Here is a 576,716-nt window from a genome sequence, read left to right as displayed (position 1 = left end):
CTTATCTATGAAACAGAAATGGGCTCATAGACATACAGAACAGACCTGTGGTTGCCAGCAGGGAGAAGAGATGGAGGAAGGATGAAGTAGGAGTTTGGAGTTGATAGATGCAAACTATTATATATAGAATGGATAAACAACAAGGTCCTACTGTATAGCACAGGGAACTATATTCAATATCCTATGATAAACCATAATGGAAAAGAATATAAAAATAATTTATAAATGTGTATAACTGAATCACTTTGCTGTACAGCAAAAATTAACATAACAATGCAAATCAACTATACTTCAATAAAAAATAAATTTAAAAAGTTAACATAACCACTAATGGCACTGTTCAACATCATGTGTCCCCTGATAAGATGCATGAAGAACCCAAACTCGCTTCAGAGTTTTCCTGCCCAAAATGCATAATCTGAATATAAGTAGGAGTCAGCTGGTAAAGAATTTGCCTGCAATGCAAGAGACCCTGGTTTGATTCCTGAGTTGGGAAGATCCCCTGGAGAAGGGAAAGACTACCCACTCCAATATTCTAGCCTGGAGAATTCCATGGACTGTAAAGTCCATGGGGTCCCAAAAAGTCGGATACAACTGAGCAATTTTCACTTCACTTTCAAACCTCAGACAAACACAAACTGAGGGATATTCTATCTAGTCAGTGCTGTCAAAAAGTCTTAAAACATAAAATACTGTGTTTCAGGTTAAAGGAGGTTGAATAGACGTGACAGCTGAATGAATGCACCATGTGTTTCTGAATTTTGTTTCTAAAAAGAACATTATTGAGACAAGTAGCAAAATCTGAACTTGCTCTGTAGTTGTTCAGTCACCCAGTCCTGTCCAACTCTTTGCTACCCCATGGACTGCAGCATGCCAGGCCTCCCTGTCCCTCACCATCTCCCAAAGTTTGCCCAAGTTCATGTCCATTGCATTGGTGATGCCATCCAGCCATCTCATCTTCTGCCACCCTCTTTTCCTTCCGCCCTCAAACTTTCCCAGCATCAGGGACTTTTCAAATGAGGTCTGTAGACAGGTAAAAAATATTGTGTCAATGTTAATTTTCTGATTTTGATCAGAGTGCTGTTGTTATGTCAGATACTGTCTTTGCTTTTAGGAAATTATGTGGTGGTTTAGTCTCTAAGTCGTGTCCAATTCTTGTGACCCCATGGACTGTAGCCCATCAGGCTCTTCTGTCTGTGGGGTTTCCCAGGCAAGAATATTGAATGGTTTGCCTTGGAAATGAACAGAGATCATTCTGTCGTTTTTGAGATTGCATCCAAGTACTGCACCTGACGGGCCTCCTGAGAAATCTGTATGCAGGTCAAGAAGCAACAGTTAGAACCAGGCATCGAACAACAGACTGGTTCTAAATCGGGAAAGGAGTACGTCAAGGCTGTATTGTCACCCAGCTTATTTAACTTATATGCAGAATACATCATGTGAAATACTGGGCTGGATGAAGCACAAGCTGGAATCAAGATTGCCAGGAGAAATATCAATAACCTCAGATATGCAGATGATACCACCCTTATGGCAGAAAGCGAATAAGAACTAAAGAGCTCCTTGATGAAAGTGAAAGAGGAGAGTGAAAAAGTTGGCTTAAAGCTCAACATTCAGAAAACTAAGATCATGGCATCTGGTCCCATCACTTCATGGCAAATAGATGGAGAAACAGTGGAAACAGTGGCTGACTTTATTTCTTTGGGCTCCAAAATCACTGCGAATGGTGACTGCAGCCATGAAATTAAAAGACACTTGCTCCTTGAAAGGAAAGTTATGACCAACCTAAACAGCATATTAAAAAACAGAGACATTACTTTGCCAGCAAAGGTCTGTCTAGTCAAGGCTATGGTTTTTCCAGTGGTCATGTATGGATGTGAGAGTTGGACTATAAAGAAAGCTGAGCACCAAAGAATTGATGCTTTTGAACTGTGGTGTTGGAGAAGACTCTTGAGAGTCCCCTGGACAGCAAGGAGTTCCAACCAGTCCATCCGAAAGGAGATCAATCCTGATTATTCATTGGAAGGACTGATGTTGAAGCGGAAACTCCAATATTTGGCCACCTGATGTGAAGAACTGACTCATTTGAAAAGACCTTGATGCTGGGAAAGATTGAAGGCTGGAGGAAGAGGGGACAACAGAGTATGAAATGGTGGATGGCATCACCAACTCAACGGACATGAGTTTGAGCAGGCTCCCAGAGCCGGTAATGGACAGGGATACCTGGCATGCTGCAGTCTATGGGGTCGCAAAGAGTTGGACACGACTGAGTGGCTGAACTGAACTGATGGGGTATCTGCCCAATGCTATAAAGGAACAAAAAGAAAAAAATGTCTTGATTGGAGGGAAAGAGAGAGAGAAAAAACAGCATTATTTGCAAATAATATAATCCTCTAGCTAGTAAAAAGACACAGTCAGAAAATAATTATAATAAGTAAGCTGATGCAAGGGCTTCCTTGTGGCTCAGCAGTAACAAATCTGCCTGCCAATGCCTGCCAGTGCAGGAGAGGTAAGAGATGCAGATTCAATCCCTGGTTCGGGAAAATTCCCTGGAGAAGGAAATGGCAACCCACTCCAGTATTTTTGCCTGGAAAATCCCATGAACAGAGGAGCCAGGAGGGCTACTGTCCATGGGGTTGCAAAGAGTCGGACACAACTTAAAGACTAAACAACAACAATGAAAACAAGATAAGTTTGTTTTTGCAAGTTTGTCAGTAAGGTCAACTTACAAAAAATGAGAGCATTTTTTTTCTCACCAACAGTAACAAATCGTAAAGTGTTTTTAGAAAACCAAGATATCTTTTGGATTACAAGCTTACTTTTAGACCACAGTTCACCCACTTTCTGGCTGGGGGTTCTCAGGCATGTTGGGCAATCTTTCACAAGCTCAATTTCCTGCATCTGAAAAATGGGAATAATAATACCTTATAGAATGCTGTGAGGAAATGGTGTGGTCAGGTGTGTATAGAATTTAGCCTGGACTAGATATTCCATCTGTGGCAGCTCCTTTTTTTTCTCAGTGTCTTTGCTGAAAAGAGAAGTTGGTTGTCAGGGTTTCACTCACTGCTCCTTTTTTGCAGATTGTTGCTCAGTTTTCTGTTCCTGATGATATATCTTTTGGATATTGTGCTGTTCAGTTGATGCACGTCCTTAGTGCTTTACATAATATTGTGCTTTACCTCATATTAAATTCAGTACTTTACATAATATAAAAAAGGACAGAACTACCTTGGAGATAATCTGAATTTCTGGTCATTTTGTCCTAGATTGTGAATTTGCCTTTCCTACTTCCATCCAGCCTCTTGTCTGTTTGTGTGGCTGTCTCATTAACCTCAGTTATCAGAGCATCTAGAAAGAGTGAAGTAACTCACTAAATTAGTAGTCTGTAGTTCAAAGGGCAATTGTTTTATGTAAGTGTTTTAAAAGATTCATATCCTCCCAAACATAAGCAAATCAGTAAATCTGTCCAGTCTAAGTGTGTTATGATTAGGCTGGATTAACCTCCTTCCATTAAAAGAAAAATGCAGAACTTTGTCCTGCAGCCAAAGGGAACTGGTTAATGTCCATCAGGGATTGACAAAGTAGTTGTTTGGTCCTAGGCTGACATTTCATTTTCCAGCCTTGGGGTTTGTTCATGAAATTGGTGTGAGCCTTAGAGTCTGCTGAGAGCACACAAAGGATGTGTGTGTGTGTGTGTGTGTGTGTGTGTGTGTGTGTGTGTGTGTTTGCTTCAGTAGGAGGGGTCTGTCTGTGACCTTGAAGGTTCATAGAGAGGTCATGACAAGTAACCAAGGATCATAATAATAATTAAGAATTACAATGTGTTTATAATGCTGAGGCCCTATTTTAAGTGCTTCCTAAGTCTTCATTCATTTAATGCTCACAACAATCCTGTCAGGTAGTTATGATTATTATTCCTATTTTATTTATTTTTTAACTTATTTTATATTGGTGGATAGTTGATTAACAATGTTGTGTTAGCTCCAGGTGTACAGCAAAGTGATTCATTTACTGACATCCATACCTACTCTTTTTCAATATTCCCATTTTATAGATGAGGATCCTGAGGCCCAGAGAAGTGACTTGCCCATGGTCAGAGTCGGCATAGAAACTAAGATGGCCAGCTTCAAAACTGATACCATTAACTATTATGCTGCCTCTTGCATAATGATGTGGGCTATGAAGCATTCAAATGGCTTTTCATTAACACTAAAGCTGAATTCTTGCATTTTTTTTCGAATTTTTTTATGGTAAAACACATATACTATAAAATTTACCATCTTAACATTTTAAGTGTATAGTTCAGTGGTATAAAATACTGCTTTTCTTTTTAAATTTATTTTTTCTCCCCCCGAGCTTTACTGAGGTCTGACTGACAAACAAAAATAGAATATACTTATTTAGAGTGTACATTCTTCATCCAAGTAGCCCAGGTAAAGGTTGCCCAGCAAGGAGACAGCAAGGTATATTCCTCCACAGACTTGCCACTGACAGAGGCAACCTGGCTCAACAGGGATGTCTCCTAGTCAAGCCTGGGGGGGTTCTGCTTTCAATCCCAGCAGAACACGTGTCTGACCCCAGGACCTCACACCATCAGCCCCAGAGGTTGGAGTAGAGGCCACTGTGATTGAGGCTAGCAGTGGCAGTTGCAGCAGACAGAGGCTGGCTCTTGAAAACTGCCTGGGGAGCTTCTGCGTGAGTTTTTTAGGGTGAGCAGAGTTCAAGCTGATAATTCAGAAGTGTCCCAGAACAACGCTGAAGTGACATCCATGCAGAGGGGAACAGGAGAAAGAGAGAAAGCAGAGAAGTCCGGGGCCCAACCCCCAGGATGGCTCTGCTGCAGGTCAGTGTGAAAGCAGTTATCTCTCTGAAGAGAAACTGAGATGGTATTACAGTGAAAGCAGCCACTTTGAGAGCAGCCTACTGACAAGGAGCTCAGCTGGGAAGGTAGGGCAGTGCTCCTGAGCACCTGAGATGCTGGGGCACCACTTCCATCTAAACTGGACCTTAGGGAGGAGCCACATGCCAAGAGCTATCCCGACTCTGAATCTTCTATTGGACTGGTCCCTGTGTCTTCCAACACACAAGATATGGCTGCTGACATCATTAGCTGCTGTTTGCTGATTTAAATGGTGTCGGTAAGCGTAGTATGCATTCTATTTGTGTTGAATCTTTTATTCCTGAAGCTAGTTGCTTGCTTCTCACTTTACAAAGTATTTCTTTGATGTGATGCAGGCCCCTAAAGAAAGTAGCTAAATAAACCATTGACTACAAAACTCAGACTCCACACAAGTACGTTGTGATAACTTGCTGACCATTAGTAAAAGATTTTTATCTGCCATTTTCCCTATTGGGGGAGGGCTGGAGAGGAAAATACCTCTGAAAATCCATCCTAAATTTAGCAATCAGTAATTGTACCAAAGCAAATGCAGGAGGAGTACTTTTTGCCCTGATCTTCAATTGCACGAAAGACCTTTGCTTTTGTGCCTCCTCATTAGAAAGTGTCTTTACTGACAGGACATTGTATCTTATGCCTTGAAGAGGGAAGGAGAAAAAGTATGTCATAAATTAGAGTTACACTTGTCTGGGATGTCATTCTCAATTGTTAATTCAAGCAAGGGGCTTATCTATTAATAGCTTTTTGTCTAATGGAATAAAGGCATCTTATAGCTTGTCTATATTCAAATTGATTTCCTCTTACCAAATAACAAGTGCAAATGACTGCTCAACATGGGTTGATTGATACCATACCCAAAGGCCACTGACTCTGAAGATCCCAGCTGTTGAAAATCTCAAAAATATTTTGGCCCATTGGCCCACAGTGGAATCCCAGTGGGAAGATGGGGGAGCAACTCCCACCCTACAGAAAAGAGATAGACTCCATTAGTGCTCTGATAGCTGTTGCTGTTTAGTTGCTAAGTCATGTCCATCTCTTTTGCGACCCCATGGACTGTAGCCTGCCAAGCTCCTCTGTCCATGGGATTTCCCAGGCAAGAATACCAGAGTGGGTTGCCATTTCATTCTCCAGGGGATTTTCCTGAGCCAGGGATCCAACCTGAGTCTCCTCTTGGCAGGAAGATTCTTTACTGCTGAGCCACCTGGGAAACCCCCTGAAAGGTGTTCCTGGGATCCAAATGGACCCTGTGGTGATGGGGCTTTCTGTTCTCTCCCTTCCTTTGCTGACATCCTCTCCTCTTAAGCCATCCACCTCCTTCTCCTCTTCTCTCTCCTATCTTTACCTTTCCTCCACTGGCCACTTTGCTCTTCTCAATTTCTTCTTTTCCCTCGCCTTTTCGTTTTGAGTTTTCCCTATTGTCATGACAGAGTTTAATTTGCTTTTACCTAATGAATAACCTTGTTGAACATATTTGCATGGTTTATTTGCCATCCTTATATCTTCTTTGCCATCTTTTCAAATTAGGTTGTTTGCTTTCTTATGCTGGAGTTTCTCTTTCTGTCTCTGTCTCTTTCTCTCTATAGATACATCTATAGATAGACATATGTATATATAGATATATACAGATATATCTATAAATAGATAGATATAGACACACACTGGATCAAGTTCCTCGGCAGATTTTTTATTACAATTATTTTCTCCCATTCTGTGCTTCATATTTTCATTTTTTTTAGCATTTACTTTTGAAGAATAGAAGTTTTAAATTTTGATGAAACCAGATTTAACATAAAAGCATGAACCATAAAAGGATATAAATAGATAAACTGGACTTCATAAAAGTTAAAAATTGCTGGTCTCTGAAAAAAAAGAAAACAAAACAAAAAAAATTGCTGGTCTTTGAAAGTATTTATTTAAAGAGGAAGAAATTAAAAATTTTCTTTTTTAATAAAGAAAGGAAGGGGCTAACCACATATTTGGAGGAAATATTTGCAAAACATATATGATAAAGGATTTGTATTCAGGAAACATATGACACTCTTGCTATCAATAGTTGGAAGATAAACAATTAAATTTTTAAAAGAAAGAATATTTGAATAGACATTAACCAAAGAAGAATACATGGATGATCAATAAGTACATGAAAAGATGCTCAATGTCTTTAGTTATTAAGGAGATACAAATTAAACTACCATGAGATACCACTACACACCTACTGCAATGACTTAATATCTAAAACAAGACAAAAACTTACCTGTGGTAGTAAGCAGGGAACTCTTCTATATTTTTGGTAGCAATGCAAAGTAATAAGCCATTAAAAAAACAATTTGACAATTTCTTATTAAGCATACACTTATGATACACACATACATACATATATATGCATGTTTCCTATTAATCCAATTCTTAGTTAGTCACCCAAGAGAAATTCAGAACAGAGATCTGTATGCAAATGTTCACAAAAGCTTTATTCATAAAAGCCAAAAATTTAGAACAAATCAAATGTCTGTCATTTGGGAACTGATAAACAAATTGTGGTACAGTTGTACAATGGACTACTACTCAGCAATAAAAAAGAGAATGAACAACTAATACAACATTGGAGGGTATCAAAAGTCTGATGACTAAAAGAACTCATACAAAAGACTACATATTATATGTTTCCATTTATATGGCACTCTAGAAAAGGCAAAGCCACAGAGACAGAAAACAGATCAGGGTTTGAGAGGGGACTGACTTTAATAGGGGCACAAATGAACTCTTTGATGTGGTGAAAATAGTTTGGATCTTGACTAGGATTGTAGTTACGTGACTGTTTATGTTTCTCAAAACTCACTAACATGTGTACTTTGAAAGAGTAAATTTTACCTTATGCAAATTATTTCTCAAAAATCTAATTGAAAAAATTATAAAGCACACAGATGTGGTTTGGGATCCTTCTGTCCATTTGGGGCCTCTGCACCCCCGTTGTTCCTGACTGTCCAAGGCTTACTCTGTGCACCTCCCAGCACCATGGTTCCCAGACCTGTCCTACTGAAGTTCTCTGACCTTCCCTCTACCAACCTCAATCAAATTTACTTCTCCATCTCACCTTCCCATAACCTGCAGTTTTCAGCTAGCTTACCAAGGTGAAAATTTTCAGCCCTATCATTTTCCAAAAAAAAAAAAAAAAATCCTCTTTTTAGCCCTTGTTGGTGGCCATTTCCTACAGTTGCTTCTTCCACATTAAGGGAACTCAGTGGGCCCTTCTGAAGAATACATGTTGAGAGCAGATATCAGCTCCGATATTGGCCAAAAAGTTAGTTGTGGGGTGGTTTCAGGACTCCTTTAACTATATCATGCCCAAGACAAAACTCTAGGTATAAAATGGTCTCTGACTACAGATACGGAAAGTACCATAATACGTTAGGAACACCTGAGAATGGGCTACAGGTGGAATTTAGTTTTCAACTTTAAATATAAATAAGCTCTTAGTTTTAATACTTTTCACCTAATGATAACTGTACCTTTATCTTTGTAAACTCCTGCAACCTGTATGTCTCTCTTAAATTCTCAACTAAAACCCTGCTACTTCCACACTTTTCTTTGTCCATGTTCCAAGGTCCTCTCATTCTGGGGGAGAAAACGCTAACCATTATGCTAAAAGTAAAAGTGAATCTCTAGCAAATTGCCACCTCTGTAACAAAACCTCTATAACAAAAAATTTCAAAGCTCCAGTTTTTATATGCTGCAATTAGATTTCTAGGACTTACCCATCTTGCATAACTGAAACTTGTACACTTTGACTAATAGCTCTCCATCTCTTCTTTCCAGACCCTCTGGTAACCAATATTTTAATTTCTGTTTCTATAAATTTGATTGTTTTAGATAGCTAATAGTACTTAAAAATTGCCAAAAGGGTGAACTTTATGTTAGGTGTCCTTATCATATTAAACAAACAAATAAGGTGGGAGAGAACTTTTGGAAATAATGAGTAGGTTTGAGGTGTTGATTGTGGTGATGGTTTCAATGAATGTATACTTACCTCCAAACTCATCAAGTTATTTACATTATATATTCAAGCTTTTTATTTGTTAATCATATCTCAACAAAGTGATTTTTAAAGAAAAAATGCACAGTTTATAGCTTACTTATTCCAAGCAACAGTGGACAATAAAAGGACTAGACCCCTGATTTCATTATTACTGAATTTGACCTATGTGTTTTCAGGATTGCTCTGAGAGAAAAGAGAGTGTTCCTGAATAGATTATTATATTTCTCTATGATTAAAAGAAAAATCTTAAAGGAGATATATCTATTTTATCTCACAAATTTAGATTTTCAATGAGTAATTTAATGCTGAAAATATCAAGGAATGTTATTTTAGGTTAAAAATATGTACATATACCACTTTAAAATATGTGCATATATAACGTATATACTGTATATAATGTGTGTGTGCTAGTAGCTCAGTCGTGTCTGACTCTTTGCAACCCCATGGACTGTAGCTCACCAGGCTCTTCTGTCCATGGAATTCTCCAGGCAGGAATACTGGAGTGGGTTGCTATTTTCTTCTCCAGGGGATCTTTCCAAATCAGGGATTGTACCTGGGTCTCCCACATTGCAGGCAGACTCTTTGCCGCCTGAGCCACCTATATCTATAGTCTATGTAACAACTATGTATATAGATATTAGATTAATATTAACTTATTAGAAAGTGAAACATAACATCAGGTTGCATAACATACCTTAATATTAGGCATTAGGCACATAATGTGCAGTGAACATAATAAAGAGGATATTTATGTCTTATTTTATTTTATGTCATCTCATCCTATTTACATTATTCTTTGATGTGTTCATAGGCTATAGATTACTTTCAAACCTTCTTGTCAATGACATTTTCTAAAGAGACACCAACATCCTAGGAAATCAATATTGTGCTTGGAGTTACAAGAATGTTTTAATCTGTTATGACTGTTCACCTCTTATCAAAAACTCTATATCTTATTGAGCCAGACTCTGTGCAGATTCTTCTTCTGCCAATGTTTAGTATGCAGAACTTTCCAGCCATAAAAAGTGAATTACTTCTTTAATGAGAATGAATAAACATGTATCTTTGCTTAACTAAGTTAGCAGTTCTGTAATTAGCTGAGACATATTCCATTCATAATTTTACAACCTTATCAATATTCAACAAATATGTGAATGTTTGTCGACTACTTACTGTGTGAAAAGCCCTGTACTAGGTGCTAAAATGGTGCTACAATGGTGCATATGACATCATCCCTGGAGTCAAAGATACTAGTACCATTAGAAAGCATGTATGCAAATAACTGTAATAAAAGCACTTAATTGTAGGCGTGGCTCCAGTCAAGTACTGCTGAAGTTCAGAGAAGGAATAAAGAAATGCATAATGCACCATATGTCACTGGTTCATGGAATGGCAATAGCCATTGAGGCTGAAACGAAGGTTGTGTGAAGATGAATACATTGTCACCAAGCTAGAAATTTAGGTTGGTATCGACTATGAAAAGTCTTGGATATTGCAATAGAAAATCTGACAAATAAATTAAATGTTTTTTAGTACACAAGATACTCAGTCCCTTCTGCTGCCATTGACCACGTTCCCTCATTCACTAGGGACTTTGACTCACAGCCTTCTCCATTTCAGATCCGCCACCTTCATCCTTGGTTACATCAATGTCCAAAATGGACAACCTTTCTAATACACTGGCCTCTATTCCTTTCAGTTTCAGTTCAGTCACTCAGTCGTGTCCGACTCTTTGGGACCCTATGGACTGCAGCATGCCAGACCTCCCTGTCCATCACCAACTCCCGGAGTTTACCCAAACTCATGTCCATTGAGTCAGTGATGCCATACAGCCATCTCATCCTCTGTCGTCCCCCACTTCCCCTGCCTTCAATCTTTCCCAGCATCAGGGTCTTGTCAAATGAGTCAGCTCTTTGCATCAGGTGGCCAAAGTGTTGGAGTTTCAGCTTCAGCATCAGTCCTTCCAATGAATATTCAGGACTGATTTCCTTTAGGATGGACTGGTTGGATCTCCTTGCAGTCCAAGGGACTCTCAAGAGTCTTCTCCAACATCACTATTAGTTAATCTTTGTTAACTCCCCACTTCAACTCCCCACTTAGATGGAAGCATTTTGGACTTTGTCATTACCAAAAATTGCTTCATATTTGATATCTTAAATTACTATTTCCCACTCTATCAATAGACACTCATTTTTCCAGTTCTTTCATTCTGTTACTCTTATTACACCTGTACTTTGATGGTACCAAGACCTCTATTGGTCCCCTCTCATTACTCCCTTTTCTATGTAGCCTGGATCCTATGGTCTATAACATCCATATTCTTATTAGTATCTTCCCTTACTTGAAACATAATTTTGTATTCATACCTCCTGGAAAAAATTCAACTTCTGTATCAATCAGTTGATTTGCTTTCTCTACATCAATACCAACGTTGCTGGGGAAACAAATTCTGCAATATACAGAGAATTTCATGATACCTTCCTAATTTGCTTGCTGTCTCAACTGGGTCTTCCACATTACTTGCCAAACTTCTGTATTTCCCTGGTCTGCTGCTTTTTTCCATTCCCAACCTATGCTCTCATTTTCAGAATATAATTTCAACTCCTGCTTCACAGAGATACCAGAAGCCATCTCAAGGAAAATTTCTCATTTCTTTGTCTTCCAGCTACTAACTTACCATTCTCCATATCCAGTATATAGCTGGTAACTGAAGCCATAAGAAAGATTTACATTGTCTAGGAGATAGTGTGTACATAGCACGTTGATTTTCAGTATTTAAGGTATAATCTAGATCACCTAAGATGCTGAATTAAAATGCAGATGCTGGGATGTTGTGAGATTCTGAAATGATAAGTGTTAGTCTCTCAGTCATGTTCAACTCGTTGCAGCACCATGGACTGTATGGACTGTATCCTGCCAGGCCCCTCTGTCCATGGGACTCTCCAGGCAAGAATACTGGAGTGGGTTGCCATTTCCTTCTCCAGGGGATCTTCCCAACCCAGGGATCGAACCCGAGTGTCCTGCATTACAGGTAGATTCTTTACCATCTGACCCACCAGGGAAGTCATAAGGGGTGATTAATTAAATTTACATTTTTACTGAGCACCTTAGGGCATGATGACCCAAGTGATCTCAGAATCACACTTAAAAAATAATGATGTAGAGTGAGCATAGAAGGGAGATAAGAGCAGAACCTTGAGGCATACCACCATTTAAGAGGAACCCGTATGAGTGATCCAGTAGGGAAAGATAGAGGAAAACCAGAAGAGCATTATGCCATAAAAAGGGGGGTGAGAAAGGGAATTTCTAGGAGACAGATGAGGTCAATAATGCCAAATACTACTCCAGAGATGTTAAGAAATAAGACTAACCAGTTCTGTTTAGTTTATACTAAAAAGATGGGAGAAGTAGTTAATGGTTTGCCAAAAAGGATTTCACTATGAGGAGAAAGGTATACTGCAGTGGTTTATGGAGAGAATTGGAGATAAGGCAGTGTGTGCAATGAATACAGACTTTTCAAGAAGTGTAACTACAAAGGTGAAAAGATTAGGGCAGCAGTTGGAAAAGATCATGAGATTCTAGACTGAAGACTCCTGGAAGGCAGGGACTGTGTTTGCTTTGGCCCCTAGGACCCAGTCCAGTCCCACTACATGTTTACTAAATGAAATAATTCCTTCAGCTGTATGTACTTACATGTTTCTCTCTGTAATACCAGTTTGATTGCAATAGTCCTCAAAGACTCTTAGTGGCAAAGTCTGAGGAGGCAAATAGTTGATGACCCCCAAAACGCTTAAAGTCACTTGTGATTGAGAAAGGAGGAAGGGGAGTATTTCATTTACAACAGTTTAGGAACTAGCTCAGGGGCCCCTACTGCCTTTTTTCCCCTTTTTTTGGTTCAATTAATGATTGAGTCAAAAAATATGTGAAAAAAAGTAGGAAGAAATAAGTGTAGAAATGTGGGTGGGGCCAGATCACAGAGAACTTGGAATTCCAGGTAAGAAATCTGTTATGCCAGACAAAGGTTTTTGAGCAGAGAAGAGACAAAATCCATAGATTAAGTGGATGTTTCAAACTTACATGTCTTAGACCCTACCTGCTTCATGGGAACTATACCTCTTTCTGCTCATAGCATCTCTAGCCATGTGCTGAGAGCCAGTGGAATGGACTGGTCAAAAACAGGGGCTTGAGAGTCAGATAGACTTGCTTTCTTCCATATCTGGCTCTGCCTTTTACTCATCGGGTGTCTTAGTGAGTCTTCATTTCTTCATCTTTAAAGTCAGGTTGGGATTCAGGAGATAACGTGTACAAAGTATTTGACATAGATTAAGCACAAAATACAAGTTGGCCACCATTAGTGTTATTATGGAGAATTATGGGGAAGTCCTCCTGGTGTGCCCTCTCTCCAGAGAGCACCTACTTCTCAGCCAGAAGCAACAATTTTCTTTTCTCAGAGCTTCACACTTATCAAGATGGCAACAGCACAGATCCTTTTAACCATTAGACTAAATGCATCTTAAGCATATCACATGATACCTTACATGTATAATTAGGGTGAAGATAAAAAGCAACTGTTGCTAAAGCTTGACTACTACTTTGTCAGTTTACAAAATGGAGTTGCAGTGCTTGCATTATAAACCCTTTTTTAATGTTTCTATTTCCAGAAAGCTTATAAGAGATTCAGGTAATGTTGGCCAATGTTATTTTATTTTTCCTATCTCAGCTGACACAGACATGCTCAAATTGAGAAAGTTAGAATATAATCCAATATGGAGTAATTTTTTGATGGTTGAATAAAAAAATATTCTCCTATAGATGGTCTGTCCACTGGACAGCTGAGATTGCGATGTGAGACTCCCCAGTGCCTTGCTTCCAAATTAGCGACAGGAAAAGAGGATGGATCTATCTTTGCATTTAGTAGGGCATTAAAGAGTCTGCTAGTTATCTATCGCCTATCACCAAATTTTATGTATTTTTCAAAGGATTGAGCTATAAAATGCCTTTTGTGAGCACATGGCGCTTAAAGTGAGCATGTTGTTAATGATTTGTTTAGCTGATTGCCTTTAGCTAAGATACAATTACCCATCAGGCTCTGCTTCAAGCCCTTGGACATCAAATGGGGATTTTTAAAGCAATTAGAAGGCAGCACCTCTTGCTTTTGAGATCCCTGAAGCAATAAGCTGATGTTTAAAGTATTTACAATTCAGTAGTGACTGAGAAGACAATTTGTCGTGCATTTCTTGTAATACAACCACATCAGGTTGTTTTTCTTTAGAAACTTTTTAATTGTGCTAGGAAGACTTCAACAGTTTCCACCTCGGGTATGGATTCTAAATCCTCAATATTACTTCATGAAAGGATTGATAACATCTTTGGTTAAAAATCCATTTTGAGTACCAAAAATATTAGAAACTGAATTTAGTGGTAGGAACCATAAATATACAGCATATTCATCTTTTTAAAAAATTAACAGTGAGGGAATGGGGAGATCTCAGAATAAGATCTTTAATATGGGGTAATGTTCCTAATAGATGAACCAGTAGCTTCAAGAAATGTTACAGAAACTAGAACATAAAAATAGTGACCACTTTCTAATACTTTTGTCTTGAGCAGGCCATGTTTTTCCCCTTTGAGTTTTTTCCCATCTTCAAAAATTCCTCGATTATGAGCTTGTCAGCTACATAAATTGTGGGCCTGGGTGCAAATTGAAGATGTGAGGTCCCTCGTTCAAAAACTATTAAGAGTTTCAAGATGGCAACAGGAGAGCATTAAACCAAGTGCAGGGCCTTTCTAAGTGTGAAACCCTGTGTGACTGCACAAGTCACACACTCATAAAGCCAGCTCTGTTCCTAACTTTTTAGAATCCCAGTCCAGGAATCTTTGCAGAAAAATGTCACGTTTTAAGTGAGTTAACAGTCCAATGAGCTTCAACATTCTGCAATGACTAAGACTTCTATTATCACTTTCATCTCCTGGCCTTTTCTTAATGTTTCTTATGCTATATCTTGAAATAGAGCAATGTGTTTATTTTGGTATTGTAAGAATTTTCTATGTTTTGCTTCCTTTCAGATTTTTGTCTTTGATCCTTGTGTTTAAAAATCTTGCAAAATCCTTGGGTGTGCACTGAACTTTGATGATAAAGTCCCCACTCAGTAAGTGTTTACTGTCACTGGGACTTCTCTTCCCTCTAGCTGGAAGGTTTGTGCTAACCAATTTGATGTTGGAGAGTGCATGCATGCTTTTTGTTTCTGTTTGCTTTTCTAATCAAGAAACATACACAGCTCTTCCTTCGTTCGTGATTATGAGTTTTTAAGCTTGAATTTAGAGCTACTTCTCTCACTTTTAATCTAGGGGCTTCCTTTTTGATGCTAATCCTGTGTCTACACATAGCTTTATTTGCTTGAGTTCTTACAGCTCAAAGCTCTGATTTTCATCAATATTCATTAATTTGATTAATTTTCATATAATTAATGCTAAATTTTTCATATAACAGATTGGCTTAGTTAAATGTCTTTTCCAGGTTGTGTTAATGCTGTCATTAGGAGCTCTTAATGCAGGTTTGTCAACATTGATGTACACATTTGGAGACTGACTGAATTGTTCAAAGAGAAAATAGGAGAATTTTTGATATCCCTGGTAATGTGTTTTCTTCATTGGCTTTTTCTTTTATAGAATTGTTTGTTTAGAACTTCATTTTATTTATTATTTTTATGTACTTCCACTATCTCCACAAACCCTGCCCTACCATGTATCTCAATATCCCTGAAGCTTTTTTAAAAAAGTAAGTCTTGTTTTGCCTAGTACAAAATGACACCTGTAGAGAGTTATCTGGGAAGAGTTCTTTTAAGGTGCATTAAATGCAGTGATGCTGTCAAGAAAGACCTTCCATGGGGACACTACTGATGAGAAAAAACGTCTTTTATTGTCCTTCTTTACCTTCATGTCAAAGAACCCAGATTCCACCTTTGCTGCAAGTCTGAGACCAGACTTTGTAGGTAGTGAAGAGTTAATCATTACTTTGAAGTAGAATCTAACTAACTCATCATCAGTATTTTTGACATGAACTCCATCACTTTCACTTCCCCAGCACCACTTTCCTCCTTACCAACAGGAGAAACTCACTTGTGGTAGAGCGCAGGTTGCTGGTCACAAGTGTGGAATATGAAGCACAGTAGAAGTGGTGAGGTTCACAAGTAAATTAACCTGGGGTTTGGGCTCCCTGTGAATGTTATGTAGCCATATTATTTGCTTATCATACTCTTACAGGACACTCAAGGTCTTTTACTTCTTTGCTGGCTGTCAATTCAGCTCAGATTCTCCCAGGTTTGCCATACTCTTATAAAGCAAGTTGATCATGACATATTGTAGTTGCAAGTCTGACACTCTTACAAGGCTCAATGTATATTTGCTGCTGCTGCTAAGTCACTTCAGTCATGTCTGACTCTGTGCGACCCCATAGACAGCAGCCCACCAGGCTCCTCCATCCCTGGGATTCTCCAGGCAAGAACACTGGAGTGGGTTGCCATTTCCTTCTCCAATGTATATTTGGCAGAAGCCCCATATTTGTGTTATATAATATAAAAAAAACCAAGGACTCTAAGCTGCCCTCTGAAGGTGGTTCCCCCCCTACCTCCACTATTTTGCTCTCCCCCACCTGCTAACCTCATGGCTTGGGGTGGACTTTGGGTGGAGATCAATTACAGAGGAATTCCACCCATCTCATTGGATAGCAAGGACAGTCACTGAAGGTCAGGGAATTGCAAATAGGTTTGGGAAATTCTGGGAACTGTTGACTACTCTGCTTTCAGGCAAAACTACTGTAAGATGTCTAATTCCTCTGACACTAAGCGAGATGTGGCACTTATGGTTTTACCTAATGCAATTTGTGTGATAAACAGTCTGAGAGGGCTCCCAAGCTTGGCTCAACAGCTGTTGCTGATCATCCAGTGGAGCAGAGATGTATCCATGGTGATCTCGTTTCAGCCAGAATAGGGATTCCCATAGGGCTTAATGGCCTGACATATTTCTAGCATCCTTAGTAAATAAAATACTGCATCACACAGGGGGAAATCTGAACCATCCTTTCAGAGAGAGAGTGAAGGTAGTGATATTTGTTATATTATGTCAGCAGGGGGTAGATAGTAAGAAGAGATTCAAATTGGAAGTTATTAAAACACCTCTATTCTTTGAAGTGTCTCATTTTCTCCATTCTTTAATCATGTAAATGACCAATGAACAACCTTCCCAGGGGTATGCGATTGATTGCACATTACAAATGATGAGAAGGATGCTATGTTGAGGGAGACAAATAGTAAAATAAGCAAATTTTATGGAGAGGCATTTTCTCATTTAATGTCCTGTTAGTTTGGGAACATTTAAGGGAGGGGGGGAAAAATGACAAATGTGTGACAATTTGGAAAACATCTGTAGCTGGGTATGGGTGAGCGTAGGCCAGGGATTTGATTATTTCAAGCATAATGAGAAAGATATTAAATCTTTCTTTCTCTCCCTTTCTCATCTCTTCTAAAATAAATATTTCCCAGATGAGGCAACAAAAATGGTACTGGCTTTGAGAGAAGAGAGAGAGAGAGAGAGATAACCTGTAAAGTAAAAGGCATGGTCATTGGTAGCCTCTACAAAAGGAACATGTCACTTGGAAACAGTGGAGCAACCTATTGGTACCTTTCAATAAATAATTTAACAGTTTGACTAAATGCCACTTTGGAAATCACAGAGGTTCTGATCCAGAGATGGGAACAGAGGACATTGTATTGGGGGTAGTAACATGACAAATCAAGGGTGGTTGTGTAGAGGAATGGGCATTGGGCATGGCAGTGGATGCCCATAATGATAGAGCTGACAGGGTAGACACCGCTGAAATCATTTAGAGCTGCAGAGAAATAAAATGGCTATATCCATTTCTGATGAAAAAGATGCCTCTGATAAAGAAGAAGCCAGAGGCTTCTTCTTCTTCTCCTTTTCTTTTTTTTTTGTTGTCGTTGTGTTAGTTTCAAATGTACAGCAAAGTGATTCAGGTATACATACACATGTATCTATTCTTTTTCAAATTCTTTTCCTATTTAGGTTACTGCAGAGTATTGAGCAGAGTTCTCTGTGAAACTAGAGGCTTCTTGAAAGGGCTTTAGATTCCATGATAACAAAGGAGGATGACTTGGTGACCACATGATCCATTCTAGTCAGAGTCTGTGGATCAAACTGAAGCATCGGCTCTCAACCTGAGTCTTTTATTTAGTAACTATGAATGGAAATCAAGAAAACAGATTTTTAAGGTCTTCAGGAGATTCTGATACAGGGCCAGGCTTGACAACCACTGTTTTAGAAAGAAGTAAATGCAAAAACGACCTGAATTCTATCTAGGCTATATTATCCAACTATTTTTTTCTAAAAAGTTATACAATAAACAAAGAATTTGCAAATAATTTCTATTTTTAAATCTGTGATATTTGAGCATAAAATTCCCTTCTATTTTCAAGACATAGTGTAACTTTAAGACGGTATAGTTTAATAGGCACCTAGTGGATCTATTGCTGTTTGTTTGGTGACAGACTACTCAGATATTCAGCATTTTTATTTGTTTGTTTGTTGCTTGTTTGCTTCTTTTAGCTATTGGTGGTAGGATGTTTTAAAATTTTTGGCTTGTTTGCTAAAGAGGGGAAAAGACCAGTTTTGAACAGTTAATCCTCTATCCCCTGTGTTGGAGGGAATAGCAAACATTATAGGCGTTCATCCCTTGGTCGGGAAGATCCCCTGAAGGAGGAAATGGCAACGCACTCCAGTATTCTTGCCTGGAAAATTCCATGGACAGTGGAGCCTGATTGGCTACAGTCCATGGGGTTGCAAAGAGTCAGACATGACTGAGGAACAAAACACAAACATGCACATGTGTTCATATAAATGGATTAAATCTCAGATGACAAATACAAGTAAAAAATATTGGCAGGCTCTATTCACAGTAGCTAAGAGGTGGAAGCAGTCCACCTTAGATGAAGCAGTGTTCATCTATGGATAAACTGATAAACAAAGCATGGTATGTACATACAGTGGAACAGAGCATGCATGTGTGTGCGCTCAGTTGTGTCCATCATGCTCCTCTGTCCATGGGATTCTCCAGGCAAGAATACTGGAGTGGGTTGCCATTTCCTCCTCCAGGGGATCTTCTCGGCCCAGAGATCGAACCCACATCTCCTGCATTAGCAGGCAGATTCTTTACCACTAAGCCACCTGAGAAGCCCCCACAATGAAACAGTATGTGGCCTCAAAGTGAAAGGAGATCCTGACACATGCTACAACATGGGTAAAGCTTGAGGGCATCATCCTAACCGAAATAAAGCAGTTCAGTTCAGTTCAGTCACTCAGTCGTGTCTGACTCTTTGCGACCCCATGAATTGCAGCACGCCAGGCCTCCCTGTCCATCATCAACTCCCGGAGTTTACCCAAACCCATGTCCATCGAGTCAGTGATGTCATCCAACCATCTCATCCTCTGTCATCCCTATCTCCTCCTGCCCCCAATCCTACCCAGCATTAGAGTCTTTTCCAATGAGTCAACTCTTCGCATGAGGTGGCCAAAGTATTGGAGTTTCAGCTTCAACATCAGTCCTTCCAATGAACATCCAGGACTGATCTCCTTTAGGATGGATTGATTGGATATCCTTGCAGTCCAAGGGATTCTCAAGAGTCTTCTCCAACACCACAGTTCAAAAGCATCAATTCTGCGGCACTCAGCTTTCTTCACCGTCCAAATCTCACATCCATACATGACCACTGGAAAAACCATAGCCTTGACTAGATGGACCTTTGTTGACAAAGTAATGTCTGTGCTTTTCAATATGCTATCTAGGTTGGCCATAACCTTCCTTCCAAGGAGTAAGCGTCTTTTAATTTCATGGCTGCAATCACCATCAGCAGTGATTTTGGAGCCCTCAAAAATAAAGTCTGACACTGTTTCCACTGTTTCCCCATCTATTTCCCATGAAGTGATGGGACCAGATGCCATGATCTTAGTTTTCTGAACTTTGAACTTTAAGCCAACTTTTTCACTCTCCTCTCTCACTTTCATCAAGAGGCTCTTTAGTTCTTCTTCACTTTCTGCCATAAGGGTGGTGTCATCTGCATATCTGAGGTTATTGATATTTCTCCCGGCAATCTTGATTCCAGCTTGCGTTTCTTCCAGCCCAGCGTTTCTCATGATGTACTCTGCATATAAGTTAAATAAGCAGGGTGACAATATACAGCCTTGACGTCCTCCTTTTCCTATTTGGAACCAGTCTGTTGTTCCATGTCCAGTTCTAACTGTTGCTTCCTGATCTGCATACAGGTTTCTCAAGAGACAGGTCAGATGGTCTGGTATGGAGGAAGGTGCCCCAGTGGGACGGCTGGAGCTGCTGTGCAGTGATGCTCTTGAATGAAGCACTCTGAGAATTAGGACTTGTCTATAGAGGAGCTAGGCCGGGCTGGGGGCCGGGGGTGGCGGCCGAGGGGAGCTAGGCCAGGCCCAAGGAGCAGCGGCTGTGTGGGCACAGGAGGGCCAAGAGGAGTTACTCCACATTCAAGGTCAGGAGGGGCCGTCGTGAGCAGATAAAGCAGTTACAGAAAGACAATTACGGTATGACTCCACTTATATGAAGTATCTAAAAGTAGTCAAATTAATAGAAACAGAAAGTGTAATGGTGGTTGCCAGGAGCTGGGGGGAGAGGAAATGGGGAGTTATTGTTTAATAGGTATAGAGTTTCAGGTTTGCAAGATGAAAAAGTTTTGGGAGATCTGTTTTGCAACTATGTGAATATACTTAACGGTAGGGAACTGTACACTTAAAACTGGTTAAGTTGGTAAATATTATGTTATGTGGTTAAAACACAATTAAAAATAACATTGGCAGTTTCTCACAGCCCAGCAAGCCGTACAGGACTTTGTTTTCCAAGCATGTGATAATTTTTGAACCCTGGCATACGTTTGTCTTCCAACAAGTTGTTTTAAAATAGTCTTGACATCTTGTAAGTTATTGAATGTATAAACTCTTTGGTTTTCTCCTTGAAATCCACAGCTTTTCTATGGTTCCCCTTTCAAAATATTGAATGCACAATGGATTTATTTCTTTCCTTTCCTATTCTGAATTTCACTGTGTCATGATCACTATGAAACAGGAAGTACCAGTGGGAAATGCAAACTTCCTGTTCTTCCTTACTTTAATCCCAGATAGCCTACTTTAGCTCCTATGCAGCAAAATAACACTTCTATATTCTTGGCACTTACATCTCCCAGGTAATCATGATGCTCTCACCCCCTCACTGTTTATCTCCCGGCTGGTGCTTATTCAAACTCATGTCCACTTCAATTATTTTTTATAAGAAGTCTCTGTAATCGATCTTTTATTTAATCATGGCACTGCAATTTTCAGAACTCTTTCCAATTTGTTCTGCCTTTTTTGGACCTGAAGATCCCTGAACAATGTCTTTGCTATTTCACGGATGAAAGTGGGTTATGTAAAAGTATACAGAAATTCATTTCTGAGTGAGAAAATTTTCTTTTGCACAAGGAAATTTTGATAATTGTAATACTTTGGCCACCTGATGCGAAGAGCTGATTCATTGGAAAAGACCCTGATGCTGGGAAAGATTGAGGGCATGAGAAGAAGGGGACGACAGAGGATGCGATGGTTGGATGGCATCACCGACTCGATGGACATGGGTTTGGGTGGACTCCGGGAGTTGGTGATGGACAGGGAGTCCTGGTGTGCTGTGGTTCATGGGGTCGCCGAGTCGGATATGACTGAGCGACTGAACTGAACTGAAAGGCTTTGTCTTTTAGAATATGAGCATAAGAAAAGTTGTGGACTTTTGCTATCTGTTGAATGAGAAAATGCATAGTGGCCAAAAAAATCCCCTATGAATTCAGTACAATTGTCTTATCTTATAATAGTATCTAGATACATTTGAAGAATAAGAAGATATGTATGTAAAAGTTTTATCATTTATTCAATCTCTCTATAACATTTACTGGGCATATAACTCTAGTCAACTTCTCCAGCACCATCCCACTCACTACCCTCTAAGTGCTCTGTGATCCAAAGTCTAGGATAACCATAGTATAAACCAATCTATATAGGTACATATCACTTAAGTAACTCCAGACAGAAGGTTATATATTCTATCCTAGAACACCTCCAGCAAAGGGGATTCCACTGGCTTGCACTTCTCATTCCACAAGCTAATGTAGCAGCACTTAATAACTCCTCTGTTTTGGCTCTCTGCCAGCCTCAGACATCTGTGTCAGTGAAACTCAGGGCAGTTTTTCATTTCTCCAAGCTTCTGTTTCTCCCCGAGGTGATATATTCAGTCATTTCTGGGGATGGCCTATATGCCCTACCCTCATGTTGCAGAGGTGAACAACAGGGCGCCAGTTATAGGGATAAGGATTTACAGACACCAGGTGTCACGTCAAATGCATCAAATGCTATATCTGCAGAAGATGAAAACTCTAATTCAAAAAGATACATGCACCCTAATTGTTCATTGCAGCACTATTTACCATAACCAAGACATGGAAGCAACCTAAATGTCCATCAGCAGATGAAGGAATAAAGATGTGGTACTTATATACAGTGGAATACTACTCGGCCATAGAAGAGAATGAAATAATGCCATTTGAAGCAACATGGGTGGACCTAGAGATTATCACACTAAATGAAGTAAGTGAGGCAGAGAAAGACAAATATTATACAATATTACTTATATGTGGAATCTAAAAAATAGTTGACTGTGTGGATCACAATAAACTGTGGAAAATTCTGAAAGAGATGGGAATACCAGACCATCTGACCTGTCTCTTGAGAAACCTGCATGCAGGTCAGGAAGCAACAGTTAGAACTGGACATGGAACAACAGACTGGTTCCAAATAGGAAAAGGAGGACGTCAAGGCTGTATATTGTCACCCTGCTTATTTAACTTATATGCAGAGTACATCATGAGAAACGCTGGGCTGGAAGAAGCACAAGCTGGAATCAAGATTGCCGGGAGAAATATCAATAACCTCAGATATGCAGATGACACCACCCTTATGGCAGAAAGTGAAGAACTAAAGAGCCTCTTGATGAAAGTGAAAGAGGAGAGTGAAAAACTTGGCTTAAAGCTCAACGTTCAGAAAACTAAGATCACGGCATCTGGTCCCATCATTGCATGGGAAGTAGATGGGGAAACAGTGGAAACAGTGGCTGACTTTATTTTTGAGGGCTCCAAAATCACTGCTGATGATGATTGCAGCCATGAAATTAAAAGACGCTTACTCCTTGGAAGGAAGGTTATGGCCAACCTAGATAGCATATTGAAAAGCAGAGACATTACTTTGCCAACAAAGGTCCATCTAGTCAAGGCTATGGTTTTTCCAGTGGTCATGTATGGATGTGAGATTTGGACGGTGAAGAAAGCTGAGCGCCGCAGAATTGATGCTTTTGAACTGTGGTGTTGGAGAAGACTCTTGAGAATCCCTTGGACTGCAAGGATATCCAATCAATCCATCCTAAAGGAAATCAGTCCTGGGTATTCATTGGAAGGACTGATGTTGAAGCTGAAACTCCAATACTTTGGCCACCCTCATGCAAAGAATTGACTCATTGGAAAAGACCCTAATGCTGGGAAGGATTGGGGGCAGGAGGAGAAGGGGACGACAGAGGATGAGATGGTTGGATGGCATCACTGACTCGATGGACATGGGTTTGGGTAAACTCCGGGAGTTGGTGATGGACAGAGAGGCCTGGCGTGCTGCAATTCATGGGGTCGCAAAGAGTCGGACAGAACTGAGCGACTGAACTGAACTGAACTGAAAAAATAGTACAAATGAATTTGTTATGTACAAAACAGAAACACAGACATAGAAAACAAACTTATGGTTACCAAGGGGGAAGGAGGGAGGAATAAACTTGGAGTATGGGATTAAAAGATACGCACCACTGTATGAAAATGAACAAGAATTTACTATATAGCACAGGGGACTATATTCAATATCTTGTAATAAAGTATAATGGAGAAGAATCAAAAAAGAATATACATATATATCTGTATGTATAACTGAATCACTTTGTTGTACACCTGAAACTAATACAATATTGTAGATCAACTCTACTTTGATTTTTTAAAAAAACCCAATGTTGTTTATTGTCATTACATGCATTGATCTTAGACAAGTTACTTAAGCTCCCTGAGTTTCAAAAACTTTGTCTGGTAAATGGAGGCAACATCAGTGGACAGGCCAGTATGGGGCTTAGATAATTAAGATTCTAGTTCTGGGGTTATGTTTTCTAAAAGCTGCAAAGCTGATGAATAGCTGCCCTCCTCTTTGAAATCATTAATAAAGTTGTTAAAGAAATTGTGCTTAATGCTGACCCCTGGGTGGAGAGTTTCACCCAGACTAGAACCAAAGTATTAACTTTGAGTCCTCTAATTCTTAGAGTCCTTGTAGAATTCACAGGAATTTTCTTTATTCAAGTATTTTTGTTTAAAAATGTTGTATGATTACCATTTCTTAACTTTTTGGTGAAAGAATACATAGCTGTAAATGTAGTGCCATGAACATAGCACTCGATAAAAATCAGATGATAGCTTCTATTGGCTGATTTTATGGACCTAGATAACACGCTTATCTTGTCTGAGCCTCAGTTTCTTCATTTTTAAAATGAGATGATGGAATAGCCGATCACCAAGGGCTCTTGCAGCTCTGCTTTCTCAAATTCTGTGCTCAGTTTCACATTGCAGTCAACAGACTAATGGCATTACCTTAGAAAACAAATGTTTAAGATATAATTTGAAGTAAAAGCCATACAATCATATTAGGCCAGTAATTCTCCAAACAGCTGTTTAGCACTATTTCACTATGTAGACTTACACTTATAAACTAATGATTTGCAAGGTAATAAATACTGGAAATCTGAGCCAAGACCTTGGTCTCTAACATCAATCTCCACCTACAGGAATTAAGACAACAGAGAGAAATGACTGATTTGGGGGTGAGGACAGAGAAGGTACAAGATGAGCCTGGGACATTTTGTCGTAACAGAAAGCAATGAAGTGCTCAAAAAATAAAGGGAACGTGTCACAAGGACACAGAAGCTGACTTGGATAAGCTCCCACTGGCCAAATCTGGGACAATCTGAGCATGATGATAATTAAGTAATAATTATAAACCATTGTGGAAAAAGTAGGAAATGATGAGGTCCTATCAATAATAAGTAACCAGGGAAAAGGGATAGCTGTTGCCAAGAGTCAAATACTAAATACTATCTGGTAAATGTAGACAAGGTGCCGGAGTTGAAAAGTTAGTATTTTGTCAGCATCATAATGAATATTGGATAAAATGAAAATCAATGGATGGTAACTAAATGGAAATTTTGGTGAGGAGCAGGATATTTGCATGGAAGTGGAGTGTCTTCGTACAGACTGCTTACTAGTTGCAAAGGGAAAAGTAGTAATTACATAGTGAGGAAACTGGACAACTATTTGGTCAGGTGATGAACCTTAACTTCACTATTGATGAACAGATGAACATTGTGTGCCTTCATTGTGATGCCCTGAGAAGATTACAACACTGATGTAGTATTCAAGCCTAGAATGCACAGCGTGAATCTAATTATGAATCAGACAAAATCTCCCCCAGAAAGAAATGCTGAAAATGTCAATGTCATATAAAATCAAGACAGCTTGTGGAATGTTCCAAATAAAAAGAGGCTAAAAATCATGACAACCATATACAATACCTGATCCTAGACTAAATTCTGCCCTGGAGGAAGGGAAATACTATAAAGTATGTTATGAGGTAAGCCAAAAATAGTGCAAAATGGATACATGGATGTTAGATTAGATAAAAGTAGCATATCAACGGAAATTTATGAAGTTGGTGACTTCCCTATAGAGTCATACACTGAAGTATTTAGTGGTAAAGAGACATGATGTATGTAAGTTACCTTCAAGGGATTTAGGAAAAGAGTGGATAGGAGGAGAAAGACAGACAAAGACAGAAATAGAGAGAGGAGGGAGGGAAGGAGCAGGAGAGAGAGAAGGAGGGACAAGTAGATGATAAAGCAAATGAGATAAAATGTTAACAAGAGGTGAAGCTAGACAAAGATTATACATGTATACTCTATGCTATCTGACTTTTGCAACATTTTTGTATGTTTGAACTTTTTTCTAAGTGAAAAGAGAAAAAAAACTTTTAGTAGTAAAACTTTTCTTAGATACAATCCCCAAAACACATCTATAAAATATTGGTAAATTGGACTTCATCAAACATAAAAACTTCTGCTTTTGAAAGACACTGTGAAGAGAGTGAAAAGACAAGCCATATATTAGGAGAAAAGAGTTGTAAAACATATCCAAATAAAAGACTTGGATCCAAAATCCGTAATAATTTGCAAGATGGTAAGCACTGGAAATTTTTAAAAAGCCGAGCCTGGACCTTGGTCTCTAACACCATTCTCTACATAAAGGAACTAGGGCAATGCAGAGAATGGCAGAAAACACAGAATCTTAGAAGTACAGAAAAGAACTCTCAGCACAAAATAATAAAACAAAACAAAAAAACTAATGAAAATAGTAAAAGTATTTGAACAGACACATCATCAGAGAAGATATACCCACAGCAAACAAGCACATGGAAAGGTGACAAATCTCATTGGTCATTAGAGAAAGGTAAATTAAAACTACCATTTACCTCTTCACACTCACTAAAATTGCAATTTTATTTTACAGTTTTAGTGGGAATTTAAAAAACAACGCAACCACTTTGGGAAACATTTTGAGATTTGTTTGAAAAATCAAACTCAAACTTACGATCTAGCCACTCCGCTGCTTTAACCCAAGAGAAGTTAAAGCCTATTTCCACACAAAGGCCTGTATAAAAATGTTCATAGCAGCTTTATCTGTATAGCCAATACTTGGAAACTGTTCAAATCACCAGGTGAATGGGTAAACAAAATGTGATGGGAAACTACTTAGCACTAAAAAGGAATTAACTATTGATACATACAACAAGTTAGATAATCTCAAAATATTTATACTGAGTGAAAGAAACCAGACAAATGAAAGCACATACCACATGATTCCATTTATAGAAAATTCTGGAAAACAGAAACTAATCAGTAGTGACAGAAAGCAGAAGAATGATTGCCTGGAGCAGGAGAAGAAGAGGGGAGGGAGGAGGGGGACAGAGTCAAAGGTTCATGAAGAAACTTTGGGGAGTGAATGGTAATGAATATTATCTTGATTGTGGTGATGGTTTCATGAGTGTGTAAAGATGCCAAATTTTATCAAAATGGACACTTTAATTATGACCTGTTTATTGTGTGTCAATTATATCTCTATAATTTTTTTTAAAGTGGCTAAGGACTTCCTCGGTGTCCAGTGGTTTAGACTCTGCACTTATAACGCAGGGGGCAAGGGTTCAATCCCTAGTCAGGGAAATAAGATCCCACATGCTGCGTAGTGCAGCCAAAAAATAAAATAAAATAAAAAGCCACACAGCTATAAAATATTTTTTAAAAAGTGGCTTGCAGAGTGACTGGTACATGACTGGCATTTACTACGTTTAAGTTCTCATCTATTTCCTCTAGTAACTACTACTCCCTATTCTTTACTATCTATTTAGTAGTGGCAAAAATACTAATATTTGTTACACTGTTTTTTTTCAGAAATTTAAAGACAAAAACAAAAACATATACACAAAAGCTGAGGATTAATTAATTGTGTTCACAAAAAGACGGATGTCAATTGTTTATCTTCCTAGATTCTAAGGTAGATAAATGATAGATTCCCTCTCCTGCTCCATCTCCCTCCTCCTCCTCTTCGTCCTTCTTCTCCTTCTCCTTCTTTTGACAACTAGATTTTGCAAAGATTTAATATAAACAACAGCCACTACCTTGGGATAGAACTTTCCAGGTTAATTTACGGGCAAAAAAAAAAAAATTCAGATTTCATCTCAGAGCACCCGCAGCTCAAAAATTTATGGGAATATAGGCAGCTCCATGCCCACTAACAACAACAATAAGTTGAAAAGGGCTAATTGTTTCCTGTTCTTCACAAAGATGGAGATTCAGGGCAGCAGAAAATTATTTTATCCTTCCTCGGGGGATATACTCTTACTTGAAGAATGAAGTGGTGTTGGGTAGCAGGGGTTTGAGGTAGAGATCAGAAAAGGATTTCTCCTCTAGTGGAAGAGAATATTAAAAAAATACATATATAGCTGAATCACTTTGTTGTGCACCTGAAACTAACCCAACATTGTAAATCAACTATATTTCAATAAAGATTTTTAAAAAGAAAGGGGTTCCTCTTCGTGTTTTGATTTGAAATGAAAATAATGCCCTTTCTCTAAGACATAGAAATTATCATTAAGGCAAAGTCTTTACGATGCTCACATTAGGTTTTAGGCTAAGTAAAATATATGTTGTTTAGTCGCTCAGTCATGTCCAACTCTTTTGCAATCCCATGGACTGGAGCCTAAGAAGCTCCTCCGTCCTTGGGATTTTCCAAGCAAGAATACTGGAGTGGGTGGCCATTTCCTTCTCCAGGGGATCTTCTCAACACAGGGATCTAAACTGGGTCTCCTGCATTGACAGGTGGATTCTTTACCACTGAGCCACCTGGGAAGCCCCAAAGAAAATATTTATTCTCTGCAAATGTAGGCTCTCTTCTGAGTAGAAACTGACATTAGTACTGAGGAACAGTTCCTCTCTGCACAGGTTCATGAGGTACCCCTGAGAGGATCCAAAGATAGATTACTGTCAATATTTATTGTAACCCCTCAGATGAGTCGCCGAAGTTGTCCTAGAAGTGTATATTAATGAGCAGCAGAATAAAGGTTAAGGATTGAAAACCAAATGGGCAAAAACTTGCAAGAGAAACATTAAATCCAAGTTTTAACTTAGTACCATCCAACTACTGGGGCAAGTACCAATAGGCAGAATGATATATGTTCATTGTGAAGATATTAACTAGAAACTATGGTTTGAGTATTTTAGTGTATTCCAATAATTTAAAGGTTTTGAAAATAAAATTAAAAGAATAAGCTCTTTTATGACTTAGATGCTTTCTGGTAAAAGTGATAAGCTTAAAATTTTTCATGTAGTGCAGCCCAGTAAACCAAACCTTTCTCTAAAACTCCCTGTAATTCTTTGGATATTGAAAGGAGTTAAGAGGGAACATTATGGCAGCCTAAAATCATATAATCACAATGGTGTGATCATTCACCTAGAGCCGGACATCCTGGAATGTGAAGTCAAGTGGGCCTTAGGAAGCATCACTACGAACAAAGCTAATGGAGGTGATGGAATTCCAGTCGAGCTATTTCAAAACCTAAAAGATGATGCTGTGAAAGTGCTGCACTCAATATGCCAGCAAATCTGGAAAACTCAGCAGTGGCCACAGGACTGGAAAAGGTCAGTTTTCATTCCAGTCCCAAAGAAAGGCAATGCCAAAGAATGCTCAAACTACCGCACAATTGCACTCATCTCACACGCTAGTAAAGTAATGCTCAAAATTCTCCAAGTCAGGCTTCAGCAATACGTGAACCGTGAACTTCCAAATGTTCAAGCTGGTTTTAGAAAAGACAGAGGAACTAGAGATCAAATTGCCAACATCCATTGGATCATCGAAAAAGCAAGAGAGTTCCAGAAAAACATCTATTTCTGCTTTACTGTCTATGCCAAAGCCTTTGACTGTGTGGGTCACAATAAACTGTGGAAAATTCTAAAAGAGATGGGAATACAAGACCATCTGACCTGTCTCTTGAGAAACCTGTATGCAGGTCAGGAAGCAACAGTTAGAACTGGACATGGAACAACAGACTGGTTCCAAATAGGAAAAGGAGCACGTCAAGGCTGTATATTGTCACCCTGCTTATTTAACTTATATGCAAAGTACATCATGAGAAATGCTGGGCTGGAGGAAGCACAAGCTGGAATCAAGATTGCCGGGAGAAATATCAATAACCTCAGATATGCAGATGACACCACCCTTAGGGCAGAAAGTGAAGAAGAACTAAAGGGCCTCTTGATGAAAGTGAAAGAGGAGAGTGAAAAAGTTGGCTTAAAGCTCAACATTTAGAAAACAAAGATCATGGCATCCGGTCCCATCACTTCATGGGAAATAGATGGGGAAACAGTGGCTGACTTTATTTTTTGGGCTCCAAAATCACTGCAGATGGTGATTGCAGCCATGAAATTAAAAGACGCTTATTCCTTGGAAGGAAAGTTATGACCAACCTAGAGAGCATATTGAAAAGCAGAGACATTACTTTGCCAACAAAGGTCCATCTAGTCAAGGTTATGGTTTTTCCAGTGGTCATGTATGGATGTGAGAGTTGGTCTATAAAGAAAGCTGGGTGAAGAGAATTGATGCTTTTGAACTGTGGTGATGGAGAAGACTCTTGAGAGTCCCTTGGACTGCAAGGAGATCCAAGCAGTCCATCCTAAAGGAGATCAGTCCTGGGTGTTCATTGGAAGGACTGATGTTGAAGCTGAAACTCCAATACTTTGGCCACCTGATGCGAAGAGCTGACTCATTTGAAAAGACCCTGATGCTGGGAAAGATTGAGGGCAGGAGAAGAAGGGGACGACAGAGGATGATATGGTTGGATGGCATCACCGACTCAGTGGACATGAGTTTGGGTAAACTCCGGGAGTTGGTGATGGACAGGGAGGCCTGGTGTGCTGCGGTTCATGGGGTTGCAAAGAGTCGGACACGACTGAGCGACTGAAATGAACTGAACTGAACTGAAAATCAGAGGGTCCTAAATAAGTCCACAGTAGACACATAGAAGGAATAGAATAAGCTGACAATTTAAGACATGATATTGTAAATGAGAAGAAGTAGGCATTTAAAAGGTTTTGATGCTCTACAAGCAGACAAGTTTGTTTCTCTGTGTAAATAGCAACACAAGAGTTTGGATAAACACCAGCAGGATTATGAGACTATATTGAGTTTAAGAACCAGGTGAATATAAGGGGGCTGTAGCTCAGCCAGGGAAGGGAAACCCATGTAGAATTAGTTCAATATTTGAGACAAAAAAGAAAACAACAAAAACAATTTGAGACTGAATAAAAGGTACCCATTTTACCTGCTTATTTCATATTTTAAAATTTATTTTTATATTTATTCATCTCCTAAAGGAAAAGAAAGGAGCAACATTTGATTGTATTGCATCTTCTGAAATTTGCTTCTCAATGATGTAACCCTGGAGAAAGCTGAACTACAGAGACCTATACTACACTGCCAAGTGCCACTAACAAGGCAGTAACCTAAATAACGGATTTGATACCAAGGAAACGCTAAGCCATCTCTAGATAATTGAGTGTTTCATAAATGTCACCTGATCCAGTAAAGCCTTATCAGAAAGAAGATTTTTAATTTATGAAATCCAGTTATGAAAAATGCCTACTTGATCCTAAATGTAATTACATTGACTTTTAGTTCAGCTTGGGTCACACTGTTTCTCCATGACCGTCAACTAGAAAGAAAACAAAACAAGCAAATTAAAGAAATGAAAAAAGAAAAGGGGGGCTAATAAGATAACCAGGCAATTTATTTTCCTTATACCAAGACTTTGGAGGTCTAGCTAGTAAATTTAAAACACCTCCAGGATTCCAAAAGAACACCTTCTTTTTCAAACATGCAAAACCTTTCAGATTCTATGAGAAAATAAAGGTTTCTTCGAAAAATCAATTTTGAAATTTGACAATAAAGGCAGAAATGTGATCTTTTTTTTTTAATAAATTTATTTATTTTAGTTGGGGGCTAATTACTTTACAATATTGTAGTAGTTTTTGCCATACATTGACATGAATCAGCCATGGGTTTACATGTGTTCCCCTTCCTGAACCCCTCTCCCACCTCCCTCCCCATCCCATCCCTCTGGGTCATCACATTGCCCCAGCCCTGAGCATTTGTCTCATGGATCGAACCCGGAATGGTGTTCTGTTTCACATATGATAATATACATGTTTCAATGCTATTGTGATCTTATAATGCAGAAAATAAGGCTGAAATTTGCTAAATGCTTTTAAACTGCTAAAACGTTCACCAACTTTTCAAAGGCCAGTGTCCACACAAGGCCCTCTGGGGGTCTGGCCGCCATCTTCCCCAGGAGTCTCCATCTGTATCTTTTCACCTCCTGCCTCTGTCACTAGGCGAATATCCATTTTTTCTTCCTCATCCAATCCTTGTTCTGGTATCATCTTCCCTGTTCCCTCCATCCATCTTTGCCCACCCTCCATTAATTGGCTATAACATAGAACAAGGGTTAAAAAAAAAAAGATAATTTGCCAGTGTAATGTAACTTTTAATTTTAAAAACCAGATGAAGAGAAAACCCTGTATTTGTTCCTCTTGGGGGGAGAACAAGGTTACTTTTTTACTTATATGACCTTGACTTTTTTTCCCCTGAGGGCCAAGGGTCAGAAGAAAAAGTTTCCACACCCTTGATTTATGTAGCCAGCACTGGGCAGTGACAAGCAGGAGTCCAGGAAAACTGTTGTGAAAGTTGTTTCATTATTAAACTCTTGCTTTCAACATGCTTCCTGAGCAATGGAAGAAAAATGTCCTTGCAATTGCTCTGCTGCCCCAGCCATGGAATTTGGTCCCTGCTTCTCTGGGTGGAGAGATTTGGCCTCTCCTGACTATTAATATATAATGCTTTGGAGATATAGGAAGACGGAGCCTTTACTTGTCAAAAAAAAAAAAAAAAAAAAAGCTTGATGGGACTGCCTGTGGAATTTCCTATCCGGCAACTCTTGCTACCCCTGCCGTTGTTTTCCTGGTCTCCCACCCACCTAATCCTCTGGCTCCCCCACATCCTGTTGCTCTGTTGCCAACAATTCCACAGGCCCTGGGACACTAACATTGACTGAAATATGTGCTTGTCCTCCATGTGCTTGTTTAGGCTTTGAAGGAAGTGTCGCACAGGGCTTTGTAATCAGGAGTCGCCCGGTTGAAACTGAACTTGACAAACAACATTCTATATTTACTGTGTTTCTTTCTTTCTATAGATGCCTGGCCTCACACTCCCCTTGCACCCCAGCTTCCTTTCTCTCATAAGATGTTATCCTGGAGGCTGACTCACTACTTTGATGTGAATGTTCTTAGAATTATCTTTTTTTAAAAAAAATAAATTTATTTATTTTAGTTGGGGGCTAATTACTTTACAATATTGTAGTGGTTTCTGCCTTCCATTGACATCAATCAGCCATGGGTTTACATGTGTTCCCCATCCTGAACCCTCCTCCCACCTCCCTCCTCATATACTTTCTAAACTTAGAACATAACCAGCACCCCCATACTACTCTTTTAACACTTTCAGTGCTCATCAGATGATGTGTGGAGAAGGCAACGGCACCCCACTCCAGTACTCTTGCCTGGAAAATCCCATGGATGGAGGAGCCTGGCGGGCTGCAGTCCATGGGGTCACTGAGTCGGACACGACTGAGCGACTCCACTTTCACTTTTCACTTTCATGCCCTGGTGAAGGAAATGGCAACCCTCTCCAGTACTCTTGCCTGGAGAATCCCAGGGACGGGGAGCCTGGTGGGCTGCCGTCTATGGGGTCGCACAGAGTCGGACACGACTGACGCGACTTAGCAGCAGCAGCAGATGATGTGACCACAATAAGAAAGCATTATTCTCAGTGGAAACCTGGGCTTCCCAGGTGGCACTCGTGGTAAAGAACCCACCTGCCAATGCAGGAGACATAAGAGATACAGGTTCAATCCCTGAGTCTGGAAGATCCCCTGGAGGAGGGCATGGCAACCCACACCAGTATTCTTGCCTGGAGAATCCCATGGACAGAGGAGCCTGGTGGGCTACATTCCACATAGTTGCAAAGAGTCAGATATGACTGAAGTGACTTACCATGCATACATACAATGAAAACCTGGCGGTTCAATCATCAGAGAATCTTGAGGTTACAGGAAACCTTATTTTGGCTGCTGGGCAATGTTTTTAAGAGGCCTCACAGTAACAACCATACAGCAGCCAATGGCCTATTGAAGATGGCTACGGACTGAAAGATGCCTCTGCTCTTTCTCCTAGTTTCTGATCCTCAGCTATGATTTTTTTGTTGTTGTGGGGGGAGGACGGTAATCTCCTCATTTTGTATCTTAGCTTCTCCTAGTCACCTCTGAATAAGGACCCTTTCCAATCTGCCATCTTAGACCACGGACCATATGTACAACCCATTTACTGCTGTGTGGTACAGACCCTCCTGCTCCTGAGGCTGCCTGAGGTGCCAAGACCAGTGGCTCTCAAAGGAAATCACCATTTAAAATCCATGTTTCCTAGACCCCACCGCACTGTGAGTTGGTAGGTTCAAAGCTCAGAAATCTGCATTTTAACTCATCCTTCAGGTGGTCCTGATAAAGTCAGCCCAATCTTTGAGAAACAGCTATCCCTTGACACCGCGCTCCTAGTTCTCCTCTCTTCCTCCTCTTCCTCAGTCTTCTTTATAAAACTTCTTCATACACTCTCCGAAAAATAAGGTTTCCTCAAGAATATAATTCACAACCTGTAGGACAGGCCTGGAAATCTGCCTATTTAAACAACACCCGATGCTTTGTGTAACACTGTTTCTCCATGACTGTCAACTAGGGGAAAAAAAAAAAAAAACAGCAAATAAAGAAAAGAAAAAAGGGGGGGCTGATAAGGTAACCAGGCAAAGTTCTCTATAGATGACATCTTTACAGAGAGTGCAGTAAAATATTTTAAGTAGGGCAATGGGCATGATTATATTTGTACCTTGGGAAAAACGGCTCTGGCAGCTGTGTGGAGAGAACAACACAAAACCAAAGTCTGCGCTTTGTCACTCCTGGCTGTGTCCCCCTCTGTTTCTCTTCCCTTCCCTCCCCTTACAGGCAAATGGACTCTGAGAGTCTCTGCTTGCAGCCTTTCTTTCGTCTGTGGATGAGCTACCCAAGCTTAGGCCTTCATATATTATTTGCCTAGGGATGGTTCCCAAATCTCTACTGCTATCCTTTCCGCATGGTCTACCCGTCATTTCTGGATGCCTCAACAGTACCCTACATGTAGAACATCACCAAATTCATTAAACATCTTCTCCCTAGAAAGTATTCAGTCCTCCATCTGCCTTGACTTTCATATAGGAGGTTTTTCTCAATTCTACCTTCTCAGATCTCTGCTATTGATTCCTTTCTATTTGCAGTTTCACTGTGCTAGTTCATTCCTGTGTTTCCAAACCTTTCATGACAACTGATTTTCTTCATTCATCATACTAGTTAGGCTGGCTTTTAACACCTTCTATTATTTGACATAAATCTAGTTTTCCAACTACATGTCTTATTACTCTGCTTTATGGGCCTTTGATGACAACCTAATGGGATTACTCTTCCTTCTCCCCCACGAACCTTGCCCTATCTGTATGTAGGACATGCTTTTCTTATACTTTTTGCCTGGATTATTCTTCCCTCCATTAGCAACTCATCCTTCCACAACTCGCTCAACTGACACATACAACTAGAATTTTCCCATCCCAGAGCACTGTATCAATGCCTCCGCACTGGTACTTAACACTTTCCATCGTGAGTTTTCATTTATTTACAAACATGACTTATATGCCATGGAAGACTTTGAACTCTCTAAGGACTATATTTGTGTCTGATTTTGCTTTTCTTTCTTTCTTTCTTTTTTTTTTTTTTACTGTAGTACCATTTTAAACATTGAAGTGTAGAGTTCAGTGGGATTCAGTATATTTGCACTGTTACGCAACCATCACCTCTCTTTATCTCCAGAAATTTGTCATCGTCCCAAACTGAAACTCTGTACTCATTAAACAGTAATTGCTGATTTCTCCCTTCTCAGCCCCTAGAAACCACCATTCTCCTCTCAATCTGTGAATTTGATGATTCTAAGGACTCGTATAAGTGAAATCATACAGTAATTGTGTTTTTGTATCTGGCTTATTTCATTTAATATAACATCTACAAGGTTCATCCATGTTATAGCATGTGCCACAATTTCATTCCTTTTTAACACTGAATAATATTTCAGTGTGTATGTGTATCACATTTTGTTTATCTATTTATCTGTCCATGGGCTATGTCTGAAGTTTCAACTTTCATGCCCTCAGTACTTAAAGGAAAGCCTGTGCTCAACAGACACTTCATGCTTGTAGTTTGCATGGCCACCCTTTGGTAAGCCTCTTCCTTTCTCTAGGCTTTAGCTTACCTATGAGATGTGAGATGTGGATTATAATGCCTTTAAGGGATGTGCAGTCTGATTTTTAGTAATAAGGTGTTTAGACGGGGAAGGCATTGGGGTTCAAATGCTTCTGGTGAGTGGAATTAGGAGATAACCGTTCTGCCTCATATTTGCTTACATTAGCTATGTTATATTCAGACTCTATTTTAAATTTTGGCTGGAAGCAACAGAAACCAATTCTGGGTAATTTAAGTAGAAAATGAAGTAATATAAAATGACTCATAATAAAATAAATAAAATAGCTTATAGTAAAATGGGGAACCAATTTGTTGTTTTTTTTTTAAGAACAAATAAGCAGCTCCAGGGGTAGGAATCAGGAACTACTCACTAGCCTTGCTAGGGAGAGCACACTGAGATAACCAAATTTCAGCCATTTTTCTACCCTTAGGTATTTCTTCTCAAGATTAATGTTTTGGGAGAGTCCAGTGGCTTAGCTTGGGTTATGTGCCTACCCAATGGGCAAAGGTACATCAGGACAGCATATCATAAGAGTTCATTCTCTGTGAGTAAATCAAGATACTAGGTAGCCAAAATCCAACATTGTACTTTTCATTATAGACATTGAAGAACCTACTGGAGGAAAAGAATTTAACTTGTGTCTACCTTCTGGGTCTCATGGACTACAATGACCATAACTGAACTCATATTGCACAGAGAAACAAAACAGATTTCAAGAGAGATTTTAAAATGAAAGAATAAGGAATCTATAATGACAAGCAGATCTCCCCAAGAGCTTGCCTTTAGAGAAGAGGGGTGATTCAGTATACCACCCCAACAGAATATGTGTGCCCCAGGGGACTATAACTTTGCTGTGGGCAGCCTCTCTAACAATTAATAATGGAGAAAGGAGGCCTTCCCTGGTGGCTCAGTGGTAAAGAATCTGCCTGCCAATGCAAGAGACAGGAGGAGTTCGATCCCTGATCCGGGAAACTCCCACTTGCCGTGGAGCAACTAAGCCCATATGCCACAACTACTGAGCCCACGTGCTGCAACTACTGAAATCCATGCACCCTAGAGCCCGTGCTCTGCAACAAGAGAAGCCACTGCAATGAGAAGCCTGCACACCGCAACTAGAGAATAGCCCTCCACTAGCCACAACTACAGAAAAGCCTGTGCAGCAACGAGGACCCAGCACAGCCAATAAATTTAAAAAAAAATTTTAATTTAAAAAATAATGGAGAAAGGAGAGTGTTTTAACTTTGTAAGAACTGTGAGATGGATCTTCAGCAACAGGGTGCCACATCACCAACATCAAGCATAGTATTAATAGATTTCCAGTCTCACCAATGTCTAAGGGGAGGGTAGTGATCATGGTGATTAAAACAGAGTTCCAGTCTCAGAGAAGACTGTGGTAGACATTATTTAGGGTCTGCATCTGTGGATTCTAAGCTCTTTATGATGTGGTAAGTGCTAACCAGGACTAATTTGTTATCAACTGACAGCACTCATGGGAATTCTCAGAAAAATTTGGGGTATCTGTCGAAGGTGATATTGGTCAAATAAGTGGGAGCTGAAGAGTGGGCAAGATTTTGATACTTTTGCACAACCTTAGTACAGTCTGATCAGTGGAATCTGGGGAAAATAGACTCTATTTCAATGAATCTATAAAGTATCCCTCAAACAAGATGGTCAGATATTGCAGATACCAGTAAAAATGAAGAGCAAAGTGAGAAACAGGAAACCACTGCTAGTTCCATTTGCTATGGGACCAGAAATAGCTAATAACTGCATGTCACATCCCTATATGAGATTTTCCTGTTTCGTATCTCTATTTGATTTCTTATTTATCTCCCTCTGCTGCAAGGTAAGCTCCAGAAGAACAGGAATTTTTGTCAATTTTGTTCTCTGCTGTATCCTCAAGACCAGGGCAGTGTGAGGCACATGGTAGCACTCAATAAACATTTGTTTAATGGAAGAATAAGTAACATAGTGTGTTCTTTAAAAATTTAAGTGACATAAAAATAATTCAAACATTTGATAGGTTGCCAGAGTATGTCCTTCACATTCAAAGTGATGAGTTTTGAGGGGTAGGGATACAGTGAATTCTGCAAGTATCATTTTGTATTCATCTGACATTCGCATAGGCTTTTTTTTTTTTTTTGGTATCTCAGCAACTGATGCTTCATAAAAGTATCACACATAATCTGGACTTCAGAGAACTAGGTCTTCTGAAGCATGAATCACCCTAAGCCTGACAAACTTTAAATTTGTGTGTCTCTTGTTTTCACAAGGGCATTTAATGTTTTTTAGAACATTGATAAGAATTAGCCTTGCATTAAATTTCCTTGTATCTTACACAGCATCTTGCTTAGTGTTATGCATAAAGAAATCAACAGTAAGTAGTTATAGAATAAATGAAAGAAGGAATGAAGGAAGGAAAGAATTGAACATACCCTAGCACCAGGTGAATTTCTAGTATCTTCCCCAGGTAACTGAAATAAATAGATAACCATGAATCAGATCTAACAGTAACTCCCATTTTCTCTGGTAACTGAAGTAGAAGATATTGAGGTTTGGGGAAATATGAGTTATGTGTTCTTTAAGTTTTGTTTCTTTCCTTCCTTCCACCTTCCTTCCTTCCCTCCCTCCCCCTTCCTCTCTCCTCCCTCTCTCCCTTCTCTTTCTTTCTTTCTTTGTTTTTATTCGCCTCTAAACTGAACAGATGTTCCAGGACTTTGTGAAGGCTGTGCTAGTTTCATGGTGTTGTGTTGAGGGAAATAGTTTGTAAACATTCTTGAATGGTATTCCTTTTAGAATTAAAAATGACAGCAATTATCTTGGAACACTTAATTATTCCATTAAATCATTGGACCGGTTACCTTAAGGGAGAACAGACAAGATCACGACTGTGACTAATAGCATCAAAATTCTTTACATCAAGAAGAGTATCTGCTACAGATAAAGAGGAGGAGGATTCCAATAGGAAAATATTCAATATTTGAAGTACACATTGGCATTCTTGTTTTTAGAAGAGAGAAAAATAAGAAATATTTCATTTGGGGGCTAATTACTTTACAATATTGTAATAGTTTTTGCCATACATTGACATGAATCAGCCCTGGGTTTACATGCTTACAGTGGGAACCACAGTCACTGAATTGAGAAATCTAAATGCAGTTGGAGCACTTGGATCCCAGGATGCCAGGCAGAGTTTGGAGGCAACATATTCTTTATTTGGATGTATTACTCCAGCTTGTTTACCAAATAACTCAAAAAGTTTTGAATGGAGCTTATAACCAAAGGCTCTGCACCAGGTCCAGGCTACAGTGCAGGTTGCTCTGGGCTAGAAGATCCAGCAGATGCAAAGGTGCTTGAAGCATTAGTGCAGACAAGGGATGATGTTTGGAGCCTTTGGTAGAGCACCATAGGTGAATTGCCATGCAAGCTTTAGGATTTGGAAGCAAGGATCTATCATTGTCCACACATAATTACTCTCCTTTTGAAAAACATACATGTGTGCTTAGTCACTCAGTCGTGTCCGACTCCTTGCGACCCCGTGGACTATACGGTCCATGGAATTGTCCAGGCCAGAATACTGGAGTGGGTAGCCTTTCCCTTCCCCAGGGGATCTTCCCAACCCAGGGATTGAACCCAGGTCCCCTGCATTGCGTGTGGATTCTTTACCAGCTGAGCCACCAGGGAATCCCTTTGCATATCAGCAGGGACTGAATGCTTACCTGTAAGCCACCAAGTTACCATATGGCCTGAGCTGCCCATCATGAACTGGGTGTGATCTGACCCACCAAGCCATAAAGCTGGGCATGCACAGCAGCATCTGGCATCAAATGGAAGTGGTATAAATGCGATCAGACAGGAGCAGGCCCTGAAGGCAAAAGTGAGTTACTTGAAAAAGTGGCTCAAATGCTCTTTGTCCTTACTCCTGCTACACGGCCTTCTCTTTCTCAGCCACACCTATGGCACAACATAGGGTTACCTATGGCACAATCAGTTGACAGAGAAAGAGAAGATTCGGACCTGGTTTAGGGATAGTTCTGCACGATAAGCAGGCACTATCCCAAATGAACAGCTGTAGCATTGCAACCTCTTTCTAGGACGTCTCTGAAGGACAGTGGTAGAAAAACATTCTTCCAGGGGGCAGAACTCCAAAAGGTGTACCAGTGTTTTCACTTTGCTTGGAAGGAAAAATAGCCAGATGTGCAACTATGTATCTATTCATGGGCCGAGTCCAGTGGTTTGACTGGTTATTCAAAGACTTGGAAGGGTCACAGTTGGGAAATTGGTGAGAAAGAAATTTTGGGGAAAAGTATGTGGATAGACCTCTCTGAAAGGTCAAAACACTTGTAGAAAAAGAAAAAAAAAACACTTGTAGATACTTTGTGTCCCATGTGAATGCTCACCAAAGGGTTACTTCAGGAGAGGAGGATTTTAATTACCAAGTAAACACCAATTAGCTTCTTTCCACAGCCATCTCCATCATTGCCACTACGCTCATGATCAAATTGGCCATGGCTGCAGAGATAGATGTTATGCATAGGCTCAGCTGGTGTAAAGATGGAGGGGACCACAAGGCAAGAAATGTGGGTGGCTTCTGGAAACTGAGAATTACTTCTGGCCAGTAACCAGCAAGGAAATAGAGATGTGACTTCTATGACCACTTGGAAATGAATTCTGCCAGCAATCTGAATGAGCCTGGAAATGGATTCTCCCCAGAACCTCCAGAAAAAAAAGCACAGCTCTGCTGACACCTTGATTTAGGTTTTGTAAAACCTGGAGCAGAAAATTGTAAGCCCATCTGGATTTCTGACTTCATAAGCGTGAGATAATAGATTGCTTTCAACTACTATGTGTTGGGAATTTGTTACACAGCAGTAGAAAACTAGCTGCAGATTTGAAATCTTAGGACTGACTAGGCTTCAGTTGGGTGAAGGGTAGAGGGGTGGAGGAGACAGACTTGTTAAAAGCAGGGTAATGTGCATGATCCTGAGCAGGAGGAAGGATGGAAGGCTGAGCCAGTGTGACTGGCTCTTAGAGAGAGACACCAGCTCAACTCGAGTTTGGAGAGAGAAGCAGGAGCCAGGTCATGAGGAGACCAACGTACCTTTGTGGGCCAAGGTAAAAAGTTTGTTCTTCCTTCTTAAACAGTGGTCATTCTCAAAATTTTGGCCTCAGAACCCCTTTATGCTCTTAAAAATTATGGAGAACCCTCACCAACTACCACCAAAGGTTTTTGTTATTATGAGTTACATTTTCAGATAGTTACTCCATTAGAATTGAAAGCAGGGAAATGTTTAAAAATATTTATTCATTTTAAGACAAATAAACCCATTAACATTTTAAAATGAAAATTAGCTGTATTTTCTAAAACAAACCAGAAAGAAGAGTGGCATTGTTTAACATTTTTGCACATATTTAATTCTAGTTAAACAAAAAAAGGACTGATGTTCAAGCTGAAACTCCAATACTTCGGCCACCTGATTAGAAGAACTGACTCATTTGAAAAGACCCTCATGCTGGGAAAGATTGAAGGTGAGAGGAGAAGGGGATGACAGAGGATGAGATGGTTCGATGGCATCACTGACTCAATGGGCATGAGTTTGAGTAAACTCCGGGAGTTGGTGATGGACAGGGAGGCCTGGCGTGCTGCAGTCCACGGGGTCGCAAAGAGTCTGACACGACTGAGCGACTGAACTGAACTGAACTGAAATAAAAAAAAAGCTTGGTTCTCATCTCTTTTCCTGCATTCAGTGTGTTGTGCTATGTTGTTTTGGTTGAATTATTTTAAGAAAATTTGGCTTCACCAAGATATATAGTTGGAAAAGGGAGAGATATTTAAATAGCCATCTCAGATAACTGTGGATATTAGTTTCTTTCTCTTTTTTTTCTTCATTTGATTTATTTTTTAATTGGCGGGAAACTGCTTTACAGTTTTCTGTTGGTTTCTGCTTACAGCAACATGAATCAGTAATAACTGTATGTATATATACGCGTGCATGGTTAAGTCGCTTCAGTCGTGTTCGACTCTTTGTGACCCTATGGACTGTAGCCCGCCAGGCTCCTCTGTCCATGGGATTCTCCAGGCAAGATTACTGGAGTGGGTTGCCATGCCCTCCTCCAGGGGATCTTCCCAACCCAGGGATCAAATCTGCATCTCTTTTGTCCCCTGTATTGGCAGACAGGTTCTTTACCACTAGCACCACCTAGGAAGCCTACATATATATATATGTATGTATGTGTGTATATGTGTATACTCCTTCCTGAGTCTCCTTCCCCTCCCCCAGCCCACCCCTCTAGGTCAAAACAGAGTGCCAGACTGGGCTCCTTGTGTTATTTAGCAACTTCCCAGTAACTATCTGTTTTACATATGATAGTGTATATATGTCAATGCTACTCTCTCAGTTCATCCCACCCTCCCCCTCCCCCACTGCATCCACAAGTCTGTTCTCTACCAGGTTCATCTGGATATTCATTTTTGATACTAGACCAAAACTCAGTGAATAGCAGCTTCTAAAATGTAACTTCAATGTGAAATTTGAAACCATATCAATAAAATTCGTGTATTCATTTTTAAAAGTATGTATTGGTATACCCTTTGAATGAGTCTTATACCAACTCATAATTTTATAGCACATTGCTTTGGTAGTTTCAATAATATTGGCTGAGTGATTTATGCAGAACTTCCAAATGTTGACATCCAATATAACAAATCACATTCATTCATTTCACTACTAGTCTCATCAGAAAAGTCTTATATATTGGGAATCTTCCATGTTCACAGTTGCAGATGTCAGTCTTCCAAAACTCTAATTTTCACTTGAAAGTGGGAGTTTCATCATGGCCAAAAAATACTGGCTTTTCCTTGAAGAGACAGGCTCATTTGTTTCATTTTTAAGAAAACATCTGCAAAATACCCAAGCCTGATTAACCATAGTTTGTTTGTTTGTTTGCCAATAGTTCTTTCATGTCAAAGTGATGCTCCATGGGGGAAAGTGGCTAGTTCAGCTCACCATTCAAACAATTACACAGGTGCTTTTCCTCAAGGCAACCATCATACTTCAATCTACAACAGAAATGCACTATGTGCTATTTTAATTTTATAACACTGAACATTAAAAAATATATACTCAAGAAAGAAAGACAGTGAAGTCATTCAGTCTTCTTCAACTCTTTGCGACTCCATGGACTGTAGCCTACCAGGTTCCTCCGTCTATGGAATTTTCCAGGCAAGAGTACTGGAGTGGGTTGCCATTTCCTTCTCCAATATACTCAAGGGTCAATACTTAATAAAAAGTAAAAATATTTACTCATTTATGAAGGACACTATTATATGAAATTGGTTTTGTTTTTTTTAACAGTAAGTGTGTGGTGGTAAAGAATACAATTCCTAACAAGTACATTTTGGTGTCAGTACCTTGATTTACACCAAGGCACCAGCAGTTATAATGTCTGTTGCTTTGCCCCATCTGTGAAATTGTCAACAAGTGAAAAAGGCAAGTCATCTCTTAGTATTACTATGAATATAGATTTGACCTTGTCAATCCATGAAAGGGGCTTAGGGATGCCCAGGGGTCCACCAACAATCCTTTGAAAGCTGCTGTTCACAAAAAAGAACATTGTTTGTGATGGATTTTAAGCCAGGCAGAAACACGATCAGAATTGATTATAGTAGGAAGTCTTAGTTGCCTCATCTGTGAAATGAGTGCAATAATAGTACTGACTGTCCATGGTGATTATGAAAATTAAATGAAATAATGCAGGAATATATGCTCAAAACAGTGCCTGGCACAGAGCAAGTACTCAATAAATCTCAGTCATTATTATCATCTGTGGCTGAATGTTCTAGGTCTTATAAGACTGAAAAAGACTTTTGAAGTAAGTGCATTTTATTCACTGGTGAAATATTAACAGTGCACTTAGTATGTGAAAAATCATGGGCAGATGATTAAATCAAAGTGATAAGGTAGGGACTTCCCTGGTGGTCCAGTGGCTAAAACTCTGTGTTCCCAATGCAAGGGGCCCAAGTTCAATTCCTGGTCAGAGAACTAGATCCCACATGCTACAACAAAAGACCCAGTGCAGCCAAATAAAATTTTTTTAATGGCAAGATTCCTGCTTAAAAGGGATTTCCTGGTGGCTCAGAGGGTAAAGAGTCTGCCTGGAATGCGGGAGACCTGAGTTCACTCCCTGGGTTGGGAAGATCCCCTGGAGAAGAAAATGGGAACCCACTTCAGTATTCTTTTTTTTTTTTTAAGGTTATTACTACAAATCAGTACTTTTATTAATTTATCATATCAACAAAAATGTAAAATTCTTATCATAACAAGTATGGCAAAGGTTTGAAGCTATAAAAGCTTGTTAAAATATGTGTAGAATATGTTCGATTTACTTGGAGAACTATTGACCTTATGCAGTCAAATGACTATGTTTCTAGCACTAGACCCAGTGATTTTATTTCTAGGAGTATATTCTAGAGAAACTTTCTTCTATATATACAAGGAGACATGTATAATAACATTTAATGCATCATTGTTTATAATAACAAGACTTTATTAATAATTAAAATGTTTATCTATTGGAAAATAAGTAAGTGTAGGGTTACATGATTAGATATCACATAGCAATATAATCGACAAACTATAATTTTAAAAAGCAAATGAATATTATAAAATCTTAATTTTTTGCAAAAATAAAAAGTGCCACTCCAGTATTCTCGACTGGAAAATCCCCAGGACAGAGAAGCCTGGCGGGCTACAGTTCATGGGGTTGCAAAGAGTAGGACACGACTGAGCGACTTCACTTTCTTTCTTTCCTTTTTAAAAAAGTGATAAGGTATTGTTGTTTCATAGAACTTTGTTTAAGATGATGAATGTTCCCATGTGTTTGAGCTACCTCTTGCCCTTCTCAGCCCATACTATTGAGTATTGTAACATGATTGCATTGATACATCAGTTTTCTTCCCATCAGAGAACAGACTCTGCAAATCTCTATAAAAAGCATATTTTAAAAGTTTCTATCATAGCTGAGTATCAAATCCTGCAACAGAGGTCAGGAGTTCAACACACCTGGGTTACAAATTCTGTCTTACTTCCTAGTTGATTAATTCTACGCAAGCTATCCAATGGGCTGAACCTCAGTTGTTGTTTTTTTAATCTGTAAAATTAGAATACTAATACATACTTAGTAGAGCTGCTGTGAAGACTAAATAGAATAAACCTGATCGAAGCTCTAAATATCACAGAGAAAATGGTGAAATGTGCAGGCCTAACTTGTCACCAACTGTATTAATGAGTATTAAGGAATCAAGAAGCATGGAGGTTTGCTGAGCTTTGTGAAATATCCAGATCAACTCCATTTTACTTTCCATTTCTGCATAGTTAGGGATGGGTTCATTTTGGCTTGATGTAGCTGACAAATGTTTATAGTTCTCTCTTTCTCCTCTGCAGATTCAGCGACACCCAGACTTGGCTAGAAACAACGTCATTGCTCTGTGTTTGGCCTCAGAAAAAAGACAATGTTCTCAATGTACCGGATAGGAGGAGACGTGAAAATAACATCTGACTCAAGTTCTATAGCCCAGAGTTATTTTAGAGGAATTCTTTTGTTGAAGGACACATACTCTGGAGTCACAAAGCAGTTACTTTTTTTTTATAAAGAAGGATCTAATTAGAGCTTAATATGTAAGACCTCAACATTATAAAGACAGTGACTGAATACTATTTGTATTGGATTGGCAAAAAAATTCATTTGGGTTTTTTCATACAATGTTTTCATACAGAAAAACCCAAACGAACTTTTGGACTAACCCAATAATATCCTAGAATTGCCCTTTGCTTTGTAACTTCATTATGGACATCTCATCTTGGGATACTGTGCAAAGCAGGAAGAACAATATGGAAAAACTGGAAAAGTAATAGAGACGAAGATATGCAATTTCACTTTTGTAGCTCTGTTTGGTCCCCAGTCATTCCTCAAATCTATCATCACACATTCTTTTCCACATGAAGCAAATAAGCAGGTGAGTCAATCTCCTTATCCTATTTTTGGTAATTTTCATAGAAACCATAGATTCCCAGACATATACTAAGCATAATTCTTCATCTGTTAAAAAAATTTCAATATCTTGAAATTAAGTATGAAAAAAATTAAGGATTTTTGTAAGTTTTGGTTTTGTCTGATCCGATGTTTCATATGCCCAGTGGCATAGGGTGCAGCCTGTACTTCATGCACTTTTAAAGCAAAAGGAGAGCCAAGCCTTTGTGGATTTCTTTGGCTTGCTTTCCCTGGGGCTGTCAAACTCTAACGATCAATCAATCATTCTTTCATTGATAGGGAACATTGTGTACCACCCATAAGGTCACATTAGGGCACGATAGTACATAATCTGTATCTGGGTGTACTTGCTCCATTTAACATGCCTGGCAAAACCTGCTACATTCTACCCACAGGCAGTTTCTGCAAAGAAATAAACATTTGCATCTGTGTCAGTGAACTTAGGATATGGACTTTTGGAACTGAAAGAAATCTTCAGTTCATGTAAGCAAGCGCTTCATTTTGCAGATGGAAAAAAAATTGAGACCTAAAGATGGGGCTGACTTGCCTGAGGATACAGAACAAGCTAGAGAGAAGTAGAGCCAAGACTAGTCAGGTGTTCTCCCAGCTTAGTGCTCATTCTTGCTTTAGGCTTCAAGAATAGAGGTCATGACACAATTTGAAAAGTCAAAAAAAGGCAACAAAGTTTTATATTTAGTAACATACACAGAAATCTTATTATTCCATAGAAATAAAAAGTATTAGCATTGTGATGGCATATATGCCAAAAAAGAAAGCCTCAAAAGTGTCAATAAGGAACTAAAGGATGGAGGGAAAATGTCTCTGATAGATTTTTTTTTTACCTTGCCATTCAGTATGTGGGCTCTTGGTTCCCCTACCAGGGATTGAACCTGGGTCCCCAGAAGCGGAAGCACAGAGTCCATACCACTGGACCAATTCCCTCTGATAGCCAGGACATGGAAGCAGCCTAGATGCCCATCAGCAGATGAATGGATAAGGAAGCTGGTACATATACACAATGGAATATTACTCAGCCATTAAAAAGAATGCATTTGAATCAGTTCTAATGAGGTGGATGAAACTGGAGCCTATTATACAGAGGGAAGTAAGCCAGAAAGAAAAACACCAATAACAGTATACTAACACATATATATGGTATTTAGTCAATCGGTAAAGATAATCCTGTATGCGAGACATCAAAAGAGACACAGATAAATAGAACAGTATTATGGACTCTATGGGAGAGGGTGAGGGTGGGATGATATGGGAGAATAGCATTGAAGCATGTAAATTATCATATGTGAAACGAATCGCCAGTCCAGGGTCAATGCATGATACAGGGTGCTCGGGGCTGGTGCACCAGGATGACCCGGAGGGATGGGATGGGGAGGGAGGTGGAAGGGGGGTTCTGGAAGGGGAAAACATGTACACCCATGGTGGATTCATGTCAGTGTATGGCAAAACAAATACAATATTGTAAAGTTAAAAAATAGAAAATAAACTAATTTAAAAAAAAGAAGAAATGATAGTTTTCTTATAAGGGTTAACTGGTTTGGTTTTTACTCTCAGGTTTAGGTGAGTTTTCTGAATCAAATAATATGCTAGACTACATTTTTCTAATCTGTCACTGAGTTTTTAGTCTTATTTTCTTGATTACTAGGTAAAGAAAAAAATAAACCTTGAAAAATAATAAAAATTACCTGGCCAAATGATCTGCAATTTGCTGAACTATATTGCTACTGAGAAATATGATAAAGCCACATTGCTGGCTATTTTCCCAGAATAAGGTTTCATGGAGTTTGGGCACATCAAAAATTATACATTGATTTATATATTGTCAGGTTAATTATATGTCACATTCTACACCTGATGATATGGTAGCCTATGAAAAAATCCTGAAGTAGTATGAAAAATCATTGCACACAGAATCTGAGTTGCTATAATATTCACATGTCTGTCTGCAAATAGAATTTTCCATAACATTGAAGTGACTTTTGAAAAACAATTTTAATATGGGTATGATCTAATCTGAACCTGAACTTCTACACAAAAGGTTAGATTTCCATTTGTATGTATAGCAATGTTAGAACCGGAACCAAATGTTGCACGTAAATTACAAAGCTTATTTTTATTTGGGACAGAAATTACCATTGGACTTATACATAAGGGCCGAGTTATAGTCCATGCACATCAGAATGCTGGTATCCTTTTCTTTTTAAGTAATCTAATCCTTTCCTTTTGATCAGCATACAGAGAAAGTAAGATGAAGGTAGAGGAAAAGGAGAATTTTTTAATAAATGATACTGAAACAATGGCTAGTCATTTGGGGAGAGGAATCAAATCCTATCTGATGCCTTAAATCAAAATGATTTCCACATAACTTAAAGATTTAAATGTAAAAATAATACTAAAGTAAAAGAAATACGTAAGTATTTAAGGACCTATGCCATGCTATGTTTAGCCTCTCAGTCGAGTTCGACTCTTTGCATCCCCATGGACTGTAGCCTGCCAGGCTCCTCTGTCCATGGTGATTCTCCAGGCAAGAATACTGGAGTAGGTTACCATGCCCTTCTCCAGGATTTCTTCCTGACCCAGGGATCGTATCCAGGTCTCCAGCATTGCAGGCGGATTCTTTACCAACTGAGCCACCAGGGAAGCCCTCAAGGACCTATAGATGAATATTTTTATAATTTTGTAGTGGAGAATGCTTTTCCAAAGATGACATAAAAGGCAAAAGCCATTAAAGATGAATAGACATGAATATATATGATTGAAAAACATTTATATATAGTAAGAACAGCATAAAGTGAAGTGACATCACAGAGTCCTGTTCGACTCTTTGTGACTCATGCACTGTAGAGGGCCAGGTTCCTCTGTCCATGGGATTTTCCAGGCAAGAACAGCATAGTCAAGGTAAATAACAAGCTGGGGGGGGGGGAATAACTGTCCCATATAACAAAGGATTATTAGATCTAATAAACAAAGAGCTCTAACAAATAAATGACAAATGAATATCCCAAGAGAAAATAGGGCAACAATGTAAATAGCAGTTCAGAAAAGAAGATATGTAAATGTCCATCTCATACAATGAAAAGAAAATCAGCCTCACTAGTAATGATGGACTTGGAAAAAATATCACATAGCAATTTTAGTTTGTTTTGATTTGAAACACTTGTGTTTGAAAAAAAAAGAGTATAATATATGGATTCTTTTTGCATAGATGTCATCATTGTCATTTTATTTCCCATATTATTACCAGATTCACTGAAGCCCATTGTTGGGTGTTTCACAAATTAAAGGCTATGATTATTTGACCAGGCAATTTCTCCATTTCCTCTGAATACTGTAATATCATTTAGAGCTGAGTAGGAGATGTCTTCTGTCTGGACCTTCAGTTGGCATAAGCTCTTGCATGCCCATGGAGTGATATGCTTTTGGGGGAATGGAGATCAGGTATGGAACTGTGAAATTTCTTCCAATAGTATTTGAACAGACTGATGTTAATGGTTCTACAATTAACACTTGATACTTAAATACAGTTGGAATGTGATCAATCTCCTCATAAATCAGAAAACCCTGTGATATGACACATAGCCCAGGCCAAATCCTAATGGTCTTTTTTCTTTCAATTTTTTATTGTTAGATTTTCTTCAAACATACAAAAAGTTTGAAAAAAAATAGTGCCATGAACTGTCAAATAGCTACTACTTTGATTGGGAACATTTGAAACCACCATATTTTAAACACATTGGAGGCCTGTTTCTATTCATCTTTCTAGATGTACACACATACAAATAGGCATTTACAAGAATGAGGTCATATTTTACATGTTATTTCACAGTAATTTTTGAATTTTTTACTTTAAAAATATAACTATCTTTTCAAATTTCACTAAACATTCTTCTATAACATCTTGTTTAATGGCCCCTTAGCATCTGCTGTATGGATCAACTATAATTTTCATAACCAATTACCTACGGTTGTACACTGGTGGTGTTTCAGATTTTTCATTATAAGGAAAAAAGAGATCAATAAAATTTATGTGCCTTTTGCTTTTGAGTTAAAATCTCCTGGGGTAAATTCCTAGACTGAGGATTGAGGAGTCAAAGGACATGTGCATTTTGCATTTTGCTTAGCCTACTTTTGAGGCAAGATTAGTGGCAGACAGCTCTAAAAGTCTACTTTAGAGATCTGATGACATCATTTAAATGCTACCATCAAGGAATTCATAGTTCCTTGGAAATACCTGGAGCATACCTGTTTTGATACCCAAGAATTTTTGGCTACTTGGGCTAAAGTATGTCCTTAAAATGTACCATATAGCCTCCTGGTTTCTTAAAAAGACTATGCTCAATACAGTTTAATCAGTATTACTTTTAAAATGAAGATTCAAGTCACGGTGAGTTTTTCTGGGCTCTTCGCTCCCACACTAAAAAGGCCCCAAATTCTCCTATCTTCTTTACACTATCATATCCTAGTGTGTGGGATATAACATCCCTCTCTTCCTCCCTCTGCTCCTCTTCCCACATCAATAATCTAATAAGAACTGAGGGAAAAAAAACAATAATTAAGCTTATTAAGTCACAATTTGTATCCAATTCTAAGTCAATAGACTCTGACCTGAAGCCACTTTCACTTCAGTGTCGCACATTGCTTCTCAGAATCCTTTGACACTGACTTCCCAGTTGACATCTTTGTATAGTTGTTGAGATTGGAAAGAACTGATTTGAAGATAATCAAGGTGTTTCCATCAAGGCAGTAAGTTCTTATCATTGTAAAATATTTTCAGTTAGGGCCAAGACTACGTAAGTTAATATTATTTGTCCTGATTCAACTTTGTCCCCCAGTCTAGCCTCTCCAACAAAAGGAATAAAATATTAGAGGCAGAAATGTCCACTCTTAACCAGGTTTCATTAAACTTTTTATCCCCAGTAATTGTTTTTCATTATGCATTAACCAGAAAGTCCTACACTTTTATTCTATGAAGTGATGATTTTGTCACTAAAATTAGCTTGTAAACATACTATGCCATGCACATTTTATGGGAGAAAAAAATCGATGCTCATATAGCAAGAAATTATCTGCTAAATTCACTCACACTCAAGCATGAGCTGGGTCTACATAATCAAAGTGAAGTGGAGAAATTAAAGTAATTTGAGATAATTCAGACCAGAAAAATCCACCCCAAAACCTTTCACCTAATTGCATCAATTATCTAATTGAAGCAAACCTTGGGGAATTGGGGCTTGAATTATTCTGATAATTGATTTAATTTTCACTTGGTTGTGTGTGTGAAAATACACCCACATACACTCTACCTTGTAGCTTTCTATTTAGTGACAAGCTAATGCAGCCTTCATCGCTGGAACTGACACAATTTGGCACCTGTCATTTCCTGAAATTGGCATATCTTGACCAAGATCCCATTGGCATGATTGTAATACAGCTCTAGTTTCAATTTTCAACAACTTGAATTGGGTAACTGGATATTGGTTTAGGAGGTAAGGTATGGAGAATTCCTACACTTCTGATACAGACTCAGATCTTTCTGAATTTTCCTATTTTTGTTTTTTGAAAAATGATTTCTTACTTTTCTTTTTTTCTATATCTGACATTTTTCTGGAGAAAGTAGAAAACTTCTGTTAGAAAGAAGAGGTCCAGGGGAGATTTTCACTGCTCATTTCTGCTACTTCAATAAGAAAGTATTGATATATGGATTGATGTACTGTGTTCATACTGAGCTCAAAAGATTCCACACAGTACCAAATATTCAGCTCCTCACATTAACTAAATCCACTGAACTAGCAGTAGGGGCCCACTAGTTAGTCCCTCTGCTCTTGAAAGCAAAGCATCCTTTTTCTGCTTCCCTGCCCAATCACTACTAACTTTAAGTAGCTCAAAAGCATCAACTATTTGCCCCCTCAGACTTTGCAACTAGTGGATACCTAAAGACTATTGAGACCAAGCCAGTATCACAAACAGAAACATAGAAGTACAGATTACCTTAGGAATTATTTTAGTCAACAAACATTTTGTGGGACAGCATGGGCCCTGGAGGGGGCTTCCCAGGTGGCTCAGTGGTAAAGAATCCACCTGCCAATGCAGGAGATGCGAGTTCAATCCCTGGGTCAGGAAGATCCCCTGGAGATGGAAATGGCAACCCACTCTAGTATTCTTGCCTGGAAAATCCCATGAACAGAGGAACCTGGTGGGCTACAGTCCATGGGTCTCAAAGAGTCAGTCAGGAGTGAGCATGGACTGAGCACACTTGATGGGCCCTGGAGATACAAGATAAACAGTCCTCACCCTCCAAAAGTCTTCAGCATAGTCACAGAGAGACAAAAACTGGCAAGTTTCAATCTAAAGTGAGAACGTTCCAAGAACGTAACTGCTCATAGGGTACTGGGGAAGCAGCCAGAGGGGGCCCCAACCAAGGCTTGCCCTGAGGGTCCCGGAAAGCCTTCCAGACCATAGAGTCGAGCCTCAGTTTTAGGGTGACAGGACACTATTCAAGAGTTTAGGATGGGAAATGAAATAATGAGATCACTCTGGCTGTGTGCCAAAGACATTGGTGGGGAATAGGAAGGATGGCAAGAGGAAATGCATGAGAACCAATTACAGGGTGGTACAATGGTTTGGGTAAGAAAAGATGGAGTGAAAGATGGAGGTTAAGTGAAGAGTTGAACAAGATATTAGGAGAGAAGCCCAAAAGGATTTGGTGATTAACTAGATATGGGAGGCGTAAAGGAGGAGAAGAAGAGACGTTCAGTAAGACTCCTTGATTTCTGGCTGGGGCAACTGGGTGGATGGTGACACTGTTCATGGAGCCAGGAAATATAGATAGGAAGAGGAGCAGGTTTTCTTTAAGGGAAAGATGATAAAGTCACTTTTAAAAAAAACTCTATTATTTATTGGGCTGTGCCCGGACTTAGTTGTGGCACTTGGGACCTTGAATCTTTGTTGTTGCATGCAGGATCTTTAGTGGTGGCATGCAAACTCTTAGTTGCAGCTTATGGGATCTAGTTCCCTGACCAGGGGTTGAACCTGAGCCCTGGAGTGCAGACTCTTAGCCACTGGACCACGAGGGAAGTTCCAATGAGATCAATTTTGAAACTGTAGTTTGTGGTGAGTTGTCAACAGAACTTTCAAGGGAAGATCCAATAGGTTGTAAGCAGTTGGCAACATGGGTTTAGATTCAAGTAGGAGCTCTGAGCTGGAGCCATTGAGATTGGGGTTCTCAGTATACAGCCAGTGACAGGAGCCATGAGATGTATTAACATGTCCTAGGGGGAGTATACAGAGAGCAAAGAGACAAGAACGCAGGATAAAAACAGCAAGAATGCTATTACATAAGGGGTAGGTAGAGGAAAAGGGGTTGCCATTGTACAGGACTATCCAGGGAAGTAGGAGGAAAAACTGGATAATTAGAGTCAGATAGACCAAAGATGGAGAAGCTCTACACAAACAGCAAAAATAAGACCGGGAGCTGACTGTGGCTCAGATCATGAACTCCTTATTGCCAAATTCAGGCTGAAATTGAAGAAAGTAGGGAAAACCACTAGACCATTCAGTTATGACCTAAGTCAAATCCCTTATGACTATATAGTGGAAGTGAGAAATAGATTTAAGGGTCTAGATCTGATAGACAGAGTGCCGGATTAACTATGGACGGAGGTTCGTGACATTGTACAGGAGACAAGAATCAAGACCATCCCCAAGAAAAAGAAATGCAAAAAAGCAAAATGGCTGTCTGAGGAGGCCTTACAAATAGCTGGGAAAAGAAGAGAAGTGAAAAGCAAAGGAGAAAAGGAAAGATATTCCCATCTGAATGCAGAGTTCCAAAGAATAGCAAGGAGAGATACAAAACCCTTCCTCAGCAATCAATGCAAAGAAATAGAGGAAAACAATAGAATGAGAAAGACTAGAGATCTCTTCAAGAAAATTAGAGATACCAAGGGAACATTTCATGCAAAGATGGGCTCAATAAAGGACAGAAATGGTAGGGACCTGACAGAAGCAGAAGATATTAAGAAGAGGTGGCAAGAATACACTGAACAACCTATACAAAAAAGATCTTCACGACCCAGATAATCATGATGGAGTGATCACTCACCTAGAGCCAGACATCTTGGAATGTGAAGTCAAGTGGGCCTTAGAAAGCATCATACTACGAACAAAGCGAGTGGAGGTGATGGAATTCCAGTTGAGCTATTTCAAATCCTGAAAGATGATGCTGTGAAAGGGCTGCACTCAATATGGCAGCAAATTTGGAAAACTCAGCAGTGGCCACAGGACTGGAAAAGGTCAGTTTTCATTCCAGTCCCAAAGAAAGGCAATGCCAAAGAATGCTCGAACTACTGCACAATTGCACTCATCTCACACGCTAGTAAAGTAATGCTCAAAATTCTCCAAGCCAGGCTTCAGCAATATGTGAACTGTGAACTTCCGGATATTCAAGCTGGATTTAGAAAAGGCAGAGGAACCAGAGATCAAATTGCCGATATCCGCTGGATCATTGAAAAAGCAAGAGAGTTCCAGACAAACATCTATTTCTGCTTTATTGACTATGCCAAAGCCTTTGACTGTGTGGATCACAATAAACTGTGGAAAATTCTGAAAGAGATAGGCATACCAGACCACCTGACCTGCCTCTTGAGAAACCTGTATGCAGGTCAGGAAGCAACAGTTAGAACTGGACATGGAACAACAGACTGGTTCCAAATAGGAAAAGGAGTACGTGAAGGCTGTATATTGTCACCCTGCTTATTTAACTTATATGCAGAGTACATCATGAGAAACGCTGAGCTGGAGGAAGAACAAGCTGGAACAAGATTGCCGGGAGAAATATCAATAATCTCAGATATGCAGATGACACCACCCTTTTGGCAGAAAGTGAAAAAGAACTAAAGAACCTCTTGATGAAAGTGAAAGAGGAGAGTGAAAAAGTTGACTTAAAGCTCAACATTCAGAAAACTAAGATCATGGCATCTGGTCCCATCACTTCATGGCAAATAGATGGGGAAACAGTGGAAACAGTGGCTGACTTTATTTTTCTGGGCTCCAAAATCACTGCAGATGATGATTGCAGCCATGAAATTAAAAGACGCTTTCTCCTTGGAAGGAAAGTTATGACCAACCTAGAGAGCATATTGAAAAGCAGAAACATTACTTTGTCAACAAAGGTCCATCTAGTCAAGGCTATGGTTTTTCCAGTGGTCATGTATGGATGTGAGAGTTGGACTATAAAGAAAGCTGAGAACCGAAGAATTGATGTTTTTGAACTGTGGTGTTGGAGAAGACTCTTTAGAGTCCCTTGGACGGCAAGGAAATCCAACCAGTCCATCCTAAAGGCAATCAGTCCTGGGTGTTCATTGGGAGGACTGATGTTGAAGCTGAAACTCCAATACTTTGGCCACCTGATGTGAAGAACTGACTCATTTGAAAAAACCCTGATGCTGGGAAAGATTGAAGGCAAGAGCAGAAGGGAACGACAGATGATGAGATGGTTGGATGGCATCACTGGCTCAATGTTCAGGGGTTTGGGTGGACTCCTTGAGTTGGTGATGGACAGGGAGGCCTGGTGTGCCGCGGTTCATGGGGTCGCAAAGAGTCGGACACGACTGAGCGACTGAACTGAACTAAAGACCTGAATTTGTTCCCCTGCTGTACTAGTAATCCATTTGTGTACTTATGTAAATTACATTGCTTACCTTTTCTGGCCTCATTTTCTTAATCTCTATTGAAATAAAAACAGTGACATCCATTTTCATGTTGTTGTTAGAACTAAAGAAATAAACATAAGCAAAAAGAAAGCTCATGACATAACAAATCACAGTCAAACAAAAAGGACAGAATCATTTTACCTATAGATTTATTCTGGGAATGAAGAAAGCAAATGCAGATTTCTGTTTATTTTTTGAGATTATTCAGTGAAACATTACATATTAATAGCAAAACCTTTCATATAACCTTGAGCTAACATAAAGTGTTAGATATTGACTAAGACACACAAGAATAATAGCTTTTATCCTGTATCAAACCTAACTAATATTTTGGAGGATTAGTTCAGTTCAGTTCAGTCTCTCAGTTGTGTCCGACTCTTTGCGACCCCACAGACTGCAGCATGTCAGGCTTCCCTGTCCATCACCAACTCTGGGAGCTTGCTAAAACTCATGTCCATTGAGTCGGTGATGCCATCCAACCATCTCATCCTCTGTCGTCCCCTTCTCCTCCTGCCCTCAGTCTTTCCCAGCATCAGGGTCTTTTCCAATGAGTCAGTTCTTCTCATCAGGTGGCCTAAGTATTGAAGCTTCAGCTTCAGCATCAGTCCTTTCAATGAATATTCAGGACTGATTTCCTTTGCAATGGACTGGTTTGATATCCTTGCAGTCCAAGGGACTCTCAAGAGTCTCCTCCAACACCACAGTTCAAAAGCATCAATTCTTTGGTTCTCAGCTTTCTTTATGGTCCAACTCTCACATGCATCCATGACTACAGGAGAAACCATAGCTTTGACTAGACAGACTTTTGTTGGCAAAGTAATGTCTCTGCTTTTTAATACACTATCTAGGTTGGTCATAGCTTTTCTTCCAAGGAGCAAGCATCTTTTAATTTCATGTCTTCATTCACTATCTGCAATGATTTTGGAACCCAAGAAAATAAAGTCTGTCCCTATTTCCATTGTTTCCCCATCTATTTGCCATGAAGTGATGGGACCGGGTAGATTTTGGAGGATACAGGTTATTTAAAAAATAGAGCTAAATAAACTAGCAAAGCTAGAGAAGCATGAGTTCAGCAACCCTTTGGTATAAATGAAGAATCTTTCTTTAGTATAAATAATGGCCTGTTCTGATTTATCAATTCCATAAGTTCAAATTTTATTACAACAGATTTTCTTAAGTCAGGGCCCACATCTAATAATGGTTACATTTACAGCCATTGTTAAAGTACATGAGCAAGAGTATTATTGTTGCCACATTTTTATTATAACTTTTAGATGGCTTTGTGGTAAAACAGATGTTTAAACTAATTACTATAAATACATTTCTCAGATGGTAATGCAATGTGGGAGACCTGTGTTCGATCCCTGGGTTGGGAAGATCCCCTGGAGGTGGGTATGGCAACCCACTCCTGTGTTCTTGCCTGGAGAATCCCCATGGACAGAGGAGCCTGGAGGGTATAGTCCATGGCTGAGTGGCTAAGCACAGCAGCACAGCACACAGTTGTAAAGTTATTGAATATTCTCAATCCTTAATTTTTTCGTAGAAACTTTCTCTTTCACTTTGCTAATAGAATTTACAAATTTAGCTCATTATGATTGAACTCTTAAAAATTAGCTAGAATTCTCAACATCTATAATAACATCCAGGCTGTGGTGTCATTAGTATTCTAAGAGTTGCAGATGGTCACATTGGCTAATGTTTGATGAAAGGCAGAACATGAATGTGATTGGCTTCCTGGGAGCCATTCATGGATGTGGGCAATCAGAGTGGACCTGCAGGCCTTTGGTCAGGAAACACTGACTACTCTTTCACAGTCTTGTGCGGTGAGAGAACATTTACGGTGTCAAAGGGGAGCAATTGGATGTGTATGTGCCAGAGCAAACAGGGTAATAAAATCTATAGCCACCAACTACAGTCCTGAAATCTGAAGGGCAGTTTTCTATTTGAGAAAGCAGAGGAGGAGGGAAAGTGAGAAAAAAGAGTTCCTTCATGCAAAGGACAAGTAACATACTGGACCACCCACCCATCTACTTCACTCTCAGGTGATTTCTGAGATCTAAAATTACAAGGGTGTTATTCAGGTTAACTTATGGATATTGAACATGTAATATGAGCCAGGCCTAGAGCTACAAGATTGAATACAGCAGTTCCCGGCCTCTAGGAACTCATAGTTTGGTGACGGTGATGAGCATATTGAGTAATTACCCAAGAATGGAATTAGAATTTTAATAGACATGAACAAAATGTTGTCTTGGAGCCAGAAAATACAGAGACTTAACTATATCACAAAGAGTTTGTACGTTGTCCAGTAGAGAGTCCTTGATGCTTTGTGAGCAGGGAAGTGACATGGACAAATAAATGTTTGATATAAAAAGTCTGGTGGCTTTGTGTAGTAAGGACAAGGATATGGGAGAAGTTACAGGAAAGAAAATAGGAGACTATCTAATTAATTCTGACATATAACAAGAAGAATTTGAATTAAAATAATCAGTTCAGTCGCTCAGTCATATCTGACTTGGCAAAACTCTTTTAGCCTTTGACCTGCTTTGTTTTGTACTCCAAGGCCAACTTTGCATGTTACTCCAGGTATTTCTTGACTTCCTACTTTTGCAGTCCAGTCCCCTATAATGAAAAGGGCATCTTTTTTGGGTGTTAGTTCTAGAAGGTCTTGTAGGTTTTTATAGAACCATTCAACTTCGGCTTTTTCAGCATTACTGGTTGGAGCATAGACTTGGATTCCTGTGATATTGAATGGTTTGCTTTGGAAACGAACAGAGATCATTCTGTCATTTTTAAGATTGCATCCAAGTATTGCATTTCAGACTCTTTTGTTGAGTATGATGGCTACTGCATTTCTTCTAAGGGATTCTTTCCCACAGTAGTAGATATAATGGTCATCTGAGTTAAATTCACCCATTCCAGTCCATTTTAGTTCGCTGATTCCTAAAATGTCCATGTTCACTCTTGTCATCTCCTGTTTTACCACTTCCAATTTGCCTTGATACATGGACTGACATTCCAGATTTCTATGCAATATTGCTCGTACAGCATCGGACTTTACTTTCATCAGCAGTCACATCCACAACTGGGTGTTGTTTTTGCTTTGGCTCCATCTCTTCATTTTTTCTTGAGTTATTTCTCCACTGATCTCCAGTAGCATATTGGGCATCTACCAACCTGGGATATTCATCTTTCAGTGTCTTATCTTTTTGCCTTTTCATACTGGTTCATGGGGTTCTCAAGGCAAGAATACTGAAGTGGTTTCCCATTTCCTTCTCCAGTGGACTACGTTTTGTCAGAACTCTCCACCATGACCCGTCCATCTTGGGTGGCCCTACAAGGCATGGCTCATAGTTTCATTGAGTTAGACAAGGCTGTGGTCCCTGTGATCAGATTGTTTGGTTTTCTGTGATTGTGGTTTTCATTCTGTCTGCCCTCTGATGGAAAAGGATAAGAGGCTTATGGAAGCTTCCTGGTGGGAGAGACTGACTGAGGGGGAAATTGAGTCTTGTTCTGATGGGCAGGGCCATGCTCAGTAAATCTTTAATCCAATTTTCTATTGATGGGCAGGGCTATGTTCCCTCCCTGTTATTTGACCTGAGGCCAAACTATGATGGAGGTAATGAAAATGGTGTCCTCCTTCAAAAGGTCCCATGCAGGCACTGCTGCACTCAGTGACCCCAATCCTGCAGAAGGCCATTGCTGGCCCATGCCTCTGCCAGAGACTCCTGGACACTCAAAGGCAAGTCTGGGTAAGTCTCTTGTGGGGTCATTGCTCCTTTCTCCTGGGTCCTGGTGTGCACAGGGTTTGTTTGAGCCCTTCGAGAGTCTCTGGCAGGTTTGGGGTTTGATTCTAAATGCGATTTTGCCCCTCCTACCATCTTACCGGGGCTTCTCCATTGCCCTTGGACGTGGGGTATCTTTTTTTGGTTGGATCCAACATTCTCCTGTCGATGGTTGTTCAGCATTACATAGTAATGGTAGTGGTAAATACCACAGTAATGGTATTTTAATACCATTAAAATAGTAATGGTAGTTGTATGACCCAGCAGTCCCACCACTGGGCATATACCCTGAGAAAGCCATAATTCAAAAAGCCACATGTACCCCAATACTCATTGCAGCACTATTTATGATAGCCAAGACATGGAAACAACCTAGATGTCCACCAACAGATAAGTGGATAAAGAAGATGTTGTACACACACACACTGGAATATTACTCACCCATAAAAAAGAACAAACTTGAGTCAGTTCTAGTGAGGTGGATGGACCCAGAACCTATTATACAGAGTGAAGTATAAAGTCATAAAGAGGAAAACAAATATCATATATTAACACATATTTATGAAATCTGAAAATGGTACTGATGAACCTATTTGCAGGGCGGGGATAGAGATACAGACATAGAGAACAGACATGCATACAGCAGGGTAAGGAGAGGATGGGACGAATTGAGAGAATAGCACTGAAACATACACTCCCACATATAAAATAACTAGCTAGCAGGAAGTTGTATAACACAGGGAGTTCAACCTTGTGCTCTGTGACAACCTAGAATGGGGGGATGAGGTAGGGGAGGGGAGGGAGCTTCAAGATGGAGAGGACATATGTACACTTAAGGCTGATTCACGTTGTTGTATGGCAGAAATCAACACAACATGGTAAAGCAATATCTTCCAATTAAAAATAAATGTAAAAAATAAAATAGAGATGGTAGTAACTGAAATAAAAGAACATATAGAGGTATCTGTTATTTCAATGGAAGAATTGGAATCAACAGGGCTTGGTGGCCAACCGGTTGGGAAGCACAAGGTAAGAATGGTTTTGTGTCTATGTAACTGACAGTGTGGTGGTGCCATTAATAGGAATGGAAACTTTATGACAGGAGAATATTTTGAAGGAAAGAGGCTGTGGTGTGTTTTCAACATGTGTGTTTGGGGCAGCAATTGAGCATCTCAGTGGAAATCTTCAGAACAAAGATGGGCATAGGCTTGAGCACAGAAAGGAGGTGTGAGGAGGAAGAGTTAAAAGTGTTCCACAACTAGAAGACAGTTGTGGTAGGAATATGTACTTTGACAAAGTGAGAGGAACAAGAAAAAAATGAAGAGACTTTAGGACAGAAATTTGAGAAATGCTGATGTTTCTGGGGTAAGAGTAATAAAAGATAGGGAAGAGTAGAGGAAAATTCCACATATATTTTCCCACAAAGCACAAAGGAAAGACTTTTCCGTGTTAATCCCATAGTGAAGTCACAGTGCTTGTGCTTAGTTGCTCAGTCATATCAGACTCTTTGCGACCCCTAGGACGCCAGGCTCCTCTGTCCATGGAATTCTCCAGGCAAGATTACTAGAGTGGGTTGTCATGCCCTCCTCCAGGGGATCTTCCCAATGCAGGAACTGAACCCAGGTCTCCTGCATTGCAGGTGGATTCTTTACCATCTGACCCATCAGGGAAGTCACAGAGAAGGATGGAATTAGAAGAAAAGGCTATGGTTCACAATTTTAGATATCACTGGATATCTTTGAAAAAAAAATGTTTATTGCAGGAGGAAGCTAAGGTGCATGGATTCAAGAGAGACTAGTTCTATTTCCAGCTTTTTAAGGAATCTCCACACTGCTCTCCATAGTGGCTGTACTAGTTTGCATTCCCACTAACAGTCTAAGAGGGTTCCCTTTTCTCTGCACCCTCTCCAGCAGAATGTGGAGGGAGGAGGGAGGGGGGTTCAGGATGGGGTACACATGTACACCCATGGCTGATTCATGTCAATGTATGGCAAAAACCACTATAATATTGTAAAGTAATTAGCCTCCAATTAAAATTAATTAATTTTTTAAAAGAGAGAGAATAGATGGTGACAAATAAAGGCAGCAGAGATAGAGACCTTTTGTCAAATGAACCTTTTCACCAACCTTCAGTCAGTCTGGTAGAAGTATCATTCTACAGTGGAGCATTTGCCAATCACTCAATCTAGGGTTTTGACCATGAGCTGAAGACAATGTAATACTCTATTGGGGGAGCAGCATCAATATCCCTGAGATTTAAGGGAAGGCCTCGGAGGATGGACAGAGAGAGATGATATTTTGAAAACTCATACTATATTACTTCATCTTCTTCAGAACACAGGTGGACAAGTGAAGCAGAGAGCTGGGTGGGCAGGAGAACATATGAGGCATGAGTTGCATGCAGATTAAAAATAGCCATTGAAAAAAACACATGAAAATATGCTCGGGTTTTCCTGGTGGCTTACTGGTAAAGAATCCACCTGCCTATGCAGGAGACATGGGTTCAATCTCTGATATGGGAAGATACCACATGCCATGGAGCAACTAAGCCCATGCACCACAACTATTGAGCTTGTTCTCTAGAGGCCAGGAACCACAATTACTGAGCTCATGTGCCACAACTACTGAAGTCTGCGTGCCCTAGAGCCTGTGCTCTGCAACAAAAAAGCCACTGCAATGAGAAGCAAGTGCACCACCACTAGAGTGTAGTACCCCACTCACACACACACATATAAAATAGATAACTAATAGAAACCTACTTTAATCACACAGAACTCTACTCAGTTCTCTGTAATGGCTATATGGGAAAAGAATCTAAAGAAGAGTGAATATATGTATGTGTATAACTAATTCACTTTGTTATATGCCTGAAACTAGCACAACATTGTAAATCAACTACACTCCAATAAAAATTGAGAGAAAAGCTTGCACAGCAATGAAGATCCAGCACAGCCAGAAATATATATAAAAAATATAATTATTAAATAAATAAGTTCTCTTTTAAAAAATGCTCAACATCACTAATTATTAAAGAAATGCAGATCAAAACTACAATGAGGTACCACCTCACATCAGTTAGAAAGGCCATCATCAAACAATCCATCATCAAACAATCTACAAATAATAAATGCTACTGAAGAGTGTGGTGGAGAAGGACAAGGCAACCCACTCCAGTATTCTCGCCTAGAGAATCCCGTGGACTGAGGAGCCTGGTGGGCTGCTGTCCATCAGGTCACACAGAGTCGGACACGACTGAAGCGACTTAGCATGCATGCATGCATTGGAGAAGGAAATGGCAACCCCCTCCAGTGCTCTTGCCTGGAGAATCCCAGGGACGGGGGAGCCTGGTGGGCTGCCGTCTATGGGGTCGCACTGAGTCGGACACGACTGAAGTGACTTAGCAGCATGCATGCTGTTTATTGTCTCTCCTTCCCTGCTGGAATACAAGCTCCATGGGAGCAGAAATCTCTTGTCATTTTTTTCAGTGATGTATTTCTAGCATCTAAAGTAGGGCTTGACACACAACAGGCACTCAATAAATATTTGTTGAAAAAATTAATGTAGCACACATTACATAGCTGGTTTCATGTACTTTTGACAGTTTCCTGATGCTTACATGCATCAGATCATTTTCCCCATCACTTGGGAGATCAAAATGTTGAAATTCCACTTCTCTTGTCCTCAACAATCGTCTCCAATCTACATCTGTAACTCCAAGCTCTTTGTTTGCAAACAGACATATCTGATTCTAGATAGTGTGTTGAGGAACACATACAGATTAAATATCAAAGAAATCAAACTCTTTGTTCCAGTTTGGGAAAATACAGCCAAAGAAAGCTGAATAAGACCAGAGGATAAGGAATGATAGCACAGTCACAGATGTTTGAAGAAGGTAATATGGAGTTTTTGTTCCCATCTTTGACCAAAGGTACATTGACCGTTGGGCTGGAAGGCTTCTACATAACGAGTGACAAGTTAGACGAAGTATCCCATGCAATTCTCCTAGAAGTGTCCTCAAGGAAATTGATTCCTATAAAATCTCTTATTGCTGTGGTTAGCAGAATGAACCTTATTCTGAATAACATAAAATCTTCCTGTTAAAGAAAGTATAGAGGATATTTTCTGTTGTTTCTTGGAATGAAAGAGCCACAAGGAAGAGGTGATTTGGACACTGAAATGTTAGAATTTGGGGAACGAATGGTTCCACTGACTTGGAAGAAAACAAAAGATTTTAACGTGGGAGGCAACTTAATGTAGCAGGAAAGACATGGGCCTTGGGGTCCGATGAGGCATTAAATTCTGGCTCTGCCACTTATGTTTTTACCTTGAACACAGTTTGAGGAGGAAAAAGGAAGTGCATGCTCAGGTGCTCAGTCGTGCCCGACTCTGCAACTCCATGGACTCCAGCCCTCCAGGCTCCTCTGTCCACGGAATTTTCCAGTCAAGAATACTGGAATGGGTTGCCATTTCCTACTCCAGGGGATCTTCTTGATCCAGGGATTGAACTGTTGTCTCTTTCATCTCCTGCATTGACAGGTGATTTTTTTACCACTGCGCCAGCTGTGAAAAGGAAGAGTGCCTCTTAATAACTTAGAACACAGTTTCACAGCCTATAACAATGGAGGTGGCCTGAGATGATTTCTTGTTTATGATAGAAAAAGAAAGAGACCTGTGCTAAGTGAGGGCAATGATCTATATCAAAGCAAGATATTTATAACAAATCTGGTGGTTCTAGCAATGCTTCAGAGATCATAAACCAGTTCCATTACTGCCTGATAAAATCAGGCAATGATGTCAGTGGGAAGGTGTAAAAGATCTTATATCTAAGTGTAAACAAAGGCTTCTAAAAGCCTCTGAGCCTTTCCAGGAGCCCTTGCTCACCATCTGGATGAATCGATTAGATGCTGTGTGAATTATAAAATATTAAATTCTTTAACCAAAACTAATCTTACACACGTGTTGGCAGTAAATGGTGTATATCACTCTTGAATTTCTATTGCTTGCTTTTTATTTTCCATGCTTATAAGTAGCAGAAAATCATCTCTGCTTGCCTTTGACAAACACAGTGGGGTGATCACTCTTGATTGAAAATACTCAATGATAGAGCTTCATGAAGAAGCTGGTATTGAATTCCAGCCAAACTTCTATGACTCTATTCACAAAACTGTCAAATAAAAATAAAGGTATACTTCAAATAAAAATAAAGGTATACTGTTCTTGCCTGGAGAATCCCAGGGACGGTGGAGGCTGGTGGGCTGCCGTCTATGGGGTCGCACAGAGTCGGACATGACTGAAGCGACTCAGCAGCAGCAGCATACTATATGATAGAGGATTTGTGAGTTGCTTCTAAGTGAGAGAACATTTGAGAGACTAACTTGTATGTGGAAATGTTTGAACTCCGGAGTTGGTGATGGACAGGGAGACCTGGCGTGCTGCAATCCGTGGAGTCACAAAGAGTCGGACATGACTGAGTGACTGAATTAAACTTGTACATGGAAATGTTTGAACTTAGGGACCATTTCCATGGTATGTGGCCACACAGAACAGATATTTTAAATCCAAAGTCAGTTTTCTATAGTAGGAGACAGTGAGGGTACACGGACAGAGCCAAGCTTTCGAGTCATTGAGGCCTGGGTCTAAATCGCAGCACCACCGCTTAATAACTGAGTAAATCTGTACTTTAATTCCTTCACCTTTCAACACTGACATATTGGTATGTTCTTTCCAGGTTTATTTTGGGGATTCAATGACTTGGTATTTTTAAAAGACCTGGCCTATATAATAGGTGCTCCACAAATAATAGTTCATTTATTCATTCAACAAACATTTATATAACACTTTCTCTGTATAGCAGTCATTGTGCTAGGTGCTGGGACTACCAAGAGAAATGGAATAGAGCATTCATTCTTAGAAGGTGAATGTGTTAGTCACTCAATCATGTCCGACTCTTTGCGACCCCATGAACTATAGCCCACTAGGCTCCTCTGCCCATGGAACTCCAGGCAAGAATACTGGAGTGTGCAGCTATTCTTTTCTCCAAGAGATCTTCCCAACCCAGGGATTGAACCCAGGTCTCCTGCATTGCAGGCAGATTCTTTACCATCTGAGCCATCAAGGAAGCCCAAAGGAGGTCACAATTAAGACCTAAAGACCCAGAAACCTACAAGATACTGTATAGAAAATCCGACACTATAAAGCTATGCATAGGCTATCATGAAGAAACAGAAGGAGGGGTTAAGGAAGGCTTTCTGAAGTAGGTGATGAACCTTAATCATTAATTGGGAACTTTTTCAGGTGGAAGGGAGTAGAGGGGCATTCCACACAATAGAAGCAATCTGAGCAAAGGCCAGAGGTGAGAAAGGTGAGAAACATCATGTGTGCAAGACACTATGACCATTTGGGTCTTGAGTATGAGAGAAGCATACTATATGAGGGCAAGTTGCTGGAGGTGAGAATGGAGATGTGAGCAGGAAAAGTATTGCAAGTCCCTCCTCTTTTCCTCTTCCCCTCCTTTCCTTCTTGGAAAATCCAGAACATGTAGTTACTGTAGTTAGAGGCAGAGGAACAGGTTCCTATTCCTTTCTAGGCTATTTGTATGGTATATCTGGAAACAAAAGGGCCATTTTGAAACCATGTACCTTCACTGCCACTTGGCAACCAGAATGTATGGAAGAGAAAACAATTCTCTAAAGCTCTTGGGTAGGGCAAGAAGACTTAGTACATAGTTGTGAGGTTAGACTCTCCTTGCAGTAGAGTTTAGGTAGTTAAGAGGGTGGGCTCTAAATAAAACAGAATGAAATAATGCCATTTGCAGCAACATGGATGGATACTTAAAGAGTATCATACTGAGTGAAGTAAGTCAGACAGAGAAAGACAAATACCATGTAAGATCACTTATATGTGAAAATTAAAATATGCCGCAAATGAACTTATCTAAGAAATAGAAAGACTCAAGAAAACATATTTATGGTTACCAAAGAAGAAAGGAGGTGAGGGAGGGATAAATTAGGAGTTTGGGATTAGTGGATACAAACTACTATCTACAAAGTAGATAAACAAGGTCCTACTGTATAGCACAGGGAACAGTATTCAATATCCTGTAATAAGCCATAATGGAAAAGAATATGAAAAAGAATATAAATATATATAGGCTTCCCTGGTGGCTCAGATGGTAAAGAACCTGCCTGCAATACAGGAGACCTGGGTTCGATGCCTGGGTTGGGAAGATCCCTTGGGGAGGGCATGGCAACCCACTTCAGTATTCTTGCCTGGAGAATCCCCACGGACAGAGGAGCCTGGAGGGCTACAGTCCATGGGGTCACAAGGACACTATGCTTAGTCACTCAGTCGTGTCGTCTCTCCATATATATATGGAGAGAGAGAGAGACTGAATCACTTTGCTGTACACAAGAAACCGGCACAATGTTTAAAACCAACTCTACTTCAATTTTTATTTTATATATTTATTTTTTGGGTCTCATGGTGCGGCATGCAGGATCTCAGTTCCCTGACCAGGGATAGAACCCGCACCCCCTGCAGTGGAAGCCCAGATTCTTAATAACTGGACTGCCAGGAAAGTCCCTATAGTTATACAAAGGCACTACAAAATGTGATATTGCTATTGTCTGAGTACCGTCCACCAAAGGGATTCATTTACAATCCCTTTAAATTCGATTAAACTTAGAAAAGCATGTTGAAATTAACGAGCTGCAAAGTTGGCCCCATTTTCCCAAACTCTCCTTACCACTATTGCTTGGACTTCATTCCATTTGAGCCTGTCTTGACCACAACTTAGGAGGACCCCCCCAGCTCTGATATTGTCACATCTGTGGTCATAACAACTAGGAACATAGCAGACCACTTACCTGTCAAATTGGAAAAGCTATTTTTCTTCCTTCTTCTCTAGGCAAATTCATTTTAAGGAAGGAACATCCAGGGAACTGTCAAAATTAGTTCGTGCATTATCACTCTATAATTGTCTTCTTTCATAAATGTAGTATCTGCATAAGATATTAAAATGTACAGATGTGACTAATCATCTAATTAGGAAGCAAATTGAAGGATTCATGTTTTTTCGTGAGCTTATTTTGAGTTTTAAATACAACTTCACATATGGTAACAAGAAAAAAATTAGGCTCAAACCTATGCATCGTATTCATTTACAATCCCTTTAAATTCAATTAAACTTATAAAAGCATGTTAAAATTAAACATTTAGTTATGAACTTTAAAAAAAAGAAAGAAAAGCATGTCAAAAATCTGTGGCTGATACAACATGGATGAACCTTGAAGATATTATGCCAGGTGTAAGAGGTCACATAGTGTATGATTCCTTTTATCTGAAATATTCACAATAGGTAAATCTACAGGAACAGGAAGTAAATTAATGGTTGCCAGGGGCTGAGGAGAGAGAAGACAGGGAAGATACTGCTTAATAGATGTGGGGTTTCTTTTTGGAGTGATAAAAATGTTCTAGCGTTAGGTAGTGGTGATGATTACAACAAGAACGACTGAACTGTACACTTTCAGTGGGTGAACTGTATTCTATGTACATAGAATTAACCATATTTCATACAGCTGTTAAAACATCCCACTGCTACATCCCATGTTCATAATTGACTCTCTTGGGATTCAGAATGTTTATTTTGCTCCTGAACAACTCCCTTCTCTAACACTGCTGCTTATCATGTATGGTAATAGAACTAATCAAGTCAATGGAAGCAGAAAGGCTAATTGTTATTAAATAACATATTTGTAGGTGATAAAAGTAATCCCTTTGCCTGATGTCTAAAGGACTCTAAGTTCCTTACTATTGATCCTTAGCTAGTTTAGTTAATTTCCTACATATTCCTGAGTGCTCGCTCACTCCATGTGCCCTTCTGCTCAGTTGATAATTATGCTTAGGTCTGTTGCCACAGCCTCCCACTACTCTGCAATTGACCATTAATGTCACTTTTCCTCCATTGAGCAGCTGAGGTATTTCAAATGGCTGCTAATCAAAACTCTAGCCATTCCCTGCTGCTAAGTCGCGTCAGTCGTGTCCGACTCTGTGCGACCCCGTAGACGGCAGCCCACCAGGCTCCACCGTCCCTGGGATTCTCCAGGCAAGAACACTGGAGTGGGTTGCCATTTCCTTCTCCAATGCATGAAAGTGAAAAGTGAAAGTGAAGTCGCTCGGTCGTGTACGACTCTTCTCGACCCCATGGACTGCAGCCTACCAGGCTCTTCCGTCCATGGGATTTTCCAGGCAAGAGTACTGGAGTGGGGTGCCATTGCCTTCTCCCAGCCATTCCCTAAATGGGTATAAATAAAAGAGACAAACTTTAACGTTAAATGAGAAGTTAGGAGCCTAAATTATCTGTTCCAGGCAAGCACTCATCATTTCCAAGTTGGGGTTAAAAAATAAGCAGAATTTTTCTCACAAAGCTAGAGTTCTGAAAGGTATACCAGATCAGAGTAGGAGTGAGAACATATGAATTCCATAAAGTGAAATGAGAAAGGTTCCTTTGTGGCTCCTTCAAATGTCGAAGTAAACAAGGTCATGATCACCGAAAACTTTCTTCTCCCTTTTTTTTGAAAAGAATATATTTTGGTGTTAGGTAGGAGATGACTTAACAGTGCCTAAATAATTTCTTAGCTGATAGATTATAAAAAGTAACTTCTTACAGGAAGGGGAAGAAGCAAAAGCTAACATCGGAAAAACCAGGCAGCCAGCCTAAAGATGACCTGTGGGACTTCCCTGGTGGCCTAATGGGTTAAGCTTTCGCCTTCCAATGCAGGGGATGCAGGTTCGCTTCCTGGTCAGGGAGCTAAGATCCCACATGCCTCACGGCCAGAAAACCAAAACAGAAAATAGAAGCAATAGTGTAACAAATTCAATACAGACTTTAAAAAAATAATAAAATTTTAAAAAAATAAAGATGACTCATTTTGACTCTTGGAGCTAATGTCCGTGCCTTGTGTTCTGCATTAGATGATTAAAGAGTAAAATTCTGACCTTAATTAAGTCCTTTTATAGGAGGGGAAGTAGATCATAAACTACTCCATACATTAGCCTGAATGGAATTGCTGCCTAAAACCTCGTCATCTCCAGGGAGAATCCAATGAGAGGAGTTTAAGAAAGGGTGTTTCACAGACACTGAATTCGAACATAAAGATCTGTATTTTGGCAGAGGAAAGAGCAGCCCCTTCTCGTACCCTGCCCTGTGAGTCAGGACTTGTCACCCTACCTCTGCTCTGCCACATTCGTGTGCTAACCCGGGCCAGCGTCCCAGGGCTGAGACCAAACAATTTGTAACTCATACCTGACAGAATCGTCAGGATCTAGGTAGAAAGTCACATAGGCCCAAACAATTTGAGGACTACAATGCCTTCCAGGTACTTTCAAAATCAAATCTTTTAAAAGATGCTTTGAACAAGGAGATAAGAGAAGGGTAAAGCAAGGGATCTTCGTAAGCAAGTAATTCTCTGGTGGGTTCCCGGGAAATCAAGGGCCTTATTTCAAGAATCCAGAGGATCAACAGGGGTCAACTAGAGAGATGGCTTCTATCTGCCTTTTGTGATTGGGACTGTCTCTCCTGCTGGACTGGGCTCCTTAACAAAATCTATTCCTCTTTGGTTGACCATTGACTTCCTCAGTATGAAGCACATGGTATGTGCTCTTGGGGGTCTTCTGATCCTTAACAAGTATGCAGAAAAGAAGCTTGAGAAGGGCTGGGAGGCAGTGTACCTGAGCTGGGAGCGCCTTTGAGTAGGGGGAGTCAGGGAGGGATTTCAACAATGAATGGTACTAACGGTTGTCCCCAGCCCTGATTGCACACCTAAAATCACCAGAGGAGCTTTTAAAAATGCAGATACTAGGGCCTCAGCCCTAGAAAATCTCATTTAATCAGTCCAGGATGGGCGGGCCATGGGTGTTTTATCTACTAGTCCTCCAGGTGATTCTTGTGCATGGCCAGGGTGGAGAACCATTTCCTGACAGCACTATTTGAAGAATTCAATCCACTGATGATTGTGGGTCACATAATTAGTCTGTCAGAGAATCATCTTTTTGTTTACTGTATGGCATTCCTGGTCCCACCCCAAGAGATCTTGAATCCGTGGGTTTGGCAAGATGCTTGGGCCAAGAATCTTTATTTGTAGCAAGCACAGAATTCTGATGCAGTGGGTCCAAAGAACACACCTTCAGAAACCAGTACCCTTTGTCCTCTGAAGGCATCTGTGTTAACTTCGAGAGAAAACAACAAGTAAATGGCAGGGGTTAGTTCTTAAAATGAAGCGGAACTATTCACTCCTCTGGTGTGTGGTTCCAAGGTGCCAAATTTTCACCTGCCTGAGCCTTGCTTAACTCCAGACCAATTTGAAATGCAGGCTGAAAACAACCACTGTTCTTCTGTGATGCCATTGGTCCAGTTAAGACAATCGTCTCACACATTTTTGATCCAATGGGCATTGCAATCAACACAATTGTTTCCTCTTAACCCAGCAGCTTTGCAAAGAAATGCAAGAGTATAGTATTCTCATTTTGAAAGATGGAGAGATTGGGGCAGAAACTGACCCTAAGGCAGGGAGATATTAGATTGGGAAAAATCAAAACCCTGATTTGATTTGTGTCAAAAGCACTTTCACATCTCTGACCTAGTTTTTTCTTACTAATCCCCTTATGAAGCCAGGCAGGGGCAGGTGTCATTCTCAGATCTGACCTTTTCTATGGGAAAAGCAAACAAACAGCAATGGATGGGATCTGAAGGCCCCACTGCATTAGACCCTCATCCACATTCATAGCTTGAGTTCCAGCTTGAGCAACCATTCTTTTGGGCTAAGTTTTCTCCTCTCCATGGCTTTCTTTCTTTTTTTTTTTTTCATGTTCAGACACTCTAGTAACGTGTTACATGACTTTGGACATTTTTAGAAGGTGGCCTCTTCTTTGCTAGGGGAGAGAACAGGCAGGGAGAGAGCATTAGGGACCAAACAAAAAGGGAGCATTACCTAAAGGGGCAAGAGCCACCCCCCAAAGAAGTGACAATGGAAGAAAAATGTTCTAGATCAGCTTTGCTCTTTTCCCATGGTACCTGGAGCAAGCCTTGGTCCCCAAGTGCAGGTGAGATGGTTCAGGGACTTCATCATATTTCTTAGGACTGTATTCAGGAACATATTCCTTATAATAGCAAAGATATCAAAATTTGAGGCAATAAATTGCATTAGAAGTAAGATACTATCGACCTACCATCTGCCCTTTTTAAAATGTTGACCTTTGGGGAATCTAAATCAGCCTGAGTTGTCCTGAATTATACTCTAAACACAGAAAAGAGGTGCTCTTATTTTCATCTTTGGAAAATGAAAGCTATTCTTTTTAACTTCCCCCAAACCTTTGTTAATTTGAAGATTCATTTTTGCTTTCTAGACTTCCTTCTTCTTATCACTGAGGCTTGCATATCCTTTAAGAGACAGAGAGAGAGGATGGTCAGGGTCTGATCTTAGTTCCCTGACCAGGGATTGAACCCATGCCCCCTGCAACTTAAGCAGTCCACACTTCCATTGCACTAAGATCCCACATGCTGAGTGGCATGGCCAAAATATAAATAAATAAAAACAAATTTATTTAAGTATCTTTATAAAAATTTAATATGCTTACAAATCACCTGGGGATATCGTACAAAGGCAGATCAGATTCGGTAGGTCTGGGATGGAGCCTGATGTTCTGCGTTTCCAACAAGCTCCCAGGTGATATTTATGCTGCTGGTCTGTGGGCTATACTATGGGTATCAAGTGTACAGAGGACCACACCAACTCTGAAATTCTATGATCCTTATGTGCAATTACCACTGTCTTCTCACCCCTGTCTCTCCCCACTGTGGGTCAGGATTGGCTGCAGATATCAGCCTTCAGTGACTCTGCTGGTTTGGGCAGGTGGGTAAAATGGGGAACTAGGAAAACCACTGGGCTTCCCTGGTGTCTCAGCAGTAAAGAATCTCCCTGCAATGCAGGAGCCGAAGGAGATGCAGGTTCAACCTCTAGGTAGGGAAGATCTCCTGGAGAAGGACATGGCAACCCACTCCAGTATTCTTGCCTGGAGAATCCCATGGACAGAGGAGCATGGTGGGCCGTAGTCCATGGGGTCACAAAGAGTCAGATACGACTGAAGCAACTTAGTACGCATGCACTCAGGAAGACCACTGCCACATCTGGCCCCATATGCCAAGTCCAGTCGCTTGTGTGCTGTATATAAAATGTATGTTAGTAGTCCTGACTCTCGGTTCTATGATCCTACCAGCTCTTGGCTTTGGAAGCACTCCTTGCCACCTCAAATTACTGGGCAGTGGGGGCAGTGACATCTTTCCTAGGATTCCATGGAATCATTGAGTGGGGTATTCCATTTTCATCAGAAAGATAGGCCTTTAAAGGCAGAAAAAGAAACACTATTGGGAGGAAAGGGTATAAATCCATGTGGGAAATTTTCCCAAGAATTCTGGCACTAAAGTATCGATCTTTATGATTTCATGAATAACTGTCTTCAGTCTTAGACAGTAAGCTGTCCTTGTTCACCACTATATGCCCAGGGCCTACCCCAGCCCATAACACAGAGAAGGTTTTCAGTAGATAATTTGTTGGATGTATGTTTAAATGAATGAGTGAATGAATGAAGCAACCAGAGCCACAGTTTGCTTAAAGAAAACTTTGGGGAATTTGGCAGAAGGAGCAACAGAATCACCTGGAGACAGAGAGCAAGGAAGCAAGTACGCATTGGATCATGATTGTCTGAAGTGTCCCTGCCCTTGTACTCCCCTTTGTTGTTCTGTAATATACAACAGGATGCACCTGCCCAGACTTGGGAACTCTAGCTGGGTAGATCAGAAAGCTGATGCAAAGCCCCTGTTAATTAAAAAGCATTTTTAACTGGAATGGTCTTCTGGCAAACACAAAGTACCCTACCCCCTGATGGGTTTAATGCCTACATGTGTTGAGAATACACAATGAACAGTCTCAGGATTATCTCCTAATCCTGAACCCAGCAAAGGAAACAAGATATCCAAAGTCACCCATGGGTCTGTTATTTATTATGTAAAAATAAAAAATTAAATTCACGAGCCACCAGATGGCCAAGGAAATCAAGTCTCGCTTATCTATGAGTTTATTCATGAATATAACGTTTAAGCATTTCTGCCCCTAATTTTCTCTGGTTTGCTTACTCCTTGTTCTGACTCATCTCTGAATATCTAGTCAAGAAATAGTACCAATGCCTATGCTAGAACTTTCAGAATGATGACTCAAGCAATGCACACCATGTTTTCAAAAATCTAGGGAAATTTTCATTTGGAAGAGGACACTAATGAAACCAATGGGGTAGATCAAAGATAAGATGAGTGAGAACAAAGTGGAGATGGGGAGGGGACTCTTTCAGATCTTAAATGACATCATGTAGGTAGGCCACCTTTCCTGTCCTGTCTGTTAATTAAGACTCCTCTTGCCCCACTAAGCAGATTTGCCACAAGGAAATAAAAACAACTTGTTGTCATGGCCAACCCAAATCCATTCATTCTACTGTTGCATTTTCAAATTAGCCTAGGTAGAGATCTCCTATTGAACTATTGGGACAGACAAGAGTTGGCGTCCACTCAAAAGAGAATTCTTTTGCGGCCTGCTGGCTGCACCAAATGACCTGGACAGACTGAGGTCCAGAATGACCAGAGAAGTAGGCAAGTGTTCTGTGAGCTTTCAGTGGAGACATCAGAGTGCTCCCCTGTGACCAAAGCCTGAAGTGCTGCCCCCAAGGGGGAGACTCAGCACAGAGGTTCTTCCTGCTGGAGCTTCACCATAATGATAGTGGAGTGGCTTTGTTTCTCTAGGGTAGAGGGGAAAGTGGAGGATATGTAAAAGAGATTTAGAGGTAAACTGTGATTCTGCTTCCAGCATGACTAATTGTCACTTTGAAAATTAGCAACTCTTTAGTAAAACTCTTGATAGAGCTCCATTAGGATTTATGTGTGACAAAGAGTAGCTACTAATGGCCCTTAATTATGAGTAAGTGGTTTGCTCCGAATGTGACCTATTTAATGAAAAGTGATGGCTGTCTCACTGCAGCAAGAAGAGTGATGCTAAGTGGCCTCTTCACATGCGTGTTCCTTTTAGTGCTGGCCTTTGGCAGACCACACATACTTGAGAGACACTAAACAAAAAGGACTCAGGCCCACCTGGTAACAACCACTATACAATGCACCCAGAAATTGCTTTCAGTCCATTTCCCTCATGCTCCATGGTGCTTCCAATCCATTCTCAACCTCTTTGTGGTTCTAAAGGTGGAGACTATTGATCTAATAGAAACGAACCAGAAAGTAAGGAAATCTAATTTTTCTCCCCTCTCTGAATGAGATCTCCACTAAGTAGCACATGAGAACATCTGTATCTTCATCTAGAAAATGAGGCTTGGGCTCAAGGGCCTTAAAGGCCTGTCCTTGTGAATCTGGTTTTCAGTGTTCCCCAGCTTCTGTTCCATTTGTAAATGGAAAGATGGGATTACTGAAGCACACACTTGAAACATGAAACTGATTGGTTGATTGAAAGCAAAAAACAAAAAAATGCTTTGCAGGCTGGCTGACTTCTGCATGTATTCGGTCTGCCAGAGGGTAGCACCCTAGCCCACTTTCTGCACCCAAAGTATTTGAGAGCTGCTACCTCTCTATTGTCTTATCAGATTGTTTATGTCTTCATAACATGACTTTCCCCATCTTGATGGTATGGGGAGTCTCCTTGTTAGGATTCTTCAGTTAATTTGTGCTGTCAACAAGATGGAAGAGAATTAGCCCTTCCTAGAATTGCGTCTGATCTTCCCAACCCAGTGACAATGAACAAGACTAGGATTTACTGAATGGATACTATGTATCATGTGCTGTACTAACTACTTTATGGTGGTGGTAGTTTAGTGGCTAAGTCATGTCGGACTCTTGTGACCCCATGGACTGTAGCCTGCCAGGCTCCTCTGTCCATGGGATTCTCCAGGCAAGAATGTTGGAGTGGATTGCCATTTCCTTCTTCAACTACTTTATACCTATTACCTAATTTAACACTAATACTTGAAGATGGCGGAGGAATAGGACGGGGAGACCACTCTCTCCTCCACAAATTTATCGAAAGAACATCTGAACGCTGACCAAACTTCACAAAACTACTTCTGAAGGCTGGCTGAGGACGTCAGGCTTCCACAAAAACTGCGCATTATCTTCAAAAGAGGTAGGAGAAATTATAAAAGATAAAAAGAGAGACAAAAGAGTTAGGGACGGAGACCCGTCCCGGGGAGGGAGTCGTAAAAGAGGAGGAATTTCCAAGCACCAGGAAACCCTCTCACCAGCGGGTGTGGGGGAGGATTTTTTATCTCGGAGGGCAACCTAACTGGGAGGAAAAAATAAATAAAATCCACAGATTACGTGCCTAAAGCAACTCCCAGCAAAGAACCCCAGACGCTCGCATCATCCGCCACCAGCAAGTGGGGGCTGAACGGAGAGGAGCGGGCGGCATTGCCTAGGGTAAGGACCGGGCCCGAGTGCCCCGAGGGCAATCTGAGGGAGCTAACGTGAAATAGTAACCTAAACTGTGGGACAGCGAGAGAGAGAGAACTATCCCGCGAAAAGCCCAACTCTAAGGCACTGCCGGCCGGCTCACAGAACGAAGGACTGAGCGATACCAGAGGAGAGCTAGCCGGCTGCGGACCGCCCCATCCCCCGCCGGACACAGCGGGCAGGCGGGGCCCGCCAGAGCCGGAAAGGGGCAAACTCGGCTCCAGAGAGGGCACCCCCTACCAAACTGCAAACAGGCTCCCAGTTTCTAAGCAAAGACTGCCTGAGATCCCGGAGGGTCGACAGCCGCCGGGAGGGTCGCAGCCAGAGACCAGCTCCCCAGAACCGACACAAAGCACACCGGAGCCGGGCGCGCCCGTAAACCGAGGCGGGGACCAGGGAGGTGATAAGCCGCACCGCCCCAACAGGGGAGAGGGCCCTCGCCAAACTCCTGGCCGCCTGGGCAGCTCCGACCGGGAACGGCACAAGCCGCGGGCGAAACCGAGTCTGCGCCTTTGTGGAGTAACCGGGAGCCTGAACCTGAGCGGCTTAGACCTGGGAAGTGCACGCAGCTCAGGGCCCGCTCCCCGGCCGAGTAACCTGAAGCCTGAGCAGGGTAGACGGGGAAAGCACACACGCCGTGAGCGGGGACGAACCCAGTGCGGCCGAGACACTGCGAGCTTACCACACACACGCCAGAATTGCAGTGTTCCTTCCTCCCCACAGCACGATTGAACAAGCGAACCTAAAGAGATCACCTCCACCGCTTTGTTGCAGGGCGGAAATTAGATACTGAAGAGATCTCCAAACAGAAGCCAAATAAACAGAGGGAAGCACTTTGGAAGGGACAGGCCAACAGATTAAGATCCCTGTAGTTAATACCGACTGCATTGAAAAGGACCTATAGATCTTGAAAAGTATAAGCAGGAATAAGGATCTATCTAAAACTGAGCAGATCCCACACTGCTCACAACAGCTCCAGAGAAAGTCCGGGATATATATATTTTTTACTATTATTATTTTTTTTTAATTTTTTTTTTAATTAAAAAAAAATTTTTTTTTCTCTTCTTTCCTTTTTCTTCAAGTCCTCTATTACACCTTTGACTTTCATTTTCATAACCCACTATTAACTTGCAAAAAAAAAAACCCCTATTTTTGAAGCAAACTACATACATATATCTTATACCTTTTGTGTTATCTTTTTTTTAATGTTTTTTTCCTGTTCTACATTTTTTTACTGTTTCTTTTTTTTACTGTTTTACTGTTTTTTTTCTTTTTACACTGTTTCCTTTTTTTCTTTTTTTTTTTTTTAGATTGTAAGTTTTATAAGAGTCTAACCTCTACTCTAGATTTTTAATCTTTGTTTTACATATTTGATATCAACTTTGTACATTTAAGAACCCAATCTTTAGGACCCATTTTTACTCAGGAGTGTGATCACTGGCCTGATCACTCTCTCCCCCTATTGATGCTCTTTCTTCTCCCTCAGGGAACCTCTATCTCCTACCCTCCTCCTTCTCTTCTCAACCCAATTCTGTGAATCTCTGAGGGTGTTCTGGGTACCAGAGAACACTTCAGGAACAGGATACTGCCCAGATCTCTCTCTCCCCTCTTAATTCCTCCCTTTCTACTCATGCTCACCTCTGTTACCTTCCTCCCCCCACTCTATGTATCTCTGTGAATCACTCTGAGGGTTCCAAACTGTGGAAAGCACAGAGGGAAGTGCTTACTGGCTAGATTGCTCTCTCCACATTTGAATTCCCCTCTTCCCCTCCTGGTCACCTCAACCCACCCCCCCCACCTCATCTCTCCATGTAACTCAGTGAACCTTTCTGGGTATCCCTCACTGTGGAGAATCTTTTCAGCATTAACCTAAAAGTTTTATTATTGAGGCTGTATGGAAGGAGAAGTCTTCAGGCTACTGCAAGAATAAGACTGAAAGCCAGGGGAAACATTAATTAATAAGAGACCATCCAATAGCCTCCATAAATTCACTGAAACCAAGCTCCACCCAAGAGACAATAAGTTCCAGAGCAAGACATACCATGCAAATTCTCCAGCAACGCAGGAACATAGACCCGAGCATCAATATACAGGCTGCCCAGAGGCACACCAAATCCATAGACATCTCAAAAATTAATACTGGTCACTCCATTGCACTCTAGAGAGCAGAAATCCAGCTCCACCCACCAGAACACCGACACAAGCTCCCCCAACCAGGAAGCCTTGACAAGCCAACTGTTCAACCCCAACCGCAGTGAGGAACCTCCACAACAAAGAGGAACTTCATACTACCAGAATACAGAAGGGCCACGCCTAACACAGCAATCTAAACAAGATGAAAAGGCAGAGAAATACTCAGCAAGTAAAGGAAAATGAGAAATGCCCACAAAGCCAAACAAAAGAGGAGGAGATAGGGAATCTATCTGAAAAAGAATTTAGAATAAGGATAATAAAAATGATCCAAAATCTTGAAAGCAAAATGGAGTTACAGATAAATAGCCTGGAGACAAAGATTGAGAAGATGCAAGAAATGTTTATCAAGGACTTAGAAGAAATAAAAAGGAATCAATATAGAATGAATAATGAAATAAAGGAGATAAAAGACACTCTGGAGGGAACCAACAGTAGAATAATGGAGGCAGAAGATAGGATAAGTGAGGTAGAAGATAGAATGATGGAAATAAACGAAGCAGAGAGGAAAAAAGAAAAAAGAATCAAAAGAAATGAGGAAAACCTCCGGGACCTCTGGGACAATATGAAACGCCCCAACATTCGAATCACAGGAGTCCCAGAAGAAGAAGATAAAAGGAAAGGCCATGAAAAAATACTCGAGGAGATAATAGTTGAGAATTTCCCTAAATTGAGGAAAGAAATAGTCACAGAAGTCCAAGAAACCCAGAGAGTTCCAAACAGGATAAACCCAAGGCGAAACACCCCAAGACACATATTAATCAAATTAACACAGATCAAACACAAAGAACAAATATTAAAAGCAGCAAGGGAAAAACAACAAATAACACACAAGGGGATCCCCATAAGGATAACAGCTGATCTTTCAATAGAAACCCTTCAGGCTAGAAGGGAATGGCAGGACATACTTAAAGTAATGAAAGAGAATAATCTACAACCCAGATTACTGTACCCAGCAAGGATCTCATTCAGATATGAAGGAGAATTCAAAAGCTTTACAGACAAGCAAGAGCTGAGGGAATTCAGCACCACCAAACCAGCTCTCCAGCAAATGCTAAAGGATCTTCTCTAAACAGGAAACACAGAAAGGATGTTTCAACACGAACTCAAAACAACAAAGTAAATGGCAACGGGATCATACTTATCAATAATTACCTTAAATGTAAATGGGTTGAATGCCCCAACCAAAAGACAAAGGGTTGCTGAATGGATACAAAAACAAGACCCCTATATATGCTGTCTACAAGAGACCCACCTCAAAACTAGAGACACACACAGGCTGAAAGTGAAAGGATGGAAAAACATATTCCATGCAAACGGAGACCAAAAGAAAGCAGGAGTCGCAATACTCATTTCAGATAAAATAGACTTTAAAATAAAGGATGTGAAAAGGGACAAAGAAGGACACTACATAAAGATCAAAGGATCAATTCAAGAAGAAGACGTAACAATCATAAATATATATGCACCCAACATAGGAGCACCACAATATATAAGGCAAATACTAACAAGTATGAAAGGGGAAATTAACAATAACACAATAATAGTGGGAGACTTTAATACTCCACTCACGCATATGGATAGATCAACTAAACAGAAAATTAACAAGGAAACACAAACTTTAAATGATACAATAGACAAATTAGATTTAATTGATATTTACAGGAGTTTCCACCCCAAAACAATCAATTTTACCTTTTTCTCAAGTGCACATGGAACTTTCTCCAGGATAGATCACATCCTGGGCCATAAATCTAGCCTTGGTAAATTCAAAAAAATTGAAATCATCCCAGCCATCTTCTCTGACCACAATGCAGTAAGATTAGACCTCAATTACAGGAAAAAAACTATTAAAAGTTCCAACATATGGAGGCTAAACAACACGCTTCTGAATAACCAACAAATCACAGAAGAAATCAAAAAAGAAATAAAATTATGCATAGAAACGAATGAAAATGAAAACACAACAACCCAAAACCTATGGGACACTGTAAAAGCAATACTAAGGGGAAGGTTCATAGCAATACAGGCGTACCTCAAGAAACAAGAAAAAAATCAAATAAATCAACTAACTCTACACCTAAAGCAACTAGAGAAGGAAGAAATGAAAAACCCCAGGGTCAGTAGAAGGAAAGAAATCTTAAAAATTAGGGCAGAAATAAATGCAAAAGAAACAAAAGAGACCATAGCAAAAATCAACAAAACTAAAAGCTGGTTTTTCGAGAAGATAAACAAAATTGACAAGCCATTAGCCAGACTCATCAAGAAACAAAGGGAGAAGAATCAGATCAACAAAATTAGAAATGAAAATGGAGAGATCACAACAGACTCCACAGAAATACAAAGGATCATAAGAGACTACTACCAACAGCTATATGCCAATAAAATGGACAACTTGGAAGAAATGGACAAATTCTTAGAAAAGTATAACTTTCCAAAACTGAACCAGGAAGAAATAGAAGATCTTAACAGACCCATCACAAGCACGGAAATCGAAACTGTAATCAGAAATCTTCCAGCAAACAAAAGCCCAGGACCAGACGGCTTCACAGCGGAATTCTACCAAAAATTTAGAGAAGAGCTAACACCTATCCTACTCAAACTCTTCCAGAAAATTGCAGAAGATGGTAAACTTCCAAACTCATTCTATGAGGCCACCGTCACCCTAATTCCAAAACCAGACAAAGATGTCACAAAAAAGGAAAACTACAGGCCAATATCACTGATGAACATGGATGCAAAAATCCTTAATAAAATTCTAGCAAACAGAATCCAACATCATATTAAAAAGATCATACATCATGACCAAGTGGGCTTTATCCCAGGAATGCAAGGTTTTCTTAACATCCGCAAATCAATCAATGTAATACACCACATTAACAAATTGAAAGAAAAAAACCATATGGTTATCTCAATAGATGCAGAAAAAGCCTTTGACAAAATTCAGCATCCATTTATGATTAAAACCTTCCAGAAAGCAGGAATAGAAGGAACATATCTCAACATAATAAAAGCTATATATGACAAACCCACAGCAAACATTATCCTCAATGGTGAAAAATTGAAAGCATTTCCCCTAAAGTCAGGAACAAGGCAAGGATGCCCACTTTCACCACTACTATTCAACATAGTTTTGGAAGTTTTGGCCACAGCAATCAGAGCTGAAAAAGAAATAAAAGGAATACAGATAGGAAAAGAAGAAGTAAAACTCTCACTGTTTGCAGATGACATGATCCTCTACATAGAAAACCCTAAAGACTCTACTAGAAAATTACTAGAGTTGATCAATGAATATAGTAAAGTTGCAGGATATAAAATTAACACACAGAAATCCCTTGCATTCCTATACTCCAAGAATGAGAAAACAGAAAGAGAAATTAAGGAAACAATACCATTCACCATTGCAACAAAAAGAATAAAATATTTAGGAATATATCTACCTAAAGAAACAAAAGACTTATATATAGAAAACTATAAAACACTGATGAAAGAAATCAAAGAGGACACAAACAGATGGAGAAATAGACCGTGTTCATGGATTGGAAGAATTAATATAGTGAAAATGAGTATACTACCCAAAGCAATCTATAGATTCAATGCAATCCCTATCAAGCTACCAATGGTATTTTTCACAGAACTGGAACAAATCATCTCACAATTTGTATGGAAATATAAGAAACCTCGAATAGCCAAAGCAATCTTGAGGAAGAAGAATGGAACTGGAGGAATCAACCTGCCTGACTTCAGGCTCTACTACAAAGCCACAGTCATCAAGACAGTATGGTACTGGCACAAAGACAGAAATATAGATCAATGGAACAAAATAGAAAGCCCAGAGATAAACCCACGCACATATGGACACCTTATCTTCGACAAAGGAGGCAAGAATATACAATGGAGAAAAGACAATCTCTTTAACAAGTGGTGCTGGGAAAACTGGTCAACCACTTGTAAAAGAATGAAACTAGAACACTTCCTAACACCGTACACAAAAATAAACTCAAAATGGATTAAAGATCTAAACGTAAGACCAGAAACAATAAAACTCCTAGAGGAAAACATAGGCAAAACACTCTCCGACATAAATCACAGCAGGATCCTCCATGACCCACCTCCCAGAATATTGGAAATAAAAGCAAAAATAAACAAATGGGACCTAATTAAAATTAAAAGCTTTTGCACAACAAAGGAAACTATAAACAAGGTGAAAAGACAGCCTTCAGAATGGGAGAAAATAATAGCAAATGAAGCAACAGACAAACAATTAATCTCAAAAATATACAAGCAACTTCTGCAGCTGAATTCCCGAAAAATAAACGACCCAATCAAAAAATGGGCCAAAGAACTAAACAGACATTTCTCCAAAGAAGACATACAGATGGCTAACAAACACATGAAAAGATGCTCAACATCACTCATTATTAGAGAAATGCAAATCAAAACCACAATGAGGTATCATTTCACACCAGTCAGAATGGCTGCTATCCAAAAGTCTACAAGCAATAAATGCTGGAGAGGGTGTGGAGAAAAGGGAACCCTCTTACACTGTTGGTGAGAATGCAAACTAGTACAGCCACTATGGAGAACAGTGTGGAGATTCCTTAAAAAACTGGGAATAGAACTGCCATATGACCCAGCAATCCCACTGCTGGGCATATACACCGAGGAAACCAGAATTGAAAGAGACGCGTGTACCCCAATGTTCATCGCAGCACTGTTTACAATAGCCAGGACATGGAAGCAACCTAGATGTCCATCAGCAGACGAATGGATAAGGAAGCTGTGGTACATATACACGATGGAATATTACTCAGCCATTAAAAAAAATACATTTGAATCGGTTCTACTGAGATGGATGAAACTGGAGCCCATTATACAGAGTGAAGTAAGCCAGAAAGAAAAACAACAATACAGTATACTAATGCATATATATGGAATTTGAAAGATGGTAACGATAACCCTATATGCGAGACAGAATAAGAGACACAGATGCATGGAACAATTTTATGGACTCTGAGAGAGAAGGTGAGGGTGGGACGTTCTGGGAGAATAGCATTGAAACATGTATATTATCATATGTGAAACAGAACACCATTCCATGTTCGATGCATGTGACAAGGGCTCAGGGCCGGGGCAATGGGATGATCCAGAAGGATGGGATGGGGAGGGAGGTGGGTGGGGGGTCCAGGAAGGGGAACACATGTAAACCCATGGCTGATTCATGTCAATGTATGGCAAAAACTATTACAATATTGTAAGTAATTAGCCCCCAACTAAAATAAATAAATTTATATAAAAAAAAAAACAAAACAAAAAACACTAATACTTTCATTAGAGGGTAGGTATGATTGACACCCCCCCCAACTTAAGAGATGCGAAAATAGGCTTAGAAGGTAGAAACAGGAGAAAACCAATACAGCTTGTACGTGGTCAAACCAGGACTTAAACCCAGGTTGCCTCACTCCAAAATCCATGCTCTTTGTATGACTTTCTATTGCTTATCATATGATGAACCAGCTCATAAGCCTGGCCCAGTACTTGGGAACTACTCTGCCATGATTCAAGGATAAATAAAGTTTAAAATGATTTCTAAAATGAAGTACTAGGTCTAAACTGAATATGGGTTCATAAAGATAATAGACACGTTTTTTTTTGAAAGTCATTATCTGGTCTTGGGAGTGAACTTAGGCACATCGTTTTTCTTTCTGAGGTAGGTATTCATGCTCTCCTACATCTCAGCTCAACATTATGACCTTTTCTCTTTTCCTTCCAGCAAATGATTGTTGTGACATTATTATCCTTGTTAGCTTTGCTTTGTTATGATACTAAGTTCCAACAAATATTACTATTAATGCAATTGAAAAATGCAATAAATAAATAAATAAACAGGTAATCCATGCAAGAGAAACTATAGAGAGCAAACACATTGAGAATGAATGTAATAAATAAGGGAATACAGATGAAAACAAAAATCAAAATGAGGTATACCTTGTCCATTTGGAAAACTCCAACACATTCTGTAGGAGTCTACTTTCAGGATAAGTCTGCCTATGTTCCAGAAAAACAGAGGCAAACATTAATCTACCCCCTCATTTGCATTCCTGTGGAAATACAGACAGACCTCTGTTATACCACACTCTTTTCTTATCTGTCTCACTAGATTGTGAATTCCTTCTAGGTGGTACCCAAACTTTATTCATCTCAGTGTCCCTCAGTTCAGTTCAGTTCACTCGCTCAGTCATATCTGACTCTTTGTAACCCCATGGGCTGCAGCACGCCAGGCTTCCCTGTCCATCACCAACTCCCAGAGCTTACGCAAGCTCATGTCCATAGAGTCGATGATGCCATCCAACCATCTCATCCTCTGTCATCCCCTTCTCCTCCTGCCTTCAATCTTTCCCAGCATCAGGGTCTTTTCCAATGAGTCAGTTCTTCACATCAAGTGGCCAAAGTATTGGCATTTCAGCTTCAACATCAGTCCTTCCAATGAATATTCAGGACTGATTTCCCTTAGGATGGACTGCTTGGATCTCCTTGCAGTCCAAGGGACTCTCAAGAGTCTTCTCCAACACCTCAGTTCAAAAGCATCAATTCTTTGGCGCTCAGCTTTCTTTGTGGTCTAACTCTCACATCCATCCATGACTACTGGAAAAACCATAGCTTTGACTAGACGGACCTTTGTCCGCAAAATAATGTCTCTGCTTTTTAATATGCTGTCTAGGTTGGCCATATTTTTTCTTCCAAGGAGCAAGCGTCTTTTAATTTCATGGCTGCAGTCACCATCTGCAGTGATTTTGGAGCCCCCCAAAATAAAGTCTGTCTATGTTTCCATTGTTTCTCCACCTATTTGCCACAAAGTGATGGGACCAGATGCCATGATCTTAGTTTTCTGAATGTTGAGCTTTAAGCCAACTTTTTCACTCTCCTCTTTCAATGTCATCAAGAGGTTCTTTAGTTCCTCTTCACTTTCTGCCGTATGGGTGGTATCATCTGCATACCTGAGGTTATTGATATTTCTCCTGGCAATCTTGATTCCAGCTCGTGCTTCATCCAGCCCAGCGTTTCTCATGATGTACTCTGCATATAAGTTAAATAAGCAGGGTGACAATATACAGCCTTGACGTCCTCCTTTCCCGATTTGGAACCAGTGTATTGTTCCATGTCCGGTTCTAACTGTTGCTTCTTGACCTGCATACAGATTCCCTAGTACCTGGCACAATGCCCACCTCAGTATGAGTTCAGCAAACATGCTGAATGCATGCACTACTTATACACATTATTTGACTAACAAAAAAAAAAAGAAAAATAATTTTTAGATTTCTCATTTCTGTCATTTCTGCCAGCATACCATACATCACCTTGTGGTGCCAGGATACACTGGTACAATATTTTTAGGGCCCAATCTCTATCAAAGGCCATAAATGTTACCAGTCTCAAACTCAGTAAATTCAATTCTGGAAACTTTTAAACAACAAGTCAAAAGAAGAAAATGAATACATGCACAAACACATTTACAAAAATATAATGGGAAGAATGCTGAAATATGTTAAAAGTTCAACAGTAGGAAAACTATTCAGCAAATTTATCAGCTTGGTGGAATAGTAGGCTGCCATTGAAAATGATGGACAAGAAATTATGTAGCAACAGAAAGGAGTATTTATGAAACATTAAAAGGTTTCAAAAGGAGAATGCAGCATTGTATATTCAGGGCTTCCCAGGTGGTGCTAGTGGTAAAGAATTTGCCTGCTAATGCAGGAGGTGCAAAAAGCCATGGGTTCGATTCTTGGGTCAAGAAGATCACCTGGAGTAGGAAATGGCAACCCACTACATTATTCTTGTCTGGAGAATCCCATGATCAGAGGAGCCTGGCAGGCTACAGTCCATGGAGTTGCAAAGAGTCGGACATGACTGAGCGCGCGCGCGCACACACACACACACACACACACACACACACACACACACACGCACACAAATTTTGGAAGGGAAAGAGGGGAGATGAAAGTAGTTAAATTTAGTTTGTAGAGGTTGAAAACATTTTCTTTTAAATGCCCTTTAATATGACTATAGCATTATTTTAGCAATTTTTTTAAAAAAAATACTAAGTTATAAGTGGACCTTATAAAGGTCTTAAAAATTGGTGGCTCAGATGGTAAAGAATCTGCCTGCAATGCAGGAGACCTGGATTCAATCCCTGGGTGGGGAAGATCCCCTGGAGGAGGGCATGGCAACCCATTCCAGTGTTCTTGGCTGGAGAATTCCCATGGACAGAGAGCCTGGCAGGCTACAGTCCATGGGGTCACAAAGAGTCAGACACGACTGAACGACTAAGCACACACAGCACATCTTAAAAACAGATTATGATCCTGAGATTCATTTGTAAGTTGTATGTTTGGTACATCAAAATATTATACATGGTGGTGGTGGGAAGGCTCAAATATTTTCAAAACATTCTCCGGAAGATAACCAAAATATAACTCAAACACTCTGAGGTTTCTACTTAAAAGCAGTATAAAACTACATTGTTGCAATAAAACAGAAAAAATAGATTTTTTTTAACTTCTCTTGAATGGTGGTGGTAATTAAGGAAAAGCAGGTTTAATTAGAGGAAGATGAGAAAGGTAGGCAGGTACTTTTGTTGACATTTTGAAGGGGTCTTTGACAATTTCAAGGACTTTAGCAGTGTAGGGCACTGGTTCTTTGTATAATTTCATATCATAATTTATGAATTTCTCCTTGATTCAAGTACATCACTATCATTACTCTTATGCATTTTAGACCTGATTAGAGTCATTATTTATTTTCCTTTTGACACTCGAGTGAGATGAGTATAGAAAGAGACAAGGATAAAAAAAAAAAAGAAACTTTCCTGAGGTAAACTCTGAGTTGAGAAAGAAAGAAATGACTAAAAGGTGTTTAAAGCCCAAAATTTACAAAAGAGACTGAAATGAAATTGTGTAGAAAGAGGCAAGACCAAGCTTATTTCCCATGCTCTCACAGAATAAGTGTCTTGACTGATGCTCCTGCCTTAAACAAACAGACAAGCACACAAACACACACTAAACTAAAAATGTTGAATGAAGTATCCCAAACATCTTGAAAGCATCGAGGAGCTGGAACAAAGGTTAGTAGTTACTGAGCCAAAGTGTAAGTGAAGGCTGGTAGCTGAGCATAAATAGTACTTCTGAACTAAAGGCGTTTACTAAACCTGGAGCATCTCAATTTAAATTGTCACAGCCTCCTGAGGTGTGGGTGACAAAAGATTAAGTCCAGAGCCACCCAGTATTATATCTGATACTGATATAAAATAGACCAGGAACACAGATCTACTGTATAGCAAGAGAATTATATTCATTATCTTGTAATAACCTATAATTGAGTATAATCTACAAAAACACTGAATCACTATGCTGTACACCTGAAAATAACACAACGTTGTAAATCAACTACACTTCGATTTAAAAAAATACTGATTATATAATTATCATGCCTTGTGGGGTCAAAACAACCAAACTAAAATATATACAGCAAATATCTTTCTATCAGGAGAAGGATAAATGTAGGTAGTGTTATGAGGTCTAATAATTGTCCAGGAGAGTATGGATATGAGCAAAATATTTTTGGTAAGTTAAGTATGCACTTTGCCATTGCAAACACAACCATTAAAAGCATAAAGCAGAGTCTATAATGTCCAAATTAGTAGAAGAGAAAGTGGAATGACAAAATATACTAAATCCACCTAAAATAATGGAGAAAGAAATAGATAACAAGCATACAAAAGAAATGGAAGAGCCGAGGCAATTAGAAAGCACAAAAATAATATAAACCCAAAGACATAATTAATTAAATCAAATGTAAGTGGACTAAAAGCTCTAGGTAATAAGAAAGACGTTCAGGCTGAATTAGTAAAAAGATCGACTAAATGTTGTTTACAAGAGACCCAGTGGAACGCTAGAGATATAGAAAGGTTGGAAGCAAAACAGGGAACAAAGGTAGGCCATGAACATGCTAAAAAAAGGAATATAGTGTAGCAAGGCATATCTGTTTAAAATAGACTTTGAGGCACAAAGCATGATTATTTCTAAAGATGAAGAAGATCTCTTTGTAATGGCAATAAACTTAATTCATAAGAATACAACAATTTTAAATTTGTATCTCCTAATACCATAGCCTCAAAAATATAAGAGGCCTATAAAAAAAAAGTAATGGGAGATTTCAACCACGCCTTTTTCAGTCATCCATAGAACAAGCAGGGGAAAAAAGAGGGGAAAGATCTAAATAATACACATAATACACAAGGGACAAATAGAGAACTTAACACGACAAAACTGCTAAATATGCGCTTTCCCCTAGCATTCGTAGAACATTTTTATAAAATTAGAGCTTCAACAAATTTTCAGTCTTCAAAACCACACAATTCACTTTAGCTTACAACAATGCAATAAAGCTAGAAATCGATAACCATAAAGATAGCTAGAAAATCATTTGTAAATTAAGAAACATTTTAAATGGGTAAAATAAATTATACTGAAAGTCAGAAATTAATTTGAACTGAAGGATAATGAAAATCTCAAGGAGAGACCCAAGAGATTGTTAAGAAAGAAATAATCTAAAAATACAAACTGTTGATGAGCCTATGGAGCAATGGGAACTCTCCCACATTGTTGGTTAGATTGCAAATTGGCACAGAGTTAGAGAACAAATGTATGGACACCAAGGGGGGTTTGGGAGGGATGGGGTGAACTGGGAGATTGGCACTGAAATATGTACACTACTATGTATAAAATGGGCTTCCCCATTGGCTCAGCTGGTAAAGATCCTTCCTGACAATGCAGGAGACGTAAGAGACGTGGGTTCAATCCCTGGGTTGGAAAGAAGAACGTTTGGAGAAGGAAATAGCAACCCACTCCAGTATGCTTGTCTGGAAAATTCCACGGACAGAGGAGCCTGGTGGGCTACAGTCCATGGGGTGGCAAAGAGTCAGACATGACTGAGTTCACGCACACACACGCAAGCATGTATAAAATAGAAGAGTAATGAGAACCTACTCTGGAAACTCACTGCTCCGTGGTGACCTAAATGGAAAGGAAATTTAAAAAAGAGGGGATGTATGTATACATTTGGCTGATTCATTTTTCTGTACAGCAGAAACTAACACAAGACTGCAAAGCAACTATACTCCATTAAAAATTTTAAAATAAAAAAAAATAAACTTCAAACTGGTATAACAGTCTAAAAACAGTTACCTTCATGAACATGTGCATACTTTTTGACTCGGTGATGCCATTCCTAGGTGTATACCCTAGAGACTTGGGCACCTGTGTCCCAGGAGATGTGCACAGGAATGTCCACAGTATTGTTGTTTGTAATAGGTTCAAACTGGAAGCAGCCCAAATGTTAGTAATAACAACACTGATAATAACGTAGATGATAATAATAATGTGGATGAATACATGGTGAAATGTTTCTTTTTTCTTTTTTAAGACTAGAAGATTTTTATTCAATGTAATGCTGCACAGCAATTAAAGTGAATGAATTACCAGTTCATGCAACAACAAGGATCAATTTCACAAATACAAAGAGTGAACCATGCCATTCGTAACAGCCTACTGTATAATTCCACAATTTACATAAAGTTTTTTTTTAAGCAGGTAAACTATAGAGATGCATGCTCAGGGAGTACTACAGGGTATAGTAGGTAATGGAAAGATAAGCAATGGAATGATTAATACAAAGTCAGCACTGTGATTTGCTCTGTGAGGAAGAGGAAGAAAGTGAGGAAGAAGCAAAGGGACCTTCCAAGATGCTGGCACTGTTCTTTTTTTTTTTTTTTTTTCAATTTACAACAAGTTTTATTAGGAAGAAATTCATCTAAAACCTGCAATGCATATGCCAAGTTCTGCTATAATGTGTTAGAATTGCTTCAGTATGTTTGCGGTTCATCCATTATCTAAATCTCTCCATATGAAATGTGTGCTGTGTGCTTAGTTGCTCAGTCATGGACTGCAGCCGGCCAGGCTTCTAGGTCCATGGCGTTTTTTAGGTAAGAATACTGGTGGGAGGGGGGTCCAGGATGAGGGGACATATGTACACCCATGGCTGATTCATGTCGATGTATGGCAAAACCCACCACAACATTGTAAAGTAGTTAGCCTCCAATTAAAATAAATTAATTAATTAATTTTAAAAAAAAGAATATTTGAGTGAGTTGTCATTCCCTCCTCCAGGGGGTCTTCCCAACCCAGGGATCGAACCCTAGTCTCCTGCATCTCCTGCACTGCAGGTAGATTTTTTATTGCTGAGCCACCAGAGAAGACCCTGCCGGCCTCCCTCCCCACCATGAAATGGCACTGTTCTATTTTTAACTGAGGTGAAAGTTACACAGATATTCTCTTTAATATTAGTCTTTAAAATATACCTATGTTGGACATGTACTTCTGTATGTGGGATGTGCTTCACAAAAATTAAACCTAAAGCAATATATTAATTTTTAAATACATCAAAAAAGATGGGGTCACTTCCCCATTAACCCCCTTTTTCACTCACTAAAATATTGAGTTCCTGCTAGGTGGCAGCTACTGTTCTAGAGAAGACACAGCAACAAGGAGAATAAAGTCCCTTTCTCAAACCTTTTTGTATCAAATGACAGAAAATGTAACTCAAACTGGCTCATCTAACTGAAATGTCTAGAGGCAGATTTAGATTTCAATGAAGCTTGACCTAGCAACTCAATAATGTCACCAAGGTTCTTTGTGTTCCTCTCTGCTCTCCTCTGAAGTGTCAGCTTTACCCTCAAGTTTGACATAGTGATCCTCAGCAGCACTGACTGTTCCCCTCCTGGCCATCAGTGGTGGGAGCCCCACATTTTTACACCCATGGAGGAGCAAACGTCCTGAGGTTTACCTTAATTGGACCAGCTTAAGCCTGGGCTATACATTCCCATCTTGACACAATCAACAGAATTTCAGGAGGGGGCGTAAATCATGCCACTGGGTTTGGAGTAGATAATAGGGCCAACAGATGAACTCTAAGCACATGGCTGAAAAACATATTTGGGACACTTCCCAAATTGTCAGGGGCTGTTGTCTGGAGAAAGGAGAATGAAAGTTAGAAAGGCAACTAGAATCATTGTCTGCTGCCATGAAGCTTACATTCTTGGGAGGGGTAGGGTATAAGTAAACAAATAAACCAGTTAGTTAGAAATGTCATCTCCAAGAAAACAAGGATTTTTAACATCTTTTAATTGAAGTATACTTAATTTGCAATGATGTGTTAATTTCTGCTGTACAGCAAAGTGATTCATATATATATATATATATATATATATATATATATATATATATATATATATATATATATATTCTTTTCCATTATGGTTTATCACAGGGTATTGAATATAGTTCTCTGTGTTATACAGTAGGATCTTGTTGCTTATGCATTCAATATATAATAGTTTGCATATACTAAACCAAGACTCCTACTCTATCTTTCCTCCACTCTCATCCTCCTTGGCAACCACAGGTCTCGAGAAAACAGAGAGTTTGTTTATCTGTTTTGCTCACTACAGTATCCCACACACCTACTCCAGTGCCTAGCACTGCCTTCCTTGGGTTCTTTGTCAGCCATACGCCTTTGACTATGTGATTTTTTCTACCTGGAACCTTCTCCATTTTCCCCTCTCTCATCCAGGTCCTACATCCATTGGATCATAGAAAAAGCAAGAGAGTTCCTCAAAAACACCTATTTCTGCTTTATCGACTACACCAAAGCTTTGACTGTGTGGATCACAACAAACTGTGGAAAATTCTTCAAGAGATGGGAATACCAGACCACCTGACCTGCCTCCTGAGAAATCTGTATGCAGGTCAAGAAGCAACAGTTAGAACTAGACATGGAACAACAGACTGGTACCAAATAGGAAAAGGAGTAGATCAAGGCTGTATATTGTCACCCTGCTTATTTAACTTCTATGCAGAATACATCATGCAAAATGAAGGGCTAGATGAAGCACAAGCTGGAATCAAGATTTTTGGGAGAAATATCAATAACCTCAGATATGTAGATGACACCACCCTTATGACAGAAAGCAAGAAGAACTGAAGAGTCTCTTGATGAAAGTGCAAGAGGAGAGTGAAAAAGCTGGGTGAAAACTCAACATTCAAAAAACTAAGATCACGGCATCTGGTCCCATCACTTCATGGCAAATAAATGGGGAAACAATGAAAACAGTGACAGACTTTACTTTCCTGGGCTCCAAATCACTGCAGATGGTGACTACAGCCATGAAATTAAAAGACACTTGCTCCTTGGAAGAAAAGATATGACCAACCTAGACAGCATATTAAAAGAGACATTACTTTGTGGACAAAGATCCATCTAGTCAAAGCTATGGTTTTTCCAGTAGTCATGGATGGATGTGAGAGTTGGACCATAAAGAAAGCTGAGCGCCAAAGAATTGATGCTTTTGAACTGTGGTGTTGGAGAAGACTCTTGAGAGTCCCTTGGAGTGCAAGGAGATCCAACCAGTCAATCCTAAGGGAAATCAGTCCTGAATATTCATTGGAAGGACTGATGCTGAAGCTGAAACTCCAATACTTCGGTCAGTGAAGAACTGACTCACTGGAAAAGACCCTGATGCTGGGAAAGATTGAAGGCAGGAGGAGAAGGGGATGACAGAGAATGAGATGGTTGGATGGCATCACCAACTCTATGGACATGAGCTTGAGTAAGCTCTGGGAGTTGGTGATGGACAGGGAAGCCTGGCATGCTGCAGTCTGTGGGGTCGCAAAGAGTCGGACACGACTGAGCGACTGAACTGAACTGATCCAGGTCCTATACATCTTCCCAAGAGCTGTTGAAACTCCATGCTGTTTGTTGTTGTTTTTGGCCCTGCCGTACAATTTTTGGGATCTTACTTCCCCGACCAGGGACTGAATCTGGGCTTATGGCAGCAAAAAGACAGTGTCCTAACCCCTGGAACACCAGGGAGGTCCCTGAAACTCAGTGCTCTTAAGGAGTCTTCCATGACATAGTTGCTGCTCCTTAATTTTTTCTTTCCCATCCCCTACCCCCGCCATGACATTTATCAACAATATGTCTTGTAGCTCTGGATTTTATTTATTTATTTATTTATTTTGTTTGTTTGTTTAGTGGCTGTGGCTTTATTTTTTTATTTTTTTAAATTTATTTATTTTAGTTGGGTGCTAATTATTACATTTGTTAGTTTGCCATATACTCTTTCATAATGTTAACTAAAACTATTAGAACATGATTAACCTGTGGGTAGGCATTGGTTCGTGTCCTATACTAGTTATATATGAACTTGGAGAAATGATTCAGCTGACTCCTCTGTGAGTCAGTTTCTTGATCTGTAATATGGGTGCAGTGCTTCTCATAAGGCGTCTCGGAATGCTGAGATAATGTATGCCAGTACCATGTGGTAGGTGCTTGATAAACTGTAGTGATAAGGAGGAGGAGGAAGGGGATCATGGAGGAGATTTTCTCTGTCTTTCTCCACCCCCTCCCTCCAGCACCTAACCCAGTTAGAGGTACATAATAAGGGCCTGATAAAGACTTACTGAACTGCCCAAATATTCCCACATCCTAGACAGCCACAGTCTTAACTCCTCTTGCTTATTTGCCAGGGGCGTGGAGACACAGCTGCCTAGCCCACCTTGACTTCAGTGTCAACAAGAGGGACCTCAATGAAGCACAACCAGCTATGTCATCACACTGCTGAAATGGAGAAGCCAGGAGGGAAGAAAGCAGTAAGAATGGGAGCAGCCAGTGGCCTGACGCTGCCAGTGATCGCAGCCAAGGTGCTGATATTCAACTATCACGTGCCCAGCATCAGCGTGGGCCGAGTGGCTGAAGAGATACTCAGTAGTTTCCTGATGGACTCAAATGATGGTCAGCATGTGCCTGGGTGCTGGTTGAGCCGTCACGGGGGTGGAGGCAGTGCTACTGCATCACAACCATCTGATGAGGGAGGAATGTCAGCAACTGAGGCAGTCACGATGCCCTGAAGTGGTATTAATGCAACAAATGAGGACTCTGGGTAAAATCACTCTGGACTCTGGGGAGAAAAGCCCTGCCTAAATAATTTCTGTTTACTTTTGATGCTTGCAGCCTCTGATTGCTCGATTAGATCATTCCTGAGCATCGTGTCCCTAAATGTGAAGTGTGAAGTGGAGAGTCTGTTCTCTAATCCTAGCCCCTCTGATAGCTGGCTTGTTGAGATTAGAATCCACCTGCTGTCTCCTCACCTGCATACTTCCCTGCATGACAAACTAGACCCAACTTCTTATCCAAGCCCACCCCATCCAGGACCTCTCCCCATCTCAGAGCAGAATTTGGGCCTGGGAAAGGTTGCTATCAAGCAATGACGTTGAGTGAGTGAAGCCTGAGTCCTGACCTGGACTTATCACTGGCAAGAAAAGCTTTCATAATGTGTTCCAGGTGTGCTCATTCTAGTAGTTAAGAGCATGGGCTGTGAAATGAGATCGACCTGACTTTAACTGTTCCCATTTATTAGTTATGTGACAACCCATTCCAGTATTCTTGCCTGAGAAATCCCGTGGACAGAGAAGCCTGGCAGGCTATAGTCCATGGGGTCCCAAGAGTTGAACACGATTTAGCAACTGAACCACACCACCACCCCTCACCACCTTTCCCCTTTGGTAACCATAAGTTTGTTTTCAAAATCTGTGAGTCAGTTTCTGTTTTATAACTATGTTTTGTATCATCTTAACATCTCTGGGGGAAAAACAGGACCTACCTGACAGAGTAGTTATGAGAATCAAGTAAGATATTGCATGCATGATGTTTGGCATGATGCCTGACACAAATTAAGTGTTCAATAAATGTAAGCTCTTATAATTATTGGCAAGTGCAGTGGTGATACTGAGAGCAATGGCTTTAACCAAAGAGCTGGATGCCACATCATCTGGGTCAAGTTGTAGCTGCTTAATCAGGCTGGCCTTCGAGGAGAATTGGCTAGTTTCATAGACTGTAAGTGAGCTAGGACACCTGCAATTTTTCATAAATTTGATTATTTTTATTTTAGATTATAGTTGATTAATAATGTTTGCATTAGTTTCAGGTGTATAGTAAAGTGGTACACTTATATACATGTACATATACCCATTCTTTTTCAGATTCTTCTCCATATGTTATACAGAATATTGAGTAGAATATACCTGTGCTATACAGTAGGTCATTGTTAATTATCTATTTTATTTATAGTAGTGTGTACATGTTAATTCCAACCTCCTAATTTATCCCTCTCTCCCCTACTTTTGGGGCTTCTATGGTGACTCAGTCGGTAAAGAATCCGCCTGCAATGCAGGAGACCCTGGTTCGATCCCTGGGTCAGGATGATCCACTGGAGAAGGAAATGACAACCCATTCCAGTATTCTTGCCTGAGAAATCCCATGGACAGAGAAGCCTGGCAGGCTGTAGTCCATGGGGTCCCAAGAGTTGAACACGATTTAGCAACTAAACCACACCACCACCCCTCACCACCTTTCCCTTTTGGTAACTATAAGTTTGTTTTCGAAATCTGTGAGTCTGTTTCTGTTTTGTAACTGTTTTTTGTATCATCTTTTTAGATTCCACAAATAAGTGATATCATAGGAAATGGCAACCCACTCCAGTGTTCTTGCCTGGAGAACCCCATGGACAGAGGAGCCTGGTGGGCTACAGTCCAAGGGATCAAAAGGAGTCGGACACAACTGTCTCCCAATCAACAATATGATATTTGTCTTTCTCTGGCTGATTTACTCCACTCAGTATAACAACCTCTAGTCCATCCATGTTGCTACAAATGGCATTATTTCATTCTTTTTATGGCTGAGTAACATTCCATTGTATATCCACACTCCATCTCCTTTATCCATTGCTCTGTCAGTGGACATTTAGGTTGCTTCCATGTCTTGGCCATTATGAATAGTGCTGCAATGGACACTGAAGACAGCTGCAATTTTTAAAAAGAGAAATATTTTCCACAAAGCTTTAGTTGTCAGTCAGTATCCAAGAAGTAGATTTGGCTGCTGGCAGCCCCAGGAACGGAGAAGGCAATGGCACCCCACTCCAGTACTCTTGCCTGGAAAATCCCATGGACGGAGGAGCCTGGTAGGCTGCAGTCCATGGGGTCGCTAAGAGTTGGACACGGCTGAGCGACTTCACTTTCACTTTTCCCTTTCATGCACTGGAGAATGAAATGGCAACCCACTCCAGTATTCTTGCCTGGAGAATCCCAGGGACGGCGGAGCCTGGTGGGCTGCTGTCTATGGGGTCGCACAGAGTTGGACACGACTGGAGCGACTTAGCAGCAGCAGCAGCCCCAGGAATTTAGCTGAGCCAAATAGCACTGACCAGGTGTAGGTGGATTAGCACCCAGTGTTTCAGGATCATCGCAGGTCCACAGCAGTTTCTGCGGGCTCAGTGGTAACCGCAGTGAGACACTCACATGTACAGTGAGCGCTGATGCCAGCTCTCATCTGTTCCCGTTAATCAACTTGCTAGATCAGGTCCTGCAAGAAGCCGAGATCAAGACAGGATTCAGTGTGCAAAAATTTCATCTGAGGAAACACCCGTTTGAGAAAATGGGGGCAGGACAAGAGCTGGAGTGGCTGCGAATGGCCTCACACTGCAATGTCAGTCTGACCCCGTGGAGCAAAGGAGAGAAGTCAGATTCGGCAGAGGCTCCCAGAGCACAGCAGCTCTGGGGTCCTTGGTCAAGCACGTTCTCTAGAGCTGAAGTCGGCAATGCACATTATCGTGTCTGCCACAATCAGTGAGTGAGCAAATATCGAAGAGACGCCATGATCATATTTGCAGATGCCACCGAGATGCAGTGCTCGGAATCCTGTCTTGCCAGGTATTGAACTCATCCTTTTACAAAGCTGAGCATATCCACGAGCGTCTCACAAGGGTGCACCAGTCTCTTGGATTCTCGGTCTGTTCTTTCCCATTTTGATCATTTGTGGTGTATGATCAGAATGACATTTTGACAGATTTAAGAAATTATCTTGTGGAGGAGTACTTGATGACATGAAAAGATATTCAAGATGTACTTTTAATTTAAGAAAAATTTGTATCCACAGGATGATTTCCATATTGTTAAAAATTACATCTGCAGAGGAAAACTATAGAAAGAGCTAAACATAGACATATTAATAGTGGCTATATTTATTTTTTGAACTTTTTGTGTCTCCGTGGTTTCTGTTTTTCCACAGTAAACGTGTATTACATCTGAGACATTCCCAACGCTTTGGAGCTATCATCTCTTTCAAAATCCCCAGCACTTATTCCAGTGTACCTTGCAAAGGTAGGGGCGTGCCCCTGACTGGCTTGGCCTCTCTGTGAAAGGATGAAATGACAGAGTGGTTTATTTCAAGACTTGTCACCATTTCGACTAACTTCTTGTCTTTTTGACTCTTTACTTGCTTCTGACCATTGCGAGCTACTGACTCCCTGTCTAGGTCAGGATGCCCTCCTGGTGTCCAAACCCCTTACCTGACTTAGCTTGAAATTACTACAGATTTATGCCCTATTGGCTTTATTAGCAGTAGTAATATTATTGGGCTTCCCTAGTGGCTCAGCTGGTAAAGAATCCGCCTGCAATGCGGGAGACCTGGGTTTCATCCCTGGGTTGGGAAGATCCCCTGGAGAAGAGAATGGCAACCCACTCCAGTATTCTTGCATTGGAGAATCCCCATGGACAGATGAGCCTGGTGGGCTATAGTCCATATGTCGCAAACAGTCAGACATGACTGAAGCAGCTAAGAACAGCACAGCACTGGTGGCTCAGCCAAAAAGAATCCGCCTGCAATGCAGGAGCTGCAGGAGACACAGGTTCAATCCCTGGGTTGGGAAGATCCTTTGGAGGAGGACATGGCAATCCACTCCAGTATTCTTGCCTGGAAAATCCCATGGACAGAGGTACCCAGTAGGCTACAGTCCATAGGGTCACAAAGAGTCAGACACGATTGAAGCGACTGAGCACGCACGCACCCCAGTAATATTATTAATAATTTGGCCTCACCTCTGTTTCTTAAAAACAATGGGCAACATTTATTGAGTGCTTACCATGTGCCAGGTACTGTGCTAAATATTTTAAATGTATTGACTGATTTCATTCTCTATGTAACTATATGAGATTGAAACTATTATTACCCATAATTTATAGATGAGGAAATGAGAAAACAGAGGTGTGTTAAATGGGCTAAGCTTACAGTCAGTGAGTGGCAAGACCATGATATTTTCCTACCTTTGCCTGGCAGATTGATTGCCTGATGCTTCTTGATCCTGCCTCCAAATGGATACCCTTGTCATCTGCCACTGGCCTAGCCAGCAGTGGGAAAGATCCATATGCAACGGGACATCTCATGAAGCATCCAGCTGTGACTTTGGACAAATTTCTTTTTTTTTTTTTTTTTTTTGGACAAATTTCTTTAAATCCTCGGAGCCTTGCTTTCCCCATCTATAAAGAGAACTAATGTACCTTGGCAGAGTTCTTAAGAAGACTGCACAGAATGACAAATGGATGACATCTAATGCTAATTCCCAATACATGGATGGCACTCATTGAAGGGGAAAGTAAAGAAGAAATGGAAATAGTCAACTTCAGTTGTTGGAAAAGAAGGGACCCAAATAGGAGCGCTATTAAATGTTCATTTTTGGGAAATGAAAAAAGAGAAAGATTGTGTTCAGAGTGAATTTTCTGAGAGCAGTGGCCTCCAGAGTTTGGGCACTGAAAATGCAGACAGTGAAGAAACTACATGACTAACACCTTGGTAGGAAATGTACCATCCCTCAGGTCCACACAGGGTGCTATGGAAGCACAAAGGAACTCCCACAGAGAAAGAGACTAAGAAAACTCCCTGGAAGAGGTGATGATTATGTTGAATTGTGAAGGGTGGATAGAATTGACTGAGATGGGAGTTAGAGCCGGCCGCATAGAGGGAACAGCATGCACAAAGCCTCCAGAGTCAAAAATGATGTCAAAAATAACATCAACACCATCTTTGTCATCGTACCTATCTTTGCTATGTTGTAGGTACCATACCACGTACTTTTTATGTGTTATTTCAAATCTCCACACCAGTCTGTAAAGTAGACATCATTATGCACATTTTACAGATGAGCAGACTGAGACGTCATAGGTTCCGTAGAGTCGTGTACATGGTAAAGTTGGAACTGAAGAGCCCGGGCACGCTGACTCCAAAGCCCAGACTCCTTCTGCTCTGTTGAGCCCCTCCTTTGAGACATGAAAAGCCACAGTGAGTTTGGGGACTATTCACTGTGGTGGAGGTATGGCTGAGGAGGGAGAGAAACTAGGCTCCAGGAAGAAGCAGGGCGCAAGTCTCACACAGCTTTACAGGCTGTTCTCAGGAAGGTGGACCATTTTCCTTCTCTGAGCCTCAGTTTTCTTTCCTGCATGTAAGGCAGCACAATGTTGGCATTAAGAACATAGACTCGGTTGCCAAACTGCTTGGGTTCAAATACTGCAACAGCACTTATTAGCTCTGTGACCCTGTGCTAGTTAATGAATCTCTCCATGTCTGAGTTTTCCCATCTGTAGAAAGGGATAATGATTTTAAGCTGTAATAAAGATTAAATGATTCAGTATCTGTAAAGGACTTAGGACAGTACTTGGTAAGAGTGATAGAAAGGTTTTCTGTGGTTATTTTCTAGCCAGTGAGGTAGATAGACCAGATGTTCTCAAGTATTCTCGAATCCTCTTTCCCTCTAACCTAAGCCTCCTCCTGACCACGACTAGATCCTCACTGCAGGCCACCCATACCTTCTTAGCTAATTAAAGGAAGAACGCTTTCTCCCTGAGATCTCATCCACATTGCCTGTATGTTAAAGACTTGCTCTCCTCGACTCCTATGCATAACCTTCTCCACATACCCCCATCCTAAAATTTCCTTGAAGCCTGAGTTATACATGCCACAGAATCTAACATCTCTTTCATTTTCTGATGAACACAATTCTTGCCTTCTCCATTCCACTGTTAGATCTCTGAGGGCAGAACCTGTGTTTTCTATTTCTGAGATGCCCCAGAGCAAGCCCAGGAAAACGACTGAAGGACTACCTGATGTTGGAAGGTCAGGGTGGAGCTTCTCTCTGAACCATTTCTGAATACAGTTGGTCTTGTGTGTCAACAGAGGTGGTGGCACTCGACAGGGTGCAACTGGACATGACCAAGAAAACCTCCTTGTCCAAAATATTTCCTTCACCGGGGGCCAGGTGCTCCACCATCACTTATCCATGTCTGTGATTTAGGCTCCTTACTCTTTCTATAGGGCTTCCCAGGTGGCGCTAGGGGTAAAGAACCCATCTACCAATGCAGAAGATGTGGAAGACACAGGTTCGATTCCTGGGTCAGGAAGATCCCCTGGAGGAGGGCATGGCAACCCACTCTAGTATTCTTGCCCGGGAAATCCCATGGACAGAGGAGCCTGGTGGGCTACAACCACATGGGGTCACAAAGAGTCAGACATGAATGAAATGACTGAACACGCAGGCACGCTGCTTCTATAACCCTTTCTAAAAGTGTAAATACTCATGGGATCTTTATAAGATGGAAAATGCAACAAGACTCAAAATGGGAATAGGTGAACAGTAGTGGGGAAAAAAATGTAACTGAAGTCAAATGTCCTTATTCCAATCCCTGGCTCTTCTTCTAACTCCACATAGAATTTTCATGAATCACAATCTCTGTGTTTCTGTCTGTATAAATAAATATTACTATATATAATTCCCAGCATCCCAGGTTCATGACTTGAACCTGCTATGATTCTACAGATGAATCAAATAGTGAAAATTCAGGCCTACCTTCAGGAAATATTTCAGGCACAATATCTGTCTCTAAAGCTCTGAGATTGTTGATTGATACAACCAGCTCAGAAATCAGTTTGGACATTCATCCAAAACTGTAAAAAGGTTCACATTCTTTGATCCAGTAATTTCATTTCTGTGAAATCATTCCAAATACACACCAGAGCTTTATCAACGAAGACCTTAATTACAGCAATATTTATAATAATGAAAAAAGAAACAGCCTACATGCTAAATTATATGGAAAAGGCTAAGTAAATTATAGATTGAAGTCATTCAATTGCTAAATAGCCTTTAAAAAAGAACACAATGGGGAAAATGTTTATGCTCTAAAGATAATTTTTTTAAACTATGCAAAATTACATGTACAGTATTTTCACAATCATGTAAAACAAACATGTTGATATATGGCAGAAAGTAACACAATATTGGAAAGCATTTATCCTCCAATTAAAAATAAAAACCAAAAACTAAAAACAAAAATAAAATGGCAAAATAACTCACAAACAAATCATAAGAAAAAGTCTGCATAAAAGAAAGATTGAAAAGTAATATAGTAAAATGGTGGGATTCAGGTATGAATTTTTTCCTGAATGTTCTAATATGAACATATAATTTTTTATAATAAAACAATACTCTTTATTTAAAATATTCTATTTGGCAGAATTTAATATGGCACAAATTGTAATACGGATGCTAATTTATTGGACAGTAAAATGTCAAAAATCTTATCTCAGACCTTCAGACTACCCAACTCCAGTCTAGTAAACAGTGGCCTACCTCACAGACACAGAAAACAAATTTATGGTTACCAAAGGGGTTAACAGGGGTGGGGTGGAAGAGATATATTATGAGTTTGGGATTAACAGATACACACTACTATATATATATAAAATAGATAAAAAAAAAAAAAAACAACAAGGTCCTACTGTATAGCACAGGGAACTACTAATACCCTAAAATGGAAAAGAATCTGACAAAGAATACTATATACACGTGTAGTGTGTGTGTGTGTGTATAACTGAATCACTTTGCTGTATACCTGAATCTTCTTAAATCAAGTATACTTCAATATAGAAGAAAAAGGTGACCTAGAGAGTGACCAACCATGTCGCTCTTTACCTGTATGACTTTGGGCCAATCACTTAACTTCTCTGAACTTCCATTTACTCCAGGTATAACATAGGGGTTAACTGGTTAAAACAACTCAAAGGCATGCTCATAGTACACACTTAATAAAAGTTAGCTAATATTGACTGTAATAGTATTGCTGTACTTTTCCCACCAAAGCTGATAGGAAGCCAAAATGAGAAGAGAAAATTTCCAGTAAGAGGTTTTGCTTTTTTTTTTTTTTGTCCAGCATAACATGAAGATGGATTTGATGGTCTGCCTGCATGCACAAAGTTACTTTTCTAATTTGTACACTTATGTTAATGAAAAAAGAATTATGATACAAAGTTGGGGAGGGGAATCTAAACAGCAGAGAACAGGTTCCTATTATATATTTATTTTAAAAAGATAAATAAAAGACATTGTACTATATAGAGAGAAGGCGTGGGGTTTACATAACTAGAGATTACTCATTTAAAGTCTGGATGCAAAAACCCACTAAAGGATCAGAAGAGGCTTTCTCAAACATTAGCCCCATCCCCGGTGCTATTTCCAGGAGATAACAATTGCAGTCCTTGACATAATCAGATTTGAACAAAACTACCTGTGAGGACATTGAGGAAGTAGATTTATTTAATACCTTTCTGCAGTCCATAAAAGACTTGAAACAGCTACATGTGAAGATAAAATGGGGAGAGTGAAAGCAAGGAATAAGATCCTGCTAGCAACTGATGCACGGGAAAATATTGCATATTGTACAAAACGAAAAGGAAGTAGCATGGTTCTTTGAGTGTGTGGGGAGGTAATTGAAAACATGACAGTAAAGTCAAAGGAAACTTCAGTGTACACACACAAACACACACACACACAAAGTCACAGCAGGCAACATGGGCTGCTTAAATCTCTATGATTTGATACTGAACAATCAGAGTTAAGATTGAGAATTCAAAACAGTATCTTAGGACTTTCATCCTAAAATGTTTAAAGAATCATCTAGATTCTTTGATGAACTACTGTACCATGTTTGGAAATTCTTGGAAGTTCCTGGAGATCATAACAAAGACAAAGACACCACCTACCTTCCAAGAAAGGGTAGAGTCAACGTAGACATGAAAGATAAACCTAATCTTACTCACAGGACAACATTTAAAAAATAATTTCACAATAAAAGTTAAAAGAAAGGTAGGAAGAGCACAGGGAGCTGAATAACTATTGATACTACATTATGAAAGGAAAAAAACCCTGCTGAACAGGAAGCAACATTTAGAACTGGACATGGAACAACAGACTGGTTCCAAATAGGAAAAGGAGCACGTCAAGGCTGTATATTGTCACCCGGCTTATTTAACTTATATGCAGAGTACATCATGCGAAATGCTGGGCTGGAGGAAGCACAAGCTGGAATGAAGATTGCCGGGAGAAATATCAATAACTAACCTCAGATATGCAGATGACATCACCCTTTTGGCAGAAAGTGAAGAAGAACTAAAGAGCCTCTTGATGAAAGTGAAAGAGGAGAGTGAAAAAGTTAGCTTAAAGCTCAACATTCAGAAAACTAAGATCATGGCATCCGGTCCCATCACTTCATGGCATATACATGGGGAAAGAGTGGCTGACTTTATTTTTCTGGGCTCCAAAATCACTGCAGATGGTGATTGCAGCCATGAAATTAAAAGACGCTTACTCCTTGGAAGGAAAGTTATGGCCAACCCAGACAGCATATTAAAAAGCAGAGACATTACTTTGTCAACAAAGGTCCATCTAGTCAAGGCTATGGTTTTTCCAGTAGTCATGTATGGATGTGGAGAAGGCAATGGCAACCCACTCCAGTACTCTTGCCTGGAAAATCCCATGGATGGAGGAGCCTGGTAGGCTGCAGTCCATGGGGTCGCTAGGAGTCGGACATGACTGAGTGACTTCACTTTCACTTTTCACTTTCATGCATTGGAGAAGGAAATGGCAACCCACTTCAGTATTCTTGCCTGGAGAATCCCAGGGACGGGGGAGCCTGGTGGGCTGCCGTCTATGGGGTTGCACAGAGTCGGACACGACTGAAGCGACTTAGCAGCAGCAGCAGCATGTATGGATGTGAGAGTTGGACTGTAAAGAAAGCTGAGAGCAGAAGAATTAATGCTTTTGAACTGTGGTGTCAGAGAAGACTCTTGAGAGTCCCTTGGACTGCAAGGAGATCCAACCAGTCCATCCTAAAGATCAGTCCTGGGTGTTCATTGGCAGGACGGATGTTGAAGCTGAAACTCCAACACTTTGGCCACCTCATGTGAAGAGTTGACTCATTGGAAAAGACCCTAATGCTGGGAAGGATTGGGGGCAGGAGGAGAAGGGGACGACAGAGGATGAGATGGTTGGAAGGCATCACTGACTCGATGGACATGGGTTTGGGTAGACTCCGGAGTTGGTGATGGACAGGGAGCCTGGTGTGCTGCAGTTCATGGGGTCACAGGGAGTCAGACATGACTGAGCGACTGAACTGAACAACATAATTTTTGTTGGTAACGGATGACAAGCCTAATGGATTTTGGGTAGCAAACAACATTATATGTATTGACCTTAGAAAGGCTTTTGTTTCTGCTCCTGGCCATGACCTACTTATTAACTAGCTTGAAAAATATGGTTCAGACCATATACAATTGGCACTAGAGGATGATATTGACAAACTACTTTTTGGTAGTTCAAAAAGAACCAGAGGCAAGGAAGCACACTGTATTGTGTTTCTCAAGGAACTGACCTAATGCTGATGGTATTTAATATTTTCATCAATACTTACTGGGTAGGAGACAAATATGCCTGCTCATTACAGAAAAATTCAGTAATGAAGATTTTCATCCCAGAGATTATATAATAAATGGTAGCTATTTTTAACCTCCTCCAGAAAAAGAAAATAGATCTAGAAGAGTATATGAAAAATGGACAGAGGAGGATACTACTCTTTGACACGTATTATTTTCTAGAATAAAGTGAAGAGGAGGTCATAGAGAGTCAAAGTGTAACATACATAAATGATACCGATCTCAGAAAAGGAGCTCTTTATAGATACACAGATGAAGGGAAGTACTGGAAAATTATCTTCTAGAATAAAGTGAAGAGGAGGTCATAGAGAGTTAAAGTGTAACATACATAAATGATACCGATCTCAGAAAAGGAGCTCTTTATAGATACACAGATCAAGGGAAGTAGTGGAAAAGGCTGAAAAGTCATTTACACATATAACTGCAGGTCAAAATCTGATGGTGATGTGTGACCAGCAATCTATATACCTGTTGGAAAAAACTGCACCAGGGCACAAATTGCAAAATATGCCTCAGGAGTGTATTTAACGCAACCACTCAGCAAAGAAGGTGAACTAATCAGCTAAAATGGACAGCATTCATCATAGCAAATTTTCCTCTGAGGGTAAATAGTTAAGGAGCTGATTGCAGATGGAGCCTTGATGGATGCTACCTGGTGCAAAAGCGTATACTCAGAAATCAAGAACACTCAACAAAATGCAGTTGAAGAAGGCCAAAAACAAATTTTTTTAACAAATCAAAAACCATGATAGAAGGCCCCAGGTGATCACGAGGAAAGTATGGAGCAATTCCATGGATCCCAGAATGGATTATGTCATTTTTTTTTTAGTCCCTGGGAAGAAAGAAGAGGTGGGAGAGCAAGAAATAGAGTTGGCTAAAGTGACAATTCCCCAGAATACTGGAAGGCACATTGGATTACTTTTACAAAAGTCCAAATCTAGCCAGATCACGGAATTCTAACGACGAGTACTAAAAACTGCATGATTGTGTAGAAGCACGATTTGGAAAGCCCTAAAATAAGAAAAGACAAAAAAAAGTAAGGAGGAAAACATTCTTCAATGAGTTAAGGCAACATAGGAGGTCGAAGGAGAGAAAAACATGCTTTTCTAACCAATCCTCTTGGTCCTCATCTCAGTCCCTCCTATTGTCCCTTGGAGGGTCATTGCCAGATGACATCCAGGAAGAACTTGTAATAAAAGCAAATTCTGTGGACCCGAAAGGAACAAATTTAAGAGGGATTAGGAGCACACAGTTGTTACTCTCTGTCTTGTGTAAGTCTTCACTTTTTCATTTGGTATTGAGGATTATTTGGGCACCTGTGAAACTTTGAGGCAAGAGGTTGTAACTTTTCTAATTCTCGTAATATCTTTTAAAATAAATGTGTTTTTAAATTTCATAATTCATTGATTGGGAAAGGAAATGGCAACCTACTCCAGTATTCTTGTCTGGGAAATACTGTGGACAGAGGAGTCTGGCAGGCTACAATCCATGGGGTCGCAAATTATTGGCCACAGTTTAGCAACTAAACAATATGTTAATACCTGCTTATTAAACATATAGAAAGAAGTATATAAAGCAAAATGTGAGGGTATTCCTTCACATTCCCAATCCAAATCCCCTCCACAAAGCTAGAGCTCATCAGCATTATCAGGTCTGTTTCTGTATGTTTACACACACACACACACACACACACGCGCGCGCGCGCACATTTTGTGACTATATAGACTGGGATTGGCTCATGTCAGTACATACAGTTCTGTCTTAATCCTTTTAACAACTGCATATCTCATAGTATTGACATGCCAGTTTCTTTAGCCACTGGCCTAATTGACAATTAGATTGTTTTCTATCTTTTCTAGCATAAACAATGCCATGATGACCATCTTTATATGCACAAATGTGGGCACATATTGAATATTTCTATAGGATAGGAGACATTCCTAAGAGTGGAATTTCTTAGTATATTTGTAGATGCCAGGGAGCAAGGGAGGGGGAATGGGCAGTTAGTGTTTAATGGAGACAGAGATTCTGTTTAGGAAGGTGAAAACTTCAGGAGATGGATGATGGTGAGGGTTGCAGAATAATATGAATGTACTTAGTGTCACTGAAATGTACAGTTAAATATGGTTAAAATAGTATGTTTAATATTATGTAACTTTTACCACAATAAAAAATTTTTTAAAGTGGAATTTCTTGGCGTACACATTAGAAGTTTTGATAGAAGCTGTTAAATTGTCATCCAGAAATTCCTGTTACAATTTACTCTCAAGAGTATGTGAGAGTATCTCTTCCGATATACCCTTAACAACCCTGGATATTATCTTTTTTTCCCCATATCTGAGAGGCCAAAAAAAAAATGCTATGTTTTTTGTTTGGATTTGCATTTCCCCATTACCTGTACTTAAGGACTCTTCTGCATTAGGCAGTGAGATTGAGCACTTGTTCATATGTTATTAGGCATTTGTATTTCTTCTGTGAATTTCTTGTTCAAAGACCTTTATTCATTTGGCTATTGGCTTGTTTATCTTTTCCTTATTGGTTTTATACTAGTTCTTTGTAATTATGAATATTAACCCTTTGTTACATATGATATAGTTATTTTCTTCCAAACTGTCACGTGTCTTTATCTTTTGTAACATCTTAAAATTATCTTCCTATAGGATTTTCTGTGTAGAAACCCAACAATTTTTTAAATTCCAGTTTTAAATTGTTTTATTTTTGAATAGAATAAAGTTAATTTTAATTGCATTCTCTGTTATATACATAAAGCTAATGTCTCTGAACGGGCTTCCCTGGTGGCTCAGATGTCAGTAAAGAATCTGCAGCAGGATCCTCCATGACCCACCTCCCAGAATATTGGAAATAAAAGCAAAAATAAACAAATGGGACCTAATTAAAATTAAAAGCTTTTGCACAACAAAGGAAACTATAAACAAGGTGAAAAGACAGCCTTCAGAATGGGAGAAAATAATAGCAAATGAAGCAACAGACAAACAATTAATCTCAAAAATATACAAGCAACTTCTGCAGCTGAATTCCCGAAAAATAAACGACCCAATCAAAAAATGGGCCAAAGAACTAAACAGACATTTCTCCAAAGAAGACATACAGATGGCTAACAAACACATGAAAAGATGCTCAACATCACTCATTATTAGAGAAATGCAAATCAAAACCACAATGAGGTATCATTTCACACCAGTCAGAATGGCTGCTATCCAAAAGTCTACAAGCAATAAATGCTGGAGAGGGTGTGGAGAAAAGGGAACCCTCTTACACTGTTGGTGGGAATGCAAACTAGTACAGCCACTATGGAGAACAGTGTGGAGATTCCTTAAAAAACTGGGAATAGAACTGCCATATGACCCAGCAATCCCACTGCTGGGCATATACACCGAGGAAACCAGAATTGAAAGAGACGCGTGTACCCCAATGTTCATCGCAGCACTGTTTACAATAGCCAGGACATGGAAGCAACCTAGATGTCCATCAGCAGACGAATGGATAAGGAAGCTGTGGTACATATACACAATGGAATATTACTCAGCCATTAAAAAAAATACATTTGAATCGGTTCTACTGAGATGGATGAAGCTGGAGCCCATTATACAGAGTGAAGTAAGCCAGAAAGAAAACAACAATACAGTATACTAATGCATATATATGGAATTTGAAAGATGGTAACGATAACCCTATATGCGAGACAGAATAAGAGACACAGATGCATGGAACAATTTTATGGACTCTGAGGGAGAAGGTGAGGGTGGGATGTTCTGGGAGAATAGCATTGAAACATGTATATTATCATATGTGAAACAGAACACCATTCCATGTTCGATGCATGTGACAAGGGCTCAGGGCCGGGGCAATGGGATGATCCAGAAGAATGGGATGGGGAGGGAGGTGGGTGGGGGGTCCAGGAAGGGGAACACATGTAAACCCATGGCTGATTCATGTCAATGTATGGCAAAAACTATTACAATATTGTAAAGTAATTAGCCCCCAACTAAAATAAATAAATTTATAAAAAAAAAAAAAAAGTATCTGCCTGCAATGCAGGAGACCCGAGTTGGATCCCTGGGTTGGGAAGATGCCCTGGAGAAGGGAATGGCAACCCACTCCAGTATTCTTGCCTGGAAACTTCCGTGGACATAGGAGCCTGGAGGGCTATAGTCCATGGGATTGCAAAGAGTCAAACACGACTGAGACTGAGCAACTAACGCACATACACACACAGTCTCTCTGACCAGTGTATAAATTAAAGCTGAGCCAGGTTTTACCTGTTGAGTTATGCATTCTTTTCTAAAGCACTTAAAGATAGTTTACACTCACTTCAAAATCCTATATTTCGTGACATTTTAGCCAGGCCTTCCACGTCATACGCCTAACGTTTAGGAATTATGCTGCTAATGGGTTCTGTGAACCAATCTACCTTCGTTGAGCCCCAAGCAGAGGAGACGGCAACACATACTTGCATTGAGACTCTTAAGTCATCCTAAACCACTGTTATTTCAATGTCCTGCACAGGATTTAAGGAGGACACAAGATTTAAGGAGGATACAATGAAACTCATCATCCAGGCCTCAAGAGAAAAGTCCATGTTTAGAGGGACAAAAATTCTGTGTCCCATTCCGCCCCAAAGCACATCAAACACGCCCAGTGGCAACAGAATCTGTTGTATAAAACGTGCCAGTATATGTCACAGTTTATTAGCTTGCCGTTTAACTGACAAAAATGAAGCACTCATAATTAGCTGACAGATTTACAGACTGCATACCCACTACTCGTCACTACGATTTCAGAGCTAAGCATGGCTGTAAATAGGTTTTCTTCATTTTCAAACACGGAAGATAATATTTGGTAAAACACTCAAATTTCCTGGCTGCCTTCCACATTTGCTATCTTCCCAATGCTTAGGCCCCATATGGACAAACAACAAAGCTGAATATTGAGAGAGCCTTGATCCCCTCCCTCCAGGGTACACAATGTACATGGTTACTGCACCATCTTGTGGCCATATCTATGAACTGCACATTCTCTGCTAGTAGGCAACCTGCCAAGATCCTCTCTGCTAAAACTTTGCAAAGCATCCATCACCAAAGGGAAAGGCTATGCTAGCAAGGCTTACCCACTATGTTTCCTTCCTTCTGTCTTTCTCGCTCTTTTTTTTTCTCTCTCCTGTCTGGACTGCCTCAATGCCTCAGCTCAGTTCAGTTCAGTGGCTCAGTCGTGTCCGACTCTTTGCGACCCCATGAATCGCAGCATGCCAGGCCTCCCTGTCCATCACCAACTCCCGGAGTCTACCCAAACCCACGTCCATCGAGTCGGTGACGCCATCCAACCATCTCATCCTCTGTCGTCCCCTTGTCCTCCTGCCCGCAATCCTTCCCAGCATAGGGTCTTTTCCAATGAGTCAACTCTTCGCATGAGGTGGCCAAAGTATTGGAGTTTCAGCTTCAATATCAGTCCTTCCAATGAACACCCAGGACTGATCTCCTTTAGGATGAACTGGTTGGATCTCGTTGCAGTCCAAGGGACTCTCAAGAGTCTTCTCCAACACCACAGTTCAAAAGCATCAATTCTTCTGCACTCAGCTTTCTTCACCGTCCAACTCTCACATCCATACATGACCACTGGAAAAACCATAGCCTTGACTAGACGGAACTTTGTTGGCAAAGTAATGTCTCTGCTTTTCAATATGCTATCTAGGTTGGTCATAACCTTCCTTCCAAGGAGTAAGCATCTTTTAATTTCATGGCTGCAATAAAGTCTGACACTGTTTGCACTGTTTCCCCACTTATTTCCCATGAGGTGATGGGACCAGATGTCCCTAAAGAGTCAATCAAAAATCCTGAAAGTCAGGAAAGTGACTTCCAGAATAAATTCTTTACAAAAGTATTATTTCTTTCACAATATCATCTACCCATAGACATAGCAGGTCTATGTTTGATTTTTGAACAACTCCCTTATAATACTATCTAGCCCTTGAAGAACTACTAAGAGGCAGAAGAATCCAAGGAAGGGCCCTTATTAAAAAAAAAAAAACAGCAACAAATTTAAAAAATCAGTTTAAACACTGCAGAAGAAAATCACCTTATCAGATCCATAAGGGCATCTCTCTGAGGGCTGTGACAATATGACATATTTAAGGGAGTAACAATGTTTGGAGGCTGAGTACAATGAGGCGGAGTCAATCAACCAGGGAAGTCAGACCCACTCAAGCAGGGTTGAAGGAAACAGGTTAGATTTTTCTACTGTGAGCGAGTAAGGAGCATTTGATAGCTTACAGGTCCCAAGGAGTGAGCGTTGAGTCAAAGCCACTGGGTTAGCTTTGTAATCAACCCACTTGCCTAGATCAAACTACATTTCCCAGTATTCCCTTTCCTGGATGTTTCAGTTAGAGTGCTCCACAAGCGAGATTCCTGTGGGAGATGTGGAGGGAAGAAAGGAAGCAGCAACCATGTGGCACACCTTGTAGGTGTGAGGATGTGACTGAACCTATGACTGTTCCATCTTTCCCTATATCCTCCTTCAGCTTCTCCAACTTCTGGACCAGGTGCACATGTGTTTAGCTTTGTGACAAAGTGTCCTGGCCTCTGCGGGACTGCCATGACATCAAGGTCAAGGCGACAAGTACTGCCGTGGATTTCAATCAATCCTCGTGGGTTCCACCACGTTCTTGCTTTCCTCCACTTTATATCTATCTTTCCTTCCCAGCTGCCTGCCCTGTGGACTTCAAACCCCAGCATCAGACAAAGATAATCACCTCACAGAGGTGGCTTAATCAGCTCCCATGGTTGTGTGATGTCAAATTCCTAAAACAAATCTCTTCATAGATAGATATACACCCGTGGTTCTATTCTCTGATTTAACTTCTGACTAATACAGCCACATTATGGATGGACCACACACACACAAAAACCACTACACCATGAACTGCCCTTGAACTTAAGTGAAGCTTTTCCAAGAATATAATTCAATGAAGAAAGCCCCAAAACATATTGTCACAGGAAAAATTTAATCCAAACACACAATGAGCAAGTCAATAAAGGGAGACAGAAGATGTCCAAAAAGCACACTTTTACCCTAAAACATGTATTTATAGCTCAGTAAGGGAGATAAGAAAGGCACACACACACAAAATAAAATGCAAGGCAATATGTGATAAGCTTTGGAAGAGAGGTTCAAAGAATTGTCAGATTATCTTCCTGACCAAGGATCCACTATCAAACTCTATATAGAAATGACCACAAACATTCTAGTTCATCACATCTAAGGATATGCCTACAGCTCTCAAGTTTTTCAAAGGGTATATAAATCAAAGAGTACAACATCCTAACAAGTTACATAAAGGCTTATTTATCACTGGAAAAGAGCTCGTAGAGAGGAGTTGCCAGGTTGGGAGGCTGCCCAAGGCCAACGAGCAGGATGCTGGGTCATATGCATTGGGGTCTGTTAAGAACTGAGTGAATGGCTGAGTTGGGGCACCCCTTGCTATAAGCAGCTGCTGTAATCTAAAGGACTAGCAGCTCAAGGACTGGTGTCAGACTGCTGATGGTCCAAGGCTGTCCAGAGAGGAAAATCCAAGATAGTGAACATAGAGATCAGAGTGATTCTTTCCATTACAAGTGACTGTACGTGATAAAAGCCTTTACAGAGGAATTCATTTCAATATCCCTCAGTCATTAACTAATTCATCAGCAAATATGTATTGAGTACTTGAAATGTGCTTCTTCTCTCCTCTGATGTACTGCCTCTTTGCACGACTTGCTCCTTCTCATCCTTCATGTTGCAGTTTAAATGTCACCTGCCAAAGTAATCTTCCTTGTTCACTCTAAATATTTCTTCTTTGTTACCCTTTATCACTTTCATCTATACATTTCCTTCATGGCATTTAGCATGGTCTGGCATAATAATTGACTTGTAATCTGTTTTGACTAACAGTCTTGAATGCTAAACTGTAAGCTCCGCAAGAGGGGGTATCATATCTCTTCTATTTATATCTGAATATCCAAGATGAGCACACACTCAGTCACACAGTAGGTTAAGTATTTGTTGAGTGAACGACTAGCAGGACTACGTGAACTGAGAACTTACAGATGTTCAAGCTGGATTTAGAAAAAGCAGAGGAATCAGAGATCAAATTGCCAACATTGCTTGGACCGTAGAAAAAGCAGGAGGATTCCAGAAAAATATTAACTTTTGCTTCATTGATTACACTAAAGCCTTTGACTGTGTGGATCACAACAAACTGTGGAAAATTCTTCAAGAGATGGGAATACCAGACCACCTTACCTGCCTCCTGAGAAATCTGTATGCAGGTTAAGAAGCAACAGTTAGAACCGGACATGGAACAACGGACTGGTTCCAAATCGGGAAAGGAGTACAACAAGGCTGTATATTGTCACCCTGCTTATTTAACTTATATGCAGAGTACATCTTGCAGAATGCCAGGCTGGATGAATTACAAGCTGGAATCAAGATTGCCAGGAGAAATATCAATAACCTCAGATATGCAGATGACACCATCCTTATGGCAGAAAGTGAAGAGGAACTAAAAGAGCCTCTTGATGAAAATGAAAGAGGAGAGTGAAAAAGCTGGCTTAAAACTCAACATTCAAAATCTAAGATCCCGGTATCCAGTCCCATCACTTCATGGCAAATAAATGGGGAAACAATGGAAACAGTGACAGACTTTATTTTCTTGGGCTCCAAAACCACTGCAGATGGTGACTGCAACCATGAAATTAAAAGACACTTGCTCCTTGGAAGAAAAGCTATGACCAACCTAGACAGCATATTAAAAAGCAGAGACATTACTTTGCGGACAAAGATCAGTCTAGTCAAAGCTAAGGTTTTTCCAGTAGTCATGGATGGATGTGAGAGTTGGACCACAAAGGAAGCTGAGCGCCGAAGAACTGATGCTTTTGAACTGTGGTGTTGGAGAAGACTCTTGAGAGTCCCTTGGACTGCAAGGCGATCCAACCAGTCCATTCTGAAAGAAATCAGTCCTGAATACTCATTGGAAGGAAGATGTTGAAGCTGAAGCTTCAATACTTTGGCCACCTGATGCGAAGAACTGACTCATTGGAAAAGACCCTGATGCTGGGAAAGACTGAAGGCAGGAGGAGAAGGGGGCAACAGAGAATTGAGATGGTTGGATGGCATCAGCAACTTGATGGACATGAGTATGAGCAAGCTCTGGGAGTTGGTGATGGACAGGGAAGCCTGGAGTGTTTCAGTCCATAGGGTTGCAAAGAGTCGGACATGACTGAGTGACTGAACTGAACTACCAGGACACTGGAACTATAAAGATGACTGAGACAGGCCAAATCCATGCTTTCCTGGGGCTCATAGTCCATCAGAGGAGGAAAATGGGCAAGCAGAAGAATGACTGGTAGAAATGGCCTCAAAGAGCTTAATTCATCACCTCTTAAAGATACTCCTACCCCATCAAGTTTTTTAAAGTTAACCTTTATTGGAGTATATTTGCTTTACAATGTTGTGTTAATTTCTACTGTACAGCAAAGTGAATCAGCTATAAGTATACATATATATCCTCTCTTTTGGATTTCTTTCTCATTTAGGTCACCACAGAGCACTGAGTATACAATAGGTTCTCATTAGTTACCTATCATATATATAGTATCAATAGTGTATATACGTCAATCCCAATCTCCCAATTCATCCCACCCCCCGTTTTCCCCTTGCTATTCACATAGTTGTTCTCTATGTCTATGTCCATCAATAGGTGAATGGATAAAGAATATGTGGCGCATATATACAATGGGGTATTACTCAGCCATTAAAAAGGATAAAATCAGTTCATTTATAGAGACGTAGATGGACCTAGACACTGTCATACAGAGTGAAATAAGTCAGAAAGAGAAAAACAAATATCATATACTAATGCATATATGTAGAATCTAGAAAAAATGGCATAGATGATCTTATTTGCAAAGCAGAACTAGAGACACAGACCTATCAAGTTTTTGAAGTGTATCTAAATCAAAGAAGACAAGGTCATGCAAAAGACTATTTGCTATGCTAGGATGAGTGCTGGGATGGGGGTTGACACGGAGGTTGAGGGGAGCGCAGGGAAGAAAGGACTAAATCAGGGAAGACTTGCCAGAAGCGGTGATGTCAAAGCAGACTCTGAAAGGAGAGCAGGGATTACTTATGCGAAGAGAGTGCCTTTATGTGTGTGGTTTTTAGGTGGAGGAACAGGCAATGCTGATATGGAAGACAAGAGAGAGGCGGATATGGACTAGCATTGAAGGTGGAGAGAACAGAAGATATAAAATGCCTCGAGGTGGAATAAGAGACCATGGGAAACCTCTAATAGCTCCTCTCAGCTGGTGCCTGGGGTGTGAGGCACAAGTGTTGAGAGATAACACAAACAAGTGACACATTTTGAGAGGTCTTGAATGCCAGACTTTAGAATGACACTTCAAGATAGCAGTTGAGTGTGCTTTATTTACAAGCATATCATTTTGTTGGTTATATGCCACCATTAAAATTAAAATTAAATGCATGAAATGATGCTAAAATTTAGTGCTGATACTAAAGATAACCATAGTTTTCAGAACAAAAACTGAAACTTCTGGACTGATCTTGGATTAGAATAATAGAAACCATGATCATCATGGAAAATGCAGAGTCCATGGCTGATGTACTGGAATCAACACACAGGAAATTCTGAGTACAGAGCCGAGTATACTTTGTGCATCTGCTAAATATAATAGTAACTGCCAGTAACTGAGATGGATGAAACTGGAGCCCATTATACAGAGTGAAGTAAGCCAGAAAGAAAAACAACAATACAGTATACTAATGCATATATATGGAATTTGAAAGATGGTAACGATAACCCTATATGCGAGACAGAATAAGAGACACAGATGCATAGAACAATTTTATGGACTCTGAGGGAGAAGGTGAGGGTGGGACGTTCTGGGAGAGTAACATTGAAACATGTATATTATCATATGTGAAACAGAACACCATTCCATGTTCGATGCATGAGACAAGGGCTCAGGGCCGGGGCAATGGGATGACCCAGAGGGATGGGATGGGGAGGGAGGTGGGTGGGGGGTCCAGGAAGGGGAACACACGTAAACCCATGGCTGATTCATGTCAATGTATGGCAAAAACTATTACAATATTGTAAAGTAATTAGCCCCCAACTAAAATAAATACATTTATTAAAAAAAAAAAACAAAAACAAAAAAAACAATAAAGGCAGGAGACACTTGGAAACACCGAGACTCACTGTGCCTTCTCATTCACATCGCCGACGCCGTCCGTCCTGAGGGAACCCCTGGACCAGCTGGAGCAGGACTCCGGCACTTTTAGCTGATGAGTGTGGACTTCCATCTGTAGACGGTGCAGAGCTCCCAGCACTTTCTGAGAAGGGCAGTGCAGGATCAGACCTATGATTTAGGACAATAGCTCTCCACTGTACCTGAGCATCTTGGAATCTCCTTAGAAACTCACCCAAAAAGGCAGGATCTCTCACTTTGTACCTGAAGTTTTGATTGAGAACCTCTGCAGTGGGGCCCAGGGTATTTGCGTCTTTAAACAAACACGTCAGCGAGGCTTCTGAGGCCTCAGGTCCATGGTTTAGGTTTTGAGATGCAGTTTGAGGAAGATGAGTATGGTGGTCAAGAAAGAGGCTGAGAACAGGAGAATAATTAAGGAGTTACTTTGACCATTCAGGTGGGCTACATAGAAACCTGGCCCTGCATGGGAGTGCTGGACAATCAAAGCAATGACCTCCCTGTCAAGTTCCCTGGAGTCTGAGTAAAGCATGCTTCCAATGACAATGGACAATGGGGAGCCCTGAGAAACTACTGATGGCTGTTAGGTCAAGTTCATTCTTGATAAATCCTATTCATCTTGGCTAGACAATGTTGAGGCTCCTTACTTAACCTTGCTTCCTAGTCATTTACCTTTGCAAAGCCTAAATCTGCCTCTTGGGTCAAATTCACAAAGTCTTTACAAGGGAATCCCAAGGACCTTGATGGGTACATGGTCCTGCTCTAGCTAGTTTCAGGGACAGAAGACCTTGTTTCGACCTGACAGGAAAAAAAAACACTCATGTGTTTGAATTAATCCTTGAGAAAGCTGGTAAGGTTGGGTTCCAGCTGGCCTATTAGGGCCCATCGAACTATGGTAAAGCCCTCTCTTCTAAGACTTGACAATTCCTTTCAGGTCCTCTGAAGTCACATGAAATCCAATGGAGCATTTTAAAGTCACAAAAACTGTTAAACTTTTCTTAGGCCCAGTTAGGCATCAGTAAATCTTAGTGAGTGTCATGAAGTCACAAGATTTAAGCCAAGCACAATGAGAGTAGAATGTATACAATTTACTGAGACTTCATGAGGATTATTGAACCTTATCCTGCCCTTCAGGCAAACAAGGTCAAAAATTTAAAAGTCAAATGACAGGGAGGCAAACTATTCTATTTCTTTTTTTTTAAAGTGAAGTGAGCTATACCTCAATTTACCTGACTTGAGTGTCGCCTTCCCTGAGGGCCCTTCGTGACTGCTAATATGGTAAACTAGGAGGTGCTTTTAATGGGTTACTGGCCCTCCTCCCTCCTAGGGGGCATAGATGCATTTTAATAGGGTATCCTGCACAGAATAGAGACTTGGAGTGTGGGAATTCCAAGCACCCACGTGGGTTGGCATGGGAGGTAGCTGGATCTCTGGAACCCTCTGGGATCTCAGGGTGCGGACAGGCCTATACTCTGACAATATAGGGTGGGGAGGTGGCTGGGAACGGAAGGGGCCTGGTGGTGAGTCATCCTTGGCTAAGTGCACTAAAGTAGGTCCCTAGTCAGCAGGGGACATCAAATAATGCATTTTCACTGCTGGAGAGAGTATTGGTGACTCAGTTGGCATTTTGTTGATTAGATCTTTCAGGAGATCTGCCACTGGCTACATTCAAAACTCAGAAGTAAGCCTTAGGGTAGGTCTTTATACATTTAATTATGTAAAAAATCTGTTGTATATTTATTTTTTTCAATTCTTCATCTCAGAGCCAGCCTTTAGCTATTAAAGAGATAGGCATTCACCAGACAGCTAGTTTTCATATGAGGAACAATAATAATGATAATACTATCAAACACATGTTAAGTTTATTTTGTATCAGACTCTGTTCTGAGTCCTTTACAAATATGAACTCTTTTATTTCTCACAATAACCATTTGAAGTTGGAGCTGTAATTTTCTCCACTTATAGGGGAGGAAACTGGGGCATGGAGAGGCTAGTGACTTCTCCAAGGTCACAGACTTGGTAAATGGTGGGACTGAGATTCAAACCCAGGCAGTATGGATCCAGAGCCTACATTCTCAATCTACAATGTCAGCAGTAATCCATTTGGGGGCTTAGGGGTTTAGGGTCAACTACTCACCATATTCTCGTTTGGGAAGGAAAACCAGGATACACTGCTGAGCTTTAAAAAAGGAAATTGAGGAACATTGAGAACTATATGGTATGGTTTCATTTTTGTGTTGTGTGTTGGGGGAGAGAGAAAAAGAGTGAGGGAAGAGAGAAAGAAAGATGTTAGATTTGAATGTGAAAAGGACAAGGCGGTCGGGAAGAAATCATATAATTCCACTAGTTATTTTGGAAGAGTGAGAATTGTGTAGGTAATTGTTCATTTCATTTTTTACTTACATGTTTCCATATCGTTTGCAGCTTTTACAAACATGTAATAAAACACACAAACACATTGAAGAACTAATTAAGCTTTTAACTATACTCTCTGACACAGCATTTGGTTTAGATTTCCATAATTCTTTGGGGAAAGATCAGATTCTTCCCTGTTCTCAGGCCTCATGAAGTGATTTGCATATAATAGTAGGCATCCCATAAATGTGGGCTTTCCTGGTGGCTCAGACAGTAAAGAATCAGCCTGCAACTCAGGAGACCTGGGTTCCATCCCTGGGTTGGGAAGATGCCTTGGAGGAGGACATGGCAACCCACTCCATTATTCTTGCCTGGAGAATCCCCATGGTAAGAGGCGCCTGGCGGGCTACAGTCCATGGGGTTGCAGAGTTGGACACGACTGAGTGGCTAAGCACACATCCCATAAATATTAGTATGGTGTTGTTGATTGGAAAGTGTGTTGTTTGAATCACATTCTTCTATCCTCTCTGACCCTGGAACCATTACAGACTCTGCTGAGATTTTACTATTTGGGAAATATGGATTGGCTTTCTAGCTCAGAGGTTGACCAATTTTTCTCTCTCAAGAAAATAAATATTTTAGCTTTTCCGACCATCATTGTTTCAACTGTTCCTGCCTCTGGGGCTGTGAGAGTAGCCAGAGGAAATATGCAAAAATAGGGGTGTGACCATGTTCCAATACACTGTTATTTACAAAAGCAGGTGGAGAGACTTGGCCCCAGGTCTGTCATTTTTTGGACCTCTGGTCTAGCTGCTCAGAACAGTGTTATTTACACTGAGAAATAGCTGATTCACTTTTCTCAAGATAGGTTTCTCCTGCAGTTCTAAGTGTTAGTCACTCAGTTGGGTCCAACTCTGCGACTCCATGGACTGTAGCCCACCAGGCTCCTCTGTCCATGGAATTCTCCAGACGAAAATACTGGAGTGAGTTGCCATTCCCTTCTCTAGGGGATCTTCCCGACCCAGGAATTGAACCCAGGTCTCCTGCATTGCAGGCAGATTCTTTTACCATCTGAGCCACCAGGGAAGCCTCATTCTGAAGGTCTGATTGATGTGTTATAAATTTACTTTAGGATTTTTGAGGTCTTGATCAAGTTCCTCCTATGTTTAAGACCATCAGCTCATCTCACTCTGGCTATTCGAGAGATTAAGATTGCCCTATTCCACAATCCCATGGGATTATATTTGGAGTCAGCACACACTGTATCTTGTTAGACTCTTTACAACCCGCTCCCTGCACCCCGCCCCCCTCCCCCCGGTCCGAGCTTTGTCCGTTTGCTTGTTTTGATTCCTAGTAAGGACAAGAGAGAAGCAGTCCTCAGAGCAGGACGATAAAGCTTGGAGTTGCAGATCACCAGCCTAGCCGAGTCTGTTGGTCTCTTCCATGTCTCAGGCATGGGGAGAGTGCGGTTGTCTAAAGCCTGGCCTGTGAGTCTTTCATAGTTCTTTTCACTTCTAATTCCCCACCCCATGAAACAGAATCATCCGTGCCAGTGTAACAGTTCTTTAGATCTCCCACCTCTCAAAGACAGCCTTGCTTTTACTTTGCTATAACTCCTATTGAGAACCCTATGTCCTTAGAAACTGGGCCAGTTAGTTATTTCTTCATTAGAGCTCCTCTCTGGGCTGCCTCAGTAGCCCCTTTCCTCAGTCTGCCCAGCAGCAGAGTGCAGGTTTTCAATATTTTCCCCATTTCAGTAAGTACTCTCCAAGAATATCCTCCTGGAGGGTAAAGAGAAATAATATTTATTTCCTAAACATTTCAAGTTCTTGAGTCTGGAGGGCTACAGTCCATGGGGTTGAAGAGTCAGACACGACTGAGCAACTAATACTTGAGCTCTATATTCCTGTTCACAGTTCCTCCCAAGAGGAGACAATGGGGCCCTCTTACAATCAGGGACTTGGACCACCCAATTATTGCTCAGTGAACACTTGATGGGCAGAATTTTGTAAGTATGAATAGTTGGTAGGCTGAGTATAGTTAAACTCCTCAAATTCTGTAGCTTTCTTCCCTCTAATCCCATGATCCGGCATCCAAATTCTCTTTTGAAAAAGACAAGAACAAATCATCCCCACTCATAGTCATAACCATAATTTTGTTTGGAAAAATATGTACATTGAATATAATTAGAAGACATTATCTTCATAACTTTCAAAGCCAATACTTTAATGCTCACCTTTAACCTATATTCCAGACAGAGGGGACAGATAAAAAATAAAAAAGTATTATTTTTCCTTCCCACATGCTCTTAAATGTGCAAGTATTTCATTGAATAATTTTTAAATTAAAACACTCACGTATTTCATTTGCATAGCATAAGGGACGGAATGTCCCCACCAAATTCATGTGTTGAAACTAATCCCACTGTGATGGTATTAGGAGGCGTGGCCTTTGGGAGGTGATCCATGGGAGCCCTCATGAATGGGATCAGTGCTTTTATAAGAAAAACCCAGAGAATTAGCTGGCTACTTCCTGTGATACAAGGACACAGCAAGAAGACAGATTTCTGAAACTGGGAAGAGAGGCTTCATCAGAACCCAACCATACTGGCCACCTGATCTCAGACTTTTGGCTTCCAGAACTGTAGGAAATAAGTTTCTGTTGTTGATAAGCCACCCAGTTTACGGTATTTTGGTATAGCAACCAGAGCTGAGTAAAACACATAGCCAACTTTGTCTTTTGTGGATAACTTTGTTTTATTCAAAAGAGAACACACTCTGGACCCTCAGAGGGAAGCACCCAAGGTTAAGGTCATTGGCACATGCTGCATTAGAGTGGCTCATCTCATCTCCAGATCTGGTGGCCAAGAGGAAAATAAGAAGCTCCTTGGGAAAAGAGAATTCTCTCTGTGATGTCGTGATGTCTAGTGGCTGCAAACTTTGAAATCATGAAATGACTCAGCATCTGTAATTTAAACTTTATTTCATATCTATTGTTAAATTACACAAAATCAGTGAATGGTTTGTAAAGCTACATCATTGGACAGATGTTTACAGTTGAAGTCATGGGATTTACATGATGATGACCAAAATGTGTATTTATAACATCCCTTATATACAATAAATCAGTATAGACAGAGAAAATGCACTTAATCTCTGCAAACCATGCACATCACAGCAATAACACAAAATATTTTTTTCTGTAACAAGCTTTTCCACTGGCTCGGGCTTCATCCTGCTTTCCAACATTACCTATCATCTTTAAGAGCAAACATCAGCCATTAAAACAAAACGAACTTGAAATACCACAGTGATCTACAGAATCATTAGTTTAAAAACACAAAGTACACAAAAGAGTTTCACTCTAAAACAATTTGACTTTAAGGTATTTTGGGTTTTGAACATTTTTTTCCTTTCAGTTTTCCAGTTCTCAGATTCCCAGGACTGCGATATTGGCAGGCAAAACAAAATTTAGATCTACTGATACAAGTGCAGAGTCAAAAACATTTTTTAACCCAAGTACTCAGCTTCTTGTCCAGTTTGTGGCCTTATTATTACAGATGAAACTAAATCATGCAAATGAGCAGATTGTACAAGATGTGATTTTATGGTCACATTTCTAAGCATGTCCCTCATGAAAACATAAATGCCACTTCCAGTTGCCTTTCTGATTTACAGTCAGAGGCTTAGTGTAAGTCCTTACGAAAGGATAGCAAAACCCGTAATATGGAAGCTGCCCAGAATCAGGATGCTTGCTAGCACAATGGGTTATATACTTCTTTTGGCCCCGTGCAATTCAAACTTGATACCCTGAAAGTATTTTTGCACAGACTTCCAATACCAAATCAATTTCTTCCACCCAAATGCTTCTGATGTTTAACCTCACTGCAGAATACTTTTGCCTTTTGTTTTCTCAAAACTAAACCTGGTACATGGCTCACCCAAAGTATCGAGGTAAAGCTTTTGGTGTTACTGAATAACGTTGGCTATCCCAGTGCTTATTCCAACCTTGTTTTTCTCTTGTAATTGTCTACACTCTGTCAACATGAAAAAGAACTAATGGGCTAGAAAGAGCCAGCCCAACTGGAAACATTACAATAAAAATGTACAAAAAGTAAATAACGATTCATTCACATTCAGGTTCAATTCTATCTGATCAAGAATAGAATACTAATTTCAGCAATATTTTAAGACACGCTATCCTGTTCAAGAGTTTCTTGATAAGGATCTCACTACACAAACGTTGATAAGACAATTCTATAGAAAGAAAGTCCTGACTTTAATCCAGGATTATATATCACAATAAATTCAGCAACACACCATTTAGATGATGAAGAAAGACTCTAAAATGGGTTAGTTTGGAATGAGCACAACTCGGAGAAGCTTTAACATGAATGAGAAGCAGCGCCAAAAAGATTCCAGAATTGTTGAAATTACAGTGCCCAGAAATCGTCTGGAAACTAAATCTTTACGTTGGTACTCCATTTGGAAAGTGTTTGGTTTAATATGAGATACACCCTGTTTAAAACCTTTAAATAGCAGAAGGTAGAAAAAGTTTAAAATTTTAAACATCTCAAATAACAAGATGAGTCCCTTTCTACTCAAAAGCCAATATTTTTACATAAAACTACCCATGTTTGGGAGAGAAGTTTTCCATTTTCTACAGTTTGGTAAACTCTACCATCAGGTCTTATTTTATTTAAATAGATTCTTGGTTAAAATCAGAAGAAAATGAAGTTTCGTGTTTAGTTTGTTTTATGTTATATTCATGCTTACCCCTGGAAAAAATGTTTGCTTCCAAGATTGGGTTTCGACAGTGTATCATGAATAATGTAAAGTCCATTTCTTAGGCATAAGTTAAATGGCCACATTTTATGTTTCCATTTTGTCCCTATGACTAATTTAAGAACTTCTTAAAATATCTGAACAGCAATTTCTGGTGAGTCTGGTTTGGCTTTTGGATTTTATAAATACTCCAACAAACCAAAAAAAGAAACAAGGCAATTTGATTACATATTGAAATTGGTTTTACCCACGCACAGTAGAACACTGAATTGAAAGGCAACTGTAAAGGCGACATCTTAACTTTTTTGAACTTCCAAACTTTAGGAAGCAGGATGTGTTTGGACGCTCTCATGTTTGAGGATTTGCCCTATTTTGACTGGCGCTTTGGGAGAAGTGTGTGAAAGCCTTTGGGAGCCACTTAGCGCCATTTCTCTACACTGCCTATATAGTCATGGGTGCCATTGCTGATGTTGGCATCGCTCTGCTCTTGGCCTGGATTCTGCTTCTGGCTTTCCTGGTTCTCCTTTGGACTTGGATTCTGACCCGAGCTCTGAGTCAGATTCTGAATCAGATTCTGAAACAGATTCTGAGTCCCACTCTGACTAGCATTCAGGTTTGGGTTCTGACTCGGATTCTGACTCGGATTTGGGTTCTGGCCCTGACTCTGCGTCTGGTGATGGGTCTGAAGGAACCTTCCCTTCAGAAATTTGCGTTGTTCCTGACGCTTCCGTCTAGCTTCCTGATGCTCCTTCTGCCTCATAAACTGATACCTTTGCAAAAAGAGATCTTTTGCATAGCTGTACAATTCCATATCCAGAAAATTCAGTCCCTCAATACGTTTTTGGAGTTCCTCATTGATTTCTACGCTAGAGGCCCTAGTGGTGTTATACTGGGTAAAGGGAGAAATAAAGTTCATGTTGAAGGTTTTCTCAAACAGATACTGGGTTTTCCGCTGAAACTCAGTGAGGCCGAAGAATGCCATGTGCTTCAGATTTGATTTGGCACTTTCCAGGAGGACCTTGTTTCTCTGCTTTTCGGGCATGACCGACAGGTTGTAGCAGCCAACGAGTGTGAGGTCAGAGAGCATGCGCACCTGGCGGTTGTTGGCTAGGTTATAGGGACAGTCCATGAACTCTTTCAGGGGGCAGCCAGACCAGTCGTCTCCAGTGTAGCAGCTGGGCAGCTCTTCAGAAGTTGGGGGCCTGCCGTCGCAGACGTGGAGGGACGCTTTCCATGTTGCCCCTCTCTGGACATGCCTCCACTCACTCAGGTACCGGGACACTGGGTCACGGAGGATGGTGATGTAGTGGAAGTTCCTATGGACAAAGCACAAAGGCCAGTGGTCAGGGCTGTGGCTGACATAGGTGGAGTCAGGGAGGGGCATGGCATATGTGATGTTCACTGGTCAGGAAGGGAGGCCAAAGTAAAATGATGGCGATCTGGTGGCAGCTGTCCTGTGGACTGTGCTATTGTCCCCTCTCTGAGTCCCACTAGCCTGTGGAGAGAGCTCCTTTTTAAAGCATATACATCGGGTGGAAAGGCCGCTCCCCCTTCCTCCTTCCCCCTCTGTTTCTCTCTCTCCAACTAGTGAGAAAGTCCTCCCAATGACCTCATTTATTTCTTACTCCCCACTCCCAAACTCTCATTAACTGATCATGAAATGGACACTCAATGGAAACGGATGATTTTACTGAAGTGATATGAGGTTGACAAGTACTCAAGTTCTAATCTTTCTCACTAAATACACAAAAGCATTCTTCTAATATCTAGTCTAATCAGGATATCTTATTAACAAAACCTTGTTGAAAGAGTGTCTGATATGATGCTTTTGATTCTGGCTGCTGTCATAACATCATGGCTCCTACGTGATGGCAGTGGAATGTGAAGATACGCGGGGCAGCCTGGAGTCTCCAGAAATAAACACTGTGGTTAGTCACTGACTGAAATAGACATGGTAGCTGCCAATGGCATATATATATAAGTTACTACCTCAGTTTTAGCCTTCACTCAAGTGCAGCAGAGGCAAGTTAACTCTATCAGTTCCAAAATGCCCTTTTTCTTGACCCACTGAAAGGACACCCGGATGTCAGCATGTACGGAGGCTTTGCTGTGTTACTGTCTTCACTTTAAAGCTGCAAACTGATAAGAGTACTTTGCTCACATAGCAGACTAGTAAACATTTAAACCGCACACCCACACACACCCATACAGAGCAGGTGCACTCACAGTCACTCACACACACACACACAGCAGAAGCATCCTGGCTTATGATGTGATCAAGGGAAAAACAACTTTGCAGCTGTACTTTAATTAAGAAATGAGCTTCTACTCAGGTTCAGTGGATGAAGGATGAGGTCATGGATGGGCCTATTGTGGAAGGAAGATGACAATAAACACTGAATATTAACATTAATTTCTTAAAGGAAACCTGGGGAATGGCTTGTAGCTTTTCAGAAGTTTATTCATTCCCACCTGAGGGATGTTGCTTCTGCACCCAGGAGTGAGGAGCCAGATAGAACCAAGTCAAGCACCCGACTGGCTAGGTCTGCTGGCTGATGTCCTCTGAACAAACATTCCTCTCAATTCTGGGGCTCTGAGCAATGCAGGCACCCTGGGATCTATCCTGCGTGCGTCTCTTCTATTTATGGTGCTCCTTCTGCCTGGCGTAACCTTCCTTCTTTAACTAGAAAATTCTAGGCATCCTGCAATTTCCAGTCCTAGTGTGATCTCTCCTCCGAGAAAATTTATCCCACTCCTGCTGCCAATCATCATCTCTTCTTCAGTGACACTTCCACAGTTAACCTTTGCTAAAATATTTTTGATACTGAATCACAATTTTTTTGTTTGTATTTCTGTTGAAAGTAGATTTTCTGCGACAAGAACTCTACATATTTTTCTTTAACTCTCATCTCATCCTTTTCAGTGTTGTACCAGACACAAAGCAGAATCCCAGTAACTCCTTTAATTACTTCTTTAATGAACTATCCCGGGGAAGAAGAAGGAGAGAGTTGGGAACTGGGTAGGTCATGCCTCATCATATTAAAAACTCGGGAGAATCTAAGTGACTGGCAAAAACCAGAAAAAATTAAAAAGATCACCTCCTATGATCTTGTGGAGTAAACAAGCATGGGACACAAGAGAAGCATCCTGGAGTGAGGCTGGAGGGGTGGCAAACCCACGTTCACTGGCCTCACTCTTTTGCCTGGGACCTAACTTGGCTGCGGCCACTCAAATTCATTTCTGTCAAGACCCACTGCTCCCCAACTAAAATAAATAAATTTATTAAAAAAAAAGACTAGAAGGAAAAAAAAAAAAGACCCACTGCTAACAACCAGCAGCTTTTCTCCCCCAGTAACTTTGACCAACAAAGGTGACTGCTGTTCCCATGGGCTCCGAACTTCCATTCCTTGCTTTGGTATTCATTCATTCACTCCTTTGGTACAGATTTATTAAGCCTTCATGCTAGGCCTGAGGCCACAGCTTCATGGCAATTAGTCTGATTATTTGGGAAAAAAAAGAAATTTATGAAGACCAGTGACACACTTGGATTAGTCTTTCAACCAGCTTTTCCAGGCATGCATTATAAATGGGTGTTTAAAAGCCCCATGATGGAGTCACCTTCATGCTCAGCTGACAGTCCTCGGGCCTACATTTGTTTTACTAATTTAAGCCAACAGCGACATCTTCTGGTAAATTCTAGAGCGCGCCCCTTGTGCGTGCCTGTGGCTCTGCTCCCAAAAAACTCTCCCTTGTCCTTCAGAGCAGATAGACCATAACCACCAAGGTTAGTGTCTGAACCAGTGTTTTGTAAGCACCATCCCCACAGGAATGCAAAGGCGGATATTGACAGAGCCTCTCATGTTACGGGTATGTCCCTCCTCCAAGTTGAAGGTCTCTCCTAGTGCCTGTATGAAAGGAGGGCCGTCCAAGGTGGGCAGCCTCGGGGTCTCTGCACTGTGTGATTATCACAACAGCAGAGAAATTAGAAGCGTCTACACGTGTGCACATCCATATGCTGGTAATGCCAGCTACCATTCACTCAGATGCCAATAGCTCCGGAGAGTCAGAGATTGCCAGCAGCCCTCTTCTTCCAGGGAAAATAGGTCCAGGGTGCCAGAATGCCTCAACTAGAAACACTTGATGCTGCTCGGAAAATGATCCTTGGGTGAAAAGGAAGATCAGCTAAAGGTGGGTCTCCAGGAATGTCCAGTGGCCTCCCAAATGGCATAGTGTGTTGGAGGTGGAAAGGCAGGTGCAGATAACACCTGGAAGGTTTCACTGGGCTAAGGATTGCGGATGCTCATTATTCTAAGTGAGGGGTTGTCAGGGAAATGTCAGAGAAGACCCTGCCACACCCAGAGCAACTGAGGACGTGAAAGCTCAAGCCAATGGCACAGTGAGTGGAGAGGCAAAGGAGCACTGAAACATAGGTGGCACTCTTCCTGTGCTCGGGTCTGCTCAAGCACCTGGGTGACTGGCACTGGAAAAGGGCCAAGTCGCTAAGTCGTGTCCGACTCTTTGCGACCCCATGGACTGTGGCCCGCTAGGCTTCCCCGTCCCTCACCATCTCCCGGAGCTTGCTCAAACTCATGTGCATTGAGTTGGTGATGCCATCCAACCATCTCGTCCTCTGTCTTCCCCTTCTGCTCCTGCCTTCACTCTTTCCCAGTATCAGGGTCTTGCTCTTCGCATCAGGTGGCCAAAGTATGGAGCTTCACCTTCAGCATCAGTCCTTCCAGTGAATATTCAGGGTTGATTCAGGAAGAGGCCCTGGAGATGCCCACAGATAAGTCACAGGGCCCAGAGGGGAGCATCCCTATCTCATGTGCTATTAATGACTGGAGCAGGCACACGGCACCATGAAAGCACCTTGCAGTGATTCTCAGCCACGCCTAACAATAGAAGGGTTTCTGTAGCTTTATTTTGAAAAACAAGGAAGAATTAGATGAGGCAAGAAGAGTGGAATGGAGTATGACACAGAAAGGTCAGAATGAGCAAAGGCACAGAGGCATAAACTAGTCTGCTGTGTACAGAGGAAGAGCACAGGAAACCTCTTACTGGGAGTTACTGGGAGTTACTGGCCAGTGGCAGGAATAGAGGATGGAGAGGTAGCCATGGACAGGGTGGGGGAAGGCCTCAGATGCCACATGAAAGAATTGACTTGGGATCAATTGGGATCTCCTGGCAGTCCAGTGGTTAGGACTCAGCACTTTCACTGCCTAGGGCCCGGGTTCAATCCCCGGTCAGGGAACTAAGATCCCTCAGGTTGTTAGGTACAACCAGAAAAAAGAAAAAAAGAATTCAGATTTATGAAGGCAACAGAGAGGCCTTTAGATTTAGAGGGTTTTAGGCAGGGGAGGGACACGATGGAGTCTGTGTTTTAGAAAGATCACTGTGTATGGTGTGTGGTGGAACTGGGGAAATGAGTCGATGTTACTGTAGAAAACAAGACAGAAGAGAGGGCAGACTAGGGAGGCATGGGGACGGGGGGTGAAGTAACAAGACTTAGGGACAAAATGAATGTAGGGGAGAGGGAGGAGGAGGGGTAAGGAGGCCTCCCAGGTCTCTGACTGAATGGACAGACAGAGCCTCAAAGAGTGATCTGGGCTTAAGATGTGGAGTTGTCAGCAAAACATGATAGCTGCAGACCTTGAGGACTTAGTTAGGGAGCATTGTTAATTCCACATGTGTGGCTTCAGGTATTGGAAGACAGCATTTAGAAACCCCGTGGCTTCTCTTCTTTATGTTAAATATAGTTTTCAACTATTCCCTCCACTGCTTCAGGTCCCCTCACTATGCTTTTGTTTGCCTCTGAACATATTCCAGTTGATTGGAATGTGCCCTCTAGGCACAGTCTGACAAGGAACAAGTAGGGGAGTCTATCACCACCCTCATTCTCGACACCGTTTCTCTTAACGTGGCCTCATATCACATCAGCCCTTTTGGCAGATGCGCCACACCGGTGACACACCATCAACTACCTTCTTTCATGGTTTCACACGCAGATCATTTGAAAACCCAATCGACTTTGCCCTGAACAGATGCAGTTTGTCTGGCCCTGTTACACTCCCATATGACACACATCTGACCTACCACTCCCTAGTTAAGACCTCTTAATGGCTCCCTATCAATTGTGACATGAAGTGCAAGCTCTCCCCATGTGACCCACAGCCTTGTGGCTGGCACCTGACAACCACCTTTCTTTCTCTTCAGTCTGATCTCTGTTAAGCTCCCTCGACACGAGTCTCTCAACCATGAGTAATTCGAACCCTCCCCACTTCCATTCCCTGACCCTAGGACATTTGGAAATACCTGGAGACATTTCGGTTGCCACAACTGGGGAGCAGGTGCTACCGACATCTAGTGAGTTGAGTCTAGGGACGCTTCTAAACATCCTACAGTGCAGGCTAGTGACTAATTATCAGCAGTGCCAAGGCTGACAAACCCTGCTCTATTCTCTATGTTCCAAGTATGCAAAAGTAATTTTAAGGTTCTAAACTGGGTTCCAGGCAAAGATCCTACAGGTCCTTTCCTTTGTATATGGAGTGCCTATTCTTTGGAATGGCTCCAACCTGTCTTTTGTAGATCACCTGGAAACCTCCAAGACTCAACTCAAAGACTGCCTTCTTCATAAACCTTTCCTTGACCTTCCGGGGCAGAGTTACCTACCCTGGTATTCCTCTGTTTCAACTGTGCTGGGATTCTCCCATTGTAACATTCAGCACAATGGGCTGTGATTGTCTAGTGATTTGTCTGCTCCCCCCATTGGACTATGAGCTCTGAAAGAGTAAGGACCATGTAGCATTTATAAACATAAGCCCCCCCCCCCGGGCCTGGAACAATGTTTGACATAAAATAAGTGATTAGTAAAAGATTGTTAATTGGATGTCTGTAGCAGAAACAGCAGAGCTTATAGTGAGCTCACAGGAAATGCCTATCATCTTTGATAAAGAAAAGCCACTAGATGTCAGTATTAAATAACAGAACTACCATTTTACACCTGTGCAGGAACATTTTAAGGGGCTCTAGCTATGCAGGGTATCTAGTTACATTTAGCACTTGTCCCTGACTTTCTGTGTGGTAGTCCAATTTTAAAGAAGGGTGGGAAGTTAAAGGATATTAAGAGTATGTAAATGGATACAGTGACAGACTATTTTCTGGGGCTCCCAAATCACTGTAGATGGTGACTGCAGCCATGAAATTAAAAGATGCTTACTCCTTGGAAGGAAAGTTATGACCAACCTAGACAGCATATTAAAAAGCAGAGACATTACTTTGCCAACAAAGGTCCATCTAGTCAAGGCTATGGTTTTTTCAGTGGTCATGTATGGATGGGAGAGTTGGACTATAAAAAAGCTGAGAACTGAAGAACTGATGCTTTTGAACCGTGGTGTTGGAGAAGACTCTTGAGAGTCCCTTGGACTGCAAGAAGATCCAACCAGTCCATCCTAAAGGAAATCAGTCCTGGGTGTTCATTGGAAGGACTGATGCTGAAGCTGAAACTCCAACACTTTGGCCACCTTATGCAAAGAGCTGACTCATTGGAAAAGACCCTGATGCTAGGAAAGATTGAAGGCAGGAGGAGAAGGGGACGACAGAGGATGAGATGGTTGGATGGCATCACCGACTCAATGGACATGAGTTTGAGTAGACTCTGAGAGCTGGTGATGGACAGGGAGGCCTGGCATGCTGCAGTCCATGGGGTCCCAAAGAGTCGGGCATGACTAAGTGACTGAACTGAACTGAACTGAAATGGGTAAAATGAGAACCGTACAGTTTTCATGCTCATTGAAACGGACTATCCTGAAATAAGTACCCGAGTTCTAAGTCACAGATTTTGAGACTTGGCAGAGCAAGAAGAAACTTTTGAGATGGCAAATCATCTAAATCAGTGTCTTCACTTTAGAGGTAAAGAAATCAAGGCCTCAGCAGCAAAGATTTACCCACAGGTCACAAATGGCCAGTAGTTCTTGGGAATCAATCTAACTGCAAGGAATATTTCTGGGCTGAAGGCATATATTTTTAGTAGTTCCTGTCTTTGTGTCTGTTGATGACCTAAGATGGTATAATAAACCATGCCCAGGAGAGACCAGTAACCCTTAAAAAGGGGAGGCTTTTGGCTGCAGAGAGAGGGCATTTCCTTACTCCAACTAGTTGCCCAGCGAGAAGCTGGGGGCATTGGTGTCTGGCACTTAAACCTGTGGTTCAGATGGTAAAGAATCTACCTGCAATGCAGAAGGCCCAAGTTTGATCCCTGGGTGAGGAAGAGCCCCTGGAGGAGGGCATGGCAACCCACTCTGGTATTCTTGCTTGGACAATCCCATGGGCAGAGGAGCCTGGTGGGGTACAGTCCAGGGGTTGCAAAAAGTTGAACACGACTGAGGACTAACACTTTCACTTTCACACTTACACATTAACTTACTTACACATCAACTCCCAACAATACTTTGAGTCAGATATTGTTATTCCCATTCTGATGATGAACAAGCTGAGACTAACAGAAAATGTGATTTGACCCAGTCCCTTGCCACAAGTTAAGTTGCTGTTCTTGTTCAGCCGCTGAGTCATGTCCGACTCTTTGTGACCCCATGAATGGCAACACACCAGGCTTCCCTGTCCTTCACTATCTCCTAGAGTTTGCTCAAACTCATGTTCATTGAGTAAGTGATGACATCCAACCATCTCCTCCTCTGTCGTCCCCTTCTCCTCCCGCCTTCAATCTTTCCTAGCATCAGGGTCTTTTCCAATGAGTCAGCTCTTTGCATCAAGTGGCCAAAGTATTGAAGCTTCAACTTCAGCATCAATTAAATAGGATTGCTCAGATATGAACCAGTTTCTCTTTGACTGTAGAACATGTATTCTCCCCATTCTACTGCTGGGACACAAACCCAGGACTTCTATGAACAAGCTAAGGATGTGGTTCTCACATCATGGCCCGGAATCAGCAGCATCAGCATCACTTCATAAATTATTAAAAATGCACATTCTTGGGTCAACCCACTGAAGCAGAAATGCAGGGGCTGGAGCCCAGCAATCTGTTTTAACAAGCCCTCTGGGAAATTCCCTGATAGCTTCCTGGGCTCCCCCGATAGCTCAGTTGGTAAAGAATCCACCTGCAACACAGGAGAACCCAGTTCAATTCCGTGGGTTGGGAAGATCCGTTGGAAAAGTGATAGTCTACCCACTCCAGTATTCTTGGGCTTCCCTTGTGGCTCAGCTGGTAAAGAATCCGCCTGCAATGCAGGTAGACCTGGGTTCGATCCCAGGGTCAGGAAGATCCCAGGAGGAGGGAAAGGCTACCCACTCCAGTATTTTGTCCTGGAGAATTCCACGGACTGTATAGTCCATGGGGTCTCAAAGAGTCAGACACTGTGTGGGAAATTCTGATGCATGTGTGTGCTTGAGAACCACTGTCCTAGGCATGTGGCTTCAGACATCAAAAGTCCCTCAGAGATTCCAGGGGTCCCCAGAGTGTGGACAAGTGACCCCAAGAGACAAAAGCATGACAAAACAAGCCTAAGGAAGCCCACTGCTGTCCAGGGAAGGCCCAGAGAACTTGGCCTGAGCAAAGTTATGAAGATTATGCTGTAAATGTTTAACTTTCCTTTAAAGCCACTGGTTCACGAAAGGCCACAATAAGTTTCTTCTTGCATCACTCAAAGGGGAAATAAATATAAAAGCCATTTTTTATGGAAGAGGACCACTAAAACTGTACAAGTTAAGGTCATAGGAGCGATCAATAAAAAGTCAATTTAAGAAAGGAAACAAATTCTTAGCCCAAATCAATAGGACTGAACATTTTGTTATACCTGTAGCTTAGTTCTGTATTTTAAAATTCAGCTTTTGCACATCTTGTTCATGGAGTAATGATTAGTGGTACAGAAATAAGAACTGTGGCTGGTGGTCCTAAGTAGACTTCGGAGTGGGGCTCTACATGACATTGAGTTATTAATGCTGAAGGTCTGGTCTCCTTCCTTGGTTGATGATGTTGAAACCAACTGTCACGGAACCTCCCATTGCATGTAAATGACTAGGTCAAGGCAAGGAGGATGGCTTACAGATCAAACAACATTAATATGTGAGCGTAGATGAAACACAAGTATAGTTAATTGACTCAAAGGCAATCCCCTCCGATGGGATTGGATCCCCCAAGCCCTAGGATTGCCATTTTAACTGCTTTTCTTGAGTGACTCATATACCAGCAGTCCCCAAAGAGGAGTTCCTTAAACGCTATGAGCAGCTGTGGCAGCAGACTCATGTAAGAAGTGTGGGACTTTAAGAGGGGACAACTTTGAAGTGGGTGGATGCTCATTTAGATGTGTTGTCTTTAGTGTATTTATCAAACCATTCTTGTGGCTTAGCAGTCATGTTTGGTCTAGTGAGAAATGTGAGCCTTTATAGTCACATAAAGTGGATTACTTCCAATCATTTGATTGTCTTCACCACACTGGATGCTGAACGTCTCTCCTTTTTCCCCTTTAAGCTGATGCTGTGACCAATTGATGCTGGGCAATGCAAGAGAGGTGGAAAACAGGATCCATCCTTGGGAGCCCACTGATCTATAAGACAGCCAAGACTTTCACTGGCTCCTTGAATGGCTTGACTTAAGAGTACTTAGCAGTACACAAGCATTCCAGGAAAAGCATCTCCTGGACACAAAGCTAATTCAGAAAAGGCTGAAGGTCTTGCACCCCTCCAAATAAGCCATCCAGTTCTCCTGGCAAGGGGTTTTCTGCTATTCTTCACACCTCACCCGAGGGAAGGAGCAGTTCTGCTATTCTTCACACCTCACCCGAGGGAAGGAGCAGTTCTGTGTGTGTAAAGTAATACCTTAATCAATGCCTTAATTAATTGATGTCCCCCCACCCCTGGTTAACCAAAAGTTAGCCTGTGTGTACTGTGGGGAAACATTCAACAAAGCACAAATAGATTTTCCTTCAAAAGAAAGATGTTTTTCAATGCCATTCTTCTTTCCTGTCTTTACAAGGCAGGAAAATGATGGTTTCTTATTGGGTGAAAGGGTGAAAAGAAGATTTCTAATGTCTGTAAATTCGAACCCATTGTGGAACTCTTCACAGTGCTTCACACAGAACTCACCACCACAGTCCTGGTGATGTTTACTTCTTTTTAAAGGAAATCTAGTTCCTCTCCTTCCCAAAGCCCAGTAGGCTCCAAAGTACATAAATCTAAGGGCTTTTGCAAACAGTGAGAAAGCTGAGATTTTTAACAAGATGTGAAATTCCAAGCTTTATGACCCGTAGTTACCAGCCTTCACCCAGAGTCCACTCAACTGCTTGGCAGCGTGAAAAGTTTTGCTGCTTACCCTGCCCCCTGAATTTTTTTTTTCCATTCTAAAATTACTCTGTGAGTCTCGGATCATCAATACTCAGTGTGGTTCTGAGGTGGAAAGAACTTTTAGAGAAAACCCCTTCCAGTGTGGAGATGAGGTAGCAGGGGCCTCTTGAAGGGTATGATCCATTCATGTCCCATAGAGACTAGTTCTGCCACTGATTAATCAACTCCTGCTTCCTGCCTTCCCTTCCAGGGACTCCTCCCTCTCCACATGGTCCTTCTCAGCTTCCGGAGTATTTTCATGTGGCATCTTCTGGCAAATTGTCATCCCCCAAGGGGTGGCATCTGGGGCAGCCAGAGAGAGGAGTTGGTTTTCTTCCTTTCTCCAAAGAGAGCGGGCAGAGGTGAAAAGGGGTAAACTTCACCCTCCAAGGGACAGACAGAAAGAAGCTGGAGGAAATGTCTAACTGCTGCCACTGGGACCACCACGGTTAAGTCTTGCTCTCTAGATAAGCATCCTTGGTATCTCTTGTCGTGGGTATCAATGAAGATAACATGACTGTTATATATAAAGTTCTTGGAACTGACCTTGGAACCCAGCAGGTAACAAATGTTAGTTCCTATTATTGTTACTGTTGTTGCTCTACAGACATGGGTATTCAGCTAAAAGATGTTATTCAACCTTCCTAAAAATCACAAAGCTAGCTAATGACTGTCTGTCGGGTCTGTGTGATTCCTAAGCCCAAATGCTTGCCCACTGCCCTGGCTGATGGTGCCCTATTTGGTCTTTGGCCAAGCATGTCTGAGCCTGCAGCTGTGTGTTCCCACTGAGTCATACACTGCTACTTGGACCTGGGCACTGAGCACAGCCTGAGGAGCTACAGGCCAAGGGCACAAGCGGCCTGGCCAGACTAGGAAGTCTCAGGAGGAGGGAGCTGGATATACCAGGATGTGAAAGGAAGGACTGCTTCTGAGGTTTTTGCGGGTCCCCGATAGAGCCTTAGGGAGGGGATCTGAGCATGGCAGAGGTGGGGGCCAAGGGTGGGGTGTAGTGGGCCACCATTCTCGCCCCCACCTCCCGTTACACAGATGAGGAAACCAGAGAGCTGGCTCCCCTGCCGTCTCCAGATTGTGGGAAATCTGGAGGCCCACGGGATCCTTTCTTCAGGGACTCCCCCAAAGACAGGGAACCAAGCAATAGGCCTTCTGAGGATGGTGGGCAGTCAATAAATAGCATTTAAGGTTCTTCTGAGCACGCTGCAGGCAGCTGCACTGGTGCACCCCGGCCTCTGGCCATGTGCTGTCTAGGAGGCAGGCATCCCGGGTGCACGTGGGGGAAATAGTCAGAGGAAAACTAGTTGAGATAAATGTCTGCTCTTAGCATTGTGGTATTTTCCAGAACAGCACAAGGGAAAAGATTTACCCTCCATGAAGGCTGCCCCTACTCGAGTCCTGGGTTGATTCTAATGAGCTCTAATATTGTTGTAAGGTGCTGAGAGAGACGAAGTGCAAACCCTGGCTTTTGTGGGGGAAACAGACCTCATTTACCATTTAAACTGTGAAGAATGGGAGCCATTCAGAATTTCCAGGGCTCGCTGAGTTGTGCCTCCATTCCCATGGGAGCAGTTTTTTTTTCCTTCTGCAGGTATTCAGGCTGCAAAAGTCACAATTACTGGATAACATGCCTGGGCTGTGTGTGTGTGGAAATGAGCATCGTATATAGCACCGGGCACAGCCTGGTTTCCCCACAATGATAACACGGAAAATGGAAAAAGAACTCGCTAATCCCCCACTCTGTTCATTTCCAAGGCAAGCCATTCAATATCACGGTAATCCAAGTCTATGCCCTGACCAGTAAAGCTGAAGAAGCTGAAGTTGAACAGTTCTATGTAGATCTTCATAGAGGTTTAGAACTAACACCCAAAAAAGATGTCCTTTTCATTATAGGGGACTAGAATGAAAAAGTAGGAAGTCAAGAAACACCTGGAGTAACAGGCAAATTTGGCCTCAGAGTACAGAATGAAGCAGGGCAAAGGCTAATAGAGTTTTGCCAAGAGAACGCACTGGTCATAGCAAACACCCTCTTCCAACAACACAAGAGAAGACTCTACACATGGACCTCACCAGATGGTCAACACTGAAATCAGATTGATTATATTCTTTGCAGCCAAAGATGGAGAAGCTCTATACAGTCAGCAAAAACAAGACCGGGAGCAGACTGTGGCTCAGATCATGAACTCTTTATTGCCAAATTCAGACTTAAATTGAAGAAAGTGGGGAAAACCACGAGACCATTCAGGTATGACCTAAATCAAATCCCTTATGATTATATAGTGGAAGTGAGAAATAGATTCAAAGGATTAGATCTGATAGACAGGAGTGCCTGATGAACTATGGACGGAGGTTCGTGACATTGTACAGGAGACAGGAATCAAGACCATCCCCAAGAAAAAGAAATGCAAAAAGGCAAAATGGCTGTCTGAGGAGGCTTTACAAATAGCTATGAAAAGAAGAGAAGTGAAAAGCAAAGGAGAAAATGAAAGATATAAGCATCGGAATGCAGAGTTCCAAAGAATAGCAAGGAGAGATAAGAAAGCCTTCCTCAGTGATCGATGCAAAGAAATAGAGGAAAATAATAGAATGGGAAAGACTAGAGATCTCTTCAAGAAAATTAGAGATACCAAGGGAACATTTCATGCAAAGATGGGCTCGATAAAGGACAGAAATGGTATGGACCTAACAGAAGCAGAAGATATTAAGAAGAGGTGGCAAGAATACACAGAAGAACTGTACAAAAAAGATCTTCACGACCCAGATAATCACGATGGTGTGATCACTCACCTAGAGCCAGACGTCCTGGAATGTGAAGTCAAGTGGGCCTTAGAAAGCATCACACGAACAGAGCTGGTGGAGGTGATGGAATTCCAGTTGAGCGATTTCAAATCCTAAAAGATGGTGCTGTGAAAGTTTTGCACTCAGTATGTCAGCAAATCTGGAAAACTCAGCAGTGGCCACAGGACTGGAAAAGGTCAGTTTTCATCCCAATCCCAAAGAAAGGCAATGCCAAAGAATGTTCAAACTATCACACAGTTGCACTCATCTCACACGCTAGTAAAGTAATGCTCAAACTTCTCCAAGCCAGGCTTCAGCAATACGTGAACCGTGAACTTCCAGATGTTCAAGCTGGTTTTAGAAAAGGCAGGGAACCACAGATCAAATTGCCGACATTCACTGGATCATCGAAAAAGCAAGAGAGTTCCAGAAAAACATCTATTTTGACTGTGTTAACTTTATTGACTGTGCCAAAGCCTTTGACTGTGTGGATCACCACAAACTGTGGAAAATTCTTCAAGAGATGGGAATACCAGACCACCTGGCCTGCCTCTTGAGAAACCTGTATGCAGGTCAAGAAGCAACAGTTAAAACTGGACATGGAACAACAGACTGATTCCAAACTGGGAAAGGAGTATGTCAAGGCTGTATATTGTCACCCTGCTTATTCAACTTATATGCAGAGTACATCATGAGAAATGCTGGGCTGGAAGAAGCACAAGCTGGAATCAAGATCGCCTGGAGAAATATCAATAACCTCAGATATGCACATGACACCACCCTTTTGGCAGAAAGTGAAGAAGAACTAAAGAGCCTCTTGATGAAAGTGAAAGAGGAGAGTGAAAAAGTTGTCTTAAAGCTCAACATTCAGGAAACTAAGATCATGGCATCCGGTCCCATCACTTCATGGCAAATAGATGGGGAAAGAGTGGAAACAGTGGCTGACTTTATTTTTCTGGGCTCCAAAATCACTGCAGATGGTGACTGCATCCATGAAATTAAAAGACGCTTTCTGCTTGGAAGGTAAGTTATGACCAACCTAGACAGCATATTAAAAAGCACAGACATTACTTTGTCAACAAAGGTCCATCTAGTCAAGGCTATGGTTTTTCCAGTGGTCATGTATGGATGTGAGAGTTGAACTATAAAGCAAGCTGAGCACCGAAGAACTGATGCTTTTGAACTGTGGTGTTGGAGAAGACTCTTGAGAGTCCCTTGGACTGCAAGAAGATCCAACCAGTCCATCCTAAAGATCAGTCCTGGGTGTTCATTGGAAGGACGGATGTTGAAGCTGAAACTCCAGTACTTTGGCCACCTCATGTGAAGAGTTGACTCATTGGAAAAGACCCTAATGCTGGGAAGGATTGGGGGCAGGAGGAGAAGGGGACAACAGAGGATGAGATGGTTGGATGGCATCATTGACTCGATGGACAGGGGTTTGGGTGGACTCCGGGACTTGGTCATGGACAGGGAGGCCCAGCGTGCTGCGGTTCATGGGGTTGCAAAGAGTCAGACATGACTGAGCGACTGAACTGAACTGAACTGAATCCCCACCAACCTCTCTAACTCAAGAAAGAATCCCATGGCATGCTGGAGTGAGTACAAGAAGGGGTGCTAGAGACACAAAGATCGTGCTGGAACAGAAGGACTGATTTTGAAGGTTCTGGAGTGTTAAAAGCTCACAAGAGCTCTAGAGGTATTATGCATCAAAGGGTCATTTTTCATGGTATAGATAAGAGACTCTGGACCACTGCATTTCCCCTCTAAGGCAAAAAGGGAGTGGTGTAGTCCTGGGGAGCCAGGGGCCAAGCCCTCCTCCAAGTTACAACTGAGTATCACACTGGGATGAGCTGAGTCCTGGAGAAAAGAGATTTTTGTACCTATCCAACATGTGCCTGTGTGGGAAAACTTACAGTGTGTGAAATCAGACAATGATAATGTTGTGAAATAGAATTCCTGGTTCCGTTTTGGTTGATGAAAGGGCAAATATCCTACAATCTTTGACAATGTAGAAGCTCTCATTATTTATTTATTTATTTTTGGCCTCACAAGGCAGCTTGCAGGATCTTATTTCTCTGACCAGGGATTGAACCCTGGCCATGGCAGTGAAAGTACAGAGTCCTAACTCCTGGACTGCCACGGAATTTCCTAGAAACTCTTTAAAACGGCACTTTCCAAGCACCATCCTGGGCCAGTTGGGGCCTTAGTTTTTTGAGAAGAGATAGGGCTATCTTCTCACAGAGCAGGGAGCCTGGGTAGTGCTCTGTAGCCCCCTCAACACACAGTCTCCAAATGGCTGAAAACCACATTCCATATGTATAAAACCACCTGCCTGCTGAAAGCAAAGCCCTTGTGACAGGGACTGATGGGAGTACCCACAGATGAAGGTAACAGATCCATATTTTGCACAGAGTAGCAGGGTAGGCCGGCCCCTCAGAGGTCATCTGGTCCAATCACTTTACCAACAAGAACACCAAAGACCAGAGATGAATGATAGGGGCTTACCCCAGGTCACATAAGTCATCTATGGCAGAGCTCTGACCCGAAACCAAGTCTCTGACTCCTTCATCAAGTTTCAGAATATGATGCTCAAGGTGACTGACAAACAGGAACCAGCTTCAGGAAAAGGCTGCCCCTCTGTTTGGTAGAAGCTCATTTATCTTCCACCACAAGATATGAAAGACATAAAGAGGGACTAAGAGTCAATGGTCAGACTAAGAAAGATATCTGACTCTGATTTTCCAACTGAAGGCAAATGCTTGAGGGAGCAACACCCTCAGAATCTATCTTCCATTAATCACACGCTAGAAAGACATGTCAGTGGGGAGTCAGATTCATTTACATGCTGCAGGAGCCGCTGACAGAGCCTCCCCCTTCCCACCCCCTGGGCTTGGCTTTTCTCCCTGGAACTGAGGTTAATTCTCAGAGGTAGTGACCCACAGTAAGTTGGACTGAAGACCCCAGATGGTTACTGTAAATGACATCCCCCTTCCCACAATGGTTTTTCAGAAAGGTCATCTGAAAAATGTCCATTGATACCCTGGGAGAAGGAAGGGTAAAAGGAAAGAGGGAGGAGAAGAAGGAGGGAGGGAAGAAGGGAAGGCTGGTCAATAACAGTCAGAAGTTTCATATGAAATGATGGATGACTCACTGCTCTTATATCATTCATTCCTCACACAGGACAAAGTATAGAACTACCATTTTACAGATGAAGTTTGAAATTCAAACAAAAGAAGTGACTTACCCAAGGATACACAACCCATCAGCAGTGGGTGTAGAACCCAAGTCCCCTAACTCCCAATTCTTTGTTTTCCCCACCATTCTCTATTGCATAATAAGCCCCTATGGATGTCTGGACAGTCTGTTTCTCTTGTTTCCTGTTTCCAACCAGGCTACACATTCCTTAAAGGTTAAGACCACTTGGGGGAATTCCCTGGTGGTCCAGTGGTTAGGACTTGGTGCTTTCACTGCTGTGGCTGGGGAATTAAGATCCTGCAAGCTAAGCAGTGTGGCAAAAACAACAAAAACCTGGTAATAAAATAGTACGTGCAGTATTATTCAAGATTAAAAAAAAAAAAAAGACTATGTGGCATTTCTGTTGTCTGTCAGCACTGGGCCCAGCATCTTATGGGATGCAGATTGGTGGATCACTTGATGGAACATCTCCCAACAAGCCTTAGAATTGGCCTCGATATTCCTTTTTGCCTTCTTCCACCTCTGTGTGAATCAGCTCCTTCTCTCAGATCATTCACCACTAAACAAAGTCCAAGTGCATTATTCCTCAAGCCACATAGGCCTCTTATTCCAAACACTAACCTGCCTCTGGCTTGCTACCTCTCCTCAGGCCCCAGTGTTGGCATTCCCTAGCCAGGAGAGACTGTTGCACATGAAATACCAGCTGAAAGAATGAAGAAGGCCCCTTCCTCTCAAACATTACTGCACTGAGGTCTGAAACCCACCCTTAGCTAGAATTTACTTTGTTCTTCATGGTGGCTAAAAGCTGCCGCCCTCCAGTCTTCATCATCCCCATCCCTCTTCCTCTCGCCTTTTCCTGCTGGACTCTCCTGGCTTAGGCTGCTGGAAACCTTAGCTCTGGAAAGAAAGTGCTAAGAGAAATTCCATTCGTCAAGGTGTCATGTACTTGGCACCACCAGAAGGATTTCCATTCTGGAGGGGTCATTCCCTGAGTGGTCATGCTGTACCCTCTTCACTTCCAGCAGCAGCAGCTAGTAGAGTATGGAAATTACATCCGGTAGGTAACTGGCTACTACACGCCAGTGAAAGGCTGCTGCAATAGTCCCAATCAGGATGCCTGATCTCTTCTGCTCAAAGAAAGCACAGGAATTTAACATGAGGCTATTTGGTGATGGTTTTGATCAGATATCTTTTCCTTTCCAGAATCATGAATCAGTCATGAACACACTAAGTGAAAACAAGATTTGATTTCCCTGGGGCTATTTTTGAAGTCCTCTTGTTTCCCTGCTCTACCTCCTTCCCATTGAACACTCAGGAGTCAAGGTGTTACTAGATAGAAATTCACAGCAACCTTCACCTTCTATTTCTCAGGTCATTTTCAAGGATTAAAGAGCTATTATTTCAAACATTTTTGAAGGCGTAACACTCTTTGTCCTTTTCTTCTGAAAAGTTCTCTATGGCAAAAAAAACATTTTTAGCAAAGCACATTTTCTTTCTTTCTCATTAGATCCTTACAATACACCTGTGAAATAGATAAGGCCAGTCCGTTTCACAGAGGCAGGTATTAGTGCACAGAGGTGAAAGGTCACATAGCTAGTAAGGGGTCAAGTTACCTATGTCTGAAACCCACGTCTAGACATCCAGACTCATGTTGCTACCCCATGCCACTGTGCTCATTTATTTGAGAATGAAAGGAATTTTCCATGAAGTAGTACAGACCTTTTTGCAACACCCTAATAGGATGTGCAACCAGGGCCAGCCTCATGGGGTGGCAGAATTTTCAGGGCTGCCGGAAAGCAGAGCTCCCTCTCCTACAGTTGGGCAGGAAGCCACAATGTTAGGTTTATTCCTTTCATTTAAGGATCTGCCTTCTGTGTGTGTGTATGGTGGGAGGAGGGGTGAAGAGCAGGCAATATAGGGTAGATGGTCATGAAGTCAATAAGACTTATCAGTCATTTAGATGGCATAGGGTCTCCAGGACTTCTAAGCTATCCTTCCTGTAAGTTTAATAATCAGCTAATGTTGGGGATGGGGAAAAGGGGTGTTCAGGGCATAGAAAGAAACGGGCATCAAGTTTTAAGGAAGGAACAGGAAACTAAGAAGGAAAACTGAGGACTCCAAAGGCAAACATGGCTGTCTTAGACTTTTTCTAGGACTAAGCACCCACTAAGAATGTCTGGTTTAAAAGTAAGTGTGAAGGCAAAGATATAAAGGTAAAGCACAAGGCTTCACGAGGGAAATGAGCAGACTGATTTTTCATTGAGTAATGCCCACGACTTATCACTAAGTTACTGGTCCAGATGTATCTTCCATCCTATGCCTGCACACAGGGATATCTCAGCACACAGACTCCTACGAGGGAAGCCAACCAAACTCTTCCCCCCTATGCCTCACACCTCTGCTTCTGCCAGTCTCCCAGGCACAACACCGCCTGCTTCTCTCTACTTGTCTCTTCAAACAGGACTGTCTTCTCAGGGCTTCCTTCCTCCTGATATCCATAGCTGAAGCAGCCATGCCTTCCTTGGGTGCCTCTAGAAAGGGTTATCTTGACTTCTCTCCAGGAACTCTGTTCATCTGACTTTCTGATGTTGGTGTTCATGCCCAAGTCCCTTTTTCCTTCCAAGGCTGTGGGCACTGTGGAAAGAGGTCAGGACTGGGTCCTTTTTATGTCTCTTTCCCTCTCTTCTTATGGAGGTAGCTGACCCCGAGTCTAGAGAAGCACTCATTGATAAAAGCTTTGTACTTAAGAGCTCCGTCTCTGGGGTCAGAAAGTTCTGGAAGCAAGCTCCAGCTATGCAGCCATGTGCAAATTACTTAACCTGTTGGTCTTGGTTTCCTCATCTCTAGGCACCCATTTCACGGTGTTGTGATTCTTCAATGAGATAGCCCATGTTAAATGCTTAGCACGATGCAGGTCACCTAGTACGTGTTCCACAACGCTTGCTATTCATATTGTTTTTCTCACAATGAAACGTACAGTCCTCTCAGGCTCCCTTTATCAATCACCCAACAGAGACATCATCCCAAAACAAAGGGAATCGTGTTAGGAGGGTTTGTTCAATGCCCTGATTCACACTCTAATTACAGCGACATTTACCCCCATCAAAATGCAGGGGAAGACAGGAACTGGTTTCAACCTGAATCCACTATTTCTGGAGCCCACACGCTGAATGCCGCCGAAGCCTCCACTCCCTGAGCAGCGGTTTGTAGAGATGGAATAGCGGCAGTTTTTCATTTTCCAGAGTCCACTCACCCTTCCAAGAATCTCAATGCCTCATTGATTCATAATACAATGCATAAAGATTTCATTTTTCCTGCCCACAGTGATACATTATGGAAGCAATCTGTTTTGCCACTGAAAAGTTTGCTTAGTAGAAAAATTTGGAGTTTTGACATTCAGGAAATTACAGTCATCTGTAAAACACGATTGATATGCCAAGGCTAACATTTTCATTGCACTTGCAGAGCCAGAATAACTATGATAAAATATGTGTTACCCCACACACGTTTCAGGATCTTTTAAGGAAACATTTGTTAGCTCTGAGAACCCCTCCCAAGGCTCTGAGACTGTAATGGCTGTGCCAGTTAGCTGTTCACCATTCAAAAGGGGTATCTCCATTGACCAAACTGAAACCCGGGTCCTCAGAGAAAGCAACGGCCTAATATGGCTTCTGACTTGGCCTTGGCTGGAGGCTGGAGGCACATTTTCTCATGCTACCACGTTAAAGACATGAAAGAAAACCAAGGCAAATGAGTTTAAAATATTCCACCCCCATTGAAGAATTGTTAGTCAGCCACAAAAGGCCCAGGTATATATTAGGTAGAACTAGAAGTTGAAGGCTTACAAAAGAGAATTCAGACTGTTCTACATCTGCTTACATTTTAAATTTGCTCTCTATATTTTTATACCCAAGCATTTCTTTGTCTCTTTCTGGGTGTAATTTTCAGTGTTAAATGGCATCAGAAACCCAAGGCTCTGGAGTTATCCACCTGTTCAACTTTTGATTTTGGAATGATGAATACAATTTAGCTGAGGAATGTGCATGATCTTTATGGCCCTATTGATGGAGCTGTCCATTCACATTTGGCTAGGTTACGGGCAGCTTTTACCTGGTCCTCATCCGCTGAGACCTGTGGGAAGTACACATGCAAATGGTGTGGTTCTGGGAAAGGGCTTTGAGTGATTCCCTGTCTATCCCAAGGTCGACTTCTTTAGGCACTGAGAAAAGCCTTCTGCACAAAACATACAAGTCTGCGTGGTAGACCAAGCAGTCTTTAAAGACCTCAGAGAAGTCCTGCACACACTCATACTCAGTAACAGCAAGTGTTCGTGGATCCGTTACTAGGCACAAGTCTGAGTGATTAACATAATCCATTTAATTATTCTCAGTATCTCTGAGGCAGGTGAGAGTACTCTCATCCTCTTTATGGATGAAGACACTGACGCACAGAAACGTTGAGCAACTCCTTCAAAGTCACACAGTTTTAAGAGGAAGAGCTGGCCTTCAAGCCTCCAACAGGGGGACTGTAGAGCTCATGCTTTTGGCCTCTGTGCTGTATTGCCTTGCTAAATGTTTTTGGGGAAAAGCCTTCTCTTGTCCTCCTGAAGCTCTTGGTTACTCCCCCTCCACACACACTTTTTTTACACTGACAAAGCATTCTCCTCCTGCTCCATATTAAGCTTCTTGCAGCTAACAACTTACCTTCATTCCTTTCCCAAGAGTGGTTGCACAGATGTTAGATGGGCCAAAGGGGATGAGAGGAGGAGAGACACAGTCAAGCAAAGAACATAACTACCTAGGAGCATTTGGACCCTCCAGTGGGGAAATCTGAGGAAAAATGATTTGGCCACCTGATGCGAAGAGCTGACTCATTGAAAAAGACCCCGATGCTGGGAAAGATTGAAGGCGGGAGGAGAAGGGAACGACAGAGGATGAGATGGGTGGGTGACAACACTGATGCAGTGGACGTGAGTTTGAGCAAGCTCCAGGAGATGGTGAAGGACAGGGAAGCCTGGCATGCTGCAGTCCATGGGGTGGCAAAGAGTCAGACATGACTGAGTGACTGAACAACAGCAAAAGGGTGTGGAGGGTCCATTTGCCCCCACCGGGCTTAAGCTTTGGAGGAGTACCCGTGTTCAGCGCTCCTGGATCCCACTGTTCCCCTCTGGGCCTTATTTAAACTGATTTGGCAGCTAACTGAGGGAGGCTGAGAGAGAGAGGAACAAAAAGGACTCATCAGAAGTCTAGAATGAGGGGCGGTAGGGCTTCCCTGGTGGCTCAGCTGGTAAAGAATCCTCCTGCAATGTGGGAGACCTGGGTTTGATCCCTGGGTTGGGAAGATCCCCTGGAGAAGGGAAAGGCTGCCCACTCCAGTATTCTGGCCTGGAGAATTCCATGGACTGTATAGGCCATGGGGTCACAAAGAGTCAGACACGACTGAGTGACTTTCAATCTCAGAGGTTAGAGGAGAGGAGAAGAGGGAGAAGAAGAAAGCACCATCAAGGGGTTGGTATGGAAAGGAAAGGATGGAGCGAGAACAGAGAAAAGAGCAGAGAGGGAGGCAAAAGTAGGATACAAAGGAAGTGACACGAGGTGGGGTGTGCAGGCGGCTAAGAGGGGAGGAGACTGAGGGGAAAGGCAGGTGGAGGTGTTCTTCCTCCTGCTTCCTGTGACCCAAAGCCAGTCCACACCAGCGCTCGTCTTCTTCACTAGCCATCCTTGGGTGCAAGGCTCTTCCCTTCCTCCGGGATCCATCCGTATGACCTTGCTCTTTCCCTTCTCTGAGCAACAAGTGCACTTAAGAGTCTGTACTTGACTCTTTTCCTTGAATTTTTACACATGCTGTTTTGTAAAATTTATTTTATCCAAGTCTATTTGATTTACAACGTTGTAATAATTTCTGCTGCACAGCAAAGTGACTCAGTTATACACATATATGTATTTCTTCACATTCTTTTCCATTGTGGTTTATCACAGGATATGGAATATAGTCCCCTGTGCTATACAGTAGGACCTTGCTGTTTATCCATTCTATATATACTAGTTTGCACCTGCTAATCCCAAACTCGCAGTTCACATGCTAGCTTCTTTTTAGGATATATACTCTTCAGGGTTTGGGATCAACCCTTACAGCATTAATTCCACCCCTAATTCTCTCTGTAACCATTATAAGAAATTCTTTGAGCATCAGGGTGACTGACATATTAATTCTCTTATAATCATTAGCTCATATTTATTAGCATGTACTTTATTAGAAAGGAAATATCCTTGTAGATATGGGACGCGAGACAGAGAGTTTTTCTTGGGAGGGAAGACACTGTTTGGAGATGGCAGATGCTGGGGGAAGGGACCAAAAGGACACCCAAGGGAAGAATGGTTACAAGTGCCCCACATAACTCATTCACTTAACAATTCCCCAAGAGTTTATCTGCTATATAAACCCAGAGATCCCTGATACATTCGAGTCTTTATATAATCATTCTTCTCTATTTATATGATACACACGACTTTAAGAAATAGTTCTTAAATACTCCTGGGCATGAGTAAGAAAGCTTTTTGGAAGTCACTTCAAATCCTTCTTAGAAGTAGGCGGGATATTAAAAAAAAATGGGGCAAAAATAGAAAGACTTCCTCCTTGTTTATCTCCAAGATGCCTTACGAATTGATTTAGAGGGCTGTATTACGCTGTGAGTCACACATTTGGCTAATAGCAGGTATTGAAAGCCAGAATCCAGGAAAAGGAACTAACACATTCTGAGAAAATTCCAGGGCCACCTCACCCAGACAGTTCCTGTGTTCGCTGCATTAGCAGGTGGGTTCTTTACCACTAGTGCCACCTGGAAAACCTACATATATGTGCCAACTGCAGCAGACATAAAAGACATGGGTTTCATCTCTGGGTCTGAAAGAGCCCCTGGAGGAGGGCATGGAGACCCACTCCAGTATTCTTGCCTGGAGAATCCCATGGGCAGAGGAGCTTGGCGGGCTACAGTCCATAGGGTCACAAAGAATCAGACATGACTGAAGTGACTCAGCACGGACACGCGCGCGCGCGCACACACACACACACACACACACACACATATATACATATTCATTCTTTTTTAGATTCTTTTCCATTATATGTCAAGATATGGTCAAGTTTTCTGTGTTATACAGTAGGACTTTGTGGTTTATCTATTTTATAATATATGTAGTGGTGTGTATCTTGTAATCCCAAACTCCTGTTATCCTCCTCCCCTTCTCCCTTGGTAACCAAAGATTTGTCCTAGCCCCTTTCACCAAGTTCTCTAGCTTCAGAAATTCAATCCCTTACTCACTTAGCAATTTTCTTCATTTCTGTCCTTAGACAATTTCTCTTACACCTCCCCCTACTGTTCTGTTTCCTCCAACTGGATCGATGACCCACTTGGCAGTTACATTTACAAAGCAATTGCATTTACATAAGATAGCTCTTATCAAGAGCCCAAAGAGGCACAAGTATAATACATATATAATAAGAAGAGTGCCTATTCATCACCCACATTTACTGCGCCTTCCTACAGGATAGACTGTTCTAGGAACTGGTATATGAAGGGAGAGAGCCCTGTAAAATTTATCACTAAAGGTAATCAATGAGTTTTCAACTAATGTTCTCTGCCTGGAGGGTGAATATAACAAAAGTATGGGGAAAACATATTTACTCTGTAAAGTTTGCTGAATTTAATTTGCACTTTCATTGATTTCATTTAATACAAAGATTATATAATCAGGAAGTCAGTAGCAATTGAGGATACCAAGCCTTTTCTGCGCCCATCAGGGCATTTTGGTAATATCTAGTAATGGCAGGAGATTCTCATTTAATTGAATTGGAAATGCAACATATATTAGCTTACAGAAACTTAATCAGTGTGATCAAATTAAAACAGGCCACTCAGACGTACCATCCTGATTAAGGCACTTGCAAACACTCCACAATTATCAGAGATTTGTGGTGTTAATGATTTAAACTGAGGTTTTTTCTCTGGGGATTCAGCCCTGGACCTTTTTTTTAAACTGACAATTAGAAAACTCCATTCTTTATTTTTAAAAAATGCTGCAACAGTATTATTGACATTAATTCTCAAATAATGCAGGATAGGAAAGAGCATGTGTTGCTGATTTTTTTTTTTTCTTTTAACAGTCACTGCCTTCTCTTTGGGATGAGGAACATTAATCTCAAAGCTTTAGCTCTTGGGAGTGGTAATGAAGTTTGGCAATGGTGAAGTGACCATTTTTAAATGTATTAGGGGAAGACTCCACTTTTCTGCTTTCTGCAAAGCAGCTCCACATTCCATGGAAAGAGGTTTGCTTATAGCCCTATTCAAAAACCACTTTGAGTGAACCAGCCTGTTGTCCTGGGTAGGAGACTACAGAAGTAGGCCATTTCTTTTAAATGTGTTCTTGATAGACCATTATGAACACTAGCTTGGGAGACGTGAATTCCTCCTCCCTACCCCCCACCCCGCTTTAAAACCCATCTTCCCAGCCCACCACCCTTAAAATGCAGCAGTAGTAAATTACCTGGAAAGGATCTCGGGTTTCTAGTTCCATTACTTGTGTGAACAGTGGTGATGAGGGCTTGTCTAGCTATTTGTTTCTACTTTAGTCAGCAAAGCCAGTCCCTACATTTAATCACAGAGAAAATGGAGATTCAGAGAGGCTAGGTGACTTTTTTAAGGTGGCAGACTGAATATGAATAAGGTCCAGGGCTAGAGCCCTGATCTTTTAACTTTCAGGGTTTTCTGTGTTTCACCCATTGATGCTTGGGCCCAGCCCAGTCTCAATTAGGACAAGTTTCAAGTCATTGGAATCTGCCTTCAAAGGATGATGTACTATAGAATAAGCGAGTCAGTTAATGGAAATAAGGACTACAGTGGGGACAAAGCAGAGGATGAAGAGGAGAGGGGGATACTGTGCTGAGATGGGGTGGGAGATCTGACTTCCAACAGGCCTGGCAGCAGCCTGCCATGGTAAGATGGTTAAAACCAACATCCACCAAAAGCACAATCAGGCACTATTTCCCAGCTGCTAGTTCAGAAAGGCGGGGACAAGTGATGGGTTAAAGTGAAGGGGCCTGTGGGGTAAAAGCATCCTAGCATGGTTCCCTGCACTTGTTTGTAATCTCAGGGGAAAGCCATGAGTCCTACACTTGGTTCCATATCCAACTCCTCAACATAACTCTCTTTGTTTAAAATAATCTCAAGGACCCAGGAGAAGGAGTCATTTATTTATTCATTTGTTCATTGAAAACATAGTGCTAAGTCATTTAACTGTTTTCACATACTGAGTTACAAGGCATTCACTTTATACTCTTGCAATAAAATGAAACAAGAGAATAAGTAGTCTTTCCCAGAGTGTGTTGAAGACACTTTATTCTGTTTCCTACAGACAATTTACGGAAGTGTCTCATATCAGTGCATATACTAAGAGCATGATGTGCCCTGGTATACTGTGGAAGAAAAAAAATTTCCACCTATTCTTCCTTAAGGATTCATAGCCCTGCATTATCTGGATAGAGCAGCAAAGAGGTGGAAAGTTAACAATAAGAATGAGAGCTGTTACTTCCACAGCTTTGTCTTTTATTACCCAGCATCCACATTCCTCTAGTTGCATCTCTGGTTGCACCTTCTTTACAGAGCATACCTAGGATCTATGTCTATGATCTATGAGCATCTTCTCTACTTGAAAATAAGATGCTCAGGACCTTCCTGGTTGTCCAGTGGTTAAGACTGTGCTTCCAGTGTAAGGGGCATGGGTTCTATCCCTGGTTGGGGAACTAAGGTCCCACATGCCTCGTGGTACAGCCAAAAAAAAGGAAAAAGAAAAAAAAGATGCTTAAGAACAGAGACTGAATCTCTTTCTGTTTCAGCCCTGTTTTCTACACCTCCTCCCCTCCTTCTCTTACGTCCACCTTTCTACTCCCACCTACCCCTGCATCTGGTATTGTGCCCGTCACATACCAGATGTACAATATTTACTGATTGACTTAATGAAGACACTAGTTCCTGGTTAAATGCTAAACGGATATTGTTCAAGGGGATGAAGGGATGCTCTCAGGCTGCATCAGGAGAGACATGAAGGACAAAGTGGCATATTAACTGCGTTCTGCAATGTAAGTAGTAACACTAACTCCATTTAGTGAGCACTCATGTGGACCAGGGGCTTTTCAGGTGACGCTAGTGGTAAAGAACCTGCCTGCCAATGCAGGAGACACAAGAGATGTGGGTTCGATCCCTGGGTCAGGAAGATTCCCTGGAGGAGGGAATGGCAAACTACTCCAGTATTCTTGCCTAGAGAATCCCATGGACAGAAGAGACGGTGGGCTACAGTCTATAGGGTCACAAAGAGTCAGACATGACTGAAGTGACTTAGCACACACACACGCATGTGGACCAGAATATGTGCATAAGTTATCTCACTGAATCCTCAAAGGAATTCTAGTAGAGATAGCTCCAATTATTACTTCCTTTTTATGGATGAGGAAACTGAGGCCCAAAGATGTTAAGTAACTTGTCCAAGATGCAGATCTGGGAATGAACCTATTCCTATCTAATTGAAAGAGTGGGCTCTTTCCAACAAACTTACCCTGTTCGTCAGCGCCGCCATCTTGGCGCCGGCTCAGCAGGGCGCGCAGCTACGGGGCGCCGCGAGGGCCACGCAACAGGAAGCAGGGACGGCCCGCATGCAGCAGGCCAGGTGAGCGCGTGCGGCGAGCCGGGGGCGAGCAGGGGACGGCACCACCCCCACCCCGTAAACAGCCTCACGGGCCTCCTCGGCCTGTCCCATCCCTGAGAAGCGCTGGGGGCCGGCTGCCCGTCGCCCCTCCCTGCAGGCAGGCCTAGACCCCAGCGCACGCGGAGCGCCCAAGGTCCGCGGGCCGGGGCCTAGAGCGCCTCGTAGTCGCCGCCGCCGCGGAGGGGGCCGCTGGGCGCTCCGCCGCCCAGGAAGGCCTCCAGCTCATCCAGGGCCGTCCTGCAGCGCCTGGTTCATGGACTGCAGCCCGGCCGGGATGTTCCTGTCGCGGCCCGGCGCCTGCTCCGACCCCACCAGCTTCTTGAGCGCGGAGAACATCTTCCCGCTCCCACGTCCGAGCCCGGTACGGCCCGCGAGCTCAGCGGCGGCGGCGGCGCGGCGCTAGTCGCACCATGTCCCGGGCTTCGGCGGGCGGACGCCGGCCTAGGACCGCCCGGGGACTCAGCCGCGGAGGCTCCGCTCCGGCCCCCACGGCCCCCGGCGCGGCCGCTCAGTGTTTGTTTGGAAAAAACAAACAGGTGTAGCTGAAGGATGGAGGCCACTCAGGATAGGTGCAATGGTGTGAAAAAAAAATCGGAATGTGGCAGACAAGGAGACCCGTATAACCAAGGGGTGGGCTGAGGTAATGATGACACTAGATACTTGTGAGAAAGCTGAATTAGTCAGTGAACATAAAACACTGGAGAGAGAGAGTTTAAAAATTATAATAAAATTGTGTATGGGATTACATAGAATACCTACAATGAAGAAATATATTAGAAAAGCTCATGGGCCTTCTAATGGTATTCAAAATAACAATACAGGGCACTTCCCTGGTGGTCGAATGGTTAAGACTCAGTACTTCCAATGCAGGGGTTCAGGTTTGATCCCTGGTCAGGAAACTAAGATCCCACATGATGCAAGGTATGGAAAAAAATTAACAAAAAGTTGAAAAAAATAATAACAATACAGACTGTGGCTTAAACATCCACCTGACTATTTTCAGGGAGAGGATGGCTTAAGCAACTAAAATAATCCTCTCTGCAAGCTAATGGTCTTTTCCTCCCCTCCAGGTTTCATTACAGCCTAGCACAGACGCCAGTTTAAGGAAATGGAGTGGAAATTGTGTGTGTTCATCTAGTCTTCAGAGCAGAAGCCAATTGAGGAGCATTACTCAAAATCTGTGGCGTTTTTTTTCTCCTCCAAGTATTTCAGGTTCAGCCTGGGTTTAGGGATGAGATCTCAGGGAACAATCACCGGTCAGTCAGCTTCCTTTCATCTCTTCAGAGCAATCTGGCCATAAGAAGGGAGGCATCTCTTTTATTTACTTCTTCCTCTTCTTTTTTTTTTTTTAACTGTTTTTGCTTTTAAAAATATTTATTTATTTCTTTGGCTGCACCAGGTCTTAGCTGCAGCATGTGGGATATTCGATCTTATTGAGGCATGTGGGATCCACTTCCCTGACCAGGGGTTGAACCCAGGGCTCTGCATTGGGAGAGTGCAGTCTTACCCACTGGACCACCAGGGAACTCCCTGGTTTTAAGAGCTTGCGGAAGCGGCACGGCGGAGAAAGGCTGGAATCCCATACTGTGCTCCCCCTATATCCTCAGGCTGGGGCTGTACCAAGGGTTATCGAACTCATTCTAAGCATTCTTTAAAAAAATGAAATGTAGTCAGACCTCAGGATAGATAACAGATTAAAATGGAGTCACCCTCATTCTCACTGGAACAGACCCTAATGCTGGGGAGGATTGGGGACAGGAGGAGAAGGGGACGACAGAAGAGGAGATGGTTGGATGGCATCACCGACTTGATGGACAGGGGTTTGAGTAAACTCCGGGAGCTGGTGATGGACAGGGAGGCCTGGCGTGCTGCGATTCATGGGGTCGCAGAGAGTCAGACACGACTGAGCGACTGAACTGAACTGAGCTGAACTGACCCTCATTCTCACCAGTCTCTGAGGTGCTGCTTCTGCACCCAAGAGTTATTCAGAACATAGATTGAAAACCAGTGATCTAGAAAAAGGAAGGATGCAGTAAGTGCACCGTGATGGCTCCCTGAGCCCAGATAGCTTCTTTAGTCTTCTTTTTAGCCCTTTTTCCATCTGTTAGAAGCCAAACTAGGAATGGAGAATGGTGACCGAATGGACAGGCATATTCCTCACCAGGAGACAGACATTTGCAGAGCAGGGAGTATGTGGGAGGGAGAATAAATCTTTTTCTTGGCCCTCATATAGCTTAGCACAAAATGCCTTGTCCATTGTAAGCATTAGGTAATGAATGGGAACCATGACTCCCACTTTAAAAGAAATTAAAAATACCTAGCAGCCATCCACAATATCATGCCTTTGTTTCCTCCTTGCCACCAAGTGGGTGACAGAGACCCAGATTGAATTCAGGTAAAAAAAAAAACCCACGGCCTCCAAAATGAATGTGTTTATAAGGACAAAGCCGGCTTAATTGCATTTCATAGAAGGAGGAGCAGTCCTGGGAAATAGATGTGGGTGGGTAGAAGCAGCAAACTATTTTCTGATCAAGATCACAATGGAAGCAGGTGTCCTTGTGACTACTGTGAAGGCATAGAACAGCCTGATCTCCCTTCAAGGTTCCATAGGCATGAATGGGAGAAGTGAAGGTAAACAGGCAGAGGCTGAGTATAGAGCATCTCATGAAAGCCCATGGAGAGCACATCTCCTCCTCAACCATGAGAAAGTAAGACACTGTTGAGGACCCCTTGGAAGCAACCCCAGCACTCTTCTGTCATTATGCTCTGTGACTTCAAAAAAGGAGAATCGGTGCTCCTGGCTCAGGTCCATAGCCAGCCATACTCAGAGCTTGTCTCTGCTGAGGTGCCTGGACAGCCACCCTGAAGGGGACCCTCCGGATTGGGTATGATCCATGCCACCAAAGCAAGCGATGAGCTCTCCTTGAACCAATGTCAGGGGTAGTTTTCAGATTAAATGAGAAAATGTATGCATTTAAAGCACTTAGAATAGGGCCTGGTGCTTCTCTGATGAGATTACTCAGTTCTTACTCTTGCTGACTACTTACCAGCCCATTGATGATGACCACCCCAATGAATTTACAGAGCATTTATCATTATTTACAATCATGATAAATGTAGTCATTTTTTTTCTCTCTAAGGGCAACCCTCTCCAGTATTTGCCTGGAAAATTCCATGGACCGAGGAGCCTGGTAGGCTACAGTCCATGGGGTCGCAAAGAGTCGGACACGACTGAGCCACTTCACTTCACTTCACTTCAAACTTCAAAACCATGTTCAGAATTTTGTAAAAGTTTCTTGAATTTTCTTATAAAAACTTTAAGCTGGTGTTAGGGTACAAAATTGTTTTCCTTAAAATAAAATTATTTGACTATAAAAAAAAGAATAGGGCTTGGTAGGGAGCACTTAATAAATGTTACTGCCTATTTAAAAATTCCTGGTCCTTGGGACTTCTCTGGTGGTCCAGTGGTTAAGAATCTGCCTTCCAATGCAGCGCACATAGGTTCGATCTCTGGTTGGGGAACTAAGATCCCACATGCCGTGAGGCAACTAAACCCTGATGCTGCAACTAAGACCTGACACAGCCCAGACATGGTTGGAGTCTTGGCGCCATCATCTGTTACCTACATGACCTGGAACAGGTCAATATCATCTCAGATTTCTTGTCAGTAAAAAGAGCTAATAATAACCTTTTCTTTATAGACCTGTTGTAATGCCTAGACAAGATAACATTATGTAAAGCACTTTCCACAATACCGACATACAGAAAGCACTCAATAAATTGTAGTTAATAAAAGCATCATTATAGTAGTAGTGGTTTAGTCATTCAGTCATGCCCGACTCTTTGAGGCCCCATGGACTGTAGCCCACCAGGCTCCTCTGTCCATGGGATTCTCCTGGCAAGAATACTGGAGTGGATTGCCGTTTCTTTCTCCAGGGGATCTTCCCAACCCCGAGACTGAACCTGGGTCTCTTGCGCCTTCTGCAGTGGAAGGCAGATTCTTTACCACTGAGCCACCTGGGAAGCCCCCAAAGCATCATTATATATTTGCTATATGTGAGGAATGGTTCTAATTGTTTCAATGTATTACTCTATTTAAATAAATTTTTTCTCAAATGTCACCTTTCACTGAGGTCTTCTCCAACCACCTTATTTAAATTGACAAATTTTCTGTCTGTATCACTCCTTATCCCTCTGCCCTGCCCTTTCTCAACCCCCTCCTTAAAACTAATTTCTAAAACACTTACTTAATAAATAGTTTTCTTGTTTAATGACAGTATCCCTCCACTAGAATGGGTATGAGGGTAGGGAATTTGGTTTGTTTCCTTCTTTGTTCAGAGCCTACAATAGTACCTGATATCTCACAAGCAATCAATAAAAGTTTTGAATGAATGAAGAATTTAATCCTCAAGAAAATCCATGAAGCAGACACTGTTAGTATGTCCCTTTCACAAGTGAAGAAACTGATGCACAGAGAGATTTAGAAACTTACCAAGGAAGTGCTGGGATTTTAAAGCAGTGACTGGGCTCCAAGGTTTGTCATCTTAACCACAACACTATACTGTTTCTTTTAAAGAGCTCATGGAGGGGTAGAATAAGGAGTGGGGTGAGGGGAAAAAGGAGAGAAAAAGAGGGAGAAAACATGAATGAGAGAATGAGAATAATGGAACAGTGTATGCGAGCCTATGAAATTTAGAGTTTATTTTGCTTTTCGCTTTTTGTTATCTTCCTCCTCTGCAGGAAAGTATCTACTTTTATTTGCTGATGAAATTTCTGTGCAAGACTTTGGGAATCTAGCTTTGACCTTTTGATAAAAGCAGTGATCATTCATTTGTCCCCAGAATATCATCTTTAGAGGACACTTCCATTGTCCAACTATCGCTCCATTGCTTTTATGTGTCTTTTGAACGAAGCTAAATGGGTAGGAATTATTTACACATTAGATAACTCACAGCTATTCAACACTGTACTAGAGGTTCAAACCTGTTCAATAAGGCAAGGAAAAAAACGCATCCATATTGGAAAAGAAGAATAAAACTATCTTTATTCACAGATGACATTTGTCTGTGTAGAAAATCTAATGGAATCTTCAAAAAAGCTCCTGGAATTAATATGTGAGCTTAGCAAGTTAGTAAAATATAAGATTGGTATACAAATACCAACTGTACTTCTATATCCTAGCTATCATACCAAGTGAAGTAAGTCAGACAAAGAAGGGCAAATATCGTATCATTCCGCTTATATGTGGAATGTAAAAAAAGGATACAAATGAACTTATTTTTAAAACAGAAACAGATTCACAGACTTAGAAAATAAACATGGTTATCAAAGGGGAAAGATGGGGAGGAAGGATAAATTGGAAGTGTGGGATTGACAAATACATACTACTATATATAAAATAGATAATCAACAAGGACCTACTGTATAGCACAGGAAATTCTGCTCAATATTCTGTGATGACCTATATGGGAAGACTCTGAAAAAGAATAGACACATGTACAGGTACAACTGAATCACTTTGCTGTACCCCTGAAACCAACACAACATTGTAAATCAACTATAGTTCAATATAAAAATTTTTTTTTAAAAAAAGGAAACTTGGGGAAAAACAATTGGAAGTTAAAATCATAGAATACTATTTGCCATGCCATCCAAAGTATGAAAAACTTAGGGCTACATCTGACAAAAGACAGGAAAAATGTGTACACTGAAAACTACAAAACATTGCTGAATGAAATTAAAGACAATTTCAATAAATGGAGAGATATGCTGTGTTCATAGCTTTTAAGACTCAACATCATTAAGATTTCAGTTTTTCCCATATTTGATACATAGATTGAACACAATCCCTGCCAAAATCTCAGCAGGTCTTTTTTCTTTTTCTGGAAATTTACAGGCTGATTCTAAAATGCATATGGAAATGCACAGGACCTAGAATATCCAAAACAACTTCAAAAAGGAAGAATAAACACTCACACCATCTGATTTCAAAACTTATAAAGCTAGGGTAATCAAGACTGTGGAGCTGACATAGAGATCAAATCTTGATCAATTAAGAATCTGGAAAAAATAAATATATATTATATATAATTGAGTTTTTATTTCAACAAAAGTGCCAATGGAGAAAGGATATTCTTCTTCAGTGATGGCACCAGAACAACTAGATATCCATATGTAAAAACAAAACTTTGATCTTTACCCTGCACCATATCCGAAAGTTAAATTACATAATTGCCCTACATGTAAAATCAAAATCATAAAACATCTAGAAGCAAACATAGATGAAAACTTCTGTGGGACTTCTCTGGTGGTCCAGTGGCTAAGACTTCATGCTCCCAGTGCAGGGGGCCCAGGTTCGAACCTTGGTCAGGGAACTAGATCCCATGTGCCACAACTAATAGTTCGCAAGCAGCAACTAAAGATCCCATAATGTCTCAAGGAAGATCAAAGATCCCACATGCTGCACCCAAGACCCAGTGTGGCCAAATAAATAAATACAAATAGATATTAAAATAATAATAAATAAATACACTTGCTTTCTCCCAGAAGGCAGGTCATAGTTTCAAAAAAAGAAAAAACAACTTTGCATTTTTGGTTCTGGCAAATATTTCTTAAATACGCTACCAAAATCACAATTCAGAAAAGAAAAAAAAAATGAAAATTGGATTTCAACAAATTAAAAATTTCTTCTCTACCTTTAAATGCTTCTACACTCTAGATTTTTAGTCAGTGTTGGATTCACAGTAATTATTTGGCTAGCGTTGTGTTTCCATACTCTCATAGTAGAGTTTGCAGCTCTTCTACTGCAAATCATAGTGGGCCATGCTTGATTGGTTATTTGTGTGAAAAACAACAGATTTGGCCTAGAGGCATTAGAAGATGCCATTGATTTAGGCTCTGTAATTCCTTGATGTCAGAAAAAACTGGGCCGAAAGTAAAAAATATTGAGATATAAGGGCAAGATGGAGTACTGATAGATAGATGGGTGGGGGCAGAGGGAGGAAGGGATGGAGGGATGGAAAAAGAGTTCAGAGAGAGAGAGAGACAGGGACTGTGATGGAGAGACAAAAATATTGAGATATAAGGGTAAGATGGAGTACTGATAGATAGATGGGTGGGGGCAGAGGGAGGAAGGGATGGAGGGATGGAAAAAGAGTTCAGAGAGAGAGAGAGACAGGGACTGTGATGGAGAGACAGAGATTTGTTATTTGGAGGAAAATGGAGGAGTCCTATTGAACATCACCCTTCCTTGCATTTCTAGGCCTTCTCAAGTGAGAGAGAGGAACGGAATTCCAGCCAACACCTGGAAAGTGGACGTAACCTGAGCTCCGCCAGAGTAGTGCCAATGAGAGTTCTCAACCATGTATGCCACAGAGGAAAAAGAAGAGTTATTGAGGACCCCTGTTCTAGAGAGCAGCATGCGGAGTCCATGACTTTGTGTGGCAGGTGAGAAGGGAGAAAAATGACTCCTCCCTTCCAAGGCTCATGAGCAGAACACTCTTCTTGACTAAGCTGGAGAACCAGGAGCAGCATGGGCAGTCAGATCCTTAGGGGGGTTTTATTAACATGATGGTAGTTAGTATACTCTACACCCTAACCATCACAGAGATGCGGTGGTGTACCTACTAGGAACTATGTCCATGACTGGACTGTTTCTTCCTGGATGGTCCAGGAATTTCTTGTCTCAATCTATGGGCAAGATGTATGTATTGCCAGTGGTGCTGAGGCTTCTGCTTCCCCATTCCTGGAGCTGGCAAAGCAGATAACCAAGCTCTGATTTGGTCAGGATTATACTGGCCAGGTCACATTGTCCCTAGCTGCGTACTTTGGCAGCTGAAGCAAGCATAATCACTAGTTGACATTTATTAAGCAGTTGCCATGTGCCAGGCACTAGAAGAGCCTTACTTAGATTATGATAATTTTATCCTCACAATAGCCCAATGAGGTAGGTACGAAGTTAATCAGTGATAGAGCCAGGATTCACATCCAGGTGCATCTGACTCCATAGTTGATGTCCTTTCAAATACACACAAGGCCACATGATTGTTTTATTTAAGGAGTTCTTTGAACAGCCTCATCTGCAGTTGGTTGGCACTAGGTGAAAGCTCAAAGTATGCCAAACCTATGTGCTATTGACCCCTTGTTATTAAAAGTCCTTTTCAAATGTTTTATATTAGCTTCCTGCCCTATTAATAAGTGTACCTTCTTGGATAGATTTGACCTTTTTGTTGTGACCAAAGGTCTTGCACTATCCTGGATGTGAAATATTAGAGGAAAAAGACAATTAGGCTACAAATGTTCTGATTCTCGGGCACACCTCACTCCATGTTGTTCTTAGAAATACATTCTGACATCAGCTTATGTTTCTGTCATTTGTCTTTTACTACAAAGGAGCAACAGCAGAGAGGGAGGGGGAGGCAGGGTAGGTAGAGAGAAAAAGAGAAAGTGAGTGAGTTTGGGGCTTTGGTTTTTTACAAACCTTTGTAATATTAGACTTAGCCTAATAGCTAAACTAAGGCATTACTGACATCATCATCGCATTGAACTACAGCGATGATTTGAAAAGTTGAATACTTGGCCATTTGATTGCTGTACTCATACAGCATACCACAATTTTGAAGTGAAACTACACACACACACACACACACACACACTTTCATACAGAGAGGCAAAACTAGGGGTTTTGGTGGTAGTCACAGCCTACTGTTTTAGAAGAAATACATGGCTCTCAATGAGAGGAAATGACATAATCATGAGATCATAGTACACAGGACTCGGACGCTAGTAATCCACCTGTAAACAACTCAATCTGAACATAAAACTGCACCACACTGAATCCACACAGAACAACCAAGACTTTGCCTCTTCATTCTAAAGCAGGAAAGTTTTCCATTTGGGTCCTGCCAACTAAAACCAAAGGACTGGTGTGTTTATTTATGAAGCTATGTGCTCCTGACTGTGCTCATCTAGAGACTGCTGAATAGATAAAGAGGCCTGTTCATTATGAGACAGTTTTGGAAAAAACAGGTTGGAGTCACTCTTCCTGTGGTATCTGCTACCAGGATTGGCTCTGGATAGATGTGTCAAGTGAGCAAGGTTTGACTTAACTATCTCCGATTCCCCTTCTGTCCTCCCTTTCCTCCATTTCAGCATCCTTCCTTCCCTCTCCAGTTTAATTCATTTAAGCTGACATTTATGGAACTGAATTCAACATTTATGGCATCTTTTACCAGGCACCGTGCTTGGGTGCTCTGCCCTGGTCCTGTAATATTCATGTCCTCCACTAGTATTTGGAAATTGAACTTGGTCCTTGTCTTTCCATACTTTGAGTCTATGTGAAAAACATCTCAGGCTGAGAGGACTGGTTGATTTTCAGCATCATCTGCAACTGCCTACAATCTAATTTTTAAATTGATGCCTCTGAATATTACACACACACACACACACACACACACACACACACACACACACACACAACCTCATCCTTGGTTGACTGACTTGAGGAAAAACAGCTATAGTAATCTATAAGTTCTCTTTATTGCTTTCTTGATGAAGGAGTGTGTTAAAGGCTCAAGATAGCTCAACAGTAATATTGAGAAAGGGTAACTGTCCAAACACAACTAGAATATGGTACTTTGGAGAAATAGTGAAGTATTTGAAAAGTGCACGCTATTTCCTTTCGTCATCACTACTGCTACATTTTTTTAAATGGAATGATTTCAATTTCTCCCCAAGGTCTCCATTTTCATGGAGGCTGACAGAACCCACAAACATGGGTATGGTGGTGTATGAAGGGCATAGCACTCAGCTGGACATCCTGAGACCAGGCTCCAAGCCTTGTGTGGTGTGATTAACCAAAGTGTCTTGCTATCTGGGAGAACTGCAGCATACGCTGAAGTAGAAAGAGCATAGGACAAGTATTAGAATACCAGGATTCTAGGCTGACATTTGTGACTAATTAGCTGCGTGACTCTGGGAAAGTGACTGACCCTTCTTGAGTCCTTAGCTGGTCAACAAAAGAGTTGGTTTCATGTGACTTGTGAACATGTTCTGATACAAACAGGAAATCTGTAACAGCTCCTGTGGTTGGCATGCATGCTCAGCCTTGATGGTTAAAGCGCTTGTTGGGAATAACCCAATGGATCAGCAAAGGGATTGTCCGTGGCCTGATGCATCGGACAGAATAACAGACTCACATTAGCAGAGGGAACTAAATTAAATATGGCAGCCTGGTCTGTTTGGTCTCTGATCAACCTCTGCCAAACCTATGCTTCCTGATCTCTGTGGTATGGCTCTGCACTGCTTTTTATTTTCCTGTTCTGTCATTTTGGCTCACTGCTGGCATAGAATAAACTGCATATACCTCCCTGAAAGTCATTGCCAGGGTAGTCTGGCTCTGCTGCTCAGACATATCCCATTCCATCTGTTCCTCCCTGAAACAGAGGGTTGGCTACCCAGCTTCAGATGCAGGCAATAAAATGGAGCAAGCAGAATGACACAACTTTTAAGCTGTAGGCTTCTTAACCTACTAAGCCTGCTATACTGCATGTCGGTCGGCCCCAGATGAATTGAGGTTGAGAAAAAAGGCAGAATTGGTCGTTCAGTTTTAGCTTTGACCTCATCTACAACTCTCACTGGTTTTCATCAACATGAGAGGATTCTGTCCATCTTAGTGATTAGTTTGCATTTTCCTCTTCTGACCTTGCCTTGCCACCTGGGAGATAAATGGAAACAGTTAAAGTATTCAAGGGTCACTTCTCAGAAGCCTTCATTGATATGCCCACATGATGTCTTCTCCACCTGGACCTCAGCACTGGTTGGGGTGACTGTTGGGTCCACCAATGGAGACTCTGTGACTGCCTCTCTATGAAGACTACGTTGCCATCCTCTGTCCTCTATGAAGATTGTGAGTTCTTTGAGGGCACCTATTGTATCTTATATTTGTCTCTGTGGCCCAGGGTCTAGCACAAGGGCACAATGTCAAAGTTTGATAGATTTTAGTGATGATTATTACTATTATTGCTGCTAAGGAAGGGTTATGCCAAGATTGTTCATTGGAAGACACCATATAAGCACACAATATCCTCTCCAAGCCTCCATTTCCTCATATATCAAATGGAAATAATAATAGTGCCTACTTCATGAGCTTTTGGTAGGTGAGAATTAATGAGACAAAATGTATCAAGTGCTGGGGGACAGAGGTTGGCCCATATCACTCACTCAACACATACTAGTTGTTATTATTTGGGGTTGTGAGGTGTATTTGAGGCAGCTTGACTTGTCTTCAAAAGAGAGGAGGCCAATTACTTTTCAGAGAAGGACACACCTTCTATCTCCCAGCCTGTATCTGGCCTCAAAATAACACAGAGGAACTCTTAAAAACCGCTCCATGTCTCCCTGTCATTACAGGGACATTACAAATAACATGAGAAAAGCCAGCAGAACAACACCCACCCCAGATGCTGACTGTTGTGAAAAGGTACCATGGGGAAAACCCCGGGGGGTGGGGCAGAAACCCACCTAGCTCCCTCCTTCCTCACCACACTCCCCCAAATCCAGGAAATAACCGCTCTCTCTGACCAATAATAACATGTGTTCCTAAACATTGATAGACATTGTTCTGTTCTAGAAAGTGTGGGAAAATGACCACCCCCCACCCAGATAGCCTCACCATATTCATGGAAGGTCAGTACTGCTGCTGTTGACAAAAATTTTCTGAGAAGGAGAAAATGTACAGAGAAAGAGTTAAAAAAAAACAAACTTCCTGCCAACTGATGGGAGATAAGAGAAAGGGAACCTGAAACATATCCTTGAAGAGAATACCGTCTATTGGAGAACTTTTTATTCTTCATTAATAACCACCCCCCAAAGAATGAGGAATTGAAAAGAACAAGCACAATCTGTGGGTCACATACACAAGAGACAAAAGACACCTAGCTCAGAATGTGCAGGAAGGGAGGCCCTCACCATGGCAGAAGCTTGGGAACTGTCCAGATCCAGCAAGTGGGCTATAAGATCGTGTTTATCTACTTAAGAATGTATTTCTGCTGGCCTCCTAGGTCAGCAGCTCAGGAATGGTATTAGGTATGCGCTCCTTATGTCATCTGAACTCCAATTCTACCAACTGCTCTCTTGCGGCTCACTGAGACTCTTCACTCACAAGGTAAGAGTCTGGGTTCCCACAAAGCCAAAACACACAAAACAAGGCTCCTTTCAAAGCACAACAGCAATCACAAGTATCCCTAATTATACATCAGGGTCTAATAAATGGAGACCATGCCCTGCAGTTGTCAGCAGGACAGGTGTGTACAAGATACCCAGACAGGGGCTGCCGTTTCTGCAAGCGTGGAGTTCAAGTGATTCTCCAGTGCTATCTCTGTTAACCGCGGGCGCATGTTGACGATGAATTGGGACTAATTTGGAAACAGTCAGCTGCTGGAGAGTGTGTGCATCAAATCCCTTCCTTCATAATTTATACAGTATTTTGATTGTGGTGTTCGGCAATAAATAACTGAAACAAGTTCTAACTGCTCTGAGAGGCCTTCTTATGTCTTCACCACTGCTTTTGATATTCTCCAGGATAGCGCACATTCAACTTTATATGCAAACCTGAAATGGTATTCAGGAGAAGAGGGAGAAAAAGGCAGCCAATAGATCTTTCACTTTGGGATTGAAAATAAGATCATATTCAAACTGCAGCATTTATGGCCCAACGCTTAATACATAAGATATGTGACCATTACAAATTCACCTTTCGTAGCAAAGCTGTGCTCTTGTAGTGACATAGCTTATTGCTAGATTAGAGCTTTTAGCATGATGAAGGCATCTTTCATCTTCTCCTGGATGTGGGCTGGGTGCTCCTTCGGGGCTGTATTTCTGCCTGTCACAATGCCCGACAGCGCTGAGACATAGGGCTTACAAGAATAGGACCTGAGTCATTCACCAAAGGGCTGCAGCCACTTTGAAAAGGGAGCACCTACTTGGAGATATCTTATCTGCAAGGGATCACACTCTCTCCGATTGCCATGCTCTGCTAAAGCCAAAGAGAGAGGTCAGCCAACACTGTTTCATGGAATCAACCCAAAGAGCAAATCTAACATTCCAAATATTCAGCCAATCCAAGTTTTTGGCAATATCAAAAAGACAGTTTCAGGTAGGTCACAGTACAGGTTAGTCCCCAGGAAAAGAATACACATATCATGTATATCACTGATATGGTTACAATGTACACACGCTTAAAACCAGGCCAGTTGTGGAATGGCTTTCCAGATTCTTCTAAATCCACCCCAAATCTTAGTGTATGGATCAGACAGATTTTCATGGATTTTACAAATCATAAAATGATTGATCAGTGCCGCTGCTTCTCCTTTCTTCTTGCCTTGCTATAAGTCCTTGGCCGTCGTCACAATCAGCCCTAAAAGCTCTTTCCAAACTCATCTCCTAACGCTCCCCTCTCTCTCCTCTCCCTTCTTTAGTCCTTCGTGCATCCAATATTCCTGACACCTGCCTCACTCATTTAAATTCCCCAGTGACTAACCCAAAGCGAAGCCCACAGAAGGCATTCCGCAAATCTCTGAATGAATATGAATGAATGACAAAATAAGAAGAGCACATGGCTTTGTGACAGCTATGTCAGAGGCATGGGGGCACTTTCCACTTACTTCCCATTCTTAGATGTGTTCCGGGCCTTTGCGGATGATGGAGAGTTGGCGCCTGGAGTAGTGTTTGGAGAACCCCGTTTATCCTTACTATACCCACAGAAAGAATAGAAAAAGATATACAACCATGACCACAGAGATGAAAATAAATTAATCATTTCATTTCACTCATTTCATTTAAAGACTTTCAAGGTGCCTCTCTTGATCTCTCAATCTGTGTGTGTGTGTGTGTCTCTCTGTCTCTCTCGTCTGTCAAAATAAAGCATGATCTTATCCAGAGCTGCCCTTCAAAGGTAAAGAGAGTGGGGACTACTGGTCAAATTCAAAGAACGCTATTCTTCTGACATGCAAAGCTTCAGCTGGTGGATGCCATTCATGATAGCACCACAGCCCAGGGCCCCAGGGAGGCTCTGGCCAAAAAAAAAAATTGTCTTTAACATAAAATCTTTTATTTGTCTCTGGGTTCCCTGTACTTCGAGTTCAGTTCTGAAGCTGCTGACTTGCTGTGAAGTATGTGGATGCCAAATGACTTCTAAAAGTCTTTGGGAGATACTATCAGATGAATTAATAATTCTCACTCATAATGTTAGCATAGGAAGGCCGTGAATCCAGATATTCTTTCAGGAGAGGCACCACCTGCTTCATGAGTAATTGAATTTAAATCTCCACCTTCAATAACTCCATAGCTTATGTCAAAACTTGGAAACAATTACGAAATAAATCACTAGGAAGGTCTGCTTAATCTCATCGGGTTAATAAACGCAGACAAATTAATCACTGGAAGGTAAACAAAGAGGATAATTGATTGGAGGCTTCTTGATTACTTTATTCTATTTTCTTTATCAAACTATTTTTACCATTATCTTCAATTCAGCTGCTCTGCCTTGAAATTATTACTTTACTTCATCTTCAGATTTCCATGGAAACCAATTCAAAGCCCTTTTCCCCACTTGATGATGTGTGGAATTATTTATCCTGATTTCATCAGAAAGATTTTTTTGTTGTTGTTAGTAACATCTACGTCAGCATAACCTTTTATGAAAAGTGAAGGTAAAAAAGAAAAATGCATACCTTGGCTTTCAGTGAGTATAATAGAGCCTTCCAAAGGCACAGAATATTGTCTGAGAGAATGTCAAAGAGCTTTCCAGATATTTATGAATCTTTTAACTACATCAGAAATAGGTCTCTACAAAGAGCTGTATTTAAATGTGGGGTGAGGTGGGGTTGGGGGGTCACAAAAGATATTCTGCCTCGCATCCCTCAGCTTTAAGTGACTCCATGGATGTGACTGGAACAAGAGATAACCATGGGTTCCCGGTGATAGAAACTGCCTGTCGTGCAGGAGACCTGGGTTCAATCCCTGGATCCGGAAGATCTGTTGGAGGAGGGCATGGCTACCACTCCAATATTCTTGCCTAGAGAATCCCGTACACAGAGGAGCCTGGTGCGCTACAGTCCATAGGATCACAACGAGTCAGACACGACTTAGCAACTAATACTCCCAGTAACTGCCAAGGTGATCCAGATGTGTGTGGGCACAGGGCTAATCCACACAGATAGCAAAAGTTCCAGCAGGTAGGATTGTGTCCAGGAGGGCCTCAAAACAGTTCTTTGAAGTGGGAGTCACCGAGGTGAGCTCCGATCCTTCTGCTGGAGTGAGCGGCTCTGGACAGTGGCCACATAGTCTGTCTCAGAGGAGGTGTCAGAAGTCCACTGAGACAGTGCTGAAGAACTCATGCAGCGCTGCTCCTGCCTATCCATGCTGACCTCCTGGCAAAGAACTTCTTAACCATCCCTGGACCATACCAGCTACCACTGGCATTCAGAACCTCGCTCAGAAATGAAGTGATAACACCAAACAACTGGACAAAAGATTGGAACTCAGAAGAATTCTAAAGTGTCTCTTCCAGAAGGCTGCTGCTGTGTCATGTGAGGGATGAAATATGCTGTGTGTTGCAAAATTCAAGCAGGTCTCAATTCCACACTCTGCTCATTGACCACTGAGTCTTCCTCCTCCCAGCCTCTCACTCAAACAGAAGGCAGTGGGAAACTTTGCTAAAAACCTTTGGAAACAAAGACCCTTTTGATCTTGCAGACTGCTAGGCTCAGAGAAAGTGGTCATTTAACACTCTGTTCCCCCAAGTCACTAAGTTCATGCATTCTTGTTCTTTTGAATAAAAGACACCCCTCCCCACTGCTGTAGTCCCAAATCTTTTTGCCTTTTTATACTGTTCATGGGGTTCTCACGGCAAGAATACTAGAATGCTGGTAAAGATTGAAGGCAAAAGAAGGCAGCAGAGGATGAGATGGTTGGATATCATCACTGATTCAATGGACATGAACTTGAGCAAACTTCAGGAGATAGTGAGGGACATGGAGGCCTGGCATGCTGCAGTCCAAGGGGTCGCAAAGAGTCGGACAGGACTTAGCCACTAAAAAACAACAACAAATTCCCATACCTGTGTGTTGGGAGCCAAGGATCCTTTAAAATCATGACAAGTGACCATGTTTAAGATCAATGCAGGGCACCACAGGACATCAGGAAAAGCTGTCAGCTGCCTTATTATTGTTAACTGCTGCTTTGGAGGTGGGGGTGGTGGTCTTGGAACGGTCGTCCTTTAAGTGATAGAAATAAGGACTCCTCTGACCTACTGCCAAATCCTGCAAGTGTAGATTTGAGGGGGAATAAACACAAATACTTTCTCAGAAAAATTGCAGATGTAAGGCAAGGCACCAAGACTAGGGGTGAACAAGTAATAAAAACTTCAAAATGTTTGTTTCATGCCAGCAGCAGAGATCCACTGACAGGGGCAAAAGTGAAAGGAAAAGGGAAAGTCACTCAGTGGTGTGTGACTGTGACCCCATGCACTGCCGCCCACCAGGTTTCTCTGTCCATGGGGTTCTCCAGGCAAGAATACTGGAATGGGTAGCCATTCTCTTCTTTAGGGGACCTTTCTGACCCAGGGATCGAACCCAGGTCTTCTGCATTGCAGGAGGATTCTTTACCAGCTGAGCCACCAGGGAAGCCCAACAGTGGCAAAATGAACCTGAAAGTGGGGGAAGGACGAGCAGAACAGTGGCAGGCTTGGATCCTTGGAGTTTAATTTTGTAGATGTATCAATACTAAGGACTGTTGTATAGAAAGGCTGGCCGAACATTGAGGGGAAAGAGCCATCGTTCTTCCTCAAAGTTCCAAGCTAGGTAGGTAAGTCTGGACAAGATGCTATGAGTTTGAAACTTTGAGATAGAAAGACCCTGAGTTTTCCAGAAGTGATCCAAGAAAGAGAAAGAGAAAATCCTGCAACTGCAAACTGAGAGCCTCAGAGATCTGGAAAAACATGGGTGGACAACCCAAAGATGAAGATGCTGCCAAGGATACTGACCATGGAAGGAAACATCTGGTAACCCCAAGGGCTACAGGAATAAGTCCTGCCTGCTTTTAGGTTATATGGGTGATAATTTGGGCTATATGAGGTTCTAGACGACTGCCTGAGATTACAGCCAGTTTCTAATTTACACTTCTGGAACAAGAGCACCCCAGCCATCATTATTTTGTCTGTCTCTAGACCACTTGTCAGCCCTTTTGACTTTCATTTCCTCTTTGGATCTTAAAAGCTATGGCCCGAAATCCCAGAGGGCATGGATCCAGGCTTCTCCCACTCCTCAGGAATAAGCTATCTTCTTCAGAGGGTAAGATTCTTTCCTCTCTCCCTCCCAATCCAGCCTCTTCAAAGACGTAGGAACACAATTCCAGGTGAGCTCCTGATAGAAAATGTAATGAATGCCAGCACTCTCTCTGTCTGTTTGGTTGGCTGTCCATCAAGTATCAAGTAAATCATTTCCCACAGGCTCCACAAATGTCTCCACCACCACAAAAGTGGGGAAAAAATCCTGCAATATTATGCACATTGTATTCAGGTGGGAAAACTATGACTAACCCAACTCTTCAGCATTTTCAAAGTGTTTCTGATTGAATAATTTGATGCTGAAATGGCATCCAGTGTACTTCACCCAAAATGGTAATCAGATCCACTCCAGTCTGGATTTTTCATAGGTCAGAGAGGTATTTGAGGGAGAAGAACCCAAACATCCTTGACTCACTTTCTTGGTGGGTGGCATACAGCAACTTCTGCATTTCTCGTAGTACTTTGTAAGCTCTTTCTGGAATTAATTCATCTCAGATCCATGAGAAATAGTTGTGTTGCTCTAAGTACAACAACATTGAAATTTTAAGAATAAAATTTCAGGGACCTAGGAAATTGAAATACTCTTTCAGAAGGGGAGTTGGGCTATAATACTCATTGTCTATTATCTTTTATGTGGCACTTAGCATGTGGTACCTGCAGACCTACAGTGTTGTTTATATTTTACTGTTTTTCTGTCTCTCCAACTAGCTCTTAAGAGGACGCTTCAAAAACATTTGTTAAACAAATAAATGAAAAGGCTGCATTTTGGCTCAGTGGAAGAGGAGTTCTGTGGTTGATTATTGATGTCTGGCACCAGTGTGAGAGCAGGAAGTGGTGACATACCAGTCCTATATGTTCCATCCCTAAAGAAGAATGGTCTGGGAAAACTGGATTCCAGTTACTGATGGTTGATCATCACGCGAATCACAAAGACAGGTAGGCTTAGAAAGGATGCTCAAGCAAAAAATCTGTTGCATTTGTGTGGCTTTCAGTGTTTTTCCAGTGTGTGTTCTTATAAGTGGTAACAGAGATGAAACCCAAGCTGTTCTTTAGGGGTTACTTCAGGTCTCTCTTGGGAAATGGTAGCTACTCTATGCTCCCTAGAAATGACCCTCAGCCCCTTAGAACTCCCAGGAAAAGGAGATGTGCTTAAAAAATACAGACTCTACCAAGGATAGAAGCTCTCATCTAGTATTCTTTCCAAAAGGTGCTTGAGTCCCCTCTACAACCTATCACCCCACCACGTGGTTGTCATTTGCAGCCCTTTAAATCATGATTGCTTCCCCATGAAAGCCTGCTTTTCTATTTTCTAAGAGGCTCACGTTGCTGAAGTATTTTTGCCCGTGTCCTGTTACTGAGCAAGACGGCTCTTCAAATATTGATTTCCTTTAATTAGAGCTGATGAGGCTTCTTCATTTCATTTTTTTGTCTTTCTAGGTTATGTCCTGAGTGCTTTGCTTTCTTGGCTCTGAACTTTTTCATTTTCTTCTACCTGAAGTGTCTAAAGGAGAGTCCAAACCTCTTTAAAGCATCCTCTCCTCATGATCTATGGTTTCTGTTAATCAGCAAGCAAAGAAAGTTCAGTTTTCTAAGCTGTGCTTTCCCTTAGCTTCCTGCCCTAAGTTCCCTTTGTTTAACTGTGGGCAATGACTGAGGGTCTTGAGACAAGAGAAAACCTCATCTTTATTGCTGTGAAGCCCAGTGTGGGTGTGATCTCTCAGAAGCAACCTCAGGCGTTCAAAGCATTTATTCAAAAATCTTGCATTCTAATCCTGGCTGCCAGGGAGGCATATGACTTCCTTATGTCTTAGGATCGTCACCTCTAAAGCGGAGGGCATTCAGCTGACTAGGTAAACCATTCACACAGAAGTTCAGAATTACTTTACTTTGCAATTGCAGAGCTCTTGGCAAAGGCACCTGGGACACTTGCATTATCTTGCCCTCTCCCCCTCCATGAACTTCTCACTCTCACAACTCACCACAGGGGCATTGGGGACAGGAGCAAGAAGCTTATAGATTATTGTTGCTGTTTTGCTCTCTTCACCTCTTGGCACCTGCTGTTTCTGCCCAGGGAAAGCGGTTGCATTCCTGAATGCCTCACTAGGATCAAGAAAGAACATTAGTCACTTCCTAAATTATACTGTCTCTTCATCTTGGCTGGCTATTCACCTAAGTCTTTACCAAGGGCTTGGACATCGGATACAGACTGTCAGAGAGGCCACTGGAACTGTGTCCTACCACTACTGAATTCACATCTAGTCCTGGGCTACTCCATCAGATAGGGGATTGAGAAGCAAAAAAAAAAAAAAAAAAAAAAAATCATAGTTCTGGTATTGGATGGTTTAGGGTGATTGAGACCTGAAATATGACGGGAGCTTGGACCAGAATGATCATTATAGGGATGGAAAGAAGGAAACCCTGCACAGCATAGCAAAAGGAAATGACTGAACTTGAGAAGTGACTCCATCTGGAGAATGAGAATAAAGTCTTCAAGAAAACTGATGAGAAGTTTGGAAGCTGAATGCCTGGAAAGATGGAGGTGCCAGTGAAAGAGACAGATTAGTTGGGAGGGGCATCTGGGCCAGAGAGGAAGATGATGGATTTGGTCGGGAGCCTATCAAGTTGGGGTGTTGATGGACAGTGTCTAGCAGGCAATTAGAGAGATGGCACTGCAGCTCAAGAATAAACACAGGGTCAAATGTGCAGTCATGTCTCCAACATGAGAGTCAAGGTGGTGATGGGACAGCGATACACTGTGATTAATGAGTGGATGTTTGGGATGAGGGACAGCCTGGACCACAATCTGCTTTCTTCTACCCCATTTTTTTTTTAAATAAATTTATTTATTTTAGTTGGGGGCTAATTACAATATTGTAGTGGTTTTTGCCATACACTGACATGAATCAGCCATGGGTTTACATGTGTTCCCCATCCTGAACCCACCTCCCACCTCCCTCCCCATCCCATCCCTCTGGGTCATCCCATTGCCCCAGCCCTGAGCATTTGTCTCATGCATCGAACCTGGAATGGTGTTCTGTTTCACATATGATAATATACATGTTTCAACGCTATTCTCCCAGAACGTCCCACCCTCACCTTCTCCCTCAGAGTGCATAAGACTATTCTATGCATCTGTGTCTCTTATTCTGTCTCGCATATAGGGTTATCGTTACCATCTTTCAAATTCCATATATATGCATTAGTATACTGTATTGGTGTTTTCCTTTCTGGCTTACTTCACTCTGTATAATGGGCTCCAGTTTCATCCATCTCAATAGAACCGATTCAAATGTATTCTTTTTAATGGCTGAGTAATATTCCATCGTGTATATGTACCACAGCTTCCTTATCCATTCGTCTGCTGATGGACATCTAGGTTGCTTCCGTGTCCTGGCTATTGTAAACAGTGCTGTGATGAACATTGGGGTACACAGGTCTCTTTCAATTCTGGTTTCCTTGGTGTGTATGCCCAGCAGTGGGATTGCTGGGTCATATGGCAGTTCTATTCCCAGTTTTTTGAGGAATCTCCACACTGTTCTCCATAGTGGCTGTACTAGTTTGCATTCCCACCAACAGTGTAAGAGGGTTCCCTTTTCTCCACACTCTCTCCAGCATTTATTGCTTGTAGACTTTTGGATAGCAGCCATTCTGACTGGTGTGAAATGGTACCTCATTGTGGTTTTGATTTGAATTGCTCTAATAATGAATGATGTTGAGCATCTTTTCATGTGTTTGTTAGCCATCTGTATGTCTTCTTTGGAGAAATGTCTGTTTAGTTCTTTGGCCCATTTTTTGATTGGGTCGTTTATTTTTCTGGAATTCAGCTGCAGGGGTTGCTTGTATATTTTTGAGATTAATTGTTTGTCTGTTGCTTCGTTTGCTATTATTTTCTCCCATTCTGAAGGCTGTCTTTTCACCTTGCTTATGGCAAGGATGCCCACTTTCACCACTACCCCAGTTTGTGATGATTTACAAGTGGGTTACAAAGTCCTATATCCCAGGAGCTATAAGTGAACTGTGCCAGTTCACTTAGTTGTATCGAGTTCAATGCTAAAGTTAATGAGAAACTGCAGCCCTTCTGCAGGCCACTGATTTTCTTCATCCTGCACCCATAGGCTGCTTGTCCCAATCCTCTTAGCCCAGCCAGACTGCTTACAGGTCACAAGGGGACAGGTGGGTGGCATCACTGTCAATCCATTCCCATAACAACAACACCTGACAAAGTACCTCCCAGGCTACCTTGGTATAAGGAGGGCAGTCTGGCAGAGAAGCAAAACACAGCTTTAAACTTTGGCTTCACTTGCAGCTCACATCTCTTCCTCTTTGCTCCCCTCTTCCAAGGCCTAACCACGTGGCAGGGACTATACCTCCCATCAATCGTGCTGAAATCCTCTCCTATTTTTCACTATCCCTTCCCTTTTCCTGTTTTCAGCCTTTGCACTGTGCCCCACTAACTGGCACCCTTAGTCACCCTTTCTGAGCATCCTTAATGGTACAAAGATGACATAACTAGTAACATCACCCCAGTTGGGGGTGGGGGCAGCCTGCCTGGGAGCAAGTCAAGAGCTTTGCCCTTGCAGAGCTAAAGTACAACAGACCTCCTGAGTTGAGCTGAGTTCTGGAGGGCAATCTTTAAGGAACTGTGGCCATGAGCTTTCCCACATCGAGGCAAGCCTTGGCCTGGAGCTCTTGGTCTGCAACCTACCCACTGAACTTCTCTGAATCTCAGTCTCCTCATCTGCAAGTCCTACTTCTTAAAGCCACAGCATAGTTTTGCAAACTATAAAACCTTAAATAATGTATTTGCTCAAAAACATTTACTGTGTGTTTTCTGTGTGCCCTTCATCGTGCTGGGCCTTGGGGATATATTGATGAGTGGGATAAGTTCCTGCCCTCAGGCAACCCAGAGGCCAGTGCAGGAGATTAGTGTGTTAATTGTTACAAAACAACACCACATACCAGATGGGACAAAGCAAGTGTGAAAAAAATATTGAGTTGGCCAAAAAGTTTGTTCGGGATTTTCTGTACCATCTTATGGAAAAACCCAAACGAAATTTTTGGCCAACCCAATACTAGGGAAATAAACCAGACAGTAGCCACCTATGCTTAGGAGAACCAGGGAAGGCAAAAGTAAAGCTGAATTACTAAGACAAAAATGACGATTTTTGATTTGCATTAAAAATCAGAAAATAAAACCTGGGTTATAAGATTTTCACAAGATAGAACACATTGTGCTGACCTTTAGTTTGAAACCCTACCTTCCAACAGTGGCTCTGAGACTTAGATGTCAGCATTACCTGGAGAACTTGTAAAACCCAGATGGCTGAGTCGGACCCCCAGTCTCTGATTCAGCAGGTCGAGGAAGTTCCCAGGTGATGCTGACATAACCAGCCTATGGAGCACATTTTGAGAACCAGTGCCTCACAGCTTCTTGGCCTTTTGGCTAAGATCAGGCGGGCAGAACCACTGCCTCACAAGACACATGAGAAAAGCCACACTCAGGAGCCACCGAGGGGTTACATCCGCCATATGCATTGGCCCTGTTTTCCAGGCAACGCGATTAGACTCTTCTGGATGAAACATCTCCGACAGCCTGCTGTGCTGCTCCTGAGTCAGGAAAGAGGTAGACACAAAGGGCTGCCGACATCCAGCCCTGGAGAAGCTCGTCTTTCCTGAGGAAGTGGCAATTACTGCAAACACCACAGAGTGGGGCTCAGAGCAGGTGAGAGAAAAATTGGATCTGACAGCATTAATTGCGCTTGAAGTTTTATTTACTGAAAATGATCTAGCATAATTAAAAATTCACAACTGGAGTCTAGCTGGTGAGTATTATACATTAGGGAGTCCCTAAGAGGAGGCCAGAAAAGTCTCAGTGAACTTTTAGGAAAAGCCAAAGAGGCCAATTACTGTGGCAGGAATTAGCACACAGAGGAAAAAAAGAGAAGTCCATTCATTTCCTTGGAAGTGTGATTCTGGCTTTATACTTCAGAATGACATGAACCAAGGCTGTTGCCAGTGGGGCAAGCAGGAACTGATCATTTATTCATTTCCTTTTCCTTGGTGAACAATTACTTTGTTTTTACTTTCTGCTAACTCTATTCTTACGGTATTTTCAAGAATGCCCACTCTGCCTATATGTTATATATTCAATTGTTTGAGGACAATGGAGGTAAATTGTGTTCCTATCTGTTCATAAAGTTAACTTCTCGAGACATCTGTCATACAGAAGGTTTTCAATACCTGCTGACTGCTAAGCATCCTGATAAACGTGGCTTCTGGCATATGTTTGTTGAATAGAACAGACTAACCTATACGAAGTTAGAGGTTTGGTAACAGACTCATGTGCCCTTTCATTTTTTGTTCAAATGACTACATCAGACCGCACTGTAGGCTTACAAACATGATAAGACTATTGCAGTGCCATTTCTTGGCTCTAGTGCCCACAGCAGATTAAAACCAGCAGGAATCAGCACTTTGGAGAATGGCATTGCCAAATGAACTGAAGGAAACTCTGAAGTTTTGGGAAGAGCATGGGTGCTGGATCAGGCAGATGTGGGGTTGCCGTCTGTCTCTGTAATAGCTGGAGGATCTTGGATAGGTTGGGTGACGGAGGCAGGGTTGCTCCTGCCAAACCAAGGCCTCTGATCTTAACACTGGGGATTCAGGGTACCAATTCTCTAGCTATGTGTTGGAATTCAAAGCCAAGAGCATTCAAATGTACTTTTGTGGCTGAACTCCACATCTTAAGAGCTTTCTAAAGGGGTGCTTGTATTCAAGATTTAAAAGTGCAGCTGGCTTCCCAGGTGGTGCTAGTGGTAAAGCACCCACCTGCCAATGCAGAAGATTTAAGAGACACAGGTTCAATGCCTGGGTTGAGAAGATCCCCTGGAGGAGGGCATGGCAACCCACTCCAGTATTCTTGCCTGGAGAATCCCATGGACAGAGGAACAAAGAGTTGGACGTGACTGAAGCAACTTGGCACACTGCACACACAAGTTGCTGATTGTATTCAACATGTAAAATTGCAGCTGGCTCCTTAGAAATAAAGTGGAAGGGCCATATCCACAAGGTGTTGAAAGTGTTTTCTGGGGTAGTTAGGAAAGAAAAGTTCTCTCAACTCTGCTCTAGTATGTCTCTTTATAGCACTGTATCTGTAAACCAAAGGTTTTCACACATTTCTCTTCATTTATATTGAGAAGGACAGTTTAAGACTCAAAAATATTTCCATTTTCAAACTGCTCAAGCATCACCATTCAGGGATCACATATCTGTGTGAACACATGCTGTTTCTAAGTAGGGGCTCTTTTACCAATATCATCTGTTCTATGATGCGTATAGGCAACTTCTAACTTGCTTTTCTGAGTGAAATCCAATAATCAGCTTCTTTCTGTTGTGTTCCAATTTGGAAATCTGAGCATTATTCTACTGTGTATGTTCATGGAAGATTAAAACCCTAAAAATTCATGGAAACAAATCTTGTTCTCCATCACTCATTAATCACTGTTAAATGCTAGGTCTTGCATAATTTATAATAATATACTTCTTTCCACAAATACGAGTGTTTAATAACAGTCTAGTCTGACACAGAACACTTAGCTAAGCCAAAGTTTAAGATGAAGGCTCTTTATTGAATATACCCCACTCCAGGCAAGGGAAAGACTCAGAAATATGGAGCTAGAAGGGTCCTCAGAGAGAAGAAAGTAAGGTTCAGAGAGGAGAATGGATGGATGCAAGGGAGATATCCAAGGATGGACATTGAGTTAATGATAGAATTTGGCTGGCACCTGGCAAACTGGGCCAGTACCCCTACAGAATACAGAACAAGGCAGGAAGGCTTGGGACCAAAGAAGAGGTAAACATGAATGAACTGTGGCTCTATTTGCCAAAATAAGTAGTACAAGAAGCAGGGTGGGGAGGAAATCTTTGAGAGTGGGAGAGTATGTGGAAGGAGGTGAGAGGTTCAATTTTGGGTTATGTTGAGATTTATGTGCCTGTGCGACACAAACTGACAACTGGATCTATGGTTGCAAAGCTTAGTTACATATACCTCAGCTGAAGAATGGTCTCCAGAGATTTTAGAGTCTTCAGCATACTGGTGGTATTTGAAAATCTTCAAGTAGAAGAGGTTATACAGGGAGAGTATGTAGAATGAGAAAAGAAGAGCCTGGGAAGAAGATGAAGAAGAGCAAGCTAGAATGGAGAAAGCGAGCTCTTGCAAACCAAAGCAGAAACTGGATCTGGAAGCATGGATGTTGCAATCATAAGACATGCATTTGCTGATTGTAAGATAGTCTTGTGTTTTGGGTTTCCAACTGCTCTATGCTGCTTTCTCCTAGCGCACTTTTCTCATTAGTTGTGGTATTGCGTCGGTTATGCTGTCCTTTATAATGTCAAGAGTATTTGATAGAGGAGAAGCCTTCTTGATCACATGCAAACTGTTCTCATCAATTCCTGGAAAAGATGATCCTAAGTATGCTGAAGGAAGCATCTTGTGCCAAACAAATCTGTAATTTTCAGCTTTAGACATATTTTTTCAGTCTGTCCTCGCTTATCGAAACAAAAGTCAATAAAAACAGAAACTGTTTTAGTGCCTAACCTAGATGAAGTAACCGTACTAAAGTTTATGCAAATATAGTTATAATCTCCCAAAGAGCACTAGTCTGTTTTTCATTATTGTTCCTGTTGTTTGCTTCCTCTATTATGTACAAAATCAGAAATGGGCCTTAGTGCTCCCCCCTTGGCTTTAAAAGGAAATCTTGGCTCTGGAATAATCAGAATTCAAGTCAACCATATGGCAAGACCCACATGTTTTACACTTGGGAAGGCCTGGGCTTCCTGGGAGTTCTGATAGTATCTCTGTCACCTCTTTGTAACATAGGTTCTGTGCTTTGAAATAATGGCCCTCTAGTTCAAGACAGCAACTAAACAGTCAATTTACTATTAACAAATTCTTTAAACCTATACAAACTGGGTGTCCGTATATTTCTCCACAGCAAACGCTGAAATCACAATGGAAGATCTCACTGTCTGGGAGCACTTCTTGGCTTAGGGAAAATGGAGACATGGAGAGGTAGAAAACGACAGTGATAAAAACATGAAAGGCAAAAATGAAGCTTATTACTGTAAAAGTCTAACCCACTGTTCGTAACAGCAATATTTATAGTAGCCTGGACATGGAAGCAACCTAAATGTCCATCAGTGGAGGAATGGATACAATGGAATATTACTCAGTCATCAAAGAGAATGAAATTGGGTCATTTGTATTGATATGGATGGACCTAAAGTCTGTCATACGGAGTGAAGTAAGTCAGAAAGAGAACAATATCACATATTAATGCATATATGTGGAATCTAGAAAACTGATACAGATGAACTTATCTGCAAAGCAGAAATAGAGACACAGATGTATAGACAAATGTAAGGATTCCAAGGGGGGGAAGGTGGGGTGGGATGAACTGGGAGGTTGGGATTGATATACATACAGTACTATGTATAAAATGGATAACCAATGAGAACCTATTGTACACCACATGAAACTCTACTCAGTGTTCTGTGGTGACCTACTGCGCTGTGCTTTGTTGCTCAGTCGTGTCTGACTCTTTTCAACCCCATGGACTGTAGCCCACCAGGCTCCTCTGTCCATGGGATTCTCCAGGCAAGAATACTGGAGTGGGTTGCCATGCCCTCCTTGAGGGGATCTTCCTAACCCAGGGACTGAACCCAGGTCTCCCATATTGCAGGCGGATGCTTTACCGTGTGAGCCACCAGGAAAGCCCGGTGGTGACCTAAACGCAAAGGAAATCCAAAAAAGAGGGGATAAATGGTATACGTATAGCTGATTTACTTTGCTGCACAGCAGAAAGTAACAACACTGTAAAGCAAGTATATGCAATAAGAAATAAAGAAATAAATGAAGCAAAGAACAAAGTCCTTGTGAAAAATGTCCTCCGTACTTGCCAGGAACAAATCCTACTATGGGAAGATCCTGCCCTCTTCCTTACCTCCCTCAACCTTGTGAGAAAATGACTGCCTTCACTCTGTTATTGATGCTGTCTATGAAGGGATGCCAAGAATGTTAAACCATATTAAGCCACTTCCAGGTCCCTCAATGGGGAATAGATGAGTCAGAACACCCCAGCAATGGGTTGTAAAGAATGACTCCAGATATGCTCAGAAGGGCCAGAAACTTCCTTGGGGTTCAAGAATGTCAGTTAATCACCATGCTCTTGGGAAATAGAACAGTTCTTCAGACTGCATCTGGAAGGGGTAGGGGGTCCCTGAAAGAAGCACAGTAGATTCCAAAAAGGGAAAACAGAGTTGACACTTAAAGGGAAACAAGATGGTATTTCTCTCAGGGAAACCCACAATGGGGAGGAAAGGCACCCACATAGATGCATAGAAGGGATACGAACGATCCTTTGTGGTTTAAGGGCAAAAGAAGTGTGCTTTCTAAAGCCGGTCCATGCTTCTCCTGGGACTCTTAGTATTATGGATTTTGTGACCTTGTCTGCTCTATGCTAATTGTGTTTTCCTTTTATTTTTCTCAGTGTGATTTATTAACGTTACCTTTGATATTCTCAGCTTGTCTGAGGCTTACGGGAGGGTCGTTCAGCATGAAAGTGATAGAAACTCAAGAGGGAGCTGAAACCCCAGAAGCCAAGTGTGACCCTCTTACTTTCAAAAAGCTTTGCTGTTCTTCCTTTCTTTGAAATCTCCCTCAGGAGCTCTTGTTCTACTCATTTCTTATAGGCCTGGCTAGGACTGCTGTTTAAGGGGACATAGCCCTTACCGCTGGCTTGCCAGGATGTCAAAACTGAGCCAGACCTTGTCAACCCACATTGTCCAACTGCCTATGGTTCCAGAGAAAGGTTATCCATGGCCCATGTGAGACCATGAACTCCAGGGACACAATAGCTTGCAGGCCTGGGCCCTGACCCATCCAATTTTGGTTTCTGGGCATGGTACAGAGTCTGTTTTCCTGGACAATATCTTTTCTGGAACAGACTGTCCCTTTCAATAAATGAGCAGATAGACCAGAGTCAATTTTTAATTCTGTCAAGTGATGGCCACAAACTGAAAGTTAAGGAGAGCACCACCAACAGCAATCCTAGGATCAGTAACTGCCACAGGGCAGCGATGCCCATGCTGAAAGGTTCTGGTTTAAGTGGAAATTTCCTTCTTGGCAGTTTTATACAACTGGCTCCAGAGATAAGAAAAAAAACAGAGGTGAACACTGCTCTATGTACCCTTGCCACTTTTCTGATATTTGCAGGCATCCAGAATTACGATGAAAGATTTATATAGGGGAAAAGCATCGAAGCTAGGGTGGAAATAAGGGCTGTGACTAACAGAAACACAGTTTATTCCAAGAAGCCCAAGGTCAGAGTTAGCAGCATGGGCCAGGGAGAATGTGGGTTGGTGTGAGACCATCGCAGGTTAGGCCACAACCAAAATTTTTTGTCGTTTATAACCAACCACTATCCTAAATTAAAACTAGCTTCTCCTAAGGTACACCTATAATGTGACCCTGGGAAAAAAACAAGATTTATATAAATATTTTAAAAAGGGAGAAAGACTCATTCTCAAACTCTTTGACAGGATGATTTTTGAAATTGAGTTTCAGGAGGAAACTCAGAGGATTAGCTCTGAGTTTCCTAGCAACCAAGGTCATAAGGGAAACAAGTTGGATAACAGCGTTCTCAACTTGTGATACAAAGGAAGGGCAACATTTTGTCACGAGAGTCAAACTTATTCCTGGTGTTGAGTCTAAGAAGCACAGATTTCTTTGGAAATACAGAAGTGTTTCTAGAGGACAGCGTCTTATATAGACCTTTTTAAAAGTCAAGTTGAGAGGAATATAATTTCCAGACTGTAAAATTCACCCATGTTTAGCAGCTGAGGATATAATGTTAGAAGGTAAGCCAGTGGCAGTCACACCACATTAGCTTAGCTGCCCGTGGGTGGCTGCCACCGGCTTATCTTCCTGTTGACCTAACCAGATACTGGGGGAGAGGGAGGAAAACGGAGAGGCAAGTATTTGAACATGGACCCTAGACCAGTGGTTACCCAAACCACCTGCTTACTGGACTGCAGAAAAGATAGATCCCATTGAGTCATCTGTGTCATCATGGCTATGCTTCCCTAATACAGCTCAACTGCCTGGATCCTGCCCCCACCTCAGCAGTTGTACCTGCTGTCGACATCCTTTTGGGAGCCAAGGAGATGGCCAAAATCTGCAGAGAAGCCCTTCTTCCAATTTCCCTTGGGCTTCTTTCTTTGTTCAAGACACCTAAGGCATTGCTCTCCTGTCAAACTCTATCGCCCATTCTCTTTCATCCTTACCTCCTCCTTCTACTGGCAATTCTCATCCCATGCCTCCTATCAATTCCTCAGGGCAGGGCACTGGCTCATCACCTGAACTCCAAATCTAATGATCTGATGCACTTTGCAGGTTCAGAGACCACTTTTTTCTTTCTTGCTCATAGCTTACCAAGGAACAGAGTAAGGAAACAGATATCCTTCCCCAAAGGCATACTCCCATTTAATCAAAGAAGACACAAAAGGCACCAGGGCAAACATAAAGGCTCCCTCTTTCCAGACCTTAACAAATTAAAACCCACATTAATTAATTCTCTGGCCTTTTAATTGTTCCTGGATTAAATATACTGAGGTGATTTTTCATTCCGGCCCAGGTTTTCACAAGCTCAATAATTCACTTAGGGAATTCTGACATCACATATTTGGCCCTGCTTGTCTACAAAGTCAAAAGAAGTAACTCATTAGCAAGTAAGAGGTATTAATTAGATTTTGGTAAATTTACACTCATGAAAGATGCTAGTTCCATCTAGATTGTTGGAAAGAGAACCAGGCTCAGAGTTACTTGGCAAATTAAGAGTCAGTGTAGGCAGTGTGACAAAGTCTTGAAACTGATTTTTAGCAGGACCACCGGGGCCTATATTATATCCATTCCAACGCATGCTGGTCCTCTTAAAGGTGTCACCTGGAGAGGCTGTATACAAATTCCAAGGATACTGCCAGCATTTACAATGTTTCTAGAGCTCTTCTCTGGAACTATCTTCGCAGACAATTATGAAATATGTGAGAAACACCATTCATGATTGTGAAGCCACACCTCACTTTGTGCCCCAACCATACAACCAAGTTTGATCATCCAATTAATACATCATAATTACCTTCTAATGACATTTTACTGATCCATCTAGTCAAAGCTATGCTTTTTCCAGTAGTTACATATGGATGTGAGAGTTGGATCATAAAGAAGGCTGAGTGCCGAAAAATTGATATGTTCAAACTGTGGTGCTGGAGAAGACTCTTGAGAGTCCCTTGGAGTGCAAGGAGATCAGACCAGTCAGTCCTAAAGGAAACCAATCCTGAATATTCATTGGAAGGACTGATGCTGAAGCTGAAGCTCCAATACTTTGGCCACCTGATGCAAAGAGCCGACTCACTGGGAAAGACCCTGATGCTGGGAAAGATCGAAGGCAGGAGAAGGGGACAACAGAGGGGACGGGGACAAAAGATAACTATTTCCTTACCTTGTCCATCTATCCAACCAATAGATGGTTGGATGGCATCACTGACTCAATGGATATGAGTTTGAGTAAACTCCAGGAAATAGCAAAGGACTGGGAAGCCTGGCAGTCCATGGGGTCACAAAGAGTCAGACAAGACTTAGCGACTGAACATAATATAACCTAATGCACACTAAAATGACAAAGATGTCTCCTTCAGAAAGCAGTACCAAGCTGAAATTCGCCCCCCACCTTTTAGCTCCTCCCAACATGTGATGTTTCACTGACTTCTCTAATGGAAATAGTTCTGCTGATGCATAAGGAAATAGATTCATACGTTAGTGCCTTCAAAGGTTCATTAAACATAACATTCTTTAAAAGCACATTAACTATCCTAACCGGTGTCAAACAACACCAGGCAAGCACAAGAGTTTGAAGACTAATACAGAGTTTCAGGATACCGAATGAGAATGTAAATCACAACTCTAATTAAAACTTTGGCCCTTTGATTGCTCCTGGATTAAGTTCACTGGGGTGATTTTTCATCCTTGCCTGGGTTGACACAAGCCCAATAATTCACTCTGGCATTCTGACATCACTTGCTTGGCTCTACTTCTCTCTGGAGTCAAGAGAGGTATCTATCTCATTAGGGAGGGAGAGGTATTAATTAGACTTTTGTAAATAGCGACCGTGAAGGATGCTAGCTCCTGATTTCACCCAGACTGTTGAGAAGAGCACTATGTGGACAGTTGCAGAATCCGCGTCCTTGTTCTAAGCCATAACACCAGCCCCTCAATTGATTGGTACACCTCGGTTCACACAAATGAAAAATGGGGTAAAACAAGGCAGTCTCACTACCTGACTTCACAGAATAATGATGGTGATAAATAGGACATGTCAGGTGATAAAAATTATTTTATAATTAATACATGGGTGATGATTCTGTTTTTTTGTTTGTTTGTTTGTTTTTTTTGTTTGTTTGTTTTTTTTTATTTTTATTATTATTTTTTTTTATAAATTTATTTATTTTAGTTGGGGGCTAATTACTTTACAATATTGTAATAGTTTTTGCCATACATTGACAAGAATCAGCCATGGGTTTACATGTGTTCCCCTTCCCGGACCCCCCACCCACCTTGATTCTGTTTTTATACTTGGTATAGCAGTCAAGGCCTTACTGCACAAGTTCACAGCTCTCATCTACCTTATTTCAACAACAATCCACTTACCACCTGCTACAGGCAAAGCTTGACTGTTACAAAAATATTATGTGCTCTTGACTCTCAAAGAGATTACTGAGTTGTAATGTTAAATTCTAGGACACTCAAATGAGCCCTCTTCCTTGTGCCTTGCAGCTCGGTCATGGTACATTTAGGAGCAGAAAAGGAATAATAGAAAGGCAATGCCAAAGAATGCTCAAACTACCACACAATGCAAGCATCTCACACACTAGTAAAGTAATGCTCAAGATTCTACAAGCCAGGCTTCAGCAATAAGTGAACCGTGAACTTCCAGATGTTCAACCTGGTTTTAGAAAAGGCAGAGGAACCAGAGATCAAATTGCCAACATCTGCTGGATCATCGAAAAAGCAAGAGAGTTCCAGAAAAACATCTATTTTTGCTTTATTGACTATGCCAAAGCCTTTGACTGTGTGGATCACAATAAACTGTGGAAAATTCTGAAAGAGATGGGAATACCAGACCACCTGGCCTGCCTCTTGAGAAACCTGTATGCAGGTCAGGAAGCAACAGTTAGAACTGGACATGGAACAACAGACTGGTTCCAAACCGGGAAAGGAGGACATCAAGGCTGTATATTGTCACCCTGCTTAATTAACTTATATGCAGAGTACATCATGAGAAACGCTGGGCTGGATGAAGCACAAGCTGGAATCAAGATTGCCGGGAGAAATATCAATAACCTCAGATATGCAGATGACACCACCCTTATGGCAGAAAGTGAAGAAGAACTAAAGAGCCTCTTGATGAAAGTGAAAGAGGAGAGTGAAAAAGTTGGCTTAAAGCTCAACATTCAGAAAACAAAGATCATGGCATCCGGTCCCATCACTTCATGGCAAATAGATGGGGAAACAGTGGAAACAGTGGCAAACTTTATTTTTCTGGGCTCCAAAATCACTGCAGATGGTGATTGCAGCCATGAAATTAAAAGATGCTTACTCCTTGGAAGGAAAGTTATGACCAACCTAGACAGCATATTAAAAGCAGAGACATTACTTTATCAACAAAGGTCCGTCTAGTCAAGGCTATGGTTTTTCCAGTAGTCATGTATGGATGTGAGAGTTGACTATAATGAAAGCTGAGCACCGAAGAATTGATGCTTTTGAACTGTGGTGTTGGAGAAGACTCTTGAGAGTCCCTTGGACTGCAAGGAGATCCAACCAGTCCATCCTAAAGGAGATCAGTCCCGAATATTCATTGGAAGGACTGATGTTGAAGCTGAAACTCCAATACTTTGGCCACCTCATGCGAAGAGCTGACTCATTTGAAAAGACCCTGATGCTGGGGAAGATTGAGGGCAGGAGGAGAAGGGTACAACAGAGGATGAGATGGTTGGATGGCATCACCGACTCGATGGACATGGGTTTGGGTAAACTCCGGGAGTTGGTGATGGACAGGGAGGCCTGGCGTGCTGCGGTTCATGGGATCGAAAAGAGTCGGACACGACTGAGTGACTGAACTGAACTGAAAGGAATAATTAGTTCACAGTAGTCTGGCTTTGTGATCCTTTATACACCAATAGAAGTCCTCTACTGCGCCCACTGTATTCACGCTTTTCCCTTCTCTACCAGTCTTGGGTTTCTTTGCCTTGCTGCCTAGATGCCCTCCATCCACGTGTCAGCTCTCCTTGTGGGTCTTCTGAAATAGAAGTCAAGGACAGGTCCCTCGGGGATCTCAGCAGTAGGGGAGGGGAGGAGGGGTTTGGATGAACACTCCAAGGTACTACTTTCTCCTGGGAGAAGCAGGATGATGAAAAGGAGAGCCAGGGAGCAGGGCTCATTTGGATGGCTAATTCTCCTATGTTTGTTAAAGCAAGCCTCATTACCTCATAGTGTTGCTTGGCTTAATGAAGGCCCTTGCTGAATAAAGAATCGTACCTAGAGGCAATATGAGCATTCTGAGCCCGTGAAGGGCACTCTTCTGTTGGGGGAGGGGGAGAATTAATGGTGAGTGATGGCTGAGTGATCAATACTTCTCTGAATGAATTTCATCGTAAGTGACACACCTTTGGGATAAGGAAGGGCCGACTGGAAATCGATCAAGGTTATCAACTAAACAACAGTATTGAGAGTATTCAGGTGCAACATTTAGAATGTAAACTGGTGATCATACAAGAAACCACAACGAAATTGCTTGTAACCTGGCCAGACAGAAGACACTGATAAGTCGACATTTCCGAGAATCTTCATACAAATCTTCAGTTGAGTAACTAGACCCATCAGTGGAAAGCTTTGTTTCGATTTCAGAGAAGCCTTCTGAAATACAAATTTCAGTTGCTTTGGATGACTTTAGCAGAGTATAAAAGCCAGGATAGAGCAGAGTTGGGGGCGGGGACCCCTTCTCTTAGACTTCACAAGAGCCAAAAGCAAGAGAGTTATAGAAACCCATGAAAATGGCAAGATCTCCAAAACAAAATGTAATTGGAAACGTAAGATCACAATTATATGAAACTATTGATTAGAAACATAACAAACTAATGGGAAAATTACAAAGTACAGTACTCAAAATAATGTGGGTCAAAGAGGCAGTGATGGAAATGTGAAGCTGAAAGGCCATTGACCCTCTTAGCTAGAAGAATAAATCTCAACTAGGCAAAGAATCCATCCTTTTCTTAGATTTAAGCTGCACTAATACAGGTGCTTGGGAAAGAGGGAGAAAGCAGAAAAATGCCTTAACAGTGTGGGGTTAAAGAACAGTTCAGTTCAGTCACTCAGTTGTGTCCCACTCTTTGCGACCCCATGGACTGCAGCATGCCAGGCCTCCCTGTCCATCACCAATACCCAGAGCTTACTGAAACTCATGTCCATCGAGTCAGTGATGCCATCCAACCATCTCATCCTCTGTTTTCCCCTTCTCCTCCCACCTTCAATCTTTCCCATCATCAGGGTCTTTTCCAATGAGTCAGTTCTTGGCATCAGGTGGCCAAAGTATTGGAGTTTCAGCTTCAACATCAGTCCTTCCAATGAGTATTCGGGACTGATTTCCTTCAGGATGGACTAGTTGGACCTCCTTGCAGTCCAAGGGACTCTCAAGAGTCTTCTCCAACACCACAGTTCAAAAGCATCAATTCTTCAGTGCTCAGCTTTCTTTATACTCCAACTCTCACATCCATACATGACTACTGGAAAAACCATAGCTTTGACTAGATGGATCTTTGTTGACAAAGTAATGTCTCTGATTTTTAATATGCTTTCTAGGTTGATCATAGCTTTCCTTCCAAGGAGCAAGCGTCTTTTTATTTCATGGCTGCAGTCACCATCTGCAGTGATTTTGGAGCCCAAGAAAATAAAGTCTGTCACTGTTTCCATTGTTTCCTCATTTATTCGCCATGAAGTGATGGGACCAGATGCCATGATCTTTGTTTTTTGAATGTTGAGTTTTAAGCCGGCTTTTTCATTCTCCTCTTTCACTTTCATCAAGAGGCTCTTTAGTTCTTGTTTGCTTTCTGCTTCATTGACTACACCAAAGCCTTTGACTGTGTGGATCACAACAATCTGGAAAATTCTTAAAGAGATGGGAATACTAGACCACCTGACCTGTCTCCTGAGAAATCTGTATGCAGGTCAAAAAGCAATAGTTAGAACTGGACATGGAACAACAGACTGGTTCCCAATCAGGAATAGAGTAAAGAACAGTTAATCAGTGCAAAATATGTCTTTAAACTGCATGAGAAATGATTCATGGGTTGAATGCCCCAATGTGTAAAATGTGCCTTCCTAACCTTCCAGGGCTGATCCTCAGCCGCTTCATTTATCTCCTGAGCCTCTGTCCTAAGCCAGTATCAATCTTCTCTCATCCTTAGTGATGAGATCTACCAAGAAGCTGTAGGTGAGTATTTAAATTCCTGCTGGAATTCCATTATTCAAAAATCCCCTTGGAAAGCCCAGCTTTGTATGGCATTTTGGTGGGAGATACCACAGTGAGGAGATGGGTAATTAGCCAGAAATCGGTACAAATAACTGCCTGTCCCCACAGTATACCCAACAGAAAAGCCGGTGCTATTAGAGGTATCAGAATCTACACCTTTTTTTAAAGTCAAATTGCTGACTTTAACCATTCAGGGCTAAGCTACAGCTAATCAATACAAAATGTGGCCTTAAATGGCCTGTAGACACCAAATTGCTTGCTGCTGGTTATATGAAACAGGTCATTACAAAGGACAAATGCTAAATTTTCCTCTTAATGTCATTTGGGATTATTAGGAAACTTAATATTATATTTTAGAAAGTATAAACACCTCATGTACCTCTATAGAAAAGAATTGATAGACTGTCAAAAGATTCCAGTTTTTGAACTTGATTCTAAAAGTATGGTGGTTACTAGTGTAAGTTATTGAATTCAGTCATATTGAACAGAGTGTTCCAGTGTCTAAACTCCCCTCTGGTTAAGAGCTGGGGCCCAGAGAAACTTATTTAACTTTTTCAGATCAGGAAGCTACTTTTATTTAAAGCAGCAGTTGACAAAATGTTTTCCATAAATATTTTTGGATTTGCAGACTTTGGTGCTGCAACAAAAAAGTAGACACAGGCAACTCATAAACAAATGTGTGAATTTCATGTCATTGTGAGGTGTCAAAAAATAGTTTTCCTAATTATGAAAAAGCCATTTGAAATAAAAACCAAACTAAGCTCACAGGCCATACAAAACAACAACGGACTCGACTGGCTCGGAGGCTGACCTCTGATGTAAACCCACATCAGCGACTTCCCTAAGACATGGAAAGTCTTCCGTTTCCAAAGGTTTTAACTTTTAAGTAGAAACCTCTGAGAGATGCAGGTACTTTATGTTCAAATAGCAGAAGTTTACCCCAGTGAATATATGAGTTTGGGAAAAAGAGACATAATTTTTGTAAGTTCTAATCCCTCACTTCTTGCCTTCTCCCATTCTCAGCCTCTTCACCTTCTTTCTTTTCTCCACTTTTTCCAGTAGTCACAGTTCCTTTTCAGTGTGCTCTTAGAATCCAAGAGAGGTATTTATAAATCCATTATCAGTATTTGTTCCTAACCTAGAATCTTCCACTCACGTGTCTCCCAGAATTGCCCACCTGTATCTTAAGCCCGTTCCAATTCTGTGGCACTTTTATACACAGAACATTTTGATGTTTTTATTCACAAATCTTTTTAGAAATGACAAGAACATAAAGTAAAACATTTCTCAGTCCTCCGTATTCCCCCCCCAAAAAAATCATTCAAACTCCTATTCAGAAAAGAGATGTCGTTTGCAACACACTATCATTTAAAACACCACCGGTAAAGCCATTGACCAAACTGGCAGTTACAGTCAAATGCTATGGTGAAAAGCACTTTGCACATTGTAAAGTGATATTAATCCATGGAAGTGTTAGAGATAGCTGGTGGTATTACTATCCCAAGTGTCAAGGATGCAAACTTGTCGACATGAATTTTTGTGAAAGAGCCAGCATTATTACTGGGTTACTGGAATTGTTCCCAAGGGACAGATGAAAGCCTGCACTCATCTAATAAAGTGAAACACCTGAGTTATAGACCCAATTCTAGCTGTTTCTGCTGAATACTGACAAAGGTTCACTAACTTCTGTGAGCTTTCCTCCTCATTCTGTAAAATGGAAGGGTTTGGAAAGATCCTGAAATACTCTTCCTGGTTATGATTTATAACCATTTGAGCGGAAATGTTGATAAAGGACAAAAGTGAAGCTTGCTACCTCTTAATGTCAGAAAAATGATCAAACCAATGAATACCCCCGGCTGCTCCTGTCTGGCTGTCACTGGGCATAATGGGAACAGAGGCAGCACTTTTCTTACAGTCAGTTGCCATGATTGTCTGGTTGCTGCCACTCTTTACGAAACAAAATTGAGATCTGACTTATAATTTATGACTATTCATTACATGTCTGGAAGGTTAAGTGCAGTGCAGTCCCAGACAAGAAAAAGTCAATAAGCCCTCAGGTTGTTTTATGGAAATACATATCTCAATGGGCTGTAGTACTGGAATGCCTTTGGCCTAGAATAAAACCCTTCAGGATAAAAACCACTTCCAACAAACCACTCAAACAGCAACAGTCTCTGAAGGTTTTTCTCTTTAACTTTTCTTCATCTTGAACTCTAGGCAGTGGCTCCTCAGTTATGTTAAAAGTAAACCTCTTTCCCTTCACAAGGCAAATCTTATGAAGTTATGTATTTTGAACGGTCCCACACTCCCTGGGCTCTTAGTCTGACAAGGTACAGCAGGAGCGTTCGGCGTGTGGGGGGTAAGGGCCACTGTGGCTGACAGGCATCAGTTGCTGATTTGTGTGTGGCTCAAAAGCACTGGCTCAAACCGATGGCAGGAAAAACACTAGAAGCATCTGTTTCCAGGTTTGTTCCTTGGGCTGGAGGGAGCAGGGGAAGCTGGCTGTTTATAGAACAATTTATGGTTACAATTTCAATGGTTGATTACTTGATTTCTTAATCCATCTCCTAATCACAGATCAAACACGGGTTTCAATAATGAAGTCATTTTAGGCATGATTACAAACAGTCTCCTACTGAGGGCTTTTGCCTTGGAACAAGGAACTCTCTCATCCCACGCTCAGGGTAACACAGATCAGAACAGCACCGCAGCTCTTCTGCCCAGGCAGGACAGGCCTTTGGACTAGAACTGTATCTTCTTTCCACGAACATTTGTCTCAGTGTGGTCACGCAGTAACAGTGGGAGTACCGGGGTAACTATCACAGCATGGACCTACCTCCTCCGACTCTTGAGCTATTACTATCTTTGGACAAAACAGCTATTTCACCAACTCCCTTGCTAGATTGCCTCAGATGGCTCCTTATTGTCTACCAATCCAGGTGTGCATCACAGCCTGGCTTCCAAGACCCTCCCCGAAGAAACCCAGCCTCACACATCTAAATGCCACACCACTGCTCTCCCCAGGTCCTCCAGGCTTGTCTTTGCTTCTGGGCCTTCCCAAGGCTGCTTCCTCTGCCTGGACTGCCCTTCTCCATTTCTTCCTCCTGGCAAACTCCTGCTTCTCTTTGAAAACCTACAGTGGGTGCCTTTTCCTTGGTGTATTCTCCTCCACAACCCTGGGCAACATCCATGCCTTCCTCTTGGCTCCATTTTGTTCAGATCTGATTATATCACATTGAATCATATGACTTCTCTACACTTAATGTCCATCTTTTGTGGATTTCGAACTTTTTTGAGGGTAAGTTCAGTTCAGTTCAGTCGCTCAGTCATGTCCGACTCTTTGCAACCCCATGAGGGTAAGTAGACTGTGTTTAATCTCAGCATATTTCCCCCACCTCCTTTACATACAGGCTGATTGGTCCTCAGCATACTCGGGACACTGTCTTTCTTCCCATACAGGTGAATGTCTTACATGACAAACATGGCAGAAACCATGGTACCCCCTACGGACTGACCCCAGGAATAGGTTAGAAGTCACAGTCACTTGCAGGAACTCAGACATTTGCAGGCCGACCTGGCTTCAGGGCAATGGTAGAAATGGGAGCCGTTCCCTGCCAAGACTTCCCAGCCCTCGGCTTAGAGGTTCCTGCAAGCCCATGCCGCAGAAGTGACCTTCACACAGTCCTGACAGCAAAAGAGGATGGCATTCACCGCTGGTGTCAACAGGCTCTAGGAGTAAAGGGTTTCAGGAAAGACCAAGGTTCTCTAACTGGCATTCAGGGAAGGATCTTGGAGGACAGAGCTTGAAAAGAGCAGCAGTGTGTAAGCAGGAAGTCCATGCTTAAATAAAGGAGGGGAGATAAAGGAGGCGAAGGCTGAACCCAATTAAAATTGTTGGGGGGAATCTACATTACATGTATTTTTTTTAACCACCAGCTGATTGTAAACTATATGACCACTCTTAAAATCAGTAAGATTTTGCTTAACTCCAACGATAGCTTTTGAGTTTAAACAACACTTCCAGTCTCTCTAAAAAAGCAATTTTAAAAGCAAACGAGGGGCTGCCCTGGTGGTCCAGTGGTTAAGACTCCGCCTTTCAATGTAGCAGGCACGGGGTTCAATTCTTGGTGAAGGAACTAAGGTCCCAGATGCTGCAAAGTGTGGCCAAAAAGAACTGCCATATGACCCAGCAATCCCACTGCTGGGCGTACACACTGAGGAAACCAGAATTGAAAGAGACCCATGTACCCCAATGTTCATCACAGCACTGTTTATAATAGCCAGGACATGGAAGCAGCCTAGATGCCCATCAGCAGACAAATGGATAAGGAAGCTGTGGTACATATACACAACGGAATATTACTCAGCCATTAAGAAGAATACATTCGAATCAGTTCTAATGAGGTGGATGAAACTGGAGCCTATTATACAGAGGGAAGTAAGCCAGAAAGAAAAACACCAATACAGTATACTGACACATATATATGGTATTTAGTCAATCGGTAAAGATAATCCTGTATGCGAGACATCAAAAGAGACACAGATAAATAGAACAGTATTATGGACTCTATGGGAGAGGGCGAGGGCGGGATGATATGGGAGAATGGCACTGAAGCATGTAAATTATCATATGTGAAACGAATTGCCAGTTCAGGTTCAACACATGATACAGGGTGCTCGGGGCTGGTGCACCGGGATGACCCAGAGGGATGGGATGGGGAGGGAGGTGGGAGGGGGGTTCTGGAAGGGGAAAACATGTACAGCCATGGTGGATTCATGTCAATGTATGGCAAAACAAATACAATATTGTAAAGTTAAAAAATAGATAAATAAACTAATATAAATAAAAAAATAAAAGATATTTTTTAAAAAGGGAAGTGAGCTACTTAATACACAAGCAGACTATCTCACCTCCCTAAGAGACCTAAGATGGTCTCAGCCTCCAGTACTGAACTCTGTGTGCACTGAAAACCTCTAAGTCATGTGTCTAACACCATGTCACATGTAGGTACTCAGGGACTGGGTCTGCAATGAATGTACAGGTCTTATTTTACAACCATGCTCCCTGAAGAAAACTGAGGCAGCCATCACAACAATCAGTAATTTAATGTATTTTAATGTGATTGATTGTTTAAAAACGAAACTCCTGCCTTCATTCCACAAACACTGACTGAGAACCTACTGGGTTTCAGGCACTAGGCCGGACACTGGAGACACAAGGATCAATGAGACAACAGCGCTGAACTCCACAGTACACAATCTAGGTAGGGATGCAGATGGTTAGAAAATAACCCATCTCTTCTTCCACCATCTGACTGCAGTTGCTCTCTTAAAAGATCATCAGTGATGGCCTGCCAACCAAGTCTAGTGACCTCTTTTTAAGAATCAGACTTCTTGGCAATCTCACTCCTGTGACATCTGAGGAGAGACATGATTGAGTTTAATCACCAAGCCCTGCAAATATCTAGAAGAAGAGCTTTCCAGGCCAAGGCAGGAGCAAGTGCAAAGGCCCTGAGGTAGCAGCAGACCTGGTATAGAGCGAAGCAAGGAGAAAGGTGTGATTAGAGAAGAAAGGCCACAGGCTAGAGCAATAAAATATGAAGTCAGAGAGAAAACAAGAACCAGGCGATGCAAGCTCTTTCAGGCCACGGAAAGGCTTCATTCTTGTATAATTTTTGAGATGGAGTGCCACTATCAGATTTTGAACAAAGGAGTGACAAAATGTTAATTAACATTTTAAAAGGATCATCAGGTTGGTTGCTGCATGGAAAACAGGCTGTAGGGGACCATGGTGGAAGCAAGGGAACCAGCTTTTTACAGTGGCCCATGGAAGAAATGATGGTGGCTTGTTATGGAAAACAGTCTGGAAGGTCCTTTAAAAACTAAAAATAGAACTACCAGGTGATCCACTGATCCTACTCCTGGGCATATACCTGGAAAAGACAAAAACTAATTTGAAAAGTTACATGCACCCCAAAGTTCGCAGCAGCACTATTTACAATAGCCAAGAAATGTAAGCAACCTAAATGTCCATCAACAGAGAAATGGATAAAGAAGATGTGGTACTTATATACACTGGAATATTACTCAGCAATAAAAAAGAACAAAATAATGCAGCAACATGGATGGACCTAGAGATTGTCATACTGTGTGAAGTAGGTCAGACACAGAAAGACAAATGTCACATGATATCACTCATATGTGGAATCTAAAAAACTTATACAAATGAACTTATTTATAAAGTAGAAATAGATTCACAGACACAGAAAACAAACTTGTGGTTACCAAAAAGGAAAGGGAGTTGGGGAGGGATAAATTAGGAGTTTGGGATTGATAGATACACACTCAGTCAGTTCAGCCGCTCAGTCGTGTCTGACTCTTTTCGACCCCATGGACTGCAGCACGCCAGGCCTCCTTGTCCATCACCAAATCCTGGAGTTTACTCAAATTCATGTCCACTGAGTCGGTGATGCCATCCAACCACCTCATCCTCTGTCGTTCCCTTCTCCTCCTGCTTTCAATCTTTCCCAGCATCAGAGTTTTTTCAAATGAGCCAGCTCTTCGCATCAGATGGCCAAAGTATTGGAGTTTCAGCTTCAACATCAATCCTTCCAATGAACATTCAGGACGGATTTCCCTTAGGATGGACTGCTTGGATCTCCTTGCAGTCCAGGGGACTCTCAAGAGTCTTCTCCAACACTACAGTTCAAAAGCATCAATTCTTCAGCGCTCAGCTTTCTTTATACTCCAACTCTCACATCCATACTTGACTACTGGAAAACCATAGCCTTGACTAGATGGAACCCTGTGGACAAAGTAATGTCTCTGCTTTCTAATATGCTGCCTAGGTTGGTCATAACTTTTCTTCCAAGGAGTAAGTATCTTTTTATTTCATGGCTGCAGTCACCATCTGCAGTGATTTTGGAGCCCCCCAAAACAAAGTCTGCCACTGTTTCCGCTGTTTCCCCATCAAACTGCCATGAAGTGATGGGACCGGATGCCATGATCTTAGTTTTCTGAATGTTGAGCTTTAAGCCAACTTTTTCACTCTCCTCTTTCACTTTCATCAAGAGGCCCTTTAGTTCTTCTTCACTTTCTGCCAAAAGGGTGGTGTCATCTGCATATCTGAGGTTATTGATATTTCTCCCGGCAATCTTGATTCCAGCCCAACATTTCTCGTGATGTACTCTGCATATGAGGTAAATAAGCACGGTGACAATATACAGCCTTGACATAATCCTTTTCCTATTTGGAACCAGTCTGTTGTTCCATGTCCAGTTCTATGTGTTGTTTCCTGACCTACATTCAAGTTTCTCAAGAGGCAGGTCAGGTGGTCTGGTATTCCCATCTCTTTCAGAATTTTCCACAGTTTATTGTGATCCACACACTCAAAGGCTTTGGCATAGTCAATAAAGCAGAAATAGATGTTTTTCTGGAACTCTCTTGCTTTTTCGATGATCCAGCAGATGTTAGCAATTTGATCTCTGGTTCCTCTGCCTTTTCTAAAACCAGCTTGAACATCTGGAAGTTCATGGTTCATGTATTGCTGAAGCCTGGCTTGGAGAAGTTTGAGCATTACTTTACTAGTGTGTGAGATGAGTGCAATTGTGTGGTAGTTCGAGCATTCTTTGGCATTGCCTTTCTTTGGGATTGGAATGAAAACTGACCTTTTCCAGTCCTGTGGCCACTGCTGAGTTTTCCAGATTTGCTGGCATATTGAGTGCAGCATTTTCACAGCATCATCTTTCAGGATTTGAAATAGCTCAACTGGAATTCCATCACCTCCACTAGCTTTGTTCATAGTGATGCTTTCTAAGGCCCACTTGACTTCATATTCCAGGATGTCTGGCTCTAGGTGAGTGATCACACCATCGTTATTATCTGGGTAGTGAAGATCTTTTTTGTACAGTTCTTCTGTGTATTCTTGCCACCTCTTCTTAATATCTTCTGCTTCTGTTAGGTCCCTACCATTTGTGTCCTTTATTGAGCCCATCTTTGCATGAAACGTTCCCTTGGTATCTCTAATTTTCTTGAAGAGATCTCTAGTCTTTCCCATTCTATTGCTTTCCTCTATTTCTTTGCACTGATCACTGAGGAAGGCTTCTATATAAAATAAATAAACAACAAGGTCCTACTGTATAGCACAGGGAACAACATCCAATATCTTGCAATAATTTCGGACAAAGAATAGATATATATGTATGTATATATAACTAAGGGCTTCCCTGGTGGCTCAGACAGTAAAGAATCTGCCTGCAATACGGGAGACCTGGGTTCTATCCCTGGGTTGTAAAGATCCCCTGGAGGATGGCATGTTAACCCACTCCATTATTCTTGCCTGGAGAATCCCCATGGACAGAGGAGACTGGCGGGCTACAATCGATGGGGTCGCACAGAGTTGGACAAGACTGAGCGACTAAGCCCAGCACAGCGTATATAACTAAATCACTTTGCTGTACACCTGAAACTAATACAACATTGTAAATCAATTATACTTCAGTATAAATACATAAAGAGAAATGATGGTAGTTTAGAGGGGGGTGGCAGAGGAGATGGTGATGAGGGTGGTCAGATTACCAGTATATTATGAAGGCTAATGGACTAGACGTATACTGGGAGAGAAAAAGACACATGAAAGATATGCTGAGGCTATGGGGGAGCAGAATTGCCATTTACTGAGGTGGAAAAGATTCTGAGAGGAACAAGTTTTGGGGGAAAAGTCAGGAGTTTGTTTTGGGGCAGGTCAAGTTTGAGATACCATTAAGCTTCAGAGGAAATCTGGGCTGAGAAGTTGGTTATATGAGTCTGGAGATCAGGGGAGAGTTCAGACCGGTGATGCACATGGAAGCCAAGCCTGCCCCCAGCCTTTCAGCATCCTCTCCAAGCAGGGTCCATGTGATTCAACTGACATCATCAGCCACTTAGTGTAAGAATAATCCTTGCCTGAAGCCAGTTTGGCCTCCTCACCTTCTTTCTCACATGGTGCTCATCCTGGCCTTCATTCTCAAAACTTGTTGGGCCTGATAAAGTGGAAGTTCTAGTGACGATAAAAGCTGCCTAAGAAAGTACAATATTGGGACTTTCATTGTGGTCCATTGATGAAGACTCCATGTGCAGGTTCCATCCCTGGTTTGGGAACTAAGATCCCATAAGCCATGTGGCATGGCCAATATACACACACACACACACATATATATATATATATATATATAGATAGATAGATAGATAGATATAATATTGATGAGTGCAGCATAGACTCTGTTTTCCTGATGAGCTATCTTTCACTGAAGAAACACATTTTTGATTAAGTTTCTTTTCTTCTAACATGTACAAGCATCAGAACATGAAGATCTGGATAAACTCAAAATGGAATCTTAGATGCCACAGAGAGACCAGCATTCAATCAAATTCATTTGGAGGGGGACCTACCATCACGCCACGCACCCTCAAGCTAAGCTTTTGGGGTATTATTTTAGGGAGAGTTGGTAAACTGTAAGCCCAAGAAAATCACAGTATTTTGTTTCTTGCAAAAACCAAGAAAAGGGAAATCAACCACATACTACAACCTGTCTGGAGCATCATTTTTGGCTGCACTCACTTTGTCTTCCAGGTACCTGGTTCTCTCCTTACTAAAGTCATTTGCTAGCTGCTGGTAGCTTGACAAGTACTAATTATCTTCATCAGTTCCCCAACCCTGCAAACTAGATGCACAAAAGTTTAAAAGTGGTAAAATTTGAAAGCCTGGAGAACACAGTGTGTTCTAAACTATCCACTGAGCTTTAGAAAGAGACAGGTACGCAGAAAGAGTTGGGCAAGAAGATCCTTGGTAGGTTCTTTGAGTTTCCTCATCCACAAGTGGTACTAGCCATTCCCTACATGCCCTACCCACACAAAAGGTTCTGCTGGCGGAGCTGAAGTAATGGTGAGATATACAAAGCCTGACATCTGCGTTCTCCTTCCATTTGCATATGAGAGGTCATTTACAGATCTTCACACAGCTAGCTACTCTTCTGAGCCTGTAGAGGAAAGAAAGACAGCCATTTTGAGTCAGAAAATGACTCAACCTGACCAGCAGAAAGCTTGCTCAGGGCCAGGCAAAGGAAATCTGCCAATTCCTCAGATCCTCATGGCAGTATCAAAAGTAAGGACACATGTCTGTGGATCTGGCTGGTACGCTTGGTGATTCAATGTCCATTGGCCCAGTAGAATACTGTCCTATTTTTGTGAAGCTAGCAGAGGTGTGTTTGCCATCAGTCTGTCTGTCTGTTTGCAGGCCTGCCTGGGTGTATTTTCTACCCACCCACCTGCCTGGCCTGTTCATTTCCTTAGACCCCAAAAGCAGAATTAAAGAGCTAGTAAGTTCTACAGTCACCTTCTAACACACTCCTTCATCTTATAATGGAGAAACCGAGGCCCAAGGAGAAGTGACTTAACCAAAGTCACAGAGTGAATTTAACAGCAGAATTGGAATTTTAATTCTAAGTTGGCTGATTTTCAATTCTTGGTCTTTGTCCGTCTATGACTCAGCTTCTTTTTTAAAAAGTACTTATTCATTTATTTGACTATGTCAGGTCTTAATTACATCTTGTATGATCTTTCATTGAGGAGCACGGGCTTAGCTGTCCTGCAGTATGTGGACGGACCACAGATCGAACCTGCGACCCCTGCATTGCAGGGCAGATCCTTAACCACTGGACCACCAGGGACATACCTTCACTCAGAATCTTGCTACTTTGTTTGTCTTCCTTTGTTTTTATTTTTAAAAACTGAAGTATGGTTGATTTACAATGCTGTATTAATCACGACAAAGTGATTCAGTTAAACATATATATATATATTTTATATATCCTATGATAAACCATAATAGAAAAAAATATAAAATATAAAAATATAATTAAAAATGTGCTTTATCTCTGCATTTCTTTTTTAATGAGTTTTTATTTGAGTACAGTTAATTTACAATGTTAAATTAGTTTCTATGGTATAACAAAGTGAATCAGTTATATATATACATATATCCCCTCTTTTCTGGATTTCCTTCCCATTTAGGTTACCACAGAGAACTGAGTAGAGTTCCCTGGGAACTCTACAGGGAAGTAGGTTCTCATTAGTATCCATTTTATATACAGTAGCATAGCTCTACATTTCTGCTTCTCTCTTTGTCGTTGTCTCCTACACATAATCCTTGGGAAACTGCTGTTGGCTTGGCACATGCCTTACTTTTACAACATGTTCTCACAAAGGCTCACATCCCTATAACATGATAACTCGTCAACCCCCGTTAATTACCTGCATTGCCTCAGCTCCAAGCTTTGGTCATGTCTTGGTATACCTCCTTTTGCTAAAAAGGTCAAACCAAGCACCTTAATTATTCCATAGATTTGCTTTCACCCGTGGGATTATTATTACTCAGAAATATCTCAAGGCAAGTATCCTAAATTAATTTTTTATGATACCTCTTCTATCCCAAGTTGACCCTGACCTTACATATTTCCCCATGGCAAATCAAGAATCCACTTTTAATTTGATCCCTACTTTTGCAATGCAACTTGTTGACAGTAAAAAAACAAAAAGAAAGAATATTGCTGGCTTTCTCATCCCCAGTTTTAAAAATAATACTACAATCTATACCATTCTACATACAAAATAGCTTTCAACTTGAAAAGTCACAAAAACAGAGAAAGAATACTCTCCAGAGGTTTCACAAACCCTGGAGAATGTGACTTGCCACTTTCTGTTTTCTTTGAATTAATATGAGAGAGGAAATGAGCATATAAGGTGTGATGGATATGGTTTTCAGTTTGTTGTCTGGTTTAGATTATAAGCTCCCAGAAGACAGGGCTAGCTTAATCCTCTGCTCAGTGGCTATTTAGTGTCTGATATAAACAGGCAATGAACCTGCTTTTGGCTCAGTTGCAGCTGCTGCTAGAAATGGAGCTGGTGTTGCAAAAAGGAAAAAAAAAAGAAAATCAAGGCTAGCTTCCTACAACAGGTCAGCCGATGACTACTCTGACTTAGACTGGTCTTGCATTTAAGGAGAAACTCTAGAATATTCTTTATAAACTCCACTTAATTTGAAGCTAGATTTCACCATTCTGAAAGTGAAAGTCTGAATTTGGCAATAAAGAGTTCATGATCTGAGCCACAGTCCGCTCCTGGTCTTGTTTTTGCTGACTGTATAGAGCTTCTCCATATTTGGCTGTAAAGAATATAATCAATCTGATATCAGTGTTGACCATCTGGTGATGTCCATGTGTAGTGTCTTCTCTTGTGTTGTTGGAAGAGGGTGTTTGCTATGACCAGTGCATTCTCTTGGCAAAACTCTATTAGCCTTTGCCCTGCTTTATTCTGTACTCCAAGGCCAAATTTGCCTGTTACGCCAGGTGTTTCCTGATTTCCTACTTTCGCATTCCAGTCCCATATAATGAAAAGGACATCTTTTTGGGGTGTTAGTTCTAAAAGGTCTTGTAGGTCTTCATAGAACCGTTCAACTTCAGCTCCTTCAGCGTTACTGGTCAGGGCATAGACTTGGATTACTGTGATATTGAATGGTTTGCCTTGGAAACGAACAGAGATCATTCTGTCGTTTTTGAGACTTCATCCAAGTACCGCATTTCAGACTCTTTTGCTGACCATGATGGTTACTTCATTTCTTCTAAGGGATTCCTGTCCACAGGAGTAGATATAATGGTCATCTGAGTTAAATTCACCCATTCCAGTCCATCTTAGTTCGCTGATTCCTAGAATGTCAACGTTCACTCTTGCCATCTCCTGTTTGACCACTTCCAATTTGCCTTGATTCATGGACCTAACATTCCAGGTTCCTATGCAATATTCAGGTATGACCATTAGACCACTAGACCATTCAGGTATGACCTAAATCAAATCCCTTATGATTATACAGTGGAAGTGACAAATAGATTTAAGGGACTATATCTGATAGACAGAGTGCCTGATGAACTATGGACAGAGGTTCGTGACACTGTACAGGAGACAGGGATCAAGACCATCCCCATGGAAAAGAAATGCAAAAAAGCAAAATGGCTGTCTCAGGAGGCCTTACAAATAGCTGGGAAAAGAAGAGACGCGAAAAGCAAAGGTGAAAAGGAAAGATATTCCCATCTGAATGCAGAGTTCCAAAGAATAGCAAGGAGAGATAAGAAAGCCTTTCTCAGCAATCAATGCAAAGAAATAGAGGAAAACAACAGAATGGGAAAGACTAGAGATCTCTTCAAGAAAATTAGAGATACCAAGAGAACAAATGCAATGCAAAAATGGGCTCGATAAAGGACAGAAATGGTATGGACCTAAGAGAAGCAGAAGATGTTAAGAAGAGGTGGCAAGAATACACAGAGGAACTGTACAAAAAAGATCTTCATGACCCAGATAATCACAATGGTGTGATCACTCACCTAGAGCCAGACATCCTGGAATGTGAAGTCAAGTGGACCTTAGGAAGCATCTCTATGAACAAAGCTAGTGGAGGTGATGGAATTCCAGTTAAGCTATTTCAAATCCTGAAAGATGATGCTGTAAAAGTGCTGCACTCGATATGCCAGCAAATCTGGAAAACTCAGCAGTGGCCACAGGACTGGAAAAGGTCAGTTTTCATTCCAATCCCAAAGAAAGGCAATCCCAAAGAATGCTCAAACTACCATACAATTGCACTCATCTCACAAGCTAGCAAAGTAATGCTCAAAATTCTCCAAGCCAGGCTTCAGCAATACATGAACCGTGAACTTCCAGATGTTCAAGCTGGTTTTAGAAAAGGCAGAAGAACCAGAGATCAAATTGCTAACATCTGCTGGATCATCGAAAAAGCAAGAGAGTTCCAGAAAAACATCTATTTCTGCTTTATTGACTGTGCCAAAGCCTTTGACTGTGTGGATCACAATAAACTGTGGAAAATTGTGAAAGAGATGGGAACACCAGACCATCTGACCTGTCTCTTGAGAAACCTGTATGCAGGTCAGGAAGCAACAGTTAGAACTGGACAAGGAACAACAGACTGGTTCCAAATAGGAAAAGGAGTACGTCAAGGCTGTATATTGTCATCCTGCTTATTTAACTTATATGCAGAGTACATCATAAGAAACGCTGGGCTGGATGAAGCACAAGCTGGAATCAAGATTGCCGGGAGAAATATCAACCTCAGATATGCAGATGACACCACCCTTATGGCAGAAAGTGAAGAACTAAAGAGCCTCTTGATGAAAGTGAAAGAGGAGAGTGAAAAAGTTGGCTTAAAGCTCAACATTCAGAAAACTAAGATCATGGCATCCTGTCCCATCACTTCATGGGAAATAGATGGGGAAACAGTGGAAACAGTGTCAGACTTTATTTTTTTGGGCTCCAAAAATCACTGCAGATGGTGATTGTAGCCATGAAATTAAAAGACGCTTACTCCTTGGAAGGAAGGTTATGACCAACATAGATAGCATATTTAAAAGCAGAGACATTACTTTGCCAACAAAGGTCTGTCTGTCAAGGCTATGGTTTTTCCAGGAGTCATGTATGGATGTCAGAGTTGGATGGTGAAGAAAGCTGAGTGCTGAAGAATTGATGCTTTTGAACTGTGGTGTTGGAGAAGACTCTTGAGAGTCCCTTGGACTGCAAGGAGATCCAACCAGTCCATCCTAAAGGAGGTCAGTCCTGGGTGTTCATTGGAAGGACTGATGTTGAAGCTAAAACTCCAATACTTTGGCCACCTCATGCGAAGAGTTGACTCATTGGAAAAGACTCTAATGCTGGGAAGGATTGGAGGCATGAGGAGAAGGGGACGACAGAGGATGAGATGGCTGAATGGCATCACTGACTCAATGGACATGGGTTTGGGTAGACTCTGGGAGTTGGTGATGGACAGGGAGGCCTGGCGTGCTGCGATTCATGGGGTCACAAAGAGTCGGACACGACTGAGCGACTTTCACTTTCACTTATACATATATTTCAGTAGCATTGTAAAGTTGACACTGAAGGTGTCATACAGAAAGGAATAGATGAGGCTTATGGAGCTTTCCTTGTGAAGGGCTTAACATGAGGTTTTATGATCACCAAGTATTGAACCACGTGGTTCTTCAATGATATAACATTGTGTGGTTTTCAGGGAATCTTCATTCAAGGCTCCTATCCTCCCATTTTATTTCATTTCTCATAAAACATACCAGCACTTATAACTAATTAATTTTTAGGTCTTCTTAGTTAATTTCACTCTTATGAATTTCAGAAATTCCTCAGTGTTTCCTGCATAACCAGAAATTAATTCCCTTTAATTAGTCAAGAAAGGTTATTTGAGCAGAAGAACATCCCAGTGATCACTTTCCCCTACATAGGTTCAGAAGGTAGGTTATGGTCTAAAAGGCGTTTGGGAGTCAGAAAATGACTCCAGCCAAAGCGTCACTTAATGTTCCTTTCTTCCCTGTAGCCTTTACTCCTTTTTTCATGCAAACAAGCTGTAATGGGCTTAAGAAACTCTTTATTTTGCCTCATGCATCATCTCTGACATTGTCAAATCAATTCATATGAAAAAATAGGAGAAAGAGTATGCACAGGCTCCTCATAAAGTCTTATGTGCATTTACATTTTAATATAGGAACAATAAGTAAAGGCCATTTAAAGGTTCATTTATGCCCGTTTAGGATGACTCTGACATTCCACAGCTTTACATGAGCAGCCTTCTCTTAGGGCTCCTGACAAATGAACAAGAGCTCCCAGAGAAGAGAAGGTAAACAGTGCCCCATGGTGAGCAAAAATCCAGTTGGAAATTGTAAAAGCCATGAGAAAAAGACCAATGTGCTACCAAATGCCATTCACACATGCTGTCTGGCATACCCGCGGCCAAAATTCTGAAAGTTGAAAAGTTTACAAACTGCATCAGGCCTTGATGAAGCCGCTTTATAATTCCAGTGTGTGCCTGACGAGGTGATGCTGAGCTGTCCAGAAAAATCAGTGCAGTAAATTGGATGCTGAGCCAATGAAAGTGAAGGGACAGGAGGAAGCCCCATGGTGCCACAGTGACAGTCATTTTTTTCCTAGGTGCAATTTTAGGATTTCGAAGAAAGGCTATTTGCCAAATAGGAAATATTTCAACTCTGGAAGGGGAACAGAAATAATCTAGTAATCCCTACCTTGTGAAATAGTGTTCTCCATTTTATGTGCTTATAAGATCTCCTATGATATATAGTTTTACTACAAATGCTCTGGTCAAGGCAGTGAGACCAAACTAATGGAAAATATTGCACACAAAAAAGAAGCCCACCTAGAAGAGTGAAATAGAAAGATAAGGCGGGGGCAACAAACACATCTGGAAAAAAACACACTTTGAAAAGTACTGAGAACCTAAATTAAAAGACATTTAACTTTTTTGATGGAGAAAGGGCTAGAGCTATAATTAAGAATGAGCATTAAAGAAATAATATATATAAAAAAAGAAATGATGTATACATTTAACTGTGGAGCCCCAGTCTATAGCCCTGTCTTCATTTATTTCAATTGAATCTTCCATTGCAGGCTCTATTTCCAATCCAGCTACTCTCTCCTCTTGGTGACCTTGGACTATCAGCTGCCCCAAAGCCTCCAAAATACACGCACTTTACCTACTGCTAAGGGATTTTGCCTACTTTCATTGATAAAATTCTTTGAGAATAATGAATTACAAATGCTGTGAACAAAAGTAGCACCAAGAATTACACAGCAAAACCAAGCAGACAAGCAAGCATAATTCCCAGGTAGCATAGGTAATTCCAAATCAAGGCACCAGATGGGATGCAGTTGACCTGGATTGTAGTCTCGAGTCTGACACAAACTAGCTGGGTGTGCTTAGATAGGTCATTGTCTTGGTGGGGATCTATTTCCTCATTGGCACAACCTCACAGGCTTTTAAATGAGAGCCGTACAGGAGCTCCCTGTACTGTCTCCCTCATCTCTTTCCTTAAGCACAATTCTTCTTCAACGTCAATATCCTTTGAGAGGAGATCAGAGATGCACTTCTTTGGAGTTTCTAAACCCCCTTGGATCTTCTTCTTCAGACTCTCTGACCACAAAATCATGCCCAGCTTTTCTCTGGAAAAGAGTGAATTCCTAAAATCTAGTCATGGAGCTGATTCTTATATTTATTTTACTTTCTAAAAGATGGTTTTGATGTGGACCATTTCTAAAGTCTTTATTGAATTTGTGATAACATTGCTTTTGTTTTATGTTTTGGTTTCTTCACAGAGAGAGGCATGTGGGATGTTAGCTCCCTGACCAGGGGTCGAACCCACATCCCTGACACTGGAAGCCTTAACCACTACACCACCAGGGAAGTCCCTGATTCTTGTGTTCAGAATATGGCAGGTATCTGAAATTATGGAACAGCGGTAACACAGAAGGGCACAGCAAAGGTACTTCAGATGTTGGTGACTTTCTAGCTCTTCCTCTTCTAGTTGTCCAAGCCCACCTTTCCTGCTTCCGCATCTTCTCCCACAAAGCCCAGTGCAGCAAATGTAGGGAAGGTGTGAGGAGGTCAGGAAAGGCTAACTTTCCAACTTCAACTTTGGTTCCTAACTGGGCTTTGGCGAGGTGCTGAGGCAGACAGTACCACCATGGCTGCAAGAATCCTGAGTGGCCCTCTAAGAGTTAAGACGCTTTTCTTGGCACCTGACACACTAGAGGGCAACACCTACGCCATGTCATTGTGAAGCCAACTTAGAATGCCTTCCTTCATTTTTGTAGTATTTGGTTCTTCTTGAAGATTTCCTATGGGCAATCTGAAAAGACAGTGAATTTTCAGATATTCTCATAAGAAGCTGACAGTTGCATCTGTGGTGTTGAATTGTTGCCCTGGCTGGTGGAAGTTAAAACAAGAAGCAACGTTTTAACTTCTTGTGGCATTTACAAGAATTGTAAAGCTGGCTTTTGCTGGAAAACTTATGCTTAGTCTAAGCAGTTCTGATACACTGGAAATGTTCCTACACATCCACTTTACAAAATTAAACAGAATGTTGGAAAGAGATCTTGTTGTCTCTGAAAACAACTAATTGTACCACTTTAGGGCTAAAACCCAGGGATCATCTACTTTGAACACTGCTTTTATACATGAAGATACAGGCTCAGAGAAAGAAAGGGCCATGGCTAAGGTCCTATAGCAGTGAGACACTGGTCTTCCAATTCTCAATCCAGGGCTCTTGCCACTACAGAAATGGGCAAAACCAAATGCCGCCACAATTACTAACCTTTCACGCCTGTGTTTTTCTTTCAACAGTTGGTTTGTCTTGAGTAACAAAAATGCTGTGAGTAATCAGGAGAAATATCCCTAAGGGTTAGTAGACCTATTCACATTCTATGACAGGAAGTAGGTGAATCTGCCAAATTCTAATGCTGAAGAAGATGAGAAAAGTACGGAACAGAAGTTTAATAAGGAGCACACTCTGGGTTATACTTCAGGACGAGCTAAGGGGAGGCGGTCCTAACAATAGAGTGGCCAGAACAGAAAAATGAGAATTGGTACTGAAACCAGGGAAGTATGAAATAGAGGAAACCAAAGGGCCCGTGCAAAGTGTTAGCGAAATCTGTATGAAACCTATAAAAGCAAAGAGCAAAATCACTTTGATCACTCTCCATCCATCCAATCATTCTCTGTCCACTTTTATTTTTTTCATGACATCACTCTCTGAGATTAGTTTGTTCACTTACTTGTATATTGTTTATTTTCTATTTCCCTCTAATATGTGTGCACACACCCATTCATGTACACTCACATCCCTTAAGAAACGCAACAGGAGCAACCTTGCATGTTTTATTGTCCCCAGTGCCTAGAACAGTGCATGGAACATAGTAAGTGCTCAGTAGATACATTTTGAATGAATAAATAGAAGTTAGACTACAACTGATGAAAGCTGTGAGAATACAGACATCCAAGATTATAAATTCAAGGATGTTTTGATTATTCTTACTTTCAGTCAGAATAAGAGAAGTACATCAACATCTCTAGCTCATTTAGGGCAAGAGAAATAGGAATTTTGATCAATACATGCACCATTATTACGAGAGCTTTTGTGCCATGGAGGTCATAAAGGGGGTGCTGGCACAATAAAAGGGGAAAGTGCCATCTGCATATCCATAGGAGGACTTTTGGGGCCTCAAGTTTGGTTTTCGAGATTACAAATGCAATGAGGGATCTTTGGGACCTGAGAGTAACCTTGACGTGGACTTTGAAATTAACAGCTGGGACTGACAATACTTGATATAAGACTTGCAAACAAAGGGCCATGCCAAATTTCTAAAGAAGAAGCTGGTGTGCACCCAGGAAGGCAAGGAACTCACCCAGTTTTCTAGACCATTATAATTTGGAGGGTCTGGTGACCTCTGCATATTCCATAGGTAGTAATTCAACTGGGGGGACTGTACTTAATTTGGGGAATGGGAGAATGAGGTCACCTTCCTTCACAAGGAATATTGTTCCCAGTGCTAAAGTTATAAGCTAGGTCTGGAGTTTCTGTAAGAATAGCTCATTTACAAAGAACTATTCTAACAATACTATGCACATTAACCAAGATTTGTTTATCTCTTTGCTCTAATTAAGTTTTAGGTCAGACATAATTATTCTTACCGTGGCCTAAAACACTGAGAGCCGACTTGAAATGTAAAAAGCCAAAGTAATTCAATATTTACTAAATTTAAAGGAAGTAGTCAATTTCTAATTTGAATTTGTGCACATTCTTTTCCCACTTTAGCAATGGCTTTATTTCCCTTAAGTTCCTCTTTTGTCATTATGATTTTCAGCAAGGTTATAGTCTTTTAATAACTTGTCATATGCTACAGATATTTCAAGACCAAATTAAACTCTCAATGCTCTTGCATATAACTAAAGAAAACTGTATTAGACACTTAAGGACAAAGACACTATTCTGTATTGACAGCCCATTGTTCCACGGACAGCATGGCATCTGGAAGGTGTCCAGTAAATATTTGCAGAATGAATAAAAGAAAAAAATCGATCTACCATATGATAGAATTATTTTCACACATTCAAAATGTCAGGCATGTCTGACCCAGCCTGTGTGTATGTGTCTATACACGCAGTGCTCTCAAAATTCCCACATGTTCATCCTTCAGGGTGAAGGCACTATCCTTCCTCTGGGCATGTATGTTTGTATAACAAAAACTGCCGCAAGATTCACCACACAGACTGTGCCAAGAAAGATCATTTTAATTAACCTTTCCTCAAACATACCAAACTACCAACACTTAAAAATTGATCTCAATTTTCACTTAGGAGAACCGTTTCTTCTCCCTGCAAAATACATACCTTTGAAAGTTTCAATTGCCAATTTATATCTCCAGTTCATAATCATAGAAATTCACAACTGACTTGTCATGCTTTCCCTGGAAACTCAGTGTGAACCACTTTCCTAACTTAGACTACTTTTACTTCTGCTCAGATGAATGCTCAGCACGTCTTCCTTGTTTTCGACCCTTAATACTTCTCGAAGCTAGATTCCCCCAACTGCATTCCTGAGGCAGGATGACAAAAGCCAGACTACACTTCAGCCTCCTAGGATATCCTGCCCTGGAGATGCTCAGCAAGCAACTGGAAATTGGAGCTAGCCTGGAGCTCTGGAATAAGTTAAGGAGAGGTCAATTTGGGAATCATTAGTGTAGAGGTGAAAGGTGAAGCTATGTCAGGAGATGAAATTACCCAGAATGAGCACACAGCAAGAGAAGAGAAGCAGATCAATGACAGGACCTTGGGAATTGCTCCATTGAAAGGAGCGGGGTGGGAGCAGGGAGAGGCTGTGTGTGTGTGTGTGTGCGTGTGCACACAGGTGTGTGCACACGCTCATGTGTGTAAAAGAGATCCAACAAAGGAAACTTAAAAAGTGTTGAGAAGAAGACAGGAGGTGAACCAAGATAAATTAGGAATGGTTTCAAACAAGAGAAGATGTGTAAAAGTTCCAAAATCGCCAAAGAGTTCAAGAACACTAAAGCTGGAGGAGCCACTGGATTTTTAAACATGTCACAGATAATCCTGGAAAGCAGTCTTCTGGGTGCCATCCTTGTGAACTCTGCATGACCATATGCTGATGTGTATAGGTGTATATGCGTGTGCTCCCAACCATCATAAGATGAAATATAAGTGTTGCATGAGACTGGTACTAGGTGTGCGAGACAATTGTGGTAATAACCATTACCACTTACTGACTGTTGACTATATGCCGGGAACAGTGCTAAGCACTTGATGTGCATGATTTCAATTTAATCCTCACAACAACCCTGTAAGGTGTTTACATGTGAAGATACAAAGTCCGCAGAAGCTAAAAAAAATGACTCAAGGTCACAGTGCTAGAAAGTGACAGGCAGCACCAGGACTGGACCCAAGGACAGTTTGACTCTAAAAGCCCATACTCCCAGTCACTGAAGAAACACTTCCATATGATGACATTAGCGACATCATCCGTGTATGAGGGGAAGAGAGCTGGTACATCAATTGAGCGTCTCCTATTGACAAAAGTACTTTGACAAACATCTCCTTTCACCCATATACCATCAACATCATGGCTATGTTTAGGTTAACTTTATGAAGGAACATTTAAAGAAATCGGATTCACTTTTTGGAAAAGAAGCCCAAGTTGTAGAATTTCAAAACAACCAGTTATCATTCAAATGTATTTACTACAGTAGCTCCCAAGGGTTTGAAAGCTGTTTTTAAAAAGTGTGGCATCATTAATTTGGTGGTTGTTATTGATATTCAAATCACTGTCTATCAAACTCATCTGAAAAGTGGAGGAATTTGATAGGGTAATCTTAAAGCCTCCTCCAGTCTTGACTTTTTATGATTCTCATATGCAGGTCTAATGCCAGTCATTTTAAAGGTACAAAATATGAAGCAGAATGGAAAAGCAGCTGCAGAACTGGTTTGTGTGTCAGCATCCTTTTATTCCTTAAATTTATAGAGGCATACTGTTAAAATATTATTAAAAAAATCAGTCTTTGGTTGTTCAAGGCATTGATTGTGAACTTAAGTAGAAGCTTGGAAACTCCATCACAAAATGATACCCTGAAAATCCAGGCAAATAATTTGCTTGCAGCCAACTGCAGACCTTATAATACAGCTGGCTATAGGAAAAAGAGAGAGAGAGAGACAGAGAGAGAGTTGCAAACACTCTGGCAGTTAATGTTTTTGCTGTCTATAGAAAAACAAATGAGGTTCTGGTCTGAAACAATTAGCCTCACTGTTAATCGTGCATGTGTGTGGCAATAATGCAAGGCATTTGGGATGGCTGCCACTGATTGTTCCCTTCTTTCTCTGGATTAGAAAATCCATTCAGACAACTAAATAATAGCAAGCATTTATGCAAATTGTTAATTATGAGGCAGAGATAATCATAATCTTGTATATTTATAAAACTGAATGTACAATGGGGATTACCAAATGAATTGTTGTTTTATATTACTAGGGGTCGAAAAACATGCTAGCTTTGCAAATAGTTTTCATACATCATTCAGTCCACCAGAATTAAAAATGGCTCCCATGGACGTTTACCAAAGCTGATTCTTTTCCATATCACCATCTGTGTTCTTCTCTTCCTTTCTCACAAACTAAAAGCAGGTAAATTATTCTGACAATAGTTTCTGGTCAAACTACTCAGCCCCATAATAAAAATAAAGAATAAGTCATGATTTGTTTTGTTATATAGCAAGCCTATTAAGACAGAGATGATTCTATCATGGAGCAAAATTTAAAACAAAAATAAAACAAAATTTGCAACATTTTCCCTGTGAAAGCAATTATAGGGATAATAGTCTTTAAGTTAATTGGCTATTATCTTAATGGTCACCCACTATGTTTTATTTGACAGATAAGGAAGTCAAGGCTCACAGCAGACATAGGAATTGAGCAAAGTCACTCCACTAGTTAGTAGCAAAACGTAGTACTCTTGCCACCATGATACACCCAATCCATGATGCTCAAATGCCCTCCTGTACTAATATTGTGTGAATAGGTGTCTATACCATTTATCTCAATGAATTATAACCTGACTATGGAATTAAACCCTGAATTTACGCTTCTCAGATGTCAAATATATCCATTGAGACCCTAATGGGAATATGGAAACCCAGCTACTGAAAGCCAAACTGGGTATCTAAGACATGGTCAATCTACTCTTTCAGTGAGAGTCTTCTCTAGTAGAGGAATCCAAAGGCTATAACCTTTGCTCTTCCTAACTTATCTGGCTAGGGAACAAATAATATAGGTGGGTAGGAAGAGAAAGTAGGGACACCGGTAAACCTTTCTGGAGCCAAAAAGCCTAGAATAGGCCAAATACAGTACTGGTGAGCAGTATGATCTTAGAAAACCATGTGCCAAGCAAGGAGAGCCATATTTACAAAATGGCTGACAATTCCCCCAGCCTCCTCAGCACTGATGGCATTATGACGGCACAGCTCGCGGGAACAGTCATTGCCTGGAAAGACACTATTCTGTCGCATTCTCAACAGCCCCACCCCAGCCCCACACCCTGGAGTTAGAAACGTTCCTGTGTTTGGTTAGACTTGCAGAGTTCTTGTCACAAAGGTCCCTAGCCTATGGGGTTACACTACCTTGCAAGTCTACATACTTTACAAGCCCTGATACTTTCAAATAATTCATCTCCCTTCAATAAAATGCTGACCTAGTTGTTTCCTAAACCACCATCCAACCGAGTGACGGGCAGGTGCACCTGAAGCACTGTGGAGAACGCTTTGTTGACAGTGGGATGGGGTCTTCATAACAGAACACTCCACAGTGTCTTCCGATTTCAGCAAAAAGGAAAAGAAGCTAGTGACCTACTGCCCGACTGGGATGCTGGCCCTGAACTTTCACACCACTTCTGAACTAGGTCAGCTTTCAGACCTGAGACTACATGCCTGGGTCATTTCAGCTGTTATAAACTAAAAAAGAAACCTGGAAAGAATCTATCCAAGTGGAAACCTAACTATTTATTGTATGGAAATTAAACTGATGGGCAATGGCAGAGTCTATGTATTCTAGCTCACTTGGGTTCAGTTAAACTCAAAATCCATTGTCACTTACCTTGCTGCATCTAGAATCTGAAAAATCCTCCACCTGTTAAAGGAACAGTAAAACCAGGTGCTAGCAAGAGCTTGGTAAGAGAGGAATTAAAATAATAAAAGTTTTCCATTTTGCTTTGATCACATTTTTTTCAGCTTTCCAAACCTCAAGGCAACAGCTCATGGATGGTTCCCTAATTCTTTCCCCACTAGCTACTCTCATGTAGTGGGGAGATTATGAATCAGAGGTCTAAAAGGGACAGGGCAGTGCTGAAAGTCAAACCTCTGAAGGGCTATGGGCTGAGAATGAAAGATCCTCCATTCAGTCATAACTAATTCCACTCCCCATCACACAGGCAATGGCAATCTAAGTAAAAAACCAAAGTCAATAAACCAAAACCAAGACCATACCAAACCAAGCACTGTGGCATCACTAAAACAGAAATGCCTAATTGAAAGGACCTAGGAGGAATTTACAGGGATTTTTCATATTATCAAGGATATATGAAACATAAATAACAAAAAGAAAAGAAAGAATGATTAGATTTTGTGGATGTTCTTTCAACCGATGAAAATTCAAAGCACACAGAAAATGATACATAAATCATCACTAGTTCCTTCCACCCAAATGCAAGACATCCATCAATGTAAGCAATGTCTCTCCATTTAAAAAAATACTCGGTTGCTTTCATATTATATCTTGAGTCACAAAATACTAATTCTACTATGTGGATTTCTGATATTGGCAGGACTGGGAAGTTGTGCATGGGACAATTGCTAACTTAAGAGTTCAAATGGGCTCAGATAGCTTTTTGTTTTATATTAAGCAAAGGATATTATAATATGCTAATACTTTTGTGCCCATAGTGAGTTATATAGCCTGGACATTTTCTTTGGAGGAGTATTTCTTTATATCAAATATGTCTTGAGGTTTTAGAGGTGAGTTAGGACAGATTTTCATAGCATGGCTAGCAGACATAGCAATAGACCTTGCATCATTGTTTGAGGAGCAACATATGGCTCTTTTATCATCAGCTCTTGGCATGGCTAAGGCTCCCTTCCCTGGTTCTGTGAGTTGTGAAGCCTCGTGGAGAAGCAAATGTGATGAAAACCAAAGTAATGTAGTTAGTGACATCAGATCTGTTAGACAAGATACCTACATTAGCTGACTTACCATCCAGGGCCCAATGTGATCCTCTTCCATTCCAGCCACAAGAAAGAAGTAATCTAGAATGTTCTGGCCTACCACAAGACTTAATTTCCCTACACAGTGAAGAAAGGCTAGTATCTCTTCCACTGCACTCAGCCTCAGGAACAAAAAATAATACAACTTTGGGTGAAAAATAGAAATAATAATAACAACATGAAAACATAAAGTTATATGTTGAATCTTCATGCTAGAAAGTTCTGAAGTCAAATATGTAGAACTTTCCAAAACTTTAATTTTATTTTTGCAGCATTAATAGAAATCCTCAAATAATATAAGTATGTACATAATTAATGTTACGGGGACCAGATCAAATTTAACTTTAACCAGGGGAACTACTGCCTCTTGAGATTTTTTAAAATGTCTTTGTAAGCTTCTCAACTGTATATTAAAATTTGCCCAGGGATTACACCGAGAAGACTTTTGGAAGTGCATTGTCTTACCTGGGAGTCCAGGTTGCCAGAGGTAGATTATTCAGTGGTGATCCAGGAAGATGTTATAGGTGTACCAATCAAAAGGGTGGACAGTCAACAGAAGTGAATCAAAAGCCAGGGGGAGAAAGATAAAAAGGAGAGGCATACTGATTAGAAAAAATGAATTAACATGAGGAATCCATTTTACACACATACACACACACACACACACACACTCTTTGGGAAGGTTCTTACATGGAATCTTTTTTAAAAGGTCTTTTAATAAAGTGAAAGGATAATTATGTAATATGACGTTGTTATTGCTGTTGTGTAGTCACTCGGTCATAACCGACTCTTTGTGACCCTATGGACTATAGCTCGCCAGGCTCCTCTGTCCATGGAATTCTCCAGGCAAGAATACTAGAGTGGGTTGCTATTTCCTTCTCCAGGGGATCTTCCCATTCGAGGGATCAAACTTGCATTTCTTGCATTGGCAGGTAAATTCTTTATCACTGAGCCACCAGGGAAGCCCCATGTAATGTGATAGCGGCACTAATTATCATTACAACAGCATTCCTATTACAATATACAAGTGTATCAAATTAACACATTGTACACCGTAAATTTACACAGTGTTATATGTCAAATATACTCAGTTAAAAAAGCACCCCCACAAATATCTATCATTTATTATGTAACAGGCATCGTTAGAGGCACTTAAGGATGCAACAGTGAGTGAAACAGACACAAATCTCTGCCTTCACAGAGTTTACAGTCTTGTGAAGGATTTTTCCTTACACCATCTGTTTGGAGAAGAGTTCCCACAGAAATATACTATCTGTTACTAGCTCTAAGAAAACATCTCTTCTCATTTTTATATATGTCTTTATGTATGAAGAACACAACCACTGGCATCTGATTGCACATCTGGATTGGAAAGGCTTCTCTTTCTGATTGGAAGAGACGTGATTGCTTTTCACGAGTTCTCCACGTGGAAAGTCCCTCCCCACGGCTGTTAAGTCAAGTTTCTTTTCAATGAGGGCATTTGCTTTTCACAGAACTCCAAGTGCGTGTACCTTGAAATACTATGAAAACAGGAAGTCTCTAGAGGGCAGCTTTGTAATACTGTGGTACCACATCCTGGCGAAGTTTTTTCTCATTGGATGCTGTAGTGTTCTGTAACACTCTGAGACTGGACTCAGCACCCTTCAGCAAGCCACCTGCTGGGAAAGCAACAGCAAGTGGTGACAAAAGGGCCTGTGGGGCTCATGCCCATGACCCAGACACTGGCTGGAAAAGAAGCAGTAAGAGTAACCCTCCTCTGGGCCAAGGTTTAAGATGGGAGTAAACATCTCTCAGCGACAGCTACTACCTAAAAGTCAAATTAGCAGGGAAAGGAAAAGACGAAAATGAAGGGAACACATATTGATATATATCAACGGAAAATGGGAATTGAAGGGTTGACACAGGAGCCCCAAACTCTAGATGGGGATTTTTGCTAACAAGAAACCTCAGATGATGACACCTACCCCCTGGCATTTACATTCACAATGAAAAGTGAAGCTATCTAAGCACAGGGAACTATATCCAATATCCTGGGATAAACCATAATAGAAAAGAATATTTAAAAGAATGCATATACATGTATAACTGAATCACTTTGCTATACACCAGAAATTAACACAACATTGTAAACCAACTATAGTTCAATTTTAAAAAGTGAAACTATCTATTCACTTTGGTATTAAGGATCCAAATTAAGACGGAGAAACAGGATGATGTAAAAATCCAAGACCCTTTGCCTAAAATTCAGGATTCCTGGTTTCTAATCCAGTTTTACCAATGACTCATTTGATCTTGGGCAAATTCTCTTCTCCAGTCTCTCAGGGAGTCATACGAAAGAAGGATTTTCACAAGGTGGTTTCTGAAAATCCTCCAGTTCCAGTATTTTCGTAATTCTCTAATAGGTTTGCCTTTCATTTTGGTGCCAAGTTAGTTAGAAGAACAGCAATCTCTAGTCATTTTCTCTGTACAACATGCCATTAGCAGTTCAGAGAGCCCAGAGCCCCACAGCCTGAGCTTATGAGTAGAGGAAAACATGGCCAAAACAATAACAGCCAAGTTGAAATGCAGCCGATCATCCTTCTGTCCAGGAAAACAGCTTTGTTTATTTGAAACAGAGAATGGCTGGTTCTCTAGGATGGAAAAGTTACACAAGTAAACTTAATTTAGAATAACAGGGAAAATCTAATTGATAAACAACTGATTCCCCCTCCCCTTTTCTCTTTCTGCTCATGCAGCTGCTCCATCTGCCAGGAGCCTAGGATGTTGCTGATTGATGTCAATCAACAGGGACTGCCACAGCCACACACTCCCAGATAAAGGCCTCCATGAATGCTCAGATTTGCAAAGGGTGGTTAAAACCAAACAAAAAAACCTACCAACACTGTCTTGGTCTGATTGCTAATCTGTGGCAGACAATACCCCATGGGAACCAATTACTGACCACTGTTTGTTCCAGAGCCGCCAAGCCAACAGCATATTCAAGCTCTCTGATTTGTGACGTTGGATTGCTTTGCTCCCACACCCGGAGCTGCTGTGCCCCTGATACCCCCAACTTTTCGCCATGTAGGATGCCCTTCCACTCTTGTCCTGGTCTGACTTAATACACTGCTCCCAACTCGTTAGTGTATGTCCGGCCACATCCTCATTTGATCTCTGAAGGCCAAATACAGTACATCCTAGTGAAAAAGTTTTCTGCATGTTGAACCTGGTCCCCTAAATGAGAAGGTGTCCCATGCACAGAAAGTCCCAGGTGAATGACTCATTTTTTGTTTTCAAATTTTATATTTTATTGCTAATTATCATTAGGTATTTTAAAATTTTATTGAAATATAGATTTACAATATTGTGTTACTTTCAGGTATATTGCAAAGTGATTTAGTTATACATATACATATGTGTGTATAAATGGCAGCTCTGCTCTATGACCCCTTTAAGCCCACTCTCCAGAGGGGAAGATGGTTCTTGGGTTCCCTATCTGCAGTGAGGATGCTGGATTAGGTGCTTTCCCAAAGGCCGTTGTTCATTAGAACATTTTAAGACTTTATAATGAAACTGACTCAGTCCGGACCCTATGACTAGAGCCTGGGTTCTGAACCAACTGAGGCTGAAAGAAACACTCCTGCATTGCTCTAAGAGACTCTGGGGGCCAAAGGCTGAGTGGACAAGTTTGTCTTCAGTGGCCCAATCTTTCCATTATGTCTCCAGACCTCCCTTGGGTCCTCAGGGAACTGCATTTGCACATGATTGTGACCTTCTGGCCAGTGCCCAGCATGTAAATTAGGTATGACCGGGCTTCCCTTGTGGCTCAGATGATAAAGAATTCCCCTGCAACGCAGGAGACCTGGGTTTGATCCCTGGGTTGAGAAGATCCCCTGGAGAAGGGAAAGGCTACCCACTCCAGTACTCTGGCCTGGAAAATTCCATGGACTGTATAGTCCAGGGGGTCGCAAAGAGTTGGACACGACTGAGTGACTTTATTTTTAAATTGAATGTAATAAGCCAGTTTGGGGAGAACTACTGATGGCTAAATTGCGGTCACTCTCTGACGTTGTATTTGGACTGGGTGGTCACACCTCAAGGAGTGACCAATAAGGGCAGATCAGCTGTCCTGGGCTGTTATATCCTTCTAGCACCATCTCTATCAATAGCATGGAGTCATTCTCTAACCCAAGGTGGGATTCAGAACTCATGTGGCTGCTATAAACAAGTGGTTTCAAAGGTCTTTCTACCACCATCGATCACAGTCTCTGAGGGGTGATCTTTTATTTAGTTAGTCTTTGGATGATCTTTTATTTAGTTAGTTTTTTGGATGATCTTTTAGAGATCATTAGTGTTGCAGTTAATGCTGCCGCACAACCTTCTTGACCCCCAAGTCTCTGCAGACTTGCTGAAGATCACAGAACACCTTAGTGGCAGGGCTAAGACCAGGACCCAGATCTATAGGTCCCCTTCTCTGCTGGTGTACTACCCACCTCGCATCCACCATCAGGCAAGCCAGCGTCTGTGCCTCCACATACAGCCACATAGCCCTTCAGAGCAAGTCAAAGAGCAAGGGCTGCAAAAGACTGGGAAAATAGCCCTAACAGACCCCCAAGAGTTTCAATTCTTCCTTTCTAGTAGCTATGAAATTGCAAACGCATTTTCCTAAGCTGCTCTCTCAGGCTGTGTTTTCTGTCTACACGCACGTTGACTACATCATGTGGTAACAATCGGCGATTCTTCTGTCCTTTCCCTTGAGAGAAATAATGCCTAATACCTGGGCTCCGTATTGCCAAAACACCAAGCACAAAGTGGATCTGATGAGGAAGATGACTACAGTCTTTTCCAGAGTGTTTTCTTATCTGGTGGCGAGTCAGACAATTCTCAGTCGCAGAGGTCTTCCCTAAGCTGTTTGTTGTCAGCTGTCCCTACAGCAATGGCTCTGTCAGCTCACCCCGACCCCTGTCCATCAGTTTTTAGTAAAATCCTCCCATTTTGGCATCATAAGAGTGCCCTCTAGCGCTGATCTAATTAAGAAGCTGGAGGCCGAGGATTCTTATTTTCACGGGAAATGGGTCTGGGGGTACCTTGTCCTTGGCTATGCCAAGATAACATTCTTTCTGAAGCATCTCTGAAGCACCTACTTGACAATGCAGTCATTCACAAAGGAGTGAAAGGAACAGTTTGCTATTGAAACAAACAAAGCAAACCAAAAACCAAAAAAAAAAAAGAGAGAGAGAGGTCATTAAAGAAAACCTGGCTTGTCTTTCCTCCTGAGATGCATTCTGACTCATGATGTGGGGGCACTGTTTGAATTATAAAAGGGGGTGCACAGACGCAGGCTGACTCCATCAACTGAAAGTTGACAGTATTTCTTAAAAGTTTTTTTTTAAATGTATATAATTTTAAAGCTTACTTTCCATTTACAGTTATTACAAAATGTTGGCTATATTCCCCCATGTTGTACAATAAATTGCTCAGCCTATCTTACACCCAATAGTTGGTACCTCCCACTCCCCCTCCCCCATCCTGCCCCTCCCTCCATTCCCCACTGGTAACCACTAGTTTGTTCTCTCAATCTGTGAGTCTGCTTCTTTTAAAAAGCTGACAGTGATTTTTGAATGTGTTTTTGAGCTCCCCAGATGCAAACATCTGTATTTGTATGTTAGGTTTCAGTAATGTGTTTCTTCAATTTGATTATACATATACTTTTGCTTCCGAGGAAGCATAGATCATTAAGAATCCCTTAGAAACGTTCTGGGTATAACAGGGCTTGCTTTCTGATAATAAGAGCCTGCAAAAGTTTCACTTAGAACATAAACATAAATCTGCATGCATGTGTGTATTTCTATGGTTTATTTTATCTTATTTTGTCTCTGTATTTCAGATTTGGGGATCTGGAAGATCCACAACGAATGCTATCTCAGACTAGTTCAAATCCTCAGGGAAGATTTCCACTGTGCCCTTTACATTCTGCTTCACAAGAGACTGCTACTCTACTGAATCTCAAATACTGGATGCTGACACAGACAAAGAATGGCAAGCTGCCAAGGTGACACAGAACTGCTTCATTCACATTTTCACATGTTTAAAATACAGAGCATGATGACAAAGTCCCTAAAGAACAAGGGTTTGGCAAGTGCTAAACTAAGAATCGAGATCATTCTCAGGAAATATTCAGCCAAGTCATTAAGAGGATCAGACAGTAGTGACACGTGGAATGTTCCATCCTGGACGTACGTCACTTGCTTTCGTCAAGTAGCTTCCAGCTCTGCCGACATCTAAGTGTGGTAGGAGCCACTGGCTTGGGTCTGAAACTGTCCTCAAGCCAGCCCCGAACAAAGAGGGAACCGGAGCCAGCACAGGCTTCGGAGCTGACAGAACTGTGTTTGAATCTCAGCCCTTCAAACGTCTTTGGTTGCTTCAAACCCGACAGTCTCACTTTTCCCAAAATTGTGACCTCCTTGGGATCTCCAATAATATCTGACAGATGGCACAAACCAGGTGCTCAATAAAACCTGCTGAATTTACTAAAACCAACCATTTTGATTTTAAAATAAATGAAAAGTACCCCTCACTGTCCAGATGTTTGGGACTAAGTAAAAGAAACATCAGACTAATGGACTCCATTGTTATACATCTGTGTTGACTGACTGAATCTGTCCACGACATGGAAAGTAAACTGGATTCTCAAGGAAAAAGACCTCTGTTGAAGACTTTAAGCCACTGCTGTTCTTGCCCACATAGACCTTGCTAGTCTCTATCAATGTGACAAATCAAAAGCTCCAGGGCTATCCTAGGGACTCCCCATTTATGAATGCATTTGGCTTGGTGCTATTGATGTATGCACCACTTTTTGAAAATTCATGATTAGTTTGACATTTTTGTGGACTTTGGACACCTTTCCAAATGTGAAGATGTAGCACCATTGTTAGGACAAAGCCTCTGTTTTCATGAGGAAGCTGATTTCCTTTTATAGCAGGATTCTCAGTTTCATGTCTTACCTGAAGTTTCAAAACCAGGTACCAAAAACAACAGGAGTGTTTCTGCCCCCACAAATCCAAAATATGGGACAAGTGTGCAAGAACATCTGGGAGAGTACACAGAGTTATCTTTTCTAGAAATCTTGGAAATCATACCTAAATGACAAACAATAACAATCATACTATTAGCTATTAAATAGTGAGTACATCCTACATGCCAGGTACCATGCACTTTACAGGAATTGTCTCTTTCATCCCAAGCAGAAGTCTATACTCATTGTACAGATGATAAAACTGAGCCCCAGAGGGACTTGCACAACTAATCACTCAAATCCAGAGTTGTAGGATGCCAGCATCCAAGCTCATTGGCCACTAAGCTGTACCGTACCCATGAGGCAGGCATCATTTTCTTTTTATAGGTAAATTAGGTGAAGCTCAAACAATTACTTGCTCAAAGTCACATATCTATTAGAAGTGAAGGCGCTGAAATGAGAATATTCAATATGCCCTGACTCCTAATCTTTTTTTGAAGTATAATTGATTTATAATATATTTCAGATTATATTCCATTATAGTTTATTACAAGATGCTGAATATAGTTTGCTGTGTTATATAGTAAATCCCTATGGTTTATCTATTTTATATATAGCAGTTTGTATCTCTTAATCCCATACTCCTAGTTTCCCCTTCCCCTTTGGTAACCATAAGTTTGTTTTTTATGTCTGTGAGTATGTTTCTGTTTTGTATATAGATTCATTCGTGTTATTTTCTAAATTTCACATATAAGTGATGGCATATAATATTTGTCTTTGTCTAACTTCACTTTAGAATGATAATCTCTAGGTCCATTCATGTTGCTGCAAATAGCAATATTTCATTTTTTTGTGGCAGAGTAATATTCCTATATGTATCTATACCACATCTTCTCTATCCATTCCTCTGCTGATGGATATTTAGGTTACTTCCGTGTCTTGGCTGCTATAAATAGTGCTGCTATGAATACTGGCGTGCATGTATCTTTCAAATTAGAGGTTTTGTGTTTTCTGGATATATGCCTAAGAGTGGGACTGCTGGATCACATGGAAACTGTATTTTTATTTAAGAAGCCTCCATACTGTTCTCCATAGTGGCTGTACCAATTTACATTTCCACGAACAGGATAGTAAGGTTCCCTTTTCTTCACACCCTCTCCAGCATTTGTTATCTGTAGACTGATGATGGCCATTGTGATCAGGGTGAGGTGATAGCTCATTGTAGTTTTGATTTGCAATTCTCTAATGATTAGTGATGTGGAGCATCTTTTCCCCTGCCTGTTGACCATCTGTGTGTTCTTTGAAGAAATGTCTGTTGAGGTCTTCTGCCCATTTTTTGATCAGATTTTTTTTTATATTGAGTTACGTGTGCTGTTTGTACAATTTGCAAATTAACCCCTTGTCCTAACTCCAAATCCTATGCCTTCCCTACTGCACTGTGCCCCACACCTCCACAAGGTGCAAACATGGAAAAAGTCAATGTGTATAATCTCTCTGGGCACACCAGACCAGCACTGGGAGTGGAGGTTGCCCTCTAGTTTCTATACAAACTGGCACCATGCTTGGAAGTGATGTGTCGTGTGTTGCTCTTCAAGCTTCTCAAGGGATCATTTTTCATTCTGAATTTCAGAATAAACTTGTAGGCTATGAGTGCCAAGCACTTGAATACACAAGGAAGAGCCGTTGTCACTCATTTGAAGATGAAAACCTAGTGTAAATCTTTACCACAGCTATGCTGTTCCCCTAGGGCATAAATCAGGTGGCAGTGGGAGGGCCAGTAGCCTGTGAGGAAAAGAGGTTGGCAGGCAGATCGGTGCTCTCTGGATCTCTCTCTCCTCCCTCACAGCAGAGTGGAGGTGAGGGGGTTCTTCCCGCTATTATACCTGTATTTCCTTATCTTTAGCAAAATTCATTTAAATAGTGTATATCAAAATGCTAAATTATATATATATACACCTATCTGGGAACTAAGGGCATATGAGCTGTCAGCTAAGGGGGATGATGCTCTGGGTGCTGTGATTTCTTGGTGTCTGAATACAAAGGATCCAGCTGAAGTCTGCAGACAGCCCCAGGCAGTGCTCATCTCCATATGCGCAGCTACCCTCTAGGAGTCCCACCTCAGCCTCACAATGGTAGCTCCAGGGCAGCAGATCAGTATCTCTTCCTGAAGTGGGCAGTCCCCAAGAGTCAGAGGAAGAATTTGGAACTGCTCATTTGAAGCTAGACTTGCTGAATCGCTAATTGCCCAACTGGCACAACATCGGGCTACTTGCTCATTCGTCCTGATCGATGTGGGTTAGGGAGGTGGGCAGTGGGTATCCTGCAGGCAGGGGAAAAACCACCAGGCAGCTGGGTTGGTGGAAACCGAATCGTGGTTTCCCAGTGCACACATTCTGACCAATCTCCAACTGTTCAGCCGTTGGCAGTTGCCTTTCACATTCCGGCTTTCAGTTACTCTGCGCTCAGCCCCTCATCAGGTGGGTAAAGATCTGGAAACCCACATGAGCTGCTGCTGGGTGGGAAGCCCAGTGTAAAGAAATCTTTGTCTAGAGAAACCCTTTGAATACATATCAGGGTAGTTATTTTAGGTTTGGGAAGGAGATCTTTCCCAAAACAAGAGAACATTTGCCTTTGATTCAAATGTTGTTCTTTACTCTTCTGACCTGTATTTAGATTTTAACAGATTTATTGAGATATAACTCACATACCATATAATTCACCTATTTTAAAGGGTACAAATCAGTGGTTCTTAGTATAGTCACGGATATGTGGAGTCATCACTACACTCAGTTTTAAAACTTTTCCACTACCTCAAAAATGGTAGCTGTCACCGCATGTCCCCCTACCCTTACCATGCTCTAACCACCACTGATCTACTTTCTGTCTCTATGGTGGTTGGTGGTTTAGTTGCTAAGTCATGTCCGACTCTTGCAACCTCATGGACTGTATGTAGCCTGCCAGGCTCCTCTGACCATGGGATTTCCCAGGCAAGAATACTGGAGTAGGTTGCCATTTCCTTCTCCAGGGGATCTCTCTGACCCAGGGATCGAACCCAGGTCTCCGGCATCGCAGGCAGGCTATTGCATTGCAGGCAGATTCTTTACTGACTGAGCCACCAGGGAAGCCCCCTCTGTCTCTATGGATTTTCTTATTTTGGACATTTCAAGTAAATGGAATCATCCAATGCATTGCCTTTTGTCACTGGCTTCTTTGACTTAGCATAATGTTTTCAAGGTTCATCCATGTTATAACATGTAACAGTACTGTGTTCCTTTTCATGGCCAAATAATATTCCACTGTATGGCCATCCAAAGTAAATAAATAAATTAAGTGTATCTAAACAATGCCATCCCTACCCACTAGACAAACCCACAGTCTGTCCTGAGCACCTGCCACCTGCTATGGTACATCTATGTCTAGCACCATGAGGGCACATTGTGGAGATGAATACGAAGATACAATAAAAACAACCAATTATTCACCCAACAAACATCTGTTGAGTGTCTGCTACATGCCAGCAATGTGCTGAGACACTGGAAATGCAAGGATGAGCAAGACACTGTCTATGACTTCCATGAGCAAATGGTGAGGACAGTAGTGGGGAAAACCATGCCTCATAAATAGCAGCTGTAGTAGCTGAACGGACACAAATACTAAAAGCACCAACAGGCTATGGTAAGCTTATTTTCCACTGGGGAGGAATCCTGGTGGAGGATGAGGCTCTTGAGTCCACAAATATTCAAACTAGCCCAAGAGAGGACAGCAGCCAGGGATTCAGGTGTTTTGTTTGTTTGGCATATTTTTAAGTTGAGATGAAATTCACAAAACATGAAATTAACCATTTTGAAGTATACAATTCAGGAGAATTTAGTACATTCATTTGTGCAACCACCACCTGTCTCTAGTTCCTGTCTCTAGTTCTCTCTGTACCCATTCAGTAGTCATTCTTTCTTCCCCCTGCTCCCCTCAGCTCCTAGCAATCACCAATGTGCTTTTTGTCCTTAGGGAACTGCCTATTCTGGAGAATTCATGTGAGTGGAATCATACAATACATGGCCTTTTGAGTCTGGTTTCTTTTACTTAGCATAATGTTCTGGAGGTTCACTCATGGTACAGCGTGCATCAGCACTTCATTCCTTTTTACAGCTGAACAGTATTCCATTGTATAGACGCATCACATTTTGTTTATTCATTCATCCTTTGATGAGTATTTGGGTTGCCTTAACTTTTTAATTGTTTTTTGAAAATTGAGAGACCACAACCTGAATCTTTTTTTAACACCAAAAACATTTTGTGTTGGGGTTTAGCTGATTAACAATGTTATGATAGTTTCAGGTGAACAGTGAAGGGATTCAGCCACACATATACACGTATTCATTCTCCCCCAACCTTTTCTACTATGATGATGAATGCTGCCATCAACATTCATGTACAAGTTCTTCAATGTGCTGATGTATGTTTTCATTTCTCTTGTGTATATACCTGGTAGTGGAATTGCTGGGTCATATGGTAATTCTATGTTTAACTTTTCGAGGAACTGCCAAACCATTTTTCCACAGCAGCTGCACCATTTTACATTCCCACCAGCAAATTACAAGGGTTCCAATTTCTCCCAGAGATTCAATTTTATTTCTTACTCCAAGAGAAGAGTTCCATTAAATTGGAGACACCCAATTAGCCCAAATGATTGACCCTATTGCTGGGCATTAGGCTCTGGGCCCCTTAATTAATGCTTAGGCTGGTGGCAGAAACAAAGTAAATGAGGACAAAGAGGAGAGTCCTGCCACAGCTCTGGGAGTGCCTCTGCATATGCTCACAACCTAAAGGGGAAAGCATGCAGGTAGGCTGTGAAACCATTCACCTGACCCACATCAATAGAATTCACAGCATCTTGCCCACCAGAGAAGTGGGAGGAGTGCATTCTCAGCTATAAGAGCCAAACCCTGCAAAACCCAGGAGGTGATTTAATCAAAGAAATGACATGAAATCACTAATGACTCTGACAGTCATGGAAAGAACAGCACAGCCTTCTCTATTAGATAAGAAATTGGAAGAAGCGTCAATGGGTTGTGAGGGCACATAGATCCCATGATATCTGGCACCAGCTTCTGTCCCTTGGAATAAAGATCTGACAGATACCTAGGACATAAATAATAATGATGAATGTTGAGCTCTAAAGATGATGGCATATAAGTATATCACGCAAACCTGCCCTTATGGCTTGTCTCTCCCCTGTAGTAATGAGACAGTTCAACCAACGTTGAATCCCCTCCTCCTCCAGCCTATATCACTCCCTGGGCAGGTGAGCTCCACTGTGAAGCAACCTTAAATCTTTCAAGCTACACAATGCCATTTTCCTGAGCTGAGACTGTCACTTGCCAAGATGACATGCCACCATCCCGAAAGAGCCGAGACACGATCCCAAACACCCCTCTTCAAAGCCCAAGAGGCTCTCTTGGGGGAGGGGAAGCCTGGGGAAAGCATCTCAATGATCCCCGTCACCTATCAGATCCTTGGATCTTCAATAACCTAAGATTTTACATGGGTGGATTTGAAATACTTTTAGAAGCACAGCCCTCTTTTCAAACAAAAATCTCCCAGTGACTCCAGTATATAAAACACACAAAAACCAAGCTGCTTTGATTTGAAGAGGGGGTGGGGTGAAGGGAAAGGGGATGAGAGCAGAGCTGCCATTTCCTGGCCCCAGGATGGGCAGCGTACACCTCCACAGAACACGATTCATGTAAAGCAGCAGTTCTCCGTGTGGCAGGATGACACTGGTAGTCCTCAAGACCCATTCCAGGGTCCCTGAGGTCCCCCTTTAACAAATATATGGCTGTATGAGGCTAGATTTTCTTCACATCCTTTGACCAAAGTAACATATTATGAGAAATGGAATGCAGAAGCTGATATGAGGTTCTATCTGTCTTCTATAAAGCCAGATATTAAAGAGATTTACAAAATATAAAACATTGTCATTATTTTTTTTGCTTTGGAAGTCAGTTTATTTTCATAAAATTTTTATGTTAATATATAATAGATGTATTCTTAGAAATAATACTAAAATCATTGCAGATGGTGACTGAAGCCATGAAATTAAAAGACGTTTATTCCTTGGAAGAAAAGGTATGACCAACCTAGACAGCATTTAAAAAGCAGAGACATTACTTTAACAACAAAGGTCCGACTAGTCAAGGCTATGGATTTGCCAGTAGTCAGGTATGGATGTGAGAGTTGGGCTACAAAGAAAGCTGAGTGCCGAAGAATTGATGCTTTTGAACTGTGGTGTTGGAGAAGATTCTTGAGAGTACCTTGGACTGCAAGGAGATCTAACCAGTCCATCCTAAAGGAAATCAGTCCTTAATATTCATTGGAAGGACTGATACTGAAGCTGAAACTCCAATACTTTGGCCATCTTATGCGAAGAACTGACTCATTTGAAAAGACCCTGATGCTGGGAAAGATTGAAGGTGGGAGAAGGGGACGACAGAGGATGAGATGGTTGGATGGCATCACCGACTCAATGGACATGAGTTTGAGTAAACTCTGGGAGTTGGTGATGGACAGGGAGGCCTGGCATGCTGCAGTCCACGGGGTCACAAATAGTCAGACACGACTGAGTGACTGAACTGAACTGAACTAGAGTTAATACATGTTTTTGAAAATTGCTCAGTTTTAAATTCAAATACAGTCAATACCAATAGATATATGCCATATAAATAAAACCTTTGAGCCTCAGTAACTGAGTGTAAAAAAAGTCCTGATACGGAAAGTCTGAGAACTGTTGACACGCACTATGCTGTGAATGAGAGTTGTGCAAAGCCTGGGGGCTCTAGGGTGTGGGCTGGAGGGTCTGAGTTCTGCATACTCAGCCTCCTCGCCACCTTCCATGCCCCTTGAGGAAGCCCTCTGGATACGTCTTCAGAACCCCAAGGGTCCAAGTTTGAAAATAATTGATTAGTCCAGCCCTCTTACTTCAAAAACCAGGAAATGAGGGAAGGTAAGGATTATGGATTTGTAAGGCAAGAACAGCTGGGGTTACATCCTGGTCTTCTGCCCTTGGTTCTGGATTCAGGTTCTCTCCCCTGCCTGAGCTGCTACGAAAATAACCACAGCAGCGCTAACCGGTTGAACTTTCCGTGTCGGGACTATGCTAGGCAGTCTGTAATATCCAGCTTGAGCCACCCCCCAGCGCCTTCTTGTTCCCACTGGGCAAGCACGTTTGGCCCAGAATGCTCCATGTTTGCTAAATCCACACAGAGAGCAAAGCGGGCAATGGGCTGCCCACCGCACCCCACCCCCTCTGCAACCATATTCACCTCTGAATCGAGCCAGCCCCGGCCTTCTCAATACAAAGAATTCAAGCTGGCACCGGCTTCCTGAGCACATCTTGATAAGCAGCATGCATCCCACCAGAGAAGGGATTTTTTTTAAAGCCGGGAATCAATTAATTTAATCTGGTTCCTGTGTGGTTTAAGAAAGCCCCACACGGGCAACAACTGGGGACTTAAGAGCGGGGTCTTGGCAGTTGGCCATGCGGTGACTCCACAGAGGGTGGCTTTGTGCCTCCTGCCCTTCTGCCCAAGGCACACCTCCATTCCTTTGGAAAGACTGCTGGGAAGGAGTGAACTGGATATAGCATTAAGCTAATCCTTGTACTACAAGAGTGGCAGCCACGGGGCACACAGTGCCTGAAAAGGATCCAGGTAAAATTCTCACTCATCTCCCAAAGTGACAAGAGAGGGCCTACAGGGACTGGCTAGGCAGGACGCCACGGTAGAAGTCCATCTCAGAATCACCTGGGAAGCCATTTAAAACACCCAGGACTGCAGGGCCCTGCGGCAGGGGAAATTCTGCTTTCATCAGTCAGGGATGGATGGCCAATGTGCACTCCAGATGAGAAGCCAATGAGAAGCCAACTCCCTCACTTACAGATGGGGAAACTGAAGGTTAGAGAGGGAAAGGGTTACAGCTGGGATGAGACTCTGGATTCTGAACCCTCTGTGCTATTCACAATTCCAGGCTCTGCTCAACTGAGGGGAAAACTAGTGTGGGCACACTAGTATGTGTGTGGTGGGGGGGCGGTCAGGGGCATTTAGAGATAATCAAGCCATTTATATTTGATTCATGCTTTTCATTTCACATTCTCCCCCTTTTCTTCCAACTTCATCGTTGGATCCAAGTCTTTCACTTTTAGATAAGGAAGCTGGGGGCAAGAGTGGAGAAGGGTCAGATTCTGCCCTACGAGAGATTTAGGATCCAAATCTCTCTGCTTTCTTGCCTGTGTTCCTTCCACTACATTTTGACCCGAAGTCCCATCCCGAGAGAAATATATTATTACAGATTGTATCGGGTTGGTCAAAAAGTTCGTCTGCATTTTTCCATAACATCTTACAAAAACTTGAACGAACATTTTGGCCAACACAATATTTCATTAGTATTCTTCCCACCAAGGGGAAACTTTGTTAGAAGCCAACACACTCCCTGGCTCTGTGGCATCAGCCTGTCCTCAGAGCTGCTCTAACTGCTAGTTTCCAATCTAAGCTCATATTCCAGGGCTGCCCTGGAAATATCAGTAAAGCCAGCATAGCTAATATAGACAAATGATGGCAAAACTAAAGGGTAGCGTTGCAATCAAATAAATTATTTGCAGAGGTGGGACTTCTCTTTTAATTTTACTATTTTAAGGTTATAAATTCTTTTCTAGCCTTTATGTATAATTAAATACAGATGTTCTCAGAGCTTAATGTCAGTTTAAATTTCAGCCCTTGGAAAGTAATTTGTTTGCATGTTCAATGAACAAACCATTTCTTAACGGTTTCAAAGACACAGGCTCATGCACCATGAACCAAGGTTGCCTTTATCAAAGCTAAAAAGGTCAAGCAAAGTAGGCCTGCAACTCCCACCCTTCAAAGAAGAAAAAAATCAAGCTTTTGGTTCTTTGTCTTAATGCACACATGTCTTAATTTCTTTAGGTATGTGTATGATAATATGAATGATTCATCTGTGCCCTCTCCAAACAAAAGCCAGGTAAATCATGCTCACTGTCCCATGATGATGATAAGGGCTTCCCAGGTAGCTCGAGTGGTAAAGAACCTGCCTGCAATGCAGGAGACATAAGAGACCTGGGTTTGATCCCTGGGTTGGGAAGATCCCCTGGGGGAGGGAACGGCTACCCACTCCAGTAGTCTTGCCTGGAGAATCCCCATGAACAGAGGAGCCTGGTGGGCTACAATCCATGGGGTTGCAAAGAGTCAGACACGACTAAATCTACTTGGCACGCACATTAGCATGTTCCATGACAGACTGAACAATTGGAGGGACACTGAGTAACTCCTTCTGTGCTGTGGGCCTCAGTTTCATCTGTATACAGATATCTCTGAAGTTCTTTGGTCTCTAACAATAGAAGGTAACTAGACATAGAAGTTGGAGAAGGCAATGGCAGCCCACTCCAGTCCTCTTGCCTGGAAAATCCCATGGACAGAGGAGTCTGGTAGGCTGAAGTCCAAGGGGTCGCTAAGAGTCGGACACGACTGAGCGACTTCACTTTCACTTTCATGCATTGGAGAAGGAAATGGCAACCCACTCCAGTGTTCTTGTCTGGAGAATCCCAGGGAGCCTGGTGGGCTGCCGTCTATGGGGTCACACAGCGTTGGACACGACTGACGCGACTTAGCAGCAGCAGCAGCAGCAGACATAGAAGGGCTGTTCCTGGAGGTGATTTTAAAAGATACTGTCTTAGAAAGTAGTTTCTGAGGTTTGAAGTTTTTCATATTAGGCAATCAGCAGGGAAATTAGACCCATGGGTTCTTAGCCAAGTTTCTGCCTCTGGCTTTCCTCCCTCTGTCCTCTCCACATGCAGAAAGATGTCAGCTGTTCTAGCCCTTTCTCAGTGGCTCCAAGACTATTTCCACTCCTTTAGACATTCCACTAGTTCCTGAATTCTATTCTCACCCTGCATTCTCCAGTCTCTTATGGTTTCTCTAGTAAATCTACACATATGTGCTCAGTTGCTCAGTTGTGTCCGACTCTTTGGTGTAGCCCACCAGGCTCCTCTGTCCATGGAATTTTCCAGGCAAGAATACTGAAGTGGGTTACCATTTCCTCCTCCATGGGATCTTCCTGACCCAGGGAGGGAACCCACATCTCCTGTGTCTCCTGCTTTGGCAGGTGGATTCTTTGCCACTGAGCCACCTGGGAAGCCAAAAAAGATCTCCTGGAAAAGGAAATGTCAACCCACTCCAGTTTACTTGCCTGGGAAATCCCATGGACAGGAGTCTGGTGGGCTACCGTTCACGGGGTCACAAAAAAGTTGGACACAGTTTAGTGACTAAACAACAAATCTACACATATACCAGAGTCAAAAGGGATATTTCTAACTGGCAATATATGACCAAGGTATTTTATTAAGTAAAAATATAAACACGTTGTTAGCTAGGATATATAGTATGATCCTATGGCCCCCATCCCCACAAGTAAACCAATCAGCCAACTCTTTCCGATATGACCTAAGTCTAGACTATGGTGGTTTTCACTTCTCTCTCAAACTTAATAAAGGATCATTTTGAAAGTTACCCTATAAGTACTTACTAATGGGTTCTGTTTTACCTTTCTTTGTTCTAATCCGAGGTATTAACATTTACAGAAACTCTCTTTTTCAAAATGTGTTGAAATTATGGTTTGATTTGAATTCCTTAAAAGGTTAGGGTAATAGACTTCAGAGCAGGGAAAGACTTTTGAGTCTACAGTTTCCATATTAGGAAGACTAGGTAAGAGTAACCGAGTATGGAAACTTTGAGAAGAGTACTGGAAGCAATATGACACACTCAAGCCAATGTTAAACAGTGCTCTGTGATTTTTTTTCACTTAATTCTAACAACAATACTTTAAGATAAGGTAAAATTATTTCCATTTTACAAATGAGATAGAGAGATTAAGCTGCTCCCAAGGTCAAAGCTAGAAAATGAAATAACTAGGTGGGGATTGAACCCAGTCCCTTGTTTGTGGAGCCTATGAACTTCATCGGTGCTTTAGGGCAGTATGATGTTTAAAAAGTGAAAGCTTAGGGATCTTTGAATCTGGGTGCTAGTTTCAACCTTATTTCTGACCCTCCAACTCTCTGAGAAAATGTACACTCCATACTAGATAACGTCTAAGGTTGCTGCCAACTCTGTATTTTTTAGATCTTCAGCTGAATCAAGAAAAGTTTCCAACTTATTTGATATACAGATGACTGAGAGATGATGGTGATGGAATTGCCTGAGGTCAGAAGGTTGGCAACACACACCTACAGAAATGTCCACAAGACCTTTGAACTAGAACTCAGGAGACAGGTCTGGGCTGGAGACACTGAAGCTTTCCTCATGGCAGTGATAGTCTGTGAGATCTCGACATGAATGTAGGGAGAAAGAAAGGCAAAGACAGAGGACTGAGACTCTGAAAAAACCGTAGGTAAAGGTATGGAGTGTGTTTCCCTGGTGGTTCAGACGGTAAAGCATCTGTGTGCAATGCGGGAGACCTGGGTTTGATCTCTGGGTAGGATGTTCCCCTGGAGAAGGAAATGGCAACCCACTCCAATATTCTTGCCTGGAGAATTCCATGGACAGAGGAGCCTGGTACTGGCAACAAAGAAATAAAAACAGAGAAAATAGCACAATGTCAGCTTCCCCAGTAGCTCAGCTGGTAAAAAAATCCACCTGCAATGCAGGAGACACCTGAGTTTGATCCCTGGGTTGGGAAGATACCCTGGAGAAGGCAACAGCTACCTACTCCAGTATTCTGGCCGAAAGAATTCCATGGACTGTATAGTCCATGGGGTCGCAAAGAGTCGGACACGACTGAGCGACTTTCACAATCAAGCCTAAGGAGTCAGGACTTTAAGATGGGGGCCGAAGTGAGATGGTCACAGGTAGGGAAAACAAGTGACAAGACTGTGAACTTTCACAGCCCTTTCCCCTCTCTTAGGACATGTCTTTCCCCACATGGGCTCCTGGGGTAAGAGTGAAACTCCACTCTTCCCAGGATGCCCCAGATGTAGTAGGCACTCAGTGTTCTTCTACTGGACTAAATCACACTGCACAGACTCATGCTGTTTCTTCACAACCAAAGGCAACAGGATGCCTAAAAAGCATAGGAATGGGGCAAAAGTAACTGCAAACCAAAGCTCAATATTTATGAAAACAATAAGCCACGTTGCCCCTTTCAACCAAACCTCCGTAGGCCTGGATACCATCATTAGCTGTGTCATCTATGAATAAAAACAAACAGGATAGTGAGAGAAAGCCCTGGAAAGATACAGCATGTGAGCAGTGATCGGCACAGCTCTCATGGAGTAGAGCTCTTCCGGAGAGAAAGCTGGTGGGGAGACGGGGTGGGAAAGTAGTGGGGTGTGTGCGAAGAGGCCTGAGAAAAGATGAGAATGACAAAAACTAAATAAATAAAAAGGCAATTTCATTATCATTTCAATTTGGGAAACTAAATTGTATTGTTTCCTTGATTTTTCAAACACACTTGAAAGATGTAAACACAAGAGCAAAAAATAATGAGATCTTGTCAATGTCTGGAATCAGCTGTCAACTGAGCCATTCCTCATACACAGCTGTCATTTGGTGCTCCGGCTTCCCAGGAGGGAGGCTTGTACGTGCCCAGAATGGTCATAGTCTCACCGAAGGGGGATGATAGCAGGGCAGCAGAAGTAAAGCAGGGTAGGAGGTGGGCTCCATAAGCAAGACACAGACCAGGCAGCCTCTTGGGCAACAGGTCAAGGACCTAGAAGGTCAAAGCCGGTGTTAAAAACATGTAAAGAATTCAGAAAGTTCCAAAGGAAAAGGTGTGTAAGATACCAACGAAGTGGCAGAATCCAGTCTGCCACAAGGAATTCAGGCAATTAATCATGCCTTCAGGGGCAGACGAGTTGCAACAGTCTCAGCACACAAGCAATCTGGAACAAAAGTGTGTGAGGGGAGTTCTTGGCACCAGTCATCAGAGTTGAGATAGGAAGCTTATTCCCAAGGCTGCCTTTGTTTACGATTGCTCTAGAGCTCCAAGTGGAGGCGGAGTACGGCTGGCCTTTGCCTGAGGACACACAGAGACAGAACAGTTGGAGCTGCAGAATAAGGGCGCCACAGTTTTTCCTGATAGTTCAGGATTGAGCACTATTCACTTAAAAGGAGGGTTCTGCAGCACTTCCGCTCTGTTCTGAACAACCAGAGATCATAGTAAAGGTCATATATGGTGTCAATCTGCCTTTCTGTAAAGTGGGTAAAGGGATGGGAATTCGATGGGCATATCATTGACAAGAGTCTGACTCCAAGTTTGCCCTATTTAATCCAAAGACCTAAGAATAACCCTGTTAATATTAGTCCTGAAATTCCAAGTCTCCTAAGTGAGATCCACTGTAGAATATTTCATCATGGGAATGAAAATACATGCACAGAGCTTCTATTAGCTTATTTGAAGCAGTAGTTAGAACTGGACACGGAACAACAGACTGGTTCCACATTGGGAAAGGAGTACGTCAAGGCTGTATATTTCACCCTGCTTACTTAACTTATATGGAGAGGATATCATGAGAAATGCTGGGCTGAATGAACCACAAGCTGGAATCAAGATTGCTGGGAGAAATATCAATAACCTCATATATGCAGATGCAAAGATATGGTAGATATGGTAGATGCTTTCTACCACCCTATGGCAGAAAGCAAAGAGGAACTAAAGAGCCTCTTGATAAAAGTGAAAGAGGAGAGTGAAAAAGACTGAACTTCTATTTTTTAGGTTGAACATCCTTGGAGTCATCTCCGTTCTTCTTTGCTTAGTCTATAATCAAGTCCTCTGCAATAGTGTTGAATACAGGTAGCTTATTGTAGTCCTAATGATATCCTGTAAGTTGCCCAGTTTCTCAACAGGGGTGGTGATGCAGTAGCACTGACTCCAGCAGGGTTCATCACAAACCAACTCCCATCTTACCAAACTGGTGGTGTTACGTGTTCTTACACATCCACACTGCCCAGTCCAGCCTAACTCTAGGCACAAAGTAAGCACACCATTCAGTGAGAGAATGAATTCTTGAGTATATAAATGAAAATGATCACCCTTAAGATGGAAGAGTGAGATCAGGTAATGGGTCAAAGTATCTTAGATAAACACAGAGACCTCCTTGCCCTTCTTCTTAAAAAATTCTTTTTTATTTTTAGGCTGCATTGAGCAGCATGTGGGATTTTACTTCCCTGAATAGGGATTGAACCTGCGCCCCCTGAAGTGGAAGCACAGTCTTAACCACTGGACCACCAAGGATGTCTCTGCCCTTCTTTAAAGTGTTGCTCAGTCGTGTCTGACTCTTTGCAACCCCATTGACTCTAGCCCGCCAGGCTCCTCTGTCCATGGGATTTTCCAGGCAAGAATACTGGAGTGGGTTGCCAGTTCCTTCTCCAGGGGATCTTCCAAACCCAGGGATCGAACCCGGGTCTCCTGCATTGCAGGCAGACAGTTTACCATCTGAGCTACCAGGGAAGCCCAAGAAAGGCTTCCCTCAAAGAGGAAGACTCCCTCTTTGTGAAAGGAACAAAGAGAACCCAGATTGGTAGAGGATAAAGAAGATGGAAAGAGTTGAGTTTTTAAGAATGTGAGTAGGAGACAAGACTCTTGGGGGCATCACAGTAAAGCAAATGCCAACTGACGAATGCTGGAGAGGGTGCAGAGAAAAGGGAACCCTTGTACACTGTGGGTGGGAATGCCAACTGGTGCAGCCACTGTGGAAAACAGTATGGAAGTTCATCAAAAAAATAAAAACAGAACTACCATATGACCCAGGAATTCCACTCCTGGGTATATATCCAAAAAAACCCAAAACACTAACTTGAAACGATATATGCACCCCAGTGCTCAGAGCAGCATTATTTGCAATTGCCAAGGTATGGAAGCAACCCAAGTGTCCATCAGCAGATGAATGAATAAGAAGATGCAATGGAGTATTAGTCATAAAAATAGAATGAAATACTACTCAGCCATTAAACAGAATGAAATTTTGCCATGTGAAGCAACATAGACTTGGAGGGCGTGTTAAGTGAAATAAGTCAAACAGAGAAAGACAAATACTGTATGATCTCACTTATACATGGAATCTGACAAATAGAATAAACTAGTTAATATAACAACAACAAAAAAGCAGACTCACAGATACAAAGAAGAAACTAGTGGTTACCAGTGGGGAGAGGGAAGCGGGGAGGGACAAGATAGGGGACTAAGAGGTCCAACTACGTATAAAATAAATAAGCTACAAGGAGATATTGTACAGCACAGGGAATACAGTCAGTATTTTGGAGTATAATCCTTAAAAATTGTGAATTACTATATTGTACACCTGTAACTTATTTAATATTATACAGTAACTCAGCTAGGGCTTTCCAGGTGGCACTAGTGGTAGAGAACCTGTCTGCCAATGCAGGAAACACAGGTTCCATTCCTGGGTCGGGAAGATCCCCCAGAGGAGGGTATGGCAACCCACTCCAGTATTCTTGCCTGGAGAATCCCATGGACAGAGGAGCCTGGTGGGCTATGGTCCTCAGGGTAGCAAAGAGTCAGACACGATTGACGCAACTTGGCTTGCATGCATGCATAATTCAGTTTTTTTTTTTTTAAGACTCTTCAGACTGAAGATCAGAGAAGGCAATGGCAACCCACTCCAGTGTTCTTGGCTGGAGAATCCCAGGGACGGTGGAGCCTGGTGGGCTGTCGTCTGTGGGGTCGCACAGAGTTGGACACAACTGAAGTGACTTAGCAGCAGCAGCAGCAGACTGAAGATAACCTGGGCTCCAGGAACTTGGACAAACTGAGGAAAACAGTGAAATATGGCTCCAGAACTAATCTTCTGTATCCATGTGTGGTCCTGAGAGTTGCTTCTTTGTAAATCACATGACCCCTCATAGATTCTAACATCTGCTAGAGAATGGAGTCTGGTGTTCTCCAGACAGGCACTGCTATCTTGACAACTTACTGGATAGAGGAATGAGACAACAGTCAGCAACTGGGCGGTGTCCAAACATGCATGTGGCTCTTTTTTTTCTTTTTGCCATTTTTCTGACAGGCTCACCCTTTCACTCCAATCTCCTGCCACCTTTAGCATCAGGGAGGGAGAGATGGTCAGGAATTCTGGCGGGGGCTCGGCCCTGCAAGCCTATCTTCCACCATAAATTCAGCCTAAACACCAGTTTGATTAACTTTCTAATTGAATCAAATCATTGTTTCTCCGAATCATTTAGCTGAATCCCTCAGGTCAATTCTAGGAAAACAGTCGTGGGGGCAGCGGAAGCAGCCAGCACAGCTGTTGGGGCATTTCTCTGGCTGGAACAAGCCCTGTCGCCCTCGGGGAGAGGGAAGGCCCCACCCTGGGCCGGGGAAGTGGCAGCTGTGGCGGCATCCAGATTAGGCATGGGAAGGGCTGGCCAGCCTCCTGCCTGCTTCGGAGACTGAGTTCCTGATAGTAGGGTCAGATTAGGACCTCACAATGTGGGCTCCCTCAGCCAGCGCCTGTCCTGTGCTCCCACCCACCGAGCTGAGTCTGTTCCTCAATAACCCTTGGGCTGAGGCCACAGCAGGTTTTCTGATCTAGTTCTGACCTGAAGAAGCGACCCTCAGGGAGTCACCTCCCTCTGGCAAATCTCATTGCACGTTGAAGAGTCAGTGTATACTGCCTTTTCTGGCTGCTTCTTCCCTTCTCATTTCTCCTACCTCCCCAGTTAGAGTGATAACTCCTGTGTGTTTTTTGTTCTGGGTCTTTGTTGCAGTGCGCACGCTTCTCTCGTTGCGGAGCACGGGCTCTAGAGAGTGCAGGCTTAGTTGCCCCACAGTATGTGGGATCTTAGTTCCCAACCAAGGATGGAACCCGCATCCCCTGCTTTGGAAGGAAGATTCTTAGCCACTGAACCCGGAAGTCCCCCTCCTATGTGTCTTGTTCACCCTTCCTGATAGCCCTGGGGATGCAATGGGAACCATCCATGGGATCACCTATCGTGGATTGAGTATCAGTTTGCTTTGCCTAACTCAGAGACACCCTCCCCAGGTCAAAGAAAGTTGTCTTTCTGCCTGTTGCTTTTTCCTGACGTTAACAAATCCAGGTTGGTCTGTGACCAGACCTGGCAGTGGAAGTATACAAATGCTTTCCCAACAGGGGATGCAAAGCTCTGGGGAAAGAATGGAACAAGACTGCTGACAGCAAGAAGGAAACCTCTGCGCTTTGGTATCAACAGTTAATCTACTGTGGCACATCTCTTAGGAAACTAAACGAAATGCAGTAACTGCTATGACATTGAAGCTGTGCTGCAAAAATGATTTTGTAGAGCAAATAACTATCATATACTGGCTATTTTATGCCTTATTGAACAACCAGCAGTTTATGAAAACAACGCGTCATAAATATGGTTGCAGGTTCTTGAGTGGAGACCGTCAGGATTTGCAGCAACAGAGATCATCTGATTCCTCATTCTCCCCTGAGCTCTCTGGCTGTTTGCCCTGCTTTGGGTCTTGGTTTGCACGTAGCTTCACATCCAGGCATGTCTTCTGGAACCCAGGACCCTATATACAAGGTACTGTGGAAGAGTTTGAGCTCTAGTAAGGCCAACATAAGCTCAAGCAAAGGAGATACTTTTATGAAACTGAACACTGGATACTGGGGATGGAAGGAGCCTCAGACTGGGAGTCAGGACACCTGGATTTTAGTCTTGGCTTTGCTATTAACCAGCAACACAAGTCACTTTACCATCGGAAGTCACTTCAACTCCGGATGCTCATCTGGAAAGTGCTGATAATTGCACTTGCCCTTCCTGCCTCCCAGGGTTGTAAGACAAAATTGTACTTTTAAAAGCTTTATAGACTGTAAATCACTAGATGCATGATGGAATTATCGCTATTACTATACTTTGAAGAGGCAGCTGCCAGAGGCAGTGAGTGAGTTCCTTAAGCACAGTGTTTAAGGATAGGCTGCCTGACACGGGTGCCAGGAAATCACAGAGGGGATTGCAGTGGCATTCGTGGGGTTGACACTAGATATATCGAAGATCCTTTTAAGCACTAATTCTGTGAGCTGGGAATATAGAGGCTTTTCATGATTTTCTTAGCAGTGACCATGTATTTGAGTTGAACTGTCATTCTCCAAGCTTCTTTATTGTTTTAAGTTTTTTCACTAGTTTTCTTCTGATTATAAAATCAATAATACTCTTTACAGAAAACTTGGATAATGAAGAAAAGTATGAAAAAGGAAAAAACCAGCAATAATCCCATCTTAGAGATGATAGCTATTTACATGGCATATTTACATCCAGTAATTTTTCTATGCATTTTAATGTTTTTCAAAATTGGGACGTTTTACAAAATGAGATATGATTATATGAGTTTTGTATTTTGAAAGGATTTATTTAAAATATATTTTTATACCATAAACAATTTCCTTAACCTTAATCCTTGACTATTCTCTAAGAACATGTTTTTTGACAAATACCTAAGTAATATTCTAGTCTATGATGATACCTTACATTTAACTAAGACATTTTAGACATTCAGAGTCCTGTAGTTTTCTTTCTAGGTAATGCTTCAGTAAAGATCTTTATACATAAACATTTGTATGTGATTATTTCTTTCAGTGAAATTTCTAGTAGCAAAGCTGTAGAGTCAAAGCATATACACATTTTTAATTCTCTTGATCACACTGCCAATGTGTTCTCCAGAAAGGCTGTGGGTAATTTATGACTCTTTACCAGCACTGTATCAAAACAACCGTTCAGCTGCATCCTCTCCAATCCTGGGGATTTTGATTTTAACACTTCTCAGCCAGTTTTATATGTACAAATAATTTCCATTCTTAGTTTTCATTTACAGTTCATTGGTTACTAGAAAAGTTGATTTTTTGACTTTTGTTTATTAGCTATTTGTACATAATCCGTTGTGAATTGTCTTTTGTATTAGCTCCCTGTAGAACCTACAATCACACCGCTCTGCAGATGTAATCAGTTCTGAGTCATCAATACGAAAGGAGAACAGGGGTGTTTTGAATGAGCCCAGCCCCATCAAAAACTCCTAGAGATACTCTCCCAACAAACCATTCACAATAGCGGAGGTGGGGTGGGGGCTGGTGGTAGGGGGCAGAGAGGGAGGCGGTATACTGAAATCCCTCAGTGATTTGTGTTTCCCTGCGTTTACTTCTCCTGCTCTGCTTCTTGTATAAGAGCTAATGAGCAGCGAAACTGACAAAAGACTAAAAACAAAAAAGGAAGAAAGGGCGTGGTTAATCCCTTAACTAGGATTGAGGAATGGATGGAGTTTGCCTTTAGAAAGAAAAAAAAAAAAAAAAATACAAGACTTTTTTTTTTTTAAGCCGTGCAGTTCCCAGTATGCCCACTTGATGGCAATCCTCCACTGGTTAGGCAAAAAGCTGAGGGTTCCCAAGGTTAGGGAAACTGAGGAAGCAGCTGCTGAAACTGAGAATCAGGCACATCTAGGCAGCTGACAGTTAAATACAGGCAGCCTTTAAACACTGCTGGGAACACGGCTCTCTGGTGTGCGAGGGGATGGAAAACAAAGGTTTCGCTTTGATAGACAATGCGACTTTGTGGACATTGGCTGGAGGGGCAGAGGAGAGGGAATGGGCTTCTTCCTCCTTTGTTTGTTCCTTCTTTTCCACTGCTGTTATTTCGTGTGTCATTTGATTTACTTCTTTGTGCTGAAAAGGCAAAATTACCTACTTTGTCAGTAAGGACCACAGGTTTCTCAGAGGCTCTAGCGAGGTTGTAGGGACTCAGAATTGCCCCAGCCTGGTTGGCAGTGCTGTTGAGACTGTTCGGGAAAGCTGAGGACAAAGTTCCTGGAAGCAGAGAATGAAAAGCAAACTAATAAGGTCCTTCAAGGCTTGTTCTAACCCCAAAGGCAGATCATCCTCGGAATCATGTCAGCTTGAAAGCTTACGGACGTGAGATCTTGAACAAGTGACCACATCTCTATGAGCCTATGTGTCTTCTGTTAGAAAATGCAGGATAACCGTATCTACTTCATAGCATCCAAGGCAAACTACTACTGCGATGATGATAATGATGATGATGTCACTGTTCCACCCAGGGATGCAAAAAGCAGGAGAAAACAACAGTTACTAAGACCCTCAGTATTGGATCAGACAGTCCTAGGTCCTAATATGGGCCCCAAAACTTACTAGCTATGTTTTACCTTCCATAAGTCATCCCTCATCTTGGTAAATAAGGATAATAGTATAAGGCCTATTCCATAGGATGTTATAAATATTAACAGAGGAAGTGTACATAAAGTACACAGCAAAGGGCCTGACATACAGTACACAGCCTTTGGTAGGTGCCATTCGTAGTGGTACTATTATAGGAAAGTTTTCACCAGTCTTCAGAGAGCACAGTCAAGAGAAAGGACTTGTACATCCGGTACGAAAATGGAATGGTCTTGTGTGATCAACCAGCACGTGGAACCAGGCAGATCTCAGGAAAAGCGAGCACAGGACACAGTCCACACATGGAATCCCCTGTTCCAAATCATGTGCATTTGCTTACAAGGTAGTTTGCGTTTGTTTTTTTAAGACATAAGGTTGAGACAGAAGTTCATGCATGGATTCAGCTATTTCTCTTGAAGTCACAAAAACAGTCAAAGGTCAAATCTGAAGCCAAACTTCCCTGGAAACAGACCAAGAGACTGGCAATGGCTTATCCACAGTTGCATAGAAGGAAATACGGTCCAGATTCCAAGGCTATCTAGAAGGCCTCCTCTCACTATGTCCTGCCCACTAGGCAGGCTCCCACGTGGCTGGTCCTTCATAGAGCCCATGGCGTAAAGGCCACACAAGGATTCCTCCAAATCTGGGTAAAGCACTGTGGAGTATCATCGGCTAGCCTAAAGTAACCCGCCGACATTTCTTCCAACAACAGGTGCAAATACGGGTTTTATTTGTGCTTCCGTTCATCCAAAGCTTGACCCTCACTTTTTTACACATCAACTTAAGGAAACGATTACATGGTTATTCAAAAGTCATGCGTGAACATCTGGTTTTCCATGGCACTAAATAATTTTCCTGATTTTATGGAGCCCAGGTCAATATTTAAAGTTACACACATTTCTCATGTTCCTCACCACTTAAAAGACTTAAGGATACAAGGTGAGCCCTTAGAGGCCTGTCTAGGCACAATGGAAATATTTCAGATAGATGCCTGTTTGAGTGTGTAGATGTGGCAGTCAGGGTTCTCAGCAAAGCCAAGCACAAAGTAGGTGTGTCAATTCAAGATTTACCAAAGCACAAAGAGAGTAATGGGGAAGATGATGATGTGAGTAGCACCGCAGTTGGCCTCTGCCAGACCCAAACCTGCCAAAATAAATATCAGCACACAACGCCTCCAAAAATACCCAACCAAAATAATCAAAAAAGTAGATGACCAAGAGCTGGTGACTGGCTGGACTCATGGGCCAAATCCCACGTGCTACTGGACAAGCATTAAGGTAAAGCTGCAGGTCGAGGTTTAGAACATCAGTTAGGTAGAAGTTGGGGAGACCTGGTTTCATACGACCCCTAAAACAGGATCTCAGGATGGTCACTGATAGGCAAACAGAGGGAGGCATGGAGCAGCATGCTCCATAGCAGCAAAAATCGGGGGTCCATCTTGTATCCCACACTTCCTGTTGGGGAAAATGACGAGCTGAAGCACGACTGAATGAAATGGATGGGAACGGCAAAGAGTAAAGAGAAGGTGTCATACTGAGGAGGGGCTGAGAAACTAGGGCAATTTCCTAGCAACCATCAGGATGATGATGGTGACTGATATTCATAATAGCCATAATTTATGGACCACTCATATCCCATGCACAGTGCTACATGCTTACATCAAGTCACTCTTCAGCTATGACAGAGGATGAGGAAAGTGGTGCACACCCAGAGATTTTAACCTACTGGCTCAAGTCACTGGGTCAGGAAATGGTAGAGCCAGAATTCAAACCCAGGCCATGTGACACCAAAGCCTGTGTCCTATCCACTCTACTCACTACAGCGTTATTTATCATAAGAATCATCAGAGCTACTATATTCAATGTTTTTTATGTACATGCATCAAGAATTTTCCTAAGTAGTTTCATGCCTAGTTACATAGTACCCTCCCAACAACCCCATGAAGTATGTAATATGGATAAACAAGGCAAGTGAGGCACAGATAGGTCAAGTCACTCGTTCAATGTCACAAAGCTAAGAAGCTGCAGGGTCTAATGCCAGAGTTGAGCTTTCCTCTCAACTTGCTCAAGAGGAAACGTGGAGGTCATTAGCAGCATAGCCCAGAGATTCGAAGGGCTGCTATACAATGAGGGAAAAGATCCATCAGTCTTCATAGAGCTCCAGGGCACTTGATGTCTTTACTCCTTTCTGGTTTTAATGGCTTGAGCCAAGTGGGCTCCAATGCGTGCTAAGCAGATGCTCTCAGTATTGGCAGGTTGTCTGGCCTCTCAGGCTACAGTGCTGTGGTGCAGCCTTCCTGAGTGACTCCACCAACCCAGTCAATCAAATAATCTGAGTCCGCCACTCAGTTGGCTGCATTGTTTTTTCACTCCATTGACCTGTTTGCACAGAATACATCGACAGGCTGCTTCAGGGCTATATCAAAACAGCCCCCCACCAAGAGCTCTCTCTCTGTGAACTCCAAACCTCAAAAGCCCCAAAGTCAGAGAGCTGCTTCTACCATGTGCCCACCACAATTTCAGATGAAAGACAGGATGGAATGGAACGCAGGCAACAAATACACATTTACAGTTGAAAATGACTTAAAATTTGCCTCAAGCGTACTTTGGAAGCAATATTTTAAAGTCCATGTGAATTCTGTCATCTGTAAGGCAGATTCAGGTGCTACGATGAACCAGTGAAGTCAAAGGCAAAATCATCAGTGCCTAGTGGCCTTATAAGCCAAGGCAAGAAGAGAACTGTGTCACTCAGATACTCTGAACCCTCACCCACCTGTTTATGTCCACTCAGACACAGCTCGGGTGAGAGCAGAATTAGTGCTCTCTGTAGTCTTTCAGACCTTCACAGACTTGGACGGGGAAATCTTGAGAGTTCTGGTTTAAAGGATTGCCTCTTTTTAGAACTCCCTAGAAAGTAACTGGAATCAGACACGACTGAAGTCACTGTGCACACACACATGCAGAAAGTAAATAAGAAGGAGTGAACACACGACCACCTTCTACTTAGGCCAGTGGTTTTCAAATCTGGTTGCACATCAGAATCATTTGGAGAGTTTGTCAAATACTGATGCCCAAGCCTGACCCATGAGGTTCTGATGCAATTGGACTGGGGTGGGTGGGGCCCTAAGGATATTTTTTCCTACCACACACTACCACACAATTGCATTCATCTCACATGCTAGTAAAGTAATGCTTAAAATTCTCCAAGCCAGGCTTCGGCAATACGTGAACCGTGAACTTCCAGGTGTTCAAGCTGGTTTTAGAAAAGGCAGGGAACCAGAGATCAAATTGCCAACATCCGCTGGATCATCGAAAAAGCAAGAGAGTTCCAGAAAAACATCTATTTCTGCTTTAATGACTAGGCCAAAGCCTTTGACTGCGTGGGTCACAATAAACTGTGGAAAATTCTGAAAGACATGGGAATACCAGACCACCTGACCTGCCTCTTGAGAAACCTGTATGCAGGTCAGGAAGCAACAGTTAGAACTGGACATGGAACAACAGACTGGTTCTAAATAGGAAAAGGAGTACATCAAGGCTGTATATTGTCACTCTGCTTATTTAACTTATATGCAGAGTACATCATGAGAAACGCTGGGCTGGATGAAGCAAAAGCTGGAATCAAGATTGCCGGGAGAAATATAAATAACCTCATATATGCAGATGACACCACCCTTATGGCAGAAAGTGAAGAAGAACTAAAAAGAGCCTCTTGATGAAAGTGAAAGAGGAGAGTGAAAAAATTGGCTTAAAGCTCAACATTCAGGAAACTAAGATCATGGCATCCGGTTCCATCACTTCATGGCAGATCGATGGGGAAACAGTGGAAACAGTGGCTGACTTTATTTTTTTGGGGGGGGGGCTCCAAAATCACTGCAGATGGTGACTGCAGCCATGAAATTAGAAGACGCTTACTCCTTGGAAGGAAAGTTATGACCAACCTAGACAGCATATTTAAAAGCAGAGACATTACTTTGCCAACAAAGGTCCGTCTAGTCAAGGCTATGGTTTTACCAGTGGTCATGTATGGATGTGAGAATTGGACTACAAAGAAAGCTGAGCGCCGAAGAATTGATGCTTTTGAACTATGGTGTTGGAGAAGACTCTTGAGAGTCCCCTGGACTGCAAGGAGATCCAACCAGTCCATCCTAAAGGAGATCAGTCCTGGGTGTTCATTGGAAGGACTGATGTTGAAGCTGAAACTCCAATACTTTGGCCACCTGATGCGAAGAGATGACTCATTGGAAAAGACCCTGATGCTGGACAGGATTGAGGGCAGGAGGAGAAGGGGACGACAGAGGATGAGATGGCTGGATGGCATCACCGACTCGATGGACGTGGGTTTGGGCGGACTCAGGGAGTTGGTGATAGACAGGGAGGCCTGGTGTGCTGCGGTTCACGACTGAGCCACTGAACTGAAACTGAAACTGTGCCCAGGAAATGGAAAGGACATGGTCCCTGTCCCCAAGGACCTCGAAGTCCAGCCAGGGAGGCGGATGTGTAATCAAAGACGTACATCTGGTGTAAAAAGAGTGAAAGTGGGGAGGGGTTGTGCAGCTCAGTCTGGGAAATTCAGGGAATGCTTCATGGAGGAGGTGATATGTAAACTAGACAGATCCTTTCTTCCCTCTGTGGCCACTGGAGGGTAAAACCTCTGCCAAAAAGGGGCTTAGGTCAATGATAAGATATTGCCCACATAAATTTCCTCTGAAGCTGAGAAAGTTCATTGATTCTCTACTTACAAGGCATATGAAGTATGTAGGAATCTTGCTGGTAAGAAAATGTGACTAGAAAGAAACAGGACTTCCCTGATGGCTCACATTGCAGGAGACCCAGGTTCCATTCCTGGGTCGGGAAGATCTCCTGGTGAAGGGAATGGCAACCCTTTCCAGTATTCTTGCCTAGAGAACCCCATGGACAGAGGATCCTGGTGGGCTATAGTCTGTGGGGTCACAAAGAGTCAGATGTGACTGAGCGACTAACACTTTCATGTTCACTTATCTGGGGGAGAGAAGTAGCAAGTATGCCTGTTCCTCTTTCTTCTCCATCCCTTTCTCTATTGGCAGCAATTCAAACACTCCCCGGGCCCCTCCCTGAGCATAATCTACTGCTCTTGCCTGCTTCTGGGAGAGGCATTGCAGTCTGTGGTTGATGCAAAGAGGACTCAAGAAAGAAGCCTGAGTTCTACCCCAGCTGTGCCTCTGTGAGCCCTGTGACCACAAGCTAGTCCCTTCCTGCCCCTGGGCTTTAATTTTTCTCTTGGTACAAGAGGGGTTGGGCTCAGTGCTCTTCAAGCCCTTTCCAGTTCTCATGCTTTCTGATTCTCTGCTTGTCCAAGGTTAGACAGACATGGGGCAAAAAGAACAACCCAGTCAGCACAGTGGCTTCTGTCATCTGTTTGGAAGGCAACAGCAGGCTTGGAAGATTCAGAAAATAAAGCCACATGAAAGGCTAGCTATTAGTGACAAAAGCCCTACCTTATTTTTCTCTGGTTGAAAAAAAAAAAAAAAAAAAGGTTGACATATTTTTTTTTTCTTTTCAAAATAAAGCTGCTGCTTCTCTGCCACAGTGTATGGGCAGTCAGCATGCCCAGGCATCAGACATTAGATATTTCTTTTCTTCCCCAACATTGCTCTCTCTGTGGGAACAGGGAGTCTCATATCAATAATAGCATTAAAAGGAAACTACCCTGCACCATAGCTAAGCTGCAATTCCCACCTGTCAATCAGAGAAAAGCGATTCCAAATCCTATAGCCATTACTGTCTGCCTCTTTTCTTTTGAAGGATCCTTTGATTCCTTTCTTTCTTTTCATCTTCTTTGGCTTTTCATGCCAACCCTGAACACTTCGGTGATACTCAGGAGTTTGTAAGGGGTTGGGCCTCCTGTTAAGCCTCACTCAGGAAAGGACTGCTGGTAATGGGACCAAAATAAATCTGACTTAACTTCTCTCTCCCACAAAGCTGCCCTCCTTGGCACCATTTAAGGGGAGGTGGAGAAGGCAATGGCATCCCACTCCAGTACTCTTGCCTGGAAAATCCCATGGACGAAGGAGCCTGGTAGGCTACAGTCCATGGGGTCGCTAAGAGTCAGATACGACTGAGCGACTTCACTTTCACTTTTCCCTTTCATGCACTGGAGAAGGAAATGGCAACCCACTCCAGTATTCTTGCCTGGAGAATCCCAGGGACGGTGGAGCCTGGTGGGCTGCCGTCTATGGGGTCGCACAGAGTCGGACACGACTGAAGCGACTTAGCAGCAGCAGCAGCAGATGGCTACACATCAATCTTAGGCACTCCAGGCGGAGCCGTCCACAGTTACACACACTTGTGCATCTGACCAGGATAGGGCTGAGTCCTAAGGGATCACAATCGTAAGGGAAGAAGCCTTCTACAGCAAGGAGCTCTTGAATGAGTTCATTCCCTGGAAAACTACGGACCGTGGGAAGCCTCTCGTCTCTCAACTAAGTTGCCCCCAGTACACCAAATACGTACATGCCTTTAATCACACACTTCTCCCTGCTTGGAATAGCTTCCCCAACTGAGCCAGCTCAAATATCACCTCCTCCAAGCAGCCTGTGCTGACTCTGTCCCCTCCCAGGAAGAAGTAATCCTTCCTTCCTGTGGATTCTCCTGGGGCATCATGTTCTTGCCTCTATCGGGGTACTTATTTCATGACGTGAGAGCCAGCTGGTGACCTGACTGTGGCTCCTGAGAGACGGTGAGCTTCACTTAAACCCTGAGCTCAGCCCAGGAAAAGTTTCAGAACTTGAAACAAATTGGGGTGGGGGTTGGTAAACGTAGCCTTCAGCAGTGATGTCATAAAGTGGTCCTTTACAGCAACAAAATTTGATGGGTCTCCAAATGAAACGTGGCACCACAGACATGCTTGATTTTAGGGTTTGGTAAGGTACATCTTCTAGCCACATGAGGCTGGTGGAGAACTAACTGTTTCTGTAACTTAACTCACCAGATGTTTTGCAATCAAGCTCAAGCACTATTTAGTTCAGGGGACCCACACGATATGTGTGTGTGAGGCAGACAGCTGATGGACGGCTCTGAACTGCAGGCTACATGCCTGCGGGGAATTGCATGGTGGGGGGAGGGTCGGGGGATGGGGAAAAGAGCAAGGCAGCCTGGTACGTTTATTTTGAATTGGGCGATTCACTTGTATAAAAGCAAATTGGAACCCTTGATAGAGCCGCCCAGCAGTATCAAAGATCTATAGTCACTGCAGCCTAGTGGGAGGAGTGCCACTAGTTACAGTTGCTTGGCTGTAAATAAAATATCCCCTGGAACGAAGCATTTTAATTTGAAGTGATTCTATCAGGAGCAGCTGACAAACCTTTCAAGGAAACTGGCAATGTGAAGAGGAACCTCTATAAAAATAGGAAAAGGGCTTTGAAAAGAGCTAATGAAGTTTCAACACGCAGCCCTGAACACGAGCTGGGCCCATTCGGATACCGGTCAGTGTGTTTCAGAAACAGAGCCAATTAACCAGGGTGGGGGACTTCGGAGGGCACACTTGCCAGCTCCCTTCTTGAACCTTCCTGTGAAACACCAGGCACCAACAACCTCCTCCCAGCCAGCCTTCCACCACAATCTGCCGGGCCCCGGCCTTAGCTCCAGACTGCACAGGGTCCAATCTGTGCCTGTGCACTTGTCACACCCTCTTCTGAACCCAGACATGATCAATAGATGTGGATGGACTTGAATTTCTGGAGGAGGTGTTGCGTTTTGTTTTTTAGAAAGGAAAGGTGCCAACTGCCAAAAAAGAGCCAAGGAAAGCCTGCAAGCCACCTTGCCCGGTCGGTATCAAACCAACAGGAATCGGGGTAAAGAGTGAGCAAGTAAACCAGAAGCCACAACTACCTATTTTTAAAACTACAACAATATGTGGGCTGAACAGTAGTGCTGCTAGCTTTGTTTTTATCTACAGACATCTGTTTGGGGTTTCTTTGACTCCAGTACTTGATTTCTATGGTGTGATGGGACAAGGGTCTGAGAATTGGGGTAGAACAACTTGGATGTATATGTGTAGTTGCACAAACAGGCATAACATTGTCTGCAGAAGGGAAGGAAGCTCTCAAAATGCTGGGATTTAACAAGTATCCAGGAAAATTCCCCTGTCCCCAGCTTCTCACCCCCTTCCCACCCCAACCTGCAGCTGGAATCTAAAATTACACCATTCAGCAATCAAGGCTTTGGTTTAAGTGTTCACCCATGGGCTTGAACGCTGAATACCTATCTCGTGAATTTTGATTCAATGAAAGCTGAGCGTATATATTAATAATAAGCCACAAACACCAAATCGCAGGTCCTTGGGTCCTTATAGAGCAAGCCAGATGGAGATTTTACAGGCCTAGGATTTGTTTTGGAAACGCTCGACATGGCTTCTTAATCCACAGTCTAGTCACCCACAGCTCAGCCCAACCTGTGGGTACACAAAGACAGATCTGGGGAGAGGACAGCTGCCATTCTGGATCCACTCCTCCCCCAAAGAACTCTGAGGAGCAGTGTGCCCCACAAGGGGGGGAGTGTTTCCTGTGGCAACAGCTGCTTCTATTCCTTCCCCCCACCGCTCCCTCCCTGCTTCCCCATCCCCCTGCACTCTGCATCCTCTGCTTTTCAATGAGGTCATCTACTCTTCAGCTGCACAATCAAAAATAAGTAAGGAGTAGGCCTCCAGACTTGTGATTGTTATTAAAACTCAACTCCATCAGCACATTCTCAGGACTGCACCTGGGAAGGCAGATGCCTGATGCTGCCCACTCTCGGCTGCTCCTGGCTCCCAGGGACCTGAGTGCAAACCTCAGACAGGGGTCATCACACATTTCAAATGCAAGGAATCCAAAATGCAGCACTGACAAAACATGGGAGGAAGGAGGGGTAAGCCCCCTCCCCAGCTGCTCTCTGCTAGAAACCCCTCCTCAGCAAGGAGCCCTTCCTCCTTCTTGTGGGCCTGGAAAGGGAGAACTGAAAAGCTTGGTCCCGTGGGAGCCCACCTAGGGATACCATTATTTTCCATGCTGTCTCTTCCGGGATTCTCCCAAGGGAGAATCTTTGGTTCCTAAACCATTTCTCACTGATTAATCAATCAGCAAGAAGGAAACACCCCTGCAGAACTGGCGGGCCTCCTGCAGCACGTCTCCAGAGGAATTCCAGGGTCTGCACTCTCGTGGAAGTGTCACCCACGCCCGTCCCGATCTCCCAGCAACTCTCCGGCATCTCCCACAGGAAGAAACGCAGGTTCTGTGGGGCTAGGTAACTTGCCCAGATCGCACAGAGAAGGAATTCTCACAGTCAGATTCATACCCGAGTCTGTTTGAAGCCGGAGCCAATGCTCGTATACATGAAACCGGATGGAGTCTCTGGCATTCATTTTCTAGCACTTCCTCCTGCTAACCCCCAAGTGGCAGGGCTGTTAAAGAACAGACACCAGATTCAGTCACTTATTCCAACGGGAATCACACCGCCTGGCTTTGAAGGATCTTCTTACAGAGATGCCTGTCAGAGATGAGATGGTACACTCCGAGCTAGTGTCGGTGCCACCTCCTCCCAGATCCCAATTCCCCTCAAAACAAATCTTTCCACCAGAGTCAAGTCAGAAACCGGAAGAGCTCGAGTTGGCTCAACACTGTGCTTTCATTGATGCGGTTTCACCTGAGGGAATAAAGTGAAAGCAGTTTCTCTACCTCGAACCAGGGTGGAGGTCGGAATGGGGGGAGAAGGCAGGGTAGAGGAGAGGTCTGTGTCTGTGACATTATGCCTTAAATGGATATTTGTCTTCTCTTGTCAGTACTGATGTGAAAAGAGGGAAAAGAGGAACGAGAGGAAGTAATAGAAAGAACGAAATCTACTCCGGTCTTGTCACCTTCAGGAACAAAGGGCCAGGTTTCCAGAGCTCTGGCTGAGGGGTGGACGCACGCAGCAAAGATGGCCTCTCTCTGTTCTGGGAGAACAGTGTTTCTCTGCAGAAATAAAGCAGCTGCAGGGAAAGCTCTGGCTGCCTGGGCACAGAAGGGCGAACTCTCTTGGATGACACCCTGTTTCTGTGGCTTTGGCTTCCAACCACTGCCTGGCCTCCTCACAGGGCTGGAAAGCTGCAGCTTTCGAAAGTGCTCACTAAGCTTTTCTAAAGATATTCCTTGTCAGAAGTCAGGGAGTGGAATGCAGGTTACTCTCAAGAGAAGCTTGTTGGGGGCGGGGGGAGGCAGAGAAGGGAAGAGTACTACGGTTTTATTTATATACAAATAAAGAGAATGTAGGCCAAGAGGACAGTGTGTATGGTTCTGTCCCAGGGAACTAGTGCTAGGAATGTATTTCGAATTCAGGCAGCAGGGCAGGACAAGGTGAGGCAAGTGCAGTACTTACCTTGGGTGTAAAATTTAAGGTAGTGTCAAAACACTCAGTACTCACGATACTTTTTAGAACACATGTTTGTGTTTTAGAACAGTTTCGTTTTTACAGGAAAATTGTGAAGACAATACAGAGAGTTCCCCCACACTCAGTTTCCCCAGTATTAATGCTTTGGATTAGTAAAGTACCTTTGTCACAAATAATGTTATTATGAACCAAAGTCTCTGCTTTATTCAGATTTCCTTAACTTTCAATTCTTTTCTGTTCCAGCATACCACATTACATTTAGTTGTCGATGTCCTTAGGCTCCTCTTGGCAATGACAGTTTCTCGGCCTTTCCTAGTGTTTGATGACCTTGACAAATTTTGAAGAGTACTGACTGATCAGGTATTTTATGGGATACCATCCTACTAGACTTTTCTTGATGTTTTTCTCATGCCCAGACCGGGGCTATGGATTAATGGGAGAAGGACCACAGAGGTAAAGTGCCACTGTCATCACACCATAGCAAGGGTATGTACCATATGTACTATTCACATGATTTACGACTATATGCATTGGCCTTCCTCACCTAGCTGAGGTAGGGTTTGCAAACTTCCTTCACTGGCAGGTTACTCTCCTTTGCCTTTCCAGTGTGTTCTTCAGATGGAAGTAACATTTCATAGCTCACACTTGAGGAGTAAAGAGTTAAGGGCAGTGTATTTTTTAGGTGAAACATTGACTGAAACTGCCCATCCTGGCCAGGCACCATAGTAATGATTCATGTGAGTTATTTGACAACAGGAAGTCCAAGTAAGGAACACAGAACTAATAAGCTACCACCAACCTCAAGAATTCACGAAAGGTCAAAAGGAGACGCCACTCTATAAGTTCTAACAACTTCCCAGAATCCTTCTCACTGAAATTCATCTTGGCTGAGGGATGCATGTACCACCAGGAAGGACCTGAGTCAGAATGACTGGCCAGAGACAACACAGAAACTAATCCCATCACCATAAAACCCAACACTGCTAGCCACGTGGCAGAGCAGTTCTCCTGGGTTCCCTTACCCTCCTGCTTTCCTCCCAGGCGCCCTTTCCCAAGAAAATCTCTTGCTTTGTCAGCTTGTGTGTCTCCTCAGGCAATTCATTTCTCAGCATTAGACAAGAGCCTCCTTTCGGGCCCTGGAAAGTGTCCCCCTTCCTGCAACATACTTACACCAATTATTTGGAATTACCCTGCATGGGAGATTGGTTTCTTCAGACTAAGGAGATGCGGGTTCAACCCCTGTGTCAGGAAGATCCCCTAGAGGAGGGCATGGGAGCCCATTCCAGTATTCTTGCCTGGAGAACCCCCATGGACAGAGGAGCCTGGCAAGCTGCAGTCTGTAGGGTTGCAGAGTCAGACAAGACTGAAGCTACTGAGCACGCACCGGCATGTATGCACCCACTCACGTATTTAATAATTTGTTTGTATCAATATGGACTCTGATACATATAATATACTTTGTGTTATATATACTCCAATACTACTTTTTTTTTAAAGTTGCTTTCTCTTGCTGCACCGCATGGCCTTTCAGATCTTAATTCCCTGACCAGGGATTGAAGCTGTGACCTAAGCAGTGAAACCATGGAGTCCTAACCACTGGACAGCCAGAGAATTCCCTATACTATCTTATTTGTTTCTCAAACTTTTCCAGCTTTGGGGGCACCCCTGGTGGCTCAGCAGTTAACAATCAACCTGCCAGTGCAGGAGACACTGGTTCAACCCCTGATCCAGGAAGATTCCACATGCCACAGAGCAACTAAGCCTGTGCACCGCAACCACTGAGCCTGTGCTCTAGAGCCCAGGAGCCACAACTACTGAATCCATGTGCTGCAACTACGGAGCCTTCGCACCCTAGAGCCTGTGCTCCACAACAAGAGAAGCCACCACAATGAGAAGCCCTCACACTACAACTAGAGAGTAGCCCGCACTCGCTGAAACCAGAGAAAAGCCCTTGAAGCAATGAGGACTCAGCACAGCCAAAAATTAATAAATTAATAAGATAAATTTTTTAAAAAAGTTTTCCAGCTTTGGCCACTGGTAGCTCTTTTAGCTGACTCCTGTGCCATACCCCCATCAATGTTTTGCTTTGGGGATTTTTTTTTTTTAGCACTTCTTTACTTTATGGCACTATAGGCTCATCTTGTATATTTCTTGCCCCATTCCTAGAATCAGTCATTTCTCCAAAAAGCCTCAGTTACTCTTATTGGAGAACAGTATTAGTAACCAAGATATGAGTGCTGGTTGAATAAATCATCTTTTATTGCAATATTCTAAAAAATCAAATCTGCAAACTCTCACCTACAGTCTATCTGCCTGTTTTTGTAAATAAAGCTTAATTGGAACAAGGGATATAAGTATTGGGGATGGGCAAGAGAGGCAGGCATGTTTAAGCACAGAGTTGTAGACTGTCTTTATGCACAAATTTCGTATTTGGTCCATCCTGAATTTCTCTGCATTCGTTTTGACTCTTTAATACGTATCACCAAAATATTTTTTATTCTCATTACTGAGATTTTTGGCACCCCCTTAAGTTTTGTACCCAAGTTGAGTATCTCGCTCACCTTACCTTACTTTGGGCCCTAATAGGGAGCAGTCAGCAGTTGGGCTTAAGGTCAATGACTGAACTTGTGACTTCTTCCAGTGAAAGGGTGCCACTTAAGGCTCGCCTCTGGCTGGGCATCGGCATCTTCAGCAGAGTTGTATATTAAAACAACAGATCACCCGACCTCAGCCCAGCCCTCCTAAACCATACTTTTTGGGAGAGGGTTCAGGAACCTGCCATTTTATTTATTTTTCAACATTTACATAATTTTATTTTATTTTTAAAATTCTATACTGCTTTACAGTTTTCAAAAGTTTCACACACATGATTTCATATAATCTCATAATAAACCTTTTTTCCCTACCCTCATATTGCGCCTCCCCACCCCACAAGTAACCACCTGTGTGTTCTCTATATCTGTAAGTCTGCTTCCTTTTTGTTTTATTCAGTAGCTTGTTTTATGTTTTAGATTCCACATATAAGTTTTCTCATGAGGTATTTGTCTTTCTCTGCCTGACTTAATTCGCTTAGCACAATGCCCTCCAGGTCCATTCATGTTGCTGCAAATGGCAACATTTCATTCTTTTTTATGGCTGAGTAGTATTCCATTGCATGTATAGATGTGTGCGTGTGTGTGTGTGTACCATATGTTTATCCATTCACCTATTGATGGATATTTAGGTTGCTTTCATATCTTAGTTATTGTAAATAATTATGCAATCAACATGGAGGAACCTGCTGTTTTAACATGAAGGAATCCATGACAACTATCCAGTGTGATCCCAGGTCTCATGTTTGGGAATCACTAAGTTAAGCCATTACTGCAGGTCTGTGTATGGGAAGGGCTTCCCTTGTGGCACAGCTGGTAAAGAATCTGCCTGCAATGTGGGAGACCTGGGTTCGATCTCTGGGTTGGGAAGATCCCCTGGAGAAGGAAAAGGCTACCCACTCCAGTATTCTGGCCTGGAGAATACCATGGACTGTATAGTCCATGGGGTCGCAAAGAGTTGAACACGACTGAGCAACTTTCACGTTCATGTGGATGGGAAGGTGGCATTAAAAAAGCATACTCGAAAGTTTTCATGCTCTCCTTTGTGTTTAATGATGACATTTATTTTATAATTTCAAATAATATTAATTGAGGGGGAGCAGTGTATGTGTGGTGGCTCCAATTGAGATCCATGTCTTTAAAGTGGTTGCATAAGGTTGATCCCAAGCATGTATGTCTAGAGGACCCAAAAGTTCCACTTTGGGTCCAGGGGAGCAGGACTGCATCTGGGCCCTGAGTATTTTCTCTTCCACTCTCACTTACTGACCAAGTTGGGGGCAGCAGCTACTCACTTTGGACTTGCTATTAATCAGCCACAGGCTAACATCTTTTGCTGATTCATTTTCCCCTGGAGTATGTGCTCCCCATCTCTTTCCTCCCTTTGGCCCCTCTCTTGGGCTCTGCCCGCTCTCCATCTTACTGGGCCTGTGGCTTCCGGCCCATCTCATCCTCCTTGCTCTGTGGGCACTCTTAAGATTGCTCACACTCCTGGCTGTTCTCCTGCCTGAGCTTCCTCTGTCCTGCTCTCTCTTCTTCCCCCACAGCTCTCACAACCTTATTCTCACACACGATTATGATCTTGCTTTCTTTCTCACTCTCACATGCTCTCTTTCTTCCTCTCCACTTTCTCTCCCTCTTGCTCTCCCATTCTTTTTTTTCGTGTGTGTGTCTTTTGAAAGCCAGAGTCCAGTTCCCTAAACACATGGAGTACTCCAGAGCAGAAGAACTAGGCCAGCTCTATGGGGAAAACAGGAAAAAACTTTTTTCAGCCACAACAAGGAAAATGCCATTGGGTCCAAGACTCTCAAGAGGGATCTCAGAAAACTCTTTAAATCCTTGGGGCTAAAGGTACTGTCAGGCTATAGATGTGCAATCTAGCATCGTCTATTAAAGATAAAGCAGGTGGCCTCATTAGAAGCAATCAAAATTACCAAAGGGGAAAACCACTTCACAGGGAGGGAAGCCCTAACAGCTGGGGCTATTTGAGACTAATTGTCTAACTCGCCCTTAGGAACAGGAAGCTGAGGCTGAGGGAGGAAGTTGTTTCAACTCACCTCAAACGTGTTACCAGCCAAAGAACTTCCACAGTATAAAGCCAGTGTCTCTGAGAAGCAGCCAGCAGAGAGGTGAGCCTTCTGGAGAGTTGCTAGAGGATTTCAGAAACAAGCTTCAAGGATGGAGTCACTTTGATTTCTGGCACCAAGACAGGCTGGAAGGATCACTTAATCACCTCTGGAAACTTATCTCTGGGCCACTCTTTGCCACGGAGAAGAAAAGCATGGTTTGTGGCACTTGGGCAGATGCTGGGTCGTGTATGGATGCGATCAGATTGCAGAATTGGGGTGGAGGGGGCCCCAGGTTGAGGCTGGTCCACTGGAGACTCTGTGTGTGTGTATGTCTTTGTGTCTTTCTGTCTCTGTGTTCGTCTCTGTCTGCCTCTCCCTCATCCCTTCTCCCCTCCGTAAGTGAAAAGTTAGCTGAAGGCCCCGTTTTAGAAAGAGGTGATTTAGGCAATGCGCTGGTGTTTTTACAATATACTTCCAAAAGTCTTTTTGAGACAAACACATGCCAGGGGCCAAAATAAAACATGGGCTGCACAAAAAAAACTTTTTCTTTTGTTTGAAATATTTGCCTTTTAAAAGAGATTTGACAATTTTGTTTGGGGCTCATTTGTAGGAATCCATCTACCTGTAGCAACATAAAAAAAGTCATTCAATTTCCAGAATGCGAGCTGATATTTATTAAGCTCTTTCCTCAAGGAACAGAAAGGACTAAGTCAGTGAAAGTCACTGAATCTTCTTCCGCAAAATGAACAAACATGAGAAAACAAAATACCCTTGAGCATGAAAACTTCAGAAATTTCTATTTATTAAAATGCAGAGATGGGTCTTCAACAACACTTTTCAAATTTCGTCTCATGGCTGAGGTTAAAACAAACTGTTAAAAACTAGTCTTACAATTTCACTTAATGTATTTTCAATAAAAAAATATGGCTACTTACTTAAAACTCTAATTATTAATAAAATAGGAATCAGCCATAAACAGAAATGAATGAGAAGTTCTCCTTTGGGGTTGCTCCTTTTCAGTGTAACACTCTGATATAACTTTTGTGACTAATCTGATTATTATTATAATAGTACTCTGATCTTCCCTCCATATGACTCCTGAGAGCAGTGTTTCAGTAAGTTCAGTCCAAAGACGAATCACATCTGAATCACTTGGATTTACTTGCCCAAGAGTTGTTTCTCTGGCCTCACCATGATTCTGATTCTGCAGGAGTGGGGCCCAGGAATCTGAATTTTGAATGGACAGCCTGGGTGATTCCAATGCAGGCTAAAATGTGAGGATCACTAAGTTAGGGCAAGACCCAACAGAGGAAGCACATTTAAATTATGAAAGTGAAAGTGAAATCGCTCAGTCGTGTCCGACTCCTTGTGACCCCACAGACTGTAGCCTACCAGGCTCCTCTGTCCATGGGATTTTCCAGGCAAGAGTACTGGAGTGGGGTGCCATTGCCTTCTCCAGGGGATCTTCCAACCCAGGAATCAAACCTGGGTCTCCTGCATTGCAATCAGATGCTTTACCATCTGAGCCACCAGGGAAGCCAAGTTATAGACCTCCCTTTATGTGTCTATCTGATTTTAGAATTAATAGGAGAAACCCCCTTGACCACCCATCAAAGCAAGGTTGCCAACATGTGTTAGTCTTCCTTATTCCCTTTCTGGTCTTACAAACTACGGCAAAGTCGCCCAAGGTAGGGAGATGGTTTCCTAGGAAGAGGTTGCTCTTATAAAAGATGGGTAATTGTTTGTCCAGGGATGAATGGAATGAATGAATAAAGAAAATGTGGTATATATACACAATGGAATGCTATTCAGCTGCAAAGAAGAAGGAAACCCTACTCTTTGTGACAATGTAGATGGACATTGAGAGTATTATGCTGGGTGAAATAAGTCAGGCAGAGAAAGACAAATACTGTATAATCTCACTGACATGTGGAATCTAAAAATAACAAGCTCATAGAAATAGAGATCAGATTTGTGGTTGCCAGAGGCAGAGCGTGGGCTTCCTTGGTGGCTCAGATGGTAAAGAATTAGCCTTTGCCCTGCTTCATTCTGTACTCCAAGGCCAAACTTGCCTGTTAGGCCAGGTGTTTCTTGACTTCCTACTTTTGCATTCCAGTCCCCTATAATGAAAAGGACATCTTTTTTGGGTGTTAGTTCTAAAAGGTCTTGTAGGTCTTCATAGAATCATTCAACTTCAGCTTCTTCGGCATTACTGGTTGGGGCATAGACTTGGATTACCGTGATATTGAATGGTTTGCCTTGGAAACGAACAGAAATCATTCTATCATTTTTGAGATTGCACCCAAGTACTGCATTTCGGACTCTTTTGTTGACCATGATGGCTACTCCATTTCTTCTAAGGGATTCTTGCCCACAGTAGTAGATATAATGGTCATCTGAGTTAAATTCACCCATTCCAGTCCATCTTAGTTCGCTGATTCCTGGAATGTCGACGTTCACTCTTGCCATCTCCTGTTTGACCACTTCCAGTTTGCCTTGATTCATGGACCTAACATTCCAGGTTCCTATGCAATATTGCTCTTTACAGCATCAGACTTTGCGTCTGTCACCAGTCACATCCACAGTTGGGTATCGTTTTTGCGTTGGCTCCACCCCATCATTCTTTCTGGAGTTATTTCTCCACTGATCTCCATTAGTATATTGGGCACCTACTGACCTGGGGAGTTCATCTTTCAGTGTCCTATCGTTTTGCCTTTTCATACTGTTCATGGGGTTCTCAAGGCAAGAATACTGAAGTGGTTTGCCATGCCCTTCTCCAGTGGACCACAATCTGTCAGACCTCTCCACCATGACCCATCCGTCTTGGGTGGCCCCACAGGGCATGCACTTTCATGCACTGGAGAAGGAAATGGCAACCCACTCCAGTGCTCTTGCCTGGAGAATTCTAGGGACAGCGGAGCCTGGTGGGCTGCCGTCTGTGGGGTCGCACAGAGTTGGACATGACTGAAGTGACTTAGCAGCAGCAGCATATTTAATAGAAAATTTGATGTAAATATGCTCAGCTCGGCGGCCGACAGGGGCTAGGCCGGGCCAGGGGCCGGGGGCGGCGGCCGACAGGGGCTAGGCCTGGCCGGGGGCCGGGGGCCAAGGGCGGCGGCCGACAGGGGCTAGGCTGGGCCGGGGGCCGGGGGCGGCGGGCCGGGGGCCGGGGGCGGCGGCCCGACAGGGCCTAGGCCGGGCCGGGGGCCGGGGGCGGTGGCTGAGAGGGCCTAGGCCGGTCTGGGGGCCGGTGCTGGGGGCGGCGGCCGAGAGGGGCTAGGCCGGGCCGGGGGCTGGGGGCCAGGGGCGGCGGCCGACAGGGGCTAGGCCAGGCCGGGACCCGGGGGCCGGGGGCGGTGGCTGAGAGGGCCTAGGCCGGTCTGGGGGCCGGTGCTGGGGGCGGCGGCCGAGAGGGGCTAGGCCGGGCCGGGGGCTGGGGGCCAGGGGCGGCGGCCGACAGGGGCTAGGCTGGGCCGGGGGCCGGGGCGGCGGCCGACAGGGCCTAGGCAGGGCCGGGAGCCGGGGGCCGGGGGCCGGGGGCAGGGGGCGGCGGCCGACAGGGCCTAGGCAGGGCCGGGGGCCGGGGGCCGGGGGCGGCGGCCGACAGGGGCCAGGCCAGGCCGGGACCCGGGGGCCGGGGGCGGTGGCCGAGAGGGGCTAGGCCGGGAAGGGGGCTGGGGGCCGGGGGTGGCGGCCGACAGGGGCTAGGCTGGGCAGGGGGCTGGGGGCCGGGGGCGGCGGCCGAGAGGGGCTAGGCCGGGCCGGGGGCCGGGGGCAGCGGCCGAGAGGGGCTAGGCCGGGCCGGGGGCCGGGGGCCGGGGGTGGCGGCCGACAGGGGCTAGGCCGGGCCGGGGGCCGGGGGCCGGGGGCCGGGGGCTGCGACCGACAGGGCCTAGGCCGGGCCGGGGGGCCGGGGGCGGCGGCCGACAGGGGCTAGGGCGGGCCGGGAGCCGGGAGCGGCGGCCGACGGGGGCTAGGGCGGGCCGGGAGCCGGGGGCGGCGGCCGAGAGGGCCTGGGCCGGGCCGGGGGCCGGGGGCCGGGGGCCGGGGGCCGGGGGCTGCGACCGACAGGGCCTAGGCCGGGCCGGGGGGCCGGGGGGCCGGGGGCGGCGGCCGACAGGGGCTAGGGCGGGCCGGGAGCCGGGAGCGGCGGCCGACAGGGGCTAGGCTGGGCGGGGTGCCGCGGGCCGGGGGCCGGGGGCCGGGGGCGGCGACCGGCAGAGCCTAGGGCGGGCGGGGGGCCGGGGGCGTTGGCCGACAGGGGCTAGGCCGGGCTGGGGTCCCGGGGCCGGGAGTGGCAGCCGACAGGGAAAACTAGCTAATCTGATCACTAATTATTATAGAAATGCAAATCAATACTACAGTAAGGTATCTTCAAATCTTCACACAACAATCCTATGGGACACTGTTGTATTTTTTTTAACTTTTCATTTTGTATTGGGGTATAGCTGATTAACAATGTTGTGATAGTTTCAGGTGAACAGTGAATGGAGAATGGCCAGCCAGAATGGCCATCATCAAAAAATTCACAAACAGTAAATGCTGGAGAGAGTGTGGAGAGAAGGGAACTTTCCTACACTCTTGGTGGGAATGTAAACTGGTACAGCCACTACGGAGAACAGTATGGAGGTTCCTAAAAACACTACCATATGACCCTGCAATCCCACACCTGGGCATATACCCAGAGAAACCATGATCTAAAAGGATACATGCACCCCAATGTTCATTGCAGCACTGTTTACAATAGGCAAGACATGGTTCTACTGTATTTAGGATTCACTGAGGAAATTGAGGCTCAAAGGAGTTCAGTGTCATGCTCAAGGTCATATGCTGCTGCTGCTACTGCTGCTAAGTCGCTTCAGTCATGTCCGACTCTGTGCGATCCCATAGACGGCAGCCCACCAGGCTCCCCCATCCCTGGGATTCTCCAGGCAAGAACACTGGAGTGGGTTGCCATTTCCTTCTCCAATGCTTGAAAGTGAAAAGTGAAAGTGAAGTCGCTCAGTCGTGTCCGACTCCTAGCGACCCCATGGACTGCAGCCCACCAGGCTCCCCCATCCCTGGGATTTTCCAGGCAAGAGTACTGGAGTGGGTTGCCATTGCCTTCTCCCAAGGTCATATAGTTAATAAATAAATACTTGGCTCCAACTCAGAGCTATCTGGCTTCAGAGCACATGCTGTTCACTGCTGACATCTTCTGAGGGAATATGTGACCCATAAAAGCTCAGTTTCTTTACACAAAAACCTTGAAATGGCAGAGTTAGGATGGCCAGGAGCACTGTTGACCAGAGGAGCAGTAATGTGGGGTGAGGTGGGGTGGGATGGGGTGAGGAAGGAAGGTGAGTGTGTACTCAGAGTGAAGACAAGTTTCAGAAAGGAAAAAGCATCTCTGTGTATGTGAGCATGCACATGCGTATGTGTGTACCTGTGTGGAGAGAGAATAGGAGTATGAGAGAGAATGAGAGCTATTTGATTCAATAGAGGGGAACAGGCTTGATAAATACCCACCTTCCCACTCTGCTCTCAACACACATAACTCACTCATTCTTGAAAGCTGGGCATCCCTCACTTGAAGTGTGCTTATCTGAGGGAAAAGGGAATTTGAGGCCCAGGCAGAAGACACTGGCTTTTTAACAAGATGTTCCATATGTAGCCAATAAAAATAAAAGAATAATACTCTAATCACTAACGACTTGTAATGACTCCATTTGGGGTGATGTGATTTGTATTCAATTCAGCTTAACTAAAAAGAGAGCATTGTTTCGTGGGATGAGATATGAGAAAAAAACCACTTTCTAACTGAGAAACTTCCAACTTATGCAAAGAATAAGAAAGAAATGACTTTTGCCTCTGCTTTGGAGCTGAGAAGCCTGCAGAGTCCTAGTTTAACTGACCCTAGAAACTTTCAGAAAGATGCAGGAATAGAAGGAAAATTACCCTTTGCCTGTCTGAGTGCAATTCACTAGATTAAAGTGCTCCACAGGGAAAGTACATCTGTTCTCCTTGGTGCGGCCCTGTCTGTAAACTCCTGAGTGAAAAGAACTTGTGGTTCTCGGGGACTGAAAAGGGCCCTGGGAAATGAGTGCCCAGAAGTCAATAGGCCTGCGGCTGTGGTGGGAGGGGAGAGGCTGCCAATGGGATCCCACTGAGAGACCAACCCCAGGAGCCTACCCCTGCATAGGGGGGAGCCAGGGCCAGAGCATCCTGGGAAGCCAATCCTGAGAGTGGGCATGAAGTTCTTTGACCCTGAAAGTGTAGATCCCAAGCCCTCCCGTTTCCCAGGCCAATCATCCTCTCCTTAGCATCTCCACTTCCCCGTGGGCAGAGGCAGATAATAAAGTGCCTGTTCTAGCTCATGCTGCTGCTTTACAAAGGGAGGTTTTTTTTTTTTTTTTCATAATTGGTCCATGTGAGGAGACTTATTGCATCTTCTGAACCAGTAGGTCCCGAATGGCAATACCAAAGCACAATGGCCACAGTCACTGCCTTTGGAGACAGTGTATTCATAGCCACTTCCTACAGCATGACAGGGAAGACTGAAATGGCAAAGAGATGCGTGCATTTGCTCTATGAAAGGCTAGTCTGAATCTGTAAAAACTCTACTAAAGACAACTCTACTTCAATTAAAAAAAAAAAAAAGATACTACTCCTTACGGGACCTATGAGTCCACCTGGTAATCTCACCTCACCTTAATTTTCCCATTTGTACACTGGGGGGTCGTTATACATACATCATGAGGATATTCATGAGGGCTCAATGGGATAATGAATGCACTGTGCTTAGTCCAGTGACTGGCACATGGCGAACTCTCAAGGAATATGAGCTACTATTGATATAAAATGATAATTTATTATTACGCTTCAATATTTTGAAAAAGCTTGCCTCTTCTGAAGAACAAACAGAGCTCCATTTATTGGATGAGTACTAGACAACCGATCACATTCCACCTACTGTCTTTGCTAGAATTCAAAGTCAAACTGAATGTGCAAGTTCATAGATCATTCTAATGCCACTAGATTTTGAGCTCCTTGAAGACAGGGGCGTGTTTGGCTCAGCTCTGCATTGTTAGTGGCAGTCCCAGGACCCAGTACATGGGGTTTAATAAATGTTTGAAATGATTTCCATCCCGAGTTCTTAATGGAAACAACTTTCACCTCCTTTTCTCTCTCTCTCTTTTTGTGGCTGTGCCATGGGGCATGCAGGATCTTAGTTCCCCAACCAGGGACTGAACCCAAGCCCCCTGCCGTGGAAGCACAGAGTCTTAACCACTGGACTGCCAGGGAAGTCCCTCCTTGCCTTTCTTCTACAAAGTTTCATCTCTCTTTCTAAAGTTTCAGTTATTTAATAGGTAGTTCTTATTGGGAGTCCCTTTGGGTCCTTTTTAGAACTAAGTGGGGAATGAAAGAAAAGAGTTAGTCGCTCAGTCGTGTCTGACTCTTTGCGACCCCATGGACTGCTGCCCCATGGCTCTGCTGTCCGTGGAATTCTCCAGTCAAGAATACTGGAATGGGTAGTCATTCCCTTCTCTAGGGGATCTTCCCGACTCAGGAATCAAACCCATGTCTTCTGCATTGCAGGCAGATTCTTTTCTGTCTGAGCCACCAGGGAAGTGGGGAATAAATATTACTAAATCTGAACTGTTTCTCTACAACAACTCTACACATATCACCTAAAAGGGCATCCGAAGAGGAGTGACAATGTTGCTGTGGATCCAGAGGGAAAGAACTATGAGGTCAGGGAGAGGAGCTCAAGTGGCAGAGGCCAGAAAGAACCCAGAAATGGGCCTGTGGCATATTGATCTGTACTGGCATCATGTCAGCTCATAGCAGTTCTTGCCAGAAGACTGACTTAAAATAGCATCTCCCCTTGGGCCTCTACTGCTATCATAGTCCAGGAAATATTAATAAAACCCACTCCTCTTCTTCCCAGTCTTAACATTTTTTGGAAAAGGTAGGTGACAAGGAGTTGCCAGCAGTAAAGCATCGTGGTTAAGAACATAGATTCTGAAGCCAGACAGACTGGGTTTGAGTCTTAGCTCTGTCACTTATGATCATGTAAGCCTGAGCAAGTTTCTTAACCTCTCTGAGCTTCATTATCCTCTTCTGTGAAATAAGGATGACAATAATAATACTGTTCTCATTAGGTTGTTTTGAAGACTACATCAGAATTATATAGAGTCCCTGGACCACTGCAAGAGCTCAATAAATGTGAGCTGTTACGATTACTTGACCTGTAGACATTTCCTCTAGGCTTGGATAACCTAACAGCTCAGGATAGTAGAAAGAACCCTGAACTAGGAGCCAGAGATTCAAGCCTTGAAGAATGGGTTGTGGGGCTAAAGGTCAGAGATTAAAGGGCATGGCTAATTCCTCATTTGTAACATGATAAAAGCATAGACTCTATGCATTTCCCGTGATTAAAATTTTAAGAATCCAGTGAGCTAATTGCATGTGAAAGGACTTGGTGAAATGCAAGCATTCTGTGCAAATGCAAGTGGAGAAGGAAGCATTATATTTAGCTGATAATGACTTGAGGTTTAACCCTTCTGGGGCTTTCCTGCTATCATGCTGGGGTGTAGAGAAGCAGCACACAGTTCAGACCCCAGATATTCTCCCTCTAAGGAGCTGTGTCTGCTCTCAAATCTCTCCAGGTTCTCCCCTCCCCACGCCCGTACAGAAGCTTTTAGATGGGCCTGCCACTGTTCAAGGTTCTTGCCATCAAGGCCTCGGTTAAGGAATCATCTTTCAGCTGTGACACATATCTAATCTTGCTCACTATGGCCATGCTAGGGACATGACAGTGTGACTGAGGGTTTGAAGCTGACTGTCACAGCTAATGGCTCAGCCCACAAGACTTGGAAGCTGCCTGTGTCACCCGCTGTCCAGTTGGCAGATGAGGTGATGTGGAGAGTTGTCGTCTATCACCAAAGAGAGAGCAATTGCTTCTGATAGAGATAAAACAATCAATGCGTTTGGATTTCAATCAGATAGAATGTTTTCTCGGAACAGGTCTTAATCAGTGTGTGCCCTGCCAGATAGCATGTTGGTGTGCAGTGTCAGCTGTACAAGAACACATGTCACTCGGAAAACCAAAATAGATCTAATGAGAGAAACATTCTTCAGAATATATCCGTGCTTCCTACCTCCTTCTAGATTCTGAGACTATCCTTATGGCATGGTTACCTGACTGCTAGCATTTCAATATGAGGAAAGAATTTTCCAAAAGGAACTCAGGCCAAAAGAGGGCAAGTGACATGCCCAAGGTCACATAGCCCATCAACACAGAGCTGATATTTGAACCAAAGAAATACTAACCATTTGGGAATGGGAAACAATGCTGGAAACCAACCATGACAGGCACTTAAACAATGACGGATACTCTTGGAGAAACAGTGAAGGAACAATGGTGTGTGTGCTCTCTGCTTCAAAATCTAGATGATGGCTGAAATCCCTCCAGCACTGGCGGTCCAAGAGTCTATGATGTGACATCTGCATTGGCAGTCCCCTGTTTTGTGAGTCCTGAAAGGAAACATCCCTCCTTATCTGTCTGTTGGGTGCCCATGCAGAAATTCCCCACAGGCCAAACTGAGTCTCCTCTGCCCACCAAGTTGATGGACACTCAATTACATTGATGGGCTTTCCCTTCCTTTAAGAACCAAAGGTGACTCCATTCAATATCCTGTGATAAACCATAATGGAAACGAATATGAAAAAGAATGTATATATGTGTATAACTGAGTCACTTTGCTATACAGCAGAAATTAACATAACACTGTAAGTCAACTATATTTCAATAAAAAATTGTATTTAAAAAAAAAACCAAAAGTGAAATTTTAGGAAATTTCCTCCATCTGACTATGATTTTTTTTTAAAAGGACTGTGGCTGTTGGGTGTTTTTCAAGGTGGTCCATCTGCATTTCCTGTGGGCGTTTCCATCCAATCATACTTCAGAAGAAACAAGCCTGACAAGACCCACCATCTCCCAATTTCATTCTGCCACCTCTCACTTGCACAGACTTGGGAGAGTAATGAGATTCTAATCTGGTATATTTCAGTTTGGGATTTTGTCACTTGAAGAGCTTCAGGTCAATATCACAAATATGTTTTTGAGTTTTGCTGAGTATCAAGCACTGTGTATAAGAGCTGTGGCTGCTTGAAGTAGAAGTGGGGGTGCAATGTGGTACACCTCCTCTGTCCTAAAGGAGGATGCAGGCTAGGGAGAGAGAGGTGCAAACTTCTTATGTTTGTAAATGTCTTCTATGGTAGGCACAACTGGGAGAGATATAAAAGGAACAATTATTTCAGTTGAGGGGAAGTTCAGAAACACTTCAAGGACAAGAGATTGTCATCACTAAGCTTTACAGGATAATTCAATTTATTTGCAGTTATATGTGTTAACACAGGGACAATTTTCTTTAACACTAGATCACTTTGCTGACAAAGGTCCATCTAGTCAAAGCTATGGTTTTTCCAGTAGTCATGTATGGATGTGAGAGTTGGACCATAAAGAAGGCTGAGCACCAAAGAACTGATGCTTTCAAATTGTGATGCTGGAGAAGACTCTTGAGAGTCCCAAGAACTTGAAGGAGATCAAACCAATCAATTCTAAAGGAAATCAACCCTGAATATTCACGGGAAGGACTGATGCTGAAGCTCTAATACTTTGGCCACCTCATGCGAAGAGCCAACTCATTGGAAAAGACCCTGATGCTAGGAAAGATTGAGGGCAGGAGGAGAAGGGGACGACAGAGGATAAGATGGTTAGATAACATCATTAACTCAATGGACATGAATTTGAGCAAACTCTGGAGATAGTCAAGGACAGGGAAGCCTGGTGTGCTGCAGTCCATAGGGTCACAAAAAGTCAGACACAACTTAGTGACTGAACAACGTTTCTTAGTGCTAAATATGGGCTCCACACTATGCAGTTTCACATTATCTCATGTAATCATCATAGCAACATTAGGTTGTCTAGTAGGTATTCTCATTCCCTGCTGTCATTGTTAAAATTTTTATTTTTTTGGCTGCAAAGCATGCCTGTGCCCTGTGTGTGAGTGCTTAGTTGTGTCCGACTCTTTGCGACCCCATGGACTGAAGCCCTGCAGGCTCGTTTTCATCCATAGGATTTTCCAGGCAAAAATACTGGAGTGGGTTGCCATTTCCACCTCCAGGAGGTCTTCCTGACCCAGGGATCAAACTTGCATCTCCTGTATCTCCTGCATTGGCAGGCGGATTCTTTACCACTGCACCACATGGGAAGCCCTGTCATTCCCTTTTTGAAGAAATTAAGTACAAAAAAAAAAAAAAAGAAAAGAAATTAAGTACCAAGGACTTCCAGTCAGTCAGTGGCACAGCATGGATTTGAAGCCAGGCAGTCTGACTCTAACACCAAGCAGTTTTCTAAAAGTATGGTCTACCAACCTTAAAACCACATGGGAGAATTCCCTAGAGGTCCAGTGGTTAGGACTCGGCACTTTCAGTGCTAAGGGAGCGAGTTCAATACCTAGTCAAGGAACTAAGATCACGGCATGGCCAATATATATATATATAGCCCAGGAAACTAGAACACTGTAACAATCAAATAATAGTGACAGAGCAAGTATGCCAATGAACACTGTAGCAATGATACGCTAGGATTAGAACCTAATCACCTGGGGTTCTTATTTGATTCAGTAGGACTGGAGTGGGGCCTTGGACTCTGCATTTTCCACAAGGTCTCTCTCACATTGATGCCTGTATGGTTGATCAATGGGCCACACTTTGAGTAGTATGGGTCTAACCCATTCTATCATGAAAACATTGACCTTCATGGGCTATAGAAACATCCCTTTGTTCATACTGGCAGGAAAATGAGCCAGAAAACATTCTGAGGTGTTGTGGCCGCCATGTATGAATTACCAATTCTCACATAAATTTAATAAAATGAGATGTCCTCAGTTCTCAAACGATATTGCATGTAATTAAGTCTTGCTTCCATACTTCAGAAAACAGCTTTATTTGGCACTTGTCATGTTCCACTGACTGGGTGAAGTGCTTTCACATGGATTATTATATTTCATTCTTTCAATAACACTATGCAGTAAATAACTGTTTCTCATTTTATGGCTAAGAGCAATGATGCTCTGAGAAGTTAAGTAAGTTAACTTGCCCCGAGTCACACAGCTAGAGAATGACGGAGCCAGGAATGGAACTCCAAATTCAAAGGCCTGATTACAAAGACCTTCTTCAGAAGTCAGGGCAAGACCAGCAGGTTCTAGGTAGGCAGAAAAGACCAGGGACTAGGAATGTGGCATCCCTCAAAGAGAGCTCCAATGGCGCTAATTGCTCCAGGAGACTTCAAGATGGCTGACAGTTTGTGTCCTCAAGGGGCAATTCCGCTACTGCTCTTGGCAGATGCTACTCTTCCCAACTGCCTTTTAATGAATGAGCTTCCATGCCAGGTATGGTGCTCTGTGCTTTGCACACCTAATTGCACTTCATGTTCATTGATGTCTTTAGTCTCACATTTCAAATTATGGAAAAAAAAAAAAAAAAACCCAGAGAGGTTAAGCAACTTGCCCAAAATTCTATAGTTAATTAAGCAGAAGAACTGGAATTCAAAACTACTCCTGACTGAACATAAAGCCTTTAAAAAAAATACATGATGTTATGGGGTTCCACTTAACCGACTTAGGACCCAGCCGGGCTATCCTGGAGATGAAATATCATCCTCCTTATCCTGAAGGCTTTAGTAATGACCCACGGCATCCATGTCTGCAAGTGGGCTCCATAGGCTCAACCCTCAGGGTGACTGGGACCTGCCTGGTAAAAGAGATGCCAAATATTTTATCTGACCTACCATACTCATGAACTTAGATTCTAGTTTGAGGACATGAATAAGTTTTCAAATATAAAGAACATGAAATGATAAGTTCTATAAGGAAAATAAAAACCAAATCCTTACTATTCTAATCCTCACCAAACATCTTGGGAAGTTAAGTATTACTAACCCCATTTGACAGATGAGGCAAATGAGGACTAGAGCAGTTCACTTGCCCAACAACTGAGCTGAGCTATGCATACCCAGCACTCTGCCACCAAGCTGGCATTCCTTCCACTGGAGTACACTGGCCATCGGAAACAAAGGCCCAGCACGTTAGCTTCATGATCACATTCAACCTCTCATTTCTTCCCCTTTCATAAGGCTTGTCCATTGGTGTGACCTCAGTTTTCATCGATCTTTTCTCTAGACCATTCTAAGTTTTCTTTTTCAGAAGAAATGTCTGCACACATAAATCTAAGCCATGGGCTTCTCCTAAGCATTGCTTAATATTTTATTTTTCATCAAAATTCTAAGCATAAGCAACATTCAAATTTGCTTCTTTTATGTGATTTGATTAAAAGTCCTGAATAGTGTCTGTATGAATCATCAGCCCTCGTGAAAGCTTTTCTGTAATAGCAGTCCCCCTTTGAATAATGTGCCGATCCATTGATTAAATCAGTTCCAAAGGTAGAATCAGTGAGGTAAATTGGCAGGCAGTAAGGTATTACCAGACACTAATTCTCCTTCCTCAGGGTGAGCTCTATAAATGTGTAACAACAGAATAGTTTTGCAATCTTCAGAGAAGTCTATGGTGCTGAAATGAAACCCATCAGACAAAAGAATATCTTTTCCCAAGTGCAAATTACCCTGAGCTTTATGAGCAACAGGTAAACAAGTAACTTTTGAAAGTGGGAAGACAATCATATTTTCCATTCAGCCAAGGTTTTATTTCACAAAGGCCTGAAGCATTAGTACTTCAGAACAACAGTTAATTTGTCCTCATTCTTTTTCAACCTGGGGCACTGAATACATGGGTTTCAGGAGGTGAGATGGCAGCACACATCACTGAAATAGACCAGCTTCCACCCCATAACAGGTAAGTGGCTCAGGGGGAGAAGTGTGTTCATCAACTGCATTTCGAAGACATCCACTGTGGCTGTTCCAGATGCTGACTTCTTTCACCACTTAGAGCTCCTGAATACTTTGTTTCTTTTCAAGCTACAAAAGCTATTCTTTAGTGATGGCACAAGAGAAAAATACCATCTGCTCCTAAAAAGCCTTGGCCCTGGTAGACAATTCCAAGCCAGCCATAAGCACACCCTCACAATTCCACAAAATACCCTCCAGGTGCCCTGAACGAGGTGAGTATAAAGGAGGAAGATTTACTGCAGAAGGGATAGGCTACCACTCCAGTATTTTGGCCTAGAGAATTCCATGGACAGTCTACAAGGTTGCAAAGAGTCGGACATGACTGAGCAACTTTCACTTTCAATGTCACTGCTAATATAAGCGGCAGAATCAGAACTGAAACCCAGGTCTTTCATATTCAGGTGCCCACACTTTTCCCTGCTACTGGATTTTAGTCTTTTTGAGGGCTAGAACGGTGTCACTCCATATCACTCATAGCACGTGGCTGGGTCTCTCACACATAACTGAGACTCAACCAGTATTTGGATTGCCTCTCTGGATTTATGTCAACCCCACTTCTCCAGCTCACTTTTAAGCTCTGTAAAGATAATTCAGAACTCATATAAAGAAACAACCTGCATCACTGCTTCTTCTTGGCCTCAAATCACAATGCTGTTGGGTTGGCCAAAAAGTTCATTCAAGTTTTTTCCATAATATGGTACAGAAAAACCCAAATGCACTTTTTGGCCAACTCAGTACTAAGCTGAGAGTTCTCCCAAGTGTTATTCAATTCTCCAGAACTACCTGCCTTTCCCCCACATAGGCGTGGTTATTCTGACTCTCCCTGCAGAAAGAGGGATGGATTGTTAAGTCTTTCACTTCCTTGAGTCTGTCATTTTGATATTCCCTTTAACTGCACTTGAGAAACACTCATACTTAAATTGATAGAGCTTTTTCTAGAGGGCTGTGTGGTTAATATAACAAAAGACATAGAAATGTGCATACCTTTTGACATAATGTTTCAAACTGTTTTAATTATGAAAGCAAGACATGAAAATTTCTTATATGACCAGCAACAAGGCAATAGTAAATTATGGTAGACATATTGCTTAGACATATTATGCAGCCATTTAAAATACCATGTTCCAAGAACATATAATGAGTGGTAAGTGGTCACAATATGATGTTTAGTGAATAAGATGGTTCTGGAATTTAGAGTCTAGGAAGGGAGACAGATAATATACCAATAACTATAAACACGGGCTTCCTTGGTGGTTCAGATGGTAAAGCATCTGCCTGCTATGCGGGAGACCTGGGTTCAATCCCTGGGCTGGGAAGATCCCTGAAGAAGGAAATGGCACCCCACTTCAGTACTCTTGCCTGGAAAATTCCATGGACTGAGGAGCCTGGTAGGCTAAAATCCATGGGGTCGCAGAGTCGGACATGACTGAGCGACTTCACTTTCAACTATAAACACAGTGAAAGTTGCTAAGTTGTGTCCGACTCTGGGACCCCATGGACTGTAGCCTGCCAGGCTCCACTGTCCGTGGAATTCTCCAGGCAAAAATACTGGAGTAGGAAGCTGTTCCCTTCTCCAGGGGATCTTCCCAACCCACGGATCGAACCCAGGTCTCATGCATTGCAGGCGGATTCTTTACTGTCTGAGCCACCAGGGAGCCCATAAGTATTATGAAACATATTATGAAGAAAATTAGGAGCATGTGTATGTACAGCTTATCTCCTAACACAGTGCATGGCATATAGTAAGTGTTCCGTAAATATCTGTTGAGAGAAATAAAGAATGAATGAATGAACACAAGTAAACAAAGAGTATAAAGAAGTAGCTCAAAGTGGTGCTCTCTGGTTCATGAGGCGGCCAGTGATTTTTAATTTTCTTTCTGTATATTTTCTGGGTTTTGAATTTTGTTTTCTAGTATGTGACTTCTAATATCTGAAACATATATATTTCTGAAGAGATATCATCTATATAAAGAATGGGTAGGAGCCAAACTTCTTCATGTGAAGGGAAAGACAAGTAAGAAATCTAAGAACTATCTGGAGGACCTAGGGGTATTTTTCACATCAGAAATTTTTTCCATAGAAAGATGAGAAGCAGCTGTTGAAACCCCTTCTTTGTGCTTTGCATATAACTCTAGAAAAGAAGACAACTTTTAATTCTTCAGTTAGTCCTAAAGAAGCAAACGGAAAGCAGATTACCAAAAAAAACATGGGCTTCTTGTCCTTAAATGAAGGACCAGATCTCAGAGTCTAAGCTGACCGCTTGGGTTTGGATCCTGTGGAACCCTGCTCACACTGGAAGGCTCTGGCATGTAAAACTGACAAGGCCTTGGGGAAAATACTGTCCCCAATTCATCTTTGAAGTGGGTTTTACAATGAGACTTCAACCTATTTTATTTGCCTAAGAATAAAGTCTGGGGTGAGTTCACAATTTGTAATTTATGAGAGCCTTTGGCATATATCTGATGTCTTCATTTTGATCTCTTCTTTGATGTGATATATCAATTGATTTTCTTTTCTCCTATCATTGTTCTTGGATTTGTACAACAGAACCTTTTATTTTCAGAAAAGCGATTAGCATGAAATGTGACTTATGGTGTCCTAAACTATGTGCCTCTATAAAGGGTAAATGGTTGTAATTACTATAAGATGAAAGTCATATATTGGATACATTCTTGCAATTATTATAAAGAAATGGCACGGTCATGGTCTCAAATCAAATTAAAGAGGCATAAAATTCAATTTCATTTTCTCAAGATCTGTGTAAAAGTTGAGCACATACAAAATGTGGTTTCAAATGTAACACACTGGCACAGAAGCAGTTTCTGTACAGACGTTATGAAATGACATATTTCTAGAATTTTCCATGCTATTTCAAGGCCCAATACGTGTTTTCTTATGAGAACCACATTCTGAACCAGAAAAGTGCTAAAATCTGGTTTAGCAATCCCCAATCTCTCTTTTTCATTAACCCTGTGAGGTAACAAAACAACATTACCTCAAAGTAAAGATGCAAGACGAAAAATATTGCACTGGCACATTTCTGTTGCTATTTCTGATGCAAAGAAACAAGAGTTTAAACTTTTCACACTTGTACTCCATAGGTATGTTTATACCATACATTGATAATTCAAAAGTCAACTATAATCCACTAGGATGGCTATCCGAAAGAGACAGGCAATAACAAGTATTGGCAAAAATGTAAAGAAGTTGGAACCCTAGAGGACAGCTGATGGGAATGTACAATGGTGCAGGCACTTTGGAAAACAGCCTAGCAGAGCCTCAAAAAGTTCATCATAAAATCACCATAAAACCCAGTAGTTTCACTCCTAGGTATATGCCCAGGAGAACAGAAAACAGGTGATCAAACAAAAGCTTTTACGTGAATGCTCACAGTAGAATTATGTACAATAGCCAAAAAGTGAAGACAGCCCAAATGTCCATCAATGGATGAATGGATAAACAAAAAGTGGTATGTCTGCACAATGGAGTATTATTCAGCCATAAAAAGGAATGAAGGACTGATACTGCCATCAAAGTTGAACCTTGATATCATTTAATTAAATTTAAAAAGCCAACCACAAAAGACCATGTATAGTACCAGTCTACTTATATGAAATGTTCAATGTGTGTGTGTTAGTTGCTCAGCCGTGTCCAACTCTTTGCAACCCCGTAGACTGTAGCCCCTCAGGCTCCTCTGTCCAGGGGATTCTCCAGGCAAGAATACTGGAGTGGGTTGCCATTTCCTTGTCCAGAAATGTTCAATAGAAGCAAATCCATAGACACAGAAAACAGATCAGGGACTGGGGGAGGGGGGAATGTGGAGGGCCTGATAATGGGGACAGAATTTATTTTGGGGGTGGAGTGTTAAAAATGTTCTGGAATTAGTGATTGTGGCACAACTCTGCGACTATACTAAAACAGTCTATTGTGCATATTGGAGTTGTAAATTATATGTTATGTGGATTACATCTCAATAAAGCTGTTATTTTTTTAAACTCAATTATCAAATGGGCAAGCTGAAAATAATAATAATTATTCAGATAACATGTGTCAAAAGTTGAAAATTCATTCATTCAAAAGCACATTATTCAAAGGGGGAAACACTGCTCTTGGTGCTGGGAATATGGAAATGAACATAGCAAGTCTCTGACCTTACTAAGGGAACATTCTAATGACCCAGCTTTATGTATTCTGGCAGATGGGTGTGACCTTAGTTTTGGAGGAACTCCCAAGGAGAAGATTTTGGGGGCTGGGAGAAAAGCTCATGAACTTCGTTGCTCTGTTAAAAAAACAGTACTCTTGGCTCTTTTCTAATTTCTACCCCATACAATTATTTTTAGTATCAACTACAAATAGTTCTGATTCTAGAAAAATAGCTCCTACAGACAGTGGCTCAAAACTGCTTTGAAGCTGAATTCTGGTTCCTCATGTGAGGACACCTTATCTCTATAGGGAAAGTCATAGGATGAGTCATGAAAAGAATGGACAATGGAACTTGAAGTTGGTTTAAAGTGCCTTCAATGAACTCAACAGCATGAATCATAGCTATGGAAATCACCACAATTGGTTTTGCTTAAACTGAGGTCATAGAACTCTCTAGGACTGCTCCTGTTCAAAAGGATTTCCCTTCTTCAAATTACCATTTTCTTCCTGGTCCATCTCTGCTCCATGGACTACAGTGATTACCACTGATGACAACACGGAGTAGGTTTTCAAGGCCCCAACTTCAGAACCAGGGGCATCCTGTCCACACAGCCTCAAGTCCCATTTTTCCCCTAAATATACCACTTCTCTGCTTGTGCTGGGCAGGGGGTCCAGCCTTTCCCTACATACAACAGGTTAGTTCTCTTCTCATGTTACTCAAAATGCCCACATCTTTCTCTCCATGTTACATCTCAAGGCCCAGCATGAGTTCCTCCTCCTCCCGGAAACTTTCCACAGCTCTCCAGCCCATAATGGCCTCAGTCTGCGCCGCAGAGAATCAGATACCATGTACCATATCATTGGAGGAGAGTACAGGCGAAATTGATGAACACCTACTCAATGATCTCCACTCAACAGTAGAAGACAAGGATCACGTGATTTGCCTGTCTTCCTCTACCTTCCCTAGCACAGTCGCAGGCAGGCCAAAGGTTCAAGGCTCGCACTGGTTCTGCAAGCTTATTCTACCTCAGATAAATGAAAGGGCACACTGGGGATCTCCTATGTGAAATGATGAAAAAGCTTTCCTATAGGATACAATCAAAGAAAATGGAAGTCAAGCTTCCTCTTCTTTCCTAAGTAAATTGAGCTTGAATAACCCTGAGACCCTCACTGATTCACCATCTGCCAAGAGTGCATCCTCCAGTTATATAAACGGCAGGCTGATTGGGCTCAGGTCACAGTACCAAACCATGGGCTCTACACTGTTCTCATGCCACTTTTCAATTTTAATAACTTTGAGGTTACTTGTGATAGAAATTATCTTTCTTCTCTCTCTCCTTTTTCTCTAACAAACCAACTGAATGTTGCTCTCTTAGCTAGTATGTACTTCAGTGACATCAGTCATAGTACAGGGCTCACTGTTCGGCAATCATTTTCATTTGTTTCAAGTCTTGAAATAAAAAGTCCTGGGAATATGCAATATTCTTTCATACATGCACATTTATTTGCTGGTTATATACTCTATGGGCTTCCCAGGTGGCTAAGTGGCAAAGAATCTGCCTGCTAATGCAGGAGATGCAAGAGATGGGAGTTTGATCCCGGAGTCAGGAGGAAGAAACAACAGCCCGCTCCAGTATTCTTGCCTGGAGAATTCCACGGACAGAGCAGCGCGGCGGGCTACAGTCCATGGGGTTGCAAAAAGACAGACATGACTGAAGACGCACGCAGATGCAGACATATACTGTATAGGTGGTCTGCTAGACTAACCCCTAAGTTACTAAAATAGAAAAGCACATGTGATGGGTTTTATGAACACCCTACACACCAGGAGGGTATGAATCTCATCAATGTGTATATTATACGTTTTGACAAAAATAAACCATGAGAGAATGGTTTTCTTCAGATGTGTTTAACAGTGGTACGATCACGAGGGGTGAGCGTTTCATCAGATAATGTGTACCATATCATTCGATCGTGTGGGCATAACTGAGAAAGTTTTTAAAGGTCAGGGAGGTACAACCTAGCTGAAAAGAGAACTGTCTGAAGACTATGAATTTTAGCCCCAGGAGCTAATCTAAAAGACCTAATGCAGTACATTAATGTGACGAACATGACAAATACTTTCGGAGACAAATCAGTAGCATCTACATCTTCTGGTATCTGAAACTCAGGCAAAGAAAAGAAAGAAAAACTAATCTGCAAAGCTCGTCCTACGTGAGTGATCAGCTGTCTAGTGCACATACCGCTAAGAGACGCCACTGCTGTAGGAGGACTCTGTGCATTGCCTTCAACTTGATTTTACCCTCTCTCTTTGTAAAACAAAGGATGAAGGGGTTATGGCCTTGGTCCTATGCTTCCTTACTCGATCCCATCCTATGAAGTACAGTCAAACTCACTACCTATATACCTTTTGCATCCTGTTACACTCAGACATCTAGTGGTTCCCACCCATTAGCCAAGACTCACAGCCACCAACCAACCTTATCAGTCTAGTCTTCCACTATTTGCTTCCTCCTCCATTCAAGCCAGGCTATCTTTTCACCAGCCACCCCCACCCCCAGCTCCCCTTGCAAACCCACTAAATACACTTCACTCTGGAAGCACAGCTTGTGCCTTTTTTGCCCCGCCTGTAATGACCTCTCTGCTTGTCAAAACCCCATCCCTATTTTTTAAAATCCAGTTTAAGACTGACCACTTGGGCCTATACACTCCACTGAATCCCCCCTCCCTCTTAGTTCTTCATTTGACAGTCACATGCTAATCTGCATGATGAATGGCATAACATTAGGGGTTTTCAAAGAGAGGCAGTTTTGCATCTCAGGGAAAATGAAAGTGTGGCAACATCTAGAAACATATTTTGCCAGGCATAACTGGAGGGGGCTGCTACTGACATCCAGTGGGTTAAAGTCAGGGACTCTGCTAAACACCCTACAACGTGGACATCCTACAATTTCCACAAAACAACATCCTGCAACAAAGAGTTAGACCACCCAGAAGGTCACTGGTGCTGAGGCTGGGAAACCCTGATTTACACATATGTTAGTGTTGTCTCCTCAACTGGATTGGAAGCTCTCTGACCAGGGACATTGCCGTTCCCAGCATCTAGTCCAGTGCTGAGAATGCAAGGCAGCATTCCTTGATAAATGTGTGTGTTGAGTATATGTCATCATCTATCCGGTTGAGTAAAAGAGAAGAAAAGTTCATCTAAAATGATGGGTTTGGTTCTATCTTATTTTTATCTAATGGACTTTAAATACCACTTTTAAAGAATGTCACTTTAGAATTATGATCAGTGTCCTTTCTTCTTAAGCCTTTTATGAGATGGATGACTCTCAGTAAGGAAATGGGAATAGCAAATAGCCATGGGAGTGTCTCAAATTGTTTATTGTGCTGGAACTAAAGAGAATAGAAGTCTTAAGCTTTCATTTTGCACTCAGTTGTGGCTGGACGGATGAGAAGCAATTAATTCAGCCATTCAGTAGACATCTAATGAGCTGCAACTGTGTGGTCAACTCTGGGCTAGGCTCCGTTTTTGAGTTTTGATTTGATGCATTCATTGCTAGGAGCCGAATCCCTGTCACAGAATACATTTTCTCATTGAAGCAATGCTGCAATCTTGACCAGAGGACAGATGTCAAGTATATCACAGATATGACCGTGCATAGAGCCTAAACCAATCATAACTACATCATAATACTGATTCTCTAAGAAATTAAAAAAGAACATTGCTCTCTAAGTTCTTTAAAGAAACAATGGTCTGAATACACGATGCATATATTCAACACACAAAACACAACTCCACTAAACTATAAAGCCAACTCAAAACCTAATATAGTAGCTATAAAATGGATATCAAGTACTGGGATGAGTCATAAATGGGTTTGCCCTCTACTAATTTGGAAGGACTCATGGAGTGGTGTGTGAAGCTGAATGGAAAGCCCTAGATCTTTTTAAGAAGTTGTCTTAAGGAAGCTGGAGTTGGCCTTTTCTTTATCTCCAGAGTCTTCTTAATACTTGGGAGCTCTCACAATGTTTCACTCTTGCAGAAAAGCTACATCAAAATCTTTGGCTGATCATGGGCTTCCCTGGTGGCTCAGTGGTAAAGAATATGCATGCCAATCCAGGAGACACGGGTTCGATCTCTGATTCAGGAAGATCCCACGTGCCTCAGAGCAACTAAGCCTGTGCACCAGAACTACTGAGCCTGAGCTCTAGAGCCAAGGAGCCGCAACTACTGAGCCCACGTGCTGCAATCCTGCACGCCTCCACAACAAGAGAAACCAACAAAATGAGAAGTCCATGTACCACAACTAGAGGGTAGCCCCCACTTGCCGCAACTAGAGAAAAGCCTGCGCAACAACAAAGACCTAGCACAGCCAAAAAAAAATAAATAAATACATTTTAAAAAATGGATGAAGTTTCCGACCTGTCTAAAAAAAACTTAGCTGATCATCAGAGCTACTTTTTTAAAAAGTGCTTCCAAACAGTTTTTTTTTAATTATAAAAACAAGAAGACAGTATTCCAGAATGGAGAAACAAATGCAGAGAGAATTGATTCGTGGGTTTTGAATTAGGCAGCAGCCACCTAGCCCAGCAGCATAGGGTGAAGGAAAGGGGCACAGAAACTGCCAGCAGGAAAGGTAGGGTTGGATCAAGTCAAAAGCAAAAAGTCTGTTGGAGCTTGGGTTGGAATAAGTTTTGTGTGCAGCTGGGCAGTGGCTGTGATTTTGTGGCAGTTCAATCTATTCTGAAAACAACAGACTCTTATGCTTTAAAACCTGCTTCACACCTCATTGAAGAAACTTTATATCCTTTCCCCAAACCCACGAGGACCATCTAGTAAATGAAGCTGCTCTGAAAGAAGATTAAATGTGCAGGCTGCATCCTAGCCATTAAACCTCGTCTAATCTAAGAATTACTGAAAACTCATAATTATCACCAGATATAACCATCACGTTAAAATCATTTCAAGGAAAATGCCCGAAAGAATACACTGTAACTGTCAGACGCTGATATCTTAGAGGGTAGTTTTTAATTGGCTCAAAATCTCTATAGTCTTTTAAAAAGCTCATTAAGATCCGAGCCACAAAATAAACTTGAAAGAAAAGAATGCAAAGCTTCTTTTAATTAATGGAGGCAAATTGCAATATTTGCAGAAGTCGATTTGGGGACGATTCATTTGGGATTGTTGCAGCAAATCCTAAGAGCCTCCCCAAGGTTCCCTCCCCATCTCCCCCTTCCCACGTTCAGCACACACAATAAGGATGACAATAACTGGTATTTTCTTCAGACTTTTACCATGTGCGCGATCTGTGCTAAACACATGGATAAATTTCCTTATTCTCCCAATGACCCTGGGAGGTAGGTCCTCTTAGTATCTCCAGTTTACGGAGATGGGAGGAAACTGAGGCCCAGAGAGGTAGCGCAGAACCAAAGTCACACAACCAGCCACAGGCACAGTCATCATTCCAACCCACACAGTCTGACTTCCAAGCCGACCACTTTCACTTGCATCCCTTCCCCAGACTGTCTTCCACCATCATCAGCTGCAGTTTTTACAGGCGTGGATGCAGCTACCCCTACAGGAAGACATGAGAAACCTCCATGCACATGCCATGTCAGCTGCACGGACTTCATGCTGAGCCCATCCCTGGCCTACACCAGAGTCAAGCTTTACAGATCGTTTTCAGTATCCACGTGGCCAATCCCTCTCCCATCACAAGCTCCTGTACCCGACTGCCATCTCCCCGACTGTCCTTAAAATGGAGCCTCCTTTGGCTCCTTGAGAAGTGTCACCATCATCCATTTGGAGAAGGGAGCCTCCTTTGGATATCTGAGAAGTGTGGCCTTTTCATAGTCCAAAGAGTTTCTGGACCCAAACTCTCCTTTAATACAGAACTGTCTTCTTGTTTCTGCTTTATCTTGGCTGAAAACAATGTGACCTCAGCCCACAATAGCGACCATTTATAGAGTACTTAACCACGTGCCAGGCACTCTGCATACATCACTGAAACCTTAGGATCATTCCACAAGGTAAGCAGTAGTATTATTCCTATTGTGCAAGGGAGAAATTTGAGACTCAGCTAGATTAACTGATTTTCCCAACATAACACAGCAAAGAAGTGCTGCTGGCAGGATTGGGGCCTGGAGCTATAAGACCACCTTGACCAGGTCATTTCACTTTCCTGACCTTCAATGTCCTCCTCTACAACAGGAAGGAAATAAGAGTTCCTACCTTTGAGGCTGCTGTGAGGATGAAATGACATAATGCATAGAAAACCTTAGCAGCATGCCTGCACAAAGGAAGCACTCACCAATGAATAATTTCCTTCCCTTGCTAAGGAAAAGGCTTCATGGAGTGGGTCATGATTCACAGGCCCAAGAGGACTGAAGAAAGATCCAGAACTCATGGGAGCTGGGCCTTGACCTTGTCTAGGAACAGGAGCTCAGGTGGCTTTGGGTTTCCCTGATCGAGATGTGCTCTAGCGCATACCTAGCTATAAGGTTTCTCACATCCACTGCTTTACTAGAAGCTACAAAGGACGAGATTATTTTCCTGTTGGGTCAGTGATGAATCCAAAATAATGGTGTTAACAGATAGAACAGACTTGTGGTTACCAAGGAGGTGCAGCAGTGGAGGGAAAGAGCTGGAGTTTGGTATTAGCAGAGGCAAACTAGTATATATAGGACAAATAAACAACAATGTCCTACTGTATAGCATGGGGAAGTATATTCAATATCCTTAATAAACCATAATGTAAAAGATTATGAAAAAGAATATATATATGTGTGTGCGTGTATACATAACTGAATCAATTTGCTATACATCAGAAACTAACACAACATTGTAAATCAACTATATTTCAACCAAAGAATATTTTAAATGATGGTGTTAAAATGAAAAGATATAGAAATAATCCAATTAGTTTGAAATGCTAAGAGATTACCTAGAAATAAAGTAATTTCATACCTGGTAAATCTAATATTCAATATATATACAAAATACATGGAAGACAGTCAAGCTGAGTCTCCAGTGATGAACTGAAAGTAGGTAAAGGTGGTGAGGGGAGAGGAAAGGCTTTCCAGGAAAGGAAAGGCATGAAAACACAGAGGTGTGTGAGGAAGTAGGGTAGTCTCAAGAATGGTGAGAGCAGTGAGACTGTAAGGGAGAGGGTTTGCTAGAGAGGTTAGCAAAGGTCACATGAAGAAGAGCCTTGGATACCACGCCAAGAAGCAGAGCACTCACCCTGTGCTTTCAAAGGTGTTCTGCAGAAGGTTGTTGGCAGGCCCTATGATGAAAAAGGTGAGCATGGGGAAAAGGGCTGATTCCATGATGAAATCCATTTGAGATGCTGAAATATACAAAGTTAAACATGGTTGTCACTGAAGGACTTCTCGGGACATTTAAGATAAATTTGAACCTCTAAGAGGAGAGAAGTATAGTATACAGGTTTTCCGGAAGTGACTTGAGACCACAGTCCCATTTTTCACATCCTATAAGACTAGGGTGCAACCAACATACTTTGGGAAATGTAGGTTCACAGAGCCACTGAACAGCTTGAATAGGGCCTTGAAACACCTCTCTGTCAGCAGCGTGGAAAACAGACTTGTGATACAAAGTAGAATCTGAGAGATACATTGCAAAACTCTTGAACTACTCTAAGCAAGGGAGAGAAGAGAGGTCAACTTTGAGAAATATTCATGGAGTAGAATCCACAGAATTTGAAAGACTGATTTGGATGAGTGGATGAGGGAAAAGATGCTCCTGAGTTCCTGGCTTGGTAGATCATGTGGAGGGAGATTCCACTAATGAAGTATAAGAAATACACAGGAGGACCGAGGTGGAGTGGTGGTTAGGGGAAATGCTAGATTTCTTTCTAGGGTGCATGGGGTCTTAAGTACCTGTGGGCTATCCCAAACGAGGAAGCCCAGCAGGCAGTGAGATGGGTGAGACTGAAGCTCAGGAGAGAGGTCAAATCTCCAGAGGTCAATTTGGGAGTCGCCAGCATTGAGATGGTGGGCTTCCCCAGTGGCTCAGACGGTAAAGAATCTGCCTGTGGTGCAGGAGATACAGGAGACCTGGGTTCGATGCTTGGGTCAGGAAGATCCCCTGGAGAAGGGAATGGTTACCCACTCCAGTATTCTTGCCTGGAGAATCCCACAGACAGAGGAGACTGGTGGGCTACAGTCCATGGGGTCGCATAGAGTCAGAAACGACTGAGCAACTAACACACACACACACACAGCATTGCGGTGGTACATCCACAGGAATGGACGAGATTGCCCAATTGAAGAAAGAGAGTGGTCCACATTAGTGCTAAATACTATGAAGAGAGGTTGGATATGGGTTGATTATTCAGGTTGAGCTTGACGCTTTAGTCATCAATGACCCAGGGGAGGATAGTTTGATTGGAAATGTTGGAATAAAAGCCAGATTTCAAGGAAGCAGGGAAGAATAGAAAGCGAGGCTCTGGAAAAGTCAAATGTAGAACACATTTGGAAATACAATCTGAAGGAACAGGAGGTGTTTATCCTACAAAGAAGACATGGCGAGGAGGGTCATGACAAGTGATATCAAAGAGGCATGAGAGTTATTCTGCGTTTCCCCAGAGGGGACTGATTTCAATTACATGTTAGACTGACTCAGGTTCCTGCTCAGGTTGTGTGACCTGGAGTAAATCATGTCAGTGAGCTGACCCCTGGTTTCTAAATCCACAAAATGATAGTAATCATAGGTACTTCATGGAATACAGTGAGGATTAGTTACTAGGGTGACATAAGGGTGAATGTACAAATCCCGTTGCTTCGCACATAGTAGGTGCTCCATAACAGTTCACCCTCACTCCGTATATCCCAGCAACCACGAGATAATGCCAGTATTCCTTTGCAAACTCTAAATCTCGACATAGATGTATGTGATGAATGGGGAGGGTCTCTGTAAATCTCTGTTGAGATTTTCATTCTGTCAGGAACCTGGCACCTGCACAGACATGCAGTGTCTCTTTCCCAAGAGTCAGACCTTGTTTTCTAAAGTCCGTCATCATGATCGGAAGAACCCAGAGACGGTCTCCCCTTCATCTCCACCCCCGCACACCCAAACCGGGTCCTGGGGTCCCTGGCAGAGCACAGTTCCTCGACAATAGCTTTCCTTCACCAGGTGCACGTCTTGGCATCCTGAGGGACACCCAGAGCCAGGGGCTTCCAGTCTGGAATCATTGCTCTCTGGGAACCCTGTACTTAGGCTCCAATAGCTCTGCTTTCAGACATCCTCTCCTCTTCAGGAAGGCTAGCCAGAGTGAGCAGGAGGCCTGTCTTCCTGGGGAGTGTACTGGTAAGGAAGCCTGGAATGCAAGGAAGATGAGGCCTTCTCCTGGGGCCTCCGAAAAGTTTCTTCTCCACAACTTCCTTCTCCACAGTGAGGAGTTACAAACTAATGAAGGCAAGCAATTTCTCTAAAGGCTTCCCTGATAGCTCAGCTGGTAAAGAATCTGCCTGCAATCCAGGAGACCCCAGTTCGATTCCTGGGTCAGGAAGATCCCCTGGAGAAGGGATAGGCTACCCACTCCAGTATTCTTGGGCTTCCCTGGGGGGTCAGATGGTTAATAATCTGCCTGCAATAATCTGCCTGGATTTGGGTGGGTGCAGTCCCTGGGTTGGGAAGATGCCATGGAGAAGGATATGGCAACCCACTCCAGTATTCTTGCCTGGAGAATCCCCATGGACAGAGGAACCTGGTGGGCTACAGCCCATGGGGTCGCAAAGAGTCGGACACCACTGAGTGACTAAGCACACACACACATACACAATGAAAGCAGGGTTATCAAAACGGTTATTTGAAAAACTAGAAATATTAACTTGGAGGCAGAGGCACGAAATGGAGGCAGTCCAAGGCAAAGCAGTGATGTGAGGTGCTGAAGGAACTTGGCATGTGAGTTCTGAGCACCGAGGCCACCAGAGACACTTGTCACTCTTGTCACAATGAACTATGTGACTCGATCCCTAAGTTGCAAGTGGACGAGTGAGCAAAGCCAGGAAGTGTCCCCCAAGTTGAATAATACACTCATTTTTTATTGAAATAGAGCTGATTTATAATGCTGTGATAATTTCTGCTATACAGCAAAGTGATCCAGTTATACATACATATACATTCTTTCTCATATTGTTTTCCACTATGGTTTACCACAGGATATTGAATACAGTTCCTTGTGCTATACAGCAAGACTTTGCTGTTAATCCATCTTATATATACTAGTCTGCATCTGCTAATCCCAAACTCCTAATTCATCCACTCCAACCCCCTCCATCTTGGCAACCAACCACAAGTCTGCTCTCTGTGCAATGAGTTGCTCTCAAAGTCCGTGGTTCTCCAACACTGGCTGTACACGGAGCCCCCTGAGGAGTTTTTATAATTACAACTGCCCATGTCAACTTCTAAAAAAACAAAGATAATATAAAAGTTTAATTACAAAAACACTTGTACTGAAAATGTGGCATTTCAACAGTTTCAAACACATGTACACAATTATTTTCCCTAAAATATCATCTTGGTAGAAATTTTAAAAATTCCAAATGCCCAAGACCAAATTAACCTGCATCTTAGGAGATGGGGGCCTGAGGCTCTATGTGTTTGAAAAGCTTCCCAGGTGATTCAGTTGTGCAGCCAAAATTGAGAGCATTGTTCTAGTACACTACATGCAAAACTCCCAGGTCCAGGGCTTAGCACACATTGTGGGTGGGTACATGAGAATCCCTCTCCTGCTTTCTCTTAGCAGATAACAACACACCACTGAAGGAAGCCAAATGGGGTTGGACCAGCATCTAGAAGCAATCCCACAAAATCCTGCCATTTGTGACAACACTGATGGACCTGGTGGGCATTATGCTAAGTGAGATAAGGCAGACAGAGAAAGACAAATACCGTATGATCTAACTTCGATGCGGAATCTAAGAAACCAGAGCTCATAGAAACAGGAAGTGGTTGCCAGGGGGTGGGGCAAATGGGGAGATGTTGGTCAAAGGGTAGAAACTTCCAGTTACAGGATGAATGAATGCTGAGCATGGAATGTATAGCAGGATGACTGTAGTTAACGATACTCTTTTGTGTACTTGACAGTCACTAAGAGAGTACGTCTTAATTGTTCTCAGCACACACACAGACACACAAACTGTAATTACACAATATGACAGATGTGCTAACTAATCTGATCATGGTAATCATTCACAATATATATGAGTACCAAATCATGACACTGTGTGCCTTAAACTTACACAATATGTCAATTATACCTCCAGAAACCTGGGGGGGAAAAAACAACCTCACAGACCTTCAAAAAAAAGTCCTAAAGAAGAGACCAGACAGTATATGAAATCTTTACTTGACAGACTCATGCAGCCACCGGGCACCAGACACCCCCTCTTCCCTGGTTCAGTTCAAAACAGTGAATCCTGGTCCACAGCAATGGACCCCTGAGCAGCTCCAGATTGCAGGCCCCAGTTTTAACAGTCACAGCCAAAACATCTGTTAGCTCTCTCCCTCAGCCTTTTCAATATTTGATATAAACCTTCTCATTCTGTTACACTTTTCAATTTTCAGCTGCATTTGAGTCTTTTCAACTTAATCGAGGCAAAAGAGTATGATTAAATTGTTCTATCAAAATCAAGTGTTGCCATGTCGCTGTCTACATCACTCCCACAGAGCCCTCACATGGAGACTCCATCACACGAGACTTCAGGCTGCTGCCGAGGCCCAAGTGTGGCCCTCGGAAGTGTTCAGAAGACAGAAATGTGGACAACTGAAGCATGAAATTGCTTTGAAATGATGAAGCAAAGATGCATTTTTCTTCCCAATCAAATCTTCTCTGCAAATCCTGACAGCAAGCTTACTCACAGCCCTGGAAATCTATTCCCTAGCATTGTTTTTCATACCTTAGTCTCCTGTTCAGCCCATCACCCTGTAATGAAGAACATTTACCTTTAGATCATTCACAAAGAAACACATTAACATCGTTGGACATTTGGAGGATGTTTTCTAACACAACTGCTGAATTGAACTGAGGCACAAAAATACTTTCTGCCAGCTCCCAAACGCTCAGTGTTGAAGATGGCAGTGCCAAGATGGAAGGCAAAATTCTGGGCAGCCTATTCCTAGAGGTGGACCGGGTTCACTACCTCCCAGAGGCAGAACCATTCAACAAAGTGGAGACAGGGGGACTAATGACTTTGCTTGCATACTTGCGGTTACTGGGGTATTATAAAGTTATTTCATGAATTTCTGGCCAACTGAGGGATGCTGCACTAGAGTCAGAAAACCTGGGCTCCATTCTCGGACCTGCCACTAAATAGCTATATAATTTTGAAAGATACAGATTAGTTGATTATGCCCAGATCTATGGCACGACATGTGAGCTGTGTGACCATAGGCAAGTTCCTTAACCTCTCTGTGCCTCTGTCAGCACTTCATCTATAAAATGGGAATTATACTGGTTTCTCCCTCATAGCACAGTTCCAAGGATTAAATGAGTTAATATAAACACTGGAATGGTGACTGGCATGTGGGCATTGCTTTCTAACGGTTAATTATCAACACTCTGCTTTTTGGAACTTCCTTGGCGGTCCAGTGGTTAAGACTTCACCTTCCAATGCAGGGAGTGTGGGTTCAATTCCCTACTTGAACAGCTAAGACACTACATCCCTCATGGCCAAAAACCCAGAACCTACATAACAGAAGCAATATGGTAACAAATCTAATAAAGACTTAAAAAATGGTCCACATCAAAAAACAAAACAAACAAAAAAAAACTTTAAAAGAACACTCTGCTTTTAGCTGTAAAAATGAAAGCTGTACTAATTAACCCTTCCAGGTCCATGAAGGTGCTGCTTCTCTATCATCTGGCACTTCTGTCAGATGCTGAAGTAGAAAGAGTAGCATCTACTGAGAATGTCCAGCGCCAGTCTGCTTGCTTTCCAGTAAAATCCTGGATTTGCGGCATAACTGGGGAATGAGTCATTCCGGTTAACTGAGTTCCAGATTACAAAGGTTTCATAATTTTCCCTTGGAGTCACCAGCTGTGCCCCAGCACCCTCACAGCTGTATCTTTAAGCCTTGTCATTCTCTTCATTCTCTCTGCTTCCTGTCTTTATTTCTATTACTTTCTTCCTCCCATTGTCCTCCCTCTTTGAAAGTGTTAGTCACTCAGTCGTGTCCGACTCCCTGCGACCCCATGGACTGTAACCCATCAGGCTCCTTTGTCCACGGAATTCTGGCAAAAATACTACAGTGGGTTGCCATGTCTTTCTCCAGGGATCTTCCTGACCCAGGGATCGAACTCAGGTCTCCGGCATTGCAGGCAGATTCTTTACCATCTGAGCCACTCATGTATTTTCTGGACCTTCTCCCAGTTTTACTCTCCAAGCTCCTACTCGCCTTCAAGTCTCAGCTTAAACACGGCTTCCCACATCAAGTCAGAGGCCCCTCATATATACTCTCGTAGCACCTGGTTCTTTGCCTTTTATAGCACTCACCACCATTGAAATTACGTACTCAGAAGTATTTTTGAATGAATGCATTTGTACTCATCTGTCCATTCATTTCTCCATCCTTTCAATCACCCAAGCCATTCTTTTCTTTTTGGTCATGAAACTAATTACAGAGTTTTTTCAAATAATCCCCGAAGTCTCAGTATTTGGCTCTTTTTCACAGTTTGCAGAATCTTTCTTTGCAGCCAAAAGTGAATTAAGAAAAGAAATATGTATCTCTAAAACTATCACTGTTCTGGGTTCCTGAGGACATTTTCTGACGGGCTGACAATCAATTTTAAGATGTATGTTGGATTTTTTTTTATTTTGGTTAAAAGACTTTTTAAAATCCTCTTCAAAGAAAATTTTGTGACAAGATATGTTCAAATTCAAAGATATGGAATGGTGACAATCACTTCTCATTATAGAAGTATTTTTTGTAGTACATTCAGGGAACCACCCTACAGAAAAGTGATTATCAGTAGACAGACCACGGTCTCTTGTGACAAAAGCTTTAATTTTTACCGATATTTTGAATAATACCACAGTTAATATTTAATAAATATTTAATATTAACTTTTACTAAATATTTTGTAGTCAAATTAAAGGATGAGTTAGTAGCATCCCTTTATAACTTCTATTGCAATGTAATATTCCTAGAAATATGTGTTCACTAATGAGATTTTAATAGAAAGTACTTATACTCATCCATGGTGGTTAGAAACCACCATCCAGTTTGTTAAAAAACATTTTCTTTTTCAGGTGTCCAAATAATATTTCCTTACTTTGCACTGGTTCCCTTTAAAGTCAAAAACTGGAAGTAACTTGGGGATTGAACAAGCAAGAAAGTTTTTTGTCTCTAAATAAGCAGAAAAAAGATGACAAGTGAAAGGGAGGACTCAATGCTGTAGGTTTTAAAATTGACTCCTTTTTTTCTTGAAAGTTTCCATTTCCTATATGGAATATGAAAAAATTGTTTTATGGCAGCTGCTTTTCTTAATAGAATCACTGCACTCTTGTGAAGAAAAACATCCAGGCTATTTCAATCTCACAATGGAGTAACTGGATTTGGGTTCTTCAAGGCCCTGGGAAAACAAAAGTGGAGAAGAACAGGGTGCCAATCTTCATGGTAGAGCAGCTATCCAAGTGGGAGTGATGGCTAGGGGTAGACATAGCTTGAAACTAAAAGTCTTTGTTTCCCCTCTTACGCCAAGGCAGCAGCTTTCTTCCAGGGCATTCTCTATTCTGGATTATGGAACCAAAGCCAGGGGGCAGCCATGTGGGCTGCAGGGAAGCTGTAGGTCCTAAGAACCAGGAAGAAAAAAAGGGTTGGGAATCAAAACTGGGATAGGGACCTATTAGGCTAGCCCAGGCTTCTGAATTGGCAGGGCAACATCAAAATCATTTGGGATAAACTTTTTTTTAACATAACAGTCTTACTGAGATACCATGCATATATCATACCATTCACCCATGTTAACTCATAGTGTATTCACAAGGTTGTACAACCATTACCACCATCGATTTAAGAATATTTTCAACACCCTAAAAAGAAATTCCATATTCTTTAGGTATCATCTCCCAGTCTTCCCCGTTCCCGTATCACCTGGCAACCACTGATCTGTTTTCTGTCTCTATAAATGTGCCTGTTCTGGATATTCCATATAAATGCAGTCATACAATAGGTAATCTTTTGTGACTAGCTTCTTTCACTTTGCATAATGTTTTCAAGGTTCATTTATGTAGTAGCACGTATCAGCACTTAATTCTTTTTTTGTGGCTGAATGATATCCCATTGTGTGGAAAGATCGTATTTTATTTATTCATCAGTTGATGGACATTTGAGCTATTTCCACCTTTTGGCTAACATGTGCTTTAAGGTACAGATGTTGAGTTACAAATAGGGCTCAAAATCAGGTCCTTAGTAACTCCAAGGGATTCCCTGAGAATATTTCCTAAAGACATGATGCAAATCTCCAAAACAACCATGCCAGGCATTATGCTAGATACTGGGCTTACAGACAAGAATGGGACATGGTCCCTTCCTTCAGGTAGAAAGAGCATTCGGAGAGAGAGATTGAGATTGAGAGAGAGACACTCTTTCCAAAAATGGTCCCTATCTTCCTTATTAATCTTGGTTGGCCTGCCAGGGAGTTGATCAGAAGCTCAGATTTGGTGGGAGAAGGTATTAAACTGAATGTTTATATAAGAACATTTGGCTTGACCTATATGCTTGTTCTTCTTCTATTCTTTATGATACTCTAAGTGGCTGTGCTTTGCTGGAGCAGCCGTGAAGAGATACCCCACATCCAAGGTAAGAGAAAACCAAGTAAGATGGTAGTCCCTGAGAGAGGGCATCAGAGGGCAGACAGACTGAAACCACAATCACAGACAACTAGCCAATCTGATCACATGGACCACAGCCTTGTCTAACTCAGTGAAACTAAGCCATGCTGTGTGGGGCCACCCAAGATGGACGGGTCTTGCTGGAGACGTCTGACAGAATGTGGTCCACTGGAGAAGGGAATGGCAAACCACTTCAGTATTCTTGCCTTGAGAACCCCATGAACAGTATGAAAAGTCAAAAAGATAGGACACTGAAAGATGAACTCCCCAGGTCGGTAGGTGCCCAATATGCTACTGGAGATCAGTGGAGAAATAACTCCAGAAAGAATGAAGGGATGGAGCCAAAGCAAAAACAACACCCAGTTGTAGATGGGACTGGTGATACAAGCAAGTTTCGATGCTGTAAAGAGCAATATTGCATAGGAACCTGGAATGTTAGGTCCATGCATCAAAGCAAATTGGAAGTGGTCAAACAGGAGGTGACAAGAGTGAACATAGACATTCTAGGAATTAGCGAACTAAAATGGACTGGAATGGGTGAATTTAACGTAGATGACCATTATATCTGCTACTGTGGGCAGGAATTCCTTAGAAGAAATGGAGTAGCCATCATAGTCAACAAAAGAGTCCAAAATGCAGTACTTGGATGCAATCTCAAAAACGACAGAATGATCTCTATTCATTTCCAAGGGAAACCATTCAATATCATGGTAATCCAAGTCTATGCCCCGACCAGTAACGCTGAAGAAGCTGAAGTTGAACAGTTCTATGAAGACCTACAAGACCTTCCAGAACTAACACCCAAAAAAGATGTCCTTTTTATTATAGGGGACTGGAATGCAAAAGTAGGAAGTCAAGAAACACCTGGAGTAATGGGCAAATTTGGCCTTGGAGTACAGAATGAAGCAGGGCAAAGGCTAATAGAGTTTTGCCAAGAGAACACACTGGTCATAGCAAACACCCTCTTCCAACAACACAAGAGAAGACTCTACACATGGACATCACCAGATGGTCAACACTGAAATCAAAGTGATTATATTCTTTGCAGCCAAAGATGGAGAAGCTCTATACAGTCAGCAAAAACAAGACCGAGAGTGGACTGTGGCTCAGATCATGAACTGCTTATTGCCAAATTCAGACTTAAATTGAAGAAAGTGGAGAAAACCACTAAGACCATTCACGTATGACCTAAATCAAATCCCTTATGAGTATACCGTGGAAGTGACAAATAGATTTAAGGGTCTAGACCTGATAGACAGAGTGCCTGAAGAACTATGGATGGAGGTTCGTGACATTGTACAGGAGACAGGGATCAAGACCATCCCCAAGAAAAAGAAATGCAAAAAAGCAAAATGGCTGTCTGAGGAGGCCTTGCAAATAGCTGTGAAAAGACAGGAAGCAAAAAGCAAAGGGGAAAAGGAAAGATATACCGATTTGAAAAGAATAGCAAGGAGAGATAAGAAAGCCTTCCTCAGTGATCAGTGCAAAGAAATAGAGGAAAACAATAGAATGGGAAAGACTAGAGATTTCTTCAAGAAAATTAGAGATACCAAGGAAACATTTTATGCAAAGATGGGCTCAATAAAGGATAGAAATGGTAGGGACCTAACAGAAGCACAAGATATGAAGAAGAGGTGGCAAGAATACACAGAAGAACTGTACAAAAAAGATATTCACAACCAAGATAATCATGATGGTGTGATCACTCACCTAGAGCCAGACATCCTGGAATGCGAACTCAAGTGGGCCTTAGGAAGCATTATACTACAAACGGAGTGAGTGGAGGTGATGGAATTCCAGTTGAGCTATTCCAAATTCTGAAAGATGATGCTGTGAAAGGGCTGCACTCAATATGCCAGCAAATTTGGAAAACTCAGCAGTGGCCACAGGACTGGAAGAGGTCAGTTTTCATTCCAATTCCAAAGAAAGGCAATGCCAAAAAATGCTCAAACTACTACACAAATGCACTCATCTCACACGCTAGTAAAGTAATGCTTAAAATTCTCCAAGCCAGGCTTCAGCAGTATGTGAACCGTGAACTTTCAGATGTTCAAGCTGGTTTTAGAAAACACAGAGGAAGCAGAGATCAAATTGCCAACATCCACTGGATCATCGAAAAAGCAAGAGAGCTCCAGAAAAACATCTATTTCTGCTTTATTGACTATGCCAAAGCCTTTGACTGTGTGGATCACAATAAACTGTGGAAAATTCTGAAAGAGATGGGAATACCAGACCACCTGACCTGCTTCCTGAGAAATCTGTATGCAGGTCAGGAAGCAACAGTTAGAACTGGACATGGAACAACAGACTGGTTCCAAATAGGAAAAGGAGTACATCAAGGATGTATATTGTCACCCTGCTTATTTAACTTCTATGCAGAGTACATCATGAGAAACGCTGGGTTGGAGGAAGCACAAGCTGGAATCAAGATTGCCAGGAGAAATATCAATAACCTCAGACATGCAGATGACACTACCCTTATGGCAGAAAGTGAAAAGGAACTAAAGAGCCTCTTGATGAAAGTGAAAGAGGAGAGTGAAAAAGTTGGCTTAAAGCTCAACATTCAGGAAACTAAGATCATGGCATCTGGTCCCATCACTTCATGGCAAATAGATGGGGAAAGAGTGGAAACAGTGGCAGACTTTATTTTTCTGGGCTCCAAAATCACTGCAGATGGTGATTGCAGCCATGAAATTAAAACACACTTACTCCTTGGAAGGAAAGTTATGACCAACCTAGACAGCATATTAAACAGCAGAGACATTACTTTGCCAACAAATGTCCGTCTAGTCAAGGCTATGGTTTTTCTAGTGGTCATGTATGGATATGAAAGTTGGACTATAAAGAAAGCTGAGCACTGAAGAATTGATGCTTTTGAATTGTGGTGCTAGAGAAGACTCTTGAGAGTCCCATAGACTGCGAGGAGATCCAACCAGTCCATCCTAAAGGAGATCAGTCCTGGGTGTTCATTGGAAGGACTGATGTTGAAGCTGAAACTCCAATATTTTGGCCACCTGGTGCGAAGAACTGACTCATTGGAAAAGACCCTGATGCTGGGAAAGATTGACAGCAGGAGGAGAAGAGGATGAGATGGTTGGATGGCATCACCGACTGAATGGACATGGGTTTCGGTGGGCTCCGGGAGTTGGTGATGGACAGGGATGCCTGGCGTGTTGGGGTTCATGTGGTCACAAAGAGTCAGACACGACTGAGTGACTGAACTGACTGACTGAAGCGTGGTATACAGATGTTAAATCAAGTACAATTAGAGTCAAGGTGAAGATGTTTGGTGTTTTTCCGATTAAACATTTTCTCAGAGCAAAAAAATCAAAGTAGCTAGGTTGCCAATAATGTGCCAAGGAAGGAGCCTGAGAGAAAGCTGACAAACGGCAATCTAAATCTGACTTTGTTCATATTGTTATTCCTTTCGGAATTTCAACTGCTTAATTATAAACCTGGAATTGTGTGATTCATTCTTGACAAGACCATATGTGCCCATGTTGCCAGATTCTAGTAAAATAGATATTCCATGCCATGTTTCAACAGTCTGCCATTTATAAAATTAGCAATTTCAAGGAAGCAAAAGGCTACTTGCCATTTTGCTGGATCAACACCTCATTTGATCTGCTTGCATATGCTGTGAGTAGAATTCAAGAAAGCACAATTTGGTCTCCAGATAAATAAATTTGAATGCAGAATAGATGCAAGGGGATGTCTTGAGAGACAGGGTTCATTTAAATCTCAAACTAGCTCTTATACAGAAATGTGGTGCTGAAGCTTAGATGAATGTTTCCTTCTGCTCTGGAAATGGCCTTTAAGAACAAGAAAGCTTGTCCACCAAGGGGGTGGATAGTACCAATTTACTGTCCTCTAATGGATGATGTCATTTACATGACTACTCTCTCTTACATTTCTCACAGTCACTTATATTTATGTGGCGCTTCGGATTTCTAGAATACTTTCCCATAATCTCATTTTAATCTTTACAGTGATTGAGGAATACACAGTGGGAAGGGATGGTGATGTTCACTGTACAGATGTGGAAGTTGTATTAGTAGTAATAGTTAAGTGATTTGCCCACAGTCACACACCTCATTATTGGTAAAGCTGGCCTTGGTGTCATATGCTCTGACACCTAACCCTCTTCCACTGCCCAGGACTGCAGTTTCAGTTTCATGGTCCCTGAAAACCTACAGGTGGCAGAATTCCTCGGGGGACAAAGGAAAAGACAGTTCAACTGGGAGAAATATACATGTGTTTTCAGCTTTTTCCCTCCCCTCTCTGCCTGGCTGGGACCACACCTTCCCTCTGCTCCAGTGACACTGGGAGGGAAGGGGCTGGTGATGAAGCCATTCGGCAAGCGTTTCAAAGCCATCGCTTGCCTCCTTCTTCCCTCTGCTTGACTGCAGTCCTGGGGGCTGAAGTAACATGGAGTTGTCTGGAAACCTCCCTGGGAGAGAGACCCACGTGCTCCCATTCCCAGGACTACTTAGGCAGATCTGGCTGGTTTAATGTCTGAGCCTCAGTTTGCTCATCTGTAACACAGAGCTTCCCAGGTGGCGCTCGTGGTAAAGAACCCGCCTGCCAGCGCAGGAGACAAAAGAGATTTGGGTTTGGTCCCTGGGTGGGGAAGATCCCCTGGAGGAGGGCATGGCAACCCACTCCAGTATTCTTGCCTGGAGAATCCCATGGACAGAGGAGTCTGGTGGGCTACAGTCCACAGGATCACAATGAGCTGGACACGACTGAAGCGACTTAGCACACACGCACACGGCATGGACCTAATGACCTCCCTCTCACAAGATCCTTGCTAGTGTGACACGAGACACTGTTAATCAAACTTTTACCAAGATGCCTGGCGTGTAGCACTTACTGATCACTTGCAGATATTATTTTTAATAAATTCTCAAAGCATAATCATATTCATTAAGCATGTTCAGGGGAAGAGGGCAATGGGATGGTTTGGGTCAAGGATGAGGCACGTACGTAGTGAGAATCTTCTCCGAATTTCTATTTTAGAGGCACATTTTGCCTTCCTATGGACCTGCAAATTGCATCTAATATTTCTGCTCTCCTTATGAAAGCTCGTTAACCATAAATATTTCCCATCCCACCTATTGAATTCCTTCTTCCACTTGGATACCATTTTCGACTTTTTAATTCTGACTCTGCTCGATGCCACCATGACTGGGTCTGGACTAGGGTTAGCTCTAAATACTCACCATATGTTTTCAATGAAAAGGGAACGACTCTGCCCTGATTTGTGTTAAAAGTGGCAATCACACTTGGATTGGCAAATTTAAGGGGAGCGATTTCTGAAGGACTTTCATTGTCCTTCCAGTGCCCATCCCATAAAACGCAACGTTCAAGTCTGAAAAGCAGTGTGGCTTTGAAATAAATCTATAGATACAGCCCAATCCATGGAACGAAGGCAACAGGGCTATTCGGGGTCCCTGGAAGGGACAAGGGAGGCGAGGATGCTTTGTATTTGGTTACCTCCTATGTTTTCAGTGAGGGCTTAATCTCTGCCATACTGACATTGTTTTTCAGCCTACATTATGGAACTCAGAGCTTACTATAAACACAAGTGCTAAAATCATAGAAAGGACAGGAAAACGTAGAGCAGAGCTGAATAGTGAGATTTGTAAATAAACTGCATTATGTTCTTTGAGCCAGAAAACTTTAGTACTCCTTGATTAGCCCACCTGCTGGTCCTTCACAAATGGATTCTGGGAAGGCAAAAACATTCTGATGGAGGCTATTAGGCTGAATTCAAAACAATTGAAGTAACTTCAATTCCAAGAAGTCTGTAGCCCACCAGTGCCAAAAACACACAAAGATTCATTTAATCTGTCATGTCCTTTCTCCTTGATTGCAGTGGGTACTTGGTGGATGAAGAGTGCTAGGTAATTGTTGGAAAAAAGTTATGTTAACCTCAAAGCAAAATCATGTGGTTGGAAGCCGTAATCCCAAGCCCCTGGTATTTTCCAAGTCAGATGAAAGCTGAGGCCTTCGGACTGTCGAACTGCAGATTGATTACCTTACCACCCTGTAAAAACTGCTTGCCAAGAACCCCATCACAGTTGGAATTCTGGGCTCTTTCTCCTGTCTGGAACTTGACAAGGAAAATGGGATTCCATTTAATACTGAACTGTGTAAAAGTATAGCTGTCATTTTGAGACTCTTGAGTGAAAATATGACTTTGGATCCAGTTCTTTCTCTCGGGCAAGGTGGTGGAGTATGTACACCTGCGTGTACCTAGGCGCTTAGGTAACACATGTGTGTGCATTAGGAGAAGAAGGGACCCACGTAAGGAAGGAAGCAAAAAGGGGTGTCTACTGCATGCTGCAGTGCAGAACTGCCCAATCACACAGCTGTCAGAGAAGTCCAGGATTTTAGCAACTCGTAAAGGAATGAAGGGCTTGAGATTGAGATTCTCATCCATTCTACCCACCAGGAAACCGAGGTCCAGAGAGGCACAGGGACCTCCTAGGGACACTCAGCAGAAGAGCCAGCAGGGACCCTCATCTTCCTGTTTGCAAATCATCATTCCCCATGGCACGCTGCCTCTTTGTGCTTAATGAATTTAAGCATTTTGCTTTTCTTTATGCTTTTTAAGGTGCATTTGTTTGTGTGTTACTGTAATTCAGGTTTCACAGCACACCGATGCATTCCAGCACTGTCCTATCTGTGCTACTTTATAAAAATATGCCCCAAAGCATGTCACATCATACAGTTATTAGTTATTTTAAAGGGAAAAATGGTCCAGTAAACCTCTACAGAATACATCACTTGAGTTAGCATAGTAAAAAATTGATTTTTTTAAATAAAATCATTTTGAGAAGACAAGCATTTGGCTTGAGGCTGATGCCGAGTCTAGTGTGGACAGGCCTCCAGATCTTCTCATTGAGCTGCCACTATCCAGCCACGAAGTCCCAAGTGTCCATACTCTCAAAGCACTAGCACACAGAGTTGTGTACTTTCATGGCAGCACTCAGCCAAGGGTCTTATAATCATCTGTTTACCTCTTTTCTCCCCTACCTGACTATGATTTCCTCAAGGATGGAAATTCCTTCATCTTTGTGTGCCCAGACCCAGCAAGGGGCCTGACCCAGAGTAAGTGTTCAGTAGGTGCTTCTTCAATAAATTACATCTATTTCTGCTTTATTGACTGTGCCAAAACCTTTGACTGTGTGGATCACAATGAACTGTGGAAAATTCTGAAAGAGATGGGAACACCAGACCACCTGACCTGCCTCTTGAGAAACCTGTATGCAGGTCAGGAAGCAACAGTTAGAACTGGACATGGAACAACAGACTGGTTCCAAATAGGAAAAGGAGTACGTCAAGGCTGTACATTGTCACCCTGCTTATTTAACTTCTATGCAGAGTACATCATGAGAAACGCTGGGCTGGATGAAGCACAAGCTGGAATCAAGATTGCCGGGAGAAATATCAATAACCTCAGATATGCAGATGACACCACCCTTATGGCAGAAAGTGAAGAAGAACTAAAGAGCCTCTTGATGAAAGTGAAAGAGGAGAGTGAAAAAGTTGGCTTAAAGCTCAACATTCAGAAAACTAAGATCATGGCATCCGGTCCGATCACTTCATGGCAGATAGATGGGGAAACAGTGGAAACAGTGGCAGACTTTATTTTTCTGGGCTCCAAAATCACTGCAGATGGTGACTGCAGCCATGAAATTAAAAGATGCTTACTCCTTGGAAGGAAAGTTATGGCCAACCTAGACAGCATATTAAAAAGCACAGACATTACTTTGTCAACAAAGGTCCATCTAGTCAAGGCTATGGTTTTTCCAGTGGTCATGTATGGATGTGAGAGTTGGACTATAAAGAAAGCTGAGCACCGAAGAATTGATGCTTTTGAACTGTAGTGCTGGAGAAGACTCTTGAGAGTCTCCTGGACTTCAAGGAGATCCAACCAGTCCATCCTAAAGGAGATCAGTTCTGGGTGTTCACTGGAATGACTGATGTTGAAGCTGAAGCTCCAATATTCTGGCCACTTGATGCGAAGAGCTGACTCATTGGAAAAGACCCTAATGCTGGGAAAGATTGAAGGCCGGAGGAGAAAGGGACGACAGAGGATGAGATGGCTGGATGGCATCACCGACTCGATGGACATGGGTTTGAGTGGACTCAGGGAGCTGGTGATGGACAGGGAGGCCTGGCGTGCTGTGGTTCATGGGGTCGCAAAGAGTCAGATACAACTGAGCGACTGAAGTGAACTGAAGTGAACATCAATCCACTTTATGAAGTTATTGTATGCCCTTTCCCCGGGCACTGAATTATGAGCAATTTATGCCCTCAAGCCTAATGATCTTTTGACAATTTCTAGTGGCCCATCAGAAAAGTAAGATGCCATCCTGGTTCTTTGTGGTGAAAGATCAACTATACCCAAGGGAAGAACTTCTAAGACGGAGCAGCAGCATTAATAAGAAGTAAGTTTCTAAGCCATGGAAGCCTCTTCAGAGAAACTGGTAGATAGGACTTGGGATAATTACAAATGCTTCTGGAAATGTGTATCTGATTGAAACTATTTCTAATTAGACACAAATGAGAAAGGTGAAGTACTATGGAGTAGGACAATGCTGTCCCATGTAAGCCCTTAAACACTGATACCTGGGCCACTGTATTTCCTCCCCAACATGGCCAGTGTCAATCTCCATGTGAAGTACTGTGCCCTCTTTCATTTTTGAGCTGTTGAATCTGCTTCAGCCAGTGACTGGTTTTATGATCAGTATGAATGCCAGGATAACCTCTCCGTGAGCCTCACTTCCTTAATCTGTAATGTGAGGATAACACAGAATTGTGGAAAGGACTGAATGAGATGCTTCGTTTGAGATGCCTAGTGTATTTCAAAAGTTCTCAGTAAACCTAAAATATTATTCTCTTTCTCTTGGAAAGACCTTACAGGACAGGCTTTTCTCCTTACTTGTTGGCAAAGATTGTATGGAAAGGGCACAGAAAAGATAAGGTAAGGTGGAGTGTGAGAGATAACCAATTCTTAAGAGTCTAGAAGATACCAGAACAGTGGTCCATAGCATCTCACTCCCACCATCCCCTATGCTGACTGCTGCCCCATATGCCTACCTCAGGCCCACAGCCTGCCCTAGAGTCAGGAAAACCTCGTCATACCACATGCCCAATTTTATCACTAGGAACAGTAAAATACCACAGAGAAGTGTCACAAGAACTTGACTGGTTTCTGAGTATTTTCCTGCCTCCTGATTCTGGTGTTTCAAGGGACAAATGAGCAGCCCCATATCACAGAGGTTAGCTCAGGCTTCCAGTAGACGTTAACCCACAGGAAACACATCATATGGTTACATTCTCCTATCTTCTCAGTCAGCCCCCTTTGTAGCTTACTCATTCTACCTCCCTCCTCTTGTGCAAGATTCATTTTATATGATTTGATTAGTTTCACTGCCTTGAAAATTGAATATTGATTATGAGATAAAGTATGGAAAGAAATATTAACTGTCTTGATTTGGAAAGGGGACTTGTTAGGGTTGTCCTCTAATGGATTACACAGTTAACTTCCCAACAGCTTGGACACCCAGATCAGCAGGATTTCAGTGCCAAGTGGCTGCTGTTTCCTTCCTCCCTTGGTCCAACATGGGAATAAAATGTAAGGTGGCCTTCTCTTGGGTCCCTAGCATGTTCCTGGAGAACTTCTACTGCCTGAACTTAAGTGGGTAGCATTTAACCTCATCACATGGTAGTTGGAAGGAAAATATTAAAATGGGTACATCCTCAAAGGATTTGAGAAAAAGGATAGTTCTAAGATGTTCTATGGAACCATCCTGGCAAGCAGGACTCCAAATCTTTCTTAATCGATACCTAGGGGATCCAATTAAACATGTTTTTTGTTTTTATTGATAACAAAAAAGTGGTACATCAGAGAAATACAGGAGGAGATGTTTTTCCTTTCTAGAGGAAATACTAATGCTAAGCTGTAAGGTGGATGGTGGAGCTTTTATAGAGGCTTACAGTGTTTATAGATTTTAATTGTGACCTGTTTCAAATGAATACATTTAAACATTGTTTATAATACAAAATACTTGCATAACATGTAATTAGATAAATCTACTCTTTCATGGAGGTGTGTGTGAAAGGCTGGCGATGAGGACAAGGCCATAAATGGTACTAAAGACAGCTATCATAGTGTTACTATAGCTAGTGAAGACCGAACCCAGGAGAGAAACAAAACCCCAGACACATAAAAATAATGACAGTCATTTATGTACTCTGCTTACCGCTTTGGCCTAAAGGCCCGGCAGCTCAATGATGGTAACACATTTCAATAGGTGTGTGCCCCACTACCTTTGTAGTTAGCTTTGATCTGAAAGGAAAGCCAGATGCCTCTTTTCTCCATCCTCACGGTTTGTGGTCTGCTCCTGAGGCAAGGCCGCCTGCTATCTCTCACAGAAGAGAGGGAGATGGAAAAATAGTAACACTTTCCTGGGAAAACAAGCCTTCATTCCAAAATCAACTTGGAGATTTGAAAAACAGAGCAGACCAGCTGTTCCCTCTAGAAGAAGACTTCTTGCTCAACCTCTAGGAAGCTAACTAATCTATCCAAGGACGGTTGATAATATGTGAAAACTCACTCAAGGCCAAGGGAACAGTGGGGCTCCAGGAAGGCCCCTCCCCTTCACCCTGCAGAAATTCACCAACATGGTGCAAAGAATTAGGACCAGAAGTCAGGCTGATTTGCCTTAGAATTTCAAGAATTCTGGACAAGTGACTCTTGGAGCCTCAGTTTCCCTATTTGTAACGTGTATAAAAATAGTAACCTACCTCCTAGAATAATTGGTGGTATTAAATAAAATAATATTTGTAGGCCCTTTGAAGATGCCTGGCATATAGTAAATATTTTTTAAAAAGTAGCTTTTCTTAAGCAGCAGGCATAACGTTAACACCTAATTCCCTGTACAAAGAGACCAGACCAGAAGGCTCTTGCTATCGACAGCTTCACTGCCATGGCAGGGCTTAAAACTCCCAGACTGTTATTTTTATTGTTGAACCAAAACTATATTGATAATTTATATATGAAAGTCAATGGCAAACTCAAATAATTGGCTTTATTTATACCTTTAAGCCTAGGCCTGTTCTAAAAGGGTGACTCCAGGGCAGAAACATGCAAAAGGACTGTTGACATATGGTTTTCTTACTCAGGCTTCTTCCCTGAGCTTAGCAGGCTGAATGATTCTGTGGGAGTTACCAATATCCCTGTGCAGCCACGGTGTCGCCTTTGCCCCACGTCAGTCACGTCCGTCACACCAGCCACCACTTAGAAGAGTCACAAATACAAGAAAATGCATGCACCAGAGGCCAGAAGCCACAAAGTTCTTCTTGGCCTTATCCTAGGGGAAGAGGTTGAAGCTCACATTCTTTAGACTGCAGGGTGCTAACACCTCTAGCCATGTTCACTGCTCTTCTGTTTAATCCAGTCACAAGACAGAGTCATTGGCTCTGCTGTTCCACTGGAGTGGTAGTTTGAGCTTGCAAATTGATTCCTCTTTAGAGCAGCTTATTGAAACAGCCAGATTGCCATCACATGGCCAAACCCATCAAGATGGAAGTTGACACAAGTCCAGTGTACAAAGAGGACATTCTGATAGATATGTTAATAGCCACCGATTGCCACTGTCCACAGATGTTCAGTGTGGTTCTCAGGGTACAATATGAAAGGAAGGACGGCTACAGGGAAAAAGAGGCCAGGCCCCACCCCGTAAAGAAGATTGTGATAGGAAAGCTCAGGATGTAAGGTAAGATCGTTTGGTAGATTATGTGTCTGATGAACTTGGAGTGTCAGCTATATCTACATGGGGCCACCTCTGGCCTTTGCTGGTCTTTGTCAGCTTGGCCTGTTGGTTGTACACAGAAGCATGGGGGCAAACCAAGGGAAAGTTAGATATTAAAAAATATATCTCCCCTAACACCAGGCCTGTAAGTGTGAAGGATGCAAGAGCAGGGGAGTAGTTGGAGGTTCTGAGATCTTCTCAGCAAGATCTGGTCTGAAAGCTCCTCTCCAGCCTCCCTGCCTTCCTCCTTCCCTTTGCAGCAGGTCAGTCTCCTGTCTGCAGCTTCACAACCTAGAACCCCTCGCTGACACAGAGACCCAGATTGCTATGTCTGCACAGCTCAGCTAAAACACACCTTTTCCCTCAGAGACCAGTCCTCCATGTCTCATCCACCTCTTCCCCGGCCCCATGTATACCTCATCCCTCCTAAAAAGGCATTTCATTACGGCCGGCCAGAAGGTGGACCTGCACACCAGAGCTCAGAGTTTCCAGCTCCTGAACGGTAAACATTCCTATCCTCTCCCCTCTCATTGAAAACTGGGTATTGTGTATCTCAACAATTGCACATTTTGTAAAGCATATTAAATTTAATATCTTACAGGTATTCAAATTAATTCCAGTACACAAACACCCATTAAAGGCCATCCTATTTGAACAGATTGAATGGACTAGGAGTTGTTCATTATACAATATTTTGCCTTCCAACAGGATATTGTATCTCTATCGGCAGAGCAATATTAATATGAATATCATCCTGGTAGATCTCCAAGGCTCCTTCCAACCTGGATATTTTAAGATTTTGCATTTCTCTACAGAAACTGCCTTTTAAGGGAGAACAGGGGGCTAAGGTGATATTTACTGACATGAGATTTGGCCTCTGTGTGTCACGATCAGAACCAACTGCTCAGAATGATGGTACACCTAAATAAGAGCAATTCCATCCATTTTACAAAGAGAAGCTAATCTTACATTCTCTCCTCCTTGAAGAGAAGATTCTGATGGAGGCAAGAAAAACAAAACAGGCTGTATATCCATCTAACCAATGCTGCCACGACTCTTAAATTCTTCCTAATCCCTTCAAGGCACAAAGTGAACCCTTAGCTAAAAATGCCACAAAAACCTCATCTCATTTGTCCTACATGAACTTATAAAATTGCTTCCCTTATAAATCACTCAGCACAACACAGACACACAGAGACAAGAGTTTGGGGGTATAAGTGGTGATAGTCTGCAGGTAATTCCCAAACTCTCCATCCCTATGATCTTCCAGATGGCTAAATGCCCCAGAGTGGGGACTGGCATGATAGGAAATATTTACAGTTTCCAGGCCATATGATCTCTGGTGCAACTACTGAACTCTGCCATTGAAGAGAAAAAGTAGCCAGAGACCATACGTAAATGCATGAGCATGGCTGTGTTCGAATTAAACTTTATATATGAACACTGAACTCTGAATTCCATGTCATTTCCTCATGCCACAAACAGCATTCTTCTTTTAACTTTTTTGCAACTGACTACAAACGTGAAGATCATTGTTAGTTCCCAGACACACTGGATTTGGCCTCTGGGTCAGTTTGCTAACCCCTGTCCTTGGGGAACAATGAATAGCACCTTGTATTATTCCTACCTGAGGGGGTATGGCAGTAACAATAATTATGATGACATCTGAGTCCACGATAGGTGCCAAGGATTGTGCTAGGCTATTTAAAGTCTCTCATGTAATCCTCACAGCCAACCTGTGAGGTGGTGGCTAGTGTTCTCCTCATTTTACAAGTGAGAAAACTGAGACATAAGGAAGGTGAAATGACTTGCCCAAGGATGGGGTTACCACGTAAAAGAGCCAGGATTGGAAACACATCACACTGACTCCGAGACTCCCCCCACTCCTTATCACTACCACACTTTTTACAGAACAGGACTGCTGCTGCTGCTAAGTAGCTTCAGTCGTGTCCGACTCTGTGCGACCCCATAGACGGCAGCCCACCAGGCTCCTCTGTCCCTGGGATTCTCCAGGCAAGAACACTGGAGTGGGTTGCCATTTCCTTCTCCAGTGCATGAAAGTGAAAAGTGAAACGGAAGTCGCTCAGTCGAGTCCAACTCTTAGAGACCCCATTGACTGTAGCCTACCAGGCTCCTCCGTCCATGGGATTTTCCAGGCAAGAGTACTGGAGTGGGGTGCCATTGCCTTCTCCAACTAGGTCCACTCTAATTGGACTACGCCAATAGTATGAAATCCTCTCTCAGGAAGACATGAATACAACGGTTGCAATGAAAATGCCATCAGGTACATGAACTAGAGGACCTAAGGCAGCCACGATTCAGTTAAAGTCTAAAGCACTGAGACTTGATTTTCCTTGAGTTTTCAAGCACTTAAAATGCTTGATTTTATTCAAAAAATAAATAAAATGCTTGATTTTTTCATAGTTGATTGAGATAAAACAATAAAGGTAACCTACAGAGAAAAGAGGTCAGATGGGCAGAGCTGGATGGAGGTGAGTCCTGAAAGGGTGGGCGATGGGAGGAGGGAGTAGACGGTGTCGGGGCCCGTCCACATAGAGACTGGCTTCTCTCTTGACTCAGTTTCTGTAGCTCTTTATGGAGCTCATGTCAGAGCAGGCAAAGTTGCTGAATGTGGCAAAATGGAAAATGTTAACACCTACAAAGACTCAAAACAATTCAAGAAACAGCTGATAGATTCTTTGCTCTGAGAAGCCAGTGCACTGGAAATAGAAAAGTCACGAGGCATGATTTTTGGCTGAAATACTAATACAAGTAAGACAAAAGGGCACTAAGAAAGCAACTGAAGGCACAGGGTTCTGGGCATCAGAGCAAAACAGCACTAGCGCTAAAAGGCTCACAGCTTTGAAGGTAATGTCATGACAGAGGGCTTCTGTTTGCACTCACTCAAGAGGCCTGGGAGAAACTGAGCATCCATGTCTGCATATTTGCTCCCAGTAGGAAAGTTCCTGAAATCTCTTATGCAACTGCACTTGAGGATACCCAGCCCGTAAGACACTTCAAGCTTGGCTGACTTGGTGCATTCACTTGCTGTCTAAAAGTGTCCCCATAGCCTTTTCCCGCCCATCTGCAAATCATACCCCGGGGAGCTGCTCAGAAAATGGCTTTCCCTAAATCTCCGCTCCAGAAGATCAGGTGGGTACATTAAAATTATTATCTGAATAAGACAAAGGGTGAACAAAAAAAAAAGAGAGAGAGACACACACATACAAAAAAGGGAGCTGTTCCACTCAACCCCCCAATAACTCCCCAAAAACCTCTTTTCACATTTCCAAATGTCACGTTCCACACTTAAATTAACATACCTTTCTTTCAGACTGGGGAAAAAAGTATCCCATTTGTTTTGTTATTTTTAAGTGTGCCTGTAATATAAGTGATTCCTGTAACTAAAGGCTATGAGGCAAAGGAGATTTTATTTTGAAACTCTACAGTGCCCAGGGCTCACTGCTCGACGATCCCGCCCCCCCCACCCCCACCCCATCCCAGCAATTGGAAAATCGACATTGTGTAAGACACTGGGGAAAGAAAGTCTTTTGGAAGCAACTGATACTTGTCAGCTCAGAATTCCAGGACCCTATGGGGGTGAAGAGCCAATGCTCATGCCTCAGAATAAAGATGATGACCATTTAAACTCTGGCTCCCCAGGGCAAGAGTCCAAAAAGTGGCAAACATGAGGAAATTGAAGCTGAGTGGCTAAGAGATGCTAAATGAGAGCCCTCAGTTATGTGAACAGAGCTGGTGCGTGGTGGTCATCAGATCAGCGTGTTGGATCACAGCATTCCCTCTAGCGACTCTCTCAGCAGGGCCGGGGTAGACAATGAGCCGCCACACTGCCTCCATACGAGACTGCTTGAGTGGCAGTGACGGGGATTCATGGATTCCGCAAATGTGTAAAGGAGGGTTTCTCAGGCATGAAATGCAGGAAGTGGAAGGTGGGACCCAGGCATCAGATTTTAAACAAATTCTGGAGAATTCCATGGACAGAGGAGGAGCTTGGTGGGCTACAGTCCACAGGGTTGCAAAGAGTCGGGCACAACTGAGCAACTAACACTTAGGTAGGTGATTCTGATCCACATGGCTTCAGGACCACCCTGGAAGGAACACTTTATCCTACTCAATCAGAATTTCTGAGAGTAGTGGATCCGAGCAGTCTGCAGAGATTCATTCCACAAAGTATTTTCAGCACTGATTCTGTGGGAAGCACTACGGATGTCAGATCCCACAGTATCATGGCTCCTGCCTTTACTATACTCACACATGACCTGCATGGGGAACAGACATCTTAAAGCACGTGTCTAATCCCACATTTTGACTAAAGGTCTGAGGAACAAAATCCTCACACAACCATCTAAATAAGTGGAGTTTTCTTTTTTCTCTTTTCTTTCTTTCTTTTTTTTGGCCACTTGGCTTGCGGGATCTAAGTTCCCCAACCAGGGATTGAACACAGGCCCTCAGCAGTGAAAGCACCAGAGTCCTAACTACTGGACCACCAGGGAATTCACTGTGGAGTTTCTTCCTGATTCTTTTCTTTCCTGCTCATTTTCTCCTTGCATGGATTACTATTCTAAGAAAGGTCTTGTCCAAGCAAGTCTCCACTTTATGATCCTATCACATGCCCCATAAACCACCCCATGCTTCTTCATTTCCATTACTATGAGCTTCCCAGGGACAGAAATACATATTATAACAAGCAACACAAAACAAACCAACAATGACTTCCTGACCTGCATCAAACAATAATACCTTATCAGGTTAACTCCAACTGCATCGTTATTTGTAAAAACTAAATGATTATATCAGATTGTCTGAAACACAGATAAAACTTGAGTTTAAGCCTCTGCCTTCAAGAGGCCAAGCAGCCTGATTCACGTGCTAGAACTGAAGAAAAGGATATTTGCTCCCCAACTCACAATGCCTAGATTTCTGAACCTTTCATGATCACAGTTCTAATCTTGATGCCAAGAGACACCTGACTAATATTTCTGAAAATGTTGATCATGAATCACCTGCATAAGAATCACTTAAGGATGCTTATTAAATATGCAGATTTCCAGACTTTCTTTAACATTCTAGAGTAGATTAACTGCATTAGTGCTCCCAGTTAATAGCCTCTCTATGACCTTGCCCTTTGCCCTGTAACTTTGTAGACCTCTCTCACTCTGAATCTGAGCTCAGCCATGTGACTCTCTTTGTCCAATGGGGTAATAGCAAAGGAGATACAGTCAGAGACTTGAAAAGCTTGTGTGCATTACCACTTGCTCTCTTGTAAGACAGACCTCTGCTATACTTTGAGAACAAGTCTGGGCTAATTTTTTCAAGGATGAGAGGTCCTGTAGAGGAGATATAAGTCATCGCAGCTGAGGCCATCCTAGAAAAGCCAACCCTTAGCTGATCCACCTGCTAACTGCAACTGAGTTCAGCTCTGTCCGGCCAAGTCTGGCCCTGATCAGCTAAACTATACAACCAACTTTCCCACCAGCAATGCACAAGGGTGCCAAAGTACTGACATCCTCAGCAACCCTTCTTATTTTTGTTTTGGGGGGTATTTCATAACCATCTGAATGGAGATGACACGTGGTTTGGATTTGCCTTTCTCTAATAATGAATGATGTTGAGCATCTTTTCATGTGCTTTTTGGCTATCTGTGTATCTTTTGGAGGAGAAATATCTGCTCAAGTACTTTGCCCAATCGAGGTGTTTGTTTTTGTTATTGTTGTCTCCATAAGTATTTTACATGGTATAAATGGAACAAGGTTTCTTAGGCAAGTAGAGAATTCTAAATTAAAGAAGGAACAAATCATGAATGCCTCAGACTCTGTTGAAAAAAAAGTTCTTAGTTTATCTGTACCCTGTGCATCTTTTCTTCATAACCTTATCTCAGAAGAGGGGCTCAAGTCCATAGCTAATCATCTCTCTGTGGTCCAGCAGCCATGTTCTCCTGCTTCCCCCCAAGATGTTTATCAATTATCTTATTTCTCCCCATTTATTAGGTGCCTGCTGACTGACTCATTTCTATCAAAATATGTGACTGGATTTCCCCATCCTAAAGATAATTTCTCTGGAATCTGCTTTGTCTTCAAGATTCTGCTATCACTCTACACACCTTACTAGACAAGTTCCTGGAAAGAGTAGTCTACACTCTGTCTCCAGATATCCACTTCACATTCATATTTTAAACCACTGTCACGTAATTTCCACCCCTAACAGAGACTTGATCTGCTTCCTATTCCTCAATAGCCTCTTTAATTGCTAAATCAAAGGGACATTTTTCAGTCTATCTGACTTGGCCACTCTGTAGCACTTGACAATACTGACCACATCTTCCTTATTGAAATTCCCTTCTCCCATGATGTTGGTGATCTCTTTCCCTCACTCTTAGTCCTCTTCAACTGTTTCCTCTTGGTTTTGGTTGTTTGCTACATTTCTTCTGCCCAGATTCTGTCCTTGTTGTCCCTCAAGCTTCAGATCAATATATCCATCTGCTTATTGGACATTTACACTTGGAAGTCTCAGAGGAAGTCTAACTGCAACCAAACTGAACTCACTTTCCTTCCATCTCCAAATCCATGCCTCTGCCCAGGCTTCCTATCTCACTGAGTAGCACTGTGATCCACATTTTACAAGCTGGAAAACCAGGGTCTCTCAACCAGGTTGACTCTCTTTCACCTCGGCCCTGAACACATCAGACTGGTCATATGTCCTATCCAGCCAATCTCTCTCTTATTTGTGTCTCTTCTTCTCCACTGCCATGACCTTAGTCTATGTCCTCATGACACATTGTAAAAGCCTCACAATGGATTACTTTGGGTCTCTGATCTCTCCTCCATTTAAACCATCCTCTACCCCACTGCCAGAGAAAGCAAATAAAAATGAATACATAAGTAAAAGAAAATAATAAACTACAATGTATACATGTTTGCTCCATATTCAAAAGCTCCCATTTTTTATAATGTCAAAACTGGCATACAAGTCCAGGGGCTGCTGTGGTATGTGGAAGGAGCATGAGCAGTAGGGTCAGAGGGAGAACTCAGTCTGAATCTAGACTCTGCGACTTGCTAGGTGTGATATTGATCGGTTTACTCCACCACTCTCCATCTGCTTCCTCGGAATGATGATCAGAATCAAATGAGTTACCTTATACATATTCAGTACTCGTACTTACCAGAGCCTGTTGTATAGTCAGTGCCCATAATTATCAATTCTCTTCTCTTTTTCTATCAAGTACAGTCCCAATCTATATTTTCAGGCTCACCTGCTATGCTCTGGACACGAAGAACACTTAAGTCTTTCTCTTACCATGGCAAATATCTGCTTTCCTGTGCTTCTGCAGTTGCGCTAACCTAGAATGACTTCTCTCATCCCTTTTAGCCAGATGAAATCCAACTCAGATTTCAAAACTCAAATCACAGACCACTGCCTTCATGAAGCCTTTCCAATACCCTCTATACTTTGTGTGTACTTCACCTGAGGGCAGTTCCTGTAGCTTGATCTACAGCTTTTCATCTGCTCTATCTGTTCACTTGAGTCTGAATTCCTTAAGTCTATGGACTATTTCTTAGACATATTTTTTATATCCAGCACCTAACATTCAAAAGTGTAAGTAAGTGTTAGTCGCTCAGTTGTGCCCGACTCTTTGCGACCCCATGGACTGCAGCCCACTAGGCTCCCCTGTCCATGAGATTTTCTAGGCAAGGATTTTGGAGTGGGTTGCCATTTCCTTCTCCAGGGGATCTTCCCAACCCAGGGATCGAACCCGGGTCTCCTGCACTGCAGGCAGATTCTTTACCGACTGAGCTACAAGGGAAGCCCATTCAAAAGTATATGTTGGAGCAAAGTGAACAGAAACTATCCATGAAGGAAGTCAGGATTTAAAAGCTGAAGAACAAATATGTAAAGCCTGTTTTACGATCTAATAAAATATGCGTTTTAATATTCAAGGACTAGGTAATAGCATTATAACAACCACTTATAACAAATATCATATGATATTGCTTGTATGTGAAATCTTAAAAAGGGGTACAACTAAACTTATTTACAAAAAAGAAATAGAGTCACAGATGTAGAAAACAAATTCATGGTTACCGGGGGGGGAAACAGAGGGGGATAAACTGAGAGATTTATATTGACATATATACACGACTATATATAAAATAGATAACTAATGAGGACCTACCATATTGCACAAGTAACTCTACTCAATAATCTGTAATGACCTATATGGAAAAAGAATCTAAAAAAAAGAGTATCCACTCTTTTTTTCAGTTATATGTATAACTGAATCACTTTGCGGTACAGCAGAAACTAACACAACATTTTAAACCAACTGATGGCTCAGTCGGTGAAGAGTCTGCCTGCAATGCGGGAGACCTGGGTTCGATCCCTGGGTCAGGAAGATCCCCTTGAGAAGGAAATGGCAACCCACTCCAGTATCCTTGCCTGGAGAATTCCATGGACAGAGGAGCCTGGTGGGCTACAGTCCATGGGGTCACAAAGAGTTGGACATGACTGAGTGACTAACTTTCACTATCATACTCCAATAAAAATTTTTGAAATGAAAAAAAAAACACATATAATTCTTCTGTTGCAAACACTATTTCTAAGCACTTAACATGCATTAACTCATTTAATATTCACAATAGACCTGTAGGGTAGGTACAATTATTATTTCGAATCAACAATAGAGGAAACTGAGTTTCAGAGAGATTAAATGACTTGCCTGAGGTTACACAGCCTGTAAAAGGAGGAGCTGAGGGTCAGATCCAGACAATATGGCTCTCGAATCCATGCTCCTAACTGCCACTGTGCTGCAAAAGTGGGTGTTGTAGTTAGTGTTGCAGTGTGTTAAGATGGCAGCATAAGTGAGTTTTCATCTTGGCTCTGTTATCTGTGTATCCTTGGGTGAATCAGTTTCTCCTCTCTGAGCCTGTTTCCTCATATGTCAAATGAGAAGATTATATCCCATGATCTGCTTTGCCTCTCTCAACATCAACATTCTAGGATGCTGTGGCAGGTACGTTTTATCTGCTTGACATCTCTTTCAATAGCTTCGAACTCCTCAAAGGCAGATCCATGTTTTAATCAAGTTTGTATCCCCATGGTGGTTGCCTAGGGCTGAGGGAGATGGGGGGACTGGGGAGAGTACTAGGATATGAGAATTCTTTCCAGGATGTTTAAAATGCTCTAATATTGACTACAGAGTTGATTGCAGAACTCTGAATATACTAAAAACCACTGAACTGAACATTTTAAATGGGTGAATTATATGTTCTTTTTTTTATTATTATTATATCACAATAAAGCTGTTACCAAAATAATTGTATTCTCAGGGTCCAGCATATTGCTTTGCTCAACAAATGTTTTCTGAGTATTGAACAGCTGTACTATATGGCTTTTAACCTTCAGATTCTGAGTCTATTAATGGAATGTCTTGTACCTACTTACCCGTTCTTCTCATACGAACTGGCACTTCTAAAAGTGGGTTCTACTTGGCAGTTTAAATAACCCCTTTGCCAACTTACTTTCTTCTTGTCGTAGATGTATTGTCTCTTCTCATTGTCTGAATTATTACCTTTTGAATGTGCAGGGGCTGAATTAAAAATGTTAGCTATGTTTCTGATCACAGTGTTCACCATAATACTGCCCATGGAAGGATTAAGCTAGCCCCCAAGATCCAACTGTTATAAATGGCTTTGAGTTCTTCAAGGGAGAGACATAATAGTAAAAGATGGTATTGCTACTGTAATTAGTCCTTCAGGTATAAAATTAGTTACTTGAACCAAATGAGTAGGAAGTCCTTGTCAACAACTGTTTTCAACCTCAAAAGAAATAAAGGAAGCATATTAATTACTGGGGAAAGAGTCTGCAGTTTGTGCAAGGGTCTCTACTGGAGGGCAGTTTTCTTAAAATATTTGCTGGCTTATAATTAGCTCATGGATCTCATTAATCTAGGGGGAAAAAATCTTCAACTTTGAGAACAAATGTTAAGCTACCATGCTTGAGAAAACCGAACTCCAAAGCCAGTAACTTTGGAGTTCACTGCCAACGAAGAGTAATGAAGCTTCCGGGCTCTGGGAAGTCGAGCCGCCAGCTGCCTCAGTACAAAGAGGCCCCTCAGGCCGGGAGGCAGGCAACAGAAGCAGCATGGAATCAGGTCTAATCGGCAGTGATCAGAGAATAAAATGAAAAAAGTAAAATGAGACCGCAGTAGGCAAAATGAGGGGAACAGTGGAGGCCACAAAGTTAAAGCTTGGAACACGTAATCAAGGTGATTAAAAACTCAAGCTGCTCCACTGCGTTACTCACCAGCTCTCCAGCTCACCCTGCACCCTCCACAATCACAGCCAATTGTTCTGATTTTTCAGATTGCTCCAACCTAGAAACTCAACTACAGAGGAACTTGTATTGGGGCAGTTGAACAGGATTTCCGTGTCCCTCCCCTCTCCCCTCAGTACCATGTAGAGACCTAGATTTGATTCATGTCAACATGCAAAGGGTTCGGGTGTCTTCTGCTTGATCACTTGGAAGTAAGAGGCAGGACACAAAAACCACATACATTCATGGAACCATCAAAGCTACCTAGACCATATTCAGAGGTACCTTATAACCATTTAGAACAATCTAGAAGAATGGGCTTGGGGATCAAGCACAACAGTCACCTGGGGAGTAGTCCTGACTGAAAGCAAAGTGGTGACACTTGGCCAAGCCACTTGTCTCGAAAAACCCTGATAATATCTTTTGATCATGTGGATTCTCTTCATTCATCTAGTCAAGACTTATGGAGCCTCAGACTTTTGAAAATGATTCTTCAGACAAAAATCTACACTGGATCGGCAGTACGCAAATCAATTCAACAAATATCAATAAAACTTACGACGTGTCAGGCACTGTGCTAGGGGATATGCAAGTGAATAAAAAGCAACCTGTAGTCAAAAATGATTCAAAGCAGATTGCTTGACTTCACCTTATGGTGCTAACACTTAACAGCTTTGTAGCCTTAGATACCTGACCTCTCTTAGTCTCAGTTTCCCCCTCTGTAAAATGGGCATGATAATCAAACCTCCTCCGGCTGTAGAGATAATGAAATGAGTTTGCTTATGTTCATGTATATAAAGCACTGTGTATACAAACTATGGCACACAGCAAGTGTTATATGTGCTTTAGGTATGCTGCTGCTGCTGCTAAGTCGCTTCAGTCGTGTCCGACTCTGTGAGACCCCATAGACAGCAGCCCACCAGGCTCCGCCGTCCCTAGGATTCTCCAGGCAAGAATACTGGAGTGGGTTGCCATTTCCTTCTCCAGTGCATGAAAGGGAAAAGTGAAAGTGAAGTCACTCAGTCGTGTCTGACTCTTAGCGACCCAATGGACTGTAGCCTACCAGGCTCCTCCGTCCATGGGATTTTCCAGGCAAGAGTACTGGAGTGGGGTGCCATTGCCTTCTCCTGCTTTAGGTATACATGGAAGTTATTAACCATCTTTGTGTCATGAACTTCTTCAAGAAGCTGATGAAAACTGAGTATGTAATCTAGAGTACATACATCTACATTTGCATCTAATTTTAAGGGCCCTGAGGATCCCCCAAGGCATCACAGACCTGATTTCATAAGACAGATCCCCCAAAACTTGTAATTGCAATAGACTTAGGAACCCCAACCCTGAACAATATTAGCAGTCGTATTGAGATGACAAATCTTTTTGGTTTTCTAGAGTGACAAGGCAGAGTAGCGGTTAAGGACATGGGCTGCAGGGTAGAGAAGCTCTAGGTCCAAAGCCTCACTCTATCACTTTGTTGTTGTTCAGTCGCTAAGTATTGTCCAACTCTTTGCGACCCCTTGGACTGCAGCATGCCAGGCTCCTCTGTCCTCCACTACCTCCTGGAGTTTCCTCTCTCACTTACTAGTTGTTTAACTAGAGGCAAGTTACTTAAGTTTTCTGAGCCCCAACTTCCTCATTTGCAAAATAGAATAATACTATCTACTCCACAAGCTAAAATTGGAAAAATACATGGAATACGTTGGCCCATGTCTGGCAAACACTCCATTAATTGTCACTAGTACATACTCTAGGGATAGGCAACAACTCCCACCAAAACAAAGGATGATCATCAGGAACGGTTCTGTACTAGGATTAAAATGAGCACCTAAGTCTTTTCTTTTGCAAATGACAAGCTAAAAGTTCCCACCTACAACGAAACCTCTATTCATCTGTAATGGGAGTGTGTGCAAAATTCAGTCAGGGCTCACTGTGGAAGAGCAAAGGCAAGAGACTGGTGTCCAATGACTTTCTCAAGAAATCAAATACAGTCTATTTTCTGTATTATCACAGTGAGTGCAACATGCCAAGAGAAATAGGTAGGTGTGACCAATTGGGAGTTTCTTTCCATTCCACCAGACTGTTGAATATCTCACCACATACTTTGTCACCCAAATCAGCAATGAAAAGCACTGTCAGCCAACCCCCAGCGCATTCAGCGATAGGTTGCTTAATTAAATATGCCACAGAATGAACTATAGAATTCTATTGCTTCTTCTGACAGGTGAAAGACAGAAGGGACAATTTCCTGGGTATTCATTTAAGATGTATTTTCAATGTAGCCTCCACAAAGGGTGTCCCAGGCTGCATTAATTTTTATAAGATTTTTTTTCGAAACCTAACTTTACACAGAATGAGCTAGTTGATGAAAACAAGCCTAAAGTCAGTAAGGTTCCATTGTCCCCACACTGAGAACCAACACGTGACGGGTAGATGAGGGCAGTGTGAATCACTGAGACGATGCTGCGAAGTGGTGTCAGGAAAGCCGCCCCTGTTACTCTTGGTGTTAAGGACCTTGGACTAGGAGTATGGAAGTGATCCTCAGTACCTCAGTACCCTGGCATTTGTAGACAGTAATGAGTTCTAAACATGCGGGATTTAGAGGTCAACTGAACATGGTAAATGAAGATTTGCTTAACCTGGGATTGACCCAGCTTTGCAAAGAAAATTCAGTAGTCACAAAACAGTATTCAACAATACAAAGATCTGGGAAAAGGTATGGAAGGTCTGGAAGGTATTGTAAGCTTTCCGGAACATTCAACCAGGAGCTCACTAGGGCCAACTGGAGCCCAAGCCCCATAGTAGCATCAATTGCATGTGATGTGTGCAAAATACAACGCTTAGAGAGGTAAGAACGTGACCCATGTTTCCTTGAGAGCTCATCTTTCTGAAACAAATAGAAAATAAAGACAGGCCTCCAAAGAGCACCCTCTTCTGGACCAGTTTGAGAACTGGGAAGAACCCCACCCCCCCTTTTTCCCACCTGTAGACAGACACGCCAGTTGACACGCTCCAGGTCACCTGCTTTCCCAGAGCCAAGCAGCACTTGACCTGACAAGGGAAATGACAAAGGAGCCCTCCCCAACAACCCCCATTTCCCCCTTCTTTAGTTTAAGCTGCTGAATATGTGATAATACGAGTCCTTAAAGCTGGGATGGCAACAAAACACACTGATAGGGCCCACCCAGTAGCTTAGCAACTGTTTTTATTTCTTTTGGCTTTTTTCTTTTTTACAGAAGTAGAGAAAAGAAAAAGCTTTGTCAAAGTGAATGTCACGGCAGCATGTTTCTTTCCATTTCACGGGGGTAGGGGTGAGGAGGGGGCTTGGCGAAATGGAAATGCAGGCTGTGAAGCTTTTCATTCCAACGGCTAAGGCTGTAAGGCAGCAGGGGTGGGGGGTGGGTCTTCTCTTCTTTTAGAAGGCACTGTGCTGACTGGCCCTTCTAGAAAGGACCTTGGGCCTCCCCAGCCTGAGGTCTACTGCAGGTTAGTGGCTATACCTCTTAGTGCCAGGCATTTAAGAAAACATTTGAGACAGTCCAACCCTGTCAATCCTCACTACTGTCTTTCTAAAAGACACATGAAAGAGTTTAAGAGGCAAGGCCTGATCGAGGTGATCCCCTAACCTGAAAGGGCAGAAAGCTGTGCACTGCCATGGGGCTCAAAGCCAGAATGGGGTAGGAGCCACCAGAAGACCAGGAATGATTCCCGTAGATTTCTTCTTAAGATTTTTTGGATGTGGACCATTTTTAAAGTTTGTATTGAATTTGTTACAATATTGCTTCTGTTTATGTTTTGGTGTTTTGGCTGCAAAGCATGTGGGATCTTAGCTCCCTGACCTGGGATCGAACACACACACCCTGCAATGGAAGACAGAGTCCTAACCACTGGATGACCAGGGAAGCCCCCCATAGATTTCTGAACCCAGGAGATATGCAAAGAAGAATAGGCAAATGGCCTTCCTCATAGAATCAAAGTTCATGTTAACAACATGGCAAAAGGGAACAGAGAGCAAGCTGAAGACCAAATTATAAGACTAGCATTTAGAGAAATGGCAGGGAGGAGAGAGCTAAGGAAGCTTCAAATGGTCGCTGTCAAGAATTGCTGTGATGAGCTGAATCTACAGTGTGGGGTAAGCAGCAATGCCTGCTCTGATCACTGACAGGAAGACTTGGACCAAGCAGGTCTCATCACTGGCTGTAATCAGCCACAGGTTGCAGCAAGGGCCAGAGCTGGAGGTGGGGGTGGGGTTTATGGTGGTGGTGTGATGGCATCGAGTAGATGGCAAGAACACTTACTCCCACTCTATGCCTGAGGAGAACTAGAACAACAAGGATGCCCAGTTTCTGTGCTCCCCATCCCAGGGCACTCAGTGTCACCACAAGTAGGAACAGCAGCCTTCTTACTTTGACATTTGTTCCAATGAACCAATCAAGGTTTGATTGTGAAATCAGATCTCCTCCTTTTCAAAGTAACTTGACTGATTATTCTTGCCTCCTCTCTCAACAAGAAATCCTCACTGATAAAAATATTCTAAAAACTCTTTTAAAATAAAGACATATGTCTTACTTTTAATAACTGAAAGCTAGTCAAAAGCAGTTTTCCCCATCTCTCATGAAATCATAGTTCCTGATTCCCATTCCTATATTCTGGAGGCAAGAGGATGTATCTGAGTGGCCCGCTGACCCAGACCATCCAATCCCTCAGGAGCTGAGTTCTCAGAGTCCAACACTGGGGCTGCAGAAAGCCAAAATAAAGAGTCTAAATCAGTCATTTTCCAATGAATATAATAGCTAACAGTTAAAACTACAAAGCACCTAATGATACAAACTCATTTAACCTTCAATAGAACCCGAGAAAGTAGGTACTATTAATTCTCCCTGTTTTACAGACCAAAGAACTGAGCCACAGAGAGTTTCAGGGACTTGCCCAAGGTCTCAAAGTTAATAAATGATAAAGATCAAAGTACCAAGGGTTTGACCACAGAGTCGATGTTCTTCTGTCAGGGTATTCCAGATAAGCTGGCTCTCAAGAGTAGGCCCAAGTGATTTCTGCCTCTCTTTCCTCCACTGGTCCACAGCTACTGTGATCTCCATCCCTGCCCATGGTTTCAGAGAGGACAGCATCCCAGGCTTGCACGGAGGAGCTAGGCAAACTGAGGCCATGGAGGGAAGAGAACAGCAAGGCCCAGTACCAGGGCCCCTCAGGCTCTGACTAAGGGGACGGGATCTTGCCAGCTCCCTGAGCTCTGCCTGGGCTCCTCATATGCACTATATCACTTTCAAATATATCCAGATTATTACCCCAATACTTCACCTGAACTGTCCTAATGAAATATGAGTGGATATTAACTAAGCCGTAAAATCCATAAAAATGCTTCTTTACAAGAGACATTTACCTATGAATCAACAGTTGGGTTAATTCATTATTTAGTAGGCTTGTCATTTATAGCATATTACAGCTTGGTAAATTATTTATATGTGCTTGTTTCTGTGCATGATTTTCCCTTAAGAGAGGCAAAATGTTTATCAACCACACATGGGGAGGTTGTGTCAGTCAGAAGCCTGTTGTGAAAATAGCTTGGGCTCACTTCTCTTTCTTACTTCCTGCTCAAGACTTCCATCTGGAAGGGCCAGGGGCTGAAAGAGGTGTAACTGAATCAGGCATTTAGACAGTAAGGGGGGAGGTGACAGTCGGTGCCTTCTGCTGAACCAGGTCCACGGGATATGGGTCATGAAATTAAGGGTCTGTAGGCAGATTAGTTTGGTTAACACTGGGTTCAATTCAAGGCTGCAAGACTTCTAAAACCCTTTAATATACCAACATATCTCTTCGATTTCCAAGAGGAGGGGATATAATTAATTTTTTGACCACAGACTCCTTTTAGTGCCCAAAACACATTGGATGAGAATACACTTCAGGAACATTCCTCTAAGGAGAAGTATTCCACATGGTTCAAGAGACATTAAACCTGGTAAATCGGGGGTGGGGGTGCGGAAGGGGAGGCTAAACTCTGCCATCTTGTCTCTCTGGGAGAAATTCAGAAATGGAATCTTCAACATGGACCAATCTGTCTATGTAACACAGAAGCAATCTACTCGAATGCCACCCAAGATGTGCAGCACAACATTCTACACTGCCTTGTGATATTTTTTTCAACTGAAGTATAGTTGAAGTCCACTAAGCCTTAGGAAGCTTCACTATGAACAAAGCTAGTGGAGGTGATGGAATTCCAGCTGAGCTATTTCAAATCCTAAAAGATGATGCTGTGAAAGTGCTGCACTCAATACGTCAGCAACTTTGGAAAACTCAGCAGTGTCCACAGGACTGGAAAAGGTCAGCTTTCATTCCAATTCCAAAGTAAGGCAATGCCAAAGAATGCTCAAATTACTACACAATTACACTCATCTCACGTGCTATGAAAGTAATGCTCAAAATTCTCCAAGCTAGGCTTGAGCAGTACACGAACTGACAAATTTCAGATGTTCAAGCTAGATTTAGAAAAGGCAGACGAAACAGAGATCAAACTGTCAACATCCGTTGGATCAGAGAAAAAGCAAGAGTTCCAGAAAAATATCTACTTCTGCTTTACTGACTACGTCAAAGCCTTTGACTGTCTGCATCACAACAAACTGTGGAAAAATTTTTAACACATAAGAATACCAGACCACCTTACTTGCCTCCTGAGAAATCTGTATGCAGGTCAAGAAGTAAGAGTTAGAACCGGACATGGAATAATGGACTGGTTCCAAATTGGGAAAGAAGCACGTAAAGGCATTATATTATCACCATGCTTATTTAATTTATAAGCAGAGTACATCATGCGAAATGTTGGGCAGGATAAAGCACAAGCTGGAATCAAGATGGCCAGGAGAAATAACAGTAACCTCAGGTATGCAGATGACAAAACCCTTATGGCAGAAAACAAAGAGGAAGTAAAGAGCCTCTTGATGAAAGTGAAAGAGGAGAGTGAAAAAGCTGGCTTAAAACTCAATATTCAAAAAACTATGATCATGGCATCTGGTCCCATCACTTCATGGCACACAGATGGGGAAACAATGGAAACAGTGAGGGACTATATTTTCTTGGGCTGTAAAATCACTATGGTCACGGTGGACTGCAGCTATGAAATTAAGAGACACTTTCTCCTTGGAAGAAAAGCAATGACAAACTTAGAGAGCATATAAAAAGCAGAGACGTTACTTTACTTTGCCTACAAATGTCTGCATACTCAAAGCGATGGTTTTTTCAGTAGTCATGAATGGATGTGAGCGCCAGACAATAAAAAAGGCTGAGCGTCGAAGAATCAATGCTTTGGAAATGTGGTGGTGCTGGAGAAGACTCTTGAGAGTCCCTTGAACTGCAAGAAGATCAAACCAGTCAATCCTAAAGGAAATCAACCCTCACTATTCATTGGAAGGACTGATGCTGAAGCTGAAGCTCCAATACTTTGGCCCCCCGAGGCAGAGAGCCAACCCATTAGAAAAGAAACTGATGCTGAGACAGATTGAAAGTGGGAGGAGAAGGGGACGACAGAGGACGAGATTGCTGGACGGCATCACCAACTCAAGGGACATGAGTTTGAGCAAACTCAGGAGATGGTGAACGACAGGGAAACCTGGCGTGCTACAGTCCATGGGTCCCAAAGAGTCCGACATGAACGAGCGACTGAACAACAACAAATCTAGTGAAAAGCAGATTAACTGAAAACAATATAAGAAGCTTGGTTATAATGGGTGTGAGAGGTCACAACTGTGATAAACACCTTGCATTTACATCACTTCTGCTGCTGTTGCTAAGTCGCTCCAGTCATATCGGACTCTCTGTGACCCCATAGATGGCAGCCCACCAGGCTCCACTGTCCCTGGGATTCTCCAGGCAAGAACACTGGAGTGGGTTGCCATTTCCTTCTCCGATGCATGAAAGTGAAAAGTGAAAGTGAAATCACTCAGTAGTGTCCGACTCTTCACGAATCCATGCACAGTAGCCTACCAGGCTCCTCTGTCCATAGGATTTTCCAGGCAAGAGTACTGGAGTGGGTTGCCATTGCCTTCTCCGCATTTACATCACATATTTCTATAAAAGAGCCCTACCACAGCTCTTCCCCTACTTACCTATATCCGATAAGAAAGCCCAGGTACTCTTGCCTCTGGGCCAAAAGGAAGTTCAGACCATCCAAGCCCTGACCTATATGTGGAACTCTCCAGCTTTATCCCCTTTTACCACCATAAAAGCCAAGTCAGTCTCCTTCCTCTGCTCTATTCAGCTATTCTTCAACCTTCTTGAGAGCTTGCAATGCTCTCCCTAGAAAAACTCATTATGTGAGTGATGAATATTTTCATTCTCTCTGGAGTATGTGTCATCAGTTGGTTTCGATATCCAAACTGAATTGCCGTTGAAGGATCCATCCTGTCTCTGTGGAGTGATGGCAGCAATTGGCCCCAAGAGCAGAATACTGAGATGCTGTCCCTTACCACCTGGTGTCTTTTCTCTCTTCTTTGGCTTTCGAACTTGCTCTGCTGTATGCTGGGGAACAAGCACTTTGACCTACTGCCGTCTGGCTAGCTTGTGCTTTCACCTTGCTTCTTTGTGCTCCATTTGTGAGTGCCTGCTAAAGCTCTGACCAACATAAATCAGTTTAGCCCGTAGGCATATAGTGAAAGGATTATTGCATTGGGACCCTCCTTAAAGCAGTTCTTCATTCTGTATATCAACCTGGACTTATGCGTGGGTCTCAGGTTGAATCATGTGGATCAATTTCAAACAAACCTGTGACTGATACTAACCTCAAAGAGACGAGCCTTACCATGTGAACACTGGTTGTATCTAAACCATGTGTTGGCCCCCTTTCTATATAGAACTCAGGAGAAAAACTGATAGTCTATTCAGTAGACAAGATGGTCACTCACATGGAGGAAGAGCAGTTACTATGTGAGATGCTGAAAGTATGATATATAAAAGTAAATGATTCTCTATGTGTGTGTGTGTGTGTGTGTGTGTGTGTGTGTGTGTGTGTGTGGTCAGTCATATCTGCTCTTTGTGACCCCATGAATTGTAGCCAGCCAGGATCGTCTCTCCTTGGGGTTCCCCAGACAATACTGGAGTGGGTTGCCATTGCCTCCTCCAGGGGATCAAACCTACATCCCCCACATCTCCTGCATTGGTAGGTGGATTCACTAGTACTTTACAAAATGCTCTGATGCTGCCACCTATGCCTCATGAATACAAATGAACTTGATCTTTTGGGATCTAGAGAGGAACATGTGTGTCACCTCTGTGACAAAGCCAAGAGATTAATTCAACCACGGCCACGGGGAGGTCCACAACACTGATAGTACTAACGTGATATGAGGTTCTCTGGAAGAAGAAATTTATAAAAACTTTTCATGGTAAGACCCATAACATCTCAGGATCTAATGTGAAAATCAAAACGCGAAACTCCAAGCTGTCAGGGTCCTCAGAAACGAGAAATCTAAAAAATTGTCACAGCACAGAGGAACCTAAGAAGGCAAAACATGGAATAACTCAATTTAGTGTAGTATCATGGATAGGATACTGGGATGGCAAAAGGACACTAGGTATAAACCAAGGAAATCTGATAAAGTCCAGACTTTAGTTAATAATACTCTTTCGGTGTTGGTTCACTAAGTTGAACAAATGTTCTATACTAATGTACAGTGTTAAAGGGGTATTGGTTGTGGAGTATATTAATATATTCTTCACAATTTTTCTGTAAATATACAACTTCTAAAGTAAAAACTTTTTTGCAAACAAAAACAGGAAATAATAGATGATGAGATCTGGAGGACAAGAGAATTAAACACTGAATGGGGCTGGCCATGAGCAATGATTGGAGGGAACAACTGCTCCCTAACTTGTACATCACAAGAACTGAACCAGATAACATGAGGAAACGTGGAAAGTCAACTTGTGAAACCTCTTTAATGGGTGTTGAGGAGGCACTCCGTTCCTCAAACCAGAGGACGTAGGCTCTGGACCCTGCCCCTTCCCCATGATGTTCAAAGGTGGTGCCTTGTGATGTCAAGCCAAGTCAGGGCTACCATTGGCCGGAGAAATTTCTTGCTGACCAATCAAAGCTGACGAATGTGGTTCTTCATTGTCCTGGAAAGGTATATATAGAGACGCCAGACACCTTGGTGTAGGCCACTGTTGCTACAACATGGCAGACCTAATTGAGGAAGTGAAGGAGGAGGAGTCAGAGATTGAGATAGACGGTGCCAATTTGGAGCAACAATTCTCAAGTTCTAAAGGAAGGAAGAGAAAGATGTCTGATCAGACCAAGGGCTTGGACAGTGAGAAGGTCAGATTACCTTACTCATGTTCCTCCTCTTCATCCCCTACCCGAGATAAACCGTGCCCTTGCCTGGCACAAACCCCTCCTCAATGCACACCCGTTCTCTCAAAGTTCTCCTTCCCAACCTCCTTCACTAATGTCTTTCTGGATGACTGTTTTCTTAACAGATACGAAAGATCATGAGGAAAGTAGAATCAACCCTTCAGCAGAATCAGAACAGGAATAAGAAAGGGAAGAAGTCGACGATACTAGTCTTCTACTACCACCCGCAGAATAAAAAGAAGAATGAACATCAGCCAATGGCAAATGAAGAAACCCAGGAGGATTCTTCAAACATTTCTCCCGACAATTCTCCAAGTAAGCCCCTTTGCCCACCTGGAGCCCAAGATGCTGAGCAATCTGCTGCAACTCCAGGAAAAGCACTGTCAGAATAGTCGTTTGTGCAGGAATCAAACAGATAATGATGGTCCCCTCTGTACAGACCAACGTACTCAGATGTTGATGATTAAAGTATCAACAAGCAGCAAAAAGATGTGTATCTGTTTTCTAATGATGGGGAGGGAAGGAAAGGAAGGGTCAGGTGTGTGAGAGGGAGGGAGGTGGCATCTTTGCAGTTTAGGGCCCAGACCAGCCAGTCCATACTTACTCAGACACTGGGAATGAGGACTGGGTGAACACTGGGCACTGCAGACTGAAGATTTCTTCCTGAACACCTTATCCCACTGGTGAGGAGGAAAAGGACGTGGTATTTCTGTGTGTTTCAGAGGACCCACCTGGGGAGAGGGATGATGTAGGGGTGGTGGCTCTGTGTAATAATCAGATTCCACTTTTGATGTTTGACAATTGAGTTTTTAAGCATCATCAATTTCTGTTCCTCTTCTGGCCCACATTTGGGCAACCTGATAAAAACAGCCAGGGAATAAAGGAACATGAAATAGAAGGAGATATACCTAACCTTAAACATTGGAATTGTTGCCTTGCCTACATTACCCATTGCCAAAACCTCCATTACCACAAATAGCCTCTAGTGCACATGGATAATCTGACTCAATGAGTAATAAAATTAAGTCTTTGGCCCCTATAATTAGCCTTCAAAATATGAGACCGAACAGACCTTTCCCCTTAGTTACAGTCACACTTTTCACCTCAGTTGTTTTTTATTTTTTTTATTTGTTTTATTTGTTTTGCCATACATTTTAAAAAGATTCAATCTCAATGAAAGCAGGGTCTTCACAGATTGAAACCCATTATAGCAGACCTATTCAGAGAAGGTGTGATTATCCCCACTCCGGCTGCACTTAAATTTTACTTGATCTTAAAGCTATAAAACGAGAACAGGACCTCAGTGTGAACTTTTACCCTTGGTATCATGGCCCCACTTACTAAGGCTCCATGTATATTGTTAACAATACTGCTTCCACAGAATAACTGGTAAATACTTTGTAGTCATAGCAAAGCATTTGGCTAGCATGCCCTTTTCAGTGCCTGTATCAACAACTTCTCAGCTACACTTAACCTTCACCTTCAGAGGAACACAATACACCTTCACCTGTCTACTCAGTGGGGCCACTGTCCACACCTGCCATCTCACACAGTCTTTGAAGGCAATATTTTCACCAGCTCTAGCTTGTCCCAGGGACACAATTAGGACCTCACACTGATGACATCCTGCTTTGAGGAGATTCCTATGACACACTAGTACACAGTCCCACCACATCAGTTAAGTTCCTGAAAATTCTTTGGTAAGTTGAGTACTGCTCCAATCTTGCCAATGACGAGAAACAAATTTTAGTCTTCTATGAAGTATCCATACTGTTAAGACAAGCCCAACATGTTTTAGAAATTTTTAGATTCTGGAGGCAACATTTCCTCATATACACAGTATTTTTGGTCGGTAACTTCCAAATAGGCCTGCTTTGAATGAGACTCCCTGTGTCAAAAGATTCTCGAATCTGCCTAAATTGCCAAAGAACAAGCACTCCTATTAGGAGCCCCTTAGACTCCTTCACTGTGCAAGCTTTAGCAACTTTCTCTCATGTAACTTGGAGTCCCTGTACTATCAGTGATAGCTATTAGTCTCATGGGCTTCTGATACAAGGAACTGCCCACCTTGGCCCAATGCTCTATGACCTTAGTGTAGCACATGTGGGTACATGCTGGACTTGCCTGGAAGTACAGACTATCTCAGGTCTTGAACCTATGACCCTCCATATCCAGCTGCCCACTTGGCCTTTGATTACAGAAGTAGCACTCTGCAAGCTCAGCATAGCTAGTGAGGCCTCCTTGCTATAGGATGGAGCTGACCCTGGGCCCTCTGCATACCCTATCTTCAGGCGAGGGTACCTTCCCCTGTGCTCAGCACCCTATCAGATGCCACACTGCTACAAGAGTTCATCTTTTAGAACCCCTGGACACCTGGGGAGCCGTTAGCATCAACACAGTGAAAACCAAAGGGAGATCATTCACTTAACCAATGGTATCGTCACCATGACACTTGATGGAGCTTGGTTGAGAGCTGCTACTTTTCATCTCTTCATCAGAATGTTCTTATGAAGGACAGGACCCAAAGGTCAGCTCAAATGTTCAAACTTTATGTAGTTACCTTTGCAGACAATGCGTGGCCAATAATTGGCCTCATCTTCACACCTTTATAGATCTTTGGGCCACTGCCAATGGGCTGATCGTCTATTCTGGCCAAGTCAAACAATTCCTATCCAAGCTTGTCTCATTTAGGGTGAAGAACTCGTGGAATCTCTTGCCTCTGGAGAAATTATACCCAAAATGTAAATCAAGGTCACACATTTCTCCACATATGAAAGCCACAACACAATGTCTCACCACGGCACTCCTTGTCCTCTTCGGAGTTCTACACATTGATAGAAACCCACTCATTTTACTTCTGACAATACAAAATAGTAGCTCTTGAACAAGATATTCAATGGAACACTCATTTCCTTTACTGGTCGCACACTGCAGGTGCCATAATGGCTTCCATAAACAAGTTGAAATTAAATTAACCATGCAATGCTTTAGTTATCAAACAAACATAATGGGTAAATTGTAATAGAGTTTGATCTCATTGTTTATTTAGTTTTATCGACTTGTCATGGACATATAAAATTGCCTATGTTTAAGGTGTAGAACTTGATGCTTTGATTGTATCTATATCCATACCTACATCTATAGAATGAAAGAATCACAATCATCTAATGACCCATCACCACACAGTTACTATTCTTTCTCTTTTTACTTTGGCCTAACTCTATTTTTGATGCATAACTGATTATGTGAGTAACAATCATTTTCATATATTCTTGGTGTATGTATGAAATCATTAGTCTTCACACTGAGATGAAATTTGGGGTGGGCGGTGTACATCCACTTCTATGAGATGGTATCAAGCTCCCATATTTCACAAAACCATATATGTGTGTGTGTGTGTGTGTGTGTATATATTTATACATATGAGAATGACACTTTAAGAAAGATATCACTATTTCAGGATACAAATATGGCTTGAGGGCCTAGTATGTGTCAGATATTGTTCTTGGTTCTGGACTTACAGTGAAGAACATAAAGTCAATAGTTCCTGTCATCAAGTAATTTCTATTTTCATGGGCAAGGGGTGGTTCATGGTATTGGTGTGGGGCAGAGGACAGCTTGTAGCTAAAGGGTGTTGGGAAACCTTCTCTGAGGTGTTGATATCTGAATCAAGAGTTGAAGAATGAGATACAGTCGGTTGTGTGAAGAGTTTGAAGTACAGCATTATAGGTAGAATAGCAAGTAGCCATGTCGTGAGGCAAGAACAGTGTGCTGAGGAGCTGTAAAAGGTTGAGTGTGACTGGGGATCAGTCAGAGAAGAGCACAGCAGAGTGAGAAGACTGAGGCTAGAGAGGGAGAGGTGAGGTCTTGTAGGGACTTGTGCAGTAAGAATCTAGACTTTATCTTCTGTGCAGCGGAGGGCTGTTTGATAGTTTGATAAAGAAAGTGATATAGTCTGATTTCCGTTTTATAAAGTTCACTGAATGTTGTGAACTCTGTAGAGTCAGAGGAGTCTCAGCCTCTTAACACTACAGAAGTATGATATAATGATAACTGAGACAGGGGTTGCAGCAGAGGGAGCATAACAGTATCTAGTCGAACAGTTGGGACCACAGGATTTCAAGTCCAATCTCACCATCTAAAAGCTATATGACCTTGAGTAATGTTCTAAACTTTGATAACACTTAGTTTTCTCATCTGTAAAATGGGAATGATGATTGCATGTATCTGTATCTTAGAGTCATTCTGGGATTGAATGGAACAATTTATGTAAAACACCTGACATTATATTAGAACAATACTAAGCATATGATTAAATGGCTTCTGTTTTTATTGATAATATAAATACGTACATACATACATACGTAAGTACATACTTCTTGTTTCCTTCTCCCCTACACTCCAACTCCAAACCTAGGATGTCCTGTGTTAGCTGATGTTAAGCCATGAGTAATGAGCCCGTCTTTTATCCTAGAAGACAGAGTATTTGGGAGCACCTTCTCTCAGTGGTTAGGCATTCTGGTACCTTTAGATAATAAGTGTCTGTCTATGGCTTATAATTAATTTATTTAATGAATATAGTAGTATCTGATTTCTAACCTTCTCTTTCTACCTAATGAATCATTGCTGGAATACCTACACCCTCTTCTCCAACCTCTTCCATGGATCTTAAATGAACAGCAACCCATATTTCTTCCTTATCTGCAAACATAACATGCTGAGCTTAGTTAGACTGTTTTCCCAGTTGCTTCTTTCCAAATGCAGCTCTGAATTCTTCTTTCCTCAGAAAAATCTTCTTGCATTTTTCAAAGCAGGTCTTCATTTTATTACTTCCTCATCAGGACTCTTCCAAAGTCCCTTGTTCCCTTGATCCTTTTACTTTCCTGTTTCACTCTCTGATATTTGCCCATCCTTCCACATTATCATCATTTAAGACTGAAAGTAAGAAGCTGTTTAGTGGCTTCTCCACATAATGAAATAAGATTAGATGTTTCCTTCCTCTTTGAAGGAATCGCTTCCCCTTCTGCACCTAGAGCAGCCGAGTGATGAAAATGTCCTCATTCTTTAAGGCTAAACTCAAATGGTGCTTCTGCTCTGAAGCCTCTCTGCTGCGAAGGCCAGCAGAGTCCATTGCTTCTGTGCTCCTACAGATACTTGAATTAAAGCAATTGCCGTTTTGTATTAGAATTTTTCATATACTTATTTGTCTTCCCCAATATACAATATACAACAAGGACAAGCATATTTCATTCATCTCCGCAATCCCAACACCTGAACACAACACACAATATTATGGTCACTGCTCAAGGCATGATTGATGAACTCCTAGAGGAGTGAGTACTAAAATCATTCTGCATGTACTAGATCATGTTTCCTCCTTTATAATGTTTGCTTTAGAAAATGTTAAGCTTAAAATCATTTACCATTTTTATTGTTAAAAACTCAAAATACAGGGATGAACTTTAAAAAAATTACCCTAAGCACTAAAAACTGAAAACACCCTGTGATAGGCACACTTTTTACAACTATTTTTCTGTACATGGCTCTAAATAGATGCTAAATAGATAAAGACAGCATTTAAAATATTTTTCACTTGCTAATTTAGACCACTACTTTTCATAGCTTTAAAATCTTTGAGTATTTTTGAACAGCCCATGAAAAATTGATAAACATTTTGTTCATCTGAAGTTATAAATGCATTAGACTAGGATAGGCTGAGAAATTTACATGGGATTTTCTTGTATCCAGGTACAGTAGTAGTAGATTATCTGCTATCAGAGAAAATATATCTCAATGGTGTAACTGAGAATTCAAATAGAAACTTTGGTATGTTTATTTTACACGAATGAATTTTCAAATCAGTGGTGAAACAATGATCTGTTTAGTAACCTGCACTGGGATAACTGGTTTTCCATATGATGGTAAACATTCAGCTCCCAGTCTGACTGTGGCTCAGATCATGAACTCCTTGTTGCAAAATTCAGACTTCAATTGAAGAAAGCAGGGAAAATGACTAGGGCATTCAGATATGACCTAAATCAAATCCCTTACAGTGATACAGTGGAAGTGACAAGTAGATGCAAAGGACTAGATATGATAGACAGAATGCCAGAAGAACTATGGGTGGAGGTTTGTAACACTGTACAGGAGGTGGTGATCAAGAGCATCGCCAAGAAAAAGAAATGCAAAAAGGCTGTCTGAGGAGGGCTTCCAAATAGCTGAAAAAGAAGAGCAGCTAAAGGCAAAGGAGAAAAGGAAAGACATACCCATCTGAATGCAGAGTTCCAAAGAATAGCAAGGAGAGATAAGAAAGCCTTCCTCAGTGATCAGTGCAAAGAAATAGAGGAAAACAATAGAATGGGAAAGACTAAAGATCTCTTCAAGAAAATTAGAGATGTGAAGGGAACATTTCATACAAAGTTGGGCACAATAAAGGACAGAAATGGTATGGACCTAACAGAAGTGGAAGATACTAAGAAGAGGTGGCAAGAATACACAGAAGAACTATACAAAAAGATCTTAATGACCGAGATAACCAGGATGGTGTGATCCCTGACTTAGAGCCAGACATTCTGGAACACGAAGTCAATTGGGCCTCAGAAGCATCACTAGGAACAAAGCTAGTGGAGGGGATGGAATTCTAGGGGAGCTATTGCAAATCCTAAAGACAATGCTGTGAAAGTTCTGCACTCAATATGCCAGCAAATTTGGAAAAGTCACTGGTGGCCCCAGGGCTGGAAAACATCAGTTTTCATTCCAATCCCAAAGAAAGGCAATGCCAAAGAATGCTCAAACTACCACACAACCGCACTCATCTCACTGGCTGGTAAAGTAATACTCAAAACTCTCCAAGCTACACTTCAGCAGTACATGAAGCAACAATTTCCAGATGTTTAAGTTGTATTTAGAAAAGGCACAGGAATCAGACATCAAATTGCCAACATCCAGTGCATCATACAAAAAGGAAGAGAATTCCACAAAACATCTACATCTGCTTTATTGGCTAAGACGAAGCCTTTGACTGTGTGGATCATAACAAACTGTGGAAAACTTTTACCAGACAGGAATACCATACCACCTTACCTGCCTCCTAAAAAATCTGTATGCAGGTCAAGAAGCAACAGTTCCAAATTGGGAAAGAGTACGTGAAGATTGTATATTGTCACCCTGCTTATTTAACTTATATGCAGAGTCCATTATGTGAAATGCGGGGCTGGAGAAAGCACAAGCTGGAATCAAGGCTACTGGGATAAATATCAATAACCTCAGATATGCCGATCGCACCACCCTTATTGCAGAAAGCATAGAGGAACTAAAAGGTCTTCTGATGAAAATGAAAGAAGGGAGTGATAAAGCAACAAAGATCATGGCATCCGGTCCCATCACTTCATGCCAAGTAGATGGGGAAACAATGGAAACAGTCACAGACTTTATTTTCTTGGGCTCCATAATCATTGCAGATGGTGACTGCATCCATGAAATTAAAAGATGCTTCTGCCTTGAAAGAAAATCTATGAATAACCTAGACAGCACAGTAAAAAGCTGAGACGTGACTTTGCCAACAAACGTCCATGTATTCAAAGATATGGTTTTTCCATAAGTCCTGGATGGATGTGAGAGGTGGACCATAAAGAAAGTTGAGCAATGAAGAACAGATGCTTTTGAACTGTGGTGCTGGAGAAGACTCTGGAGAGTCCGTTGGACTGCAAGGATATCAAACCAGTCAATTGTAAAGGAAATCAGTCCTGAATATTCATTGGAAAGACTGATGCTGAAGCTGAAGCTCCAAAACTTTGGCCACCTGATCCGAAGAACTGACTCATTTGAGAAGACTCTGATGCTGGGAAAGATTGAATGCAGGAAGAGAAGGGGACGAAAGAGGAGTTGGTTGGATGGTATCACCAACTTCGAGTTTGAGCAAGCTCCGGGAGTTGCTGATGGACAGAGAAGCCTGGCCTGCTGCAGACCATGCGGTCCCAAACAGAAAAGACTGAGGGACTGAACTGAACTGAACTCAGAAACAAGAAATCTAAAAAAGTGTCACAGCAAAGAGGAACTAACAAAGCATAACATGGAATGAATAAATTTAGTGTACTATCCTGGATGGGATACTGGGACGGCAAAAGGACATTAGGTAAAAACCAAGAAAATCTGATAAAGTCCCGACTGTAGTTAATAATACCCTTTCAGTGTGGTTCACTAAGTTGAACAAATGTTCCACAGCAATACAAAATGTTAATAAGCGGAATTTGTTATGGAGTGTACAATTATACTCTTCACAATTATTCTGGAAATCTAAAACTTCTAAAGTAAAGAGCTTAAAAAAAGAAAAAAACACACCAAATACTAGGTGCTGAGATCCGGAAGACTACAGAATTAAACAATGAATGGGGGTGGCCATGAGGAATGGTTTGGAGGGAACACTGGCTCCCTAACTTGCACACCACAAGAACTGAACTGGACAAACGAGGAAACGCAGAAAGTCAAATTGCGAAGGCTCTTTAATGGTTTTGAGGAAGCACTCTCTTTCCTCAACCAGAGCACCTAGACTCCTCTGCACCCTGCCCCTCCCCCATGGATCTTAGAAGGTGGGGCCTTGTGACGTCAAGCCGTGTCAGGGCTACCACTGGCTGGAGAAATTTCTTGCTGACCAATCAAACTGACAGTTGTGGCTCTTCATTGTCCCGGGAAGGTATATATAGAGACGCCAGGCGCCTTGGTGTAGGCCACTGTTGCTGCAACATGGCGGACCTAATCGAGGAAGTGAAGGAGGAGGAGTCAAAGACTGAGATAGACAGTGTCAATTTGGAGGAACAAGCTTCAAGCGCTAAAGGAAGGAAAAGAAAGGATTCTGATCAGTCAAATGGCTTGGACAGTGAGAAGGTCAGATGCCCCCACTCATGTTCTTCCTCTTCATCCCCCACCCAAGACTCCCCCTGCCCCTGCCTGGCACAAACCCCTCCTCAATGCACACCCGTTCTCTCAAAGTTCTCCTTCCCATCCTCCCTCACTAATGTCTTTCTGGATGACTTTGTTTTCTTACCAGATACAAAAGATCATGAGGAAGGTAGAATCAACCCTTCAGCAGAATCAGAACAGGAATAAGAAAGGGAAGAAGTCGACGATACTCGTCTTCTACTACCACCGGCAGAATAAAAAGAAGGATAAAACTCAGCCAATGGCAGATGAAGAAACCGCGGAGGATTCTTCCAACATTTCTCCCGACAACAGTTCTTACAGCACTTCTCCCGACAATTCTCCAAGTAACCCCCTGTGCGCACCTGGAGCCCGACTTTGAGCAATCTGCTGCAACTCCAGGAAAAGCACCGGCAGAATAGTCGTTTGTGCAGGGATCAAACATACAACCATGGTCCCCTCTGTACAGACCAACGTACTCAGATGTTGATGATTAAAGTATCAAAAGCAGCAAAAAGATGTGTATCTGTTTTCTAATGATGGGGAGGGAAGGAAAGGAAGGGTCAGGTGTGTGAGAGGGAGGGAGGTGGCATCTTTTCAGTTTAGGGCCCAGACCAGCCAGTCCATACTTACTCAGACACTGGGAATGAGGACTGGGTAAAGACGGAGAACTACAGACTGAAGATATCTGAGCACTGAAGATTTCTTCCTGAACGCTTCATCCCACTGGTGAGAAGGAAAAGGACTTGGTATTTCTGTGTGTTTCAGAGGTCCCATCTGGGGAGAGGGATGATGTAGGGACGGTGGCTCTGTGTAATAATCGGATTCCACTTTAGATGTTTGACAACTGGGTTTTTACCCCTCATCAATTTCTGTTCCTCTTCTAGCCCACATTTGGGAAAGCTAGTAAAAACAGCTAGGGAATAAAGGAACATGAAATAGAAACAGATATACCTAACCTTAGCCACTGGAATTATTGCCATGCCTACATTTCCCATAGCCAAAACATCCATTACCCTCATATAGCCTCTAATGCACGGGGATAATCTAAGTCAATGAGTAATATAATTAAGTCTTTGCCCCTATAATCACCTTTAAAATATGAGACCCTATGGACCTTTTCCCTTAGCTGCAATCACACTTTTCACCTCAGTTGTTTTTAAAAAGATTCAATCTCAATGAAAGCAGGGTCTTCGCAGATGGAAACGCATTACAGGAGACCTATTTAGAGAGGGTGTGGTTATCCCCACTCCTGCACTTAACAGACAAATTTTACTTGATCTTAAAGCTGTAAAATGAGAACAGGGCCTCAGTGTAAACTTGTACCCTTGGTGTCACGGCCCCACTCGCTAGATCTCCATTTATATTATTGAAAATACTGCTTCCACTGAATAACTGGTAAATACTTTTTAGTCATAGCAAAGCATTTGGCTAGCATGCTGTTTTCACTGCCTGTATCAACAACTTCTCAGCTACACTTAACCCTCACTTTCAGAGGGAAATGCTACACCTTCACCTGTCTACTCAGTGGGGCCACTGTCCACACCTGCCATCTCACACAGTCTTTGAAGGCAATATTTTCACCAGCTCTAGCTTGTCCCAGGGACACAATTAGGACCTCGCACTGATGACATCCTGCTTTGAGGGGATTCCTATGACACACATACTACACGGTCCCCCCACTTCACTTAAGTTGCTGAAAACTCTTTGGTAAGTGCTGGACTGCTCGTCTTCACAGGGCTGATAAATAGCTTTTAGGCTTCTTATTACCCATACTGTTAAAACAAGCCCAACATGTTTTGGACATTTTTACATTCCGGAGGCAACATTTCCTCATATACATAGTATTTTTGGTCGGTAACTTCCAAACAGGCCTGCTTTGAATGAGACTCCCTGTGTCAAAAGATTCTAGAAAATGCCTAAATTGCCAAAGAACAGGCACTCCTATTAGCGCCCCAGAGACTCCATCACTGTGCAAGCTTTACCAACCTTCTCTCATGTATCTTGGAGTTTCTCTACCATCAGTGATGACCGTTAGTCTCCTGGGCTTGTGATACAAGGAACAGCCCCCCTTGGCCCAATGCTCTATGACCTTAGCATAGCACATGTGGGTACATGCTGGACTTGCCTGGAAATACAGACTATCTCAGGTCTCCATATCCAGCTGCCCACTTGGCCTTTGATTACAGAAGTAGCACTCTGCAAGCTCAGCATAGCTAGTGAGGCCTCCTTGCTACAGGATGGAGCTGACCGTGGGCCCTCTGCATACCCTATCTTCAGGAGAGGTTACCTTCCCCTGTGCTCAGCCCCCTACCAGATGTCACACCGCTACAAGAGTTCATCTGTTAGATCCCTTGGACACATGGGGAGCCCCTTAGGATCAACACAGCAGAAACCAAAGGGAGTTCCTTCACTTAATCAATGGCATTGTCACTATCAATCCTGATGGAGCTTACTTGAGAGCTGCTACTTTTCATCTCTTCATCAGTATGTTCCTGATAAAGGACAGGACCCAGAGGTCAGATCAAAGGGCCAGCATGAGGCATCTACCTTAGAAGAGGATGTCTGGGCCAACAGTTGGCCTCATCTTCATACCTTTATAGATTTTTGAGCCACTGCCAATGGGCTGACTGTCTCTTCTGGTCAAGTCAAACAATTCCTCTCCAAGGTTGTCTCATTTAGGGTTAAGAACTCACGCAATCTCTTGCTTCCCGGTAAATTATACCCAAAATGTAAACCAAGGTCACACATTTCCCACACATATTAAAGCCACAATACAATGTCTCACCATGGCACTCCTTTTCCTCTTTGGAGTTCTACACAATAAGAGAAACCCAGACACTCATTTTGCTTTTCAGAACACAAAATACTAGTTCCTGAACAAGATATTCAATGGAAAACTCACCACCTTTACTGCTCTCACAATGCAGGAGCCACAATGGTGTCCATAAACAAGTACAAGTTAAATAAAGCATGGTATTCTTTAGTTACCAAACAAATATCATGGGTAAATTGTAATAGAGAGTGATCCCATTGTTTATTAATTTTATTGAGCTAAAATGGACAAATAAACATTGCATATGTTTAAGGTGCAGAACTTGATGGTTCAGTTGAATATACATCTATACCTACATCTATAGAATGAAAGAATCACAATCATCTAATGACCCATCACCACACAGTTACTATTCTTTCTCTTTTTTCTTTGGCCTAACTCTATTTTTGATGCATAACTGATTATGTGAGTAACAATCATTTTCATATTTTTTTGGTGTATGTATGGCATCATCAGTCTTGACATTGAGAAGAAATTTGGGGGCGGGTGTACATTACACTTCTATGAGATGACATCAAGCTCCCGTATTTCACAAAAAGCATGTGTGTGTGTGTTTGTGTGTGCGTGTGTGTGTGTGTATACATATATATATATGCACATATGAGTATGACACTTTAAGAAAGATATCAGTTTTTCAGGAAACAAATACATCTTGAGTGCCTAAGATGTGTCAGATATTGTACTTGGTTCTGGACTTACAGAGAAGGACATAAAGTCAATACTTCCTGTGATCAAGTACTTTTTATTTTCACGAGTGAAGGGGTGGTTCATGGTATCAGTGTGGCACAGAGGAGAGTTGCTTTGGCTAAAAGGGTGTGGGGAAACCTTCTCTGAAGAGTTGATATCTGAAACAAGATTTGAAGAATGAGATACAGTCAGTTGTGTGAAGATTTGGAAAAAGAGCCTTTTATGTAGAAGAGCAAGTTACCATGTCATGAAGCAAGAACAAGAACAGTGTGCTGAGGAACTGCCAAAGGTTGAGTGTAAATTGAAATCAGTCAGAGAAGGGCAGAGCAGAGAGAGAAGACTGAGACTGGAGAGGCAGAGATGAGGTCTTGTAGGGACTTGTGGGGTAAGAACGTGAATTTTATCTTATGTGCAGTGGAGGGCTGCTAGATAGTTTGAAAAAGAAAGTGATACAGTCTGATTTATGTTGTAGAAAGTTCAATGAATGTTGTGAACTCGGTAGGAACAGAGGAATCTCAGGCTCTTGCAACTACACAAGTATGATCTGATGATAACTGAGACTAGGGTTGTAACAGAGGGAATATAACAGTATCTAGATGAGCATTTGGTATCACAGGATTTCAAGTCTAGTCTCAATTTATAGCTTCACCACCTGAAAGTTTCTTAGGCTCCAAAATCATTGCAGACGGTGACTACCTTCATGAAATTAAAAGACGCTTCCTCCTTGGAAGAAAACCTATGACCAACCTAGACTGCACATGAAAAAGCAGAGACATTACTTTGCTGACAAAGGTGAGTCTAATCAAAGCTATGATTTTTCCAGTAGTCACAGATGGATGTGAGAGTTGTACCATAAACAAAGCTGAGCGCTGAATAATTGAGGCTTTTGAACTGTGGTGTTTGAGAAGACTCTTGAGAGTCCCATGGACTGCAAGGAGATCAAACCAGTCAATCCTAAAGGAAATAAGTCCTGAATATTCATTGGAAGGACTGATGCTGAAGCTGAAGCTCCATTACTTTGGCCACCTGAGGCGAAGAACCAACTCATTGGAAAAGACCTTGATGCTGAGAAAGATTGAAGGCAGGAGAAGGGGACGACATGGGATGAGATGGTTGGAGGGCATCACTGACTCAATGGACATGAGTTTGAGCAAACTCCAGGAGATGGTAAAGGACAGGGAAGCCTGGCGTGCTACAGTCCATGGGGTTGCAGAGTTGGACATGAATGAGTGACTGAACAACAACAAATCTAGTGAAAAGCAGTTTAACTGAAAACAGTATGAGAAGATTGGTTATAATGGCTCTTTAAATTCAAAACTGTGCTAAACACCATACATATACATAACATTATTGTGTAAAAGAGCCCCAGCACAGCTCTTCCCCTAATTACCTATATCCGATAAGAAAGCCCAGGTACTCTTGCCTTTGGGCCAAAAGGAAGTTCAGACCATCCAAGCCCTGACCTATATGTAGAACTCTCCAGCTGTATCCCCTTTTACCACCATAAAAGCCAAGTCAGTCTCCTTCCTCTGCTCTATTCAGCTATTCTTCAACCTTCTTGAGAGCTTGCTCTGCTCTCCCCAGAAAAACTCATTATGTGAGTGATGAATATTTTCATTCTCTCTGGAGTATGTGTCATCAGTTGGTTTCGATATCCAAACTGAATTGCCGTTGAAGGATCCATCCTGTCTCTGTGGAGTGATGGCAGCAATTGGCCCCAAGAGCAGAATACTGAGATGCTGTCCCTTACCACCTGGTGTCTTTTCTCTCTTCTTTGGCTTTCGAACTTGCTCTGCTGTATGCTGGGGAACAAGCACTTTGACCTACTGCCGTCTGGCTAGCTTGTGCTTTCACCTTGCTTCTTTGTGCTGCATTTGTGAGTGCCTGCTAAAGCTCTGACCAACATAAATCAGTTTAGCCAGTAGGCTTATAGGGAAAGGATTATTGCATTGGGACCCTCCTTAAAGCAGTTCTTAATTCTCTATCTCAACCCAGACTTATGTGTGAGTCTCAGGTTGAATCATGTGTATCGATTCCAAACTAACCCATGACTAATACTAACCTCAAAGAAACAATGCTTACATTGTGAACACTGGTTGCGTCTCAACCATGTGTTGGTCCCCTTTCAATACAGAATTCAGGAGAAAAACTGATAGTCTATTCAATAGACAGGGCAGTCACTCATATGGTAGAAATCAGTTACTGTGTGGGCTGCTGAAGTCATGCCTCTGAGAGTAAATGTGTGTGTGTGTGTGTGTGTGTGTGTGTGTGTTTATGTGTTGGGGTCAGTCATGTCTGATTCTTTGTGACCTCACAAACTGTAGCCAGCCAGGATCCATAGGATTTCCCAGGCAAGCATACTGGAGTAGGTTGCCACTGCCCCCTCCAGGGGATCCAATCTGCGTCTCCTGCATCTGCTGCAATGGCAGGTGGATTCACAAGTACTTTACAAAATGCTCCTGCTGCTTCCACCTATGCCTGTCAAATACAAATGAGCTTGATCTTGTGGGATTAGAGAGGAACATGTGTGTCACCTCTGTGACAAAGCCAAGAGAGGAAATCAACCATTGCCATGGGGAGGTCCATAACACTGATAGTACTAACTTGATTTGAGGTTCTCTGGAAGGAGAAACTTATAAAAACTTTTCATGATAAGATCAATAATGACTCAGAATCTAATGCAAAAACGAAAGCACAAAACTCCAAATTGTCAAGGTCCTCAGAAACAAGAAATCTAGGATGGGAGAACAAGATGGCGGAGGAGTAGCTGGACGTGGAGTACATCTCTCTCCATGGATACATCAGGAATACACTTTCAGACACAGAAGTGCATGCAGAACACCAGCTGAGAGCAGAGAGGAGTACCTGACCAGTGGAAAATAACATACAGAACCACACAAAACTTGGTACGACAAAGGAACAAGGAGAAACAGTAGTGTCAGTAGGACTGGACCTGTCTTTGGCGCGTGGGGGAACTGAAGCAGGGGTCCAATCCCCACATCAGGGCAACTGTCTGAGTCAGAGGAGAAAGATTTAAGGCTGAGAGTGAAACGGCTGATCTTTGGCAACCTAAATGGAATGAGAAGACAGTCCTTGCCGCAGCCATACATACCCCAGATAGGGCTGTAGGTCCCCTGGAAGGCACAGCGCCTGAGAGCTGGAATTTAGGGATTGTGGAGCAATCCCAGCACGAGGGCTGCTGTTGACTGTGGAAAGACGGATCAAGGAGATGTGAGGTGGGAGACTGTGGTGGGAAATGCCTGTGGAGAAAAACCGGGCAGCCATGGAAGCAAGGTGATACTGCTGAGTCACGCGTGGGTGCTGGATCCATCACCATAGCCTCTCCCCCTAGATATCAGCATCCACAGCTGAACAATAGAGAGGCTGGCCCATCAAACACCTGACTCACTGAAATACAGAGTAGGAACCCACCCAGTGCGCCCCTTTAAGTGCCTGACGTGCCGATCTACAGAGTAGACCCCAGCGAGGGCCCCTCTATGTGCCAAATAACAGAGAAGGACTCCAGGTAAGGGAGTCCTCTATTGCTTGAACCAGCAGAGCTACAGAGAAAGACTGGCCAAAGAGGCCTTTTTATAACTAGCAAAAAGAGGATCGAAAAAAGACTCGGAAAGGGCCATAACTCTTACAGTGGAGGCATTCAGTGTCCCTGCATGCTTGGGACCAACAGGGTCCCCACAAGCCAGGCAGCTGAGCCACCTTCACACTCAACCCTCACTGGGGCAGAGCTGCCAGGTCGTGTGATCAATGCAGATGTGGGTCGTGTCCAACTCTGCGACCCTGTGGACTGTGGCCTGCCAGGCTTCTCTGTCAGGGGGGTTCTTCAGACAAGAGTACTAGAGCGTACTGGCCAATACTGGTTGCCATACTCTTCTAGAGGACTAGATTTCCTGCTGCCCTAGCTGCCAACTCCCCTGAGTACCTGGTGCTGCCAGAACCCCTGAGACCCAAGCAGCTGCACCACCTCCATACCTGGCCCTCACTGGGGCAGACCCAAGTCCTCCAGGGCAGCCTCAGGAGCAAACCCCAGTGGAAAACCCACATGCAGAGGTTGAAATAAAACCACAATTGAAACCCAGGGGCAGTGTGGCTAAGGAAGAAGACGCAAAACCTTCCCACCAGCTGTACAAAATGCAGATTAAATCGACACAATCAACTAGCCAGACTCTGTGTCTATGGAATATATAAAAGGACATTGAGAGCTCCCACAAAAGAAAACACACTAGTTCTGATAGCTGTGGACATTGGAGGCCAGAATATACAGGAGTAGGACCAGATTAGAATCTGAGCTGCCCCCACAGCAGGTCCAGAGACCAGCACAGTGTTGGAGGGCATCCTAGGAAGCTAAGGTGGATTGTGACTCCCAACAAAGGAAAGAACTCTAACAGCAGTGACTCAAGAAAAATATTTCTTATTCTTATGCTTTGACTTCCTCTGTAGATTCATTTGGACTTTTTTTCCTGATTTTATTTTTTCTCCCTCTGTTGTAGCTGTTGATTTTATTGGCACTATGAAATCTAATTAAGCTTTTGAGTTTTATTTTTTTGCAGTCACATTTTTTATTGTTGTTATAAACCTCTGCCTCTAGGCTGGGCTTTCGCAGTTCTGTGGAGTTTTCTTTTTTTTTTTCCCTTCTTCTTCCCTTTTTTCTTCTTTTCTCTTTCTCTTATTTTTTACTTTTTTCAAACCTATTATTATTTTTTTCTAAATTTATTCCTTTGTGTGCTTTTCCTACTGTTCTTTTCCCCTAGGATTTAATCTTGAGTGTATATAAACCTTCTTTATCTACCTCTATTTAACTTTGCATATCTATTCTTTCTTTCTTTTCTTTCTTTCCTTTCCTCTCAGCATATTTGTTAATTTTATCTACACTGCTTTATTCCCCACTTGGCACCTTTCTTTAGTTTTGTTTTCCAGTTTGTGCTGTAGTTAGTTTTGTTCTTAATTGATAGATATACTTTTTGGAATCCTTTGTTCGCTGGGTCAATCTATTCTACTTTATTTTTGTTGGACTGTTTTGATTTTCCTTATGAGTTTATATGTATATGTGCATAGTCAGTCACACTTTTTACTGTTGTTATAAACCTCTGCCTCTACATTGGTATTTTACAATTCTGTGGAGCTTTCTTTTCTCTTTTTTTTAATTTTAATTTTTAACTTTTTAAAACCTATTATATTTTATCTAAATTTATTCCTCTGTTTGCCTTTCCTATTGTTCTTTGGCCCTTGGATTTAATTTTTGATGTATATAAATCTTCTTCATCTACCTCTATTGAACTTTGCATGTTTATTCTTTCTTTCTCTTCCTCTCAATGTATTTTTTTAGATTTGTTTTCACTGTTTTATTCCACACTTGGCAACTTGCTTTAGTTTTCTTTTCCAGTTTGTGCTTTAGTTAGTTTTGTTCTTAACTGGTAAATAAAATTTTTTATTTCCTTTGTTCGCCTGGTCAAACTACTGTATTTTTGCTCAACTGTTTTGATGTTGCCTATGGGTATATATGGGTATATCTCATTATTTTAATTATTAATTGTCTGATTTTGTAACTGCCATTTCTCTGGGGTTCATCTTTGGTTGTTCATTTTGGGGTATTTGTTTTAATCTCACTGCCATTTCTCTGGGGTTCATCTTTGGTTGCTCATTTTGGGGTATTTGTTTTAATCTCACTTAATGTCATAACAAACAACTTGTGGAATCTTCATTCCTGATCAGAGATTAAGCTCTGAGCCTTTGGAGTGAGAGCACTGATTCCAAGAACCTAGATTACCATATAACTAACGCTAGGGAGTATCAAATAGTGAGATTTCCAGAAAGGAAACCACTTGAATACATGACCTGGCATAACCCAACCATCCAGAGCACCCGGTGCAGGATGCCTCATCTAAACAACAAATAACCAAAAAAAAAATACAAATACAGTCATCATCAGACAGGAGTATCTCCTCACTCACCCTTGCCAATAGAGGAAAAACAAACAACCAAAAAACTCAGCACAAATCTCACCGTATACAAAGCTTATGCAAATCACTGGACCAACCTTCAGTTCAGTTCAGTTCAGTTCAGTTCAGTCTCTCAGTCGTGTCCGACTCTTTGGGACCCCATGAATCGCAGTATGCCAGGCCTCCCTGTCCATCATCAACTCCTGGAGGCTACCCAACCCCATGTCCATCGAGTCGGTGATGCCATCCAACGATCTCATCCTCTGTCATAGCCTTCTCCTCCTGCCCCCAATACTTCCCAGCATTAGGGTCTTTTCCAATGAGTCAACTCTTCGCATGAGGTGGCCAAAGTATTGCAGTTTCAGCTTCAACATCAGTCCTTCCAATGAACACCCAGGACTGATCTCCTTTAGGATGGACTGGTTGGATCTCCTTGCAGTCCAAGGGACTCTCAAGAGTCTTCTCCAACACCACAGTTCAAAAGCATCAATTCTGTGGCACTGAGTTTTCTTCACCGTCCAACTCTCACATCCATACTTGACCACTGGAAAAAACCATAGCCTTGACTAGATGGACCTTTGTTGGCAAAGTAATGTCTCTGCTTTTTCATATGCTGTCTAGGTTGGTCATAACTTTCCTTCCAAGGAGTAAGTGTCTTTTAATTTGATGGCTGCAATCTCCATCAGCAGTGATTTTGGAGCCCAAAAAAATAAAGTCTGCCACTGTTTCCACTGTTTCCCCATCTATTTCCCATGAAGTGATGGGACCAGACGCCATGATCTTAGTTTTCTTAACGTTGACCTTTAAGACAAGTTTTTCACTCTCCTCTTTCACTTTTATCAAGAGGCTCTTTAGTTCTTTTTCACTTTCTGCCATAAGGGTGGTGTCATCTGCATATCTGAGGTTATTGATATTTCTCCTGGCAATCTTGATTCCAGCTTGTGCTTCCTCCAGCCCAGCGTTTCTCATGATGTACTCGGCATATAAGTTAAATAAGCAGGGTGACAATATACACCCTTGATGTACTCCTTTTCCTATTTGGAACCAGCCTGTTGTTCCATGTCCAGTTCTAACTGTTGCTTCCTGACCTGCATACACGTTTCTCACCTTAGGAGGGCAGAAACCAAAACGAAGAAAGAATTCATCCTAGAAACCTGGGAAAAGGAGACCTCAAACACAATAAATTAAAAAAAAAAAATGAAAAGGCAGAGAAATACTACACAAATGAAGAAACAAACTAGAAACACAGAAGTCCAAATAAATGAAAAGGAAATAGGCTAACTACCTGAAAAAGAATTCAGAATAATGATAGTAAAGATGATCAGAAACCTTAAAAGCAAAATGGAGAAAATGCAACAATCAATTAAAAAAGACCTAGAACAATTAAAGAATAAACATACAGAGACAAACAACACAAATACTGAAATTAAGAATACTCTAGAAGGAATCAATAGCAGAATATGTGAAGCAGAAGAACGGATCAGTGAGCTGGAAGATAAAATGGTGGAAATAACTTTTGAAGAGCAGAATAAAGTAAAAAGAATGAAAAGAACTGAGGATAATCTCAGAGACTTCTGGGACAATACCAAACACAGCAATATTCAAATTATAGGCATCCCAGAAGAAGAAGAGAAAAAGAAAGGGTATGAAAAAATTTTTGAAGAGATTATAATTGAAAATTTCCCAGACATAGAAAAGGAAATAGTCATTCAAGTTCAAGAGGTACAGAGTCCCATACAGGATAAACCCAAGGAGGAACACACTAACACACATACTAATCAAACTAACAAAGATTAAACACAACAAAAGAATATTAAAAGCAGCAAGGGAAAAGCAACAAGTAACATACAAAGGAAACCCCATACACTTAACAGCTCATCTTTCAGCAGAAACTCTGCAGGCCAGAAGAGAATGGCAGGATATATTTAAAGTACTGAAAGGGAAAAATTGACAACCAAGATTACTGTACCCAGCAAGGATCTCATTCAAAACTGATGGAGAAATAAAAAGCTTTTCAGACAAGCAAAAGTTAAGAGAATTCAGTACCACCAAACCAGCTTTACAACAAATGTTAAACGGACTTATATAGTCAAGAAATACAACAGAAGAAAAAGATCTACAAAATCAACCCCAAACAATTAGAAAATGGCAATAGGAACATATATATCAATAATTACTTTAAAAGTAAATGAATTAAATGCCCCAACCAAAAGACACAGACTGGATGAATGGATACAAAAACAAGACCCATATATATGGTTTCTACAAGAAACCTACTTCAGACCTCAAGACACATATAGACTGAAAGTGAGAGGATGAAAAAAATCTATTCCATGCAAATGGGAAGCAAAAGAAACCTGGACTAGCAATTCTCATACCAGACACAATAGACCTTAACATAAAGAAGATTACAAAAGATTAGGAAAGACACTACATAATGATCAAGGGATCAATCCAAGGGGAAGATATAACAATTGTAAATATCTATGAACCCAACATAGGAGCACCTCAATACAGAAGACAAAGACTAACAGACATGAAAGGAGAAATTGACAGTAACAAAATAATACTAGGAGACTTTATTTAACACCCCACTCACACCAATGGACAGATCATCAAAACAGAAAATTAATAAGGAAACACAAGTCTTAAATGATACATTAGATGAGATGGATCTCACTGACAACTTCAGGACATTCCATGCAAATGCAGAAGAATACACCTTCTTCTAAAGTGCACATGGAACATTCTCCAGGACAGACCACATCTTGGGTCACAAATCAAACCTCAGTAAATTTAAGAAAATTGAAATTGTATCAAGCATCTTCTCTGACTAAAGTGCTATCAGACTAGATATCAATAACAGGAAAGAAAAACTGTAAAAAACACAAACACATGGAGATTAAACAATATGTTTCTAAATAATCGACAGGTTACTGAAGAAATCAAAAGGGAACTCAAAAAATTTCTAGAAACAAATGACAATGAAAACACAACAACTCAAAACTTACGGGATGCAGCAAAACAGTTCTAAGAGGGAAGTTTACAGCAATACAATCCTACCTCAAGAAACAAGAAAAACATTGAATAGACAACCTAACTTTACACCAAAAACAACTGGAAAAAAGAATAACAAAAAACCCCCAAAATTAGTAGAAGGAAAGAAATCATATAATCAGAGCACAAATAAATAGAAAAAATGAAAGAAACAATAGTAAAGATTAATAAAACTAAAAGTTGGTTCTTTGAGAAGATAAACAAAACTGACAAACTTTTAGCGAGACTCATCAAGAAAAAAAAGAGAGAAGAATCATATCAACAAAATTAGAAATCAAAAAGGAGAGGTGACAACAGACAATGCAGAAATACAAAAGATTATGAAAGACTACTATGACCATGTTACGGTAATAACATGGATAACCTGGAAGAAATGGACAGATTCTTAGAAAAGTTCAATCACCCAAGACTCATGGAAGTTATGAACAACCCAATTACAAGCACTGAAATTGAAGCTGTGATCAAGAATCTCCAAAAAAACAAAAGCCCAGGACCAGATGGCTTCACCAGAGAATTCTATCAAACATTTAGATAAGAGCTAAAACCCAAAAAAGATGTCCTTTTCATTACAAGGGACTGGAATGCAAAAGTAAAAGTCAGGAAACACCTGGCGTAACAGGTAAATTTGGCCTTGGAGTACAGAATGAAACAGGGCAAAGGCTAAGAGAGTTTTGCCAAGAGAACGCACTGGTCATAGCAAACATCCTCTTCCAACAACACAAGAGAAGACTCTACACATGGGCATCACCAGATGGTCAACGCTGAAATCAGACTGATTATATTCTTTGCAGCCAACGATGGAGAAACTCTATACAGTCAGCAAATCAAGACCGGGAGCGGACTGTGGCTCAGACAATGAACTCCTTATTGCCAAATTCAGACTTGAATTGAAGAAAGTGGAGAAAACCACTAGACAATTCAGGTATGACCTAAGTCAAATCCCTTATGATTATACACTGGAAGTAACAAACAGATTTAGGGGACTAGATCTGATAGACAGACTGCCTGATGAACTATGGACAGAGGTTTGTGACATTGTACAGGAGAAAGGGATCAAGACCATTCCCAAGGAAAAGAAATGTAAAAAAGCAAAATGGCTGTCTGAGGAGGCCTTACAAATAGCTGTGAAAAGAAGAGAAGCAAAAAGCAAAGGAGAAACGAAAAGCTATTCCCATCTGAATGCACAGTCCCAAAGAATAGCAAGGAGAGACAAGAAAGCCTTCCTCAGCGATCAATGCAAAGAAATAGAAGAAAACAATAGAATGGGAAAGATTAGAGATCTCTTCAAGAAAATTAGAGATACCAAGGGAACAAATGTAATGCAAAGATGGGCTCGATAAAGGACAGAAATGGTATGGACCTAAGAGAAGCAGAAGATGTTAAGAAGAGGTTGCAAGAATACACAGAAGAACTGTACAAAAAAGATCTTCATGACCCAGATAATCACAATGGTGTGATCACTCACCTAGAGCCAGACATCCTGGAATGTGAAGTCAAGTGGACCTTGGGAAGCATCACTATGAACAAAGCTAGTGGAGGTGATGGAATTCCAGTTGAGCTATTTCAAATCCTCAAAGATGATGCTGTGAAAGTGCTGCACTCGATATGCCAGCAAATCTGGAAAACTCAGCAGTGGCCACAGGACTGGAAAAGGTCAGTTTTCATTCCAATCCCAAAGAAAGGCAATCCCAAATAATACTCGAACTACCGCACAATTGCACTCATCTCACACTCTAGGAAAGTAATGCTCAAAATTCTCCAAGCCAGGCTTCAGCAGTATGTGAACCGTGAACTTCCAGATGTTCAAGCTGGTTTTAGAAAAGGCAGAGGAACCAGAGATCACATTGCCAGCATCTGCTGGATTATCGAAAAAGCAAGAGAGTTCCAGAAAAACATCTATTTCTGCTTTATTGACTATGCCAAAGCCTTTGACTGTATGGATCACAATAAACTGTGGAAAATTCTGAAAGAGATGGGAATACCAGACCATCTGACCTGTCTCTTGAGAAACCTGTATGCAGGTCAGGAAGCAACAGTTAGAAATGTACAAGGAAAAACAGACTGGTTCCAAATAGGAAAAGGAGTATGTCAAGGCTGTATATTGTTACCCTGCTTATTTAACTTTTATATGCAGAGTACATCATGAGAAACGCTGGGCTGGAAGAAACACAAGCTGGAATCAAGATTGCCGGGAGAAATATCAATAACCTCAGATATACAGATGACACCACCCTTGTGGCAGAAAGTGAAGAAGAACTAAAGAGCCTCTTGATGAAAGTGAAAGAGGAGAGTGAAAAAGTTGGCTTAAAGCTCAACGTTCAGAAAACTAAGATCATGGCATCTGGTCCCATCACTTCATGGCAACCAGATGGGGAAACAGTGGAAACAGTGTCAGACTTTATTTTTTGGGGCTCCAAAATCACAGCTGATAGTGATTGCAGCCATGCAATTAAAAGACACTTACTCCTTGGAAGGAAGGTTATGACCAACGTAGATAGCAATTTTTAAAAACAGAGACATTACTTTGCCAACAAAGGTCCGTCTAGTCAAGGCTGTGGTTTTTCCAGTGGTCATGTATGGATGTGAGAGTTGGACGGTGAAGAAAGCTGAGCGCCGAAGAATTGATGCTTTTGAACTATGGTGTTGGAGAAGACTCTTGAGAGTCCTTGGACTGCAAGGAAATCCAACCAGTCCATCCTAAAGGAGATCAGTCCTGGGTGTTCATTGGAAGGACTGATGTTGAAGCAGAAACTGCAATAATTTGGCCACCTCATGCGAAGAGTTGACTCATTGGAAAAGACCCTAATGCTGGGAAGGATTGGGGGCAGGAGGAGAATGGGATGACAGAGATGGCTGGATGGCATCACTGACTCGATGGACATAGGTTTGGGTAGACTCTGGGAGTTGGTGATGGACAGGGAGGCCTGGCATGCTGTGATTCATGGGGTCGCAAAGAGTCGGACACGACTGAGCTACTGAACTGAACTGAACTAAATGTTTATCCTTCCAAAACGCTTTCAAAATTTGCAGAGGAACACTTCCAAACTTATTATATGAGGCCATCACCCTGATACCAAAAGCAGACAAACTACATGCCAATATCACTGATCAACATAGATGTAAAAATCCTCAACAAAATTTTAGCAAACTGAATTTAGCAACACATCAAAAATCTCATACACCATGACCAAGTTGGGTTTAATCCAGGGATGCAAGGTTTCTTCAATATACGCAAATCAATCAATGTGATACACCATATTAACAAATTGAAAGATAAAAACCATATATAATCTCAATAGATGCAAAAAGAAAGCCTTTTCCAAAATTCACAACCCATTTATGGTTAAAAGTCTTCAAAAAATGGGCACAGAAGGACGCTGCCTCAACTAAAGGCCATATATGATAAGCCCACAGCAAATATTATTCTCAGTGCTGACAAACTGAAAGCATTCCCACTAAGATCAGAAACAAGACAAGGGTGTCCACTCTCATCACTATTATTCAACATACTTCTGGAAGTCCTAGCTAAAGCAACCAGAGAAGAAAAAGAAAGAAATGGAATCCAAATCAGAAAAGAAGTAAAGCTCTCACCATTTGCAGATGATATGATATTATACATAGAAAACCTTAAAAATAGTATCAGAAAACTACTAGAGCTAATCAGTGAATTTAACAAAGTTGCAGGAAACAAAAAAAATACACAAAAATCACTTGCATTTCTATACACTAACAATGCAAAATCAGAAAGAGCAATTAAGGAATCAATACCATTCACCACTGTAACAAAAATAATAATATATCTAGGAATAAACTTACCTAAGGAGACAAGAGAACTGTACACAGAAAATTGTAAGACACTAATGAAAGAAACCGAAGATGACATAAACAGATGGAGAGATATTCCATGATCCTGGGTTGGAAGAATCAATATTGTGAAAATGACTATACTACCAAATGCAATCTACACACTCAACGCCACACCTATCAAATTACCAATGGCATTTTTCACAGAACTAGAACAAAAATTTTCACAATTTGTATGGAAACACAAAAGACCCCGGATAGCCAAAGCAGTCTTGAGAAAGAACAATGGAGCTGGAGGAATCAACCTTCCTCACTTCACATAATACTACAAAGGTATAGTCATCAAGACAGAATGGTACTGGCAGAAAAACAGAAATATAAACCAATGGAACAAGGTAGAAAGCCCAGAAATAAACCCATGCACCTATAGGTTCCTTATTTTTGACAAAAACATTATGACAATGGGACAAAGACAACCTCTTCAATAAATGGTGCTGGGTAAACAGGACAGCTACATGTAAAAGAATGAAATTAGAACACTTCCTAACAGCATACGCAAAGATAAACTCAAAATGGATTAAAGACCTAAATGTAAGACCAGAAACTATAAAACTCTTAGAGGAAAACATAGGCAGAACACTCGATGATATAAATCAAAGCAAGATCCTCTATGACGCACTTCCTAGAGTAATGGAAACAAAAATCAAAGTAAACAAGTGGGACTTGATTAAACTTAAAAGCTTTTGCACAGCAAAGGAAACTATAAACAAGGTGAAAGGACAACCCTCAGAATGGGAGAAAATAATAGCAAATGAAACAACAGACAAAGGATTAATTTCCAAAATATACAAGCAGCTCATATAACTCAATACCAGAAAAACAAACAACCCAATCGAAAAGTGGGAAAAAGAGCTAAACAGACATTTCTCCAAAGAAGACATACAGATGGCTAACAAACACCTGGAAAAGATGTTCAACATCACCCATTATTAGAGAAATGCAAATCAAAACTACAATGAGATATCACCTCACACCAGTCAGAATGGCCAACATTGAAATCTACAAACAATAAATGCTGGAGAGGGTGTGGAGAAAAGGGAAAGCTCCTGCACTGCTCGTGGGAATGAAAATTGATACAGCCACTGTGGAAGACGGTATGGAGATTCCTTAAAAAACTAGGAATAAAACCACCATATGACCCAGCAATCCCACTCCAAGGCATATACCCTGAGGAAACTAAAACTGAAAAAGACACATGCATCCCACTGTTCACTGCAGCACTATTCACAACAGCTAGAACATGGAAGCAACCTAGATGTCCACTGACAGATGAATGAATAAAGAAGTTGTGGTGTATACAGACCATGTAATACTACTCAGCCATAAAAAGGAACGCATTTGAGTCAGTTCTAATGTGGTGGATGAACCTGGAACCTATTATACACAGTGAAGTAAGTCAGAAAGAGAAAGATAAATATCAAATTTTAACACATATATATGGAACCTAGAAAAATGGTACTGAAGAATTCATTTACAGGGCAGCAATGGAGAAAGAGACATAGAGAATAGACTTATGGATGTGGGGAGAGGGGAGCAGAAGGTGAGATGTATGGAAAGAGCAACACGGAAACTTAAATTATCATATGCAAAATAGATAGCCAATGGGAATTTGCTGTATGGCTCAGGGAACTCAAACAGGGGCTCTGTATCAACCCAGAGGGATAGGAGCGGGAGAGAGATAGGAGGGAGGTTCAAAAGGGAGGAGATATAAGGATACCGATGGGTGATTCATGTTGAGGTTAGACAGAAAACAACAAAATTTAATAAAGCAATTATCTTTCAATTAAAAAATAAATAAATTTTTAAAAAATAGAAAAAAAAAACTAAAAAATTATCACAGCAGAGGAGCCTAACAAGGCATAACATGGAATGACTAAATTTAGTGTAGTATCCTAGACGGGATACTGGGACAGCAAAAGATCATTAGGTAAAAACGAAGGAAATCTGATAATCTCCAGACGTTAGTTAATAAGACTCTTCCAGTGTTGGTTCACTAAGTTGAACAAATGTTCACTACTAATGTACAATGGTAATACAGGGAATTGGTTGTGGAGTATACGAAATGCTCTTCATAATTTTTCCGGAAATCTAAAACTTCTAAAGTAAAGAGTTTAAAAAAAGAAAAAAAAACACCAAATACTAGGTGCTGAGATCCAGAAGACTACAGAATTAAACAATGAATGGGGGTGGCCATGAGGAATGGTTTGGAGGGAACACTGGCTCCCTAACTTGTACACCACAAGAACTGAACTGGACAAATGAGGAAACGCGGAAAGTCAAATTGCGAAGGCTCTTTAATGGTTTTGAGGAAGCACTCTCTTTCCTCAACCAGAGCACCTAGACTCCTCTGCACCCTGCCCCTCCCCCATGGATCTTAGAAGGTGGGGCCTTGTGACGTCAAGCCGTGTCAGGGCTACCACTGGCTGGAGAAATTTCTTGCTGACCAATCAAACTGACAGTTGTGGCTCTTCATTGTCCCGGGAAGGTATATATAGAGACGCCAGGCGCCTTGGTGTAGGCCACTGTTGCTACAACATGGCGGACCTAATCGAGGAAGTGAAGGAGAAGGAGTCAGAGACTAAGATAGACAGTGTCAATTTGGAGGAACAAGCTTCAAGCGCTAAAGGAAGGAAAAGAAAGGATTCTGATCAGTCAAATGGCTTGGACAGTGAGAAGGTCAGATGCCCCCACTCATGTTCTTCCTCTTCATCCCCCACCCACGACTCCCCCTGCCCCTGCCTGGCACAAACCCCTCCTCAATGCACACCCGTTCTCTCAAAGTTCTCCTTCCCATCCTCCCTCACTAATGTCTTTCTGGATGTCTTTGTTTTCTTACCAGATACAAAAGATCATGAGGAAGGTAGAATCAACCCTTCAGCAGAATCAGAACAGGAATAAGAAAGGGAAGAAGTCGACGATACTCGTCTTCTACTACCACCGGCAGAATAAAAAGAAGGATAAAAACCAGCCAATGGCAGATGAAGAAACCGCGGAGGATTCTTCCAACATTTCTCCCGACAACAGTTCTTACAGCACTTCTCCTGACAATTCTCCAAGTAACCCCCTGTGCACACCTGGAGCCCGACTTTGAGCAATCTGCTGCAACTCCAGGAAAAGCACCGGCAGAATAGTCGTTTGTGCAGGGATCAAACATAACGATGGTCTCCTCTGTACAGACCCAAGTACTCAGATGTTGATGATTAAAGTATCAACAAGCAGCAAAAAGATGTGTATCTGTTTTCTAATGATGGGGAGGGAAGGAAAGGAAGGGTCAGGTGTGTGAGAGGGAGGGAGGTGGCATCCTTTCAGTTTAGGGCCCAGACCAGCCAGTCCATACTTACTCAGACACTGGGAATGAGGACTGGGTAAAGACTGAGAACTACAGACTGAAGATATCTGAGCACTGAAGATTTCTTCCTGAACGCTTCATCCCACTGGTGAGAAGGAAAAGGACTTGGTATTTCTGTGTGTTTCAGAGGTCCCATCTTGGGAGAGGGATGATGTGCGGACGGTGGCTCTGTGTAATAATCAGATTCCACTTCAGTTGTTTGACAACTGGGTTTTTACCCCTCATCAATTTCTGTTCCTCTTCTGGCCCACATTTGGGCAAGCTACTAAAAACAGCCAGGGAATAAAGGATCATGAAATAGAAACAGATATACCTAACCTTAACCGCTGGAATTATTGCCTTGCCTACATTTCCCATAGCCAAAACATCCATTACCCCCATACGGCCTCTAATGCACGGGGATAATCTAACTCAATGAGTAATAAAATTAAGTCTTTGCCCCTATAAACACCTTTAAAATATGAGAGCCTATGGACCTTTTCCCTTAGCTGCAATCACACTTTTCACCTCAGTTGTTTTTGAAAACATTCAATCTCAATGAAAGCAGGGTCTTCGCAGATGGAAGCCCATTATAGGAAACCTACTGAGCAAGGTGTGATTATCCCCACTTCTGCTGCACTTAACAGACAATTTTTACTTGATCTTAAAGCTGTAAAATGAGAACAGGGCCTCAGTGTGAACTTGTACCCTTGATGTTATGACCCCACTAACTAGGGCTCCATGTATTTTGTTGATAATACTGCTTCCACTGAATAACTGGTAAATACTTTTCAGTCATAGCAAAACATTTGGCTAGCATGCTGTTTTCACTGCCTATATCAACAACTTCTCAGCTACACTTGACCTTCACCTTCAAAGGGAAATTATATACCTTCACCTGTCTACTCAGTGGGGCCAGTGTCCACACCTGCCATCTCACATAGTCTTTGAAGGCAATATTTTCACCAGCTCTAGCTTTTCCCAGGGACACAATTAGGACCTCAAACTGATGACATCCTCCTTTGAGGAGATTCCTGTGACACACATATTACACAATCCCACCACTTCAGTTAAGTTCCTGAAAATTCACTGGTAAATGGAGGACTGCTCCAGTCTTCACAGTGTCCAGAAACAGCTTTTAGTGTTCTTAGTACCCATGCTGTTAAAACAAGCCCAACATGTTTTAGACATTTTTTCATTCTAGAGGCAACATTTCCTCATATACACAGTTTTTTCCTTGGTAACTTCCAAATAGGCCCGCCTTGAATGAGACTCCCTGTGTCAAAAGATTCCAGAATCTGCCTCAATTGCCATAGAACAGGTACTCCTATTAGGGTATGCTGAAACTCCTTCACTGTGCTAACTTTAGCAACCTTCTCGCATGTATCCTGGAGTCCCCGTACTGTCAACAATGGCCGTTAGTTTCATGGGCTTCTGATACAAGGAACTGCCCCCCTTGGCCCAATGCTGTATGACCGTAGTGTAGAAATTGCGGGTCTATGCTGGTAGTCCAGCATAAACTATAATACAGAATATATTGAATATAGAATATAGACTATCTCAGGTCTTGAACCTATGACCCTCCATATCCAGCTGCCCACTTGGCCTTTGATTACAGAAGTAGCACTCTGCAAGCTCAGCATAGCTAGTGAGGCCTCCTTGCTACAGGATGGAGCTGACCCTGGGCCCTCTGCATACCCTATCTTCAGGAGAGGGTACCTTCCCCTGCGCTCAGCCCCCTATCAGATGTCACACTGCTACAAGAGTTCATCTGTTAGATCCCTTGGACACATGGGGAGCCCCTTAGGATCAACACAGCAGAAACCAAAGGGAGTTCATTCACTTAATCAGTGCTATCATTACTATCACACTTGATGGAGCTTGCTTGAGAGTTGCTACTTTTCATCTCTTCATCAGAATGTTCCTGATAAAGGACAGGACCCAAAGGTCAGCTCAAATGGCCAAACTTCAGGTAGCTATCTTAGCACAGAATATCTGGGCCAACAACTGGCCTCATCTTTACACCTTTATAGATCTCTGGGCCACTGCCAATGGGCTGACCGTCTGTTCTGACCAAGTCGAACAATTCCTATCCAAGGTTGTCTCACTTAGGGTAAAAAACTCACGGAATCTTTTGCCTCCTGAGAGATTATACCCAAAATACAAATCAAGGTCACACATTTTCTACACATATTAAAGTCACAATACAATGTCTCACCATGGCACTCTCTGGAGTTCTACACATTGAACGAAACCTAGGCACTCATTTTTCTATTCAGAATACACAATAGTAACTCTTGAACAAGATATTCAGTGGGACACTAACCTGCTTTACTGGTCTCCTGCTCCAGTTGCCAAAATGTTTTCCATAAACAAGTCTAAATTAAATTAACTATCCAATTCTTTGTCAAACAAACATCATGGGTAAACTGTAATAGAGATTGATCCCATTGTTTATTCAATTTTATTGAGTTAAAATGGACAAATTAAAATTGCATTATGTTTAAGGTATAGAACTTGATGTTTTGATTGTCTATATCCATACCTACATCTGTAGAATGCAAAAATCACAACCATCTAATTACCCATCACCTCACAGGTACTATTATTTCTCTTTTTTGGGGGCCTAACTCTATTTTGATGCATAACTCATTATGTGAGTAACAATCATTTTCATATTTTCTTGGTGTATGTGTGGTATCATTAGTCTTGACATTGAGATGAAATTTGGGGAGGGGGGTGTACATTTCATTTCTATGAGATGACATCAAGCTGCCATATTTCACAAAAAGAATATATATATATATATATATATATATATATATATATATGTTTATATACATATGAGTATGACACTTTAAGAAAGATACCAGTATCTCAGGAAACAAATATGTCTTGAGTGCCTAAGATGTGTCAGATATTGTTCTTGGTTCTGGACTTACAGAGAAAAACATAAAGTCAATAGTTCCTGTCATCAAGTAATTTCTATTTTCATAGGTGAAGGGGTGGTTCACAGTATTGGTGTGGGGCAGAGAAGAGCTGCTTTGGCTAAAGGGTGTGGGGAAACCTTCTTTGAGGAGTTGATATCTGAAACAAGATTTGAAGAATGAGATACAGTCAGTTGTGTGAAGATTTTGAAGAAGAGCATTTTAGGTAGAATAGCAAGTAGCCATGTCATGATACAAGAACAAGAATAGTGTGCTGCTGCTGCTGTTGCTAAGTCGCTTCAGTCGTGTCTGACCCTGTGCGACCCCATAGACAGCAGCCCACCAGGCTCCGCCGTCCCCGGGATTCTCCAGGCAAGAATACTGGAGTGGGTTGCCATTTCCTTCTCCAGTGTGCTGAGGAACTGCCAAAGCTTGATGTAACTGCAGTACAGTCACAGAGGGGCAGAGTAGTAAGAGAAGACTGAGACTGGAGAGGCAGAGAGGAGGTCTTGTAGGGACTTGTGCGGTAAAAACCTGGACTTTTATCTTATGTGCAGTGGAGGGCTGCTAGATTGTTTGATAAAGAAAGTGATACAATCTGATTTACATTTTAGAAAGTTCACTGAATGTTGTGAACTCTGTAGGAAAAGAGGAGTCTCAAGCTCTTGGCACTACACAAGTATGATCTGATGATGACTGAGACTAGGGTTGTAGCAGAGGGAATATAACAGTATCTAGTTGAGCAGTTGGGACCACAGGATTCAAATCTAATCTGAATTTATAGCTTCACCACCTAAAAGCTATTTGACCTTGAGTAAGTTTCTTAACTTCTGCAACACTTAGTTTTCTCATCTGTAAAATGGGAATGATGATAGCATGTATCTATACCTTAGAGACATTCTGGGATTCAATAGAACAATTTTTGTAAAACACCTGATATTATATTAGAACAATAATATGCATAGGAAAAAATGGTTTCTCCTTTAATCGATAATATAAATATGTACATACATACAGATATACATACATACTTCTTGCTTCTTTCTGCCCTACCACCCACACAAACCTAGGATGTCCTCTGTCAGCTGCTGTTAGGCCATGAGTAATGAGCCCTTGTTTTTTCCTTGAAGACACAGTACTTGGGGGCGCCTTCTCTCAGTGGTTAGGCATTCTGGTGCCTTGAGATAATAAGTGTCTGTCTATGGCTTATGATTAATTTATTTAATAAGTAACAGTAGTATCTGATCTTTAACATTCTCTTTCTACCTAATGAATCATTGCTGGAATACCTACCCCTTTTTCTCCAACCTCTTCCATGGGTTCTAAATGAACAGCAACCCATATTTCTTCCTTATCTGCAAATATAACATGCTGAGCTTAGGCAGACTGCTTTCACACTTTCTTCCTTCCATTAAATGCAGCTTTGAGTTGTTCTTTCCTCAGAAAAATCTGCTTGCATTTTTCAAAGCAGGTTCTTATTTTATTACTTCCTGATCAGGACTCTTCCAAAGTCCCTTGTTCCCTTGATCCTTTTACTTTCTCTTTTTGGTCTCTGATATTTGCCCATCTTTCCACATTAGCATCATTTAAGACTGCAAGTAAGAAGCTGTTTAGTGGCTTCTCTACATAATGAAATAGGGCTAGATGTTTCCTTCCTCTTTGAAGAAATTGCTTTCCCTTCAGCACCTAGAGTGGCCGAGTGATGAAAGTGTCCTCATTCTTTAAGGCTAAACTCAAATGGTGCTTCTGCTTTTAAGCCTCTCTGCCGTCAATGCCAGCAGAGTCCACTGCTCCTGTGCTCCTACAGATACTTATATTAAAGCAATTGCCATTTTGTATTAGAAATTTTCATGTACCTATTCGTCTTTCCCAATATGCAATATACAACAAGGACAAGCATATTTCATTCATCTCTGCAATCCCAACACCTGAACATAAGACACAATATTACAGTCACTGCTCAAAGCATGATTGATGAGTTACTGGAGGAGTGAATACAAAAATAATTCTGTGTATACTAGATCATGTCCCCTGCTTTATAATGTTTGCTTTAGAAAATGTTAAGCTTAAAATCATTTACCATTTTTATGTTAAAGACTCAAAGTACAAGGATGAACGTTTAAAAAAAGACCCCTAAGCACTAAAACCTGAATACACCCTGTGATATGAACACTTTTTACAACTATTTTTCTGTACATGTCTCTAAATAGATGCTAAATAGAAGAAGACAGTATTTTAACTATTTTTCACTTGCTATTTTAGACCAAGAGTTTTCATAGTTTTAAAATTCTTTGAGTATCTTAGAATAGCCAATGAAAAATTGATAAACTAAACATTATGTTCATCTGAAATAATAAATACATCAGACTAGGATAGGTTGAGAAGTTTACATGGGATCTTCTTGTATTCAATTGCAGTAGTATAAGATTATCTGCCATCAGAGAAAATAGATCTATCTGGTACATCTGAGAATTCAAATAGAGGCTTTGGTATGTTTATTTTACATGAAAGCTGAATTTTCAAATCAGTGGTGAAACAATGATCTTTTTAGTAATCTGATCTCTAATCTTCTCTTTCTACCTAATGAATCATTTCTGGCATACCTGCTCCCTTTTCTCCAACCTCTTCCATGGGTCCTAAATGAACAGCAACCTATATTTCTTCCTTACCTGCAAATATAACATGCTTAACTGTTTTTCCATATCATGGTAAACAATCAGTTCCCGGTCTGACAGTAGCTCAGATCATGAACTCCTTATTGCAAAATTCAGACTTAAATTGAAGATAGTAGGGAAAACCACTAGGCCATTCAGGTACGACCTAAATCAAATCCCTTAGGATGATACAGTGGAAGTGACTAATAGATTCAAGGGATTAGATCTGAAAGAAAGAGTATCTGAAGAACTACGGACAGAGGTTTGTCACATTGTACAGGAGGTGGTGATCAAGACCATTGCCAAGAAAAAGAAATGCAAAAAGGCAAACTGGTTGTATGGGGAGGCCTTACAAATAGCTGAGAAAGGAAGAGAAGCTAAAGTCAAGGGAGAAAAGGAAAGATATACCCATCTGAATGAAGAGTCCCAAAGAATAGCAAGAAGAGAAAGGAAAGCCTTCCTAAATGATCAATGCAAAGAAATAGAGGAAAACAATAGAATGGAAAAGACTAAAGATATCTTCAAGAAAATTTGAGATACCATGGGAACATCTCATGTAAAGATGGGCACAATAAAGGACAGAAACTGTATGGAACTAACAGAAGCGGAAGATACTAAGAAGAGGTGGCAAGAATACACAGAAGAACTATACAAAAAAGATCTTCATGACCCAGATAACCACGATGGTGTGATCCCTGCCCTAGAGCCAGACATCCTGGAAGGCGAAGTCAAGTGGGCCTCAGGAAACATCACCACGAACAAAGCTAGTGGAAGTGAAGGAATTCCAGCTGAGCTTTTTTAAATCCTAAAAGATGATGCTGTGAAAGTGCTGCACTCAATATGCCAGCAAATTCGGAAAGCTCAGCGGTGCCCACAGGACTGGAAAAGGTCAGTTTTCATTCAATTCCAAAGAATTATGAAACTATCATACAACTGAGCTCATTTCACATGCTAGCAAAGTAATGCTCAAACTCCTTCAGGTGAGGCTTCAACAGTACATGGACTAAGAGCTTCAGGTGTACAAGCTGAAATCAGAAAAGGCAAAAGAACCAAGTATCAAATTGCCAACATCCATTGGTTCATAGAAACATCAAGGGCATTCCAGAAAAATTCTACTTCTGCTTCATTGACTATGCTAAAGCCTTTTACTGTGTGGATCACAACAAATGTGGAAAATTATTAAAGAGATGAGGATACCAGACCATCTTACCTGCCCCTTGAGAAATCTATATGCAGGTCAAGAAACAAAAGTTAGAATCAGACATGGAACAACAGACTGGTTCCAAATTGGGAAGGAATACGTCAAGGCTGTATATAGACCTCTTGCTTATTTAACTTATATGCATATTGCAACATGCTGGGCTGCATGAATCACAAGCTGGAATCAAGATTGCTGGGAGAAATATCAAATCCTCTGATAAGTAGATGATACCACTCTAATGGCATAAAGTGAAACGAACTAAAGAGTCTCTTCATGAAAGTGATACAGGAGGGTGAAAAAAACTACTTTAAAATTCAACACTCAAAAAATGAAGATCATGGCATCCAGTCCCATCACCTCATGGCAAATAGGCATGGAAAAAGTGGAAACAGTAGCAGATTTCCTCTTCCTGGGCTCCAAAATCACTGCAGAACAGTTACTGCAGCCACAAAATTAAAAGACGCTTGCTCTTTGGAATAAAAGCTGTGACAAACCTAGACAGCATATTAAAAAGCAGAAACATCACTTTGCTGACAAAGGTCTGTATAGTCAAAGCTACGCTTTTTCAAGTAGTCATGTACGGGTATGAGAATTGGACCATAAAGAAAGCTTAGCGCCAAAGAATTGATGCTTTCAAAGTGTGGTGCTGCAGAAGACTCTTGAGAGTCCGTTGTACATCAGGGAGATCAAACCAGTCAGTCATAAATGAAATCAACCCTGAATATTCATTGGAAGGACTGATGCTGAAGCTGAAGCTCCACCTCCAATATTTGGCCACCTGATGAGAATAGCCAACTCAATGGAAAAGACCCTGATGCTGAGAAAGATGAGGGCAGGAAGAGAAGGGGGCAGCAGAGGATGAGGTGTTTGGATGGCATCATCCACTCAATGAACATGAGTTTGAGCAAGCTCTGGGAGATAGCTTAGGATAGGGAAGCCTGGCGTGCTGCAGTCTATGGGGTTGCAAAGAGTGAGACACGACTTAGTGACTCAACAACAACAACAACACAGTTGACTTACAATGTTTCTGTGTACAGCTAAGTGATTCAGATACATATATATATATATATATATATTTATATATAAATTGTTTTTCAAGTTCTTTTCATTATAGGTTATTACAAGATATTAAATAGTTCCTTGTGCTATACAGTAGGCCCCTGTTATCTTGTATTATTTTAATTTGCTAATTGTTTTGTGATTTTTGTTCTGTTTTCTGAAATGACTATGTTTCACTATGGCAGGGACAGCCTTTGCCTCTTTTGGTCCCTCTTGGCCCTGCTTAAGAGCATGACAAACACCACATCCCAGCAGACACAAGAAAAAGCAGCAAAAATTAAGTAGCAACCAGTTATTTCAGGCCTTCGGCTTCTAGACTGTTATTTCTTCCAAGGAAAGTAGAAAAACAGGCAGTGTAATATTGGGCAAAGGAGTCTTAAATGATGTTAGAAGTCAGAACAAAAAGGACAAAAAAATTAAAAGTGGTGGTACCTTTGAGGGCCTCTAAGTGTTGAGTAGTGAACGGTTTGCCATATAAGGAAGGTAGCTTGAACACCTGCCAGAATAACTGGCCTCCACTCTGTGATTATCTGAGTGTGCTTTTTAACTGTGAGTATTGCTTTTTTATTATTTGTTCTCCAACTGGAACCATATTCAGAGTAAGGTTTTAATTTTGAAAGCATGTGCTTTTTTTTAAATGTAAGTTTTAGAGATTTGTTGCATTCATAAGCACAATTTTATTCTATTCAGCACATTCAGTATTTTTTCCATTTGAAGGACATCTGATTTTATCAAAGTTCATAAGACTACTAAGTCCACTTAACAGAAACTCATTTCCGAGCAGTCATTGCTGAAATCCATTTCTTAATTCAGGGATACCTATCATCTATGATAAAGTTTTTCAATTGTTAAAGAGCCTTAGACAGCTAAAACAATTACTCAGAGTCATTGAAACGCATTTCTTATTCTGACTATGTTGCTTTCTATTGAGAAGGCCTTTTGAAAATGTTAGCAGAGTTCTCTGAGTGGAAAGAAGCCTGATGGGGACTCAGATCTGCCACTTATGCAACCCCATGACTCTGAGCAAGTCCTTTCCTCTCTGGGTCTCAGGAAGTTTTTTCTTCCTATAAGATCAGATATGGAAGATGAAATAGAAAGGGGAAAAGATCAAATGGATACAGAAGGTCAAACAGAAGAATGAAAAGTGGAAGCAGTGACAGATTTTATTTTCTTGGGCTCCAAACTCACTGTGGATGGTGACTGTAGCTATGAAATTAAAAGACGCTTGCTCCTTGGAAGAAAACTTATGACAAACCTAAACAGAAAATTAAAAAGCAGAGATACCACTTTGCCGACAAAGGTCCATATAGTCAAAGCTATGGTTTTTCCAGTAGTCATGTACGGGTGTGAAAGTTGGACCATAAAGAAGGTTGAGCACTGAATAATTGGTGCTTTCAAACTGTGGTGCTACAGAAGACTCTTGAGAGTCGCTTAGACTGCAAGGAGATCAAACCAGTCAATCCTAAAGGAAATCAACCCTGAATATTCATTGGAAGGACTGATGCTGAAGCTGAAGCTCCAATACTTTGGCCACCTGAGACGAAGAGCCACCTCATTGGAAAAGACCCTGATGCTGAGAAAGATTGAAGGCAGGATGAGAAAGGGATGAAAGAGGATGAGATGGTTGGATGGCATCACTGACTCAATGGACATGAGTTTGAGCAAACTCCAGGAGATAGTGAAGGTCAGGGAAGCCTGGCATGCTGCAGTCCATGGGGTCACGAGTAGTCGGACACGACTTAGTGACTGAACAACAACAATAACAAACAAGATCAGAGTATTGAACTAAGTGGTCTATGAAGATTCTGGCATCCTAGTATGACTTTAGGATACTGAGGAAAGAGAAAAGAGGAAACCAAATAATGGGACATTGGGTTGTATAGACCCAGTATAGAGGTATCATATGAACTAGGCCCATTTGGATCTCTTCAGAAGAAACAAATTTCTGAGAATCCAAGGCTGGAGATTCTCTACCATATGTTGACATGATACCTCAGCACCCCTGTAGTACCTCTGCCAATAGAGATAGGGGCCTCCTGTGACAAAGCACACAGATCACAGCCCCCAACCTTCTCAGGAGCATCACTGCTAATGGTTAAGCTGAATGCTCTGGACTCAGATACATTCAGATTCAAACTTTTGCTCTGCTGACTTTCTAAATGTGTGACCTTAGGCAAGTCTTTCAACCTCTGTACAGACTCAGCTTTCTCATTTAGAAGATTCAGAGACATAATACATATAAAGTGCTTAGTAGAGGGACTGATCTCTAATCACTCAAATGGCGGCTGCTATTATTATATTCATCGTGGTTATTAACAGAAGCACCTTAGCCATCTCTCTAAACATTTCACCTCTCTATATTACAGCCAACAGAAACCCCACCTCTCTTTCTACAATTCCCTTTAGGTGAATTCCCAGTTACAGCCAAGCTAATCTACTCACTCTCTTACAATTCTTCTGATACGTAACCAGTCCTACATCTTTGCTTGAGCTCTACCCACTGCCTTACCTGTTGACTCCCCTTTCTCCACCTTCGATAAATATTCTATTTGTCCCATTCTCTTGTCCTCCATGAAACATCCCTAACTACTTCAACTGACAACGATTACTTTTTCCTCTAAAGACAGTATTTTACTATGTAAATCACTTGCTTGAGAATTCATCACAAAAACTGCCTTATAGTTGGAGGCATTATAAATTATAGCCAGAATGACTTCACTTCTTACATGTGACTGCTTTGATGGCAGACACTGTACTGCACTCCTTCGTTTCCCCCTTCAGTGCCTAGCATAGAGTCGAGGTTCGATAATTTTTTTTTTAATTAACCCATGAACAAACCTTCAGTTCAGTTCAGTTCAGTCACTCAGTTGTGTCTGACTCTCTGCGACCCCGTGGACTGCAACACACCAGGCCCCCCTGTCCATCACCCTGTTCCTGGAGTTTACCCAAACTCATGTCCATTGAGTTGGTGATGCCATCCAACCATCTCATCCTCTGTCATCCCCTTCTCCTCTCACCTTCAATCTTTCCTAGCATCAGGGTCTTTCCCAATGAGTCAGTTCTTCTCATCGGGTGGCCAAAGTATTGGAGCTTCAGCTTCAGCATCAGTCCTTCCAGTGAATATTCAGGACTGATTTCCTTTAGGATGGACTAGTTAGATCTCCTTGCAGTCCAAGGGACTCTCAAGAGTCTTCTCCAACACCACAGTTCAACAGCATCAACTCTTCGGCGCTCAGCTTTCTTTATGGTCCAACTCTCACATCCATACATGACTACTGGAAAAATGAACAAACCTAGGTCCATCTTTATAAGACAACTTGCTCTACAAGTTCCTTTGGGCCTGGGCTATCCAATATGGTAGCCAGTAGCCATATATGGCTCTTAAACACTTGAAATGCAGCCAGTCCAAAATGAAATGTGCTGTGTACATATATTACACACCTGATTTTCTAAGACTTTGTACCAAAACAGAATGTAAAATCTCTCTTATAGTACTTCCACGTTGAAATGATAATATTTTTAATGTATTAGGCTAAATAAAATGCATTAAAATTAACTTCACATGTTTCTTTTAACATTTTAATGTGACTACTAGGAAATTTTAAATTAGATATGTGACACACATTATATTTCTACTGCACAGCACTGCTGTGGTCCTTTGAAAATATAAAGTGTGTGAACACACTGATCATTAGATGCACTAATTACGTTACCACTGTTCTTTTCAGAGAACACCTATAACAACCTGCTGGTGTTGGAATTTCACGTCCACTCTGATCTAGTGCTGTAGGTGTGAACTGCTCACAGGTCCTTGGAGAGAATGGGAGCTCCCAAAGCCTGTGCCAGAGGGGGACCAGACTGCAGATACTCAGTAAAGGAATATACTACAGTCAGGCCATTTCTGTCCAGCTTAACATGTTTTTGTTATTAATTAAGAAGCTTGAAAGCTCCCTGGTGAAATACTAAAATAAAATGTAATCAAGTGGTTTATGCCTGCGAGTGGGGAGGGTGGCAAACGAATAAACTGAATGATCAGTGTTGGATGATGATATTGATTTTAAGGCAGTAGTTGGGAAACTAAAGAGCTTCCATTGATCAGAAATCACTCAGGAGCCCTTGCAACGTTCAGAGACCATTTGTACTTTTACACCGACTGTGGCTACAAAAGCTATCTTCTGAATGAGAACCCCATCTTTCTCATAGCGTTATTCAAGCCTAGGAACCACTGAGTGCTCTGTGCATGCAACTTCTTTAGCTGTTGTGGGGCTGCCAAAGATATCAGCTAGAGCTGCAAGACTCGAGGTCATAGACTCATGGCCTTGCTATGGTCCACAGTGCCAGGGAAGACTTCACAAAGGAATCAAGATTGGAGGTGACCTTGAAGGGCATACCGCCTTGGATCAGAGACCATTTGTTATGTACAGTCTGTCACAGCAAAGAACAAAAGGATGAAAAGGAGAAGGAAAGCAGGAGGAGGATACACAACTTGAAATGTATCAATAGAAGGCGAAAACGGGACGGCAAAGAAGAAATTTAACTGTGAGACTTTGAACATGTTTCATTCTCTTCATCATCAAAGGGGAATAATATCTTTCCTATTTTATTGTGAAATCTAATGAGTAACATCACATGAAAGCACACATTCCATCATTGAAGACTGGCTCCCTCATCCTTCATTTAGGGCTAGATGTCTCAGTTTCTGATCTGGACACCTGATGTATACCTGCAACTGCTGTTGGCTCCTTAGTTCTTGCCTATGAGGATCTTAACCCTGATGTTGATCTCTACCTGGTTACTAGAGCTAATTTAAGGTGTATTTTTTACTTCTGAAGAGACAGTCCACCTCAGTAAAGATGAAGGCACCTGGATAAAGCTCTCATGGAACATTAGGAGCCATGATTTTCATCAAAATCAACAGCAAAATAAGTCATTAGTCTGAGCAAGTGAGTATTCACTCTCTGATCCTACACTTCAAACTGGACGCACCAACACAAGCATAACATATCCTCAGCCAGTCCTACTCACCCTATGAGACTCTATTTTCATACTTCTGAGGCCTTCAGTACAAAGTGCAATTCCATTCTGGCAAAGTATTGCAAGATCTGCAAACCACGCACTTCACACACCCTCTGTTTTAATTCATCTATAGAAAGAAGATAGCCAGGGGGCATGTGGGGGAGGGGAGTATCTTTTAAAGGCAGCATTGCTTCTGCTTTATTTCTGTAACACACCTTCATCACCCCTAGCTGCTACCTCATGTGGTTTGGAACAGATGGCAGTTGGTTTTGTTAATTCCTGGAGTAAAGACAAAAACTAGTGGGTATGCTGGGTACAGTCACAAGTTATCCTAAGACAAACAGAGCACACAATAAGCTAAGCTCTGTATAGGCAATTGGGCAGAAATGAAATAAAGATGGTGCACCTCTGCTCTGGCCTGCCGACATGAGGCGGGAGAAGTCTGTGTGGGTCCAAAAACATGGAGATCTCCTCTGAGAGATCACCTGTCAAATTACCTTCAAAGAGAGAAGAAACTTTCCTAAGGATAATGAGGGCCTTTCAGAATAATGGTTACCTCTGACAGAGAATAGATACTGACTGGGGTATGAAGGAACCTTCTGGGGATGATGAAAATACAAATATCCCAGTGCATAATTTTGATCTGCATAGTATTTTCACAGATGGACCCATGTATTGGGTTGGCCAAAAAGTTTGTTTGGGTTTTTCTTATGGGAAAACTCGAACAAAGTTTTTGGCCAACTCAATAAAAATTCACTAAGCAAATGCACTGAGGATTTCTGCATTTTAGTGTATGCAAGTTATATCTCATTTAAAAAGAGAAAGACAAATATCATATGCTATTGCTAACATGTGGAACCAAAAAGCAATACAGATAAACTTATCTACAAAACAGAAACAGACTCACAGACATAGAAAACAAACCTATGGTTACCAAAGGGGAAAGTCAAGGAGAGATAATTTAGGAGTTTGGGATTCACAGATACACACTACTATATGTAAAATAGATAAACAAGAAGAGCCTACTGTATAGCACAGGAAAATCAATATTTTGTGATAACCTGTAAGGGAAAAGAATCTGCAAAAGAAAGTTGTGTGTATGTGTGTGTGTGTGTGACTGAATCACTTTGCTGTACACCTGAAACTAACATTCAACTTCAACAAAACTTTTAAGTCTTTTTTGAATGATTAATTCACTCATGAACGGGCCTGAAGGAAGACTCCAGCCTTGCTGTTGTGAGCCACGTCAACTGGTACAGCCCTTTTGGAAAGCAATTTGCCACCATGTATCAAGAGCCTTAAAATAGATTCAGAACCTTTGACTGAGTAATTCCATTTCTGGGTGTCACTCCTAAGGAAATAATGTGAAACGTGAGAAAATCTATGTTTAGGACGATGGGCTAAATAACTGTCAAGATGTACTCGTTTGTCAGTGACTAGGTTTTATTCTGTGAACATCAGGTTTAAAAAGGATACAAAACCCTTATGTATACTTTCTATTTGAGTAATATTAATATCTGAGCTGTTAAACTAGTAGATAATACGGATCTGCTGCTGCTGCTGCTGCTAAGTCGCTTCGGTCATGTCCGACTCTGTGCGACCCCATAGACGGCAGCCCACCAGGCTCCACCGTCCCTGGGATTCTCCAGGCAAGACCACTGGAGTGGGTTGCCATTTCCTTCTCCAATACATGAAAGTGAAAAGTGAAAGTGATGTCGCTCAGTCGTGTCCGACTCTTCGCGACCCCATGGACTGCAGCCTACCAGGCTCCTCCGTTCATGGATTTTCCAGGCAAGAGTACTGGAGCGGGTGCCATTGCCTTCTCCGACACGGATCTGAAGAGGCTTCAATTAAGATGTTAAAATTATATTGTGCCATAGGAAGTGGATACTTTCTTCTTGTGTAAGTAACAATTTTGGTATAAATTTTGTAGTAAATTTTCATTCTTGAAAATGGAGAAAATACAGATGAGCACAGAGAAGTATAAATGTTACTTGTAAACTTATACTATTAAAAAAATCAAACAAAACAAAACCTTGTATGTACATTATGACTTGTCCTGACAAAAGAAACATAGAGAATGAAAAAGACAAAAACCACTCCCTTACAATTATAATGTCATGATGACGGAATTTCAGGTGATTTCTTTTGAGTCTCTGTCCTAAAGTTGTCTTAGAATCACTTTGTGTCTGTGGACAACATATCCACTGTTTGTATTTCTTATAAAACATAATTATGTCACTTTTACAAAATCAAACAATAGGGAACCTAAGGGTGTCAGGATGGTCCTATTCTTATCAATCGCACCAGGGTCTTTGGTATCAAGCCAGAAAGATGAACATTGGCTTAACAATATCATACTTCTCAAGATAATACCAGACCCTACACTGACTCTCTTATACGAGTACCAAGCTTTACATAGAACACTTTTACATGAATGCATCAAATTTAGAGAAAGAGCCTATAATAAAAATGCAAATGTAAAGGAGCCTGTGGATCCCATAGACCACACAGGCCTCGCTAGGATGCACCAGGAACCCAGTGCCCCAAATGGGGACATGACCACAGAGGTAAAGCCTTTAGGTGACCAGCTTTGTCCTTCAGATTCTTGCCTTTTCCTAAGAAATTTTGATCACCCTTGATTTATTCTGCTAGGTGAGTGATCCAGAGGAAGCAAGCTGAGACATTTTTATCACTGCCAATAACAAAAGCAAGCACTTTCAAGTGTTTTTCATCATCCCCTGCTACTTCTTGCATTTCAAACCCAAATTTTTAAATTCTTGTCACTTCTCAAAATTTCTAGAGATTTTCTCCTTTTACCTGAGAAATCTGAAGACAATTTCACTTTCCCCTTCCAGGTTTTCCATTAGCTAAAGCCGTTAGAAAGAGCCTGTACCTTGTCTTTATGAGGCCTTCTTCAAAGTGGGCTGTCACTGGGGTTGATGGTCCAGTTACAAGATTGAAGACTTGGGCTCTGTAAAGAACTGCTCTTAAAAAGTCATTAGTGAGGTTCCCAGGCCCAAGCTTTTACACCCAATGTGGAAAGTCCCAGGGCATTTTACCTCGGGTGAATACATAAATTCCACTCAACACACATACTTTTCCACCACTGCGAGTGGCAATGGTTACATCCATAGAATACAACAGAAGGTAGTGGGGGGCAGAGGGATGCTGGGGGTTGTTTGGTTTCTCAAATTTCAAACAAGAACAGTTCTCAAGAAACTGTTTGAGGGCTTTCATTTTTCTAGAACTTTTCTTCCTTTTAAGGTATCTCTGAAAGCTAACTATAAATCCTGTGAGCAATCTACCGCTTCAATATCCTGGATTAAAGCCCAAATCATAAACATGAAGAGAAAGAGGTTTTCCAGAAACGTGACCAAAAGAGGCCAGGAAACAACTCTGAAATACTGTGGTATTATTAGGGGCATACAAAACGCCACTAACTGGCTTTATTAAAAAGCAAAACACTTTGCTAACAGGGACATCCATCTCCTTGTATGTAAAACGAAGGGCTGCAACCAAAGAGTTGCCAGGTTCTCCAGTCCAAAATGAGGGCCTAGGAGGGGATTTGAGCAAAAAGCTCTATTTCTGAGACAAGGAGGACTAATAACGGGCTGGCTTCCCCACAGTGAGGCCCAGCAACTTACAGACATTCCATTGCACACAGGCCTCGTCCAGTTACATTCTGGACACTGCTGCTCGCTTCTCAGAACAGAGATGCTGCGGAAATGGTTCTCATCTACTAAAATGTACACAACAGCTGTACTTAATGAGGACTGGGAGGAACACACACGTTCTGCTCCAGGGCCAGACAAAGGGGTCAGGCCTGTCTTAGGCCGAAGCCACCCAAGGCAACAATGCTTCTCTTCACAGTGAGCTTTCCCACCTGTCAACAGATGCTTAAGGGAACAGGATGAATATGAAACAGCTGAGCGGGACACCAAAGTCAAGAGAAGCAGCTGTTCCTTGCCTTTCAGTATAGAAAGCAGGGCAGTAATGGGGAAAAGGGGCTGCTGGTGTATAAATAAGACCACTCTGAACATTCTCTTCTCTCTGCAGTTTTTAGGACCATGTTATTTAACGGAAGAAACTGTAAGACAACCAGGAGTTTTCTGGATGGGGAGGCTGAAGAAGACAAAATCATAGGAGACAAAAGGTAATAACATGTGACCATGGGGAGGGGAGGGATAACTAGGGAGTCACTGACCTTCAGAATTAAACTTCAATGGAGAGACTAGCTTTTATCAAATTATTTACTTGAGTGGTGCTGGGAAAACTGGTCAATCACTTGTAAAAGAATGAAACTAGAACACTTTCTAACACCATACACAAAATAAACTCAAAATGGATTAAAGATCTAAATGTAAGACCAGAAACTATAAAACTCCTAGAGGAAAACCTAAGCAAAACACTCTCTGATATAAATCACAGCAGGATCCTCTATGACCCACCTTCCAGAGTAACGGAAATAAAAGCAAATATAAACAAATGGGACCTAATTAAACTTAAAAGATTTTGCACAATGAAGGAAGCTATAAGCAAGGTGAAAAGACAGCCTTCAGAATGGGAGAAAATAATAGCAAACGAAGCAACTGACAAAGAATGAATCTCAAAAATATATAAGCAGCTTCTGCAGCTCAATTCCAGAAAAATTAATGACCCAATCAAAAAATGGGCCAAAGAACTAAACAGACATTTCTCCAAAGAAGACATACAGATGGCTAACAAACACATGAAAAAATGCTCAACATCACTCATTATCAGAGAAATGCAAATCAAAACCACAATGAGGTACCATCTCATGCCAGTCAGAATGGCTGCTATCCAAAAGTCTACAAACAATAAATGCTGGAGAGGGTGTGGAGGAAAGGGAACCCTCTTACACTGTTGGTGGGAATGCAAACTAGTACAGCCACTATGGAGAACAGTGTGGAGATTCCTTAAAAAACTGGAAATAGAACTGTCATATGACCCATCAATCCCACTGCTGGGCATACACACTGAGGAAACCAGAATTGAAAGAGACACATGTACCCCAATGTTCACTGCAGCACTGTTTCCAATAGCCAGGACATGAAAGCAACCCAGATGTCCATCGGCAGATGAATGGATAAGAAAGCTGTGGCACATATACACAATGGAATATTACTCAGCCATCAAAAAGAATCCATTTGTATCAGTTCTAATGAGGTGGATGAAACTGGAGCCTATTATACAGAATGAAGTCAGAAAGAAAAACACCAATACAGTATATTAATGCATATATATGGAATTTAGAAAGATGGTAACAATGACCCTATATGCGAGACAGCAAAAGAGACACAGATGTAAAGAACAGTCTTTTGGACTCTATGGGAGAAAGCTAGGGTGGGATGATTTGAGAGAATAGCTTTGAAACATGTATATTATCATATGTGAAATAGATCGCCAGTCCAGGTTTGATGCATGAGACAGGGTGCTCAGGGCTGGTGCACTGAGATGACCCTGAGGGATGGGATGGAGAGGGAGGTGGGAGGGGTGTTCAGAATGGGGAACACATGTACACCCATGGCTGATTCATGTCAATGTATGGCAAAAAAAACAACAATATTGTAAAGTAATTATCCTCCAATTAAAATAAGTAAATTAATTTTTAAAAAATTATTCACTTGAAAAAGTTCACCTTCCCACCAGTTCTTCAGTATCCATGGTTTGAAGCTCACTTCTCTGAATGTTTTAATAAAAACTAATTCTTCTTTGAATTTATAAATTGGATTTAAGATCAAGACTTGTAAATTTGAGGTGCACTATGATTATGAAGAGGACCAGAATATACCGCCCCAAATGATGCCTCTTTGGCATAAGAATTATACTGAGAGAGAGCATGCATACTCAGTCGTATCCAAGTCTTTGCAACCCCATGGACTGTAGCCCTCCAGGCTCCTCTGTTCATGGGATTTTTCAGGCAAGAATACTGGAGTGGGTTGCCATTTCCTCCTCCAGGGGATCTTCTGGACCCAGGGATTGAACATGTGTCTCCTGCATTGACAGGAGGATTCTTTACCACTGAGTTATAGTGAGCTGAAGGCAATTGAGAAACAGGAGACATAGAGGAATTTTCTGCCCTTCCCCTTTCAGCCAAAAAGCAGGGTATAAATTTCTCGCTGTGAAAGCAGCCTCTGTCCAGTCTCCCAAACCAGGAAGGGACAAGTGATATCACTGGAGACAGAAAATCAACATGGAGATGGGTCTGCACAAACAAGCCTTACCAAAATAACCTTTCTCTGCCATTAGTTTTCCCAATATAGTTACCTTCCCACAATTGTCCACTCCTAGAAGCCCAAACCCCTCTTCCTTTGCCTTGTCAAGTAAAATAAAGTGTTAGTCGCTCAGTTGTGTCTGACTCTTTGTGATCCCAGGGACTGGAGCCCACCAGGCTCCTCTGTCCATGGAATTTTCCAGGCAAGAATACTGGAGTGGGCTGCCATTTCTGTCTCCAGGGGATCTTCCCAACCCAGGGATCGAACTAAGGTTTCTTGCATTCCTACCTCTGAGCCACGAGGGAAGCCCTTTCAACTTCTCCACAAATACCTCGCCCTCTGCTAAAATGGTATCTAAGCCCACAGTATTTAACCACCTTTTTGGCTCTTTATTTCTTTTCTATGTAGGCCTCCATGCACATAAAAAGTAAAACATTAGCACCACATACACACATACAGTATGTGCACACACACATACACACAGATGCATGCACACACAGAGTCACTCACACATGCATACTGCTTTCACACATATAATCACTTATGCACAGAAACACTGTAAGAGGGAGATTTTAGTTGTGCTCAAAGTAAAGGCAAAGGAGGCTAGAACACAGGAGGAATGAATTTCTAGTAAGGGTGTTAACAACAGCAGACGTCTAAGTTTTGCAGACGTCTAAGTTTTAACATTTTTCACCAATCAAATTCTGAAATTTGTTGACTCTTCCAAAGGACAATATTGACTCAGGTTGTATGAGTTTTATATTTAAAGCAAAATATGCTCTTGATACATTTTCAATAACTGGATGGAGATGTATTCAGAAACAAACTATGTAAATCTAATAAGGCAAAACCAAGAACATTGATGATATTAATATCTGGTTAAATAATTCTCATTTAGTTAATAAGCTGTAAGCAAATAATATTTAAGGTTTGTTGCTGTTTTTGTTAACAGCTTTATCGAGACATAATTCACATAACATACATCCCACACATTTAAAATGTACCATTCAATGTTCCTTAGTATATTCACAGATATGTACAATCTTCACGACAATCAATACTAGAATATTTTTCATCAGTCCCCAAAGAAACCCCACACCCCTTAGCCATCATCCCCCAACCCTAGGCAACCACTAATCTACTGTCTGTCTTTGTAGATTTGCCTACTGTTCTTAAGTTTCTAATTACACTAAATTTATATAGCATAAAATATATTTATATGTTTGTATGTTTTGTTTCAGCTAACATTGTAAGTTTTTTCTAATGTTAATTACCAAGCTTTCCTTTAAAAATAATTGCAGAGAGTAATCTATCCAGAGAGTAGATTTATGATAACACATTTAACTCCTTGTTATTAGAAATTTAGATACTTTCCACTCCCCTTTATTCTGATCAGTTTATGTTGCATTGGTCCCTGAGCAAAACCAATTGATGAGCGATTCATTCATATGAATCCAAGTCCCAGCCTGCGACACTAAGGGCCATGCCACCCTTCCTTCCAGCCTACATTTTCCCTCTCTGTCAGGATTTATTGCTCAGCCAGGATTCTGGCCATGAAACCCTTGGCATGAGTGGCTAACCTTGTCAAGGGGAAACTAGGGCTCAAAAGTGACCTGTGTGACAAGTTGTCAGATGCTAGATGCCAAGTGTCCTGTTATCTTCCTGATCTGATCACTATCACACACAGAATACCATTCTTCCATTCCACACTGCAATCTGATGCCCTCGGGCTGCAACCAGAATCACACAGCAATCAGGAAACCTGCAAGAACCTCCCCTCCTCCCCATCATACTCAGGAAGGAAGTGGGCAAGAGGCTTCCAAGGGCATTCACAGGAAAGGAAGTTGCACATTCCACCATCTCCAAATACAAGAAGTCATGAGACAAAACCCAGCAGATCTGGAGGGAACATGTTTTCAGGACACCATCAGCAGTAACCCCAAACTGATCATGACCGCTGTGAAGGACATAACAATACCAACCACAGCAAACACTCACTGAGTACTTATATGCTTTTATATGCACTATCTCACTTAATCCTCACAACACAAACTTGGAGATGCATATTTCTATTATGGGCAAATCAAAAAGCCGAGGCTCCCATGCTCAGTTATCTGCTCAAGATCACACAGCCCCGTCCCTTCCCCCGCCACAAAAAGCAGCAGAGGCAGAATTCAAATCTAGGTCTTCCTCATGCCAAAGTTCAAGCCCTCTGGTTCATTTAAATGTCACCCTCAGGACTTCCTTGGTGGTCCAGCGGTTAAGAATCCACCTTGCAACGTAGGGGATGTGGGTTCTATCCCTGGTCGGGGAACTAAGATCCCACATGCCACGCGGCAACTAAACTTAAGCATGAGCGCCACAACTACAGAGCCCGTGTGCCTCAACCAGAAAGCCCGTGTGCTCTGGAGCCTGCACACCACAAGGAAAGATCCCACAGGATACAACCAAGACCTCACTCAGCCCAAGAAAAGTAAATTTAAAACTAAATAAATCCAGGACAGATACTCGTGTATCTGTCCTCTTGTTCCAAAAGAAAAGAAAAAAGATAATATCACATATTTCTTAAATACCTGCTATGTATCAAGACCTGGGTAACATACCTACTCAAACATAAACGCCCAAGACACTTGGAATTAAAGATACTTCTCATTTCACAGTTCAACAAATCGAGACTTGGGGGGGATAAAGGATTCATCTGATAGTTAACCTCCTAGCTAACACATGGCCCCGCCGTGAGGAAATCCCTGATTCCAAATGAAAAATCTTATCGTTAAACCAAAGCTGAAAGAAAAATGCCTTTGCTTTAGGTCACTGATAAACTCAGGCACCAACATTATTTGAAGAGTCAAGGCTCAGGAAATTGTTCTTTGGCAGCGTTTTAGGAAAGCAGGTTAAACGTGGCTCAGGGGGCAACAAATTTTGAATCCTCAGTTTTGAAATGTAAGATAAACTCAATGGAAACGATATAATTTTCTTGGTGATTTGAGAATTGCACATCACACACAAATGTGAACTTCGGCAAAGCTTTGTAGCTCACCCTTCCACTTAACAGACCTCTTGGGAAGCAGAAAAATATGACAATTATGCAAATAGCAGTGTTGAGCCAATTACATAGAAAAGTGGGTGTACTTAAAGGGAAAAACAGGTTTGACAAAACTTAAGTCTCCCTCCTTAACAACGAGGAGTTTAAACTCAAAGACATTTTTGGCAAACACAAGGGCATAGGTGGCTCTGGCTTATTCTCTAGGTGTTATTAGTTCCAGAGGTCTCCTGGTCTTTTGTTTTCAGCTTTTAATAAGCCAAGTACTCTCTAATGATATTTTAAGTGAGTCGCTAAAATGTTCGGGATTCATTTCCCTGTGTTGAGCTCCACGGAGATGATTTTCTGCAAGTAAATAAAAATAAGCATTTAAAAGATTTCTTCGCTCATCAAATGGTAAGGAAATCTATTCCTTTTAGCCTGTTCTATGCTTGAAAAGGTTAGTGTGGCCTTTGGAAAATACCAGGCTGTGCATTCCGTACACTGTTAATGATTCCTGGGATGCTCTGACACTTTCGAGTACATCTTAACCTTTTTAAAATGGGGCCTCCATTGTCTTACCTTAATAAGCAGTTTGTTCACCTTATGTCTTACAAAGGCCACCACGGTGGAAAATACATACAAGAGGTAAAGCCGTATGGAAGAGCAGTGTAACAGGGGAAATAGGACGGAGGACCATTTCCAGCAAACAGACCTGCAGAGTCCCCCGCCCCCCTCTCTGACAGCAACCCTGTTAGGACAGCTGCTCGCTTCAACAATACCCCATGATTACGCCTCGTTTCAGCATCTTCCTGGAAGTCCTCATCTAACTGTAGCTGTATGAACTGAATTCTTGTACATTTATATGTCTCCTTGAAGCCACCAAACTCCAGGCTCACCAAGCGGTCCCTATGGTTTAGAGAACCAGACTGAGGAAAAATCTGCTATATTCATTTCACTTTCCTATTTCAATGCCTCACCTATTCTGGTAGCGAGCACCCTGACCTGTCCCAAGTCCTCTTTCAAATTCTAGATCTTATTCATCTCGACACATTCTTCAGCACAGTTCCAGGACCTCGTTTGTGGGTCAGCTGTCCCCTCCTCCAGACTCCTGTGGTACTTTATTTTTCTTGGAAGCTTGGAACACTTATTGAGCATCAACCATTGGCAACACTGTCAGCTGGGCTCTGGGATTACCATACCCGAGTCACACCGTACCTTCCCTCGATGAGCTCAAGATCTGTGGAATTTCTGTGACGTGCAGGCAATTAATACAGGGATCTTTTTTCATGTGTCACTTGCAATTTGTCTCTCACCATGACTGACTCTCAAGGGTCCTGGCAACAAAGTGCCTTGAGGTTGCTGGGGGCGGAGCATGTGTCCACAAGGGGAGGGACGGCAGGAGAACTTAGAAAGACAGAAAAGGCCCATTGGGAGCCTCTCTGGTCTTTCCACTTGTCAGGCGGAGGGATTCTTCTTTCCGGCCTTCCTGGAGGTACCTTGTTTGCTCTGAGAGGCAGCTGCCTGCCCCCTCACCCCAGCACTCTGCAAACAGTTACAGGAAGTGTTCACTCGCATATCTCTCCTACTCAGAGGCCAGTGAGTAGCCTGAAGGAAGCAGCCAGGCTTGTTCTTTTCTTTGTCCCCTCTAGCAGCCACCTCCTCTCCCCTCCCAGATAAACAGATAAATAAAGGCAAGTGAGGGTGGGTTAGTCAGTGGCATGTCCTGGTTATAAAACTAAATAATTTGAACTTGGATGTGCGTAGTTTTTTTTTTTTTCCATGAGATCAGTCAGAAGACATAAAACCTCTAAAAGGAAATGTATATTCATTTGTGTTTCCAGGAGAATTAAAAAAACTCTAGCTCCCACGGTCTAAAACGAGATATTCAAAACTCCATTGGACAATCTGTTCGTGGGAAATGAGGAGCCATTTAGGATTCAACAGAGCAAAGCTCAAAACTTGAGCCTTGAGGTGGCGAGAAACAGTATTATAAATCCATTTTAAAAAGAAAAGCCGAAAACGCCTAGAAAGCATTTTGCAGTACAAGAGAAAAGCAATTTACTTGTTACTGCTTCAATTTCTTAAATCATCTGGCTTCATAGATCAACACTAACTCTCTTTAAATCTACCAAATGAAATTCCATCCAATGACTCATTACTCAGAGCGAGCCGCAATTTGTGATTCCAAGACTTCCTCCAGGAAATGCGGAAAAAATGACTGTCCAGGAAAACAGCATAGCCCTGCCTGTGTGTAAATAGATGCTGTTCGCATGCCTACCTGGGTCTGCTCCATTATGTCTCAAACTGGGAAAACATAAAAAAAAAAATGACTCCTCAACTTCTTGGACAGGTGTTTCTAACTAAATATAAACTCCTAATCCATGTGGGTTGGAGAAAGAAATGGCAATCCACTCCAGTATTCTTGCCTGGAAAATCCCATGGACAGAGGAGCCTGGTGGGCTACAGTCCATGGGTTGCAAGAGTCGGACACAACTTAGCGACTAAACCATTCATGCGGGGCTGAAACTGCCCCACTGGCCACAGACTGCAGGAAAGTTACCAAAAAGCCTGGCGTCACTGTAATAGCCTTGCAGGTTGTGTCGGCTGAATCCCTAATTCAAACAGGAACCCTTTACAGCAGGCTCACCTGGAATGGTCCTGCTGTTCTCTTTCACTAGCTCTTCTCTCATAAATCCAGGCAAACCACCCTTTACAACGTAGCATTTGGGAAAAGAAAACCCCTCAAACAGATATAATATCTCATTCAAACTGGCCTATACTCTTCTAGACCTGTGACCACAGATGCTTGGTGGGCACCCAGAGAGTTCCAGGCTTGACCCTATTTCCAGAATCATCCTCTCATAAACTACTTGCCAGACTCTGTGCATTATTTGATCCAGTCCTATCTTGTAAGGATTTACTGTTTAATTAATGGCTTGACTGTGAACCATTAACATGAGCATGCAAATAGACATAATACCCATGTTCTTCCTCTCACGAAAGAGCTGGTTTCTTTCTAGCAGAGGCACAGTGGTAGTCATCAAGTGGCTATTTGGTCGAGTGCAGCATATTTTGCAGTAATTATGTTTTTATGGCTGTATTCTTCCTCTCTAACACAAAAACATCCTTTTAATTATCATGAATTCTTTTCTTTTCTTTTTCTCTTTTGGCTGCACTGCGCAGCATGCAGGAACTTAAGTTCCCTGACCAGGGATGGAGCTCTCATCCCTGGCAGTGGAAGCACAGTCTTAACCACTGGTCCAGCAGGGAAGTCCCTATTACGAATTCTTTACCCATCTAATTCTTCTGTGAGTAACGGCTTTCTCCCCTCCCCCACCCCACACTTCACCAGATTCTGGCAAGCCTACAGCAAAGCTTCAGGACACACTTTCCCTCTCCCCTGTACCTACCCCTCCTACCTTCTCACCCTTTTCCTGCCAGGGAGCATCATCAGCTCTGTTCTCAAAGATGCCACTCACCCAATGAGATACTAACAACTAGCCCCTGGTCTCTGTGCACCCAAAAGCATGTAGGTCATTAGCAGTGTTCTCACTTTCACCAGATGGTGTTTACAGACAAGGAAGCTATGAGATCTCCAAATGATAAGCCTGGATGGAAAGAAGGGGTGGTCTAAGGGGGCTTTGGCTCCTAGGACTCAGAATTATAAATTATAATATGTGAACTGAAATTAGACTCCACTTGGCAAAACTGGATTGAATATTTTATCATTCTAAGGTGGATTTTATTTTTTCCTACAAAGAAAGGACTTAATACAGAAATTCCAAAATCACATATATTACTTTGAAAAGAATGCAAGAAGGTTTTATTTTTTCTGGGTCACACATGAGCTTAGAAAAAGTGGTTCTAGATTTCTTGACCATTCACTACAAAATGCAGTTGTAAGTGACAAGAGTAAGGAGCGTGCCACTTCCTACTACCATCAAAATCTGTTGCCTCTAGATTTGCAAGAATTGTTCAAAACGATAATGTTCTGGAAGCATAATTGGAGGATAAAAAAATAGATCCCCATGGAAGTGGAGTATTCTCTTTAGAAAAGATCCCTGCAAGGCTAATAAGAGCAGTTGAAGAGCTGCGAACTGGGCCTAATCTCCTTCCTCCAGAGTGTGAAACAAGTCTTAGTTATCCACATTATACCCACGATGATCCAGTTAGTTTAACAACTGGATTTAGTTGGGTGGGGTGTAGGGGTAGGCTCAGAATAATGAGGTAAATAATGTAGGGTCCCAAAAATTCAAAGTTTTTCCGATGAGGCAAGCTTGATGTCTCCCTCCTCCCTAACACTCCTTCCCTCCTTTTTTCCCCTTTCCTTCCTCTCACCCTCCTTTCCTCCTCCTCTTCCTCTTCCTCCTCTTCTCCTCTCTTTAAAAAAGTACTTGCCAAATTTTTTTATCCGTATTATTAGAATTTAGAAAGTGTGTGCACTGCAAGGATACTTCAAGGATTAAATGAAATTGTATGTGAAAAAGCCTAGCACAGCGCTTGACACATTTGGGGTGTCCATGAAATAGTAATTTTACTCTGTTTCTCTTTCCAATCCCTCCTCTCTCCTGCCCCCACTCTTTCTACTTTGCTCTTTTATAACCATTATGCTCTTACCCGGCCATGACTGGGAACTGACACCATTTCTAATATGTGTGTAGAAGCACAAACACTCATAAATATTAGATGTGGCTTGTGAGGTCCTAGTTTCCTGACCAGAGAGCGAACCTGGGCCCTCAGCAGTGAAAGCAAGGAGTCGCAACCACTGGACCACCAGGAAATTCCTTAGGACTTGTTGCTAAATCAAGCTGTTGACTCCCTGTTTTTAATAATAAAATGGTTATATTGAACATATTATTTTTCTCTCTCACATATCATGTCAACTGTGTTTGCTTTTTATGAACTTCACAGGGATGGTTCCTAAAAATCCCAAAGCAATTTAAAAACTGCAGTGGGTCAGTAGGAAGTTATAGACTTATACAGCTTCATTTTTGTTGCTTTAGTTCTAGTTATAAATGATGAGAAAGCCCAAACGGGAGAAATAAAATCGCATGATCTCACACACTCATCAAATTTCATGCTTTGAAAGAAATTCAGTCTCTAAGTTATTTTTAGTAGAAATAATGAACTAGATCCCATGGACAGAGGAGCCTGGCAGGCTACAGTTCATGGAGTTGCAAAAGAGTTGGACACGACTTAGTGACTAAACAACAAGTCTCAGGTAGACCCACCTAAGAAGTAGAAACTTGTGACTTTACAGTTTTAGGAGAATTCCAAAGAAACCTGTTAAATTTATTGCTCATTTCTCCAAAGGTCTCCAATGAGACTGTTCCTATCTGGAGTTTGACTTTTTCCCAAATCAAGAAATTATCTACAATCAGCATAAATATTGCTCAGTTGCTCCATCCTTCAACCTTCATATATTCCACAAACACTTCTCCAGCACCTTCTCTGCGAAAGACCCTTTATATTCTGTGGATATCCTTAATGGGTATCAAACTGGGCAGCAGAGAGACTACTGATTCTTCCATAGGGAGCAATCACAGGCATGATACTGATGATGGAGTTCAAGGGCACAGAGGTACTGCTGGCAATGAAACTCATTATCAGACTAGACAATGAACCTTGTTACTGGCTATGAGGCTCTCAATGAAATGAAGGGCAAACTTAAGTGGTGCTAGCTACCACAGTCAGCTTGGCGATTTACCATATAAAATGAGAAGCCCCTATGTTGAAGATTTTCAGAAGCAGGCTTCAGTTTAACTTGATACTTGTACAACCAATTGAAAACTAAAAAAAAAAAAAAAAAAAAACGAGGCCAGCAACCATGTGTCGGGTTTTACTAAGACAAAAATGCACCTTTACTGAATTTTTTCACAAAGCACATTTTAAAAAAACTAAATCAGCCTGTTGTTTTTATAACCCATAGGCCTACGGTAATAGGTTCAACATTTTATCTGCTGTTTTCAGAGAAACAGGTTGGTGAAATTGATGGACACAGCTGACACACCCATCAGGTAAAGATCAAAGGAAAAATGAAGTAACTGTATCTCTTAAAGTCTAAGAAGATTGAAGATGAAAGAAACTGAGCAAGTAGGAAATTGGCTATGAAGGCATGATATCAAACACAAATGATTAAAGGTTAGAAAAATTCAACCCAATGAATTTAGAGGTTCTGTCTGTATGAAAGGGGAAAATAAAAACATGAGAAATTCAGTCACTACATCACCAGTTTTGACTGAACAGATCAACTCACCCTACTGCTTGCCAGCAGCCAAACTGGGCTCTAATAAGCCATTCCATGGAGACCCATGAATGACAGCTCAGGCTGGCAAATGCTCCCTAGCAAGGTTTTCCGCCTCTCTGTGGGGACCATGTATGTTCACTTTTGGTTTTGTAGCAATTATATGCAGACTAATGTAAGCATATTCATTTTTCACAGAATGATTGTGCTTATTTATTTGTTTTCCACATTCAGTAGATTGTTCTCTAATCACCACACAGCTTGTGGGAAAGTACCCTTAAATATGTTAAGTCTAACTCATCATACAAATGCACTGTGCTACTGTGATGACTTTTCATTACACCTCTAATTAAATGTTTTGCCAAACTATCAGAAAAATCTTTTCATTTCTATTCCCAGAAAATCCGGAGAGAGGAAGACAGAGAGAAAACAGTGCTTCGAGGCTGTCCAGCTCTCCCCTCCCCCCGCCTCCTACCCCCACCCCCCACACTAGTCACAATGGCTTTGAAAATGCACATGGGAGCTTTCCTGTGTGGACATGCATAGAATCCCCTCATTGGTAATCACCGCATCCAACGGAAAGAAACTGCTGCAGGATTTGAATCCCGATGTGTCCACTCCCAAGTGAGGGTCCTGTCACACCTGGGGTGATTACACCCATTATATCTGCCTGGTTCTCGCCTGCAGTTTATTGTACACTTGGGGCCAGAGGGAGATCTCTAGCTCCATGACAAGTATTTGGATCCACAGCTAATGATTCAACACCAAGGCACTTATAAGAAAATGAGATTAAGAAACCATTCTCTTTCTCTAAGGAGCAGGGCCACCACACACTGACATAAGGACACTTCTGCCTTTTACTTACAGCTTTTTGGCTCCACATGCCACTCTGTGGGCTTCTTGGCTCTGTTCCACTCCAGACAGCCCCTAGCAGTAGTCACTCTGTTTGGTACATCTCTAGAGAGGAGGTATGTCCATCTCCTACTTGGCTCACACTGTTCTCCTCAGCTTACAAATGACAAGTGACCATTTCCTTTACTGAAAATAAATTCTTCATAATTAGTATATCCATTTAAAGTCCTGAATGCTACCTGAACTGATGTTTACCACTATATCCCCAGGACTTTCAAACAAAAATCCCCCAAATTCCTTCAAAAACAAATAATTGGCCATATAATAAATTATTTATTTTCACATCTGAACATTCTTACTAAATACTGTACCACTCACATGAGTTTTATTGTTTGCTCTGAAAAATGCCAGGATTTATTTAGCAACAACAATAATAACGGTAAAATGAGTATTTTTTTTTAATTCTGAAGGGAAATGTACTCATCTACATACACATGCACAACTGCATCAATCTGGGCATCTGTGTGATGACTTTAAAAAAAAACAAACTAGAATAATTGGTATAAACAGATCCATGAACCAAACCTACAAACACATCAAAGGACATGATGGCAAATCAACAGTCAGCTCATCATGAATCAGTAGCAGAGTGAACTGGCTAGGACAAAAACAAATGAATTAGGCATTCAATAGAAATATTTTATCTAGAATAATGGGGTGATAATTATATTCTGATTTGTGCTGATCAGAACACTCATGAAGGGGACTTCCCTGGAGGTCCAGTGGTTAAGACTTCTCCCAATGCGGGGAGTGTGGATTTAATCCCTGTTTGGGGAGATAAGATCCCACATTGCCTCGAGGCCAAAACACCAAAACATAAAACAGAAGCAATGTCGAAACAAATTCAATAAAGACTTTAACAATGGTCCACATCAAAAAAAAAAAAAATCTTAAAAAAAAGAACATTCATGAACTGCTATCTTCAATTCTAGCCGCCATGACCTTATAAAACTAGACAAACCGCCCCCACACGGGGAAGAGTCTGGAAGCCACAGGTGTATGAGGTTTGGAAAGGCTCTTTGGCGTGGAGGAGTCACCCTGAGGAAGACCTAAAAAGTGTTTTTTTACAGCAAATGCAGCATGGAAGAGGAGCAGAGCTTATTTTCTGTTCCCTTAGAGGAGAGAAACCAAACTAATAGGAAGAATTTGGTTAAGGTTACACGCACATAAGTTGCCACTATACCTTAGAAAGAATTTCCTAACAATTCCAGCTATGTAGGCTCACGGAGTCAGACCTTCACTGTGTCTGAAGGGTTTATTTGAGACCATTCAACCACTATTAATGAGTCCCTTTGAGTGTCCACACATCTAGAGAGCTGGTTTTGAACCTCTTCTTTTTTTGGAGGGCGGGAGGGTGTCCTGGACCTCCTAGAAAATAATGAAAGCTCTGAATCTCCTCTCCAGAAAGATGTCTAGACATCTAGCCTCTTCAGAAAACCCACAGGCCAGTCAGATTAAGAACTGATGCTCTAGCACTGGAAATCTGGGTCTTCAAGGTCTCTTTCATCCTAGACCCTCCCACACTCTGAGTCTTGATCTGCAGGTACAAATAATGACGTTTCTCATCTAACTGGGTAGGCAAGTTTTGAATCCCAAGCTCTGGATCTAAGTTTTATAAAAGGTCTGCCTTCTTTAGCTAATTATTCCCTTTCTCTTCTTCTCTCATTTATCTCAGTACCACTAATGAGTCTGCCTTCCACTCCATTCCCAGAGGGGGTGTCCAGCCAGGGTGGCTATCAGCCCACCACATTTTTATTCCCCTGGTCCCTTCCTGACACCACAGGGACCTCAAACGTGGGATCAAACCCTACTGCCCTAATGCAGATCTAGCATAACCACACCCTTGACAATATTGGTGAAGTGCTAAAGATATTTAGAGGATGAGTCTCAATCACTGATAAATACTAAGAACAAAAATTATATGGATGAAGAAATCTCAAGGATACTGTCTTAATGAAAGTCAATTTCATTCAATTCAATAAGCATTTAACAAGTATCTACCATGGGCTAAGCACGGTCCTTGAATGCTTGGGATACAAAGGAGAATAAACTATAGTCCTGGCGTCCAAAATGAACTACTGAAATACAATGTTCTGGGTGCTCTAATAGTCTCTCTAGAGTTTAAGCTCAAGGTTCTGGGGGAAAATAAATATTAATTTTATATATATGTTTGTGTGTGAGAAAGTCTCTCAGTCATGTCCGACTCTGCAACCCTGCTGGGCTCCTCTGTCCATGGAATTCTCCAAGCAAGAATACTGCCATTCTCTTCTCCAGGGGATCTTTCTGACCCAGGGATCAAACCCGTGTCTCCTGCATTCCAGGCAGATTCTTTACCATCTGAGCACCAGGCAAGTCCAGAGACATATATATAAATAATTATAATATTTAATTGTATACATATATAATTGTTTATATATGTGTGGTGTTGATTTAGAGGCTGAGTTTCAATCACTGATTAATTCTCATGATAAAATTATATAGATAAAGAAATCTCAAGCATTTTTTCATAATTAAAAGACAATTCAATTCATATATATAAAATAAGCAGCTGAAATTTCAAAGTTGGCTAACATCTTTGTGTACATAAAGGAGACAAGTGGCCATAAGCAAAAAGAGAAAAATAGTTTAACACCAGGTTAACTGTAAAAAGAAATTGAGGAAAAAGTCCCCTAAAATTCCGCATGTGGGAAAATCTCAGAGAAAGGTCTCTACACTTACTGATGGGCACACAGGAAATGCACAAGAATTCTGTTGAATGAACATGACAAATTGAACAACATTCAGATCTGTTCAGAGGAAGGAGGCAATCCTTTAAAATACTTATGAACTTTAGAGGTTACTATAAAACCCTAGATTGAGAGGCTATTAGATCTCCCTATAAAGAATCCAGAAATGCCCAACCCAGCAACTTCAGTGAGCTTCCTGAAATATTCCTTCGAGCTCCAAGACTGTGATTTTATATACAGAAATAGATGTCTTAGCAGTCTCATAACTCTCCACAATTCCGTCCTGGAGTCCATACTCAGATATCAAAAGACTCCCATTAAATGTTTTTCATAAGAAGTGTATTTTCAAAAAAAAAAAAAAGAAGTGTATTTTCCCAGCCCTCAACAGATTAGAAGTCATGCAATGAAGAGTCCTTTACAAAAATTATGCTCTAGACCAGGGGTTGGCAAGTTTTTCCTATAAAAGGCCACACAGTAAATAATTTAGGCTTTGTGGGCCATACAGTCTATTCTAGCTACTCAACTCTGTTTTTATTTCAAGAAAGCAGCAGTATAGGCAACATGTAAACAAGTGTGGCTTGTATTCTGATAATCCTTTATATGTGCTGTGTGCTATGCTTAGTCACTGAGTTATGTCCGACTCTTTGTGACCCATGGACTGTAGCCGGCCAGGCTCCTCTGTCCATGCAGATTCTCCAGGCAAGAATACTGGAGTGGGTTGCCATGCCCTCCTCCAGGGGATCTTCCCAACCCAGGGAACGAACTCAGATCTCCCACATTGCAGGCGGATTCTTTACCATCTGAACCACCAGGGAAACCCATCCTTTATATATGGACACTGAAATATGAATTTCATATAATTTTCACATGTCACAAAATAGGCTTGTTTTGACTTTTTTCAAGTATATAAAAATGTAAAACCGAGTTTTACCTTGTGTGTCCTAGAAAGACAGGAAACAGGCCGGATGTGGCTTGTCAGCTGTAGCTTGCTGACCTCTGCTCTACAACTTAAGATTGAAAATTGCACTTTTGGCTCTTGGAAGCCAAATATTTCCATTATCTGTTCATTTCACTCAAGTGGAATAGCTCATTCTCTAGCGATGCCCAATAAATAAGACATCAGAACTGCCTTAGTAGGATTCTTATACCAAGTTCATCTCGTGTGATTTGTTTGTGGGATATAATATACTTGAAATCTGAAATGAGAGTCATGATCTTGACCAACAGTGGAGGCAACTCTTGCCATTAAGCTAGCAACTGACACAACTGGAGCCCAGCCTGATGCAGCAATCAGAATAGAGGCAAGAAAGTTTTCCTTCAAACAGATCCCAGTGGAGACAGCAGGATGTATCCACTATTAGCAGTGATTCTCTCCATCTCTGTCTAGGCAAGTAGAACCAATAGCCCTGGAATAGCGCTTGCAGTAAATGGATTTTGCCAAGCAACAACCTAGTCACCCTTGGTTTTTTCCCCCCAGGCACTACAGAGGTCAATACTTTTCTTTCTGCTGATGAGGCATTTGAAGATTCCATTTGCAGAGCAGTAGTGCTTAGCTAAACTCTCTTGCTAATCTGGGGCCAGATACAAATGTCTTTCTAGATCACACCAGTTGTCTATTATGGAAGTCTGAGAGTACAAAAAAAGTAAAAAAGAAAAAGAGATGAAGCCTAGCCCTTCCTAATGATCACCAGCCTACCTGTCATGGGAAAGGAAAACAATTTACATCAGGTAAGGGGAAAGGTCTCTGAATTGGGGAATAATCGTCCATTAGAAGCAACAGAGGCTCATTCGTGAAGCTAGAAGTACTGAGAATGGGCTGGCTGATGGTGTGTGTCAATCCGGCCAGTCCAAAAGATCTCAAAAAACTAAAGCGATGTCATTTCTCACCAGATGAAATTAAATAGGAATAAATGTAAGGTTTTGAGGTGTGTCGACAAATCTACCTTCACAAGTACACGTAAGGAATATGGACACATGGCTTAAAGGAATCTCCAGTACAAGAATGCCATCAATAGAACTAACAGGATTTGGGGCTGCATTATTGAATTAAGGCAGAGGAGAGAGAGAAAGGAGATATCAGCACATGGAGAGTGTATCTGAAGCTGGTGAGGAGGGATACAGAAATACAGGAGCATATTTTTATCAGAGGGACTGAAAGGGAGAGAGGAAGAATCAAAGCTGTCTTATCAGAGGAACAGTTGTGCCACGCTTCATCCTAAGCTGTTCTCTTAGCCAAGTGAACTGACCACAGTGTGACTGAGAGAGAAGGGAACATCCCTCCCCTGTTAACTCAAAGGCATCCTTTCATTCTTCTCTGTTTCATCTCTACTGCATTAGAGACCGCTTGAAAGAAGCCAAACCAGACTAGAAAGGGTGGCAGTGGGGCGTCACACACAAGGCCCTGAAAGGCTGGCCTAACGCAGAACAATTCAACTTCTGTGTGGTTCCAAGAAGCTGTGTGTGCTATGCTAAGAAGCCCACTAGACAGGAGCAATTGGGAAGAACATTTCAACTTGATGCATGGAGTGGGTTCTGAGGGCCCTGTCTCTGAAAGCATCATGCATAGGCAAAGATGACAACTTGGTTGTAGAAGCAGCTGGTGCATCAGATGGGGGTGGGTGGGTGAAATAGATGACTTTTAAGAGCTCTTCCAGCCCTGAGATTCTCACAAGTATGTGAACAGAATGTTGCCAACAGTGTGCTCTTTTCAGAGCAGGCTAAGAAGGCAGTCCTCTGAAGCATACATACTGAATATGCCTACCTTACCCGTTACCCAGCTTAACATGGGTTCAGAAAGATCACCTGCTCTTACTGCCTTTAAGGAATGTGATCTGTCTGATAATCCAAAAATGAAGCACCAATGATCAGGGCCTCCAATCTGTCTCCCTCAGCACCACCTCGATGCCTGGAGATGTGTCCCTCTGGGGTAGCTGCCATGGCTGCGAGCCTGTCATAGGATGCTGTTTGGCATCAGCATATGTCTAACACCTGCTCAAATGGAAACACAAAGAAAATCATTTTCCAGATCCTTTCTTCTCCAAGGAGGAGTGCCCTTTAGCACGCCTGGCCCTCTTCCACAAGGTGGGGGCTTCTACCTCCCTGGCACATGGTTTCCATGATGCTTGGCATACATTCACCTGGAAGTCACTGGGCCATTTTCATGGACATGTGCCACAAACACTTTTTTTTTTTTGTAATGGGGTATATTCATTAACAATGTTGTGATAGTTTCAGGTGAATAGCAAAGGGACTTGGCCATACATATATATGTATCCATTCTCCCCCAAATTCCTCTCCCATCCAGGCTGCCACATAACATTGAGCAGAGTTCTGCAATGGGCTTTTGGGAATGGAAGTGGATGGGCTCTTCACTCCTGAAACATAGGTAAGAAGTCCAGGATAGATAGCTTGTAACCACTCAACAGGGACCATCAAAAAAATTCTATGCCAACCCCAGAAGCCTCCTTATTGAAACCTGTAACTGAAAGCCAACAGCATTCAGGTATGAAGCCCTAAAGTAGTGGGAGAATGGAGGTTTCCAACTCTGGAAACAGCACCTTCTTAAATACCAACATCCCAGTAACTGCAAAGGTCCGTCACAAGGAAACAAAACGGCCAACTGTGATGAGAAAGATGCATGCTTACAGAGTCCTCTGTTCTTTCTAAATAATAGAGATGAATGTAGCTGAATTTCACACTCTCAAATATGCTCAGGTTCCCTTATAGCTTATGTTAGAGGGGGGAAAAAAGTGTCCTTGAGCTAGTCACACCAAAAAAAAAAGAAAAAGTGTCCATGGGAGGAGGAATCTTGGTAACTAGATAAAATTCAAAGGCACTGGTTTCAAGAGATCTTCTTTTTCCTTCTTCATTAAAGACTGATAAAGCTCAGCAAGCCATTGAAATAAAAAGCAAACAAAGATAAAAATCTCCTTTTACTCTCTGCTTTTCTCTCTGTTATAATTTGTAATAAATTCCTCCTGGTGACTTCTGATTGCAGAAATAATTTGTGCCTTTATGCCTTCAGGCAATACAGCATATTAACTCTCCAGCCCTCCCACTGACAATGCAAAGACACACTCAAAAACCAGGATGCAAGCAGCAGAAGGTATTCCAGCTACACATACTGTACAGCATGGCTTCCAAGGAGCCAGACAAAGAACTGTATATGGAAAAAATCAAGGTGGGAGGTTGCCAGACCAACACAACTGTCTTTTCAAATCAAAATCATTATAATCACGGAAGCCCACATTAGATCACAGGGTCAGACAATCATATTCACCTACAGGAAACACTGTACTGCAAATATTAGCACTGCAAAAACAATACTTTCCGGCATTCACCTGAAGCAGAACCCAAGTGTTCAATAAAATAAAATATCTGGAAAAGGTAGAAATGTTCCAAGGGGACACACTGCCTTTATAAATTACTCACTTGGTGGCACTATAAATGTCAACAGCTCTGTTTTATCTAATACATAAATAATAAGGTTTGATCCATATTTATTGTACCTACCTCCTGTCAACCAAGGATATTTTATTAACTAGCAAATGAACTTTGTATACACAACTACTGATCACAAATCAGAAAACTTTCAGTAATACATAGAAGCTAGGAAATGGCAGTGTTAAACCATCTAAATATTACAGACCGTTTGTCTTCCCCTTTGCAGAGACTTTATAGAACCGGAAGGTGCTTTAGAAATCATTTAGTTCAACCCTCTTAATTTACAGAAAAAGATATCAAAGTCCAGAGATGTGATTTCACCTGACCAAGGTTACACAGCATGTCCATGGAGAAACAAGTTAGGACCCAGGTCAACCACCTCCTTGCAGAAAAGGAGGTATTCTTCCTGAACCCAAAAGTCAACTTTCAGTGGAATTTTGTGTTTGGGGCAAGATATGGTATATGATTTTATAATATTCTCTCAAATTTCATATATTTTAAAATATTTTTGTAAGACAAATCTTCATCTTCTTGAAGTCTATTTTCTAACCAATGTATTATTAAGTAGAAATGACATACTCTGGTGAGTCAATTTTCCCCACTTTTTATTCTCTTTTAAAATTTTCCTCTGGCCAGAACTGTTCTCTGGCCACCAGATGAAGCTGCCAGCATATTTTTACATTTCTCTTTTTCTAGGAAGCAAAGAGTCGGGAACAACGATGGCAGACAGACAATGCAATATGCCCATTCAAGTCAGGCAATCTGAATTCCACTTCATGTGGCATCTGAGGACTTCAATTTCTCCACCTCTAAAATGAAGGAGAGCACCCATCAATCAGTTCCTAACTACTGCAGGACCCAGTATTTCTAATTTGGCTTACTTGCACCACTGCCAAGTGGGGAGAAAGAAAGGGTTGGGGGGGAGGTGTGTTAGAGAAAGTCTGCAAGAGCACAGGTGGAAATCTATGCATACATATGTATGGGCATAATGTGCTTTAAATATAAAGTCTAAAAACGTCCAAACAAGAAACGGCTAAGTTTCTCCATCAACACACACACTTCCACATCACACACACACCAGCATGTAAATGGAATACACCTGACTTAATCTCTCCCGAAAGGATGCTGGCTCAGTTGTATGTGCATAGCTAATTCTCAGGCACTGTATGTTGAAAATTGGTTTATTTCCCCCTCCTTTTTTCTTTTTTAAAAAACCAATTCAGTGCATATGATTACAGCTCTGCTACCAGTGTGACATTCTTTGCCATCTATTGTCCTCTTCCAACTCCACAATTGGACATCAATTTTTGGTAAAATGAGCCACAAATCTATGGAGATGCTAGTATAAGAGCTATCAAATCTTTGTATAATATTAACCATGTCCAGTGTATGCAATTCATGGAGGTGCTAAGATCTCCACTCATATCCAGAAACTAAGGTTATTTCCATATGATACTAAGGAGCACATTTCAAATCATGGGGATGGGAGAAGAGAGACAAAATTTTGTTCTAATCAAATTTCTCACTTCTAACTCTATGCAAGTATACCAAAAATGCAATCCAGAGACTCCAAAATCAATGTTAGAAATAAACACCCTCCTTGATATCTTTTCTCTACAGACACACCTTGCAATGTCTCCTTTAAAAAAAAAAGTTAGCAACACCGTAAAGCAATTGCCCTTCAAATAAAATAAATTTTAAAAAATTAAAAATAAATTTTAAAGTCAGTGTCAGAAAGATCACCATCTCTGGCATCGGAAAGACCTGGGTTCAAGCCACTATGTGAGTTTGGAAACATTACTTAACCTCTCAACTTCAGAGTTGTTGTGAGAATTAAATGAAACATTGCCTGGGAAGTATCGAATACACAGTAAGAACTTAACTGATGTTACTGCCCTCTTGTTGGAGATGACTAATGCGGGTGACGGAAACAATATCCATAACCAGGGACAATTAAATATCGCTTCATAAATTGTCTGGTTTCACAGATCTATACTGTGAATTTTCTACAAGGGCAATACGGCCCACAAGGGGAAGAAAATTGATTCTTAGGAAAGGTGAATAAAAATTGCAGATATTACAGTGCTTTGTGGTCCTTCATGATCCAATCCTGCCCTCCTCCTAGCCAAAATCTTACTCCTTAGTATTTAATTTCTATTGTTAGAGATCAGTTAAATTGAATTTAACTCCCCACTTACAAGGACGATCACAACGTTGAGAAACACTAATCTATGTCTTTTGCATTATTGAAAAGATACACTCTGAGAAATTTTCATACTATTTCCCTCCACCAGCAGATTCCCAAACTGCAGTGGTGTCAGCAAGGGGTAGAAGTAACCAAAGAGGGGCTTTAACATTGTGTAGAATCACATAGGACATGGCCTGCTATTAATGTAAATCACAATATACTCCATTTATTAGGGTCCACCTTTATAAATCTTTGTATATCCCCCTTCCCAGCTTCAGATTTCCAGCCTTATTTCTAATCCATTTCAGAAAAACAGTATCAATATGTTATTCACTTTCCCCTTCAGTTAAGATTTGGGGTAGGCAGCACAACAGCAAACCATTCTCGGAGCAGATGCAGATTCAATCTAAAGCATCATTCGTGCCTATCTGCACGGCTATCCACCCACAGAAATTCATCATATTTCCAAGGCTGACCTCCTTACCATAAATCCATCCAGCTACCTCTAATGAATCTGCAAGTGTCAAAGTCTCCTCCTATTCTGTCATCAATTAATGAGCCTGGGGACCCATCCCAGTACAGGATTCAGATTATGGCCCTGTACTTACCCAGAGCCATTCTATAAAATGTATAAATGGAAGCTATGGCCAGTTAATCCTTTATGTGTCAGGGTTCTGATGAAAGTGGGAAAGGGGTTCCAAATGGGAGGCCAACACACAGCCGAAAGCCCCAGGCTCTCCCGACTGTTGGAGATCTTCCCTGCCATCCTGAAGACACTAGGTAACTTCAAATCAAGATTTATTTAGCCTTTCATTTAGAGCCCAGCTGCAGATAATTTGTAGTCCTGGGTGACAGCATGAGCATGGGTAATTGAAACCCACAATCTCCCAACACACCATAGCCAAGAGTGTCAGCTCTTTCCTCCTTTAACTATTTCACTTGCAAGAGCTGTAAGATACAAAGCAAAACTGTTTCCATCCATCCTCCCCTCTGCAATCCTACAGACTGAATCTGGAGCTTATACAGAGAAATGGTAGGCATGCAGACAGCAGGAAACAAAATGAGGCAGAATATTCCCCAACAAGGATAATCAGACTGTAAATAATCAAGAATTAGACCCACTGTTTCCCCCAAACACCAAGTCTTCTCAAGTGTTACATTGTGATTGTGAATTGTGCCCTAGGGGTAAGCCATTATGAGCCTTGGACTGGGACTGTGAGAGGCTTGAAACAGGAGCTCAAGAGCTACTGATGGACAAATACCCACAAACCATACAACTACACTCCACTTGCGGAAAGAGGACCAGCAGCCTGGTTCAACAGCATTTTGGAATCTGTGCAATTCTCACAGCTTTCATTCCATTGCTAGTCACAACACTATTCTTTGCTGAGATTCTTTTTAAGACTGCCATTGTCCTAACATCTATCTTTTAATAGACGGATATCTCGTCTGAGGAGACTCAATAACTTCTCATCTATCTTAAAGGATTTTGGTACTAACCTATTAATGTCAATGTGAGTGAAAGAGCAAAAAGTAGTTGCAATGGCCAAGTGCTGTGGAAAAAGAAAATCTGGGCTTCCAGTCCCAGTTTCTATCTCTTAACAAATAGTGGACTCTTGAGTAAATCCATATCTTCACCTATGAAACTGAGAATCCCTGCTCCGATAGGCAAAATAAAATGAGATAAGTGCAAAAGCATTAACGTGTGTGTAACATTTCCAGACCCATGACTCTGGAAGTAAAACTGCCACAGACTGAATGTTTTTGTCCCCTCGAAATTCCTACTGAAATCCAATCACCCATGTGATGGTATTCAGAGGTGGGGTCTTTGGGATGTGATGAGATCATGAGGGTGGAACCCTCATCAGTAGGATTAGTGCCCTCAAAAGAGACCCCAGAGAGCTTCTTCACCCCTTTTACCCTATGAAGACACAGAGGAAGGTGACCTTCTGTTGATGTACTGAAATGAAACAACTGATTTTAATAATAATAACAAGCAGTTCCCAGTGATTTATTAAATAGAAATTTGTGAAGTTGTTAGACTGGTCTCAACTCTCTTCTCCCAGGTGCCTCAAATTTACATGGTCCAAATGTTGAAACTCATCCCAGTTGCCATATGGAATTCATTTGAAGCAGTTTAAAGTGACTTTTATTATTCCTTGCTTAAGAAGAAAAGTGACTTTTTGAAATGAAGTATTTCCTTTTCATGCCAGGCAACTAATATGTGGTTCCCTAAGCTGGTCAGTGCTTTCCTTATCGCTAATTACAATGCTCATAGTGTCTTGGAAACAACAACCAAAGACAGGCCATTATTAGGGTTCTCATGTAAATTCAAACTTGACATGTGTGAAACTATGAATCAAAAATAGAACCTTCATCTCTCTAGACCAAACCCATTAAAAAAATAAACCTGAATTAGTATATATTCCTGAAAGAATACATTTAGTTGCCTGACTTAGACAATATGCTAATATAAATCTACCTTAGGATATTGAAACTGAAACTTAATATGAAAATGGATTTCAAACACTATAAAAATCATATAGAAGTAAATGTATCTTATTTTCTTAAGACTTTTAAAAATAAATCACCTCTATTTTAGATTTTTCTTTTGGTGAAAACCAACAAAGAAGTTTCTTGAGAGCTAATTACTATTAGCAAACTAATATTACTCCACAAAAGCTAACCACAATCTGCCGGTAGCCAGGCAAAAAGAAGATGTGACAACATTACACAAAGCTATTGTGGGAAACTCATTATAAAAGAAAAACGATATCCCCAAAATAAACACTCAAGCTGCATCAAATCAGATACCAAATTATTTGGAAATGAAATTATCTTTGAGAGGATATTTACTATAAGCAGTCAAGATTTAAACAAATAAAATTATAAGAGAAAAAAGACCCAATTTTCTCCCGAGGATTGATCATGGTTAAACAAGCAATCTCCCGCAGCTCAGGAATCCAAGGCTATAATTCTGGGAGCTGCTCTCAGGACAGAAGACTAAAGGAAATGAACAAAAGAAGGCTGATGCTGTAATGGGAGAACATCCAAAGTAATATATGAAAAACGAAGTAAAAGTGCATTGTGAGCTGGGCACTAAAGGCGGAAATAAAATAGGGACTATCTTTCAGCTAAAAAAATCTACAACAGAAAAAATGAAAAGAATGATCTAGGCAAATCGAGCTACAGAAATACTCCAAGATGAGTCATTTTAAAAAGGGCATCCTTGTTATTTTCCTTCCATTACTCAAGATTTTGAATTGTGGGAAAATAAAGACCTGAGCAAGAGAGCAAGTAAAGGTGGAGAAGACAGCTGAAGAAAAAACAACAGGAAGGAAAGACGGAAACCTTTAGTGTACACAGGAGGGTACACAGTCCCACAGACAGAAGCAGTTTGGTTGAGGCCACACACAGCAAGTAAAAGGCAGATCTGGACAAGAATAGAAAGCTCCATGAAGGTAGGGACTTTTGTCTGTTTTGTTCATTGCAACAATGACTGAAACCCCATAGATACTCCAAAAATATTTCTTTTTTTAAATTCTTAACTATTTGATTATTTTATCTTTTAAAACTTTTTTATTTTGTACTAGGGTACAGTGATCAAAAATATTTCTTGAAGGGAGGGAGAGAAGTAAAAAGAAAGAATGAATTCGGTTCAGCTCACAAAGCATGCATTATATGATGCCCTACTGGGAATTCCAAGAGACTATATGGCATGGCACCCGGTGCCAGGAGTTTGTGGTCTATTGGGGGAAAACAAAATGTACACATGAAAGGATGACTAAACTACCAAATGCTCTACCCTGAGAGCTAGATGATGGTGTGGATGTCAGCCCTGCACAGGGGTCAATGAAGAGAAACCCAGCTATGAACCCAGTGGTCAGGGAATTCTTGATGGCAAAGCAAGCCTCACTTGTCACCACTAAAGACACCAATATGACTGGAGCTCCACACCTGTTGATTACCTAATGTTACAGTCTTGTTTAGTAAGGCTAGTAATGACATCTCTTCCCAGTTTTCAAAGTGCATTCTGTCTGTGTTATCTCCTGCAGTCATCACAAAGCACTTGGTGGTGGGCCAGAATGGGGTGCTGATCTTCACTAACAAAAAAGAAAGAAGGCATATTCTCTGAAATGAGAAGTGAACTCAGCACTGTGTGTAATGGTACCTATCCATCTCCAGGAAGGTGAAAGTCTTAATGTGGATGTTTTTCGCCTATGTGAGGTGAGAAGATGCAAGATGGCCACAGACGAGGTAAGAGAAGGGGATTGTTCCTTAGTGCAGTAGAGTCAAAGCACATCTGGAAATGTGAAGATAATGGGGAAAAGCAAGCACTTCCTCTAGTGGGTAAGCGGAGCCATTCTCTTACTTGCTCTCTAACAACTGGTCTGGAGAGCAGGCACTCTCCTCCGGGGGCACTGGGGCCACGCCCCGCACACACGGCACCTCTGTGTGGAAGCCTCAAAGATGCCCTTTCCAGGCATCCCTTCCTCCCTGTTCACGTGGCCCCATTCCAAAACCCAGAGCTCAGTGAGCAAAGCACGGGCTGCGTTTCACCTCACTTCCTCAGTCAGGTGCCTCTGTACGATGAACAAATTCTACACCCAGACATGTCAGCCCTGGAAATAACCCATACTGTCTCTGACCTGCTTTATTAGAAGGTGCTTCCTTTTACAGAACTGAAACCCACCTCCCATAGGGGTTTGTTGTGTTCTTTCTAGCCACATGGGAAAATATCCAATTCCCTCTTCCCAATGACAGCCTTTCAAACACATCCACTGGTTTTGTGCTCCTCCTCAATCAAGCCATCACCTGGAGCTATCGCCCTGGAAAGAAAACCAAACCAGCTCCACAGCCACAGCAGAATCATGATGTCTCTTTGAAAACACACAGAGATGCCATAAAGAGGTTTGAAATACCAGCAAGAACTCTATACAGACAAGAATCATGACAAATTCATCAGTGCTCTAAAGGAAGCAGTCAAAGTACCAAAGGTGGGAAAAAGCAGAAGTCACAAGTACGCACTAAAGGGCAGGGACTAGAACTGCTTAGGAAAAGGACAGAAAAGGTGAAGGTCACGGGAAAGAAGGAAGGAAGGACGGAAGGGATGGAGGGAGGGTAGGAAGGAAACCACATACATGTCTGGTTGTCTGGCCTGGGTGTCAAGAGTTCACCAATGAAGGCAACTCACAAATCAAACCCAAAGCATCCCTATTAATTCTGTATTTACCATATTCATTGAAACAGTAGCTCTGTCTAAGTCATCTTTGTGTGTGCAGCAGGGGGTAGTTTGTTGATTTTTTTTTTCCCCTAAGGGAAATCCACATAGAATGTGGTCTGCAAAATCTGGCTTGAATGATGTTATCCTTGGTAATGGGCATATCTGAGCTTATGAATGGCATATTGTCAGTCTGTAGTTGATTTGTTTTATAGTGCTTCAGCTGGGCTTTTTCCAAGTCTACTGCATTTGGATTTTCTTCTGGTATTTCATGTTCATAATCTCTAGTTTAATTTGCCACAGCACATTCTACCAGATGGCCTCCTCTTTCATTTCCATTACCTCTGCTGAGTCTGCCCACACAGTCTTTGTACATACTTTCTCCTGCCAACCATCACAGAATAAATCTCTTTGCATAAAGCAGTATTTTCTTCTACTGACTGTGTTCCAATGACGGTCAGATGATTTCAATCACTCGTTGCTCATCTAAACAAGGAGTCTGAGGGCAAAGAGGGGAGAGGGGCAGCTTCCAATAAGCATCAGAGCTTGACAAATGTAATTCATGTCTGCAACTGTCTTTCGTGTTTTCATTTCTATATTTTTCAGTTCAGTTCAGTCGCTCAGTCGTGTCCGACTCTTTGCGACCCCATGAACCACAGCACGCCAGGCCTCGCTGTCCATCTAGGACATGTGTTGAAAAAGGTCCATATAGTCAAAACTATGGTTTTACCAGTAGTCATGTATGGATGTGAGAGTTGGACCATAAAGAAGGCTGACCGCTGAAGTATTGATGCTTTCGAACTGTGGTGTTGGAGAAGACTCTTGAGAGTCCCTTCAGCTGTAAAGAGATCAAATCAGTCAATCCTAAAGGAAATCAATCCTGAATATTCATTGGAAGGACTGATGCTGAAGCTGAAACTCCAATACTTTGGCCACCTGATGCAAAGAGCTGACTCATTGGAAAAGACCCTGATGCTGAGAAAGATTGAAGGCAGGAGGAGAACAGAGCGTCAGAGGATGAGGTGGTTGGATGGCATCACTGACTTGATGGACATGAATTTGAGCAAACTTCAGGACATAGTGGAGGACAGAGGAGCCTGGCGGGTTACAGTCCATGGCATCACAAAGAATCAAAAATGAGTGAGTGATTGTTTTCATTTCCCTGCGTTCCTTTGTAGTCCAGGTCCATATGCATGTATATCTTTGGACACAGGTGAAATATTACTTAAGAAAGTGAAAGTGTTATTCAATCAGTCATGTCCAACTCTTTGCGACCCCATGGACTGTAACCTGCCAGGCTCCTCTGTCCATGGGATTCTCCAGGCAAGAATACTGGAGTGGGTTGCCATTTGCTCCTCCAGGGGATCTTCCCAACTCAGGGACTGAACCCAGGTGTCCTGCATTGCCGGCAGATTCTTTACCGCCCGAGCCACCAGGAAAGCCCTGCACCCAACTGTTTTTCATTTGCCACTGTGACCATTTTCCACATTGCTACATAGTGGCCACAATTATCATTTTTAAAGCTGTATAATATTCCATGGAGTATATGTATTATAATTTACTAAACCATCTCCACCAACGACTGGATCTTTTCTATTGCTTCCCTTTCTCTCCTTATTAGGACTAATGCTATCATTTTTAATCTTCACAAATTCAATATGTAGACTTTTTTTTTCACTTTAAAGATTTAGTGGTGGAAGTAGGTAAATTTTTCCTTAGGGGTTTTTCATCAGATAAATTTTCAGGAGGGCATCATTAAGTCAAAGAGAATAAACATTTTGATGATTCTTGATTATTTTATCAAATTTGCTTTCTAAATCAGAATAACTCCAACTATCACAAGTAACATCATAAATACATCAGTTTTACCACCTTCTCTCTAACTCAGAGAATTATTTTCCTAAATTTTTGCAATTTCAAAAGATATAAGATGCTGCCTTGTCATCACTTAACTAGTACCTCTTTGAAAAGCCCCATTTCAACTGCTCCCCATAAGTTTTATTCACTAGTTGCATCCCTTGATGTGTCAATTGTCTGTTCATATTCTTTTCCATTAACTTACCTGAGTGTCTTAAGGTTTTTATTACTGAAAATCTAATTAGTACCTTTTCCTATCTTATTTGTTGCATATATTCCCCAAATCTGTTTTCCTTTTTATTCTAAGTATATTTTTATTATTCATAAGCCTTTCTGTAATTTTTTTCCTTCATGGTTTTTTCAGAACTTACCACATAACAGATGGTTTCTTAAATGAATTTTCAGCTGTTTTTCCCCTGTGATTTTATTTTTTTAAATAAGTTATTCTTTAATAATTGAATCACATGCCATTTGAAATCTATTTTCATACAATATATCAGGTTAGGAGCCTGTGTTTATTTATTTGATAACCAGTTTTCCCCAAACTATCAGTTAAGTAGCTTTTCCCTTCCTTATTCTTTTATGATGTCCAGTTTACCATGCATTCAATAAGCACTTCTGGTAACTGTAGTTGCAGTAATAAAAGTGTGATCTACAAGTGTTTTCAAGAAAATATTAAAGTTCCTACTGGGAAAATGGAGGGGACGTCCCTGGTGGTCCAGTGGTTAAGAATCCATCTTCCAGTGCAGAGGATGTGGGTTCAATCCTTGGTCAGGGAACTAAGATCCCACATGCCATTTATAAACCAGTCACTTAGGAAGCAGAAGAAATACATCAGTTTAATCAATGTGGACAAGCATGTCCTCAGCCCTGCAATATAACTCCAAAAGGTGCTCTGATTCTTCAGGATTGAGATCTGACATCTCAGGAAAACAATCTCAACTAGAAAAGAGATCATATTCATGGCAATATTATCCATGGAGCATTCACTAGCCTAGAACTTGTGGAGTCCTGAGTGGAATCCCCACTAAAGGATGCTATCTTAAGGGTCTTAGAAATCAATTGTTGACAATATGATTAGCAAATGAATGAAAAGTCACTTCATAGTTGTAGAGCAGTGTTATAAATTTTAAAATCATTCCTCCAAAGTGTGATAAAACCTTGGGGAACTTAATGTTCCTTAAGTTGCCAAAAGCATGAAGATGCCCCTTCCACCCCGGCCACTCTCTTGCCTTGCCTCCCATCACCTTTCTAGGGGGCACCTCTCACCATGGTTAGTTGTTTATGCAAAGACATGAATACATTACAATATCACTTTGGGTCACAAAGCCTACAACTACTAGAGGTGGGAGTGGAGGTGGGAAAGACCTTCAAACGGCCCATGACCTTCAAACGGCCCATATCAGTTAGTTGTCCTTTACTGGCACAGAGAACGAGGAATAGATCATAGTCTTAATCAAGAAATCAGCTTAAAATCTCATAAAGGTAAAGTGCTTATACAAGATTTTAAAGTCAGTCTTTCAGCTACCTCTCCATTTGTTTTAACTGCCAATGTGGAAAAGATTCCAAAGACTAGGCTGTCTTCTATGGGCTTTTTTAAACTTAAAATGTTACAGCTGGTGAGGGACTTAGAAGAGACTAAGAAACCCCTCATTTTTACAGATCAGGACACTGAGTGGGAAGAGAGCGGAAGTGACTTACCCAAGATCTCAGCTAATTAGTGGCAGAATTAGAAAACTCACAGACACTAATGCCCAGTGGAGTACTAGCAACAGAAATCAAGTGCCTCAGTGGTATCAATATTTTGAAAACATAACAAATCTTATCATTGAACAGAATCCTTTAATATGATCATATGAACTCTGTAGATTTTATTATTTAAAATAGTTGAATGTTCACAACCACAAACAGTTCACAAGAAGCTGCTAAAGACTGAATGTCTATGTCCTCTCCCCCTACAAATTCATATGTGACATTCTAACTCCCAACGTGAAGGTATTTGGAGGTAAGACCCTTGGGAGGTGATTAGCTCATGAGGATGGAGCCCTCAAAAATGGGATTAGTGTCCTTTTATAGACCTCAGAGAGATCCCTTTGGCCATGCAAGAACACAGAGAGAATATGGCAATCTATGAACCAAAAAGCAAGTCTCACCACATACCTAATTTACCAGGACCCAATGCAGGAGAGGCAGGATAGGCGGTTTCAATTTCTGGGTTGGGCAGATCCCCTGGAGGAGGGCGTGGCAACCCACTCCAGTGTTCTTGCCTGGAGAATTCCACGGACAGAGGAAACCCGATGGGTCCATGTGATTGCATATAGTCAGACATGACTGAGCGTGTGCACGTGTGTGCACATGCACACACACACACAAGTTAGCACTCCCTAGCCTCCAGAACTGTGATAAATGAATGTTTTTAGTGTTCTGCTATAGCAGCCCGAATGGACCAAGACAGAAGCTACCAAGATGGCTGTGTTTTTGAAAGTAAGGAAAAAAATTAATCATTGTGAGATCATTCCAGAATTACATTATAGAAAGACACTTTACAACACAGATATTTTAAACAATAAAAAAAGATAGCCATGAAACAATAAAACGCTCTCTTTCTGGACAAGATGATCAAAGTTCTGCTGAGGCCCAGCACTTCCTTCAGTGAGTCCTCAGGAGTAAAGGCCATGCACAACTGAGTTCACAGCTGAGTCATGTGAACAGCAAGCCATTTTCAAACCTAGCGCATCACCTCCTGCAATCTCTCTAAACTGCATAAAGACCAATCAGACATCTCAGGGATTAAAAAAAAAAATTAGAAAGGAAGCAGAAGCTGGTAAGCAGTGAAACGTGTAACATGGCCATTTTGTGATCAGGTATTCAGGGACCAGCCTATATAAGGTACCAATGCCTCTGTTTTGCTGTCTTGCTGCTACCACAAAACCACATGACCAGAGCAGGATGCTCCAGATCACTCTTTCTATGGTATTGATGACATAAGCTTGCTGCCCTTTCTGTCCCTGCTCATCCTCTTAAATTTCCCCTGGGGAAGACAAGAAACTAAGTTATTCCATGGGTAACAATAATAAAAGATTCTGGGTCCTCGCTCATGCATTTAAATATTGTGTTATTCCAAAGCTCTCATTCCCAGTAATTTCTCCTTGCCATCAGACCTCTGGTTATGAAAAGATATTAAAATACTAGAGAAACAGAAACCTCAGTGGCAAACTTCATTAAACTGCATTTGCCTGGAGCATCCATTCATACTTATGGAAACTATAGGCCCAGCACAGACATGATTTTGAAACACACTTGTTGATTGAACAAGAGTGAGAGAATGAAAGAATAGCTTTAATGACAGTGAGCAGCCATCGGTTAAGCAAACATATGAACTGGTTAAGAACAGAAGTGTCAGTCTGCTTAATGATCAAGAATAAGCATTTGGTTATGCAACTCAGAGAGGAAAAAACTGACCTGGATCGAGGGTAAAATTGTGAGTAGCCCTCAATTCAGGCTCCCACAACATGAACCCACAGCTTCGCTGACATAACAGCAAATTGTCTACCTGAGTGATGAGACATCATCTTTACACACTCGACAGCTTTCTACAGCTCCCTCCTACTCCCTTAAGGGTAGCTCCTGCACACCAGATTTCTCCCCCAAGCAGCCATAGGCTTTGCACATTGCCCTCTGCCTGGTTTATCAATAACCCTGAAGCTGCAGAACTACCCTAAATCCAAGAAGGCACTTGCCCAGAATTCTTGCTCAGATCTTGGGAATTCTCCATGTGAACTTTTAGACAAACAAGTGATCCATAAAAACTGGCAGGAAGAATTTATCCTAGAGCTGCCCCTGCAAAATAAGGAAGAATCTGAATCAATGAGCAGAACCATCAATACAACTTTATTTCAATTGCAAAACACCTTCCTTAAGGTGCAAGAGAAGACAAAGAGACAGGTCATGGTAAAAAACCTCCATACACACTGCCAGGGATGCCAGATCCTCCTGTAGGTGCTGATGAGAATTCTCTCTCTCAAGGTTCAGAGCAAACCCTCTCCCCAGTGCTACTGAAGAGAGGACAACTCGGAACCCCACCCATGCTTATAGTGGGAGCGAGTGAAAGTCGCCCAGTTGTGTCCAACTCTTTGCAACCCCATGGTTTGAGCCACAAGGGAAGCCTTTGTGCTTCCACCCCCTCAAACTGGCTGTGTGAGAATGGAAAACCCAAATCCCCACTCAGTCTTGGTCCAGCACAACATCCGGGCCACGGTGACTGCCAAAGGCCTCCCTGGACTTGGCTGGCTGTTCACCATGTGGGAGAGGCTCTCCCACCCTCGCCACTTACAGAAGGGAAACACCCATGGCAGAGGTGGGCAGCAGAGAGTCAGAAACATTGTCTGCACCTCTGCCATCTCCGAGAGGGCCATGATTCAAAGTGGAAGTGCAGGAGGAGAGGAAGTGAAATCCACTTCCTAGCAACAAGAAAGCTGTTGGCTACTCTCTAACAAGAAGCATGATTCACAAGCAAAGCTATGAAACTTCACAGAGTGCCAAAGCCTGGGGCAGAGGACAGGTGTTGGGTGTGGGGAGTCCAGGTTGTAGAGTATGGTCCCAATGAGTGGCATGTGTTGCCATTTTGTCAGTAATATCAGGACTACAGGTTGCTAATGTGTCCCTGGGAGAAGTAGAGAGTGGAGGAAAAGTTCAACTGATTTTAAGCATGGAGCTTGTATTTCAAGCTCCCTTCAGTTCAAAGTTCAAGTTCATGATTTAAAGGGTCTGAGGATCCTGAGTTAGAGCTTAGCTCTCTGGCATGGAGCCCTGGTGTCTATATGCCCAGCCCTATTTGAGAGGTCATGAGCAGCCCCAAAGTCCCCCATCTGCACAAGGTAGCAAGCTGGTATGTGAAAAAAGTAAGGAACCCAGCCACCTGCTTCCTCTCTCTCTCTCTATTTGTGTCAGCAGCACCCAAGATGTCTGAGCATTTTATAAAGGACTAGGTAACTGGTTAACTTGCAATTAACACACATCTTTCTGGAAAGCTCCTCTTGGAGGCCCCTGATGGATGGCAGAGGAGACCTTGAATGGATTCATTTTCTTTAGCTGATAGAAACGGGGCTGTAATATATCTGTAGAAAAACACCCTTAAGGCCAAAGTCTACAGTCCAAGGCTTAGATGACAAGTGGATGTTTTATTTCAACATTCAACACACTTTTAAGATCACAAAACTCAGTGGGGGGGGGGGGTGGGCAGAGCATGAGCAAGGGGCACTCGGTTTTACACCAACACTGTTTTCTGTTGGCCCACAAAAGTAGTGCCTCGGGGTCTCCAAAAGGATGTGAAGTTAAAAATTCAAAGACAGAGTCATTAAAAGAAAACTCTCAACTTCTTCGGAAAGCATGCTATAATTGAGAGTTTTACTAGTTGATCATTTCAATACAGGGGATTTAAAAAGCACCACAGTCCCCACAATGAAGGGGCTTCAGTAACGAGAAAAACCTGAAATACCTCCTTCCCAAAATGCAGGCCAGTAATCCCATCCTGTGATAAATATGGGCTTGCTTAGGTAATCCTCTCAGCACCCCTAGCTCCTTTGTGGTGAAAATGTCAAGGGACAAAGGGGACTGGAGGATGGGTAATTTATGGAGAATGGAAGGCCTAACTAATCCACTGCCACCTTAGGCAAACTTCATTAACCTTTGAGATCCCGGTCCCCATTTACTGAAGAGCTGAGACCCATTCAGAGCACCCCAGGCATCAGGTGCTATGTTCACTGGAATCTGGATCTCCAGGCCTTCTTTCTCTGTTAATAGTTCTTTTAGTGGCAAACCATTAAATGAGGTTATTTGTGATCTGAAGACAAAATAACAGCTTATTTTTCAAGTAATCAGCATGGAGGGGGTTACATTTAAGGTTGCCTTTCCTTGCGAATTTTTTTTTTAATTGCAGTAGTTGATTTACAATGCTGTGTTAATTTCTGCTATACAGCAAAGTGATTTAGTAATACACACACACACGCACATACACACACACATTCTTTTTCATATTTTTTCCATTATGGCATATCATAGGATATGGAGTTTAGTTTCCTGGGCTATACAGTAGGACCTTGTTGTTTACCCACTGAATTTTAGTTTTAAGATTTGACTGCCTTTGGTCTCTGGAAAGAAACATCAACCATAAGGTGGAGAGGTTCTTGGAAGTAAATGTGGGTGGAAAACACAGGGACAGAAGGAGAGAAGCAGTGACTCCTGAAGGAACACCTACCCTTTTATGGTGGGGGAGAGGCGAGAGACAGCCGGAGGGGGCAGAGCAGTGAGTGACTGCAAGGAATCTGCTCCTGTTCCAGCCCCAGGCAGGGGCCTGACTATTCCAGGCTGTCATTTTAACCCTTGATTTACCTTGGCAAAGGAAAATCACCCTTCTTTGCTGGCAGCTGCCCTCACTGTTTCAATAGAAAATAACACCTTCCACGGGGAAATTCAGAGAGGAAAACAGTTTTCTTCGTTTTCTACTCAAAATCCGAGGTGGGAATATGTGCAAGTAAATATGATATTTCCTCCACATCAAGGACATGAATTCTGAAAAAAATAACATTTAGCCTTTCTTATTGGCTGCCATTCAAAGACCTGGAAACATTTGCTAGCAAATTTAACTACTTTGTGTTTTATAAGATGCATCCATTTCAAGTAGGAAGTTGGAGCTAGCAGGGCTGAAAAAAAAGTTGTCTAATTCAAGACACAAGCAGCCTGACTTCCAGACACATTTTACAAGACCTGAGAAAGCCCCCCATCAGGACTGTCCACAGAAGAGAATTCACATCCAGGCAACACTGATTAAACACCTACAATTTGCTAAGCACTTTCATACATGTTATCTCATGTTATCTTACTTAACCCTCACAATAACCCAATAAGGATGGTAGATATTAACATCTTTTACAGATGAAGAAAAATGAGGCTCTCAAAATGGAGATTTACTACGTGTATATACACTTCCAGTTTCTAAAAGGTTTTTACATATTCGCTCTTTTAATCCTCACAGCAACCTTTCAAATTATCTACATTGAGTATTATTAACACGTATAATACACAAAATGATGAAACTGACTCAGAAAAGTGAAATAACTGAAGGTCACAGTACTAATCAGTAGCATGTCTGAGGCTAAAATTAAGTCCTCCAACTCTAACCCTTCAGCTCTGTCTACTGATGGTCAGATCTTATTTTACACAGTCCATTTGATTTAAGCAGTGCTTTCCAAAAGGATCAGCTCGATATAATAAAGGTTGCTCATGCAATAAACATGCATGTGCCAGGCACCGTGCAAATCACTGCTGGGATCAGATCTAATCCACATACTGGCTTTTCTCAAGTCCCTGCCAGTCTAATGGCAATGATGTCCAGGAGCTCACTGGCACCTTGGCAAGGATGGTAAGAGAGGCCGTGAGGAAGCCCCATGGTACCCATATGTAGTGACAAAGCCATCCATTTCAAATATGGAGGGAGGAAAGGTCAGAGAGGCTTCTTAGAGGGTGTGGCCTTGAAGATCAAGTAGAAGATGGAATTGAATAACATTCCCAGAGAATGAAACCACAGGAGTAAGAATATTTTTTTAAAGATGGCGGCAAAGAGTCATTTGGGAGGATAGGATTTTTTTCAAAAACCCACTAGCAAGATATATTCCTCCAAGTAATAAGCAGCTGTAAAATAACTGCTGCTACCAAGGCTCATGTTCAATGTGAATTTTAAAATGAAGAGAGATTCCAGGCTACAAAGAATGTATTTGCTTTTTTTTAATGCTCGCAAAGATGGTGAGTGATAGCAAATGCCAATGAAATGCATCGAAACGACACTAGAAAGCAAAATAGAATCTCAAAGATTGCATGAAATATTAATTTAAAGAAAATAAGATCATTTGAAATATAAATCACGGATCATAAACCCTTCATGTTGTCAAAATCTGGAACATTTTCAATAAGGTACCACATCTCAGACACCACATACAATCAGCCAATTTTTTTGGATATTACAACTTTAATACAGAACACCACAAAATGCTTCCCTAGCACCCTGAGCCAGTCCCATTCCTGAAATAAAACCCAGAAAATCAGTAATGATGCCTGGGAAAGTAATATTTGAAAACCCCATTTCCAAGATGAAGAATCTCATAAAAAGAAATTAAATAAACTTCACCAGAGCCAGCAATGCCCCAGTTGCTTCAAGCTCCCCAAACAGATTGCTTGACAAAAACCAATACACATCACCAGAATTACTAATTGCAAGCATTTAAGGAATTAACGTCTACATTTAATTAGCAAACTGGAATGCAAAACCCAGTTTCTGGGGCTTTCAATCTCTTCTCCCTAATCAGGAGAACAGTGAGTTCTATGGTCTTATCTTCAACCACAGGTAGAGTGTTTGCTGACAGTGCAAGGGCTAACCTCTTGAGGAATTCCACCTGGTAACTCGAGTCCTTCTATGGCAAGCTGAGGTTTGACATGCTCCCCTCTCAATGCCTAATAGCCACCCCGTGAAGAAATCCTGTGCATCACAAAGAAGAATGCCTATTCTAAAAAGTAACAGGTGTTTAGACCACAGTCTGTATAGGAAGTGTGGCTATACCTCAACTCCTGGACACATATTGTTTGGAGCTTATTTGAAATCCTATAACATCCTGGTAAGTACAACAGAAAATTGACACCCTCCCAGGACTTGACTGAAAACCTATACTACTCAACTACAAAGAGGTGGTTAAAACAAAAGGATTTTCCCTCCAGGAGACTTAGCCAGACCTGTCATGGTTGAAACCAGAGGAATCCCATCTAGCTTTCAGGCTAGGGGGAACCTTAGTTTTTGAGTTCAGTTTATTTTTATCCATTACACATCAATCGAACACGTCATTGGTGCAAGCCTCTGTTTTGGGCACTAGAAATACAAGTAGAAGACCCACACTTACTGTGATGATCATTTTGCAATATAGACAAATATTATATCATTATACTATATAAACTAATAAATGTTAAATATCAATTATATCTCAATTTCAAAACAAAAGATTTAAAGGAAGACTCGCTTTCTGTGCTGTAGCACCACCTCCCTCTACCTCAAAATTAAAATAAAGTCAGTAGAGAAGTTTAGGAGCTTCCCTGGTGGCTCAGTGGATAAAGAATCAGCCTGCAATGCAGGAGACCCGGGTTAGATCCCTGGGTCAGCAAGATCCCCTGGAGAAGGAAATGGCAACCCACTCCAGTATTCTTACCTGGGAAATCCCATGGACAGAGGAGCCTGGTGGGCTACAGTCCATGGGGTCCCAAGAGTCAGACATGACTTAGCGACTAAACCACCAAAGAAGCTTAGAAGAATCTCATCTGTGAAGATGTGTTGCAATTAGTTAGGGTTTATTTCACCAACTTTTTGAGTGCTTAACCCATAATGAGGGGGCAACTAAAAGCAGGGAGAAACTTCTATACTGAGTCAAAAAGGAAGGGCATGAAGACCCCCAAGTCTTGAGGGCACCAAAAGCAGATTCAGGAGGGGAGAACAGAAGATACGGATATGGTCAGAAATGAATGTGTCAAAGATTGATGTCTTCTGAGTGGAGACACACACAAGAAGTACATGATCAAAGGTGTGTACAGCACGGTGACTATAGTTAACAACACTGTATTGTATACAGTTGACCCTTGAACAACTCGAGCCCTGACCTTCCATGAAGTTGAAAATCCACACATAACTTTATAGTCAGCCTTGTGTATCCATGGTTCCTCAATATGCACGCTCTGAATCCACGGATTCAACCAATCACAGTTTGTGTACAATTTAGTGAAAATACTCTAATAATATTTAACGAAAAATAATTCCTATAAGTGGACCCTTGCAGTTCAAACCCGTGTTGTTCAAGGGTCAACTGTCTTTGAAAGTTGCTTAGAGAGGAGATCTTAAATGTTCTCACCACACACAAAAAAGAAAACTCTATGAGGTGACGGATGTGTCAACAAACCTTATTATGATCATCACTGGACAATATATATGAATATAAAAGTATCACATTGTATACCTTAACCTTACACAGTATCAATTATGCCAATTATATCTCAGTACAGCTGGAAAGATAAAAATCAAAAGATCAAATGTGTGACTGTGCTACATGAGTGGAGGAAAATGAAGCAGAAACATGTATCATGAAAGCTAGAAGAGTGGAGAAACAGTGATGCATTAGAACAGCCATAGTGAAGAAGTAAGTAGGTGATGGGTGGAAAGAAAGACTACAATAGGTAGCACAAAGATTTCTTTTTTTAATGGTTAGATTTTATTTCTTTATTTCTTTCATTGTGTGTTTCTTTATTTGGCTGCACTGCTGCAGTATGTGGGATCTTAGTACCTTGACCAGGGATCTAACTCGAGCCGCCTGCATTGGAAGTCGAGTCTTAACTGCTGGGCCACCAGAGGAGTCCCAACACAAAGATTTCTAATTTCTCCCCTGCTAACTTCAAGAGTTCAGGTTTTATAAGCAACACTAACTCCTCATACCCAATGCTCTCGCGAAAAAGGATCCATGAGTTTTGGCTTATAATAATTTACTGTGTGTCAGGCACTGGGCTGTGTGCTTTATAAAAATTATTTCATTTAATCTTCAAAACAGGGACTCCCTGGTAGTCCAGTGGTTAAGAATCTGGCTACCAATGCAGGGGACACGGGTTCAATTCCTGGTCCTGGAAGATTCCACATGCTGCTGGGCAACTAAAGCCCATGTGCCACAACTACTGAGCTCATGCTCTAGAGCCCACGAGCCATAACAAGAGAAGCCTCTGCAATGAGGGAATAGCCCCAGTTCACCTAGAGAAAGCCCAGGTGCAGCAACAAACACCCAGTGTAGCCAAACATAAGGAGAGCTTTTTAAAAGAGCACATTCTTAAAAAAAAAAAAAAAAGCTATCATCAAAACAACCCTATGAGGTCAGTATATTATTATTACTGCCATTATGCTCATGATGCAAGAAGAAGAAACAGACTTAGAGGGGGCAAGTACCATTCCCAAGGTCACACAGTTATTAAGTGAAAGATTTCAGACCTGAATCCATGCAGTCTGACTCCAGGGCCATAGCTCCCAAGCACTCAACCTCTATGAAAATTATGGAAATGTATACATGACTAGTGGCTTCCCTGATGGCTCAGTGGTAAAGAACCTGCCTGCCAATGCAGGAGACACAAGAGACGCGGGTTTGATCCCTGGGTAGGGAAGATCCCCTGGAGGAGGAAGTGGCAACCCACTGCAGTATTCTTGCCTGGAGAATCCCCTCGGACAGAGGAACCTGGCGGGCTACAGTCCATGGGGTCGCAGAGTCAGACACAACTGATGTCACTGAGCATGCATGCACGCATACATGACTGGTTTAAAGAGTAGGCTTTGATGGCCATTATCAGGATCAGACCTGTTTCCAGCTTGAACTATCAGAATGGCTTGGTGCACTTAGAGTGCCACAAGCCCATGTGCATATATTGTTTTTTATTTTTAATCCTCTACATCTTGGTGACTAACAATCCAATATTGATCACGCTCATTTTGTAGTTACAGGTGTGGAAAGTGCAGAAAGCTGGATAAGTACAGACCGACCTCAGTCCTACCACGCTGCTGGTTGAGGCTGTCACATGTCCAGCTCTAATGACAATCACAAAGGCGGTGGATGCTAAAGGTCACTGGCTTTCAACTCCAGGGAACTCGGGGAGTGCTTCTGCCTGGGCTTTGGCCGACAGTCATTAGGAAAGTTATCTAAAGGGTCTAGTGCCTTTATTTTTACCTAATTATAGCTATCAACTGGCATTTTCAAAGGGCTTCAATTATGTAGCCAGCAGCCTCACGGCATCCGATACAAATAAATTGCACATATTACTAATGTACCCTTCTTGGTCAAGGCTTTGGTAACAGGGAAATTCCAGAACCGTTTAAAGGAGTGCACATTTCTGCTGGAGTAGGGGTTCTTCACTTACTTTGACTTCACAGGTCTAAGGAGAGTGTGGTGAGGAGTTTCAGAGTCTTTGTCAGAAGATGCACATATACACATACATGGATGATTTTGTATATAATCTTAGGCAGAGAAAGTATAGAAACTTCCTGAAGCACATTCAAAGACCCCTGAATGTCACCATGTCCTGCTGAAGTCATAAGTACAGAGAAAGCATTATAACATGGGACATTCCCTCACTGAAATTTGTTGCAAAGATTTTGTTAATTGAAGGAACAAAATATCTGTTAACTGAAGGAACAGAACTCTTATCAATAGAACTGAACATCACATTCGATACAATCTTTAGAAGCAAAAAGCACATTTTATCCTGTAATATCATTTTAACAATACTTTTGTTTAAAATGCCCAATCATGTTATAATATTCTGGAATCCTCTTAGATTTCTGATAGTGGCCACTTGCTAATCAAAATGTGGTCCCTGAATCAGCAGCATTGGCATCACCTGGAAACTTGGTAGAAACACAGAACCCCAGGTCTCATCCCAGAGATATGGATCAGGATCTGCATCTTACAAGATTCCCAGATGAGGGACTTCCCTGGTGGTCCAGTGGTGAGGACTCCATGCTCCCAGTGCAGGGGGCCCGGGTTCAATCCCTGGCCAGGGTACTAGATCCCACACACTACAACTAAATATCCTGCACGCCACAATGAAGATCAAAGATCCCATGTGCCGCAATCAAGACCTGGTGCAGCCAAATACATAAATATTAAAGATTCTCAGGTGATGCATATACACATGCCATTGGAGAAGCATTGATGGGCACAGTTAGAGACATCAGCACCTGAAGAAGCAGTGAGATGTGGTACAATGAGGACCGAGGCTCTGAAACCAAGCACTGCTGTTTGTTAGCCTGTGACCGTGGGCAAACTTCTCAACTTCTCTGAGGATGCTTCCTCAAGTCTATCTATATGTCAAAGGGTTTTGTGCCTGACTCATAGTAATCACTTGACAAATGGTACTTAATTTTCTTACTCTCAAGATTTTTATAACATTGTAACAACTGTCATACATCATCAGTGCTTAGTAAACTAAAAAACCACTGTGTAGACATAAATGAAAGGAAATGCAAGGGAGCATTGTGCAATTGCTCTAAGTGGGATAAGAAGACCAGATGGCTCCTGGGGCTTACGCATGCAAAATTAGGGGTCTGAGGCGCTACTGACCATTTCTCAGATGAGAGACTCCTGGGAAGTCACAATAATAGGGAGGACTGAAGCAAAAGCTCAGTATAAGTTCCAATGCCAGACAGATAGCATTGTCCATGAAATCCAACCGAGTTCTTCCCAGCCATGAGCAGCAGTGGGGAAGGTGGAGGCGGCACTGCCCCAAGAGAGTCCGACTGAAGTCGAGAAGGACAGAGTGGACAAGAATGAAGATGGTGTTGGGGTCTAACAGATGCCACCAAAGAGGATGTCCATTTACTAGAGGTATATGGGTTGCTGTGTTTCCTAAACACACACCTTGAGACTAATTCCCAATGGTCAGAGACAGAGCTAGGTCCAGAAACTAAGCCTTTAGACTGCAAATCCAGTCCTCCTTCCACCTCGCTGCAGGAGCTTCATCCACAACTCACCAGTGACCTAGCTCCTCTCGCTGATGTGTTTGGGGCTTTGCCTAACGTGGGGATGTTCCAAGTCACTTTAGCACCCAGCAGGTCAATGCTGGGCTGCTTCCGAGGGAACGACAGGTGACACTTGTGAAATCCATCACAACACTGTCACAACAGCTTTCAAATTACCAAGAAAAAATAGACCTATTTTTGTAATGAAAAAGATGATTAGGAAAGTCACATACTGCATTTTAAAAGATGATACAGTTTTCAAAGGGATAACATGGGCCGAAGAGCTGGAAGTCCAATTCAATGTGAGAAGCAGAATATTGCCAAGAAAACTAAGTGAAAATATCTTCTCAAATTTCACTTCAAGTGCAGCCAACTTTATTTTACCTATAAAACCAAAACCTCTTCCTTCTTGTCACTCAGTTAAAATTCCAACCATGATCCTTTGAGTTTCACCACTCCAATAAACTAAGAAACTAAAAATTTCCTCCTTAACCCATTACCTTTTACTGTCACTTAAATTTAGTACAGAGAGCATGCCATCAAGAAGAAGGTAGCAATTGCATTATTTTATTTTAAGTGTCTTCATTAATCTGACTGTGCAGAGAGAAGAAATTCTTATTTTGTTAAATACAATGGCTCCTAATTTTTCTAACCTCATTGGAGAAAGTAGTATTCATTGTAATAACTGAAGGTGTCAGGATACATTTAACAGGAGGCTTCCTGTGTGCTGTTTTCAGTCTTGCATGAATTCTATGTTCCTTAATAGCACCTGAATACAGGTGCCAGAGAGCTGGCAAGCCGGCTTTCGGGGATAATAAGAAATTCCTGTAGCTCATTCATATGGAAATCCCATATGGTGAACAGCAGCCATTTACACGTCTCCTCCTTTCTGATATGTAAAGTTACTCTTACAACCCCCTGTCTAGAGAATAATTCTAGCCTCGGCTTTCTAGATGACTTGTTAAGATTTTTGATCCCTATCTCTGCTAAAAAGGGCTATCTTGTAAGAGTATATATATGCCCACAATATGTTGAATAAACACCTTTGTTCCATCAGATCACTGGGGGTCGACTCTGTACCCCCAAGTTCCGGTCCATTAAAGGACCACAACAGAAGGTACTTCTCAATGAACTAAAATAATTTTTAATAAAATGTCTTTTATACTTCTGACTAATTTAAAGTATGATGTATGTGATTATATATATATGTATAATATAATTATTATAATAGTTTTTTTCATTCAAATATGTGTGTGTACACTTTATTCAGTGTTTTATAAGTGTCAGGCATTTGATGAAGACTTTATATACATCTGTCTTGGGGACTTTGTGCTTAGTCGCTCAGTCATGTCCGACTCTTTGCGACCCCATGGACTGTAGCCTGCCAGGCTCCTCTGTCTGCGGGGATTCTCCACGCGAGAATACTGAGATGCATTGCCATGCCCTCCTCCAGGAGATCTTCCCAATCTAGGGATCAAACCAAGGTCTCCTTCATTGCAGGCAGATTTTTTACGGTCTGAGCCACCAGGGAAGCCGTTGGGGACTTTAGGAATATCTATTACCACACCAAGTTGTAACATGATTCTCAAGGATGATATTGACATGGAAACAACTATCTAGCAGCTAGTTGTACTTGTTACATTGACCTGTTTCCTCTTGCTGCTATCAACTGTGCTTTCTGCCTAGGGACATAGGCCTGTGGTTGCCTTAGGGCTTAGCAATGGACTGAGTGATTCTGCATGCCTACAATGTGCAGTGCATGAGTTTGACAAAAACTATTTACCCAACTCAGGTGCCTCTTTTGCTTCTCTAGGAGCATCATTCTTATTTTGTCACCTGGCAGATCCTCATACTAAGTAATTGGAGGAATAACAAACATTAAGAGTGGAAAGAATGCCTATCTTATTAAGGGTAATGTTAAATTCATTGTTTGCTCATATTAAGAATTCAATGGGTATGACTGGGAATTTGGAGCAGGTTTAATATAAACATAGAGGTAACATGTCATAAACAGCCAAGTCAGTATACCACATGAGAAAGTCAGAGAGACCAATGTAACCAAATCCAAAGCAAGTGCTGCTAACTGTAGCATATCCATCAAGAAAGATGACATGAAAAAGCCGAGTCTTGAGTTTTGAAAGAACATGAGATTTATAAGCAGAAATGAGCAGGATCTGAGCAGAAGACAATAAGGAAGTCTATCACCTCGAACTGCAAGATGGAACTCAATCAAAATGTGGAATGTTTTAGAGATTGAGCCATACCTGTTATTGAGTAATATCCTTGCTCTTCCTGGGCCAGGCGTAGGCTAAAAGACACCTGGGGGAGGGGTGCTGGTAGAAAGAGTGCCAGATGATGCAGAAATTAATATGGAAAAGCAGCTTTCTTAACAATTCAGTTAGAGACATGAAGGCAAAAGTACAGATTACAGCATCCAAAAGGTGTGGGTTCTAGTCCTATTCAGCCAACTACTAGCTCTATGGTCTTTAAGTACATAATTAAACCTCTCTGTATCTGAGTTGCTTCACCTCTAAAATGGTAATAGCGATAGCATAATGTGAAGATTCAGTGAAAAAGAATATATAAAGTACCTATTACAATGCAAAGTGCATAATAAGTACTGGATAAATGGCAGCTCTTATTATCCAGAGATCATTGAGACCATCTGGGTCTCTAAACATGCAGAAAGAGAAAGGGAAGATAAGTCCAGGAATGGGGGACATACAAGAAAACAGGGTTGTGAGGACCCTCAACCTACACTCTACCTCTTCCATTTACAACGCTAGTGACAGATGCGTTTCAATTCTTACCATTTGGGACCGGGAGTAATTGGATGCCTTGCATAGTCTCCGATGAGTCACTTTTGCTGCTAAATATCACCTTAAAGAGGATGTTCTTTGTTTGAGTGAGTCAGTGCTCTCTCTAAATGGCTTTACATCTTCCAGTAGTTTAGAAAACAAAATGTTTTATCTTCTAGATACTTCTACTACTAGGTTCAAAAAGGTCTCCTTTTATACACACCTCTCTTTACTAACTTCAGGAAAATATATATAAGCTACTCTGTATTTTAATTAGTTGAAACATCAACACTTGAGGGGCCACTGTAAATGCAATCTGACAACTCAACTATGTATTAACAACTTCTGCTTCCAACTGTGATGGAGTAAAAGGAATCAAAATTAAACCACTAGAAAACGGGAGAAAATATATATAAAAAAAAATAGTTTGCAGACACTGGACAGTAGGCAGTGCAGGACTGTGATCCCTGAGAGAAGCGGAACAAATAAGGCAAACATGACAACAACCTGAGCTTGCTGCCTGGAGAGGATTCCTATGCTGCAGTGCGAGGAAGGAGAACATAGAGCCCAGTAATCTCTGTGTATTGAAGAACCAGAGATCATAGTGTAGGGAGATCGAAGTAGTTAAAACTTATTGAGAAAAAAATACCACTACCACTGCACAGGAGACAGGTCCAGAAGTCTTCAGAAGTGTCCCACCATGTCCTCATCTGGGTATTGATCTGCTCATATATGGGGAAGAAACTACCCAAGACCAAGGAAAGAATCACTGAAAAATAAAGTAGGAATAACTATCGCCAGAAGCACACAAATGGACAGCAGCAGAGAGGAAAGATCTTGTAATACATGGGGCATTAATTAGTGCCCTCATTAGTGTATTGCCTCAGTAACAGGATAAAAGTCGCCCTAGGCTAAAAGCTGCACTGATACTCTCCTAATAAAGCATAAAGCAGGCTTCAAAAGGATCAAACTGATTCCAAGTGACTGACTGCATCCCAGTTCAAAGTTCAATAATATTTAAAGGAATACAATGAAATCCAGCACCCAGCAATCTAAAATGGGTAATATGCAACATCCAATAAAAGTGATCAGACATGCAAAGAAGCAGTAAGAAAGAACTCAAGAAAGGAGGAAAAAACAACAGAAAGAGACTCAGACATGACAGAAATCATACAATTAGCATAAATGTTAGTCACTCAGTCGTGTCCGACTCTCTGCCATCCCATGGACAGTAGCCCATCAGGGTCCTCTGTCCATGGGATTCTCCAGGCAACATTACTGGAGTGGGTTGCCATTCCCTTCTCCAAGAGATCTTCTTCACCCAGGGATAGAACCCGGGTCTCCCCCATTGCAGGCAGATTCTTTACAAACTGAGCCACCAGGGGAGCCCAAAATTAGCATTAAAGAACATTAAAATAGCCATTACAAACATACTCCATTTGATAAGAAAACTAGAGGAAAGATGGGACATGCTAAGTATAAACATGGAAGCTACAGAAAAGGAACCAAGGCTCAATTTAGAAAGCTAGAGGGATATGTCGAGAGAAGAGTCAGAGGAGGGAAGGGCAGAGAGTTTATAGGAGACCTGGAATACTGCTGTGTAACAGAGAACCAAGCAAGAGAAGGCTGCATAAAGGAGCATGGGGCTACAAGATCAAATTATGAAGAAGGAGCAAGGAGGACAAAGATTGAAAAAGAGATACTGGAACGGACTGAGGCACTGGCAGAGCCTACCCCAGGGACTGTATCTATCGGCACACTTCCGCTCCACGAGACATCACTAATGAATGACAGCACTGAGACTATACACAGCCCCAGATCCCTTTGCTTCAGGAAGCTACTACCAAAACATCAGAATGATCCAGGAAATGGAATGTGCTTGTCACCTGTAGTGTAATAATTTAAGCAGTCTGGTCTGCAGAGAATGAAGGATCCAAGGAGCTTATTTTGCCATCCAACCTGGAGGCAAATTATATGTAGAGGGAAGAGCAAAGAGGATCCTCTTTGAACTAGGAAGTCTGTGGTCTTTTCAAAATCATGCATCCCTTAGAGGGATAGAATGGAGCAAGCTTTAAGAAAAAGGCTGCAATTTCTCAAGTACCAGGACCTCCTAAATCCACCCTGGTGGTAATCCATGGGTTAAAAGGGCACGGTGGGAAAATTAATTTCCTCCACCTAACAAAGAGCACCCAGGAAAAATGCACAAAGTCATACTAAATGATGAAAGATTGAATCCTTTCTCCCTGAGATCAGAAACAAGGCAAGGATGTCTGTTTTAGCCACATTTTTCCAACACTGTACTGGAATTTTCAGGCAGGGCAATTAAGCAAGACAACGAAATAAAAAGCACCCTGACTGGAAAGGAAGAAGTAAAACTATCTCTATTTGCAGATATCATGATCTCATATATAGAAAATTCTATGGAATTCAATAAAAATCTAGTAAAACTAACAAGTTCAGGAAGATTGCAGGATACACAATCAACACTTAAAAATCAATTACATTTCTATATAGTAGCAACGAGGGTTTCCCTCATAGCTCAGTCGATAAAGAATCTGCCTGCAATGCAGGCGACCTAGGTTCAGTAATTGGATCGGAAAGATCCCCTGGAGAAGGAAATGGCAACCCACTCCAGTACTCTTGCCTAGAGTGTCCCATGGACAGAGGAGCCTGGCAGGCTACAGTCATTGGTTCGCAAGAGTTGGACACAATTTAGCGACTAAACCACCACCACCACACTAGCAATGAACAAACTGAAAATGAAATTAAGAAAATCATTCCATTTATAATAACATCCTTATAACAAAGTACATAGGAATACATTCAAGAAATACAAAATATATACTCTGAAAACTAATATACATTGTAGAAAGAAATTAAAAGGATCAAAATAAATCAGAAGACAGCCCATATTCATGAATCAGAAGACTTGATACAGTTAGGATAACAATACTCTCCAAACTAACCTACAGATTCGATGCAATATCTATTAAAATCCTAGCTTTCCCTGCATAAATAGACAAGCTGATCCTAAAATTCACATGTAAGTAGAAGAGAACCAGAATTGCCAAAACAATCATGAAAAAGAACAAAGTTGAAGGACTTCTATTTCCCTGTTTCAGAACATTAAACAAGACAGTGTGAAACTGGCATAAGAATAGACCTATAGATCAATGGAACAGAATTGAGAAGCCAGAAATAAACTCTCACTTTTATGGTCAATTGATTTTCAACAAGGGTGCTAAGACAGCAGGGAAACAATTCAGTGGGAAAACAACTGCTTTTCTTACACCATAATATCAATTTTTATTACATAGGATTTATGACAATTATTTTGCAGTACAAAAAGATGAAACTGTTTACATGTTAATATTTCAAAATCTATATGTTTTCTTAAGAGTAAACATAAAAAGCATTTTTACCACCATTCTCTTCTTGGCTTAAAAACATTACTGTGTATTAATATTTTATGTCATAGTAATTGATATGTCCATTTTACAAATTAATCACAGCATACAATGTTTTAAACCATAGTAAAAATTAAAGATGATGAAGGAAAGGCTTCACGTGGTCATGAAGTTTAGCTACAGGACACTGATCACAGCCCAGAAGTCCTGGGATCTTTCCAGCAAGTAACATCCCTTGCATACCCAGAGGTCTCCACATCCTGACCCTCATGGTCATTATCTCTTTACTTCTTGCTACAGATTTATCATCTATTCTCCTTTGATTTCTCCTGTTTATGAACTATGTATAAATGGAATCACACTTCACATGGTCTCTTGTCATTTGCCTTTCAGTGGTGTGTGGGTCAGCCTCGTGTGTAGCTGAGCTTATTTGTTGTCACTGTTGTTGCCTATTCCATTGTATGAATATACCACTAGTTGTCCACGGTACGACTGATAAACATTTCTGACCCTATTGATAAACATTTACAAACTATACTGATATGAATATTTTTGTTATGTGTCTTATGATGCAATATCTAAGGTCTATAGTTAGGAGTGTCATTGCTGAGTCACAGGGGCATGCATACAGTATTTTGAATTTTAGTAGCTGCTGTCAAATCTACTTATGTGACCTTACACCCCACAGAAGTGGGTTGGACTCCGTTGCTGTAGTACCAAGTATATTGGAGTAAATATAAGTATATATCAAGTATATACATAGTACCATAGTATATCAGACACTTTAATTTTTGCTAATTTTATGGTGTAATGATGTCTTAACATGATTTTAATCTGTATTTCTGATCACTAACGAAGCTGAATAAATATTTATTGGCCATTTAGTTTCTCCTTTTGCACAGTACTTATGGGTCTTTCACTTATTTTTTTAGTTTTTTTTCCAGCTGTAGTTCTTTGTGTATTCCAGATAGTCAACCATGTGTAATGTTTTTTGCAAATATCTTTTTCCAATTTGTGACTTGTCTTATTATTATCTCTATGGTATCTTTTGATGAAGAAAGTTACTTCAGTGAAGCTGAATATAAAACCTTTCCTTTATAGTTATCACTTTTTAATGACTTGTTTAATAAGTTCTTTTCTACCCTGAGGTCACAGAGACACTCTCTTATATTATCTTCAAAGGGTTTTTTTTTTTTAACTTTGCTTTTCATATCTAAGATTTTAATAAATCTAGAATTGATTTTTTTTGTTTATATGATTAGATAGTAATCTGGGAAACATTTTTCATATGGATATCCAACTGTCCCACTCATTTTGTGAAAAGTCTATCCATTTACCACTGATCAGCCATGCCTCCTCTAAACCATGTCAAAGTCCATGCATTTCTGGATCTGTTTCTCAAATTCTGTTCCACTGGTGTACACAACTACTCCAATATTAATACACAGTCTGATTTATTAGAGCTTGACATCTGGAGGGGCAAGTTAGGCCATTTTGTGGTTGTTCAATGTCTTGTCTCTTTTTGGCTCTTTACATTTCCTTGTGTTTAAAAATCAACTTAAGTACCACAAAAATAATTGAGATTTTGATTGCAATTACATTGGATTTGTGGATCAACTCGGGGAGAATTAAGTTTTATAATATCTAGTTCTCTAATCCACATATGCAGTTTATTGCTCCACTTGAACAGGTCATCTTTAATATTTCTCAATCGTGTGTGTACTCAGTTGCGTCCAACTCTTTGTGACCTTATGGCCTGTAGCCTGCCAGGCTCCTCTGTCCATGGGATTCTCTAGGCAAGAATACTGGAACAGGTCACCAAGCCCTCCTCCAAAGGATCTTCCTGATCCAAAGATCGAACCTGAGTCTCTGGTGTCTCCTGCATTGCAGGCGGATTCTTTACCCATTGAGCCACCAATATTTGTCAATAAATTTCTATAAGCTTCAGAGAAGTCTTGCACAGCTTTTGTTACTAAGCATTTAGTGTTTTTGATACCATGCCAAATGGCATATTTTTCTAAATTGTATTGCTTATATGTAGAAATGCAACTGATTTTTACACTAACTTTATATTCAGCAACTTTGCTTAACTTTTATTAATTCTTAGCATTCAGCTGAAGATTCTTGTGGATTTCCTATTTGTACAATCACATCTGTGCAAAATAGCAATTTTGTTTCTCCTCGATTCTCATATCTTTTTATTTTTCTTGCTTTACTGTGCTGTCTAGGATTTCCAGTGAAATACTGAAAAAGAATGTAGACATTCTTGTCTTGTCCCTTTCTGTATCTACTGTGATAACCCCGTAAGTTTAGCAACCAAAACAAGGGATCACAATTCGGGGGCTATAGGCAGAGCTGTGACATATCCATAGCATTTTTCACTAGATAAAGAGTCTTCTGCTTTACCCATAAAGTGACCCGTTAACGCTCTACCACCTATCCCTGCAACAATCAAGCGCTACTCTGGCTAAGGAATCCTATAAGTTTCTATAAGTGGATCCAAGTTAATGTCATTGAAACTCAATAGGTCATCACAGGTAAAAACTTGGAGAGTGGTTATGGTGCTGATGCCAGCCACCAAAGATAGCTCACCTCATGCCTGTTCTGCTAGAAGTCACCAGACTGAGGCCACTGTGGGATGGGGTAAGGAACTGCCAACAGCCTTTTCAGCAAATGGTTTTGGGTCAAGTTAATATCCACACGTGAAAGAATGAACCTGGGTTCCTATCTCACATCATACACAAAAATTAACTCAAAATGGATCAAAGTCAGAAATGTAAGTGCTAAAACTATAAAACTCAGAAGACAATGTAGCTGTAAATTTTTGGACCTTGGATAGGCAATGAATTCTTAGATATGACACCAAACACACAAACAACAAAAGAAAAAAACAAACTGAACATCATCAAAGTTAAAAACTTTTGTGCTGCCATGAATACCATAAAGAAAGTGAAAAGACAACTAATAGAATGGGAGAAAAGTTCTGTAAATCCCATTACTGAGAAGAGATGTATATCTAGAATATAGAAAAATGTTTTACAATTCATTACTAAAAAGTTGTATAATCCAAGTTTTAAATGAGCAAAGATTCTGAATAGACTATCTGAGGAAAATATACAAATGGCCAATAAGCAGAAGAAAAGATGATCAACAGAATTAGTCACTAAGAAATGCAAGTCAAAATTACTATGAAGTACTATTTCACATCCACTAGAATGGTTATGGAAAAGGTCAATAATAACAAGTGTTGACAAGGATGTTAAGAAATTGGAGCCCTCATACACTGCTGGTGGGGATACAAAATGGTTCAGCCACTTTGAAAAATGGCCTAGACTTCCCACAAAGGAATAAACACAAAGTTATCATATGACCCATCAAATCCACTCCTAGGTATATATCCAAGAGAAATGAAGGCATAGGCCCACAAAAAATAGTTGCACACAAATGTTCATGGCAGCACTATTCACAAAAGTCAAAAAGCAGAAACAATCCAAATGCACGTCAACTGATGAATGGATAAATAATATGTGTACATCCATAAAATGGAATATTATTCAGCAACAAAATGAAATGAAGTAGTGATTGATGCCACAACATAGATGAACCAAGAAACTAGTCACAAAAACCCCACATATTTTATTATCACATTCATATAAAACCTACAGAGACAGAAAGTAGGTTGATTAGTGGATGTCAGGGCTGTAAGAAAAGGGAAGACTGGGGGTGAAGGCTAAGAAGTATGGGGTTTGTTTGGAGGGTAATAAAAACATTCTAAAATTTACTGTGTTTTTGGATGTACAACTTTGTGAATGCACTTAAAACTATTGCATTGTACCCTTTAAATGGGTGAATTGTATGGTACGTGAATTCCTTTTCATTGCATGTAAGCTCAGTCATGTCTGACTCTTTGCAACCTCGTGGACTGTAGCTCACCGGGCTCCTCTGTTCATGGGATTCTCCAGGCAAGAATACTGGAGTGGGTTGCCATTTCCTTCTCCAGGGGATCTTCCCGACCCAGGGATTGAACCCACCTTTCCTGTGCCTCCTGCATTGGCAGGCATATTCTTTACCACTGTGTTACCTGGGAAGCCCAGTATGTAAATTACATATCCCAAAAAGTTAAAAAAAAAAAAAGAAAAAGAAAAACTAGGAGAGGGCTTGCGAGTACCTCTCATCAAAGGAGCTGAGTTGTCCATGGGTTGTTTGTGTTACTGCTTTCCTAAATTAGACAGAGTGGAAATGTTTCAAAGCCAGACCCACAGAAGAACTCCACTGGAACCCCCGGTTCGGGATTAGGTACTTCCAAAGCCTGCAGTGTGCTGGACCCCAACCAGAATGAAGCCAATCATCAGCCTGTCTTTTCTGATTAGAGACAATGGGTAGCTATGAGGTATTAAAGCCAGGTTAACACATAAATATGATTTTCTGCCTGGGCAAACCTGCTCTAATTAAGGAAAACACTTTTAAATGATTATCAAAACAGGGCTACTACTCAGTGGTCTCAGAATAGGAAAATGCCAGGACTTTGATGCCTGGGGGTTTTCCAAAGTGAGTTGAACAGGCTTTTGTTTCCTGAACCCAGGCAGAGAGGTTTTTCAACTGTCAACTCGGCATTGATTTGATTTCTCTCATGGCCCAGTGGCTACACAGTGGTGTATTTCCCACGGCTAAAGATGGAATTAGCAATGCAAGACCATACAGTAAGGCTAAATGTAAAGGGTAAGTAAACACGGGGTCTTTACTAAAAACTATTGATTTGAACTTAAAAAAAAAAAAAAAACCTCTGAAGTTAAGGCAAAATTTTCGCTCACATTTATGAAAACAAAACCCCTTTCCTGAGGCTGAAGAAAGGGAAGGGGCACACATTGTGAAGTCATTCCTCAAACCATAACAAATGGAGAGCTGTGGTTTAATCTGTAACCCAGATGGTCAGTTTTGTCATCATTTTGTGTTTATAGTATCTTCTCTTTTTTTCCCCCTGTGGCATTATATTTCACTTGGCGATAGTTCATATTCTGGTTTCCCTCCAACCACCTTTCAAAGGCAAAAATGGACATGACTTCATTTTGTGGTTTAGTCTTGGTATATGGAGCATGACAGCAGCAGCAATGATTTCTTGTGACCACCTCTGGCCTGTAGTGAGATCCCCTGTGCAGTTGTATTTCACGCAGCATAATTTCACCACCACTTAAATAGCTACAGAGGTGTTAGTAGATGAGGATATGAGAAACACCCACCCATCCCGCCTAAACGCCATTCTTCAGGGGCTAGACGATGATGATCTGAACCGGAGTTCCTAATATATTCACAGTCATCTACTATTTGCCATCCCAAGACCCAGAAAGCCTTCAAGTTTGCACTTAAGCCTTATAATATGATAATTTTATTCTTTTTCCTAACTCTTAGGAAAACTGGTTGCTATGAATCTTAACTGTCACTAACAGTTCTTGGAATTTCAGTTAGGAATAAACAGCAGATCCAAACAAATCTAAGGATCCTATTTTATTTATTTTTTGTTTATTAATTTTTAAGAGCTTTCTGATGTGGGCCATGTTTAAAGTCTTTATTGAATTTGTTACGATATTGCTTCTGTTTTATGTTTTGGTTTTTTGACCACCTGGTATGTGGGATCATAGCTCCCTGAGCAGGGATCAAACCTGCACCTCCTGCATTGAAAGGGAAGTCTTAACCACAGGACCACCAGGTAAGTCCCTAAGGATCCTATTTTAGTAAAATATTTTCTCTTTTGGAGCTGGGGCAAATAATCTCAGAGCTAATTCTCGTTCAGCAGTTGTATGTGGCAGACACTGAATATCAAAGAATGTCACCTTGAAAAGCATTATCACCATGGGAGAAAAAGAAAGGAGGGGGGAATAAGGAGCCAAGATTTGGGCTCCATTATCTTTTATCCCTAGGCAAAGTGCAAGGCAACTTATACACACTCTTTCAAAGAACACACTTTTCCTTAAATCACTACCAAAGAACACTCTGATAATCCACAGTATGGAGAATTTGGATTTTGTTAATACTTTCATGAATCCCATCAATGAAATTACACAATTGTGTTAAAAAAAAGAAAAAGAAAAGAGTGGACACTTTCTGTGTATCACACAGAAAACAGAAAATCAAAACTTGCAAAGTCAAAGGCAAGTCAGTTCCACAACAGGAAGTAACATCCTGGTCTTGTATTGCTTCATTCCAGGGCCCAGCCCACACAGGGATGGTTTCATGTTTCTAGCAGCCAGGAATCCCTTGTCTTTGATCCATTTGTCTCTGTAAATATGAGCCTCTGATGAACAGCGGAAAAAATACTTCTAGGAATCCTGCAGCATGACGTATACTGAAAGTCTTAGAGGTGAAACATTTGTCAGTATTTTACCAATAACCTGGTCCTACAGGCATTTAATAAGCCATTCCTAACTAGTTTCATTCCCACTGCTCCCGGCCCCCTATTATACTCCATTGATTCATCCTGCTCTTACCAAAACTCAGTAGATAACAGACAAGTTTTAAAGGACATTTTGTGATATTGAACTTCTGAGGCCAATTCTTGAGTTATATATACCAGCAAAGTAAGACCTGACCAGTGGGTCTCAAAGAATAACCTCCGAAAGGGCTTCAGCCAAGATCTCATTCATGGTTCTTAGAGCAAATCAACCACAGAGTCTTTGCAACTGCCATTCCTTCAGCCTGGACTTCCTCCAGCTTTTCCCTGGCTGGTTCCTCCCTATATTCTCTATGCTTTTGGCTCACATGCAACCTCCTCAGAGCAGCCTTTGCTAAGCATCTCTCTGAAGGAGTTCTGACCCCTTCTATTACATGCTCCTGTTGTGATGCCCACAGACTACAATCAGACAGACTCTGGCTTCTGCCAGTCACTACTATCACCATGGGCAAGTCACTTTAATTCTCTGAGTCTCCTGACCCTCATCTGGGTGATCTCCATTGCAAAGTCACGATGAAGTGTAAAGGGGAAACAAGTTCTAGATTGAGAAGTGAGGGCTTCCCTTTTAGTGCTGACTGTGCAACTAACCTGGTAGATGACCTTGGTCAGTCATTTCCCCTTTTGGGGCCTCTGTTTCCTCATCTGTTGCTTGAAGGGATTGGTCCCAATGGGATCTATAGGACCTCCTCACTCTGGCAGTGATTTGTTCTACATCTAGACAGCCTACATGTTCACACACCCATCCCAGATTCCCAGCTGCCCAGATGTTAGGCCCATGTTAGGATTTCTAGAGGCACTTGAGCCATCCCCTCCCTCTCCCAGATGCCATTCAAGTCAACTCAATATAATACATAGCTTAGTCGATGCGGGCCACTGTACTCCACTCTGTATGGGGCTGGAAAGGTGTTTACAACCAACAGAGAAGTCAGGATCATCTGTAGTTTGTGGCTCAGAATTTAACCCTCTAAAACTGCACCATTATTTCTCTTGGAATCTTCTTGTCAAATCCAAATGTTCATCTTTGTGCCCTTCCAGTTGGTGAACTTTGTCCCTTCCACTGACCCATTATGGAAACTCTCAACCCATGGCTTCTCCTCTTGCTTCTGTGTCCTGCCCATCTTGGTGAATCACTAGACCCTACCGCCCTTAGGTGGAATCCTCCAAAACTCAGTCCTCCACACTTAGTCAATTTATGAGCCCTACCCCAATGCCACGTCCTGTATGAGGATATAGCAATTGAAATGACCGAGCATTCCTTGATTTGGGATTAAGAAAAATATTACCCATAAAAAGTCTGTTCCACCAAGTCAAATATGATTGTATACTGTTGAGAGGGTAACAGGCAGGAAGGCTAGGGGTCCCCTGGCAGAGGAAATAGACTGCAAGTGTCAGATCTTTTTTTTCTCTCTTAAGCGGCAGGAGGAAACAAACTACAAGTGTCAGATGGTTTTATCCCTTCTCTATACAAAATTAAAAGGAGGTTTCTTTTAAAATTCTGTGTTGCCACACCTGGCTCCACCTGAACTTAACTTTTCTCAAGCCATGGGCTAACCAACACGGTTTTCTTATGTATGGAAATATTTTTCTTAAACTATGTTAATGAACTATGCATTTGCCTTAGAATCTGTCTTTCTTCAAGTAGGTTCGGCCTAAGACTCAGAACCAACAATGGCTCAACAAACCATTATGTTTTACCCATGGAAATGTTTTCTTAAGCTATATTAATGAAACTATGTATTTGCTTGGAAACTTGCCTCTCCTCAAGATTCATGTCAATTGTTTTATGCCCCGGAATGACTCCCCTTGTGCCAATGCTATCTCAAAATGCATGTTGTGGGTGAGGGGCCTAGTGCCACTCTCTGAGTTTTGAGACATTTCTTTTCTCTAATTAGCAGCCTGCTAATAGGTATGTTAAACCTATATTAAAAGGCAGAGATATTACTTTGCCAACAAAGGTTCATCTAGTCAAAGCTATGGTTTTTCTGTACCATATGGATGTGAGAGTTGGAGTATAAAGAAAGCTGAGTGTCGAAGAATTGATGCTTTTGAACTGTGGTGTTGGAGACGACTCTTGAGAGTCCCTTGGACATCAAGACGATCAAACCAGTCAATCCTAAAGGAAATCGGTCTTGAGTATTCATTGGAAGTACTGATGCTGAAGCTGAAACTCCAGTACTTTGGCCACCTGATGCAAAGAACTGACTCATTGGGAAAGACCCTGATGCTAGGAAAGATTGAAGGTGGGAGGAGAAGGGGACGACAAAGGATGAGATGGTTGGATGGCATCACCAACTTGATGGACAAGAGTTTGACAAAGCTCTAGGAGTTGGTAATGGACAGGGAGGCCTGGCATGCTGCAGTCCATGAGGTTGCAAAGAGTGGACATGACTGAGCAACTGAACTCAACTGAATAGGTACATAACTTCTTGCTAAAAACTAGCAAGGGGGCACTCTTTCTGTTCCCTTCTGATTTCTATGTCAGAAGCTTTCTCTATCTCTTTTATACTTTAATAAAACTTTATTACAAAAAAGTCTGAGCGATCAAGCCTCATCACTGGCCCCTGATTAAATTCCTCTCCTCTGAAAGCCAAGAATTCCAGGTCATTCACGGCTTCTAGTGGCAACCTTTCACTATCTGCTGCCTCTCCCTCTCTCTCAGGCTTCTTATTGCCTGCTCTGAAATACTGTCCTTTTACCCACCCATGAAGGCTTATTAAGTCATTGTGGGATTATTTCAGTTGAACTAAATAAAACTCATTGACTAAACATCTCACCTTAGAATGTGAACATTTTGCTTCAATAATAAAATCAAAACCAAAAATCAAACTCCATATGACCCAACAATCCCACTACCCCACTCCTTGGCATATACCCTGAGAAAACCATAACTGAAAAAGACACATGTACCCCAGTGTTCACTGCAGCACTATTTACAATAGTCAGGACATGGAAGCAACTTAGATGTCCACTGACAGATGAGTGGATAAAGAAGTTGTGGTGCATATATGACTGGAATATTACCCAGTCATAAAAAGGAATGAATTTGAGTCAGTTGAACTAAGGTGGGTGAACCTAGAGCCTATTATACAGAGTGAAGTAGGTCAGAAAGAGAAAGACAAATATCACATATTAAGGCATATATCTGGAATCTAGAAATATGGTACTGATAAGCCTATTTTCAGGGAAGGAATAGAGATACAGATGCAGAGAACAGACTTTTGGACACGGGGGGAAGGAGAGGGTGGGACAAATGGAGAAAGTAGCATCGATATATACACTACCATGTGTAAAATAGATAGCTAGTGGGAAGCTGCTGTGTAGCACTGGGAGCTCAGCTTGGTGCTCTCTGATGACCTAGAGGGGTGGGATGGGGGAGTGGGAGGGAGGCTCTAGAGTTAGGGGACAGATACATAGTTATGGTTGATTTGCGCTTTTGTATGGCAGAAACTAACACAACATTGTAAAGAAATTATATCCCAATTTAAATTTTTTAATTACAAAATTGAAGAAGAATAATAAAAACAGGCTCTTATGTTTACCTTATTCTGCTCTCCCACAGGGAGGAAGCATTATAAGGTGCCATCATGTTGCTAACAATTACATCCCTGCGAGCGTACTTTCTGTGTGATATTGTCAGCTTAACAACCCACACATAGATGCTGAGACTAACCAGGGAGTTGTGGAATCCACTGACGGTTACTACTCTGATCAACCACCCAAGCAAGGTGAATAAGGGCCCTCGTCTGACAAGCACCAAGTCACGTTAACTCATGTCTGGATCTGAAGACTCCATGTTCAAAACTGAGGAAAACCACAGTCTGCAAAATATCAGCCTAACTGCCAAATGTTATTGAGGGTGGTTAATGTTTACTTGCAGGGTGGTTTGCCTATAATTGCCTGTTTGGCTTTTTTTCCACATGAACTACGTGAAATTAACATCATAAAGCTTTGTAGATGGAAACTTTCCATTCATCCACAAAGGGAAACTCAAAGGAATGGCAGGACCATTTTCCAGGCAGCCAACTCACCAACAACACTAGCCCTGACCTGAAGGGCCCACGGTTAATGCCAAGAAGATTCAATTTCTTGGTGTCCCAAATCTTTGTCTTCTGAACCTCAGTGGACACCCAAAAGGCCTGCTGAGTTGAGCTCACACCCCTACACACAGAGTTGGCACGGACTCATGAAAGGGACCACACAAGTGGCAGGGCTTTTCTTCTTTTCCATTACATTTTTTTTTAAGTATTAACATTCAGAAACAATTCTACGCCAGGGTAAAAATCATCAGCTTTCCAAAAATGACAATGTCTCATTAAATTTTTAAAAGGAGAGATGTGCTGAAAAAGGAGAAAATTGCAGCAGACCACAGAGGAGACAAGTAAAATGAGTCTTTGAGGTTCCCCTGTAACCAGCCTGAACTGGAGACGCATTACCCGGAGCAACAGCTAATCCCCACATTAGCTACTGGACCGTCGTCAGACTCACCCTTTGGAGCCAGTCTCAGCTCCTCTTTGGTTGGGTCCTCTCACTGGTCATGCAGGAAGCATTGCTATTGGCCATCAGCCCAGTGCTGAACCTTAGCTACCTTTGTTACTATAACCAAGGCTCGGTACAATGCAGTCCTCAGGGCTCAGGCTACAGCAAAGACTTGTAGGTAAAATCACCCAGTGACTTGGGGTTTCTAGGATACTCAATCTCCCTCATGTAGCGAATGGCATTCAGCAGTGAAATGATGTTCCTGCAAGCATCTAGTCAATGTCATTTTTCTCAAGATTTACCTTTAGATTCACATTTTGCTTTGATGTGTAACAGGGCTTCCCATGTGGCTCAGTAGTAAAGAATCCACTGCCAGTGCAGGAGCTGCAGGAGATGCGGGTTGGATGTCTGGGTCAGGAAGATCCCCTGGAGGAAGAAATAGCAACCCCTTCCAGTATTTTTGCTGGGAGAATCCCATGGACAGAGGAGCGTGGCAAGCTACAGTCCATGGGGTCATGAAAAGAGTGGGACATGACTGAGCACGCACGCACACTGATGTGCAATAACATGGCATTGAGGAAGTCAGAAGTCAGGGACAGTCATCTCAGCTCTATCACCACCTGTATGACCTTGAGCCATCTGCTTATCCTCCCCGAGCCCCAGTCTCCTCATCCATGGAGTGAAGTGAAAGTCGCTCAGTCGTGTCTGACTCTTTGCGACTCCAGGCCAGAATACCGGAGTGGGTAGCCTTTCCCTTCTCCAGGCGATCTGCCCAACCCAGGGATTGAACCCAGGTCTCCTGCATTGCAGGCGGATTCTTTACCAGCTGAGCCACAAGGGAAGCCCATGGAATGAAGATGACAGTATTAATAATAATGACAATGATGATAAGGACAATGAATGATATCCCCCTTGCCACACCCACAAGCTATGGTAAAGATAGAAAGCCATAAAACAGCTCAGTAAAATGCAAATGGCTATAATAACACAGAATATCACTCTTGCTGCTAACTTCTAATAAGAATTTACAACACCTGTGGGCAAAGCGAGTAAGGGCAGAGGAAAATTACTGGAGATGAAATACAACCCCAGAGAAGAAACATTACAGTTTGGTGAAGAGCACCTGATAGGTAGTGGAGAAGCCCAAGTGCCAGTGCCAAGTCCCTGGTAACTAACTGTATGACCTTCTCCCTGGACCCTGGCAGAAGAAACAGGCTGGATTAGGTCAATTTTCCAGCTTCATAGGAGCAGACATCTTCTGTCCCATGAAACTGTAGGTGTGACCCGACATATAAAACACATGGACAGCCAACATTGTCAAGACAGGAGGCATCTCTCTCACCTCTTCCCCTCAAGAAAGCCTTCAGAAGTAAATTTCCACTGCAGCACATCTGCTGCTTCCTGGGAATGTGCTCAGGTAAGGCACGGTCTCCTTTACTGGGTGGTCTTCAGTGAAGCCCTGGGCTGCTCTGTTTACTCTGAAAAACAAAATAAAGCCCTACCTCCTGCTGGCAGCCAGCCAAACAGTCCCCCTCAGCTTAACACTCCTGTGCTGGAAGCAAATGATGACCACAGCTCAGAACAAATGACCTGCGGAAGGTAAGAAAGCCTTGTTAACTCTTCTGATCACACCTTTGGGCTGACTGTAAACCCATGCTGCTTCTTTAGGGAGTCAGTCCTGAATTTCCCTGCTAACTGAGGGGAACAAGACCTGTCTAGAAAAGCATATGATGAAGGAATAATTCCTACTGGCTGGTGGGCTAAATCGACTGATGTTTCATAAAGTCATCTGCCTAATTATGTTTTCTTTAAGAGCTTATATGGGCTTCCCAGGTGGCGCTAGCAGTAAAGAACCTGCCTATTAATGCGAGAGATGCAAGTAGACTCGGGTTAGATCCCTGGGTCAGGAAGATCCCCTGGAGAAGGGAATGGCAACCCACTCTAGTTCTCTTGCCTGGAGAATCCCAAGGACAGAGGACCCTGGTGGACTACGGTCCATAGGGTCACAAAGAGTCGGACATGAGTGAAGTGACTGAGCACATAAGGGCTCATGAGAATAGCTTGCTTTTCCTGGTTTGGCAGTGGCAGGGACTCTTTAAGATGTGTGTGATGGGTGGGGTGGGGGGAATCCTCAGATCAAGGCCCATAGTTAACAGCTAGCAGATTAGACCTCTGCAAGGACCTATCACCAAAGGTCACTATGTAAAAACAGGCTGATCTCTTAATGCAAGTGGCCAGAATATTCATTTTATTCTGTAAGCACAACCATACTTCGATGCCATTTAAAGGATAAAAGATAAGATGTAGTTTTCAAATTTGCTACCAGGTAGTCACAAACACTCTGTTCTAAATCAGTCAATTTTGATGATAAAAATTTTCACTTGGGACCTCTATGAACACACGGGACTGCAGGACTGAGTTCTAAAGTCCAAGCAACAAGTTCTCCTTTTTTTTTTTTTTCCTGAAATACAGTGTAGATTTTATATGAGATATTTCCTGTGTCTTCTTGAAAAACTAAAGAAAATGTGAAATGATTGAAAAAAAGGTATTCTGTAAGGTTTCCGTTTGCCACCCTCCCCTCACAACCCTCCAATAATGCATGCGAAGGTACACTTTTTAAAACTTTGATGTTCCATTAGCAAATTCCTTCAAGTCAAATGCACTTCATTTTCCCCCTCACGCTTGAGTTTTAAATGGTCATTTGAAATCTAAGCAGAACCGGACGCTCAGGCTGCAAAATAGCCATCTGAAGCATGATTGCTCTGCTGCATTTGGGAGGCACTTCACTGGGTAAATTTCTGTCCTTGGAAGCACTTCTTCTCACTGAAGTGAACAGAAGCTGCCTGAACACATTTGAAAAACTAATTTACCCTTTAAGATCTCGTTTGATGGATCTTCCCTGCACCTCTCTCTCTCGAGTAGGCAAGCTGTAAGCATTAGTCAGTGTACCAAAAAACCCAGGAAAGATGAACAAAGAACAACCCCTGTGATGAGTTGCTAAATTAAAGTGGGAAGAAAACAAATGCTACCCAACGTCAACGGAGCTCAGCATTCTCTCCTGAGATGGGAGCCAGAGTGGGGATGGAGAGGTGCTGGCTGAAGACTGGAAAAGCAGCCGTGACCTAAGAATTCCTGTGATAGATTCCTCCTGCCCATCCACCCACTAAAAAAAGAGGATTCCTTCCTCCTCTCCCTATCTCCTAAAATCAGCAAACACAGGTGGGCTCCTTTGTTAAGGCCAAAACAAAAAGCCATAATCCAGGAAATGTGACATTCTACCGTAGCCACAGCCACCCTGGCACTGTGACAGGACCAGTTACATCCCATGGCTGGGATGGGTTCAGTGTCAGCAAAGCTCACACCTCACTGAGAATCTGCACACACTTACCATCTACCAAACCCTGGATCAAAGCACAGCAAGACAAATCTGAAAGAAAAAGGAAATGGCAAATAATCTTTATGGTACGGGATTTGTAACAAATTGCTATTCAGTGTACACTAACATTCTCAGTAATTCAAGTGAAAAAAGAATGGGAGCAAGGGATTTTGGACTGATGGGCCCAGAGTAACAGATATTTAGACTGGAAAACTTTGAGATGCCTTTCACCTCAAAAAACTTTCATCTGCCAAAGAATCTGAAACAATGGGTATCAAGTTATTGTGGTTTTACCATAAATGGCATGCAAACACTTATTTGACTGTTTTGGTCCAAAAGCCAATGGTCCTAACATGTTGGGTTCCTGCCCAGCTGCCTAACTGACTGAATGGACAGATGGATGGATGGACGGACAGACGGATGGACAGACAGATGGATGCACGGATGGCCAACTGGTTGGCTGCATAAATGATTGGTTGGATAAATGGATGGGCCACAGTCCATGGGGTCGCAGAGTCAGACACAACTGAGCGACTAAGCATACATACAGCATCACAGGATGGATGGATAAATGGATGGATGGACGAGTACCTGTAGGCAGCCCTGTATGCGTGAATTGGACCCTAATACTGGTCCACCATCACTATAAGCCCTTGGCTCCTCAAACCTCACATTTTTTGCTCCTGCCCCTGCTCTCACCTAATACAAAGACAGTGTAGCAACAGAGGGTTTGCTGTTTTACCCTGCAGAGAAGGTCACAAACGTAAGCACGATCAGAAACGTATTTGAGAAATATCACCTTGGTTGCAGTGCAGAGAATGCTGTGGAGGGGAAAAAAACAGGGAGATTAGATGAAAGCTATGACACAAATCCCTGCAAAATAATATGAAGGCTTCAGATAAATTGGTGGCAACAGAAACAGAGATTAACGGTCAGAATTGGGGCAGAAGAGATAGTCTCAACAAGGCTTGATGATAGATTAAGTTTTGCAGAGACCGGGTCTAGACATTTGATACTTGAAGTGCAGTATACAGACCAACAGCATCTGCATCACCTGGGAGGCTTGCTAAAAATGCAGAATCTCAGGCTCCACCTCAGACCTACTGATTCAGAATCTGCATTTTTAACCAGATCCCAGTTGATTCATGTCCACAGAATTAAGTTGGGAAGTGCTGTTCAGAGAGCACTCAGCTTCATATGAAAACTGGCCATCCACTGAAAGACAAAACTGGGTTTGGCTTTTGACAGGTTGGAGTTACGGTGTTTGAAAGTTATTCTATTCATTCAATAAACATTAATTGACTGCTATGGACAAAGGCTCTGGAAGACAGACAAGAAAGACGGTCCCTGGCCTTAGAGAGCTCACATCTGGTATTACCAAAAAAAAATTTTTTCAAAGGCAATGGTGTGGTGAATGCCATGTCTGATATATTCACATGCTACAAGTTCATCTTCCTACTTTCATACTCGAGTCAAGAGCCAGCCAGGGTCCTGCTTGAACAGGCTCAGGCTGCATGCAGAAGGCCTTTCTTCAAACTGCTCAGCCAATGAGAAGCCCACATCATCCTTCAAGTAGTCATACCGATGACTTAGTCAGGACCCCGGGGCTTCTTTCTTCAAATTGTGTAGTTGGAAGGAGGAAGTAGGAGAATATCTGCCAGGGTACATCATTGGCCCATTAGATGCTGATGAGCTATCATTTGTATCTGCTGCCTTACAGGTCACATCTTTGAAAGGCGTAAAGTCAAAGAGACATTAAAGCAGCAATAGCATGTGAACAATTAAATACTTTTTCAAAAAGTTACTAGGTGGATAGAGAGCGTATCACCTTGGCTCAATCAGTGGTTGCTTCCATTTATCCCATCCCTTCAAATTCATTACCAACAAGAGAGCAAAAGCCATCAAGCCACCAGGCCATGGTCCTTATCTAAATCTGAGCAGCATTTCAATGGTTCCCTCCTGACTAGAAAGTCCTCTTCGCTTTCTTCAATGTCATCTTTTCCATCTCTGTTTGCTAATGTCACTATGGTCTGTGAGTTTTGCTCCCCCAAGGATTCACTTCTTGACAATATATTTAAACTTACAAAACCAGAGACTCAGCTTATTTTGAGAACAAAATATTTCTCAGTAGAACTCAAAGTGGTTTTAAGGCATGATCTGATTATCAATTCAGCATCTTCATGAGTTCAGTGATAGTAAGTATTCATTTCTACTTTGCCATTAAGGAGACAGAAGCAGAGAAAACTTTAGGGGCTTTGTTCAGAGTCACTGTGCTGAGCTGGGAATGGAACCTGGGAACCCATACTCTAAGGGATAAGACCATCTACCACAGCCCCTCTCCATATGTAACAGCATTAGTAAATAGATTACTCAGATGTACAATAAAAAAACAGATATCAAGGCATCAGAAAATGTCTACAGAGCTCCATAAAATTTCTGCAGTGCCCCAATTTCTGCAAAAATGTTATTTTCCCCTCTAGAATCCAGCACTGGATTGAAAAGCTTGCAAAGATGACATGACTCCTTACAGTAACTATTCCCCAGTTTAAAAAAATTTATCATTCGGTAAAGTCTTGTTCTTCACCTGTCCCACATCATCAAAGGTAAACTAAACTATCTCAAAATCCTTTGGATATGCACTTGAGCTGAATTTCATCTCTTCTTAATATCTCCAGCTCAGGCTGGAAACCAGGAATATTTATAGAGCACAGTGAAAACACTAATGATTCCAAGCTTCATCTAATATATGCAAAAATCAGATAATCTAAATGTTTGGGGACCATTAAAGCATTTCAAGCTAAAGGGAAGAGTAATGATAGCTACGAAGTCATGGAAGTTGAAACATTTTAGGTTTTTATAGAAGAATATTTGAAATGGCAAATGAGTCATAAATAGATACCCTCATATATGTTCCTCTGAGACTGGAGAAAAACTAGATACAATCAGCCCTTGGTTAGTCTGAGATTTGGAACATAGACATAGATAACCAATAACCACTTAATGATATTCTTTGTTATTAGAGAAAAATGAACTAAATGAGTAGCTTTTAAATAAAGCAATACATTGTGATATTAACAACACTCAGTTTTTCTGATAACATTTTGACATTTTACAAATCAGAAAGCTAAATGATAAATAATACCAAAATAGCAATTTATACTTTATAAAGCCCTTTCACTTACCTTATAGCATTTGTGCCTCAGAACAATCCTATGAAGTTTTTACAAATTTTACAAATGAGGGAATCAAAGATCAGAACCAGATTTAGTGATTTACCCAAAGTCTCACAAGTAGTAAGTGAAACAGCCATCACCTAGCTCAAGTCTGTATGACTCCAAATCCTAGGGTAAAGATGACATAGCTGAGCTCATGGTAAATGTCCTTACCATACCATACTCATAAGAAGGAGGACCCAAGGAAAGTTTCGGAGTTGATGAATTTGACTATTAACTTGACTGTGGCAATGATGTCACAGAAATGAGAACCCTAATCCTATGTGCCAACACATCATCAAATTGTATCCATTAAATGTGTGCAGTTTCTTGTGTATCAATTATACCTCAATAAAGCCCCTTTTTCAAAAAGATGGAATAGCTGACTCTAGATTCCTGAGAATAAATGTCTCCATTAATAATTTGACCACTTATAGACAATGTCCATAATGTTATTTATCTTACCCTAAAATTTTCACTCTTACTCCTCCTTGGACAACTGTGATCTAGACAAATCTAAGCTTTTGCAGAGTCGTAGAGAAAGGGAAGAAAAAATAAAGACAGGTATTGATTCTTCAGTGCACGTACTTCATGGCAAAAATTTGCGTTTGTTCCCCAATGCATGGTACATGCCATGGGAAACAATGGGCATCCAAATGGCAAGGCTGATAGATGCCCTGGCTCGCCTTCACTCACAGTCCTGCTGCTAGGCGGAGGTCAGCAAGGCCTTCACACCATTCTGCATGGCTTCCTCTTGTCAATCCGTTCCCAACAGTCTTGTCTCATTCTTTCTACTATCATTTAGATCCAGTTACCCTGATTTTACCCTCAGCAACTAGTAAGAACAATTTGTCTATATATTGCAAATAAAATTTACTTTTTATTATTTAGAAATTACTTTAAATGAGCTAATGAGATTAGCACCTTGTGACTCTGAGCCTATATCTGCAACCCTGAGCCCTCAAGCCGCAAATCTACTACCTCTGGGCATCCAACATTGTGACACCATAGTCTCCTCAAGTTCCATGTGTATAAAACTAGCCTCATCCCCCATCCCCTTGCCCATCACAGCTCTTCCTCCAGTCTGTCCAAGCCAGAAACCTTGGAGGAAATTCCTTGCCCCAGCTCTCATCCCCACTATCCATAGCCTTCAGTCACCACATTCTTTCCAGTCTTCCTCCTAAATATCTCCTGAATCTTCTCACCTCTACACGCCCATGATAGCTCAGTTGGTAAAGAATCTGCCTGCAATGCAGGAGACCCCGGTTCAATTCCTGGGTCAGGAAGATCTGCTGGAGGAGGAATAGGCTACCCACTCCAGTATTCTTGGGCTTCCCTTGTGGCTCAGCTGGTAAAGAATCCACCTGCAACATGGGAGACCTGGGTTCCATCCCTGGGTTGGGAAGATCCCCTGGAGAGGGGAAAGGCTACCCATTCCAGTATTTTTGCCTGGAGAATTCCATGGACTATATAGTCCATTGGGTCGCAAAGAGTCGGACACGACTGAGCGACTTGGACTTCACTACACACCCACAGCCACTCTTCCAAGCCAAGCTACCAAGCTCTCTTCCCAGCACAACTCCACAGCCTTCCAACTGGGCTCCCTGTTGAGTGTTCTTACTTATTTCCAGTCCCTTCTCCACACGGCAGCCAAAGTGACTTAGTTAAAATCAAAGCACGATACTCCCCTGCTTAAAATGTCCCGATGCCTTCTGTCTGCTCTCAGGATAAAGTCCAAATAGGCTCATGCCCTGCAAGACTCTATGTGCCCTGGCTTCTATCTAGTTCTGAGATCACAGATCTCATCCCAGCCCCTAAGTACAAGCCCTACTCCCTCATGTAGCTGTGCCTTTACTCATGCTGTTTCCTGAGGTTCTACCCTGTCACTTGTCTGGAGATCCTTGGAGACAGCTCAAGAGTCACCTCCCTCAGCAGAGTCTTTCCTGATTTGAGATACCCTTCTCTCCATCATCACAGCAACCCATGTTCCCCTTTATTATAGCACTGATCACTCTATTTGTTTTTTAATATTTACCTCCCCTCACTAGTCTGAGAACTCTCTAAAGTCAGTGGCTATGGTACTGCCAGCTCTGTAATTCCACGACCTGACACAGTGCCTGCTATATAGAAAGGTACTCAGTACATACTGAATGAATTAGTTAATGGGAAGGATTTCAACTAAGTCAAAACAAGTCATGTTACAGACTTGAATCAAGCTATCAATAATATGAATGGGTGAAATATTTCAATCAAAAGACACAGACTGTCAGATGGATTTTGTTTTTTAGAAAAAACAAGGTCCAAATATAGTTATCCACAGGAAATACACATTACATTTAAAGATAGAAATAATCTGAGTAAAAAGGGAGGAAAAAAGATATATCATGGAAATAAAAACCATAAGAAGTATGGGTTGCCTATGCCAATATCAGAGAAAACAGACTTTAATAAATGTTACCAGAGATGAAAAGGGAACTTTTATAATGACAAAGGGAATAATGCATTAGGAAAATATACTAATCACAAATAGACATGCAGCTAACAACAGAGCCCAAAAACACATAAAGCAGAAACTGCCAGACTTAAAGGGAGAAATACAAAACTCAATAATAATTGTTGGAGACTTTGGTATCCCAATTTCAATAATGGATAGAACAACCAAAAAAGGATCAGCAAGAAATAGAAGACTTAAACAGTACAATAAATCATCAAAACTTAGCAGGTATCTACAGAACACTTCACCATCAGCAGCAGAATATAATCTTCTCAAATGCACACAGAACATTCTCCAGGACAGACCATATGTTAGGATATGGAATACTTCTCAATATATTTAAAAGGAATGAATCATACAACATATGTTCTCTGACTACAATGGAATAAAATTATAAACAATGTAAAGAAGAAAATTTGGAAATTCAAAAATATGTGGAAATTAAACAATAAACTCTTAAATAACCAATGGTTCAAAGAAGAAAGCACAAGGGAAATTAGCAAATCTTTGAGATAATTTAAATGAAATAAAACATGCCAAAACTTATGAGATGCAGCTAAAGTACTGCTTACAGGAAATTATAGAGCTGCAAATGCTTATATTTTTTAAAAACAGAAAGATCTCAATTCAATAACCTGTCTACTGCAAAGCACTTAAAAATAAAGAACACATTAAACCTCAAGCAAGCAGAAGAAAAGAAATATTACAGACTACAGTGGGAATTGAGAGTTAAGAAAAAATAAAAATCAGTGAAACCAAAAGTTGGTTCTCTATAAAGATTAAACAAAAATGACAAACATTAACCTAAACTGACAAACAAAATAGAAGACTCAATTACTAAAATCAAAAAAAGAATGAAGGGATAATTGTGAAGGAGAACAAGATGGTGGAGGAGTAGGTGGACGTGGAGTACATCTCTCTCCACGGATACATCAGGAATACACCTTCAGACACAAAAGTGCATGTGGAACACCAGCTGAGAGCAGACAGGAGGACCTGACCAGTGGAAAAGAATATATAAAGAACTATGGAAAACTTAAGATCAAACCCTGAGCCTTTGGAGTGGGAGCACTAATTCCAAGACCCTAAACTACCAGAGAACTAACCCTAGGGAGTATCAAATAGTGAGAACTCACACAAAGGAAGCCACTTTAATACAAGACCCGGCATCACCCAACCACTAGTATAGCACCTTGTGCAGGACGCCTCATCTAAACAACAAACAAAACAAAAATACAAACCCAATCATCAGCAGACAGGAGTACCACCTCACTCAGCCTTGCCCATCAGAGGAAAAACAAGCAAACAAAACTTCAGCAGAAATCTCACCCAATATGAAGCTCATACAAACCACTGGACCAACCTTAGGAGGGCAGAAACCAAAAGGAAGAAAGAATTCAACCTTCTTCAATGAAAGAGCTCAATTTTCCTTGAAGCCTGGGAAAAGGACACCTCAAACACAATAACTTAAAAAAAAATTGAAAAGGCAGAGAAATATTGCACAAATGAAGGAACAAACTAGGAACACAGAAGTCCAAATAAATGAAGAGGAAAGAGGAAAATTACCTGAAAAAGAATTCAGAATAATGATAGTAAAGATGATCAAAAACCTTGAAAACAAAATGGAGAAAATGCAAGAATCAATTAACAAAGACCTAGAAGAATTAAATAATAAGCATACAGAGACAAACAACACATTTACTGAAATTACTCTAGAAGGAATCAACAGCAGAATATCTGAAGCAGGAGAACGAATCAGTGAGCTGGAAGATCAAATGGTGGAAATAACTTCTGAAGAGCAGAATAAAGTAAAAAAGAATGAAAAGAGCTGAGGACAGTCTCCGAGACCTCTGGGACCATATCAAACACACCAACATTCGAATTATAGGGGTCTCAGAAGAAGAGAAAAAGAAAGGGTATGAGAAAATGTTTGAAGAGATTATAGGTGAAAATTTCCCCAACATGGAAAAGGAAATAGCCAATCAAGTCCAAGAGGCACAAAGATTTCCATACAGAATAAACCCAAGGAGAAAAACTCCAAGACACACACTAATCCAACTAAAAAAGATTAAACACAGCAAAAGAATATTAAAAGCAGCAAGGGAGAAGGAACAAGTAACATACAAGGGAAACCCCATATGCTTAACAGCTGATCTTTCAGCAAAAACTCTGCAGGCCAGAAGGAAATGGCAGGATATATTTAAAGTACTGAAAGGGAAAAATCTAAACCAAGATTACTGTACCCAGCAAGGATCTCATTCAAAACTGATGGAGAAATAAAAAGCTTTTCAGACAAGCAAAATTAAGAGAATTCAGTACCACCAAACCAGCTTTACAACAAATGTTAAATGGACTTATATAGTCAAGAAATACAACAGAAGAAAAAGATCTACAAAATCAACCCCAAACAATTAGAAAATGGCAATAGGAACATATATGTCAATAATTACTTTACATGTAAATGGATTAAATGCTCCAAACAAAAGACACAGAAGGGCTGAATGCACACAAAAACAAGATCCATACATATGCTGTCTACAAGAAACCCACTTCAGGCCTCAAGACACATATAGACTGAAAGTGAGAGGATGGAAAAATCTATTCCATGCAAATGGGAAGCAAAAGCAAGCTCGGGTAGCAATCCTCATATCAGACAAAATAGACCTTAAAATAAAGAAGATTTCAAGAGATAAGGAAGGACACTACATAATGATCAAAGGATCAATCCAAGAGGAAGAAATAACAATTGTAAATATCTATGCACCCAACATAGGAGCACCTCTATACATGAGACAAACACTAACAGAAATAAAAGGAGAAATTGACAGTAACACAATAATGTAGGAGACTTTAACACCCCACTCATACCAATGGACAGATCATCAAAACAGAAAATTAATAAGGAAACACAAGTCTTAAATGATACATTAGATGAGATGGATATCATTGACATCTTCAGGACATTCCATTCAAATGATGAAGAATACACCTTCTTCTCAAGTGCACATGGAACATTCTCCAGGATAGACGACATCTTGGGTCACAAATCAAACCTCAGTAAACTTAAGAAAACTGAAATTGTATCAAGCATCTTCTCCAATGACAACGCTATGAGACTAGATATCAATTACAAGAAAAAAACTACAAGAAACGAAAACACATGGAGATTAAACAGCATGTTTCTAGATAACCAATAGGTTACTGAAGAAATCAAAAAGGAAATCAAAAAATTTCTATAAACAAATGACAATGAAAACACGACAACTCAAAACCTATGAGATGCAGCAAAAGCAGTTTTAAGAGGGAAGTTTATAGCAATACAATCCTACCTCAGGAAACAAGAAAAACATCAAATAGACAACCTAACTTTACACCTAAAACAACTGGAAAAAGAAGAAGAAAAAAACCCCAAAATTATTAGAAGGAAAGAAATCATAAAGATCTGAGCAGAAATAAATTAAAAAGAAATGAAAGAAACAATAGTAAAGATTAATAAAACTAAAAGTTGGTTCTTTGAGAACATAAACAAAATTGGCAAACCCTTAGCCAGACTCATCAAGAAAAAAAGAGAGAAGAATCAAATAAACAAAATTAGAAATCAAAAAGGAGAGGTGACAACAGACAATGCAGAAATACAAAGGATTATAAGAGACTACTATGAACTATATGGCAATAAAATAGATAACCTGGAAGAAATGGAAATTATGAACAACCTAATTACAAGCACTGAAGTTGAAGCTTGTGATAAAAAAATCTCCCAAAAAACAAAAGCCCAGGACCAGTATGGCTTCACAGGAGAATTCTATCAAACATTTAAAGAGCTAATGCGTATCCTTCTAAAACTCTTTCAAAAAATTGCAGAGGAAGGAACACTTCCAAACTCATTCTACGAGGCCACCATCACTCTGATACCGAAACCAAAGACAACACAAAAAAAGAAAACCACAGGCCAATATCACTGATGAAGATAGATGCAAAAATCCTCAACAAAATGTTAGCAAACAGAATTCAGCAACACATCAAAAAGCTCACATACCATGATCAAGTTGGGTTTAATCCAAGGATACAAGGATTTTTCAATATATGAAAATCAATCAATTTGATACACCATATTAACAAATTGAAAGATAAAAACCAAATGATAATCTCAATTGATGCAGAAAAAGGCTTTGACAAAATTGAGCATCTATTTATGATTGATTAAAGCTCTTCAAAAAATGGGCATAGAAGGAACCTACCTCAACATAGTAAAAGCCATATATGATAAGCCTACAGCAAACATTATCCTCAATGGTGAAAAACTAAAAGCATTCCCACTAAGATCAGGAACAAGACAAGGGTGTCCACTTCCACCACTATTATTCAAAATAGTTCTGGAAGTCCTAGTTACAGCAATCAGAGAAGAAAAAGATATAAAAGGAATCCAGATCAGAAAAGAAGAAGTAAAGCTCTCACTGTTTGCAGATGACATAATACTGTACATATAACACCCTAAAGATACTATCAGAAAATTACTGGAGTTAATCAGTGAATTTAGCAAAGTTGCAGGATACAAAATCAATACACAGAAATCACTTGCATTTCTATATACTAACAATGAAAAATCAGAAAGAGCAATTAAGGAATCAATACCATTCACCACGGCAACAAAATGAATTAAATATATAAGAATAAACTTACCGAAGGAGATGAAAGAACTGTACACAGAAAATTATAAGACACTAATGAAAGAAAGCAAAGATGACATAAACAGATGGAGAGATAGTCCATGTTCCTGGGTTGCAAGAATCAATATTGTGAAAATGACTCGACTACCAAATGCAATCTACAGACTCAGTGCCACACTTATCAAATTACCAATAGCATTTTTCACAGAACTAGAACAAAAATTTTCACAATTCATATGGAAACACAAAGGACCCCGGATAGCCAAAGCAGTCTTGAGAAAGAACAATAGAGCTGAAGGAATCAACCTTCCTGACTTCAGATAATACTACAAAGGTACAGTCATCAAGACAGAATAGTACTGGCACAAAAACAGAAATATAGACCAATGGAACAAGGTAGAAAGCCCAGAAATAAACCCATGCACCTATAGGTTCCTTATTTTTGACAAAGGAGGCAAGAATATACAATGGGACAAAGATAGCCTGTCCAATAAATGGTGCTGGGAAAACAGGACAGCTACATGTAAAAGAATGAAATTAGAACACTTCCTAACACCATACGCAAAGATAAACTCAAAATGGATTAAAGACCTAAATGTAAGATCAGAAACTATAAAACTCTTAGAAGAAAACATAGGCAGAACATTTGTTGACATAAATCAAAGATCCTCTATGACCCAATTCCTAGAGTAATGGAAACAAAAATGAAAGCAAACAAGTGGGACCTGATTAAACTTAGAATCTTTTGCACAGCAAAGGAAACTATAAACAAGGTGAAAGGACAGCCCTCAGAATGGGAGAAAATAATAGCAAATGAAACAACTGACAAAGGATTAATTTCCAAAATGTACAAGCAGCTCATACAACTCAATACCAGAAAAACAAACAACCCAATCAAAAAGTGGGAAAAAGACCTAAACAGACATTTCTCCAAAGAAGACATACAGATGGCTAACAAACACCTGGAAAACAGGCTCAGCATCACTCATTATTAGAGAAATGCAAGTCAAAACAACAGTGAGATATCACCTCATACCAGTCATAATGGCCATCATCAAAGTCTGCAAACAATAAATGCTGGAGAGGGTGTGGAGGAAAGGGAAAGCTCCTGCATTGTTGGTGGGAATGTAAATTGATACAGCCACTATGGAAGACGGTATGGAGATTCCTTAAAAAACTAGGAATAAAACCACCATATGACCCAGCAATCCCACTCTTAAGCATATACCCTGAGGAAACAAAAATTGAAAGAGACACATGTATCCCATTGTTCATTGCAGCACTATTCACAACAGCTAGAACATGGAAGCAACCTAGATGTCCACTGACAGAAGAATGGATAAAGAAGTTGTGGTACTTATACACAGTGGAATACTACTCAGCCATAAAAAGGAACGCATTTGAGTCAGTTCTAATGTGGTGGATGAACCTGGAACCTATTATACAGAGTGAAGTAAGTCAGAAAGAGAAAGATAAATATCATATTTTAACGCATATATACAGAATCTAGAAAAATAGTACTGAAGAATTCATTTATAGGGCAGCAATGGAGAAACAGACATAGAGAATAGACTTATGGATGTGGGGACAGGGGAGCAGAAGGTGAGATGTACGGAAAGAGCAACATGGAAACTTAAATTATCATATACAAAATAGAGAGCCAATGGGAATTTGCTGTATGGCTCAGGGAACTCAAACAGGGGCTCTGTATCAACGCAGAGGGATAGGATCGGGAGAGAGATAGGAGGGAGGTTCAAAAGGGAGGAGATATTAAGTATACCTATGGGTGATTCATGTTGAGGATAGACAGAAAATAACAAAATTTAGTAAAGCAAATATCCTTCAATTAAAAAATAAACAAATTTTTTAAAAACAGAAAAAAAAAGAAATCTAAAAAGTTGTCACAACAAAGAGGAACCAAACAAGGCATAATATGGAATGACTAAATTTAGTATAGTCTCCTGGATGGATACTAGAACAGCAAACAGACATTAGGTAAACACCAAGGAAATCTGAAAATGTTTCAGAAAAACATGTATTTCTGCTTTACTGACTATGCCAAAGCCTATGACTGTGCGGATCACAACAAACTGTGGAAAATTCTGAAAGAGATGGGATTACCAGACCACCTGAACTGCCTCTTAAGAAACCTGTATGCAGGTCAAGAAGCAACAGTTAGAACTTGACATGCAACAAAGGATTTGGTCCAAATCAGGAAAGGAGTGCGTCAAGGCTATATATTGTCACCCTGCTTATTTAATTTATATGCAGAGTACCTCACGAGAAACGCTGGGCTGGATGAAGCACAAGCTGGAATCAAGACTGCCGGGATAAATATCAATAACCTAAGATATGCAGGTGACACCACCCTTATGGCAGAAAGTGAAGAACTAGAGCCTCTTGATGAAATTGAAAGAGGAGAGTGAAAAAGTTGGCTTAAAGCTCAACATTCATGAAACTAAGATCACGGCATCTGGTCCTATCACTTCATGGCAAATAGATGGGGAAACAGTGGAAACAGTGGAGGACTTTATTTTTGCGGCCTCCAAAATCACTGCAGATGGTGACTGCAGCCATGAAATTAAAAGACACTTACTCCTTGGAAGGAAAGTTTTCATCAACCTAGACAGCATATTAAAAAGCAGACATTACTTTACTGACAAAGGTCCATCTAGTCAAGGCTATGGTTTTTCCAGTGGTCATGTATGGATGTGAGAGTTGGACTATAAAGAAAGCTGAGCATCAAAGAATTGATGTTTTTGAAGTGTGGTGTTGGAGAAGACTCTTGAGAGTCCCTTGGACTGCAAGGAGATCCAACCAGTCCATCCTAAAGGTGATCAGTCCTGAGTGTTCATTGGAAGGACTGATGTTGAAGCTGAAACTCCAATACTTCAGCCACCTGATGCGAAGAGCTGACTCATTGGAAAAGACCCTGATGCTGGTCAAGATTGAGGGCAGGAGGAGAAGGGGACGACAGAGGAAGGGATGGTTGGATGGCATCACCAACTCAATGCACATGAGTTTGGGTAAACTTCCGGAGTTGGTGATGCACAGGGAGGCCTGGCGTGTTGCAGTCCATGGGGTCGCAAAGAGTAGGACACAACTGAGTGACTGAACTGAACTGAACTGAACTAAAGGAAATCTGATAATGTCCAGACTTTAGTTAATAAGACTCTTACAGTGTCAATTCACTAACTTCAACAAATCTTCACTACTAATGTACAATGGTAATACAGGGAATTGGTTGTGGAGTATACGAAAATACTCTTCACAATTATTCTGGAAATCTAAAACTTCTAAAGTAAAGAATTTTAAAAAAGAAAAAAACACACCAAACACTAGGTGCTGAGATCCGGAAGACTACAGAATTAATCACTGAATGGGGGTGGCCATGAGGAATGGTTTGGAGGGAACACTGGCTCCCTAACTTGTACACCACAAGAACTGAACTGGACAAATGAGGAAACGCGGAAAGTCAAATTGCGAAGGCTCTTTAATGGTTTTGAGGAAGCACTCTCTTTCCTCAACCAGAGCACCTAGAGTCCTCTGCACCCTGCCCCTCCCCCATGGATCTTAGAAGGTGGGGCCTTGTGACGTCAAGCCGTGTCAGGGCTACCACTGGCTGGAGAAATTTCTTGCTGACCAATCAAACTGACAGTTGTGGCTCTTCATTGTCCCGGGAAGGTATATATAGAGACGCCAGGCGCCTTGGTGTAGGCCACTGTTGCTACAACATGGCGGACCTAATCGAGAAAGTGAAGGAGGAGGAGTCAAAGACTGAGATAGACAGTGTCAATTTGGAGGAACAAGCTTCAAGCGCTAAAGGAAGGAAAAGAAAGGATTCTGATCAGTCAAATGGCTTGGACAGTGAGAAGGTCAGATGCCCCCACTCATGTTCTTCCTCTTCATCCCCCACCCAAGACTCCCCCTGCCCTTGCCTGGCACAAACCCCTCCTCAATGCACACCCGTTCTCTCAAAGTTCTCCTTCCCATCCTCCCTCACTAATGTCTTTCTGGATGACTTTGTTTTCTTACCAGATACAAAAGATCATGAGGAAGGTAGAATCAACCCTTCAGCAGAATCAGAACAGGAATAAGAAAGGGAAGAAGTCGACGATACTCGTCTTCTACTACCACCGGCAGAATAAAAAGAAGGATAAAAACCAGCCAATGGCAGATGAAGAAACCGCGGAGGATTCTTCCAACATTTCTCCCGACAACAGTTCTTACAGCACTTCTCCTGACAATTCTCCAAGTAACCCCCTGTGCGCACCTGGAGCCCGACTTTGAGCAATCTGCTGCAACTCCAGGAAAAGCACCGGCAGAATAGTCATTTGTGCAGGGATCAAACATACAACCATGGTCCCCTCTGTACAGACCAACGTACTCAGATGTTGATGATTAAAGTATCAAAAGCAGCAAAAAGATGTGTATCTGTTTTCTAATGATGGGGAGGGAAGGAAAGGAAGGGTCAGGTGTGTGAGAGGGAGGGAGGTGGCATCCTTTCAGTTTAGGGCCCAGACCAGCCAGTCCATACTTACTCAAGACACTGGGAATGAGGACTGGGTAAAGACTGAGAACTACAGACTGAAGATATCTGAGCACTGAAGATTTCTTCCTGAACGCTTCATCCCACTGGTGAGAAGGAAAAGGACTTGGTATTTCTGTGTGTTTCAGAGGTCCCATCTGGGGAGAGGGATGATGTAGGGACGGTGGCTCTGTGTAATAATCAGATTCCACTTTAGATGTTTGACAACTGGGTTTTTACCCCTCATCAATTTCTGTTCCTCTTCTGGCCCACATTTGGGCAAGCTACTAAAAACAGCCAGGGAATAAAGGATCATGAAATAGAAACAGATATACCTAACCTTAACCGCTGGAATTATTGCCTTGCCTACATTTCCCATAGCCAAAACATCCATTACCCCCATACGGCCTCTAATGCACGGGGATAATCTAACTCAATGAGTAATAAAATTAAGTCTTTGCCCCTATAAACACCTTTAAAATATGAGAGCCTATGGACCTTTTCCCTTAGCTGCATTCACACTTTTCACCTCAGTTGTTTTTAAAAACATTCAATCTCAATGAAAGCAGGGTCTTCGCAGATGGAAGCCCATTACAGGAGACCTATTTGGAGAGCGTGTGGTTATCCCCACTCCTGCACTTAACAGACAAATTTTACTTGATCTTAAAGCTGTAAAATGAGAACAGGGCTTCAGTGTGAACTTGTACCCTTGGTGTCATGGCCCCACTAACTAGGGCTCCATGTATTTTGTTGATAATACTGCTTCCACTGAATAACTGGTAAATACTTTTTAGTCATAGCAAAGCATCTGGCTAGCATGCTGCTTTCACTGCCTGTATCAACAACTTCTCAGCTACACTTAACCTTCACCTTCAAAGGGAAATGCTACACCTTCACCTGTCTACTCAGTGGGGCCACTGTCCACACCTGCCATCTCACACAGTCTTTGAAGGCAATATTTTCACCAGCTCTAGCTTGTCCCAGGGACACAATTAGGACCTCACACTGATGACATCCTGCTTTGAGGAGATTCTTATGACACACATACTACACGGTCCCCCAACTTCAGTTAAGTTGCTGAAAACTCTTTGGTGACTGCTTGTCTTCACAGGGCTGATGAACAGCTTTTAGGCTTCTTATTACCCATACTGTTAAAACAAGCCCAACATGTTTTGGACATTTTTACATTCCGGAGGCAACATTTCCTCATATACACAGTATTTTTGGTCGGTAACTTCCAAATAGGCCTGCCTTGAATGAGCCTCCCTGTGTCAAACGATTCTAGAAAATGCCTAAATTGCCAAAGAACAGGCACTCCTATTAGCACCCCTGAGCCTCCGTCACTGTGCAAGCTTTACCAACCTTCTCTCATGTATCTTGGAGTTTCTGTACCATCAATGATGGTCGGTAGTCTCCTGGGCTTCTGATACAAGGAACTGCCCACCTTGGCCCAATGCTCTATGACCTTAGCATAGCACATGTGGGTACATGCTGGACTTGCCTGGAAATACAGACTATCTCAGGTCTTGAACCTATGACCCTCCATATCCAGCTGCCCATTTGGCCTTTGATTACAGAAGTAGCACTCTGCAAGCTCAGCATAGCTCAGCCCCCTATCAGATGTCACACTGCTACAAGAGTTCATCTGTTAGATCCCTTGGACGCAGGGGAGCCCCTTAGGATCAACACAGCAAAAACCAAAGGGAGTTCATTCACTTAATCAATGCTATCATTACTATCACACTTGATTGAGCTTGCTTGAGAGTTGCTACTTTTCATCTCTTCATCAGAATGTTCCTGATAAAGGACAGAACCCAAAGGTCAGCTCAAATGGCCAAACTTCAGGTAGCTATCTTAGCACAGAATGTCTGGGCCAACAACTGGCCTCATCTTTATACATTTATTGATCTCTGGGCCACTGCCAATGGGTTGACCGTCTGTTCTGACCAAGTCGAACAATTCCTATTCAAGGTTGTCTCACTTAGGGTAAAGAACTCACAGAATCTCTTGCCTCCTGAGAGATTATACCCACAATATAAATCAAAGTCACATATTTTCTACACATATTAAAGTCCCAATACAATGTCTCACGATGGCACTCCTTATCCTCTTTGGAGTTCTACACATTGAATGAAACCTAGGCACTCATTTTGCTATTCAGAATACACAATAGTAACTCTTGAACAAGACATTCAGTGGGACGCTAACCTGCTTTACTGGTCTCCTGCTGCAGTTGCCAAAATGTTTTCCATAAACAAGTCTAAATTAAATTAACTATTCAATTCTTTAGTTGTCAAACAAACATCATGGGTAAATTGTAATAGAGACTGATCCCACTGTTTATTCAACTTTTTTGAGTTATAATGGACAAATTAAAATTCCATATGTTTAAAGTATAGAACTTGATGTTTTGATTGTCTATATCCATCCCTACATCTATAGAATGAAAAAAATCACAATCATCTAACTACCCATCACCTCACAGCTACTATTATTTCCCTTTTTTTTGGCCTAACTCTATTTTTGAGGCATAACTCATTAAATGAATAACAATCATTTTCATATCAAATTACCTATGGCATTTTTCACAGAACTAGAACAAAAATTTCACAATTCATATGGAAACACAAAAGACCCGGGATAGCCAAAGCATTCTTGGGAAAGAAGATAGGAGCTAGAGGAATCAAGCTTCCTGACTTCAGATAATACCACAAAGATACAGTCATCAAGATAGAGTGGTCCTGGCACAAAAACAGAAATATAGACCAATGGAACAAGGTAGAAAGCCCAGAAATAAACCCATGTACCTATGGGTACCTTATTTTTGACAAAGGGGGCAAGAATATACAATGGGGCAAAGACCGCCTGTTCAATAAGTGGTCCTGGGAAAGCTAGACAGCTACATGTAAAAGAATGAAATTAGAACACTTCCTAACACCATACGCAAAGATAAACTCAAAATGGATTAAAGACCTAAATGTAAGATCAGAAACTATAAAACTCTTAGAGGAAAACATAGGCAGAACACTTGATGACATAAATCAAAGCAAGATCCTCTATGACCCACGTCCTAGAGTAAAGGAAATAAAAATCAAAATAAACAAACAGGACCTGATTAAACTTAAAAGCTTTTGCACAGCAAAGGAAACTGTAAGCTAGGTGAAAAGACAACTTTCAGAATGGGAGAAAATAATAGCAAATGAAACAACTAACAAAGGATTAATTTCCAAAATATACAAGCAGCTCATACAACTCAATACCAGAAAAACAAACAACCCAATCAAAAAGTGGGAAATAGACCTAAACAGACATTTCTTCAAAGAAGACATACAAATGGCTAACAAACACCTGGAAAAGATGCTCAACATCACTCATTATTAGAGAAATGCAAATCAAAACTACAATGAGATATCACTTCACACCGGGCAGAACAGCCCTCATCAAAAAGTCTACAAACAATAAATGCTGGGAAGGGTGTGGAGAAAAGGGAACACTCTTGCACTGCTGGTGGGAATGTAAATTGACACAACCACTATGGAAGATGGTATGGCGATTCCTTAAAACACTAGGAATAAAACCACCATATGACCCAGCAATCCCACTCCTAGACATATACCCTGAGGAAACCAAAATTGAAAGAGACACATGTACCATTGTTCATTGCAGCACTATTTACAATAGCTAGAACGTGGAAGCAACCTAGATGTCCATCGACAGATGAATGGATAAAGAAGTTGTCATATATATACACAATGGACTATTCAGTTCAGTTCACTTCAGTCACTCAGTCGTGTCCGAATCTTTGCGTCCCCATGAATCGCAGCATGCCAGGCCTCCCTATCCATCACTAACTCCCTGAGTCCACCCAAACCCATGTCCATCAAGTCATTGATGCCATCCAGCCATCTCATCCTCTGTCGTCCCCTTCTCCTCCTGCCCTCAATCCTTCCCAGCATCAGGGTCTTTTCCAATAGGTCAGCTCTTCGCATCAGGTGGCCAAAGTATTGGAGTTTCAGCTTCAACATCAGTCCTTCCAAGGAACACCCAGGACTGATCTCCTTTAGGATGGACTGGTTGGATCTCCTTGCAGTCCCAAGGACTCTCGAGTCTTCTCCAACACCACAGTTCAAAAGCATCAATTCTTCGGCGCTCAGCTTTCCTTATAGTCCAATTCTCACATCTATACACGACCGCTGGAAAAAACATAGCCTTGACTAGACGGACCTTTGTTAGCAAAGTAATGTCTCTGCTTTTTAATATGCTATCTAGGTTGGTCATAATTTTCCTTCCAAGGAGGAAGCCTCTTTTAATTTCATGGCTGCAGTCACCATCTGCAGTGATTTTGGAGCCCAGAAAAATAAAGTCAGCCACTGTTTCCACTCTTTCCCCATCTATCTGCCATGAAGTGGTGGGACCAGATGCCATGATCTTAGTTTTCTGAATGTTGAGCTTTAAGCCAACTTTTTCACTCTCCTCTTTCACTTTCATCAAGAGGCTCTTTAGTTCTTTTTCACTTTCTGCCATAAGGGTGGTGTCATCTGCATATCTGAGGTTATTGATATTTCTCGCAGCAATCTTGATTCCAGCTTGTGCTTCCTCCAGCCCAGCATTTCTCATGATGTACTCTGCATATAAGTTAAATCAGCAGGGTGACAATATACAGCCTTCATGTACTCCTTTTCCTATCTGGAACCAGTCTGTTGTTCCATGTCCAGTTCTAACTGTTGCTTCCTGACCTGCATACAGGTTCCTCAAGAGGCAGTCAGGTGGTCTGGTATTCCCATCTCTTTCAGAATTTTCCACAGTTCATTGTGATCCACACAGTCAAAGGCTTTGGCATAGTCAATGAAGCAGAAATAGATGTTTTTCTGGTACTCTCTTGTTTTTTTGATGATCCATCGGATGTTGGCATATAAACGCTTTTCATATTTTTTCCATTATGCTTTATTACAACATATTGAATATAGTTCCCTATGCTATACGGTAGGACCTCGTTGTTTATCTATTTTATTAAGATAACCCTGTATGCAAGACAGCAAAAGAGACACAGATAAATAGAACAGTATTATGGATTCTATGGGAGAGGGCGAGGGTGGAATGATATGGGAGAATGGCATTGAAGCATGTAAATTATCACATGTGAAACGAATCGCCAGTCCAGGTTTGATGCATGATACAGGGTGCTCGGGGCTGGTGCACCGGGATGATCCGGTGGGATGGGATGGGGAGGGAGGTGGGAGGGGGGTTCTGGAAGGGGCACACATGTACACCCATGGTGGATTCATGTCAATGTATGGCAAAACCACTACAATATTGTAAAGTTAAAAAAATAGATAAATAAACTAATTAAAAAAAAAAAGAATATATATAGTAGTTTGTATAGCTCATCCTAAACGCCTAATTTATCCCTCCCTTACCCTTTTTTCCCTTTAGTAACCATGTTTGTTTTCTATGCCTGTGAGTCTGTTTCTCTTTTGTAAATAAAATCATTTGTACCATATTTTTCTTTCCACATATAAGTTATATCATATGATATTTGTCTTTCTCTTTCTGGAAGGAAGGTTATGGCCAACCTAGATAGCATGTTTAAAAGCAGAGACATTACTTTGCCAACAAAAGTCCGTCTAGTCAAGACTATGGTTTTTCCAGTGGTCATGTATGGATGTGAGAGTTGGACGGTGAAGAAAGCTGAGCGCCGCAGAATTGATGCTTTTGAACTGTGGTGTTGGAGAAGACTCTTGAGAGTTTCTTGGACTGCAAGGAGATCCAATCAATCCATCCTAAAAGAGATCAATCCTGGGTGTTCATTGGAAGGTCTGATGTTGAAGCTGAAGCTCCAATACTTTGGCCACCTCATGCGAAGGGTTGACTCATTGGAAAAGACCCTAATGCTGGGTAGGATTGGGGGCGGGAGGAGAAGGGGACGACAGAGGATGAGATGGTTGGATGGCATCACCGACTCGATGAACATGGGTTTGGGTAGACTCCGGGAGTTGGTGATGGACAGAGAGGCCTGGCGTGCTGCAGTTCATGGGGTCGCAGAGAGTCGGACACGACTGAGCGACTGAACTGAACTTCTGGCTTATTTCACTTAGTATGATAATCTCTAGGTCCATCCATGTTGCTGCAAATGGCATTATTTCATTCTTTCGATGGCTGAGTTATATTCCATTGTATATATGTACCACATCTTCTTTGTCTATTCCTCTGTGGATGGACATTTAGGCTACTTCCATGTCTTGGCAAGTGTAAATAATGCTGCTATGAACATAAGGGTGCATATATCTTTTCAAATTAAGAGTTTTCTCCAGATTTATACTCAGGGATTGCTGGATCATATGGCAACTCTATTTTCAGTTTTTTAAGGAACCTCCATAATGTTCTCCATTATGAGAGAACATTTTCATAAATAAAGTTGAGTGCTGAAGAACTGATGCTTTTGAATTGTACTGTTAGAGAAGATGCTTGAGAGTCCCTTGGACTGCAAGGAGATCAAACCAGTCAATCCTAAGGGAAATCAGTTTTGAATATTCATTGGAAGGACTGATGCTGAAGCTGAAGCTCCAATACTTTGGCTATCTAATGCAAAGAACTGACTCATTGGAAAAGACCATGATGCTGGGCAAGATTGATGGCAGGAGGAGAAGGGGATGACAGAAGATAGGATGGTTGGATGGCATCACTGGCTCGATGGACATGACTTTGAGCAAGCTCCAGGAGTTGGTGATGGACAGGGAAGCCTGCCGTGCTTTAGTTCATGAGGTCACAAAGAGTCAGTCATGACTGAGTGACAGAACTGAACTGAACTGATAATGTTCTCCAGAGTGACTGCACCAGTGTGTACTCCCACCAACAGTGTAGAAGGGTTCCCTTTTCTCTACACTCTCTCCAGCATTTACTATTTGTAGACTTTTTGTAATGGCTATTCTGACTGGTGCGAGGTGATACCTCATTGTAGTTTTGATTTGCATTTATCTAATAATTAGCATTGTGGAGCATCTTTTCATATTAGACAATTAATTCTTGACACTAAGTCATGATCCATGAGAGGAAAAACTGATAGATTAGACCGCATCAAAATTAGAAATTTTACTCTGTCAAATGCCATGGGGAAAAGTTGAAAAGACAGGCAATGAGCCAAGAGGAAATATGGCAAGCAACATATCTAACAGAGTAATTTCAAAGAATATGTAACTCCCAAAGCTCAACAGTTAAAAAAACAAAGAATCCCATCAGAAAACAGGCAAATGACATTCTACCACAGAGGACCTACAGATGGCTAATAAGCATGTGAAAAGATGTTGAACATTGTTAGCCATCAGGCAAAGGGATATCAAAATCACAATGAGATATGACTACACATCTATCAGAATGGCTAAAATGTAAAAATAACAACAACACTAAATGCTGGAAAGGATGAGGAGAAACTGGATCACTCATACATTGCTGGTGGGAATGTGAAATGACATACAGTCATTCTGGAAAACTGTTCAACAGTTTCTTACAAAACTAAACATGCACTTACCAAATGTCCCAGCAATTGCATTCCTGAGCATTTATCCTAGAGAAATGAACATTTAGCATCCCACAAAAGCCTATACATGAATGTTCATAGCAGCTTTCTCATAATAGCCCAAAACTAGAATCAGCCCAGATGTCCTTCAACAGCTGAATGGTGAAACAAACGGTGGTACATACTTACCATGGATTACCCCGTAGCAATAAAAAAAGAATGAACTACTGCTACAAGCAACAGCTTGGATGAATCTTGAGTGAATTATGCAAATAATAAGAGGCACCCCAATCTAGCTCTCACTCCTAATCCAGCAGAACCATGGTGTCCCAGAATTACAAACTGAAAGCCACCAGCGGCCCAGACACCTAAAGTGCTTACTATTAAAGCTGCCAGTTTGCACAAGACCACTGCCTTCCTCTAGGGCCCTGAAGCAGATGTGGATACACTGTCCCCAAAGGTCTTTCTAGGAGGGCAAGGTCAGAGTCACTAAGAGGCAATCTGTCATTTAATTACGGCAAGAGTTTACCTTCTTTTCCCAGCAGTATTTCTGTTTCTCAGACCCAACTTTAGCTTCTGACATTTCAATCAAAACTGCTATTATTTCTTCACTATTTCTACCTGCTCAAAGTTCTAGGAGAACAGTTGTTTTCTTCCTTCAAGTTTCTTGCACTAAGCTAAGAAATTCAGAGACCACCAAATTATGTAATCGAAAGCCAAACGATATAGCTGCACAGACTTCGGGCTTTCTGGAACTTGGATATCTCCATCTTAGCAGACTCCTTGCATACAAGAGCTCCTCTCTGTTAACCAGATAATGCTGCATCCTGGACTCAGACCTCAGCAAACCAGAAGAGCAGAATGTTTGTGGTCCTTGGCTTCTTTGCTGTGTGAATGGAAATCTGACCTCTGTGACATTCTCTAGAGATGTTCCCAGCCAAAGGTCACAACTGAGACCTCACACCCAGTTCTCTGATACTGGAACCAGAACCTTCTTACAATGAATAATGGTTTCATCACTACGGTTTAAAAGGAAAACAAATATGACATTCAATGAAGAGCATCATGATCTTGTTCATTCCAATCCAACCATATTTTTTCAAAGGGGAGAGACTGTCAGTGTAACTGCTCACTTCCATGCACACAAATCCTGTATGCAGCATTCAGAGCATTCAGAGCATTCAGCTGAACTCTGGAATATGATGAGCTGCTTCCCTACAACAGAGTTAGGCAAGGTGCCTGCAATACAGGACTGCCTCCCTGAGAGATAAGCTGAGCTAATTTGGCTGCACTCAATGGTCTAGCCAAGTCACATACCTTCAGCTCCCCTCAAGTCAAAAATATACCCCCTTCCTGAACAGGAAAAACAGTTGGAAACCAAAAAGTGTGATTTTAGTCTCATTCTGATGGATCTTGTGACATCTAGTTGTCTAAACCTCTCAATAATAATTTTTCAAGGCCATCTGGAATAAATAGAAGTCCCACTCAAAGCTGCATGTATGGAAATTGTGGTATTTTAAATGGATTTTGTCTTTAAATGCATAAACCAAAAAAGTATGTAAGCAATTGGATTAGAAAAGCAAGGTGCTTAAAAAAAAAAACCTCTCTAATTGGCATTAAGTCACCAAACATTGTCAAACACATATCACTTGCTTAATTATTTTGGTGCACATGTGTATATCTTTATAACTTCATAAACATATAAATGAGAGGGAGATGCAGATTTAATATACATCCATATGGAGATAAATACAAAAGCTGCCAGATTGTAAAATGCTATACTAATGCCAAAATGATACCATTTTTTTCTTTCGCTTTGCTTCCAAGTCACAAAGAACAAATTGAGAGTTGAGATGTGAAGCATGGATCCTCATCTAAAAGGGGACATACGCACAGACCTTTTTGTCCAGTAATGCAGAGTAGTTTTTAATACCCGTCTTCAGCTCTGTATTCTATTTGTCTAATTATCTTTCATTAATCTTACAGTGAGTTTATGCATAAAATGATTTCTACATGTCCATTAAAATTTTTATTGAAGAAGTTGTTCAGTCACTAAGTTGTGTCCGACTCTGCGTCTCCAGGGACTGCAGCACGCCAGGCTCTTTCGTCCTCCACTATCTCCTAGAGTTTGCTCAGATTAATGTCCATTGAAGAAATTTTTCATAAATAGCCTACTATGCATCATTCACCCCAATAAGCTTCATTTCGGCACAGCTTTAATTACTTTTGGGCTTCCCTGGTGGCTCAGATGGTAAAGCATCTGTCTGCAATGCGGGAGACACAGCAGACGGGAGTTCGACCCCTGGGTTGGGAAGATCCCCTGTAGAAGTACCCACTCCAGTTATTCTTGCCTGGAGAATTCCATGGACAGAGGAGCCTGGCAGGCTACGATCTATAGGGGCACAAAGAGTTGGACACAACTGAGCAACTAACACTTTCCCTTTTTTCACTTTTTAATGAGTTTTAGTTGGCATGTTATACTCACTGTACCACTTTCAGCAAAACAAATCACAGAAATAAGAAATACATTTGCCTCTAGTGTACATGGCAAATAGGCTCAAACGGTTTTTCAACCTTCAAGATGTTGTACCAGTTAATCTTCTACATAGCAAAGTCTCAGCCGTGAGGCTTCTGCTGAGTTGGCCATCATCCCAAGGTCAAACTCTCCTCTGGTTGTACTGGGCATCTTTTTACCATCCTTCCAAGCTTTCAACCTAATTTCTTTGCTGCCTGCACTGTCTGCCAGCCTGGCAGACCCATGCTCATTTGCATATTCTCTCAAATAGCTCTTTTCTAAAGCTGGCTCCTCCAAAGGAGAGAGAATGGTCACTCCTATGGGAAGTGCTACCCTCACTTGGTTATTTCAGTAATAAAACACACTGTTATTATCTACATGATGAGCCCCTGGGATAAGCGCTGGTTTCAAGATTCATTTTCTCTGGGACCTCTCAACTTGAAGTTGAGAAAAAGCTTTATTTCACTGGCTCCTCATGATCCAAGATTGTATGAGCTGCCCTGGCTGAACTCATTCACACTACCCTCCAAGGATTGTGTCTACTCAGACCAAAATGAGCAAAAAAAAAAAGGTCATTCATAGAAACAGGCCATGGATAGAGCAGTGCAACTGACATGGCTAATGAGGCAACTGCCAACATTCAAGAAGCAAAATGCCTTGGTCTCTTACAAATCTCGTGAAGTGTATGCACCATAATTTAAGTCCACATGGAGCGTAATTTAAAATACGTTAAGGTCTTCATTTTCCTTATCTGGAAAAAAAATCTTTCCTCTAACCTAAATCCTTTCTTTCCCCCCTCAAAAAACATAATTTTTTTGTGTAAATCATTGTTGAAAGCATTTACAATATCTTGGACATCTAAATCCTTATTTAAGAGGAGAAAAGAAGAGCTGCAAAATTTACCTTTAGAGAGTGATTTTTATTAAACATTGTTAAAGGTGCCTTAACATGTTGGAACTTGTTATTTGCAGATAGTCACCTCAGGTCTCCATTCCACTTAGTTGTATAGACACATAGCCAAAAAAGAGAGTATAGGCTTTCACTATGGAGAAAAGTGCAGGCTCAGTCATGTCCAACTATTTCGGACCCGATGGACTGCAGCCCGCCAGGCTCCTCTGTCATGAGATTTTTCCAGCAAGAATACTGGAGTGGGTTGCCATGCCCTCTTCCAAGGGATCTTCCCAACCCAGGGATCGAACCCGTGTCTCCTCCATCTCCTGCACTGCAAGCAGATTCTTTACCGCTGAGCCACCAGGGAAGCCCTATGGAGAATGGTAGGGAGGCTCTTTAAAAAACTAAAAGAGTTATCAGACAATTCTGCAATCCCACCCCTGGGCATATATCAAGGGAAAACTCTAATTAGAAAAGACACATGCACCCCTATATTCACAACAGCCAAGACAAGGAAGCAGCCTAAATGTCTATCAACAGATGAGTGGAGAAAGATGTGCTGTATATATAATGTAATACTACTCAGCCATAAAGAATAATGAAATCATGCCATTTGCAACAACATGGATGGACCTAGAGGTCATCATACTAAGTGAAGTAAGTCAAAGACAAAAATCATACGATAGCACTTATATGCGGAAACTTAAAAAATTATACAAATGAACTTATTTACAAGAAAGAAAACGACTTGTAGACAGAGAAAACAAATTTATCGTTGCCAAAGGGGAAATGGGTGAGGCGTGAATTAGGAGTTTAGATATGAACAGACACACACTAATATATATAACATAGATAGACAACAAGGACCTACTATATAGCACAGAAAACTATATTCAATGTCTTACAATAAACTATAATGGAAAAGAATCTGAAAAAGAATTATATATATATGTTATATATAACACATGTATATATGTTATATATTACACATGTGTATATGTTACATATTACACATGTATATATGTTATATATACTTAACATATATATATATACACATAACTGAATCACTTTGTTGTACACCAGAAACTAACACATTGTAAATCAACTATACATCAATAAAAATAATAAAGAAAAAAGGATGGCAAGGGCTTTTTGAGGTTTGTCTGAGAATTTCATGGACATTAAAACTTATCAGACAGGCTATGTGTCTCAGCTGGTTTTAAATGCCAACTCCAATACTGACTAGGATGTAAACTTAGGCGGGTTATACATCTCATCCAATTATCTGTTTTCTTGTGTTCGAATGGGTTTTTTACACACCTATGTCAGAGGGTTGTTTTGAGGATTAAATGAGAAAAATGTATGCTATGCCTTTGGCATAGGGCTTGGCTCAGTAGGTATCCCAAAACACTAATACATCTTCACAGAAAGTCAGGCCTAGCTACCTGGGTCAAACCATCAGTTTATAGCACTTCTCTTTGCCTGAGTCTTGAAATTTTCCACTTTTTCTTTGGTTGTATTCCAATAAAACCTTACTTACAAAAACAGGTGGAGACAAGATTTGACCCAAAGTTTGCAAACCCTGGTACAGATAATATGTCTAATGCAGATGCTACAAATACTGTGTATGTGTGTACATATATATAGCTTAGATGTGATTCTTCTAAAGTTTGATTTGGTGTATATTTATGAGCGTGTTGGTTATCTGCATGTTTCTGTGAAAGGGCCTTGTGAACGTTCACCAAAAAGAACTTTGGAGGAATGTGTCTGAGTATTTTATACACAAAGGAGATTTTTTCATAAAGGACAAGTTCTTCCATTACTGTTACATAATCTGTCAAATGCAAATATTTGTATAGCCCTCTGAAGAGGACTCCACATGGGTTCCCCACATGGGTAAAGATAACAAAACATGAGTAATAAGTGAAAGTGAAAGTCGCTCAGTCATGTCTGACTCTTTGTGACTCCAAGGACTATATATATACAGTCCATGGAATTCTCCTGGCCAGAATACTGGAGTGGGTAGCCTATTCCTTCTCCAGTGGATCTTCCCGACCCAAGAACTGAACCAGTTCCTACACTGCAGGCGGATTCTTTACCAGTTGAGCTACCAGGGAGGCCCATGAGCAATAATCATAGCCATAATTCTTTAGCACATGTCATATGCTAGGTGCTGAATCTTTGATATACATTATATAGATGCTAACATGGAGTTCTTTACTCTTGCATGTGAATTAAGAAGCTTGATGTGGTCAGTGAAAGACTGACAATAAGTGAAAGTTGCTCAATCGTGTACGACTCTTTGTGACCCCATGGGCTATACAGTCCATGGAATTCTCCAGGCCAGAATACTGGAGTGGGTAACCTTTCCCTTTTCCAGGGGATCCTCCCAACTCAGGGATTGAACCCAGGTCTCCCACATTGTAGGTGGATTCTTTATCAGCTGAGCCACAAGGGAAGCCCACTTGCAAATACATCACACTATTATTACTCCTTCCCATGCACTCAGGTATGGCCTGATCTCTTGTTCCTTCCTAAGTACTGCATAGTCAGATAGAATGGGCTGTAAGTTACTTACCTACTGGAGCTTTTCCAGGCCAACTTTATGGCTTAGTATGTGGTCTGTTTCAAAAAATGTTCTGTACGTGTTTGAGAAGAAAGTGTATTTTTCTAATTGGATGCTGGTCTCCTACAATGAGTTTGTTAAGCATGTTGCTCAAATCCTCTGTATCCTTACTCATTTTTTGTTCATTTCATTTTGCAATTTTTGAAAGAGGTTAGTAGATTTTACAATTTCTCCTAATAGCTCTATCCATTTTTACTTTACATATTTCAAAACTATGGTATTAAGTGCTACAGGTCAAGAATTATTATATGAACAACTGAACATTTTATCATTATCCAGTGATCCTGTTTATCCCCCCAAAAGGTTTTGCTTTAGTTCATTTAGCTACATCAGCTTCCTTCTGGTTAGTATTTGCATAGAATATCTATTCCAATCCTATCAGTGTCCTAATGTTTTAGCTTTGTCTCTCATACACAGAATATAGCTAGATTTTGTGCTTTCATCAGTTGAAATAATCTATGCCTTTTAACTGGTGAGTTTAGTCAACTTCTATTTATTGTGGTAACTGAGGAGTTGGCTGCCAAGATCAAAAGGACTTTTAAAAAAGTACCTCCATGTATCCTGGCTGTAACCTGGTAACTCTAGTCAATTTCTAAACACTCTGCTTGCATTCACTCTCTTGTAAGAAGTTAGCAAAAGTCCAATGATCTCCATGAGTGAATCTGAGCTGATACTATACAGTAATGGGGAAAGGTCAATTAGTGTAAGGAACAGTGCACACAAGCCTAATTCATTTGATGTAAACCAATGCATTGCACACATTTCAGTTGCTCTGTATTACTTCAGAAATGTGCATGGAAGTGATTCATTAGAACTATACTCTTCACAGAAACAGACCAGTTCTCTTAGGCTCACTAGGGCATCTCCACTGGTAAAATTCAAAAACCAATCAAACTGAATAAGAAGCCCTCTTTGCAGACATTTACATCGAGAAAGAACATGATTCTTGACAATTCAGAGTAAATGAAGCGCAAATTATTCTCTTATAATATATACCAGAATTGAACCTTAAATTGTGACTAAAAAAGAACCCACAGTTTAAAAAATCAGAAAAATAACATTTATTGGTAATTCCCATGAGCTCATATTTGAGACATTTACATCATAGGATAACAAGTTCAAAACTATTGCTAAGTTATAAATATGGAATGTATGCTGAATTTGCATTATTGAATTTTACTTTGAATTTGCATGTGTGCCTATATTTGAATATTTATAATACTCCAGAAAAAGCACAGTGGAATGTGCAAGACAGATTTATTTAGTGTAATACTCTGAAATGTGTCAAAGTCTTCAACACTGTTCTTAGAGGCAAAATGGCAGAAATAACAAATGGGATGCAATAAGACCAACTGAATAATCTGCGACGTCCAATACCTAGCAAAGCTAGGAAAACTTTTCTGCCAATAAATATTTTACTAGAAGTTTAGACAAATATTTCTCTAAGCTTACAATGACATTGTATTAGAAGACATATACCATTAATTGGATCCTTCATTACACCTTAATGGAAGACCAAATATTCCCATCTATACCTTTTTTTCCTTAATCTCAATGACTAAATATCTCATCTTATTTGGCACAGAATGTTGATGATATTAGCTTCTCAACTGCGAAGCACATTCTTTACACTGTCAAAATAGCTTGTCCCTAGAATGTAGTCTTTGTGGAATTTCAACAATAAGATTCTGAACCTCACTGTATTTAGTGGGCCCTCAGATACCCAGAGCAGTTGAGGAATGCAGTGTTCTAGTCCAGGGGTCCCCAACCTCTGAGATCAAATGCCTGATGATCTGAGGAGGAGCTGATAAAATAATTATAGAAATACAGTGCACAATAAATGTAATGCACTTGAGTCATCCCCACACCATCCCCAGTCCACGAGAAAATTGTCTTTCATGAAACCAGTCCCTAGTGCCAAAGAAGTTGGCGACCGCTGGTCTAGTCAACTTAATTTACAGTTAACCGGGGGCAATGCTCTTATGAAGTGAAACTGCTCTAGGGGGAGGCTGCTGCAGCAGACTGGACTCCACTTCTCTCCTGGATGAGGGCACCACGTGCACTAACTGATCTAAGCCCTCAGTCGTGGACGTTTAGAACCCACAGTCCTTCTCCAACCCCAAGACTTCACTCTTCTAACCAGACCATCAGCTCTCGTATCAGCTCACTTGAAAAGAGGCTCATGAGTGTTCAAAGTCCAGGCTATCCTGGGTGGCTCTGGCTGAAGAGAGTAAGCCTTTTATTTCTGTGTGCCATTATTAATTTCCTGTTTCATTTAATTTTTAAACAGAGGACAAGCAATGGCAATCCACTCAAATATCTCTATACTGTACTAGTGTAAGAGTTCCACGGATTCTTTGGAATGTGATAACAGCCAATCATCAGAAAAATCAACAGTTGGTGTCTGACTTATCACCTCTGCCTTTCAGTCTCAGAGTTTATTTAGCCAAGGCTGCTTTCCTCATTAAGAACTCCCAGAATATCAAGAGGCTAATGAAATAACCAGCCATAGTCTTTAGAAACCAAAAAGCAGACATGTGTAATTTATCAAAGCCATAATAAAGCATCATTTTAAAAACTGTTGCTATTTATTTTTATTATGAAAGCAATGCATACTCATAAAGAAAATTAAAATCTTTCAAAGAAACAGAGAAAGAAAATAAGTCACTAATTGAGCTATTGATATCTTGGTATTTTTCTTCCATTCTTTGCCTTTTATGCTTAGATTTGAGAGGGATGGAAAGACGATTTGCCTCTCTCCTTCCACCCCGCCCCTTCGCTCTCTCCCTCTCATAATTGTTGTCATACTGGGCCCATAACTGTCTATCTCTTTTTCCCTTAGCATTAAATCACTACCAATTTTCCATACTCTAAAAAGGACATTTAAATGGTTTTGAAATAATCCCTCAAGTGGATGTACTGAGATTTCTTAAACCATTCGCCTATACGTCGATCAGATTTTTCCAATTTGTTACACTTACAAATAACTCCAAAAAACCTGCAAATAATGGTAGCCTCCTAATGATACCATTGTCATGTCACCCTCTGCTTTTTCCTCACGGCATTTCTCACAATTTTCAGTAATGAGTTATTTGTTTCATGTCTACCTTTCCCACTCTATGAAGCCAGGGACCATTTCCACCTGGTTCCTCACAGTGTCTCCAGCACATAGCATATTGACAAGATATTCAATAAATATTTGTAAATGAATGAATAAACAAATGAGTGAGTGATAGAAAGACATGTACAGGACTGTTTTTCAGTAAAATCCCAGAAAAGAAATCGTGGGTCAAAGAAATACTGTCAATGTTCTCTGTTTATCTACTTTATTTCCAAAAGAACCATTTCAATTTACATTTCCATCAACAATGTATATGAATGATGGTATTTACCACACCTTTGTCAACACCGGCTACTATCCTTTTTTTGTTTGGCAGCGGTGGTGATGTATACCAAGTTGTTTTTTTTCAATCTGAGAAATTAATTAATTAGAGAAGCAAAAAGGTTTTCTTACATAAAATTACTTGAAATTTTCATTTCTTTAGTACTAGTGAAACTAAAATTTTCTTTAGTTTAGTTTAGAAACTAAAAACTAAGCTTTTCCCTTTCTGTAAACTAGCTTTGGTTCCATGTTGTGAATTTTCTGGTCATAGCCTTTGTTTTTCTGCTCAATTCATTGGAGTTCTTTTTCCAGGGAAGATGTCAGCCTTTTGTCTGTTTTATTTGTTGTGCATATTTTCATCAGTTTGACACATGCCTTTTCGTTCTGGTTATTTTTGGACAGATAAACATTTCTCATTTTTATGTAATCATAACTGTCGATCTTTCCCTCTATTCAAACAGTCTTTTCCTTGGCTAAAATCTTAGCCAAGAATCTTAGCCACATGAAAATTGCAGCAATCGTTTAAATAATACTGCCAACTGTGAATTCAGATTAACTCTGTTCACAGACTCCTACATATACAACTAAGCCCTAACCTGTTCAGAACTCCGGTTCTTGCTTCTTTGCAAGCCTTGGCCAGTAGAAACCTAAGCAAGTTAGACTGGTCACAGCTCTCAGTACCCTCCCAGTGCTCATTAGATCCCCTTCTCAACCTCTCTGTTTTGTCAGCGGTACCATCTTGACTCCAGACTGGAAATCAGAGCTATACCTTTAACTTGACTATAGCCTTCATTTACTTTTGTGCTTCTTAACATTCCTGCCATGCAAGAGTTTCTCATATCTCTGGGGTTCAACCTTCTGGTTGCCATTCCAGGACCTCTACAAGGAGGCTCCCTAACCCTCCCCTAGGCATGAACCTTCTCAGGGACTTGACCTTGAAATGCCATGAGGATGCCACATCCACCCACAATGCCTCCTTTCTTCTAAATTTTGTTGTTTGTTCATTGTTTAGTCCCTAAGGCATGTCCAACTCTTTGGGCCCCATGAACCATAGCCCACCAGGCTCCTCTGTCCATGGGATTTCCCAGGCAAGAATACTGGAGTGGGCTGCCGTTTCCTCCTCCAGGGGATCTTCCCCACCCAGGGATGAAACCCACGCCTCCTGAGAAGCCAGTTTCTTCCCCAAAACAAGCCACCTATTCCCAGAAGCCTTTCCAAACAGATCTCTCCTTTTTCTGGCCTGCCCCTCATCCTTTAGAAAGAAAACGGCCTTAGAAAGCAACCTGTTTAAGTCTCCCATTTTACAGAGGGGGGGTGGACTTACCAAATCACTGGTTCCTCCCCACTCCCCACCTGTCTATACTACATAGTTCTGCACTTTTACCATCATGAACTTGAGGCTGAAGATGGTGACCTTGGCTTTTGGGGATTTGTCTGGGCTCTAATCTCCTCCAACTGCCAGCACTAGCCAGAGGTCATAATACTTACTCCACAAAGTTTGCTGATTAGACCTAAACTGTTACATAAACAGATGAACTTTTCTCTATTTTTAAAATGTATTCCAATAAAGGTATGACATTTTAAAGACATTATTGATATTCAAATCATTTTCAAACAAAACCCATCTTCTTTATTAAATATCTAAAACACCAAATTATTCTGTTCTACTGTAAATTCTGTGAGAGCAAAGATGACACATCTCCCCTGGAATATAATGGGCAGCTTCGCAAAATTTCGTTTCACAAATGACAGGTAGAAGAGGTGACTATTCTTTAATGTCACTTCATGCTACTTAAGTTGATGACAGATACCTAGAAAAGACAAGCTCTAACATTCTTATTGCCACATAACAGCATTAATCTAAAATTACTATTAAGAAAATCTAATTCCAAATGGCTTTTTATACCACCTTGAGAACTTTGAGCTTGGCTGCAATGACATATTTGCCATCCAGGCAGAGATGTTCATTTATCATGGTGAATTTCTCCCCCTCTCCTGGGAAATACATTTGTGCAGGGCAGGAGGCAATAACAGCTCTTAGCATCCTCGGCTAATTGAAGCTGCACCTGTGAGAACCCAGTGCCCTACAGCTTGAGGGACCAGAAGGACCGCACCACCGCCTAAATTGATCCATTCACTCGCTGCCTCGCCCTGTACCACATGCCAGTCTCGTTGTCTTGCTTCACTGCATGAGGGAAGGAGTGGAGCATGGGCACCTGAGCCATGAGCAGGCTCATGCACTATGGACTTCTTACCAAGACATGGCTGTGTCAAAACAGAGCCACCTTGGGAATTCCCTGGCACTCCAGCGGTTAGGACTTGGTGCTTTCATTGACGGAGCCTGAGTTCGATCCCTGGCTGGGGAACTAAGATCTCACAAGCCACGCGGCCAAAAATAAATAAATAAATAAAGCCACCTTTAAACAAAAGGAAAAGAAAAGGAAGCCTTTACTACAAGTATTAAAAAGGAGTGACCACAAAGAAGACAAAAGAGCGAGAAAGCTATGCTCCATAGAAATGCCATATAGTCCTTTCCTGTCAGTGATAACCCAGTGGATTCTAGGTAACAATTAATTACTCTTCCCCTATGACTGCTGCAAAATGTAAAGATGCTAAATGTCTAAGATGCACCATGAATATGATGATCAGATTCTCTGACTTGGGTAGCCGTGGAAGCTGACCTTCTCCCGCCGCCAGCTGCCACCCTAGTGTGCCAGCCAGCACAGTGCCTGGGGGAAGAATAAGCCTGGTGCAGTTTCTCGATGCCCAATTCTGAGGTCCTCCCACAGACTCAGGGATGCACTAGAGTTGGCTACAAACAGAGGCAATTTGGCCTGAGAAAAAGCCTGCAGAATCTGGGAGTCAGAAGAACTGATCAGCAACCATGTTTTGATACATTTTCAAAAACAGTCTTGGGAATTCTCGAACGAGCAGGATTTCGCTCTGGCCCCTAAACAACATATTCACACACAGAGGCATGAAATGCAATTTCTAGGTTTTTTCTGAAAACAAATACGATTCTTAATAAACTGGTGCCTTTTGCCAGCCAAGCACTCTCTTTGTCCTCTCCAGGCAGCATGATGGCAGCCGTTTGCACTCAGCAGTTATATATCACCCGAGCACTTCTAGAATGTAGCAGTGGGAGCACAATTCAGGTCTTGGCTTGCAGCCTCGGTGGCCTCTCATGCCCGCTCCCCCCCCACCCCAGCATGGACGGATGTAGTGAGTCAGAAGGTGTCCCTTGTCGCTGCTGATGGCTCCTCCTAACGCTTATTCACCAGGCCCCCAGTGTACTCCCACCCTGCTCAGCTTTGCAGTGATTCCTGCCTTGGCAATGAGACGCCCCTTTGCCACTCAGCCACCAGACCTTCTCCTGGTGAAAATAAAGCTTCAGGGAGGTAGAATTCTATTTCTCTCCCAATGGCGGCGGCAACCCTGGTCCAATCACTCGTTCAAACACATGTGTAAAAATGACTGGAAACGGCGATGATGTAGGTGATAATAACACCAGTGAGCATCCATGGAGTGTTCACTTTGTGGTAATGACTCACATGAAATACCTCACTGTGCTTTCACAAAAAAAAAAAAAAAAAAAAAAAAAACCTTGCTCATGGAGTCGCAGTCGACAGAGCCAGGGCTGTGGAATCAGCCCAAGCTGGAGCAAGATCCCTGCTGTGTCACTAAAGAGTCCAATGACCTTGAGAAAGTCCTTCAACCCCTTTGGGCTTCTGTCTCATCTGATAAATGGGGAGACTTCTGCCCACTCTACCTTCTTGCTACCGACAGCGCAACTTTACAGAGACATAGCAGAGATAAGGGATGGCAAAGCTCATCAGGAAGCAGACTGCACTCTCCACAGACAAGGCTGGGACAGGCTCAGGTCCAAGGTCACGCAGCTGGTTCACGGCTGGTCTGAAACTGAGGCCCAGGCGTCAGAACTCCCAAACAGACAGAGCTGCTGTTCCGTTCAGCTCAGTGGACCACAGAGTCCACCAGCAGCTGTCATGGAAGGCTGTTCCACACAGGAAGCTGACTTTCTGTCTCCTGAGACCAGCTCCTCGACCTCACGCATCACCACCAGCACAGATGCCTCTGTCTCTAAATTTTCTACATACACACACACTCTCATTGTCACACACTTGTGCACACCTTCTCTCACACAGATTATCAGAATTCACAGAACTGGTCCTGTAAACAGTCAACATCCTGGGAAATTCTGGAACCCTCCAGCTATGACTACTCTTTAAGATGACAATTTTCAGAGGTGGGTAGGAATTAAGGAAATAAAGTGCCCTTGGGTTAGCCACGTGTTTCTCTAGCAAATTTTACTTTATTTTGGTGAATATCGGAAGATCCAAGTAACTCCAACTCTTTAGAAAGTGATTCTTCCTTTATTAGACTAGATGGCACTGTGGTATCACCCTTTTGATGACCAAGGAAATTGTATTTCATTTCAAATAATTTTGCTTCCACTGGGGACTGTCCAGAGGACAGTGGCCATCAAAACACAAGATCACAATAATAATAATGTGTGTTTACAGACTATGTCACACTATCTGTCCAAAAGGATTTTAAAAGGCACCTGTGCCCTGTGGAACTCCAGAGAGGGCTGGGGAGTCCACAGTGGCCAAGACTTCATTTTTCCTCCTCTGCCGCAGCCATGACTGTGGAATTCGATTTTTGCCCTCAAGAGCTTTTTTTATATCAGCACCTCTCACTACACCTACAGGCTCCATCAACAAGAGGAATTATTTTCAATATTACCAAATTGTTTGTGAACATCTTAAACCCTAAAGTCTTGTGGTGACAATGGCTTACACAATTCTCACAATGGATTGAGGTGGCAACCTTCCTAGGGCCAAGGTCCTCTTAGGAGGTTGGGGACGGGGGAGGTTAGTGCTGGAAGGGAAATGAAGGTTCCACAGATCCTCCCAGGATTCCAGCATTCAGAAAGGACACTGTAAACTGAGGGATGGGGAAGTGAGGAGGGGGTGAGGTTTCTTCTAAATCTCAATGATGACCAGAAAGTCGGAGGGCTCCATTTGTCTGGGGCTGGACAGAAAAACCTGCATTGGCTGTTGCATTCCAAGAGGTACCAACACCATGAGGAGGGAGTGGGGAGTCTGTCCAGGGAAGCAGCCTCTGTAGCAGCAGCAACCTCCTGTGGTCAGCTCAGTGGAGAGACAGAGAGCATGGCCATGTCAACTAAACTCACCTTATCCATTCCCGGCATCCCCTGCAGCAGCCCTCTCTGTTTTATAGAGAGTAGCAGAATGGGAGCCCTGACTGGGGCAATTGCACCCCAAAGAGTCCTTCCTACTCCCCCCTTTATGGCACTCCCTGACCTCCAGCAACCAGGCATTGCAGCTGGCTGGAGGAAAATGCCCTCGTTTCAAAAGTGACTGGCTTTTCATAAAACAGCTCTTTCAGCATCAGCCCTAGGTTCCCAGCAAGTGGACCGGCAGCGCCCTGCTCTAGGGCTCAGGAATTTGTAAATCAGGAGAGGTTTCTCAAGACTGAGCCCCACACGGGATCCGCAGCAGCGTCCCAACCCGCCCTTCGGCCCGCGAGGTGCCGCTTGCACTCGCAAAGCGCAGGGGATGCCCCGAGTGCAGCCAGTAGCCAGGGACGCAAGCTGGGTACCACGAGCTCTCTCCGGGTGTCCGCAAACAGCCGCAGAGGGACATTCATTCGCCCAAGGAGAGTAGAGCCAGCGGAGAGAAAGGAGGAGCGAGGCGCCAAAAGTACGGAAGGAAGAGGAAAAAAAAACATAAAAGGTTTAAGAAAGGATGGGAAGCAAAGTGAGAAAGGAAAACGGAGGGAGGGAGAAGGAAAGAGCAAGCCGCCAAGAGCTGACAAGATCCCAAGCAAGAGAGAGGCGAATAGACGAAGCGAGGGGAAAGGCCGGGGAGGAGGGGGAAGAATGCTGGATCGTCAAAGAAGAGAAAGGCGGCTTGGGAACCTGGGCACAGAGAAAAGAGAGAGGCTGGAGGGGCTCAGGCACGCTACACGGAGAGCGCGGCTCTTTCGGGCGCTCCAGTGAGGAATCTCCATTCGGTACCCTGTCCCGGCGGCGGCCGGGGGGCGCTCGTCCCGGGCCTCCCGGCCGCTTCCCCCCTGCGCACTCCGAGCCGCCAAGCAGGCCAACCCGTGTGCAGACACAGGAGCCGTCCCGGGGAGGAATGGACGAGCTCGCCAGGGCGCCAGGCGCCAGTCCGGCCCAGCCCGGGCGCCACTGCAGGGACGCCGAGGTGCTCCCTGGGTCCCCCGCACCGATCGACCGCGTCTTCCGATCCTCTGCCCGCCGGCCGGGCCGGGTTAGCTCCCCGGCTCGGCTCCGGGGGCCCCGCTCGGCTGCGGGCGCGCACTCACCTGGACGGTCTCAGCCTGGCGTCGCGTTTGCCGTCCACCACGGCGGGCACGCAGCTGGTGAGCTCGGTCCAGTCGGCGTGCAGTCCGCAGCTCCAGCCCGTGGAGAACCTGGAGAAGAGCCAGGTCTCCCGCTTACCCGGCCGGTGGCAAGTGCATTTCTTCTGACCCACGCGGCACTCACACGGCTGCTCCAGCTGGATGTTGCGCACAAGGTGGCGGCCGAAAGTGGTGCCTCCGGTCTTTTGGATGTGCAGGAACACGATCAGGTCATCGCCCTTGATGTCGAAGTCTACCTTGCGCAGAAGGTCGCCGCGGCTGAAATTGTAACGGGGCACGAACCTGGCGGAGCTCTCATCCTCCGAGCGGTACGGGTCCGGCAGCGGGGAGCTGAACGCCTGCAGACGGAGGAGCTGGCATTCTGTGCCGGGGCACACGTATTGGAGGACGATCACCGCAAATAGGAAGAGCATCACCAAAGCCAGCAGCAGCTTGTTGGATTTCTCATCCATGTTCCCGACGCTGGGGGAAACCCAAGCTCCTTACGTCAATCCCGCAGCTCAGCCCGCGCTCGCCGCGCGCCCGCACCGCCCCCTCCCCTGGCGCCGCGGTTGCTCCCCTCTCCCCCTCCCTTCGGCACCGAGTACTCCACCGCGGCGGCGGCGGCGGCGGCGCCCTTCCCCGCTTCCTTCCTTCCCGGCAGGCTCAGCGCTGTGGCTTCTGCCGCACACCCCTCCTCCCCCCCACCCCCGACTCCTTACCGCTGGCCGCCTGCCCTCTCCCCGCACCGGAGCTCTCTGGAGCGGCTTCGCGGGGTTTCGTACCCGTGGGACCCCGCCTGCCCCGGTTGCCCTACTCCCCAACTCATACCACGGGTCCGAACCTCCGCGCATCTTGTTCCACTCTCGGTGGCTCCGTGGCTCCCATCCCCATCCCGCTTCGCCCACCGGACTCTCCCCGGCGCTTCTGCCCCCAGTCCCCTTGGCGCGCACGCCGCCACCTCCTCGCCTGCCCAATCTCGGGCTCCTTCCCCGTGCGCCTCCGAAGCCCGCTCTTGCCCGCACCGGGTTGCCCACCTTGGGGGCCGCCTCGAGGGAGCTCAGAGCCCGGCGTTCGGAGGTTCCCCTGGGGGAAGGGGGTCCGCGAGCAACCCGACTTGCTGGCTGAGACGCTGCGCTAAGGGTGCCCGCGGAAGCGCGGGGAAGGAGCCGCGGCGTAGCCAAACGCGCGCCGCTCCCCTCCAGAGCCCCCGAGCCCGGCCGCCGCGGGCCAGCCGGAACTTTGCGCCCTTTCCTCTCCTCGCGGTTGCTTTCCCTTCCCGCACCGCTACCGCGCGCCCTGGCCCGGAAGCGCGAGTCCCGCTTTCGCCTAAAACGTACCTGGCTAGGGGACCGAAAATCTTGGAGAATATCGCGCCGAGCACGTGCTTCAGAGAGTGGCCCAGGGCGGCCAGGCCCCGGGTGAGCAGGGCCCGGCAGAGGGAGCCCAGGTCCCAGCGTCTCCTGAGGTCGTGCATCCGCCTGCGGCGGCCTCGGAGCAGTAGCGCAAAGAGAGGGGCGCGCGCGGCTCCCGCCAGAGAGGAAGAAGCCTTTAGGGGCTCGTCCAGGAGCGGCTGGGAGTTGAATCCGCGAGACACACCCCTAGGAGGGCCCGCGCGGACTGAGGCGGCGACTGCTCCGGGCCGGCTTGCTGCCAATTCGGCCTCTACTCTGGAATGCCGGCGGGGACAGGTGGTGCGGGCGGGCGCTCCTCGCTCCGGTTGCAACGGCAGCCCGAGCGCCCGGACTGCACACGCAGGCAGTGCCATTCCCCCCTTCAGGCAACTCAGGGTACTAAGGATCAGGAGCGAGCTTGAATTTATGTAATAATGCCTCACGCCTAAGAGCTCAGACCACTTAAGCAGAAGACCTGGGTTTTCTCCTGTTTGGGGGGACGGGGGTCACTCTAGTGAGCACATCACTACACTTTGGCTCGTAATTTCAGCCTCCCCTAAAATAGCAAAGGCGCAAATTGGACCTTTCCCCTCTCTCCTTGCCAATTTCCATTCTCCAACGGAAGCGGGGGCATTTTCTGAAAAGGTAAGTCAGCATGAAGGAAAGGCATGACCAAAAAAAAAAACGTTTCAGAATGAGAATTTGAGCTTTTTTAGAGCAGGGACTGGTCCTTACTTCCCTATTCTTTCTCAATCCCCAGCATCAAGCCCTGTGCCTACAGGAAGGCTTCACTCATAAGATTCGTTAAAAGAAAGGCACATGATTAAATACTACATGGCGGAGGGGGGGTGGCCATCTAATCCCAGGTGGTGTGACAAATGAGGAAGCAGGCCCAGAGAGGGAAAGGAATGTGCCCAAAGTCACACAGCAGAGCCTGAGGGTTTGAACCTAGGAAGCCATCCCTTTCCTAACGCCACCTCTTTTAATAAACAGGTGCAGAGCGCCCTCAAGCCAAGTGTCCGGAAAGGCTCTCTTCGGCTGCAGGACCAGCACTGTAAGGATTGGCAAGGAAAGAAGGAATGTCCCTTTAGGACAAGGTACCAGGACTCAGGACTCTGACTATTCCCATCTGATTGATCAGGTATTGGGAACTGGTATTTCTGTGAATGAGTGTCCACCGGTGTCCAGTCCCACCTCTGCAGAAGGAGCTTTGGCTGGCAGTGGTGTCTCAGAACAGTGTTGTTGGGGAGGTGGGGGCCGTGAGCTGAGTCCTGGGGGTGGCAGTAAGTCCCTCCAGAGACAGGCACTCCCAGGATCTCCCTCAGAACATTTGATCCCTTGCTGAGCTGTGTTCATCCCTCGTCTATTCTCTCTGTGCAGTAAGGCAGCAAGCACTGGTCTCCAGACCTGAGATTCTGTCATTCGCTTGCTGGGCAGCCTTGGGATTATGACTTCCCCCTCCTGAGCCTCAGTTTCCTCTGCTGTAAAAATAGGACTAATTCCTTTCTGACCATCTGGGTCACTGTGAGGATGGCCTTTGATGTTGATGTTTAGTCTCTACATCCGACTCTTTGAGACTCCATGGGCTGTAGCCCTCCAGACTCTTCTGTCCATGGGATTTCTCCAGGCAAGAATACTGGAGCGGGTTGCCATTTCCTCCTCTAGGGGATCTTCCCCACCCAGAGATTGAACCCCCATCTCTTATATCTCCTGCATTGCAGGTGGATTCTTTACCGCTGAGCCACCATGGCTTCCCAGGGATGGGTTTGGGCAATTCCAAATATGAGGCAGTGTTTACAGCCTGCTCTAAGCTCAGATGTGCCAACTGAGTTATGGGCCAGTGAAGGCAGGGGCACTTCTCCGGCGATTTCACAGCTGTGCCCCCTGCCCTTACCTCCTCCCCAGACGTCCCCGGTCCTGATTGGACTTCCATGTGGCCCCCAAGCTACTGAGAGTCCCTTCGTCTGGCGGCAAGCATGAGGGATTCCTGAGAATCCTGCATTTCAGGCATCTCACCTATCTGGGGATCCCGGGGAGGGGTGGGTGGGGGGATCAGCTGATGGATGAAGGAGTCAGACTAAGGAGTCAGGTGCAGCAACTTTCAAGGCAGACCTCAAGAGGCCTCCCAGAGAGCTCCCCAGATGCCCCCAGGCTTGTGGGATGCATCTGCAAGGGCAGGTAAGGGGAGAGCCAGGGAAGCCATGAGGATCGCTGAGGAGCTCAACCTGCCAGTTGTCCCTACCTGCTCCCAGGCCACCCATTCGACCCCTTTGGTCTCTTCAGTAGGTGGCTCTCTTCATGGTGCCGTATGAGGACCACCTCCCACCCACCAATACATTCAATGGGTCCCCAGAGAAACACTTCTGAAAGACAGTGGGTCACACATTCATGCCCCCAGTGACTCTTAAGAACTCTGGAGTTCCTGCTCTAAGAGAGATCAGTGGGACTGGAACATGGGAAGGTGCCTTGGATGGGGGTGGGGGACTGGTAACCAGTACAGGAAACAGTCAGGATGTACTCATTTAGGTCATAAAGAGGAACACACGCACACAGTCAATCTGATTCTCAGAGGAAGGAGCAGTCAGGCTGGTAGTTTTGCTCTGCACAAAGAAGGAACAGGATGAGGCTGTGAAGTCCGGCTTCTGAGATCAGATGTGTGCGCTCATTCACTTAGTCGTGTCCAACTCTGCGACCCCACGGACTGGAGCACGCCAGGCTCCTCCATCCATGGGATTCTTCAGGCAAGAATACTGGAAGGGGTTGCCATTTCCTCCTCCAGGGGATCTTCCCAACCCAGGGGTCAAACTCACGTCTCCCGAGTGTCCTGCATTGGCAGGCAGATTCTTTACCACTGAGCCACCTGAGTATATTCTAGTGTGACTGTATACACCAACTCACTGGAGAGTATTTGCATTTCTGACTTTCCTCTACCCTTATCCTGTAAGAAAAATAAAGAAATGACTCTCTCGTGGTGGATTTCATATATCTGGGTTCCTAAAAGTGGGAAGAAACTGTCTGCGGGGAAGTAGGGGAACTCACAAGTCTCAGAGGACTGTTCCTGGGGTGAAGAGGCTCCCTGCTAAGAAGAGGGAATTCTTCCCGTGTGTGTCCTGAGAGCCACGTTCTCCTGAGGCCATGCCTGGGCCTTCGTGCCTGGGCCTTGGTAGGATGTTCCAAGACCTCTTGCAATGCTGGGCTGGGCCCATCTTCCAGGAACTGGTTCCCCTCAGGAATTGAGTAACAAAGATCCTGATACTCTGGAAGGGCTTCCCAGATGGTGCTAGTGGTAAAGAATCCACCTGCAATGCAGGAGACATAAGAGATGCAGGTTCGATCCCTGGGTCAGGAATGGCAACCGACTCTAGTATTCTTGCCTGGAGAATCCCATGGACAGCGGAGCCTGGTGGGCTACAGTCCATGAGGTTGCAAAGAGTCAGACACAACTGAAGCGACTTAGCACACATGCTCATACTCTGAAATCAGCCCTCTTTTGGAGATTGGGGTGAGGGACAGGTCTATGGTTTTGCACCTTCTTTCTTAGGGCAGCCTGAGTGGTCGTCTGTGTATACATTTGGGATTCAGGACTTGGAACATGAGGAGGACTCTGCAGTCTGAGCAGGGCTTCTGGCTGTCTCCACAGTGTGCCGTTCTTTTCATTATTGATCCAGAACCTTGTCCTCCCATGGTTTCCACAAAAGGTTGCCAATTCTGGGAGCATAAAGGTCAAGCTGGCTTGCATACTAAGCAGTGTGCTCCCAAATACGCATTTGGTTGCTGGTGACTGAGAGGAGAGCAGGAGATGGTTGAGAGAGCCGTGGCCTGGGAGTCCAGAGACTTGGGTTACTGAGAACAGGACCCTGTATGACCGTGAGGAAGACACCTGTTCGCTCTTGGGCTCAGTTGCCCTATTCGTAAGAAGTCACAGTCGATGTTGTGCCCTAAGGGCATTGTCCTGCTCTAATATAGTAAGTCACTTGCTTTTCTTGTCTTCTTCAAGGGCCAGAGTGCTGCCAAACCCTCAGCGCCTCATCTCAGGGCAGAGCCCAGTCCTTCCTGCTTTCTGTAACAGTCACATATGGTGGGGACCCATGAGGCCATCAGCAGCTGGACTTGTCCTGAGCCTATGTGACAGGGGTAACAGCAGGGTCCCCTGTTCAGATTGAAACAGAAACAGTGGAAACTTAATGTCAAAGAAAGTGCTGGCAAATAACTGAAGTAAATAAATTTATTTTTTAAAGTGATGGCATTCTTTATAGAGTATAAAACACTAAGAAAATAGGCTTTCCCCTTACCCCGAGCATTTGCCTCAAAGCTGTCTTTCCAGCTGTCACTAATTTAAAAAAAAACAACAAAAGCTCATACTCTCAATTATAGGTGATTTTTGTCACCACGATTGAAGACATGCAAACTATTGTCACTTCATTGCTGTTTTTCTGCATCTCTCCAAACTGAATGAACAGCACTGCTTCATGAAAGCACTGCTCCGAAATTTGACTTTAATATTCTAAACAGGTTCGGTGTGTTATAGACAGCGCTCTCAATGGTTATCTATTTTTCTCCCATGAAGCACTGAATTTATTTGTTTAGCCTTTAAAAAACACATGGGGTTGAAGGAATTAAAAGAGGAGGAGGATGTAGGGGTAATGTGTGTGCTGAATGAACGCGTGCTGCAAAGGCAAGAGAAAGAAGCACTGGACCAGGGTTCATGGTCAGCTCTGAACATCAGACCCATGGCCTTCTCCTGATGAGAACTGCCCACGGTTTCTCCGACAGTGACACCCCCATTTCTCACCGACAGCCTTTGGAGGAGTCTGTTCAGGCAGGACTTTGAAAGCCATGGTGAGCCAAGGCCTGGCAACCACCAGGGGCAGCAGGTCAGACTCCACTCCTGATACAGTCATGTCGCTTATTTGGGCCTCAGTCTCCACTCATAAAATAGCCTGACCAGGTACCTTCCAAAAGCTGACTTAGGGGTAGAATAAAGAGGAAGCCAATCTCAAATGAGTTTATTTTAAAAAGGAGAGGGCACAGGTTTGGAGAGCACCTTGCCCTGGGGTTTCATCAGGGCTCTCTGAGCTGTCTCAGAGCCTCAGTTTTCTCATCCATGAAAATGGGGCTAAAACAACCTCACTCGGATGTAATATGCGTTCACTAAAACAATCTGTGGGAGGTACTCAGTCGAGTTCCTGGAAAGAGTACACCTTGTGTAAATGTCCATTACTCTTCGCTTTTGACTCTGAATATCTTTGGTTTGAGCTCTTGGTTATATTTTCCACAACAGTAACATACACATATTTAATGACGGGGGTGGGGCTGCCTTTGCCCCCACCCCATTTTCTTTGCCTGCCTTCTTGTCTCACCCTCCCTTCACATCTCTCCAGTGCTTTCTGGAGCTGGTGTCCCCTGGGTGACGAAAGGATAAAATGACCCATTTAATCATACTGAGGAATGTCCACGTGAACCCTGGCAGGAGACATCTACAAAAGGGGATGAAAAATGACCCCCACCAGGAGACACCATGAAACAGGCATAATGGCAGTGGAGGAGATGCTTGGGGAGCTGAGCTGGAGGGTTTTAAGTATGTGCAGAACTTACAGGGCCAGCCCCACTCTAAATTATTGACAGTAATTTTCAACTCTGTTCACTTCAAAAGTTAATGATCTATTTGGCCAGAGCAGTTTCAACTTGATCAGCTGGGCAAACCAGAGCGGTCATGAAAAACACGGTCAGTTTTGTGTTCATCCGGCGTGAGCCAGAGCTGGGCCAGCAACACCCTTTCCCAGTGGCTGAGTAGAAAGAGCGCCAAGCTGGAGGCGAAGAAAACAATGTTTGAGTCTTAGTTCTGCTTCCAGCTCACTGTGTGACCCTGGGCTAGTCTTTGGACCTCTCTAGGATTTAGCTCCTGACCTTGGTAAATGGAGGAACTGTATCAGATGACTCCGAAGACTAAAGACCAGTCCCAGCAGGAACTTGCTGTGATCTAAGTTATGCCAGCTACCAGGAAGAGCTGAAGATGGACCGCATTCTCTCTAGCCTTTGTGAAGGCAAAAATGCTCTACCGAAGATGACCTCAAGCTTGTGGCTGAGTCAGAAAAGCCAAAGGAGGCAACTTTCTTCGATCATGTGGGTAAGAGAGAAACTTGAAAATAAACCTTCCGGGCTTCTGCTGACTTGGAAAGTAACGTCGAAACTGAAGGATTAGGGAAAAATGTTGAGAACTGACCTCCCACTGACACAAAAGCCCTAGGTAGGTTTTAATAATGGTAATAACAAAAGCAAGAATGGCCCTGCCTGGCCCACAGCCTCCTACTTGTTTGCTTGCTGTGGGATCTTTGCAAGAGAGGAGGACACCCACTGCTGATCTCCTGGCTAGTCTCTGTGGGAGTTCTAGTTTTGAATAATAAAATACAAAAGCTGAAAATTATAACTCAGAGCAATCTGGAGGATTTAGAGGAAGCTAGCCTCTGAGGGCAAAGTGGCTGCCAGAAAAAGGATCTCTTTGTCACCCAAATGGGCTTGAAGAGGGAGGTTCTATAAGAACAACCCAGGAAAAGAGAAAAATTAGTTTAGAGAAATCATACATGTCACGGCCTAAGTGAAAATTAATTTTTAATCAGAGGGAGCCAGATTAGACTTAACTGGGCTTGAGAGCAAAACCTAGAAAAGGACTTACTTTTTTATGTAGGTATTTTCAAAATCCAGATTTCACTAAAAGGCATGAGAATGCAGAAAGCTACAAGCTTAGAGCAGCAGAGGGAAGTGAACTTGGTGAAAGATGTGGTGAACTTGGTGAAAGCTGCCTTAGCAGGTACCATCTTGTGAAATATTTAGCTGACAGAGAAGACAATATTGCAGTACCCAGTCAGAAGAGTTGATATGAGTGAATAAAGGGTTAGAATTGTGATGGGGGGCAATTGAGGAGAGGGAGACATTTTGTCAAGGATGCCAGCTCCAGTGCTCTGCACCATGGTCAGGGATGGCTGGCCGTGGTGATGTCACCTGTAGGCTGACTCCAGAATGCTTAGCAGACTATGCCAGGAAGACCTCCTCAACTCCATACCTATTATGTGTCAAGCACTTGGCTAAACACTTCAGATGCGCTCTCTCAATTAACATGCTCAGCAAGGGACTTCCCTGGTGGCCCAGTGGCTAAGACTGTGCAGTCCCAATGCAGGGGGCCCCAGGTTCCATCTCAGGTCAGGGAACTAGATTCCATATGCCATAACTAAGGGTTCATGTGCCACAACTAAAAGATTCTGCATGCTGCAACTAAGACCTGGCATGGCCAAATAAATAGATTAAAAAAAAAAAAAACATGCTTGGCAGCCCAGTGAGGTGGTTACTTTAGTTGTACTTATTTCACAGATGAATAAAATGGGGTTCAAGATTAGAGCCACCCAGCTTGGAAGTAGTGGATCTGTGCTGTGTTGTTGTTGTGCTCAGTCGTGTCCAACTCTTTGCGACCCCATAGATTGTATCCCACCAGGCTCCTCCGTCCATGGAATTCTCCAGGCAAGAATACTGGAGTGGGGTTTCCATGCTCTCCTCCAGGGGATCTTCCCGACCCAGGTTCCGAACCTGTGTCTCTTACATCTCCTGCATTGGCAGGTAGGTTCTTTACCACTAGCACCACCTGGGAAGCCCAGTGGAGCTGAGACCTGAACCCAAATCTGTCAATCTCCACAGTGAGTCCAGTGTCCCAGTGATGCTCATCCAGCTCCAAGACGTCTGGGCATGAGCTGGAGAGTGAGTCATCCTGTCCACAAATGGAATATCAAGAAACTTAGATGGTCCTCATCCTAGGCAGAGAGAGATCGGGGGGGGGGGGCACACGCTCTGAGGACACTGAAGGAGATCGAGGTTAGGGGCTCAGAGCCTGAACTTTGTTAATAGTAAAGAGGGAAGCATAGATGCAGACACTGCAAACTGCGTAACTCAATGCACACACAACCTTGGGACACCACCCACACTATCTGATACAGTTATTTTTTTTGGAAGTGTCTTAAGCAACTTCGTCCACTCTGCTATGCAATAACCTTTTGGAAGGCTGGGACATTGGCTTCTTCATTTTTAAAACTTCTCTTCAGAGTCCAATAACAATAATATTTGGTCTAAGGCTTCTTGTTTTACCGAATATTTTCATGGACACTGACTTGACCTTCAAAATAGCTCAACAAGGCAGCTGTTCTTGCCCTCACTTTATCTGTGGGGAAATGGCATTGGGTAGGGCCGAAGGACCTTGGTCAAGGGCACACAGCTGATGTGGAGTTGTCACTGCTGACCACTCCCTTGATACCCCCAAGCACGCAAGCCAACACGAGGTCGTCACAAGGCCCCTCACAGAGGATCTGCCATAGAGTAGACGCTCAAGAGATGTCAGTTGTCCCCTTCCTTGACAATATATGATTTTAAAATGTTTTCTTTGCACTAACTATATCCTACCTGGTACCCCAATATATTCAACAGATACCAGTCTCCGTTCTCAGAGAGCTTACCACTGATGTGAGGAAATACAGCCAGTGTGTGTGCCCAGTGACCCAGTCCCTTCCTTGTCAATGAGGTTGTACAAAAAGCGTCCTAGCTCCAGAAGATGTGGTACATATATACAATGGAATGGCACTCAGCCATAAAAAAGAATGAAATAATGCCATTTGTAGCAACATGGGTGGACCTAGAGATTGTCATACTAAGTGAGGTAAGCCAGGTGGGGACAAACAAATACCATATGATATCACTTATATGGAATCTGAAATATGACACGAATAATGAACATATCTATGAAACAGTAACAGATTCACAGACACAGAGAACAGACTTGTGGTTGCCAAGGTGGGAATGGGCATGGGGGAAGGATGGACTGGGAGTTTGGGATTAACAAAAGCAAACTATTATAGATAGATCAGTAACTGAATCACTTTGGTGTACACCAAAAACTAGCACAACATTGTAAATCAACTATGCTTCAATAGAATTAAAAAAAAATTTAAGTGTCCTAGCTCTGCCAATTACAAATGCCACCCTCCATCTGTGGCACCAAGAGTGTGACACTGTGAACAGTGTGTGGTTGCACAAGCACACTACAGTTTGTATCAACATCTACAGCCCCATTAGGACAAATAGTTGATTTTTTTGGCCAAGTCAACAAGCTGGTGTGTTTTATTTCACTCGAACTGTGTCTGTCCTGCTCACTCTTCTCCCTGCAAAAAGCAGCTTTTTGACTTGGTCTAAAAAATCAACTATTTGTCTTAATGGGGCTGTAGATGTTGATACAAACTGTAGTGTGCCTTTTGCAGGGAGAAGAGTGAGCAGAACGAGACACAGTTCGAGTGAAATAAAACACACTCTAAACGTTTCACCCTAAACGTTTCTATAGTTCAGATCTTGCCAGCAGTTTGTTAGCAAGTCAAAGAAGAAACTGACTTTTGGTATTCCAGAGTCTTCTGGAAGACAGCCATATAAGGAATTGCTCCATGAACAGTTCCTGGCTCTCTAATCAAGGACAAATCTTATGCCAGCTGAGATGCAAGATGCTGTGGCAGTAGCAAGCTAACAACAAGGACAATGACAACAACAATTTGCCAGGATGATGCAAACCCAGAATGCAGGAGAGGCTGTTTTCTTTGTGGAATGCATCTGGAAGTATGGCTAGATGGGATTTATCATCTGCATTAGATGCTCCACCATGACATCCTAAATAGACATCTTATGGTGGATATCAACTGGGAAAATTTTTATTCAACACTAATTTCGTCAAAACCTGTGTAGCTGATATAGCCAGATTTCATCAACTGAAGGAGAATGAGTATAATATAAACTATTCACTCTAAAGGCATTATTTTATTATCTGAACCTTCTTTGAGCTCTATTATACAATAGAGTTTGTAGCCTAATACTTAGATTAAAAAAACATGTAGAGTCGGAGATTCAGGCTGAACTGTACCTCCTTGTAAGACCCCTGAAATGGATCTGAAATGATAAGGAAATCACTCTTGGAGTATTTACAGACCACTCTTCATGTCAAAGAACGTAAAAAAGTCCCCCAAAGGCAAAGTGGTCTGGGCAGGTCCTTTTCCTGTCCTTCCTTCTCAAAAGTCTGCTGCAAAGGCTCTGGTCAGTGCTGCAGGCTGCTCTTTTATCTCCGTAACCTGAGCACCTCTGCAGAGCAGGCTCCCTCTCCGCATGGCATTCAGTGAATTCCGAGTCAAGTCCAGGCTCGAGTCAGCTGCCTTCATTGTAAGTCTTTTGCAATTCAATGGATGGCTTGGCCCTTATGCCTTGAGGATTGGAATCTCCTGGACAGGGATAGGATTTCACTCTCCATGTCTACAGCACTTGCACCAAGGTTATTAATATAGTCTATACAGGGGGATCATATTGACAGCAAGCTCAAATCCACATCATAAAGTCTGTGGCTTGAAGCTAGACTGAGCCGAGCCCCCTAGGAGGAGACTGAGTCACCCTAGGCATCCAGCCACTCGGGGGAATTTTGAGAGTTCAAAATCCAGTTCAAGTCAATCCTGTCTAGGACACTGCTTCTTTCCTTCTATATCAGCCCCACTCTCCCAGACGTCCCACCCATGCCTGGAGATGCATTTCAACACATAAGGGGGAAGAACATAATTTGGGGAACACCTCAGGTGTTACCTCCACTGAGGCATTAAGGACTCAGAGTTTTAAATGAATAAATGAATCATAACACAGTGATGTATCCCAGCCGAAGAATCAATGAGGCCATTGGAGGAGCTGGCAACTGCAGTGGAAGGAATACACTTTCTGGATTCAGACCAGGATTTGGATCTCCATCCGGCTCCTTACTAGCTGTGTGGCCTCAGGCAAGCAGGGCCTCACTTTTCCCATCTATACAATGGGGATAATTCTAATCAGCTATCTTGTAAAGTATGCATGAGAAAAGAGAGAAAAAATGTATATAAAGCACATTTTACAGGACCTGGCAGAGAATAAGTACTCAACAAATGGCAGCTACTGTTATGGAAGAGTCCAGAGAGATGGCTAGGTGTGTTTTAGTGTCCTCCAGTCATGCGTGAATGTCTGCCTCCACTGTGGACAAGAAGTACTCTCCTCATATAAGACACTGGATCACTACATATGCTTTACTCTTTCTTTTGTTGTTGTTGTTTAGTCACTAGTGAAAGTGAAAGTCACTTAGTTGTGTCCGACTCTGCGACCCCATGGACTATACAGTCCATGGAATTCTCCAGGCCAGAATACTGGAGTGAGTAGCCTTTCCCTTCTCCAGGGGACCTTCCCAACACAGGGATTGAACCCAGGTGTCCCACATTGCAGGTGGATTCTTTACCAGCTGAGCCACCAGGGAAGCCCAAGAATACTGAAGTGGGTAGCCTATCCCTTCAGTGGATGTTCCCAACCCAGGAATCGAACTGGGGTCTCCTGCATTGCAGGAGCATTCTTTACCAACTGAGCTATCAGGGAAGCCCAACCAGGTCGTGTCTGACTCTTTGCAACCCTATAGACTGTAGCCTGCTAGGCTCTTCTGTCCATGGGATTTCCCAGGCAAAAATACTGGAGTGGGTTGTCATTCCCATCTCCAGGGGACTTTCCCAATCCAGGGATCAAACTCTCGTCTCCTGCCTTGGCAGGCAGATTCTTTACCACTGGGCCACCTTGGAAGCCCATACTCTTTCTTTCACCTTCATGTTTTTAATGATCCAAGTCATTCATGACTGCAAACTCCATGAAAGTTCAAATATTGTAGAAAAAACAAAAATTCTCTTGACTCACATATAATCCCACTGCCTTCCCTCAGGGAAATTGCTGGTTTCAGTTTGTTTTGTAGGTTAAGGGACTTTTTGGTATGCAAGTGATATAAGAATAGACATATAAAAAATACATAGTGTTGTTTTATGTCAGTTCTTTATGAAAAACCAAAATGTGTGTTTTGTACGCATGTTTCAATATTGAAGTATGATATGCATAAAGAACAGGGAACATAGGCTAAGTGCATAGTTTGAATTTTCACAAACTGAACACACATATAATTGACATTCATATTGAAAAACATTATCATTGCCCCAGAATCCTCTTTTGTGCCTTTTGCTAGTCAATAAACCTCCCCAAGATGGCAACTATTGTGACTTTTATCAGTGTATATGAGTTTTACCTGCTTTTGTACTTTATATAAATTGAACCATACAGAGTATTAGTTTTGTGTGGCTGCTGTCACAAATGACCACAAATTCCACAGCTTAAAACAACACAAAACTATCATCTCACAGCTTCTCTAGGTCAAACATCCAGGCACAGTGTGGCTGGATTCTCTGCTCAGGGCCTCCCAGGGATGAAATCAAGGTGTCCACCAGGACTTGGGTCTCCTCTGGTGCTGGGTTCGTCCTCCAAGTTTACCAATTGTTGGTAGAATTGATTTCCTTGCGGTCGTAGGACTGAGGTCCTCATTTTCCTGATGGCTCTCGATTGGGGGTCATTCTCAGCAAATAGAAGCCACTCACGTTCCTTGTCACAAGGCTTCTTCCACCTTTAAGCCAGCAACAGAGAACTTATTTCATGTCAGTCCCCCTTGTGCTTTAACTCTGACTTCTTCTGCCAGCAGTTAAAGAACATCCTCTGCTTTGGAAGAACTCATTTTACCAGGTCAGGCCTCACCTGGGTAATCTCCCTATCTTAAAGGTCACTGCTTTGGGACTGTAAATCTTCAAAATTTCTTTACAGTAGTACCTAGATTAGTGTTTGAATAACTAGGGACATATTTGTGCCCACTGGGCTCCAGGCATCTTAGAGGAGATTCTGCCCACCATATGCACTATGTCCTCTTTGATGTCCAGCTTCTTTCACTCAACATTATGTTTGTAAGGTTCATCCATATTGTGAGGATCAGCTCTTTTGGTGAACAGGTGTGCATACAGAACTAAACACTTTTCACTATAAGACAGTAAAGTTTTGGACTTTTTTGTTACCACAAAATAATCCAGCCTATCCTGACTGATGCAGCAATCTGAAAGTGGAATTGCTACGGTCAAAGGTGGTAGAGCTTCCTGGTGGCTCAGACAGAAGGCCCAGGTTCGATCCTGGAGTCAGGAAGGTCCCCTGGAGAAGGGAATGGCTACCCACTCCAGTATTCTGGCCTGGAGAATTCCATGGACAGAGGAGGGTGATAGATGCTGCCATATTGCCCTCCAATAAGGCAACACCCTGGATATTGTACAAGAGCATCTTGCTACATCCTTACTGACAAATGTTATGATAGCAGCCTGTGTGTGTAAATGAATTGTGACCAATCTGAGCTTTATTTTGTATGCCTATAAAATAAAGATTTTACCCTAAGGATCCAGGAGAACAAGCCTAACCCCCTGCCTGTCCGAACCACTAACATCACCACCAAGCACTGTACATGTCCCTTACTGTGCTCTGTTGTTTTTTTTTCTTGGAATTCATTACTCCCAAATATTCCATATATTTACTAATTTAGGATGTTTATTGTTTGCTTTCTATTTCTACTCACTAGGATATGGGCTTCTGCATGGGGGTGTGGGGATCTCTGTTAGGTTGCTGTTAGATCCTAGAGGCCTAGAAAATTCCCTGACACACAGCAGGTGTTTAAAAATATTGGTTAAATGAACACATAAGTATTAACTCAAGATATGAACTTGAGGTTATTATTATCCATAATTATAGGCTATTTTACAGTAATAGTCATCATATTTTCTAAATCAATTAGGTCACTGCTTTAAGAAAGTATTTTCTGCATTGAAATGTGGGAAATGATTTAACTATGCATTTGTAGCCATTGAATCTACTTTGTCCTTCTTCTACCTCATTTTTTAATTTTACTTTACACAGTTGTCAAGAAATTTTTTAGAATATCCCAAATTCTTTCTGGTTATGCTTATAAAATTGAGACTACTAAAGAAAACCAGAGATTTAAAGATCCTCTCTTCATAGAGCATTCTACCATACCAAAACAATAAATATTTGTCCCTGCAAAATTCTGTCCTGAAATATCTTCCCTTCTCACTGCAACTGATCGGTATGCTGCTTTTCCTTCAAGATCGGAATCGGTGAGGGTCCAGAGCAGAGCTGTCAAATAGAACTTTCTGCAATGATGGAGATATTCTTCATCTGCCCTCCCCCAAATCATAGCTGCTAGCTACCTGTGGCTCCCGAACCCTTGAAATGTGGCTACTGTGACTGTGGAATTAATTTGTAATCGAACTTAATAATAAGGCATTTTTAAGCTCAACGTTCAGAAGACTAAGATCATGGCATCTGGTCCCATCACTTAATGGGAAATAGATGGGGAAACAGTGTCAGACTTCGTTTTTGGGGGCTCCAAAATCACTGCAGATGGTGATTGCAGCTATGAAATTAAAAGACGCTTAGTCTTTGGAAGGAAGGTTATGACCAACCTAGATAGCATATTTAAAAGCAGAGACATTACTTTGCTAACAAAGGTCCATCTAGTCAAGGCTATGTTTTTTCCAGTAGTCATGTATGGATGTGAGAGTTGGACAGTGAAGAAAGCTGAGCACAGAAGAATTCATGCTTTTGAACTGTGGTGTTGGAGAAGACTCTTGAGAGTTCCTTGGACTGCAAGAAGATCCAATCAGTCCATCCTAAAGGAGATCAGTCCTGGATATTCACTGGAAGGACTGATGTTGAAGCTAAAACTCCAATACTTTGGCCACCTCATGCGAAGAGTTGACTCATTGGAAAAGACCCTGATGCTGGGAAGGATTGGTGGCAGGAGGAGAAGGGGACAACAGAGGATGAGATGGCTGGATGGCATCACTGACTCGATGGACATGGGTTTGGGTAAACTCCGGGAGTTGGTGATGGACAGGGAGGCCTGACGTGCTGTGATTCATGGGGTCGCAAAGAGTCGGACATGACTGAGCAACTGAACTGAACTGATTCACTTTAATCTTAAGTAATTTAAATGACCACAGGTGAGTAGTGGCTATCATATTGGACAGTACAGCCCTAGAGGAAAGAGATGGAAGAATGGAATCCATTTTTGATCCTTTGATTATGGCAGCCAGAGGGATCCTGAGACTCAAAGGTGAGAGAAAAAGGTGCTGGGTCCCTTTGTTCACAACCCCTTCCCCCAAGTGATGGAGAAGAAGCAACAGAGAACTCTCTTTCTCTCCTCAGATAGAAGAGCTTGGGCGGGGGGACAGAAGGATTCATGCTCTTGTAGTCATTGAACATCACCTTAAGTTGCTCCTTCATGTGATCATTGGCTTAAGTTGTGTCTACACAGGCCCAGTGACTCAAGCTGGAACTCTGGATGTGAAATGGCCATTTGGAGACATGGATTTCACAGCTCACACACAGTTCCCCTGCTCACACTATGCTTTGTGCAGCTCACCCTGGAGGCACTGGCAGGGAGGCACTCAGTCCATCTGCTGGAAGATTGGACACTTCAAAGGAGGTGGTAATTACTGAAGCAGGTAATGGATCATAAGGAAGTAATGTCTAGATACACCACCCAGTAAAGAAAATAACCATACCTAGGGTTTTAAAGGAGCAAAGAAAAGAATATTACCTACTTTGAGCTACTTCTTGGAGCAGAGGATATTTGGCTCTACTGCGATGTTATGAAATTAATTTGAGGTTGAGAAACTATAATATATTACAGCTATCAGTCTCTCTGGATGGTTTTACAATCAACATGTAAGATATGAAAAAAGAAAGATGCCAATAACATATTAATGTGGTATTTGGTGTTCAATCTTCTTTATGCAGCAGAATATTACAGCTGAGCAAAAAAATGATCAAAAAGTTGGTTCTCTTTTATACAGAGAAACAGAAGAAGGAAAGTTGAACTTCAAATTATCCCATCTGTCTTTTTCCATTGATTGAGTCTTCCTCATTAAGATAAATTTTGAGTTAGAATATCATTATCTTTTGAGTTCTCCAGAAAGTATGCCTTTCAGCTACCGTGGTTTCTTTTTCTTTCCTGATTTTTTTCTTTTCCTTTTTTTTTTCTATATTGGCAGCTTGCGAGGAAGAATCACTATCCCGTTGTGTATGTCCCAGATTTCTTATTTGAGTTCTTCTGGAAATATATGTATGGTTAGCTTAACACCTGACACCCACCTCATAGATGTACCCAAGCGAAGTCAGACATCTGCTGTGTTGGCACAAGAAGGGTGTGTGACTTCTCTTGGACAGAAGAGAACCCAAACTCAGCTCTACCATAAACTAGCTGTGGGATCTTGGGGGAGTCACTTACCCTGATTCTTAGTTTCTTCATCTGTCGAAAGGGAGACACCAGCGAAGAGGACAGAATGGCTGAGTGAGCTTGATTTTTGACTTGTGGCTGGTTCTGAGTCGTTTCTTCTGGCTCTGCTCGGTGGCTTATTTCTGTCCCTCTCCAACAACCAATGCTGATGTGATGTGGACATTCTTGGTAACTGGTAGATAGCGAGTGCTCACTGGGCATGAATTCATCCCCTCCTCCTTTCCCACATTCTCAGCCAAGCAGCTAGTGCTGCATGTTCATCAGATGCCCCTTGTTCTCCCCCTACCCTTAATTGCCAGGGATAAAATGAAGGGACAAAGCAGGAAGCACTCATGATGACAACATGCTTATGAGGGTAACAAGGCCCAAATGGACCCTGTGAATAAGTAGAAAACCAGAAGTTTCTGTTCAGTTGCTTCTCCCTACTTCCCATCCTTACAACCCTGAGGATCCATCTACTTCCCTATTTGTGGGCTCAGTATCCTCCCCAAACCCACCCTCAGACCCTTCATTAAACTGCAGTGTGGGTGAGTGAGAACCATCCTTGTTCCATGTACATTTCCACGCGGATCAGAATCTCCAATTAAAATGGATTGTTCTCTGAGTACAAAATCTTAGACATGAAGCTGTGGGAGAATATCCTCCGTTTCAAAAGTCTTTTCTGGAGTTCTGGAAATAAGGCCATGTAATTACATGCCCACAGGGGTGAGCCAACACTACAAGGCCTTCTTGAACCGCAAAAGGGCCAACTATTTTCCCAGTGGAGATTGCCCAAGTCATGATCCACAGGAAAGGAATCCTATTAGGTCCCCATCAGTTTGAACAAGAGGGGGCAGCAGAGAGCAGTTGGCCAGAGCCCCAGGAGCAGAGTAAGCCTGGTTGGATAAAACGCTGCCTTGTGGAGAAGGAAATGGCAACCCACTCCAGTATTCTTGCCTGGAAAAGTCCATGGACAGAGGAGCCTGGTGGGCTGCAGTCCATGGGGTTACATGACTGAGCACGCGTGCATGAGGGTGGAGGGAGATGGGTTGGTAGCAATAAACTGGTAGAACTAAAAAAAAAAACAAAAAAAAAACGCTGCCTTGGAGAGAGGTTTGTGAGGAGGCGGGTTGGAAATGGGAATGAGGTTGATGTCAAGAGACATCAACAGTACGGGGAAGGAGGGGGAATAGGTCTAGGCTTCAACAGACACCATTGTGGCTGGAACTAGAGAATAATGAAGGTATCTGAATCTCCAAAGAAAGTCTCTAGAGTGAAAGTGAAAGTCGCTCAGTGTGTCCAACTCTGCGACCCCATGGACTGTAGTCCATGGAATTCTCCAGGCCAGAATACTGGAGTGGGTAGCCTTTCCCTTCACCAGGGGACCTTCCCAACCCAGGGATTGAACCCAGGTGTCCCACATTGCAGGCGGATTCTTTACCAGCTGAGCCACAAGGGAAGCCCAAGAAGACTGGAGTGGGTAGCCTATCCCTTCTCCGGCAGATCTTTCCAACCCAGGAATCGAACCAGGGTCTCCTGCACTGCAGGCGCATTCTTTACCAACTATGCTATCAGGGAAGCCCCAAAAGAAATTCTCTAGGGAGAAAGAAAAAGATTCTTCAAGAGATTAGAGCAGCCCTTCTCAACCCTTTGTGGGTTGAGAAATATGATGAACTCTAAAGGCCTTCTCTGGAGAAAAGTCAACATGGATTTTATAATCAAACTCAAGAAGTGTTAAGCTTCCTGAACAAACCCATGCATGGACTGCAGGTCCAAAATGAATATAGGTGCTCAGAGACAGTAAAAGCAAGGCCACCCGGTCACTTGGGTTCTTTATCTTCTCAGATGTGTAAGTCTGGACTGCCCACTCAGTCAGGAAGGGGTCCAGGCCTGTCATCAGAGGTACTCTCATTTCTATTAGTTCTAAACAATCCCAAAGCAGCCTTGGACTCGAGTTTATTAAGGACTCATATATAAGATTTGAGGGTTTCTTTGCTACTCTCTACCTCCATCCACTAGCTAACACGTTGAGATATTCCTAAGTGCCAAAGACTTACCTAAATATGGCCTCAAATCAATGAACTCTTCTCATCTTCACTTTACAGATGACAAAACTGAGGTGAAATCACTCACCCGGGTTCACACAGTCAGCCAGTCCTAGAGCTGGGATGGGCATCCCTCTAGCACACTCTGCGCCTGAAGCCTGGGTCATTAACCATGCTGCTGACCAGACCCAGCTCAGGCTTCAGAGCTTTTAGAAGAACATTTCAACATTCTTCTAGGGAGGAACCTTGTTCAGAAGGTTGGTTTTGAGTCTTTGTTTTTCTGATGGATAGTGAAGATCCCAGTCTCTGGGATCCTTGTCTAATATGTGGTTAAGCAGGTGAGACACCCACCCGGGGAGGGTGGGGGGAAACGGGAGGCCCTGTGAGGCTCACTTTCTCGGCACCCTCAGTTCATGTGCTGCTTCAAACATTGGACATCCTCCCATAACTGCACCGCTTTGCCGAGGCAAAAACATTCTTGCTCCAGAAGTGCATTCAGCCTGTGGAATTTTGTAGATAGAAGTTGTTCATTAATAATTCCTTTTTATTGTTATGTTCTCTTAGATTTTACTTAATAAAATATATCTGTTGAAAGAGGGAATATGTTGTAGAATAAAAAGGAGCGTCCAACTGCGGCAGCTGCTTCCTCCCCGATTGAGGTCTGAGGTTTGGCTCCCTCCGCTGATTATGAGAAAGGTAGTGGTGAGACATAGGTTCCATGCCTGCTGGGATAGTTGGCCTGTAAAAAAAAAATCAGTTCCCTTAAATAGTTTTTTTAAAAAGTCACGTTGGTTAACTTACTTTGTGAACAACCACATGGAACATGAAATAGATATGATCACAAAGAGCAGGCATTTTAGAGAATTATGAAGTCAGTGCATCATATAAATAACAGATTCCTGTGGGTTAATTTAACTTGTCTTTATAGCAAAATCACTTCCATACTGTTCAATCTTCAGTCATCTTAGATGTATAGGGCTTTTCACCAGTTTTATAAATAAATTGGATCAAAGCCTCCTATGAGAAAATGAAAAATAATTAAAAATGATGTTTTTCTCAACTCCCCTGCAATGGCATGGCATTATGGCTGATAGCCATGAAAATATCCAATGTGCTGAGTTTTGCTCCATTTCCCATATTAAAGCATGTTTGGAAAAGATGTTTATTTACTTCTTCCAGCTACCTGGATTAATGAGAGTGTCCAGCCAACCACTCTCTGCTATTTTAGCTCTATTATTCTTTTTCCAGGAGGAAAAGAAATTTTAATTAACATGATTTCTCCACATGCTTCTGAAGAGTATGGTGGGCTCACAGTGACACACTCTGCTCTGGCATGCAATATGCAATACAGGTAAAGCATTTATCTGTAGAAGGAGGTTGCTTCTAGCAAAACAGCACAGTCCTCAAGAGGAGGTGGAAGACGAGCAAGAGAAATGGAAGAGAAGAGGAAGAGAAGAGAAGAGGGGAAGAGATGATGATGAGGGATGCAGGAGAAAATTCTTGAGAGTGGAGGAAAGCCCTGGTATTGAACTTTGAGTGGACTGAGTTGAAATGCAAAAGCAAATGAGTCATTAATTACCCACAAGAGATGAAGTTTTCAACCAGAAGATGCTGAGTCATCTTAAAGGGGCAAGGTTTAGTAATTTGCTCCTCAGTGGAAATGCAGACTTACAAGCAGGTTGACCTCTGTTACAGAGACATAAAGACAGTTACAATTCTGCACAGATGAGTTACATGAAATCATAAATCTGCTTGAAAGGCCTTACTCCCACAAAATTTCCGAGTGGTATCAAAATGCTTGCATGACCTTTGGGAGGTTCCTCTTAATCTATAGCTGAACTCTAGGGAATCGTAGTTTCACAGTACATTATCAGCTATGACATGAAAGGAAGTGTTCCATGGTCAAATAAAGGCAGAAAAAGCTGAGTTAAATAAAATAGAGACTTGTAATGGCAAGCCTTCTTCAAGTGTTTAGTGCTAATTGGCGTTGTACACACCTCCCATGGAGGGATATGGCACATTATAATTTCCCAAACAGTCTTGTCAGTGAGTGTGTTGCTCACGAATGCCTACTAATATCTCATTGATCTAGCACTCCCTTGAGGAAGTTTGGGAACTGTGGCTTCTAAGGTGCTTCCTCAGGTAACTAGGCCTAGGATACAGAAAAGATGGGAGTCCCTAAAGGATGGACAAAGGAATGCCAAACACAGACTTGCCTTTCTTCTTAAGTTTGTCCTGGACTGGTCATGGTAGGAGCCCACTTCTTAGTTTCTCTGAAGGTGGTGGACCAACCTCTGGGCTGCACATAAATAAAATCTCCTTAGCTGGTCTAGCTATAAACACAGATTATATTCGCTGTAGTCCAATACTTCTAGAATGAATTCAGAGGGCTAACAACTGGGTCCTCCAAACTACCAGAAGACCCCAGCCTGATGGCTGAAGACTGAAGCCTGCGTTTGTCATAGCTTCAAGGCATTTCACCAATAATTGATGATCAGTGGGACTGGGGGAAAGGGTGAAAACAGAGCCAGTGAAAACACTGGAAAGGATTCATCAGTTCTGCAGTAAAGGGACATGGTTGTTGGTATATTTTATTTTTACCATAAGAATGATGGCCAGGTTCAAGAATTTCAAGAGTTCTAGGTGTTGGCTGAGAGATCAAAAGAAGAGTCTTGCCATTTCACACTTCCATGACCTTAAATCACCCACATATTATTTGGAAACTGACATTTACTCCAAAGTCCTTTGATTGTGTGTTTCCATGAATGTAGAACATCGTGCGTTGCTGGAGCAACTAAGTTTCTGCCAAAATGCCAAAAGATGGGAAGTTTGGTAATGGGAGTGTTAGGTTAGTGAAATGTAATCTTTCTGTCTTACTTCTGAAGCTCTCTGCTGGTTCCCCTGTAATTGTCTTTGACATTTAATTGAAAGCACCATGTTTTTTTTTACTAAGCAACCCATTTGAGCCCTTGATGGTCACTTAAGACCTACTTCACTGCCATCTGGCACTCTTCCAAAGCCAAGATTATGTAGTAAATGCAAGGTTCAGCTCCATCTGCTGCAGTCGTGTATTGATCTTGTGGTTCTTGAGGGAAATGGTATCTTATTCAGATTTTCAAGTTCTGTCTTATAATGAAGGTCCTTTGGCTTCCCATGGTTTTTAGCTGTGAAATCAATTATGACTTCAGTAGCACTGACAATGTACTATATTTGTGAAAAGAAAATTGAAAAATTATTACCTGATGGATGAGAAATGGTTTTGACATTTACAAACAGAAAATGCTTCTCCATATCTTTTCTAAATGATGTCTGATGTTGACATTAACATTTATGTAATTCATCCAGTTGTAGAAACCATTGTGTGCTAATTCTTAATAGCAATAAAACCTATTACAATGGGGAATAATAGTCCTTCAAAAGGCTTCGTTCCAGCCTCCTTCTTCTAGGCCCATCATATCAACTCCATAATAATTAATTTATTTTGCTGTAATTCTGATTCGGCAAAGGCATAATGCTGTGGAGGAAGACATAGTGAGGCACCTCAAATAAAGGCTGAAGTGGATGGGGCAACAAACAGGTCTTAGTCCAAAGGTTTATATTCACTCAGGAAAGATTTCATGGGCAAGATCTGAGATTGAAAGGCATAAGCTTTTAAAAGATTTTTGTAATGAGGGCCAACTTTTCTCTTAATTATCCAAAGGCGATTTTGATAAAGAGGTCAACAAAGTGTAGGGCTTAGATTTGGGGTAATCTTAACAGAAAATTCTAGTCTGCCTACCTGTGATGAGACCAGAGGAAAATTTCATCATACCTCAGTACTCCGTTTCCCCGCAGTGGTTGGCATTGGAAGGCTGAAAACAAAAGGGTTCAACATTTCTATAGGTGGAAGTGAGTGGATATGTAAGTTACCGACCAGGGTTCTTGGACTCCTTAATCAATAGAAATTGACTAGAGGCCAGACAAATTCAGGCAAGGTTTTATTGATGCCCCTGCTGCAATAGGAGGGAGTGAGAACAGGTTCCCTTGCTTTCTCACTCACCAAGGTGGGGCAACCTTGTTCCCACCTTGTTCCCATTATATGGGGTGAGGGTAGGGGTGTGTCTAGGGAATCAGGCCAGAGGGGTGGCTTAGGTGGTTTGCCCACCTCTTTGGTGGTATTGTGTGCAGGGGGCATGTGGTATCCTGTTTTTTCTCCCAGCTCTTCAAACGTGTGTGCTGCCGTCTATAGGGTCGCACAGAGTCAGACACGACTGAACCGACTTAGCAGCAGCAGCAGCTTCAAAAGTGAAAATTAAGCTTTTTGGTCTCTTTGTATCTTTTTCTCCAGAATTTGCCCCAGCTGCACATGCACACAGTTATTTTAGCCCCATATAGTTTCTTTGTATTTTGTTGCTTGAGGAGTCGTTTGTCCAGGTTGCAAGCGTTGCACCGCAGCAAAAGGTCCCAGGTCCCGGCCTGTCTGACTTAGGAGCTATCGTCCATGGAAGAGACCTGGACAGCAGGATTATACCCACGAGGTCAATCAGAAGAGAGGGGTGGTCCCTGCCCGCCTAGCTTGCCAGAACGTGTCCACACCAGGAGAAGGCAGCAGCAGCTCCAGAGAGAGAGAGCTCTGGAGGTTTTTGCCAAGGTGCCATCTTTTGCTCTGGGTACTAGATTGACAAGTGTCACCTTGCCAAGCTGAGCATTTAGGTGATGGGAGTAGAACATGCAAAGGAAAGGAACTGTGAAAAAGCATGTTGTGGAAGTACTAAAAGAAGTTCAGGGAGGCAAAGCGTATGGACCAAATATGTCCCATCGGCGGCTTGGGACCATATTTTAAAGAGCTTCTTATGCCACACAGAGTTTGCACGTGATTTTGGAGAAAGATACCGCTAGGGCAGAGGACAGTGTATTCATGGGGAAAGGTTGCCAGGATGTCCTTCTTCCTCTTCTCTCCCTGGGATCCCAATTCATCAATACAGATAAGCTCAAACACCAGCACTGCACAATGTCTCTGAGACTCTGACCAATCGCACCACTACACACAGATACACACACATCTACGCACACCCCACAGAGAATACTTCCTCCTCAATGCTCCCATTTCATGTCTTAATTGCTTTCATCCTGGCACCTAGCAGGATTTAGTGAATGAACTTATATATTATGTCTGCTTCTTCAACTAGAACATGCTTGCCATCTGATCAAGAGCAGAAAATGCTAGGTTTTTTTTTTTTTTGGTTTGTTTAAGCACCATCATTCCAGAGACTGGATGGACCCACTTCTCTTTGAATGCGGTTTCCTCGGGTTGATTTCTTTTCTTTTTTAAATTTATTTATTTATTTTAATTGGAGGCTAATTACTTTACAATATTGTGGTGGTTTTTGCCATACATTGACATGAATCAGCCATGGGTACTAGAACCCTGTCCCAAACCCCCCTCCCACCTCCCTCCCCATCCCACCCCTCTGGGTTGTCCCAGTGCACCGGCTTTGAGTGCCCTGTTTCATGCATCAAACGTGGACTGGTCATCTCTTTCACATATGGTAATATATGTTTCAATGCTATTCTCTCAAATCATCCCACCCTAACCTTCTCCTGCAGAGCCCAAAAGTCTGTTGTTTACATCTGTGCCTCTTCTGCTGTCTTGCATATAGGGTCATCATTACCATCTTTCTAAATTCCATATATATGCGTTAATATATAGTATTGGTGTTTTTCTTTCTGACTTACTTCATTCTGTATAATAGGCTCCAGTTTCATCCACCTCATTAGAACTGACTCAAATGCATTCTGTTTTATAGCTGAGTAATATTCCATTGTGTATATGTACCACAGTTTTCTTATCCATTCTTCTGCTGATGGACATCTAGGTTGCTTCCATGTCCTGGCTATCATAAACAGTGCTGCAATGAACGTTGGGGTATACGTGTCTCTCAGTTCTGGTTTCCTCGGTGTGTATGCCCAGCAGTGGGATTGCTGGGTCATGGCGTTCTATTTCCAGCTTTTTAAGGATTCTCCACACTGTTCTCCATAGTGGTTTTACTAGTTTGCATTCCCACCAACAGTGTAAGAGGGTTCCCTTTTCTCCACACCCTCTGCAGAATTTATTGTTTGTAGACTTTTTGATAACAGTCATTCTGACCGGCATGAGATGGAACCTCATTGTGGCTTTGATTTGCATTTCTCTGATAAGGAGTGATGTTGAGCATCTTTTCATGTATTTGTTGGCCATCTGTATGTCTTCTTTGGAGAAACGTCTGTTTAGTTCTTTGGCCCATTTTTTGATTGAGTCGTTTATTTTTCTAGTATTGAGCTTCATGAGATGCTTGTATATTTTGGAGATTAATTCTTTGCCAGTTGTTTTGTTTGCTGTTATTTTCTCCCATTCTGAAGGCTGCCTTTTCACCTTGCATATAGTTTCCTTCGTTGTGCAAAAGCTTTTAAGTTTAATTAGGTCCCATTTGTTTATTTTTGTTGTTATTTCCATTACTCTGGGAGGTGGGTCATAGAGGATCTTGCTGTGATTTATGTCAGAGAGTATTCTGCTTATGTTTTCCTCTAGGAGCTTTATAGTTTTTGGTCTTACATTTAGATCTTTAATCCATTTTGAGTTTATTTTTGTGTATGGTGTTAGAAAGTGTTCTAGTTTCATTCTTCTACAGGTGGTTGACCAGTTTTCCCAGCACCACTTGTTAAAGAGATTATCTTTTCTCCATTGTATATTTTTGCCTCCTTTGTCAAAGATAAGGCATCTATAGGTGCGTGGATTCATCTCTGGGCTTTCTATTTTGTTCCATTGATCTATATTTATGTCTTTTTGCCAGTACCATACTGTCGTGATGACTGTAGCTTTGTAGTACAGTCTGAGGTCAGACAGGTTGATTTCTCCAGTTCCGTTCTTCTTTCTCAAGATTGCTTTGGCTGTTCAAGGTTTTTTGTGTTTCCATACAAACTGTGAAATTATTTGTTCTAGTTCTGTAAAAAATACTGTTGGTAGCTTGATAGGGATTGGCATTGAATCTATAGATTGCTTTGGGTAGTATACTCATTTTCACTATATTGCTTCTTGGCCTTTTGGCTAAGATCAATTGTAGTATCTGTCTTCAGCTGACTTCTGTTTGCCCCAGCAGGAGCAAACTTCTTCTCTGAGCCCCTGTCTCTGGCAGGAATCCTCTGAAGGACAGCCTGAGGCAAGGATCTGGTGTCTCCTGATGGACTAGGAGGGTATGAGAGAGAAGGCAGGAAGTCACAGGGTTGGGATCTCAGGGTAGGTCCACCAAGGAGGATGGCTCAATTACCTCCCATGGGGCACTCCTGAGAGCTGGCCTCTCCCTGGCAGAAGGGTGGGCAGGGGGTGGTGAGGGACATAAAATCCATGCATTTTTGGATGTCTGGGTGTGCATTTGCAGAGATGGATGGAAGGGGAACATAAAATGGGTGGGACAAGGCTACTGTCTGCTGAAGCTCTCTCTGCAGGTGCTACAGAAAATGTTTTATCCATCTCTGTACCTGGTGTGGCGCATAGTAGGAATTCAATATACGTTTGTTGGATGGAAGAAATTGCTATTCTATTTTCCACAGACAACACAGCAAGCTGAGTCTGATTCTGCTCCTGTAAGGGGGTGGTGTTAAGATTTTCCTCCTTACTGCTTTTGGAGACTATCAGACACGCTGTTTCCCACCATTGATTTCTATTCAGCTGAGATTTGTGCAAAGCCAATGAAGGAGGAGCTACGTTTATTATTTGTTTGCAACACATTCCAGTGAATGATTTAGTATTCAAAATCCACTGTACTTTTGCCTCATTTATTTCTAAAAGAGAAGTCAGGAGATATTCTTTGCCCTTTAAGTAATGGACATGGGAAGTCAACAAAAATATATTTAAAAACACATGCATTCACTTTTCATTTGTTCGAGTTCAAAGTTAGATGTTTCTCCTCCATTATCTCATAAAAGCATATGATTTATGAAAGAAACTGAAGCGAGTGTCATTAAAACTGATTAGCCTAAGTGAATAGTGATGTATTTGTGGGTATGCAATGTGGTTATGATGTTAGTGAGAGTAATCTAATGATCAGTGGGATAATGTGATTTTTGTGGTGTTGATAAAAGACCAAAAACAGAAGCCCTTGGTGAAATCACACCTCTAATCTGAAACAAGCCCCAAATGATGACCAAGAGGACATTTGTTTTGACTCCACCCATGGACCTAGTGCCCAGGAAGACAGTGCCCTCAGACTGCCCCAGCAGCTGGGAGTCCAGTCTCCTGCAGATCTTGGAAACTGGGAGAGAGAAGGGAGCACACAGCAGGAAGGGGAAAGAATTTTCTCTGAGAGAAGCCCTCTCCACAGATGCTCCCAGTCCCACCAGGAGTCACCACCTGTTCCTTCTTCAGCGCCTGGTGCCCTCCATCCCTCTGCAACCCCTTGGCTCTGGGTCTCGCCACATCAATGGTACTCCTCCTCCTCCTTGTGCATCATCACTCTCTCACTCAGCCGTGGATCCTCCACCTCTCAGCATTTCTCAGGTTTGAAAATGACACTGTCCTTCCTCCCTCCTTACATCCCCCACCGAACGGGTAGGACATGCACCCTGACCTTATTCCATCTCCTTGCTGCCCCCTGCCTCCTAACTCCTCTGAATATGGATTTGATCCTCCTATTGTACTGGCCTGAACTGATATGACACAAATTATTAAGTGCCACTGCTTCTTGTTTCTCCATCATATCTAAGCTCTCAGAGCATTTGATGATTTCTTGAAATTCTCTCTGCATATACATCCCCAATATTTCCCTCTCCTGGCCGCTGCTTACTCTCTAACAACCCCCTTCTCCACCTCCTGCTGCCTACGTGTGGGCAGATTGAAGACTTTGGCCTCATCTTTCCTCTTATCTCCCTTAGAGATTGCTTTTTCCCCCCAAAACTTAGATGACCACCACTCTGCAGCTGCCTCTGAAATCTAGGACTCCAACCAATCATGTTGCTCCTGGCTTCCATTCTCATCAGCACACAGATATAATTCCCTCTTTGCTCTTTGCCCTCTGCCCCTGTGGCATGGTTCACTGCAGTGTTAAGCACTTTTCCATGACATCCAAAGTGAGAAGAGCCAGATAAAACCAGGCTCAACATTTAGCTCTGCCACACACTTCCTGTCTGACCTGGACAAGTTTCCTATACAGTCTGAACTCCCATTTACAGAACCAAAAATAATAACTCATTCTCACCTTGCATGGTTATTGTGAAAATTAAAGGCATTCATGGTCATCACCTGGCCCATAATAATTATTTCTTATGTTTTAGCTGTTATTATTAATGCACCCAGTAAATGTTTATTGAGTGGCTTTATTCCCTGGTGGCTCAGTGTTAAAGAAACCACCTGCCAATGCAGGGGATGTGGGTTCGACCCCTAGGTCAGGAACATCCCCTGGAGGAGGAAATGTCAACCCACTCCAGTATTCTTGCCTGGAGAATCCCATGGACAGAGGAGCCTGGTGGGCTACAGTCCATGGGGTCACAAAGAGTTGGACATGACTGAGCAACTAATCAACAACAATAACAACAAAATGTTTATTGAAGGGGATGCTTCAGGCACTGTTGCAGGAAGGTGAGATGGGGACAGGAGGTTTGAAGGCTTCTCACATCCTACAATATCAAGCGCAGGCACCTCCTCCACAGGGACCAATGCAGCCCAGTGAAGATGACCAAACTTCACAAAATATTACTTTTTTTTTTTAATGTTTGTTGCTACAGAAAGCATCCAGTTTAATCCCATTACTGTATATAAACTACTGTATACAAACCCCATTTTGAGGTTATTCCAGTTTTTGTTGATGATGTAAATAGAAAACAATTACCTCAGTGAAAATTGCACAGACAGAATGTGCTTTTAGAGAAGGAAATCACTATTTGATTGTCCTGAAATTAAAGCACACTCTTCTCCCGAACTCAGCCAGGTTACCTTCTGGGAGATAACAGGCTTTTTCTCCTAAGTAACTTTCTCACACAAATCAAGCAGTCAGCTTCCAAAAGGATTTTCCGCCAGTGGGAGAGGGACTCAGTACTCAGATTAGCAATTTGTCTTTGCTTTATTGACTGCTCTGATTTGTTCTTACCTAAGCTCATTTTTTAAACAAATCTTTTCTTTTGTGATAGTTTTATATTTACAGAGAAGTTACAGAGTTCCTGTACACCTATCATCCAGTTCTCCCTAATGTTAGCGTCTTACATAACAATGGTATATTTGTCAAAGCTAAGAAATTAATGTTGATAAATTAGTATTCGTTAAACTACAGACTTTATTTCGATCTCCCTAGTTTTTCCACTAATGTCCCTTTTTTATTCTAGTATCCAATTCAGGATACCATATTGCATTCAGTCACTATGTCATTTTAATAAATATTCCATTGATATTGAATAAAGTCAGATAATGACTCTCAAAAGGTTCTGTGCCCTGGAACAGTATAAAAAACCTGGGAGAGTCAATGTAGGGTGGAGAAAACTGATGAAAATGGAATTTAGGCCCATCATCCAAATAAGCAAAATTAGTTGGAAAAAAATTTTCTCCGATAGTGCCAAAGTGAAAGGTTAAACCTTTGGGTTCTTCCCTCTCCTCCCAGCCCAGAACTTTCTCTAGTTTTGCCTCCCCTGGGAGGTTGAGCTTTGGTTATGTTGCAGGAGGAAGCCAATTCTGACTCCATGTTGGAACTGTTTCTTTGACTTCCTTTTCATTGCTTTTGTTATTATAATCATACAGAATGGTTTGCCTCAGGGAATCATACCCCTCAGCCTGACTGGTAAACTAAAGTTCCTTTGTTCAGAACCCTACCCACCTGCGGATGGCAGGAAGGAGGAAATTAATACATCCCCCTGCCTGAGGCTTGCCATTCTAGGAGATATTTGCAAGATTAATAGCCTTTTTTCTTTGCTTCCTCACCTCCCCCCATCTCTGATCTATACAAGAACCTGGCATCCAGACCCCAAAAAGATGGTTATTTTGAGGCATCAGCCTGCCATCTTCTCAGTCTCCTGCCTCCCCAGTTAAAGTTTCTTCCTTGCCTCAACATCTTGTCTCTCAGATTCATTGGTCTATCATGTGGCAAGCAGAGCAAGCTTGGACTCGGTAACAGTTGCACCTCCACATTTCAGTTTTGACTGTTAAGCAGTTACCTGATTCACCTTCAAATTGGGAGAAACAAAGAGTCATGTTCATCTTTTCTGGAAACTCAGCTGTGTGACCTTGAGCAAGTCCATTTAGCCTTTCTTGGCTTCAGTCCCCCAGCTGCACAAGCTGGGGTTTGTCAGTGGTTGACAAGGGCTGGTCTGTGGATCTGTCATATCAGAATCAACTGGAAAGTTTGTTGCAGTGCTGGTTTGCAGATCCTGCCCAACTTATGAATATCTGGGCAGTTGGACCTGAGGCTCTGTATTTTCACACACACACACACACACACACACACACACACACACAGTTACCACAGGTGATGTGGGTGCACAGCAGGCTCTGGGGCACATGGGGTTAAACAAGCTGCATGCTTGCATGGGTTTGTTAGGTAGTTAGAACAGGAAAAAGGAGTCCAAAATGGAGGTAGCTAAAAGACAAAGAAAGGAAAAAGCCCACGAAAATGGAACAAAAGAAAATCTGAGGACCAGAGTGAGAACCTCAGGTGAAAAAAACAGCCCTCCTGGCTAGCCCAATTTACATAAGGGCAGGCTCAGGGGAAGGAGACAAACAGATAAGAGGAGGAAGCCAAGCCCCTTGAGGCCTCTCTTTATGGGTTGGCCCGCCCTCACACCTTGAAGGTGTACTGTCCTTTGCTTGCCAAATAAAACTAAGCTGTAACCAAGGTGTAACACTGGTCTACCATTTCAAGTCTTTGCTGTGGTGAGGCAGAACTGAGGAAATTACACACTCCCCCAACATATCCAAAGGCAAAAAGGCTTTAGGAAGTGACCTTTAACAGGTCAAGGAAAAGGATCAGCCTCCTTGTGGGAGCAGGTCTGGTGCTTCCTGGGACTTGCAAAGCTATCTTGTTAAGAGACAGCTCCCCACTGCCAAAGCTCCTATTGCATTCTACCTAGGCATTCGGTGGGTAATACATATTTAACTTACACAGAGTTCTGATTTTCTGTACATTCTATTCAAATTGATTTGGGGGAAATTACCTAAAGACACAGAAGAACTGTACAAAAAAGATCTTCACGACCCAGAAAATCACCATGGTGTGATCACTCATCTAGAGCCAGACATCCTGGAATGTGAAGTCAAGTGGGCCTTAGAAAGCATCACTACGAACAAAGCTAGTGGAGGTGATGGAATTCCAATTGAACTAATTCAAATCCTAAAAGATGATGCTGTGAAAGTGCTGCACTCAATATTCCAACAAGTTTGGAAAACTCAGCAGTGGCCACAGGACTGGAAAAGGTCAGTTTTTATTCCAATCCCAAAGAAAGGCAATGCCAAAGAATGCTCAAACTACCGCACAATTGAAACTCATCTCACACGCTAATAAAGTAATGCTCAAAATTCTCCAAGCCAGGCTTCAACAATACATGAATCATGAACTTCCAGATGTTCAAGCTGGTTTTAGAAAAGGCAGATGAACCAGAGATCAAATTGCCAACATCCGTTGGATCATCAAAATAGCAAGAGAGTTCCAGAAAAACATCTATTTCTGTTTTATTGACTATGCCAAAGCCTTTGACTATGTGGATCACAACAAAATGTGGAAAATTCTGAAAGAGATGGGAATACCAGACCACTTGACCTGCCTCTGGAGAAATCTGTATGCAGGTCAGCAAGCAACAGTTAAAACTGGACATGGAACAACAGACTGGTTCCAAATCGGGAAAGGAGTACATCAAGGCTGTATATTGTCACCCTGATTATTTAACTTATATGCAGAGTACATCATGAGAAACACTGGGCTGGAAGAAACACAAACTGGAATCAAGATTGCCAGGAGAAGTATCAATAATCTTAGATATGCAGATGAGACCATCTTTATGGCAGAAAGCAAAGAACTAAAGAGCCTCTTGATGAAACTGAAAGAGGAGAGTGAAAAAGTTGGCTTAAAGCTCAACATTCAGAAAACTAAGATCATGGCATCCAGCCCCATCACTTCATGGCAGATAGATGGGGAAACAGTGGAAACAGTGGCTGACTTTATTTTTCTGGGCTCCCAAATCACTGCAGATGGTGATTGCAGCCATGAAATTAAAAGACGCTTACTCCTTGGAAGGAAAGTTATGACCAACCTAGACAGCATATTAAAAAGCAGATATTGCTTTGCCAACAAAGGTCCATCTAGTCAAGGCTATGGTTTTTCCAGTAGTCACATATGGATGTGAGAGTTGGACTACAAAGAAAGCTGAGTGCCGAAGAATTGATGCTTTTGAGCTGTGGTGTTGGAGAAGACTCTTGAGAGTCCCTTGGACTGCAAGGAGATCCAACCAGTCCATCCTAAAGCAGATCAGTCCTGAATATTCACTGGAAGGACTGATGTTGAAGCTGAAACCCCAATACTTTGGCCACCTGATGCAAAGAGCTGACTCATTTGAAAAGACCCTGATGCTGGGAGAGATTGAAGGTGGGAGAAGAAGGGGATGACAGAGGATGAGATGGTTGGATGGCATCACTGACTCAATGGATATAAGTTTGAGTAAACTCCGGGAGTTGGTGATGGGCAGGGAGGCCTGGCATGCTGCAGTCCATGGGGTCGCAAAGAGTCGGACATGTCTGAGCGACTGAACCTAAAGACAGGGGCTTCTCTGGTAACGCAGACAGTAAAGAACCCGCATGCTAATGCAGGAGATGCAAGAGATGCTGGTTCGATCCCTGGGTCGGGAAGATCCTCTGGAAAAGAGAATGGCAACCCACTCCAGTATTCCTGCCTGGAGCATCCCATGGACAGAGGAGCCTGGCAGGTTACCGTCCATGGGGCCTCAGAAAATCAGAGATGACTAAGTGAGTAATACACACACACACACACATACACACACACACACACACACACACACACAGAGCTAAAGACAAGATAGAGAAAAGTTTTACAAAAACATTGGATTTTTGTAAATGACAACTTGTTGCTAAGTTGTGTCCGACTCTTTTGTGACCCAATAGACCATAGCCTGCCAGGGTCCTCTGTCCATGGGGTTTCCCAAGCAAGAATACTGGAGCGGGTTGTATTTCCTTCTCTAGAGGTTATTCCAGACCCATGGATCAAACCCATGTCTCCTGTTTGGAAGACGGATTCTTTACCGCTAAGCTAACTGGGACTAAATGACAACTTAGTTATATATGAAGCTTCCGTGTTGATTACTTTTCATTCCTTACTTGGGAGTGCAGAAAAAAGAAAACGAACTCATTTTACTTGATACTGTAAGTTAATCTACTTGTTTCACCTGTACTCTGCCTTTTAACAAATCCTCTTAAATGTATTCCGATAGCCAAACATGATAAGGATATATTAGTAAGTGGATTTTGTCTGTGATTGCTGCAAATTTCTCCATTTTAGTTCATAGAACCTCAGAGCTGAAAAAAGCTTAGCGGTCATACAATCAAAACAGATTATAGATCAAATAATTTTATTAAATGGGGGAACTGAAAAATTCAGAATGCAGACAAAGGACAATGACGTATTCGTTTTGACTGAACTAATAATCTGTCAGTTCACACCACAACCTTTTGGGGCCCCGTTATATCTATATTCTGCCGATGAAGAAACTGAGGCTCCAATGTGCAAGGTCTGCAGGTAAGCGAAAGAGGAATTCAACCCAGGTCTGGAGCCTTAATGGTCTGGAGATGTTCGTGGCAGCCTTATTTGTAATAAGAATGGATCAAAAATGGTAAACTGTGCAGTAATTGAAATGGACAGGCATTTTTATCTTGCACATGAGAGAATAAATTGATACAACCATTCATAAAAGCAATTAACAGTATGAATAGAGTGCTTCGGTAAAGTTTATACTCTTTGAACAGCAATTCATTGACTAGGACCTTATCCTAACGTGTTAATCAGAAATTTTGAAATGGCTATTTGAAGAAATACTTATTGAGATAGCATCTAAAAATTATTTTTAACTGGAAAGACACGAAAGATTCACAATTAGATAATGAGTTTAATAAATCAACAGTTCTTTATGTGCTATACTGTCACACAATTTTAAATGGTGTTTTACCAGTCAGAATGGCTGCTATCCAAAAGTCTACAAGCAATAAATGCTGGAGAGGGTGTGGAGAAAAGGGAACCCTCTTACACTGTTGGTGGGAATGCAAACTAGTACAGCCACTATGGAGAACAGTGTGGAGATTCCTTAAAAAACTGGGAATAGAACTGCCATATGACCCAGCAATCCCACTGCTGGGCATACACACTGAGGAAACCAGAATTGAAAGAGACGCGTGTACCCCAATGTTCATCACAGCACTGTTTACAATAGCCAGGACATGGAAGCAACCTAGATGTCCATCAGCAAACGAACGGATAAGGAAGCTGTGGTACACATACACAATGGAATATTACTCAGCCATTAAAAAAAAAATACATTTGAATCGGTTCTATTGAGATGGATGAAACTGGAGCCCATTATACAGAGTGAAGTAAGCCAGAAAGAAAAACAACAATACAGTATACTAATGCATATATATGGAATTTGAAAGATGGTAACGATAACCCTATATGCGAGACAGAATAAGAGACACAGATGCATGGAATAATTTTATGGACTCTGAGGGAGAAGGTGAGGGTGGGACGTTCTGGGAGAATAGCATTGAAACATGTATATTATCATATGTGAAACAGAACACCATTCCATGTTCGATGCATGAGACAAGGGTTCATGGCCGGGGCAGTGGGATGACCCAGAGGGATGGGATGGGGAGGGAGGTGGGAGGGGGGTCCAGGAAGGGGAACACATGTAAACTCATGGCTGATTCATGTCAATGTATGGCAAAAACTATTACAATATTGTAAAGTAATTAGCCCCCAACTAAAATAAATAAATTTATTAAAAAAAAGAAACAAAAATAAATAAATAAATAAATGGTGTTTTAATAACATATGAAACTGTTTATAATATTTTAAGTGAAAAAAAGCATGATCAAATTATTGCATGCACATTGTGATCCCAGTTTTTTTGAAAGAAAAGTATGTGGATATGTTTTAAAAAAGCAAGACTGAAAGGAAATAAATACAAATATTTAAGTTGTCTTAAAAATGAAAAATAAAACATTAAAATGGTTCTCTCTGTATGGTGAAATTAGAGCTCATTCTTTACTATCTTCTTTGTGCCTTTCTGAATTTTGAATTCTCTTTAGTGAGGAACAAATCACTTTTATAAGCAGAAAGAATACAATGCTATTATTTAAAGAAAAAAATCAGATTACAAAAATAAATACCATAGAGAACACTATGATGCATTGAGTACAAATATAGAAAACTGTGTATACAGTAGAGTGTATGAAAATATATACATAAATAACTATAACTGCAAAAAAAGGACTGTACGAACATACTGTGAGCATGTGTTAGTCACTCAGTCATGTCCAACTATTTTGCAACTGCATGGACTGTAGCCCACCAGTCTCCTCAGTCCATGGAATTCTCCAGGCAAGAATTCTGGACTGGGTTGCCTTTCCCTTCTACATTGGATTTTACTGACCCTGGAATGGAACCCAGGTCTCCTGCATTGCAGGCAGATTCTTTACAGTCTGAGCCACCGGGGAAGCCCATAGGAACATACTACAAAATGCTAAAAGTTTAGAGGTTTAGATGGCAAAAATAAAGTGAATTTCTTCTATCCCTTTTTATTTTCTATAGTCTCATTAATTAACATGATTTTTAAAATAATGTTTTAAAACTCTTCCACTCCACCCCCAAAGTCCCATGACTATGTAGGTGTTATGTAGGTAAGAGCACACGAGCTGTATAAACACATGCTGTCAAATCTTGACTCTGAAATTATGAGCCGTGTGTGTCCCTAGGCCATTAGCTTAACTTCTCTGTGAAATAACATAGCACCTAGCTCTTCACATTACCAGGAGTGTGAAAGAAGATGATGGCTACTAATTGCTTATCACAGAGCCTATCAGAGTCACTAAAAGGGTTTTCTGGCCATTGGAGAAGGTAACGTGATGAGTTTCTGGTTTTCACTAGTGTGTCTTCAGTTTCATTCTTGGTCTCACTTCACCGGGCCTCAGAAAGGTGGAGGTAAAGTTGATAGGTCTTCTAGGCCCTGTGTGCAGCATGAGGAAAATACTCAACAGTGTGAATGAGAGGAGCCTGAAGGAAATGTGTTTTTCCCCATCCTGCTGACGATCTGATCCACACTGGAGGTCTCTATAGTTGGTAGCTCTCCTGCCAGTGAATTCTCACTTTGGCTCAACCTCCAGTTATCATACTTGAACTCCAAGATGTGTTTGTTTGTTATCAGTGTCTGCCCCTCTTCTGTGTAAACATGCCTTTAAGGAATACTGAGGGGTACACAGGCAGGTTGTGGAGTGGCACACACGCAGACACACAACAGGGATGCACTCCAGTATCTTCCTGTCAGTCCTCCCTGCTCCTGTAGATCCATCATTAAATTCAGTCCTTCAGGTCAATTTCACAGTTTCCTAAACTGGAGTATTTATTCTTACACTCAATCACATGTCAATATCATTAATTTGGTAGGGACTTCCTCTAATCTTCCCTTGTGGTTCAGCTGGTAAAGCACCTGCCTTCAATGTGGGAGACCTGGGTTTGATCCCCGGGTCAGGAAGATCCCCTGGAGAAGGAAATGGCAACCCACTCCAGTACTCTTGCCTGGAGAATTCCCTAGACAGAGGAGCTGGACAGGCTGCAGTCCATGGAATTGCAGAGTCGGACACGACTGTGTGACTAACTTTCACTTTCTTTCGCTTTCCTCTAATCAAATACCTTGGAAGAAGGTCTAGGGTAAAGTGAATTTTGAAGACAAAAGATAATTTCTAAATTAGTGACACTTGCGCTGGGGGCTCAAGATGGTAAAGAATCTGCCTGTGATGCGGGAGACCCGGGTTCGATCCCTGGGTTAGGAAGATCCCCTGGAAGAGGGCATGGCAACCCACTCCAGTATTCTTGCCTGGAGAATTCCCCATGAACAGAGGAGCCTGGCAGACTACAGTCCAGGGGTCGCAAAGAGTAGGACGCGTCTGAGGACTGAGCGAGTGAGAAGGCTGAATGTAGCCTAAGTATAGAGTCAAAGGTAGGGAGGTGAGGCACTCAAGGAGACTGCCCAGCTTGGTGGTGGTGCTGCGCGGCGGACCTTGGCATTCGTTACCTTCACTTGTAAAATGGCCCAGAGGACCAGGACTTCTCTACCTTCTGAAACCTTCATCTCATTTTTAAAATCAGCAGAAACTAGTGGTTCAGGGCATGAGGCCTGGTTAAGACACATAGATTCCCAGTCAGAATTCACATCTTACCTGTAAATATTACTTGAGATAATGATATCTTCTGCCAACAGGGCATGTAATGAACACTACATGAGATGCTATAAAGAGTGAGTGACACAGAACTTGGCACCAAAATAAATAAATAAATTAATTAATTAATTAAATAAAGCCCTCAATAAAGGAGAACAATTATTACTCTACTCCTTGAGATCACTCATATTCCTAAAGACTTCTCCAGTTTCAAATTTCCTTGCTTTCATGGAAAACAAAGACGCAAACTTCTCCTTGATCTGTGGCAGTTAACCGTGTATGGAAATACAATAGCAGCAATTCCCTCCTTGATGTTCCCCAGGCTTTCTCAGGCCAGGGTTACCTTAACTCACAAAACTGTCAGAGCGAGGCCAAGGGCAGACACTAAATGCTTGGGTAGCTTCCTCCCACCTCCGGCCGACACTCCCTCATCACTGGTGTCCACCGGATATGGGCAGTGCGAGCTGTATCTGAATGGGACAAAATTCATTACTGGACTCTTACTATAAGCTCTGCAAGCTCAAGAAAGTGTTCTGAAATGGAGTCAGGTTAATAGCATTACCCCAAATGTCACCAGCCATCTGCTCACCTAACCCTTCAGTCCCTTACAAAATTCCCCCTCAGAACAACATTTCAGAGACTTTCTGGGGAGAGGGGCACACGTTATGGGGATGCTATGCTAACTGGTGGCCCACTCGTTAACATAGATTGGGTAATAAATAATAATGAGGTAAGTCCCAGCTGCTCTGAAAGACCAGGGGACGCTCTGCTTGGGGCCTCTAGACTAAATAGCAGGAATGGAGTTGCTGACACCTGCAACTCCAAATCATCAGGAAATCCTAGGAAGTGACCCATGCCCACCCACCCAGCAGGCACAGCTGCTGCCAAGACAGACCGGCACAGTCTTGCTCTCCTCTTCCGTGGGGAAAGAGTTTTCCTGACCACAGTGATAAAGCTATTTGATGAATGTTGAAACCATGGCAAGCTGTACAGAGGACATGCAATTTTAGTTAACAGGAAATTTTATACAAACAGTAGAAAGAGTATTAAATTTTAGGAACAAACAACGCTAAAAACAACCTCTTTCTAACTTACCTCTTTGGATTCTGTACCCTTACTATGACTTTATAAGACCAGGTAGTGTAGTGTAATGATAAACACACCAAACTCTAGGGACCAGGAGTTAACTTTGCACCCCTTGCTTCCAGTCCATGATCTCCTGACTTATGGGCTGATGATCTCCAGCGCTCTGAGAGTCTGCCATTCTTCTAGCAAGGGTAGAAGATGTCCCTTCCACCCCCACAATGCCCAAATAGTTATTTATGGCCTTCAAGAAGTGGCCAAAGGGACCACTTCTCATAGGAAGGTATTAGATTACCTACTAACTTTTTTTACCTTCATAAAGGAGATAACTTCAATCCTGACCTGGAGAGTCCACACCTTGCCACCAAATCTCTCAATGCATTAGGTTCTATAACTCAAAGCTCTGCCTTGAAATATTGGACAATGTACTTGGCAGACGACAAGCTTTTTTGATCACGCTTATAGTCATTGTGAATAATAAAAATCTACAAGTGGGAGCTTACAACAACAACAAATCACAGGGAAAACATAAGCATTTTATAAAATACAAAAAAAAAAAAAAGCGGAAAACTGCTTCACAGGCACAGAAACAAGGAGAGCTCAGGAGAAATCAACAAGTCTTCTAAGTAGCATTCTCTGTAATAAAAGAGCATTAATGAGATTTAGCAGGCTATCATTCAGTCTTGTGGACTAGTCCCAAATTCCAAATTTGATAGGACAAATGTTGAGACTGGTTCATCGAGGGAAAGCTGACAAATAATCAAACAAGGTAGCTATGTCCAGGGACTTAGTGACACAGAAAACGAAAGTTGCAGGAAGTTATCACAAAAAAGGTCCTGCTGGGGAGAACAATCAGCCTGAGACACTGCCTTGCACTGTGTGGGATATAAATACAGTATATACATACTCTGATATCTCCCCATACTTAAGATTCCAAGATTGTTTGCATAAGCACAAGTGCACACCTTATAAGCAATGAAAACAACCCCATGCTCAAACCAAGTCCAAATCCAAAAGCACAGTACCCCAAGGACTGATGTCATGGGACCTCTTTGGGTTGAAGTTGTCAGGGTGAAGTTCATGACTTCTGCAGAACTACTGTGATTCTTTGAGATTCAGAAATCTACAGACTTAAGGTTAACCTTAAATACCACCAAGGCAAAATATGACATATAAATTAAAGAATCAAGGTCAAACAATTGTACAGAAGCTGTAGATGGCACTTTCCGTTTCCTCTAGTAGAAATGTTCTTCCCCTTGAGTTCTGTAATCTACAAACATCTGGGGTAACCACTCATCTGGAATCATGCGAGATTTCATTTTTACCTCTAACTCCAGGTTCCCAAAGCCTGGGGATCCTAGGGCAGAAAAGCACAATCTGGTTCCTGGCTAAAAGCCTGCTTCCCGGTTAACACTGTATTTTACATTCTTGGAGCTTGGCACCCTGACTTCACAACCTGTTGTCCCCAAGCTGATACTAGAACAGAGTCTACAATGGGCCTTTCCATCATCCTGTAAGGCTGCTGTGTCTGACTGATGGGAGAGAGTGAGAAAAATCAGTGAATCTTATGAGCTTCAGGCCACTTCTATTCTTTTGTCAAGTTGATTGAAGCACTATAGGTTTTATCAACATTTGAAGTTGAATAAGAAGCAGCAAGTTGACAAGAAATGAACACGAATATGAAGAAAGAAGCAACAGAAGCTCAGAAATACAACCCAAATCCAAACTATTAAGTGGCCTGCCTGGTAGCAGTCAGTAATTCCTATACTGTGATATTGGAGTTAGTACAGTAAGTTGAGAAGGCAAACCCAAATCCAAAGGCTTCAAAGGTGATTATTCAAATTGCCATTACAGGTCACATGCATGTGTATAGGTCACATAAATGAAAAGCAATTAGATTACCTCCACATCAATCATGCTACAGTTGACTAAGGGCTTCAGTGATGTTTGAATTAGTTCATAAGCCAATAAAATGCACAAATACAACAAATCCTTCTAGTAATCTCACCCATGAGTTTAACCCAAAGTCATCTCATCAGCCAACTCAGGTCTCGAGGTAAAATTGAAGTAGTTCATGAGTTGATAAGAGTGCATGGAAATAAACAAATAACAAATCAGAATCATGGGGGATCTCACTTATAATTTCTTTTTAACTACTGACACAAGCAAAACTCAACATTCAAAAAACTAAGATCATGGCATCTGGTCCCATCACTTCATGGCAAATAGATGGGGAAACAATGGAAACAGTGACAGACTTTATTTTCTTGGGCTCCAAACTCACTGCAGCCATGAAATTAAAAGATGCGTTCTCCTTGGAAGAAAAAGTATGACAAAGCTAGACAGCATATTAAAAAGCAGGGATATTACTTTACTGACAAAGGTCCGCATAGTCAAAGCTATGGTTTTTCTAGTAGTCATGTACGGATGTGAGAGTTGGACCATAAAGAAAGCTGAGCGCCGAAGAATTGATGCTTTTGAACTGTGGTGTTGGAGAAGACTCTTGAGAGTCCCTTGGACTGCAAGGAGATCCAACCAGTCCATCCTAAAGCAGATCAGTCTTGGGTGTTCATTGGAAGGACTGATGTTGAAGCTGAAACTCCAATACTTTGGCCTCCTGATGTGAAGAACTGACTCATTTGAAAAGACCCTGATGCCGGGAAAGATTGATGGTGGGAGGAGAAGGGGACGACAGAGGATGAGATGGTTGGATGGTATCAGTGACTCAATGGACATGAGTTTGAGCAAGCTCCAGGGGTTGGTGATGGACAGGGAAACCTGGCATGCTGCAGTCCATGGGGTCACAAAGAGTCAGACATGACTGAGCGACTGAACCGACTGACGAGCACTTTGAATTGGCTTAGGAATGTAGAGATATCTGGGTTTTCCCCACTGGTACCCCAAATGCACAGGTGGTCCTAGAGAGAAGAAAATTGCCTCCTCTAAGAAGGGTCATCAAAGCAGAAAACCAACACACAGCACTGTAACAGTCACACTGCCCACTTTAGATGCAGGGCCTGTTCTTGCATTTAAGAGGCAAAAGATCTCCCATGGCTTCTACTTGACCTTCTTATCATGGTAGTGTTTGTTCATGGATCAGAAAGTCAGGGTAAATTTTAATGCTTCATATGCAGCCACTCTTTTGTTTCTATTATGTTTTAGACTGTATCAATGAACAATAGAGTACAACAGATATGAAAAAGATTTGGAGGAACTTCAAACTCCCTCCAGGTAAGTGATTCTAAATGTGCTGTGGGTCTTGTATTTTGTGACAGCCAGATATTTGTGAAAAGAACTTGAACCCAGAGAACTCTACAAATACAAACAATTGCATATATTGTACAAAACTCCAGAATAAAAGCCCAAGGTCTAGAGATTTCTATATCCCTCAATACCATAAATTGTAGGAACTATGTGTAATGTCCTCATCCTTGCCAAAAAAAAAAAAGAGAGAGAAAGAAAGAAAACACAAAAAATAAGTGACTATTTTTTAAACTCTTTCAATAAGGTTGTATGCATGTTGTCCAAATTCTTTGCATGGATTAAATATTGTGTACCAACTTCCCAAATTTTGCATTCCATGTTTCTACAAACTCTCACCACAGAGAAGAAAATCTTCCTAGTTGCTGATAAAAAGTAAACTCCTCAGTCTAAATCAAAGTGACCAATATAAATTTTTTCACATATAAATTGAGATCATCAAGAACACATATGCACAATTTAAGAAATATGGGCTTCCCTGGTGGCGCTAGTGGTAAAGAACCTGTCTGCCAATGAAGAAGATGTGGGTTCAATCCCTGAGCCAGGAAGATCTCCTGGAGGAGGGCATGGCAGCCCACTAAAGTATTCTTGCCTGGAGAACCCTTCATGGACAGAGGTGTCTGGTGGCCTATGGTCCGTAGGGTCACACAGAGTTGGACATGACTGAAGTAATTTATCACACACACACATCTTTGAACAGTTTATGCCTTGCATTTCATATTCCCTCCCACAAAATGATTCTTTACTCAGACTAGATCATAAAAACTTCAGTCGAGGACTTCCCTGGTGGCCCAGGGTTAAAACTCTGCCCTTCCAATGCAAGGCATGTGGATTTGATCCCTGGTCAGGGAACTAAGATCCCACATGTCACATGATGCAGCCAAAAAAAGAAAGAACTTCAGTCGAGTTAAAAAGAAAGAAATAAAGGAAATGAACTATTGTATAGCTCCTGTTCAATATTTAAAAAATTTTTTAAATTTGGAGTTTTTTTTATACTTTTAAATATTATGGGTCTTCAATATAGCCAAATTGATGTCCAAATATACTAATATGATTTAACAATTTTAATAAAATCATGTTATCCCAAAATGAAGAAAGCTGAAAGTAATAGTCTCCCAGAAATGACTACAGTTGTTATGTTGCTGTATTCTTTCCAGATTATTCTCTACACATTTACTGGCTTTTTGTTAAAATGCAATCAGACTATGCTAGCTGTTCTACAACTTCCTGTCTTCATTTGATATTTCGTAAACATTTTTCAGGAACTTTAGATGCAGATTTGTCTCAATCTTAACTGCAAAGTACTTTTCCATTTTCTGGCCATACTGAAAGTTATTTAAGCATACCTATTAAAAGGTGGCTGAATGCAGCTAGAGGCTAGAAGTGCCAATGTCTACGCTTCATAATCCAACAAGTTTGTTATTTCAGAAGCTAAGTCATTTCTGATGTTGAAGGCAATCAAAGCATTCTTGAAATATCTTTTGAAATATCTTTCAAATATCCAGTCTTTGAAAATATCTTCAATCTCTCTCCAGTCCCTGGCCACCACCTTCTCTTTCCTGCCTTTCAGATATTTTTGCAACTTTAATTATTATGTTCCTATCATCTACTCCTCCACTCCCCTTTTTTCCATAAATCTCAATTATTCTCTTACTCTAAAGTGCTTTTACTGTGCATGCCAAACACTCTGGATTGAATGGGACATGGCCAATTTATTCTAAAAGAGGATCAGAATTTTTTTTTAATTTTCTCTCTTTCTAAACTGTTAGGAGGGAGGATGTTTCTTCTTAACCCTAGTGCTTCTATATACATCATCCTGGTTCCCCCCATCTCTCCAGGAAGAGAGGTTGGAAAACACTTAAATGTACTGATGGTTGCAAAAATGCCACCAAGTGCACACTTTTAACACAATTAGACCCAGTACTCCATTTACCTTATCTATTCAAAGCAATTTGACTTTTATTTTTTTTGCTGCTTGGCATGTTGGATCCTAGTTCTCTGACCAGGGATGGAACCTGTGCCGCCTGCAGTGGGAGCTTGGCTTCTTAACCACTGGACCACCAGGGAAGTTCTGACACATATTTCGCAATGGATGCCTGAGCTAGCCAAGTGCCTCTAAAACATGCTGCTCCACCCCCAGATCAAACTGATTCCTGTTGCAATGATTTGGCTATCAATTCCAGATTTTAATTACCTGAATTCTGTACCTTGGACAGGTCCCTTCATGTTTCTGTCATGGATGCAGTGTCTATCTGCCTGGCTTCAGATTCAGGTTTGTGGTTGAGGCAGTGCCAATGGGCTTATTCTCCTCTCTACACATAGAACAGATGGGCTTCAGTGCCTCATCTCAGGTACCAACACTAAGCCCTCAAACCCCAACCTAGAGCAATGTGGACCTGGAAGACTGGCTTTCTTTCAAGGACAACTAGTATGCCATTTACTATGTATAAAAACTGTTCTAGTCCCATCTGATAATCCACTCAGTCTCTGCTTTGAAGAGTCCACAATTGAATTAAATCAAACTATAAAGTGTATTACAGCTCTAATCATAACACAGATAAGAATGTATTTAGGATTTTCTCTATTGTCTTAGATATGTCTAAGCAATCCTTGTCTCTGTCATTAATAATGGTCAAAAGACATTATTAAGCTCCTCTCTTGACTGGACTTTTCTAGTTTTATCAATTATCTCTGAGAAAGGTAGTGACTATTCTTCATACTCTTAGAGAGGAAAGATCCACAGGTGGTTTCATTTTCAGTGAACACACGCCCTTTTCTTTTCTTCACTTGTTTCAATAAAGCGGTGCTGCCAATGAAATAACATTTATGAACAGCTTGCAAAGCCACAAACAGCCAATCCCTGGTAACCCAGGTGGCCACCTAATCAGCTTTCAACTGGAAAGTTGGAGTAAGACTTTAAATTGGACCTGAGTAAGAGCTCCAGTAGCCAGGTTATTAGATGAGAAATAGGGGAGAGCTGCAAAACACGGAGAAGATCTCAATACATCTGTTGTCAAGGCACTTGGATCTAAGATTGGCATGTACATGTCTTGAGCAAATATCAGATACACAAAGGTGAATGAGTTTCTGGGAGAGAAATGGGGAATAAAATGAAGAAATAGGTTCCAGTGCCATTCTCTGAGATAAGATCCTCTGCCTGCCTTTTGGCAATAAACCATGTTTGTCACTAGCTGGTATGTTAATATCTATTTCCTCTTAGAATAGAGCTGAAAATATTGCAAAGAAACATTAGCGTCATTCTAGCTCATCACCCTTACTTGACACAGGAAGAAACAAGTCCAGAGGGGTCAGGTGTCTTGGCAAAGGAGCTATTTGTGGGCTAGTCAGTATCAGAACTGGATCTGAGTGCAGTTCAGTCTCTTGACATCTAATTCAGTGCACTTTCCCTTAAAATTCGCCTCTCAAAAAATCATATGGCTCATAATCTATAGTATGATTAGAAAGTGAAAATGACTCAGTCGTGTCCAACTGTTTGCGACCCCATGGACTATACAGTCCATGGAATTCTCCAGGCCAGAATACTGGAGTGGGTAGCTGTTCCCTTCTCCAGGGGATCTTCCCAACCCAAGGATCAAACCCAGGTCTCCAGCGTTGCAGGTGAATTCTTTACCAGCTGAGCTACCAGGGAATCCCAGTATCATTAGAAAGAAATTTCAATTCAAAGATTTTTTTCTTTTGAGACTATACTGGCAGCAAATCTTGTACCTCTTGAAACTAACTAGTCTAACTTACATTTAACTGAGGCCAAATCACCAGAGAATTCATCTTTGCATATGCATATTGTATTTACAGTGGAAATAGATTTCCGTCTTCCTTTCCTTGTTCTAGTTTAATGTTTCAGTTTGGTTGTACTTATCGATAAGTGCCAGGTAGCAGGAAGCGCTGGACCGATGGCATAAGCCACGCACTACAAGCAGTCTGGAGCATGGCAACCTAAGTCTTGTGGAGATGGCACATAATGGTACCAAGCAGAAAGAGGCTCTGAATAAAACTCTATTTCCCGTTCATGATCACCTTGGCAGCCACAGCAGACAGAAGCAGTCCTTTCTTACTTCAGTCACCAAATCACTTCAAGGCTGTTCTGTTCTAGAAACTTCTCTGGAAGAGAATGTGATGAAGTATCAGCATAAGTAGCTCAACACAAAGAAAAACAGAGCTACTCCAAAACATGACCATCACAAGCACGCGTGTGGGTAGCCTCTATGTGTAAAGGAATTCAAGATTCATTTAATAATCCAAATCACAGAAGCCATGATAGACCTTAACTGAAGTGTGAGCAACATGGCATCAGGTGAACTTATCTGAGTGCAGAAGCCCCAGGTAAACAATGTTTGTGGAAATAGAAATTCTCCATTGAACAGCAGTAAGAATATAATCATTGGCCCTCTCTGCCCTCATTCTTAACTCTCATACCTGCAGTCCCAGGGACCTCTGTACACACAGGAAAATGGAATTATTTCCCAGTCTCTGGGGGAGCTGCATCCCCCCTTCCCAAGGGCCATGTAGGCTGGCCATTTCGAATGCTGGGTGTTTGTATGTCAGCAAGTACCTGTATTCATTTCAGCTTCCTGAAGCATTTATGAACATAGGTTAGTCATATTTCAGCCACAATATGGGAGATAAGACAGCTAGGAGATCTCACAGGTAGGTTGTGAGGAATAAATAATGAAAAAGCACTTTGCAAAATATGAAGTATGATCCTAACGCTCAATAGCATAAGATACTTTACTTGACCATTAGCCTACTTCATCACCAGCTGCCTGGAAGGAAGGCGAATGCCAGGCTTCATCAGCACAGCCTCCAGTTATGGATTGGGTCATAGAGAACAAAGTAACTTAGGTGGGAGCTGTCTCATCTCAAATGAAACCAGGTCATTAAATTTTTCCAGAAGACGCCCAGTTCTTGGGATCTTATGACCCCCATTAACTGTTCAAAAATAAACTTGGTAATAAGGTAAAAGCTGATCTAATCTGTTCATTTCATCTGGAAAAACACCACTAACAATGTATTGATTTTTTTTTCTTCATAAAGAAGGCAACTTATTACCAGATACTTGAGCCTAAGATGGTCTAGTAAAGTGGCAGAACACAGAGGTAGAATTGTAAATAAGGGCCCCATACCAGCAATTCATTTTCTAATGCTGGAGCCCAGGAACTACACCATTTTGAAGCACTGATATGTAACAAATGATTGAGACTAAACTATGTAGATGAGGCTGACACCATAGAAAAACTGAATAAACAAAAATGACACAGGTCTGGAATTTCTGAAAAACAACCAAACCTTGCAAAGCTGATGATACAATGGGAATAAGATAAGCATTCTCTCCTTAGCTAATTTATAACCAAGATGAGATGACAAATATGTATGATGTAAAGAAAGGACAAAGCTTTCTATGAAATATTAGAGGAAGGACTTTTCACCATTCTTCTTTCTGTACCTCCACTTACCCTACCCCTAAAAAGAAGGAAAATATCTCTGTTTTAGGCAGCTACTCACTGTAAATTGTATCTTCAATAGAAGTCATTCATAAAGATTTCCGTTCCTTCGTTTATAAAGCAAGCTCCTGTACATATTCACCCATGTACAAGTGAAATATTATGATGTCTGGAATTTTCTTCAAAATAATCCCATGGTGGTAGGAAGGGAGAAGGGGCAGAGATCAAACTTGATTGACCATCGGTTGATCATTATGGGTCGATGATGGGAACACAAAATTTCTCTGCACTACTTTTCAACTTTTCAAATGTTCAATGTTTGAACATTTCCATAATAAGTTTATAAACCAACATCTAACCTGGAGAGCAAGCTCAAACCCTGGTCATCACTAACAGTAAGTATTTTCTCATAATAACTTTCCCCTGGAGAGCGGGAAACCAAATCAACCTTGCATTGGAAGTGGACTCAGAGAATAGGGGTCAGAAGCTCTGGAGATGTGGCTTACCAAACTCATCAGCATCTGGCCAGGACTGCAGATCCCAGCATCTAAGGATATTTGATTCCTGACAGGAGACTTCAGACCAAGGATCCCACAAAAGATTATAAATAAAAGCACTGAGTGGCTCTGTGATGACCTCTATAAAGACTCATAACCCCAGTCACAAATGTGAAACAGTCATCACGTGTAAGTAATGCCATACAGCCGAGGATGGTATTATAGGAAAGCAAGGTATGTTCCATGGAATCAATTTGGGACCACAGCTGTTTCTAGAAGAAACAAAGTAAAAGCATCTGCCCATTTCATGCTTTAACTTATTCTTTGTACTGACTCTGAATCTTGGTAATATCAGTTCAGTTCAGTTGCTCAGTTGGGTCCGACTCTTGGCGACTGCATGAATCGCAGCATGCCAGGCCTCCCTGTCCATCACCAACTCCCGGAGTTTACCCAAACTCATGTCCATCGAGTCGGTGATGCCATCCAGCCATCTCATCCTCTGTCGTCCCCTTTTCCTCCTGCCCTCAATCCTTCCCAGCATCAGGGTCTTTTCCCATGAGTCAGCTCTTCGCATCAGGTGGGCAAAGTATTGGAGTTTCAGCTTCAACATCAGACCTTCCAATGAACACCCAGGATTGATCTCTTTTAGGATGGATTGATTGGATCTCCTTGCAGTCCAAGGGACTCTCAAGAGTCTTCTCCAACACCACAGTTCAAAAGCATCAATTCTTCGGCGCTCAGCTTTCTTCACAGTCCAACTCTCACATCCATACATGACTACTGGAAAAACCATAGCCTTGACTAGATGGATCTTTGTTGGCAAAGTAATGTCTCTGCTTTTAAATATGCTATCTAGGTTGGTCATAACTTTCCTTCCAAGGAGTAAGTGTCTTTTAATTTCACGGCTGCAATCACCATCTGCAGTGATTTTGGAGCCCAAAAAAATAAAGTCTGACACTGTTTCCACTGTTTCCCCAACTTTATCAGGGGACCAATAAACATGAGTGGTTTTGGTGCTGATTTCTACCCTGAAAATCCAATCCAATTCATCTTTTTTTAAACTTTTTATTTTGTATTGGGGTATAGCTGATTAATAAACAATGTTGGGAGAGTTTCAGGTGTACAGCAAAGGGATTAGTCATACATATACATGTACCCATTCTCTTGTTTTTTGCTACTGTAGAGGTTGAAAAGCTAAACACACACACACTTGCCTGGACATCTTGAAGTTACTGGTAGCCATATGCAAAATGTATTGTCTGGAGGCTGCAACAACTGGATGGAAAGAAGGAGGCACCAGGCCAACGTGTTAAGGAAGGCAAAGCTGGACAACCCTCAACAATGCCTGCTAGACACAAGTATGTTACACTACTGTTCAGTTGGGGTTTTGGTTACGTGCAGCCAAATACACTCTTATCTGCTTCAGGAAGAGAACCAATGTCTCCCTAAGCAAATGAGAACCCAAAAGAGATATGTGTGCTGCTAAATGTTTAACAACCAACTTTCTGAAAGGCAAAAAGAAAAGACCTGATTTGTAAAGTTTGCCAGTTTTTGTGGTGTGAAAACTCCCACCATGGCCAAGTTCAAGCTACCAATGGCTATCATCAGTGGTGAAGTTGGGGAGGAATGTGCATATACATTTGGCAGCAGTACAAACTGGCTCCAACACACCACTGATTAGAACCTATCTAGAATTCCCAGGAAGCCAGACTCAAACAAATTGCTTAGGAACTGCCTCTAACTCCATAGAGAAACGGTATTGAGGTGTGAGAGATGACACAGGGAATATGGATGGGAAGGAGGAGGAAAATGGAAAGAGCATGGATTATTTTAGAATTAGTAAATACTTACCAAGCTGGAAAACATTACTTTAATGCCTAGATTTCCTTGGGGGCAAGAGCTTTAGAACAGAGATCTCCAACCCCCGGGGCCATGTACCGGTACTAGGCCATACAGCAGGAGAGGTGAGCAGTGGGTGAGTGAGGGAAGCGTCATCTGTATTTACAGCTGTTCCCCATCACTCCCATTATCACCTGAGCTCCGCCTCCTGTCAGATAAGTGGTGGCATAATAAATATAATGAACTCAAATCATCCTGAAACCATCCCCCTCCCCCAGTCTGTGGAAAAATTGTCTTCCATGAAACCGGTCCCTGGTGCCAAAAAGGTTGGGGACCACTGCTTTAGAATTCTAAGATATCAACAACTTGGGAAGGAAAGGTTTTGTGCTATTTGGTTATTTCACCTGACTCAGATTCAGTTCTGTAACCATTAGGCAAACCTAAAGTACAGGTACCTCTGTGTTTACTACTTATTTAACCCTTAAGCATATACATGGTATTTCCACACAAGATATTTCTTTTAATCCCCACAATCATTCATAGATAAAGAAATTAATTTCTGTGCTTTTTACAGATTAGGAAACTGAGGCACAGCTCAGTTCAGTCGCTCAGTTGTGTCCGACTCTTTGCAACCCCCTGGACTGCAGCACACCAGGCTTCCCTGTCCATCACCAACTCCCAGAGTTTACTCAAACTCATGTCCATTGAGTCGGTGATGCCATCCAACCATCCTGTCCTCTGTCATCCCCTTCTCCTGCCTTCAATCTTTCCCAGCATCAGGGTCTTTTCCAATGAGTCAGTTCTGTGCATCAGGTAGCCAAAGTATTGGAACTTCAGCTTCAGCATCAGTCCTTCCAATGAATACCGAGGACTGATCTCCTTTAGGATGGAGTGGTTGGATCTCCTTGCAGTCCAAGGGACTCTCAAGAGTCTTCTCCAGTACCACAGTTCAAACTTCTCCAACAGGCACAGTCATTAAATAATGTATTCAAGGTAAGGGAGCTTCACAGTTTACCTCTTATGGAAGTAAACATTTGTGATGACACTTCTGACTACAAACCCAGCCAGTGTGGGGCAGAATTGCAGACACAGGGAAGGTTTCTTTTAGTGACCATTGGATTCCAACTTACGAAGAGAATGCTTAGTATGAGTGAGTGAAGTTGCTCAGTCGTGTCTGACTCTATGCAACCCCATGGACTGTGACCTACCAGCCTCCTCTGTCCATGGGATTTTCCAGGCAAGAATACTGGAGTGGGTTGCCATTTCCTTCTCCAGGGGATCTTCTCGACCCAGGGATTGAACCTAGGTCTCCCGCACTGCAGGCAGACGATTTGCCCTCGGTTTATAATGAATACAAAGACAGTAGCTTGTTTTCCTTCTTTACGGAAATTGCGCCTCTAACACAAAAACAAAACCCACAGAGACTGTGTATAAAAGGTGCTATCAATTTTAACATTTATTCCTCAGACTGCATAGTTTTCAATTTTAGTAACAGTTCAGATTGTTGGCACTTCAGTTGCACTTATAGATAATAGCTTGTAAAATGAAAAGGGTAAAAGGAAAATCAGAAGCTTCTAGAAGAGGAAACTGAAAATCCTATAGAGAAGATAATCATTTCAATAATGGATATAATTATTGCTAAAGGATAGTTTCTGCTCAGCAAAGCTTTCATTTACTACTTGTACTTCTCTTTGCTGAACTCCAACTTCTCCCTTAGAATTGTGAATGTGATCCCAGATGTGAAAAAGAAATATAGCTGTTAGAACAAAATCCAAATACGACTAAATGAAATATGCTGTATACCTACCAGACTCAGGAGTGATTTCAGAATCCAGTTCTTATCTCTTCATCACAAGACCCCAAATGCCACCAGTGAGAGGGGAGTATAGCTTCAGTAAATAAAGATTCACCTTGACAGTACAATTACTAAAAAGTGTTGGGGAGACCAGCCTACTGAGAAAAGGAAAGTTTTCATGGGCTGTAAAGAAAGGTTATGAGAAGGAGAGGGAAGCAAGAGTAAGAGGTGAGTAAAATGTGGAGCGATGGGGAAAGGCAGTCTTGGGGAGAATACTGAATGGAGGTTGCTAATATTAATAAATGCAGAGGATTCAGAGACTGAACGAGGTGAAAGCTCACATAAAGGTGGGCTATGAAAGATGGAAGGAATTTATCCAAAGCAAAGTGGTCTAATGTAATAGTACCCATGAACCAAGCTGCTGCATCCAGAGAGGCTGAGGGTTTGCATATTTGATGTAGCAAAGTGGAAAACTATCTCCCTTAAAATCAGACAGAGGCTTGTGTGAATTGGGGACAATCCTATAGACAGTTTGTTGCCACCCTCAGCCCTCTGGGTAGACCCTGATAAAAGGACACTCATCATGCGCAAGAATGTACACTCTGTACTAGAGGACACTGCTGAGTCCCACAATGCCCGAGACCCTGTAGCAGGTATATAAAAAATAATTGCTGCATCAGGCCAGCTTCTGGGACTTCCATTACCACCAACTAGTTTTTCATAATGCATATCAGTCAACGTTCTCTGCACGTTGCTTCCAGAACAACTGGAAGCAAAGTGGACTGGTGTGTTAGTATAAAACCTCCCAAAGTCTTCCTTGCTTCAGTAGACACTTAAAACCACAAGTTTGCAGATGAGTTACCCCAATTGCCTTTCTGGGGGTATCCAGGACTGTAGAATGAATGTATAACTTGTTTTAAAATTTTTAAGTGAAGCAAGGGTTCTGTGGGATACAAAAAGGAAGGATCAAGGATTTTAGGCAAGATTCCAGAGGGACATACTTACTTTCAAGTATTTGGGAAATAGGTTACTGAAAACATAAAGTATTAAGCCCTGAACATTGAGCTATGTTCCAAGCATCAGAAAACTGAGGCTCAGAAATTTACTACCTCAACAGTCACACAGGATTCTAATCCAAATAAATCAGAGGTCTGATGGTATTGAAGTGAAGAATCTGTGCCAGTTATCAATGTATTGTTATCTTAGCTCCAAATTCCCAGGTCCACACATGCTACGCGGTAGTGGACAGAATTCACTTAACATCCCTAGTTTACAATGAGCACGATGCTGGGCTTTGCCAGTAGAGGGCGTCGGAGGGACATTTCAAGAGAAAAGGAGTTAGTTCCAGGCTGCTTCCGGCAGCTGTCAGGGGTGTGGTGTACCATGGGTCAGCGGTCAGCGGTGTAGACTCGAGGATGTATAGGGGAGAGGCATGTGGATCGGTGACTCCGAATGGGCACGGGATGTGAAGATAGCAGGTGGACAGAAAGATGCCGTGGTGGCAATGATGGAGGCTGTGCGTGGGCAGGACAACACAGACTTGCCCTCAGGAAGGCTGACCCGGCTACAGCTACTGCTGAGTGTGTAAACTGCTGATGGCAAAAATCCATGCTGAGCTCCGAATATGGTGCCATTCCTTGGCAGGACGAGCCACCCACCTGTGGGCATATGGATTACCCTGGACCTCTTCTCCCACTGTTGTTTTAATTGCTAAGTCATGTCTGACTCTTTGTGACCCCATGGACTGTGGCCCGCCAGGCTCCTCTGTCCATGGGATTCTCCAGGCAAGAATGCTGGAGTGGGTTGCCATTTCCTCCTCCAGGGGATTTTCCCAACCCAGGGATTGAATGAGCGTCTCCTGCTTTGGCAGGTAGATTCTTTACCACAGAGCCACCTGGGAAACCCTTCTTTTCCCATAGAAGGAACAAATATTTGTCCACACTGAAGTAGACATATATTCTGGAAATGGGTTTGTCATCCCTGCCGGTAAAGCTTCTGCCAGCACCACCATCCCTGGATTCACAGAAAGCCTTATCTGACATATGGCAATCCAACCCTGCATCTCATCAGGGAACTCGTCTCCCAGCAAGGAAGTGCAGCCATGACCTTGTATCCATGGAAATAATTGGTCTTAGGACACCCTCCATTACCCCACAAGCACCTGTCATGATTGAGAGGTGAAATGGCTTACTGAAGACTCTCAGTGTTAACTGGGAGAAAACACCTTACTAGGATGGGATTCAGCCTCCCAGGATGCAGTTTATGTTTGAAATCACAGATTGTCATGTGTCCGCCATACCCAGAACATATAAGTCCAGGAATTAAGGAGCGGGAGAGGCAGTGGGAATGGTTCCTGTTACTATTACACCCAATACCGCACTTCCCGCATTTTTGTTTTCCACGCTAGGAATTTTGAGCTCTACTGTCTTGGAGATATTAGTTCCCAAGGAAAGGATGCTTCTTCCCGGGGCCACACAAATGGCTTCAGGGAACTGGAGGTGGGAAGTGCCAACTGACCATTTTGATCTTGTGTCACTGAACAATGGGTGTAAAGAGGGGTTCATCTACTAACTGGGGTGGTTGATCTTGATTACCAAGGAGAAATCAGTTTGCTGCTACATCATGGAGGAAAGCAAGACTGTGTCAAATAAAAAAAAACACCTGACCGAGGTCAGAAGAGACCGAGGTAAGGAGGAGGCTACTGCAATAGGAACAGGAGATATGCAAGTGCCTCAAAGGGCAGGCAGAAAGTGTTTTTCTTTTATAGGAACAAGGAACTCAGGCTAGAAAGAACTGATGTGGGGGAGTGGGATGAACCTGTGGAATAATCAGGCAGTTAATCAAGGAATATCTTTCTTGCTGGTCAGCCAATTCTCAGGAGGGGTTGTGAAGGAGGGGCCGTTACGCATTCTGAGGCTGGAAGCAAGTCAAAGTTCAGGGATCTGTGTGGAGGAGAGAAGCTTGACTAATGAATGTCTGGTCAAGCCAAACTAGCCAATATTATGTCCAGCTTGGCTAATGGAAATAAATGTGCATATGTGAGAGAGGGCAACAGGCAGGAAGGCCAGGGGTCTCCAAAGGGAGGAAATAGGCTGCAAGTGTCAGACATTTTATCTCTCTTAAGCGGCAGGAGGAAACAAACTAGCGATATTTTTTCCCTTCTCTATACAAATTTAAAAGAGGTTTCTCTTAAAATACTGTGTTGCCATGACACCTGGTTTCACCTGAAGTTAACTATTCTCAAACTTTGAGTTAATCAATGCATTTTTCTTATGGAAATGTTTGTCTTAAGCTATGTTAATGTACTGCGCATTTACCCCAAACACTGTCTTCTGCCTAATGGCTCAGAACCTAGGCAAACCAGTATGTTATACTCAGACATTGTTCCCCTAATCTATGTAAATGAAACTATTTGCATGATCTGCCTTTCTGCAAAATTCAAGTCAGTCGTTTTATGACCCGGAATGTCCGGTGCCCAGATTTTTCGAAAATACATCTTATGGATGAGGGGTCTGGTGCCATTCTGAGTTTAAGACATTCCTTTCTTACATTAACAAACTGCTAGTGACTATATAACATCCAGCTGAAGACTAGCAGGGGGGTACTCTTTCTGCCCCCTTCTGATGCCTATGTCAGAAGCTTTCTCTATCTCCTTTATACTTTAATGAAACTTTATCACACCAAAGCTCTGAGCGATCCAGCCTCGTCTCTGGCCCAGGATTGAATTCTTCTCCTCCAGAGGCCAAGAATCCCGGCCGTTTTTCTGTGGCTCAGCAACAACCTTTCATATGTTTGTGTGTGTGCGTGTGTGCACACCCAAGTGTGTGAGTGCGTGCTAACTTGCTTCAGTGGTGTCTGACTCTGTGTGACCCTATGGACTATAGCCTGCCAGGCTCCTCTGTCCATGGTATTCTCCAAGCATGAATACTGGAGTGGGTTGCCATGGCCTCCTCTAGGGCATCTTCCTGACCCAGGGATCAAACCCACATCTGTTACATCTGCATTTGCAAGCGGGTTCTTTACCATTAGCGCCACCTGGGAAGCCCATGGAAACAAATAGTTCAGTTCAATTAATGAGACAGAGAACGGGAATTGGGAGGGTCTGTCTGGCCTTGTCATAGGTAAAGAAGGGGGCCAGCTCAGGTCTTACCTACATCCTATGGGAATAGACATCCTTTACAATAAGCCATTTCCTGGAACACAAAAGGGTTGAGGGATTTATTTCTCTTTTTTCCAGCTTTATTGAAATGAAATTGACATTAAACATTGTATAAGTTTATAAAGTGTACAACATTTTGACTTGGTACACCTATATATTGCAAAATGATGACACCACAGCTTTAGCCAACTCCTCTATCTTGTCACATAATTACCAATTCTTTTTTTTTAAGATTTATTGATTTATTCTTTACCAACTGACCCTGATGCTGGGAAGGATTGGGGGCAGGAGGAGAAGGGGACAACAGAGGATGAGATGGCTGGATGGCATCACTGACTCGATGGTCATGAGTTTGGGTAAACTCTAGGAGTTGGTGATGGACAGGGAGGCCTGGTGTGCTGCGATTCATGGGGTCACAAAGAGTCAGACACGATTGAGCAACTGAAGTAAAATGAAGTGAAGTCGCTCAGTTGTGTCTGACTCTTTGCGACCCCATGGACTGTAGCCTACCAGGCTCCTCCGTCCATGGGATTTTCCAGGCAAGAGTACTGGAGTGGGTTGCCATTTCCTTCTCCAAAGGATCTTCCCAACCCAGGGATCGAACCTGGGACTCCCGCATTGTAGTCAGATGCTTTAACATCTGAGCCACCAGGGAGTGAACTGAACTGAACTGATTGATTTATTTGGCTGTGGTGGGTCTTCATTGGTACATGTGGGCTTTCTCTAGTTTCGGTGAAGGGGCTACTCTTCATTGCAGTGCACGGGCTTCTCATTGCAGTTATTTCTCTTGTTGCAGAGCACAGGCTCTAGGCACGTGGGCTTCAGTATTTGCAGTGAATGGGCTCAGTAGTTTCAGCTCCCAAGATTTGTTACTCCAAGGCATGTGGGATCTTCCCAGACCAGGGATCTAACCAGTGTCTCCTGCATTGCAAGGTGGATTCTTAGCCACTAAATCATCGAGGAAGCCCCTACCATTTCTTTTTTATAGTGAGAACATTTAAGATCTCCTCTCAGCACCTTTCAAGTCGATACAGTATTATGTTAACACAATTCTATCGGCATTATTAGCTATAATCACCATGTTGTATGTCAGATCCCAGAACTCATTGTTCTTAAAACTGGAAGTGTATACTTCATGGGACCATTGTATGATGTGTGCATGTTATAAGGAATGGAGTATTAACCACTGGACCACCAGGGAAGTCCCTGTAAAATCTTTTGACACAGTCTCAATACGGCCATGGGTGTCACCTTCATTTCTTTATGTTTTGTTTCAGTTGAGTGCCATTTTGCAAGGTGTGTGTATGGGAGTCACTTACTTCCCTCCTCCCCATTATTGTGTTATCTTTAGCATAAGGAACAGTCTCTCCGGATACAAGAGACCATTAATCAGCTTATCCAGCTGTTTAGTGATCACATAGCTTGGGTAAGGGTTTGGTCGCTGTTCTTCATGACCCCCCTCATCCTTAGGGAGCAGAGTTTTAGTTTCTTTTTTAGGGCCACTGTGTGTTGTCATATAAGAATGAGGCAATCCACATGTTATGCCATTGTTACCACCATTTCTTCACTTGATATGCCCCTTTCTCCACATAATTGAATTCTGTGCAACTTTCAAGGCTCAGCTCAACTGCCACGTATGTCTTTAAATTTTTCTAATTAGCCCAGACAATAGGAATCCAGCTTCTCTGGAATTCTTTCCCTCTCAAAGTCTAGTTGTTCTTTTTTGTGCTGTGGGTTTTATCAGTTACATGTTCATATATACATCCCAGACTCAAAGAATTATGAGTTGACTGAGTTGGTTGATTACAGTCAGGTCTAGATTGATATCACTGGGAATGAATGAAGAGGAAGAGACAGAGGATTGGTTGAATATGTGGTGGTTGAGGGAGAAGGTTGATGCTACTATTTCAAGGTTGGTAGCCTCACTGACAGAAATAAATCAAGTCCTCTCTTTTGAGGTAGATTATCCACCTTTTGTTGGCTAGTATAGAAGAAGTACTCAGTTAATCCTCATTGAGGTTAACTGAATTCACTTCAGTTGGAACCTTTTCTGTATCCTTTTGATGTAAGTTCAAAGTCTCAGTGTAGTGCTTTCCATGCCATTCTTCTATGTTTGGGCTTGTCCTTGACAGATATTGCAAGGAACGGGATCCATACAAGTCTGCCATGCCGTGGTCCCTATTCTCTATCTGTATCCTCTATGGATAAATTGTGTTCACATCCACACCCTCTGCCCTGCAGCACCTCTCCATACCCCAGCTTCCTCTCTCCCCTCTGCTATCGCTGTGTTCATTTCTGCCCTAGGCTAAAATTTGGGAGAGAAAGGCATCTGGCCCCATCAACAGTGGAGTATTGCATCTTGCCTTGTTCCAATAGCAATAGGAACATCTCCAAATGATGTCTTCCTAATGGGGGATTTCAAGCAGCATCAGAGTGGAAGCCTAAAGGAAGGGCATTTTTTTAAGGGCAAGATAGTAAATATTTTAGGCTTTACAGTTCTTTTCACAACTACTGCACTGGGCTGCTCTAGTTCAGTTCAGTCGCTCAGTCGTGTCCGACTCTTTGCGACCCCATGAATTGCAGCACGCCAGGCCTCCCTGTCCATCACCAACTCCCGGAGTTTACCCAAACCTATGTACATCGAGTCGGTGATGCCATCCAGCCATCTCATCCTCTGTTGTCCCCTTCTCCTCCTGCCCCCAATCCTTCCCAGGATTAGGGTCTTTTCCAATGAGCCAACTCTTCGCATGAGGTGGCCATAGTATTGGACTTTCAGCTTCAACATCAGTCCTTCCAATGAACACCCAGGACTGATCTCCTTTAGGATGGACTGGTTGAAATATGTAAATGAATCAGCAGGACTTGTATCCCAATAATGTTTTATTTACAAAAATAGATAGCAAGCCATGTTTAGCCCAGACTATGGTCCACTGAACTCTGGTTTATAGTCTTGCTTTATGACATTCCACTGTTCCTAAAATCTAACACAAAATCAGTGGCCATTTCATCTATCCATCTACTTATCTATCAACCCATCTATCCATCTATCTTGCATTTCTACGACAGGAAATTTTGTGATGTGCAAGGAAAACTGCAAGGAAGAGGGAAGGAAGTATGCCTTTCCACTGAGAATCTTGGTTGTGAATGTTATAAGTGCTATCCTTCCTTCCAGAAGCTTCAGGGGTTGGTGACCTCTAGACGTAGAATTAGAACAGGGAAATAGGAGTAGCTGTCAGATTCCATTCTTGGAAACCTGCTCATTTTATGCAGTTAAGTTTTATGCTGCAAAAGCAATTTAACAAATTTATGGGTACCAAGGGGGGAATGTGGTGGGGGGAGGGGTGGGATAAATAATGAACTTGGGATGAACATACACACACTACTACCTAGAAGATAAACCAACAGGGACCTACTGTACAGCACAGAGTACTATACTCAGTATTCTGCAATAACCCATATGAGAAAAGAATCTAAAAATGATGAACGTCTATATACATATATATATAAGTGCATCACTTTGCTGTACATGTGAAGCTAAAGTGAAAGTGTTAGTCGCTCACAAGGAGGGCTAACGCCAATGACCAGCAACTCAGTCCTGCAAAGGGACAGAGGCTACTGGAGAAGCAGGAGGCCCGCAGTGTGGCTTTCTGTTGGGGGGCTGGGCATCAGGCCCGTGGAATCCAAACCTGGGAAAAGCACGTGATCAAAGGCGTTCAGAGCACATGGGGTCCAGGTGCGAACAGCAGCTAGTCATCTCCAGGGTGGGCCAGGCCAGAACTGGGAAGTCTCAGGGACCTTACACTCTGGTTCCATGGCTGGGTTTGTGAACCTCCTAGATGCTCTCACATCACAGCTCACAGTGCTAACCCCCGCCGACAACTGGGAATAGCAAGAGAACCCCTTTCACTTGCTGTGTACCTCATGCACCCTCTACTGAGAGAGCTCAACTTGTGTTTACTGTAAAGGAGAAATGCCTAAAGGAATTCTGCCCACTGTCACAGATCATGTACTGAAGGGTGAATCGGGCTGAGGCAGTGCGTTAACCGGCACAGCCCATGTCTTCAGTTACTCAGCTTCCCTATGTACCCCTATGTACGTTGGAACTTTTTAGAGCAGCAGAATGATCCCATGTTTCTACCTAATAGATATGTCAATCCTTTTATGTGTTCACCATTCTCCCCAAATTAGATGACTCAGTCCCAAGTCATTGCATCCATCGTGGGATCTGTTAATTATCCCTCCAATTCAGTCAGGCAGTCATTCAATATTCTGTTGTACCTTTGAAAACTAAGTTGTAAAATTAACTTCCAATAACTTGTATATAAAATTAAAAATAAGGATAGAGAAAAAGAAAATGGTTGAGTATATACAAACAGACACACTCATATAATAGACATATAGAGAAAATATGCAAAGCTACTATAGACCTTGTTTCTGTAACTGGTCTCAATATTTTTGCTTAATTGCTGATTACAATTTTACTTCATCCTTGGTTAAAACCTCAGATGCTTTGGGGTCTTCACCTGGTGGTGTTACTAAAACCACCCCCCCGGGGTCTGTGTCCTGAATTGTTCTACTCTTTGTTGCTATGTTTTCCATTACCTTCTACTATTGTGCGGTGGCAAGAGTAAGGGCACCCCAAAGATGTCCACATTCTAATGCTTAGAACCTGTGACAATACTGTTAGGAGACAAATGGGAATTAAGGGTGCGAATCGGCTGACCTTCAGATGGGGAGATTATCTTGAATTATCTTGGCTTAGTCTCACCATGGTTCTTAAAAGTGGAAAATGAATGCAGGCGAACCAGAGATAGCAGTGTGAGGACTCAGTGCTGCATTGTGGGCTGTGAAGGTGGAGGAATGAAGCCATAAGCCAAGAAATGTGGGTAGCCTCCAGAAGCAGAGAAAGAAGACTATCCCCCTTAGAGGATCTGGAAGGAGTGTAGACCTGCCAACATCTTGATTTTAGCCCAGTGATGCCCCTCTTGGACTCCTGACTGCCAGAATTCTAAGATAATAAATTTGTGTTGCTTTAAGCCATTTAATTTTGTAGTAATTTAAAATTTTTTAGATTTATTTTTAGCTGTGCTAGGTCTTCGTTGCTACATTTTTCTCTAGTTGTAGGGAGCAGGAGCTACTCTTCTCTTGTTGTGGAACACGGGTTCTAGAACACAGGCTCAGTGATTGTGGCACACAGGCTTAGTTGCTCCACAGCACATGGGATCTTCCCAGACCAGGGATTGAACTCACGTCCCTTGCTTTGGCAGGCAGATTCCTTACCACTGCACTACCAGGGAGGCCTTCTGGTTAATTTTTTAAAGAGGCAGTAGAAAACTAATACAGAGTGTCAAATAAAGTTTTTCTATCCACAGATTACCCAGAAACCTGATCTGTAAAATAGAGAACCAATTAAAATCCATAATAAATAGTCACTGAGTCACTTAAGAATTTTTAATTTTTATTTTAAGTAACAATGTAACAGGTAAACAGTATACAGCCACTCATTTTGCACCAAGAATTTCTTCTCACAGAACAGTGATGGATTCCACCCAAACTATCTGTCCCAGAGGACAGAGCCTTCCTCTCATGGATACCAGAACCTTCTTCGCCTTTTGATTTGTCCTGCATTTGGAAGTGCAACAAGCTGAAGAGCAGCATACGCAGAATGTACAATACTCTATACTCCACACCAAAAAATTTTAATCTCTTAAAACTACTAGCATCTTCATTCTCCTTTCAAAAGAAAATAACTTTCCCTCACTCTTTCCAAAACTCTTGCTTTGATGCCAACGAAACTAGGTTAAGCTTTAACTATTTTTCTGGAAGCAAAAAATCTGAAATTGGGAAAACAGAGTGTCACTCTCTTCCTCTAAATCTAATTCCAAACTCAACCTTCAACTGCTCCAGCTGCTGAGGTGCTACACAAGTTGAACAAATCTCTCATTATTGTGTCTTCAACACCTTCCACAGAGATAATTAACTCAACCTAGGAAATATCCCCCTGCCAACCTCAGCAATCTTTAGCTTCCATTCAGACCTCTTTTTAGACAAACTGTATTCTGAACAAACTTATTTTCCCAAACTTTAGAATCTGTTTTTTCTCTCCGAGGGCAGTTTTAAACTTTCTCACACCACTGAATTCTCATTCACCTCTTTTAAGGCCCTCCAGGATGAACAGCATCAACATGCTCTTGGATTAATATAGCCATACTAGAACCATACCCCATCCACAAGGGGGACTCATCCATGTTGGAAAAGGTGGGACTGAAAGTTCAATCCTTTTATATGACGTGAGAAAGTCTCTTAGTACAAATCACTTGTTAATAGCAAAGGTACAAGGCATTACACATTCACTGCCTCAAAGACAGCAAAAGGCTAAGTTACACAGATGGCACGAGCTTAATATCAGAATTACTAAATACCTGAATTACATGGCACTTCAACAGAATATGACCACCTCAGGATCCATGAAGCTTTTACCCAGAAGCAGATCATATCCAGGCACAGGTTTTTTGACACTGTTATCAAATCAGTAACAAGACTTTGAAATCCTACAAGTACATTTTAAAGCATGTACGGTTTCCTCATTGAAGGAATCAGGCCACCATACTCTAAGGTTTAAGTAAGTTAAAGAAATCTGGAATTAGTCTTATAAAGTTGAGTGAAGCTTGGTCAAGACTTCAGGTAAAGTTTTGGTCATCAATGTTCCTTTTAGGCAGTACAAGTGTCCCTCTGAAGAAAATAGCATGGTGGTCCAAGACAACCAAGAACACTTTGCCAGCAGACAAACAGGAAAACGTGTTGAATTTCTTGAGGGCAAATCAACTTCTCCATTCTCAGGGTTTAAGCTTGATGGTATACAGCCTTTTTGGCATGAAGGAAAAGTGAAGCAAACAATTTGTAGACTTGATATGGTGTTCAGTCTCATCTATGTACACCCAAGAGGATTCAAAAACTACAGGCTTCATTTAGTATTTATTGCCAGGACCCTAGCAACTATTGTTTTATTGCCAGGACTTCAGCAACTAGTTTTTTCATTTGTTTTGCCAAGACTTCAGAAACTGCTTTTTCCCATCAAACTGCTGAATCTGATCAGCAGAAGAGTAATTTTGTGTCTTTTGATGTTAATATTAATACACTTACAAAGGAAAGGTATGAATGAATATAAGAAAAAATGTGATCAAACTCCTTTACAAAATATAAACAATTCAAATATACAACAGGAAAATACACCAAGATACTCTACACACTACGGAAGTGATTCTCAAACTTCCTGGAAACTCGCCATCAAACTGCCGCCTCCCTCCTCAGTTTCGGAATCAGTGGGTCCATGGTGGAATCAAGAAACTACATTTCTCACAAGTCCTTCTACGTTCCTTATAGTACTGGTTTGAGGACCACACTCAAAATTCACTGTATTAGTAGAATACGGAAAGCACAGTTCTAGTCTAGTAGGGGAGATGAATGTTTATCAGCCAGAACTGTGGGTTAAGGTGTCTCTATCAGGGTTAGAACAAAGATTTATTTTCAAGTAAGTGTTTCTGCTTGAACTTTGGTCCTGGATGCTAGTTGCTCCTTTGTGTTTGGCTCGAGTTCAAAGTTTTCCTTCCATGGAGAAAGTGATAGCCAGAGAGGCAGTCAAGCAGACTTGTGCAATTTAAGTCTGTTTTTCTTCCTACTCTTGAGAGGTCTTCCCTGCCTCTCTGCTTTGAAGTGGAGAGCTCTCCCTTTCCAACAGCTCTTCAAAGATCTCATTATGCATGTAAAAGAAGACATACCCGGACCTAAGTCTAGCTTTATGCATTGTGGCCTCCTCGATATTTGACACCTGCAAATCATTGTAAGTGAACCACTTTTGTCTCACCAAGTCATAGACATCAGTGATATAATGGCCTGAATTTAGGCACCTCCCAAGATGGCTGAGAACACCAATGAGCCGATAGGCCTGACGATCTTCCATCTCAGCTTCTCCTTTTGGTTTCTTGGATGCAGCTTCTGTCTTCCCTGTACCTAAAGAGCCCCTGTTTCCAGACGTTTTCTTGCAATGTGATGCACCCAGGGAATTCACCTTGGTTCCCTGGACGCCTGATTCCTTTGGTCTTTTGAGTTTCTCTGTGCACTCTCTCTTTCGAGTCTTTGGCTTTGGAAAGCTCTGAAGCAATGCCAGCCAAAGGGCTTGTTCATACATTTTCATCTTTTCTTCATCTTCGGTCTGTTCAGCCACTGGGGAAAATTCTTCTGAGATGTTGGCTTTTTCATCTTTATCTTCGGTGGTCTTAGCCACAACCTCAAAATCTACAAATGTATGGATTTTATCATCCTTTAGTTTTGGATTTTCAGGCACTTGCTGACATATATCTGGGTCTCTGATGGTTATATCTCTCAGAGGAAATGAGCCGTCTTCCATATTCATCACTAAGGCCACTGCTAACAGCTCTCTTGCAGCGATTATTCCATCTTCTGAGTCTGCCAACGTGGACTCTAGTATCTTTCGTACAGAGCTTTTTCCGGGGTCTTTTTGTTTCTCTTCTTCTGTTGAACCTTCATGATGAACATGATCTTTTTGTGGTTCGGACTCTTCGTCTGATATAATGTCAAAAGGCAAAGAACTCATGAATTTCGCGGCCATCTTTTCTGAAGGTTTCAACTTACTGACAGCTTCAAAATTTATGTTTCGAAAGATTTTGAAAATTTTGAGATTTGTAAGATGTGCTTTCTTGTTTAAAGGAAATGGTGGTCTGATATTTTCATCGCAATGGGGAGATATCTTTAAATTTTTGGAAATAATGACCTCTTGGTCATTCTTCTTTAAGGACCGAAACTCAAAAAAGCTATAGCGCTTGAGATGAACAATAAGGACCCTAGGTAGCCTACTGAATCTACACTTTATAAGAGATTTCCCATGTTTACACTGCTCACATGTATAGTCAAGATTTTCTGTTCCAAAGAAAAGATCGAAACTAGATTGAATAGAAAAGGGAAGTGCTTGCCGTCCTTGGGGAAGATTGATGGAGAGGTAATTACTCACCTCTGTCTTACGAACAACGTGCCCACAGCCTTTACAAGTAATAGAGCATAGCAACTCAAACTCAAAATTAGTGATGACAGGACAAAAGAGTGCTTGCTTGGCTTCACTGCCAACAATAGACGGTTGAGGTAAATTTTCTTCCTCAGGTTCAATTTTAGTCTTCCCAATTCTGTTTAATTTTTCCACGTTTTCTTTCATCTGATTTAAATAATGACCTAAAAACTCATGGGCATCATTCTGCTTGTTGTCAGAGAATATCTCTGCAACTGCTGAAATTTTTTCTTTAATATTCTCAAGTAACCTCTTCTTGATATTTATGTTATAAATATCCTGCAAGACAAACATCTGTGCCAAGCACATGCTAAGTGGATCAGCGGGAATTTTACACCATGGGAAACACCGATTGAGCACATCATCAGCAAATGATGGAATCAAACATAAAGACTGTAGAACTGCATTCATGTAACAGGTGTTTCCCAAATTGGGGAGGCCTTGCCATAGTTTCTCCGGGTAGTAGTCAAGAGTCAGCTTGAGTCTCTCCCAAAACGGGTCATTCTTATCATACTTTGTTGCTGACAGAAATGTGAAGCATATATTCTCAGATAGCTTTTGGAAAAGATCAGTGCCATGTAGGTAAGGACTGATCTGAAATAAAAATTCTAAATCTAATTTCCTCTGTTTTAACCCTTTTAACTTCAATTCTTTCTTCTCACAGTGGGTTACATATCTCAATGGATGTGACTGGGATTTCCTCTTTCTCACAGAGCTACTCTCTTTTTGGAAATCCGATGAGGGCTTCTTCTTCCTCTTCCCATATTCATCTTCTAATAACTGTTCATAGGTAGATGTTGGTTCTGATGCAGATGAAGGTGTCCCGTTTTTTTCTTCTTTTTCAAAAGACTGATTGTCTGACTTTTTACCCACTTTTTGAAATGAAGTTTCATCAACTGTCTTCTGTACTGTTGTGCTGGCAAAGGCACTGCTATCCACATGAGGTCTTATGGGTGGTGGAAGATGTTTCTCACGGACTCTATCCAGGAATGCCTTCAATTTTTTGACATCTGTAGAGGATATTTTTTCCATAAAAAAGAAGCTATTATTTTGGAAAGTTAACTGCAGGTGATTTGCTTTTTCTCCATAGGATCTAATGACCATGCTTTTAATATTATTATTTAGTTGAAAAATTGTGCTTTCTCCACCAGCGAAATAGACCACCAATCTAGTTTTCTTCTGTTTTCCCACTGCTTCAATGATTGCTTCCTTTGACTTAGACATCCCATTCTTCCTGTTCCATATTTTGACAAAACCATGTGCTACTACAGGACCCATGGTTTCTTTACAAATAAAATACACCTATCTTGAATTACTGACAATCTTAAAGTTCCAATATGTTGGCAAGTTCACCTCTGGAGACAACACCAAAGAAATAGTTCTTTAGTTCTCTATATAGAATGATTCTGTTTCAAGTGTTAGTTTTATCCTAGAGCCTCTTCGGGCTCTGGATAATCCACCTCTTTAGTGATAAAATCAGTATGCTTCAAGAGCTATCCACAGTTGCTTGAGGGCAGAGTCTTGATTCCCAAAGCAAGGCCTCTATGGAAAGAAAATCAAGAAAAATTATTTAAGCTATCAGAGAAATGCTTGGATAGATTTCAAACCTTACTCTCTCACACTAAATCTCTTTTCCACTGCAATACTAGATTCTATCCTGATTAATTTCCACACTTCAACTGAAATCATTAAACACTTGGAAGACTTTCAGTACATAGCTGAAGGGCATAATGAACAGTGTCTCAAGTGTATGTGTATGATATGCTAATCCCTCTGTCACAGAATGACCCCACAGGCCAACCACAATAAGTGAATAAGAAAGTGGGAGGCCCTATGCAGCCCTCAACCCAATAACAGATGGACAGTTGAACCTACTTCCTTCCAAATCCTGTTATGTTCCTTTCTTTCATGTAGCACCAGAGTAAGTCCAGACATTCTACCCCATGTAGGGTGGGGGCCTAACTACCACTGCTTAAAGCAGGTATCAAAGAATTGGCTAACTCCACCTCTGGCCACAGGGTCCATATAACCTTAGCTAGCTCCCTGCACTCAAAACCAGCCGGGAAGGATTGCTGCTGCTACTGCTAAGTCGCTTCAGTCATGTCCAACTCTGTGTGACCCCACAGATGGCAGCCCACCAGGCTCCGCCATCCCTGGGATTCTCCAGGCAAGAATACTGGAGTGGGTTGCCATTTCCTTCTCCAGTGCATGAACAGGAAAAGTGAAAGTGAAGTCGCTCAGTCGTGTCCAACTCTTAGCGACCCCATGGACTGTAGCCTACCAAGCTCCTCCGTCCATGGGATTTTCTAGGCAACTGTACTGGAGTGGGGTGCCATTGCATGTACTTAAATCACTCAAAATTTTAAATTTCTGAATAACCCTGTAGTGAACCAATCTGAATTAATGAATAGCTCAGCACTTAGCACTACAAATGTTTTTATCAGAAAGCATATGTCCAAGAATTGATTGGAAATTATGTTTTCTCCCTACATAGTTAAATATAATTCCTGAATCTTGTCTATGTTATTAACTTGTTCAACAAACTCTATCTTTATGAATAATACTAAATGAAACTTCTACTTGATTTCTATCCAAATTATCAAAAACTCAAAACTGGTGAAGCATACACTAATGAGATTTTTGTTTTATCAAGTATTTTATCTATCAACCTACGTTTAGTAAAGTAGGAATTGCACTCATTCACATAAAAAAAGTGCATATGAATCCGAGTGAGAATGATTATGTTTATCATGGTGGAAATGGGGCCATAAAAACTTTGAAGCACAACTGCAAATTCAAGTGTTTGTATTATTTATAGCTCACTGTTCTACTATTGGTGCTAAATAAGAGTTTAAACTATTCCTTCTCCACAAAAAGTCTTAATTGCTCCTATTTCAACCACTTGAGAGAAACTACAACCACAGAACCACTTCTAGTTTGCATTTAAAAATGCTGTGATCCCAGTTGATCTGTATTTATCAAAAATGGTTATCCATTCTTTCAAATGATAGCCAAGATAATCTAGACTCTCACGGCATTTCCACTCTCTGCTTTCAGAAACACAGTGTAGAGATGTGTTTCCAAAACAATGGCTCTACTTGTCATACCTTCTTCCCAGTTCAACTTGCTTCCATTTCATTCCCAAATAAAGGAGGCTTCTTTGAGCCCAGAGTACTGGAAATGAAGATTAAGGACTGTGTTGCTGATACACAGTTTAATGGCCACTGCTCACTTCCTAGCACGTCTTTAGCTTAAATCTCCTTTCTTGATTCTGCCTCATCAGTTCAGTTCAGTCCCTCAGTCATGTCTGACTCTTTGCGACCCCATGAATCACAGCACGTCAGGCCTCCCTGTCCATCACCAACTCCTAGAGTTTACCCAAACTCATGTCCATTGAGTCGGTGATGCCATTCAGCCATCTCATCCTCTGTCGTCCCCTTCTCCTCCTGCCCCCAATCCTTCCCAGCATCAGGGTCTTTTCCAATGAGTCAATTCTTCACATGAGGTGGCCAAAGTATTGGGAGGTTCAGCTTCATCACTCAAAGGCTTTTAGGGTTTCCTTTGATTGGTAGGTTTGGGGGAACATTTTAAACTAAAATATAACAATTCTTTAAAACTCATCTGGAGAGAACTTTGTGACTATTCTATACAGCCTAAAGTAAACTTCAGCAGTATGATACTCTTCCTCCTTTGCCAGCCCCTTACCAAATTCAAAACATGTGGATGACAACTACATTTAAAAGTTATGAAAGTCAAGGTGCTTTTCTCTCATTTTTGTCCACAAACTCAGTACATTAAGTTTGATTAATCACCTACTAGTGCAAAACAGTGGGCTAGCTGCTGATCTCAAAGTATAGCCAGAAACTCATAAAGTTGCACTACTCCTATCATATTTGGAGACATGGCCTACAGTGTCAAGAACTTGATCCTAAGGTAGAAATACTCCAGGTAGAAATGTCTGCTTTGTTGTTATTCTACTAATTCACTTTACATTGATCTTCTTGGTCACTGAGTATTTGCTAAGCACCTGCCTTATGCTGATTATGAACTCCTGAATGTCTGCTTCTTGCCAAGTATTGTGGTCAGTGTTCTCAGGGGCAAAAGGATATGAGCACGCACTGTCCCTAAACATCTTAGACTCCAAACATCATTGTGTAAACATCACAGTTAAAGGGGCCTTGCTTCCAGTGGGAGAATCTGGGAAAATATCATTTCATTAACATTTTCTTGAGCTTAACCCATACCACAGGTGGGAGCTGTATTTTGTAAAAGAGAAGATCACCTGGACTGAGATTTCTCAAGCCCTACCCACAACTCTGCAAAATGATGAGGCTTAACCTAATGTTTTGCAGAGCAAATAAGAAATTCGTCCTTGGGAAGAATGCCTGCAAACTTGAGAACCTGGAAACCCAGGTGATTCATTCTCTAGTAAGATAATGCACTGAGGACTTGTGAGGCTTTTGGATTATTTGCCCTCTGTATCCCTTATTCCCACCATTCGTGCTGTCATTATTTCAAGAATTCCAAGTGAGAGAACAAAGGCAAACCTAGCATATGGGGAGAAATCCTGCCCAGTTACTCAAGCAAGACTTACTGGGTAGTAATGATGCAGGAGCCAGAGGTGGTATGCTAGGCACTGAATGCACTAAGCAGAAAAGATAGGGCCGGATATTACCTGAGGTTTCCAGTAATTCCTAGGTATCTCCACAAAGCCCAAACAAGAGCTTGATAAACCCAACAACTTCAACTCACACTTATTTTAAACTAAACATAGCTTAGTGTCCTAGGATAAGCCAAATACACTATCAGGGCCATTAAGATAACTGAAAAATGATCATCTTTTTCCTTTGAGGACTCTATGCTGTAAGACTATGATTCTAGGTAGAATATACTTAATAAGCACATTGAATTTCCCAAGACAGTGCAAAATAAAAGGTATTTTCCCCACCAATTAGATGACATGTTTTAATCTGGGCTTAGAAACTATGGTCACCATACAAAAAATGTGGTTATGAATATGTTGGTTTTGGCAAATGGGAAGAGGGGATTTTCAAAACCCAATACGCATTCATTATTCATTCATTCCCGAAACACATTTGTATGGCACACTAGCAAGCACTGTATTAAGCACTAGCTATAGAAGAATGAAGAAAACCCAAGATTTCATAAAACTTTCATTCTAGTAGAGGGATAATAATCTACAAACATAAAATATATAGAATACCAGATGGTGGTAACTGTCAAAGAAAACATAAAGTTAAGAGGACAGGGTGTGCCCCAGGCTTGATGGGGATGTACTTGCTGCCTTCCCTAGAGTGGCCAGAGAAGGCTGGACTGATAAGGATGACATCACATAGCAAGGCCTTGAAGGAAGTGAGGAAGCAAACACTTAGATGCAGGGTGCTCTGGGCAGGAGGAAGAATAAGTAACAAGGCCCTCAGGTGTGCTTAACACTTATAAACAGAAAGCAGATCAGCATGGCTGGAGATCAGTGAAGAAACTTCAAGATAGAAGAGAAAGAAGGTGCGAACGTTTTGTAAACAAACAAACCAAGAGAGTGAATGAGCTGGTAAACTTGCTGAGCAGCACAAAGGGTCCACTTCAGGCTAGTGGTCGTGAATTGACAGCGAAATCAATGGGTGTGTTTGAGTTTTTCTGCAGCTATACCTAGCTGCCCGGCTGCCATGGTGCAGATGTGTAATAGACAGAGCTATGAATTTAACTTTGCTCAAGATTTTGCCATTAATAACCAAGTAAGAAGGAAATGACCAACCTAGACAGCATATTTAAAAGCAGAGACATTACTTTGCCAACAAAGGTCTGTCTAGTCAAGGCTATGGTTTTTCCAGTGGTCATGTATGGATGTGAGAGTTGGACTATCAAGAAAGCTGAGCACAGAAGAATTGATGCTTTTGAAGTGTGGTGTTGGAGAAGACTCTTGAGAGTTCCTTGAACCACAAGGAGATCCAACCAGTCCATCTTAAAGGAAATCAGTCCCAAATATCCATTGGAAGGACTGATGCTGAAGCTGAAACTCCAATACTTTGGCCACCTGATGCGAAGAGCTGACTCATTTGGAAAGACCCTGATGCTGGGAAAGATTGAAGGTGGGAGGAGAAGGGGACGACAGAGGATGAGATGGCTGGATGGCATCACCGAGTCAATGGACATGGGTTTGGGTAAACTCTGGGAGTTGGTGATGGACAGGGAGGCCTGGCGTGCTGCAGTCCATGGGGTCACCAAGAGTCGGACACGACTGATCGACTGAATTGAACTGAAGAAGGAAAAGTCAGGTGTCAGAAAGGAGTGATTACAAATATGGACTAGAAAGGGTGAAATGGGAGCGGAGAACAGAAACATGGAGAAATAGCCTAAATCTCAGGAGATATTGAGGGTGGGGCTGGGGATGGGGTAGAAGGATCAGGGGACCAGGAGTTCAGCTCCCGCTTCTGTAGCTGTACTTCTGCCCCCTGCTTCTGAGCAGCTGTCAACTGCCTGTAGACTTCCTTCTCAAATTCTACTGCCTTCTTCCTTTCAGTTCTTCCATTCTTTCTCCCTTGCCCCCAAAGCTGGAAGTAACTAATGGGAATGGGGGTGGAGAGATGAAAGTTAGGAGTAGGTGGACAGGGTTAGAGGCAGGCAGGATCAGATGGGGGAGGGGGAAGGGAAAACCATCCCCTCTCTTTTTTCAACTTCCCAAGTCTGGGTTAAAGGTCAACACATCAAGAGGCTCACTGCCTCTAGGGCATTAGCAATTAAATCCTGTCATTATGTTTGGCCCCAGCTTCAGTGCACATGGCTTTTTAAAATGATTGGATCAGGGCAGACTGCTTCTTTCTCTGGTTTAAAGGTGCATTTCTGCACCCAGCAAATGTCCGAGTCATTGTATAGCAGAGAAATGCCATTATTTTGCCTCTTGACATACACTGCACATAAATCTCTCCATAGGAGGCCAGGACCAAAATGGGAAGAAATCTCCACTAGCAAATTGTTCCCATGAACTCCTCAAGCTTTGAACCTTTTCTCAGAGACAGGTTTGGCAGAGCTTTTTTGTTGTTGTTTTTCATTCTTTTAAAATGATTATGTTAGTGCTATTAATAAGACATAGTTGATTAGGAAAACAGAATGCAGATTATTTTCCAGAAATTAAATATGATTTCATTAAGAAAGTGCTCTTTCATGAGAAAGTGTACTTGTTACATTGAAAACAGAATATTTGTTGGTACCTAGTCAAATATAGACCTCCACTATGTACAAGATGTGAAGATGAAGCAATAAAGCACTCCTGACCTCAGACAGGTTGTAAGACAAATATACTGAAAAATGGCAGTTCAAGGCAAACGTATTAAGTAAAATTCAGTTAGTGTTGGGCTTCCCTGGTGGCGCACACGGTGAAGAATCTGCCTGGAACGTGGGAGACTTAGGTTCGATTTCTGGGTCAGAAAGATCACTTGGAGGAGGGCATGGCACCCCACTCCAGTATTCTTGCCTGGAGAATCCTCATGGACAGAGAAGCCTGGTGGGCTACAGTCCACCGGGTTGCAAGGAGTCAGACATGATCGAAGTGACTAACATACACGCACTTTCCGTTATTGTTACATAAGAGTTCATGGGTTTTCTGCCATCTCAGCTTCTTATGGCATTTCTTCTCTGCCTGAAGTTCGCACGTAATCTCCCTATTTTTGTCTTAGTTCTACTCACCCTTTTAAGATTGAGTCCAAGTCTCAGTTCATTCAGAATGAGTGCTAGGGCTGAGTTTTCGTGCCTCAGAAACTCAGAGCATTCACTTTTTTAAGACTGTCACTTAGCCTATGCTACCTTGCATGGCTGCTTCACATGAACTGACCACAAAGTTAACAGGTGCCAGAGAATGACGAGTGGGCATATTCGTCAACTGTACTCCAATTTATTTTCAGTCAGTGTGGAGTGAAACTGTCTTTCCCAAGGGAAATCATAAAGCTGGACAAGTAGGAGTCCTTTAAGGGTTGGGATCAAAGAACTCTAACTTTCCTTAAGAAAACAGTGTCCAAAGTTTTAAAATGAGGGCCGGAAGGACAGGAAGGGGGTAAAATTAAATGGGCTGGAACTGTTACTGGAACATCAAGCTATCACATGAAGAGACCAGGTTAAATGAGACGGGAGACTGAACAGGTGAAAACTACCGTCTATAGAATTTCAAAGGTGCACACACTTAAATGAAGCAATTCTATTACGGTTTTGTCCTCAAGATATAATTGCAAAACTGTTAATCTTTGAAACAATCGGTATATTTAACTTAAATAACTTTTAAATGACCTATACAATGAGTTTCTCTCTTTTCTTGCAATTTTGGCAAAGATGCAAAATCAGTAAATAAAAAAACACATTATATAAGAATTGTTACACCTATGTAGAATATCAATTAGTTATCAAATATAATTTGAAGTAAGGAAAATCATTACAAGTGAGCACTGTGGCATTTCCCCCACTTCCACATGGAAGTCAAGTGTGGCATAGGAACTAAGATTGGGGAATCACTTCCAAAAGAGATGTGTGGCTGCATCTCACACTCTGGTTGCACACTTATTAAGCAGCTAAAATGTTTAATTCCAAACTCATGTGCTAGAATGTGAGAGACTTGGGAATACTTGACATGTGTACTCTGGAGGGGGAAGGGCAAAGAAACCAGTGCCTGCTCAAGCTGAAAAGTTAGGGTACAGAATGAGGTGACCCCGATCACAGCACAAGAGGAGGCCACAGTGAGAGCAAGTTCCACTTGCTCTATTTGGACATGAAACTAACTGTACAAGATTTGATAGAACAAGTGGCAGATCAGTGGACAACCTCATAAGGAAAATCATCCCAAACTGTTTGACAAAAAAAGGTGACCCTCCAGGTAAGAGGCTCTTGGGAACACTGTAGAAAAGTAGGAAGTGAGGGGAGAAATCACAGATGAGGTGGGTACCCTGGGTACCCTGGTTCTTTTCTGTGTACAACAAATAGCAAAGTCCCATCCCCAAAAAGCTTTAAGGAGGTACTTTTAGGATAATTAGTGGAGCAGATTCTGCTGAGGTGGATCAAGCAGGATGTTTTTGGTCTCACATGACACAAGGGGGAGCTACAGCATTTTCCTTTCTAAGGTAAGAGAGTGAAAGTGTTAGACACTTAGTCCTGTCTGACTCTGTGACCCCACGGACTGTAGCCCGCCAGGTTCCTCTGCCCATGGAATTCTCCAGGCAAGAAAACTGGAATGGGTTGCCATTTCCTTCTCCAGGGGATCTTCCCGACCCAGGGATTGAACTGGGTCTCCCACACTGCGGGCTGAATCCTTAGTGACTGAGCCACTAGGGAAGACCCTTTTCTGAAGTAAGGAGAAGGAGGGCAGCAATTCCAACACATCTTCCGCTTGGTTATAGTAAGTGTGACATTGTCAGGCCTAGGAAGAGCTATGAGGGAACTTTACAAAGCCACTTTTGGGGAAAACAAACTCAAAAATGTATTAGATGCTGCAAGTGCTGGAATTAAAATCTCTCCACATACCTTTAAAACACCCATCTGTCTTATCTGAAAGATCAGTTACTTACCTGAACAGGAGAAATGCAAAGGTGCCTTAACTTGTTCATTGCTTTATTTTAACTTGTCTGTAAATAGTCTTAGGAATGGATTCCCAAAACCTAAGTCAAACCTCCAATCCTTCTAAAACAGCGATTCTCATTCATCTCCCTACTTAAGCAGTCCCTCATTCTGCATACCAGTTTTTTCCCTCTTTGCTGCCATTAACAAAAATGCCTGTGTGTGCATGTGTATGAGAGGGAGAACACTTCAAAACATCAGAGTAAGTGCTCCTGCTCCCAGTGTCTCTAACTAATTGTTTGAAAAAACAGAGCTCCTCTCTCAGCTTAGTCATCTTGGAGGGAAAAGGAACTCACAAAGCTGAAATGAGAAAATGAGCAGCTGCTCTGGACTTGCATCCTCGCACAGCATCCCTAGAGTCCAACAAAGCACCTCATTCCTTCTTTCTCTGTTGATATTTTAGTGATGTTTATGTGGTGCTAATGGAAGCACTCCTCAAGTGAAAAAAGCAGAGCTAAGAAGCTCTGCTCCAAATGATGAGCTCATTTATAAAAAAGCACAGTCAAGAAAACATACCACCTTGCTTCAGAGGGCCTACAATCCTTCAAAATGTAATACTGAATCAGTGTGCTATACACCTGAAACTAACACATTATAAATCAACTGCACTCCAATATAAAAAGGAGGGGGGCACTGAACTTGCTTTCATTTTCCATCCATAGGACTATGACTTTACTAACCCTGAATGAACTCTTAAAGAAGAAAGGAAGACGTGACTAACCAAGTAGTAGTAGCCTTTAGCATGAAACACTAGGTTCACTCAAATGTTTTAAACTTATAACCAATGATCAAGGCATACATAGCTCAAATGTTACCTCTCTCATGAATCTGTCCACCAGTCTTCTGACTTTTTGCGACCCCATGGACTATACAGTTCATGGAATTCTCCAGGTCAGAATACTGGAATGGGTAACCTTTCCCTTCTCCAGGGGATCTTCCCAACCCAGAGATCAAACCCAGGTCTCGAGCATTGCAGGTGGATTCTTTACCAGCTGAGACACAAGGGAAGCCCAAGAATACTGGAGTGGGTAGCCTATCCCTTCTCCAGGGGAGCTTCCCGACCCAGGAATTGAACCAGGGTCTCCTGCATTGCAGGCAGATTCTTTACTAACTGAGCTATCAGGGAAGCCCCTTTCAAGTCTCTCAATCCTGTCCGACTCTTTGCAACCCCATGGACTGTAGCCTGCCAGGCTCTCCCATCCATGGAATTTTCCAGGCAAGAATACTGGAGTGGATTGCCATTCCCTTCTCCAAAGTAGTAGTAGCCTTTAGCACGAAACACTAAGTTGCCACTCAAATGTTCTAAACTTATAACCAACGATCAAGGCATACATAGCTCAAATGTTACCTCTCTCATGAAACTGTCCCCCAGTCTCCCAACTCAGTGCTATCCCTCTTCCCTCAATTCTTGCTTCTCATCTCTGTTGACTTTAAAAAACATAAACACCTGATGGGAGGCAGGGCACATGTACTCCCCCCAGTAGATAGGTGCTGAGAACCAGAGTCATATACCCTATATAGTTTCTTGTTTATATTCCCATGAGTCTTCTATTCCACTATTTTCATCAATATGACCTTCCTACCCAAAATGACTTGGCCCAGAAAGATACAAGCTGCAAACAGCTTTTCAGTTCATTCCAGCAACTCTTCAAACAAAGCCTCGACTAACAGCTTATATCCCACGACTTTTTGAACCTCTTGCCTCCAAATCCCTGTTGTGCCATGCCCACCATTCTAAACTATTTTATCATGATCTTTACCCAATCAGAATCAAGCATCAATCTTTACCCAAGTCAGATTCTCCATGGATTATTATTACCTGTGTGTCATTTTCCCAAGACACAGTAAGGATTTCCATTTATGTCTTTTGGATAAGTGAAACCTTATATTTTTTATATATGAAGAAAGCTTTCTTTTTTCCATAAAGAAAGCTGAGCACCAAAGAACTGATGCTTTTGAACTGTGGTGTTGGAGAAGACTCTTGAGAGTCTCTTGGACTGCAAGGAGATTAAACCAGTCAATTCTAAAGGAAATCAGTCCTGAATATTCACTGGAAGGACTGATGCTGAAGCTGAAGCTCCAATACTTTGGCCACCTGATGCGAAGAACTGACTCATTGGAAAAGACCCTGATGCTGAGAAAGACTGAAGGCAGGAGGAGAAGGGGACGCAGAGGATGAGATGGTTGGATGGCATCACTGACTCAATGGACATTGAGTTTGAGCAAGCTCTGGGAGTTGGTGATGGACAGGGAGGCCTGGTATGCTGCAGTCCATGGGGTCGCAGAGAGTTGGACACAACTGAGTGACTGAACTGGACTGAACCTGATAAGTGAAAACAAAGAAAGCACATATCTAGAAGTAATCACCATCTTTCCAACCTCTAGCTACTTATGCTGGCTACTTACTTTCCTACTGAGGGCTTGAAAAACAGGCACAGAAACTAAATGAACTAGGGGAATGAGTTATGTGAAAAGTTGGATTTCTTTGGTATGAAAAAACTGAGGCTCATGCTCTAGAATACTCGACATGTCCTAACTAATGTGCTAGAATGGGCTGCTGCCAAGTATTTGATTTTCAGTGTTATGGTTTTTTCACTATAAAAAGGGGTTAGAAATGAAGGCCTGCTACTGGAGGGGGATGTTTACTCTTCTGAGATGCTAACTTTCACCTCTGGTTATAGCCTCAAGGTGATTAAATGATGGCTAATTGAGGCAACACAGACAAACCAATTTAATTTATATTAAGAAATCAAGAATGACAGCAATAAACCAGATTATGTTCTCATATACTTTTAGTTAAATAATAAAACACTCAGTTTAATATTTTTCATTTACTATTTTTGGAATGGCCCAGTTAAATAAATGATGACTAAAAGAAAATTCAAATACATGGTCACTCTTATTACTTCTAATATTCCCTATTTTTCTAATGCCTTTTCTTTTGTCCCCCTGTATTGCCTAAAGGTATTTACACATGCTTCAAATCAGAGGTTTCCATTTACATCTAGCTATTACGAAGAATCTAGGTGATAACAGCCTACTTTCTCTTTATTACTCTTACAACATCTTAGCTTCTGTACTTTTCTCTTCCATTCCAATCCTTCTCTAGGCTGAGGATCTAAAAAGCTTTTCAAAGGGTATGCTTCTAGCTAGTCTTCATCATTTATTCAAGGCTCAGAAACACGTGATTTTATCATCTGGCTTCTTAAAGGGGCAATGCTTTTCAGCCATCACAGAAAGTAAAACAGAATTAAAGCTAAAACAGATTTCTTTGTCACTGCAATTCTCAACTACTCTCAACAACTTCTTTACTGTCATTTAGGTCCTTGCTATACTGAAATCTTAAGTGGCTCCACGCCTAATGAGTGAAAACACTGCAGAGTACCCATGTCAGCATTTTCAACCACTCACAGACACTAAAGCACAGAAGAACAACATGCTATAGGTACAATTTCTTGAAAATAAGAAGCAATATTAAGCAGAATGACAGAAATGTATGGAAGCCATGCCATCTAAAGGAATACTGATCCGAACATTAGGAGACCAGATGTTTGGGTTTTGCTTGGCTACTAGCCAGCTATGAAAACTGGGAACCAACCATCCCTTCACTGACCTACTTCATCTAGTACAGCTCTGGGCAACAGAACTTTCTGTAGAGGTAGAGATGTAGTATATCTATGCTGTCTAATATGGCAGCCACCAGCCACATTGGCTATTGAACATTTGAATGCAGCTAATGAGACTGAGGTCCTGGAATTTTCATTGTACCTAATTTGAAATATCTACCATATGGGACAGCACAGATAAGGTGACTGTAGGCATAGCTTAATTCCTTGCCAGTTCTGGAAATTCTACCATTATATTTACTTCCGTATGGCTTTCCAATCCCCCTTCCAGACTGTTGAGGACATCTGACACAGTTATCAACAGACACTAGAGCCCAGACATCTTGGAGTGTAAAGTCAAGTGGGCCTTAGGAAGCATCACTATGAACAAAGCTAGTGAAGGTGATGGAATTATAGCTGAGTTATTTCAAATCCTAAAAGATGATGCTGTTAAAAGTGCTGCACTCAATGTGCCAGCAAATTTGGAAAACTCAGCAGTGGCCACAGAACTGGAAAAGGTCAGTTTTCATTCCAATCCCAAAGACGTGAAAGTCGCTCAGTCATGTCTGACTCTGCGATCCCATGGACTATACAGTCCATGGAACGAATTCTCCAGGCGAGAATACTGGAGTGGGTAGCCTTTTCCTTCTCCAGGGGATCTTCTCAACCCAGATTTTGAACCCAGGTCTCTCGCATTGCTGGGGATTCTTTACCAGCTGAGACACAAGGGAAGCCCAATCCCAAAGAAGGACAATGCCAAAGAATGTTCAAACTACTGCACAATTGCACTCATTTCACATGCTAGCAAAGTAATGCTCAAAATTCTCCAAGCCAGGCTTCAACAGTACATGAACCGAGAACTTCCAGATGTTTAAGCTGAATTTAGAAAAGGAAGAGGAACCAGAGATCAAATTGCCAACATCCATTCGATCATAGGAAAAGCAAGAAAGTTCCAGTAAAACACCTACTTCTGCTTCACTGACTACGCTAAAGCCTTTGACTGTGCGGGTCACAACAAACTGTGGAAAATTCTTAAAGAGATGGGAATACCAGACCATCTTACCTGCCTCCTGAGAAATCTGTATGCAGGTCAAGAAGCACAGTTAGAACTGGACATGGAACAACAGACTGGTTCAAAATTGGGAAAAGAGTATGTCAAGGCTGTATATTGTCACCCTACTTATTTAACTTATATGCAGAGTACATCATGCGAAATGCTGGGCTGGACGAAGCACAAGCAGGAATCAAAATTGCCGGAAGAAATATCAATAACCTCAGATATACAGATGACATCACCCTTATGGCTGAAAGTGAAGAGGAATTAAAGAGCCTCTTGATGAAGGTGAAAGAGGAGAGTGAAAAAGCTGGCTTAAAACTCAACATTCAAAAAACGAAGATCATGGCATCCATTCCCATCACTTCATGGCAAATAGATGGGGAAACAGTGGAAACAGTGACAGACTTTATTTTCTTGGGCTCCAAAATCACTGCAGATGGTGATTGCAACCATGAAATTAAACACACTTGCTCCTTGGAAGAAAAGCTATGACAAACCTGCTGCTCAGTCGTGTCTGACTCTTTGCGATACCATGGGCTGTAGCCTGCCAGGCTCCTCTGTCCATGGGGATTCTCCAGGCAAGAATACTGGAGTGGGTTGCCATGCCCTCCCTCCAGGGGATCTTCCTAACCCAGGGATCAAATCCAGGTGTCGCACATTGCCCGCAGATTCTTTACCACCTGAGCCACCAGGGAAACCTGAGAACACTGGAGTGGGTGGCCTATCCCTTCTTCAGGGGATCTTCCTGACCCAGAAATCGAACAGGGGTTTCCTGCATTGCAGGCAGATTCTTTACCCACTGAGACACCAGGGAAGCCCATGACAAACCTAGACAGTGTATTAAAAAGCAGAGACATTACTTTGCTGACAAAGGTCCGTTTAGTCAAGCTATGGTTTTTCCATAGAGTTGGACCATAAAGAAAGCTGAGCGCTGAAGAATTGTTGCTTTTGAACTGTGGTGTTGGAGAAGACTCTTGCGAGTCCTTTGGACTGCAAGGAGATCCAACCAGTCAGTCCTCAAGGAAATCAATCCTGAATATTCACTGGAAGGATGGATGCTGAAACTGAAGCTCCAATATTTTGGCCACCTGATGCAAAGAGCTGACTCATTAGAAAAGACCCTGATGCTGGGAAAGATTGAAGGCAGGAGGAGAAGGAGATGACAGAGGAGATGGTTGGATGGCATCACTGACTCAATGGACATGAGTTTGAGTAAACTCCAGGAATTGGTGATGGGCAGGGAGGCCTGGTGTGGTGCAGTTGGACATGACCAAGCGACTGAACAACAAAGCAGGAGTCTACTAAGTTTGTGTAGCTGATTAAAAAAGATACCTGCAAAGACCTATTTTGCCATTCAACATTCACACTTTCCCTTTTTACCAACTGAACATAAATAGAATAAGGAAGCCTTCTTATCTCATGAAACAGGATGAAGATGAACGCTGCAATAAAGAAGCCTTATTAATTCCAAGAGACAACCACCAGAAGATAAAATACAACCACAATCGAAGACTGACAATATTTCTTAAAAACATGGTTCCTTGAAGATGCCACTGCAATAACCATCATATTTATTTATGCTACTGAAGTTCTGTTTTGTTCATTGCAGTTCAAAGCTCAGGACCATTGGACATGGAATACCATGAGGTTTAAGTCCAAAGGTTGGGAAAGGAAAAGTATGCTAGATTAATTGACTTAAAAAGCTAACAAGTTCAGGATGGCAGAGTAATATGAAAGCTCGTAAGAGCACTGATCCTTAATGAGCTGGAGCTATTACACAAGGAGTGAATTTACTACCAACACAATTTCTGTGATGTGACCCTGTAGTTGGCATTACATGCAGTAAAATGTCTTGTTGCATGCAGTCAAAACTTCCTAAATGATAGTTTTAATCATTAATTCCATACTCATGTTGAAAAGCCTTAAATAGAAATTTTGACAACCCAAGATATAGCTCTTATGTGAAAAATAATGAAAATAATTAAACTCCTACTTATGTAAGCCAGTAGAATTACTTAAAATGAACAGTTTCCTGATAGTCTAACTCTCTATTCCACATTCACTTCTAGTATGAAATAGATGGGATTTTGGCTATCAATAAGGGAGCAGTTAAATATAGAGAGAAGAAATTGTAGAAATGAGAGCTCCACATCAACAAGCAGAAGGCAATGGGAAAACAACAAAGCAAGAGCAGTTAACAGCCCCTCTGGATGGAGAGTCTGGTGTTAAGAGTCACTAGGATGTGGAATTTAGTGACCCCAAGATGTGGTCCCAGAGATGGAGAATGAAAAAATGATATATGACAGTGGGGTCTGAGTTCAAGAGAGACTGAAGTAGACAATTGGTTATACATTTAAGGAGTTAAGATAGCACCCCTGGGTGGGAATGAAATAATATTCAGATTGCAAATGGCACCTGATGCCATATGTATGACCAACTGAATGAACACAGTGGGTCTGAATATTTACAAGGCTTCAGAATGACTTGACTTTTGCATTGCAAGGTGGATTCATAGCCACTGGACCACCAGGGAAGTCCCAAGAATTACCTGACCGTTAAACGTAGAAAAGGGAGTGAATGTGTCTGTGACTACGAAAAAGGGGGGAAAATGTAAAACTGGATTTTTATTCCCGTTAAAGACTTCACAAAATGAATTTCACAATTGCAGAAAGAAGTCCCTCCATAGGTATCACTGGAAACATCAGCTTGATTATATTTCCTCTCACTGAGGATGCATGAGTGCTGAGCAGACTAGGAATAGTGTAGTGAACGGCTGTTGTTTTTGTCTGTTAGCCGGCAATCAGAGCACTGCATGCCCATCATGGTGACCCAAGATCCCTGTCCGCCAAGACTGGTGCAGGTGACACACATTAGCCATGTGGAGACAATGGGATGCCACAGAGCCTAAACATCTCGTCTTACAATATAGACAAGCGGGAGCACTGGCAGTTGTGTCCTCTTACCACACGGCCAGGGCCTCTTTGTGTCAGGTAAGAGCCAAGACTTACAGGACAAGAGAACGCAGCGCTGAGAAATAGAATGAAAGTCAACGCTGTATGTGAACTAAAGTGCCTCCATCAGATTTCTCAGGAATATGCCATTCATTTCCTCTCCTGCTTAGAAGCTACTTTGAATTGCTTTTCTTTCTGACACTTTCGTTTAGAGTGACTCCACTAATATACTATGTGTACATTACTTGGTTCAAGATATACGGTCACTGTAAGAAGCCCATGACATGGATATATTAAGAAAGGAGGATATTAACCCTGAATACAGTATAAACTCATGTCTTAACAAAAATATGACTAGAGATAAATACCATGTTAATATTTTCTACTGCTGATAGAAAACAGATTCATACTTGAGGCAAGCAGAGTAAGTAGGATTAATCTTTTAATGTGAAAATTCAGGGGCCAGGTCAATGTTATTTCCTAGAAGTAAATCCCACATCCCTCTACATGCCAATGGGCCACAGAGCAGGAACCTCTCTGAGGCTGGTAAATGCTCAAGACTTAAGAACTGTTGGCACTGATGAGATATAAAAGATCCTTACCCTCACAGTCAAGTTTGTCAGGTAAGGACATTCAGATCAGAGAGGTTTTAAGCGTCTGAGCCGAGACTAGAACTTAAATTTCCTACCTAAGTACTTACCTAAGTGCGGTCTCCTTTCCTAAGTACAGTCTCTCCTCTTCCAGTCTACTCATTATGTGAAAGTAAAGGGGACACATTCTGGGGATGAGGAGCAATACAAAGATCTAAAGTACAAGGAATCGTGTTAGGTTGAAGGAGAGAGCTGGGGTAATGAGGATATTCTTTATTTCGGTAACTAAACTGTCCTAGATAAACTCCAAGAACTTCTGCCTTACTCTGATTTCTATTTTCTAGTGCCCGGACTCTGTTCCAGGGGCTATGCTTCCTATAGCTGGGCAAGAGATTAACAGTCTTCCAGAGTTCAAAAGAAGCGACTGAGTTCTCTAGACAGTATTTACTTCTTTAACTTTAGATGGAGCTGACCAGGTGGGCGTGTCCTTGGTCTCAGAGCTCCAATTAATTTTTTCTACCTTCCTCTTTTCCACTCACTTTACATTTTCCCTCATGAGTTTTAATGATGCAAACAGCACTGAGGCACCATCATCTTCCATATGTAAACTGAACATGGATTCATGTAATAGTTTTACAGCACTGAGCATTCAAGTCACAACTGCTGTCTGGTTTGCATTGCTCTGTCTTAATGGCCAACAGAAAATACTCTCAGAGACCTTTATAGGAAAGCAGAGAACTTAACATAATAATAGCATCTTAACAATTCACTGGAATGCATTATGGGCTTAGCTGGTTTTGAGAGTCTGTTCTTTTCCAAGCTTCTGATGCACTTTTTTTTTTCCCTCTCACTACCCATAATGAACCTCATTCTCTTAATTTATCAGTCACTCAAAATCTGAGTGACTTGAAAATTGAAGACCATCTGCTTGGATAAATTATTTGGTGTAATGCCTAATGATACAACCTAAACAATCGTATCAAATCTTACCCTTGAAATCCTAGTCCTGCATTCTATTACCCCATTTAACCTAGCCTACAGAATAACTGGTGCTTAGGTACTGTCATGGAACTGCAATGTTGACAATAAAGTTACGGGTGTTATTTATCAGCTAAAGCATCTGTTACAGTCCTAGAAGACAATCACAGAGATGGCTGCTGCTTACATACAGGTGGCTGAAACTCCAGTTTCAAAGATCTTCCTGAAGTACAGTAGCCAGTTAGAGAGCTCAGGTACTAATGACATTCTTAAAAGAATGCATTTAAAATCTGCAACAGAGATATGCTCATGAATATTTGAAATAAAAAAAAAAACAGCCTAAAGTTTCAAGATTGATTGCACAACCATGTCTGCATTTACTGAAAAGATGGGGATGGAGGGTATGGGAAAAAATATTGCTTTGACTGAGTTTTTAAGAGAAGTGATGTGTTGCAGTTGGTGGGGCTGGGGGTAAAGGATGTAATTAATTATACTCAGTCTTGTTTCATGATTGAATGGAGGGTACCCTAGCTCTCAGAACGTTGCCAGTGACAGATTGGAGCTGCACAGATGCAGCAATAGCCCTTGCAGTGGGAGTCATTACATTAGGTGTCAGGCAATGTAAATCACAAGCAAAGAATGCAAACCCCCACTCAGAGACAGAGATTAGAGTGAGCCATGGAGTTGAATTATTATGTGAAATGTCTTTCTGCTATTAAAACACAAAAGAGACAAGCCAAATTGCCCTTTAAACAACTGTAAATGCCAGACTTCCACACAGGGAATTTCTTTATCTGTGTTTTATATGCAGGCAATACTTTACTTATTGTTCCCACTGATCCTCGATGGCTAAAGAAAAAAGAAGGGAGGATGCCTTAGTCAGCTTGGGTTGCCATAACAAATACCAGAGACTGGGTGGTTTAAAAAATAGAAATCTATCTTCTCATAGTTTTAGAAGCAAGGCTTGGTTTCTTGGTGAGATCGCTCTTCCTGGCCTGTAGACGGCTACCTTCTCACTGTGGTCTCACATAGCCTTTCCTCAGTGTGTGTGCATGCAAAAAGATTTCTCTTTCCTTTTAAGGCCACTAATCCTATCTGATTAGGATCCCACCCTTTTGACTTTATTTAAACTTAAATGACCTCCTAAAAGCCTTATCTCTAAATACAGTCACATTGGTGGTTAAGGCTTCAACACATGAATTTTATAGATACAATTCAGTCTAGATCAGAGGTGATGCTCACTGGGGCTGAAAGCATGATTGTTTTGTTATCAGTGAGACCTGTTCTGTCTTCATCGGAATAAGTCACAGATCTAATCAGCAAAACAGAGTGTAATCAGGGTCCTGCAGCTGTCTATTAAGGACATTGCCCATGCTGAACGGAAATGAGTAAGTACTCAGTCACATTTGGCAGCCATTTTTTCAAGATTAGACACTCTGTCTGACCTACTACTTCACTTAGTATGACAATCTCTAGGTCCAACCGTGTTTCTGCAAATGGCGTTTTTTTCGTTCTTTTTTATGGCTGAGTAGCATTCCACTGTAGATATGTACTGCATGTTTATCTATTCATCTGTCGATGGATGTTTAGGTTGTTTCCTTGTGTTGGTTATTGTAAACAGTGCTATGAACATAGGGGTGCATGTATCTTTTTGAATGATAGTTTTGTCCAGGTATATGCCCAGGAGTGGAATTGCAGGATCATATGGTAATTCTATCCTCAGTTTTCTGAGGAACCTCCATTTTGTTTTCCATAGTGGCTGCATCAACTTACATTCCCACCAACAGTGAAGTAAGTTAGAAAAACAAATGTCATATAATATCACTTATATGTGGAATCAAAAATATGGCACAAATGAACATGTTTACAGAAAAGAAACAGACTCACGTAGAGAACAGACTTGTGGTTGCCAAGGAGGAGAGGTAGCAAAGGAGGGAGAGGGATGGAGTGGGAGTTTGGGGTTAGTACACGCAAACTATTATACATACAATGGATAAACAACAAGCTCGTACTGTATAGCACAGGGAACTATATCCAATCTCCTGTGTTAAACTATAACGGAAAAGAATATTTTAAAAAGAATGTATACATGTGTATAACTGAGTCATTTTACTGTGTAGCCGAGATTGGCACAGCAATGTAAATCAACTATACATCAATTAAAAAAAAAAGATTATGACCTGAATGAACAGTAGAGTTCAGGTGCTAACTTGGGCCATCCTTTCCCAATATCTGAGCACTGCCATTTTCTACCTCTTCCCTTCTGTAATCCCTTGCTACCAATAGGGAAGATGTGGTGGCAGTTCATTGGACCTTTTGTTCCTCCCGCCTGAACCTCTTGACATTCCTTACTCTCATTCCTTTCTGACCCATATGAATTTTTTGAAAAGAGAGCTAGAGATTCCTAGAAATAGATAACCGAGGGTTTTCTCTTTGTCAGGAGCTACACAAACAGCTCAGTGACTCAGAAGCAGAGATTTTGGACACATAACATTTGAAATTGCATATAATCATACCCATAAAAGAGGAAAATACTAATTCAAAAAGATGGATGCACCCCAATGTTCATAGCAGCACTATTTACAATGCCAAGATATGGAAACAATCTACATGTCCATCAATAGATGAATGGATAAAGATATGGTATATATACATAATAGAATACTACACAGCCTTTTAAAAAATGAAATTTTGCCATTTACAGTAGCACGGATGGACTTGGAGGGTATCATGCTTAGTGAAACAAGTCAGACAAATACTGTATGATATCACTTATGATATCAAGAAAACTAACTAGTGAATATAACAACAACAAAAAAGAAACAGACTCATAGAGGACATACTTGTGGTTACCAGTGGGAAGAGGGAAGGGTGAAGGGGAAAGAAAGGTAGGCTTCCCAGGTATCTCTGGAAGCCTACTGATCCCTAAACTCAACAAGACCTTTTGTGAGCTCAGCCTTTCTATACACTCTATAATCTTCAGAGAATCCATATCCTTCAGTAAACCCTTAACAATGATTCATTTTTAAATGTTTATTTTAAATAGATTGTTATTTTAGAAAGTTTTAGATTGAATGCCCATCATTATCAACAGTGATACATCTCTTGCATTTCTGGTATTAGTAGCTTGTGCCTTCCCTTTTTTAATCTTCACTACCCTGGCTAAATTTTGCTCTCTTTTCAAAGATCCAGATTTAATTTCGTTGATTTTTTTTCTATTATCTTCTCGTTTATTTTTATTTTTAAAATTAATTTACTTATTTTAGCTGGGGGCTAATTACTTTACAATATTGATTTCTCCTCTAAGTTTTCTTGAATCCATTTCTTTTCTTTCATTTGCTTTAGGCTCATATTGCTCTTCTTTCTCTGGTTTCCTAACATGTAAGCTGAATCATTTTAAAATCTTTCTTCTTTTCTAAATTTAACGCTATAAAATTCCCTTCAAGCACTGCTTTTGCCACAACCGTACACATTTTGATTGATAAATTTTATTTCCCTTCTTTGTTTAGTTCAAAATATTTTCAAATTTATCTTGAAGCTTCTTCTTTGATCCATATGTTACTTAGAAATGTGTTGATTAATCTCCAAATATTTGTGGGATTTCTGTTTTTTAATGATTTTAAATTGAATCTTATTGTGGTCCAACTACATCCTTTACATGACTTCTATTCTTTTAAATTTGTTTAGGTGTTTTTCATCACCCACAATGTGATCTATGTTGGTGAATGTTTTATGTGAGTTTGAAAATATGTATTCTGCTGTTGTTGGATGGAGTACTCCTTAAGTGTCAATTAGATCAAATTGACTGATGATGTTTTTCTGGTCAACTATGCCATTACTGATTTTCTGCCTGCTTCATCTATCAATTAATGAAAGGAGGGCACCGAAACTGCCAACTATAATAGAGGATTTGTCTATTTCTCCTTGAAGTTCTACTTGTTTTGCCTTATGTATTTTGACCAACTGTTGTGAGATATAAATGCTTTAAGAATTTTGTTATGTTTTCTGGGAGAGCTTTCTCCTTTTTCTCATTATGTAATGCTCCCTCTTATTCCTGATAATTTTCCTTGTTACAAAATCTATTTTGTCTAAAAATAATACAGCTACTCATCTTCCTCCATCTCTTTACTTACAGACTACAGAATATTTACATCTAAAATGGGTCTCTCACAGACAACATATAGTTTCATTCATTTTGAAAATCTGTTAATTGACACTTTTAGATCATTTGCCTCTAAAGTGACTACTGATATAGATAAATATCTACTATGGTAGTAACCATTTTTATTCCCTGCTCTTCTTTTTTTTTCTTCCTCTCTATCCCTGCCTTTTCTGGTTTTAATCAAGTGCTTTATGAGTACATTTTACCTCTTCTCATAGAATATCAACAATAGCTTAAAAGAAAATTTAGTGATTCTCCTAGTGTTTACAATATGTATTTACAACTAACCTGACTTTCTAGTAACACCATACTTCTTCACAAGTCACACTCATATCTTATAACAGAGTATTCCCAATTCCAAATGCCTATCCTTAACAATATTGTCATCAATAGCCTCACTTTATCCAGATGCTATAATGAACCAAATATTCTCTTACCATTACTTGAACCGTTACCTATCAAATAAATTAATGTTAATTAAGTTAAAAGATTTTATTTCACCTTCATTTATCCCTTCTCGAACACTTTTCTTACTAATGTAGATCTGATTTTCTACTTAAGTCATTTTCATTCTCCCTGAAGAATTTCTTCTAATATGTCTGGCGGGGCAGGTCAGCTAGCAATATAAAACTAAAAAATTTAGAAACTCCGAGCCTTATAAAAGTCGAGTCCCTCAAGCATTGCACTGTGGCAGGAGACTTCTTGATGCACACCTAGTTGTTAAGAGCGTCGTCTCTAGAGTTCAACTGCCAGGGTTTGAATCCACTAGGTGAGAAATAACTGAACTGCTTTAAGGTTCAGTCTCCTTACGTCACATTTATACGGTGAGAATTAGTGCTCATCTCACTTTGGCTGGCACATACTAAGCACTCAACAAAACTAATAGTTACGGTTTGGGGTACTAAGAATGATCCAAGATATGAGATACAAGAAAGAGGCCTTTAGAAGTATAGAAGTCCTGATAATTCCTAACACTCCTATCATTCTGCTCTGGTAAAATGCATCCTGTTCAGGAGATTAGTGTTAAGAGCACCAAACAATGACAACAGGCGATCGCCAATTCCTTCTCTGTGACTCAGCATTTCCCAGGTCCAAGGTGTTGAATGCTGAATGACAGAAAGGGGTGTTAATCAAAATGGAATTCAGTATTACAGTAAAACTGAGCTTTAGTGTATGAGAGGTTTGGGGTTTTATGCAATCATTTCTCTAAGATGCTGAAGCACTCTTCTGCTGCAGCAAGAGACAGTATGACACACAAGTCCTAATAATTCCTAATACTACCATTCTGCTCTGTTGAAATGCATTCTGTTCAGCAGATTGGTGGAAGAGCACAGAAAACTGACAACAAGAACAGATCTTAATCTTGCCTTGAAATTACACACAATTTTAAAAAACACTACTTACCACAATGTGCTGTGCTTAGTGGCTCAGTCGTGTCCGACTCTGCGACCCCATGAACTGTAGCCCGCCAGGCTCCTCTGTCCATGGGATTCTCCAGGCAAGAATACTGGAGTGGGTTGCCATGCCCTCCTCCAGGGGATTTTCCCAACCAAGGGGTAGAACCAGGTCTCCCACATTGCAGGTGGATTCTTTACCACCTGAGCCACCAGGGCAGCCCAAGAATACTGGAATGGGTGGCCTATCCCTTCTCCAGGAGATCTTCCCAACCAGGAATCAAACTGGGGTCTCCTGCATTGCAGGTGGATTCTTTATCAGCTGAGCTACCAGGGAAGTCCACTTACCACAATATGAACATTTAAAATGCCTTTTTCCCCTAATACTAATGAAATACTAAAAATTTACATTTTTTTCCCCTGGATTGTAAAAATCTTTCTTCTCACAGTTGCTTTGAGCGCTTAAAAACACTATGTAGATTATTACACTGCATTTAGGATCAGAGTAAAAATTAATGTTTTAAAAGTTGTATCAATTCATGTAAAAGATTCACTAACAAATGTACTGGGGTAATCTTACAGGCAAACCATATCCAAATCTTAACATCTCTAGGATGGTTTAATGTTCAGCCTCAGAATACAGTAAAAATAGACAATTATGCTGGTTTTTCTAAATATTAACCACAAACAAAAGTTTGCTCTAGTAAAATCCTTGACACATGTTAAAAGAAGACTACAGAAGCAATTAATGAATTGAAGTTGGTGGCTTCTCAATTGCTAACATACTGTCTTCTAGAATGCCCTCTTTGCTTTGTAAATCCAGATATAGAGAGGCACATAATGAATGCTCCAATGAGGTAGAATGGACAGTAATGTTGAAGGTCTTATTTCTTTTAGTCACTTCTAAGTATGAAAGACTTGTCCCCCCACAACCAGTCACTTCCAAAAAGATAATCTGTGTATGCTTTCACAGGCTGTGAAGTGAGGAATAGCATATGAAACTTTGGCCCTAATAAGAGAAGCTTAAGTGAACAATGAATGGAAAAGAAAATACAAGAAACAGTTCTTCAAAGAAACAAGAGCCTTCTAGCTCCAAATTGTAAGATCAAGCTCTAAAATCAGAAGCCTGACCCTTATTTCACAATCTTGCTTTGGGCACCATGAGATAGTTTTAAATATTGGGAAAAACCTATTTCATTTACCTATTTCTTGTACCCAGTGACAGTATAGACTCTCTGTTCAAGATGAAGGATTTGGTTAACTACCAGGCAGGAGAAACTGGTAGGGCTAAGTGTGCCAAGAGTCTTGCAGCAAGTAGGAGGCTGGATGAGCCCATCATCTGGAAAGTTTCCATTTAGCACAAAACAACATTACTGCAGGAAAAGTCTCAAGAATTTCTGTGACAGAAGGGATGCTATATATTTCAAGGAGCAAAGTGCAGTGTAGAGCTTAAATTAAGTGACTTGTTGACATATACTAAAGTAAAAATGATTTGGATCACCAAGGTGGTATTTGGGGGGCATTCTGCCAATTAGGGCTTCCCTGATAGCTCAGTTGCTAAAAAAATCCGCCTGCAATGCAGGAGACCCCGGTCCGATTCTTGGGTCAGGAAGATTCCCCACTCCAGTATTCTGGCCTGGAGAACTCCGTGGACTATATAGTCCATGGGGTCGACTGAGTGACTTTCACTTTCACTTTCTTTCTGCCAAATAAGAATGAGTTAATTTGCAGCTCAAAGGAACAGTGCTTACTGTAGATTTTTAACTTTGTAATTATCTGCATAGGCAGACTCCTACACAAGTAACCTCCTCCTTTTTTCTATCTGTTACTTGAGATGTTTTGAAATGGCTCGTTTAATGCATGATCTTGTACTATTTTTATTTACCCAGATTCAAGAGGAAAGGATATAGAAATCAGACGTGGAACAAGTTCACAAAATAAATTCTATTCAAATCCCAGGCATTAACAGCATGAAAGGCAACCCTCATGATATGTTGGCAAATAGAAAAGTTTATAGTTGATGCCTGTATTGCATGATGATATTCCAAGGGAAGGAGAAACCATATTTTCATGAGAAATTAAGGGGAAGACAGAGAGGAAAGGAGGTTTATATTTTATTTCTTAGAGAACACAACTAAGATTAGAAATAATGACGTTTGTGTCTACTATCACCATAGTTGGAGTCACAATTATGAGTGAGAAACTTCAGAGATCCTATTAAGAATATGTCCCATGAAAGACCCAGGTAACAGAGAGTAGGGAATTCACTGGGGCCTAGAAAAGGGTGTCTGATGAATCACAAGTTTCTTAAGATTGAGAATATGCTCCCAGAATATAGAGCAAAAGTATAAGACAGAGGTAAGGAGAAATACAAACATAACAGATGATTGGTCCAGGAGACCCAGTATCTATCTAATAGAAGATCCAAAAAAGATAAAACAAAGAAAAATTTAAAAAGAAAACTCTGGACCCATGGTTTTGAACACAGTGTGTTCAAGTGTGAGGTCTAAATAAAAATATTTTCAAATAATTAATAGTTCAGAAACTCTGCCTTATGCATACCTTTAGGAATTTACTTAATGATTTAGCCCACAAAATAAGGTGATTATAAAAAATAGAGTGCTTTTAACAACCTTGATAATGTAAAAGAAAAGGTATGCTTGACAGAGTGCAGAATATAAAAGGGAAAGAAATGAAGCGAAGGACAGACGTGCAAAATACATGTCCTTGTTAAGTATGGATTCTTGACGCAACAAGAGATGAATGTTACAGTACAGTGGCTAAAATAGTAGAGAAATGGTGATGCAATTTTGGGGGAAAGAAGCTGAAGATGAGAGTGGGGTAAATGAGCCATCAGAGCAGAATACAATATGCAATCTCCTAAGATAAAAATTGGAGAAGGCAATGGCACCCCCCTCCAGTACTCTTGCCTGGAAAATCCCATGGACAGAGGAGCCTGGTGGGCTGCCGTCTATGGGGTCGCACAGAGTCGGACACGACTGAAGCGACTTAGCAGCAGCAGCAAGATAAAAATTTAAACAATGAGTATTAAGAGAGTATATGTAGATAGGGAAATAGCCGAAACTAAAAACAAATATTAAAAAAATAAAAACAGATGCTAGAGAAAGGGTAGAGAAACACGACAGAGAAAGTTCCTGATCATCACCACAAATGCAACTGTGTTTAAAAGCATTTTTATTTTTGACTCCAAAATATTTTAAATTTAAATTAAAGGGAGTAAAGTCAACATTTATACTATCTGTCCTCTTCTCCAGTGTGCTGGCATATTCTAGGCTTAGCCAGCTACTTGTTATGAATCTAATTACCTTGGGCTCTCGCTGTTTACTCCTAAGAACTCCAGGAAACCTGTGCCTTCATTACACCTTCTACCCTCATCTGTCTGCACTTTCTCGCTGCTCTTCTGGGTATGATCTTAGCAGCCTGAGTGTCTTTGTTACTCTTCTAATAAAATTCTTTCCCCTATAACATTTAGTTACTCTAATTTTCCAGTTGATCTGATTTGTTTGTTTAATGTGAGTTATATAAATTTCTCATATGAATGATAAAACACTGATAGTCTGATTTATCTTTCAGACATATTAAAACCAACTAATTTTCTCTTCTCAGAAAATTGTGAGTGCTTGGGTGGCATTTGATTATTATTGACTGACCTATTTAAGCTCCAGGGTGAGCATAAAAATATTTTCAATTTAATAACTTTAATATGTCATTATTTGATGTTGATGCATTTCTACTTGTTAGGAGAAAATCTCCCAGAATTAATGAACTTATTTGGACATCCTGATACAAACTTGAAGTCTCAGTTAAATTAAATCATGTTGAAAAAAATAAAACAAACAAACAAAAAAAAAATAAAACAAACACATGCCTGAAATGAGCAAATGAATGTTTTGAAGGCTGAATAAATACAGACCCAAGCAGCCTAGGGACAAGTTTACTAAGAGCTTTAGAAATGCTTTCAGTAGAGCCTGTAATAACATAAACATTTTAAACATAGTTTACTTTGGAAGAGTTTGGGTGAAACTCTGCTCTTCTTGACACAGGGTACCATCTCCCTGACCTCCTGCAGTCCAGTAACAGTAACTTGACCCATTAAGTACTTGGTTGAAAAGGAGTGAATTTTTTTAAAGTTTTAAAGCAACTCATCAATAAAATAAAAAAAAATTATGCAACAGCCCAAACGGATTAATGATGTGAGCATCCATTATTATATAGAGGCCACATGTGGAGACAAACACAGTGCTGTAGTTCTCACACACCAGTGAAACAGTTTCTTTGACTAAGTGTCTGTTTCAAATGACTAAACAGGAGCCACCCATCCCTTTTCCCTTTGGTTCTTGCTTTTGCCTGGTCCTGGTCACTGTTCTGCTTTATTAGATGCTTGGACTGTGCATTCCTATCTGTACTTAGAACAAGGCTGAGGACATAAAACACTATAAGAGACTTTAGAGATCATTCCATTAAAACACGCTAATCTTATACACAAAACTTAGAGTTGGGGAGGTGACCCCAAGGTCACAGGGCTACTTAGCAAGGAACTGGCACAGGGCCCAGAGTACATGGCAGGCAATCAAATGTTTTATGATCAAATAAAGAAGTGCTTATAACATGAAGAGGAATTCTTACTGTGGGTAATATGCTGGACTCCTGAGGTTGGCCCCTGAACTCCTAAAAACTGTATGTCTATGGATACGTGCAAAAGCCTTTTGTTTCCCAAAGAGATGGTATACAATGAGATGGTATACAATGTCAACCTGTGTCCCACCCCCAAAAGTTAAAGCAATAAAACGCATCTTTACAAATAGAACTCTTGGCCTTACAGGTGACATAGGCTGTCATATGGTTGCCCTGCTGTGTATGTCCATGTGTGCAGAACACGCAGTGGGTGGGGGAGAGCATTCCCCACAAACAGGCACACTATCACTGTTCCTTTCGTTCTCCATGCACTCACTTCAAATACATGTGTTAATGTATGGAGGACCTCTGGGAAGAGTAAAGGTTCACAACAGAATGAAAATGACAATACAAAGCAGGAGACAAGATGGTAGTGTCAGCTCAATCACAGTCTATGTGGTCACTATCTCACTACACTGACATTTCTTCACTTATCAGTGGACAGCGATCTCCAAGGGCCCGCCTGCCTATGACAGTTTGAGACTATGGACCAAGTACTAGGGAAGAATACTGAGAACGTGGCTTAACTGATCTTATCAGGAACTCAATATAAATAAGAATATAAATGGTCCTGTGTGCTAATTTCCTGGTACACACACAGATCGCCAAGAAAACCTCTGTGAGAAGCTTGGATGAAGTGGCCGATTTTATTTCTATACTCAGGAAAGCAACTACCATGTGGCACAAAACAGCTACTCCTTTTCTGACCTTGCAAAATAATCAGTGTTACAACTGTGTGTGCATATATGTGCAAGCATCTGTTTGACACCCTTGAACAACACTGAAATGCTCTGATCAGATATTTTTCTCACCAGTTCCTCTGGGGAGGAGTGTAATACTTAATGTAAAACTCAGCCTAAACTGTTAACACAAAATGTTTCTAAACAACTCTGGAGATTTATAGACTGAATGTAGAATTAGTCCCTGTTCTTTTACTTCTAGTCCAAATGCAAAGAAATTAATTTGCTGGTCATAATTTCAGTACTTCCGGGGCATTTTTTGGTACAGAAGTAAAAATAGAACATCATTCTATTGTCAGGTCCTGTGGCTGAGTGTGACTAATAGCTGCAGTGTCACAGACATAATAATCCAATAAAGCATCTGTATACTCAGGGCCAAGCTGCACCACAGCCGAGAAAGATGTCAATCTGGTGGCAGCAGCATATTTCCATCAGCAATTCAACTGTAAACATCACAGGTCTGTCTGTGCCCTCCCACTTCTGTCCTCCTACCTCACACCTTTCTCTTGAGTACCCTCCCTCTCCTTTATGGATTTCGTGTGCGTGTGCTCAGTTGTGTCCAGTTCTTCTGCAACCCCACGGACTGCCAGACTTCTCTGTCCACGGGATTCTCCAGGCAAGAACACTGGAGTGGGTTGCCATTCCCTTCTCCAGGGCATCTTCCTGATCGAGGGATAGAACCCATGTCTCTTGCAGTGGCAGGCGATTCTTTACCACTGCGTCACCTGGGAAGCCCCTGTGGATTCTGACTTTCCCTCTATCCTTGGGAAGCCAAACCAAGAAGCACCCCACCATTGACCTTTTCTAAGACTTCTCTATTGAAATTGCAATGTTTCCTTCCTCTTAACTCATTATACAGATGAAATGAATTTAAGTTAGTTTTGTCTCTCTAACTAGATTGTAAGATCCTTGAGAACAGGATCATTTCTTGCCATGTTTTTAAATTCTCTCTTCCATGTCTGGCCTTGTCGTGAGTTTATTTCAAGTATGTCATGCACTCTGAATCCTAAGCAAATCTATTTTCTTCATTGCTTTTACCTGAGATAAAAAAGTACTATGAGATAGGAAAAGTACTATGTAGTCTTTGAAAACTTCCAGTTTTTCTATTTCATGATGGTCCACATTTGTACAACAGTGGTCAAATACCTCAGTGCTCTTTCCTCTGTGTCCACTTATTTTCTATGACAGTGTCAGATATATTAAAAATAATTCACACCTGACTATCGAAGTAAAAGAGAACTAATCAATAGTGTTGATCTGATATTTATGTTGCCTAGAGATAAAGGACCTGCAATAACTCTCTTGGGAGAACTATATTTGAACTGCTAGTCCAATGTTAAATATAATATTCCTATGATATTTTACCTATATTAGTCTATGAGTTAAACAACCTATCCTAAAGTTTATGGCCAATGAGCTTTTAAAAACAGTCTATATACCATGTAGCTGGAGTTACCTAGTGAGCCAGTGTTATGTCAAAATGGAAGTTATAAAGGATAGACCTACCAAGATTTTATTTTCAGATAAGGAAGGCAGAAGGCTGACTCTTGATTGGCTAAGTGAGGAGTTTTGCTTCACTCACCATGTTGGCATGTATTTGTCCCTAAATGTTTTATCTTATTTTGAAGGTTTAACCTGAATTAAAACTCCCTGACTTTGCCTTCATTATCTCTTGTGATTAGTTGCTTTAAAAGGTTGAGGAAAATTTTGTAGAGGTTACACACGACTTTTTCAAGGCTGGTCCCAGGCATCAAAGAGCTAAATATCAGAAGTTTAGTCATTCTAAATACAGATTCCTCTTTCTACTGAGTTTCAGCAGAAAAATATTGCATTTAGATAAAAAGGCATAAGAATCAAAAACAAGTGAAACACTTGCCTTATGAATATGACCACCATTTATACAGTTCTTATCATTTACAAAGTGCTTTTGTATATCAAGCACTAAAAGCTTCAACTTCCTCACAGCTCACCGCCTACATTAACATGATTTTACTCTTCAGCTATCCTACCAGATAATGTAACTATTCTACTGTATTCATCAACATGACTTTACAATTCCAGGTAACTCTTGCTCTTGAGGAAAGACACTGCAAATAATTCTGTGGCTCATTCCAGAGATGTCCCAAAGATACTCATATGAATCGCAAACAGACTTTCAGCATAGGATTGAGATCAATACCCTTGTCTCAAAAACCTTGCCTTGTTGTGTCCACCAACCCAAAGTGTAATATTATGTCATGAACTTTACCTAATCCTAATCAATCTCCCATACTCCAACAGCCACCTGTAATCAGGTTCCCAAACCGCATAATTATCCCCATTTAGCCTTCAAGATAGTACTCTTCCTTACCACAGTTAAGGATAAACTCAACTTGTCCTTATCAACAAGGTATTCTGGTGATATTTCTGAGGACCCAGTATTCAACAATGCTTTAACCTCTGCTCTCGTAACAGCCGCTTTAAGAAGCTGGGGCAGATCTCATCGTCTCCATTTTATACTTAGAGTAACTGAAGTTCACAGAAGTTAAGTAATCAGCCACATCAAAGAACATCAGCAGTGGAAGAATGAAAACAGGTTAAGTTCAAAGTAAGAGTTCTTAATATTAACTATGAGATCTTATAAGTCAGCCTGTGCAGACAGGAAAATGTCAGATCTTTAAGACCAGAAGGGACAAATAAAGGAAATACATGTGAGTCTACATTCTCTGTAAGAGTGTATTGTACAAACAAGGGTGTTTAAGTTGTTACAAGATCACAAAGGGTGACCAAGGTCGTGGAGAACCTAAGAAATAATGATATGTAAGAACTCAATAATCAGAGGGGGTTGACTCCACTTCCACTCACTGAAGAAGCCATGAGTAGGAAATGATTAAGAAGCACAAAGGATATGGAAATACCAAGTAGGAAAATACCTCTTGAAAATTAAGACAAAAAAAAAAAAAAACTAGACAGATTAAAAGAAAAGTCCAGGAGTACCAGTATAAAAGAGTTAACAGACTAACTGGATGATTTTCTAGGGAAAATTCTTGTAGGTGGATTGGCATATAGGAATTGTATGCTTCTTAAGGGCACAGAGCAGAGGAATTTGTGGAACTAGGAAACATATATCAAAGATGAAACATGATAAAGTCTAGCCCAGCAGGGAAGGGATGGAGAAAACCGAAGCTTAGAGCAGATTCTAGATGGCCTGCTGATATTCATAGAAAAGAGACAGGATTTAGCTGAATAGATGCTTTCTGACAGACACAAACCATATCACCTTCACAAGTGTCATTGCCATGAAACCTCACAAAGAATATACTAAGAAAACAAAGATCTGGGCTAGAAAACAAAAAAGTAGAGAAAAAAAGGCACTGAATCTCAGCACACAGAACTAGCCCAAAATAAGAAAAAGAAATTGATCAATGTATGGAATTAAAACTTAAAAACTTAGCTGAGCCCTCCTGAAAAAAAATCAACGAAAGATCACAAGAGGGAAATGAAATATTACAGGTACCGACCATGACTTCATATTCAACTCCAGAAGAAAGATATGGAATACGGGAAGACTGAAGTGAAACAGTGTCTTGAGGAATATATTGGAACACTCTCACCCTCAAAACAGCTCATGTGCAAAAAGTGTGTACCAGAGATGCAACTCTAAACAAATGAGAAGCTGAGAGGCCACTTATTCCCAGGGTCATTTTTCAGAGGCCCAATAAAAAATCCACAAGAGACAGGAGCAGCAAAGCCTACAGCAACAAAGAAACACAAAATTCAGAGAAAAATGGTCATGAGTCATCTCCATCACCAGTTTCTGAACTTTGCCTAAAGGGCAGTTCTCTCTCCTATACTCACAATGGGCACTGGCATCTTCTTCTTCCTTATACATACTTGGAGCATTGTACTGGAGACCCTTAAATCTCTACAATTCTTAACTGCTCTTCCCATGTTACTGCAGATGTGAATAGACAAACCAATCCAATTCCAAACTACTCATTTTCCAGTGGGCTCAAGATGCTCTGGAGAAAAACTAATCAAATATATACACTAATTCTGAGAACTGAGAAAGGTTCTTTGATGATGGTCTCCTTACAAATGGTCTATGAATCACCTATTGAGTACTTTCCAGTTCACACACTTTTCCTTCACTTGTTTCCATACTGCCTAAGTTGACCTATCTCCTTCATGATGTGTTTATATATCTAAGCCTGAACTGTTCCAGGTTGAGAAACTACCACTAAGAAATTAGTATATAAAACAACAACAGTGGAATCCAAATATTCTTCTGCATTTTGGTGAGTACAATAACTTTTCAAGGCTAAAAGGAGCCATTCTCAGGCTCTAGATGATAAAAAGATGATCAATACTACCATCCTTTCCTCATGTATCAAGAGCCATCAATCTGTCACTGTAATAACAGACCAAGAAAGATGACAGTGTTAAAAGTGTGGAGCTACCAGTTCTTTATTCAAGTGTTTGATAAATAGACCGTAGATGGCATATATATATCTAAATGAAGCATTTAAAGCAATTAATTGATACATCTCAAACTGAGATTGCCTTCAAGTCTCATCTACATTGATATCTTTGCCCACTAAAAATCATCTTTAGATATTACTTTGATTAGTTGAATCAAACCCCAAGGCAGAAGGTGGGAAGACACATGAAAGTTTAAGTCATGGTTTTGCCTCCTGATATATACATCTCCGTCCGTATTTGCTAGCTACATCTCAGACCACAGTAATAGAGCTTCCAGATCTGTGATATCCTTTATGTTATTTACTTGTTTAGTTGAGGAGATGCTGAAGCACAGGGAGGATTAAGAAGACAGGGGGGTAGGAGACACCCCCTGAACCCACAATGCCAATGACACCTTTCACACCAAAAGCCCTATCCTGACTGTCTGCTTTGTCCTCATTCTCGGGAGCACAGCCCTACTGTTTCAAGCCTTCTCCCCTTATCTCTGGGCTGGGCTGCAGATCCCTGAAGGTAAGAGACCCATTTCCTACTTGTCATTCCCTCTGACTCCTTTTCTGAGGATTTATCCACTGCAATTCTTCTTCCCTTAGAAAAACAGACAATAAGTGGCCAAAGAACTACATCTAAAATCCTTTTAGTGCTCTCATGATTTTCTGAGCCCTTTTTAGCACCAGTTACTTCTACAATTGCAAAATCACATATCACTTCTGGATAAACATGATGAACAGGAAATGGAATGGTGGTAGACTGGGGGAAGCATTATTTTGATGAGTAAACCTCATGGAATTATTTTATTCTTTAAATGTCATACTTGTATAAGTTTGATACAAATTTTTTAAAAAACACAAACTTTTATTTTGAGACTGGTTTGTGCACCCATTTTGTGCACAGACAGAGTGCAAGGAATGCATGCCAGGCCCACAGCTGGACAGTCAGTGACCAAAGGATAGTCTTTTCTGGATCACTTTTGACTCATTAGAACTCCATGAAAAATATGAATTCCCACAAATACCTACAAATGACGAGTAGAGTTTACCATGAAATGAGACAGTTGGATCATGGTACTGCTAAGAGAACCTCTCATTTTAATAAAATTATCATTATATCTCTTGATTCTGCTGAGAAATCACAAAACAAAATAACAGGAAGGAAGAATAAAAGCTTTCAGGATAAGGGTAGTATTTATGTTATTAAGATGCACTGAGTTACCTTCCATTTTTGGGTGTGTGTGTGTGTGTGTGTGTGTGTGTGTGTGTGTGTGTGTGTGTGTGTGTGTGTGTGTGTGTGTGTGTGTGTGTGTGTGTGTGTGTGTGTGTGTGTGTCTGTGTGTGTGTCTGTGTGTGTGTGTGTCTGTGTGTGTGTCTGTGTGTGTGTCTGTGTGTGTGTAAAGAATCCAACCAGACCACCTACAAGTAACATTTGGAAATTAGACAAAATTGATTCCTAGATTCAAGCAAAAGTTCAAGGTGAGAGAGAGGCGGCGAGGAGCAGGCTCCAATGGAAAAGAAGTCATTACCAGCTAGCTCCTCTGGAATACCAATAAATCTCGGTCTTGTGAAAGCATATTTTTATGGAATTTCATAAACATTCCCCTGTGGTTCTTTGACATTTCCAACCTAACTACATACATAAATGGAGAAAACAGGTCTATAGAATAGCCAAAAATGCTGCTACTGCTACTGCTAAGTCGCTTCAGTCGTGTCCGACTCTGTGCGACCCCATAGATGGCAGCCCACCAGGCTCCGCCGTCCCTGGGATTCTCCAGGCAAGAATACTGGAGTGGGTTGCCATTTCCTTCTCCAGTGCATGAAAGGGAAAAGTGAAAGTGAAGTCGCTCAGTCGTGTCCGACTCTTAGCGACCCCATGGACTGTAGCCTACCAGGCTCCTCCGTCCATGGGATTTTCCAGGCAAGAGTACTGGAGTGGGGTGCCACTGCCTTCTCCGAGCCAAAAATGAGAGATGCTAAAATAGGTAGCTGGAAAGATTTTTGCTTAAATGAGGAATCAAAATTCCCACTGGATTGAAGTATCCAAATGATCTACACTTATACTAACTAGGTGTGTGTGGGGTGACTGCTTTGGTCAAAAGTCCAAAGAACAGATGGGTTTTGGGGTTTCCTTATGGCTGGATGCCAGCTATGACTTTAACTGATTAAGGACCAGTTTCTTTGCAAAGATATTTAAATTAAACAAGTGACACCAACATCCAAGGCTTCTAGTTGTTTCTAATTAACACTCATGCAAGCTGTTAAAATCTTTACCTGCAGCCATTTTGCTTCTTTTGTGAATCAAAATGAAGTATTAATAAAAACACTCTTCTGTGACTCTCAAATGTCCTCACCTTCACAAAGATCCTGAGAGGCACGTCCTTATCACCCCAGGTGGAAACAGTGAAACTGGATCTGTTGAGAAGAGATCATGTTTAGAAAAGTTATTCCCTGACCAGCAAGCTACACATGTACCTTTGTACACTATGAACAATCATTCTCCTCTACTCTCTTCCCACCATGCTTTTATTTGTTTTTTTAATATTTTCATTTATTTATTTGGCTGCACCGGGTCTCTAGTGGCAGCACGTGAGTTCTTCCATCTTCGTTGAGGCATGCGGGATCTTTAGTTGAAGCATGTGAATTTTTAGTTGCAGCATGTAGGATAGTAGTTCCCTGACCAGGGATCGAACCCCAGTCTCCTGCATTGGGAGCCACTGGGCCACCAGAGAAGTTCACCGCACTGTGCTTTTAGCTGACATCTCTTGCCTTGCCTCCTCTAGGGAAGTCCTTCTCTAGACAGTAAAGACTGCATCATTAGCTAGAGAAAGACCCAAGCAAGGAGAGCAGAACCTCTACTCTTGACTCTGGAAGAACTCTAGCAGAAGCGCACAGGTTTGCCTTTGGGGATCTAGCAGTTTCGAGACTCTCCTGAGGCACTCGTGGCTATCCAGAGTCCTAATGCGGTATTCTACTAGAGTTCTCTGCAGATTCTGCCTGATCCAACCACAGTGTGGCAACCTCATCAGCTCCTTCTGGACTTTGGCTAGAACTTCTTAAAAGTGTGGACTTCCTTGGTAGCTCAGACGGTAAAGAATCTGCCTGCAATGCAGGAGACACGGGTTCGATCTCTGGGTCGGGAAGATTCTCTGGAGAGGGAAATGGCTACCCACTCTAGTATTTATGTCTACACACAGTTACTGGTGCAATCAGATTGGAACTGTGACCTGACTGACTCCAAAGCAACCCAAGTGGCAAGTTATAAAGTACCAAGCATTAGAGCTACATAATGCAGGCATTTACACATGATTCTAGTTTATAAGGCTTATTGTTAGATGATTGCAGGGGAAGACTGCATTCCAAAATGTATGCCAGAGTGAGCAACAACTCCAAATGTAAAAACTGTGGTTAGATGTCCCACGCTGCGATTTGGTAGTCCAATATTCTGAAAGCTTCAATCCTAAATTAATATGAAATCTCATCACTCACCAGAAAGGAATCCAGACCCAGCTACTACCTACCTTGTCAGAAAATTTCCTGCAAAGGTGAAATCAGGTTCACACACAAGACCTTTACATGTTTTAAAGAGACATCAGAGAGCAATCCGGGGAAAACAGCACCAAACAATGGGAATTCTTACCAATCAAGCCTTGTGGTTTGGCCGCTGTACTGACAGAGACTATGACCTGGACAGAGACAAGGGAGAGCATTTATTATACAGGAGCTTAAATGTAATCCAATAACATTAGCACTTTTTGTCATGATCACCTCACCCAAACCCATTCATCCCACAGTGTAACTGAACAGGAAACACAGGGGTCAGGGAGACTTAAGCATGCAAATCTCGAATCTTATCTCCAGCTTCCAATACCTGAATCCATTGAAAATTTTTAACAGTGGTACCAAGTGTTGAATATTTTAGAAGTCAGCTGAACTACCAGACCTGTCTTAGAGTGAAAATGAGCTGAGTGTCTCTCAAACTTAGAGGCTGAAGTCTTACTGTATATGAAACATGATATGTGGTCCCAGCAATGTCTGTAGGGCAGGAAAATGCCCAAAATGTATGGAAGGGTAAAGACTTGGAGGCGTATGACCTACATATTACCTTAATTGCTGGCCTATGCCTTCAGGACTCGTACCAAATGTCACAATGAGGGTAGGTAGGCTGGCAGACTACCACTCCCTGCTCCCCACTTGGTCCATGAATCTCATCCCTCCCCCTTTTCCATAGATAGAGCTGGGCTCTAAAATTACATTCAGATCCACATTCTCATACCTGTTGAAACAGAGGAATTTAAGCAGCACCCTGCACTCTTGACTCCCGAAGTTTGTTTTCTACAATCTAGTCCATTCCATATGTCGACTGTCTGCTACTGGCTTTCCAAAAAGAATAAAACGAAAAGTCAAAATTCTGGTTTTAAAAAGTCAAAGTGAGGTTTCTTTGAAATTCAAGCAGTCTGATTTTGCCAATGTCTCTGTAACAGTAGCACTCACAGTGTACAGAGGAATACAAATAAGTATGGGTAAAAACATGCTCCTGCTTAATTAAAACAACTGGTCGTAGAAACATGGTCTGTACCATTGGGTTAGTCAGCAGTGTCCAGGAGTGACCCTGCCACTGCTGGTAGTTCCTATTTCTAGAGACACAGGGAAGGGGTCCAACACCTTGTGTAATGAGCCAGGAGACAGCAGAGTTGCCCTCTGCCCAACACCCCTCACCTCTCACTACACAGCAATGCGTTTATTCATCTGGCTGGTTCTGGTTCCTTTTTCTACATGTTACAAGTCCACAGATTTATCAGTACTGGACTCTTCCACAGTAGATTCTGAAAAAGGTAGTAACTGAACAAATCTGCAAGGAGACTTGCCTGAAGGTGGACAGCTTAGCACCACAGAGGGAAAGCTACTTAACTTGGGAACTTATTTAGGTGAGTGGCTGGAACAAACATCCTCTTTTTTCCCCTTATCCAGAGGAACTTTTGGAAATGGTTGGTGGGTACCCAATCATGCAGAGTGAAATATAATGTAAGGGACAGCACTCATCTTGTGGCTACAAGATCAGATGAGATTGCTGCTTCAGAGGTCTGACTGCTCCTTCAAAATGAACCATAGTTCATCCTGCTTTAATCAAACATCAGAGGGAAAGCATGAAATATTAGGCTAAAAGGCAATGTCCCTTAACTTCTATGGGGGGGGGGAGGTGCGTCTCAAAATGATCTGTTTATTTTATTTCCATAAATACCATAGCTAAAGACTTAAACCTTTGAAATGGGAGGTTGAGCTGTTCACCACACTCCAAAACAACATTTCATGAGGTATTAGAGTAAGTAATCAGTAACAGTTAGTTAGAAAATCACAGACAGCAGAAAGTAGCTAGTATCATTAGGGGTACTTTTATGAATAATCCAAACCATTAAATAACATTGCTGCTGTTGGAAACTGAGCACAGATCCTTCAAGGTACTAGCAATGAGAGAAATGTTAACTATTGCTAATATTGGCTTTTGTGGATGTGTTCTTTGGAAAATATGCCCGCTAGGGATCCTATGAGCAAAGTAGATGCAATAAAGATGCCTTCAAGCCTGACCCTTGGACCTAAATCCCACAATCAAAAATGAGGTTTAGAGCTTGAAATGGTAGTATTTGTGATGCTACTTAATGTCCCAGTGCCTAAAACCTCGGTATGTCATCTAACAGAGGCGAAGTAGCTTTCAACCCTACCAACAATCCAACTTTCTGATTTCTAAACATAATCCAGGAAGAGAATTTTCCTGGAAATCTCTAGTGTTCTACCAAAAAAGGTGTCCACCACTCACTGAGATACTGAAAAACGCACATAATTCAAGTAGAAATCAAGAACAAAGCAGACAAATTCAATAACAGCATCATTTTACCTCAAAGCAAGGATTGGGTTCCTCTCAGTGAGTTTGGTCCTTGGGTTTCTGAGAGACAAGGGTTTTCCTTTCATTTAATTCTCCCCATGAATACATGTCAGGTAGCGGAGGCACAAGCAGCCATTACCATTTAGATTTCCGAAACCGAAGCCTCCGCTCGCTCTATGCTTAAGCGCAAAAACCTCCGGGGCATGTGGCCAACAGGGTGGGGCCAGCAGCACGTTGGGGCGGGGCTTGGAATTCCCGCCGTTTTCGGTCCTGACTACCCTGGTACGCAACACGGCTCTCCTTCTTGCTTATGAACAGAAACTGTACAAATCATTTTCCCCCTGTGCAATAACAGGGGGAAAGGGACCTGGGAAAGAGGACCCGGACCGAAATGTTAAAATTACTATTCTGTTAAATGCACACTGAGCCAGTAAAATTAAACTCAAAACTGCACAACACGACTTCGCTGCCTGGAAACACAAAGCCCTCCATCTCCCCGTTACTTTCCTGATTTTTATCTTTAAATGTCTCACATCTTTCAAAGCAATATATGCCAAAGGCTAGGGACAGAATATTTTATGGAATAACCTCATATTCAACATGTGATTTTACAGGAGACGAAATCCAAAACGCCACTCAACTCTGGCCAGTACCAGGCATTACCAGGCATTTTTGAGCATCCACTGTCCTAAAACAAGCTCGTGGCCACTCAGCTTGTCCAGGTGTGTATTTTTACACTGAAAATACCATAAATCTATCGATTAGAAAACTTGTTTCCTTATTTGTGAACTGAAGACAACATACGAGTTTTTGTTTTTTGTTTTAACACAAAGCTTGTGAAAAGGACCAGGATCTACATTTAATGGATTCAAATGATACCAAACACACAATTCCTCTGTAAAAGTGCCAAACCACATTACAAGGCAGCCTATGACAGACACTTAAGTGCATTCACTATCGTGAAACACTAAAGACTCTGCCTGATGATTAAATCCTGCATTTGTAAATCCTGGGTACCCCAAAATGATTATTTTTAAAGAAATTTATGAAATGGGCTATAAAAGCACAATTTAGAAAATAAAACTATACCAAATACACAATTACCAAATAAAAAGCACGTAATCTGACTTAATTTTCTCCCCCTGTAAATCTAAATTTTTACAAAACCTTTCATAAGAAAACTATGAAATCCCCAACAAGGAAACTTAACTGAAATTCAAAGAGAATGAACAAACAATTGTTACCTAAAATTAAAGGCCAAACTGCATCCAATATTGGCTGAAGAGAGGCTTTAGGGTATCCACAGTGTTTGTAAAACACCAAGTGCCAATAAGATCAGGCTTTTAAAGGAAAACACGTGAAAAACCCCAGGACCACGTTTGGTCAAATATGATATCAAATACACAAGTACATTAAACAAAAACATAAAACTGCCCCAACGGTGACTGAAAGCTATTTAAAGTCACTAGAGAACAACTCCTGTGCCAATCAGACCTTTGATTTCCTCATTTCCAAGCTTAAAATTTCGGAAGTTTTTTTTTTTCTTTTTAATTAAATCAGCATCTGAGAGGATTGATTCTAAAATTTAATGACACAAATGAGAACTCACACATACGGGCACCCACGCGGGCATGCACGAGGTGGGCTCGCACATAGGCATGCACGCAGGCGTGGGAACACACGCAGGCAAGCAGGCAGGCATGCACGTGGGCAGGCACGCAGGCATAGGCACACACGCAGGCATGCATGCGCATGCACGCCTGGGCACATGCGGGCACGCACACACGCACGCACACATGGGCACAAAAGGAGGCACGCAAGCGGGCACGCGTGCATGAGCAAACATGGAGGCACGCAAGCGGGCACACACACATGAGCACACACGGAGGCACGCAAGCGGGCACGCATGTGGGCACACACACAGGCACGCACGCAGGTGCACATGCATGGGCACACACGCGCACAGACACACCGGCACGCGGGCACACACGCTGGCACATAAGCACAAAGTTACTCTCAAAGGTAACCAAAAGCGACTAACTGTCCTAATCACATGCACAATTCCTCTCAGTTTGTTAAGTTTCTCCTTTTCAGGTTGAAAACAACAGAAACGGAGGGACCAAGACCAAGAATTAAATACACAGTGATAACAATGACGCAAAGATTTAAAATAAAAAGCCAAATTCAGCTCCCTGGCAGCCCCAAGACTCCCCTGTACCTGCTCAGCTAACCGTACCTTAACAACGTTTACGAAAGGGAACCAAGACCAATATTTAAAACAAGTAAAATATTAAAGAGGTATCACGCTGTACCATAAAGCACAACGCTGTGTCCAAGTTCGCCTAAAGGACCCACACAGCCAAAACTCCAAAGCCCTCCAGACTATTAAAGTATATTATTAATTACAATATTATTAAAGTATATTCCTCTATAAAAAGCACATTGTAAATAGTCAACTAGCAATGACAAATAAAAATTAAATTAACCTTATTCACCTAGGAGCAGCCGCTGTGTTCACTCACCGCTGAAAGGACCAACTCACTACGCACGCACTTCGAGATGGAAAAAGGCGGCGGCCAGAAGCAAGTGCGCTCCTTTTATAGCCAGCGGATGGTCTCGGCTATAAAGATTCTGACTGGCTGAGGCAAGAATGATTGACAGGTACAATATCCACTCGCTCTTTCTCTGCATGTCGAACTCGTGACTGTATCCCAAGCATCACCCTTATTGGAGGAAAGAATTCCCGCTTCAAGTGTTTGCATTTGAACTGGGGTTGCAGGAATTGTGGGAAGCACAGGACAAACTAGACTCTGTGATTGGTTCAAGCAGTGAATTCAAACTATTTCAACCATCCTATTCCGCTTTGCATTGCACTTGCCTCCTTCTAGAAAGTTCTTTGCCACCATTTCTGCTTTGGGGATAAAATTCAAGCGCAATAGGGTAAAATTAAAGTGAAATATCAAATATCTCAGCAGCGAATTTAATTCCCCACAGCAACTATATTTGAGAGGGTTTGCTTAGGAAGCACATATATTAAAATTGGAAAAAAGAAACGGAGATGATAC

The 576,716-nt window shown here is 41.9% G+C and overlaps 5 protein-coding genes and 1 pseudogene across 21 annotated transcripts; 4 read left to right on the top strand and 2 right to left on the bottom strand.

Moving 5' to 3' along the window:
• Window positions 1-121,810: 121,810 nt before the first annotated feature.
• On the bottom strand, window positions 121,811-470,052 carry HS6ST2 (heparan sulfate 6-O-sulfotransferase 2). 2 transcript variants are annotated; one of them, XM_081563812.1, is made up of 5 exons: window positions 469,625-470,052; window positions 468,249-468,767; window positions 211,737-211,769; window positions 165,367-165,453; window positions 121,811-124,945 (listed from the first exon to the last, which is right to left on the bottom strand). In XM_081563812.1, the coding sequence occupies exons 1-5, from the start codon at window positions 470,050-470,052 to the stop codon at window positions 124,048-124,050; spliced, it is 1,965 nt and encodes a 654-aa protein (XP_081419938.1). In that variant the 3' UTR covers window positions 121,811-124,047. The 2 variants fall into 2 exon arrangements, with proteins under 2 accessions (XP_081419938.1, XP_081419939.1); XM_081563813.1 differs by lacking the exons at window positions 165,367-165,453; window positions 211,737-211,769.
• On the top strand, window positions 330,337-331,046 carry LOC145535390 (uncharacterized). Its single transcript, XM_081563814.1, has 2 exons — window positions 330,337-330,496; window positions 330,660-331,046. The coding sequence occupies exons 1-2, from the start codon at window positions 330,356-330,358 to the stop codon at window positions 330,909-330,911; spliced, it is 393 nt and encodes a 130-aa protein (XP_081419940.1). The 5' UTR covers window positions 330,337-330,355; the 3' UTR covers window positions 330,912-331,046.
• Window positions 349,447-350,596, top strand: LOC145535392 (uncharacterized). The gene is made up of 2 exons (XM_081563816.1): window positions 349,447-349,606; window positions 349,770-350,596. The coding sequence occupies exons 1-2, from the start codon at window positions 349,466-349,468 to the stop codon at window positions 350,019-350,021; spliced, it is 393 nt and encodes a 130-aa protein (XP_081419942.1). The 5' UTR covers window positions 349,447-349,465; the 3' UTR covers window positions 350,022-350,596.
• LOC145535391 (uncharacterized) lies at window positions 444,117-444,846 on the top strand. The gene is made up of 2 exons (XM_081563815.1): window positions 444,117-444,296; window positions 444,460-444,846. The coding sequence occupies exons 1-2, from the start codon at window positions 444,156-444,158 to the stop codon at window positions 444,709-444,711; spliced, it is 393 nt and encodes a 130-aa protein (XP_081419941.1). The 5' UTR covers window positions 444,117-444,155; the 3' UTR covers window positions 444,712-444,846.
• A 24,930-nt stretch (window positions 470,053-494,982) lies between the features above and the next one.
• Window positions 494,983-495,079, top strand: LOC145537273 (U2 spliceosomal RNA; annotated as a pseudogene).
• Window positions 495,080-529,904: 34,825 nt separating this feature from the next.
• On the bottom strand, window positions 529,905-576,222 carry USP26 (ubiquitin specific peptidase 26). Of its 16 annotated transcripts, none has more exons than XM_081567521.1 (5): window positions 576,138-576,222; window positions 572,047-572,147; window positions 571,411-571,456; window positions 570,045-570,185; window positions 529,905-535,080 (listed from the first exon to the last, which is right to left on the bottom strand). In XM_081567521.1, the coding sequence occupies exon 5, from the start codon at window positions 534,814-534,816 to the stop codon at window positions 532,135-532,137; it is 2,682 nt and encodes an 893-aa protein (XP_081423647.1). In that variant the 5' UTR covers window positions 534,817-535,080; window positions 570,045-570,185; window positions 571,411-571,456; window positions 572,047-572,147; window positions 576,138-576,222; the 3' UTR covers window positions 529,905-532,134. The 16 variants fall into 16 exon arrangements, with proteins under 16 accessions (XP_081423647.1, XP_081423637.1, XP_081423635.1 ...); XM_081567511.1 differs by having other exon boundaries at window positions 570,125-570,185; XM_081567509.1 differs by having other exon boundaries at window positions 572,047-572,143.
• Window positions 576,223-576,716: the final 494 nt, after the last annotated feature.

The sequence above is a fragment of the Giraffa tippelskirchi genome, chromosome X (genome assembly GCF_054371585.1).
Source record: "Giraffa tippelskirchi isolate mGirTip1 chromosome X, T2T-mGirTip1v1.2.pri, whole genome shotgun sequence".
In the NCBI taxonomy this organism is placed as follows: domain Eukaryota; kingdom Metazoa; phylum Chordata; class Mammalia; order Artiodactyla; family Giraffidae; genus Giraffa; species Giraffa tippelskirchi.
The sequence above is the reverse complement of the archived record's forward strand: the minus strand, read 5'-3'. Positions and strand labels throughout refer to the sequence as shown.

Excerpts from the sequence above, each read along its gene's own strand:
- LOC145535390 (XM_081563814.1), top strand. The coding sequence starts at position 330,356 with ATGGCGGACCTAATCGAGGAAGTGAAGGAGGAGGAGTCAAAGACTGAG. Across the intron at positions 330,497-330,659 it reads ATGGCTTGGACAGTGAGAAG|ATACAAAAGATCATGAGGAA; the intron begins GTCAGATGCCCC and ends TTTTCTTACCAG.
- USP26 (XM_081567521.1), bottom strand. The coding sequence starts at position 534,816 with ATGGGTCCTGTAGTAGCACATGGTTTTGTCAAAATATGGAACAGGAAG.
- LOC145535392 (XM_081563816.1), top strand. The coding sequence starts at position 349,466 with ATGGCGGACCTAATCGAGGAAGTGAAGGAGAAGGAGTCAGAGACTAAG. Across the intron at positions 349,607-349,769 it reads ATGGCTTGGACAGTGAGAAG|ATACAAAAGATCATGAGGAA; the intron begins GTCAGATGCCCC and ends TTTTCTTACCAG.
- LOC145535391 (XM_081563815.1), top strand. The coding sequence starts at position 444,156 with ATGGCGGACCTAATCGAGAAAGTGAAGGAGGAGGAGTCAAAGACTGAG. Across the intron at positions 444,297-444,459 it reads ATGGCTTGGACAGTGAGAAG|ATACAAAAGATCATGAGGAA; the intron begins GTCAGATGCCCC and ends TTTTCTTACCAG.
- HS6ST2 (XM_081563812.1), bottom strand. The coding sequence starts at position 470,052 with ATGGCACTGCCTGCGTGTGCAGTCCGGGCGCTCGGGCTGCCGTTGCAA. Across the intron at positions 211,770-468,248 it reads GCCAGGCTGAGACCGTCCAG|GTGGAGGATTTTTCAGATTC; the intron begins GTGAGTGCGCGC and ends TTCCTTTAACAG. Across the intron at positions 165,454-211,736 it reads CAGATTCTAGATGCAGCAAG|TAAGGATAAACGGGGTTCTC; the intron begins GTAAGTGACAAT and ends CTGTGGGTATAG.